Here is a 576,716-nt window from a genome sequence, read left to right as displayed (position 1 = left end):
TATGAACTGTTTATTATGTAGGAGTAAGTGTTGAATCCAATTTAGTAGTGTGGCGCTAACAATTGCACACAAAGACTCGAATCGGTACAAGAGAGGCTGTATTACAGTGAGATGCTATTCCTTCGGCTGCAGCTGTAGAATGGCATCTCAGGGAAACTTATGAATATTTATACTGCTCCCTGTGGGTGGAGCCAGCCGGCAGGGGCTTACCGGAAAACCTGTAATACAGGTACTGTCGTACATCCCCTAATGCAAGCACACACATCTATACAGTGGTAGATCACCACAAGTAGTGTAAATAAATCTTTAGCTTTGTTTAATATAAAAGCTACTTGTGGTCTTTGTGAACACTACGCCAACCATCCTTGGATCAGAACCAATAGAACACCACAAAACCCTCACATCGAAGTAACCGATAATGTAATGGGGGGAATAGTTGCAAATTTATTGAACTGGGGTTCCCGATGTTGAACGCCAGAAGTCCCGTTATGTCACTGGCAGGGGTGGGCAGGGAGGGGGGTGGCGGGGACAGTCTCCTTTTCAACAACATGAAACACTAGTTGGGCCTCTCGTAGGATTTTCTGCTCCCACCGCCGATCCTTGGCCAATGAAAACGAGAGCTGAAAATCCCCCCCAATGTGGGGATTTTAAGAATGAGGCTGAGGATGTAAAGCAGGATCCTTGGCAGACACTCTGAATTTGTATTACACTCCTTCCTTTTGCATGTTCCATCATATTTAGTCTCAAACTGCTGATAGCCAATGTACCGTACAAGAATACAACAGTAGCGTTTTCTGAACTCCTTAGTTATGTGACCAGAAGCTACAAAACAGAGCCTTCCCAAAAACACATGATCAGCACTTCACCGGGCACGGCATGGAAAGTACATGACTCCAAGAAGCACCAACATAGGACCTTCCACATGGTGGGACATAGATAAAGCAGCCTGAAGGAAGCACCCTGGGTTTTCACAGAACCAACGTGATCACCAGTCCAAGGTTGTGATATCACAGAAGCAGGAACCACCTGTTGAGAGCACCATGTCATATCCCCCCTAGTTGTTGAAGCCAAATATCCATAGTACTGGCATTTAGCTTTTAAAAGAATGAGCATGAGCAATCCTTGTTACCTTTGGGACAATCTGGCTAGGATCTTTAAGTACATGGCAAAAGAATACAGAAGTCTTCAGGCCAAAGATGTAGGTTTGTCAGGAAACACTTGAAAAGTATAAATTCAGTCTTGCAGCTAGCAACAGTTTCAGGGACTTCTGCTGCACAGTCCATCACAACAGAGGCTCTTATGACAGCAGTGATAGTGGCTCTCCAAGTCTTCGGCAATAATATCACCTCATTATTCCAATGAGATCTGCGTACCCAGGCACAAGGACATCGATATCAGAAGTGGAAGCTAGCTTCCCAAAAGTGGTGTTTCTGTCTTTCCAAGTGGCAATCCTTTCACATTAGCTCGAAAGCAGTCGGAGGCAGACGGGTTCCACAAGCAGTTGGGTGGTACCCTCAAATTCATGTTGTCAAAGTCAAGAGATTTTATGATATTAGGAGCCTCTCAGTAATACTTAGCTGACATTTGATCTTGACATCAGGACAGCACTGGAAAGATGTACTAGATTAGTTATGGAAGCAATAACATGCTTCAACCAATAGCTGACCAAGGCACACAAAACTCATCTCTCTGAGTACTCTGAGGTAAGTGCCGTCTAGCTTTCAAATGTAATTGTCGGGCCCCTTTAGCCTGCCTTACACTCCCATCTAATTTCTATTGAAGTCATTAATTATATTTGGGTTGTCTCTACTCACAGAGGGCAAGTTGCTCATGCCTTGTACGCACAAGAAGGATTATTCATTCGGAATATTACCCATCCTCTGTTGCAGCCCTGTTTGCTTGTTTTATGGTTCTCACTTCTTTTTTGACTGCCTTATTCCTGTTGAGGTACTGAAATAACTTTATACACTTTGTTTTTGTATCTGCAGATATGCTTTATTTTCAGGGATGTCTTTGCCATTCTGAGCACTATAATAACAAGTTTCTACATGTTCCTTTGGTGATTCCAACAAGCCCCTTCATCTTGCTCACTGTAGAGTCTCTGTAGAATTTTTCTCCTTTTTATTTCACATCTAATTAATTTGTTAATTCATTTGAGGTCGTACATAAAGCATATACTCTTGTGTACAATATGGAAGTAAAATATACAATTGTTCAAATTTGCAAACTTCTGTAAGCTTCTGAAGATATTTTGAACTGTAAATATTTCTATCATATTCCAGTGTTCAGGATATTGCAATCTTAAAATGCCCATCTATTTTAATAGTTTTGTTAAAAAGTCCATGAAATTCTGATTGCCATTATTTTAATAAAATATTATTCTGCAAAATTACAGATAATATTAAATCTACATGGGTTTTAAATATCACCTGGACAATTTAGCACTTAAATATATGATTCTAACATTTTAAAGAAAGATTCTAACATTTTAGTTCTCAATTTTGCATTCATTTATTATGAAATATATTTATGGAACTTACAAGGAATACATCTTCCACTTTAGAGATTCCTTTTCCAAATATGGTTCCTAACTGGTCACCAACACCAGCAAGTAAAAACCCAAAGAGTGGAATTCCTAACAAGGCATAAATAATGCAGAATATTTTTCCACCTACGGTCGTTGGAGAAATCTTTCCAAAACCTAGGAGAAAATAAGATCACACAGAATTAGATAAAAGTTATCAAAACTTCTTACAGTTGCAACATGTCTTACAGTGGATGTAAGCATTGAGGTACAGTAATTTGGATCTCAGAAGACAAACAAGAAAACATGCAAAATATTTATTTAGAAGAAATACATTTTATATTTCAACAAATTGATATTTTGTTTCCTTGAAATGTAACTGTTGCTGGAGCAACCATTGGAATACAGGAAATAAGAGCAGGAAGCCATTCAGTCCCCCAAACCTTGTTCACCATTCAACTGTGCCTGACTTTCTACCTCGACACCACTTCCCCGCACTATCCCCATAACCCTTTATTTATATATGTCTTAAATATCCATAAATTGATCGATTTCTGGCTTGAACATACTTAATGACTGAACTTCCACAGACCTCTGGGTGGATAATTCCAAAGATTGACCACCCTCCTCATCTCAGTCCAAAATAGCTTACCTCTTATTCTGAGACTGTGTTCCCCAGTTCTTGACTCACCCAGCTAGGGGAAACAACTTTCCTGCATTGAGCCCAGGAAGAATTGCATATCTTTCAATGAGATCACTTTTCATTCTTCTGAACTCTAGAGAATACCGGCCCAATTTCCTCAATCTCTCCTCAATAGACAATCCCACCATCCCAGGTATTTGTCTGGTTAATCTTCGCTACACTCTCAATGGCAAGTTTTATCCATCTTTAGGTAACGAGAGAAAAACTGGACACAATACTCCAAGTGTGGTCTCACACAATTTCAGCAAAATCTCTTCACTCCAATACTAAAATTCTCTTGCAATAAAGACCAACGTTACCATTTACCTTCCTAAGTGTTTATGGCTGCACCTGCATGTTCGCTTTCAGTGACACATGAACAAGGATACCCAGGACACTTTGGACATCAACGCTTCCCAATCGCTCAAGAAATAATCTGCATTTTTATTATTTCTCCTCCTCTCTTGATGGCTCTCCTATGTGACCATACTTCACATGAGCCTAAATAGAGAGGGAACAGGATGGCCTCTCAGCCAAGCCCAATACTGCCTTCACTGAGCCCCATGTAAAAACACTTTCCAGCAGGGGCTAGAAGCATCAGGTGAAGTGCATGGAGATTTCTAAAGAGGCATTATACTATGTCAGTGCTGACAGGGCTACTGAGAAAAATCTGGAGCAGTCATCGGGGAGAGGTTCAGCAGGATTGTCAGCATGAAGTGTGACAGATGCCGCTGCAGAGGTATGCTGATGTTCCTGAGGATCAATTGACACAAGTTTTAGAAAGCCATAAAGACAATAATAATAACAATAATCTTTATTATTGTCATAGGGGTTGGTTTAGCTCAGTGGGCTAGACAGCTGGTTTGTGATGCAGAACAAGGCCAGCAGCACGGGTTCAATTCCCGTACCAGCTTACCCGAACAGGCGCCGGAATGTGGCGACTAGGGGATTTTCACAGTAATTTCATACTTGTGACATTAGGCTTACATTAACTCCGCAATGAAGTTACTGTGAAAATCCCCTAATCGTCACACTCTGGCGCCTGTTCAGGTACACTAAAGGAGAATTCAGAATGTCCAATTCACCTAACAAGCACATCTTGCGGTACTTGTGGGAGGAAACCGGAGCACCCGGAGGAAACACATGCAGACATGGGGAGAACATGCAGACTCCGTACAGACAGCGACCCAAGCAGGGAATCGAACCAGGGATCCTGGCGCTGTGAAGCAACATTGCTAACTACTGTGCTGCTACCAATTGTACACAAAGACTCGAGTGAAGTACAAGAGAGGCTTTATTGCTGTGAGATGCTATTCCTCCGGCGGCAGCTGTAGAATAGCATTTCAGTGAAGCTACCGCATATTTATACACAAGCTCCCTATGGGCGGAGCTAGCCGGCAGGGGCTTATCGGATAAACCTGTATTACAGGTAAGCCATACATCCCCCTACTGCAAGCACACATATATACAGTGGTTGTATCACCACACCGCTGTGGTAGAGTTTTCAGAGTGATCAGGGTCACCAAGCTGTGGATACTGGGCGGGTGATCATTTGGGCTGCAGAGTTGTAGGGCATGACTCAGCATTGTTGATCAGCTAAATTAGGATGGTGTGGTGTTCATAAGTTACTTTACTTTAGCCGGTTGGATGTATAGCAAAGCCAGGTAAAAAGTAATATCCACCTTTACCAAGATATCCACCATGCGGCAAAAAGTGTTTTGGTACAGTTCCATCCGGTGCAAAAATTAGGAATTGTAGTAAAAGTTCAAATGAACGATTAAACAGCAGCAACTCCTATAAATTAATTACTTCTCCCGTTTTCCACTCAAGAACCTTACAGGTTCATTCTATTTAATTTCTTGTATTTGCATTTTCTTTACCGCTTATTCTATCCTTTTTTCAATGCTGTCTACCTGTGATATCTTCCAATTCTGATGGTGTATCTTTTCCTGCAATTTTACCTTGTCTGTTGTATCCACTGACATTAAGTAACATATTGACTTTGATGGAACTTAAAATAAGAAGAGATTTGTTATGGGCAATTGATTCAATTTATTCTGTTGCCCAAAGTTAAAATTATGTTTCTAATATATTTTTTTAAATAATCTTTGTCACAAGTAGTTTCATTGCAATGAAGCTACTATGAAAAGCCCCTAGCCTTATAATATACGATAGGTTGGAAGATGATTTACAATACAATACTTTTTATACTATATAGTTTTTTCATTTCTTGAATGGATCAGAGAAGAATTGTAACAGGAAACTAATCTACTAAAGGTGCCATTTGCATGCCCCTTTGAGAAAAGTTTTGTTTTACCACATGGCTTGTAGCACGGCTTCAGTGATGTCATTTGTGGGTGGAGCTGGGCTATGGCTGTCAGGTGAGAGGGGGTTTGTTGTTTTGGTTTCATTTTCGGTTTGTTCATTTGGACTGCAGGAATTTTCCGTTTTTTCAGTGTTTTATTTTAAAAGATGTTCCAGTGAACTGAAAGCACATTGGGTGTCGCAAGCTGTCTTGGTAACGTTAAAGCTGGTTGGAAACTGGATCAGAATCTCAGGGAAAGGACCAGTCCCATTCAAGTGAGATTACAGTGTGCTGGGCCACGCCCTTGAAAGGGGTTTTGGTTTTATTGGATTTTGTATTGAATTGGAACAGCTAAGGGGTATTCATTAAGAGTTACCTGTTGTGTGGTTTTTCCATGTTTGTAATTGTGAACAAATTCTTGATAAGTGTTTTATATACGTTAACTACATTTTTATAATAAACTTTGTTTTGATTAAAGCACCTAGGAAGTCTGATGAATCAGACCTGAAGTGAAGGCTCTTGTGCTCATCCTTGCCAAATTCAACATAAAAGTTATAGGTCAGATGAGTTTCTAAGCCCTGGCCCATAACATAGGTTATATGAAATGTAACTAAAAATCCAAGATATAATCCAACATATTATTATGCTGTGTAATTGCACATTCTGTCATAACTAAAAAAAGCGAACCACATATCTTATATTGCATTGTTAATTCTGCTTTTGAACTGAAAGGACAACTGGGCCATTTTGCCAAATAGGGAACATTGCAATTTGAACAAATTGCTATGAACAGGTTTGTGGATTTTGCTAAAGCCACAGTGTACTAATCATAGTCTCGTGATGCACACCCTTAAAGTGAATAAGGTGAACATAGATCATGAATGACAGATGCAAGATTTATTATAAACTCCTTACCTATGGTAGTTATAATGGTGCCAGCAAAAAAGAAGGAACTTCCCAAATCCCAGTGGCTAGTTTGGTTGGTAGAATTCCCTGCAGGATTAACACCTGCATTTACAGCTTCCATCAGATGCTGTCAGTTTGAAAAGTATACATCAGTAAGCTTCCAAAATCATTAATCATACAATAGCAAGACATGCACAATAATACATTAATGAATTGGCATAATTGGACACTAAGTAATAACACGCCATTTTTGTTTGAAGAACATTTTTATTGATTGTTTTATAAATGAGCTGGAATTTTCCAGACGTTCCTGCCAGCAGCAAACCCCTGCCGTACGTTTCACGATGATAGGGGGTGCAATGGAAAACCTTGTTGGCAATGGAGGGACCAGAAGATCCCGCCACTGGCCAATAGCAGGTCACCTCTGCAAAACATACCGTGGCGGCACGGGAAATGTGCCCATGGTTTCTTATAATGGCTTTTATCTCCCCGTCACACAGTTGCGAACAATTTGAGGAATTGAGTGTTACCTCAGATCTATTTTGACAGATTGGATTAAAGCCTTCTCCCTCTAGGATGGCTGTTGCAGGTCCGTAGGGGTAATGTTTGGGTACGTTTAGTTTCAATTTTTACTTGATGTAGATTCATGTCACAAAAGTACCCACAATCATTTACCTCATATTAATTTAGCAATTTTATTTGCAGTCTAAAGGATGTCTGAGATGTGGAAAAGTCATAATGTTGTTGCCACAGGCACTCTTAAACGGCTTTAATATGTGAAAAACTGCCCGCTCCAATGGCTACATACAGCAAGCCCAAGCCTCTGGGACTAGTGACCAAGAAGACAGAGTTTGTATCTTGGCCTCATTACTTTCCAAGGGTGCATTCACACTAGAACTGTAGCTATATCGAGGTTTATTGAAAAAGCAATCTAAATGCAGGGCGAAAGTCAAACCTCTTAGCTGGAGAGTCAGGTCAGCCCTTAATAATGCAGTTACACTACACAAGTTTAGTGTCAGTTAAAAGCCACTTCATACTAATAGCAAACATATAAAATAAGTGCATCCTAAGACAAACTAACAAGGTCATTCTTCTGCGTTGTGGTATGTCACCGTCATGCATACAGAGTCACAGAAAAAAGATATTGCGATAATTCACTATCTATTCCAGGGGCCATGTGAAATGATAACAATGCTCTCCGTACCTTTGACAAATAATACATTTTGATCCCTCTTACCAGAAATGATCAGAGGCCTAAATTTTCACAAATGTAATAACGATAGCTATTTATTGGGCAGTTCTGTGTCCATTTTGCCTTGCTTTCTAATCTTCAATAACAAAAAGCACCAATTTTAAAAATATATATATTTATTGAGGTTTTACATTTTAACAAACAATGCAACAACAGGAATGGCCCAGCACCACGGGAATAAGTAAAGGCTCAACATACATGAATACAGAGGGGAATATGAGAACAGCAGTACCATTTGGTCAATACAGTCAATAGACATAAGTTGATAAGGGAAAAACAGGATAAGGCCATGAAAACATGAGAAAACGGCACACACCTTCTCACGTGGTGAGTGCTCGTAATTACCGTGAGAATTCAGGCTAGGCTTTTCATGCCATGTTCAGGCATGCACTAATATTGGGCAGCATGGTAGCATAGCGGTTAGCTCTATGGCTTCACAGCGCCAGGGTCCCACGATCGATTCCCGGCTTGAGTCACTGTCTGTGTGGAGTCTGAACGTTTTTTTTTCTCTTTTTCATCTACGCTGGTGAGTGTGCACCAGGGCAATATGGACCCACAGTTGGGTCCTGACCCATGTAATCCACTCATGGCAGTTCTCCATCCATACAGGGCAGCACAGTGGCACAGTGGTTAACACAGTTTCCGCACAGCTCCAGGATCCCAGGTTCGATTCCCGGCTTGGGTCACTGTGCAGATCTGCACGTTCTCCCCTTGTCTGCTTGGGTTTCCTCCGGGTGCTCCGGTTTCGTCCCACAGTCCAAAGATGTGCAAGTTAGGTCGATTGGCCATGATAAATTTCCCTTAGTGTCCAAGACGGTTAGATGCGGTTACGGGGATAGGCTGGTGGCATGGGCTTATGTGCGGTGCTCTTTCCAAGGGCCAATGCAGACTCGATGGGCCAAATGGCCTCCTTCTGCACTGTAGATTCTATGATTCTATGATTCTTTTGTTGAGATGCATTGATGACACTGAGCATAATCCGAATATGTAACTGTTGGTCCTCTCTGTATAATTGTATGGAATGATGTTGATTTTGTACTGGGCCTGAGACTGGGGTTATGTTGCGTTGTGTGGTATATATGTAACATCCCTTTAGAACTGGGGTGCTCACAAATTTTCTTTGTTTTTTTTATTAATGGGGATAATGAATCCATAATTGAATTATTCAGGTGTACACATGGGTCCAGTATCCAAGGAAAGGGTGTGACAATAGTGCCTCTGGAACTGCTGGAATTGAAGTAGTATATTTTTATTATAATAATAACCTTTATTGTCACAAGTGGGCTTACATTAAAAATGCAATGGACGTTACTGTGAACAACCCCTAGTCGCCACATTCTGGCGCCTGTTCGGGTACATAGAGGGAAATGCAGAATGTCCAAATTACCTAATAGCACGTCTTTTGGGACTTGTGGAAGGAAACCGGAGCACCCGGAGGAAACCCACGCAGACACCGGGAGAACGTACAGATCTGCACAGACAGTGACCCAAGCCGGGAATCGAAAGTGGGATCCTGGAACTGTGAGTAAACTGTGCTAACCACTGTGCCACCGTTGTGCCCGGTAGGGATGGAGGACCACCATGAGTGGATCACAGGATAACTATGGGTCAGGACCCAACTGTGGGTCCATATTTCCATGCGCACACTCACCGTTATAGATGAAAAAGAGAAAAAAAAAACCCTCAAATCAAATAAGAAGTGTCCCAACCACAATGGGGACAACAGGATGTCAACTAAAATACAGACCTTGGCACAATCCTAGGCCCCTATGCACAGAAGAATCCTTTCAGGACATCCCCAATAAATGCCTTTGAGAACGAACATCCCAAGCTCCAAAGGGCAACAGGATACCAACCACAACACTGGACCTGGCCTTACACTGCACCCTCTGCCACACAAAAATCAGCTCTCCCAGGACACCCATTCCAAAACACTATACCCCAGTTGGTTCTGCACATCCTCCCCCATACCCAGTGCAGTGCACCTCCACCCACTGAACAGCACACTGCTCACCCAGATGAAGAGAAGAAGAAAATGAAACCTTAAGGGCAAAAAACCCAAATTGGCCGAGAAATAATCCACAAATCAATCATGGATTAATCGTGCCCACCTCGGCATGCACCACATCATTTTTGAAGAGCACTGACCTCAAGAAAAAGTTAGAATCGACCCAATCTCCCCCAGGATACATAAGGCGGGATTTTCCAGTCTCCCAGCTGTGTGTTTCCCAGTGGTGGGCGGCGGTGGGCTGTTCGCGGACAATGGGATTCTCTGCTGTCAATGGGAATTCCCTTTGAAGCCACTCCACGCCGCTGGGAAACACGCAGGTGGGGGTGCACTGCCGACGGGACCAGAGAGGCCTGCCACTGATGAATGGTCGGAGAATTCTATTATTATTATTATTATTGCCATAATCTGCCTTGGTCATCAATGGAGGTAGGCACGAATTCTTAAATTCAAAATAATAAAACACGAAAATAGGGCCAGTGGTCAGGGGGCTCAACCAACCCCAGGCCTCGAAGATCGGATACTCTGTACTCTGTCGGACCTGATCCACCCAGACACTAAATCAAGATTACTATAACATGGCAGCCAATCTTCAAACTGAATCAGGGACTCACCTCCCACTTCTCACCAAAGACACACTATTTTTGGCTCCTACCACCCGGCCCTGTCAGGATAACCACACACCATGCTGCAGGATCTCAACTTCTTTAAGGCGGGCCCTTATCAAGGCAATAAAGTCACCATAGATCTGGATGACCATCGGCTGCTTTACCCTTTGAGGGGGAGAACTGACTGGTGGTGATTTAAACTAAGGATATCCACACCTCAGGTGAGAGGCAAGGCTGAGAAGGCAGGCTTCATGAATAACCTCAGCCAGTATGGGAAACAAACCCATGCTGTTGGCCTCGCTCTACATCACAAACCAGCTGTCCAGTCAACTAAGCTAAACTGGCCCTGTCACCAGGGAAAGTGCGCTTTTGAATGCAAGAACTCTCCCCTGTACTTCCACCATTTTCTCAAGGACACCTCGAAAATCTTCAAAGTGAGCTCTAAAGCTCTGCACCACATGGCCGAGATCTTCATCCAGAACAACATTCTCAGTGGTGGCCATCACCAGATGTACACAGCACCACTGAGGCATAGCCTGCTCACCAGCCAATGAAGGCTGGGCCCCATGCAGCCCACTCTGACCGCCATGAGCAAATGACGATTTTCTACAATTCATCTCAGCTCCTCTTTGCCAAATACCAATCAGGACCCTTGAGGAACATAACGCAAGATATATATCCCAACAAAAGACAATTATGAAATGTGCACCAGGATAAAATATAAAATTACAAGATGAGAGAGCCGAAGCTCACGAAAACACAGCTACTCCTGCGCTCACCTCATGTAAACACCGCAGCCCCCCCACCCCCAAGAGTACCAATTTATACTGGACTACATTATCCACATGGTCAAAATTATTGTTTTTTTTTAATTAACTTACAGAATATGGGCTTTGCTGGTTAGGCCACCATTTATTGCCCATATCTAGTTATCCTTCAGAAAGTGGTGGTGAGTTGCCTTCTTGAACCACTGTAATAACTGAGGTGTAGGTACACCCACAGTGCTTTTCGGGAGGGAGTTGCAGGATTTTGACCCAGTGACAGTGAATAAACAGCAATATATCTCAAAGTCAGGATGGTAAGTAACTTGGAGGGGAACATCCAGGTGGTGGTTTCCCCATGTGTCTGCTGCTCCTGTCCTTTTAGATGGTGGTGGTCGTGGGTTTGAAAGGTGCTACATAAGGAGGCTGAGTGAGTTCCTGCAGTGCATCTTGCAGATGGTACACACAGCTGCTATTGTTCATCAGGGTGGTAGAGGGAGAGAATATTTGTGGAAGGGGTACCAATCAAATGTTTGTATTGCAAACATAAGAATTTCAGATGACAATTTCATCGATAGGAGCACTCTTTGTCTTTTGTCGTCAAGCCAATTTTGTATCCAGTTGGCTACCTCACCCTGGATCCTGTGAGATTTAACCTTATGCAACAACATGCCATGCAGTACCTTCTCAAAGACCTTGCTAAAGACCAAGGGCGGAATTCTCCGCGCCTGGGAAAAATCGGCAGGGCCGTCGTGAACCCGGCCGAGTTTCACGACGGCCTCGGAGGCCGCTCCTCGCCCCCTATTCTCCCCTCCCGGCGGGGCTAGGAGCGGTGCTCCGTAACTCTCGGCCGCCGGGCGGCGCGCCGAGAGTGACGCGACGGCGGCGCCTATGTGACGTCAGCCGCGCATGCACAGGTTGGCCGGCTCCAACCCGTGCATGCGGGCTGACGTCACGACGGCTGACAGCTCGAACCCGTGCATGCGCGGTGGCCGTCTTTCCCCTCAGCCGCCCCGCAAGACGTGGTGGCTTGATCTTGCTCATTTCCCACCAGGCCCCCTACAAGCCCCAAACGGGCATCTCACGGAGTTTTCATGATGGCAGTAACCAGGTGTGGTTGCCGCCGTCGTGAAACGGTCGCGAACGGCAGGCCGCTCGGCCCATCCGGGGCGGAGAATCATGCCCCATGTCGACAATGTCGATTGCATTGCCCTCATTTACCTTCTTGGTTACCCCTTCAAAAAAATTCAATCTAGTTCATGAGTCATGATTTTCCACTCACAAAACCATGCTGACTGTTCCTAATGAGTCCTTGCCTCTCCAAATGCCTGTAGATCTTGTCTTGCAGAATACCTTCTGACAACTTACACACCACAGATGTTAGAATCACCTCTCTGCAGTTCCCAAGCTTTTCCCTGCGGCCATTCTTAAACAAAGGCACAACATTTGCTACCCTCCAATCTTCAGGTACCTCACCTGTGGCTGTCAATGATTCAAATATCTCTGCTAGGGGACCGCACTTTCCTCCATAGCTTCCCACAATGTCCTGGGATACATTTCATCAGGTCCCGGGGATGCATCTAACTTGCTGCGCTTTAAGACTTCTAGCACCTCCTTCTCTGTAATATGTACACTCCTCCAGACATCACTATTTATTTCCCCAAGTTCCCTAACGTTCATGCCTTTCTCAACAGTAAATACCAATGAGAAATAGTCATTTAGGGTCCCACGCATCTCTTGTAGTTCCGCACATAGATGACCTTGTAGTTCCTTAAGAGGCCCTACTCTCTTCCCTCGTCAGGCCATCCACATACTGAATGCGAAATTCCTCCTTAATACACTCAACAAATTTGTCTCCATCCAAGCCCCTAATTCGATCACTATCCCAATCAATGTTGGGAAAGCTAAAGTCCCCAACTTTTACCACCCTATTTTTCTTGCAGCTGTCTCTAATCTCCTTACATATTTGTTCCTCAATTTCCTGCTAACTATTTGGGGGCCTGTAGTACAATCCTATCAAGGTGATTTCTCCCTTCTTATTTTTTAGCTCTACACATACAGACTCAGTGGGCGAAACGTCGAATATATCCCCTCTCAGCACTGCCGTGATATTCTCCCTAATCAAAAACGCAACTCCCCCTCCTTCAAGGAAACATTTTCGTGCAAAACATTACCATAATTGTGGGATGCTTTGTCATAAGTGTAATCAGTGCTAAGTCAATTATAGCATTCAAAAAGGTTCTGGATAATTACCCAAAGTAGATAACTATGGAAGGACGGATATAGGATGAAAGCAGGAAAATGGGACTATGCAAAATTAGCTCTGAAAAGGGTTCTAGATTTATCACAGGCATGAAGACCAAATGGCTTCCTGAGTATGATAAATAATTGCTCAGCATGGAACAGTGCTGATAAAATGTATTCATTTAGGAATACTACTTTGAGAATATTTGGCTAACTGCCAATCACACAGCACCCACTTGTAGGGAATTTACACAAAGAAAAGTAACACTTGAAGAAATTTGCATTTCTAAAATGTGATACTCAGAGTCACATCACATACAAGTGGGAATTCACACAAAGACATAGCTGGATGAGTGCCTCTGTCTTTAAGTGTTATTTAGTACAGCAGTGACTTAGGTAGGAATGCCGCAATATGACACACTGACAGCATAATAATAATAAAAATAATAGTTACTTTCTCTACAATAAGATTGTTTCCATAAGATACTTTGGTCGCATAATAAAAGCAAAAATGTGCATTGACAACTGTGAACTCAACAGAGTTAAAAGGAAAGCACTCCAGTGACTGGCGCATACCTATTATAGAGGAGGACACTGGGGTTGTCAAGGGATAGGCATTAAAACCCCAGGACACGGACTGCAACTGTTTGTCAAGGGAAGAACCTAGATGCAACCGAGCTCAGCGTCTGCATCAATAACCTTCCATCAGTCATAATGTCGAAAATGGAGCTGTTTACCAATGATTCACAGTATTCGCTCTCTATCAAAAACTCATCTGATAAAGAAGCAACCCAAGTTAAACAACAGCAGGAACTGGATAACCAGGGCCGGCCCAAGGCACCGGCAACTCGGGCAGTCGCCCGGGGCGCCATGTGCTAGGGGGCGCCAGACTCGGGTCCCGCGCATGCGCAGTTGGGCCGGTGCCAAATGCGCATGCGCGGTGGCCGCCCCCCCTCGGCCCCGTCCCCGCGCCTCGGGCCCGCCCCCTTCGCCTCGGGCCCGCCTCGGGCCCGCCCACCCCGCCTCGGCCTCGGCCCCCCCCGCCTCGGGCCCGCCCCCCCCCCCCGCCTCGGGCTCGGCCCCCCCACCCCCGCCTCGGGCTCGGCCCCCCCCCCCGCCTCGGGCTCTGCCCCCCGCGGCCCCGCCCCCGCCCCCCCCCCCCCCGGCCACCTCGGCCCCCCCCGGCCCCGCCCCCGCCTCCCCCCCATCTCGCCCCCCCCCCCCCCCGGCCCCGCCCCCCCCCCCCCCCGCCCCCGGCCACGCCCCCTAGGCCCCCCCCCGAAGGGCGCCGAAGTTCAGCTTGCCCGGGGCGCCAGCAACCCTAGGGCCGGCGCTGTGGATAACATCCTGTCTTGGGTTGACAATCAGAAATAATAATCCTGAAGATTACAAGCAATTCCAAGCACAATAACCTCACCAGCACACAGATGGAAATGATGCAAGTGCCTGGTGGCCCCTTCCCTACTTGTTTAAACCCTACTGAATCTGCCACCAATCCCATTAAGGTCTCGCTTGGCTGGCTTGCCACTGGCAGAACTTTACACATGATTTTACATTGGGATAAGTGTCTTAAATGCCTTGTGATGCACTATCAATTACTACAAAGTCGAGAGTAGGGAATAATCGAGGCTTTATTGAGCTGAGATGTGTGGCCTCTTGCAACTGTTACCAGAATGAGAGCAGCTCTGGTGAGCACACACATTTATACGCTGCCTACTGGGCGGAGCCAGCAGGCAGGGATTTACCCCTGTACCTCTAGTACGGAAGCCTTACCATACTACATCTAATATACAGTTACTACATCGAATATAGTTAGTGGTGACTACCATATTCACCCCTTGTTAAAAAAAAAGAGTCCAGCGGGGGTGGTGGAAAAATTTACAGTTCAGGCAAAATTTACAGGTTCAGTCGGTTGGATGCCTTGATCCTCCGCTGTGATCGCCTTGGTCCCGGTGGTAATGCGGGCGCCGACTTGGTCGCCTGTGACTCCGGGAGCGTGTTGTCCTTGTCTTCATCCCCGAGTGGAACCAGTGGGAGGACAGAACGTTGTCTGTCCGTTCAACATCTGCCACCACCGCCGACCAGCCCAGGGCCTACCAGCACCAGCTGCAGCTCACCTTGATCACCGTCGACCAGTCCCAGCCTCACAACCTCGCAAACGCGACGACTATGGTGAAAATCGATGGGCACAAGACTTCCTAAGAGTAGAGTGGAAGGGGGTATGAAGGGGCCTCTGAAAGGCTAGGGGATGAAGAGTGGGGGTCGTGGAAGGGGGTGGCCGGAAAAGGGGCATGGGGGTGGGCCTGATAAGGGGGGGGCCCGCAATGACCCCATCGCAGGGTGCTATCACTTGTGGGGTATTGAGGTAATGTTCATGTGTGTGGGGGGGGGGGACCCTTAGTGATTGGGGCACCATTTCAAAATGGCGCTGTGATATCTAGGGAGCCAGTCTGATCAGCAAGTTCAGTTCCTCAGTGATGAAATTAATTCTAAGGACATGATGTACCAGCTGTTCAGGCCGGCGGAATATTCTGGTCCCACACCGGCACATAGGTACAGCCACCGAGAAATCCCTTTCACAGCAGTGGGGTGGGTAAATCCTGCCGGCATGCCACATCCGCCGCTGGAAAACATGCGGTGGATTGGTCATTAAATCCCGCCCCAAGTGTGGCTAATCCGGTGAGAAGCTCTCTAGGGTCCAAAAAAGTGACTTAAGTGTGGTTAGATAGCAGTGATGAACTCGCTGACAGAGCGAAGGGAAACTCCCAGCAAAACCCACCAAAAATTACACTTCTAAACCTTTCAATTAGATTGTGCCCAACATTCCAGGCTGGTGACCCTTCGTCGGGACTGAGTGCCGAGAGACACAACAGTTTTTAAGCAAGGGAAGGATCTGAGGAGGAAAGAATAAATGGGAAGGTCTGAGATTGGCTGGAGGGCAGGAGAGATTCAATTCAAAAAGGGATGATAGTAGAAGGCAAAACAAATATGGTCCTAGAGAAATAAAGAAACAAGAGATGTGTCAAATGAAAAGCAGAATCATCAGGTGCTGTTCAAAATAAAAAATGAGGGGGGGAGGGGGGAAAGAGAGGTGATTATCTGAAATTGTTGTGGTTCAGAAGGCTGCAAGTGCCTATAGAAAAATGAGGTGAGGTTTATTGAGCTTCACTTTTGTTTTTCCCTACCCACCCCCACTCCCCATTTTGCTTAAAAATCGTTACATTTCTAAGAATGTTGCATACATAAGGACAGCTGCATTTCTTCAATTGTATTCTGAGAGGCTTTTATTGAACTGATCTTTTCTTTTTTTTATAAATTTAGAGTACCCAATTAATTTTTTTCCAATTAAGGGGCAATTTAGTGAGGCCAATTCACCTACCCTGCACATCTTTGGGTTGTAGGGGCGAAACCCACGCAGACACGGGGAGAATGTGCAAACTTCACACGGACAGTGACCCAGAGCCGGGATCGAACCTAGGAACTCGGCGCCGTGAGACAGCAGGGCTAACCCACTGCACCACCGTGCTGCCCTTATTGAACTGATCTTAAGATGTCTGTTTCCAGAGGCAGACTCATGGCATGGTCAGCTGACTGGAAATCCTGAGTTATCAATCAGACTAGTTAGGTTTCAAAACCCAAACATCCCCCCTTCGACATTGAACTCAACATTCAAATATTCTCCTTTCCTTCATGAAAATGCACGATCCTGTGTGACTGTGAGTTACCCAAGTTTCCCACTCTACACCCGCTGTTCTCATGCATCAACACTCTTTGTTCCACTAGCAGTTACTGTATATGCATTGCACACAATGGACTGGATTCTCTGTCCCAGGACTCCCGGAATGTGTTTCCAGATGGAATGGAGAATTGGGCGCGGGGCAAAATCAGGATCGGTGCTGGGTATCAACCTGAATAAAATGCTCCGACCTCCCACTGGCAGTGTGAACAAGTTCCATGCTGCACGCCAGCAGAAGGTGAAAATAAAGCAAATGGGTTAAAATGACCCACTTGTATCTATTTAGCGGGCTCCACCATATGTTCCACAACCCCCCGCCCGTAATTATGCGGTCCCCACGGCCGGGAATCAAGTGGGTGCAGTTCATTTGTGATCTCTACAATCGTCGCCCTGATGTGGTGGACCTTGCGGTGGGCCAAGGGGGCAACCATTACCCACTTGGCCTACCGCCAAGTCCACCATGCCGCATGATGATAAAGACCATCCAAGCCCAGCCGAGGCCCAACTCCTCCTCCCCATCGCCCACAACCAACCCCCCCACACGCACTACACAGCAGCCGAAACCCCCGGATTGCCTGGATGTCCCCCCACCCCCAAGTATGGGGATGACCAGACATGCCTCCCAGAAACCCCTTAAATAGGGAGATCCCCAGAGTGACTGTGATTGGAGGAAGACCCACAGGGACCACTGTGATAGGGAGACCACCCCATAGGGACCCCCTGACTAAGGCAATCCCCCAACTAAAGGGACCCTCCCCCAGGGACCCCTGACTAAAGGGAGCCGCACCAAGGGACTCCCTGTCTGTGTGAACCCCCACAGACACCCCCCATTCACCAGAAAAGAGACTCCTGTCTGGAAGCTAGAGATCAGTCCAGACAAGGGCTGTGGGAAGCATTATAGCTGTGACACTTACCTTGTAGCTCTGTGTGTCCATTCGCAAAGGAGAGCAGTTGTACCTGCGCCTGGTTCCCACTGTTCCACTATCTGCAATCTATTGGAGGGTGGCCAGGGGATGGTCTGTGAGTTCGGTGTGGGCGGATACGTGGTCCAACATGGCTGGCATTATGTTTTCCAGCGCGACCGATGCGGCTAGCCAGCCCTGCACATGCACGGCCTGGGAGTCGGCGACTCTCAGGCTATTCTCCGCGTGATCCGTAGGCATTTCATGTGGCACCGGTGCTTGCCCCTCAGTGGTACCGGAATCGGTGTGGGGTTCACGCTGATTTTTTAGTCATGAAACACCCACGGATTCTCCGTTGGTGCCGGCACTTAGCCTCAGGAACTGAGAATTCCACCATAGTCTCTCACAGAGAATCCAGCCCACAATCTTTAAATCGTGCATGTCTCTAAATGTGTGCTGTGACATTGACTGGACACCTGGTGATGTCACTTGTCCAGAGAGTGTTGTTCTGATCGCTCTTGTTGCCTTGTTGATTTATTGATCCCTTGTGGTAGCTGGGAACTTATGGACCTCTGGAATTGGTGATAGTTCTGTCCTGATGGGGCTAAATAGATCCCTTCTCCCTGACCATCCAATTGCTGTGAAGGAGCCTGTTCACTAGTTGAGCAAATATGTCTGTGGTTTTGCTTGGTTGAGTGTTTTCAACTCCCACTTTGAGTTGCTAACTGTGGAATTGTTGGTCATTCTTTCATAGAACCATAGAATCCCTACACTGCAGAGGAAGCCGTTCGACCCATTCAGTCTACACAGACCCTTCAAAAGCGCATTCCACTGATACCCACCCCCCCTGTCCACCCCACCTTATCCTCATAACCTAACATTCACATCCCTGGACACCAAGGGGCAATTTAGCATGGCCAATCCACCTAACCCGCACATCTTTGGACTGTGGGAGGAAACCGGAACACCTGGAGGAAATCCGTGCAGGCAGGGGGAGAATGTACAAACTCCACTCAGACAGTGACTCAAGGCCAGATCTGAACCTGGGTCCCTGACACTGTGAATCAGCAGTGTTAATCACTGTGCCACCTTGCCGCCCTACTGGTACCTTTGATATTGGCCCAAAATTGTTTGATCAGATCTCGCACAGCTTGCTTCTTTGAAGGCTACAGTTTATGGTGCGCTTCAAAGGTATAGACTCAGCTGGAATCTTGTCCTCCATCTCTTACAGTTCAGTTCTGATGTGAATATTTTCATGTTGAACATTGAATTGCACGTACATGGCCCGACAACCAACTTGTGGTTTACTTGAAAAGTGTCCTCTTCGCTGGATCTCTCTGTGTTGGACTGTTCAGGGTTACCAGCCAAAGCTTTAGAATTGCTTCAGCTCAAATGAATGGCCATTCAATCCCATCTATGATCTGTTATTGGCGATCTTCCTTTTTGCTGTTGCATTGGGCTGTCAGACGATTTTGGCCTGTTGGTACGTGTCTTGTGCCATAATATTGCTTCAATCTTATGTTTGAGGGCTTCATTTTCATAACGCCATATTAAGCCACTTCACAGAGATCTGGGAAGGCCATTATGTTGTAGGATGCACCAGTGCTTATCTGACACTTATTTTTCACTGGATATTTTCTCTCTGTGGTCCTCATTGTAAAAGTCACAAACCATTTGTTTCCTGTGGACTGGACTGAACCAAACTGTTGTATCATGTATAGTTCTTTGTCAGGCTTGTCTACTGAAATCTCTCCAGTGGCCATCTGTATAGCTTGCTTTGCATTTTGCTGGCCACACACTTCTGTGCAAAATGATTCAGCATCTTGCAGTTTAAAAAAACTGCTTTCCCCACACTGGACAATCCTTCTTTCCGTGTGCATGCTGTCCTCTGTTGTATTTGCATCTTTCCATTTTCCTGTGATTTCTCAGCTCTTTTGCCCTGGTCTGTCCCTCAGCATAAAATATCTCCTGGTCTGCTCTGCCATACATATGCTTGAGCTGCTGTTTCACAACTTCTGCACTTTGATACAAATCTATCTCTTTCTTTAGAATTTCTTTTGTTCTCACTGAGGGATGTCTCACACCTAAGACCAATCTATCTTTTTAAAAATAAATTTAGAGTACCCAATTCATTTTTTCCAATTAAAGGGCAATTTAGCGTGGCCAATCCACCTACCCTGCACATCTTTTGGGTTGTGGGGGCGAAACCCACGCAGACACGGGGAGAATGTGCAAATTCCACATGGCAGTGACACAGAACCGGGATCAAACCTAGGATCTCAGCGTCGTGAGGCAGCAATGCTAACCACTGTGACACCGTCCTGGCCTCCCAATCTATCTTAAATAAAAGAATCTTTTAACTGCCCACATTCACATGATTCGGTGAGTTGCATCACTGCCATGTCGTACCATTCAATGGTCTAATTTTCACACTGAACATATATAACGTTCATGTGTAACATTCACTCAGGATTCAAAATGCACACTTAAGGCTTTCAAAATATCTATTGCCTTTTTTCTTTGTTTGTATATTAAATTTGGGGTGATATAAATATTGTAGCAGTCCTTTCCCAGCAGTTTTAACATGTGGCTACTCTTATTGGTTCAGGGTTGTCCGTTAATTCTGATGCAATCTCATAATTTTGCCATTGTAAGTGGAAATACTGCCAGGTTTGCCACGTGTCACCATGCAATGTAACTGGAGAGGGATTGGAAATTTTACTGAAGCCATTTCACTCACTCGCCACCTTTATCCGTTTCCTTTTTCTCTGCAGCTAGTAATTTCACACACAGTCTGTGTATGCTTTTCTTTCGACTTTTTTGCTGCAGCCAATAATTTCACTTACAGCCAGTGTGCTTCTGTACTTCGCAGCCACTTTTTCCCATGGATTTTGAACCTTTCAGTGTGTTTCTGAGTTCTTGGTGTCTTCTCTGCTCCTTTTACAGGTTTCAAAAATCTTTTTTAGCCACTCTCTGACAACATGATGCACGTATAAGGACAGCTGTACTTCCTCGATGTGGACTATTCGTGAACTGGTCTTAAGATGTCTCCCAGAAAGATGTCTCGCAGAAAGCCAAGTATCAAATCACTTTCAGACATCAGCCATCATTCCCTTCCCTAACAGTCTCCAGCAAAGAGCCCATCTTACCAACATACCTTGCAGTTGTTCCACGCATTCCTTTCTCTCCAGATTGGGACTTGAGGAAGCAGGAGTAGGCCATTCAGCCTGTCGGGTCTGCTCTACCATTCAAAACGATCATGGCTGATCATGCACCTCTCCGTCATTTTTCACACACTTCCTCCTTATCCATTGATGTCCTTAGTCTCCAGAAACTAATCAATTTCTGTCTTGAACATCCTCAGTGATTGAGCTTCCACAGAACTACGGGGTACTGAATTCCAAAAATTTATCACCCTTAGTGAGAAAACGCCCCCTTATTTCAGTCTTAAATAGCCTGCCCCTTATTCTGAGACTGTACTTCCTAGATCTAGACTCACCAGTCAGGGCGAACACTATTCGCATCAACCGTGTCACGCCCTAAAATAATTTTGGAAGTTTCAACTAGATCACCACTGGTTAAGTCCAGAGAATAGAGGCCCGGGTTTCTCAATACTTCCTCATAAGACAATCCCACTAGCCCAGGGAGTTAGTCTGGTAAACCTTCATTGCACTCCCTTAGTGGAAGTACATTCTTCCTTACTAAGGAGACCAAAAGTGTACACAGTATTCCAGGTGTTGGATCCATACAATTCCAGCAAGACATCTTTACTCCTGCACTCAAATTGCTTTGTGATGAAGGCTGATATACCATTTGCCTTCCTAAGTGCTTGCTCCACCTGCATGTTAGCTGGTTGAGGTGCCCAAACAGCCAATACTGGCTCTCGGCCTCATCCAATTGCCATCTCTCAGCCTCCCATCACAGTCACCCTTCACAAATATTTTTATTCTTTTCTCTCCACACATTGCACCTCTCACACTATAATTTTCTTCCCTTCTCATTGCTGGAAGAGACAATATGCAACTCCAGGATGATAGAGAGAACTGCCAATAGACCTGCAGCCATTACGACCCAGACCACAGTGCAGGACAACACCTTGGAGACTGACAGGCTGGCACTTAATCATTCATGCTGGATTGATGTCTGCACAAATTGGAATGTCGCAGTATGCACTAGGCCCTTCAAAGGTGATGGATCTGGACTAGCTTAAGGTCATTGAGGGGTCATCAGAGAAAAATGCGCACTGGGAGGATGCACTCATGTGAATAATGAGTTCCTTCCAATTTGCTGGGTCTTGCATTAGAAATAGCTAGACTGTCACATGAGGTGCACATCACATGTGAGTTGGAGGTGGAGACAGGGACAGCTGTGAATTTTTCCCCGTGAGGATGCAGGGGACTCCCAAGCTCTGCTGAGCTGGATATAGATGCTCGCCCACCTGGGTGATCCATGAAAGGGGAACCTCTGGATCATTAATGGGAAATGTGTATATGTCCATTAGCATTTCCAAAGGCAGTTCAGAGATTGTAGGAGTCCATCTATAACATGAGTGCCTTACTGTCACAGCCATTTTGACTGATGTCCACACAGATCGAGTAGTCAACTGAGTTCATGCCTCACAGACCAATGATCTACACACTCTGATATAAAAGCAGAAAGTACTGGAAATACTCAGCAGCATCTGTGGAAACAGAAACACAATTCATGGGCGCGATCTACCGGCCACATCCCACGGGACACAGGCGTTAAATGTCACGAGAGTGCTTCCCCGGGCTTCCCAACAGCTATTGCGCCTCGTGAGATCTAACTAGATCTCAAGAGCATTGCGAGTTTGAGAACACACTTATAATAATATTAGTGTCACAAGTAGGCTTACATTAACACTGCAATTAAGTTACTGTGAAAGTCCCCTTGGCACCACACTCCGGCGCCTGTTTGGTTCGGGAGAATTCAGAATGTCTAATTCACTAAACAAGCACGTATTTCGGGACTTGTAGGAGGAAAGCGGAGCAGCTGGAGGAAACCCAGGCAGACGCGGGGAGAACGTGCTTACTCCGCACAGACAGTGACCCAAGCCGGGAATCAAACCCGGGTCCCTGGCACTGTGAAGCAACAGTGCTAACCGCTGTGCAACCATGCTGACACCAGATCTAACTGGCTCCTGTCATCAATTGCACTCCCCAGGGATGCCCCAGGCAGGTGCAAATGTGGACCAGACTAACCGGCATCTGGGATACTCTCCAAGACCATTAGACAGCAGTCCTTCGCCAGGGCTACCAAGAGTCAAACTGAAACCAAACTCAAGCCTTGGAATTTTCAAAAACACATCAGAGCTAATCACTACCTGTGACTGAACAGAGCCCAGCACTTTGGGCCAATTTATTGGCCACCAGTCCATCGATCAAACCGTGCTCACTGATGCCAGCCAATCTGCAGCTTCTTGTTTAAACCAGCCCAGCCTTCCGGATTTATCCGTTTGAATTAAAGGTACAGGCTTGTTACAAGCTGCTTGCCTTAAATCACAGGCCTATTAATCATCCATGGATCAAAAATGTAATGGCAAAAATAAAAGAAAGGGAAATAAGGGAATAAACAGGAAATTAATGGGAAGGACCCTTATAAGTCCATGTGAAAATGTTGCAGGACCTGCGCATTATCCCGGCTTGGGCTGACAAGTGGCAAGTAATATTTACACTACACCAGTGCCAGACAATGGCCATCTCCAACAAGAGAGAATCAAATCATTGCCCCATGACATTCAATGCAATTACCATTGCTAAATCCCCCACTGCCAGCGTTCTGGGGTTTCCCATTGACCAGAAACTGTACTGGACTAGCCATATAAATACTGTGTCTCCAGGAGCAGGTCAGAGGTTAGAAATCCTGCGATGAGTATCTCACCTTCTGACTCCCCAAAGCTTGCCCACAATCTACACGTCACAGGGCAGAATGGTGCTTAGCACTGCTGCCTCATAGCGCCAGGGACCCAGGTTTGATTGGGTGACTGGGTGAAGTTTGCATGTTTTCCCCGTGTCTGCGTGGGTTTCCTCCAGGTGCTCCGGTGTCCTCCCACAGTCCAAAGATGTGCAGGTTCGGTTGATTAGCCATATTAAATTGCCCCTTGGTGGGCTTACAGGAGTAGAATAGGTGGGTGCTTCTTCTAGGGTTGGTGAAGACGTGATGGGCCAAATGGCTTCCTTCTGCACTGTAGGAATTCTATGGAATCAGGTGTGTGATGAATTACTCTCCCCTTGCTGAGATGTGTTCAGCTCCAACAATACTCAAGAAGCTTAATACTGTTAGATTTGAAAAGTAGACGAGGATCAGGCGTAGAACAAAGAACAAAGAAAATTACAGCACAGGAACAGGCCCTTCAGCCCTCCCAGCCTGCGCTGATCCAGATCCATTATCTAAACCGGTCTCCTATTTTAAGGTTCTGTTCATAAGCTTTATTGAAGATCGTATGCGGCTGGGAGAGGAGTCTCCTGTGACCTTTAAAAATAACATCTAAAACTGACATCTGCTAGCCTGAGATTCCTTCATCTTACACAACAGGAATATATGGCTCCCAAACCCCCGTAACAGACTGATGGCAGCAGCCTAGATTCATAAAGAAACAACGCCTCAGTTTTCCTTATCAGCTACGTTGCTGTGAGGCCACAGCCAATGTTACTTTGGACCTTAAATGCAACACTGGGTCATTTTACTTTTCAGATATAGTAACTGCTCATGACTTACAGAATAGCTCATAATACTGGTGTGGAAAGATTACAATACAAGTTATACTTAAGGTTATACAGAGTGAGTTCTCAATATGTGTGCGGCCATGATCACAGTTTATGAAGGTTATATAGTAGGAATACACAATATAAATGTATGACAATAGTCACACTTCAGAATATTACATTCTATATCAGTTTCCTTATACTTTTAGTATAATAATGATCTAAAGAATTATACCATTTCAAACTACTCACATACTGTTACAAAGTCTGTGCTGATAGTGGATTAGAGTAATTGCTTCTTCTTATCATTTATGAGGTAGGCTTGCGTATAATGAGCATTTGTGATTCTGTTTTCCCCCCTCCTGGCACCTGCAGTCCTCTATTGATCATTCCTTCCACTGATAACACATGTGACTAGTCTAGTTCCCTTGAAGGAGTGAAATTCCGGCGATGATTGTTTTGTCCTTTGTGTTGTATTAGACAGGTCTCATACCTTAAATTAATAATTATCACAGCCAACATGTTGTTTCAAAGGAAGCTTTTCTAGCTCCAATCTCTTCGGGGGAGGGGACCTGTTCCTGCAGGCACAGTGAGTTCTCTTATTGCAGACGGAGGCTCATGTCTGTTATCTATGGATTATATTTACTGCCCCACGGAACAGATATTAACGAAGCAGAAGTTAATGAAATTTCTGACAAAAGGGCCATGAGTTATCTCTGAAGGCGAATAGGACAAATGTTCACAAAGCAAGAAGCATTGTCAAATGGTCACAAGTTATGTCTGGGAGTGCGCAGGGCAGAAAAGGAGCAAAGCTCTCTAAGCTGTGCCAGGTTTTCATGTGGTGTCCAAGGTGGCATCTATTCTGTTCTGACCAGCACAAAATGGAGGAAACCTAGATTCCGAATCCTCCAGCACCATGCAGGATAAAGTAATTCCCTTGATTGGCAACCCATCCACAAACATTCACTCCCTCCATCACCAATGCACAGTAGCTGCCAATGTGCACCATCTACAAGATGCACTGCAGGAACTCACCAAAGCTCCTCCGACAGCATCTACCAAACCCACGACCACTACCATTTCAAAGTTCAAGGGCAGCAGATACAGGAGAAGACCACCACCTGGAGATTCCCCTCCACCTGGAGATTCCCCTCCACGCCACTCAGCATCCTGACTCAGAAATAGATTATTGTTCCTTCACCGTCGCTGGGTTAAAATCCTGGAACTCCTTCCCTCACAGCACTACATCACATGGACTGCAGCAGTTGAAGAATGTATCTTACATTCTCAAGGGCACTTAAGGATGGGCAACAAATAGTAGTCTAATCTAGCCATCGACACCCACATCCCATGAATGGATAAAATAAAATTGTCCCTTTCCTCTCCAAGTGTTATCATGTTGCCGACTGGTTGTCGCCTCCCAAATCCATGCCCATCTTTCCCAGAACTCCTTGTTTGAATTCCTCCAATCATGTTTTTGCCCTACCAAAATTACCAAAACAACTTTGATCAAAGTCACAAATGACATCCTACACGATGGTGATAAAGGTAAACCTTTCTCTCCTCCTCCTTTTAGACCCATGTCGAGCTTTTAACAATTAAGGTTGATCACACAATCCTCTTCCAACACTTCTCCACTGTCATCCAACTGGATGAATCATAGAATCACAGAATTTACAGTGCAGAAGGAGGCCATGCGGCCCATCAAGTCCGCACCGGCCCTTGGAAAGAGCACCCCATTCATCCCCTTTAACCCAGTAACCCATATTAACTTTTTTGGAAAACTAAAGGCAATTTAGAATAGACAGTCCACCTAACCCGCACATCTTTGGACTGTGGGAGGAAACCGGAGCACCCGGAGGAAACCCACGCACACACAGGGAGAACGTGCAGAGTCCACAAAGACAGTGACCCAAGCCGGGAATCGAACCTGGGACCCTGGAGCTGTGAAGCAACTGTGCTAACCACTATGCAATGTGCAGCCCCGAAAAACTTTTTTTAAAAACTGACTTCTCCAGCCACACCCATATCCCATGATCATTTTTCAAATTGGTCCTTACCCCTTTACATGCTTCCTCATGCATTCAGTAATGACAGTGCAGAAGGAGGCCATTTGGCCCATCAAGTCTGCACTGGCCCTTGGGAAGAACACCCCACTTAAGCCCACACCTCCACCCCATACCCGTAACCCAGCAACCCCACCCAACCCTTTGGACACTAAGGGCAATTTAGCATGGCCAATCCACCTAACCTGTATGTCTTTGGACTGTGGGAGGAAACCGGAGCACCCGGAAGAAACCCCGCAGACACGAGGAGAACGTGCAGACTCCGCACAGACAATGACCCAAGCCGGAAATCGAACCTGGGACCCTGGAGCTGTGAAGCGACAATGCTAACCACTGTGCTACCATGCTGCCCATGAGACTGTTCTCACCTGATTCCATTCATCCCTAACTTATCATCACCACAGTATCATTTGCAAAGACTTCACTTCTTGCTCATGCACTGTTACCTCTTGTATCCCCTAAGGATCTAACCATGACACTCGTCTTATTTCTCAACGACATGCTGAAACTCAGCTTCATCATTTGAAAGCACAGCACTAGTTTGTGATGTGTTAGGCAGGTTGGTTCGATGTGGACTGCACTCGATGCAGGGAAGTTAGAAACAGACGTCTAACACTGGAGAAGATCCAACACTGTTTTATTCAACTATAGAACTGCTACACATATTCAGCTGTGGGTCGACACTATACTGATCGGACTGGTGACCTTGTAGTAGCCTGACCAGACTTACTAGCTACCGCATGGTGTTTGCACTTGCTAGCTTGTGGACTCTGACTGTCTCAGTAGCTGGGTCCTGAGAGAACGGGAAACCTAGTGCCCTCTGGCTTTATAGTGGTAGTGTCCTGTCTGGTGATTGGCTGTACTGTGTTGTATGCTTATTGGTCATCCTATGTGTCAATCACTGCCTGTCTGCATCTCATTATATACATGAGTGGATATTATGACAGTTTTCACATATATATTGACAACACCCTGCTCTACCTCATCACCAACTGTCGACCTCTCCACTGTTGCTAAAGTATCATACTGCTTATCTGACATCTGGTACTGGATGAGCAGAAATTTCTTCCGATTAAATATTGGGAAGACTGAAGCCAGTGGCCAGAATTTTTGGCTGTTTACGCCAGCGGTCCCATTGATGGCATAACCCCACGCAATTTTCCTGGCGGTGAGGGTGCATTCAATGGGAAACGCTGTTGACAATGGTAGAACAGGAAGATCCCACCAGTCAATGACAGGACGCCTCCACCTCCGCGACCACAAAACATGTGGCAGGTTGCACGGAAAATCACGCCCAATTTGTTTCCTGCTTCAAACCCGAATAATATTCCAACCATATTTGTTCAACATCACCAAGACCTTCTATTTCCACTTCCATTACATTGCCTGACTGCACCCCTTTCTCATCTCCTCTGTTGCTGAAACCCTCAGCCATGTCTTTGCTTACCTCTAGATTTAACTACTGCAACACACTCCTGGCTGGTCTCCCACATTCTATCCTCCGTCAACTTGAGGTCATCCAAACCCTTGGTGCCCGTGTCTTAACTGACACCAAGTCCTGGTCACCTACCATTCCTGTGCTTTGTCACCTATATTGGCTCCCGGCCAAGCAGCCCCTTGATTTTAAAATGCTCATCCTTGTTTTCAAATCCTTCCATGGTCTTGCCCCTCACGTTCTCTGTAATCTCCTCCAGTCCCCAAACTATTTGTCCTCATCTAATTCTCACCTCTCCCATTCACTTTCTATGGTTAGGACAGTCCTCCTTCAGCAAAATTTTGATCAACATGCAACGCGATATATTTTGTTCTGTAATACTCCTGCCTTGGAACATTATATAAATGTAAATAGTTGTTGCTTTCCCTGACAGAACCGCATTTGGGAATTCTGGAGATAACAACCTCAAAACTACTTGGAAAATTCTAAATATGCAAGTCATGCTGCAAAGCATAATCGTTAATAGCAGGCTTCTTTAACCCAGGTAAGCAGACTTTAGGCCAGCTTGTTACAAATGCTGAATTACAGGGGCGGCACATGGTACAGTGGTTAGCATTTATGCCTACGGTGCTGAGGGCACGGGTTCAAATCACAGCCCTGGGTCACTGTTTGTGTGGAGTTTGCATATTCTCCCCGTGTCTGCATGGGTTTCACTCCCACAACCCAAAGATTAGGTAGATTGGCCATGCTAAATTACCCCTTAATTGGAAAATAAATAAATAATTGGGTACTCTAAATTTATTTAAAAAATAAATACTGAATTACATTTTTTGTCAAGCTCCATGGATTATCTGTTCAGATATTTTCATAAAACCCATAATGCTGATTCATTTCAAGTCAAACACTGCCGAGGGTTTTTCCTGTTGGAAAGCATGAGGCACCGTTATAATAAAAGCCCTTTGTTAATCACATTCTGAATTTGTCATTAATTGCTAAACCAGGCCTGATCACTTCCATGATTGATAAGAGCAATGATACCTGCATAATCTTCAGGTATTCTCACTGCATTCTTCATCTTCAGAACAGATCTTGAGGCCATGGAAATATGTCATATTGAAAATGTCCAAAATCTGTTTAGTGCAATAAATGTTGTTTTTGCCAGCCATCGTATTCTATGGGAGAATGTTGTTGGCTTCCCTTCTGACTCTGCCAAAATCATGATGGAAAAAAGGACAGTTTTAAGAAAAATTAAAACAGCAGTCAAGTTTAATGTAGCCTTGTCTTCTCCAGTTGCACATCTTGCAGCAAAGGATGTTGCTAAAGCAATCTCAAAACCAATGGAAGATCAGGCAGCGGGTGATCAAGTGTGTTGTCTGACCTGACTGTCTGCCCCACTACCATGGCTACATTCGTGACCGGGTGTACCTGGAGAGGGAGAAAGCGATGTCCACTTGCACCCTCGAGACCTTCCATGCCCGTTAGGCCTACAGGGGCTGGTGTGGCTCATTGATCCCTTTAAATCACATTTTGGCTGATGCTTCAAGTTTCATTTGTGATTCGTTTTTTGTTTAAGGCAGTTTCCCTATGAGGGACTGCCCCTTTAATTTTTCCCTCAGTTCATTTGATTTAGTTTACTTGGTTATTTGCGTTCATCAAAATAGTTGGACATTTAATTACTATTTTAGTGGTGATGTAAAATGAAAAGTGTTGTACAAGAAACACCAGCACTGATTTGCTGCAAACAAGCTGTGAATAATAAAACACGGAGTAACAGGTGGCTCGGCCTCTGCTGTTTGGTTGCAAGATGTAATAATTAGTGGGAGCCCCTGAAAATCTATTTTGAGAATGTTAATCAAACAGGAAAACCTGGCTGCGTTCAACCAATTCCAGCTTTCAAGATGAGGAAATGCATCTTTATTTACTTTTCCTCGAATATGGGCTGGGTGATTTATTAGACAACAATGATTCTTTTTCCCCCCTCAAGCCAAGGATACAAAAGATGCCTACCTCTGAGAAAAATGCATTACACGGCTAAAAGCTCTGCTCAATCAATTTGTGAAGTCAGATGTGTTGAGCTGTGCATTTCCAAGATTTAATTAATCAGAAAGAAGACAAGAAACTGTCTGTTACCATTATTCTAAAAAAAATGTAGTTGCTGCTAAATGAAATTCAGAGTGCTACATTTCAGAAATTCTCAGCTGGATTCAGAAACGACTAAAAAAAAAAATGTCATTGGCAAAGAACGCTTCAGGCATTGGGGCTGCTACATCTGCCTAAAGAAAAGTTGATTGTGAAGAGGACACAATTCTTAATCCACTGACGTGACTTCCACCTGCAGCAAAATCTGCAGCAAAACAATTATGAATAAATGGTACAAAACTGCTGGTAAAACCCATCAGGTCTGGCAGCATCTGTGGAGAAAGAAACAGAGCTAACGTTTCAAGGCCTTCTGACTCTTCCTCAGAGCTGGGACTGTTAGACGTATTAGATGCTGTGGTATGAAGAGACAAAAGTTCTGTTCCTTTCTCACCAACACACTTTTATTTCTTCCAACAGACTCTACACAAATCTCTACACATCACCAGACCCAGAGGCACCTGAAGCCCCTTTACATATCAGTGTCAATTATTCGACACTTAACATAAATGAGACAACTAATTGCAATGTCTCTTAACCCATTACTTAACAGCCTCCCCTTCCTTGGAGAAAAAAAAACAATTGGGTGAAAACAAAATTTCAAGAAACTAAAACTCACGTGATTTCCCCCCTTTTTTTGACAGTTTTTTTTGTTGTTTGGAAGAGAGAAAAAAAGTCACAGAAAATTAACAATATCCAAAAGTTTTCGTGAACTAGCCCCTCTTTTCGTAAAACAGTCTGACAGTTGATAGGTACTGTCGACACATTTAATTTTTGTTATTTCCCCTCTGTCCAACATCTGCTTCAAACTTGCATTGTCTATCCGTAACCTCTTTTCACTGACACTTTTTGTAGAGTGCACATTTTCCCACGGGGATTTATTGTCAATGTGACAGTCAATAGGTATATTACCCAAATCCCCTAATCCCAAAATTTCTGTCAATATCTGACTTATATAAAAGGCCATATCCACCGCTTCCACAAGGCTAAACGTCTCAGCAGCCAAAGTGCTTTTGACCACTCTCCTTATTTTCTTTGTTTCCCACACAAGAGGGCAACATTTACCATTGTTCCCCAAAAGGAAAATTATAAAACCTCATGCGCTTGAAACCCCATCACATAAATTTGCATAGGACGCATCACTATAAACTATGAGTTTCAAGTGCCTAAGGTCACCTAAAACCGGGAACTTCAAAACACACTCCTGCATTTTTAGTTTGGCCAACACTTTATTTGCTCTTATTATGTCTTCCACTTTGGGATCATTCATTTTTGTACTCAACTCTAAGACATCAAAACTCACATCCGGTCTAGTCTGCCTACCTAACCAGTTCAGTTGCCCAGTTAAACTTCGCAGTTGCTCTTTTTCTATCTTTGAAACCATTGCGTCTTTTTGTGAACCCAACCACGACTAATTGCTATTGGGCTGATGCTTTCCAAATAAGATTGCTGACGTAAAGTTGCCCCTAACTTAGTCTGTCCGATTTCCAGTCCAATATATTTAAATGCACCGGAAGCCTGACTTCCAACCCTGAATTTTTTTCTCAAACCAGAGATTTCAATAGCTTCAAAATCACTAGTCCCACCCCACAAAAAATCATCGATATGCATCATAAAGATGCCAGAAAGATTTCCTTTATAGTGCCAGTAAAACATTGCCAGATCTGCTTTCAACTGGCAACAGCCTAACTTTAACAAAACTGACCTTACCGAAAAGTACCACACTCTAGATGCATCATTTAATCCATATACACATTTGTTCAACTTCCAGAATACCCCTTCTGTGTTAGCTGCTTCTTTAGGAGGATGGAGAAAAATGTCTCTCTGGAGCTGATACCCCTGCAAAAAGGCAGCTTTTATATCTATACATTTGCATTCCCATGCCTTTGTGGCTAATAGAGCCAAGAAAATCTTTAAAATAGCCTTTCCTGCTGTAGGTGAATCTACCTTTAAATCCTGATCTTCTAAGTTTTCTTCAAATCCCCTTGCCACAAGCCCGGCCTTTGCCTTATAAGTTTCATCCAGAAGAACCTTTTCCGTGCAAATCCATCTGTGGAATAGAGATTTTTGTCCCCTATCCGGTACTTCCGTGTATACCCCAAATTCACTCCAACTATGCAATTCTTGCTGTTTAGCATCTTTGATAACTTTTTTATCTAATTTATTTGAAGCCACCAAAATCTCACGTGCATGTGGGCTTCTACTCCTATTAGTATTCATAGTCTTACTCATGTTCCGAGATCTTGATAAACTACGTCCCCTCTCCCGCCTGGCATCTCGTTCTGTACTGCTACTGCTTGATCTTTCCCTTCTGTTGTGGGATGTCCTTTCAATAGTTCTCGAACTTTTCCTGTGAACTTGTTCACTATCCGATGTACAATCTGAACTGGCACTGTGTTTCTGTGCCCTCCATTTCTGAACTTCGTTTTCCCAATCCATTGTCTTAACTCTCTCCCCTGAATGCTGTACATTCAACCAATGTTTATACTTTCCAGTGGCCTTCCCTGCTCTACTAATAACAGTTGCATCCTTCCATTGACTAGACCCTTCAGGCAAGTATGTCACTTTTGCCCCAACTTTTGGCAGTTGCCCTTTCGGAAAAATGGCCTGTTCTAATTTATCAAAGTGTCGTGTTCCTCGACAGAAACCCTGTCTATATCAGTTAACTGGCCCTAATAGTTCTGTAACACGTGTGTACCAGATGACTCTGGTTCCTCATCAAGTCTGTCTGCTCTGTCTAAATTTGAAAATTTGTAATTGGTACCCATTATCCTTGATGAATGTACCCTAACAGTTTGATTACCATGTTGCAAAATAATTGTTTTGCCATCTATACCTATGCTCTTCTCTGGGCTATGCCATTCATTAGAAATGTCTCTCTTGTAGTATACCATGTCTCCTTGCTTAAAAATGGCATCTGATGGCCGTACATTATGTCTTAAAGCTCTGCAAATTCTTTCAGCGACTTCTGCTTCCAAAAAAGCTTTTCTACTGCTTTGTAATGCATTTAAATGTTCAGCAAAACCAGAGCTAATTGTAGTCCCCTCCCAAGCTGGAGGCTGGTCATCCAAAATGCACGGAATTTTAGGATTTCTACCACAAACTAATTGATAAGGACTATAGCCCCTAATCATCTGCAATGAATTCTTTGCATGTACCGCTCAGGCGAAAGCTGAATTAAGCCTGCAGTTTGGTCGATCTGCCAAACTTTTACGAAGCATGTCATCGATGACAGCTTGATTTCTTTCGCAGACACCATTACTAAATGGGCTTTCTGCAGCCGTGTTCATAACTCTGATATTCATGTTTTCACACATATCCCTAAATTCATCATTAGCAAATTCTCCCCCATTGTCCGTAAGGAATTTTGCCGGTGGACCCATTCCTGTCCCGATCCATTTTTCCAGGATTTGATCCAGAATTACTCTCTTTTCTTTACTTCGTACAATCATTGATTGACTAAATCTGGTTGCTAAATCTACAAAATGCAAAATAAATATATTATTTGCTTTATCCCAGATCTTAAGGTCCATGGCCACAATGTTGTTAAAATCCCTGGCCAAAGGTAGGGTTACTATCGGTTGTGCTGGTGTCCTTCCGTACTTCCTACAAACTTCACAGCAATCACTAACCTGTTCTATCAGTTTAGTATAGTCGTCATCCCTTACCCCTGCATCCTTTAATAAGTTTTTCAGCCTCCGAGGAGACGGATGTGCAAATTGCCTATGCAGTTTTACTACAACAAGCTTTTTATTAGCTAAAGCCCCATTTTCAACTGCCATTAACACATCCTTAACCACTCTACTTGAAATATTATTTGTCAGTAATGGAATACAATAGTGTCCCGACTGTGTAAATTGTAAGTCCACCGTCTTTCCAAAAACTGTTGCCTTATCCTGTTCCATATCTAGTTTCATGTGTGCTTTTCTTCAGCGACGGTCTGCTCAGAAGCAAAGGTATCTCACTTGATACAACATCCGTGCTAATGAAATGATTCACTCCAGCAATATTGCAAGGGATCATCACTCTTTTCAGCGACTTCAGAGTATTATCATCTCCAAACCTGAAACTTGTGGAACTTTCAAATTCCTTAACCTAGTTACGATTTTCAGCATTCAAGGAGTCCAAATAACATTTTAACCAGTCAATCCCACACACAGTAGATGTGCAGCCACTGTCCAATACAGCACAGTTGAAGGATTCTGCAACCAACACCCTCATTACCGGCGTAAAACTGCTTGTTAATAGGACAATGCCTTCTTTCTGGTCACCATCTTTTTCCTCTTCTGACTCTTCCATGTCATGTGTCGCTTCAAACACTATCATAATGAGTTGGACAGTTGAAAGCATAATGGTATTGAGAGTCATATCGAAAACATCGATTTATCATGCTCGTGCATTTCTGGGGTTCATCTTCCTATTGTAGGTTCTAACTGGGTTTCTGTCTTCATAATTTCCTTGTCTCGGTCTCCTTTTATAGTCTTGAGGCCTGTTCGTAGCCATACGATTTTGCCATCCTGTTAGTAGAGTATCTTCCATATTCTGCCTTATTGCAGGCTGACCTATTTGGGTCATCAGAGCCATTGGAATCGAATGTTTCCCCAGAAACTTTTGTAAAGCTTTTGTCATCTGTTTGAATAAGGTATCCTTATCCGTAAACTGAACTCCTGTCAAAACCAGGAGTCTATCCATGTTGCTCACTCTAGCACCTGTCAAGTAATTTAAAGGCCAACACAGACCCTGGAAATTCCAGGTTGTGTTTCTGTAACCTTTTATATAGTCAGCCAAATTCCATTATATAGTCTTCCATGGATAAATTCTCCATTTTCCGGAACTTATCAAAATGCGACCATGCTTCATACGCACTTAACAAGTCATCTTTCTTATAACTCTTATCCATATAATGTAATAAAGTCACCAGACCTTCTGCTGAGTCTAACTCTTCCAATTCCAGCTCAGAAAGCACTTTGTTTTGGATTTTACTTCCATATGGTAACGAAAGAGCCAATGCCATACCTTGTTTTCTCTTTCCCAAAGCAGTTACCTTAGTCCACATAACTACTGCACTTCTCCATTGGTCGTACGACTCCCTTTCAGAAAATAAGGGAGGATAGTCATATCCCGCCATCTTTATCCTGGGTTCAGCCATATATCCCTTTTTTTTCATTCACTCCTTCGTTTGATCAGGAAAAATTGTTTCTTTCAACCCTTCACATTTACACAGCAACCATCCTCTGCTACCAATTGTTAGACGTATTAGATGCTGTGGTATGAAGAGACAAAAGCTCTGTCACTTTCTCACCAGCACACATTTATTTCTTCCAACAGACTCTGCACAAAACTTTACACATCACCAGACCCAGAGGCACCTGAAGCCCCTTTACATATCAGTGTCAATTATTGGACACTTAACGTAAATGAGACAACTAATTGCAATGTCTCTTAACCCATTACTTAACAGGGACCAGTGAGAATTAGTGCTATAAGGATCAAATAGTTCCTGAACTGCCTGAATGCCACCCAATGGTTAACAAGGATTAATGGGCAGGGGGCAAAAACATGATCATCACAAAATGGGGAAATAAGAAAGTGATATCTGGTACTTCAGAATTGATTGCTGAACTCTGGAATCCTCCTCCATGGTCAGGCTAATATGAAGAGTTACATTCCAATCCTGTATGTGCAACAAAGTTCTACCTGATGTACTTGCAATGAAAGGAAAATGTGCATCCTGCTGAGAACTGTAATCTTCCCAACATAGAATCACTACATTGCAGAAGGAGGCCACTCGGCTCATTCAGTCTGCACCAACCCTCTGAAAAAGCACTTCACCTAAACCCACGTCATATCCCAATAACCCCGTAACCTAACCTGCACATTCCTGGACTAATGGGCAATTTAGCGTAGCCAATTCACCTAACCTGCACACCTTTGGGAGGAAACTGGAACACCCAAGGAAACCCATGCAGACACGGGGGAAAAGTGCAAACTCCGCACAGACAGTAACACAAGGCGGGAATTGAACCCGGGTGCCTGATAATGTGAGGCAGCAGTGATGACCACTGTGCCACCCTGGAAATTGCTCAACCTGCAACATTTCAGCAGATGTCATTCCAGTCAAGGGCACTGTAACCTTAATTTGAGATGCCATGCAGGATAACAGGTCGGTGTTTTTTGAAAGATGTATATAAAGTGTGTTTAGAAGTTGGAATGCAGTGGAACAGGGGACAGCTTTTTAGGTCATTTTTGGCAGGTTTGCAGGTGCGATGGGCCAGTTTGCCAGCATCTTTTTCGGTCTTTCCTAGAGGTGGGTTAGTGGAGAAGTCAGGAACCCTCATGGCTGAGATGGGAAGGCCATTGAATGCATGAAGGAGGAAATTAAAAGGGAATATCCCTCTTTCACAATATGAGAGAAGTTTCAGGTTGTGTCTCCAACCTAACGGTAAATATGAGAGCACAACAGGAGAAATTTCCTGTGTGAAACTGACAAGCTGGGAAGACGTTGATCAGTTACACTAAAGAGCTGCAGAAATGAACTGGCTCCGAGGTTGCCTTGAAAAGTTCTCCTGTCAGAAAATGCTATCAGTGATTTAAAGGCAAGTTCTAACTGTATGCCCAAGCAGACAACTTCACCCACCCCAGCTGCATTTCTCCACTTCAAAGTAGCATGGGGACAGCTTGTGCTACAACACAGGATGAGATCAGCCATGATCGAATGGCGGAGCAGTCTTGATTGGCTAAATGGCCTAATTCTGCACCTATATAGTATGTCTTATGAACACAGTCCCCATCAGATGCGGGTCATGGGCAGAGAGCCTTCATCAGCAGAAAAAACAACTGTCTTCGCCACAGTCACATGTGCTTCCATAGGACGGACGGAATGGGCAGCAAGATGCAGATTGAAGGAGGTGAGATCCCCAAAAGAGAGTCTGCCTGGACAGGATCAGGTATTCCGACACGTGAAATTACCAGTGCATCAGGAGGTTCAGGCTCTTGCAAACAAGTCACTCTGATATCTGCATCCTTATGGTGCATGACCACTTTCCCAGTGGACAGGACAGGCACACTATGCCATTATGCCAATGTCTGACAAGGTGCCTGTCACTGAAGGGCCAACACCTGTCACTCCCCACTTGTCACCCCCCCCCCCCCCCATAACTCCATCATCTCCATCAATCCAATAGCAATGACTGAAGCATGGTCTTCAGTCATTCTACCCCTCCAGGGGCTGGTTTAGCACACTGGGCTAAATCGCTGGCTTTTAAAGCAGACCAAGGCAGGCCAGCAGCATGGTTCAATTCCCGTACCAGCCTCATTGAACAGGCGCCGGAATGTGGCAACTAGGGGCTTTTCACAGTAACTTCATTGAAGCCTACTCGTGACAGTAAGTGATTTTCATTTCATTGGTGTTGTGCAATTATACCAGCGCTTTGGGTGTATAATCTTGGAATGTGGCTCCTGTCTGAAACAGGTTGTTGCCATGGAGAGAATCCCAGGTAAACGGTAGCAGGCAGGAATTGAGCAGGAACTGGATGATAAATGAAGCACCATGGGTGGGATCTCCGTCGACGGGATCCTCCGTTTCACCGGCAGCGCACTCATGCCCGTGGATTTCCCGACAGCATGGGGGTGCCCACAATGTGAACCCCATTGGCTGGCTGCCGGGACAGAGGATCCTGCTGCCGGCAGGCGCGTGCCGCACCAGAAAACGGGTGCATCGGGACGGAGAATCCCACCCCATAATATTAGGATCACTTTTGCTCCTTTTTCACCTGGAAAGTGACTTAAAATCAGTTCCAAAATATTCTTAACTGCCTTTTTTCCCACTCAGTGGATGAAATTTCTAATACCGCTCATATAAACAATATACATTCATTTCACAATAATATAATGAAACTTACTTATAAAATTGTAAATACTGAAAATGCACAGCAAGTTCGTGAGCATCTATATAAAGAAGTCAGATTAACATTTCAGATAAAAGCTTTTGTTAGAATTTAATGGAAAGGTTTTCAAAGTGTGGTAGCGAGCGGGAACTGCCTCGAGCTTCCTGACACTCAGTCTGGTGAGGTCGTCACTACTATAAAACGTTAATTTGTCCACTTAACGAGGCCCCAAAGGGCTTCGCACTGCAATGATGGTCCTGCCGGCTGATTTACCGGGTCTGCATTCACCAGCTCCCCACTGACATAAACCACTCCTACACAGCCAACCCCACACAGCTTGCAGCCATAGTTCCGGGATGACCAGCCCCACGATTCGGGAAGCCAACCTGGACAGATTACTGGGCATGGTAGAGGTCAGGTGGGATTGAGGGTCTTGGAGGGTCAGCCAAAGGACAGCTGCCTGGAAGGCAGTGGCAGCAGCCGTCAGCTCGGAGGTCCAGGTCGAATGGAGGAGTTCCAGAGGCTATGGGCGCAGAAGATGACGCAGCAATGCATGGCACCGAGCCCAGGACTGCTAGGGTGCCAACCGCAGGCGAGAGCCTGGTGCACAACGTCGGCAGCATGAGTGGGGGTGTCCCAGGCATTATTCAATCAGTGACGACCACGACTAAGCGCCTCGATAGCAAGTCCCAGTCACTGAAGGACGTGACCCAGTACCAGGTGGACCTTGATGAGGCACTGTGGAGCATGTCCCAGTCTCAAGTGGGCATTGCCGAGACACCACCAGAGCACGTCCTAATCCGTTGGGGAGGTCCCCCAGTCCCATGTGGCCATAGCTGAGGCTTTGTGGGACATGTCCCAGTCTCAGCTGGGCATAGCCGAGGCGTGGCTGAGCTTGTCCAACTTGCAGGTGGGCATTCCCGGGTTCCTCCAGAGCATGCCCCAGTCACTGGGTGCATTGCCGAGAACGTCAACATTGTGCTGCAGATATTGGGGAGCCATCAGGGCTGACAGAGCCAGATGATGCAGGGGCAATCGAGGCTTGATCCAGCAGCCCCTCCGCCCTGAGGTGAACCCCAGGGCCCTATTGGCACTGGCCAGGAGGAGGGGACACTGGGTGTCCCTACCCTATGGAATAGCGACAATGGCTACCAGCCCCCCCCAGAGACCAACCCCCTGACACGTCTTGGTGTCAGCACCCGGAACAGGGTGGCACAGCGGGGTATGTGCCTCCGGTAAGTGGACTGGGGCCTCCCAGTCCCAGGGCTCCCAGAGGACGCCTGAGAGGGGCATCAAAGACCACGGGATGCGATAGGCAGCAGGCCGCCTTCACCTCATGTGCATCCTGGGAACACACCTAGACTCAGTGGTAGATCACGGAAGGCTAAGCAGATCAAGGGTCACTGAGAGGGCACGGTGAGGAGGAGGGAGGGGGTGGGGGTGCATGTATTATGGGGTATGTATTGGGGAGGGGAGAGTTTGGAAGTGTGGGGAGGCACCATCCGGGGATTTAGGAAGTTGGAGACACATGTGCATAGAATTTTAAAAAATTGACCTCGATCAATATGACGCCTCTGGCACATTCATCTGCAATGCGGGCCAAGCACCAACCCCCCCCCACCCCCCATCACACCACGTGTAGGTGATGAGTGTGAGCGAGCACTCAGCAAACAGGAAGGGGTCTGACAATAGACCCCTGTGGCTGTAGCTTGTTGTGGTAGTATGACTAGAGGTACTACGGTACCTGGGAGTGTGAGCTACTATTGGTGGAGAAGGCTCACTGCTCATTGGCCCAAGTTTTGCTTTCTCATTGGTCAAGATGAAGGTAGCTCCGCCCAATGAGGCGGGGTATAAGAACCCGTGTTTCCCAGCAGCCATCGTTCTTTCTGTACTCAAGCTGCTGGGGAAACATCTTGTAGATTAAAGCCTTCAATTCGGACTACTCCTTCGTTTCAGTGTTTATTGATCACGCATCAATTTAATCTACTAGTTTTAAAGGATGGAGTTCCGCATCGAGCCAGAGTGTCTACGACTCAGTCCCCATGCAGCTAATGCAGCAGCCACATTCAAGCACTAGCTAGCATGTTTTAACAGCTACCTCAGTACGGCGGAAAACATTCCGCCGAGGGAGCAGAAGCTACACATCCTCCACTCGTGCGTCAGCACCGCCACCTACATGCTCATTGAGGACACGACCGACTACGACTCTGCCATGGAACTGCTCAAAGGACACTTCATCCGGCCGGTAAATCAAGTTCACGCTCGGCACTTACTAGCTACGAGGCAGCAGATCCCTGGTGAGTCGTTGGACGATTTTTACCGTGCACTCCTCGTACTGGGGAGGAACTGCGGCTGCCCACAGTGTCTGCTAATGAGCAGACTGAACTCCTCATCCGGTATGCTTTTGTTGCAGTCCCCACAGATCCACCAGAGACTATTAGAAAGGGAAACCTTGAGCCTCACAGAGGCACGGGCTCTCGTTCACTCCCTAGATGTCGCGAACAGAAACGCCCGTTCATACGCCCCCGACTTCGTGGCGGCCCCCTGGGCAGCGTGGAATTCAGCCTCCCTCTCCCCCATGGACTAGGACTCACCCCAGGCCTGCGCCGCAAGACGCCCCAAAAAACCCGCTGGGCCCTCCTGTTATTTTTGCGGCCAGGCAAAACACCCCCAACAGCGTTGCCCAGCCCGACTGGCAACGTGCAAGGGCTGCGGGAAGAAAGGCTACTTTTTGCCCGTCTGCCAGGCCAAGGTGGTTGCTGCGGTCCCAGGCAGCGACCGCAGGACTTCCCCCCCCCCCCCCCCCCCCCACCACCCCCTCCCTCCAAGGGCCCCGTGCGGCCCGCGAACCTCTCTGCCCACATCCCCCAATGCCACGTGTGGCCTCCGGGCACCGCCATCTTGTGCTTCCGATGCCACGTGCGGGGGATGTGCGCCGCCATTTTGTCCACCCCCGCCATGTGCGACCGATGGGCGCCACCATCTTGGATCGGCTCCGAGGACTTCAGCCCGGGTGACTACGCATCGCCTGATGACGACTCCAATTTTCTGCCACGGCTCGCTTCAGTCACTCTGGGCCAGTCTCGACCCCGCACCCGCTCTACGGCAACAACGAAGATCCTGAGAGCATGGAAAGTTTCGCACACCCTACCACGGTAAGATGCTGCGCTCTCCCTGTCTATCCCATCAAGCAAAACATCGCCCTGGCCTCTGGCTCCCATTCAGTGGAGATCACGGGGTATTGTATAGCGGACCTCACGGTCCAGGGGAAGACTCTACGTCCTCCCCCACCTCTGCGCGGCCGCACTCCTGGGGTTAGACTTCCAGTGTAACCTCCAGAGCCTAACATTTAAATTCGGTGGCCCTATACCTCCCCTCACTGTCTGCAGCCTCGCGACCCTCAAGGTCGATTCCCCCGTCCTTATTTGCAAACCTCACCCCGGATTGCAAACCTGTCGCCACCAGGAGCAGACGATACAGTGCCCAGGACCGGGTCTTCATCAGGTCTGAGGTCCAACGGCTTATGAAGGAAGGGGTCATCGAGGCTAGTAACAGCCCCTGGCGAGCACAAGTTCTGGTGGTAAAGACCGGGGAGAAGAATAGGATGGTCATAGACTACAATCAGACCATCAACAGGTTTACGCAGCTGGACGTGTACCCTCTCCCCCGTATATCCGACCTGGTCAACAGGATCACACAGTACAAGGTCTTCTCCACGTTGGACCTCAAGTCCGCCTACCACCAGCTCCCCATCCGCGCGAGCGATCGCAAGTACACTGCGTTCGAAGCGGACGGGCAGCTTTACCACTTTTTAAGGGTTCCCTTCGGTGTCACAAACGGGGTTTCGGTCTTCCAACGAGAGATGGACCAAATGGTCGACCAATACGGTTTACGGACAACCTTCCCGTATCTCGATAATGTCACCATCTGCGGCCACGATCAGCAGGACCACGACACTAATCTCCGCAAATTCCTCACACCGCAAAACTCCTAAATTTGACTCATAACAAAGACAAATGCATCTTCAGCACCGACCACCTAGCCATCCTTGGCTACGTAGTGCAAAATGGAGTGATAGGCCCCGACCCGGAACGCATGCGCCCCCTGATGGAGCTCCCCCTCCCCCACTGCTCCAAGGCTCTGAAGCGCTGCCTCGGTTTCTTCTCATATTACGCCCAGTGGGTCCCCAACTACGTTGACAAAGCCCGTCCCCTCATCCAAACAACCACTTTCTCCCTGTCGACAGAGGCCCGCCAGGCCTTCAGCCGCATCAAAGCGGATATCGCAAAGGCCACGATGCGCGCTATCGATGAGTCCCTCCCCTTCCAGGTCAAGAGCGACGCGTCCGACGTAGCTCTGGCAGCCACCCTCAATCATGCGGGCAGACCCGTGGCCTTCTTCTCCCGTACCCTCCATGCTTACGAAATCCACCACTCCTTGGTCGAGAAGGAAGCACAGGCCATAGTCGAAGCTGTGCGACATTGGAGGCATTATCTGGCCGGCAGGAGGTTCACCCTTCTCACAGACCAACGGTGGGTGGCTTTCATGTTTGACAATGCACAGAGGGGCAAGAAAAAAAACGACAAGATCTTGCGGTGGAGGATCGAGTTATCCACCGACAACTACGACATCATAAAAGCCCTCCACAGCATTTTCTCCCTGTTCGGATTCCCCGCTTACATACACATCGATAGGGAGTCCTCCTTTATGAGTGACGAACTGCGTCAATTCCTGCTCAGCAAGGGCATTGCCTCCAACAGGATGACCAGTTATAACCCTCGGGGTAACGGACAGGTCGAGAGGGAGAACGGCACGGTCTGGAAGACCGTCCTACAGGCCCTACGGTCCAGAAATCTCCCAGTCTCCCGCTGGCAAGAGGTCCTCCCAGACGCCCTCCACTCCATCCGGTTGCTACTTTGCACGTCTACAAATCAAACTCCTCATGAACGCCTTCTTGTCTTCCCCAGGAAGTCTTCCTCAGGGACTCCGCTCCCAGCCTGGCTGGCTCCCCCGGGCCCATCCTGCTCTGGAAACACGTGGGGGCGCACAAATCAGACCCGTTGGTCGAGAGGGTCCAGCTGCTCAACGCTAACCTGCAATATGTGTATGTGAAGTACCCCGACGGCCAACAAGACATGGTTTCCCTACGGGACCTGCCGCCCGTCGGATTCCCGCCATCACCCCCGGTACCAGCCCCACCCCCCCCCCCAACCGCAACTGCTCCCCACAGGCGCTCCCCTCCCTGGCCCGCCAACCCCTCACCCGCGCCGCCTAGAGGACCAGACGCGCGCCCCCCCCCCCCCCAACGGCCCGGCCCTCACCAGCTCCGTCTAGGGGTGTGGAAACCTCCACGAGAGCCGGATCATCGCTGCTGGAGTCATGGCGCCCACACCTCCAACATCTCCAACAAAGCTCTGCCGGTTGCAGAGGACGTCCAAGGCCCCCGATCATCTGATCGAGTCGATATGAACTCTTAATGGACCATTTCTTTTTCTCTGACTCTGTAAATAATTTGCCGTGTGATAACGCAACTCTGTATACAGTTACGGGCCAGTGGGCAGCCACCGTTGGAGAGGTATAATCCCATATCACTAGTCATACTACCAGTAAATTATCCCACCCGCACCAGACCACCAGTCCTGGCTGGATGCGCCCCCCCCCTCCCCCGGGCTTCTCAATGAGCACCCCCTCCCCGGTTCCTTTCTCAACAAAGGGTGAATGAGGTAGTATGACTAGAGGTACTACGGTACCTGGGAGTGTGAGCTACTATTGGTGGAGAAGGCTCTCTACTCATTGGCCCAAAGTGTTGCTTTCTCATTGGTCAAGACGAAGGTAGCTCCGCCCAATGAGGCAGGGTATAAGAAGCCGTGTTTCCCAGCAGCCATCATTCTTTCTGTACTCCAAGCTGCTGGGGAAACATCTTGTAGATTAAAGCCTTCAATTCAGACTACTCCTTCGTTTCAGTGGTTATTGATTGCGCATCACTAGTGAGATGCCAAATAAGTCTCCGCTAGAACCCTGGAATGATCCTGAGACATAGAAGTTCAGGGCTGTGGTAACCTTGAAGTCCACCTGGACTAATCTCCTCTTTCATGTGGTGATGAGTCAGTGAACATAGTTGGCGCATCAACCCCTTGTTGAGGCCGTACCTCCTGCGGCACATGCTGTCTATTTGTTTGAAAGATCAGCGACGCCTGTACATCTTGGTCGCTGGCCTCCCCCTCTGGGTCCCTCCCTGGCCTAATATGCGGCCAGGTCCTCAGGGTGTGGGGTGGGGCCCTGCACATGGGCTGCTGCCTCAAGTCTCTGTTGACGCTGCTGCCGCCGCCTTCTCTGGCGTCTGGCCACCTGGCTTGCCAGCAGCACCATGAGGGCAGCTTCCGCGGGGACCAAGATATCACCTGTTGTGTGTGATGTATGTACAAAATTGGGAGAGGATGTGAGACTGACAACGAGCGGTTTCTTCCACCCTGGACCCTCCTTTCCCCCATTGCTCCCCCCTCCACCTCCCCCCATTTCCCAATTGCTCCTCCTCTCCCATTTTCCCATTGTTCCCTCCCCCCTCCCTCATTGCTCCCCTCTTCATTTCTCCATTGCTCCCCCTTGCCCCCCCCCCCCCCTCCTCCCCCATACCCCCTGCCAACCGAAATGTCCTGTCCATGCAACCCTGGCTGAAGCGGGGACCCCTGCTCACCGGACCACACATCCTGTACACCAGACACCCGCACGTAATGTTACCTGGACTGGGTGCTAGTCCCTACCCCGATGCACAAAACCTGCCATCTGGTCTCTGAAATGTACCCGGTGCTGGGGCCCAGTCCTTGGTGTTCGGATGCTGCCATGGTGTTGCCTCCCGCAGTGTTCAGGCACAGTGTCCAAGCATCACCGTCTGATTGGGATGCTCGGCAATAACTCCCACATGTTGCATGGTACACCTACCCACGAGGATCCACGTGGGAAGTGTGATCTGCTCACTTAACTATGATTGTCAATTCCCAATTAGCAATAGCCTTCAGCTGTTCGGCCAGAGGCCTCGGTGGTCAGTGGGAGTTGGGGTAGTCAGTGGGCCTGGAGGGCTGTGGCTAGGGTTGCCCCAGGGATGGGAACAGATCATCCCGGGGCAGACCTGTGGGTGCTGAGAGACCCTACTGCCACTCCCCCCCCCCGGGCCCCTGCAGCTGAGGAGATGGGCGGCCACCCCTTCTGCTTTGCAACATTACCCCCACCCCCAGATGGTGGCCCAGCCTAGCCGAGGCTGGTCCCCTGGGGGCTCCCCCACCCCGCTCTGAAGACCGGGGCAACAACCCCAGTGCCCCGGGCTCATTGCCCGGGACTGAAGATCGCTGCTCACCTCCTCCGGTCCCTGCCCGCAGCCAACTTCACATTTTTAAAATAAATACTAATCGATGCCCGCGTGACCACTTGCTGGGGAGGTGGTTAGATCACGGGAGGCAGTTAGAGAAGGGATCGCTCCCGTTAATTGTATGAAGGTTGACCTTAAGTGGTGATTATTGGTTTCTTGCCATGCTATAGCGGGATCCTGATTCCACAATAAGGACGGGCTGGTTAGATCGCAAAAAGATGGGCGTCCGGCGCAGGTCTTAATTTTGGCCTCTCCTGCAAACTGACGACCTGATCACGGCTCTCGCTCAAGCACAATGCGGCCATTAAACTGCACCCATTTTCTTTGCTGTTTCTAAATGGTGGCTAACCTATTGTGCTGTATACTTCCATAATGTTCTGTTTTTATTTTTGCTTTCCAACATTATTAATTTAAAACATTTTGTTTGAATACTCCAGCCTCTTAAGGGCTTCACTGATGGAGGGGAAGGGACGGTGTCCGTGGGTCTTTGTGCCATAGACTTCATCGGGGTGGAAGAGTGGAGGGGGTTGGGTCCCCATCTGCTAACCTCCTACCTGATTAAATGACTCCCGTCATCAAACTGGAGGAGGGCACATGATTCTACCCCCTAGCGCTTTTGTAATGATTTGGTCTATAATTATCCTTCTGACTTTACTATGTATTGTCAAATAAATGCTAAATATGGTTGCCACGTCTATAAAATGTAGAATTAAAAATATTTCCGTCTTCGTCCCCTATTTTTGCATCCATGGCAACTACCGTGTAAAAGTTACATGCCAATAGAAGGCTTAGAGTAGGATATGACAACAGTGTCTGAGACCGTTTTATAGGACAGGGTTATATGGCCCCTCCCAAACAGAATGGAGATTTAAAAAGCCCACTGTATCTACCAGGGGAAACACACTGTTCTGTTAGCGCAATATGCTCTTCATCAATGCCAATTGCATCTTTTAGAAGGTTTTTTTTTAACCTTTGACAAATAGGATGGGTAAATTGTCCATATAACTTTGTTTTTTGTTTCTCTCTCTCTGATTATCATCTGGTTCCATGTTGATATTTGTCTCACAAGTTGATTTGAAACATTTATTTTGTTAAGGTGATACAGTAATGCCCTAACTGGGTGATCAGCAGATTAACTGGCTTTCCAAAAATAATTGCTTTCTCATGCTCCATGTCAAATTTCATTTCTGCCTTTTGTAATAGAAGGTTTGCACAGCAGGAGCAGTATTTCATCAGAGACTATTTCAGCACTTAGAAAATGGCTTATTCCTGCTATTTTAAAGAGAATTATGATTCTCTTTGGTGGCCTCAATGTGTTTTAGGCACCAACCCTAAAGCAAGTAGTACTTTTATATTCCTTAACCTTGCATCAATCTTCACTACTTACTGAACCTGATAAAATTTTGTAGCAATCTGTTGTGCATCCTGTTAAAGTGCAAGCACTATCTAGTACTGCACAGTTAAAGGAGCCTGTCTAGCACATTCATCACAGGATTAAAACTACTTATGACCAGTGTAATTTGGCTGAATTAGAACATAGAACATAGAACATAGAACAGTACAGCACAGAACAGGCCCTTCGGCCCTCGATATTGTGCCGAGCAATGATCACCCTACTCAAGCCCACGTAACCCGTATACCCGTAACCCAACAATCCCCCCATTAACCTTACACTACGGGCAATTTTAGCATGGCCAATCCACCTAACCCGCACATCTTTGGACTGTGGGAGGAAACCGGAGCACCCGGAGGAAACCCACGCACACACGGGGAGGACGTGCAGACTCCACACAGACAGTGACCCAGCCGGGAATCGAACCTGGGACCCTGGAGCTGTGAAGCATTTATGCTAACCACCATGCTACCGTGCTGCCCCCTATCAGCAATCACCAATCATGAGCAAGAGATTGAGAAGAGAAAGTGGAATAGTCTGTAGAAGAGAACGATGTACTTTCCTACAAGTTTAGCATATACTATAGTGTAAATAAAGGAGTTTTTGAAGAAACATACGGGTTAGACCCAAGTCACTGATAAACCATGGGAAACCTTCCCAATCCAGGACAGGCCAAAGAGAATCCAAATGTTAATCAAAGTGGCTGATTAGGGGCTGTTTAGCATACTGGGCTAAATCGTTGGCTTTGAAAGCAGACCAAGCAGGCCAGCAGCATGATTCGATTCGGTTCGAACAGGCGCCGGAATGTGGCGATTATGGGCTTCATTTGAAGCCTACTCGTGACAATAAGCGATTTTCATTTCATTTCATTTCAAGTGGAAGTCAAGCCACAAATCACCTGTCTCTTCACTTTGGCTATTTCACTACACAATGATGCTGTCACATCTGAAGTATCTTTTACTGTTTCTTGGTCATTTCTGGGATTAATTTGCCTATTACTGCTCTTTCAATTATGTCTTCTGCAATAGTAGCCAAATATGCTACAGGGACTTTCATCTTCATTCTACTGACTTTAATCATTTTAATGTATTCATGCCCATGTCCTATTTCAAAATCAAAAATTGAATCTTCTATTCTTTATGTCACAGAGGACTGTCTTATTTGTTCCATGAAGGCCGAGTCAGTAGGAATCTTTTTTAAAGTAGCGATGTCTGATCCAACAGGGTCTCCCTCGTTGAGAACCAAACTCCAGTTAGGACACCAGTAACCTGTCCATCTAAGACACGTTAGCACAACACAGTAATTTCAAAGCTGGTATAATTCCCCAAATTGAGTGTCATCAATCTTTTACACAATCTGTTAAAGCCATGATATTTTCTTCCATGGAATGACCACCCATTTTCCAAACTGTGGGAAATTCTGATGATATCTCATTGACATTTTATAGATTATCTTTCTTGTAGATTTTATGCAAGAACTCTAATAATAGGTCTAAACCTTCATCACTATCCAAAATATACTTTACCTCTGATTTTATTTTTTGCCATACTATGTTTTCTCTTTGGTGAGCATGTAAGCCATGTCCACATATTCACTTCATTTATCCATTGGGTCAGTAAGCGGTGCCACAAGAACACCATAGTGAGGTGGAGATCAAATGAGTAGCTGATTATGTTGACATGTTAAATTCTGGTAAATTATTTTCAGATTTAACTATAGATTAAGAATCAAGGTCTGACATAATACTAACCTTCAAGTAAGTTAGGCTAATGTGGAGTAGAGAACTCCCTGGAGTGGCAGTTATCAATCAATCGAAAGCAGTTGGTTCTAGTGACATTAATTATTCCAGCAGCAAGCTAACTTAGCTAGTGGCTCATCAGAAAGTCATTAAAAAAGGCTTTCAAATTGTATGAGGCTCTGCAAAGTCAGTTTGAGAAGCAAGAAACAAATTAAAAAGCAGGACCTCAAAGGAAATAGTCTTTGGATTATTACTTGAGCCACTTGCAAATTGGCAGAGGGCAAATAAGATTGGAGAGATTAATGCATGGCTCAAAGACTATTGTGGGAGAAGGTTTGTGGGCCACTGGCAGCAGTACTGGGGAAAGTGGGTAATGTACTGTTGGGACTGTCTGCAACTGAACCATGCTAGGGTGAGTGGTCTTGTAAATTTCATAAATAGGGAAGTAGAGAGGAATTTTTAAACTAGAGAAGTGGGGAGGGGACTAGGTGGTGAATGATCAAGCTTGGGTAGATGTAATAGATCACGGTAGATTCAAGGCAGGAGAACATAATAGTAATATGGACAATGAGGGTCATAGAATAGCAGGAAGAGACAGAGAGACAAAAACAAAGAATACTCCAACAATCAAAACTAGGGGCGCAATTCTCCCATTGGGAGACTAAGTCTCGACGGCGGAGTGAAAACCGGAATGTTTCACTCCGGCATCGGAGGCCACTCCGAGCCCCCTATTCTCCTTTCCCCAGGGGGCTAGGAGCGGCGCCGCGTCATTTACGTCATTACGTCATTACGCGGCGCCGCATAAAAGCGGCGCCGCGTAAATGACACGGCCAGAGCCAGGTAAATGATGTCACCCACGCATGTGCAGGTTGGCCAGCTCCAACCCGCACATGCGCATTTGCCGTCCTCCCCGTGGCCGCCCTGCAAGAAGATGTCGGATGGATCTTGCGGGGCGGCGGAGGAAAGGAGATCCTCCTTCAGAGAGGCCGGCCCGCCGATCGGTGGGCACCAATCGAGGGCCAGACCCCTTTTGAGGGCGCCTCCAGTGCAAGAACCCCCCCCCCCCACAGGCCACCCCCCAGCGTTCCCGTGCTGTTCCTGCCGGCAGCGACCAGGTATGGACGCCGCCGGCGGGAACCTGTCGTGTTGGGCAGGCCGCTCGGCCCATCTAGGCCGGAGAATCGCTGCTCGCCCATTACAAACAGCGAGCGGCGATTCTCCCAGCGGCCAGCCGTGAATCTCGCCGCGCGGTTTGGGGGGGGTGGGAGAATCGCGTGCGGGTGCCGGGGCAGCGTGGCAGGAGTCGCTCGGCGCCCTGCCGATTCTCCCACCCGGCATTGGGGGGGGGGGGAATTCCACCCTAGATGTTACAAGGATAACAAAAAGACAAAAGTAAAGATTTTGTAAGAAAATGTACATGGCATTCATCATTAGATAAATGAATTGATAGCGCACATTGAAGTAAATAAATATAATCTTATGGAAGCCTTCCTGCGGGACGACAAGGATTTTGGATTAAATATCGAAGCATATATGATATTCGAGATGAATAGGAAGCTATCGAAGATGTAATGATAACACTATTGATCAAAAGTGGCTTTGATGTAATAGTTAGAGATGACTTTGGTTCAGGAGATCAGGATGTAGAATCGCTTAGGATGAATCTTGGGAATAGTAGGGGAAAGAGGTCAGTAATGGGAGTGGTCTGCAAGCCCCCTGGAAGTAACCACAATGTAGACAAAATAAACACAAAGAAATGTTGGGTGCTTGTTATAAAGGGACAGCAATAATCATGGGTGATTTTAATTTGCATATAAACTGTAAAAATCAGATTGATTGGCAATAGAAGTCTGATGAGTTTGTGGAATGCTTTTAAGACAGTTTCTTAAAGTAGCATGTTCTGTAACCAACTATGGAGCAGATTATATAGACTTGGTATTCTGTAATGTGACAGGGTTAATTAATGACATCAGAGTGAATGCACTCCTAGGTAGCAGCCACCACAATCTGATTTTTAAAAAATAAATTTCAAGTACCCAATTCACTTTTTCCAATTAAGGGGCAATTTAGCATGGCCAATCCACCTACTCTGCACATCTTTGGGTTGTGGGGGCGAAACCCACACAAGCACGGGGAGAATGTGCAAACTTCACAAGGACAGTGACCCAGAGCTGGAATCGAACCTGGGACCTCGAAGCTGTGAGACTGCAGTGCTAACCACTGCACCACTGTGCTGCCTCAAGTAGGCTTACAGTAACACAGCAATGAAGTTACTGTGAAAAGCTCCTGGTCGCCACATTCTGGCGCCTGTTCAGGTACACAGAGGGAGAATTCAGAATGTCCAAATTACCTAACCTCTAGTCTTTCAGGACTTTTGGGAGGAAACCGGAGCACCCAATGAAAACCTACGCAGACACAGGGAGAACGTGCAGACTGTGACCCAAGCTGGGACGCGAACCTGGGACCCTGGAGCTGTGAAGCAACAGTGCTACCGTGCCGCCCTGGTCTTATATTAAGCGAATGTCAGAAGAAATTATTTTGCTTCTGTCTTCACCATAGAACATAGAACATACAGTGCAGAAGGAAGCCATTCAGCCCATCGAGTCTGCAATGACCCACTTAAGCCCTCACTTCCACCCTATCCCCGCAACCCAATAACCCCTCTTGACCTTTTTGGTCACTAAGGGTAATTTATCATGGCCAATCCACCTAACCTGCATGTCTTTGGACTGTGGGAGGAAACCGGAGCACCCGGAGGAAACCCACGCAGACACGGGGAGAATGTGCAGATTCCGCACAGATAGTGACCCAGCGGTGAATCGAACCTGGGACCTGGCGCTGTGAAGCCACAGTGCTATCCACTTGTGCTACCGTGCTGCAAGGGAATCAAAGGTTATGGGATAGATGGGATTGTGGAATTTGAAACACAAACAGTGCAGCCATGATCTTATTTGATGTTGCAGCAGGCTCGAGGGGACAAATGGCCTACTCTTATTTTGTACATCATCTGGTTCAGACATCAGAGAACATTAGGGGATAATAATATCCTGACAATTTACACTTGAGGCAGAATTTTCTGGCCCTTTGTACTGGTGGGATTCTTGGTCCCTCTCAAGGTGATCTCCCACAGCAGGTTCTCTGGCAGCATGGCCAGCAAGCAACAATGGGACTGGAAGATCTCATCAGCGGCCAATGACAAGCCATCTCTGCCGCTGTAAAATAAACCGTTGGGGGGGGGGGGGGGGGGGGTCAGGAAAATCCTGGCATTGATTTCTACTCTTTTCCTCAATGACCACTTGAGTTTTTTGTCTGATTTTTTCCCCCCTTAACTTCTAATCTTCAACTTGAGGCAACCATTCTCTGCCAGCATGTTGTATTCCAGAAATCAAAGTGATGAAGCGTAGAACGGGAACCAATCTTTACAAATGTTTGTGAGCATTGTTTTCAGAGATACATAAAACAAACATGCACCTGTTCACCCCACTGGTGCAGACTCAATCTGTTGTTTTCTCTTGGGACACATGTGAATCCTCATTTAATAATCAACATTTGCATACAATTAAATACAATTAATATACAATTAACACAATTTCAGTGTCAACTACACCACTTTTGCTCACAAAACTCACAAGCCTTTTTCTCTTGAATTAAATTGATAGTCTACCCTTCTCTTCCATGGAACTGTAAGCAGAATTCATAAATAAATTGGCACAAGGCCCAATGGCATTTTCAACCACTCCAGAGTTAGCGTCTTCTCTTCAGATACCTCACCACTTAAAGCTACCAGGAGACCAACTACGATGTTCGAATACGCTTTTCATTCAACTGCACAAATGGAAAATAAGCATTATTCCAGATTTGCTAAATGTTGAATCACATTCTACAAGGGGAACTATAAATTAATGGTTACGTCTTCTTCAAGCTGCTTCAACATGGACACATTTCAACATCCAATTATGGAGCAACAATCTCCACCATTTGAACTGAACAATGGCGCATTATGAAAAAAGGATGTGAAAGGATGAAAAAGCAACAAAAGCTAGGGAAAGAAATTAAATCAAATGTTGTGGAAAGCTGTAATCCAAGGGTTGAAAAACAGAATTAGACAACGTTTTTGAAGAAACTGTAGAAATTGTTTCAGCTCAACTTTCACTGTGAAACTTGATTATGTTCATAACAGGTGGCACGTCCAAAAATGTTTCAACAGGAAAGTCTGATTAGCTCCTACCTACGTTTAAAACCATAAAAGTCACTCCAGATTTTTCCTGTTTTGTAGCAACCACTGTTAAGCATGTCTAAATTTTCCATCAGCTGGGTGAAAAAAGGCACATTGCTTTCAGCTATGTATTTGGAATCGGGCGGGATTCTCCGACCCCCCCCCCCCCCCCCCCCCCCCCTCCGGGTCGGAGAATCCCCGGGGGGCGGCGCAAAACCTGCCCGCCACCACGACACCGAGTGCCGCATTCTCTGGTGCCAGTTTCCGGGCGGGGGCAGGGTTCACGCCACACCGGTCGGGGGCCGTTGGCAGCGGCCCCCCGGGCAATTCTCCCGGCCCCAATGGGCCGAGCGCCCGTCGGTTTTTGGCCAGTCCCGCCAGCGTGGATTAGACATGGTCCCACACGGCAGGACCTGGCAGGTAAGTCAGCTGGGGCAGTCCTCGGGGGGGATCTGACCCCGGGGCAGGGGGAGGGGGCACGGTGGCCTGGCCCGCGATCAGGGCCCACCGATCTGCGAGCGGGCCTGTGCCATGGGCACCCCTTCCTTCCGCGCCGGCCCCTATAGGCTCCACCATGGCCGGCGAGGAGAAGACACCCCCTGCGCATGCGTCAGCGCTTTGGCACATTCGCAGACTTACACAGTCCCTTCGGCGCCAGATAGCGCGCCGCCAACCCATCCAGCGTCCACCTAGCCCCTGGGAGAGCAGAGGATTCCGCTACTTCCAGTCGGCCCGACACCAGAGTGATTCGTGCCGTTTTTGATGCCTGCGTCGAGCCATCGCACCAAATCCGGAGAATCCCCATGCAGGTTTAATGATTAACTGCTCTGGTGAATATTTCCAGAGATAGGTTAAATCTGTTGAATCTGATTTTCTTTTAAAAATTGTGTTTAATTACTTTTAATGATCATGATTAGTTTTAACTTTATTTTGGTAATTAACAAAGGTTAAACAAGTGCATGAATTATGAATATTTATTACAGTTCTTATACCACGCTTTGGTCAAGGAAAGAAGAGTGTGCTTGCAGAGTGGTGTAAAAAACATGATAAAGTTCTGGAATATGTTTCAAATAAGAAACTGATAAACAGGGCATGACCTGTACTTTGATAATTTTGTACTGATAATTTGATATATGTCTGGAAGAAGAACAAATTGAAGGACTTGGTGAGTGTAGACCTAGTGGTCACGTGATGACATGGCTACTTAAAGGGTCACGTGATGGAAGCACAGGCGTTCTCCCCAGAGCATGGACAGAGTAGAAGCGTAAACGTTTCTCATGTAAACGTTTCTCGGTGTACTGAATAAACTATTGTTGTTATATGTCCTTGGTCGCCAGTCATTTGAAACCAGCACTTCTACATGGTGTCAGGAGTTGGCAGTAAGGCATAAGGGCTTTGCCACATCAACTCATGTTCAACAAAAACATTGCGGACAACTGGGCCAAGTTTGAAAGGGAGTTGTGCATCTATTGCAATGCTGGATTATTGGACAAATCAAAAAGGTACAAACTTACACCGTACTAAACCTAGCAGGCCATAGTGCTGTCGAGAAGTTTGAATCGTTTGTCTTTCAAATGGTGGAGGGGAAAGAGGACCCCGAAATAATCTTTAAGAAGTTATAAAACAGTTCCCTGCCAGTGAAGAACTTTATACTTAACAGGTATGCATTTAACACTACAAACCAAAATTTAACAAATCAATACAATCATATCCCAGAACCTTGAAAATCTTAGTAAAGAAGTGATCATTTGGCAACCTTACCAATACGCTAGTCAGGGATCGAATAGTCTGTGGGGTCCACAGTGATCTTGTTAGCAGGCTGCTGCTGTGAGAGAAAGATTTAATACTGCAAACAGCCATTAGGAGCTGCATGCTAATCGAACAGTCTGAAAAAAGTAGCAAGGGGTTGAGTTGGGAAACAGAAGTTTTCACAGTACAGGTCATGTCCTGTTCCAACTGTGGTGGCCATTACCCATAGAACAGAAGAACATTTTGGTGTTTGGTAGATGCTTCAATAAATATGGCAAGTGGAACCATTTTGAAAATTGCTGCAGATTGAAACCGTAATAGCCTTCCTTTGCGACGAGCCACATCGCAGTCATCCAAGGTTAGGAGCGTCAGCAAGGTGAATGAACTGTAGGTCAGCCAGAGCAACCAAACCACTGAGCCTTCAACAACAGTCTATTGTGAGAGTGTCAACTCCGTCACAGAGAAGGGGGAGATCTTCAGCACCCTGAACATGATTTGTAGCAATGTAAAACTGAAGTAAACATTGATACTGGAGCAAAGGGTCACATATTGCCCAATGGGAACTAGATCCATATGCAGCACTGGCTGAGTACCCAGGTAGTTCTCGTGGCCTATGGTGAACAAACCATATGCACTGAAGGCGTGGTCACTCTCCATTGCACACAGAGTAGCTTCAAGTTTCATATAGTCAACCAGAACGGTCAGCATCACGCTGAGGTTCATCCAGCTTACTCGACAGCACCAGACCCCATAAATGATGGAGTATAAAGACTTCTTCAACTACAACATCATTGGTAGGCTACCAGTAATATGCCACATGAGATTACATGATTCGGTACAACCAATAGTTTGTGCTCCGCAAAAAGTATTAATAATTATGAAGCAGGAAGTAGTCAATGAACTGCATCGATGACTACACTGGGTGTCATAACTCCCAGAGACGAGGTCACAAAATGGGTCTCAGCAATGGTGGCTGCAAGGAAGAAAGATGGCACGGTCAAGATATGCATTGCCCCAGTTTGCGCCAGCTTCTCAGACCTCAACACCCTATGAAGACAGTGGCTGAGATGATAGTAGACATGCCTGATGCCAAGGTTCAGCATCCTGGATGTGAAATGCAGCCTCTGGAAAATTCTGCTTGATGACGAATTTTCAAAACTAGGCAGATATTGTTTTCTTTGTATACCCTATGGTCTTCCAGCAGTGCATGGAGCAACTCTTCACAGGACAACCCAGTAAAACCATTGATTTTTCCCCCCAAGTATTTCTAGTGAAATTTTTCATTTTCGTAAATAATGCAGCAAAACCACAGGAATGGTGCAACTCAGCAATTAAATATAAAAATCTCAACATACATGGATACAGAGGGGGAACAGGAGAACAGTAATATAGCTGGTTCAGTACAATCATTAGATTCAACTTGGTGACTCTACGTACCACCAGAGAACAAGGGAGAGAAGGATATGGCCATGAAAACACGGTAAAATGATGCATAACTTCCCACACGGCAATTGCTCGCAACGACCACAGGAATTTAGGATAGGTTTTTCCCACCGGTGCTGGTGCACACCAGCACATCTCCCTCAACTCTAGTAATGGAAGAGACACCAATGACACACCATAACCTTCTCCCCTCAGATACCTAACTCATCTGTACTCCTGCAGGAGCCAATCACAAATTATTTAACCCCACCATAACAAAAATGGAATAATACCAAGATAATTTGCAAAACCTCCAGTTCTAAAAGGTTGTTATGCATATGGCACACAACGCAACATGACCCCAACCTCAAACACAGTATTGAACAATCATCATTTCACGTATTTAAACTGAGAGGACCAGCAGCCATAGATTCGGATTATGGTTATTGCTTTCAGCACCTCCCAGGCTAATCGAGACAGGATTTAAAAAGGGGAGAATTACCAGGAGCAGAAGGTTCAGTATAAAAGAGGACCAGGATAAAGCCAAAGGTCCTTTTTTCTCCAGACATGCCCATCACCTACTGATGAGGAAGATTAAAGGCTGTTTGTTCAGACAAGGGAACTATAAGACCATAAGACATAAGAGCAGAATTTGGCCATTCCGCCCATCGAGTCTGCTCCACCATTCAATGATGGCTAATATGTTTTTCATTCCCATTCTCCTGCCTTCTCCCCATAAACCCTGATCCCTTATTAATCAAGAACCTATCTGTCTCTGTCTTAAAGACACTCAGTGATTTGGCCTCGATATGCTTCTGCGGCATTGTGTTCCGCAGATTCACCACTCTCTGGCTGAAGAAATTCATCCTCATTTCTGTTTTAAAGGATTGTCCCTTCAGTCTGAGGCTGTGCCCTTGGGTTCTAGTTTTTCCTATTAGTGGAAACATCCTCTCAACATCCATTCTGTCTAAGCCTCTCAGTATCTTATAAGTTTCAATAAGATCCCCTCTCATCCTTCCAAACTCCCACAGGTACAGACCCAGAGTCCTCAACTGCTATTGATATGACAGTCCCAACCATAAGAGGGGAACAGGATTTCAACCATGGTACACATAGGAGTCAGTAAACCAAGGATATTCAAGCACAACAAAAATCTCAGCCTCTCACGATGTCCCTAATAAGTGCCTTTTAGAAGGGACGCCCCAAGTGTAAGGGGGTAACAGGATACCAACCATAGCACCGGACTTGGCTTAGCCCAGCACACTCTGACACAAAGGAGTCAGTACCCCCAGGACAACCAGCACACACCAAGACCGACTACCCAGCTGGCCCTGCACCTCACCAACCACATGCAGCGCACCAGTCCCACTAGAAAAATCACACCAGCCTCAACTGGGAGACCCCACTACTGACGAGCAGGAGCATCAAGATTTTAAAGCAGGGTTTATAACAGCACACTGCTCACCAGATGAAGAGAAGAAGAACACCCAGGTGTGCGACCATTCATTACATGATCTGCCCCGGCATTTGAAAGAGATAAGCACAGATTCTCAAAATTCAAAGTCACAAAAAGAAACTGAAATGAAACCCCAATACAATTAGCTCTAACTGTGAGTTATCCTCAATCTAAGTGAGGACTTAACTAACTCAGCCACCCACCTCCACATCAATCATCCACCCATCACCCCGCTGTGGCTCCACTCACCTTATCTATAAATGAGATAACCCTGTGTTGGCAGCGAGCAGATATGGGGTCAGGGAATCACTACAATTGCCCTCCATGTACACCAACACGGACAGGGAAGTCTCCAGATGTACACCATGCAATGCACTCAAGCTACATGAAGCCAAAGAGCCACTGCACCTACATGAGGTCCTGGACCTCGTGCAATCATCTACGGTGGCTGACATCTTCGAATGGAATGGTAAACAACAATTGTTCTGAGTTTACTTGTGTTCTAGGTGGTTTGATCTTGACTACCTGTCAAACATGGGGCTGGTTTAGCACACTGGGCTAAATCGCTGGCTTTTAAAGCAGACCGAGGCAGGCCAGTTGCACGGTTCAATTCCCGTACCAGCCTCCCCGAACAGGTGCCGGAACGTGGCTTTTCACAGTTACTTCATTTGAAGCCTACTTGTGACAATAAGCGATTTTCATTTTCATTTAATTTCATATGTGGCAGCACGGTAGCCAGTGGGTTGCTTCACTGCTCCAGGGTCTCAGGTTCGATTCCCGGCTTGGGTCACCAGCTGTGCGGAGACTGCACGTTCTCCCCGTGTCTGCGTGGGTTTCCTCCGGGTGCTCCGGTTTCCTCCCACCAGTCCCGAAAGACGTGCTGTTAGGTAATTTGGACATTCTGAATTCTCCCTCTGTGTACCCGAACAGGTCCCAGAATGTGGCGGATGTGGTGGTATGATTTGCATAGCTGTCTGCCATTGGTGCAGAACACCGGCTTACCATTGGCCCTGGTCGGTCATGTGCCTCTCTACTGATTGGTTGAGACCAGTCATGTGACGGCTCTCCGATTGGTCGAGAGGCTGAGTTAACCACGCCTCCAGATCGAGGTATAAATAACCAGAACGCCCGGCGATCGTCCATTTACTGTAGTCGACCGCAGGGCTAACTTCTAGCTTATTAAAGCCTAACTTTTGTACAGCAACTCGTCTCGCGTTCGATTGATGGTTCATCAGCGGAAAAGGGGATTTTCACAGTAACTTTATTACAGTTAATGTAAGCCGACTTGTGACAATAAAGATTATTATTATTTTTATAAACACGACAGATAACACAATCAAAAACAAGCTCAAGTGACACTTCACCACACATGCCATCCTTCAGAGACTCATGACAGGTGAAGTTTGCCAAATCGTCTCCACTGAATTTAGAAACTTTGGCCACACATGAGACTTTATGCATATCCCGAGCAGCCCCCTATACCCGCAGTCCAACAGCCTGCCAGAAGGGGCGGTATGCTCAGCTCAGCATCTTCTGGGAAATGGGCCCAAGATCATACCGATTACTAAGCTGCGCTCGTCAGCCTGCGAAATGTACCATGACAGGGGCTGCCCTCATCAGCACAGCAATTATCTCCAGGGATGCCAGGACCACAATTACTACTGTCAAGACTCTCTTGCAGCCAAAATGTGAAACCAATGTGATCAGCGCCCTCAGGGAATGCCAATTGAGAGAAAATGCACAATTATTACCATGCCCACAGTCTCGGCCATCGAACACCTGGTCAAATGGTCAGGATCCAGACCATATGCAGCCATGACAAGTTGGTGGTGATACACAGCCATGCCCCACAGCTGAACAGTTATGTGGTGGCCTCAGACAGTACCCACTGTATGTGAAATCGGCATCACCTACTGCAGGTATTGGAACCAACATCAGCAAATACCACAGTACCCCAGCCATCCAGCCTACAATACGGGCCCCCCATACACCAGTGGAAATTGAGGGTACTACAGAGGCCTATACAGCAAGTCCTGGAAACATCGGGTACACTGAATGAATGCCCCAGGCTGTCCACGCTGAGGACACTGGCCCAAGAACATCTACAGCACATCCAACTGCCATCACATGCTCAGGTTGTATGACCAAACCAAATACAAGGGGCGGGACTCTCCGACCCCCCGCCGGGTCGGAGAATCACCGGGGGCCAGCATCAATCCCCCCCCGACGTGTCCCGAATTCTCCGCCACCAGCGATTTGGCGGGGGCGGGAATCGTGCCGCGCCGGTCGGCGGGCCTCCCCCCAGCGATTCTCCGGCCCGCGATGGGCCGAAGTCCCGCCGCTGTCAAGCCTCTCCCGCCGGCGGGAATCAAAACACCTACTTGACCGGTGGGACAGGCGGCGCGGGCAGGCTCCAGGGTTCTGAGGGAGGGGGGCGTGGGGCGATCCGGCCCTGGGGGGTACCCCCACGGTGGCCTGGCCCATGATCGAGGCCCACCGATCGGCGGGCTAGCCTGTGCCGTGGGGGCACTCTTTTCCTTCCTCCTTCGCTATGGTCTTCACCATGGCGGAGGCGGAAGTGACCCCCTCCCCTGCGCATGCGCAGGGATGACGTCAGCAGCTGCTGACGCTCCGGCGCATGCGCGGACTTACGCCGGCCAGCAAAGTCCTTTCGGCCCCGGCTGGCATGGCGCCAAAGGCCGTCCACGCCAGCCGGCGGAGCGCCGACCACTCCGGCGCGGGCCTAGCCCCTCAATGTCGGGGCAGCCCAATGCCGGAGTGGTTCACGCCACCCCATCACGCCGGGACCCCCCGCCACCCCATCACGCCAGGACCCCCAGCCCTGCCGGGTAGGGGAGAATCCCAGCCAAGATTCCAGGACTACTAACAAACTAGTCTACAACTGGTCTTTCTTCTTTCAAACAACAAAATGGAGGGGGGTGGGGGCAGAGGAGACACAATGGGCAATATACTAGCTGCTGCAGCTTAATTGCATTTCACCATATATAAGCAGTGGTTAGCAATGCTGCCTCATGGCACTTTGGACCCAGGTTCGAACCCGACCCCGGGTCACTGTCCATGTAGAGTTTGAACATTCTTCCCGTGTTTGCGTGGGTCTCACCCCCACAACCCAAAGATGTGCAGGGTAAGTGGATTGGCCATGCTAAATTGTCCCTTAATTGGAAAAAAAATTGGTACTTTAATTTTTTTTTAAAAGATACTGTTTGTGCATGCTGTTACATATCAGTACCACTGGTTGTCTCAACTTAAACGGGAAGATACTGACTGCTCGGTGATGTGATCACACGGCTACTTCAATGGTCACGTGATGGGAGAACAGGAGTTCTCGCTGGAGCGTGGGCAGAGTAGAGCCGTGTAACTGTCTGTGTGGAGTCTGCACGTTCTCCCCGTGTGTGCGTGGGTTTCCTCCGGGAACTCCGGTTTCCTCCCACAGTCCAAAGATGTGCAGGTTAGGTGAATTGGCCAAGCTAAATTGCCCTCAGGGTCCAAACTGCCCTTAATGTTAGGTGGGGTTACTGGGTTATGGGGATAGGGTGGAGGTATGGGCTTGGGTAGGGTGCTCTTTCCAAGAGCCGGTGCAGGCTTGATGGGCCGAATGACCTCCTTCTGCTCTGTAAATTCTATGAAAGAGCTGCTCAGACTACTGAATAAACTATTGCCGTTAAGTCCTTGATCACCAATTATTGGAACCCAGCACTTCTACAGTGAGATTCTACTGTGGGACAGGTGATTAATTTATAAAAGGATTGACTTATCTGATGCTGGTAGTTCCCTCTTACTAATTCTGTAATATCTACAAGAAACATAGTTCACAGTATAAAGTACAAAATCCCCTTGTCAACGTGCAAAATTACTTCCACATATTTAACATATACAAGCAAAAAAGGTCACAAATCTATGGTCAGGGCAGATATCAAACATAAACCACCTTGCAATTTAAAAAACTCATAGCTTTTTCACATAGAAATGGGCAATGCATCATGTATTAATATCAGAATGAAAACACAAAACAGGAGACCTCCAGCAGTGCGCTCAGATGTTAATGATCTTCTAAGGTGGCCAAGATGGGGAACTTGTACTGGAATGCCAGTGTAGTTTGCCTCTAGTGCAAGACACCATTTTGCTAAAAGAATTGAAGCCAGCACTAGAAACACACACCTGCTTTCTAAAACTGGTGACTGCTATTTATTATCTGTTGACAATCTTTAAAGAGATTACACAGATTTTGGTGGCTTGCAATTCAACTAACACGGTCTCCCAACAGTGACCAGCTGTTTGGAACTATACACTAAGTTAATGCTGATTTCAACAGCTCCTTTAAGAGTCCTTCCTGTCATTTCCTTTGTTCTCATTTCTTTTATTTTTGTTATTTTTGGTCTGTAGACCCATAATCGGGATGTGCCTTTAAGCAGAAGACTCAGTTCAAACAGCCTGCTAGCCAGGACACTGTGTTCCCAGGTTTCGTATTTTGGAAAGAAGAAATCAGACTCCTTGGCACCAAGTCAGGAATCAGCTTTGGAGGGATTGGGTTCAATTTTCTGGCTGGCAACCAATGGGTTGGCTAGGGACAGTGTTCTGCCCGACAACAGTCAGTGATTGGTTCCTACACGGTGCTTTCTGAGAGAACTTGGCAGAAATGCTTAGAACTTGGAAGTGAAAGGAATACTCTCTCCCCTGCTTGCTGAAGTGAAAGAGCTGCTCTTTTGTTCTGAAAGCAGTGAGTGCCTGACACATCCCTTGCTGTGAACCTGAAAAGATGCTGATTCTGCAGAGAAAGTAGACAATCTTGCCAGAGAAAACCAGCTCATGCCGAGAAGGAAGAAATACCAAAACAAAATCTTGAACTTCCTAAAGACACAGGCTGGAATTCATCCCAGTGGCTCAAGGATCCTTATCCTCATCTGATAAGGGAGCTACACTCCATGATGACATGGCTACTTAAAGGGTCACGTGATGGAAGCACAGGCGTTCTCCCCAGAGCATGGACAGAGTAGAAGCGTAAACGTTTCTCATGTAAACGTTTCTCGGTGTACTGAATAAACTATTGTTGTTATATGTCCTTGGTCGCCAGTCATTTGAAACCAGCACTTCTACATGGTGTCAGGAGTTGGCAGTAAGGCATAAGGGCTTTGCCACATCAACTCATGTTCAACAAAAACATTGCGGACAACTGGGCCAAGTTTGAAAGGGAGTTGTGCATCTATTGCAATGCTGGATTATTGGACAAATCAAAAAGGTACAAACTTACACCGTACTAAACCTAGCAGGCCATAGTGCTGTCGAGAAGTTTGAATCGTTTGTCTTTCAAATGGTGGAGGGGAAAGAGGACCCCGAAATAATCTTTAAGAAGTTATAAAACAGTTCCCTGCCAGTGAAGAACTTTATACTTAACAGGTATGCATTTAACACTACAAACCAAAATTTAACAAATCAATACAATCATATCCCAGAACCTTGAAAATCTTAGTAAAGAAGTGATCATTTGGCAACCTTACCAATACGCTAGTCAGGGATCGAATAGTCTGTGGGGTCCACAGTGATCTTGTTAGCAGGCTGCTGCTGTGAGAGAAAGAATTAATACTGCAAACAGCCATTAGGAGCTGCATGCTAATCGAACAGTCTGAAAAAAGTAGCAAGGGGTTGAGTTGGGAAACAGAAGTTTTCACAGTACAGGTCATGTCCTGTTCCAACTGTGGTGGCCATTACCCATAGAACAGAAGAACATTTTGGTGTTTGGTAGATGCTTCAATAAATATGGCAAGTGGAACCATTTTGAAAATTGCTGCAGATTGAAACCGTAATAGCCTTCCTTTGCGACGAGCCACATCGCAGTCATCCAAGGTTAGGAGCGTCAGCAAGGTGAATGAACTGTAGGTCAGCCAGAGCAACCAAACCACTGAGCCTTCAACAACAGTCTATTGTGAGAGTGTCAACTCCGTCACAGAGAAGGGGGAGATCTTCAGCACCCTGAACATGATTTGTAGCAATGTAAAACTGAAGTAAACATTGATACTGGAGCAAAGGGTCACATATTGCCCAATGGGAACTAGATCCATATGCAGCACTGGCTGAGTACCCAGGTAGTTCTCGTGGCCTATGGTGAACAAACCATATGCACTGAAGGCGTGGTCACTCTCCATTGCACACAGAGTAGCTTCAAGTTTCATATAGTCAACCAGAACGGTCAGCATCACGCTGAGGTTCATCCAGCTTACTCGACAGCACCAGACCCCATAAATGATGGAGTATAAAGACTTCTTCAACTACAACATCATTGGTAGGCTACCAGTAATATGCCACATGAGATTACATGATTCGGTACAACCAATAGTTTGTGCTCCGCAAAAAGTATTAATAATTATGAAGCAGGAAGTAGTCAATGAACTGCATCGATGACTACACTGGGTGTCATAACTCCCAGAGACGAGGTCACAAAATGGGTCTCAGCAATGGTGGCTGCAAGGAAGAAAGATGGCACGGTCAGGATATGCATTGCCCCAGTTTGCGCCAGCTTCTCAGACCTCAACACCCTATGAAGACAGTGGCTGAGATGATAGTAGACATGCCTGATGCCAAGGTTCAGCATCCTGGATGTGAAATGCAGCCTCTGGAAAATTCTGCTTGATGATGAATTTTCAAAACTAGGCAGATATTGTTTTCTTTGTATACCCTATGGTCTTCCAGCAGTGCATGGAGCAACTCTTCACAGGACAACCCAGTAAAACCATTGATTTTTCCCCCCAAGTATTTCTAGTGAAATTTTTCATTTTCGTAAATAATGCAGCAAAACCACAGGAATGGTGCAACTCAGCAATTAAATATAAAAATCTCAACATACATGGATACAGAGGGGGAACAGGAGAACAGTAATATAGCTGGTTCAGTACAATCATTAGATTCAACTTGGTGACTCTACGTACCACCAGAGAACAAGGGAGAGAAGGATATGGCCATGAAAACACGGTAAAATGATGCATAACTTCCCACACGGCAATTGCTCGCAACGACCACAGGAATTTAGGATAGGTTTTTCCCACCGGTCCTGGTGCACACCAGCACATCTCCCTCAACTCTAGTAATGGAAGAGACACCAATGACACACCATAACCTTCTCCCCTCAGATACCTAACTCATCTGTACTCCTGCAGGAGCCAATCACAAATTATTTAACCCCACCATAACAAAAATGGAATAATACCAAGATAATTTGCAAAACCTCCAGTTCTAAAAGGTTGTTATGCATATGGCACACAACGCAACATGACCCCAACCTCAGACACAGTATTGAACAATCATCATTTCACGTATTTAAACTGAGAGGACCAGCAGCCATAGATTCGGATTATGGTTATTGCTTTCAGCACCTCCCAGGCTAATCGAGACAGGATTTAAAAAGGGGAGAATTACCAGGAGCAGAAGGTTCAGTATAAAAGAGGACCAGGATAAAGCCAAAGGTCCTTTTTTCTCCAGACATGCCCATCACCTACTGATGAGGAAGATTAAAGGCTGTTTGTTCAGACAAGGGAACTATAAGACCATAAGACATAAGAGCAGAATTTGGCCATTCCGCCCATCGAGTCTGCTCCACCATTCAATGATGGCTAATATGTTTTTCATTCCCATTCTCCTGCCTTCTCCCCATAAACCCTGATCCCTTATTAATCAAGAACCTATCTGTCTCTGTCTTAAAGACACTCAGTGATTTGGCCTCGATATGCTTCTGCGGCATTGTGTTCCGCAGATTCACCACTCTCTGGCTGAAGAAATTCATCCTCATTTCTGTTTTAAAGGATTGTCCCTTCAGTCTGAGGCTGTGCCCTTGGGTTCTAGTTTTTCCTACTAGTGGAAACATCCTCTCAACATCCATTCTGTCTAAGCCTCTCAGTATCTTATAAGTTTCAATAAGATCCCCTCTCATCCTTCCAAACTCCCACAGGTACAGACCCAGAGTCCTCAACTGCTATTGATATGACAGTCCCAACCATAAGAGGGGAACAGGATTTCAACCATGGTACACATAGGAGTCAGTAAACCAAGGATATTCAAGCACAACAAAAATCTCAGCCTCTCACGATGTCCCTAATAAGTGCCTTTTAGACGGGACGCCCCAAGTGTAAGGGGGTAACAGGATACCAACCACAGCACCGGACTTGGCTTAGCCCAGCACACTCTGACACAAAGGAGTCAGTACCCCCAGGACAACCAGCACACACCAAGACCGACTACCCAGCTGGCCCTGCACCTCACCAACCACATGCAGCGCACCAGTCCCACTAGAAAAATCACACCAGCCTCAACTGGGAGACCCCACTACTGACGAGCAGGAGCATCAAGATTTTAAAGCAGGGTTTATAACAGCACACTGCTCACCAGATGAAGAGAAGAAGAACACCCAGGTGTGCGACCATTCATTACATGATCTGCCCCGGCATTTGAAAGAGATAAGCACAGATTCTCAAAATTCAAAGTCACAAAAAGAAACTGAAATGAAACCCCAATACAATTAGCTCTAACTGTGAGTTATCCTCAATCTAAGTGAGGACTTAACTAACTCAGCCACCCACCTCCACATCAATCATCCACCCATCACCCCGCTGTGGCTCCACTCACCTTATCTATAAATGAGATAACCCTGTGTTGGCAGCGAGCAGATATGGGGTCAGGGAATCACTACAATTGCCCTCCATGTACACCAACACGGACAGGGAAGTCTCCAGATGTACACCATGCAATGCACTCAAGCTACATGAAGCCAAAGAGCCACTGCACCTACATGAGGTCCTGGACCTCGTGCAATCATCTACGGTGGCTGACATCTTCGAATGGAATGGTAAACAACAATTGTTCTTAGTTTACTTGTGTTCTAGGTGGTTTGATCTTGACTACCTGTCAAACATGGGGCTGGTTTAGCACACTGGGCTAAATCGCTGGCTTTTAAAGCAGACCAAGGCAGGCCAGCAGCACGGTTCAATTCCCGTACCAGCCTCCCCGAACAGGTGCCGGAACGTGGCTTTTCACAGTTACTTCATTTGAAGCCTACTTGTGACAATAAGCGATTTTCATTTTCATTTAATTTCATATGTGGCAGCACGGTAGCCAGTGGGTTGCTTCACTGCTCCAGGGTCTCAGGTTCGATTCCCGGCTTGGATCACCAGCTGTGCGGAGACTGCACGTTCTCCCCGTGTCTGCGTGGGTTTCCTCCGGGTGCTCCGGTTTCCTCCCACCAGTCCCGAAAGACGTGCTGTTAGGTAATTTGGACATTCTGAATTCTCCCTCTGTGTACCCGAACAGGTCCCAGAATGTGGCGGATGTGGTGGTATGATTTGCATAGCTGTCTGCCATTGGTGCAGAACACCGGCTTACCATTGGCCCTGGTCGGTCATGTGCCTCTCTACTGATTGGTTGAGACCAGTCATGTGACGGCTCTCCGATTGGTCGAGAGGCTGAGTTAACCACGCCTCCAGATCGAGGTATAAATAACCAGAACACCCGGCGATCGTCCATTTACTGTAGTCGACCGCAGGGCTAACTTCTAGCTTATTAAAGCCTAACTTTTGTACAGCAACTCGTCTCGCGTTCGATTGATGGTTCATCAGCGGAAAAGGGGATTTTCACAGTAACTTTATTACAGTTAATGTAAGCCGACTTGTGACAATAAAGATTATTATTATTTTTATAAACACGACAGATAACACAATCAAAAACAAGCTCAAGTGACACTTCACCACACATGTCATCCTTCAGAGACTCATGACAGGTGAAGTTTGCCAAATCGTCTCCACTGAATTTAGAACCTTTGGCCACACATGAGACTTTATGCATATCCCGAGCAGCCCCCTATACCCGCAGTCCAACAGCCTGCCAGAAGGGGCGGTATGCTCAGCTCAGCATCTTCTGGGAAATGGGCCCAAGATCATGCAGATTACTAAGCTGCGCTCGTCAGCCTGCGAAATGTACCATGACAGGGGCTGCCCTCATCAGCACAGCAATTATCTCCAGGGATGCCAGGACCACAATTACTACTGTCAAGACTCTCTTGCAGCCAAAATGTGAAACCAATGTGATCAGCGCCCTCAGGGAATGCCAATTGAGAGAAAATGCACAATGATTACCATGCCCACAGTCTCGGCCATCGAACACCTGGTCAAATGGTCAGGATCCAGACCACATGCAGCCATGACAAGTTGGTGGTGATACACAGCCATGCCCCACAGCTGAACAGTTATGTGGTGGCCTCAGACAGTACCCACTGTATGTGAAATCGGCATCACCTACTGCAGGTATTGGAACCAACATCAGCAAATACCACAGTACCCCAGCCATCCAGCCTACAATACGGGCCCCCCATACACCAGTGGAAATTGAGGGTACTACAGAGGCCTATACAGCAAGTCCTGGAAACATCGGGTACACTGAATGAATGCCCCAGGCTGTCCACGCTGAGGACACTGGCCCAAGAACATCTACAGCACATCCAACTGCCATCACATGCTCAGGTTGTATGACCAAACCAAATACAAGGGGCGGGACTCTCCGACCCCCCGCCAGGTCGGAGAATTGTCGGGGGCCAGCATCAATCCCCCCCCGACGTGTCCCGAATTCTCCGCCACCAGAGATATGGCGGGGGCGGGAATCGTGCCGCGCCGGTCGGCGGGCCTCCCCCCAGCGATTCTCCGGCCCGCGATGGGCCGAAGTCCCGCCGCTGTCAAGCCTCTCCCGCCGGCGAGAATCAAAACACCTACCTGACCGGTGGGACAGGCGGCGCGGGCAGGCTCCAGGGTTCTGAGGGAGGGGGGCGCGGGGCGATCCGGCCCTGGGGGGTGCCCCCACGGTGGCCTGGCCCATGATCGAGGCCCACCGATCGGCGGGCTAGCCTGTGCCGTGGGGGCACTCTTTTCCTTCCTCCTTCGCTATGGTCTTCACCATGGCGGAGGCGGAAGTGACCCCCTCCCCTGCGCATGCGCAGGGATGACGTCAGCAGCTGCTGACTCTCCGGCGCATGCGCGGACTTACGCCGGCCAGCAAAGTCCTTTCGGCCCCGGCTGGCATGGCGCCAAAGGCCGTCCACGCCAGCCGGCGGAGCGCCAACCACTCCGGCGCGGGCCTAGCCCCTCAATGTCGGGGCAGCCCAATGCCGGAGTGGTTCACGCCACCCCATCACGCCGGGACCCCCCCGCCACCCCATCACGCCAGGACCCCCCGCCCCGCCGGGTAGGGGAGAATCCCAGCCAAGATTCCAGGACTACTAACAAACTAGTCTACAACTGGTCTTTCTTCTTTTAAACAACAAAATGGAGGGGGGTGGGGGCAGAGGAGACACAATGGGCAATATACTAGCTGCTGCAGCTTAATTGCATTTCACCATATATAAATAATTACCTATTGTTATCCTGTTCAATCTCTGTTAAAAAATAGTTTGCACACAGATACTGTTTGTGTGGGCAGCACGGTGGCGCAGTGGTTAGCATTGCTGCCTCATGGCACTTTGGACCCAGGTTCGAACCCGACCCCGGGTCACTGTCCATGTAGAGTTTGAACATTCTTCCCGTGTTTGCGTGGGTCTCACCCCCACAACCCAAAGATGTGCAGGGTAAGTGGATTGGCCATGCTAAATTGTCCCTTAATTGGAAAAAAAATTGGTACTTTAATTTTTTTTTAAAAAGATACTGTTTGTGCATGCTGTTACATATCAGTACCACTGGTTGTCTCAACTTAAACGGGAAGATACTGACTGCTCGGTGATGTGATCACACGGCTACTTCAATGGTCACGTGATGGGAGAACAGGAGTTCTCGCTGGAGCGTGGGCAGAGTAGAGCCGTGTAACTGTCTGTGTGGAGTCTGCACGTTCTCCCCGTGTGTGCGTGGGTTTCCTCCGGGAACTCCGGTTTCCTCCCACAGTCCAAAGATGTGCAGGTTAGGTGAATTGGCCATGCTAAATTGCCCTCAGGGTCCAAACTGCCCTTAGTGTTAGGTGGGGTTACTGGGTTATGGGGATAGGGTGGAGGTATGGGCTTGGGTAGGGTGCTCTTTCCAAGAGCCGGTGCAGGCTTGATGGGCCGAATGACCTCCTTCTGCTCTGTAAATTCTATGAAAGAGCTGCTCAGACTACTGAATAAACTATTGCCGTTAAGTCCTTGATCACCAATCATTGGAACCCAGCACTTCTACAGTGAGAAAGTGGACAGGTGATTAATTTATAAAAGGATTGACTTATCTGATGCTGGTAGTTCCCTCTTACTAATTCTGTAATATCTACAAGAAACATAGTTCACAGTATAAAGTACAAAATCCCCTTGTACAACGTGCAAAATTACTTCCACATATTTAACATATACAAGCAAAAAAGGTCACAAATCTATGGTCAGGGCAGATATCAAACATAAACCACCTTGCAATTTAAAAAACTCATAGCTTTTTCACATAGAAATGGGCAATGCATCATGTATTAATATCAGAATGAAAACACAAAACAGGAGACCTCCAGCAGTGCACTCAGATGTTAATGATCTTCTAAGGTGGCCAAGATGGGGAACTTGTACTGGAATGCCAGTGTAGTTTGCTTCTAGTGCAAGACACCATTTTGCTAAAAGAATTGAAGCCAGCACCAGAAACACACACCTGCTTTCTAAAACTGGTGACTGCTATTTATTATCTGTTGACAATCTTTAAAGAGATTACACAGATTTTGGTGGCTTGCAATTCAACTAACACGGTCTCCCAACAGTGACCAGCTGTTTGGGACTATACACTAAGTTAATGCTGATTTCAACAGCTCCTTTAAGAGTCCTTCCCGCAGTGGCGTGCAGAGGTCTGGTGATGCCCGGGGCAAATCTTGATTGTATGCCCCAAAGACTCAAGTATAAGGCCTAATATACTGAGAAATATTATGAGAAAGGAAAACATTTTGAATATATAAACACAGATGAAACATGAAATAAACGCTTTATTCGATTTTAATATAAATCAATCAAATTTATTAAGTTCTTTTCCCCAAATGATACCTCTTGTCACAAAACACCTGAACTACTTCACTTTTTACATCAGCTGTGAGAAATTCTTTTTCAATGCTTATTAAAGCCAGGTTGGTCAGTCGCTCCTGTGACATAGAAGACCTCAGATATGTTTTTATTAATTTCAGTTTTGAAAATGACCTTTCACAGCTTGCGACTGAAAATGCGATTGTAAGCAGTAATCTGTATGAAGCACACAGCGTCGGAAAGACATCCCTCCCATACTGCAGTAAAGACTCCAGAGCATCTTTAGGATCAGGGGGAACTCTATTCCCTCCAGCTCGAAGGAGCATCACAAAATCAATAATTTTATCATATAACTGAATTGCAACCACATCATTGTCATAATAATTTGCAAAGTCTGAACATTCCTTTTTTAATTTCTCTCTTTCTTGTTCATCTTCAATCACTCCTGAATTCAAGTTCAGACGAAAAGAACATCGGTCACTGAGTCTTTGAAGACGGACACTGCAGTCTTCAATTTCAGTTTTTAATCTGTTCACAATCTCTACCATTACTCTATTCATTTCTTCTTGTGCCGTCAGTTCCCGTCAGTTCCCGTACCAGCCTCCCCGGACAGGCGCCGGAATGTGGCGACTAGGGGCTTTTCACAGTAACTTCATTGAAGCCTACTCGTGACAATAAGCGATTTTCATTTCATTTTCATTTCATTTCATTTCATTTCAGTCCACTATCTCTTGCTGACTCTCCAGGCATTATTCTTCTTCTCCTTGTTCGTGCAATTGGTATTCCCCAATTTTCACAATATTCATTGGCTAAATCTATTGCATTGTGGATAATTTCGTCATTCTTCAAATTCAAGATATGAATAAGTCCTCTCAGATCACAAGAAGCTTCATGGAACCCCATTTTCGGATCCTGCAAATGTTTTGAGACTTTATCCACTGATGATAAAACTGAGTACCAAAAATTTAATAAAGCTATAAACGGGAACTGTTGAATAGAGTTCAGTAGCGATCCTGCATCAGATTTAGTTTCCCTTGAAAATTCAATCCGTTCAGTTATAGCTTTCCATCTTTTCTTTTCAGCAGACATTTGCTGTTGAAGTTCAGCATCTATCGTAGTTGAATGATGGAGTCGAACTACAAGGTTCAGGTATTCCCTCATGTGAGCTCTATGAGAAGGGCTTTTCTCATGGTCAGGTATTGTTGGATTTAATTTTCTCCAAGTGGAGAAACCGTCTTCCTTCCCAAAGTTTGACACAGACAACAAATGCTCCTTTGAAAACAAAAAGCAAACAAAGCAGTAGCATGCTTTCTGATATGGAGAGTATAACAACCATTTTCTCTCCACAATTTCTCCGTTTGTGGAAACTTTATCAAACCTTTGTTTGGAAAATGATCTCCCATCCTTCTCAGCAAATGGACCACTTTTATTCTGATATCTTTCAGGGCCATGTTGTAATATTGTCATCTTCAAATGATCTGGAATCGGTTTCTTCAAACAGCCAAAATCGCTTCTTTGCATAAATATGCAAATATCTTCTTTATTTTCTTCACATGGATCATCATCCTGACAACGAGACTGAGGAGAGAGAGTATTATGTTCTGACCGAGCTGAATCCGTATCAGAAAAATCCTTCTCTGCACCCACATCATCTTTTACTTCTCCAGGTTCTCCTACTTCTTCTTTACTTCTTTTTATCCATGCATCTAATGCCCCTCTTTGATGGGACTCTTCTTCGACTCTGGCCCTCTTTTTTTTCCTGTTCTGTGCTCCACTCGGTTGTACACGAAATACTCGTAACATTTCATTTTCTATCTCAAAAACCGTAAGACGCATGAGAAAATGGGAAGAAAATGGTAAACAATCGGTCAGTTGCAGACGGATAAACCATATTTCATTTCTTTGTTCCTTCGTATCAAATTATTTCACACTGATTCTCCACTGATAATTTTGTGCAATTTATATCATAGACTTGCAAATTAGTGGTATCTGTATTCGAATATTAGCATGTTAAGGAATAAATGTCTCCTATTCCGAGATTAAATGCCATAGCAGTCCTCTGATCATCCAGGCTTCACTCTTACTACATCCCACGTAAATATTTCATTAAATATCGCCAAAAAACCTATAAAAACCGTAGTTGCACCTGTTCTAGAGCTATTCACTGACCTGAGTAGGTAAAAGAACTAATCTAGATGCACAAAAAGCTGAAGAAAAGACGAGTTATGACTCGAGGAAACGCCGGAACGAACAGCTACGTCTGCTTGTTGCTTTTGATGATTGCACCACGTACATCATGCGCATGCGTGTGGGGGGGATGGGGAGAAGGACCATTTTCTCTAGACAGAAAGGGTACACCATGTTAAAGGAATAAAGGGCTAACAACTGCCTCTGCAGTGTGGTGAGCCTCCAAAAATTGATTTATCACCGCTGAAATTTTAAAATTACTATCTTATTTCCTTCTCTGGGGCAGCACGGTGGCCTAGTGGTTAGCACAACCGCCTCACGGAACTGAGGTCCCAGGTTCGATCCCGGCTCTGGGTCAATGTCCGTGTAGAGTTTGAACATTCTTCCCGTGTTTGCGTGGGTCTCACCCCCACAACCCAAAGATGTGCAGGGTAAGTGGATTGGCCATGCTAAATTGTCCCTTAATTGGAAAAAAAATTGGTACTTTAATTTTTTTTTAAAAGATACTGTTTGTGCATGCTGTTACATATCAGTACCACTGGTTGTCTCAACTTAAACGGGAAGATACTGACTGCTCGGTGATGTGATCACACGGCTACTTCAATGGTCACGTGATGGGAGAACAGGAGTTCTCGCTGGAGCGTGGGCAGAGTAGAGCCGTGTAACTGTCTGTGTGGAGTCTGCACGTTCTCCCCGTGTGTGCGTGGGTTTCCTCCGGGAACTCCGGTTTCCTCCCACAGTCCAAAGATGTGCAGGTTAGGTGAATTGGCCAAGCTAAATTGCCCTCAGGGTCCAAACTGCCCTTAATGTTAGGTGGGGTTACTGGGTTATGGGGATAGGGTGGAGGTATGGGCTTGGGTAGGGTGCTCTTTCCAAGAGCCGGTGCAGGCTTGATGGGCCGAATGACCTCCTTCTGCTCTGTAAATTCTATGAAAGAGCTGCTCAGACTACTGAATAAACTATTGCCGTTAAGTCCTTGATCACCAATTATTGGAACCCAGCACTTCTACAGTGAGATTCTACTGTGGGACAGGTGATTAATTTATAAAAGGATTGACTTATCTGATGCTGGTAGTTCCCTCTTACTAATTCTGTAATATCTACAAGAAACATAGTTCACAGTATAAAGTACAAAATCCCCTTGTCAACGTGCAAAATTACTTCCACATATTTAACATATACAAGCAAAAAAGGTCACAAATCTATGGTCAGGGCAGATATCAAACATAAACCACCTTGCAATTTAAAAAACTCATAGCTTTTTCACATAGAAATGGGCAATGCATCATGTATTAATATCAGAATGAAAACACAAAACAGGAGACCTCCAGCAGTGCGCTCAGATGTTAATGATCTTCTAAGGTGGCCAAGATGGGGAACTTGTACTGGAATGCCAGTGTAGTTTGCCTCTAGTGCAAGACACCATTTTGCTAAAAGAATTGAAGCCAGCACTAGAAACACACACCTGCTTTCTAAAACTGGTGACTGCTATTTATTATCTGTTGACAATCTTTAAAGAGATTACACAGATTTTGGTGGCTTGCAATTCAACTAACACGGTCTCCCAACAGTGACCAGCTGTTTGGAACTATACACTAAGTTAATGCTGATTTCAACAGCTCCTTTAAGAGTCCTTCCTGTCATTTCCTTTGTTCTCATTTCTTTTATTTTTGTTATTTTTGGTCTGTAGACCCATAATCGGGATGTGCCTTTAAGCAGAAGACTCAGTTCAAACAGCCTGCTAGCCAGGACACTGTGTTCCCAGGTTTCGTATTTTGGAAAGAAGAAATCAGACTCCTTGGCACCAAGTCAGGAATCAGCTTTGGAGGGATTGGGTTCAATTTTCTGGCTGGCAACCAATGGGTTGGTGCTAGGGACAGTGTTCTGCCCGACAACAGTCAGTGATTGGTTCCTACACGGTGCTTTCTGAGAGAACTTGGCAGAAATGCTTAGAACTTGGAAGTGAAAGGAATACTCTCTCCCCTGCTTGCTGAAGTGAAAGAGCTGCTCTTTTGTTCTGAAAGCAGTGAGTGCCTGACACATCCCTTGCTGTGAACCTGAAAAGATGCTGATTCTGCAGAGAAAGTAGACAATCTTGCCAGAGAAAACCAGCTCATGCCGAGAAGGAAGAAATACCAAAACAAAATCTTGAACTTCCTAAAGACACAGGCTGGAATTCATCCCAGTGGCTCAAGGATCCTTATCCTCATCTGATAAGGGAGCTACACTCCGAAAGCTAGTGATTCCAAACAAACCTGTTGGACTTTAACCTGGTGTTGTAATATTCCTTACTGTATCCTTTTAGTGTATTAATATTTTTTCTTTCCCGTTCCACTACCCTTTCCTCTCAGTGTTGTTTGTGTGTGTGTGAATGTTATACACATATATATATAGAGAGAGAGAGAGAGAGGTTAGAAAGGGGTGTGTCCTCTCCCTGTTTTTTTTTACTTTTAAATCAGCAATTGGGCCATCATTGGGGAGGGGGACGCTGTAGTCACGTAGGTGAGAGGGCTCCAAAGCCTTTCTGGGACACTGACCTCCTAGTCTCCACAAGCCGACGGAGAATTCTGTCTCAGCCTCGGTCAATGGCCAATTAAAACCTCTCAGTTAAGTCAGACAAGCAGCAAAGGCTACCCCCTCGGCAACAATGCTCTCTGCCCTCACCAACCACCACATACCCCAGAGACCCCCCCCAATTGGCCCTGGTAACCCAAACCCCCCGAGCCTGGCCCATGGTGCCATTCATGGTGCTGCTATCAGCTAGGTGCAGCTGCCATTGAGAAATTCAATTGGCGAGCAGCTCTTAGGGGCAGAACCTCCCTCATCTTTTAAAGGGACGAGTCCCCTGAAAGCAAAGCGTTAGACATCTGAAGGATGTAAATATGATTAAGGCTCCCAAAAAGAGCTGAAGCAGGTTGCTCCAAACCTTCCAGCCCATTGACGGTACCACCCTGTAAAATCACAGCCAGACGCTTTCTCTCTCCACCAATGTGACCAGAGCTGCTCAGGATTTCATGCATTTTCTGTTTTTATTTCTGATTTCCAGCATCTGCAGTGCTTTTCTCCTACCAGTTAGACTTTCTTGAGTTTACATCTCTTAGCATGAAAATGGCACCAGGGAAAAACTACTCATACTTATTTGGGCTTTCTGCCTAAACATATAAAGACATAGCCACCACCACCAGCAGTCCCCACCTCACACATACACAAACACCACCATCCCTTTTAGACCCCAGGCATTTCTAACCAGAAAACAAATAGTCCGTTCTGGGCGGGAATGGAAGGGTCGTTACTGATGCTACAAGCAGCAGGAAAGACCCCGCTATCCAACAGCATTCTTTTTTTTTGGTGGCCCAGCAGGGAATGCCCGCCAAGGCCGCACTCAGTCGCATTTCCTACACTGAGAAACTCTGCTCGCCGTAACTCCATGCCATCCTGATCTCTCGCCCCCCCCCCCCCCCCAATGTCCCAACTCACCTATAAAGGGGTTCACGGGGCCCCTTACCCCCCAAATCAACGGGCAGGGCATTGCTGTGTCCAATCCCCGGCGAGGACAAAATGCCAGTCAGGCACCCTGGCACTACTGGCCTGGAAATAGGATGTGCCCCTGCCAGCCTGTAACTGCCACATGGCACCCTGGCAGTGTCAGATTGGCACACAGCTGGCACTGCCAGAGTGCCAGGCTGGCAGTGCCAAGGTGCCCAACTGGCACCAGCAGTCCCAGGGTACGATCCAGCCATGAGGCAAACCACTCAGAAGCCTCCAATCCCCTGGGGGACATCCACCCCCCCCCCCCCCCCCACCCGTGCCAACCCGCCTGGTCCCCGTTTGTGGGGATCAGTACTGAACATCGCTCGCCTAAGCACTCTGATTTGCAAATTTGCCAAATATTGATCCCGCTCACAATGAGAGGCTTCTCCAGGCATTTACCAGCCGCTTCATTCCCCCCAGTTGGGCGGGACATGGCGGCAGATTGCCAACACCCACCCCCAGCGTCTCTTCATCATTATTGACAAAATTAATGTTGAAAGAATTTTAGGTACTTGACATTAAATATAAGATATTGCTAGTAAGCTAAGTTACATTCAGTTCAACAGAACTTAAGTCCATTACTCATTTCAAGAATTTGATTTTATCATGCAAGGAACTAGATCAGATTAATCAAATCAACAAATGGTGCCTCCCACTCAGATTGAGACAATGAAAATGAGTTAAAATCATACATGTAATCGTTGACACATGATGCCTGAGAATGGTAGCATTATAAAATTAAGATTTTTCCTCAGGTTAACTCTGCAGCCCCAAGTGATCTGAGCAGCTTATGTTTAATGATATGCCGATCCTGCTCAGTATCTAACTATGCAATAGGATAACTTGGATGTGCAGCAATTGTACCTAAAATAGCTGAACCAGCTACTTGTGGTCTTTTGCATATGCCTCCAAAACCCTCTCAAATCTTTTCAAACAAAAACCCCACAAAAGCACCTGGTACAAGGACAGATATGAATTCTGAAGCTGCATAATGTTGTTTAAGGCTACAAGCAGGCCAATGGATATAATGAGATTCACTTAATTCATTCAATACAACTTGTCTTTGAATAGAAATACAAAATAATGAATACACAACGCTTCCTCACACGTGTGAAATGTCCCTCTTAATTTAAATAAATTAACTCCTTCTATCCCTCCTACATTGCTGAGTAAAATATTCCTTTGAAGCTTTCTATTTTATAAAAGGAAGGACTGCCTACAGTAACTTTTCTGAGTTATCTCCCTGAGATAAATCTCTTGAAATGTCAGAGTACCTCTCTAACCTTTCTTTTTTGTCCAAAAGCAATGTCTTATGAGTTCAGACTTATGGCAAACAACAATTACCTCTATAAGAAAGTACTTTCCCTTCAGTACACAGTTTTTATGCCTCCAGAGAGTTATTGACCAGCTGGCTCAGTTTCTATAGTTGCTTTTTCGTTTCCTAAGCTTATCTGAATTTTACTTTCAAGCTCCATATTCACATAGAAAATCTCGGGACCCAAATATTACTGACCACATATGGGTGATTCTTCAAATTTTCCCTTCTGGCACAGGAAGGATATTACTTACCCCCACTTGGAAATCTCAACTGAAATACAAAAAGCAGATGAGTGTTTTCTTGGCCAGATCACTGTGAAGCTGCCCACTTACAGCAGCAGGAAGACCAAAATAAGGATCAGCAAGGCATCGGATCCATTTGTGGCCATTGCACAATTTTTTAAATTGGGCATTATTATTTCAAAAGCTCTGGCAGGTGGTCTGCTGGTGGGAAATGTACTGGAAGATTAAATAAACCTATTTAATAGTTCACACAGATCACTGCTGTTGAATAAAAAGGACAGACCTATACCCAAAACTTTCTGAAACGTTTTTATTTCAATATTGATCATATTGCCGTTTTTCCTGAAGCTACTCCACATCAGTCAGAAACGAATGACAGAGAATGTTTTTTGCTCTACCTTTAGGAGTCTGAGCTAGTCATAAATTCACAATAACAGTCAATGTATGTGTGCCTGTGCAACATATGAAATAGCTTAGTTGGTAAGATTATTGATTCTGCATCAGTTTTAATAATGCTTGCAAACAATTAGGATTCAGGCCAAAATTAGAATCATCCTCATTAAAATTTCACACCAATCGCTGCCTGCGCATACTGCCTAAAATAGAGAGATTGAAGACCTTCCTGGATTATTAGCTGGAAGTTACAACTTTAATAATATAAGATATGCTGTTGATACCATTTTTATTCCGGACTCTGAAGGGAAACTGTGAGGAGTTTGAATTGTAAGAAAACAAAATGTCCAGGAGTGTCCAAAAGGAAAATCATACCAGAATGTAAGGTCATAGTGAAGAATGGAAAGACTACACAGGGAGACAATGTTTTTTGCTACTTTGAAAATATGTCAATATCAGGCAGAATATGCATCCATAAAATTAGAAGAAGCATTGGAATTGCCAAAGATGCATTTCAAAACATGAAAACGATTGTGATCAACTCAAAGTTAGCCATGAAAACAAAGCTGAGAATCATGAAATGCTGCATCGTGTTGACATCACGGAAGTGAGTTCATGATCAGTGAAGCAATGCAGGAAATAATTGAAGTTGTAGAGTTGTGGGGCTGGGTTCTCCGATTTCCCCATGCCGGCATGGGAATGGTGGCATTTTACATGGTGGCATTTTAAGACAGAAAAATTGGCGGAAATGGCCACCGACCCTCCGTTTGGCTGGGGGCTAGCATCAAGGCAGCATAGCTGCCGATACGACCCGGAGAATTGCTGGGTCCGTGGCAGGGGGCCAGCACAGCACTGGAGCGGTTCACGCCGCCCCAGCTGCTGATCCGGCCATGGAACGGGTGCCGGGGGATGCGTGCATGCGCAGTGGGTCCGGCGCGAACCCGCGCATGCGCAGTCCCACTGGTGCGATTTCCACACATGTGCAGTGTCTCCCTTGTCCGCACCGGCCCCGACGCAACATGGCGCAGGAGTACAGGAGCCGCCGCGGAAGAAAGGAGGCTGGGAGAAAGAGAGGCCTGCCCGCCGATTGGTTAACCCCGAACGCGGGCCAGGCCACATCAGAGCCCCCCCCCCCCCCCCCCCCAAAACGGGTCGGTCCCTCACTCCCGGCCCATCCGGGCCCGAGAATCAGCGGGCCAGCCGCTCTGCCGGAGCATCGTGTGCCAGCATCAGGGCAGCATGGCACGATTCGCGCCGGTTGCGGGGATTCTCCGGCCCGGCCCCGGGCTGAAAGAATCCGCCCCTTGATTCTCCAGCTGATCGCTGAACGCGACCAGAGAATCCAGTCCGTGGTTTTTGAGGCAAATAACAAGTCACGCTACCAACAAAGAGGTGCAGATGAAATCTCGGTCTAAAATATCTCTATTGACCAAGATCAGGGAAAGGCACATAATAAGAAAGCATGATGTAGAAAGTCTGATGCTGCTGGCAAAGATTAATGGTAAAAGAGGTTGAGGTGGACAAAGGACGATCCTTCGAAAGAGCTTTGCAAGCGAGATGAATGTACCACTAAAGAAGTTGATCCACTCCTCCAGAGCAATTTTAACAAGGAGATCCACTGTTGCCAACATCCTCTTAGGGCAGGGTACCTGGAGAGTGACTGCCTGAAACAAATACAAGCTTATCCATAAATACACTCATCCTTAAAACAAATAACCTATTGCCCGATGTAAAAATAAAAATACTCAAATATAAATATAATAATAAACTGTCTGAGTGAAAAAATGCGAAAATTATTGTAGCTAATTTTGAGAGGATCCGCCCACTACATTATTTTTTAAACTTGCTGTACTTGACAGAACAATCTCTCTGTGCTAAGCTAATTGTTTTCAACTGTGACAGTGATAGGGCACTGCTATCATTCGGCTATAGAAGGGCTTCCACACATTAATATTGATTAATTTTACTGGAAAATGTGTACATGTAAACATCAAGTCCAGCTATGATATCCTCTACAACTGAATACGTTGCTAACTCAATGAAGGATGAATAGTTAGGGGCAGGGTAATACTGCTAATGTGAGTGGGGCATTGCACCACGAGAAGAAAGTAACCCTTTTATGGGCAGAACTTTCCATTGTGTGTTTTACGATGGCAGAGGCGGCTCGCCAATGGCCGCTGGTGTGATCTTCCAGTCCACTGATGGCTTAAGCAACTTGTGTGGCTTGCGTGTTCTGCCATGTGTGTGTGTGTGTGTGGGGGGGGGGGGCCTTCAATGGGACCAGAAGATCTCAGCAATGGGAAAGGCTGGAAAATACCACTCTATGGGCGCGATTTAATGCCCAAAGAACAGAGTCCTGTTTTGGACAAGCATGGCACTGTGTGGGGTGTTTCCCGGCACTGCAACTCGGCTATCAAACGGGACTCTGTTTTTTATTGTGTCAGCGAGGAACGGCCCGCCGAGGCCGCACTTACTTTGCTGCCAGGGTGTCCAGGTGGCACTGCCAAGGTGCCCGGGTGGCATCAACAGTGCCACCCTACCCAGAACCCAACACCCGGGGGCCTCCAAGGGCTTGGAGACCCTCCCATGTGTTGTTACACCTGGTCCATGTTTGTGTGGACCAATGCTAAACGGCATCATGGTGACATCTCCCAGGCATGGGCATTCATTCACGGGGGCATTGGGTGCTGACATATTTCAGTGAGCCCAACCTCTCACTTAAATATGTAATCTAGATCCTGCCCAGCGCAGGCGCGATCCAGATTGCAGCATCTCATGAGATCTCGTTAGATCACATGATGTGTTCCGAGCGTGGCTAATATAGTGAGAGGCCTCGCGCAGGATGGAACAGCCTGGTTGCGTCACTGAGTTGGGGGCAATGAGGCCAATAGCAATATGGTCTTGGTATACATTGCTGCGCCTGTCATAATATATGGGGTCGGGCAGCACGGTGGCACAGTGGTTAGCATTGTTGCCTGCGGCGCTGAGGACCCGGGTTCGAATCCCGGCCCTGGGTTACTGTCCGTGTGGAGTTTGCACATTCTCCCCGTGTTTGCGTGGGTTTCACCCCCACAACCCAAAAGATGTGCAGGATAGGTGGATTGGCCACCCTAAATTGCCCCTTAATTGGAAAAAATAATTGGGTACTCTAAATTTATTTAAAAAAAAAAAAAATAATAATATATGGGGTCAAGTCAAAAACTCAAAACTGCAAGCTTTCCCACTTTACAAATGAACTACAATTTACATTTGGAAGCATAGTCTAGTACATAGCTTTTTCTGTCTATGAAGCGTTCATGTCAACTTTGGTTCAGTTGGCAGCACTCTTGCTTTGAGTCAGAAGGTTTCCTTGATATCAAACATTCAATGCATAATTGAAGGACGCAGCATCAGTAAGAGGCCCAGTATTGGAAAGGGGGACACTGCTGAGTGCAACATCCTGACATTGCCTCTGATTCCCCCTTCCCACTCCACCCACCACGCAATCCACTTCCCATCCGCACTCACATACAGCTTCAATCCCTTACTAGCAGCTTCTATTGTTCCCACAGTGGCATTGCCCGGAATGAAGAGCTGCTAGCTTCAATTTGGTTCACAGCTCTCTGGAGCTAGGTTTTCCGCCACTGGGGACCTTGATCCCAGGGAAGGCTCAACATTGGCTACTGGGCACTTAATACAGCAGGCTTTCCCCGGTGGAGGCAACACGGGGAGCTCTTGGCAAATCTCCAGCCAGTGTGCAAGACTCAAGTCACTTGGTGTACATTCCACCCCAGGAATTGAGTATAAGAATGACAATTGAGTGCAGTACTTCAGAAGTGCTACACTTTTGGGGTGCCTTCTTTCAGTGGAAGCATTAAATCAGGGTGCAGTCTGCGCTCTAAAATGGAAGTAAAGATTCCACGGTATTAGTCAAAGAGCTAGGAATTTATCCCCCATGTGAAATATTTATTTGTAAAAATTGAGTGCTGTATTTCCCACAATGGCTGTACTTCAAAATCACTTAATTTTTTTCCAATTAAGGGGCAATTTAGCATGGCCAATCCACCTACCCTGCACATCTTTTGGGTTGTGGGAGCGAAACCCACACAAACACGGGGAAAATGTGAAAACTCCACACAGTTAGAGTCCTAGAGCCAGGATCGAACCTGGGATCTCGGCGCCGTGAGGCAGCAGTGCTAACCACTGAGCCACCATGCTGCCCCCAAATTACTTAATTGGCTGTAAAGCACTTTGACCTGTCCGATGTTTCGAAAAGGAGCTATACAAATGCAAGTCCTTCTTTCTTTATGGTCAGGGCTATCTTACATGCATATCTTACAAGCATTTAAAATCTTTACTGACATTTGTTGACATAATATAGGAAGCCCAGGTGACAAAGAGAAAGACGCAGTGAATATAATTGAGGTTAAAACTGCAGCTCACCATTAATCTAATGAGAAGTATATTTTATCTTCAGACAAATTTTTTACATATAGCAGAAGCAGATTTACACTTTGTCGGACCTCAGCCTACCTCTTCCCAATGATGCTACATCCCTCCTGACCCAGCCCATCCTCACCCCACAGAACACAAAGGCGCTTACTTTTGGCGGTTCAGGATGAATGTGCAGTCTGCGAATTGTCCAGTACTACAAAAGTAAAATGAAAAATTGTATTTTTGCCTAGCTTCGTCCTCTTGCCTCCCCTTCAATTTTCTGTATTCTTGACAGTCGGATTGAGAGCGTCGCTTCACATTGCTAAAGAAACTGATACATAGAATTTACAGTGCAGAAGGAGGCTATCCGGCCCATCGAGTCTGCACCGGCTCTTGGAAAGAGCACCCTACCCAAGGTCCAAACCTCCACCCTATCCCCATAACCCAGTAACCCCACCCATCACTAAGGGCAATTTTGGACACTAAGGGCAATTTAGCATGGCCAATCCACCTAGCCTGCACATCTTTGGACTGTGGGTGGAAACCGGAGCACCAGGAGGAAACCCACGTACACACGGGGAGAATGTGCAGACTCCGCACAGACAGTGACCCAAGCAATATCCCATTAGATCTCACAAGACATGGCGAGCCAGATAAATCTCGCAAGAGGCCTCTTACATTACCGAAATATAATGGCAGAGATAATCACACAAAGAAGATGCCAATAGACCAAAGCAGTTATCTTCATTCGCAATTAAATAATAGAGAGCATTTAAAAAAAAACAATTCTTACAAATCACACAACATTTTTTAGAATACTTGATCTTCATCATAGTTGACAAATGACCAAATTAATCAAACATTCCAAGTAGGAAAAGCAGTGATTACCCATCCTCCCCCCCCCCCCCCCCCCCCCCCCCCCCGCCCCGCCATTAGTTTGGACCACAGCTGTCAAAGCAAATATCAAGCATCATGCCAAGTCACCAGTCTTCAGTTGCTGTCTGACACAATTACAAAGTCTCCATAGTTAATAATGACAGGGAAACAATGGTCACCCCTTGGCATGCTAGGCCTGCCTAATAACAAGTTACTGCAGGCCTGAATACAGTATTCCCAGATGTCAAAAGTAAGAGACTGTCCTGTGAATTTTGAGGAGGAGACAGGATTTGGGGGTTTGTGTCAGGGCCTCAATGCTGCGATGAAATGGAGGTCCTAAGTACGAACGGTGCCAGGAGCAGTCAACACTAAGGTGCTCTTTCCGCTGAATTGGCCAATTATAGCCAGAGGGCATGCATGCTCACCATCCAACAATGGACAGTAGTTTGGCTCGCAAAGACAGAGGGCCCAAAGGAGGCCCTCCAGCACTGGAACTGCACCTTGTCATTGCAGTCAAGGGCGAGGGATGGTGCCTCAATCAGAGATAACCTCTCAGAAGGTTTTTTTAAATGTTGTTTGAGAAATACCACAGCTGCCAGGCTACCATTGTGCAGGGGCAGCCGCAGCTGTTGATAGGTTGGCACAGTAGGTCTCAAAACCTGCCTGGAATGCAGCCATATTCCCCCCTCCCCTAATAGGTTGGCATGGTAGGCCTCAAAACCTGCCTGGAATGCTGCCACATTCCCCCCCCCCCCCCCCCCCCCCCCCGGCCGTCACGTACAGCCCACCATCCCTGTTTACCACCAGGAGGTTGCCTCATTACAAAGGGCGGTTTCTAATGCTGCACTAGACCCATCGGCTGCGTACCGCCAGATAGCCCTTGACCTCACCTCTCGGATGTGTTGGTGACAGAAAACTGGAACGGCGGCTGATTTAGCAAATGTTCTCCCTCACCTACCACCATTGGCACTCCCATATCAGAATAAAAAATGTGTTTAAGACCACTAGAGGCTGTTTGCATCGGCACATCAGTATCCTATGCTGATTGCAGAATGCTGTTTTTAAGTTTCAAGTATAAACATGCAGAGCTTGAACAAGGCAATACTAGTTAAAAATAGGTCTCCAAAATTAGGCAGGTTCTATAGGACCACCAATCCATTATATCCAGGTGCCTCGATGGCAATAGAAAATAGCTCCAGAATGTTCAACAAAACTTTACTTGCATAGATTGTTTTGATTAATTAAGTTTTATTGTGGTGGAGAAAAACACCACAAGGTTAATCCATTGCATGCAAGTGTGTTAATATATTAAATAAATGTATGCACAGAAAATCTAATAATTAAAAGCCATAGGACAAAATAAACCCCAGTCAGATTCTGAAAGATTAGTGCCAGCAAATGCATGAAATAAATAACCCAATTTAATTAAGTTGATCATTTTTTTCTGAAAGCTAATTAAACACTTGGGGAAGGCAAAAGAGTGATGATGCCTATGCATGTGAATGAACAAAGATTAGCACGTTGGGGGAGCATACAATATATTAATTTTGGGAAAGAAAGGAGATAATAATCTAGAATTTGCCCCAAGTCTTTTTACCATAGAACAAGAACTTTCATATCTATTTGTCTTCTTGTAGAGAGCCTTGATCAATGGAGAACTTAAAGAAAATAAGAAATGTTGTCTAAATACAGCATCAATGGCCCTGAAGATGAAAGGCTAACCAATTTAACAGCGCATTGACCTTCACCTAATCTTCATGGGCACTGTAACCATTGCTAACTATTGGAATTAGACTCCTGCACTCATATGTGACATCACTTTGTTTGTCCTGGTATCCCTGACCAGCACTTGGAGGTCACAAGCAGCTCCAGCAGTACTTAGTGGATTGTGGAGTCCACTTGAAATAGTACCAAAAACTTGGAAAATATTTAGTATTTTGTGGAGTTGGAAGAAGCTGAGTGATCACTTTGTCTCCAGTAAACAAGTATAGGGTTCGACTGGCAAGTCTTGTGCCGCTAACCCCCACGCTCCCCCGCAACCCCCCTTCCCCGAACACCCTCCTTCTGATTTCCCTTCACAATCATCCCCATACCCCCTCTCTCCCTACCACCTCCGCACTGGCACTCTTTCCCACTCAGCCCTCCAGCTTATCCCAGAATTACCTGTAGGTCACAATGCAGTGTGAATGTGGAAGACCCGAGAGCCTAGGTCAGGATCTGTATAAACATCTATTTAATTCAGTTCTTTGTAGAGTGTATTATAACAGGAGTAAAATACAGCGCAATGCTTCATTAAGGTGTGTTCGTTTCAGAATGGTAAACGGTAATTACCAATACTGCTAATTGATCACTCTGGCTGAGTTTGAGCAAGTTTATATTCGCACTGAGGAACACTGGAAGTGCTGATCGGAGATAATCGGGATAACTTTATCCCATAGAAAAAGTGCGTTTAGGTCATGTGAGAAGTTAAAATTTTCCAAACATCAAACTTGGCCTCGCCTTCTTCAGGTTTTAGGTGGGATGGGCTTGGCAAACAGCCAACCAGTTCTCAGAAGTTGGTTCGGTCAACAATGGCAATTTACTTTTCAACTGACAGCAGCCAGGTTTCCCAGATTATCAGAAACCTAAAAGGTAGCAAGAAGCGAGAAGTGTGGATCCATAAATTGGATGGCCTTATACCACTGATTGTGGGTTGGGAGGCATGGGAATGTTTCCTCCAGGCTTAATATGCTTCCACCTCCATGATTACTGATTCCCCATCATTACACCGCCCCCTCCTCCCCACCCACCTCAATACTCTCAGCCCCTTCACTCCAATAGCTTCATGTCCTGGCCATAATCTCTCACTCCCGAATACCATCTGCCTCTTAACCACCATCTGCCCCATGACTACAATCTCCAGGTCCCCAAGATCTCTTCCTCAGTATGGCCTTTGCCCAGGAGCTTCTCTTCAGCTGCAACCCTGTGACAGGGACCTCCTAACCTGACAAGCTGCTGGATTGTTGATCAGGTATTGGGCGGGTATTACAGAACAATTTAAAAGATGTCCTGCAGCAAATATCTGCAGGGCGACTGGGAAATCTGTATTTTGAGAACCCAACCTCCTGCTCCGAACACACGGTCACATGTAGTTAGCCACCTTCCCTTGAACTCCTCAAAAAAAAGCTGTCCTTACGTACATGGCAATGGAGTATTCCATGCGTCAGCTGCATATGATTTGTGTAATTCTTTTTATTAATTCAAATGCTCTGCCCCTTGCTAAACTGTATTCTGTGACAGTCAAATCACAATATGTGCCAAAATAAAAACTGGCAGTAAGAGGAGTTTTGTGGAGGTGTGCTCTGATCATGGCAAACAGTACTGTAGCACATACTCAAAAATAGAACTGGCTGTCATTAATGGACTAAAAGCCATACTTCATTGTAATTTCATCGGAAAGAAATTAAATAGATATGTAGCACATTGTGAGCTCTTGAGAATATGTTTTGCGCCTACTTATCTGGCACAAAGCACACCAATTTAATGATGGGAAGGTGTGTGATTTATCTACGCATGTGTTGATCCCACTGCTAAATTCCTGTGGCTCACATTTTATTCATCCAAGGCACTAGCTGAAATAGGTGTTGAATATGTCAATTCCTTGAACATGGGAAGAACAATTACACCTGGATGAGCAGGGCAGCTTCATGTTTACCTCAAATAGGGGATTAGATTCTCCGCAGCCCCACGACGAAATCGCACTTGGCGCGGGGGCAGAGCATCAACTTTCGCTCTGAAATTGGGCCCGGTGACACTCTGGCCATTCTCCGGGACCTAAGAATCGGCCTTTTCATGAATTACTCCGGGCGGCTGAGGGGCCATTGCCAGAGGCCAGTCCAGCGATCCTCTGCTCCTAGCCGGCTGAGTTCCTGACGGCGTAGTTCTAACCACCTATTGCCGTTTTGGGAACCATGCGTGGCGTCTGCAGACTAAGTCCGCAGGCGCCCTGGTGGGGGGGTGGGGATATCGGGCACCGGGGCGGGTGGGTGGGGGGGCCTTATGTGCAGCCAGGAGAAATCATATCTGGTGGGTCTGATGCAAGACCATGTGGCTGATCGGGGCTCCTATATTTCGGAGCTGCCTCCACGGACTGAGTCCGCCATGGCGCTCGGCGCGGCCGCTGGCGGCCACCCCCGTGCACATGTGCGGACTCAAAACCGTATGTGCGGGGGCCTGTATCCGCAGCTAAAGCTGCGAGAATCACTCTAGGTCCCTGCTAGCCCCCTGAAGGTAAGTGAATCGGTTTATCTTTCTTTGCGGCACTCGGGAGTGCAACGGCAGCATTTTTATGCCGGCATGAGGATATAGCCCCATTTTGGGAAAATCCAGCCTCTGGTTCTTCAGCATCCTCCATGACTGCCAACAAAAAGTGCTTTTTCTTTTTAGAAAGCACACTTTCTTGTGAAGCCTGAAGGCGCAGGAGTGATCCCCCAAACCATCATCCCTTGATGTTCAATGGCATTACCATCACTGAATCCCTCACTATCAACATCCTAGGGATTACCATTGGCCAGAAACTGAACTGGACTATCCATGTAAATACTGTAGCTACAAGAATATATCGTCCGTTCTTTCACTGTCGCTGGGTCTTTCACCTTGGAACTCCCTCCCTAAGAGCTCAATTGGTGCACCAACACCACACGGACTGCAACAACTCAAGAAGGCAGCTCACCACCATCTTCCCACAGTAGCACAGTGGTTAGCACTGTCGCTTCACAGTGCAAGGGTCCCAGGTTCGATTCCCAGGTTGGGTCACTGTGTGGAGTCTGCACATTCTCCTTGTGTCTGCGTGGGTTTCCTCCAGATGCTCTGGTTTCCTCTCATAAGTTCTGAAAGACGTGCTTGGTGAATTGGACATTCTGAGTTCTCCCTCGGTGTATCTGAACAGGCGTCAGAGTGTGACGACTGAGGGCTTTTCACAGTAACTTCATTGCTTACATAAAGGTAAGCCTACGTGTAACAATGAAGATTATTATTATCATGTTTCAAACAAGTCGCTCTTTCTCTCTGAACTCCAGTAGATACAAGCCCAGCCTGTCCAACCTTTCATCATAAGTTAACACTCCCATTCCATGTATTAGTTTGGTAAACCTTCTCTGAACTGAACTGCATGGGAGCACAGTGGGCAGCACGGTGGCACATTGGTTAGCACAGTTGCTTCACAGCTCCAGGATCCCAGGTTCAATTCCCGGCTTGGGTCATTGTCTGTGTGCAGTCTGCACATTCTCCCCGTGTCTGCGTGGGTTTCCTCTAGGTGCTCCGGTTTCCTCCCACAGTCCAAAGATGTGCAGGTTAGGTGGATTGGCTGTGCTAAATTGCCCTTAGTATCCAAAAAAAAAGTTTAGGTGGGGTTACGGAGATAGGGTGGATGTGTCGGGACAGGGTGGAGGAGTGAGCTTAGGTAGGGTCCTCTTTCCAAGGGCCAGTACATACTCGATGGGCCGAATGGCCTTCTTCTGCACTGTAAATTTTATGTTTCAATGCATTTACGTCCTTCTTTAAATAAGGAAACCAGTACTGTACATCGGACTCAAGTCTCACCAATGCCCTGTATAACTGAAGCATAAACTCCTTACTTTTGTATTCAGTTCCCCCGCAATAAATGATAATATTCTCACAGAATCTACGGCACGGAGACAGGCCCTTTGGCCCAAATTGGTCCATGCCAACCAAAAAGCCCAACTAACTTTATCAAAGACCTTACTGAAGTGCATATAGACTACGTCTACTGCCCTGCCCTCATCAACCTTCCTGGTCACTTCATCAGATAATTCTAACAAATTTGTGCGGTATGATCTCCCATGCACAAAGCCATGCTGACTACTCGTAATCAAAATCCAGTTGGGATTCTCCGCTCGGCGACGCCGAAATCACGTTCGGCGATCAGCCAGAGAATCCCCGTTTCCGACAAAATCGGGGCCGGCGCCTCTTTCACGAGGCTCTGCCCCCTCCAAAGCGGTATACTGTACGCCGTATCGACGGCCTCATGTCGTTGCCTGAGACCCACATCTGATGCTCCAACCCGACCGGCCCGGTTCCTGACGGTGTCATTCGCATGTGCTATCAACCATCGGGGGAGGGCCGGAGCAGGCAGTGGGGACTTTGGCAGGGGCTGGGGGCACTGTTGGGAAGTGGTCTGAGGGTCGTCAGCCAGCCAAAGGCGGGGGGGGGGGCACTATTTGGAGTAGTCTATTGGCCACCAAATAGTAAAATTATGGTAGGGCAGGCAATAAACAAAGAAATAACTGATGCATGTAGAAATGGTACAGCAGTTATCATGGGGGATTTTAATCTACACATCGATTGGTTTAACTAGGTCGGTCAAGGCAGCCTTGAGGAGGAGTTTATAGAATGTATCCGCGATAGTTTCCTGGAACAGTATGTAATGGAACCTATGAGGAAACAAGCAGTCCTAGATCTGGTCCTGTGTAATGAGACAGGATTGATTAATGATCTCATAGATAGGGATCCTCTCGGAAGGAGCGATCACAATATGGTGCAATTTAAAATACAGATGAAGGGTGAGAAGGTAAAATCAAACACTAGTGTTTTGTGCTAAACAAAGGAGATTACAATGGGATGGGAGAAGGTAAACTGGGAGCAAAGACTTTATGGTGAAACAGTTGAGGAACAGTGGAGAACCTTCTAAGTGACTTTTCACAGTGCTCAGCAAACGTTTATACCAACAAAAAGGAAGGACGGTAGAAAGAGGGAAAATCGACCGTGGATATCAAAAGAAATAAGGGAGAGTATCAAATTGAAGGAAAAAGCATACAAAGTGGCAAATATTAGTGGGAGACTAGAGGACTGGGAAATCTTTAGGGCGCAACAGAAAGATATAAAAACCATAAAGAAGAGTAAGATAGATTATGAGAATAAACTTGCTCATAATATAAAAACAGACAGTAAAACTTTCTACAAATATATAAAACAAAAAAGAGTGGCTAAGGTAAATAGAAGATGAGGAGGGAGATTTAATAATGGGAGATGAGGTTTTTTGGGTCGCTCTTCACAGTGGAAGACACAAATAACATGCCAGTGACTGATGGAAATGGGGCTATGACAGCTCAGGACCTTGAGATGATTGTTATCACTAAGGAAGTAGTGATGGGGAAGCTAATGGGGCTAAAGGTAGACAAGTCTCCTGGCCCTCATGGAATGCATCCCAGAGTGCTAAAAGAGATGGCTAGGGAAATTGCAATGGACTAGTGATAATTTACCAAAATTCACTAGACTCCGGGGTGGTCCCGGCGGATTGGAAATTAGAAAATGTGACACCACTGTTTAAAAAAGGAGGTAGGCAGAAAGCGGGTAATTATAGGCCAGTAAACTTGACTTTGGTAGTAAGGAAGATGCTGGAAATCTATCATCAAGGAAGAAATAGCGAGGCATCTGGATGGAAATTGTCCCATTGAGCAGACGCAGCATGGGTTCATAAAGGGCAGGTCGTGCCTAACTAATTTAGTGGAATTTTTTGAGGGCATTGTCAGTGCAGTAGATAACGGGGAGCCAATGGATGTGGTATATCTGGATTTCCAGAAAACTTTTGACAAGGTGCCACACAAAAGGTTGCTGCATAAGATAAAGATGCATGGCATTAAGGGTAAAGTAGTAGCATGGATAGAGGATTGGTTAATTAATAGAAAGCAAAGAGTGGGGATTAATGGGTGTTTCTCTGGTTGGCAATCAGTAGCTAGTGGTGTTGGGCCCACAATTTTTCACAATTTACATAGATGATTTGGAGTTGGGGACCAAGTGCAATGTGTCCACGTTTGCAGACGACACTAAGATGACTGGTAAAGCAAAAAGTGCAGAGGATACCGGGGGCTGAATTCGCCAGGAATCGGAAGGGCAGGCAGAAACAGCACAGTGGAGTGGCGGGAACCACTCCGGCGTCGGGCCGCCCCAAAGGTGCGGAATCCACCGCACCTTCAGGGGCTAGGCCAGCGCCGGAGTGGTTTGCGCCCCGCCGGCCGGCATGGAAGGCCTTTGGTGCCGTGCCAGCCAGTGCCGAAGGGACTCCGCCGGCCGGCACGGGTCCGCGCATGCGCGGGGTCCTGACATCATCCCCGCGCATGCGCTGGGGGGCGTCACCTTCGCACCAGCCATCGCGGAGGCTTACACGGCCGGCGCGTAGGAATAGAGTGCCCCCACGGCACAGACCTGCCCATGGATTGGTGGGCCACGATCGCGGGCCAGGCAACTGTGGGGGCACCCCCCGGGGCCAGATTGCCCCGCATCCCCCTAAGGACCCCGGAGCCCACTCCCGCCATCAGATCCCGCCGGTAAGGGACCAACTCCAATTTATGCTGGCTGGACCTGCATAGAAAGGGCAGGACTTCGGCCCATCGTGGACCGGAGAATCGCCGGGGGAGCCCGCAGACCGGCGCAACGTGATTCCCGCCCCCACCAAAACCCCGGCGCCGGAGAATTCGGCAGCCGGCAGGGGCGGGATTCACGCCGCCCCCGGCGATTCTCCGACCCGGCGGGGTGTTAGAGAATCCCGCCCTGGAAGTCTGCAGAGGGATTTGGATAGGTTAAGTGAATGGGCTAGGGTCTGGCAGGTGGAATACAATATTGACGAATGTGAGGTTATCCATTTTGGTAGGAATAATAGCAAAAGGGATTATTATTTAAATGCTAAAATATTAAAACATGCTGCTGTACAGAGAGACCTGGGTGTGCTCATGCATGAGTCAAAAAAGTTGGTTCACAGGTGCAACAGGTGATTAAGAAAGTGAATGGAATTTTGTCCTTCATTGCTAGAGGGATGGAGTTTAAGACTAGGGAGGTTATGCTGAAATTGTATAAGGTGTTAGTGAGGCCACACTTGGAGTATTGTGTTCAGTTTTGGTCTCCTTACTTGAGAAAGGACGTACTGGCCCTGGAGGGTGTGCAGAGGAGATTCACTAGGATAATCCCAGATCTGAAGGGGTTGGATTATGAGGAGAGATTGAGTAGATTGGGACTGTAGTCGTTGGAATTTAGAAGGATGCGGGGGAATCTTATAGAAATGTATAAAATTATGAAGGGAATAGATAGGATAGATGCGTTTCCACTGGCAGCTGAAAGCAGAACTAGCGGGCATAACCTCAAAATAAGGGGAAGTAGATTTAGGACTGAGTTTAGGAGGAACTTCTTCACCCAAAGGGTTGTGAATCTATGGAATTCCTTGCCCAGTGAAGCAGTTGAGGCTCCTTCATTAAATGTTTTTAAGATAAAGATAGATAGTTTTTTGAAGAATAAAGGGATTAAAGGTGATGATGCTCGGGCCGGAAAGTGGAGCTGAGTCCAAAAAAGATCAGCCATGATCTCATTGAATGGCAGAGCAGGCTCAAGGGGCTTGATGGCCTACTCCTGATCCTAGTTCTTATGTTCTTATTTGGCAAGCCGGGTCCACAACGGGCCGACGCCATGTTGCTAGGCGCGGCCACTGCAGTTCTCCAGGCCGTATCAGCAGGTAGAGCTGGGTGCTCTATGCTGCCGTGATGCTAGCCCCCCACCAAACGGAGGATCAGTGGTCACCTTGAGGCGACTTTTCGGTTGTAAAACGCCACCGTTCCCATGCTGGCGCGAGGACATAGCCTCAGAATCGGAGAATCCAGCCCACTGTCTTTCCAAATGTCTATATCTTACCCCTCAGAATCCTCTCTTGTAACTCACCACGGATGCTTTTTTAAAAAATAGTTTTTATTGAAATTTTTTACAGAAAATTTAACAACAAACAATGAAAAGCAACAATAAAACACCTTAATAACTGTAACACGCCCAAGACCGTATCAACACATGTATTACACACCCCCACACCCCCAAACCCAGTAAACAACCAGAGAACACAAAAATAAATTAAATTTAAATTAAATTAAATAAGCAAATATAGTCAACGTTTCCCCCCCCCCCCCGGGTTGCTGCTGTTGCTGAGCCAGTACCCTATCGCTGAGCCAGAAAGTCGAGGAAAGGTTGCCACCGCCTAAAGAACCCTTGTACCGATCCTCTCAGGGTAAATTTGACCCTCTCCAGTTTGATAAATCCCGCCATGTCATTGATCCAGGTCTCCACGCTTGGGGGTCTCGCATCCTTCCACTTAACCAAGATCCTCCGCCGGGCTACTAGGGACGCAAAGGCCAGCACACCGGCCTCTTTCGCCTCCTGCACTCCCGGCTCCTCCACCTCCTGCATTACCTTGTAGATATCAGATATTTTCCCATCCCCGACCCAGACCCCGGAAAGCACCCTGTCACTCACCCCCCTCGCGGGAAGCAAAGGGAATCCCTCTACCTGCCACCTAGAAAACGCCATTACCTGCAGGTACCTGAACATGTTCCCTGAGGGGAGCTCAAATTTCTCCTCCAACTCCCCCAGGCTCGCAAACCTCCCATCAATGAACAGGTCCCTCAGCTGTCTGATACCCGCTCTGTGCCAACCCTGGAACACCCCATCAATGTTCCCCGGGACGAATCGATGGTTCCCCCTTAGCGGAGCCTCCATCGAGCCCCCTACTTCCCCCCTATGACGCCTCCACTGCCCCCAAATCTTGAGGGTAGCCGCCACCACCGGACTCGTGGTATACCTCGTAGGAGGGAACGGCCAAGGCACCGTTTCCAGGGCCCCCAGGCTTGTGCCACCACAAGACGCCATCTCCAACCATTTCCATGCTGCCCCCTCCCCCTCCATCACCCACTTGCACACCATCGACACATTGGCTGCCCAATAATACCCCGAGAGATTGGGTAACGCCAGCCCCCACCATCTCTACCCCGCTCCAAGAAGACCCTCTTCACCCTCGGGGTCCCATGCGCCCAAACAAAGCTCATGATACTGCTAGTCACCCTCCTAAAAAAGGCCCTATGGATAAAGATGGGCAAACACTGAAAGAGGAACAAGAACCTCGGGAGAACCGTCATTTTGACGGCCTGCACTCTACCTGCCAGCGATAGCGGCACCATGTCCCACCTTTTAAATTCCTCCTCCATCTGCTCCACAAGCCTGGTAAAATTAAGCTTATGCTGTGTCCCCCAACTCCTGGCCACCTGCACCCCCAGGTATCTGAAACTCTTCACTGCCCTCTTAAACGGGAGCCTCCTAATTCCCTCCTCCTGATCACCCGGGTGTACTACAAATACCTCGGTCTTGCCCAGATCTAATTTATAGCCCGAGAAGCTCCCAAACTCAGCCAACAGGTCCATCACCCCCGGCATTCCCCCCTCTGGGTCCGCCACATACAACAGCAGGTCGTCCGCATACAGCGATACCCTATGTTCTTCCCCACCCCACACAAGGCCCCACCCACCACGGATGTTGGCTTACCGGTCTATAATTCCCAGGTTTTTCTTTGCAGCCCTTCTTAAATAAGGGCACGTTTACTATCCTCCAGTCTTCTGATACATCACCCTTGGCTAACGATGATGCAAATATCTCAGCCAGGGCTCCCGTAATTTCTTCTCTAGCCTCACGCAGTGGTCTTGGACAGGATATACCTGGTCAGGATCAGGAGATTTATCCACCTTCATACATTTTAATCGACCATCAACTCCTCTACTATAATTCTATTAGCTTTCTTAATTACTTGCTGCACCTGCAAATTAGACTTTTGCAATTCATGCACTAGGACACCCAGACCCCTCTGCATTTCATAGCCCTGCAATCTCTAAACATTTGGATAATATGCTTCCCTTTTATTTTTCCTGCCAAAATGGACAATTTTACAGTTTCCCACATAATTTACCCTTCAATTCGCAATGTTTAATTCCCCGGCCTCTTTCGGCTACCCTAAGCCGCTAGAACTATAAAAGAGAAACATTGCGAACATATTACAGTTACTGCAAAAGTCCTTGCAGTTGTTATCTGAAATTAAGTATTATTACTTTGTAATATTTACAATCAAGATAAAATGCAGTATTTTTTAATTATTTTTAAATGCAAAGCAAAATACAACTTCCAAAAGGTTGTGCCGACCAACAATCTTAAGTGTGTTGGGCTACCTACGCAAAATGTCAACAGTCTGACTAAAATGTTCTGATATCCAGCAGAGAAATTATAGAGTTTGATATTTAAACCAAATATCATGGAGAAGTTATTATTAACCACATTCTATTCCATATTTAGCTTAATTCCAAATTGTTTCACAATGATTACTTTGCATATCCATCACTTTGCTTCTTTGTTTTCAAGTCTTTTATGTTATTAATTTTCTCCTTCTCTTGAAGGCATTAAAAGAAAGAACTTACATTTAGAAAGCACTGTTATGACCTCGGAAAGTGGCAAAGCGCTCCACAGGCAAATAAGCACCCATGACAACCTATTCCCACTGAGATTTCCAAGACACCCCATGCTACCTGAATGCTCCCATATATCATCCATAGCTATTTACCCAGTGCGCTGCCGGTGGACTGGAGAATTCTGAAGATTTTTAACAACCATAATGGATTTAAATCACAGCACAAACCACGATGGAAGAGGCTAAAAAGATTTTAAAAACATTTTTAATGCATTATGACACTGCTGCCAATTGGAAAAGTATTGTAATGGATGACAATTACACAATGCTGGTCAATGTAAGGGTCAGCTTAAACACATCTACACATCTGCTTCTTGGGCCAACATTGAAAGAGCTCCCGCATGTCATAATATACACCAGTATATCATGTATACCAGTATACACGTGCTGATGTCACGGACCGCTTCACGCAGGTGCCGACGCTCCGGCGTGCGGCAGCTGCGGCTCCGCCCACTTAAAGCCCACTTAAAGCGGCAATGTCCCGCAAAGTCCCAATGCTGCATGCAGTGTGGCAAATGAGGCCTCTATGCTGCAATGTGCAGATCTTCCATGCCTGCTGCTTTTCGAAGGTCCACCCAGCCCCACAGAGACGTCAGGGCTATCCAGCATGCCATCAATGAACCTACTCTACACCTTGATACCGACTGTGCCTGCAATGACCCACAGGTCCCGTTCCACATTGGCGTCGTTACTGCGAACAGGATGTCCCCTAAGCATGGCACTGAACCTGTCCACGTCCACAGCGTTAGCCAGGATGATGAGTGGTCAACCAGAGTTTGTTGCACACCTCAGAGACTGAACTTATGAACTCTGTACACATGTGGACATGTTTTTTCTTTCATATATCCTTTATTGTTGCATTCGTTATCCAGTGAATTGTAAATAGATTCGTTGGTTGTTCCAGTTCATGGTAGTCATCTGCACCAGGCACCTTCCTCTATAAATAGACTTGTTCCCTGTATATAGTTTTTGTACATATGTCTTCGCATCTCACACATAGCTAGGTACATTCTCCACACACCCACACTATTTATTATCATATGCCTATATCAACATTTTTTTATAAAAGGGGGGATGTCATAATATACACCAGTATATCATGGTGCAGACACACACTGATGGAGACACCAAGGGACCAATCAACATGTACAAACACCGCAGCCAATCACCAGTTAGAATACACACACTATAAAGGCAGAGGGCACCACGGTTCCCGCTCATTCTGGCTGCTGCCCCTGAGTGTAACAAGAACTCATCCAGCCCAGCACAGACTTACACCACGTGCTGAGAGAATCAACTGGTTCAGACAAGGCTTAGTTCTCTAGTTTAAGTTAGCATCATTTAGGAGATGGTGAGGGTGGACAGGAGATACGCGGAGGCTCCGGAGGAGGGATTGCTGGGGGAGCGGCGTAATCTTCAGGTCAAGTTCGACTTACTGACCACCAGAAAGGTGGAAGCTCAGTGGAGGAAGGCACAGGGAGCGGTGTACGAATATGGGGAGAAGGCGAGTAGGATGCTGGCGCATCAGCTCCGTAAGCGGGACGCGGCCAGGGAGATTGCTGGAGTGAAGGATAGGGGAGGAAATGTGGTGCGAAGGGGGGTAGACATTAATGGGGTCTTCAGGGACTTATATGGGGAATTGTACCAGTCTGAACCCCCGGTGGAGGGGGGGAATAGGGCGTTTTTTGGACAGGCTGAGATTTCCGAAGGTGGAGGAGGGGCAGGTGGAGGGGCTGGGGGTGCCGATTGAGCTGGAGGAGCTGGTCACTGGGATAGGCAGTATGCAGTCGGGGAAGGCGCCGGGGCCAGGGCCGGATGGGTTTCCGGTCGCATTTATTAAAATGTACACAGACCTGCTGGGCCCCCTGTTGGTTAGGACCTTTAACAAGGCAAGGGAGGGGGGGCTTTGCCCCCGACTATGTAATTGGCGCTGATTTCCTTGATCCTTAAGCGGGACAAGGACCCCCTGCAGTGTGGATCATATAGGCCGATCTCGCTGTTAAATGTGGATGCCAAGCTGTTGGCGAAGATCTTGGCCACAAGGATAGAGGACTGTGTGCCGGGGGTCATTCATGAGGACCAGACGGGGTTTGTGAAGGGAAGGCAGCTGAACACCAATATACGTAGACTTCTGAATGTTATAATGATGCCGGCGGTAGAAGGGGAGGCGGAGATAGTGGTGGCATTAGACGCGGAGAAGGCCTTTGATAGGGTTGAGTGGGGGTACTTGTGGGAGGTGCTGGAAAGGTTTGGGTTCAGGGAGGGGTTTGTCAGTTGGGTGAGGCTGTTATATGAGGCCCCGATGGCGAGCGTAGCCACGAATAGGAGGAGATCGGAGTACTTTCGGTTGCACCGGGGCACCTTGTTCTTTGCGTTGGCAATTGAGCCCCCGGCCATGGTGTTGAGGGAGTCGGTGAATTGGAGGGGTCTGGTGCGGGGTGGGGAGGAGCACCGAGTGTCACTTTACGCAGATGACTTTTTGCTATATGTGGCGGACCCAGTGAGGGGAATGCCGGAGGTGATGAAGATTCTCAGGGAATTTGGGGGCTTTTCAGGGTACAAGCTCAACCTGGGTAAGAGTGAGTTGTTCGTCATGCACCCGGAGGATCAGGAGGAGGGGATTGGTAGGCTCCCACTGAAAAGGGCAGGGAGGAGCTGGGGGGCCCTACACAAACTTAATCTCACAAGGTTGGTGGAGCAAATGGAGGAGGAGTTTAAAAGATGGGACATGTTGCCACTGTCGCTGGCGGGCAGGGTGCAGTCAGTCAAGATGACGGTGCTCCCGAGGTTTTTGTTCCTATTCCAATGCCTCCCCATCCTTATCCCGAAGGCTTTTTTTAGGAGGGTCAACAGGAGTATTTCGGGATTTGTATGGGCGCATGGGACTCCGAGGGTGAGAAGGGTGTTTTTGGAGCGGGGCAGGGATAGGGGCGGGGCTGGCGCTGCCCAACCTCTGTGGGTACTATTGGGCTGCCAACGCAGCGATAGTGCGTAAGTGGGTAATGGACGGGGAAGGGGCAGCATGGAAGAGGATAGAGATGGCGTCCTGTGTGGACACGAGCCTGGAGGCGCTGGTAACGGCGCCGTTGCCGCTCCCTCCAACGAGGTATACCACGAGCCCGGTGGTGGCGGCTACCCTCAAAATTTGGGGGCAGTGGAGACGGCATAGGGGGGAGGTGTGGGGCTCGACGGAGTCCCCGATATGGGGGAACCACCGGTTTGTTCCAGGGAGCATTGATGGCAGGTTTCTTAGCTGGCACAGGGTAGGTATTAGGAGGTTGGGGGACCTGTTTGTAGATGGGAGGTTTGCGAGCTTGGGTGAGTTAGAGGGGAAGTTTGGGCTTCCCCCGTGGAACATGTTTAGGCACATGCAGGTTAGGCCGTTTGCCAGGCGGCAAGTGGAGGGGTTCCCTCTGTTGCCCCCACGTGGGGTACGGGACAGGGTGCTCTCGGGGGTGTGCGTTGGAGGAGGGAAGATTTTGGACGTGTACCACATAATGCAGGAGGTAGATGAGGCCTCGGTGGAGGAGCTGAAGAGTAAATGGGAAGAGGAGCTGGGTGAGGAGATTGAGGAGGGGATGTGGGCGGATGCCCTGGAAAGGGTGAATTCCTCCTCTTCTTGTGCGAGACTTAGCCTCATACAGTTCAAGGTGCTACATAGGGCTCATATGACCAGGACGAGGATGAGCAGGTTCTTCGGGGGCGAAGACAGGTGTGCTAGGTGCTCGGGGAGCCCAGTGAACCATGCCCATATGTTCTGGGCATGCCCAGCGCTGCGGGTATTTTGGAAGGGGGTAGAAAACACGGTGTCGAGGGTGGTAGGATCCAGGGTCGAGCCAGGCTGGGGTCTCGAGATATTTGGGGTATGAGTGGAGCTGGGAGTGCAGGAGGCAAAAGAGGCTGGTGTTCTGGCCTTTGCGTCCCTAGTAGCCCCGCGGAGGATTTTGCTTCAGTGGAAGGATGCGAGGCCCCCAAGCGTGGAGGCCTGGATCAATGATATGACGGGGTTCATCAAATTGGAGAGGGTGAAATTTACCCTGAGGGGTTCAGTACAGGGGTTTTTTAGGCGGTGGCAGCTTTTCCTTGACTTCCTGGCATAACGGTCGGAAAATAGGCCAGCAGCAGCAGCAACCCGAGGGGGGGGAGGGGGGGGGGAGGGGAGGGGAGGGAGGGGAGGGGAGTTGTTTCGGTGGAGGGGAGAAATGTGTACATGTGTTTGTTGAATATGTCGGGTGCTAATCTATTTCTTCTTTTTGTAGTTACTGGGGGGGGGGGGGGTTTGGTTTTGGGGTTTTTTGTGTTTTTTTCTTTTTTGTTGTTAATACTGTTTTTTTTGTTTATATTTTCTGTTTTTGATATTTTGTGAAAATCTCAATAAAAATTATTTAAAAAAAAAGTTAGCATAATTTAGACCCACAGTCATCGTGTGTTAGTTAGTTAGAAGTAGTTAATAAAATTGAATTAAACCTTCATCAGTGTTGGAAGTGTCTGTTCATTTCTCAAGTCTACACTAGCCAACACTTCACCGCAGGCCCCAGTGTAGTCCGGCTCCTTCGGATTCATTCAGGCCACATATTCTTTTTTACTGCACTACCATAAAGTAGCTAAGTTTGAAGGGCTCAATGAAATTGAAAGGCCAGGTAAAACGTAAGTGGATGGGATTTGGGTGATCGGAAATGTCGGAGGTCGAGGGTGGGGGGTATTGGACATCTGGGGGCGGGGTGTGTGGGAGCCGGGCCAGGGGCCGGGTGGAAGGTGGTGGTGCGGCGGTGGTAGCTTTAGTTCAGGGATGGGGTCTGAGCAGATCTGAAGGGAGAGTCCAGCTAAGTCGGAAGATTTGGTTCAGTATGAGAGTTGGGCACACAGTGAGCCTCATGGCGATCGGGGGTGAGAATGGAGAATACCATGAGGGGGTGGGTTGTCAGGGAGCTTGGCGGGGGAGGGGCTTTAGCGGCTGGGAGTACTGTGCAGGGATAGGTGTCTCTATATTTAAAATAATCACGCAGAAGTTAGAAGTGCTTTTTTTCCTTCCAACTTTTTCTAAGTAACTATTGGTGTAAGCCTGGCGGAACCATCTGAAGTTAGTGATTTAACTCGCTCCCTTCAGATGGTTCCCAGTGCAGTGCAATTGCCCAGGGGATGCCAGTGCTTCTGGCCAATTGCCGTAGCAAGGTTTACTTGGGAAGCTCCCAGAGGGATTCCCCAGCGCATCTTTGGCATACCCCTCAAATCAGACGCTGTGTGTCCGGAAGTTACAGCACACTCAGTTCAGCATTTTGTGAACCTTTCATACAGAGGGAGATGAAACTCCGGCACAGGGAATTCAGGATATTGTGAAATTATGACTATCCCAACTAACCATGGGCAAAGAATCAAATCTGGAACTTGCTGCTATTTATGGCCCTGCTACTTGTCACCTTAACTAAAGAAACCATTGGGTGAAATTACCTTTTTTGTTCTTTAAATAACCTTTCTTTTTCTGCGTTAATGAACTACTTCCCTTTTTATGCTCTTTTCCTTGTATTACATTTCATCTTTCTGTGTTGCCTGCTTTCTATCTTCTGTGTCGTTATTTGCAATTCTGTTCTGATTCTTCTTCCTCGCCTGCTGCCCCCACAACACATCTCTCACCTGCTGATCAATGAGAGCAGCAGGAATTTTCTTTCGTTGATATGTTTTTCTCTTTGCTGTCACTAATCAGAAAAGCTCAAAGCTGCTGGAAATGTTCAAAATAATAGGCATAACATTTCAAGGAGCCCGTATACTGACATCGCACTGAAGACATGACCTATTTGTTTCAAAACCCTTTTCTGATGTGCTGACCTCCAATCTCTCAAGCTCTAACTCATTCAGAACTCAATCACCTTCATCTGTGCAATTCCTGCTCATCTGTCCTCAGCAACGTTCACTGATTCCCTACATAAGCCACAATGTTGATTTCAAAATCCTGCTCCTCGCCTTTAAATCTCTGACTTTCCTTCTGGCAGTCTAGTTCTGCAACCACCACCCACCCAACACCCCAGAGTACAATATTTGTCCTTTTGATTTGAACCTTACTGTATGCTCCACCACCTCTCTTCAGGCAACAACTGAAGCCAGCTCCTGAACAATGTCTGTGTATTCTGCAATTCACTGTCACACCGATGTTCCTGGCTGTATCTCTCGGGTGGGATTCTCCGTCCCACCAGTCCCGTTTTCCTGCGCAGCACCACCCCGCCGGCAGCAGGATTTTCCGTTCCCGCAGCCGGCCAATGGTGTTTTCCATAATGGCCGCCCCACACTGTCGGGAAACCCGCAGACGTGGGTGCGCTGCCGACAGAGAATCCTGCAGCTTGCCTTTCAAAAAACTCCTCAAAAATCATGACTCTACCCTTTGTTAGCCAAGTACCAATCAGCCCAATCCTTTGTCATCTCACCCATGAGCATGTCTTATGTGAATTATTCCATTACGTGAGAGAGCTTCATACAAGTAGATAACTTACAGTGCATTGCCTTACCCCGATCTGAAACAACTCCAGATAACTTCTCAAACCTGTTTTTGCTCTTCCAAACACATGCTGCCTTGCTGTAATCAGCCCCTGTCTGTGTAAATGACACCTAATGATACTCAAATTCTGCAACACTGTTCCCAAAGTCAAGATGAGATTCTTGGGTCTATAATTTGAGGGAGGAGTTTTAATTATTTCCACAGGATGAATTTGAATATGGAGAGCATTTCTTCTGGAAAGATCTCTCTGGTTAGTTACCCAGCAGAGCTGGCAGGTGGCCATGGCAATTCTCAGGCTGCTGGCCCAGTTCCTGTAAAGGGTTAACATCAGGAGTACCTGATACTGATGTAACCCTGATCCAATGTCACATGATTAAGCAACTGAGATCTGGTGGGAAGCAGGAGTACAAACTCATGCAGTGTACAGAGATGTACATAGTTCAGTAAATAAACAAGAATGGCTATTACAAATAACTATCTATGGTAGCATTCTTCGAGCAACAGACAAACCCTAAAGCAACCCCTCTAGACTCCAAAATCAGGACAAAACATGGTGGCAGCAGACAGAGCATTAAAGACCCAAGAAAACATCAAACTGAAAACCACAGACCCCAGATGCCTCTGAATCCTTTGAAAATTCAAGGAAAAAAGTGCGGAATCACTTGGAAACAAAGTTTCACGGGTGCCGCAGAAGCAAAGCCCAGACAACAGCGATCTGGTTCGCAGTCTCCAAACCAAATCTCATATGCAGCAATAAATCCAGAGCTTAGGGTCAGTATAAAGTCTACACTGTCACTCCTAGGCTGGTTCCAAAGAAGGAAGGCTCGCACCAGGTTCAAAACTGGGATAATTAGAGGAAGTCATTCCTAGATACAGGATCATTTCAAGTTGGCAAAAGGACCAGAAGGAACAGGACAGTACTTTACTCTGTAGGCCAACCTTGTGTAGTGTACAGAGATGTACATAGATCAGTAAATAAACAAAAATGGCTATTACAAATAACTATCTATGGTAGCATTCTTCGAGCAACAGACAAACCCTAAAGGAACCCCTCAGTAGAGACCATGGCGGACAATATTATTGCAAGACAGAGCATCTATGAGGATTCAAGCTCAAATAATGAAGTCTTCAATGCATTCGATTAGTATGTCAGTGTTCAAAAAATGTGATCATTGAGTGAACAAAATTTAATAAGCTGGTAAAAACCAAGCAAATCCATGGATTCATTCAGAAATGATCTGTACAAGGGCAACAGGGTGGCGCAGTGGTTAGCCCTGCTGCCTCATGGCTCTGAGTCACTGTCCATGTGGAGTTTGCACATTCTCCCTGTGTTTGCCTGGGTTTCGCCCCCACAACCCAAAGATGAGCAGGCTAGGTGGATTGGCCATGCTAAATTGTCCCTTAATTGGAAAAGATGAATTGGGTACTCTAAATTTATTTTTTTCAAATAAATAAATAAATGATCTGTACAGACTCGTGGAGAATTGTGAACATGGGATCCTCAAAGATAAATTAATACACAATTGTATTGTGGTGAGGATTTTGGATGAAACCCTATCCTGTCTTTTGCAAATGAGGGAAGATTTAACTCTCACAAAACCAGTCCAAATAGCACAAGGCTTAGCTTAGGAAGCAAAACTGAGCAGTTGCTCTTGGGAAAGTGGTGTTCCTTGGGAAAAAAAAAATGAGTGAAGCCATTTAACATGTCGGACAAAAAAATGTCATCCTCTTGGTGTGGCAGGAAAATCTTGCGCAAGCAGGAAGAATGCCCAGTATGGAATGTTAGGATATGTCAAAAATGTGTGACAATCTAAAATTCAAGTAGCTAACAGGAAGAAGGAGAAATTAACAAAACCAAATGAATCGTCCTCAGTTTGCGAAGTTGCTGCTTCGTAACTTTGTGCATGATTTCATACGTGCGACTAGTTTGCCTAAATATCCTGAGTTGAATGGAGGATCAGAAAGAGGAATTCAAACAATCAAGAAATTGATGAAAAAGCGCAAAGATATTGGCCAGGATTATCTAGCCCCGACACTGGTAGGCATTGTCATGGGCAGAAGAGGAATCTTTGCAGAGCTGTTAAAAGTCAATGGCTCTCCACATTTTCCCTTCCCACTCGCAAGGAAACCTGCCCCTGGCAAGACCAGAAAGTCTCAGCAATTAACATAGTCCTTCTTAACGACCCAACTTCATTGCTTAAAAATCAGGTTATTGCCATCAAAACTATTGATGGGAAGATGACCGCAAACAAACTCTGCAACTAAGACTACAACTTAACATTGCCTCAGATGATTGTGAGAAAGCTTGGAAGCATAAGAAGCAACAAAAAGGTTCAAGCACATGATGAGACTTGAAAGTGCTACAGCCCGGCAAGACAGTGTGGATATGAGACGAACAGAGAGAGGGCATTGGAAGAGAAATAGCTTCACAACCAAGACCTGAGGCAATTGAAGCAAACTAGGGCATTTTCAGAAGGAACCAAAGAGCCTTGATATCATTGGGAAGGAAGCCAATGGATTTTTAGACGTACTATCTAGATCCAGATGAAGACAAGGAACCAGAAACAAGTGGAAGCCCTATTACAACCAGGTGGAAGACACTCATATTGAATGAAGAGAGAGTGCAGATCCTCCTCAACCTCGAAATAAAATCAGGACCAGGTCAGAGAGATTGGTCAAGGCACCAGAGAAACTAAACTAACCCTGTGACTTTGTGTGTGAGTGTGTCGGTGTGTGTGTGTGTGTGTGTGTGGGGGGGGGGGGGGGGGGGGGGGGGGGGGTTTAAAGGTGGATTGGGATAAAGACTTGGGGGGAGATGTACGATAAAGGACTAACATCAGGAGCACCTAATACTGATGTAACAATCACATAAGTAAGTAACTGAGATCTGGTGGAAAGCACAAGCACAACCATAAAACAAAAATGATATTTAACGATGACCACCTATGATGACATTCTAAAGGTAAAAGCCAAACTCTAAGGAAACCCCATATAAACCCTGAACTCAAGACAACACAGTTCCCAGCCCGGCCTGGAGGGTGGAGAGGTGGTGCCTCACAAAGATGTTTGGAGAGTGGCTGCTAGCAAGGCAGGAAGGGGGTTTGGGAGTGTTGTGTGTGGATTTGGAGGGGAAAAGTCTAAAGGGCAGAAACAGTGGTTCGCACTGCTGCCTCACAGTGCCAGAGGCCTGGGTTCCGGCTCGGATAACTGCTTGTGTGGAGTTTGCACCTTCTCCCGTGTGCGTGGGCTTTCTCTGGGTGCTTCAGATTTCTCCCACAGTCCAATAATGTGCAGGTTAGGTGGAGTAGCCATGCTATAATTGCTCCTTCACATCCAGGGATGTGCAGGCTAGGTTATGAGGATAGAGTGGGATGGACAGAGGATTGGAACTGGGTAGAGTGCTCTTTCAGAGGGGCGGAGCAGACTCGATGGGCCGAATGCCTTCCTTCAGCACTGTAGGGATTCTATGATCTCTTTGAGAATCTGGAGGCAAATTCCTACAACTCCAAGGCCAATAAAGGAAAGTTTACAAGCAGTGCCCCCCTTCAGACCAGTCACAGATCTGCTTCCGACCGGCGGAAAAGCTAGAGTGGGCCCAAGTAAAATTGTATTGGGAGTTCTATTGACTCAATAAGACACAGACTTACGTAAATGTGACTCTCACCTGCTGTAAGAAAGTATCTCAGCCATCTGAAAACTTTTGCAAGTTAACATTTCCAAATGTTTGAAAAGGTGAAGGATCCAAGCAAGTTAGTCAACAGTTTCTTATTTTGACTGCTGAATTACCTTATTTCTACCAGGCAAGAGGAATCAATCCATCCACGAACAGTTGAGAAAGCAGCAAGGTTTCTCAAACGCTGAAAGGTGTCCCAAAGTAACGCTACATTTCTTCTTTCCTTTTTGTTTTTATGACTTTGTACCGACAAGTGCTGTTGGCATTCAGAGCCTGATTTATTAAATATGGATGTTATAAATAAATAAAATGCTGGTGGTCATGTGAAAGAAATGGTAAACTGTTATATAAAAAGCGCTGGTGGCAATGTGAAAGAAATGCTAACTTGTTATAGAAGTATAGATCTTTTACTCACCATTTAGAATGGCTGTAATGATCTCCATGGTTTAATTGAGCCTCTCTTTGAACAGGCTGTCAGCAAGTGAGATATGAAATTTGTAATCTGGTAGTATGGACTGTGCTGAGAAAGATGAATTTGGGATCTCTCCTCTGTCAGGCTGACAGCATTTCTGTTCCATTGCCTTCCTTTCCATCAGTGCCCTTCCTGGTGCCACTCAACCAATTGGCCTGACAGACCCTCCCACACCAAGATGCTACATCTACAAGATGCAGCCAGAGATCTTCGAGGTGCAGAGATGTGCAAATACATCAGAAGTATCCTGGTAACAAACCCTGCAGTCTTCCACTTAGGAACATTAAAACAGGTAACAAGGAAATTTTCCAATTTCCCCTTATTGCCACAAGATTTCTCCAGGTTTTTGCCATTCCCTGGATATGGCTGCGGGAGAAGGAAGAGTGTTGTCATTGTTCGCAAAACAAAGGTAGTTTTAAGGGAATTATATTTGCATTGGTAAGCATTAGAAACAATGTACAGTTTTAAGTGGGTTTAATTTAATGTTTCACAACCTGGAAGGGTAGCACCTATAGTTAGATTTATGCTGGTCACAAATATGTTTGTATGTTTGGGGTCTGGTTAAGTTCCAACTATGTTTCTATAGTGCTTAGATAGGGCTTGGGCGGAAAGAATAAATGAAAGGCATAAGCAGATGCGTGTTGCTTAGCAACTGGGTCCTTAGTCATAGAAGTGTTGAAAATTTAGTTTAGCTTATTTGATTGCAGTTGAAGATAGGTAGTGAGAAAGAAGGCAGCTCTCAGAGCTCTGCTAGAAGCAATTGGTTTAGAAGACTATGGAGGGAACATCTCTCTCAGCTTTGCTGGAGGAAAAGCCATATCATGAAGTAATGTTTAAGAAAGCAAGTGGAGAAATCTGAAGAGCAGGTAGTTAAGGAAACTAGCAAAATGAAGAAAAGATGTCTGAGGTTAAAAGTACTAGAACAGAAAACTGCTCAGTAACAAATACAGGCCCCACTGAGAAGAGGACTGAGATGCCAGAAGGATATCTGAAATGATTGTCAGGTTTGTGAGTATTTATTACAGCCTGTGGAACATGAGTTGAAGTAATTATGGACCTTTGAGTTTGTGTAAAAGCAGTCAAGACAAAGGAAACTTTAAAAAGGATAGTATAAAATCCTGGATGAGATTCACTGCGGAGTGGTAGCTTTGCTAAAAGTGTAATTTGGAAATCCTGGTCTGGATTTCAAAATGCCAACTGTTAAGCATCATTATGAGAGAAGATTTTAAATTTTGTTTTTGGAAGTGGGGTTTGGAAGCTCTTTTGTGATTATCACCTGGAGGTATTCTGAGGAGAAATGCACAGACGATAAGTTGTGTGGGACAAGCTTGAAGGAACAGTTGTTTTCTACCTTCTTATCATTTTTATATGTTGCATCATGGGGTTAATCTGTCTCCATACTTGATATATAATTGGAGTTCAGTGCCACCTGTGCAATAAGTACATTGTACTAATTGATGATCAATATCTTTTTGGAAATTGGTGTTTTTTCATTAGCAGACAGTGCCTTGTTTGGTTCAGACACTGTCCACTATGTCAACATTATTGTACCGAAGAGTCATATTGGACTCAAAACAGTCACATTTCTTCTCTCCACAGCTGTTGCCAGACCTGCTGAATGCTTCCAGCAGATTCTGTTTTTCTTACCCATCTCCAGCATCTGTGGTATTTTGTTTTTACAGTATTATAATAGATGATTAACCTGGATATAAAATCATAACTGGATGAAATTGAGTACGAAAAGGGAAATAATTTCAACATATGATTTTTGCCCTCAATGTAAAAAATGCAACAGGCAATGCATATGGTTTGCAACTATATGAAATAATTTTACAAGCACGGTGGCGCAGTGGTTAACACTGCTGTCTCATGGCGCAAAGATCCCAGCTTCTATCCCGGCTCTGGGTCACTGTCCTTGTTTGCACATTCTCCCCGTGTTTGCCCCCACAACCCAAAGAATGTGCAGGGTAGGTTGATAGGCCACGCTAAATTGCCCCTTAATTGGAAAAAATGGATCAGGTACTCTAACTTTTTTTTAATGAAATAATTTTACTAATATCATGAACAAATATTCTATCAAATTAAATTTATCTTTCAAGAACAGACAATAGCAAAGATTTCTATTCAGTAAAATGCAATAGTAAATAAATAATAGTTAATGAAAGTGTGTTAATCTTGAAGCAGAGTACATGTCAACATCTCAGAAAAGTGATATCACCATTATGTTTGCCCTTAAGTGAAATGGCTATAGCATTCTGTAAGACACAGGTAGTCCTTTGATTTTGCTCTTTTAAAATTCAAAGATTTTTTTTCTCGTATTGCTAGCATTCTTACCAGCATTAAATTACATGATTTACATTTTACATACATAGCTGAAGCCCTAAGATACTTCTAACCAAGTTCCATTAGTGGATAACGCTCATTAGTCAATCCATCCCAGGAGCGCTGTGTGGTCCTACTCGTGACTGCGGATACTACTTACAATTCCAGGATCAGCCTAGCATGCCAAGATATTCCTGCCTGCTTTTCTCTTTTGCAAACCATCTTCTTAAACCCCTCTTCTCATTTTCCTTTTTCTTCTACACTTACGTCCAATAATAAGTGCAAGGAACTCATGGACTTTTGTCCCGGAAATCAACAACATCTGATCAGCTCTCTCTGCTGTCTCCATCCCTTCCCCTGGTTCACCTGGACAAGCATCCTCTGAAGTTCCCTCCTGCCTTAGCCCTGAACTTGCATCTTATCTCTAGTTCCTCTCCAACCTTCTCTCTGCCTTCTGAGCTTATCTGGTCCATGAAACGTATTTCCTATTCTCTCTATCCTATTCCCGCTAAATGCCAATCACCCAATTTTCAACCCTAGCCCTCACGTTAGCCAATGTGTCTGTCTCTTCAGATGTTGCCTCACCCTCTGTTAAATCTGCTATTGTCAACTCTCTTAAAAAAAACAACCCTCGATCTCACTGGCGTTGCATGTCCTATCGTCATTCTCCCTTTCCTCTCACAAGTCCTTGAATGCGTTGTTGCCTCCATTCCATATTTCCTGGAACACCATATTTGAATTCCTCTAATCCATCCTTGGCCATTTATGTGCCTCATCAATATGCTGCCCGACAGGAACAACATCCACAAACATAGGGCTAGTTTCCACAAATGTGCTGGTGACTCCCAGCGTTACCTCTCCAGCCACTCCACATAATTTGCTGCATTTGTGTTGTCAGGCTGTTTGACTGACATCTAGTGTAGGGTGTGTTGCCATTTCTTTCCGCAAAGCTCCTGAGAGAAAGCACCTATCAGCCAGCTCAGCATGGAGCACCTCGTGCATTTGAGGTACCAGATCTACTTTTCTGATATTCGACGGTGACATGCAAGATTATACCAGTGGTGCAGGGCTTGTATCCAGTTTATCAACTAAGACTGGCAGAATCCTTCAAACTTGTATAACATATATGGCTTTGATCAATTACTTTACACTCTACTATCCTTCCAAGACCTTGAAATATAGAACATTTTTGTTACTTTTTAGGCATTTATTGTTAGTCGCCACCAATATTTCTTTAGCCGATTTTAAGTTCCGGCATTTCCAAGTCCAGGATTTACTGTAGTCACGGTTTCAGAAGTTTTGGTATTGGTCTTATTTGCCTTAAATATGCCAGTTTACATTTTTCTGATGACTCGATATTGCACTTGACTTTACATAACGCACATCACCGACTTTGCATTTTATTTGCCCAGTTTTGTACTCTGCTTCTTGTAAACGGTCTGTGACATGAAATTACCGTGAGCTGCTTTGCATAGTTTAATACGAGAGATTCTGTCATTCATCTGGAGTTTGGCTATTATTTTAAGATCATATGCTGTTTGAATCAGATCCATTAAAAAAAATTGCTCTCAGACTGCTTTTCCATTCTGAGCTTTCTTTTTTTATTCTGTGCTTGTCTGACAAGAATGTTTAACCGTGCTCCCTTGAGCAAATGCTTCTTTGATACTTTTGCACTGTGTACACGTTTGGCTGTACTTTGAATACTTCTTTTTCCTTGAGCAATTTACCACATCTGTTAAGGTTCTGTGATTTATTGCCAACCAGATAAATCTGATTTTCTTTTTCCGATGGTGTCTCAGGTCCGCTCGCTTTCTGTAGCGCTGCTGATGTTCCACAGGGTTGTGTTTTGCTGGTTCTACTCTCTGCAACCATCAACTCCTTTCTGCAGCTCTGGCAGCATTTTGTTTCATAACCTGACAAGAAATCATCATCTATAATCCTGATTACGGCTCCGACTTATTCAAAGACATCCGCAGTTGGGAAGGTCTAAGCACTCCCATACCAATACAGTAGGACAGTAATAAGAAAGTACGCTTTTGGATGTCTTCTTACTGTGATCCACTTTCACACCGGGTTGGTCTGGGTACAGGAAATTTTCTGTGGTTTCCTATTCAAGCCAGTGAATTAACATTGCAGCTATATCCTCATGAAGTCATTGGGAGCCAACATGCATATTTAAAAAGGGATCCCACTAACTTTGAACACTTAGCCTCACTGCCCAGCAGGTTTAAAATTGGAAACTGTTAAGTTTTAACTCACTGATTTCCATTGGTTGATAGCATTGAAAGCACCAGCAACATCTTTGTAATTTTGATGATTTGTGTTGAATTATTGGATATTACAAATCAAAACACAAGAAACAAACCTAAATCACTATCCATGATTTCAATCAAAGCATCCTCTCTTCAGAGTCTTCATTTTCATCGACAACCTATCACCAGATTTCTCTCCAGCAGCTCTCTTTTGCTCTGGTATTCTCTCTACTTTTGATTTTAACACTTTACTTAAATTTATCTGTATTGCTTCGACTGTGGATCGTTATAACTCTTCTGCTATTACTCCCCTGTTTTTAAATCCTTCTCTTCCAATTCCATTGTATTATAAAATGGCTCCCTTTTGCAGTCACACCCCCTACACTATCAGTTCTATGATTTAATTTGAAGGCCCTAACATCATTTTGGTACCAATGTGCGACGTAATTTCGTAGTTTTCTCTATCGCATTGCCTTGAACAGCCTTCACATTGAGTGTTATTTCTCTAAAAACTTATTTGGACGGTTCTACAAAATAAGCACACTTCTGTAACTAGTACAGAACACCTATAATAATATACAAATTGAATCGAGCCCCAGGTTTAAAAGGAGATTGAGTAACAAACCATTAAAACTGCAACATGAAGATAAAATTACTTTCAACATTTTACAGGAACAATTAAGATCAGGGAAGCCTCTAATTATATTTTATGATCTATATAATCACTGTTGGCAGTTTTTTTCTTTAAATTGCTATTTTAATCATTACAATACAATGTGGTTCCATAAACAAAGGCATTTTAATACACCGAAATGTAATAAATAGGATACATGTAGCAGTGCCGTGTCAATTGAACAGTGGAGCATCATCAGTAATAGATAGCTGATTAAACTATCCCAATGAAGAACATAAATAACCATTATTGGACCATATAAAGGACAGCTTTGTCCTTAACATTTGCAGTCAGAATTAATTAAACTCAATTCCTCCTAAGAAAAGATTGCTTTTTTTTCTAGTCAGTATGAGGGATGATGCCAGTGCTTTGTGATGTGATCACTCAATCCAATCAGTATTCAGTTAACAGTTTAATTCCAAAATCAGTTCAGTAATATAACAGGGAACCATCCATGGAATAAGATATTGTGTTATCGATGGCGTGTTACTGACACTTTTTCACTAATGTAAAGATAATTGATTAAAAAATTACAGTTTCCTCATAAAATACTTTTCCGATTCAAGAATGCAGACCAATGTGGTGTGTCATTTTTAGAGGGATGTTGGTTACTTTTACACTGGATTTCATTTTTAATTCATTTTTTACCCCAACCTCATCCTGTCATGGTGCTCTCTTGGGGCCATTTGTAATTGTATATAACACAAAAACCACATTCTCTATTACTAGTGGCCACGGTGTCCTCGCAAGTGGTTTTGTCCAGAAATTTGATTACCAGCATGGAATTACAGATTCCCTACCTGAATCTGGAAGGGAATTGGGTTGGAGAACCAATTCCCTTGGTTGGCGAAGTTGCCAGTTAATCAGCTGAGGAACTTGAAAATGCTCTTTTTTTTCACACAAGCTTAAAATCCAGTCAAGAGAAAAGCCCACAGGGGTGAACTGACCTTAGAAGATGGCTGTGCCTATAGGAATTATTGAGCAACCAGGGGAGTACTGTCATAACCGAGAGTCTTTTGGGTCACGTGTGGAGCGCCTAGAGATGTTTTTCACTGCTAACAATATTTCAAAAATAATGCAGTGATCAACCTGGCAGTGTGGGAAAGTAAAAGGGCTATTTTTGATTAAAGCAGGCCCAGAAGCGTATACAGCACTCAAGAATTTTCTCGCCCCAGGAAAGTCAAATGACATCCACTATCAGACATTTTGATTAAGTTTGAGACTGACTACAACCCCAAGCTATTGAAGAATGCAAAAAGCTATCGGCCGGGGTTTTTCTCTTTTCCTGCCAACACCACATCCCCGCCTGCGGGAAGTCCCATTGACAAGCGGCAGGAAGAGAGAATCCCATCGCCAACGAATGATGAGCCGCCGAGAAACACACGGTTTGGGAACCAGAGAATCCCACCCATCATTTCTCACAGTGCCAGGGTCCCAGGTTCGATTCCCGGCTTGGGTCACAGTCTGTGCGGAGTCTGCACGTTCTCCCGTGTCTGCCTGGGTTTCCTCCGGGTGCTCCAGTTTTCTCCCACAAGTCCTGAAAGACATGCTGTTAGGTAATTTGGACATTCTGAATGCTGTCTCAATGTACCCGAACAGGCACCGGAGCGTGGCGACTAGAGGATTTTAACAGTAACTTCATTGCAGTTTTAATGTAAGCGTACTTGTGACAATAATAAAGATTATTATTATTATTTCAGAACAAGGGATCAGTTGCCAATAATGGGAAGTTTATCATGGCCTTGAAAAAGCTGTCCATTCATTATAGTTTTGGAAAATTTCAAGTAAGACAGTTGTGGGACAGATCTGTTTGCAGTTTAAAAGGTGAGTACATTTGCAGTAAGTTGATGACATAGCCAAAGTTAACTCATTAAAAAGTTGCCAAACATGGCTCATGGACATGATAAAACCTGACTTAGGAAAGTTAAAGTTATCAACCGGCAGGTGTCCATAGGAGGTAATACGCTGTGGATGAGGAAGCAGAAGACCCCAGTGATGGAAGATAGTAGTAGCAGTGGTACAACAATGTCCTCTTGCTAATGCTTAGGCCAACATTAGGCACAGAAATGTCCATGTATTAAGGTAGAGTGCTACAGCTGCAAGAAGCATCAGCTTGCTAAGGTATGTCGCTGTAAGATAAACTGAGAGAACGCTAGCTGGAGGAAACAATAGTCTCTGCATGCAGTTGTCGAACAGAAGCAGGTCCATAAGGAGTCGCTTGAGATCCATACAATCGGAAGCACAAGGTGGTCTCGAGGAAATTTGCAGGGCATTATGATCCAAGTAAACAGCATAATCTGGTAAACATGGAAGTCAACACGGGGAATCAGTTCACGTGACTCCTGAATTCACTATATTGCTCGGAAGAACCTGGTGAGCATCGCTTAAGTTAAATTGAAGCGAGCTTTCTCTGGTTGAAACAAAATTCATATTGCCAAATGACATGAGAGACAAAGACCATGAAGTGTTTTGTGAAACGAGCAAACAGATTCTAGGGTGCAAGGTTAATGTACATATTCAGAGGAACACAAGGGCCAGTTCATTGAAGGCTACTTACAGTTCCCTATGATCTTTTAGGGGAGAAGGTAGAGAAGGAAATAAGGAGACTTGGAGATTGAGAACATTAGCTCCAAGGTAGCAGAGTAATGATGATAATGGTAATCTTGATAATAATAATAATCTTTATTATTGCCACAAGTAGGCTTACATTAACACTACAATGAAGTTACTGTGAAAAGCCCCTAGTCGCCACATTCCGGCACCTGTTCGGGTACACAGAGGGAGAATTCAGAATGTCCAATTCACCTAACAAGCACATCATTCAGAACTTGTGGGAGAAAACCGGAGCACCCAGAGGAAACCCACGCAGACACAGGAAGAATGTGCAGACTCTGCACAGACAGGCACCCAAGCCGGGAATTGAACCTGGAACCATGGCGCTGTGAAGCAACAGTGCTAACCACTGTGCTACCATGCCGCCCAATTGGGCTACTCCCATAATGATAGTTTCAAAATCAAATCACAACAAAGAATATGTGGTGCTAAAAATTAACCATAAATCAAGCACTGAAAAGTAATCCACTTGATTGGAGGATCTGTTCATTATGTGGACAAGAGGCCAGATTTTTTCAAAGTTTGCTTTGGCCTCTCCACAACAAATTAGATGTAAGTCGAAATAATCCTTGACTATCAATATATACATGAGTCTATTTCAGTTTCATAGGCTGGATGTCATTCAGAGAGGTGGTAAGGTGGCACAGTGGTGAGTACGGCTGCCTCACAGTGCCAGTGGCCCGGATTAGATTCTGACCTCAGATGATGTGTAGAATCAGACAGTCACAGATGTTTACAGCTAGGAAATAGGCCCATCGGTTCAACTGGTTTGCACTTTCTCCCCGTACCTGTGTGGGATTCCTCCGAGTGCTCTGGTTTCCTCCTACAGTCCAAACATGTGTAGGTTAGGTGAATTGGCCTTACTAAAATTGGCCCTTAGTGTCCAACGGTCAGGTGGGATAATGGAGATTGGATGGGAGATTGGGTCTATGAAGGGTGCTCATTTGAAGGATCGGTGCAGACTTGATGGATGGGGTGAATGGCCTCCTTCTGCATGGTCGGAATTCTATGATTAGTGTGCTATTTGGATAAAACGCGCACTTCAGCTTCAAAAAGACAGACAGCCGGGAAGAGGTGATCCAGTATTTGACGAGCCATGAAGTGGAATTCTCTGACCCACCAGCCCCATTTTCCAGTGCGGTGCGCACCCGCCGGCAGCAGGATCTTCCATTCTGCCAGCCAGCCAATGGGGTTTCCCATTGTGACCATCTTTAACCTGTCCTTACTCCACTCTGAGATCCCCAACAATTTAAGAATACCACCGTTACACGAATGCCAAAGAAGAACCAGGTAACGTGCCTCAATGACTACCGCCCGGTGGCCCTGACTTCAATCATAATGAAGTGCTTAGAGAGGTTGATCATGAAGCGCATCACCTCCCTACTCCCAGAACACCTTGACCCACTGCAATTCGTATAGCGTCGCAACCGGTCCACATCAGACGCCATTTCCCTGGCCCTACACTCACCCCGAGAGCATCTCGACAACAAGGACTCCTACATCAGACTCCAATTTATTGACTACAGCTCCGCCTTCAACACCATAATCTCAGCCACCTCATATCAAAGCTCCAAAACCTAGGACTTGGCTCCCCACTCTACAACTGGATCCTCGATTTTCTGACCAACAGACCACAATCAGTAAGAATGAACAACAACACCTCCTCCACAATAGTCCTCAATACCGGGGCCCCGCAAGGTTGCATACTTAGCCCCCTACTCTACTCTCTGTACACACATGACTACGTGGCAAAATTTTGTTCCAACCCCATCTACAAGTTTGCTGACGATATGACCATAGTGGGCCAGATCTCGAATAACGATGAGTCAGAATACAGGAGGGAGATAGAGAACCTAGTGGAGTGGTGCAGCGACAACCATCTCTCCCTCAATGCCAGCAAAACTAAACAGCTGGTCATTGACTTCAGGAAGCAAAGTATTGTACACACCCCTCTCAGCATCAACAGAACTGAGGTGGAGATGGTTAGCAGTTTCAAATTCCTAGGGGTGCACAGCTCCAAAAATCTGTCCTGGGCCACCCACGTCGACGTTACCACCAAGAAAGCAGAACATGCCGATACGTCCACAGGAATCTAAGGAAATTCGGCATGTCCACATTAACCCTTACCAACTTTTACAGATGCACCATAGAAAACATCCTATCTGGCTGCATCACAGCCTGGTACGGCAACTGCTCGACCCAGGACCGCAAGAAACTTCAGAGAGTTGTGAACACCGCCCAGTCCATCACACAAACCTGCCTCCCATCCATTGACTCCATTTACACCCCCCGCTGCCTGGAGAAAGCAGGCAGCATAATCAAAGACCCCTCCCACCCGGCTTACTCACTCTTCCAACTTCTTCCATCGGGCAGGAGGTACAGAAGTCTGAGATCACGCACAAACAGACTCAAAAACAGCTTCTTTCCTGCTGTTATCAGACTCCTAAACGACTCTCCTATGGACTGACCTCATTAACACAACACCCTGTATGCTTCATCCAATGCCGGTGCTTATGTAGTTACATTGTATACCTTGTGTTGCCCTATTATGTATTTTCTTTTATTCCCTTTTCTTCCCATGTACTTAATGATCTGTTGAGCTGCTCGCAGAAAAATACTTGTCACTGTACCTCGGTACATGCGACAATAAACAAATCCAATCCAATTCAATCCCATGCCATCGGGAAATCTGCAGGCTTGAGTGCGCTGCCAGTGAAGCAGAGGATCCTGCCAAAGGAAAATCCCGCCCGTGTAGTTTCGGAGAAGGTTCACAAATGTGAAATGTTTCTAAACTCTTTACAGTAGGTGGGTCACGGGGTACAAAAGCACAGGTTATATCCTATCTAGAAAAGATTAAAGCAAAAGAATATGCTTCAGAACATCCGAGCTCAGATTCTTTTTGGGCCTGGTGAAATATTATAGTAAACTCAAACCAAATTTGGCAACATTACTGCATTTATTGTATGATCTCTTGAGGAAGGGAATTGGGCAAACTCCCCGTGCACACATAAAAATACCAAAGAACAGAAAAAACAACCAGATAAACGGCACACTACTGTAACATTTATTGTTTTCCAATTTCTATGGAGTATTACCTACAAACAGTGACAATCAAGGCATAGTTTAAAGAGAATAGAGCAGAATATTACACAAGGAATGATTAGTTAAAACATTTTGGTCAAATCATTTATCCAAAACTCTTAGTCCAGTCTTTTTTGGAAAGTAAGTCAACGCAGGACTGTCAAACAGTATTGAATAGTACTCAGAAAAATACCCTCAAACTGCCTCCATCTAACAGACTTAATGCTTTTCGTAGAATTGTTCAACAACATTCAGAAATGTTATGGATGACTCATGGAACAGAATAAACATAATAAGTAAAGCATTTTGGGATCCATTCAGAAGGTCCACAGAAACAAGAAACAATTTTGCATTGCAACTAAAAAAAACTTCATGCACAATTGTCATTTCAGCCTGACAAGTTTCAATGTATTTTTCTACTGCTGTGCTATTCTCTGCTTGCACTGGGCTCCCTGTAATAAACTTTTCATCAGTGCGCCACTGTCACCAGCGCCTTCAACCCCGACCCTCTGCACAGAACCTCCTCTATTCTAACCCACTGGGACCCTCCAACCCAAGTCCCCAACTCCTCAACATTTTGACATTCGCCGCCTAATAGTAATATAATAAATTCGGGAAGCCCAACCCCCCTCTGCCTGCCACCCTCTCTGCAGGACCACTTTCCTAACCCTGGCTAGCTTCCCCCCAACAAATAAACAAGGTGATCAACTTATCCACTTCCTTAAAAAAAAGCCTTCGGCAAAAAGGCCGGCAGGCACTAAAATAAAAACAAAAATTGCGGGGTAGCACATTCATTTTAATCACCTGCACCCGACCTGCCAGTGACAGAGGAGGCTATAGCACCTTGCCAAAACCTCTTTCACCCTCCCCACCAAGCTAGTAAACTGTACCTACCGAGTCCCCCGAGTCCCACACCACCTGCACCTCCGAATACCTGGGGCGGGATTCTCCGTAGCCCTTCGTAACGCGGGTTGCCTGCGAGAAAAATCGGTGTCAATCACTCCGGCGCCGGGGCCTTCTTGAAGGCCGCTATTCTCCGTTCTCGGAGGGGCTAGCAGCTGACTGACGCGATACGCGTAAGTTTCACCAGCTGCGGAAGTGGTGAGACCCGGCGTTTTTTGGAGGATAAGGAGGAGAGAGACAGACCCGGCTTTTGGGGGGGTGGTGGTGCGTTCCGGCATTTGGGGGGGGGGGGGGGGGGGGGGGGGTGTGTGTGTTCCGGCATTTGGGGGGGGGGGGGGGTGTGTTCCGGCATTTGGGGGGGTGGGGGTGGGGGGTGTGTGTGTTCCGGCATTTGGGGTGGGTGTGTGTGTGTTCCGGCATTTGGGGGGGGGGGGGTGTGTTCCGGCATTTGGGGGGGGGGGGTGTGTTCCGGCATTTGGGGGGGGGGGGTTTGGGGGCAGCGGCGGGCAGAGAGGGGGGGGCGACGGATGCCCGGGGCCAACGCACCGTCGCCCCCCCCTCTGTACGCCGCTGCCCCCTACCCCAACCCCCCCCTCACCACCCCTACCTCAACCCACCCTCACCACCCCTACCTCCCTCCCCACCACCCCTACCTCCCTCCCCACCACCCCTACCTCCCTCCCCACCACCCCTACCTCCCTCCCCACCACCCCTACCTCCCTCCCCACCACCCCTACCTCCCTCCCCACCACCCCTACCCCCCTCCAACGCCGGGTCTCCCCCCCCCCCCTCAACGCCGGGTCCCCCCCCCCTCAACGCCGGCCCCCCCCCCCCCTCAACGCCGGGTCCCCCCCCTCCCCTCAACGCCGGGTCCCCCCCTCCCCTCAACGCCGGGTCCCCCCCCTCCCCTCAACGCCGGGTCCCCCCCCTCCCCTCAACGCCGGGTCCCCCCCCCCCTCAATGCCGGGTCCCCCCCCCCTCAATGCCGGGCCCCCCCCCCCTCAATGCCGGGTCCCCCCCCCCCCTCAATGCCGGGTCCCCCCCCCCTCAATGCCGGGTCCCCCCCCCCCTCAATGCCGGGTCCCCCCCCCCCTCAATGCCGGGTCCCCCCCCCCTCAATCCCGGGTCCCCCCCCCCTCAATGCCGGGTCCCCCCCCCCTCAATGCCGGGTCCCCCCCCCCCCCTCAATGCCGGGTCCCCCCCCTCAATGCCGGTACCCACACCCCGTCCCCCTCCCTCTGAAGGCCGGTACCCACACCCCCCCCTCTCCTCCTCCCCCCCCCCTCTCCTCCTCCCCCCCCCCCTTCTCCTCCTCCCCCCCCTCTCCTCCTCCCCCCCCCCTCTCCTCCTCCCCCCCCCTTCCTTCCTCTGTTAGTGGGGGGGGGGGGGGTGCGGCGTTAGTGGGGGTGCGGCGTTGGAGGGGGGTGCGGCGTTGGAGGGGGATAGGGGTGGTGAAGGGGGTAGGAGTGGTGAAGGGAGGGGGTTGGGGTAGGGGCAGCTGCGTGCAGAGGGGGGGCGACGGTGCGTTGGCCCCGGGCATCCGTCGCCCCCCTCCTCTGCACCCCGCCGCCCCTACCCCCACCCCCTCCCCTCACCACCCCTACCCCCTTCACCACCCCTACCCCACTCCAACGCCGCACCCACCCCCCACTAACGCCGCACCCCCCCCCCCCACTAACGGAGGAAGGAAGGGGGGGATGGAGGAAGGAAGGGGGGGAGGAGGAGAGAGGGGGGGTGTGGGTACCGGCCTTCAGAGGGAGGGGGACGGGGTGTGGGTTGCGGCGTTGAGGGTGGGGGGGACCCGGCGTTGAGGGGGGGGGGGGACCCGGCGTTGAGGGGGGGGGGGTTGCGGCGTTGCGAGAGATGGGGGGCGGCGTTGGAGGGGGGGAGGGGTGGTGGGGAGGGGGGTAGGGGCGTTGGAGGGAGGTAGGGGTGGTGAGGGGGGGGGTGGTTAGGGTAGGGGGCAGCGGCGTACAGAGGGGGGGGGCGACGGATGCCCGGGGCCAACGCACCGTCGCCCCCCCCCTCTCTGCCCGCCGCTGCCCCCAAACCCCCCCGATGCCGCAACCCACCCCCCCGATGGCCGCAACCCACCCCCCCCCCCCCCGATGGCCGCAACCCACCCCCCCGATGGCCGCAACCCACTCCCCCGATGCTGCAACCCACTCCCCCGATGGCCGCAACCCCCCGATGGCCGCAACCCCCCAATGCCTCAACCCACCCCCGACACTGAACGGCGTCAACCATCATCAATGGTTGACGCCGTTTTAAATCAACTCTGATTTGCGCCGACGTGACCCGTGACCACGTCGGCGGGACTTCGGCCCATCCGGGCCGGAGATTTCAGGTCAGTGCAAATAAAATGAAATCCCGCCGGCGCCAGCTGTTTTCACAGGCCGCCGACGGGATTTGCACAACGCCGGTTTTTTTCCGGCGGGAGAATTACGAAACCTGCGGGAGCGGAAATGACGCCGCTTCCCGCCAATTCTCCGACCCTGCGTGGGGTCGGAGAATCCCGCCCCTGAAGTGGGTTGCCACCCTGTGAAATGGCAGCCCTCCCACCCTCACCCCACTCCCGCCCCCACTCTTGACACCACAAAGTATTCACTCTTTTCCAGGTTTAATTGATATCCTGAGAACGACCCAAAAGTTCAGAGAAGTTCCATTATGTTCCACATCTACGCATTCGACTCTGATATATATAACAATAAATCGTCTGTATACAGAGACACCCTGGGCGAAATTCTCCGACCCCCACGACGGGTCGGAGAATAGCGGGAGGGCCTTCCCGACATTTTTCCCGCCCTCCCGCTATTCTCCCCCACCCCCCGCCCAACTCCCGACCCGAATCGCTGCCGCCGTTTTTTTACGGCCGGCAGCAATTCACAGCTGTTCGATGGGCCGAAGTCCCAGCCCTTTACGCCGTTTTTACGAACGGCAAACACACCTGGTCTGGCCGTTCGTAAAAACGGCGTCACAAACTCGCTTTTCATAACCATGGCATCGATTGGCACGGCAGTACCACGGCCGTGCCAAGGGTGCCATGGGCCCGCGATCAGTGGGCACCGATCGCGGGCAGCGGGCCCGATGCCCGCGCACTCTTTCTCCTTCCACCGCCCCGCAGTATCCATTCGCGGGGCGGCTGAGGGGCAACCCGGCCCGCGCATGCGCGGGTTTCGGCAAATACGCGATGACGTCATCCGCGCATGCGCGGGTTGGAGTCTTCCAATCCGCGCATGCGCGGCTGACGTCATATGACGCGTCAGCCGGCGCTAACTCCGGCAAGCGGGCTTAACGATATTCGTTAAGCCCGTCATGCCGGAGCCTACGGCGTCGGGCTGCTAGCCCCGACCGGGGACCAGAATCGGTTCCCGGTCGGGAAGGGGCGCGCTGGCGTCAAACCCGGGCGGGTTTGACGCCAGCTTTACGATTTCTCCAGTTTTGGGAGAATCGCGCCCCCTATGTTCCACCCCCCCCCCCCAAGGATGCCTTTTCCACATCCACCCCAACCACCACCTCTGTCCCCTTTCCCTCTGCCGGCGTCATGATTGCATTTAATAACCTCCTAATATTTGAGAATAACTGCCTTCCTTTCATGAACCCTGTCTGATTCTCCCCATCACCTTCGGGAGGCACCCCTCCAACCTAGCCGCCAGTACCTTCGCCAATATATTTGCATCATCATTCAGTAGCGATATAGGCCTGTACAACCCACACTCCGTCCAGTCCTCATCTTTCTTTAACAACAAGAAGATTGAGGCCTGCCCCAATGTTTGTGGAAGCACCCCCTTCCCTATGGCCTCCTCATACATCCTCACCATCAGCGGTGCCAATTTATCCTTAAATTTCTTGTAATACTCCACTGGGAACCCATCTGACCCTGCCACCTTCCCCAATTGCAAACTCCCAATTACCTCCTGTTCCCCTGCCAACCTCTCCAGTGTGGCCCTGTGTCCCTTCTCCAGCCTCGGATACTCCAACCTGTCCAAGGAACTCCTGCATCCTCTGATCCTCCCCTGGTGGTTCCAACCTATACAAATTTTCATAAAACTCCTTAAACACCTTATTAATCTGGTCTGGGGCCACCACCAATTTCCCCGTCCTATCCCGCACCTGGACAGTTTCCCTCCCGGACACCTCCCTCCGGAGTTGCTTGCCAGCATACACTCTGCCTTCTCCCCATACTCATAAATCGCTGCCCTTGCCCACCTCAGTTAGCGCACCATCTTTCCCGTGGACTACCAATCAAAGCTAGCCTGTAACTCTCTCATGGATCATAGATATATAGATCATAGATCATAGAACTTACAGTGCAGAAGGAGGCCATTCAGCCCATCGAGTCTGCACTGGCTCCTGGAAAGAGCACCCTACCCGAGGTCAACACCTCCACCCTATCTCCATAACCCAGTAACCCCACCCAACACTAAGGGCAATTTTGGACACAGAGGGCAATTTATCATGTCCAATCCACCTAACTTGCACATCTTTGGACTGTGGGAGGAAACCGGAGCACCCGGAGGAAACCCACGCACACACGGGGAGGATGTGCAGACTCCGCACAGACAGTGACCCAAGCCAGAATCGAACCTGGGACCCTGAAGCTGTGAAGCGCTTCTGTCTAAAAGTGCTGGATCCGCATCCCCCCGTGTACCTCCTGTCCACCTCCAACATCTCATCTATCAGCCTTTGACGCTCTTCCCTCTCCTCTTTATCCACCTTAGCTTTAAACGATATCACCTCCACCCTCACTACTGCCTTCAGGGCCTCCCACACCATCGCCTGCGATACTTCCCCTGATGAAACCATTGTCAATTGTCGCAAACACCCATCTGGTTCATTAATGTCCTTTGGTCCACAATGTGGTTGATTCTCCAATGCCCTCTGAAATGGAGGGCAGTTAGGGATGGGCAAAAAATGCTGGCCCAGCCAGTGATGCCCACATCCACTGAGAAAATAAAAAGAAAAAAACTTTATAAGTAGGAACTTTCCAATAGTAGAGGGACTTTAGAGGGGTTTCACAGGACGGCGCAACATCGAGGGCCGAAGGGCCTGTACTGCGCTGTAATGTTCTATGTTCTAATAATGAGTCCCATATAAAATGAGTGTTATGCTAACTTAGGTTTTCTGATCAGAACAGCGGGAACACATTCATTTTAAATGGCTAACTGTCAGTGACATTGTTTTGGTACTGGTAACGGGCTGACAAGACATATAGGCTATGAACAGAAAATGCCACATGAGGTCCTGGCTGAATTGATACGGGCTGTCTGCAAGAGCACTCAAGTCAACACAAGCTTGTCATTGCTATATGGACTTTGTGATTATCCACTCATGTTAATACAAAAGAACAAGACCATGTTATGAATATGTTATGAATTTCAAGACACAGGTGATCAACTTTGCAGCAGGACGAGGGACAGACAAAAGAAGCCATCAGGCTCCATAATGGGCTATTGGTAGTCAGCCGAGGGTGTTTCAGAAGACAATGGATCTTGATTGAATCACTTTGGATGAACAGGAGTATCCTGTTTATTCCCATTAACGAGTTTGCGTTTGGATGAAATAATAGAACTCAGGCCAGTTGTGGGCATATACCTATGACTCAATGCAAGCAGACCAGTATAAAGGGAGGAACATCGGAACAGATCTTCAGCGATAACCTGGGAGTCCCCGAGCACAACCGTCCCAAGAAGAAGGAACGCCTGGGTTTTGACGCCCAGAGAAGATATCCACATCAAGTGACCGTAGCCTGGTCAGCCCCCTTCACTAAGTGCAGATAATACCAGAGATCAGCTGTGAGTCTGAGCCATATTTTGTGTGAGAGAATTGTAAATAAAACAGCGTTAAACCATGAACCTGCTTTGTCTTTTGTTCATCTCGCAAATAAAGGAACCTAGGAAAAACATTTAAATAATAAACTGGGTTAAATGTCTGAGATTTTACAAACGCAACATTATCTTCTGGATGGATTTTAGCTGCAGCATTAACAATTCTATTTAGAAAATCCTTAGCTGTTTATCCTGACAATCAGAAAACAATTAAAATTTTAACTGACATTGCACATAGCCTTTATCATTCTTGGATTAAACTGAATACTCTTCAGGTTGTCAATGGAGTGTTACAGTTTCAATAGGAGTGCTTAGCTTCTTTAATTCAATGGTGAGGGCAACTGTCACTCAAGCAACAGAATTCAAAACTCACACCATTATTCTTTTGCAAGCCTGAAGTTTCCTCCAGCTTCTGAACCATGATGTAAAATTTCTGAACACTTGTTTTTATTCGTAGTAATCATAATATGAGATTCACGGCTTGCGGATAATAATGGTTATTATTTCATTGCTCAAGAGATAACAGTAGAGAAACTGGTTAACCTCGAGAAAGGGCATGAGGCTCCTGGTAGGTGAATAACCCATTAACCCAGCCTTTTCATTGCGTTGCAGGCAGCACATTAAATTTGTGCTGCCTGCTGCTATACATGATGCTGCATGCAGCCAATGCTGTCCCCGCAGGCTGCCCTGCTCATAAGCAGGAGGCCCGATATCACATGTGGCTAACACTACTTAATGATAATCTTTATTAGTGTCACAAGTAGGCTTATATTACACTGCAATGAAGTTACTGTGAAAATCCCGTCGCCGCCACACTCCGGTGCCTGTTTGGGTACACTGAGGGAGAATTCAGAATGTCCAATTCACCTAACAAGCACATCTTTCAGGACTTGTGGGAGGAAACCAGAGGAAACCCATGCGGGCACGGGGGAACGTGCAGACTCCGCACAGATAGTGACCCAAACGGGATCGAACCCAGATCCCTGACACTGTGAAGCCACAGCGCTAACCACTGTCCTACCGTGCCTACTTGAAGACAGCTGCAAACAATTATGGGAGATTTTCGAGAAAGCAATCAGTGCTGTGATAGTTTGAGCAATGGCTCAATATGCGAGAGAGTGAGCACCAAGGTTTCCATTTCTAAAATATTGAAGGCCTTGATAGAAGAGGTGGTTAAGAAGGAGGCAGGATTCTCTCCAGGCATATTCTCAGGAGGCAGTGGAAGCAAGTAACAACAGAGGTTAATGCCAGGGGTGTAGCTCCAAAGGCATGGATACTGTGTAAGAAGTTTAATTATCTCACACTAGTTGTCAAGGTGAGCAAGTTTAATCTTCGAATGACATATCCTGCAACTGTGGCACTTGCCGTATCTGCTGTCCAATTCTCCAAACACCTGCCAACAATGATCAGTGCTGAACCCAAGAATTCAATGTTGTGCCTCACACTGATGCATTTAACATTGTTTCAAGCCTCACATCTGCAATCTCAGGCACTGGCAGATATTCAACCATGATGACCACATCACCCAAAAGTATTGCAGGACATTCACTTACACACTTCCCTCCTTCTTGCAGGAGAAGGTGGCATATAACAGCAGGCAGCAGAAAAGACTGGGAGGACAAGCCCTATGGGAACACATTTTAACTGCCATGTAGAAACTCTGAGACAGTGGCCACGTGCAGGGACGGAGGGATCAGCAATGAGAACACCTGTATCTCTGCTCCAACTCTCCTCTAATTTTTCTCTCATCCCACATCTCTTCTGACTCACAAGCTACAGACGGTGCCAGCATGCACATCTTGCTTTCACCTCCCCATTCACAACGATCCAACACTTGTTCATTTTATTTCAGTAAGAAGTTTTACAATACCAGGTTAAAGTCCAACAGGTTTGTTTCGAATCACTAGCTTTTGGAGCACAGCTCCTTCCTCAGGTGAACCTTTATCAGAAATAAATGTAGTTGCTGGTCCTGCTTCATCTGAAGTCTTGGGCTGGATTCTCCCAAAATGAGACTATGTCCCCACGCCGTCATAACAAAGGTGGAGTTTTCCTCCAGAAATTCCTGCAAATAAGTTCAACGACTTCGGAGCCCTGAAGGGGGCTAGCAGGAACCCAGAGTCAATCTCGCAATTTTTGCTGCAGATACGGGGCCCCGCACTTCCGGGTCAGAGGCCACGCATGCGCACGGCGGCGGCCTCGGATCGCAGAGCCATACCGAAGAGAGAGACCATCCCCCCCCGATGGGCCACGCGCCCGACCCTCAAACCCTGCGCATTTAATCGCTGGCCGCCTGTAAGGCCCCCACTCGCCTCCAATCCGCCCACCCCCAACCAGGACGGCCGCGGACTGAGTCCGCAGACGCCACGTGAGCATCCAGACTCACAATAGGTGGTTAGTTCCATGCCGTCGGGGACTCAGCCGGTCAGGAGTAGAAGTTTTCTGGGCGGGCCTCTGTCAATGGCCCCCCAGCGGCGCGGCGTACTCCGCGGTGATCCCAATTTTCAGTGCCCGGAGAATCGCCGAAACGGAGCTGGGCCTGATTAGGGCGTTGATGCACAATCAAAAGACACGAAACGTAGATGAGATCCGAACGATAGGCTTTAATGCACAAGCAGTGTGCCCGGCAGCAGACGTACAGAAGAAAGGCCGACTGCCGGGAAGCACGGGTACTTATATTCCGCCTCGTAGGCGGAGCTACCTACCTCTCAGCCAATCGGCTGAGAGGCAAATGACTTACCCGGGCCAATGGGCAGCGAGTCCTCTGCACCAATAGCAGCTCACTTCCAGGTACCGTAATACCCCTAGTCATACTACCACAGGCGTCAAACTGGATTCTCCAGCCCTGCGCCGGCTGTGATTTTGGCGTCGGGCTGCAGAGAATCCAGCCCAATGTGTCTAGTTCTAGGCACTACAATTTATGAAGAATGGGAAGGCATTAGAGAGAGTGCCAAAAAGATTCACGAGAATAGTTCCAGGGATGAGGAGGAACCTAGGTTGTTGATAGATTTGAGAAATTCAAAATCATGAAGAGTCTGGACAGAATAAATAAGGAAATGGTGTTCCCATTGCTGGAAGGATGGAGAACAAGTGGGCGCAAATTTAAGGTAATTGGCAAATGAAGAAATGTCAACATAAAGCAAAACCTTTTCATGCTGCAAATGGTTAGGATCAGGAATGCACTGTCTGAGAGGGTGGTGGAGGCAGATTCAATGAGGCATTCAAGAGGCAATTGGACATTCATCTGAAAAGGAAGAATGTGCAGGGCTACAGGGAGAAGACAGGGATGTGAAACTAGGTGAACTGTTTCTTCAGGGAGCCAGCACAGACTGGGCAGGCTGAATGGCTTCCTTTCTGTGCTACAATCATTCTGTAAAATGTACTATTTTTCCTTACTAGTACCACTGCCTTTAGCCTTGCACCACCAAACCTTTCATCATTTAATCTCTCCTGGCTTCCACCCTATCACAGCCCATCTGTTTCATTCTTATTTTTCACCCTGCCTCTTTCATGCGCTTAGAACTTTTCTTAGTTCTCATGAAAGGTCATCCAACTAAAATATTGGTACAGATTTTTGCCCTGGCAGAAATACCTGAAAATTGTACATCACACTCCTCAACACAGCACTTCCAATTTTCACTAGGGCAGCATTGGAAGCATGCTTCACCTAGACTGATGGCCCTTTAAATCAGTAGCGATCCTCAATCTTGCCCAGTGTGTGAAACCCAAAGTCTGCAGATTAGACCTGGTAAGAGTAGGTCTGACTTTGTGGATTCATTTGGCTAGTCAGGGTATCCATTTGAAGAGGTTAGGTATCCCTATATATATATATGGTTCGGGACACCTTTGAGGGAGGCAAGGTGCCTTTTGGACTTCTTAAAAGTAGGTATAAATGCGCAAAATGTCAGGCTCATTGGACTGTCAATAGACCTGTCAAAATCAACTGTCAAAAAGTGCCAGGAGGATCTGTGACAAATATCTGTCAGAGGGGGTTGTCAAATCGTAAAGCAATTTAAAAGTCCAGCCCTTTAACCTTTGAGAAAAAAATCTCTGGAGTGTTTAAAAAAAATCAATGTTGCTATCTTGCTCTGCCTATTGGCATTAGCCCAAAACTTCGATTACCGGATTACAGCTGCAATATTGATTTCACAACCATCTATTATCACAGTAGGGTCTCTGGTATTTCAGTCTGATTGATATCTATAAGTGATGAGACACTGAAGTAGAACTACGTATTTCAATGTTTGTTGTTATAGGGGATGATACACTTGGATGACATTTTTGTCATTATAAGGCATTATGTAGTTGAAAGAACATAAATGTAGTAAGTGGGTTTATAAAAATGCAAGTGTTCTTTTTCAATACAGTGTAGTCTGTAATAAATACTAAGAACATTGCTTTATAGAACTTTATTTTATCTAATCACTGCATAGGTCCTGAGGTCTGCCCTTGGCGGTGAGTTGGCATCGTAGGCCGAAGGACAAGGACTTACAGCTGGATCCTTCCCAATCCCAAAACTGTGTGACAAATACATGGAGCATACTTCAGATAGATTAATGGAAGCAAAACTTCTGGAGTCATTCAAGAACCAATTGGATACTGAAATAAGAAAATATAAGGGCTTATATTATAATTAACTAAGCTGAACCCTATGACCTCCCTCATCTGGAGTTGTGTCACTGTTTGGGTAGAATGCAGCAAAGTGGTATTAAACTACATTGTTTATGTGGAGAAAAACACCCGTGCAGATATATGGGCCAATTGGCTGTTTCTGTGCTGTTACATTCTATGTTTCTGTCACAGATTTTATTGGCTCGCTTTTCCAATTTCCAGCTTTGGTGCCAATGGTGCTTCAAGGAAGCTCAAACTGAACTTCAGGAAGAGTAATAATTTTGTTATGAGCTGCATCATAGAATCATAGAATTTACAGTGCAGAAGGAGGTCATTTGGCCCATTGAGTCTGCACCGGCCCTTGGAAAGAGCACCCTACCCAAGGCCACGCCGCCACCCTATCCCCGTAACCCAGTAACCCCACCTAATCTTTTTGGATACTAAGGGCTATTTAGCATGGCTAATACACCTAGCCTGCACATGCTTGGACTGTGGGAGGAAACCGGAGCATCCGGAAGATAACCACGCAGGCCCGGGGAGAACTTGCAGACTCCGCAAGCCAGTACTCGGACCTGGGACCCTGGAGCTGTGAAGCAACTGTGCTGACCACTGTGCTACCGTGCTGCCCCTGACTATCTGATCTGAATTTGAGCAAGTTTAAACCTTAGGTATCTCCCTCATTCTTTTATTCCATTCTACTTTGTTTCTTTCCTTTTTATAATTCTGTAGCTCAAATTTGCCATCTTTCTAAACTTTTGTCATTGCCCAACATTTCATGGTCTTTGAAGCATATTAGCTACACCTTTGCATTAGTTGTCATACTTTGTTAGCAACACTTCTTTTTGCTGTGCTCTCAATGTCGTGGGTAGTTCTACAGGATCATATAACTTTGCAGCGCAGAAGAAGGCCATTTGGCCAATCAGGCGTGTGCCAGCTCTTTGAAAGAGCTATCCAATGGATCACACTCCTCCGCTCTTTCCTCATATCCCATACAAATTTTTCAAATATATAAAAGGGACTTGGCAGTCTTCCCATCTAAAGGTCCTGACTTCAAACTTTAGCCAGTTGGGAGTCTCCAGATACTAGGAGACGTCCTTATATGCCAAGAGTTATGACGTTTCAATCTTGGTTTGCGATGTTTGCAATTTCCACTGCTCTTATGTTCAAAGGCAAAACCAACAAACAACAGAAGGGCACAGCAGAAAGCAGGTGGGTAAACCCACACATTTAGCAAATCATTCCATATGACGAAATAATGGTGATTATTTTTGGAAAGGGAATTTTAGAATTTGTGGAGGTTATGTTAACATGTCCGTCAACAAGCATCACGGATAACAACATAAGAGCATTCAGTGAAATTGCAGCACCTACGTAGAGAAGTGCATTTACACACTCTTAGTAGAATGTTTCCAGAATCTTTCCAGAATCTACAGCTATTCCCAAAACCTGATTTTGACAACAGCTTTCACCACATCCCACTTGCATCAGACACCTTTGCAGATTCCAAAATCATGGAAGTAGTACGTGATGGTATTGTTGAGGAAGCACAGAATGGTGAGGTAACAAGCACTGGTGAGGAAAGAGTAGGAATGATGGTGGCTGATGAGGAGATAGCTGTTATAGGACATAGATGTATCACACCCTGTACCCCTGATGTACATCAATACAGATCTTCGTGGAGCTGTTTTTAATCGATGTTACATAAACAGCACATATTGCAGATCATTTATTAGCTCAATTTCACCAAAGAAGGTTGGCAGTATAGTTCAACTGGTCCAGGAGCTAGATAAGCAGAATTTTCTCTTCAGAATCGATGCCCTGGTCAGGGGAGGGGGTGGCATAGTGGTAAAGGACATAGCTGCTAGATTGGGTATTCAGCAGGTGGTGAGGGAACCAACAAAGGAAAAGCCTACCTATCCTCATCCTCACCATTCTCCCAATCACAGATGCATCTCTCCATGACAGTACTGGTAGCAGTGACCACAGTGTGGAGATGAAGATCCACCTATTGAGGATCCACTCTTATCATGTTGTGTGGCACCATCCCTGAGCTAAGTGGGATAGATTGCATCTCGCAACTGAAAACTAGGCATCCACAAGATGTGGGCAGTCAGCAGCCGAATAATATCACATAATCACAAACTGTAACCTCATGGTCCAACATATCCCCCACTCTACCATTGCCACCAAGCTGGGGGAACAACACTGTTTCAATGGATGTCGAGGAGGGCATGCGCGGAGCAGCACCAGACATATTAAAAATGAGGTATCAATCTGGTAACGCTTCAACACAGGACTACTTGCATGCCAAACAGCAAGCTCTGCAATCCTGCCACATCCAGCCGTGAATGGTGGTGGACAATTAAAAAACTCACTGGAGGAGGAGGAGGCTCCACAAATGTCCCCAGCCTCAATGATGGATGAGTCCAGCACATCAGTGCAAAAAATAAAGGCTGAAGCATTTGCAACAATCTTCAACCAGAGGTGCCAAGTGAATAATTAATTTTGACCTCTTCCTGAGGTCCCCAGCATCACAGATGCCAGTCTTTAGCCAAATAAATTCACCCCATGCGATATTATGAAATGGTTGGACGCACTGTATACTGAAAAGGACATAGGCCCTGACAACATTGCAGCAATAGTACTGAAGACTTGTGCTTCCGAATGAGCTGTGCCCTTAGCCAAGCTGTTCAGTACAGTTACAACACTGATATTTGTCAAGGTGTGGAAAATTTCCAAACGCTGTCCTGTCCACAAAAAAATCAAAAGAAATATATTTATTTACAATTCCATATACACTACAGCAGCCGTACTCCACTACTGTTCACTCCTCTCTGGCTGGTTCAACACTTGCCATCTCTATTTATGCAAGTGACTCTGCTAATGATTTCTCTCCCCCCCCCCCCCCCCCCCCCCACCACCTCATTGGGAAGCTCATACTCACTAAGGAATGTGGGATTGCCATTAGTCCCCAGCCAGTAGTAATCAGGTAGGTTATAACAGATAGATTTTATCTCCATGATTGAACACACTACAGGCTGGATTTCACGGCCTCCAGCGGGCACATTTTTGACAGGGGGCACCAGGCCACCCCCTCCTGCTCCCCAAAATATGGGGGGGGGGGGGTCGGAGGTGGGTGGGTAAGGTGCCCAAACGTCCTTTACCAATTAGGATCTTCAAGGACTGAGCAGTGAAATTCAGACAACTTTGGGAAGGACATTTTCTCACTAAAGTTGGTAAAAAGGTAGGATGGAAAAAGGATTAGATAACAGAAATATATATGATGCTGATGTAGTAATGATGTCACATCACTGAGAAAGAAGAGAGATCTTGAAGAGAGCAGAGAAGATTTGACCTCGTGCGGAGGTCCAATTGTGTAAATACTTGCTGCAAATAAATAGTTCTGGTTAAAAAGACTATGTGGGGGATGGGGTTAGGGGAGGGGGGGGTTGTTCTGCTGACGGGAGAGGGACTTGAAATAGGCACTGGAAAGGAGGTCGAGGGTGGAGGCAGCCAAAGGGCGGGCCAGGAATTGCGCGACGCACGGGTCAGGGGCCGGCCCGAGAAAGGCTATGGCTGACCGGCGGGGTGGGGGGGGTGGGATGTGCCCCCCGACCAGGCTGATCACCTGGAACGTCAAGGGACTGAATGGGCCGGTTAAGAGGGCGCGGGTGTTCGCACACTTGCGGGCCCTGAGGGCGGACGTAATAATGTTGCAGGAGACACATCTGAAAGTGTCAGACCAGACCAGGCTAAGGAAGGGCTGGATTAGCCAGGTCTTCCACTCGGACTTGGACTCGAAGTCCAGAGGGGTGGCAATCATGATCAACAAGCGCGTGCAATTTGAGGCAGAGGGCATATCTGCAGACAGGGGGGGCAGATACCTGATGGTACGGGGCAGACTGGAGGGGAGAAGGGTGGTGCTGGTGAATATATATGCCCCGAACTGGGATGACGTGGACTTTATTAAAAGAGTGCTGGGGAAGATCCCGGACTTGGATTCTCGCAAGCTAATAATGGGAGGGGACTTTAACATGGTCCTTGACCCGACTTTGGATCGGTCGTGTCCCAGAACGGGTAGACTCTCAGCAATGGCAAGGGAGCTGAAAGGGTTTATGGGGCAAATGGGGGCAGTGGACCCCTGGAGAGAGGGACAGCCAACAGGAAGGGGCTACTCGTTTTACTCGCACGTCCATAAAGTATATTCCAGGATAGATTTCTTTGTAATAAGCAGGGACTGTATGGGGGAGGTAAAGAACACGGAATACTCAGCAATTACTATTTCAGACCATGCCCCGCATTGGGTGGACCTGCAGTTCGGGGGAGCGAGTTATCAACGCCCGCAATGGAGGCTAGATGTGGGACTGCTGTCGGAGGAGGGGATCTGCGAGAGGCTTCGGAAATGTATAAAAAATTACCTGCAGGCGAATGACACTGGGGAGGTCTCAGCGGCGACCGTGTGGGAGGCGCTAAAGGCAGTAGTTCGGGGGGAGCTGATTTCAATTGGGGCCCACAAAGCCAAGGCAGACCGGGCAGAGATGGATAGATTGGCCAGGGAAATGGGCCGGATAGATGAAGAGCACGCGGAGTCCCCGGGGGAGGTTTTACTCAGGGAAAGGCGGAGGCTACAGGCGTTACTGGGGGCACTATCCACGAGCAGGGCCGTGGAACAGCTTAGGAAGGCGAGGGGAGTGGTGTACGAGTATGGGGAAAAGGCTAGCAGACTGTTAGCGCAGCAACTCAGGAGGAGGGAGGCGGCCAGGGAAATAGGTAGAGTGAGGGACGAGGGGGGGCGCAAAGTGGAGGATCCGGCAGAATTGAACAGGGTATTCCGGGACTTCTATTGTAAGCTGTATACTTCGGAGCCGCCGGAAGAACCGGAGGGGATGAAAAGGTTTCTGGACGGGTTAACATTCCCAACAGTTGGGGGGGGGCAAGTGGAAGAGCTGGGCGCCCCGATTAGAGTAGAGGAGGTATTGGGGGGCCTAAAGGCCATGCAGTCGGGGAAGTCCCCGGGGCCGGATGGATACCCAGTAGAGTTTTATAGGAAGTTCTCTGAGCTGGTGGGCCCGGTCTTGGCGAGGGTTTTCAATGAGGCAAGGGACAGAAGGACCCTGCCGCCGACAATGTCACAAGCCACCATATCTCTGATATTGAAGCGGGGTAAAGACCCGGAGGTGTGCGGGTCCTACAGGCCAATCTCCCTGATTAATGTAGACGCCAAGCTCCTGGCAAAGGTACTGGCGGGGAGAATGGAGGACTGTGTACCGGAGGTGATTGGGGAGGATCAAACTGGGTTCGTGAAAGGTCGGCAGCTGGCGGCCAATCTGAGGAGATTGCTCAACGTGATAATGATGCCCCTGGCGGGTAGAGAGGTGGAGGTAGTGGTGGCAATGGACGCCGAGAAGGCCTTTGACCGGGTAGAGTGGGACTATCTATGGGAGGTGCTCGGACGGTTTGGGTTCGGGGAGGGATTGGTGGATTGGATCAAATTATTATATCAGGCCCCGAGGGCCAGCGTCAGGACCAACAGAGAAGTGTCGGAGTACTTTAGGTTGTACCGAGGGACCAGGCAGGGCTGCCCGCTCTCCCCGCTGCTGTTTGCGCTGGCCATAGAGCCGCTGGCGATGGCGCTGAGAGCCGCAGAGGGTTGGAAGGGGATGGTGAGGGGCGGGGTTGAACACAGGGTTTCTCTTTATACAGACGACCTGCTCCTGTACGTGTCGGACCCAGTGGCCGGGATGGGAACTATACTGGGAATGCTGAGGGAGTTCGGCCAGTTCTCAGGATACAAATTAAATACGGTCAAGAGTGAAATGTTTGTGGTCCAGGCAAGGGGCCAGGAGAACAGATTGAGAGGGCTACCGTTTAGGCTGGTTGAGGAAAATTTCCGGTATTTGGGAATCCAGGTGGCACGAGACTGGGGCAGGCTGCATAAGTTAAATTTGGCCAGGGTGGTGGAGCAAATGAAGGGAGAGTTTCGGAGATGGGATGCACTCCCGCTGTCGCTGGCAGGGAGGGTGCAGACTGTAAAGATGACAATCCTCCCTCGATTTTTGTTTATTTTTCAGTGCCTCCCGATCTTTATCCCACAGTCCTTCTTCAAAAGAGTTAACGGGCTGATCATGAGCTTTGTCTGGGCGGGAAAGTCTCCGCGGGTAAAGAAGGCGATGTTGGAGAGGAACCGCAGCGAGGGAGGGCTGGCTTTGCCGAGTCTGGTCAATTATTACTGGGCGGCCAACATCGCTATGATAAGGAAGTGGATGGTGGGTACGGGGTCTATTTGGGAGCGGGTGGAGGCGGCTTCGTGCAGGGGCTCCAGTTTGGAAGCCCTGGTCACGGCTCCTCTACCGCTGCCGCCGGCCAAGTACACCACCAGCCCGGTAGTGGTGGCGACCCTGCGGATATGGGGCCAGTGGAGGAGGCATGTGGGGGAGATGGGGGCGTCTGTCTGGGCGCCAATCTGCGACAACCATCGGTTTGCCCCCGGCAGTATGGATGGGGGGTTCCGAGTATGGCGGCGAGCAGGGGCGGGAAGGGTGGGTGATATGTTCCTGGAAGGGAGCTTCGCGAGGTTGAGGAGCTTGGAGGAGAAATTTGGGGTTGTAAGGGGAAATGATTTTAGATACCTACAGTTGCGGGACTTTGTTCGTAGACAGGTCCCATCTTTCCCGCGCCTCCCGCCAATGGGGATCCTAGACAGAATAGTCTCTGGGAGGGATGAAGGGGAGGGTAGAGTCTCGGGTATTTATAAGGTGCTCATGAGGGAGGAAGGGTCCCAGACAGAGGAACTGAAACTTAAATGGGAGGAGGAGCTAGGCGGGGAAATGGAGGATGGGCTGTGGGCAGAGGCCCTGAGTAGGGTAAACTCGACCGCGACATGTGCTAGGCTTGGGCTGATCCAATTTAAGGTCGTTCACCGGGCCCATATGACGGTGGCTCGGATGAGCAAATTTTTCGGGATAGAGGACAAATGCGCTAGGTGCGCGGGAGGACCAGCGAACCATGTTCACATGTTTTGGGCATGCCCTGAGCTGAGGGGGTACTGGGAGGGATTTGCGGGGGTCATGTCCCAGGTGCTAAAAACAAGGGTGGTGATGAGCCCAGGGGTGGCAATTTTTGGGGTTTCGGAAGACCTGGGCGTCCAGGGGGAGAAAGAGGCCGATGTGCTGGCCTTTGCTTCCCTGATAGCCCGGCGACGAATATTATTGGCGTGGAGGGACTCAAAGCCCCCGAAGACTGAGTGGTGGCTTGCGGACATGTCGAGTTTCCTGGGGATGGAGAAAATCAAGTTCGCCTTGAGGGGTTCTGTGCAGGGGTTCACCCGGAGGTGGCAACCATTCATTGACTTCTTTGCGGGAGAGTGAGCGTCAGCAGGGGGGGGGGTAGAGTAGAGTAGGAGGGAAAATATGGCGGGTAGTACCGGTGGGAGGGGAGCGGGCTTGTGCAATATGTTACGGTGGAAGTATTGAAAGTACGTGGATGTTTGCACATTTTTGCCTTTTTTGCTTCCTTTCTGATGATGTCTGTAACTGTTTATAAAGCCAAAAACTACCTCAATAAAATTGTTTATTAAAAAAAAAAGACTATGTGCTTGAGCAGCATACTCCTGCCACAAAGCAAAGCAGTGCCCCAGCTGTGCGAATTGGGGCAACCCCTCTTTTGTTCCTCATCTCCAGCACACACACCACAACTCTGCCCGCTGCTCAGACTTCCTGTTCCCGGTGTCCATAACATTGCTTCATGAGGCCGAAGTTTTGGCCTTTGCCTCCCTGGTAGCCCGGAGACGGATCTTATTGGAGTGGAGTGGTCCAGGGCCGCCAAACCCGGGGGTATGGGTGAGCGACCTCGCGGAATTCCTCAGGTTGGAAAAGATCAAGTTGGTCATGAAGGGACTGTGGAGGGGTTTTCCAGGCGATCGCAGCCATTCGTTGACTACTTCAAAAAAAGTTAAGATGTCAGCAGTGGGTGGGGGGTGGGGGAGGTAGGGGAGGTGGAGTGCAGCGGCAGGAAGGAGGGATGACGGAGTGTTAGAATTGTAAGTATTTGTTCGGTGTATTCATGTTTGCTTTCTTTTTGGTATGGAAGTGTTTGATGTATGTATATAAATGCCTCAATAAAAATATTTTTAAAAGTCATTGCTTCGTGGGCCTGCTTGCAGTCCCAGCAGTGACCAGGCCTCTTCTGCTGGAGCCACCAGCCACTCAGACTGGGCACCAGCTTTCAAGTGTGGGGCAACCTTCCACTAAGTGGCAAAAGCCCAATCCTCAGCTTGTTGGGCCACTCGGAGGACAATATTGCTGCAGGGCGACCTTTTTTACAGTCAATATGGTAAGATTCAGCCCAACATTTTCAATTATTAGGTCAATATAAATTGTTCCTCCAAGCAAAGGAGAAGGTTACAAAATACACACTTCAAAAAAACTTGACATTTATTTAAAATTTTAAAAATTCAATATTTAATAGCCTTGGTGAGCTGCAACAGTAGTCTAAAAGTAATCGTATTTCCCACTGCTGATGACAGCTAGTGTTATAGTTCCCAGACACATATGGTATATACAGAAAGCAATGTGTAATCATCTGTACAAGATCCACATTGGGATTTTGTTTCATAGATTTTATTGATTATCAAACATTTAAACAGTTGGAATGTGAAAAGAGTGATATAAATTATCAGTATTATGATGATTTGTCAACTCATCCATTACTGAGAGCATTGAGACTGGATGCGATACAATCCTCTGAACGGCACGTTTAGCGCAGTATTTCTCGGCACCTCCAGAGCCGAGAAAGACCCTGCTATTCAATGGCAGTTTGCAGTTTTTTATTTGGCCTCAGCTCACAGGCCTTCAGTCCAGGAAGACTACACGTGGATTGGGGGCCATGTTAAAAGGCAGGCCCAATCTTTTGACCCCTTTCAGCAGCCTTTGGACCCCCTCCACTTCACCCAACATACATTTTCAGGGGCTATTGAGCACCCCCCTCCCCCCCCCCATCCCTCTTATAAGTTCCCCCTGGGCCTGGCTCCTGGCACAGGGAACCTGGCACCTGGGCACCTTGGCACTTCCGTCCTGTCACCCTGACAATGCCTCTGCCAGCCTGGCAGTGCCACCTGGGCAACCTTGTAGTGCCAGGGTGATAGGTGGCAGCACCAAGATGCCTAGATGCCAGAGGAGTGCCAGAGTGCTACCCTGCCCAGTGCCTGACCACTAATTAGTTAGATACAAAAATTATTTTGTTGACGTTTGTTTCGGAGTGTAGCAATTATTCAGCTTGTCTGTGAAGCTCCAGCCATATGTATGAGCAAGGGTATAAGCTGCTGATGTGTATGGGCAGCATGGTAGCACAAGTGGCTAGCACTGTGTGGTGAATGTATAAATACTGTTAATTCGCCAGTATACTGTGTTGCATTATACCATGCTATTAACCCTGTGGGCTCCATCTATGGGCCATTGTGTGGCTTCACCCACAGGGGTAGATGTGGAGCATGTACGGGCTCCGCCCATGGCTCCACCCCTTATAGGAAGTATAAGAGCAGCAGACCTGCGGGACCACCTTCAGTAATGTACCGGTCGCAGGCAGGCAAAGTTGTAAGCTGATTAAAACCACTGTTTACTTCGACTCGAGTCTCCGAGTGAATTGATGGTCGCATCAATTTAATCAGCTTAAAGAACTACTATGGAGTCAGCCCTCAAACCTGACAGACTGGAACTCGATCCACAGGCCTCGGAGACGAAATAATTTTTTTCACATTGGCTTCGGTGTTTCAAGGCCTACCTAGCCGCGTCGTCGGCATCATCCGTCACGGACGAACAGAAATTGAGTTTCCTCCACGCATGGGTGAGCCATCGCATTTCTGCCCAACTCGACAAAGCCACCTCCTATACTGAGGGCCTCGCGATACTCGAACGCATCTACGTGCGGCCTGTGAATGAAGTATACGCGCGACATATCTTCACTACTCGCCGCCAGCACCCCGGGGAGTCACTAGATGGCTATCTGCGCGACCTCAAAGCCCTCGCGCGTGACTGTAACTATCAGGCCATTACAGCCACTCAGCACATAGAACTTGCCATCCGAGACGTTTACGTTGCGGAGTTCCGATCGAACTATGTGAGGCAGCACCTGCTCAAAAAAGGGGCCCAGGACCTGGAGGAGACGGTAAAACTGGCGACCTCACTGGAGGTCGCTTTTCAGAGTCTCACGGCGTTCCCGGCCGATCACGCAACTCCCTCGTGGGCTCCCGACCAGAGACTATCCCAGGCCTGTGCTGCGCGGCCGCCCGCCCAACATTTTTGCGGCCAGCCTCAACACCCCCGGCAACAATGCCTAGCCCGCAACGCGAACTGCAGGAACTGCGGGCGAAAAGGTCACTTCGCAAAGGTCTGCCTGGCCAAGCCTAAACACTCAAAACTCGAACGCACAGATTCGATCCACCGACTCTCAGGCCCGCAGACCCCGTAATGTGGCAGTGTGTCTGCTGACCCCAACTCCGCACAACACGTGTGACTCACGGGGGCCGCCATCTTGGTCATCCTCCCCCATGCAGCCCGCCACGTGCAATCTATGGGGGCCGCCATCTTGGGCACCATCTTCCTCGCCGCTCGCCACGTGTGATCCATGGGGGCGCCATCTTGGGTGCCATCTTCTTTGCCGCCCGCCATGTGCGATCAATGGGGGCCGCCATCTTGGCCATCCCCCGCTACGCTGCTCAACGCGTACGCCTTGCACGGACAGTCATCGCGGGGCCGCCCCAGCACCACCGACCACGCCGCCGACTCAGTGCAGTCACCTTGGACCAGTCAAGACCCAAGCACCTCAAGAGCTCCATGATGGCCGCCCGGGTTATCGGATACGTGACACCCTGTCTGTTTGACTCCGGGAGCACCGAGAGCTTTGTCCAACCGGATCTGGTAAGACGCTGTTCGCTCCCGATATTCCCGACGCAACAAACAATATCCCTCGCCTCTGGGTCGCGCTCAGTACAAATCCAAGAACGCACTACTGCAACCTTAGCGATACAGGGCGCCGAGTATACTAATTTTCAATTGTACGTGCTCTCAGACCTCTGCGTCTCTCTCCTCTTAGGACTCGATTTTCAGTGCAATCTCAGCAGCCTAACTCTTAGTTTTGGCGGACCCCTGCCCCCGCTCACCATATGCAGCCTTGCAAACCTAAAAATCGGCCCGCCTCCCCTCTTCGCTAACCTCACCGCGGACTGCAAGCCAGTAGCCACTCGAAGCAGGAGGTACAGTATGCAGGACAGGGCATTTATTAGGTCCAAGGTCCGGCGTCTCTTGCGGGAAGGGGTCATAGAAGCCAGCAATAGCCCCTGGAGAGCTCAGGTGGTGGTCATCAAGACCGGGGAAAAGTCTTGATGGTGGTTGATTACAGCCAGACCATTAACCGGTTTATGCACCTTGATGCATACCCCCTTCCCCGGATTGCAGACATGGTGAATCAGATCGCGTACTATCTCATGTTCTCCACAGTGGATCTGAAGTCTGCATACCATCAGCTCCTAATCCGCCCGGAGGACCGCCACTACACAGGGTTTGAGGCAGACGGCCGACTTTTCATTTCCTCCGGGTCACGGCGTGGCGTCACTTGGCGGCACGGTGATCCAATGAGCGATGGACCGAATGGTGGACCAGTACGGGCTGCGGGCCGCGTTTCCGTACTTGGACAACGTCACCATCTGCGGCCATGATCAGCAGGACCACGACGCTAACCTCCATCGATTTCTCCAAACCGCCCAAAAACTTAACCTCACTTACAAGGAGAAATGCGTTTTCCGCACTACCAGGCTAGCCATCCTCGGCTACATCGTGGAAAACGGGATCCTAGGGCCCGACCCTGACCGTATGCGCCCCCTCCTACAACTCCCTCTCCCTCACTGTCCCAAGGCCCTCAAGATGTGCCTTGGATTTTTTTCCTATTATGCCCAGTGGGTCCCCCAGTATGCGGACAAAGCCCGCCCACTATTTAAGGCCACCCTTTTCCCACTGTCAGCCAAGGCTCGCCAGGCCTTCAACTGCATCAAAGCGGACATCGCCAAAGCCACCATGAGTGCCGTTGACGAGTCTGTCCCCTTCCAGTTGGAGAGCGACGCATCAGAGGTCGCTCTCGCCGCCACCCTCAACCAAGCAGGCAGGCCGGTAGCATTTTTTCCACGCACCCTCTCCACCTCTGAACTTCGACACTCCTCGGTCGAAGAAGAAGCTCAAGCCATCGTGGAAGCCGTGCGGCACTAAAGGCACTACCTCGCTGGTAGGAGGTTTACCCTCATCACGGACCAAAGATCGGTTGCCTTCATAATTCGCAGCGGGGCAAGATCAAAAATGATAAGATCTTGAGGTGGAGAATCAAACTCTCCACCTATAATTACGATATAGTATATCGTCCTGGAAAGCTCAATGAGCCCCCAGATGCCCTGTCCCGCGGCACATGCGCCAGCCTGCAAGACGACCGACTACAGGCTATCCACGACAATCTCTGCCACCCGGGGCTCGCCCATTACATCAAGGCCCACAACCTGCCCTTCTCCAGCGAGGAGGTCAAAGCTGTAACCAGGAATTGCCAAATCTATGTGGAGAGTAAACTGCACTGCTATCGACCAGGTGAGGCCCACCTGGTAAAGGCTTCCCAGCCCTTTGAACGCCTCAGTATTTATTTCAAAGGGCCCCTCCCCGCAAATAATCGCAATACCTATTTCCTTAACATTATAGATGAGTTTTCCCATTTCCCGTTTACCATCCCATGCCCCGACATGACCATCCCCACCGTTATCAGAGCCCTGCATAGCGTCTTCACCCTGTTTGGTTTCCCCAATTATGTCCACAGTGACAGGGGCTCATCCTTCATGAGCGACGAACTGCGTCAGTACCTGCTCAGTAAGGGCATCGCCTCGAGCAGTACTACCAGTTACAACCCCAGGGGAAACGGGCAGGTGGAGAGGGAGAACACGACGGTCTGGAAGACCATCCGACTGACCCTACGGTCCAGGAATCACCCTGTTCCCACTGGCAGGAGGTCCTCCCTGATGCGCTCCACGCTATTAGGTCCCTCCTTTACATGGCCACAAACCAGACTCCTCATGACCGCTGTGGTGATCACAAGTTAACCAGATGCAACACAACTGAGCAACCACTAGAGGGAGTACGGGAGAGCCATATAAATAGATCAGGACAGGAAGTGAGGACACACTTCACTGAGGGCAGAACTTGGAGCAACACATATACACAAGACACACTTCACAGCAGGCGGGCTGGTAAGCAGGACACACACAGCAAGCAAAGCTGGTAGTTAGCACTGGAAGGTCGTTCTAGGTCGAGCTCTGGAAACTGAACGAACTCACAATAAAGCATCTTCTCCACACTTGAGACTACGAGCTTTATTAAGACACGAGTAACAACACATGGTACCTAGGAGTGATTTCAGACGCTTATGACAGGACAACTCAGCTGCAGATACAGAAAACAAAAAAACAAAAATGGCATGGAAATCTCAACCAAGAATGGCATGGAGATCTCCTGCTGGACATTCGACTTGGGAAGACATTGCTGATGAGAGGATGTGCCTTGGATTCCCACTTCACCTGGACACGACTGGAAAAGTAAGAAGTGTCTGGGAAAGGTTTAAACAAATGTTCGATTTCGCTATCATAGCATATGATGCAGCAGCAGCCTCAGACGAAATTAAAATAGCAATTCTCATCGAAGGAAATGAAGCTTGGAAAGTTTATAATGGATTTAAATACTCAAAAGGTGAAGACAGAAACAGCTTACAAACGGTACTAAACAAATTTGAAGAGTACTGTGAGAAATTTGAACAGCAAGACATACTCAGAGGCCAAACTGCACAGAGACTGAGTGATGCAAAACTTAAAAAATCACCAAAAGAGCAAGAAATCGCGAATGAAAAGTACAGATCAAAAAGAAGAAATAAAAAGAATTTCTCACAAAGCCAAAACGCTGAAACCCTGTCCAAATCGGGAAGAGAAGATCACTTACGAATTTTGCAGTCCTGGTGGGACAGTAAAATCGCTGAAATCCGCGAAAAAACGGCAAAAAATGGCGTTGGAGCACATTTTGCAGTCTCCGGTAAGCAAAGAACTACAAATCGCGTCTGCGCATGCGCCGGAACCGGAAGCCGCGCATGCGCAGTTTGAAAAAGATCGCAGCGCCGATTGTTATGCGCATGCGCAAGCCGCGCATGCGCAGTCAAAAAAAGTCGTCGTCGCGGATCGTCATGCGCATGCGCAAGCCGCGCATGCGCAATGGGAACGAAACCGCACAGTGAAGGACGAAAGCCGATTTGCGCATGCGCAAGTCATGCCAACGCGTGACGTCATGACGTCTGAGCATCCCGACCACGCCCACTTAAAAGGGAAATGCCCGAAAATTGAAAATAAGACACTTAAAGTGGTAAACACAAATTTTCTTGCCTCAGAACACAGAAAAACGCCTGAACTTACACCAACAGTTAAAAACAACTTGCACAACACCCTGAAAAAAGCAGTCTGCACCACCCAAAGTGAAGAGAACAAAAAGAATTCCGAAACAACAAAAGATGATTTGTTTTTCGAAGAATACTACTCAGACACAGCTGAGTCAGTCGGATATGCTTCTCACAGCATCAGCGACACGGTCGCAAAGCTCAACACGAATCAACTCGTGGTAGAAGAATCCAACCAGGATGATTTGTTTTTCGGAGAATACTACTCAGACACAGCTGAGTCAGTCGGATATGCTTCTCACAGCATCAGCGACACGGTCGCAAACTTCAACACGAATCAACTCGTGGTAGAAGAAGCCAACGAAGATGAAATGGGTATCAAAGAATACTACTCAGACATGGAGGAGTTATTTGGACATGCTGATCACAGCATCAGCGACACCGTTGCAAAGCTCAACACGACTCTACTCATGGTAGATGAATCCAACACCATGAGGCCATGGCAGCTCGTCGATACATTGGATGACAGCAATACCCAAGACGAAGACGACGCCACACAGAGAGCACAGGAAGACTCCACAGAGCGAGCGATGACAGGCTCCACAGTGCGAGTAATGAAAGACTCCAAAAGGGATGCAAGCAAACACTCCCTGGCGAACACCATGCATGAACAAGACCATGCAGGTAAACCCGCAGTATCTGAGCAACCGCAAGCAGACTATGAAAGTCTAACAAGCTCACATGAACAAGAAGAAGACAATGCACCTCTACCCACTGCATGCGAGAACAGTAACAAGGTGATCGCACTCGACGTACAGGATCACAGCGAGACTGACAGTTCTCAGCTTGTCTGTACAGAAGCACAGAGTCGGGCCACCCAGCAGTCCAGAGCGACGATGCCGAAAGAAAACATGCAGATTTTGACTCCAGAAGAGGAGCACCTGGAGTCCAGAGAGACTAAGCCAAAAGAAACCATGCAGATTTTGACTCCAGAAGAGGAGCACCTGGAGTCCAGAGAGACCAAGCCAAAAGAAACCATGCAGATTCTGACTCCAGACGAGGAGCACCTGGAGTCCAGAGAGACCAAGCCAGAAGAAACCATGCAGATTTTGACTCCAGAAGAGGAGCACCTGGAGTCCAGTGAGATAACATCAACGGAAATCATGAAGATTTCAACTCCAGAAGCGGAGCACCAGGAGTCCACAGACACCACGTCAACTGAAATCATGCAGATGTCAACTCCAGAAGAGGAGCGCCAGGAGTCCACAGACATCACGTCAATTGTAATCATGGAGGTTTTGACTCCAGAAGAGGAGCGCCAAGAATCCAGAGACACCGCGTCAAATGAAATCGAGAAGAATTTGACTCCGGAAGAGGAGCACCACGAAAGCAAAGATGAGGAATCCAATTCTCCACAAATGATTGAGGTCACCTGCACCGATGCAACATCAGATCATTCGCACCACTCTCGAGACGAAATGCTCAATGACTCAAATTATCCACGTGGGACACTCATAGAGTATAACAAAAAAAACAAAAGTCAAAAGAAACACAGCAAGAACAAAAGCAACATGAAGCGCGACAAGACCAACAACAATAGCAAGAAGCACAGCAGAAACGAGAACGACAACAGAACGAACAAAAGCAACATGAAGCGCGACAAGACAAACAACAAAGTCAGGAACAAAGATAGCGACAACACCAAAGACAGAAACGACAAAAACAGCAACACGAACGGCAACGAAAACAACAAAGTCAGGAACAACGACAGTGCCAACACCAAAGACAGAAACGACAAAAACAGCAACAAGTACGGCAACGAAAACAACAAAAACAGGAACGACAGAGACAACAGCAATGAAACAACGACTTGTACACAATGGTACTACTCGGCACATGAAGGACAATGCCACAGCGCATGGCAAAACGATGACAAGACTACAAACATGTCATGGGATGACGACGAATCGCATAAACACACGTCTGCTCCAGAACGAGCAAGCACACCAGCATCCAAGGCGGATGAGACAATAAATCAACACCACAAGCACAGAAAAAAGGCCATGCCAGTCAACATCAGTGAGGTGACCATGCAAACACCTCGGGATGATGCATTGGGTACTTAAAATAACAAGGAACACCAACAACATTCACAGCGGACTTGCAATATCAATATCACCACGTCATCAACAACAACAAAAAAAAACAAGAAAAAAAAAGCTCTGAACAAATTCATCAAGTTTGGACTCATAAATGTTTTATTGAGATTGGACATATAACTACATTGGCTTTGTACAGTATGCAATAGCACCATCACCTGTATAGATACGCATATCATAAGTAACTGTTTTCTATAATTTTCTTTAACGATGTACAGCAAATATGTAAAGAGAAAAAGGGGGATGGGGTGATCGTAGATTTACTAGATACAAAACAACTGAGCAAACACCAGAGGGAGAGCTACAAACACACCGGGACAGGATGTACAATTTTCTTTAACGATGTACAGAAAATATGTTAAGAGAAAAAGGGGGATGTGGTGATCACAAGTTAACCAGATGCAACACAACTGAGCAACCACTAGAGGGAGTACGGGAGAGCCATATAAATAGATCAGGACAGGAAGTGAGGACACACTTCACTGAGGGCAGAACTTGGAGCAACACATATACACAAGACACACTTTACAGCAGGCGGGCTGGTAAGCAGGACACACACAGCAAGCAAAGCTGGTAGTTAGCACTGGAAGGTCGTTCTAGGTCGAGCTCTGGAAACTGAACGAACTCACAATAAAGCATCTTCTCCACACTTGAGACTACGAGCTTTATTAAGACACGAGTAACAACACAACCGCTTGTTTGTCTTCCCTAGGGGAACTACCACAGGGGCCTTGCTTCCGTCCTGGCTGAGGACACCGAGTCCTGTCCCGCTTCGGAAACACATTCGGACCCATAAGACCGACCCCCTGGTAGAGAGGGTCCAGCTCCTGCACCCGAACCCACACTATGCATACGTCGAACACCCCAATGGCCGGCAGGATACCGTCTCCCTCCGAGACCTGGCTCCCGCAGGCTCCCCCACCACTACCACTAATGTACCCCCCACACTATACCCCGCCCAACCTCCCATGTCCTGCGCCCCCCCCCCACCTATTTGGTTTCCGTGCTCCCTTCCACCCGGCACACCAGTCTGCAGGAACAAAGCTCAGGAAGAACCGCCCCCGGAGTTCACCCCCGGGCCCACACCGGACCCACTTCCACAGCCACCCGAAACGGCTGCGACACCAGTGCTTCGTTGGTCACAACGTATGATCCGGATGCCGGACCGACTGAATTTGTGAACCCATCACCCCCGCCGGGCTTAATTCTTTTTACTGGAGGTGAATGTGGTGAATGTATAAATACTGTTAATTCTATGGGCCACTGTGTGGCTTCACCCACAGGGGGAGATGTGGAGCATGTACAGGCTCTGCCCATGGCTCCGCCCCTTATAGGAAGTATAAGAGCAGCTGACCTGCGGGACCGCCTTCAGTATTGTACCGGTCGCAGGCAGGCAAAGTTGTAAGCTGATTAAAACCATTGTTTACTTCGACTCGAGTCTCCGAGTGAATTGATGATCGCATAACACTGTGGCTTCACAGCGCCAGGTTCCCAGGTTTGATTCCCCGCTGGGTCACTGTCTGTGCGGAGTCTGCACATGGGTTTCCTCCGGGTGCTCCGGTTTCCTCCCACAGTCCAAAGACGTGCAGTTTAGGTGGATTGGCCATGCTAAATTGCCCTTGGTGTCCAGAAAGTTTGGAAGGGATTGTTGAGTTGTGGGGATGAAATGAAATGAAAATCGCTTATTGTCACGAGTAGGCTTCAATGAAGTTACTGTGAAAAGCCCCTAGTCGCCACATTCCGGCGCCTGTCCAGGGAGGCTGGTCTCGAACCGTGCTGCTGGCCTGCTTGATCTGCTTTAAAAGCCAGCGATTTAGCCTTGTGAGCTAAACCAGCCCAGGTGGAGGTGAGTGCTTAAGTGGGTTGGTGCAGACTCAATGGGCCAAAAGGCCTCCTTCTGCACTGTATGTTCTATCTTCTATGTTCTATGCTCATCTCTGGATTCTTAACAATTACACTGTAAATCATTGGCTGGCTATAGAGAATACGTCTACACTAGCCTCATCCTGTGCACCCAAACTGAAATGCTTGATTCCATTTGCTTCCACGTGTTGTACCTCAGCAGGCATCTCAACTCCCCACAAATTAATGAATTTTCTCGTTGGTAATTATTATTCATCTCTTTGGTTTTTATTTCAATTTCAATGGCAGCATGACCACATTTGAATATGAAAACACATCATTCCTGGCAAGTGGAGAATATTTAAGAGAAGTCTTGATCAGTTTAAAAACACAACTTTGAGAATGTAATGAAGGAGAAATTAGCTCCAGAGGCAAAAATGGTCATTAACCAGAGGAAACAGGCTTTAAGTAATTGGCAAAATGATGAAAACATCTTAAAGCAGAAAGTTGTTCTGATTGGGAATGGATTGCCTGAAAGGGCAATAGAACCTGTTTCAAGTATAACTTGTAAAGGAAATTTGCACGGTTATGGGGGTAGTAGCAGACAAGTTGGACAAATTGGATAGCTTTGTCAAAGAGCCTGCATGGACTAAATGGGCTGCATGTCCTCCTTTCATGTTGTATAATTTGTTCATTCTAGAGAAGTAACTAACCACCCTCGTGAACATTTATTAAGGCTGCCTCTGCTGCCATATCCCAGTGTGTACCAAATCTTGTTTACCCATTATATTTGTGCTCATTGAAATACATTGGTTCCCAATTTAAAATTCTCATCTTTGCATTCAGTTCCTTATACAGCTTTGCCCCTCCCTTTCCCTAATGATTCCTGCACTTAGTCCTCCTTCAGCCCTACAATCCTTCAAGAATTCTGCATTCCACCAATTCTTGTGCGTTCCCAGCCGCCTCTGCCCCACTCTTGGTCACCGTGCCTTCAGCTACATAAGAACTAGGAGCAGGAGTAGGCCATCTGGCCCCTCGAGCCTGCTCCGCCATTCAATGAGATCATGGCTGATCTTTTGTGAACTCAGCTCCACTTTCTGGCCCGAACACCATAACCCTTAATCCCTTTATTCTTCAAAACACTATCTATCTTTACCTTAAAAACATGTAATGAAGGAGCCTCAACTGCTTCACTGTACAAGGAATTCCATAGATTCACAACCCTTTGGGTGAAGAAGTTCCTCCTAAACTCAGTCCTAAATCTACTTCCCCTTATTTTGAGGCTATGTCCCCTAGTTCTGCTTTCACCCGCCAGTGGAAACAACCTGCCCGCATCGATCCTATCTATTCCCTTCATAATTTTAAATGTTTCTATAAGATCCCCCCTCATCCTTCTAAATTCCAACGAGTACAGTCCCAGTCTACTCAACCTCTCCTCATAATCCAACCCCTTCAGCTCTGGGATTAACCTAGTGAATCTCCTCTGCACACCCTCCAGTGCCAGTATGTCCTTTCTCAAGTAAGGAGACCAAAACTGAACACAATACTCCAGGTGTGGCCTCACTAACACCTTATACAATTGCAACATAACCTCCCTAGTCTTAAACTCCATCCCTCTAGCAATGAAGGACAAAATTCCATTTGCCTTCTTAATCACCTGTTGCACCTGTAAACCAACTTTCTGTGACTCATGCACTAGCACACCCAGGTCTCTCTGCACAGCGGCATGCTTTAATATTTTATCGTTTAAATAATAATCCCGTTTGCTGTTATTCCTACCAAAATGGATAACCTCACATTTGTCAACATTGTATTCCATCTGCCAGACCCAGCCCATTCACTTAACCTATCCAAATCCCTCTGCAGACGTCCAGTATCCTCTGCACTTTTTGCTTTACCAGTCATCTTAGTGTCATCTGCAAACTTGGACACATTGCCCTTGGTTCCCAACACCAAATCATCTATGTAAATTGTGAACAATTGTGGGCCCAACACGGATCCCTGAGGGACACCAACTAGCTACTGATTGCCAACCAGAGAAACACCCATTAATCCCCACTCTTTGCTTTCTATTAATTAACCAATCCTCTATCCATGCTACTACTTTACCCTTAATGCCATGCATCTTTATCATATGCAGCAACCTTTTGTGTGGCACCTTGTCAAAGGCTTTCTGGAAATCCAAATATACCACATCCATTGGCTCCCCGTTATCTACTGCACTGGCAATGTCCTCAAAACATTCCACTAAATTAGTTAGGCATGACCTGCCCTTTATGAATCCATGCTGCGTCTGCCCAATGGGACAATTTCTATCCCGATGCCTCGCTATTTCTTCTTTGATGATAGATTCCAGCATCTTCCCTACTACCGAAGTTAAGCTCACTGGCCTATAATTTCCTGCTCTCTGCCTACCTCCTTTTTTAAACAGTGGTGTCACGTTTGCTAATTTCCAATCCACCGGGACCACCCCAGAGTCTAGTGAATTTTGGTAAATCATCATTAGTGCATCTGCAATTTCCCTAGCCATTTCTTTTAGCACTCTGGGATGCATTCCATCAGGGCCATAAGCCTTACATAAACCTTAAAAGCTTTTTAATTCCCTTTCTTAACCATGCCACCTCTTTACCTCCATTTCTTCCATGAAGGCATTCGCAAAAATCTACTTCAATGACAAAGCTTTTGGTCATCTAATAGTGTCTCCCTTCTTTGACTCAGTGAAAAGAAAGACTGACATTTATTTCACAACCACCAGACTTCACAAAGTCCTTTACAGTCAATTAGGAATATTGGGCTTGAAGTTCTGCAGAGTGGTAATCAGAGATGGATTGCCACTCCACACCTACTTTCTTACCAGAAATATTTTTCAATTTTATCTTGCCCGACCTTCCAACTTAGACCGGGTGAGATATGTGCAAGGCAGCGAGCTCCTGAGACGCTGCAGAGTTGGATGTAAGGAGGCTATGTCCCCTTTTTTATAGCATGAGTGTGAACCAGGTAAGTTAAAGATCCAGCCAAGTTTAAAAGCATTTGACAGGCCAGGGAGAAAGTAAGTGGGTAGGATTTGTGGAGTGGTCGTGTCAGGACTCAGGGATGGGGGTATGGCGGGGTGGAGTGGGGGGAGAGGGGTAAGTACCACAGGGGTTGTTGTTGGTCTGAACAACAGTTACCCAGAAGTTAGAAGTAATTTTTTTTTTCATTCTAACTTTCCCATGCTAATTATTGGCTTCACACAGTTGGAACCATCCGAAGTTTGTGCTTTAAATCGTATTTTCAGATGGTTCCCAGTGCAGGGAAATTGCACATGGGAAGTTGGCACTTCTTGGGCAATGGTTGTGTAAACATTACCTGGGAACTTCTGCAGAGTGGCAGGGGAAATCCCGAGCGTATCTTCAGTGTGCCCACTAGGGTGCCACCCATACTTACACTGCCCTGGAGCTCGGAAGCTGTGGCGCATCAATTTATTGTTAATGGAATCGTCCAGTTGTATTCTGGTGAAGTGCCTTTTGACAACTTAAATCATGGAAAAGGCTCTAAATGATTGCAAATTGATGTTGCCTTAAAACTCAAATGCAACATTTCACTCAGCAATGCATTGTGGCATTTGTATGAATATTCACCTTTACGATTTGAATCAAACAAAAATATAATTAGAATGCTAATTAACCAACAATTCATTTTCACTGGCGCACTGGTAAAACCGAGAGGGCACAATGTTTACTTAGCTGGTTGAAATAGGCGACAGAAGAATAAAACTAAAATAATCTCAATGCACCAGCTAAGAAATCGTATGCACCATTTACACTGAAGCTTCCACGTACACCTGCAATGTTCTTTCCAGTTAGATAGCACCCCATTTACACTGCCGACCTGAACTTCTATCCTTCGTCTCAGGAGCAAGTTTTCAGCAGTTAATGTTCACAGGCCTAGAACTTGGATTTTGCCCCAAAGAAGCATGATGGGCATACATCAGAAAATGTTAGGCGCACTGGAATTTCTGACAGCAAGACACCACATTCTGGGGCTAGACTCAGAGCTGCTTGATTTCCCATGGCACAGTCACCAAACGTGCTCTCAATACGGAGAGACTTCCGGTCGGCGAGCGGAGCGGTCGCACAGAAAGGGGCTCCCGCAGGGCAACGAGGTCAACGCCTTTTTCTCCGCAGCGGGAAGAACACGGAAGGGGAAGATACAAACCCCCCCCCCCCACGACATTGGTGGCAGGGGAACCTCGGCGGCGGAGTGATCCGGCGGCGACAGCAGCAGCAGTGGCGGCGGCAGGTCCACACACCACCCCCCCCCCCCCCCCCCCCCCCGCCCCCCGGGCACCAGAGCGCAGGCCAGGAGCGGAGCGGCAGCAGCCCGGACCGAAGCGGGGCTCAGCCTGCAGAGAGAGGAGGGCACGGAGGAGCGACCAGCAACCTAACCACCCCCACCGGGAGAGCGGAGCGCGGGGTGCGACGGGCGGCGGCCCGGACAGAGCAGCGGGGACCGACCCAATCCCCCCCCCAACCGGCATTGACCACCACGAGGCAGGAACAAAGGAACTCCGGACCAGAAGCCTCTCTCTCTCTCTCTCTCTCTCTACCCTGGGTGAGTGAGGGGAAAGGAAGAAAAAAGAACTTTTACAAAAACAAAACTCAAAAGAAAACTGTTAAAGAGAGGGGAGGGGAGGGGGAAATATATTATTTTCTCTCTTTTGCACCCAAAACAAGCCCACCTGAGAGGAGTTTTATAAAAGAGAAAAAAATAAAGTGGTAACGGAAAGAAGGGAGGAGAGAAGAAAAGGGGAAGAAACAAAAAAAAAAATAGGGTGCGGAAAAGGGGGGAAAAGAAAAACAAAGGGAGAAGAAAAGAAGAAAGGGAAGGGAGAGAAAAAATGGCAGAAGGGAGCCAAAGCAGAGGGAGAAGGGGCACCAGAGGCAGACGGGTCAATGGGCGAGCCAGCTCAGGTGAGCGAATCAGCACACGAGGCGACAGAAAGGAAGTATCGCCGCATCAAAAAGAGCTGGACAGACAGGTGCCCTCTCCCCCGGGGCCTGTGGGGAGCTGGGACTGGAAGGCAGCCTTTGCTGAGGCGCTGAGGGAGCATCAGCAGGTAAACAAGGCAGAGGCAAAGGCAGACATCGAGGCCGCAGTGCAAGCAGCAGTAGCCAGGGCCATGTCAGGGGTGCAGCAGGCCCTGGCCAGACTAGAGGAGAAATTGGATGCCCAAGGGGAGAAACTGGAAGCCAAGAAGGCGACCATTAAGGAGCTGGAGAAAGCAGCGACTGACGTGAGCGACCGGGTCACGGCCCTGGAGAGGGAGGTGACGAGACTGGGCGCAACACAGGGGAGCCTGAAGGGCAGAGTAGACGACCAGGAAAACCTCTCGAAAAGGCTAAATATCAGGGTAGTGGGCCTGCCAGAGGGGATCGAGGGTAGAAACCCCACAGCATACGTGGCTGAGATGCTGGGCAACTTAGTGGGGAGGGAAACTTTCCCCAACCCACCAGAAATGGACAGAGCACATCGGTTGCTGCGCCCGAAGCCCAAGGCAGGAGACCACCCGAGAGCAGTCATAGCTAAACTGCACTGGTACCAAGACAGGGAAACAATCCTGGGCTGGGCCAGGAAAAATGGGAAGGACACGCCATTCGAATTTATTATGATATTGGGGCAGATATAGCCAGGAGACGGGCAGAGTTCAATAGAGCAAAAGCAGCTCTTCACTGGAGCAACGTGCGTTGTGGTATGCTGTACCCAGCGAAACTCTGGGTCACACACCAAAACAGGGAATACTTCTTTACAGTCCCCGCTGAGGCAAACAGGTTTGTCGAGGAGCACGGGCTGGAAAACCACCAGCGAGGGTAGGGACGAGGGGCCCCTGGCAAGGGGCAACGACACGCCTACGGGGGGGGTGGGGAGGGGTGAGGCAATGCCAGGCCCCCCCGCCCCCGCCACGGCGAGCGCACCCTGAACAAAGAGCAAACCACTGCCCGAGGGACCGCTCCAGATGGGAGGCCAGGCCCCAGCACGAGGGAACGAGAGAAATGGAGAAGGGAGAGCAAGTGAGAGGGGTGCAGGGTAGGATGGGGGAAGAGCGGGCAGAAAACCATAGAGGCCAGGCAGGGGAGAAGCGAGACAGTAACTCCCGAGAGGGGGGCCACCGCACGAGCAGGAAAGCTAGCGCCGGGGGCATGCAACAAAGCAGGGCCGCAGCGCACCCCCAACAGGGGGGAAGGCGCCAGGCAGGGGAGGGGGGGGATCATCCATCAGAGTCGGGAGAGCAAACGGGGACAGGAACAGGGGAAAGAGGGGCAAAGGAGAGGTATACGGGGGAGTAGGGAAAAGGGAGAGACTGGTGGGGTGGGGTGGGGGGGCACACAGGGAGCGAGAGACCGGGGAGGGGAAATGCAGGGAAGGAGGGACAAAAGAGGCGAGAAAAGGAACAGGGCTACAAAGTGCCACAACCAAGGGCTCGAAACAAGGAACTGCTGCAAGCACCCACCCAGTACGGTCTCTGGGCGAAGGGAGACCCCAGAGTGCAGGGGACTACCCGCGTGGCGGACCCACAGTGGATGGCCATGGCGGGTGCCCCCGGGATAAGGGGAAACCTCGGAGTGCGGAGGCCCAACCGCATGGAGAGAGCAGCGACAGCGGCCACCCTGGACGGCCCCCTAACAAAGGGAAACCCCGGAGGGCAGATGCACGTCCATCAGATAAGTATGGTTAATCCCACAGGAGCGAGGGGGCAGAAGCCCCCCCACCAGGATAGTCACCTGAAACGTAAGAGGACTCAACGGCCCAGTGAAGAGATCCAGAGTCTTCACCCACCTAAGAAATATGAGGGCCGACATAGTCTTCATCCAGGAGACACACCTGAGAGAGCAGGACCGACTGTGGGTAAGAAAGGGCTGGGTGGGACAGACCTACCATTCCTGCAATAGGACAAGGGCCGGGGGGTGGCGATATTGATCGGCAAGAGGACGATCTTTAGGGCAACAAAGACGGTTACGGACCCGGGGGGACGGTACATCATGGTCAGCGGGGCCCTGGATGGGGCACCGGTGGTACTAGTCAACGTGTACGCGCCCAACTGGGATGACACGAGCTTCATCAAAAAGACCATGGCAGAAATCCCTGACATAGCGACGCATCGACTAATCATGGTGGGGGGGACTTCAACTGTGTACAGGACCCAAAGACGGACAGATCAAACCCCAAAACGGGGAAAACCTCAAGCATGGCAAGGGAACTCAGTCACTTTATGGAGCAGATGGGAGCGGTGGACCCCTGGCGGTTCGCCCACCCAGGGGAGAAGGAATTCTCCTTCTTCTCCCCAGTACACAACATATACACCAGAATTGACTTCTTTGTGATGGGGAAAACGGTGCTTCCAGGGATAGACATAGTGGAATACTCCGCAATTGTGATATCAGACCACGCTCCACATTACATGGACGTGCGGCTAGAGACGGGCAAGGCCCAGCGTCCCACATGGAGGTTGGAATGTGCCTTACTAGCTGACAAGGCCTTCAGCGAAAGGATAGCGCGGGCCATAGCAGAGTACACGGAAAACAACCAGAACGGGGAGGTCTCACCCTCCACGTTCTTTGAAGCGCTAAAGGCCGTACTAAGAGGGGAAATCGTTGCTTTCAAAGCGCAAAGAGATAGGGAGGAAAGGATGGCTAGGCAGCAGCTGGTCGACTCCATACTGGAGGTAGACCGTAAATACTCCGAGGCCCCGACCGTGGAGCTCCTGGCAGAGAGGAAAGAGCTACAAAGGAACTTTGATCTGCTCTCCACCAGGAAAGCAGTGCACCAACTCCGCCAGGCGCGCGGGACCCTGTACGAACACGGAGACAAAGCCAGCCGCCTGTTGGCACACCAGCTGAGACAGCAGGCAGCCACCAGAGAAATTGCACAAATCAGGGGTACCGGAGGCACGTTAGAAACAGAACTGGAAAAGGTTAACAAAACCTTCAAGGCCTTCTAACAAGAGCTGTACACCTCAGAGCCCCCAAGGGGGGAGTCTGGGATGAAACAGTTCCTCGACGGACTGGACATCCCAGTCGTGGGGGAGGGCAGAAAACGGGACCTGGAAGCACCACTAGCACTGGGAGAGATCATGGAGAGCATTAGCTCCATGCAGGCGGGGAAGGCGCCAGAACCGGACGGATTCCCGGCGGACTTCTACAAAAGATTTGCGACAGCGCTGGCCCCGCACCTGCGGGAGATGTTCACAGACTCGCTAGCTGGGGACGTACTGCCACCCACGCTAGCACAGGCCTCAATCTTGCTTATACCTAAGAAAGACAAAGACCCAATGGAATGTGGGTCAGACAGACCTATCTCACTGCTGAACGCAGATGCCAAAATACTGGCCAAAATCCTAGCCAAAAGGCGAGAAGACTGTGTACCTGAGGTGGTTACAGAGAACCAGACGGGCTTCGTCAAAGGTAGACAGCTTACCTCGAACATCAGGCGCCTGCTAAACGTGATAATGACCCCCTTCGGGGAGGGAACACCAGAGGTGATCGTCTCCCTGGACGCAGAAAAGGCCTTCGACAGAGTCAAATGGAAATACCTCATAGAGGTACTGGAGCGGTTCGGGCTTGAACAGGGTTCACCTCCTGGGTAAAGCTCCTATACAACGCTCCCATGGCGAGTGTACGGACAAACAATACCAACTCCCAATACTTCCAGCTGCACAGGGGCAGCAGACAAGGATGCCCACTGTCCCCGCTGCTGTTCGCCCTAGCGATCGAACCGCTAGCAATCGCGCTCAGGGCAGCAAAAAGCTGGGGGGGATCCGAAGGGGAGGCAGAGAGCACAGAGTCTCACTCTATGCAGATGACCTGCTCCTCTACATTTCGGACCCACAGAGCAGCATGGGCAGAATCATTGCGCTCCTGAAAGAGTTTGGAGCCTTCTCGAGCTACAAACTCAACATGAGCAAAAGCGAGGTCTTCCCAGTACACCCGCAAAGGGGGGGTGTGACTAAAGGGGCTGCCGTTTAAACACGCCCGACACAAATTCCGCTACCTGGGGATCCAAATAGCCCATGACTGGAAAGGGATCCACAAATGGAACCTCACCAGTCTGACGGAGGAAGTAAAAAAGGACCTGCAAAGATGGAACACACTCCCACTCTCCCTCGCGGGGAGAGTCCAGACGATCAAAATGAACGTACTGCCCAGGTTCCTCTTCCTGTTTAGATCCATCCCAATCTACAGCCCCAAGGCCTTTTTCAAAGCGCTGGACAAACTAATCATGGCATTCGTATGGGGGGGGGGGGGGGGGGGGGGTGTAAAAATGCTAGGATCCCAAAGAAGGTCCTACAAAAAACAAAATCCAGGGGGGGGGGGCTAGCCCTCCCAAACCTACAATTCTACCACTGGGCGGCGACAGCCGAGCGAATAAGGGGATGGATCAAGGAGCCAGAGGCCGAGTGGGTGCGCGCGGAGGAGGCCTCCTGCGTGGGGACCTCCCTCCGGGCCCTCACCACGGCAGCACTCCCATCCCTACCCAAAAAACACTCCAGCAGCCCGGTGGTGATAGCCACCCTCCAATCCTGGAACCAACTGCGGCAGCAATTTGGCCTGACCAAAATGTTGGACAAAGCTCCCATCTGCAACAACCATAGGTTCACACCAGCACTGACTGACGCCACCTTCAAAAAGTGGAGGCAGGACAGAGGGACACTGTCAGTCAGGGACCTATACACGGACGGCAGGGTTGCAACACTGGACGAACTGACAGAGAAATTTCAGCTAGCCAGGGGGGCGAGCTAAGGTATCTGCAGCTTAAAAACTTCCTACGAAAGGAGACAAGGACATACCCACAACCGCCACTACTGGAAGAACTACTGGACGCTAGCATACTAGACAAGGGAAACTGTAGTGACATGTACGACCGACTGACAGAAAGGGCCGACACCATACTGGACGCAACAAGAAAGAAATGGGAGGAGGACCTGGGGATTGAGATAGGGTGGGGGCTCTGGAGCGAAGCACTGCATAGGGTCAACTCCACCGCCCCGTGCGCAAGGCTCAGCCTGACGCAGCTAAAAGTGGTACATAGAGCCCACTTAACAAGAACCCGTATGAGTAGGTTCTTCCTGGAGGTGGAGGATAGATGTGAACGGTGCCAAGGAGGCCCGGCCAACCACGCCCACATGTTCTGGTCTTCCCCAGACTTGTGGAGTACTGGACAGCCTTCTTTGAGCCAATGTCCAAAGTGGTGGGGGTGAGGGTGGAGCCATGCCGAAAGTGGCGGTCTTCGAGGTCTCGGACAAGCCAGATCTATTCCTGGGGAGGAGGGCGGACGCCCTTGCCTTTGCCTCCCTGATCGCCCGCCATAGAATCCTGTTTGGCTGGCGGTCAGCAGCACCACCCAGAGCTGCAGACTGGCTGTCCGACCTCTCGGAATCTCTCCAAATGGAGAAAATCAAATTCACCATCCGAGGGTCAGACGAAGGCTTCCACAGAACGTGGGAGCCATTCACGCGAATGTTCCGGGACCTGTTTGTGGCCAACGAACAAGAGGAAGAATAGCCAGGTAGCCAAGAAGCAGGGGAAAGTAGTCAAGAATCAGGTGAAGGTAGCCAAGGCATGAAAGGGAGAGATAGACTGGGAGGCAGGGAGGCTGGGAGGGGGAGGGATGGCTAAACCTGAGGAAAGAAAGGCGAACCGTGGAGGGGGGGGAACAAGAGAGGAGAACCAGCGGGGTGGGGCGGGGGGCGGGGAAACGGGAGCCGGAAGGAAGGCACGGGATGCCAAAACGTGCATGATATCTCCAGGAGCGGGGAACGAGGAAAATAAAGATGGAGGACGGGAGGAGCATCAGAAGCGGACGTGAGCGCGGGACCACAGCGAGACCTGTCCAGGAGAAGCAGGCGACAACAACACAAAACACAGCCAAGTATCGCACACTGTAATTATCTCCCCTGCACCCAAATGTATATTTGCCTCCCCAATCCCTGCCACCCCCGCCCCCCCCTTCCCCCCACCCCACCCCTCCGCAAACAGTCGCCTACTTACGTGGTGTAAATAATTTTGTCAGGTGTACAGAGCTGCCGCTGTCGAGCTGGTGCACAATACCCTACCAGTTATTCTATTTCATATTTTATTGTATTTTATGTTGGGGTGTGCCCTTCTCTTCTAAATATGTGTGTATATATATATATATATATATATGTTTCTTATTCTGTATACATAACGGTAATTATACCTTGTTCAAAAACCCAATAAAAAAAACATTTATAAAAAAAAACGTGCTCTCAATAGAAACTCAACAGCCGTCTGTTTCCCAAGCTGTAGCCACTGGAGAAAAATCTTGGAACATTAGAACAGGTAAGTGAGCAAAAGACTTGAAAAAGGTGATTCATAACTATCTCTGTTAGCTGCTTGATATCAATGAAATAGAGTTGTTTGATAAATGCGGGGGGTTTTAAAGTTTTATTTTGATGTTGAAATTTGTAGGAAACAAATGCACGACTTGTTAAGCAAGGAAGGTGATGGATGGTGATAAACAGGTCAGTGGTGATAGGTATTGTGTCGAGTTTCGCGAATTGAGAAGGAGGGAGTGGTTCACATGAAACACTTTGATGAGCTGCTGTCGAAGAGCTTGAGCAGCTGCAGCCATCAATGGCCAGTACTTCTCTTGCTCTTTCCCCTCTTCATGCAGCACCTCTTCCTCCTAATTATATGGAATCTCATACTGTCCAGGTGGTGCAAAGACTGGCCCTTTGCCAAAGGCAAAACCCTAGTGTATGCAGAAAATGATGCTCATTTGAGGCTCTACTCCAGAGTTCCTTCTGAACCATCCAGGCAGTGAAATCATTGCTTGAGTGGCCAATTGTGTGTGCAATTATGCTTCTTGTGGTATTATGTAAACCAGTTCTGTTGTTCTGCTCGGGTTCCTGACCGGAACCATGAACCATATTCAGCCGAACATCCTAGTTAGAATGAAGATGGAGCAGAGGACTTGTGACAGATTATGACTGCCATCAGGATATCAGGCACAGACCTGCTGGACATAGATGGTACTGGATTCCTTTCTCTTGACAAAGAACCAAGTTTAGTGAAAGGGGTCGCCCAAGGCTTGGATCTTGGGGAAGCTTTCCATACATATGGAATCTGGTTTTCTTACATTCTGCTTTGCTCTGTCCATGGAGAATGAGATGTAGTGGACTGCTTTGGTGACCTGTCATACACGTAGTGGATTGTAAACTGGGAGATGTTAGTGGCATCACATGCTGCAGCCTGAAAGGATGGCATGAATGCTGAGAGCCACGGGCAATGCCCTGTGGCTGCAGCAAGTGACAATGATTAATGACAATCTCCTTTGTGCCTAAGGCATTGTTCCTCTGAAAGAATCATGTGGAGATGCTCCCTGAAGATCCACTCTGCGTATGGATTCCTACACTGTGTCCTCCTCTCCTGTGAGGAATACCTGACCTTTCCTGGTTTCCTTAACACTTACACTCCCCCACCAGCCTCAAAGGCAGATCTACCATCCATTACTGCAGTACAGTGTTTTGAAAGCAGCCAAAAACAGTAGCAGTAGCAGTAGCAAAACTTCTACAGTTTTCTTCTCAGCTGTCAGTTTCACAGTCAGAAAACATGCCCAATTAGCAGCCTCAAATGACAAGCCATCAACAACAACCTGCATTTAAACACCATCTTTCACACAGTAAAATGTCCAAAACAGCATTATCGCACAAAACTTGACAGCTTGATACAAGGAGATGTTGGGACAGATGACCAAAAGCTTGTTCGAAATGGTAAATTGTGAAGTGGTATCTAAAAAGGATAAAAGAGAAGTGAAGAGGCTGATGGGAGGAATTCCAGAACTGAGGGAGCAGAAAGGCACGTCCACCAACAGTGAAGCAATCAATATCACAGATGTACCAGGCCAGAATTCAAGGTGTGCAGAGATCCTGCAGCACGTTGTAGGGCTGGAGGCGGTTACAGTAAATGCGGCAAAGCTACAAAGGGATTTGAAAAAAAAGGATGAGAATTTTAAAAATCAAGGCAAAGCCAGACAGGGAGCCAATGTAGGCCAACAAAGACAGGATAAATGGATGGACTGGACCTGGTGGGGGTATTCTATAGGTGTCCTAAGAGTGAGAGAAGTGGGAGAAGAAAATCTGCAGGGAAATCAAAGAGGTGTGCAAGAACTATAGTGGCTATATTGGGGACTTACCAAATATCGACTGGGATAAATGTTAGAGCAAAGGGTAAGGAGGGGGTAGAACAAAGGTGATATTATGCGTAGGGCAAGACTAGAATACTTAATGAATACTTTGTACTAGTGTTTATTGTGAAGGAGGAATGTGACAAAATGCCAACAGGAGCGAAGATAGTAGAAACAGTAGAAAAGGTGGAAATTGAGCAGGAGGTGGTGCTGGAAAGGCTGGCTATAACTAGGATGGATAAGTTGCCCGCTCTCTAGATGGCTAGAATCCAGGTTTCTGGAGGAAGATAAGGTCTAGGTAGCAGAAGGGCTTGCCACATTATTCTGATTTTCCTGAGAAACAGTGTGTGTGTGTGTGTGTGTGGGGGGGGGGGGGGGGGGGGGGGGGGCTGGGGGTGAGGCAACAAAATATAATCAATAGAGACTTGTAGAAGTTTGAGTTAATTAAGGATAGCCGACAAGGATTTGTTTAAGGCAGATCATGCCTGACTAATGAAATTTCTTTTTTGATGATGTAACAAAAAGTTGAGGAAGGGTTTGCCGTGCATGTGATCTATAGAGATTTTAAGAAAGTATTTGACAAAGTATCACATGAAAGGCTAATGTTAAATAATTGAATCTAATTGAATAGGAGAGTTTATGCCCAATTACATTTAAAACAAAGATTGGCTTGAGGAAAGGGAACTGCAAGACATGATGGATTGTTATTTCAGGCTGGACTGTGGTAGACAGTGGCGTTCCACAAGGATCAGTGGTAAGACCACTGCTTTTTCTGTTATATGTAAATGACTTGGATCTTAGAATGCTGAGTAAAATTTCAAAATTTGCCAGTGATACAAAACATGGTAGCCAGGATGATATATCGCCTGCAACATGACATAGATAAACTAGCAGAATGAGCAAGCAAGTAGCAGACAGAATTTAATATGAAGAAGTGTGAGGTGATGCATTTTGGCAGGCAGGATAGGGAGAGGCAATATAGATTTAATGGAAAGTTCTAAAGAACGTGCAGAACAGAGGGACCTGGGGATGCATGTGCATCGACCTATGAAGGTGGCAGGACCTTGAGAGAGAGGTTAGCAAAGCACATGAGATGTATGACTTCATGATCAGAGGCATTGAGTACAAAAGCAGGGAAATTATGCTGAACCTTTTCTGTTTCGTTCGCAACTGCTGTATTGTGTCCAGTTCTGGTCAACACAATTTAGTGAGAATGTGAGGCTCTTTGAGAGGGCGCAGAGGTGATTTATTAGAATTGTTCCAGGGATGAGGGATTTTATTTACAGGATTTTGGATTTTTCCCCCTGAAGCAAAGGAGATTTAATAGAGCTGGACAAGATTCTGACAAGTTTGAACCAGATGGACAGCGAAAAACTGTTCCCATTGGCTGATAATATAAGGGCGAGGGGACGCAAATTTAAAGGTTTTGGGCAAGAGATGCAAGGCAGATATGAGAAAGAGCTCTAAAAAAAACCACAGTGCTTTTGACCTGAAACTCTAAAGACCATTTAAGTGCTGTGGCATTAGATGGGTACGTGGAATTGTGAGAATACTGGGCACAAATTGAGGAGATGGCTGTACATTTAACCACATTGGAGAGGCTGGAGTTTGCGATAGTAGTGTACACAAAGATGTAAAGATCAAGATTTGCTTTTTTTGAGAAGCAGATTTTGATGATAGATTTGAAGGGGAGTTGGACAGTACCTGATAAGAGGGAGCGATTAATGATATGAGAAAACTTGGGGACAATGAAGGGAAGTTCTAAGGGCAGCAGTTTGCTGGAAATAGTTTTGAGGGAGTAGAGGTGAACTCTGAGGAATAAACTGAGCTTGGAGAGGAATTGAGGGAAGATGAGAAAAAAACTAGAGACATTTGCAAGTCCAGAACTAGGACAGGGGGGTAAACCAAAGGGAAGGTTCCTGAGTTTCTGCACAGCATGTAACTTATAAAAAAAAATAGATGAGCTCTACAGCAGGGTATTTTTCACCTATTAAGAGTCGTTGATAATTTTTATTATGTGACAAATCTGGTGTTGGAGCAGGCAAATATCAGAATAAGGTCCTGGAAATAGTACAGGGCCATAACTGAATGTTTTATTCATTGGTTTAAGTAGTTTTGTCTTGTGCTTTATGGATTAGCCCATCCTATGTGGTGAATATATGGGCCTATGTGGGCCATGCACATCTGGCTGCTAATGAGTATGCATGCCCTGCTTACCACACACAATATTTTTATGTCCATTTTTCACCATACAGTTAAATTAACTCCAGCCATTATTAAAAAGTGGTCAAGAAGATGCAATGGGACTTTGAACACTTTTGTAAAACCTGGTGTAGCACTACTTAGTATGCAGGGTTAAACCTAAACAGCATAAAAATGCCAGAGAAGTGGGGCCTCACACCCACTCTCTCTGAAGTTAGATTGTGGTCTAACTCAAAGCACCTTCCCTGTCATTACAAAGTTATTTTACCGTCATTCTAGCAGAATAATTTCAATGCAAGGAACAAAGAAAAGTACAGCATAGGAACAGGCCCAATGGCCCTCCAAGCCTGCACTGACCATGCTGCCTGTCTAACCTGAAACCTTTTACACTTTTGGGGCCCATATTCCTCTATTCCCATCCTATTCATGTATTTTATCAAGACATCCCTTAAACATCACTATCGTACTTGCTTCTACCACCTCCTCGAGTTCCAGGCACCCACTATCCTCTATGAAAACAACTTCCCTCGCACATCTCGTCCAAATTTTGCCCCTCGCATTTAAACCTATGTCCCCTAGTAATTGACTCTTCTACCCTGGGAAAAAGCTTTGGATGATCCACTCTCTTCCATGCCCCTCATAATTTTGTAGACTTCTATCAGGTTGCCCTTCAATACCCGTCGTTCCAGTGCAGCTTCCAACCAGAGGTCCATAAACAATTCCATATTGCCACAGTTTACTGAACTTTCTGTGCTATAAGAGAGTGTTTGCATAAATGCCTTCAGTCCCCAGCACAAACTTTGCTCCTTAGCCATTAATTCTGTCCTTCTCCCTGCTCACTGCCAGTAGCTGATCCGGATCTTTCACAATCTATTTGACCTTAACATGCACTGCTGATCACACATCAAAAAGACCACTTACTTCCATCTCTGCAACATGGCAGCCTCAGCTCACCTGCAGCCAGAAGCCTTGTCCATGCCTTTGTTACCTCAAAATCTGACCACTGCAATGTTCTCCTGGCCAGTGTCCCATCTTCCACCCTTCATAAACTTGAACTCTTGATGCCTGGATCCTGACTCGCACTATTGTTCCTTGCAGCCATCCCCCCCTATGCTTATGAATTACCTTAGCCCTAACTTCAACCTCCGGTGGCACAGTGGTTAGCACTGCTGCCTCACGCCAGGGACCCAGGTTCAATTCGGCCTTAGGTGACTGTTTGCACGTTCTCCCCGTGTCTGCAGGGTTTATCTCCGGGTGCTCCGGTTTCCTCCCGCCGTCCAAAGATGTGCAGGTTAGCTGGATTAGCCATGATCAATGCGTGGGGTGATGGGAGATTGGGCCTGGGTAGGGGACTCTTTCAGAGGGTCCCCGCAGACTCGATGGGCCAAATAGCCTCCTTCTGCACTGTAGGGATTCAATAAAAAGCAAACCCTTAATGTTAAAATCTCTCACCCGCCTTTTTGGATCTCGGCATTGCCTTCACTTCTTCCTCTGGAATGAGCAACAACCCTCCAAGAATTATCTGCTTCTCCAATCCAATTCACTTACACCATTGGCAGCCATGCCTTTCGCTGTAACCAAGATCACCCTGTGCCGCTCCGCCTCACTATTCCTTTCCATCATAATGCCTTGCTCACTTCTTTAAAGATGTTCCTTAAAACCTACTTCTGGGACCAAGTCGTCTACCCCGGTACCCCCGTGTGGGAGGCTCGGTGTCATACTTGGTTCGACAGCACTCCAATCAAGCGCCTTTGGCCGCCTCACTGTTTTAGAGGCGCTATGCAAATGCAAGCAGTTGCTGCAATGGCATTAAACAAAGGGCACAACAGGAAACGGCAATTACTGCACGTTTCATGTAGAACTCCACATCACATAACCTGTCATACAAATCGTTCGCTCACACCCAGCGTATAGAAGCAAGCGCCTCTATATTTTTCTTCTTACCTGAATCAATAGTTCTAGTTCCAAGGAATTGACACACATGTGCTTTTCCAGAAACTCCAGTTTCTGGATGGTGATTGCTGTCTTCTGAGAGCTCTCGGCAGGCTGTTCAAGTGCTTGAAAGACAGTGGCGCCGATAATCAAATAAAGCACCACCACCAGAAAATTAGCCGAGGCGGTCTTCCATTTCATAACTGTAGGGTTCAGGCTGCTGTCATCTGCCGGAGTTAAAACAGTCGGTTTTGCAGAGAAGGACAGCCTTGGCTTAGCATTCTGAGTTGCTGTTTTGGGGTCGAGTAGGTCAGGAGCTGCCACTGGTTTAAAAAAAACAAAACACAGAAAGAGATACATGCCATTCTTTTCACTGTCAACCACATTTTTTCTTTAAATGATTTAACTGGCTCACTGTTTGCCAGGCAGTAACATCAATTTACGTTGGGTGGGGGGGGGGGGGGGTTGATAAGTTTTAAATATGAACAAAATATTTGCAATTCGATAAAAAGGCAAATATTGGATCATGTAAGGAAATTAGCTCGGAATATATTACCCAGCTCAGGACTGCGGGGTATATGAATGGCATCAATTATATACATTCTCAACATCGATGCACTTTGTCTCAACAATTGTTTAAGGAGTGGTTTTAAAATAAGCCTTTATTTAAAAAAAACAAATGGTACCCACAACATCGATTTCACGTAAGACTTTCCAAGTTCCTGTCCCAGTAAAAAAAATGTATTTGAATTAAAATGTTTCAGTTCCGCCCAATGATTAATAATCATTGTAATTGGCAAAACGCAAGGTGCTGTACATTTTATAAGAGAGTAACGGTAATAGGCATCTTAGCAAGGATTCTGAATAAATCACGTTGAGCTTATTCTCCGAACCTCGACCGTATAGTAGTGTTCATTTACCAGATCCGAGAGCACTCTTGTAGACTACGGACAAAACCATATTCTGAAAAATATATTTCGCATCTCGATGACAGATTTTTCGGTAAAGCCGACCTAAGTGGAGCCTAATGAAATATGCATCTCTGCAAAACCTTGCTCAGCATTAATTCCAGAAATTCAAGAAAGACAATAGCAACGGGTGCTTTTAAAATGCATTTAACAAATTAAAGTGATTTCCACGGCGGCGGTTGGTACTTACTTCTTGTCCGAATAATTCACCCTATTTTCTGAGATCAGCAATCCTTTTTGTTCATGTTCAGTGGGAGAGTCAGACATTTAGGAGTGGATGCTGTTGCCACATGGCTCATACGTGTTCATCCTAAACCAAACGCATGAGGCTCTCTCTCCCTCTCTCTGAAGGACTCTCTCTCTCACACACACACACACACACACTCGCAACACACTTACACCTCGCTTCATTTAAATGATCTACAACCATGAAACTCACTCTCCCATATCCAGAAGACCGCCCCTGGTTTCCACAGGGCGATTATTCTCAAAGTAAATTATGCAATGCTGATTATCATTGGAATGGGATACACACGGGAAGTCACATTAAATAAACGTGATTAATATTCGGCTTCACAGCATATTGCTGAAACAACTGCCAGTATTTTTTTTAAACTAATTAATTGTTATCTTTTATAACATATCCGCTAACACGTCGTATCCTCCTGTATCAATCATTCGCCTGCTTGTGTCTGTTCGCCGTCAGTCTCATTGTACATGTGTAACTGATCATAAAGCCATTTATGCTGATTAGGAGTAGCTCCAAATATTTGATCATTGCAGATTAACTGCTATCCTAAATGTATGCCGTTAAATGCAAGCACAAAAATCTCTTGATGCCATGAAGGCATCAACAGCAGTTTCCAAATTATCAAGAGAAGGGTTCACTCCGAATTGAAGCAAGCTTATCCGGTTGACAACTTCACACGGAATCCAGTTCTGAAAAATAAACACGCAGCTTTATGTTTAGAGTCTCTTTGTGCTTCACTGCTATACATGAGGGGAAGTTGCAGCTGGACTTTGTGTTCTCAGGGTGGTCACTTTTCTGCTCAATTAGGATCAATTGCATGCAGCAAGGAGGATGTGCTCAAATAATCTGCCAGGATCATAAACAGTCAATAGTTGTGGTCGATCAGGAACAGAAAATATAGCAAAATAAACTTCCGCACTCCTAATTTCTCAAAAGTTGGTATTTCTGTTTCAATGGGGGTTTTAAAATGATATCAGTGGGAAAGAAAAACACCAGACATCTTTAACATTTGCAGGTAGCTGCTTTAGGAAAATAAGAGTTTCAGAGAAGGTGTTTGGGTGCATTTTACAGTTAGCCTATCATCAATCAAAGGAGTGCACATGGAGGATAAGGATTCTTTTCTGGGCGGGGTGAAAGAGAACTGCTAAAATCCCAGTTCCCTTCCCAACAGTCCATAACCAGTAAGCTTTGGGAGGAAGATGTGAGAGGAAGAGCTATTACTCTCATAGCCCTGAGATTAAGAATGATATGAATAATCAGCAGCAAGCGTTTAATGGGTTTAAACAAAGAGAGGGGATCATGTGATGTGAGCATGGGACCAGCTGCATCTTCACGGGCTCTGGCTTTGCTCACCTTTCAATCTTTGTTTGTATCCGTGTGCACATCTCTTTTATGTCTTTTTTCATTTACTATGTGCTGCTATTTGTTGGCCAATGTTTCAGCACGTTTAAATCAAGATAATGTGCTTTAATCCTCATTATTCATGGCAGCTGGAGGGTGTTGGGATGAGGACTGGACCTAGGTGGCACAGCTGCCTTTGAAAAGTTTCCCACTCTAGCAATAGATGAACAGAGAGATCTCGGCATCCAGGTACATAAATCCCTGAAAGTTGCCACCCAGGTTAATAGGGCTGTTAAGAAGGCATATGGTGTGCTAGCCTTTATCAGTAGGGGGATTGAGTTTCGGAGCCACGAGGTCATGCTGCAGCTGTACAAAACTCTGGTGCGGCCGCACCTGGAGTACTGCGTGCAGTTCTGGTCACCACATTATAGGAAGGATAGGGAAGCTTTGGAAAGGGTTCAGAGGAGATTTACTAGGATGTTGCCTGGTATGGAGGGAAGGTCTTACGAGGAAAGGCTCAGGGACTTGAGGTTGTTTTCGTTAGAGAGGAGAAGGCTGAGAGGTGACTTAATAGAGACATATAAGATAGTCAGAGGATTAGATAGGGTGGACAGTGAGTCTTTTTCCTCGGATGGTGACGACCAACACGAAGGGACATAGCTTTAAATTGAGGGGTGGTAGATATAGGACAGATGTCAGAGGCAGTTTCTTTACTCAGAGAGTAGTAGGGGTGTGGAACGCCCTGCCTGCAACAGTAGTAGACTCGCCAAATTTAAGGGCATTTAAGTGGTCACTGGATAGACATATGGATGAAAATGGAATAGTGTAGGTCAGTTAGGCTTCAGATGGTTTCACGGGTCGGCGCAACATCGAGGGCCGAAGGGCCCGTACTGCGCTGTAATGTTCTATGTTCTAATACGATGCATACCAGCGGATGACAGCTGCTAGTGATGAAGGTTCCATGTCTGATAGTCTTGCTGTGCAAGTCGTCAAAGTGAATGTCAAAGGTTGTGAGGTATCTTTATGGAGTCAGTGGCGTGCGGATATTCTAGTTCCAGAGAGAGCACTGTCTCTGGTGGAAGCCCGCCTCTGCATGGTTAAGTTCCTGTTGCATGGCCTGTCGCCCATCCTGAGGAATTCAGATGAGGAATAAGGGGAGCTGTTGAGGAGTCTGGTCATGCCTGGTGTCTACAGTGAGGTGGCAGAGGTGTTCTCAGCCAAATTTGAGAACTGACGGCCATGTTTTGGGAATCTCGATCTGGAGGGCGGGTAGCTCGAATTTTATGGAGCACATGTCTCTGAGGCCTGGGGTTGGGTTGGCCACATGTATACCATTGGCGTCTGTCCTTCGAGGAGCTGCTAGACTCTGTGTGCTTCCAACAATCCTGGCTCACCAGGAGACCATGTGCCACCAGTGCCAGATGATGGTGTACCTGGCATCGCAGGGGTATGAAGGAGGATACCTGCTCCCAATGGACGTCAAAGTGATGGTCACGCTGAACATTTTATGCCTCTGGCTCATTCCAGGGCTCGAGCAGGGACTTGTGTCATGTCTCTGGGTACAGGTACATCCACTCTGTCATGGATGCCCTTTGTGCCTTGTATTGCACTACATCACCATCAATCTGGACAAGGCCCAACAAGGCCCAGGCAGCATAATTTTCCGCCATCGCTGGCATGCCGCAGATCCTGGGGACAATCAATGGCACGCATGTTGCCCTCTGAGCACTGGTTCAACAAGGGGTGCCCTTCATCAGTAGGAAGGGCTTCCACTCCATGAATATACAGTTGGTGTGCAATCACCAGCTGCACATCATGCACATCAGTGCCCGATATCCAGACAGCGTGCACAACGCATATATTCTGGCACACTTGTTGGTCCTCGGCGCCTTCAAGGCGCTTCCTTTGGTGAAGGCCGGCTAGTGGGTGACAAGGGTTACCCGCTGAGGTCATGGCTAATGACTACTGAGTGGACGACCCAGATCGAGACAGAGAACCATTATAACACACTCACACAGCAACCAGGAGCGTCATCGAACAGTGCACAGGCTTGCTCAAGATGTGCACTGGTGGGCCGCTCCAATACAACTCCCAGAGGATCTCTAGCATCGTGGTGGCCTGCTGCATCCTACATAACCTTATGCAGAAGCAGGGTTACATACTGGAGGAAGAAGAAAAGCAGGCCTCATCTGACGATGGTACATAGGTATTAATGACAGAGGCAGGAAGAGTGATGAGGTCTTGCAGAAGGAGTTCAGGGAGTTAGGCAGTAAGCTAAAAAGCAGGACCTCTAGGTTTGTAATCTTAGGATTACTCCCTGTGCCACGTGACAGTGGGATGAGAAATAGGAGCACCGTGCAGCTAAACACGTGGCTAAACTGGTGGTGTAGATGGGAGGGTTTCAGATTTCTGGACCATTGGGATCTCTTCCGGGGAAAGGTGGGACTTGTACAAGAAGGACGGGTTGCATCTAAACTCGAGAGGCACCAATATCCTGACTGGGAGGTTTGCTAGAGTCACTCGGGAGGATTTAAACTAGTGTGGCAGGGGGGTGGGAACGAAAGCATTAGCTTAGGAGGTGTCACCACTGACAGGGAAATAGAGAACAAAAATAAGAGAACAACATCACCCTCAGGCAGTGCAAAAAAGGTGACAAGTGTGAGAAGGAAGGTGGTCAATGCAGAGCTGAAGGTGTTGTACCAGCATATGGAACAATGTAAATGAGCTTGTTGCGCACATTGAAATTGGCCGGTTCAATGTTGTGGGCATCACAAAGACGTGGCTGCAAAGGGATCAGGGCTGGGATCTAAATATGCAAGGATATGTGTCCTATCGAAAGGACGGGCAGATGGGCAAAGGGGGCAGAGTTGTATTGTTTGGAATGAAGTTAAATTGATAGCAAGGAGCAATATTGGATCAGAAGGCATAGAATCTCTGCGGGAAGAGTTGAGGAATCGCAAAGGTTAAAAGACACTGATGGGAGTTATGTACAGGCCCCCTAGCAGTAGTTAGGATGTGGGGCAGAAAATAAATCAGGAGATAGAGAAAGCATGCAAAAAAGGCAATATCACAATAATCATGGGGGACTTCAATATGCAGGTGGACTGGGAAAATCAGGTTGGTAGTGGATCCCAAGAAAAGGAATTTGTGGAATGTCGAAGAGATTTTTTTTGGAGCAGCTTCTGACAGAGCCTATGAGGGAACAGGCAATTCAGGATTTGGTAATGTGTAATGAGGCAGACTTGATTTGGGAACTTAAGGTGAAGGAACACTTAGGGAGCAGTGACCACAATATGATAGAATTTACCCTGCAGTTTGAGAGAGAGAAGCTGAAATCAGATGTAACAGTATTACAATTAAATAAGGGTAACTACAAAGACATGAGGGAGGAGCTGGCCAGAGTTGATTGGAAAAGGAGCCCAGCAGGGAAGACAGTGGAACAGCAATGGTAGGAGTTTTTGGGGGTTATTGAGGAGGCACAACAGAAATTCATCCCAAGGAGGAGGAAACATGCCAAGGGGAGGACAAGGCATCCATTGTTGACGAGGGAAGTCAAGGACAGCATAAAAGCAAAAGAAAAAGCATACAAAGTGGCGAGGATTAGTGGGAAGCCAGAGGACTGGGAATCCTTTAAAAGCGAGCAGAGGACAACTAAAAAAGCAATAAGAGGGGAGAAGATGAAATATGAGTGCAAGTTAGCTAGTAATACATAAGAAGATAGGACAAGTTTTTTTCAATATATAAAAGGTAAGAGAGGCAAAATAGACATTGGGCCACAGGAAAATGTGGCTGGAGAAAAAATAATCGGAAACAAAGTAATAGCAGAGGAACTGAATTGTTACTTTGCATCAGTCTTCACACTGGAAGACACCAATGGAATGCCAGAGCTCCAGGACAATCAGGGGACAGAGGTAAGTGCATTGGCCATCACTAAGGAGAAGGTTCTGGGGAAAGTGAAATGTCTAAAGGTGGATAAAACACCTGGGCCGATGGATAACATCCCAGGGTCCTAAAAGAGATAGCTCAGGAGATTGTGGAGGCATTGGTGGTGATGTTTCAGGAATCACTGGAGGCAGGAAGGGTCCCAGAGGACTAGAAAGTGGCTAATGTAACACCACTGTTTAAGAAGGGAGGAAGGCAGAAGACGGGAAATTATAGGCCTGTTAGCTTGACTCGGTCATTGGTAAGAATTTAGAGTGCATTTTTAAAGATGAGATCGCGGATTACTTGGAAGTGCATGATAAAATAGGACTGAGTCAGCTCGACTTTGTCAAAGAAAGGTCATGTCTGACAAATCTGTTAGAGTTCTTTGAGGAAGTAACGAGGAAGTTAGACAAAGGAGAACCAGTGAATGTGATTTATTTAGATTTCCAGAAGGTCTTTGACAAGTTGCCACATAGGAGACTTAAATAAGTTAAGAACCCAAGGTGTTAAGGGTAATATCCTGGCATGGATAGAGGTTTGGCTGACTGGCAGAAGGCAGAGAGTGGGGATAAAGGGGTCTTTTTCAGGATGGCAGCTGGTGACTAGTGGTGAGCCTCAGGGATCTGTGCTGGGACCACAACTTTTCACAATATACATTAATGACCTGGAAGAAGGAACTGAAGGCACTGTTGCTAAGTTTGCAGATGATACAAAAATCTGTAGAGGGACTGGTCATTTTGAGGAAGCAGGGGGGCTACGGAGGATTTGGACAGGCTAGGAGAGTGGGCAATGAAGTGGCAGATGAAATACAATGTGGAACATAGAACATACAGTGCAGAAGGAGGCCATTCGGCCCATCGAGTCTGCACCGACCCACTTATGCCCTCACTTCTGCCCTAGCCCCGTAACCCCTCCTAACCTTTTTGGTCACTAAGGGCAATTTATCATGGCCGATCCACCTTACCTGCAGGTCTTTGGACTGTGGGAGGAAACCAAAACACCCGGAGGAAACCCACGCAGACACAGGGAGAACGTGCGGACTCCGCACAGACAGTGGCCCAGCGGGGATCCTGGCACTGTGAAGCCACAGTGCTATCCACTTTTCTACCGTGCTGCCCACGTGCTGGAAAAGTGTGAAGTTCTGCACTTTGGAAGGAGGAATTGAGGCATTCAATATTTTCTAAATGGGGAAATGTTTAGGAAGTCAGAAACACAAAAGGACTTGGAAGTCCTTGTTCACGATTCTCTTAAGGTTAATGTGCAGGTAGGAAGGCAAATGCAATGTTAGCATTCATGTCAAGAGGTGTCGAATACAAGAACAGGGATGTACTTCTGAGGCTGTATAAGGCTCTGGTCAGACCCCATTTGGAGTATTGTGAGCAGTTTTGGGCCCTATATTTAAGGAAGGATGTGCTGGCCTTGGAATGGGTCCAGAGGAAGTTCACAAGAATGATCCCTGGAATGAAGAGCTTGTCATATGAGGAACGGTTGAGGACTGAGTTTAGAAGGATGAGGGGGGGGATCTGATTGAAACTTACATGATACTGCAAGGCCTGGATAGAGAGTGGACATGGAGAGGATGTTTCCACTTGCAGAAAAAATTAGAACCAGAGGACACAATCTCAGACTAAAGGAATGATCCTTTAAAACAGAGATGGGGAGGAATTTTTTCAGCCAGAGGGTGGTGAATCTGTGGAACTCTTTGCCGCAGAAGGCTGTGGAGGCCAGTGTCTTTATGATAGAGATAGATAGGTTCTTGATTAATAATAAGATCAGGGGTTATTGGAGAAGGCAGGAGAATGGGGATGAGAAAAATATCAGCCATGATTGAATGGTGGAACAGACTCAATGGGCCGAATGGCCGAATTCTGCTCCTTTGTCTTATGGTCTTATGGAGACTGGGTAATGTCCCTCAGCAAGTAAGCCATTTCCCTCACTGCCTCAGTCATGTCCCTCTGGGATTGTGTCATGTTCTTCTGTGCCTGAGAAATGTGGTGGCATAGTGGTAATGTCACTGGACTAATAATCCAGAAACCTAGGATAATGATCTGGGGAACCAGGTTCAAATCCCACCATGGCAGCTGATGGAATTTAAGCTCAATAAAATATCTGGAATTAAAAGTCTAATGATGACCATGAAACCATTGTCGATTGTCGCAAAATCAAATCTGGTTTACTAATGCCCTTTAAGGGAAGGAAATCTGCCGTCCTTACCTGGTCTGGCCTACATTTGACTCCAAACCCACAGCAATGTAGTTGACTCTTAACTGCCCCCTAGAGGGTGACTAAAGATGGGCAATGAATGCTGACGCAGCCTGCGATGCCCATGTCCCATGAACAAATAAAACTTTTTTTTAAATGCCCCACTGTTACTGTCTAAGGTCGGTCAGTGCTCGGCCAATTCTCTCAAAGCCCTCAGCCATGACCCTTTGTGAATGGGCCAAGCTCTGAAGCACCACAACAATATCCATCTGCATCTGGTACATGTCTGCCTCTGACTGGGTTCTCCTTCCCTGTGCTTCAGCCATGGACAGCACAATGTGGCCCGAAGCCATTAACGTCCTGACTTCTTTGCTCAGGCCTTCAACTGCAGACGCCACCCTTTCTGTGTTGGTCTGGGTGCCATACATTGCTAGCACCAGCTCCTGTGCCAGAAGGCAGCTGGACCCCTCCAGCTGTACCAACAGGTCCTGAAAGGTTGCTAACAGCCCTTCCTGTAGATTCTGGCTCTGCTTCTGCATCTGCAATAATGATGGGATCATCTTTTCCAGAAGCGCAACATGAAATGAAATGAAAATCGCTTATTGTCACGAGTAGGCGCCAATGAAGTTACTGTGAAAAGCCCCTAGTCACCACATTCCGGCGCCTGTTCGGGGAGGCTGTTACGGGAATCGAACCGTGCTGCTGGCCTGCTTTCAAAGCCAGCGATTTAGCTGTGTGCTAAACAGCCCCTCTGTCTGGGTGACAGCTGTTCCCTGGGGTTGGGTAGACTTCCGGCAATCCCTCCCATGGGAGTCCCTGCCTCCACGTGATGTGCTGCCGATTGTATGTGGTTCTCACTAGAGGGTGACCCAGAAGCCTGATCACTAATATTTCCCATCAAGGTACAGTCTCTGAGATTGTGGAAGCAGTGCCGAAATGACGGTGTCTTCCCTGCAGTGGTACTCTGGGGTGTGCTGAGGGTCTGGATGGGACCCTGGATGGCCCGGACTCGTATGATGGAGATCCTGCAAGACCAAGACATGGGGCAAGATTTTGAGAAGGACTGGTTTGTGAGAGAGGGGTGACTCACTTGTTATAGGGGCATCTGTGTTGCATTGGACTTTCACTTGTTTGCCAAACTTCATTGCAGCCACTGCCCTCTCCTCGGCCTCTATTCTGCCTCTCCTGCAAATTGCAGGGTCCCTTCCTCAGATATCCCGAATATCTGGGATCCCCACTCCTGTCCTCTGATGGTCCTGGCAATTATGGACCTCTTTATCCCTGGGGACTCAGAAAGAACACAGTGAGATGTTGAGATGTGTGTTTTATGGGGGCTTGTAGCTGGTGGCTTGTGTGTGCAAGGTCTCTGGCCAAAGAGGACAATACATGTGTTGGGTTTTGTACATGTTGGGTTGTAAGGGAGATGCAGGCAGGTGGGGTGTTGTTGGCCTCTAAGGATTGGTCCCCGAGGAGTGAAGGATGGGAGTGATCCCAGGGGCACAAATGTGGTTACTCACCCAAGCTGGTCTCAGCAGGTCGTTCACCTTCCTACGGCATTGCATGCCAGCCCTCTTGGTGAGGCTACCAGCACTCACAGCCTCTGCCATGTCATCCCAGGCTTCGTTCAGTATAGTGGGCTTGGGAAAGAGGTGTCCCTCCTTTCATCAGTGGCGTCCAGCATTCAGTCAATCTCCGACTCCAAGAATCTTATCACAGCCATACTCATGGCTGGAATGAGTGTGTGCAGAGTGGAGCACTTAAAAACTGCTCCAGCTTGTCAGGCTCTGAATGAGGATCCTGAGCCCAGCAAATCAGATGCAGTGAGGCTGGGAATCGGGTGGGCTGCACATGGACTGCATGCTGGCCCATTCGCATCACATGTATTTCTCCTGGCTGGCACTCCTCGCAGGAGCACTCAGTTCCCACAATTCTCCACCAGCGGCAGCATTTACTATCCAGAAATGAGGGGTAGGAGTGGAGGCGTGGGCTTAGGTAGGGTGCTCTTTCCAAGGGCCGGTGCAGAGTCGATGGGCCAAATGGCCTCCTTCTGCACACTAAATTCTATGACTTCTATGATTAAGTCCAGGTATGTGCAGGTTAGGTGGGGTTACGGGGATTGGGTTCAGGTGTGGGCCTAGGTAGGTTGCTCATTCAGAGGATCAGTACAGACTTGCTGAGCTGAATGGCCTTCTTCAGCACTGTAAGGATTCTATGAGTCGAATTCTACATATGCAAACCATCAAGGGATTTGGGAATAGTGCAGGAAAATGGTGGTAAAGTAGATTTTTTTTTTTTTTTTTTAAATAATTTTTATTGAAAGAGTTTTTCCATACAGACATTTACCCCTACTAATTTTTAAATTATTTACAACACAATCCCTCTAGGCAAATGTCCCTCCCTCGCCCGCCCTCTCGCGCGCACCAGTCCTCTCCCCCCCCCCCCCCCCCCCCCCCAGGCAACCTTAACAACCAAGGCAGCCTACAGTTTCAGACATGAGCAGCGAGCAGGCTTGCCCGAGCTACAGTCGTGCGTGTCCCCCCACGACCCTTGCTGCCCCCCCCTCCCCTCCCCCCCCCCCTCCCTCCCCCCCCCCCCCCTCCCTCCCCCCCCCTCCCCCCCCCCCCCCCCCCCGGGTTGCTGCTGCCACGACCCCGAACGTCTATCTCTGATCTAAAAAGTCAAGGAAAGGTTGCCACCGCCTGGCGAATCCCTGTACCGACCCTCTCAGGGCAAATTTGATCCTTTCTAGCTGAATATAGCTAGCCATATCGTTAATCCAAGTTTCAACGCTTGGAGGCCTCGCGTCCTTCCATTGAATTAATATCCTTCGTCGAGCCACTAGGGACGCAAAGGCCAGTATTCCGGCCTCCCTAGCCTCCTGTACCCCCGGTTCTACCCCGACCCCAAAGATCGCAAGCCCCCATCCTGGTTTGACCCTGGACCCCACCACCTTCGACACCGTCCTTGCCACCCCCTTCCAGAACCCTTCCAGCACCGGACATGCCCAGAACATATGCACATGGTTCGCTGGGCTTCCCAGACATCTGACACACCTGTCCTCACCCCCAAAGAACCGGCTCATCCTTGTCCCCGTCATGTGAGCTCTATGCAGCACCTTAAATTGAATGAGGCTCAGTCTCGCACACGAGGAGGAAGAGTTGACCTTCTCCAGTGCATCCGCCCACGTCCCGTCTTCTATCTGCTCTCCCAGCTCCCCTTCCCACTTGGCTTTCAGCTCCTCCCCCGATGCTGCTTCCGCCTCCTGCATTATCTTGTAGATGTCTGATATCTTCCCCCCTCCGACCCAGACCCCCGAGAGCACCCTATCACTCGCCCCCTTACTGGGGAGCAGGGGAAACCCCTCCACCTGCCGCCTAGCAAATGCCTTCACTTGTAAATATCTGAACATGTTTCCCGGGGGGAGCTCAAACTTCTCCTCCAGCCCTCCCAGGCTCGCAAACCTCCCCTCTATAAACAGGTCCTTCAGCTGCCGTATGCCCACCCTGTACCAGCTCTGAAATCCCCCGTCGATGTTCCCCGGGATGAATCTATGGTTCCCTCTTATTGGCGCCGCCAACAGACCTCCCATTTCACCCCTATGTCGCCTCCACTGCCCCCATATCTTGAGGGTGGCCGCCACCACCGGGCTCGTGGTGTACCTCGTGGGGGGGGCGGCCATGGTGCCGTTACTAGGGCCCCCAGGCTTGTGTTGCCACAGGACGCCCTCTCCATTCGTTTCCAAGCTGCCCCCTCCCCTTCCATCATCCACTTGCGCACCATTGACACATTTGCCGCCCAGTAGTACCCCGAGAGATTGGGCAGTGCCAGCCCTCCACTGTCCCTACTCCGCTCCAAAAAGACCCTCCTCACCCTTGGGGTGCCATGCGCCCACACGTAGCTCATGATGCTACTCGTCACCTTTTTGAAGAAGGCCCTAGGGAGGAAGATGGGCAAGCACTGAAATAAAAACAAGAACCTTGGGAGGACCGTCATTTTGATTGACTGCACCCTCCCCGCCAGCGACAACGGTACCATGTCCCACCTCTTAAACTCCTCCTCCATCTGTTCCACCAGCCTGGAAAAGTTCAACTTGTGGAGGGTCCCCCAGTTCCTTGCCACCTGCACCCCTAAGTACCTAAAGCTCTTTCCTGCTCGCTTGAAGGGGAGTCTCCCAATACCCTCTCCCTGGTCCCCCGGGTGTATCACAAAAACCTCGCTTTTGCCCAAATTTAATTTGTACCCCGAAAAGTCCCCAAACTCTGCTAATAGTTCCATTATCTCCGGCATTCCCCCTTCTGGGTCTGCCACGTACAGCAGTAGATCATCCGCATACAGCGATACTCGATGTTCCTCCCCTCCCCTAGTCAGTCCTCTCCACCCCCCTGAACCCCTCAGTGCCATCGCCAACGGTTCAATCGCCAGTGCGAAAAGTAGGGGGGATAGGGGACATCCCTGCCTGGTCCCTCGGTGGAGCCCGAAATACTCCGACCTCCTCCCGTTTGTCACTACACTCGCCGTCGGGGCCGAGTAGAGCAACTTCACCCACTTAATAAACCCTTCCCCAAACCCAAACCGTTTCAACGTCTCCCACAGGTACTCCCACTCCACCCTATCGAATGCCTTCTCCGCGTCCAGCGCTACCACTATCTCAGCCTCCCCCTCCACTGCCGGCATCATAATTACATTCAGCAATCTCCGCACGTTCGTGTTGAGCTGCCGCCCCTTCACGAACCCCGTCTGGTCCTCATGGATTACCCCTGGCACACAATCCTCTATTCTAGCTGCCAGGATCTTTGCCAGCAACTTGGCATCCACGTTCAGAAGCGAGATAGGCCTGTAGGACCCGCACTGCACGGGGTCTTTATCCCGCTTCAATATCAGGGAGATCAGAGCCTGCGACATTGTCGGGGGCAGAACCCCCCCCTCTCGCGCCTCATTAAAGGCTCGTACCAGTACCGGTCCCACCAAGTCCACATTTTTCTTATAGAATTCCACCGGGAACCCATCTGGCCCCGGCGCCTTCCCCGCTTGCATCTGACCTATTCCCTTGACTAGCTCCTCTAGCCCTATTGGCGCCCCCAGCCCTTCTACCAGCCCCTCCTGGACCCTTGGGAACCTCAATTTGTTTAGGAAGTCCTCCATTCCCCCTCTCCTTGTCGGCGGCTCAGACCGATACAACTCCTTGTAAAAATCCCTGAAGACCCCGTTCACTTCTTGCCCCTTCTGCACTACCTTCCCGCCCCTCTCCTTCACTCCCCCAATCTCCCTAGCCGCATCTCGTTTGCGAAGCTGGTGTGCCAGCATCCTGCTCGCCTTTTCCCCATACTCATAGACCGCGCCCTGTGCCCTTCTCCACTGCGTCTCTGCCTTCCTGGTGGTCAGCAGGTCAAACTTGACCTGCAGGCTGCGCCGTTCTTCCAGCAGCCCCTCCTCTGGTGCCTCCGCATATCTCCTATCCACTTCCAATAGCTCCCCCACCAGCCTCTCCCTCTCCTGCCTCTCCTTTCTTTCTCTATGCGCCCTTATGGAGATCAGCTCTCCCCTGATCACTGCCTTCAGGGCCTCCCAGACCATCCCCACCTGCACCTCACCCGTGTCATTCAAGTCCAGATAGCTCTCAATGCTCTTCCGGACCCTTTTACACACCTCGTCGTCCGCTAACAGCCCCACATCCAGCCGCCACAGCGGGCGCTGGTCCCGCGCCTCCCCCATTTCCACATCCACCCAATGCGGTGCATGATCAGAGATCGCAATGGCCGAGTACTCAGCTTCCCGTACCCTCGGGATCAGCCCCCTGCTCAACACGAAGAAATCGATTCTGGAGTACACTCTATGGACGTGGGAGAAAAAGGAATACTCCCTCGCCCTCGGCCTACCAAACCTCCATGGGTCTACTCCTCCCATCTGCTCCATGTACCCCCTCAGCACTTCTGCCGCTGCCGGCCTCCTATTGGTCCTTGCGCTCGATCTGTCTAGCCCGGGGTCCAGCACTGTGTTAAAGTCCCCCCCCATGATCAAGCCCCCTGCCTCCAGTCCCGGAATGAGGCCCAATAGGCGCCTCATAAAACCCGCGTCATCCCAGTTCGGGGCATATACGTTGACCATCACCACTTTCTCCCCCTGCAGCTTACCCTTCACCATCACATACCTACCCTCCTTATCCGCCACCACCTCCTCCGCCACGAACGACACCCTCTTTCCCACCAGAATCGCCACCCCCCGGTTCTTTGCGTCCAATCCAGAGTGGAACACCTGTCCCACCCACCCCCTTCTCAGGCGAACCTGGTCCACTACCTTCAAATGGGTCTCCTGTAACATTGCTACATCAGCCTTCAGTCCCTTCAGGTGTGAGAATACCCTTGATCTCTTGACCGGCCCATTCAACCCCCTCACGTTCCAAGTGATCAGCCGGGTCGCGGGACGACCCGCCCCCTTCCCCTGCCGATTAGCCATGTCCTGTTCCCTGCTCGCCCCGGGTCGACCCTCCCCTTCTGACCCGCTCCCCATGGCGATGTCCCCCTCCCCCCACCTCTCCAGTCCTCCACTTCCCGTTTCCGGTCTTTTCAGCAGCAACCCGGTGTCCCTCCCTAACCCCCCTCCCCCCCCCCCCAGGCTAGGACCCCTCCTAGCCGCGATGTACCCTCCATCGTACTCCCGTAAGTCAGCTGGTTCACGCTGACCCGGCTGCTCCTGCCCCACTCCGACTCCCCCCGGCTCGGGGGGGGGCCTCCCCCCCCGTTGCCACTCCTCCCTGGCCCCGCTCCAGCGCGGGAAAGGTCGCCATTGCTAGCCACGCCCCGCACTCCTCCCCTCCCCCCTCCTCTGCCCCGCGCGCGGGAAAACAGAGGAAAGCCCGCGCTTTCGCCCTGCCACACCCCACCCCGCCATCTTCAGTTCCACCCCCGTCCCCGTCCATGCCTGTAAAAGAACCCCCCCTAGGAGCCCATATCCCCGATCTGCTCTCCCCCCCGTCCCACCTCCCCAACTTAACATTATAAATAACAGATAAATAACAAATAACAATGTACTTAACAGTCGCCCTCTACCAAACAGCATAAATAACCCTAAATAACCATGAATAACCACAATAACAATAACTAAGGGAAGTTGGCAAAGGGGGAAAAAACATCAGAAGAAAAACCACAGCAAGAGTTCAAAATCCAAACAAAGAATTCAGCTGAAAGTACCCGAGCGGCTACGGCCGCCAAGTATCCCCTGGGTCTAATTCGAGTCCAGTTTCTCTTCCTGTACAAAGGCCCACGCCTCCTCTGGGGACTCAAAATAGTGGTGTTGGTTCCTGTAGGTGACCCACAAGCGCGCTGGCTGCAGCATTCCGAACCTGATCCGTTTTGCATGTAGCACCGCCTTCGTCCGGTTGTACCGGGCCCGCCGCTTTGCCACCTCCGCACTCCAGTCCTGGTAGACCCTCACCGTCGAATTCTCCCACTTGCTGCTCCTTTCCCTCTTGGCCCACTCCAGCACTCTCTCACGGTCGCTGAGTCGCTGGAACCGCACCAGCACCGCCCTCGGGGGCTCATTTGCTCTTGGCCTCCTAGCCATGACCCTGTAGGCCTCTTCCAGCTCCAGGGGCGAAGGGACGGCCCCTGCCCCCATCAGGGAGCTCAGCATTTCTGCTACATATCCCGGGAGGTCTGACCCCTCCAGGCCTTCTGCCAGGCCCAAGATCCTCAGGTTCTTCCGCCTCATTCGGGTATCCAGCTCCTCAAAACGGCTCTGCCATTTCAGATGGAGTGCCTCGTGCACCTCTACCTTTCCCACGAGGACCGTGGCCTTCTCCTCCCTCACAGTCATCTCCTGTTGCAGCTCCCGAATCGACGCCTCTTGTGTCGCCTGGGCTCCCATCAGCCTGGTGGTCGTCGCATTCATTGACTCCAAGAGCTCCATTTTCAGCTCCGTAAAGAAGCGCAGGAGAGCGGCCTGCTGCTCCTCCGCCCATTTCCTCCATTCCTCGGGTGCTCCACCGGCCGCCATTTTGGTCTTCTTCCCCCGCTTTTTTTTGGGAGCTGCTGTTGCTTTCTTTACCACCCCACTCCGGGTACCGACCATAAAGTTGGTCTGGTTCTCTTCAGGGAGCCTTCCCCCACCGGGATTTGTCCTTACAGCGCCGTTGGGGCCCTCCAATCGGCCCGAAAACACCTTTGTAGCAGGAGCAGCCAAACGTGCGACTTAGCTGGTCATAGCCGCAACCGGAAGTCTGGTAAAGTAGATTAACCATGATCTCATTGAAGAGTAAGCTCAGAAAATTGAATGGCCTATTCCACCTCCTATTTCCTATGCTCCCTCAACAGAATGGACTTTCTGCAGGTCACAGAGTTAGCTTGTAGTCTCATTACCAGTGGCTCAGTTTTCTAAATTGGTAGATTCAAAAAGGCACAGGCTTGGAGACCTTGTAATGGTACAGTTATTAACTCTTTTAAGGCATAGTTGTTTCTGACTTTTTCTGCTGCTGTATCTTTTTGCAGATAGCACAGACAATTACACAGGATTAAATATGTCTGCCTTACCATCTAACTCCTCAGAACTTCAGTTTATTTTCCAAATACAGAGATGGCCTTAGGTTGATTAGCCATGCCCTGGTTTATTGTTTGAAGACATTTGTTCTGTGGGGTTAAGACAATTGCTTTCTCTGTTTCAAAAAAGACCCATTAAATTCCAGAATGTCATTTGATGGTTTCAGGATATGTATCGTGGACAAAGTTTCATCCGGAATGTGGTCTTTTATCTCTGTTAGACAGTGAGTTCATTTTTGAACACACAGCCCAGGTCATCTGATCTTAGGCAGCCATCTTTTCAGCATATTGTCCATTTTTTAAAGAAAAACTAAATTTCAAAGAATCCACATTGAATGAAGTTTATTAGATTTAGATTTAAATTTATTGTCATGTTTACCGAGGTACAGTGAAAAGTATTGTTCTACTTACAGTCCAAACAGATCATTCCATACATGAAAAACACATGACATACGATAAAATACAAAGTAAATACATAGACATAGACATCCAGTGAAGCATACAGAGTGCAGTGCTACACAATAGATAAGATACATGGAGAGATCAGTTCAGCCAATTAGAGCGTCATTCGGTAGTCTGGTAATAGTAATGAAGAAGCTGTGTTTGTATCTGTTAGTGCGTGTTCTCAGCCTTTTGTATTTTCTGGGTGATGGAAGAGGTTTGAACAGAGAATAACCCGGATGGGAGGGGTCTTTGATTATGCTGCCTGCTTTCCCAAGGCAGCAGAAGGTGTAGACAGAGTCAATGGATGGGAGGTGGGTTTGTGTGATGGACTGGGCTGTGTTCATGACTCTCTGTAGTTTCTTACGGTCTTGGCTGAGCAGTTACCATAACAAGTTGATGCAGCCAGATAGGATGCTTTCTACGGTGCATCTGTAAAAACTGGTAAGAGTGACTGTGGACATGCTGAATTTCCTTAGATTCCTGAGGAGGTATAGGTTCTGTTGTACTTTCTTGGTCATAGTGTCAACATGGGTGCACCAGGACAGATTGTTGGTGATGTGTACACCTAGGAATTTGAAGCTGTCAACCGTCTGCACCACGGCACCATTGATGCAGGCAGAGGTGTGTATGACACTTCATTTCCTGAAGTCAATGACCAGCTCCTTGGTTTTGCTGACATTGAGAGAGAGAGATTGTTGTTGTTACACCATGGCACTAGGTTCTCTATCTCCCTCCTGTACTCTGCCTCATCATTGTTTGAGATCCGATCCATCACGGTCTTGTCGTCAGCAAACATGTAGATGGGGTTGGAGCCAAATTTTGCCATGGTTGTATGTGTATACGGAGTATAGTGGGGGGCTAAGTACGCAGCCTTGCAGGGCCCCGTTATTGAGGGCTATCATGGAGGATGTGTTGTTGTTTACCTTACTGATAGTGGTCTATGGGTCAGGAAATCGAGGAGGGAGGAGCTTGGATGGGATTATGGTGTTGAAGGTGGAGCAGCAGTCAATGAATAGGAGGCTGACACAGGAGTCCTTGTTGTTGAAATGCTCCACGGATGAGTGTAGGGCCAGGAAGATAGCGTCTGTTGTGGACCAGTTGTGGAGGTATGGGAACTGCAGTGGATCAAGGCACTTTGGGAGTATGGGGTTGATGTGTCTTCTGACCAACTATCCGAAGCACTTCATAATGATAGATATCAAGGTCACAGGACGGTAGTCATTGAGGTACGTTGCCTGGTTCTTCTTTGGCACCGGTACGACGGTGGTCTTCTTGAAGCAGGTGAGAACCTTGGAATGGAGTAGGGAGAGGTTGAAGATGCCCGATAACACACCCGGCAGTTGGTCCACACAGGATCTGAGCGCACGATCAGGGACTCCATCAGGACCCATTGCTTTCCGAGGGTTCACTTTCAAGAAGTTCGATCTGACTTTGGAGACTGGGTCGGTAGGTATGGGTCTGTCCGAGGCTGTTGGAGCAGTTGACAACAGTTTGTTGGTTTCCTGCACAAAATGAGTACAGAATAGATTGAGTTCATCGGGGAAGAGTGCACTACTGGCAGAGATTCTACTCGGCTTTACTTGTAGCCCGTTATATTGTTTAAGCCTTGCCACAACCTATGAGAGTCCATGTCGTTAGTCTGTGACTCTAGTTTAGTCTGGTATTGTCTCCTGATGGCTTTGTGGAGGTTGTACGTATATTTCTTGTATAGGTCACGGCCACCTGTCTTGGAAGCCTAAGACCTGGCCTTCAGTAGGGAGTGAATCTCCTGGTTAAACCATGGTTTAGGGTTGAGGAATGCATGTACTACGTTCTTTGGCACGCAATCTTACTTGCTGATGAAGTCTGTGATGATGGTGGCATACTGGTATAGGTTGGCTGCTGAGTTCTTGAATATGGAGAAGCCCACTGACTCCAAGCAGTCGTGTTGGAACACTTCCGTTGCCTCGGACCAACATAGCATGACCTTCGTAACTCTCCCGCTTAAGTTTCTACTGATCTGCTGGGAGAAGGAGCACCGTATTGTGGTCCGATTTTCCGAAGTGTGGTCAGGGGATGGTTTGGTAGATGTCCTTGCTGCTTGTGTAGCAGTGGCTAAGGAAGATGGGGCCTCTGGTGGGACAGGAGACGTGTTGGGGGAATTTTGGCAGTACACTCTTGAGGTTGGCCTGGTTAAAGTCCCTTGCCACGATGAACAAGACTTCTGGGTATTCTGTTTCATTCTTATAGCCGTGTACAATTCATCAACGTCTTCACTTCCACCTGGGATGGGATGTAAACCACTATGATGATGGGAGAAGTGAACTCCAGTGGAAGGTAGTATGGACGTCACTTCACAGTCAGGTATTCCAAGTCTGGGGAGCAGTAGCTTGCCAGGGTCACCATGTCTGAGCAACAAGAGGAGTTGATGAGGAGGAAAATTCCTCCACCCTTTGCTTTGCCCGATGATGCTATGCAGTCCATCCGGTGTAATGAGAAGCCGTCAAGTTGTATGGCACTGTCCGGTGAGGCAGGCATGAGCCATGTCTCTGTGAAATTGAGCACACCGCAGTCTCATACTTCACTCTGAGAGGTAAATCTAATGTTAAGCTCAGTCCAACTTGTTTTTGATCGCTTGGACATTTGCCAGGTGTATGCTGGAGAGAGGAGACTTGAAACTGCGTTGTTTTAGCCTCACCTGCAGATCGCCACATTTCCCCAACTTCCTTGGTCGACAGCTGCTTCTGGTCGGTCCTGGGATCCGATGGGAGAAGTCTGACCAGTGGAAGGTAAGTGGTTGTGTCTGATGGGGTCCTGGGCACTGGTTGAGATTTTGGGGTCGCCGTCGGGGGGCATGTTCACGATCCAGTTGGGCCCCAATTTTCTGCGAGGGTGGGTCTACCTTTCGGCTTGTTCGGTTCCTCGCATGGGATCATTGCTATTTTGAAGTATTTAGTCTGGGTTTGGGTCGCTGACAGGGTCTTTCTGGGTCCGGTTAGGCCGGGTTCCAGCATACATGAGATCAGTCATTGGAGTAGGCTTAGTTGGGCCTCCATGTTGATTCTCCTCCTCTTCGTCTTAAGGTAGGTCAGGGTGCAGAGCAGGCCTCTCATTTATGGGGTGTGGGCATCGCTGGTTAGGTCATCATTTATTGCCCATCCCTAGATGCTCTTCAGAAGGTGGAGATGAGTTGCCTTCTGGAATTGCTGCAGTCCTTCAGGTGTAGGTATACCCACTACGTTGTTAGGGAGGGAGTTCCAGGATTTTACCCCAGCGATAGTAAAGAAACAGCGATATGTTTCCAAGTCAGCGTGGTGAGTGACTTGGAGGGGAACCTCCAGGTGGTGGGGTTCCCAGGTATCTACTGCTCTTGTCCTTCCAGATAGTAGCGGTCGTGGGTTTGGAAGGTGCTGTCTAAGGAACCTTGGTGAGTTACTGCAGTGCATCTTGTAGATGGTACACATGGCTGCCACTGTTCATTGGTGGTGGAGGGTTTGAATGTTTGTGGAAGGGGGAGCAATCAAACGGGCTGCTTTGTCCTGGATGGTGTTGAGCTTCTTGAGTGTTGTTGGAGCTGCACTCATCCAGGCAAGTGGAGAGTATTGCACTACACGCCTGACTTGTGCTTTGTAGATGGTGGACAGGCTTTTGGGGGGGGTTAGGAGGTGAGTTACTCGCTGTAGGATTCCTAGCCTTTGACCTGCCCGGGTCGCGACAGTATTAATGTGGCTAATTCAGTTCAGTATCTGATCAATGGTAACCGCCAGGATGTTGATTGTACCCCCAGGAATATGACATGACGTTACTCAGCATGACAGTTAGTTATGATATCTCTACACTGATTAAATCAATAAAAACCTAATATAAGAGTAGGTTAGCTCATAATTCTGGTTGAGGTCTCTGACGATTAGGCAGTCTGTAATTTTATGATTTCTTAAACAATCATTTTTCTACTGAATATCAATTTTGCTGGATTTTAACATCGGCTTCAGTTTTCGAATCATAGAAATTATAAAGCATTCCTAAATTTCCAACTTTCCTCTTTATTATTTTTGTAATAATCAAGTATCAATGGCATTGTTACTAATTTGACAATTGGTGGAAACACATTTTTCCATATTCACTTGCATAGCTTGTCAGAATTTGGAACACCTTCAACAGATTCCTTCTTTATCTTTCACTGAGAACCACCCTCAATTATTTAAGTATTTCTTCATTACTATACCTGCTTTAGTATCATTTTATGAATCTTCGCTGTACCCTCACTATGACTCCAATTTTCTTTCTGTCCTGGAATCTCCTGAAGTGCATGCAATACTCCAACCATGTCTAGTGGAAGATCTTAAACAGATGCATCGCCACTTTCTTATATTCAATGTTCCTTCTATGAACCCGTTAATATACATTTGTCTTTCACTGCCATTTTTACTTGTGTTCTCAACTTTAAAATATAGTATTTTAAATATAGTAATATCAGCATTCTTGGCTGGTGCCAGGGCAGCAGGCTGGCACAGTGGTTAGCACTGTATCAGGGACCCAGAGTTCAATTCTGGCCTTGAGTGACTGCCTGTGCGGAGTTTGTACATTCTCCCTTTGTCTGCGCGGGTTTCCTCACACAGTCCAAGGATGTGCAGGTTTGGTGGATTGGACATGCTAAGTTGCCCCTTAGGGTCCAAAAAATGTACAGGTTAGGTCACAGGGGATTGGGCCTCGGTAGGGTGCTCTTTCAGTGGGTTGGTGCAGACCCCATGGGCCAAATGGCCTTCTTCCACATTGTAAGGATTCTATGATCAATGATAATTCCTCCAATCGGTCAATAATCTTATTGCTTTTTTAAAAATATTCTCCTCCCTTTTCACATTTTCTTCTGAATTTACACCCACCAACAACAAATAATAATCAACAACAAATATGTCAAACCCCATAACAATAACAACGATCCCATCCTCCCACCAACCCCCAAACATCAGCCCGCATGTTTACATAAACAAATGACAAAAAGGAATCAGGGATTACCCATAATCATCCTTAATATACACAGCCCCCCTCCCCCCCAACCCTCCCACCCACACCCCCCCCAACTAATGTTCGATGTTATCCAGTTCTTGAAAGTGCATAATAAATAGTGCCCATGACTTGTAGAAGCCCTCCGAGCTTCCCCTCAGTTCGAACTTAACCTTCTCAAGGCTCAAGTATTCCAACAGTTCCCCCCGCCACGCTAGGGCACAGGGTGGAGAGGCTGCTCTCAATCCCAGCAGGATCCGCCTTCAGGCGGTCAATGAGGTGAAGGCTATGATATCTGCCTCCGCACCCGTTTCCAACCCCGGCTGGTCCGACACCCCGAATATGGCCTCCCGAGGACCCGGGTCCAGTTTCACGGGCACCACCTTGGAAATTACCCTAAAACCTCCTTCCAGTAATCCTCTAGCTTTGGACAGGACCAAAACATATGAACGTGATTAGCGCCCCCCCCCCCCCCCCCCCCCGCACCGTTCACACACATCTTCTACTCCTTCAAAAAATCGGCTCATCCTCGCCCTCGTGAGGTGTGCCCTGTACACCACCTTCAGCTGTATCAGCCCCAACCTCGCACATGAGGTAGAGGCATTCACTCTCCAGGGCACCTCACACCAGATCCCCTCCTCTATAACCTCTCTCAGCTCTTCCTCCCACTTTGCTTTGATCCCTTCCAGTGGTGCCTTATCCTCTTCCAAAATAGCTCCGTACACTGCTGACACTTCCCCCTTCTCCAGTCCCCTTGTCGTCAGCACCTCCTCCAGCAATGTGGAAGCGAGTTCCTCCAGGGAAGCTCTGTATCCCCTTCCTGGCAAAATCCCGAACCTGCATATATCTAAACACTTCTCCCTGCTCCAGCCCATATTTCGCTTCCAGCTCCCTCAATCCTGCAAACCGACCCCGAAGAAACAAATCTTTTGGTGTCTTAATCCCCTTCTCTTCCCATTTTCGAAAACTTCCATCCCACCTCCCTGGCTCAAATCTGTGGTTCCCCCGAATCGGCATTTCCCTTGACCCTGCCCCCAACCCGAAGTGTTGGCGAAACTGCCTCCAGATTTTCAATGAAACTATTATTACCGGACTCCCTGAGTATTTCCCCGGAGCTATCGGGAGCAGCGCTGTTGCTCGTGCTTTCATCCCCAACCCCCTGCACAAACTCTCGTCCATTCTGACCCACTGGGAATCAACCCCTCTGACCCAGCTCCGCACATGTACATGTACTTCACAGCTCTTCTTTCTATAATGCACAACTCCATAACTGAACTGCATTAGGGACCCATGTTTCCACTATTAGCCTGTCGCTGTCTTACGAACACTTCCTCACTGATTTCCACAACACCAATTTTGTATCATTAAACCACCACTTAAAGCTATGTGCAGAGCATTTATATGAATGGAAAACAAAAGAGGCCTCGGAAGGGTCCCGGGGGCACCATTATCCGCAACTGCCAACAAGAAGCATCCATTAATTTAAACTTGCTGGCCCAACATTTTTTCCATCTGCTTTGCTACATTCACTCTAATATAACGCGTCTTCAGTTATTTTTTTATGACACATGATCATGCACACTCTGAACATATACACTCTCACCATAACATCTTTTTATTTAATTCCTTTAATTTTTCAATGACAGTTGAAGTAACTTTGCAATTGCCACATGTGGCAACTAGGGGCTTTTCGCAGTAATTTAATTGCGGTGTTAATGTAAGCCTACTTGTGACAATAAAGATTATTATTCTTGCTGTAAAGTGCTACTGGCTCAAGGACAGAAATCTACGACATCAGTTTTTGAGCAAAGAGAAAACATTCATGGCAAAATGAGATGCCACATGAATCAGAATTGTCAGTTTCATTCTGGTCATTGAGAAGACTAAAACTTAGAAGAACTTTGCAGAGAACAATTCCTTTAATTCCTGCTCCATTAAACTAGGTGAGGTAAGTGTGATTTTTCAACAATTACTCCTTATGCGAGAGCTGAAGAAGGCACATATGTGAAAAAATACCATTATGTTTTCAGTGGCGTAGCATCACCTGAGTTGGCACAGAAAATGGGAATGTTGTCCATTTGGTAAAGTCATTTTATTTTCCATTTCTGCACCAGATAAAGAATATCTACAGAAAATAGGCAAATAGGTAGTCAAGAAGGTAGAGGTGGCAAGTTTCCAGAAGAAAGCTGTTCCTTAATCACAGGAATCTATGACTATCTATTCGTCTACAACAGTCCCAGATAATGGACTGGATGTAATGCATTCCGTCACGGTAGGAAGCATGGCAGTCAGGCCCTCTCAACTGCAGGAGCGGTCCCACTTCAGTTCCCCATCCGTGGGAAAACCTCCCCCATGAAGCCAGACATGGAACTGATGCAGGACTCCTGATACAAAGGACATGATTTCAATTGACTCATTAATGAGCAGATTAATGAGATGATGAGAAAATTAATATCACTTAGTCAGGAATCCACTTCAATTTAATGGTGGCGCAGGGATTTAAAAGATTGCCTGCACCTATTCAACAAGTCCTGTTGGTGGTGGTGTAGTGTTACACAGTCATGCTGTGCCTGATCGAGAGAACCAGATATAGGGAAGAGGGCCGGGGGTGGAGGGGGTGGGGGGGGGGGGGGGGGAGGGGACTCTGAAATCTATCCACTCTCCTCCTTTCCCACAACCCTCTAACTAACCCTAACCCTAACCCTATAATCCTCATCCCACTTTCATTCACCTTTGGTATTAAGCCCCACAATGACTCTGGGCTGTAGGTGGGTGTATTGCCACCAGCTGCCCCTGCTCCCACTGGCATTGCTGGTAACAAAGAATTGGTCAAACTCTCTTGGTGGGCTGGACTTATATCATGGGGAAGGCCATCGGTGACCCTTTTTGTGCCTGAGGTCCACTGGATTCCATCAGGCCTCCCTCATGGGAATTGATGGGCGCACCCTGTTAATTCATCGACTGGTGGGTGAAACCCCCAGTTTTGGCCTGAAGGAATCTCGGCCATTAGGTGAGGAACATAAGTGGCGGACAACTTTGGGAACAGTAGGTCCAAATTAATCTGCTGATCCCAAACATCCTACATTTACCTTAAATATTGGGCGAAATCCTCCGGCTGTTTATGCCTGCGGGATCTTCTGGCCCTGCCAACGGCGCACCCCCGTCATGGGTTTCCAATGGGCATTGGGTGCCTTCAGTGGGATATCCCATTGACAGCTTTGGTCCTGCCACAGACCAATGGTGGGCTGCCTACCGCCACTAAGGCGCACACGGGGAGGCCAATTGTCTCAGATTACTCATGCATTGTTTCCCAAAATAATATTTTCCAAAATAAGTCTTTAATTTGTATGCAAATGAATCCATTTAATTGGCTCTCATTGTCTTCCTTGGGGACCGATACAATAGATTTACAAATCACTTACTGTAATGGTGTTTCCACAAATTAATTTCTAATTTACTACAGGGCAGCCTGTGTTTCTGATTCCACTGTAATGGAAAAAATAATACAGCTTATCATAGTCTATTTTACAGCTCTTTTAGACTTATAAAAATAGCAATCATATTGCATCTTGTTACCAGCAGGAATGTGCCCAATTTATGTAATCGCTAATGATAATCCAATAGATTACCAAACCTCGCCTTCATGCCCAAGTCCTGACTTTCTACAGTACTCAATTTCCTATGAGTAATCAGAATAGGTTCCTGCAAACTTCACTCTTCATTTCTTAAGGACAGTCTGAGGCAACTTATCCAGCTCTTCTGATGTTTTTCTGCCTAAAGTTTGCACAACTGTTTGGCAACCGTGCTGGTGGGAATAGGCATAGTTTCACAACTTGCCTCAGTAATACCCTCTCGTCCACTTTCTAGATCAATTATGCTAGCACAGCACCTCTACCCACCTCACCAAACCCCAGCCCACTCCACCCCCAATGCTCCACCCACCCTCTTTAGATTGGGTGTATCCCATTTGGCCTGTAATTTGGGCATTTGTGTGTTGCTGGCGGGGAAGGAACAGTCAACAGCAGTTCTGGCAAGGGAAGGAATCATGCCAATTGACACCTGCAATAAGGCCATGTGTTGTTTAAAGGTGCCTGTGACTGGGAAAGTTTCAGAAATGATCATCCAGTGCAAAATTACCGGTCTGTTGGACAAATGCAGATTTGATAAGAAAAGCAAGCATGGAGGTGCTAAAGGCAAATCATGTTTAATAAACTTGACTGAATTTTCAGATGAGGTAGCAGAGAATGTTGGCGAGGGTATTAAGTTGTGATGGCACATGTGGACTTCCAAAAGGCAATTGATAAGATGCCACATAATAGGCTTTCCAACAAAGTTAAAGCTTATAGAATTAAAGAGACAGTAGCAGCATGGATACCAATCAGCTGATTGATCGAATGATAGAAAAGAGAGTACTGGTGAATGTGTATTTTCCAGATTGGAGTGGAATTTCCCTCATGGTATTAAGACTACTGCTCTTCTTGATTTATATTAATGACCTAAGCTTGGGTGTGCAGAGCACAATGTCAAAATTTGAAGTTGATATCATGCTTTATCATGTTGTGAACTGTGAAGAGGATATTGCTAAACTTCAAGAGGATTATTCAAGACACGGCATCAAGAATTAAACAGGACATAGACAGGTTGGTGGAATGGACAGGCACTCGGTGGATGAAACATAAAGCAGTGAAGTCTACAGTGTTAGATTTTTACCAGGGAACAAGGAGAAGCAATATAAAATCAGAGAATCATAGAATCCCTACAGTACATAAAGAGGCCATTTGGCCTATCGAGTCTGCACCGGCACTCTGAAAGAGCACTCTACCCGAGCCCATTTCCCTACCCTATCCCAATAATCCCTTAACCTAGCCCACACATCTCTGGACACAAAGTGGGAATTGATCATGGCCAATCCACCTAACCTGAACATCTTTGGACTGTGGGAGGAAGCCGGAGCACCTGGAGGAAACCTACACAGGCACAGGGAGAATGCACAAGCTCCGCACACAGTCACCCAAGTCGGACCCTGGTCCCTGGTGCCGTGAAGTAGCAAGGCAAATGATGCCGAATTTCGGGGGCATGGAGGGTGCGGAAAAAGAATGCCATGGGCCTGCCTGCCTGGTTGAGGGTGGCGGCCAGAGCGACGTCTGATGCATCGCTCTCGACTTGGAATGGTAACATCTCGTCGACCGCGTGCCTCGCGGCCTTGGCGATGTGGGCCTTGATACGGTCGAAGGCCTGGTGAGCCTCGGACATCAAAGAAAAAACAGTGGATTGAATGAGTGGGCGGGCTTGTCCGCAAAGTTTGGGACCCACTGGGCGTAATACGAAAAGAACCCCAGGCACCGTTTGAGGGCCTTGGGGCAGTGGGGGAGGGGGAGTTCGCATGCGATCGGGGTCGGGCCCCAGAACTCCGTTCTGGACCACATAGCCGAGGATGGCTAAGCAGTTTGTGCTGAACACGCACTTCTCCTTGTTATACGTGAGGTTGAGGAGAGTGGCAGTGTGGAGAAATTTAGCAAGGTTGGCGTCAGCTGACCACTGCAAACCACTGTGCCACCGTGCTGCTCCACGGTACAATTCTAAAAGTGGTGCAGTAGAAGATGGACCTCAGAATTCATGCACAAAAATCATTGATGGTGGCAGTGCAGGCAGAAGAAAGTGTTGAATAAAGTATATTTAATCTTGTACTTTATAAATAGAGGTATAGAGTACAAAAGCAAGGCGATTATGCTGAACATTTATAAAATGCTGGTCCAGCCTCAATGGGAATAGTGGCCCATAAGTTCCGTTGAATCTTCTGGCGTACAGAGCACATGCAGCAAATCCGAGTTGGGACTATGTGGAAGCCCTGATGCACAGACACGTGTGCTCAATAAATGCCAAGTTTAAACTTCCAACCTGGGGCGAAATTCTCCGATCCCACGCAGGGTTGGAGAATCGCCCGGGGCCGCCGAAAATCCCACCCCCGCCATGGCAGAAATTCTCCGCCACCCGGGAATTGGCGGGGGCGGGAGTTACCCTATGCCGATCGGCATGACACTGCGGCGATTCTCCGGCCCGTGATGGGCCGAAGTCCCGCCACTGGGAGGCCTCTCCCGCTGCCGAGGTTTGAACCACCACTGGTGGCAGCGGGATCGGCGGCGCGAGCGGGCCCCCGGCGTCCTTGGGGGGGGGGGCGCGTGGTGATCAGACCCCGGGGGGTGCCCCCACGGTTGCCAGGCCCGCAATCAGGGCCCACCAATCAGCGGGCGGGCCAGTGCCGTGGGGGCACTCTTTTTCTTCCGCCTCCGCCACTGCCTCCACCATGGCGGAGGCGGAAGAAATCCCCCAGCGCGCATGCGCCCGTGGTGACGTCAGCTGCCGCTGATGTCACCACCGGCGCATGCGCGAACCGGCGAAGGCCTTTTGGCCAGCCCCGGCGCCGGGCACCAGGCGTCAAAGGCCGCAGTGCCGGTTTTGTCGCCAGTCGGCGTGATGCCAACCGCTCCGGCGCGGGCCTAGCCCCCAAGGGTGCGGAGAATTCCGCACCTTTGGGGAGGCCCGACGACAGAGTGGTTTGGCGCCACTCCCCTACTCCGGGACCCCCCCGCCCCGCCGGGTAGGGTAGAATCCCGCCCCTGGTTCTTTGAAAGTCTTTTGCTGTGCTGGAGCAGCTGAATGTGAAATCATGGGACACTGCTAATTTGACCGCCTTGCCCTGATGTTAGGTAAGTATTTACGTTTGTTTATTTGTACTTTTTCTTCTAGTCCAGAATCATGTCCAAAAGCAGAGACAGGAGACATTGGAAAGTATTTTATGGATAGGTTAATCTTTCATAAAAGTGTTTCAAAATGTTTAAAATGCACGGAAAGTGAAAGAAAGAGATATTTTTATTTTGTTTTAAACTTTTATTTGACATGAGGCTGTTAAATCCAATAAATGAGCTATAATGGATAGAGTGGGTTTGGAAGAATGTGAAAGAAGGAAATATATTTATTTTTTTGAACTTTTGTTTGTCATGAGGCTGTTAATTCATTAAAGAACTATAATGGATAGAGTGGGTTTGGAGTGCGTGTAATAAGCTTCAGCTAAAGAACATTTGGATTTTACAATGTATTTTAAACTGTGTTGTTTAAGAGTCTGCCTGATGTAATGTTGATGCTGGCTTCACAGCGCCAGGGTCCCAGGATCGATTCCCGGCTTGGGTCACTGTCTGTGCGGAGTCTGCACGTTCTCCCCATGTCTGCGTGGGTTTCCTCCGGGTGCTCCGGTTTCATCCCACAAGGCCTGTAAGACGTGCTTTCAGGTAATTTGGCCGTTCTGAATTCTTCCTCCGTGTACCCGAACGGGTGCCGGAATGTGGCGACTAAGGGCTTTTCACAGTAACTTAATTGTAGTGTTAAAGTAAGCCTAATGATAATAATAATAATATAAATAATAATAATATGATAATAGTGACAATACTTGAGACAAAAAAGATTATTATTATTATTATATTAGTAAAGTGGTTAGCACCGTTGCTTCACACCAGCAGGGTCCCAGGTTCGATTCGCGGCTTGGGTCACTGGCTGTGCGGAGTTTGCACATTCTCCCTGTGTCGGCATGGGTTTCCTCCAAGTACTCCGGTTTCCTCCCACAAGTTCCCAAAGACGTGGGCCGGGATTCTACAATATCGCGGCCAAGTGTTGACACCGGTGTCAGAACCGGCACGAGCGACGCCGGTATCAACTGGCCTCCAGCCCAGTAATTGTCCTATTCTTTGGGAGCAAGAATGGCGCCTGGAGTGCTGTGCGTTGCTCTGGTGCCGAAAGCCGGCCCTGCATGACTGGCACGGGTCCGCGCATACTCGCAACGGTCAGCGCAGGTCCGCGAATGCGCCGACAGCCGTCTCCATGCCATGGTCACCGTCTCCGCACCAGTCCCCGCGCAACATGGCTGAGCCCTACAGGGCCCGGCACGGAGGAACAGAGGCCCCCCGTAATGAGTGAGCCCGCCGATCGGTAGCCCCCAATCGCGGGCCTGGCCACCGTGGACGACCCCCCGGAGTTGGATCTTCTCCCCCCCCCCCCCAACCAGGAAGGCCCCCACAGCCAGAATGGCGAGATCCCACCGGGCGGGACCATATCTAAACCACGCCAGTCGGACTTGGCGGAATTTAATGAGCATTCGGCCCGTCGAGCGCAGAGAATCGCCCGCTTTCAACGGCTCCCGTTCAGTGCCGCGGCAACTGCGCGGGCGCGGGCGCCGATTCTCTGGTCGCCGGAAAATCGGCGGCCCGGTGTTTGAGCGGCATGGTGGGTTTCTCACGCCCCCCCCCCCCCCCCCCCCCCCCGGCGATTCTCCGACCCGGTGCGGGTTCGGAGAATCCCGGCCCCGTTGTTGGGTGAATTGGACATTCTGAATTCTCCCTCCGTGTACTGAACAGTAGGGGCTAGTTTAGCTCAGTTTGTTAGACAGCTGGTTCATGGTGCCAGAGCAAGGCCAGCAGCATGGGCTCAATACCCGTACCGGCTGAGGTTATTCATGAAGTCTCCGCTTTCTCGACCTTTCCCTAGCCTAAGGTTTGGTGATCCTCAAGTTAAATCACCAAACCTCAGCTCTTCCCCTCAAAGGGGAAAGCAGGGAACGCAGCCTGTGGTCATTTGAGGCCAAGGCAACTTTACCTTACCTAGTGACATAGGTAATATTTCACAGAATGCTGCTCGGACCTGCATTCAACAGGCAACTAATGATAACTCATAGGGCTTCAGAGCTTATTATTTTTGACACAATTTGTGAAGATTCTTCCCTGGTCTGCGTGGATTTCCTCCGGCTACTAGCCCAGGGGTTTGTAACATTGTGCATTATCCCTGCAGCATTGAATGAAAATTCACCGAGAAGATGACTTGCCAGCAGAAATGAAGGAGCTGGAGGGCAATATGGAGCCTGATGCCAACATACCTCTTGGCACAGGTCTGCAATCCCAGGCTCCAGGGGACACCAGGACAGTTTGAGTGCACCTGGCAGCTGCTGATTCTGGACATTGAACCTTCTCTCAGTACCCTCTCCCTTTCCCCCTCCCTTCTGTTCCCTCCCTTCCCTTCCCTCACCTCCCTCCCTCTCTCCACTCACCTCTCCCAGATCCCTCTGCATCCTCCTCTATTTACAGAAAGATAACAAAACCGTTGTGTTCAGGTAAAATAATTGGCGCGATTCTCCGAAATGGAGACAAAGTCCCGACGCAGGAGTGAAAACCGGAGTGTTTCACTCCGGCGTCGGAGCCTGCTCCCAGCCCCCTATTCTCCCGCCCCCGGGGGGCTAGGAGCGGCGTTGCGTATTTTACGCGCGCTGGGCCTTGGCGCCGCGTAAGAAGCGGCACTGCGTAAATGACGCGGCCGGCGTCGCGTAAATTAAGTCACCCATGCATGCGCGGGTTGGCCGGCGCCAACCCGCGCATGTGCGGTTGCCGTCCTCCCCGAAGCCGCCCGCAAAAAGATGGCGGATGGATCTTGTGGGATGGCGGAGGAAAGGAGGTCCTCCTTTAGAGAAGTCGGCCCGCCGATCGGTGGGCCCCGATCAAGGGCCAGACCCCATTGGAGGCCTCTCCCCGGTGCAGGAACCCCCCCACAGGCACCCCCCCCAGCGTTCCCGCGCAGTTCCCGCCGGCAGCAACCAGGTGTGGACGGCGCCGGCGGGAACCTGTCATGTTGGGGCGGCCGCTCCGCCCGTCCGGGTCGGAGAATCGCCGTTTGCAAAAGGCAAACGGCGAGCGGCGATTCTCCGTGCAGCCAGCCGTGATTCTCGCCGTGCTGATTTGGGGGGGGGGGGAAATCGCATCCGGGTGCCGGAGCGGCGTGGCGGGTCTCACGCGGAGCCCCAGCGATCCTCCCACCCGGCATTGGGGGATCAGTGTTAAAGTGAAAAAACGTATTTTATTGGAAGAAATTTGGAAAAGCTGAGGTACTTATTGCACAACATGTCATACAGCAGTTGCTAAAGTTAAAACGTTCAGTTGAATGTTAATATGGTATCAAAGTTTTGTGTTTATAACATTGCTTTTGTAAATAAATGTTTTCATTAAACTTTACAAACATCTACAAATGTCTTATTTAAACATCAAAACGCAACATTTAATGTTGAGTTAGTTATCAATGAATAAGATAATTGAAGTAAACAAAGGAGAAATGTAATAATGATACAAGCAAATCAAAATGTTACAATACAATGACAGCTCAAAGCAAAGGTCCCTGGAGTGGGGGTGGGGCACTTTTTCAATTTTATAACCAGGTCAGAACCATCTTGTAACAGCATTTTATGACCACTTCTGCAGGTCTGTAAGGTCTGCTGGCAAACTAGCACAACAATATCAGACAGAACTTGGATGGACTCCTCAATCCACTGTTCTAATCTGGTGAAGGCCTCTGACTGGGCTGTCTGCTGTGGCCCCAAATCTGTGCTGTGCTCATTAGGTGGTGACCCTGAGCCTGATCTGGGACTTGGTCCGACCGAGGTGGGTGTCTGATGGAGGGTGCAGGTGAACGCAGCGATGGCTCTACATCTAGTGGATCCCCAGGATCATCATCCAAGGTACGCTGGTGGCTTTGGTTGATAGGCTGGCTGGAGGTCTGTCTCCTCCTTTCTTGCTGGTGGCTCTAATAGAAAGAAGTATTAATTCGCGATTAGCAGGATAGTTACCTCCATTAAAGAGCACTCAGGTTTTTTTCCAATTAAGGGGCAATTTAGCCATGACCAACAATCCACCTACCCTGCACATCTTTTGGGTTGTGGGGATGAGACCCACACAGACACAGGGAGAATGTGCAAACTTCACAGAGACAGTGACCCGGGGCCGGGATCGAACCTGGGACCTCGGCGGCACGAGGCAGCAGCGCTAACCACTGCGCCACCGTGCTGCTCCAGCACTCACAGTTTTGACAGGTTAACAAATGGAAGTGCTGATGTTAATTTTCCAAAATTTGCTAGATTCTGGGAAGGTTCCAGCACAATGGAAAGGATCAAATGTAACTCCTCAATTCAAGAAGGGAGGGAAAGCAGAAAACAGTAAACAGTTAGCTTGATGTCTGTTGGGGGAAGACATTAGAATTGATCATAAAGAACGTGGTTATAGCTGGGCACTTTGAGTAACACAAGGTAATCGGGAAGAGTCAGCATGGTTTTAGGAAAAGGAAATCAACCATTTAACTAATTTATTGGAGTTCTTTGAAGGAGTAACATGCCCTGTGGATGAAGGGGAGCCTGCAGATGTGCTGTACTTGGACTTCCAGAAGGCATTTGGTAAAATGCTACAACAAAAGTTATTGCGGAAAATAAAAGTTTGCATAAATGGGTCTTTGTCTGATTGGCAGGATATGATGAGTGGAGTCCTGCAGTGATCTGTGCTGGGGTCTCAACTTTTTACAAGTTATACCAATGACTTAGATGAAAGGAGTGAGGGCATGGTAACTAAACTTGCAGATGTGCAAAGATAGGTAGGAAAGTATGGTGTGATGACGTCATAAGGAAGTTGCAGACAAATACAAATAGATTGTGTGAGTGGGCAAACATCTGGCAGGTGGAGCATAATTTGGAAAAATGTGAAGTTGTTCACTTTGGCAGGAAGAATAAAAAAGCAGAGTATTACTTCAATGGAGAACAGCTGTAGAATCCTGAGGTGTGGGGGATCTAGGTGTTCTCATGCATGAGTCACAGAAAATTAGTAAGCAGGTACAACATGTAATTAAGAAGGCTAATGGGATGCTATAGTTTATAACAAGAGGAATTGAACATAAAAATAAGGATGTAATGCTTGATTATACAGGGCATTGGTGAAACCACAGCTCGAATATTGGGCGAAATTCTCCGACCCCACGCAGGGTCGGAGAATTGGCCGGCAGCGGCGTTATTCCCGCTCCCGCAGGGTTTTTAATTCTTTGACCGGCCAAAAACCGGCGCTGTGCAAATCCCGCCGGCAGCCTCTGAAAACAGCTGGCGCCGGCGGGATTTCATTATATTTTTTTTTCCACAAATCTCCAGCCCGGATGGGCCGAAGTCCCGCCGACGTGGCCATGGGTCACGTCGGCGAAAATCACAGTAACTTTAAAACGGCGTCGACCATTGATGATGGTTGTTGACGCCGTTCAGTGTGGGGGGGGGGGGGGGGTTGCGGCATCGGGGGGGGGGGTTGCGACATTGGGGAGGGGTTGTGGCTTCGGGGGGGGGTTGCGGCATCGGGGGGGGTTGCGGCATCGGGGGGGGGTTGCGGCATCGGGGAGGGTTGCGGCATCGGGGGGGGTTGCGGCATCGGGGGGGTTGCGGCATCGGGGGGGGGGTTGCGGCATCGGAGGGGGGGTTGCGGCATCGGGGGGGGGTTGCGGCATCGGGGGGGTTGCGGCATCGGGAGGGGTTGCGGCATCGGGGGGGTTGCGGCATCGGGGGGGGGTTGCGGCATCGGGGGGGTTGCGGCATGGGGGGGGTTTGGGGGCAGCGGCGTGCAGAGAGGGGGGGCGACGGATGCCCGGGGCCAACGCACCATCACCCCCCCTCTGTACGCCGCTGCCTCCTACCCCAACCACCCCCCCCTCACCACCCCTACCTCCCTCCAACGCCGCCCCCCCATCTCTCGCAACGCCGCAACCCCCCACCCTCAACACCGGTACCCACACCCCGTCCCCCTCCCTCTGAAGGCCGGTACCCACACCCCCCCCCCTCTGAAGGCCGGTACCCACACCCCCCCTCTCCTCCTCCCCCCCTTCCTTCCTCCTCCCCCCCTTCCTTCCTCCTCCCCCCTTCCTTCCTCCCCCCCCTCCTTCCTCCTCCCCCTTCCTTCCTCCTCCCCCCCTTCCTCCGTTAGTGGGGGGGGGGGTGCGGCGTTGGAGGGGGGTAGGGGTGGTGAAGGGGGTAGGGGAGGTGAGGGGAGGGGGTTGGGGTAGGGGCAGCTGCGTGCAGAGGGGGGGCGATGGTGCGTTGACCCCGGGCATCCGTCGCCCCCCTCCTCTGCACGCCGCTACCCCCTTCACCACCCCTACCCCCTCCAACGCCGCCCCCCCTCCAACGCCGCCCCCCCCTCTCAACTCAACGCCGCAAACCCCCCAACGCCGGGTCTGTCTCTCTCCTCCTCCCCCCCCCCAAATGCTGGGTCTGTCTCTCTCCCCCGCCCCCCCCCCCAAATGCCAGTCTGTCTCTCTCCTCCCCCCCCCCCCAAATGCCGGTCTGTCTCTCTCTCTCCCCCCCCCCAAATGCCGGTCTGTCTCTCTCCTCCCCCCCCCCCCCAAATGCCGGTCTGTCTCTCCCTCTCTCCCCCCCCCCCCCCCCCCCCCCCCAATGCCGGTCTGTCTCTCTCCTCCCCCCCCCCCCAAATGCCGGTCTGTCTCTCTCTCTTCCCCCCCCCCTCCCAAATGCCGGTCTGTCTCTCTCTCTCCTCCCCCCCCCCCCCCCCCAAAACGCCGGGTCTCACCACTTCCGCAGCTGGTGAAACTGATGCGTATCGCGTCAGTCAGCTGCTGGCCCCTCCGGGAACGGAGAATCGCCGCCTAAAAGAAGGCCCCCACACCGGAGTAATCTACTCCAATTTTGCTCGCCGGAAATCGGCGTTACGACGGTCTGCAGAGAATTTCGCCCAATGTGTACAGTTTTAGTCCCCTTATTGAAGGAAGGATGTAAGTGTATTGGAGATGCTTCAGAGGAGGTTTATTAGATGGATACCTGGAATAAGCGGGTTGTCTTATGAGGAAAGGTGGAGATACTGGATTTGTTTTCACTGACGTTTCAAAGAGTGAGCGGTGACTTGATTTATGTGTATACGATCCTGAGTGGTCTTGACCATGTGGACAGGGACAGGTGCTGGTGTTCCCATACATCTGCTGTCCTTGTCCTTCTTGATGGTAGTTGTCGTAGGTTTGAAAGGTGCTTGGTAAGTTCTTGCAGTGCATCTTGTAGATGGTAAACATGGCTGCTAATGTGAATCGGCGGTGGACGGTGTGGATGGTTATGGATGGAGTGCCAACCAAGTGGTTGATTTGTCCTGGTTGGTGTTGGGTGTTGTTGGAGCTGCACTCATCCCTAAGTAAGGATTATTCCATCACACTTCAGGCTTGTGCATTGTAGCTGGTGGACAGGCTCTGGTGGTTCAGAAGGTGAGTTACTCACCACAGGATTTCCAGCTCTGAACTGCACTTGTAGCCACAGTAGTTATATGGCTAGTCCAGTTCAGTTTCTGTTCAATGGTAACCCTAAAGTGTCCGTGTGGGTCTCACCCCCACAACTCAGTTGCCCCTTAGTTGAAAAAAAAGAATTGGATACTCTAATAAAAATGTTAAATGTCGATAGTGGGGGCTTCAGTGATGGTAATGCCATTGAATGTTAAGAGGCAATAGTTAGATTCTCTCTTGTGTGGTCCAAATGCGACTTGCCAGTCTGAACCTGAATATTGTCAATGTCCTGCTGAATTTGGACATGGTCTGCTTTAGTATCTGAGGAGATGCAAATGATGCTGAACATTATGCAATCGTCAATAAATATCCCCACATCTGACCTGATGATGAAACAAAGATCATTGATGAAGCAGCTGAAGATGGTTAGACCTAGGATACTATCCTGAGGAACTCCTACAGTAATGTTTAAGATTATTAAACTCCAACAATCACAATCATCTTCCTTTGTGCATGAAATGACTGCAGCCAGCGGAGAGCTATCCCTTGATTCCCATTGATTACAGTTTTGCTAGGGCTCCTTGATGCCAAACTCGATCAAATGCTGCCTTGGTGTCAAGAGCAGTCACTCTTGCCTCACTTCTGGAGTTCAGCTCTTCTGCTTCAGGGGCAGCAGGGTGGTTAGCATAAATGCTTCACAGCTCCAGGGTCCCAGGTTCGATTCCCGGCTGGGTCACTGTCTGTGTGGAATCTGCACGTCCTCCCCGTGTGTGCGTGGGTTTCCTCCAGGTGCTCCGGTTTCCTCCCACAGTCCAAAGATGTGCGGGTTAGGTGGATTGGCCATGCTAAATTGCCCGTAGTGTCCTAATAAAAGTAAGGTTAAGGGGGGGCGTTGTTGGGTTACGGGTATAGGGTGGATACGTGGGTTTGAGTAGGGTGATCATGGCTCGGCACAACATTGAGGGCCGAAGGGCCTGTTCTGTGCTGTACTGTTCTATGTTCTATGTTCTATGTTCTGTCCATGTTTGTAATTAGGTTAGGACCTGAGTGACTCTGGCAGACCCAAACTCAGTGTTAATGAACAGGTTATCTCGAAGCTAGTGCTACTTGATATTACTGTTGATAATCCCTTCCATCACTTTGCTGATGAGTGAGAGTAGACTGATGGGGTTGTAATTGGCAAGGTTGGATTTGTCCTGCTTGTTGTGTACAGGGTATACCTGGGCAATTTTCCACATTGCTGGATAGCTACAGTCTTGTAGCTGTTGAAACACCCTGACTGGGGTGTGCCAAGGTTTGGAGCTCAAGTCTTCAGTACTATTGCTGGAATATTGTCAGGGCCCATAGCCCTTACAGTATCTCTTGCCTTCAGCCATTTCTTGATTTTAAGTGGAGTGAAGCAAATTTGCATCTGCGATTCTGGGCATCTCCAGACCTCCTCAGCATTTCTGGCTGAAGATTGTTGCCTTATCTTTTGCACTGATGTGCTGGGCCCCTCCACCATTGAGGATGGGGATATTTGTGGAGATTCCTCCTCCAGCATAATTGTTTAATTGTCCGCCACGTTTCACGACTGGAAAGCCACTTCAGAAGCCACCAAAGTCATTAGGCCTCCCTCCTAGATAGAACCTTCTTTCTGCAGAAATCTCCTGGATAGTCACTCAGATTATGAGAAGCTTACTTAAATGTGCTCCAGATGCAGATTGTTGATTCTTCCCACTTATTCGCCATCTCAACTATATGTATTGAAACTGTCTTCCCTAATTACATAAGGGTGCAATGTTTCCTAAACTGCATCCTTTTGCTCCACATCAGAGAATAGCCATTTCTCTTCTTTGTTGGAGAAACCACACTCTTTTTCTATTCCAATCCAAGGACCCCTTTCTCACCAGTGTTCAGGGTGTCCACTTATTGTCCTGCTTGCAGTTACTCTGACCAGGAGATCTGCTATCATGGGACATTGGTGACTTCCTATAACTAACCATTGGGGTTATACTGTGTGAGATCCCAGACGCTGCACAGGTGACTAGCCATATGCCTTCTGAAACGTCTTGGCAGTGCGCTGAAAGTGTCACATTCCTTGCTGCTCTCCGCCTTCTGACCCATTGTCCAATTAACTTGATGGCATTTTCTGCCTCATCCACAGTTCTTCAGTGCTTCAACCCAATTGCAAAGCTGGTGCTGAGGTAACTAGTGAGACACTATAATGGATTGATGATGAATTGCTAACAGTTAAAGTTCTGAATGTTTCAGTAGGTTTTTTTTTCTGAAAGTGTCTGCATGGTTGTCAGAGTGACCAGGCACTACTTGCAAGGCACCCACTAAGATCTGAAACACAGAAGACATACTGACATACCCTCTTAAAATGTAGCAACTAATTAACAGTTGCTGAGTGTAAAGACAATGCTAAACTTTGATAAAGCGCATCAAATCTTCTTTACCCATGAAGTGCAGTTCCCATCTTTCATCAACCCTCTATTTCCACTTTGTCACCTTCCATAGGCTCTCTTGTTTTTCATCCTTTGCCTTTCAGCACCTCCTGTTCCTGAAAGCTGAGAGTTTTCATTATTGGTGGTCCTCCTCTGGTAGCAATTCACTGGCACAGGATTTGGACCAGCTTTCCTTTCGAAGGGAGGGAAATAGGCCAAAAGCATGAAAAATCATGGGCAATCTACACACTTCCCCCCGTGAAGGCATGCATCCCATGACGATAGATGGAGATACACTATCTCTTTAAATGAAGTGTGCTTGAAGCCAAGCAGAATCTAATGGTACAGGGGATGTGAGCTGGCAGAATGGTTTTAAATAATTAAGTGCTTTGCAAGGATATTCTCTGCATGAGCAACTTTCCTTAACTCCCAAGCACTGACTGAACGAATATGATGATGAAGTCCACATAGGCTGTACAAATGATAAAATATGCAGATTAAACAGAGTGCTTTGATTCATCTTGGTTCCCTTTAGCTAGTCAGCAACAATATTACCTCATTAAGCCTACCCTGCACACTGAAATAGGTTCCGAGAAAGAAATTTCTGCAGAGTGGCATAGTTTGTTGTGAGCAATTGGCTGTTCTGATCCACTGCCAATGCAGGAGAATCCAATGTGAGGAGTAAGATTGGAAGTTAGATGGAATATTTTGACACAAAGTTTAATATCTATTTTGAAATAATTTAGATCAGGCAAAGCAGGATTCAGGAGAGAATTAGAGGTTCTTCTGGAAAAGAGATTGGGGATGATAATAACCAAGTAGAATAGTTAAAGATAAGGGAACAGGTTTTCTCAGGGTAAGGACCAAATGTTCCTCTGTTCTGCCACTCAAAATTGAGTGTTATGTAAGCAGGAAAAAATGAAACAGAGAAGCCTGCCATTAAATCACTGCCTCAAAAATACTGCTGAATATTTTATTTTCCAGTGTATTCATGGAATCATAGAATCCCTACAGTACAGAAGGAGGCAATTCAGCCCATCGCAGCCCTTGGAAAAAGCAGCTACTTAAGCCCATGCCTCCACCCCATCCCATAACCCAGTAACCCGACCTAACCTTATGGACACTAAGGGGCAATTTTAACATGGCCAATCACCTAACCTGCACATCTTTGGACTGTGGGAGGAAACCAAAGCACCCGGAAGAAACTCACGCAGACACGGGGAGAACGTGCAAACTCCACACAGTCACCCGAGGCTGGAATTGAACCCGGGTCCCTGGAGCTGTGAGGCAGCAGTGGCAAATTTAGCTGGTAATAGATGTTTTGTGGCACAATGGGAGTTGTATTATGGGTTCTTTTGTTGTCCCAAAGATGAGATATTGAGACTTGCATCTTTAAACATGAACCATTTATTGTTAATCTCTAATTATTCACAAATCTTCCATATCTCAGTCTGTCACATTTGGAGGAATGGTTGTAGCACTGTGTGTCTGCTCTTTGGCTCTCTCCATTTGATTCACTCTTTGTGCACTTTTGAGTTGAGTTTCTCTTTAACAGCTCATCTGATTTTTTTTCAGACATTCTGTAACTTCCGAGCATCAGCGGAAAGTCATGGCCCACTGATACTGGAAAAGAAAACTACACTTAAATGCACTCAGAAATTGCCGTGAACCTTCCAGCCAGACTCAGTTTCGATGTAGCCATGCATTTCTATGTACAAACGATTCCGTCTCCATTACTGTGAAACCATGGAGGGAGATGCCTGTCCTCTTGTCTATCCTACTACCAAGTGCCTGCTTCCCGCCCGTCCCCTGATGTGTATATGTCTGTGTCGGTGTCTGTTTCCATCTGCTGGCGGGAGGTCACGACTGTCCCTATATGGATATGTACAGTGGTACTATTATATACAAATATGTACATTGGTACAGCTATGTACAGTTATACATAGCTATGGCGATACGCATATCACCACACTTGTGATGCATCAGCTGCGGGAACGCCCATTGAAGGCAGACATTTAATCAACAGATTTATATTGAAGAGAACAGGCAACAAGTTTTACAAGTGTTTTTAAGCTAAGTAAAAGTTTTTAAAAAACATTTTCTTTGCTCTTTCTTCTATACAGGTATTGCTGTTGTCATTGGTTCTTTTAAAGTAATTTTTATTTTTTATGATTAAAGCTGATTATTATTTATTAGTGAACATAGGTTTTGTTATTTGTTTTAAATCTCTGAAACTATTTAAATCTTCACTATGTTATTATTTAACTTTACGTGTGGTGCGCTTAAAGTGTTTGTATGTTTTAATTTAAATTATGGTCATAGATTTTAAAAGCACCCCAGGGCTTTTTGCTGTCACTGTCCTTGTAACATCTGATTTTTTTAAATTTGCATTTATGGAATCATAGAATCACTGCAGTGCAGAAGAAAGCCATTCGGCCATCGTTTCTGCACCAATGCTCCGAAAGAACACCCTACCCAGGCCCATGCCCCGCCCTATCCCCGTAAGCCCATCTCACCTTTGAAAACTAAGAGGCAATTTAGCATAGGCTAATCAACCTAACTTTCATATCTTTGGATTGTGGGTGCAAATCGAAGCACCCGGAGACACGGGGAAAATGTGCAAACATCTCACAGTCACCCAAGGTCCGAATTAAACACATGTCCCAGGTGAAAAGCAAATTACTGCGGATGCTGGAATCTGAAACGAAAGGGAAAATGCTGGAAAATCTCAGCAAGTCTGGCAGCATCTGGAGGGAGAGAAAAGAGCTAACGTTTCGAGTCCGATGACTCTTTGTCAAAGCTAAGACAGAGAAAGTTGGAAATATTTATACTGTGGAGTAGGAATGAAAGGTGAGTCATAGCCACAGAAACCCAGGGAGACCGGGTGCCAATGGCCACAGATACCAAGGGGAAAGAGTGTTAATGGCAGTCCCCAGAGAGGACAAAAGATGTGAAAGGTCAAACCGCAGGGAAACTAACATCAGAGGATAGACTGTAGATGTGGGGGGAGGGGAAGGGGGAAGCAAAGAGGAGAAAGCTGTAGGAAAGGTGGATAAAATGGGGGGGGGGGGGAATTAAATGTATATTAAGAAAGAAAGAAATGGTAAACATGTCCCAAGTGTTGTGAGGCAGCAATGTTAATCAGTATGCCACCATGTTAGCCGTGTTATTATGTCTCGGCCTTGATTGCTTCAATTATCTTATTCGTTTATAATTATTTCATAATTAAATATCGTGTTTTAATGTTTCATTTGCTGAAGCCTGTAAAGTTTAATGTAAAACATATATTCATAAAAATTATTTTATAAATACCAAACTTTGAAACCAGTTAACATTTAACCTAACATTTAACTTTATCGTCTGAGGCAGCACGGTGGCGCCCTGCAGCCTCATGGCGTCAAGGTCCCAGGTTCGATCCCAGCTCTGTCTGTGTGGAGTTTGCACATTGTCCCCATGTTTGCGTGGGTTTTGTCCCCACAACCCAAAGATGTGCAGGCCAGGTGGATTGGCCACGCTAAATTGTCCCTTAATTGGAAAAAATGAATTGGGTACTCTAAATTTAAAAAAATTTCATCATCTGAACAATGACTTAAAACTACCTCAACTTTTACAAATTTCTTGCAATAACATATATTTCTTCACTTAAACAAACAGTCAATAAAATATATTTTTCCACATAAACACAATGGTTCTGTCTATTAGCAAATGGAAAGGAAGGGGAGGGAGGAGGGAGCAAGGGGGGGGGAGGAGGAAGGGGAGGGAGAGTGGGTTGTAGCGAGGAAATGGCAAGGGAGTGAAGAGGGGGCAAGGGGAGGGAAGGGGAAAGGGGAGGGAGGGAGTGAAGGAGGGAGGGAAGGGGGAAAGGGAGGGAAGAGGGGGCAAGGGGAGAGAGGGGAGCAGAGGGAAGGGGAGAGAAAAGGTTTTGACATATCAATTTTAAACTTTACAAGCTGAATGTCTGAAAGCTGCAGCTGCCAGGCGATCTGGAATGGTCTATGCATCAGCTGGAGCCTGGGCTTGCACACCTGCACCAGGAAGTATGCCTGCATCAGTATCCAAATGACCTTGCTCCAACTTATCCATTTCTGGTGGCAAGACATCTTCCAGGTGAATGGTCAGTCCATGCTGAATGGCAAAGTTGCGCAATGCACAATACCCAACAACAACCTTTGAGACTATCTCTGGTGGATACTGTAATGTATCCCTTAACCTGTCCAGACATCGAAAAAGTGCTTTCAAGACATCAATTGGCCTCTCCGCCACTTGATGTGTTGCTACATGTGCACGATTGTATTGTTCCTGTGCTTCATTGTTGGTCCTCCGGAATAGTGTCATAAGCCATGTTCTCAATATCACCCAGTACCGTCCTTTAATTCCTGGCAGTGTTGTCATGGATCAGTGTAACATTGAGCTTTGAAGGACAACTTCCCCGGATGTTTGCATTTATAGTGGGGATCCTCATTTGTGCATCAAACACTATCGTCACATTTAAAGAATGGAACACTTCCTGTTGATGAATGAAACAGTGTTATTTCTTGGTGCTTTCAATGCAATATGTGTTCTATCGACAGTCACGATTACTTTTGTGAAACCAGCAATCCTGTAGAATGCGATGGACTTCTCCTTCATCCTCACAGGGGATGAGTAAAAGATATTGGGCGCAATTCTCCCAACGGGAGACAAAGTGCCGACGCCGGATTGAAAACCGGGGTGTTCCACTCTGGCGTCGGAGGCCGCTCCTCGCCCCCTATTCTCCCACCCCCAGGGGTCTAGGAGCGGCGCCAGGTCAATTACTCACGCCGGGCCTAGGTGCCACGTCAAAGCAGCGCCGCATAAATGACGCAGCCGACGGCGCTTAAATTACGTCACCCACGCATGCGGGTTGCCGTCCTCCCCGCGGGCGCCCCGCAAGACATGGAGGGGTGATCTTGCGGGGCGGCGGAGGAAAGGAGTGTGTCCTTTAGTGACGCTGGCCTGCCGATCAGTGGGCACCGATCGCGGGCCAGACCCCTACTGAGCACCCTCATGGTGCTCGATCCTCTCCCCCCCCCCCCCCCCACCACCACAAGCCACACACTCAGCATTCGCGCACTGTTCACGCCAGCAGTGACCAGGTCTTGTTGGCGCCGGCGTGAACCTGTTGGATTGGGCAGGCCGCTCGGCCCATCCGGGCCGGAGAATCGCCGCTCGCCTGTTAGAAACGGCGTTTTGGGGGGGGTGGCAGAATCGCGTGCGGGTGCCAGGGCGGCGTGGCGGGAATCACCACGCGATTCTCCCATCCGGCGTGGGGGTCGTAGAATCGCGCCCATTGAACTTTGAAGCCTTTCAATAAATTGCATTCACTACCTGGCGAACGCAGTTCCTCATAGGATTCTGTGAAATGTTACATAAGTCACTAATGCCATGTTGCATAGACCCAGATGCAAAAACATTTAGCACTGTCCTGTGTTTCATTTCTACGGTTCAGGAGGTGCGGTAGTTAGAGTTCAGCTTCAGGTCTTTCTTCAACATTTCACAAAGGCGTTCCGTTGTTTCCATGCTGAAGTGCAGTCTCCTGGCACACATCTCCTCTGACATCATTTCATAGAATGTTGTTTGCCTGTACACTCTGAGGGATGGGTCATTGATATGCCTCCTTGCTAGGCAGAGATGATGCCTGACTCTTCTCTCATGATCCCCACATCTATGTCAAAGCCTCAAAATAAGTTCACGGATTTTAAGAAGCCAAACTATAAGTGTGATGCCCCAACGGAGGTAAAGCATGACTACAGATATTGAATGTGCACTGGATGCCAAGTTGCCCTAAGTGTCCACACATATGCAGGTTTGATAGGGTTACAGGGATAAGGCGGGATAATGGGCCTTAGTAGGGTGCTCTTTCGGAGGGTCAGCGCAAACTCCATTTGGAGTAAGTAGCAGTTTTGGGTGTCGTATCAAAGGTAGGATGTGCTGGTCTTGGAAAAGGTCCAGAGGAGGTTCAGAAGAATGATCCCTGGAATGAAGAGCTTGTCATATGAGGAGGAGTTGAGGACTTTGATGTGTTGGGTAAGCTGGGTCTGCGAGGACTGTGTTTACTGTAGCAGTGAGAGACAGGCTTCCAACACTTGAATAAATGCAACTCGATTTTATTGAACTCTTAACTATCATACATGCTTTAACTGTGAGTTAACACTATGCTGACTTGACTGGAGACCTGAGGCTAACCTGACCAGACTATCTTACTACCACATGGTGTATGTTCTAGTTGCTGTTCACGAGCTCTGACTGTCTCAGAGGCTGGATCTCGAGAGTGCGGGAAAACTAGTGCCCTCTGGCTTTATAGTGGTTATGTCCTGTCTGGTGATTGGCTGCTGTGTTCTGTGTGTTCACTGGTCATCCTATGTGTCAATCACTGCCTATCTGTGCACCATCGTATATCTGTGTGTATATTATCACAGACTCTGGGTCTGTACTCATTGGAGTTTAGAAGGATGCAAACTTACAGGATACCTGGATAGAATGGATGTGGAGAGGATGTTTCCACTAGTGTGAAAAACTAGAACCAGTGGGCAGAACCTCAGACTGAAGGGACATTCCTTTAAAACAGAGATCAGGAGGAATTCCTTCAGCCAGAGGGTGGTGAATCTGTGGAACTCTTTGCCGCAGAAAGCTGTGGAGGCTAAATCACTGAGCGTTTTTAAGACACAGATAGATAGGTTCTTGATTAATAATTGATCCGGGGTTATGGAGAGAAGGCAGGAGAATGGGGATGAGAAAAATATCAGCCACGATGGCGGAGCAGACTCGATGGGCCAAGTGACCTAATTCTGCTCCTATGTCTTATGGTCTTATGGCCATTCTGCACTCCTTCTGCACTGTTTGTTCCGAGAGTGGACTCGAATTTTCTCTTTCTGTGGTGTCCGCCATGTTCTTGTTGGACTTGCACATTTCACAAATGGAACCTTAATTTCCACCTGTTTCACAATCACAGCCAAACATTTATTTGCTGGTGTACTCTCAAATAGTTTTGCAAGCTGATGAACCTTTCCATTCAGCTCAAGTGTTCTCAGCATGAATGAGACAATCAGTGCATTTTCCTCTGCTAGTTATTGCGCTTCAGTGTCAGATTTACATTTTTCGATCTTATTTCTGCCTGGTCTTTCTCTGTCGCCAACGGGGAAATGCCTCCTTGTTTTCATTCAACTGTTTCTTCAGCACTTCTCTCTGTTTCCTGTAACTTTTAGCTTCCTTCTGAAATATGGAACATTGTTGAGTTTTCTCTGCCAAATGGTTCTTCAGTCTGTTTGGTGATGTTTAGAGATGTTAATAATCTACCTGAGGAATAAACTTTGACTTAAAAGATGCTTGTACTTGTGAAAGTCTTTTGACAGGTTTTCCTTTTCTTTGCGAATCTCACTTATTTCATTTTGCATTTTCCTGTTGTTCAGTCGCGTTTCCTTTTACTCCCTTCTCCTGTGCTTCTATTTTGCTGTTTAACGCTGTCTTCATTTCTTCATGTTGCTGAATGGTGGCACCGGATGAACCAGGTGAGTTCAGGATATTTTGGGTTGCACGGTGGAACAAGGCAGGGGTGCCCACTCTCCACGTTGCTTTTTGCCTTGGTTATTGAGCCACTGGCTATGGCGCTTAGAGTGTCGAGAGATTGGAAATGAAATGAAAAATGAAATAAAATGGAAATCGCTTATTGTCACAAGTAGGCTTCAATGAAGTTACTGTGAAAAGCCCCTAGTCGCCACATTCCGGCACCTGTTCGGGGAGGCTGGTGCGGGAATCGAACCGTGCTTCTGGTCTGCCTTGGTCTGCTTTAAAAGCCAGCGATTCAGCCCCTGGAAAGGGATTGTGAGTGGGGTGGGGGCAGTAGTCGAGCACAGGGTTTATTTATACGTGGACGACCTGCTGTTATATATTTCGGACCAAATGGGGGGCATTGGCAGCATTATGGGTATTTTGGAGAACTTCGGTCGGTTCTCCGGGTACACGTTGGGCAGCATGGCAGCACAATGGTTAACACTGTTTCTTCACAGCTTCATGGTCCCAGTTTCAATTCCCGGCTAGGGTCACTGCCTGCACGGAGTCTGCACGTTCTCCGCGTGTCTCCGTGGGTTTCCTCCCGGTTCTCCAGTTTCCTCCCACAGTTCAAAGATGTGCAGGTTAGGTGGATTGGCTATGATAAATTGCCTTTTCTTTCCAAAAAGGTTAGGTGGAGTTACTGGGTTACGAGGATAGGATGGAGGTGTGGACTTAAGTAGGGTACTCTTTCCAAGGGCCGGTGCAGACTCGATGGGCCGAATGACCTCCTTCTGCACTGTACATTCTATGATTCTATGGGAAAGAGCAAAGTGTTCCCGATTGAGACCAGAGACCAGGAGAGAGGGTTGGGAGAGGTGCCGTTTAAGGTGGTGAGAGCAAGCTTGAGATACCTGGGCAACCAGGTGGCACGGGGTTGGACGCAGTTACATAAGTTAAACTTGACTCGGCTGGTGGAGCAGATGAATGGGGATTTTAAGAAGTGGGATCTGTGGCCACTGTCATTGGTGGGATGGGTGCAGACAGTGAAGATCACACTGCTGCCAAAGTTCCTGTTTATATTTCAGACCTCCTGATCTTTGTCCCAAAGTCATTCAGCATTCAGTGTGTCAGTATTCACACAGGAAAAAGACAAAGTTGTCGAGGAGAATACTGAGATACAGGCTACTGGACTAGAAGGGCTTGAGGTTCATAAGGGGGAGGTGTTAGCGATTCTGGAAAGTGTGAAAATAGATAAGTCCCCTGGGCCGGATGGGATTTATCCTAGGATTCTCTGGGAAGCTAGGGAGGAGATTGCTGAGCCTTTGGCTTTGATCTTTAAGTCATCGTTGTCTACAGGAATAGTGCCAGAGGACTGGAGGATAGCAAATGTTGTCCCCTTGTACAAGAAGGGGACTAGAGATAACCCCGGTAACTATAGACCAGTGAGCCTTACTTCTGTTGTGGGAAAAGTCTTGGAAAGGTTTATAAGTGATAGGACATATAATCATCTGGAAAGGAATAATTTGATTAGAGATAGTCAACATGGTTTTGTGAAGGGTAGGTCGTGCCTCACAAACCTCATTGAGTTCTTCGAGAAGGTGACCAAACAGGTGAATGAGGGTAAAGCAGTTGATGTGGTGTATATGGATTTCAGTAAAGCGTTTGATAAGGTTCCCCACGGTAGGCTATTGCAGAAAATACAGAGGCATGGGATTCAGGGTGATTTTGCAGTTTGGATCAGAAATTGGCTAGCTGATAGAAGACAAAGAGTGGTGGTTGATGGGAAATGCTCTGACTGGTGTCCAGTTACTAGTGGTGTGCCACAAGGATCTGTTTTGGGGCCGTTGCTGTTTGTCATTTTTACAAATGACCTGGAGGAGGGCGTAGAAGGATGGGTGAGTAAATTTGCAGATGACACTAAAGTCGGTGGAGTTGTGGACAGTGCAGAAGGATGTTATAAGTTACAGAGGGACATAAATAAGCTGCAGAGCTGGGTTGACAGGTGGCAAATGGAGTTTAATGCAGAAAAGTGTGAGGTGATTCATTTTGGAAGGAATAACAGGAAGGCAGAGTACTGGGTTAATGGTAAGATTCTTGGTAGGATGGACGAGCAGAGAGATCTCGGTGTCCATGTCCATAGATCCCTGAAAGTTGCCATCCAGGTTGAGAGGGTTGTTAAGAAGGCCTACAGTGTGTTAGCCTTTATTGGTCGAGTAATTGAGTTTCGGAGCCATGAGGTCATGTTGCAGTTGTACAAAACTCTGATGCGGCCGCATTTGGAGTATTGTGTGCAGTTCTGGTCGCCACTTTATAGGAAGGATGTGGAAGCATTGGAAATGGAACAGAGGGGGGTTGTATGTAGGTTGGTGCTGCTAAACATAATGAATAACTATAACGTGGCTAATATCGCTGTGGTCAGGAAATGGGTAGTGGGGGAGGGGTCGGTATGGGGGCAGATGGAGGCAGCTTCTTGTAGCTTAAGGGCGTTGTTGATGGCGCCACTGCCATTTTGCCAGCCAGCTACTCCGTGAGCCCAGTGGCGTTATCGGTTATGTATTTACATTGTGTACCTTGTGTTGCCCTCTAAGTATTTTCTTTTTATTGTATTTTATTTTCATGTACTTAATGATCTGTTTGAGCTGCTCACAGAAAAAACTTTTCACTCTACCTCGGTACACATGACAATAAACAAGTCCAGTCCAATCCTTGAGGGTATGTGGGCAGTGGAGGCAGCATTTGAGACTGGAGGGTGCCTTGGTATGGGCACCGATCTGTGATTATCATAGGTTTGCACCGGAGGGTTTAGATGTGAGGTTTCAGGAGTGGCGGCAGGCAGGGTTTACGTGATTCAGAGAATATTCATTCTTCTGAGTTCCAGAGTCCAGAGTCCAGAGGGTGTTTCCTTTATGGCTGAGTTCCATTCCAATGAGTTTCTGGTTGGTTAAACAGTAAGAAAATCCTTGAAGAAAACATTGCTGCTCCAAAAGGGGCATTTCTGTGTTTAGGCCACTGAGCAAGTTTTGATCAGGGACTTTTACAAATCAAGCAAATTTTGTTTGTGGAGTTGAGGCGGCTTACCCAGACAGCCTGCTCAAGTTGTGTCCAACTGATGTTAAAACAGCAGTCTGGCTGTGAAGACCAGGGGTGCAATTCTCCCATCGGGAGACTAATTCCCGACGCCGGAGTGCAAACAGGAATGTTTCACTCTGGCGTTGGAGCCCGCTCCCAGCCCCCTATTCTCCCGCTCCTAGGGGGCTGGGAGCGGCGTCGCGTCATTTACGCGTGCCAGGCCTTGGCACAGCATAAAAGCGGCGCCGCATAAATGAACTCACCCACACATGCGCGATTTGGCCGGCGCCAACCCGCGCATGCGCGGTTGCCGTCCTGCCCCAGGCCGCCCCGCAAGAAGATGTCGGATGAATCTTGCGGGGCGGCGGAGGGAAGGAGATCCTCCTTCAGAGAGGCCGGCCCGCCGATCGGTGGGCACCGATCGTGGGCCAGACCCCTTTTGAGGGGTCGGGTGCTTTTTGGCGTCGCCTTTTTGGCCCCGATCTTTTGGCGCCGTTTAGGAGATAATTTAAAGGTCCCATCAACATACCACACTTCAGAATCTAATATAAACACAGTCCAGCTCTGTCTCCCAAAAATTAAAATTCTATCATCTTCATGACCACTGTCTGCTATTAAAAAGTTCTCGCGTTCACCATTGTTCTTCATATAATGTTTGTAATCATCGGGGATCACTAATTCATGAACATGAACAAGATTTGGAGGAACGAGGTTCATTTGATTTCTTCTTCTTCTTACAATTTGCTTCATTGCGTCTGCAGTTGGAAGTACTCCTTGAGCGGCTTGAGAAATATTTTCTGTACAAGAACTTAAAATTGCCGATGGTAGATCTTGACTCTCTCCAGCCCGGCGCTTTACACTTGTTTTAATTGCAGCTACTTCCACGCTTGCTGCTGAAGCACCATGAGAATGCTTGTTTATTTCCTTTAGCACTTCATTGTTTTTAGTGTGTATACGGGCTTTGCACTCGCTCTTGTTTTCACATCTCCAAAACTTCATCAAAGTATCCTTCTTGCTATGCTTGTCGAACACATATAGATATCCATTGTGAGAAAATTTAGGTTTGTCTTTCTTACTTAAAATACTTTCAGCCATGTCTGCAAACTTTACTGATTCTCATAAATTTTTATGAGAATCAGTAAAGTAAAATTAGACTTAACTACTTTTAAATTTTTAGAGTAAAATTCTAAGAGTATGTTCCGCTACAGAACTAGGTGGAATTTTGGTGGAACTAGGTACAGATCTACATTTAAAATGTTGCTTTTAAAAGTGGTTATTAAGTAGGTCATTAAGATTCGGTGCCAAATCGTTGAATGCCAAAACAATCGGCGCCAAAACCTTTGGCGCCAAAAAAACGGCGCCAAACGATCGGCGCCAGAATGGCAGGGCCAAATGGTACCATTCCCCTTTTGAGGCCCCCCCCCGGTGCAAGAACCCTCCTCCCCCTCCCACAGGCTGCCCTCCCAGCGTTCCCGCACTGTTCCCGCCAGCAGCGACCAGGTGTGGACGGTGCTGGTGGGAACCTATCGTGTTGGGCAGGCCGCTCGGCCCATCCTGGCCGGAGATACGCCCGTTACAAACGGCAAGCGGCGATTCTCCCAGCGGCCAGTCATGAATCTCGCCTCGCTGGTTTGGGGGGAGGGGCAGAATTGTGTGCGGGTGCCGGGGTGGCGTGGCGGGACTCGCTCGGCGCCCCAGTGATTCTCCCACCCGGCATGGGGGGGGGGGGGGGGGAGAATTCCGCCCCAAAGATGCAGGGCGGAATTCTCCGCTCCCGGGAAAAATCGGGAGGGCCGTCGTGAACTTGGCCGAGTTTCACGATGGCTTCGGAGGCCGCTCCTCGCCCCCTATTCTCCCCTCCTAGCGGGGCTAGGAGCGGTGCTCCGTAAATCTCAGCCACGGGGGCATCGCGCCGAGAATGACGCGGCCGGCGCGCCTAATGACGTCAGCCGCGCATGCGCAGGTTGGCCGGTTCCAACCCGCGCATGCGTGGCTGACATCATGATGGTGACGGCACGAACCTGCGCATGCGCGGTGGCCATCTTTCCCCTCAGCAAGACATGGCGGCTTGATCTTGCGGGGCAGCGGAGGGGAAATAGTGCGTCCGATTTGGACGCCGACACGATGATCGGTGGGCATCGATCGCGGGCCTGTCCCCTCCCGAGCACAGTCGTGGTGCTCTTTCCTTTCTAGGCCACCTACAAGCCCCAAACGGGCTTTTCACTCCCGTTTCACGACAGCAGCGACCAGGTGTGTTTGCCACCGTCGTGAAACGGCCGCGAACAGCAGGCCGCTCGGCCCATCTTCCGAGCGGGGGGGGGGGGGGGGGAAACGTGAGGGGGGCGTGAATTTTGTCGGGTGGGGGGGCGGAGAATCGCGCCCGTAATATTAAACTGTCCAAAAGGTGGAAGTTTGGGTCATGTGATCTTCCTTCTCCACAATGGCTTCAAAAGGGGTGTTTAGCCAGCGTCCGGAGTTGGCTTTGGTTTCAGGATTGATCATTTCCCAGTCATTAGTTGTTGAAAGGGAAGCCATTTATTTTCAGCGTCTGGCTTTTGAGAAGCCTATTTCAGAGCAGACTCACTGGGGCTTGATTCTCCACTCCCCGACACTGAAATGGCATTCGACGACGGGGCGGAGACCGGTTTTTCAATTCTCCACCCCGGGAGGGGGGGGGGGGGGGGGGTGTTCCTTATTGTAGTGTCTATTCTGTAACTTTATATTGTGTTAATTTGCGTTGTTGTTAAAATGCTGTGTTGTTCATGGAGGTGGGGCGAATGTTTATGATTGTTAATATTATTGTTATTTTTGGTATTTTACTAAGGTGCGTTATTGTTGTATAAATTCAAAATTTTTCAATAAAAATTATTTCAAAAAAAAAATCAGCGTACTCAAGGAGTACGCCGCGCCGAGTATCCACTGCCTCAGGCCATTGCCTGAGGCCTGCCCCGCGATGCTCCGTTGCTGACCGGCCCAATTCAAGTAGCGTGGCCTACGTCTGCTCACACCGTCCGGGATCCTCGCGTGGCGGCTGCGGACTCAGTCAGGGCCACCATAGTCGGGGGAGGGCCGATTAGTGGGCAGGTGAGGCTTCACTTGGGGCTGAGGGCAATGTGGGTGGATGGTCCAGGGCGCGCGAGTGGTCGATGCTGGGCACTACTTTGGCGGTCAATGTCCGTGAGGTGAGTCCGCCATGGAGCACGGCGTGGCCACTGCAGGCCGCCGCTGTGCGCATGCACGGCCTCTGAACTGAAAGTGCTGGGCGCCGTATCGGCAGCTAGAACTGCGAGCTCTGCAACGGCTCCCAGCTAGCCCCCAGCCAAACGGGGAATTGGTGGCTTTTTGATGCCAGTTTTCCTGGTGTAAAAGACCACCGTTTTCACAATGGCATCAGCACTTAGTCTCAAAATCAGAGAATTGAGGGCAGCACAGTGGCGCAGTGGGTTAGCCCTGCAGTCTCACGGCGCCGAAGTCCCAGGTTCGATCCCAGCTCTGGGTCACTGTCTGTGTGGAGTTTGCACATTCTCCCCATGTTTGTGTGGGTTTCACCCCCACAACCCAAAACATGTGCAGGATAGGTGGATTGGCCACGCTAAATTGCCCCTGAATTGCAAAAAAATGAATTGCGTACTCTAAATTTTAAACAAAATCAGAGAATCGAGCCCAGTACTCCGCTAGCAAGGTTGGTTTATCAAATGAAAAGGATATCCCCATAGTTGCCTTTGAAATTGTCCTGAACAGTCTCAGGTGTGATGTAAGTCTGTTAATAACTCTCTCGGCAGAATGAGGTGTGACATTCCAGAAATTGAAAACATTTTGTCCTTGACACTCCTGGAAACAACTGCCAGACAGAGGACCGACCCTGTGGTCCGGTGATTTGTATCAGCCATATTAATTTTCCTCGTTCAGCAGAAAAAGACAAGTTTTAAAATAGTAATAAAGATAAAGCTTTTAAGTATACAGTGGTGGGTTCTCTATGTGTCATAGCAACTCAACCATTCCAAGAGCTTGGTAGAACATCTGACCACTAGAAAATAATATTTGTGGCTGATATACCTTCAATTCACCGAGAGGCAGAGAGAGCGAGTGAACATTAGGCCTTATTAATCATGAACTTGCCTAGCCAGAGTCGGTTGTACAGATGAATGCCGCCCACAGGTGGCCGGTTAATATATGGCCCTGGTGAGGGTGGAGCCAGAGGTGGAGCCTACCGGTGTTACAGTACAGTACCTGGATGCAGCTCGCATCACCACTTCCAGGTCATAGGTCCTAGGTTACAGTATCATACATGCATTAGGTGAATACATTCACCACATTCACCTCCTGTTAAAAAAATCAAGTCCAGCTGGGATGACATGGGGTCATTACATATTCAGTCTATCTGGGGGCCGGATCGTTCTCTTTGACCTCCTCAGCTCTGGTGGTGCGGCGGGCACAGTTGTTGCAGGTGGTGACTCCAGGGGCGTTGTTTCTGGAGCTTGAGCCTCAGTCTGGTGTGTCGGAGACGGTTGGGGTGTGGGGAGAGGCAGGGGGTGATGGGTGGCAACAGTGTCAGCGCGGGACAATACAGGAGACCCAGGGGAGCGTACGGGGTGCAGGGCGTGGCGGTGGGCAGCAGGGAGGGGGGCGCGTTGGCAGGGGAACCAGCTGGCGCCAGGTCCCCTAGGGAGACCGTATCTTGCCGTCCATCCTGGTGCATGCTGTAAGCATACTGGGGGTTGGCATGGAGCAGCAGGACCCTCTCTGGGCCTTTATGGCTCCTCATGTGCCTCCGGAGTTGTCAGCCATGATGGAAGCAAGACCCTGTAGATGGACTTCCTGAGGAAGATAAACAAACATTCATGAGGGGTCTTGTTCCTGGCTGTGCAGAGGAGCGATCTGATGGAGTGGAGGGCATCGGGAAGGACCTCCTGCCAGCGGGGGATCGTGAGACTTCTAGACCTGAGGGCCAGAAGGACGGCCTTCCATACCGTCGCGTTCTCTCGCTCCACCTGCCGCTTCCCTGCGGGTTGTAGCTCGTAGTCCTGCTCGAAGCGATGCCTTTGTTGAGCAGGTACTGACGTAGCTCATCGCTCATGAATGATGTACCCCAGTCGCTGTGGACGTAGGCAGGGAAACCGAACAGGGTGAAGATGCTTTGCAGTGCCTTTATTACGGTGGCCGAGGTCAAGTCGGGGCAGGGGACAGCGATGGGGAAACAGGAGTACTCATCGATGACAGTGAGGAAGTATATATTACGGTTGGTGAGGGGGAGGGCCCCTTTGAAGTCAATGCTTAGTCGCTCAAAGGGCCGGGAGGCCTTTACCAGGTGGGCCTTGTCTGGCCGGTAGAAGTGCGGTTTGCACTCCGCGCAGACTTGGCATTCCCTGGTCATTGCCTTGACCTTCTCGGTGGAGAAGAGCAGATTGCGGGCCTTAATGAAGTGGGTAAGCCGGGTGACCCCCGGGTGACAGAGGTCAACGTGGATAGTCCGAAGGCGGTCATCTTGCGCGCTGGTGCATGTGCCGCAGGACAGGGCATCTGGGGGCTCGTTGACCTTCACAGGACGATACTTGATATCGTAATTGTAGGTGGAGAGTTCGATCCTCCACCTCAAGATTTTGTCATTTTTTATTTTGCCCTGTTGTGCGTTGTCAAACATGAAGGCGACCGATCGCTGTTCGGTGACGAGGGTGAACCTCCTACCGGCTAGGTAGTGCCTCCAGTGCCACAAGGCTTCCATTGTGACTTGTGCTTCCTTCTCAACTGAGGGGTGTCGAATTTTGGAAGTGTGGAGGGTCCTAGAGAAGAAAGCTACTGGCCTGCCCGCCTGGTTGAGTGTGGTGGCCAGTGCGACGTCTGACACATCGCTCTCTACCTGAAAGGGGATGGACTAGTCTACCTCATGCATTGCAGCCTTGGTGATGTCGGCCTTGATGTGGCTGAAGGCCGAGCAGGCCTCATCCGTCAGGGGAACAGTGGTGGTTTGAATAAGTGGGCGGGCTTTGTCCGCATAGTTGTGGACCCACTGGGTGTAGTAGGATAACAGCCCCAGGCATCGTATTAGGGCCTTGAGGCTGTGGGGAGAGGCAATTCTGTGAGGGGGCGCATAGGGTCGGGGTCAGGCCCTAGGACTCCTTTCTCCACGACGTAGCCTAGGATGGATAGTCGGTAGTACGGAAGACGTACTTTTCTTTGTTGTATGTGAGATTGAGGGATTCGGCGGCCTGGAGGAACCTCTGGAGGTTGGCGTCATGGTCCTGCTGATCATGGCCACAGATGGTCACATTGTCCAATTACGGGTATGTAGCCCGCAAACCGTACTGGTCCACCATTCGGTCCATCGTTCTCTGAAAGACCAAGACCCCATGAGTGACGCCGAAGGGGACTCTGAGGAAGTGGAAGAGTCGGCCGGCTGCTTCAAAGGCAGTGTAGTGGCGCACTTCCGGGCGGATTGGGAGCTGATGGTAGGCTGACTTCAGATCGACCGTTGAGAACACAAGGTACTGCGCGATCTGGTTGACCATCTCCGCTATGCGGGGGATGGGGTACGCATCCAGTTGCGTGAACCGGTTAATTGTCTGGCTGTAGTCCACAACCATCCGATTCTTTTCCCCGGTCCGGATGACCACCACTTGTGCTCTCCGGGGCTGTTGCTGGCCTCGATGATCCCTTCACTCAACAGTCGCTGGACCTCCGACTTGATAAACGTCATGTCTAGCAAACTGCACCACCTCCTCCTGGTAGCGATAGGCTTACAGTCAGGAGTGAGGTTAGCAAAGAGTGAAGGGGGAGAGACCTTGAGGGTCGTGAGGCTGCACACTGTGAGGGGGGGGCAAGGGTCGGCCGAACTGTAAGGTCAGGCTTCGGTGGTTACATTGAAAGTCCAATCCGAGCAGTAGGGGGTTGGGGAGGACGTAGAGCTTAAAATGAGCGTACTCTGCGCCCTGCATCGCGAGATTGGCGATACAGTACCCCCGATCAGAACCGAATTGGACCCGGAGGCAAGGGAGATTGTTTGGGAGGCTGTGTAAGTATGGAGGGAGCAGCGCCTTACCGTGTCAGGGTGGACAATGCTCTCCGTGCTCCCGGAGTTGAAAAGACAGGGGGTCTCGTGCACGTTGACCCTGACGACCATCATGGAGTTCTTCAGCTGTTTCGGCTGCGACTGGTTGAGAGTGACTGCGCCCAGCTGCGGGTAGCCTGTGTGCTCAGTGGAGCACAAGGTGGCGTCCCCCATGAGTCACACGTGTCAGGCTGGGGCGAAGATGGTGACCAAGATGGCCGCCCCCATCGGGCGCATGTGTTGGTCGGTGCCATAGCCGGCGGCCAAGATGGCGGTCCCAATGAGTCGCACATGTCGGTCAGTGTTGATGCCGGCGTCCAAATGGTGACACCCCCACGAGTCGCACGATGCTGATGACGCATCTGACGGGCGCGTTCCGGGCAGGCACGCAGCCGCATTGCGGGGTCTGTGGTGCTGCGAGTCCATGGGTCGGGCCTGGTGCATTTTCGATTTCTGAGCCTTAGGTCGGCCCAGACAGACTCTAGCGAAGTGCCTCTTTTTCCCCACAGTCGCTGCACGTCACTGTGCAGGCTGGGCAACGCTGCCGGGGGTATTGGCCCTGGCCGCAGAAGTAGCACTGCGGTTCCCCGGGCTGGACTGGCAGACGCGCAGCACAGGCCTGCGATGTAGTTGGGTCCGACGGGGGCCGCGATGAGGGTGTCCACGAGGGGTTCGCCAGGCCCGCGGGGAATGCACTGAGGTTCTGGTAGGCCACCTCTAGCGAGGCCGCTAGCTTTACCGTGTCCCGAAGGTTGGATGTCCCGTTTTCCAGCAGGTGCTGCCTGATGTAGTTCGAGCGGACCCCCGCTACGTAGGTGTCCAGGATCTGTGGGTTCATGTGTTCCTCCGCCGTCACATCTCGATAGCTGCAGTTCCTCGCAAGTAGAGTCAGGGTTTCCAGATACTCGTCCAGCGATTCTCCGGGGCATTGACAACGAGTAGTGAGGAGGTGTCTGGCGAACACCTCATTTTCAGGGTTCACAAAGTGTGCCTTGAGGGTTGCAACCACCGCCTCGTACATGGCTGCTTTCCCGATCATTACTAAGATTCGATGGCTCAACCGAGCGTGGAGGAGTTGCAGCTTGAGGGTCTCCGTGGGAGGCATTGTGGATGAGTTGAGGTCGGCCTCGAAGCATCGGAGCCAATATTCGAATATTTCCTTAGCTTCGGAAGAGCGGGCGTCGAGCTCAAGCCTGTCTGGCTTTAGAGCGGCTTCCATAGAGCTGTCTATGATTAATAAATTGATATACCTTCAATTCACCGAAAGACAGAGAGAGCGAGTGAACATTCGGCTTTATTAATCATGAACTTGCCTATCCAGAGTCGGTTGTACAGATGAATGCTGCCCACAGGCAGCCTATGGCACCGGTGAGGGTGGAACCAGAGGCGAAGCCCACAGGGGTTACAGTACAGTACCTGGAAGCAGCTTCTATCACCACTTCCAGGTCATAGGTTACAGTATCATACATGCATTAGGTAAATACATTCACCACAGTGGTGTGCAAGTGACAGGAAATTACCATTGTGAGGGAATCCATGTTGTTGGGTCGGTGGGGTTTCCAAGCAGAGGCTGAGGCCTACAATTCCCAGCTTAGCTGGGAGTTCCAGTGCAAGCATACAGAGTGGTGGGGAGAGATGGATGAGCCACACATACTCCATTCCAGTTTTGATTTGAGAGCAAGATGGCATGAAGTAAATTCTTGTTTCGGATTTCAGGTTGCGAGCCTGGTTCACATTATGTTCAGTTCTAGTCGTGGTGGGAGAACATTGGCTGTGCCTCAGAGCAGTACCTGATCGGCTTGACCATCCTGACATCAGCACATATGCATGAAAGATGGCAGAAAAAAAAGCCATGGGACCAGAATTCAGCGCCAAAGTTATACCGCAAAACAGGGAACAGATGAAGAGGAGGGTCGGCTCAACGTAGGTGAAGTGCTGCCATTAGCTCCATGCTGCTGAGGTGGCTAGCGCTTCGGGAGGTCCGGGGAGCCATTGGTTGTTCTGCACCACTAGGATTTGGGGTTCAGGGTGGTCCAGGAAGAATATTTGTTCAGCTGCGGAGATTGCAGCTCGGAGAAATCCAGCAGGTGTGCCAGATCAGTCAAATTAGCTGTTGGGGCAAAGGAAAGTCCAGGAGCAGTGGTGTTCAGATCAGCTGGATAACTAGAATTGTGCCAGTAACTAAATATTAGGGTGCAGTCTTGGGAATCTAGCGAGACGCAGTCTCAGAAAAGATTCAGCAAATGGGGTGCAAGCAGTCTAAGGGCGCGATTTCGTGGAATTCAACTCGAGTCTGCTGAGTGGCCCATTTAGGGTGGGCACTGAGAAACACCCCGCTATTCAACTGCGCTTTGCTGTTTTATTTTGGCCTGGAGGAGTTTCTCTCTGCTTAGGTACCATCATTCTGGCACCCTGGCAATGCCACCCAAGCACCCTGGCAGTGCCAGAGAGCCAGTATGCCACCCTGCCCTGGCCCAGGCACCCGGGGATCTTCAATGGCCTTGGAGACCCTTCCAAGGTGCCCTAACACCTGGTCCATGTTTGGCGGCCGTTGAGTCCTGGCCACCGGGTGAGTCCTGCTGAACTGAATTACTCCTAGTGAGGGCGCGATCCAGATTGTGATGTCTGGCGAGATTCCGTTGAATCCACGAGACGTTTTGACGGTTGTGAATCTCGCGAGGAGTCTCTGACGAGGCCTCTGAATTGCACCATGCGTTGGAATAGGCTGTGGAGGGGAATCAGAAACGACATTCTTGAAAGCTGAAATGTGTGGTGAGGATAAGGAAAAGAGAGTTTTTAAAGGATTTTGAGGGATCGCTGACATCTGAGTGGGTTGCTCACAAATTTGAGGGATCTGGCTTAGCTGTATTTGCCATTTAATTTGCAGTTTATGATGTGTTCACTCACAATTGACTGGCAATTCTTGTTTACCTCATATAAATTTGTATTTTAGACTATAAGATAGATAGTATTGACAGTTTGCTTTGTTGACGTTGAAAAGTGAATTTTCTTCCTTTTTCTGAAATGATAGAATCTTACGGCTTTATTCGCTTAGATTTCAAAGTGGGATTTCAAATTTTTTCTCCTTCAAAAAAAAAGTTATTGGTCATACTGAATCATAACCAACTTAGGGGATCTAGTTTAGAATTGTAACACCATCACCAACGAGAGAGAATCTAACCATCTCCCCAGGACATTGAACAGCATTACCATGGATTAATCCCCACCCTCAATATCCTGAGGATCACCATTGAATAAGCCTTAACTAGACCAGCCAGATAAATACTGTAGTTACAAGAGCAGGTGAGAAGATGAGAATTCTGCATTGACTAACTTGCCTCCTGACTGCCCGTAGCCTGTTCACCATCTACAAGGCACAAGTCAGGAATGTGTTGAAGTATTTCTGACTGCCTGAACGATTACAGCTTGAACAACACTCAAGAAAGCCAACACCATATGGGATAAATCAACCCACTTGATTGCTACCCCATCCTCCACTTTAAACATTCACTCCCTCCACTACCAGCACACTGAGGTTGCAATGTGCATGATCTCTAAGATGCACTGCTACTACTCACCAAGCCCAATTCCAGATTCCAAACACCCGGCCTCTGCCAATGGAGGAACAACAACAACCAGTGTACGTGGACACTACCACCTGCATGTTCCAAGTCACATGCCACCCCGGCATGGAACTATATTTCTGACCCTCCATCATCACAAGCTCACAATCCTGAAACCTCCTCCCTTACAGCACTCTGGGTGTGTCTACATTTCGTGGATTGCAGCAATTCAAGAAATGCAGCAATGTATTTTTTTTATCAAGAGCAGTCTGGGAGATCAATAGGCTCAACGTTTCTAATTCGGATTAGGTGTCAGGTAAATATTAAGATATGCAGCATCTGAAAATGAGAAGAGAGAACATTAAATTAACATTTTTGGTGTAAATCTAAAATTAAAACACAGATTGTTTGAGCGACAATGAAATACATCCCAATTATGCATAATTTCGACAATGTTAATCCTTTGAGATCATTTTGTTCCTACCATTTTCACAGTAACATCATGTCACTTAAAAAGCAGTTCAAAAATTCTGTAATGTTCTGCAACAGTTCATTACATTGTGTTTCTTTCTGGTCAAATCTTCAGAACCATTGATTCGCATCATTGTTCATTTTTTTTTCAAGATGAAATGAGTAAGACTGTTCAGAAAGGAGTACAGGCGAGTGCCATAGAAATTCCAATCTCCTGTTATCATCAAGCCATTGTTCATCTCCTCCATTTAATTTTTCATCTTCTGAAGTAATTGGCTTCCTATTCCTTTTACGAAAATATACCACTTCATACTTCATGATATTTAACTTAATTTGCTGTTTCATCGTTCACTCTTGTCAAACTGTAGCTCCTTTCATGTGGCTCCATATAATTCATTCTCCTTTAAACCTCCTTTATTACCTAATTTACAATCAGACTTCCTACGAAATCTATATCCATTTGAATCTACCGAGTGCCGTTATCATACAGAAGGGGGGCAGCACGGTGGCCTAGTGGTTAGCACAACCGCCTCACGGCGCTGAGGTCCCAGGTTCGATCCCGGCTCTGGGTCACTGTCCGTGTGGAGTTTGAACATTCTCCCCGTGTCTGCGTGGGTTTCGCCCCCACAACCCAAAAATGTGCAGAGTAGGTGGATTGGCCACGCTAAATTGCCCCTTAATAGAAAAAATAATTGGCTAATCTAAATTTATAAAAAAAAAAAAAAAATCATACAGAAGGGGCCAACAGGAAACTCATTCCCCAGGCACAATAATTCTTAATGTATTGCACTCAATCCTCCAGGACAGCACCAATCCACAAAACTTGTTCCAATTATACGTGGTCCTAATTCTCCTCCCATTGGTGGATTATTGGCAAGGCATGAATGCCGCCCATCAATGTGATTCTTTTCTTGAGCCATTGAAATTTCTTCACAGCGTCCCATAGCCAAACATTTTAGGTGCATTCTCTGCCTCCCCAGCTGCATGTTTCTCAAGGGCGTGTCCTCGCTGGCAGCGGAATTCTCCATTCCCAAGGCTGGCCAATGGGATTTACCATTGGAGAGGCAGTGGTATAGTGGTATTGTCGCTGGTCTAGTAATCCAGAGACCCAGGATAATGATCTGGGGACCTGGGTTCGAGTTCCACCATGGCAGGTGATGGAATTTAAACTCAATAAAAAATCTGGAAGTAAAAGTCGAATGATGACCGTGAAACCATTGTTGATTGTTGTAAAACCCCATCTGGTTCACTAATGTCCTTTAGGGAAGGAAATCGGCCATCCTTACCTGGTCTGGCTTATATGTGACTCCAGACCCACAGAAATGTGGTTGACTCTTAAATGCCCTCTAAAATGGCCCAGCAAACCACTCAGTTGTATTTGACCGCTACGAAAGCACAAAAGAGGATTGAAACTGGGCGGACCACCTGGCATGGAACCAGGCACCGGAAATGACAACAGCAAACCCAGCCCTGCCGACCCTGCAAAGTCCTCCTTACTAACATCTGGGGGCTTGTTCCAAACTTGGGAGAGCTGTCTCACAGGCTAGTTAAGCAACAGCCTGATATTGAAATATTCACAGAATCATACCTTACAGACAATGTTCCAGACACCACTATCACCATTCCTGGGTATGTCCTGTCTCACCGGCAGGATAGACCCAGCAGAGGTGGGGGCACAGTGGTATACAGTCGGGAGGGAGTTGCCCGGGGAGTCCGCAACATGAATTCTGGACCTCATGAAGTCTCATGGCTACAGGTTAAACATGGGCAAGGAAACCTCCTGCTGATTACCACACACCGGCCACCATCAGCTGATGAATCAGTACTCCTCCAGGTTGAACACCACTTGGAGGAAGCACTGAGGGTGGCAAGAGTGCAGAATATGCTCTGGGTGGGGAACCTCAATGTCTATCACCAAGAGTGGCTCAATAGTACCATCACAGATCGAGCTGGCCAAGTCCTAAGAAACATAGCTGCTAGACTGGGATTGCAGCAAGTGGTGAGGGAGCCAACAAGAGGGAAAAACATACTTGACCTCATCCTCAACAATCTGTCTGCTACAGATGCATCTGTCCATGACAATATCGGTAGAAGTGACCACCGCACAGTCCTTGTGGAGACAAAACCCTATCTCCACATTGAGGATACCGTCCATTGTGTTGTGTGGCACTACCACCATGATAAATGGGATAGACTTCGAACAGATCTAGCAGCTCAAGACTGGGCATCCATGAAGTGCTGTAGGCCATCATCAGCAGTAGAATTGTATTCAACCTCATGGCCTGGCATGTACCCAACTCTACCATTACCACCAAGACAGGGGATCAATCCTGGTTCAATGAAGAGTGCAGGAGGCCATGCCAGGAGCAACATCAGGCATACCTAAAAATGAAGTTTCAAACTGGTGAAGCTACAACACAGGACTACTTGGTGCCAAACAGCATAAGTAGCAAGTAATAGACAGCTAAACGATTCCACAACAAACGCATCAGATCTAAGCTCAGTACGCCTGCCACATCCAGCCGTGATTGGTGGTGGACAATTAAACAACTCACTGGAGGAGGAGGTTCCACAAATAACTCCATCCTCAATAATGGAGAAGCCCAGCACATATGTGCAAAAGGCAAGGCTGAGGCATTTGCAACAATCTTCAGCCAGATGTGACGAGTGGATGGTCCATCTTGGTCTTCTCCGGAGATCCCCAGCATCACAGATGTCAGTCTTCAGCTAATGCAATTAACTCCAAGTCATATCAACAAATGACTGAAGGCACTGGATACTGCAAAGGCGATGGGCCCTGACAATATTCTGGCAATAGTACTGAAGACTTGTGCTCCAGAGCTTGCTACACCCCTAGACAAGCTGTTTCAGTACAGCTACAACACTGTCATCTACCCTGCAATGTGGAGAATTGCCCAGGTGTGTCGTGTACACAAGAAACAGGACAAATTCAACCCAGCCAACTACCGCCCTATCAGTCTACTCTCCATCATCAGCAAAGTGATGGGAGAAGTCATCAAGAGTGCTATCAAGCGGCACTTATTCAGCAAGAACCTGCTCACAGAGGCTCAGTTTGGGTTCCGCCAGGGTCACCAGCTCCTGACCTCATCGTAGCCTTGGTTGAACATGGACAAAAGAGCTGAATGCCAGAGGTGAGGTGAGAGTGACTGCCCTTGACATTAAGGCAGCATTTGACCGAGTAAGGCATCAAGGAGCCCAAGCCAAACTGGAATCAATGGGAATCAGGGAGAAAACTCTCCGCTGGTTGGAGTCATACCTGGCACAAAGGAAGATAGTTGTAGTGCAGGTCACTCATCTCAGCTCCAGGACATCACTACAGGAGTTCCTGAGGGTAGTGTCCGAGGCCCAACCATTTTCAGCTGCTTCATCAATGACCTCCCTTCCATCATAAGGCCAGATGTGGGGATGTTTGCGAATGACTGCACAATGTTCAGCACTATTCGCAACTCCTCAGATAATGAAGCAGTCCATGTCCAAATGCAGCAAAACCTGGACAATATCCAGGCTTGGGCTGACAACTGGCAAGTTACATTCGCACAACAGAACTGCGAGACAATGACCATCTCCTACAAGAGAGGATCTAACCACTACCCTTGACATTCAATGGCATTACCATCGCTGAATCCCCCACAATCAACATCGTGGGGGTTACCATTGATCAGAAACTGAACTGGACTAGCCATATTAATACTGTGGCTACCAGGGCAGGTCAAGGGCTAGGAATCTTACAGCGAGTAACGTACCTCCAATGCCTGTCTACCATCTACAAGGCACAAGTCTGGAGTGTAATGGAATACCCTCTCCTTGCCTGGATGAGTGCAGCTTCCACAACACTCAAGTAGCTCGGCACCATCCAAGACAAAGCAGTCCGCTTGATTGCTCCCCCTTCCACAAACATTCAAGCCTTCCACCACCGACAAACAGTGGCAGCTGTGTGGACCATCTACAAGATGCACTGCAGTAACTCATCAAGTTTCTTCAGACAATTCATTCCAAACCCATCAGCACTAACATCTAGAAGGACAAGAGCAGCAGATACCTGGGAACCTCACCACCTGGAGGTTCTCCTCCAAGTCACTCACCGGCCTGACTTGGAAATATATCGGCCTCCTTCACTGTGGGAAACATCCTGGAACTCCATCCCTAACAGCACAGTGGGTGTACCTACACCTCAAGGACTGCAGCAGTTCAAGAAGGCAACTCACCACCACTTTCTGAAGGGCAACTAGGGATGGGCAATACATGCTGGCCTAACCAGCGAAGCCCACATCCTGTGAATGAACAAAAAACCACCTCTGCAAAACCCACAGGCGGGAGAGAGCTGCCGGCGGAAAGGAGAATGCCACCGGTGGAAAATGCATCCCAAATTTTACGCTGAATTAGATTGAAAAATCAACCAGAATTAGCGCCAGAGAGAGGGAACACTAAGTGAATGGTGCAAAAATGAAATGACAGCCCATGATGAATTGGGAAGTTGATGACGCCATCGAGGCATTTGAGAAGTTTAAACAACAGTACAGACTGACATTTAGTAGCTTTCAAAAAGGCATGAGTGCATACCCCGTGATAGGTCAATAAGACTTGAAAAGAAATTGGAAATTTTATATATCAAGAATTTATTGTTTTTTACTGTTATTGATTGTAATCTAGAAAACTATCGCGTAGGCATTCCAGGAATTCATCCTCAACATTAATGCCTATTAGGTTTACACAGTCTATGCATACATTGAAGTCACTCAGGATTACTGTATTACCCTTGTTACATGAATCTCTAATTTCCTGATTTGTACTGTGCCCTACATTATCACTACTGTTTGGCAGCTTATTAACAACTCCTGCTAGCGCATTCTGCACATTGCTGTTTCCCAAACCCCCCCCCCACAATGCCGAGACCAAACATATTCTACATCTTGTTCTTCTGATATAAAATGATCTCTTATCCCTTATAACCAGAGCTGGAGGTTGGTTTAGCTCACTTGGATAGACAGCTGGTCTGTGATGCAAAGTAAAGTCAGCAGTGTGGGTTCAATTTCCATCCCAGCTAAGGTTATTCATGAAGACTCAACCTTGCTCCTTGCCTGAGATGTGGAGATCCTCAGTTTAAATCACCACCAGTCAACTTGCTCCCGCAAAGGGGAGAGCAGACTTCTGGGATTATGGTAACTTCACTTTTACCTAATCAGTGCTCCCCCACCTTTTTTTGCCTGTCCTTCCTAAATATCAAATAACCCTAAATAGTCAGTTCCAAGCCTTGGTCACCCTGCAGCCACATCACCATAATGGCAGGTAGATCATAAGCATTTGCCAGCAATTCACCTACCTTGTTGTGAATGCTGTGTACATTCAGACAGAGTGCCTTTAATTGTGATATTTTAACATTGGGCTTCTGGCAAGCATCAGAAAGAGATAGCATTCAGGAATTAGAGGAATTTCATGCATACTTACCTGCTTTCAAAAACTATGCTGAATCTTCCAATCACCAAAGCCACTTGCACCAACACCAAGAGGCCCAATGCAGTCTAGCTCCAGCAGATTCAAATAAACCACAATCCGTTTTTTTTTACTGAACTAATTGACGTAAAGTCAATTTGATTGAGTTTTGATATTGGAGCAGTGGGGGGGGGGGGGGAACCTCGGGAGGGCGAGGGGGCCAGGCCTGCTATGTGGGGGGGGGGTGTCAGGTTAGGTTTGGGTGAGAGTCGTGTCAGGTGGGTTGAGTAGTCCCTTTCAGGTGGGGGGGGGGAATCCCATGTCAGGTTGGGGAATACCATGGGTGGTAGTTAGTCAGGGAGTTGCAGGTGTCACCTGGGGCTTGGCATTGTGGGGGGGGGGGGGGGGTTGGCCTCGGTCTTTACAATTGTTACCCGAAGTAAAGCAAGGCTTTAATTTTTCTAACATTTTTATGAGTAACTATTTGTGTAACCCTGCAGGAACCATCCGAAGTTTGCGATGTAAGTCGCATTTATAGATGGTTCACAGTGCAGGGCATTTGTCCAGAGGAAATTTACACTAATGCATACCTGTGAAAGTTTATAATAATCTTTATTATTGTCACAAGTAGGCTTACATTAACACTGCAATTAAGTTACTGTGAAAAGCCTCTAGTCACCACATTCCGGCACCTGGTCGGGTACACGGAGGGAGAATTCAGAATGTCCAAATTGCCTAACAGCACATCTTTTAGGACTTGGAGGAAACCAGAGTACCCGAAGGAAACACACACAGAACGGGGAGAACATGTAGGTTCCACACAGACAGTGACCCAGCCGGGAATCAAACCTGGGACCCTGCAGCTATGAAGCAACAGTGCTAAGCACTGTGCTACCGAGTTTCAAGAAAGATTCACCAGCGCATCTTTGGGGTACATCCCCAAATTCAACCCTGGGGAGTTTGGAAGTTTCGGCCCAGCTATTTCATATTTTGATTGTTTGGTACAGGCGTTTGTTTCTGTTGCCTTTCACCTTTGTTTACTAGGCCTCGTTCAAGATGGCACCAGAGCGTGGCGATTCTCTGCGAGCTCTCCCTAACAGATCCTCTTTTCACTTATCTTACAATCATTCTAATCTAAAATTTAATTCTAAGCCCTATTATGTATTTTCTTTTATTTCCTTTTCTTTTCACGTACTTAATGATCTGTTGAGCTGCTCGCAGAAAAATACTTTTCACTGCAACTTGGTGCACATGACAATAAATAAAATCAAATTCAAATCCGATCCATTAGCTGTTTTGTTTTCCGCCTATCTGAGATTCTCAGATTCCCATCCTCCTGACAGGCTAATTTAAACCCTCTGCAACAGCAGTAACAAATCTCCCCGTGAGGAGACTCCTGGTCCTGCTAAAGTTCTCATTGTAGATGTCCCACCTGTCCCGGAGCCAGTCCTAACGCCCAGAAATCGGAAACCCTCTCTCCTACATCATTTCTCCAACCACGTGCTCTTTGGCTCAATCCTCCTATTTCTATACTCACTAGCACGTGGTACTGAGAGTAATCGTAAGATTATTGCCTTTGCCACTCTCATATCGATATCTTTCCTAGCTCCTTAAGATTTTCTTTAAGGACCTCATCCCCCTTGCGACCAATGCCATCGGTACCAATGTGGACCACGAGCTCTGGGTGTTCACAATCTCAAAAAGGGAGGTCCTTCAGTCACTCTGTGACACCCTTTACTTTGGTACTGGGGAGGCAATACACCATCCTGGAGTCACGTCTATGGTCGCAGACACCCCTGTCTGTTAACCTAACTAGCGAATTTCCGACCACCATTGCTCATCCACTCTTCATCCTCCCTACCTGTGCAGCTGAGTCACCTACATTGCCATAAACTTGACTCTTGTTACACTCCCCTGAGGAACCATTCAACCAAGTAGCAGGCTGGTGTATCCAAAATGGAAAAGCAATTAGTGAGCAAGGCGGACTCAGGGTCTCCTGCACTACCTGCCGGGTACCTCTAGACTCTGGCAGTCACCCATTCCCTCTCTACCTGCATGTTCCTAGCATGTGGGGTGCTCACCACCTCAAAACTGCTATATATGGTTCTCAGCTTCACAGATGCACTGCAGTGATTCCAGCCAATGCTGGAACTCTGGAACCCAGAGTTCAAGTTTCTGCAATTCATGCCACTTCCTGCGTGTTCCTCTAGGCCACATGAAATGTCCATGACTCCCACATGTCACAGGAAGCACAATCCACACAGTCAAGCTGCCCTGCCATACCTTGAGCTTGAGGTTGGACAATTTACTACAAACTGGAGACCAGAAAGTAGAATTATTCACCAACCAGTTCTTTCCCCTGCATCTATAAGGTAGATCCTTAAGGGTGTGTAAAACCTTTACATTTTTCAGCTATTATTTTCAATAATAATTACTTTATTAATAGTGTCATAACTAAGCTTACATTAACACTGCAATGAAGCTACTGTAAAAATTCCCTCGTCGCCACACTCCGGCACCTGTTCAGGTATACAGAGGAAGAATTCAGAATGTCCAAAATCACCTAACAGCAGTGTGGTGATATGCATCACTGTAAATACACAAGGGGTTAATGTAAATACACTCAGACTAAGTAAACACTAGAGGGAGCACCAGAGACATCATGACATGCAGACATACAGCTAATGAACACATAGAATAGGACACGACCAATGGCCAGTCAAGACACCCAGAGGTGACATGACCACAAGGGGACAGCCCATTTAAAAGGACAGGGCACATATGCTCTTTCACTTTCCACAGGCGGCACTCAGAGAGAAGCACAGGGGCAGATCAGAAGCATCACACCCACCGCATGGCTTAGAGCAGACTGGTTAGTTAGACTGAGTTACTACAGCAAGATTAGCAGCAGAGTCAAACTCAAGTGGGAGAATTGTTAACTGTTCAATAAATGTGTTAAACCTATCTCCAAGTCTGAGCCTTCCTTTGTCAGAGCATACATCAAGGAAGCAGCTTATGCTGCATGAAGAAGCATAACACAACAAGCAGTTCTTTCGGAATTTATGGGAGGAAACCAGAGCACCCGGAGGAAACCCACGCAGACACAGGGAGAACGTGCATACTCCGCACAGACAGGGACCCAAGCCATGAATCTAACCTGGTGCTTTAAAGCAACAATGCGAACCACTGTGCTACCGTGCCACCCTTCATACACCTTTCCTTAAAGTAGTGAATTAATCTAGCTATTTGCACATAGACCTTTGACAGTGGCCGTTCAACTTGCAACTTTGCTATAATGTCGCTGTTTTGTTTTACTCTTCCTTCAAACATAGTACATGCATTGAAGCAAGCAGCTAACTACTGTGTATCCCCGACTCCCAGGTAAGAGGATTTATGGTCTTCTACTGCTCTTTTTTCTTGTATTGATAAGACTTGCATTTGTTCTGTTTTCATGTTTGTTCCGAGTTGGAACAGGGTCACTTTAAGAGTCTGATCAGGTAACGTATTGATGACTCCATCAGCCCTTTGCACAGGCAAATGGGCAGTCTATCCTAACAGTCTTTGGACTAAATACCTTTCCAATAAAGCTCTTGGGTTGGATTCTCTGCTGTTGGGATTCTCCGTTGCGCCGGCAGCGTGCCCACGCCCAGGGATTTCCCGATGGCTTGGGGCTGCCCACAATAGGAAACCCCATTGGCCGGCTGGCGAGAAGAGAATCCCATCTCTGGGAAAACTGGTGCGGCGGGACAGAGAATCCTGCCCCTGATTTTTTGTGCTTTCGTGGTCTGCAAGCCTATCCTTTAAAAATACCACAAAGAAAATTGACGACGATGAAGTTGGAACCATGTTGGCAGGCTCCTGAAGAAGTAAAAGAAAATATAGAAAAATGGTCAATCAGTGCGCAGACATCCGAAAAGGATATAGAAGCTAAAAACTTTGCTCCACCAAAGCTGGGGAGGGGGTTGGAGGAATGGCCTTTTTCTAATGGGTGGAGTGAGGGGGCATGAGCAATATTATCTGGTAAAATCCAGCCCATAGATTGGGATACACAGACTAGCCCATGTCAGAAAGATAGTGAATTCTTAAATGAGTTTGGATTAGCAACAAAATTCCCAAAGCTTACAAGGATGTGAATCATATTTGATTGAGTAAGTTAACAGCCTCATGGTGTGTGAACGTTTATCAAACATGAATCAGAATATGACCAATGTAACATTGTGATTCTAGCTTTAGGAGACATTGACTTCAATGGGATGAAACAGGGACTGTCCACATGTAAAACAGACAAATATGTTAAAGAGCAAAATGACAGAACAGTGAGAGAGGTTGAAAAAGAGATTTAATGTGATACAGAAATAGTTCATACCCCGATGAAGCAGAAAAGACAACAAAAGGGCTAAGAGGCAACTTGAAACCAAAAGAATTACTTAGAATCCCTACAGTGCAGAAGGAGGCCATTTGGCCCATCGAGTCTGCACCAACCCTTAGAGAGAGCACTCCACTCATGTTCCCTTCCCGTCCATCCCATTGTATCCCCACATAACCTGCACATCCCTGGACACTAAGGGGCAATTTATCATGGCCAATCCATCTAACCCTCACATGCTTGGACTGTGGGAAGAAACCATGCGGACATAGGGAGAACGTACAATGTCCACACAGACAGTGGCCCAAGGCCGGTATTGAAACCGGGCCCCGGGCGCTGTGAGGCAGCAGTGCTAACCACCATGACACCGTGCTGTTCAAAAATACTAAAGAATAGTACAGAAGCTGGCAAATAGAAAAGATACCTGGAACATCAAAAGTTGATAAAACGTGATCAGAGCTACAAAAAGGGAGCACGAAAAGAAACTGGTAGGAGGTTCTGAAATCATCACAAAGGTTTTTTCACAACTACATGAGGAAATAAAATGAGTGGCCTGGAGCAATACAGTCAAGTTAAAAAACTGATAATGGTATCAATGAAAGTAAGGAAATGGTAATGGATACTTTGCATCCACATTTACAAGAGGGGAAGAAGTCAACAGGCCAGACGTTCCAAAGAAACTTACTGAAATAAAGTCAACAGCTCACCCAAATTAACACTACCTAAAAAACAGTAATGAAGAAAATAATGGAACCAAAAATGACAATTCCCCAGGACTGGATGGTTCCAATCCCACGGTCTTAAAGAAAATAGGTAAGGAAATATTGTAGATGTCCTAATTTTAATCTTTCAATCTTCTTTGATTTTGTGGATCACTCCTTTAGATTGGAAAGTTGCAAATGTCCCTCCGCTAAAGAAAAGTGAGGTCAGGGTGACACGGTGGCACAGTGGTTAGCACTGGTGCCTCACAGTGCCAGGGACCCGGGTTCAATTCCGGCCTCGTGTGGCTATCTGTGTGGAGTTTGCACTTTCTCCCCTTAGCGGCGTGGATTTCCTCCGGGTGCTCCTGTTTCCTCCCACAGTCCAAAGAAGTGTAGGTTAGGTTGACTGGCCATGCTAAATTGTTTCTTAGTGTCCACAAATATGTATGTTAGGTGGGGTTACAGGGATAAAGGTCATGGAAGTGGGCCGAAAGTGTGCTCTTTCGGAGGGTCACTGTAGACTCAATGGGCTGAATGGCCTCCTTCTGCACTGTAGGGATTCTATGGTTCTATGGGAATGAAAACCTGCCAACATTAGATCAGCTCATGCATCATCTGTCATCAAAAAATTTGCAAGAGTCAATAATTAAGGACAGGGTGGCTGAACACCTTGAATATTTTCAGCTGATTGGATGGAACTAACATGAATTTATAAAGGACAGATTTTGCCTGCTGTAACTTATTAAATGTATTTGAAGAGGTCACTAAAGTATTAGACAGGAGATAGATGTTACTGATAGGAATTTCCAGAAGGTATTTTGTACAAGGAGGTAGAAGTCTTACTGGTGAGCAGTTCTGGGCACCACACCTTGGAAGGATAGATTGGCCTTGGAGGAAGTGCAGATTTACCAGAATGATACATGCTTTGCAAGGGTTAAATTATAACAAGAGATCACACACATTTTGGTTCTATTCCCTGGAATTTAGAAGGTTAATAGGTGATTTGATTGAAGCTTCTAAGATGTTAAGGGGAAGAAATGGAGTAGATAGGGGAAACTAATTGTTTTGGTTGGGAAATCTACAATTAGGAAGCATGGACTAAATTAGTGCCAGATCTTTCAAGAGTGAAATTAGAATCATAGAATCATAGAATTTACAGTGCAGAAGGAGGCCATTCAGCCCATCGAGTCTGCACCGGCTCTTGGAAAGAGCAACCTACCCAAGGTCAACAACTCCACCCTATCCCCATAACCCAGTAACCCCACCCAACACTAAGGGCAATTTTGGACACGAAGGGCAATTTATCATGGCCAATCCACCTAACTTGCACATCTTTGGACTGTGGGAGGAAACCGGAGCACCCGGAGGAAACCCACGCACACACGGGGAGGATGTGCATACTCCGCACAGACAGTGACCCAAGCCGGAATCGAACCTGGGACCCTGGAGCTGTGAAGCGATTGTGCTATCCACAATGCTACTGTGAAAACACTTCTTCATGCAAAAGTGTGGGAGAATTTATGCACTCTTCCGCAATTGTTGAATTTAAAAGTGAGATTGATAGATTTTTGTTAACCAAAGGTATGAAGGGACGTGGGAAGCACGGACATGATATCATGGCATGGTGGATAGTTGTGAGTGGCTAAATGGTCTGCTCCATATGTTCCTATTTTCCAACAGTCCTATACCATATTCAGCTTCTGACAGCAACAAGTCTTTGTGGATGGCTATAGCATATTACACTGATTTTTGAGACCCTCACTGGGATGCACTACTGGATTTCATCAAACCTCTGAAACTGGAATGGAAAAATCCTAACATTTTCTCCATAGCACATCTTCTAGATCTATTCCATATAATCCATAGCATCACTTAAGTGCAGAAGGAGGCCATTTGCCCCATCAAGTTGTCACCGATCCTCTGAAAGAGCATTTCACCCATGCCCATTCCCCTGCCCTATCCTTGCAACCCTGCGCATTGGTCATGATCAAGCCACCTAACCTGAACCTCTTTAGACTGTGGGAAGAAACCGGAGCGCCCAGAGGAAACCCACGCATACGCGGGGAGAATATGCAAACTTCACTTAGACAGTCACACAAAGCCGGAATTCAACCCAGGTACCTGGCTCTGTGAGGCAACAGTTGTTATTGAAAATGAAGAAAAATGTGTCATTTGAAAATTGGAAGTCTGGCAATATCTGGTCTGAGAGAAACTTGAAAGGATACAGGGAAAGATCCCATGAAGGGTTAATAGCAGCTGCAAAGAGCAGGATTAAAAAATGCAGATTCTTTCTCTCAAGCAGGCTTAGCAAACACACAGGATTCATGCATTAAGCTAAAACAATGGCTCACACCTTCATTGAATGTAACTATCTTAGGAAGCATCTGGAAAAGCATGGATGAGAGTTTCAATTGAATTAAGTGACGAATGTTTGAAACAGGCAGGTCTTTCAAGTCATAACCAAGTGAAATTTTAGCAGACAGTTAAAAGCAAAGGTTTCACACCTTCATTGAAATTAACTCTCTTAGTAAACAGCTGGAAAGGATGGATGATGTTCAGTTGAATTTGGTGTCAATTCTAAGTGTGAAATTCTACTAGCATCAAGTAAATTAAAGAAAATTGGAGACAACTTGTCTATGAGAAACATAATTTAAAGTCAAAATCAAAGGCAAAGTTATGAGCTGGGGACAATTGGAAAATTAAACTATTCAAATGACAGAAATTAAAAGTAACATCTCTTGAAACCAAAGCATTTTTTGAATATCACAAAGGAACTTTGAACATCACAAAGGACAATGTAATCAGATCATGCCCAAAATGAATACTTAGTTGTATTAAAATGTTTAGATCAAAGATACTTTTTAACAATCAAAGTGAAATAAGTTAATTTACAATAAGGTAATAAAAACATAATAATTGTTAGAAAGAGAATATAAACTCAGGGAGCAGAACCAGAAGGAAAGGGGAGGAGAACTTAGAGAGAGGATAGAAGCATATTCAGCTTTCACAGCTCGGTCATGGGAAAGACAAGATGAGCAGCCGAGTTTAAACAGCTATACATCTAAGGAAGACTAGAATTTAAACAGGAGTCAGAGTCAGCTGAGAGATAGCTAGCAGAGCCAGCTCTTATAGCTCAATACATGGGATCGACAAGACACAGCAACAGAGCTAACCAGCGAACACATCTCAAGAAGACCAGACTTTAAAGAAGATTGATTGTCAAGGTGGGCCTGAAGGTCCCTTCAACCAACCAGCAGGATCCAGAAGCAAGATCTTTTTACCTTTCTGTAAAGAAAGTGTTTGCAGCTTTTAAAAGAAAAGATATAATAATAAAATAACTTAGCTTAACCTGAAAAAGTGGTTATTCATAATGTCTACTTTACTTACTTAGCAATGCGGGACCCAGGATCGATGCTACTAAGTGGTAAACAGATGAAATCTTCGGTGAAGGTATGGGTTATACCGGGGGATAACTTGAAAATATAGTTTGACCTGAATAGAACCCACCGAAGCCTGCATCGGAATCAGGGAGTGAGAATTCCTGTTCACCATTTAGAATGTTGTCCCTTTTTGGTATAGGGGGAATTCTAAGAATAATGGTGAGTTTTCAAAATCATGGTGCCCAACGTGGGGCTAGAATATTAGAAGTTTCTAGTTTCCAAGAAACGGTTGGAATATCAGAAGTTTCTAACCGGCACAAAGGCTAGGATATTAGAAGTTTCTAGTCTATGTGTGAGTCAGACTTTACCAGCCGGGTTTAGTCTGGAAAGTCATGTGTAATTGACTTTTGTAAGGATATTCTGTGGATCGAGGGGACTGAAACTCAGGTTAGGTGTGAAAATCAGCAGACTAGATGATGCTGACCCTGAGTGAAAGTCTGCAAGACATCTTAGTGACAGCACTAAGAATCTTACATCCATTACTGGTAAAAGGAGGCCAAAACATAAACCATCCCTAAAGTAAGGCAGATTGTGAGGAAATTTTCTGGAGAATAGGGATGACTAGAATCCTTAGAGACCAATAATCAATCGACCCTTAACTAAAACGGGAAGATAGTGCCTTAGTGAGCCTTGGATAAGGCCCAGAAAGGGTACTTATCCTTAATTTCAGATTGCAACTGAAAGGGACAACCAGGAACAGAACTTGAATTCCGAAAAATGGCAATGAGAATAATCCTCTTGCTCTGAAACATGGTCAAGAGAGTTGAAATGATGAAACAAGAGTGGAAAAGCTTAACAGAGGCAAAAAAAACTCCTGCATAAGTGAAACTTATCAGCATGGAGGGGTCTCAATTTTTGTTAAGAGTAACTAAAACCCTACTGCATAGAGGTCCAAGATCTTGATGGATAAATGTGTGTGTGTTTAATAAGAATTTGTGAAATCCTACAGAGTAAAGATCCAAGATCTGAGTGGATGAATCAGTGTGTGTATGTCTAATAAGGAATTGTGAATTTCCTTTAATGTTTGTATTTTTAAAAAATGTTGTATTTTGCAAAACCGAGTTTCACATTAATTGGAGGTTATATATGGCAGGTAGAACTGTGATCAGTATTAGATAGATAGAGAAATACAGCACAGAACAGGCCCTTCGGCCCACGATGTTGCGCCGAACTTTTGTCCTAGGTTAATCATAGAATTTTGGACAATTTGTCATGGCCAATCCACCCAACCCGCACATCTTTGGACTGTGGGAGGAAACCGGAGTGCCCGGAGGAAACCCACGCAGTCACGGGGAGGATGTGCAGACTCCACACAGACAGTGACCCAAGTCGAAATCGAACTTGGGACCCTGGAGCTGTGAAGCAATTGTGCTATCCACAATGTATTATGAGGTAGTGAATCAGTATGTTCAGAACTAAATTGGTCTCAGAATAAACAAATGAAGAAGTTTTTTCTGGGCAGCAGTCAGCTGTGTGCAGGAAATTACTTTGAAACGGCTGCGTTGAAATTGACATTGCATAGCTCCGCAGGGTCCTAGTGCCCAACGCTCACAAGATAAGCCACTAGCAAAAATAATGATGTATAGAATGTTAAATACATTGAAGAAGGAGCTTTGGAGAATAAAGATATTGGACCAAAAGTTAGATTAAGAGAATTACTGAGAATTACTTGCAGCATCAGGAAATGGGAATCTGATGGCGGGAAAAGATTTAATAAAAATTTGATGCATGAAAAAATAAAGATATTAAAATCAATTGATAATACAGAGGGAATTTGGATGCAGCTACCAACTAAAACTGCAGGAAAAATGATCAGTGAGGCTGTAAAATGTAAAGACAAGATTGTTCAGAATCTGGGTAGATAAGCATGGTGTCTGGAACCAAATAAATTGTATCACAATTAGAACACATAACCCAATTGGTGGGAAGACAGTGAATTAAAACCTGTTAGCAGCATTAATTGGACAGAGGATGAAGTTAAATGTCATGTTTGGAACTTACTTTTTAGTAATCCAGTCGTAATCAAAATAAAGTAAATAAAGTAAATGCAGTAGCAATATCAGGAATGTATCAGGGTAAGGTTTTGACCAGATTGGATCACTGAGTGAGCAAAAGAGGAGGGGTTTGAGATTCTTCGAATCTCACTCAGGGATGCGATGACAGAAGGAGGAGGTTTAACACGCTTTAATTGTATGATGTATATCAATGATAAGGAAAATAAACCAGTTCAAAAAGAAAAAGGAAATAAATAGTGGCAAAAGAAATCCGGAAGTCCTGGAGAGTCTGGGGAATCCAAGTGAAAATAGAAAGTACAAATTAAAGAATAGGGCCCTCTCCACCCTTGATCTGTTCATTTACAAGAAGGAAGAGAACCACACTCCAGAGAAGAATATTTTTAGACAGTATTGGGGGGAAACTAATGATACAATTGGATACATATTTGAGGGAATTAAATGACAGACCATAAATATATGGTTGTGAGTCATGAAGCATGACAGTGAGAGTCTTTTTCCTCGGATGGTGATGACCAACACGAGGGGACATAGCTTTAAATTGAGGGGTGAGAGATATAGGACAGATGTCAGAGGCAGTTTCTTTACTCAGAGAGTAGTCGGGGTGTGGAACGCCCTGCCTGCAATAGTAGTAGACTCGCCAACTTTAAGGGCATTTAAGTGGTCACTGGATAGACATATGGATGAAAATGGAATAGTGTAGGTCAGATAGGCTTCAGATGGTTTCACAGGTCGGCGCAACATCGAGGGCCGAAGGGCCCGTACTGCGCTGTAGTGTTCTATGTTCTATGATTGTCATATGATGAAAGTATCATGGCAACATGGCAACTCCTTTGGTAGAGTATTTTGCTCCAGAAACTAAGTGCAGTGGAGAGTGGGAAAGGTGGAGTAACAGCTGCTAGCTGTCGTGGTAGATTTCTGTGCCAGATTGTTCACTTTCCAGCTCATTCTTTGTGGGCGGCATGGTGGCACAGTGGTTAGTGCCCTGCCGAATGCAACCCTCAGCAATGGGTTCCCCGGCAGTGGGACGGGTGAGCTACACAAAATGCCACAGTCATCGACAGGACCAGAAGATCCCACCGGATGTCAATGGTAAACACCTCCGCTCTTGAAAAACACATGCAGGAGGGCTGAAAAATCCTGCTCCAGTCTTCTTACTATGAAACAAGACTATTATCACAAAATCAAGCTTGGCATGCATATAAGTCACATAAGACTACATCTTGCAAAGTTTATTTTACATTTTGTTTTGAGTTATTCAGAGGTTTCTCCAGTATTTTGTAGTTGCTTCTTTGCCTTAGAAAAGGAGGCAATTACACTAATATTATTTCCAAAATTATCTGAAGCCAATAGCACTTAGACAACTCAAACAAAACAGCAAGACAAAAAAAGAGGAAGCAGCATAAAAAGAGATTTGATCACTGTATCTGAGAGAATGATAGCAATTACAAGTTATAAAGTCTCATCCGGTTTTGTAAGTCAATACATATTAATGGATTATAAACAGAAAATGCAACAAATTCTCAGCAGGTCAAGAAGCTCTCCATAGATTGATAGCAGTAAGGCAAAACACGTTAGTGCGGGTTTGATATAGACCCCAAACTGTAGTGGTGATGTTGGGAACAGCATCAAACAGGAAATTCGAAACACATGCGATAAAGAAACACCTGTAATGTGGGTAATTTTAATCTGCATATAGATTGGGCAAATCAAATTAGTCACAATACCTTAAGAGGAGGAATTCCTGGACTGCATATGGGATGGTTTTCTGGATCAATATACTGAGGAACCAACTACAGAACAGGCCATCCTAGACTGAGTATTGTGTAATCAGAAAGGAATAATTGGCGATCCAGTTGTGCGAGTTCCTTGGGGATGAGCGACCATAATATGATAGAATTTGGAGAAGAATTTGGAGAATAATGTCATTGATTCTGAGACTGGGGTTCTGAATTTCAATAATGGAAACTATGATGATATGAGGAAAAGGATATGATGGATTGGGAAATGTTACTTAAAGGGATGATGAATGATGGGCAATGAAAAACATTCAAGGAGCGCATGGGTGAACTGCAACAAGTTTTTATTCCTGTCTGACGCAAAAGTAAAATGGGCAAGGTGGCCAAACCGTGGCTTACAAGGGAAATTAGAAATAGTATTAAATCCAAGGAAGAAGCCCACCAATTGACCAAGAAAACCAACAGAGTAGTTTAGAATTCAGCAAAGGAGGACGAAGGGATTGATTAAGGAGGGGAAAATAGAGTATGAGAGTAAGCGTGCGGGGAAGATAAAAACTGACTGTAAATGTTTCTTTGGGTATGTGAAGAGAAATAAAATTGGTGAAGATAAATGTAGGTCCCCTGCAGTCAGCAACAGAGGAATTTATAATGGGGAACAAAGAAATGGCTGACCAACTAAATACATACTTTGGTTCTGTCTTTACAAAGGAGGACACAAATAACATATATAAATATTTGGGAACACAGGGTTGGTTTTAAGCCTTTGATTCTTAAAGTTTATGAATTTTATCAACAGACTCAGGGTCACAGCCTGAGGATTCGGGGTAAACCATTTTGGACAGAGATGAGGAGAGATTTCTTCACCCAAAGATTGGTGAGCCTGTGGAATTCATTACCACAGGATGTAATTGATGCTAAATCATTTCATAAATTCAAGAGGCGAATAGATATAACACTTGGGGAGAATGGGATCAAAGGCTATGGGGAGAAAGCAGGTTTAGGCTATTGAGTTGGATAATCAGCCATGATCGTGATGAATGGCGGAGCAGGCTCGAAGGGCCAAAAGGCCTCCTCCTGCTCCTATCTTCTATGTATGTTAATAGTATTAATAGAGAAATGGTATTAGGGAATTTGATGGGATTTAGGGTTGATAAATTTCCGGGGCCTGAAAATCTACATTTAAGGAAGTGGCCCGAGAAATAGTGGATGCATTGGTGGTCATCTTCCAAGGTTCTACAGACTCTAGAACAGTTCCTACAGATTGGAGGGTAGCTAATGTAACCCCATTAAACAAAAAAGGAGAGAGAGAGAGAAATCAGAATTATAGACCAGTAAGCCAAACGTCGGCAGTGGTGAAAATTCTAGAATCCATTATCAAAGATTTTCTAGCAGGGCGCTTGGAAAACAGTGACAGAATTGGACAGGGTCAATGGATTTATGAAGGGGAAATCATGCTTGACAAATCTACTGAAATTCTTCGAGGATGTAACTATTAGAGTTGATAAAGGGGAGCCAGTGGATGTGGTTTATGTGGTCTTTCAGAAGGCTTTTGACAAAGTCCCGCATAAGAGATAAGCATGTAAAATTAAAGAGCATGGGATCAGGGGTAGTGTATTAAGATGGATAAAAAACTGGTTGGCAGATGGGAAACAAAGAGTAGGAATAAACGGGGCTTTTTCCAAATGGCAGACAGTGACTACTGGGCTACCGCAGGGATCAGAACTAGGATCCCAGCTATTCACGTATATATTAATGATTTAGATAAGGGAAGAAATATAATATCTCCAAATTTTCAGATGACACAAAGCTGGGTGTGAGGAGGATTCAAAGATACTTCATAGTGATTTGGATAAGTTGAGTGAATGGACCAATGAATGGCAGATGCAGTATAATTTGAATAAATGTGGTTATCCACTTTGGTAGCAAAAACAGGTAGGCAGAATATTATCTAAATGGCCATAAATTAGGAGACCTGGGTGTCCTCATACATCCTCATCACAGTTCACCCTCCCATCCAACTTGGTATCATCTGAAAACTTTGAGATGTTACATTTTGTTCCCTCATCCAAATTATTAATATATATATTGTGACTAGCTGAGGTCCCAGTACCGATCCCTGTGGCACCCCACTACAGCCTGCCAATTTGAAAAGGGGACCCATTAATTCCTCCTCTTTGTTTCCCCTCTACCAACCAATTTTCTATCCACCTCAATATGCTTCCCCCAATCCATGCTCTTTAATTTTGCACAATAATCTCTTATGCGGGCCTTTGTCAAATGCCTTCTGAAAGTCCAAATATACCACACTGGCTCCCCCTTGTCAACTGCGCTGGTTACATCTTCAAAAAATTCCAACAGATTTGTCAATCATGATTTCCGCTTCATAAATTTATGCTGACTGACTGATCCTGCCACTGCTTTCTAAATGTTCCACTATAAAGTCTTTGATAATGGATTCAAGAATTTTCCCCACGACCGATGTTAGGGCTACTGGTTTATAATTCCCTGTTTTCTCTCTACCTCCCTTTTTGAATATTGGAGTGACGTGAGCTACCCTCTAATCTGCAGGGACTGTTCCAGAGTGTATAGAATCCCAGAAGGTAACCACCAATGCCACTATTTCCAGAGCCACCTCCTTAAGCACTCTGGGATGCAGATTCTCAGCCCTGGGGATTTAATCGCCTCCAATCCCATCAATTTTCCCAGCACCCGGTTCGAATCCCGGCTCTGGGTCACTGTCCGTGAGGAGTTTGCCCATTCTCCCCGTGTCTGGGTGGGTTTCACCCCCACAACCCAAAAGATGTGCAGGATAGGTGGATTGGCCACGCTAAATTGCCCCTTAATTGGAAAAAATAATTGGGTACTCTAAATTTATTTAAAAAATGAAAAAAAAAATTCCCAGCACCCTTTCTCTACTAATGTTGATCTTCCTTGTTTCTTCCCTCTCACTAAACCTTTCATTCTCCAACATTTCTGGTATCTGATTTGTGTTCTCTTTTGTGAAGATAGAACCAAAGCATGTATTCAATTGCTCAGCCATTTCTTTGTCCCTGATTATGCATTCCCCTGTTTCTGTCTGTAGGGGGGTTACATTTCCCTTCACCAATGTCTTTCTCTTAACGTATCTATAGAAACTTTTAGCGTCAGTCTTTATGTTCCCTGCAAACTTACTTTCGTACTGCACTTTCCCCTCTTTGCATAATTCTAAACTGCTCCCACTCCTCAGACCTATTATTTTTCTTGGCCAATCTGTTGCTTCTTCCTTGGATCGGATACTATTTCTAATTTCCTTTGTAAACCATGGATTGGCCCTCTTATCCGTTTTGCTTTTGTGCCAGACAGGAATGAACAGCTGATGTAGTTCCCCCATGTGTTCCTTGAATGTTTGCCGTTGCCTATCCACTTTCATCCCTTTAAGTAACTCTCCCCAATCTATCAAGGCCAACTCACGCCTCATATCTTCATAGTTCCCTTTATTAAGATTCAGCACCCTAGTCTCGAAACAACTACTTTACTCTCCATCTTGATAAAAAATTCTCTCATGTTATGGGCCCTCATCCCCAAGGGGTCTAACACAACCAGATTGGCAATGATTCCCTTCTCATTACACATTACCCAGTCGAAGATGGCCTGCTCTCTAGTTGGTTCCTCCACATATTGGTGAAGAAAACCATCCCGTATGCACTCCAGGAATTCCTCCTCTACGGCATTGTGGCTAATTTGATTTGCCCAATTTATGTGAAGATTAAAATTACCCATGATCACCGATATTCCTTTATTACATGCATCTCTAAGTTTGTGTTAAATGCCATTCCCAACATCACCACTGCAGTTTGGGGGTCTATATATGACACTCACTAATGTTTTTTGCCTCTTGGTATTTCTCAATTCTACCCATACAGACTCCACATTGTCAGAGCTAACCTTTCTCACTACTGTGTTAATTTCATCTTTAACCAGCAGTGTGATGGGGGATCTTATAGAAACATGTACAATTCAGACAGGACTAGACAGGGTAGATGCAAGAAAGATCTTCCCAATGGTGGGTGTGTCCAGAACCAAGGATCACAGTCTGAGGATACAGGGTACACCATTGAGGACTGAGATAATGAGAAATCTCTTCACCCAGAGAGTGGTCTGTCTGTGGAATTCATTACCCCAGAAAGCAGTTGAGGCCAAGACATTGTGGGGGGAATTCTCCGGTCCACCAGCCGCGTGTTCCTGTGCAGTGCTCCCTCGCCGGCAGCAGGAACCTCCATTCCATCAGCCGGGATCAATGGGATTTCCATTGTTACCAGCCCATGCTGTCAGGAAACCCAAGGGTGTGGAACAACTTCCGGCAAAGCGGAGGATCCCACTGACAGAGAATTCAGCTGTGCATGTTTTCAAGGATCAGTTAGATATAGCACTTGGGGCAAATTGGATCAAAGGATATGGGGGGAAGACAGAATCAGGCTATTGAGTTGGATGATAAGTCATGATCATAATGAATGGAGGAGCAGGCTCGTTGGGCCACATGGCCCCCTCCTGCTCCTATTTCCTTGTTTCTATGTTTCTAGTATTTTGCTTCAATATTAATGAAAGTTTCTTTATCAATGACCAAAGTATTTCCTGGATCACATGTTATAAAGTGAAAAATGACACACTAAAGGGTTTAGTGAGTTTCAGAAACAAACTGAGTGTACTCACCATTATGCAACAAGCCAGATCTGGACACCAGATAATACCTGTGTGCCGATGACTGACAACCTCCATTGGTAGGTTATTTAGACAGATTTTCAAAGATCCCCATAATAGGTACCCTATAGTAGATGACTGAATAATGTTGGAGAATGCGAAGTCAGGGTAACAGTTTACTAACTGGCTTGAAGACAGAAAGCAGAGAGTGGGAATAAAGAGTTCTTGTTCAGAGTGACAAGAGGTGGAAAGTGTTGTTCCACAAGGGTCAGTGCTGGGCCCACAGCTCTTCACCATTTACATGAATGATTTGGACTTTGGAATCAAAGGCACAATTTCCAAATATTTTGGAGGGCGTGGGGGGAGGTGGTAGTCGTTATAGAGGAGAATGAAACAAATTATAGGAGGCCACTAATAGACTTGCAGGATGGGAAAATAATTGGCAAAGGAAGTTGAACACAGATAAATGTGAAGTAGTACATTTTGGCAAGAAAAATAGGGAGTTCACTTATTATTTGGAAGGTGAAAGGATAGATCGGATAGAGGGACAAAGGGATCTTGGAGTGCAAACACATCCATTACAAAAAGTTGCAGCACAGGTTAAAAAGGCCATAAAGAATGTTGTTGGCCAAGATCCTGCTTGATCAACTTCGGTAGACACAATAAAGACACTGAAAATTAATACAACTCTCCTTTAGCATCACTGGTTAAGGAGAATATTATAGCCGTACTGCGGGAGGACACCTTGGAGTGCTCATATAATGAGGCAATCTGGGTAGACTTAGGAACAGGAAGGGGCACTCACAATGTTGGCCGTTTATTACAGGCCCCCCCAACTGCCAATGAGAGATAGAGGAACAGATAGATCATAGAGGATCATAGAATTTACAGTGCAGAAGGAGGCCATTCGGCCCATCGAGTCTGCACCGGCTCTTGGAAAAAGCCACCTACCCAAGGACCACACCTCCACCCTATCCACATAACCCAGTCACCCAGTAACCCCACCCAACACTAAGGGCAATTTTGGACACTAAGGGCAATTTATCATGGCCAATCCACCTAACCTGCACATTTTTGGACTGTGGGAGGAAACCGAAGCACCCGGAGGAAACCGAAGCACACACGGGGAGAATGTGCAGACTCCGCACAGACGGTGACCCAAGCCGGGAATCAAACCTGGGACCCTGGAGCTGTGGAACACCACTAGTCACAACCTTCCATTCAGAAAAACACCCATCTACTGCTACCCTTTGCCTTCTGTGACCGAGCCAATTCTGTATCCATCTTACCACCTCACCTCTGATCCCATGTGACTTCACCTTTTGTACCAGTCAGCCATGAGGCACCTTATCAAATGTTTTACTGAAGTCCATGTAAACAACAGCCACCGCCCTCCCCATATCAATCAACTTTGTCACCTCGTCAAAAAACTCAGTCAAGTTAGTGAGGCACGATCTCCAATTCACAAAACCATGCTGTCTATCGCTTATGAGTCCATTTGTTTCCAAATGGGTATAAATCCTGCACCTGAGAATTCTCTCCAATAATTTACCTACTACCGACGTGAGGCTCACTGGCCTATAGTTTTCGGGATTATCCCTGCTGCCTTTCTTAAACAGCAGTACCACATTAGCTATTCTCCAGTCCTCTGGGATCTCACCTGTAGCCAATGAGGATACAAGATATCAGTCAAGGCCCCAGCAATTTCTTCCCTTGCTTCCCTTAGTATTCTGGGATAAATCCTACCTGGCCCAGGAGGCTTAATATCTTTTAAAAGACCCAATACCTCCTCTTTAATGTTAACATGATCCAGACTGTCCACACACCCTACCCAAGAAGCAACTTCCACAAAGTCCCTTTCTTTAGTCAACACTGATGCAAAGTATTAATTTAGTAACGCGTCCATTTCCTCTGGCTCAACACATAGATTCCTCCCACTGTCCTTAAGTGGTCCAATCATTTCCCTGGCCACCCTCTTGCTTTTTATATATGAATAAAAAGCTTTGGGATTCACCTTAACCCTATTTGCCAAGGACTTTTCATGACCCCTACTAATTTCCCGCTTCAGTACCTTTCTACTTTCTTTCTACTTCTCAGTGATGGTTTTTATTTCAGCATTGTGGCCACGGGGACATGGAGATATTCTGGAACAGAGGAGTGGCAAGGTGGAGGACTGTTGAGCTGTGGTAAGTTCAGGTTGTATCACAGGAGCTGGAGCCCTGGCATAGAAAGTCACTTTCAACAAGCCACAAGATTTTCCATCCTACACTATTATTGCAAGTGTGTTTGGAAGAGGGTAATTCCCTTGTGAATCACAGATGATGTACACACTGCTCTTGGTGTGAGCTAAGAGAGGTGCTTCTGGAAGGCCCGTGGTCGATAAGGTCTCCTGCTGACAGCCCTTCTTCCCCTCCTCTGCAAGAAGCTTGCTTGCACATTCGCTACTTCTGCGTCCTTTCCCGTTCATGCTATACTCAAGGAAAGCTGTTATGGTAGCACCCATGACTGGTAGCATGTGGTGTACCCACGTGCTGCACCATTACCTGAAAATGTCACCAACTGTAACCAACTCTTTAAGGCACTAAGCACTTCCATAAACTCAAACAGAGTTAGTAAAAAGTAATAAATAACCAACTTGCAAGCTGATGATGATCCCTCTAAATAACGCTGATGGAGGGCCCTACATATTCATCTATGTGTGTTTAAGAGAGGGCATTTACTTGAGCGATGGGGTCCAAAATGATAGCATGACATCCATTCTATGTTACACACTGATTGACGTCATGATCTACATACGTCTGGTGCACACTCATAATGGCCTCACCAAGATAATATTCAGTGTGCATAGTCCAAAATGGCTCCTATAGTGCCAAAACTACACAGCCAAACTTTGAAGCTTGACAATGAGCAGACTCAGGAGACATTTGTCTCCGAAAGGGCTATTTTTAATCTACTGCAGTATTCATTTCGTCATTTTCTCTCGTGGCATCTGGTCTACCTGTTTCTGTGTTGAAGTTCATTATTCTTGTTGCGCCTTGGCTTACCCTCAAAAATGTAAGTTAACTATAAACTCAATATTTCAGATGGCCAGCAGCTCTCTACCTACTCACTTATTCCTGAAATTATTCCTAGATTCATTACTTTTCCCCAATGTCATCTGAAAAATACAACTTTGCCTCGCTTTTTCTCCAGTTTCCAAGTAAAATTCCTGAACCTATTTTTAACATATGTCTGTTTTTGATGTTGATTCCTGAATATGTAATCACCACTACCTCTTGTACTAACTACGTTTCTAGTTTAATCAAGTTCAGCCCTAGTCTATGCTTTGAGTCATATTAAAATATTGATTTGGAGACATTTGGGTTGTTTTCCTGCTGCCCTGGCAATTTTGATGCATTTTTATTGTGGGCTTCTATCTATTCTATATATAGTTCTCCAACTATATTTGGCCACTGCTTTAAAGGACAAACTACAAATATTGGGAGGGCCTTTTATGGCCCCACCAGCCAGGGTATATCATGCTTAAATATAGATTGCTGGTACTAATGTTAGAAAATCTAAAGATTATGTAAAGACAAAAATGCATCTCATGTGAGTATACAGCTGGGTTGAGGGAAACCTTCACTCTGCAGTTTGACATTTCAGAACACAGATAGGCGATAAGCAACAGGGCTCATTGTTCTTGACAACAATCATCAGGATGCTGAATTTATTTTTCATTTGGGAGCATTGATCCTCAAAATTATATGGTAATAGAGTTATGATCCCCATGGAGACTAATAACTTCCAAAAAGAAATTCGAACTGCCAATTAATATCTAAAAAGAATGACATGACAAGATTTTACATTCTAAGCCTTTTATTGTAACAACCAAACTAAAAGCACTGTTTACTAAACACTAATTTTATAGGCAACTTCTGTTTTACCGTATCCCTTCTTTCCAGAAAAACCACCCAGGCCTCCCTTTACTCTAATAGACTCTGTCACCCAGTCTTCTTGGTAGGTAGACTTCAGAACAGGTCACAAAACCCCCTCATTTATTCCCAAATTGAAGATGCAGTCCCAAAATATAACAATATTAGAAATCCCATATTTGTAACAACAGCAAGATTCACCCCAATGTAAAAGATGGAAAAGCTGTTAATTGGACTGATGAAGATTGCATGAAAAGCAACGGGCAATTTACCAATCAATAGCACCAATCTACCATTTCAAATTGAAGGCCAATGTGATTCTGTCAGGAGAGGTTAATGAAAACCATTGATGAGAGAACAAGTTAATATCACATTTAATAAGGACTGTAAAGAGTAAAACAGGTGAATTCCCTCGTAGCCATTATAGAATTAAAATGGATAAGGAAGTTGGGGTTTTGAGTCAGATAAATGAAAACTGAACCCTTATTCGCCTCACTCTCAACGATGAAGTAGCACACTGCATGAGTAATAATTATTAAATTATACAACTTTTAAAAGGGATTTATTTTGCACATAAGCTCAGAGGAGAAGAATTTCAGGCTCATAAACATAAAATTGTGTTATAGAACAGAGCTAGTATCTTGCAGAGATTGGGATGCATTTAATCAATAAATTTGACTTGATGTTCCTCCGTGAATTCTTGGCTTACGAAACTAGCTCCAGAATTGTGAAAAAACATGGCTAGCAATAAATCGCAGAGTAGATGCTGAGATCATCGACAGTAATAACAAAATAGAATTCTGAAATAATTAACTTGAGAGTTATGCAATCTATCGTACAATCTGTAAGAATCAGGATAACAAATCAAAAAAGACTGATTATATGATGGGAAGTAATTAAAATTCTACTTCTCTTCGAGATTTCAATTTAATACTGGTCTTGCAGTGTGCACATTTTTAATATCTGAATAGTTACTGCCAAGTGGAAGACCAATGCATAAGATTGACAAACATTTTGCAGATCCAAGTTATTGTTCTGAGCATTTTCAATTATTTAGCTGGCTATACTTTGTGGCAAGTTAGATGGAAATTTGACAGCAGAATACCTCTATGGATTAAAATGCATGATCACATTACAACCCATATTGTTACAGAATTCAGATTGCCCAAGTGCAGTGAACAGTAATTACCATACTTGTGTTTCCCTCTCTTGCACTGATTTGGTGCAGCAGGTGTATCAATTGCTCAAGAAGCTGATGGGTTGGATTCTACACATCTTTCCGGCCCAAATTTGTGCTAAATGGTGGCAGTGGATGGGCGACAAAATGGCCCCCAACTGGTATTGCTCCTAATGTGAATGCAACACCGAGAGCTGCATAGACCTGTGAGGACTAGTTTGAGTCTTTTATGGTTTCCTGATAACATTTATTTAAAACATTATTAAACATTGATGTTTATTTTCATAATTTGTTTGTAAAATTTTAATACAGAATGAATCATTTATTTTTAATGGAGTAACAGATCCTGGCCACCAGATCCTGGAGATCTGCCCCCACCCCCTTATTCCCCATGACTGATTTTCAAATCCATATTGGTTACAACTACTGCCATCAGGCTCTTGTCTAAAGACTTGAGCACACAATCCAGCTGACATTCTATTGTAATGCCGAGGGAGAGCTACAGGTTTGGAGATGCTAGGTTAAATTCTCCACCCCTCGGTACCGGGATCGCAAATCGAGATTGGGCAGAGAATGGGGCATCCAGCCAAAATTGAGGTTCGCCCCAGGCGCCTAACCGATCATTATGCTCTGTCCCCCCTGGCGGTGGGATTGGTGTTCATGTCCGGACGCCATTGGGAGGATGCTAATGGATGCAAATTGATCTTAATGATTCATTTGCATCCATTTAGCATGCTGTGTACCATATTCTCCAGCCCTATGTGGTTCTCCGGTCCTCTGAATGGGAGCCTGGCTCAGCAGCGGGGCAACATGCAAGAGGAGGAGGGACATGCAGTTTTGGCTGAGGAGGAGGAGCAGGTGGATGAGGAGGGGCTGGAGGACGAGCCCCGAGAGGATCCACAGGAGGACAGGTGGCGGAAAGGGTCCAGCATGCCCTCATCTTCACCTGATTCTCACACGATGAGGTTTTGTCCATCAGCTCATCCGTTCCCCCCCCCATCACTCCTTCTCCCCTCCCCCGCCCTCAATCCCTCCTTCCCCAGCCCCACTTACCATTTCTTCCCACCCAAATCCTTACTTCCTACCCCGATTCTCCGACCCCCCAAAAACCCGCCCCTTCCCCCCTCCATCACTACCCTGTTCCACCTTCCAAGGCTCTGTGTAACATCACCCAGTGTGTTGGGCCTGTGTCGGCACTATCAACGGGTGAATATGCAAGGCAGGAGAGTGATGATAACTCACTGTGAGGTTAGCTTTGATGCTCCTCAGTTTGTGCCAAAGTCTGGCTCCTGTCTTTCATCTGACAGTGTGCACACACCAATCCTCTGAATGGGGTTTGCATCAGGGGCGTTTGATCTTGGATCACTGCCCAGGAGGGTGGGGGCGCAGGCTGGCCCACTGTGAAGATTAACGTGACAGAGGCTTCACATGTATCAGGTGTAACATGTTTTAATTATCAACATTGGACGTTTCCATCCCCCCAGCTACAGATAGTGACCGCCCTGCCCCTTCCCCCATCTCTCCACCTCCAGTGTCAACTCAGTGATCAGTCTCTTCTTGATCTTTTGTGGTGTACTGCTATGTCTAGTTGTGTCCCTAGGATGCACATCGGAGGTGGAAGCAGCCTACTGCTTTCTACACCCTGTGGACTTTGTTGCCCTTGGTGGACGCCCTCTGGAGGGCCTGGAGCCGGAGGGCCCTGGCCAATTTACCGGTGTCACTGGGTTTGACTGCCAGCCTGTTCTGCCTGTTGCAATTGAGATGTGCCGGTGTCAGGAGAGGGGAGATTCAGAAGGATTGGTGACCGCCATCATCTCCTTGGTGGCAGACCCCGGGATGGCCTCCAGCACTCCCTCCTCCCTGATGGGACAGAGGGGCAGCTGGAGTGAGTTCCATAGGCCTCTGAGTCCTCTGGCTCTGCAGTCCTGGTGGCTCCCCATTGGCACCATGGTGCAGCCAACGCCCTCAGCAATGTTCCTAAATGACTGGTCATGCTCTGCCTCGTTGCCAATATCTGCCTGTATCTGGGATATGTCCCTCAGTGACTGGAACAAGATGTCGAGGCCCTCAGGCTTGGGTGTCACATACTGAGCTATGCCTTGGGCACCACCACTCAAGATGCAGACATTGGCTCCATGCTTTCCATGGCGGGCACCATGCTAGCAGTGGTGGCCTCAGCACCACGCATTGTAGGCAACATCTCCTGCACCCGTAGCCTTTAGGCCTCCTCCAATTGGCTATGCACATGCTGGAATGTTGCAGACATCTCCTCCTAAATGTCACGGCTGTGTCCTATCATCGGCATCAGCTCCGGGGAAACCCTGTCCAGAGGCTTGGCAGCTGGCTGTGACCCAGCTGAGTCCAATTGCTGTCTTCCTTGGATGTTCCTGCCTCCAGCTGATGTACATCAGCAACTGTGTGCTGCTCAGACAATTGTGCCCAGAAAACTGTCCACTAATGTCGACCACTAAGGCATGTGTCTCTGCACTGGTGGAAGTTGAGGGTGATATCTGTGACGCTTCAATGGTGATTTTGACAGGGCTCTCCTACAAGATTGTGTGTTAGAATATAGAACAGTACAGCACAGTACAGGTCTGGGGGAGGGGGGATGACTCCAGATGGCCGAGCCCCATCAGATGGAGATCCTGCGAGACAATGGACAGACAGATGGTGAGTGAGAGAGGAGGGTCATTTTTTCGGACATGCACTACTGACTTGAGACAGTTTATCTGGGTGAAGGGACAGTGGATCCTCAACTCTGTAGCCCAGGCAAACCTCGCTGTCTGTGACTGCTCTCCCCTCGGTCAATCCCGCAATTTCCAGGGCCCATTCCTCACAGGCAGTGAGGACTCGAACCTCTGGTGTTCCACCCCCGTCTTGGCTTTTCCAGCTTATTATGAGCTATCTTGTCCTGTGAGGACAAAGAGAGGATATTGTGAGCTGCGGCTTGATGGGTTAGTGGGGTCTAAAGCAGGTGGCATGTGTGGGCACTGCACCTGGACTTGAAGGGGCTGTGCTGGTTGATGCCAGTGGGTTCTGATGTGCAAGCACGAAGATCGGATGTAGGAGGTGTCAGCCAGTGGATTGTGCAGGGAGGAGAGGTTGTAACTTACCCTTGCATCTCAGTGGAGGTCGTTGGTCTTCTTCCAACATTGTATGGCTGTCCTCCTTGTCATGCTGTCCGCACTGACAGCCGCTGTCACTGCTCCCAGGAGGTAATGGTGACCCTGTTGCGGGTCGTCCGACCCTCGACGGTGTCCAGGAGCCTAGCCAGGTCAGCACAGCCAAAGCGAGCAGCAGGTCTGCGCACTGCTATGCTTGTATGTTGACTAAGTGATGAGGGAGTGTTTGAAAGCAGTTCCCCCTTGTTCGTAGCAAGATGCTGAGGCGTACGTCTGGCGAATCAGACGGCGAGATAGCCAGTATTAGCGAGAAATGCATGGGGGCTCATTTCCGGCACTAAGTGCCGTTAAATGTGGGTCACAATCTTGCCCATATGGCTGTCAATAAACACACCGCCAAACGCGCCAAAATCACAACTTACCTTGTCATTTCTTGGGCGAATTTTGCTCAAAAAACAGGAACGGATTGACAGATAAAAAGATTGAAACAAAGTGCAAAAAAAGTTTTAATTAAAATGTTACTGTTGGTTTTAATATTCAACAATTGTAACCTGAATGAATGAGACTGCATACTTGTGATAATTCATGAGACTACATACTTATAATTGTTAATTTCCAGTGCCAGAGATGTTCATTGGCAATAATTAACAATTATCACATTGTTGAGAAGGTAGTGAGACTTGAAATGACAAGACTTATCTTTTTGGGCGAATCTACTTCATATAGACTGTAACTACAACAACTCCATGACATTCGATGCTGGTCAATGTTGAGCCAGATAGAGAGATAATTTTTATAAAGCTAATAGGGAAGTGATGCAATTCAGATGGTAACTTTTGGATATTCACATTTAACTGCACATTTGATGCTCACTTGAAGTTACTGTGCTATTTGTGCATGAATACCAGTGACACTATTAGGCCCAGTGTTTGTTGAGAGCAAAATCTGCCCTGTAATATTAAATACATGGTGCCAGGAAGTAAGTGTTCCTCATCATGTTAACAGGGTTTTAGTGAGATGCAGTACAACAGAATGGCTTGAACTAATACACGTTAGGAATTTCACAGTAGTTTGCTTACCTTAGGCAAATGTTCTCCAACAATCTGAAACAGATGATCAGACTCAAGAAAACAAACAGTTCTGCTATAGTTATTTCTAATTTTAGAATTTGGAAAACATTTTGTTGCTGTATATTTAGAACCAGCATCTGGGTTTTGTACTTTCAGGTGGTTATTTTTGACAACTATTTACCATCAATTACATGTAACATTTTGAATAACAAAGTTCTGCCTCTAGGCAGTCCATATGTGGATTACAGGATAAAGTCAGTAGCTAAAATGTTTAAGTAAAGTTAGACTGATTTAATAATAAGCGATCTGAAAGGAATAATACTCCAGTCATGTAATAATAACAATAATGATCATCTTTATTGACACAAGTAGGCTTACATTAACACTATAATTAAGTTATTGTGAAAAGCCCCTAGTCGCCACATTCCGGCGCTTGTTTGGGTATACAGAGGGAGAATTCAGAATGTCCAATTCACCTAACAGCACGTCTTTCTGTGCTTGTGGAGGAAACCGGAGCACCCGGAAGAAACCCACGCAGACACAGGGAGAACATGCAGACTCCACACAGACAGTGACCCAAACCGGGAATCGAACCTGGGGCCCTGGAGCTGTGAAGCAACAGTGCTACCCACTGTGCTACCGTGCTACCCAGAATAATAATAATAGTAGTTGCCAGATAGTACCACTTGCAATACTAAACATGTAATTTTATAACAAATGATTGACTCACTTAACTAACTAGAATAAAAGAGCTAATTTTCATCAAATGTTATCAGCTAAAGCGTATAGTTTTTGACAGCAATACTTCCGTTACGATAGTAACTTTAAACTTAATGGGATGTTTTATTAATCATTAAATAAAGTTCACTAGCTCATTTAAAGCTGGATGTTTACACAGTACAATTATACAAAACATCTTCAGAGAAACTTGCCTCCCTCTGTTTTAAGCAAGACTGTTTCAATCTAATTCTTAATTGTAGATCACAACCATTAAAGACCAGTTTCACTGCTAATGCGAAAGATCAGTGAAGTGTAAGGTCTTATTAACGTATCACATAGAATATCATAGAATCCCTATGGTGCAGAAGGAGGCCATTTGGCCCATCAAGTCTGCAATGACCCTCAGAAAGAGCACCCTGCCGAGGTCCACCTCCCTACAATTCCCGCCCTATCCCCATAACCCAGTAACCTAATCTGCACATCCTTGGACACTAAGTGGCAATTCAGCATGGCCAATCCTCTTACCCTGCACATCGTTGGGCTGTGGGAGAAAACCAGAGTACCCAAAGGAAAGCCATGCGGCGTTATCAGTGGGATGGGTCTCAGGGGAGCAAGTGGCCACCGTCACCACTCATTAGGGTGGCTCCGGGTTGGCACCCAGCACCCCCTTCTCCCGATCGGTGTCTATAGGGTCTATAGGGCCCTGGAGTCCACGTTGGTACAGTGGGGCAGCTGGATTGAGCCCCGGCTGCCCCCGCATCATCTAGCTCTGGCAGCCCTGGCGGCTTGCCGATGACTGCAGCACAATGTCACTGCCCCCGGCGATGCTCCTCAGTGACTGGGAAATGCTCTGGAGTGCCCTGGCAATGCCCACCTGCAACTGGGACGCGTCCTCGGTGATTGGGACATGCCTGCAGTGCCCCACCTATGCTCACCAGAGACTGGGAGACCTCCCATGGAAACTGGGGCGGGCTCTGGAGGGCCCATAGTGCATCATCACGGTCTGCCTGGTACTGGGTCACGTCCCCAAGCGGCTGGGACACGTTGTTGAGGTGCTCAGCCATGGCCGTCACTGACTGAGACATGCCTGGGACCCTCCACTCATACTACTGATATTGTGCACCAGGCTCTCCAATGCGTTTGCCACCCTAGTAGTATTGGACCCAGTTCCAAGAATTGCCAGTGTCGTTGCCTGTGCCCGCAGCCTCCAGGACTCCTCCAATTGGCTATGGACTTGCTGGAGGGTCACTGACATCTCACGGGAGCCATCCTGCCTCCACATGATGTGCATCAGCAACAGTATGGTCCTCACCTGAATGTGCCCCAGAAGCCTGTCTTGTATCCCAAGAGGTGTGTGTGTCTGCACTGGTGAAGGATGGGGATCACAGCTGTGATCCCTTGATGGTGGCATTTTTAGAGCTCTCTTCGGAGGTGTTCTCATGGGAGTTGGGGGCAGGGGTGCCACACCCCGGATGGGCCTGCATCCCTCCATGATACATACCTGCCGCAATACGGGGTGCGGGCCCTGGGTTGCCAGAAACACCGGGCGGAATTCTCCGCTCCCCACGCTGGGTGGGAGAATCGCGGGAGGGCCGGGCGACTCATGACACGCCCCCCCTGGCATCCCCCGCGATTCTCCCACCCCCCGCTCGGAAGAGTTTTTCACGGCGACTGGCGATTCTCTGGCCCGGTTGGGCCGAGCGGCCTGCCGTTCCCGACCGGTTCACGACGGCGGCAACCACACCTGGTCGCTGCCGTTGTGAACATGGCCGCCAAAGTGCCATTTGAAGCTTGTGGGGGGCAGAGAGGGGAGTGAGCACCACGGCCGTGCTCAGGAGGGGACTGGCCCACGATTGGTGCCCACCGATCGTCGGGCCGGCGTCTCAAAGCAACTCACTCTTTCCCCTCCGCCACCACGCAAGATCAAGTCACCACATCTTGCGGGGCAGCGGAGGGGAAGACTGCAACCGCACATGCGCGGGTTTGAGCCGTCAGCCGTCGTGACGTCAGCCGCGCATGCGCGGGTTGGAGCCGGCCGACCTGCGCATGCGTGGCTGACGTCACTTAGGCGCCGCCGTCGCGTCATTCTGGGCGCGCTGCCTTGACGCAAGCTTCAAGGCCCGGCGGCCGAGAGTTACGGAGTGCCGCTTGTAGCCCCCCGGGTGGGGGTGAATAAGGTGAGAGGAGCGGCCTCCGAGGCTGTCGTGACACTCGGCCGAGTTCACGATGGCCTTTCCGATTTATCGCTGGAGCGGAGAATTCCGCCCGTCGGGTCTTGTCCATTGGATAGAGGATGATGACAACCCACTCTGCGATGTGCTCTGGTGCTCTGCATCATTTGACAATGTCTGACTCCTGCCCACAGTAGCACTTTCCACCGTGTGCCTGGGTGATCCCTGCATGCAAGCTGGCTATTCCATCACACGGTCGCATCAAATCCCTGGGGTGACGGTGGTGGCAGCAGGCTGGGGTTGGGAGGGTGGGGGCCACCCACAATGTCTGCCCATTCCCCCCCCCCCCCCCCACCTCCACCACTTCTCTGGCCAGACCCGATCAGCCCACCACTCACCCATCTGACAGAGCACCGAGGTAGGTTGTAACAGTTTAGCAGGTGTTTAATGTGACAACGTATATACAGATTTGTGCCCTAGTTCCTATCACTAAACTGTGCCCTCCACCTGTGCCAACTTAACTAGTGTCTAACTTCCTGGTCTTTCAGGTCCGATTGCTAGATCTTGGTGGATCCCCAGACAGCACATCAGGAGTGGAGGCAGCCTGCTGTGATTCCTGCCCTGCGACGTGGGTCACCGTTGGCAGCCGTCTTCTGGGGAGACCGGGCCTGGATGGGCCTGACTGCTGCTCGAGTGTCCCAGGTGGTGTGGCGTTGCCCTGTTCTGTCTGCTGCCCACCAGATGCACCAGGGACAGGAGCGGGGGGGTCTGAAGTGCTGTGGTATTCCAGCACCTCACCTGTGGGAGTCACCAACATGGGCCCCATCACCTCCTCCTCCTCCCTTGTGGTGCCCGGGCTACTCCATGGAACGGGGGAGCAAGCAAAGCTATCGCCTGAGGCTCCCTCGACACTTGGTGCTGCCAGTCCTGCAGGTCTGCTCTGGTCTCGACCAGTATCTGCATGCTCGCAGCCATGGAACACAGAGATTAGACCATATATGTCTGGGACTGCGCCACATCACCCATTGACATTGCCACAACCCGCTGGATCTGTGTCACATCAGCCAGTGACTGCGCCATCTCCCTCTAGAACTGGGCCAACTCCTTCTGTGTCTGTGCCACATCGGTCAGCAGGTGGGCAATGCCGCCAACGTTTGCAGCCATGGCCTGCTGTGACTGGGTCACAATCAGAAGTGCTGCTGTGAGCCAAGCACTGACTAGGAGAGCAGCTCAGGCAGAAGCCTTCGACCCAAGACTCAGGACAATCCGGAGCTCGAGGCTGAGGATGACACTGATTTCACATCAAGCTGTCTACAACATTCTCCAACATCCCAGAGACAATGGGTGGGATTCTCCCATACCCGGCGTGAACCACTCCGGCGTCGGGCCGCCCCAAAGGTGCGGAATCCTCCACATCTTCAGGGGCTAGGCCCGCCCCGGAGTGGTTTGGGCCCCGCCGACTGGCGGGATAGGGGCTTGGCACCATGCCAACCGGCGCCAAAGGGCCTCCGCCAGCCGGCGCGAGTCAGCGCATGCACGGGAGCGCCAATGCATGCTGGCATTATCCCTGCACATGAGCAGAGGGAATCGCTTCCGCACCGGTAATGGCGGAAGACCACGGCCTCCGATGTGGAACAATAGAGTGTCCCCACGGCACAGGCCCGCCCGCAGATCAGTGGGCCACGACCACGGGCCAGGCCACCGTGGGGGCACCTCCTGGGGCAAGATCCCTCCCCACGACCCCCCCAGGAACCCCGGAGCCCGCCCGCGCCGCAAGGTCCCGCCTGGGACCTACTCCTATTTATGCCGGCAGGACCAGCTACAGACGGGCGGGACTTCGGCCCATCGCAGGCCGGAGAATGCAGGTGGCCCCGGCGCCCATTGAGTCGCGCCGGACCCCGCCATTCTCCGAGACGAGTGGCGCAACTCACGCCAGGCCAGTTTTTGAGGGGCGGGAGAATTGGGAGGATGGTGGGGGCGGGATTCACGCCGACCCCCAGCAATTATCCCACCCGGTGGGGGGTCGAAAAATCCCGCCCAATCACTTCGGGAGTGAAGAGGTTCTTGGGACACTATCTGGTCTGCACCACAAAGCTGATCCAGAATATCAGGTGGAGGGAGGAACACCCGAGGGGGCGGACGGTTGGTTAGCAGGCTGACCCCAGTGACTAGCTGCCGTCCAGACAGATTTCAGGCTTCTGGAATGGACAGTCCTATCAATTGTTTGGATGCAGTCGCAGAGCCAGGATCTGCATAAGGGGTTGTAAGCGAGCATCGAGTAACTGCATGTGCAGTTGGTGATGTCCAACCACGTGCAGAAGCAGGTGTTGGTTCCGAAATGTGTACCATGAAGGCCAACACCGGTTTTGTCTACAGTTCAGCAAGTCCATGGCCTGGGACATTCTGTGCAGGTGCTGGCCAAGGCCCAGGACAGGACCAGGACATGCTGAATCACCCAGGACAAGGCCCAGGACAGGTTTGCTGACTCACAGGCAGCCATGTGGTAGAGCCACCTGGTAGCATCCTAACGCTACCAGGGAAAACAATCTATTGGTCTTCATTCTGTTCAGACTTGGCTCACCGGGGGAGGCTCCGGCTGTGGCACTGGCTGGGGGGGGGGGGGGGGGGGGGGGGGGGTGTGAACCAGCCCCGTTACCAACAGGTCCTGCAAGACACAAGACAAGACGGGGGAGAGTAGGGGTGAGGGTCAGTGGGGGAGTGGTGTGGAAGCTGGTGGCGGTGGTATGCGGGTGAGAGGGAGGGTATGAGTGAGGGTGAGAGTGGTGTGGGGGGGGGTGAGGGTAGGGGGGGGGTGTTGGGGGGGGCGGGGGGTTGACACACGTGTCATGGGGATCAACAACCCAGCAGGGTCTCACTTCCTTGCACATGGCCAACCTCCACTTCAGCAACCCTTTCCTCAGGGCTGCTGATCGTGTCTTGGGCATTCTGCTCTGCCATGGTGAGGGGCCATAGGTCCGGCGGTCCCCCTCAGTTTTCTCCTGCTCTTGACGGTAATGAGCAGCCTTCTCCTTGGGAGAGGGGTTGGGGGCTGTTAGATAGACCGCCACATGCAGCCTAGGGAGTGGGTAGCTGGTGGCTTCAGTAGCCAGGGCAGCCGGCTGGTATGGGTGCTGGCATGTGGTGCAGCGTGGGGGTTCGGCCGCCGTCCGGGTTGCACGACCTGCACCTGTTGCGCCATACAATATGGCGCCGGCGATGTGTGGACCCGACCTGTCAAATACGGCCCCACAGGACTCCCCCTGGTCACCACACCACCAGCACCCCCCACCCTCACAGAAGCCCTGTCAGCAAGTAGCACGCCCGCGACTGCCACGCCAGGTTCCCCACCGCTTAGACCACACATCAACCACATGGTTGGGAACTCGACCCACTGGGGCAGAGCATCAGGGGAGGGCCTTCCACGAACGCCATTACAAATGCGTGTGCGGTGTGCGACACCATTTCGGAGGGGGCGGAGAATCGAAAACCGGATTCAAACCGATGCCCTCCCTGATTTGGGAATCGAAGGGATTCTTTGCCCGATCACCGATTATGATATCACCGTCAGGCAAAGTAGAATCCCACTCTTTGTTTACTTTTCTAGCCAAATTCAATGTCAAAAGGTGGGAATTCTGCAGCAAGTATATTACTTCCTGACTCCCCAAGGCCTGTGAACCATCCACAAGGGACAAATCAGGAGTATGATGGAATACTCTCCAGTTGTCTGCATCAATGCTCAAGAGCTTGACACCATCCAAGAAAAAGAAGCCCTCCTGATTGATACCTCATCCACTACCTTAAACCTTTGCTCCTAGCACACAATAGCAGCAGTGTGTACCATCTACAAGGTGCACTATACCAACTCGCCAAGGCTTGTGTGACAACACCTATCAAATCTGTAACCTGGAAGTGCAAAAAGAAGCATGTGAATATCACCACCTGCAGGTTCTGCTCCAAGTCATACACCATCCTGGTTTAGTACTATATCACTATTGTTTCACTGCCTTTTCTGTCAAAATCCTGCAAATCCTTCCTTCACAGAGCTACACATATGGACTGTAGGGATTCAAGAAGGTGGCATATTCCCACCTTCTCAAGCGCATTTAGGGATAGGTAGTAAATACTGGCCTTACCAACAACATTTGCATCCCATGAACGAAAGAAACCTAACTAATGTGTACTTTAAATTACCCATACTACAAATTTAAATATTATATTATTAATGTGCATGTTGGTATATTCTGAATGAAATCAAACCTATTATGTGCCAACGTCAAGATGACAAAATATCAATGTTATAAAGATATTGATGCGCACTTTATCAGAGAGTAACATTTCTATGTGGAGATAGCACATTATGGTTTACATTATCACAGTTAATGCAAACTTACAAACATTTAAAAGTGAGTCATGTTTTCTCTGGAAATCAGCATATGTGCAGTTCCCATTTTCATCTTTATAAAACAAACCTAGCTGTCAACTCAAGTCAGAAACCGTACAATCTACATTATATTTGTGTGTTCTTTGGCAGAAATCTATTATTTCATGGAATATTTTAAATAATTTAAAAATTGAAATGGAAAATGTTTCATTCTAGCACATAGCGCCATTACAACAATAAATTACATATTTAAAACTCACCAGTGCTTCATTTGTTTCATTTTTGTGTCTTCTTCGTAAACACACAACATAAGGACAGAATTGATTTTTTTAAATATCCATATCGAAGTTTTCCATTCCTCCAGCTAATTATGCAAAAACAGGAATATTTTGGTCAATAATGAATCACCATTTACAGCAATTTTTAAGAACAAGGAATAATACGTGCTAAATTCTTAATGTTTTCAAACTTGCTCTGTATTGTTAAATATCTAAGTTTAGGTCTTCACCTAAGGGATTTACATTTAGAACATAGAACATACAGTGCGGAAGGAGGCCATTCGACCCATCAAGTCTGCACCAATCCACTTAAGCCCTCACCTCCACCCCATCCTAGTAACCCAATAACCCCTCCTAAACTTTGTTGGACACTGAGGGAAATTTAGCATGGACAATCCACCTAACCTGCACGTCTTTGGACTGTGGGAGGAAACCGGAGCACCCGAAGGAAACCCACGCAAACACGGGGAGAACGTGCAGACTCCGCACAGACATTGATCCAGCGGAGAATCGAACCTGGGACTCTGGCGCTGTGAAGCCACAGTACTAGCCACTTGTGCTACCGTGCTGCCCTTAATATTATATATTGGAAGACCTGGAAGTCCTTGTAAGGTAAAAAGCATTTAAGTTTTAGTTTAGGCAATTTGAAGGCAGTTAGAGACAGGATCCTGGGGAAGTGATCATCTCTCAACTTTGTCATAAGAAAGAATGGACAGGACTGGAGCTGCAAAGAGGTTGGCTTCCTAAAGTACATGACACAGTCCAGATAAGCAGGGAGTTGGGACAGAAAGAGTTTTTAAAACCACTGAAGTTAAGAGAACAGAGATCAAGGTATTGTTCAGAAGAATTCAAGGAAGAGTAAACAAAATGTTCTGCGTTAAAGAGACAATTGCATTAACTAGGTTTAAAGTGGGACAGCAAACTTCAGAGATAGATGAAATGGTTGATATAATTTTAATACAGTCAGGGAATCGAGAGTTAAAGCAATTGGGAGCACTTTACACAGCGGTCAAGGTGAAAAATCCTAAAGTTGTTGGTATGATATCCTGGACTGGATTCGTTGTTAGAAGCGTAGCAAAAGCTTTGTTTGAGAGTGTCATTTGCAAAACCTGGACAAGATTTCGGAAGGCAAACCAACTACAGAAGGCGTCATTATGAGAAAATAATTTAAACGTGTCTTTGGGAGTGAAGTTTGGAAACTCTCATGTGACAATGACCTGGGGGGATTCCAAGGAGAAAAATCACAGACACACTAACTTGGGTTCAGAACGGAGTGTTTATTTGACCACAGCCATCTTGTGTGCTTAAAAGGGACTTTCTATGCTATTGAGGCCCAGACCATTGTACCTTAAGGTGTACTTTGTAATCCATGTTAATCTTTAAATCTGTGTTTATTTATTTAGCTGTGGGTAGGGGGGGATAGAGTAAAGGAATATTGTGTTAAATTCCAATTTTTCATGTTTACTCATTTTTTTTTCTTGTTAAAACTAATTTAGCAGTGCTGTGACTCTGTCCACATTTTATTTTTTAAAATATAGTTACGTTCTTTTGAGTCAGCGTTCCATTCTGGGATCTTCCCACCTAGCTACAACACCAACTGGGATTGTAACACATGTCAGAAAAGTTGACACAGAATGAAACCTGTCGAGATGGTTAGATAACTCTGATCCATGTTAATACCTGCATTTTAGGCACTTGTCAGTATTACTCCATCACTAACTTACAGAAAAGCAGCCTGGTGTGGTAAAGGCTGAGAACAATACGCCGACAGTGTTCTATTCAGTCATATTCCTCTGAGCCCAATTGCCAGTGCAGAGTCCAAGATCCCTTGCACTTGCAACAAGACTCTTTTGAGTGATGCTGAGTGGATAGAGACCTGCTCCAGTTGATTAGCTGCAGGATTGGTGTTGCATTGAGGAAATATGGGTTTATCAGCTGCAGAATATTGTAAGGCAAAGCTGGCAGACGAAGCTCCTGGCCTGTTTTGATTTTTGACAGCAGATGCTGGTGCACTGACGAAATTTCTAAAATGTTTATCATCAATGTGAAATGCAGACAGTTTGCATCTTCCTGCCTAAGAAATGCTGCTTTGGGGAATTTTTGCCTGCAGTGCTTCCTTAATTAAATGCAGTAAAGTGCACAGTATTCCACCTGTCCACACCCTTCACCTCCACCAAGACATACTATGGAGCTGACGTATTGAAAAGCTTATGCTCGGCACCTGTGCTTCACCAGCTTCAAAATGGGGAATTGACTGCTCTGCCTCTCGATCACTTCTCCAGTCCAACCTTTGTTTTGTTAACTGCTGTTATTTTCCACTCACTTCTTTTCATCCGATACAGTAATTTTCAAGAAAAAATAAAGCCCTGCAGCCCTTGGAAAAGCTGGAAACTATTCTCATCCCCATTTTCAGTCTGTTATCTTTACCCAATCTAAGCCACAAAATTCAGTCCAAATTGAGGGTTGGTCTGGGTAAATACGACCGATTTATGCAAGTAAAAAGCCAGGGCCTGAAATTCACCTGGAGATCTGATTAAATATTAAATAAATATGAAAAAAATAGATAAGAACATAATTACATGTTGTGGGAAATTTTATTATTTCTGTAATGACCACCCATTCTGTTTTTGCATCTGTTATCAACGCTATTCTCATTAGTAGGGGCAGTGTGTTTCTAAACTAAAGAATGTGAAATACAAGGGGATTGGCTATCATTTGATGACAGCTCAAAATCTCTGTGGTGATACAACCACTGTATATATGTGTGCTTGCAGTAGGGGGATGTATGGCCGTACCTGTAATACAGGTTTCTCCGGTAAGCCCCTGCCAGCTAGCTCCGCACATAGGGAGCTTGTGTATAAATATGCGCTAGCTTCACTGAGATACTATTCTACAGCTGCCGCCGGAGGAATAGCATCTCACAGCAATAAAGCCTCTCTTGTACTTCACTCGAGTCTTTGTGTACAATTGTTAGCGCCACAATCTCTATGTGTCATTTTTTTGCAATAACTTAAGAAAGCATGGAACACAAAAGGTCATTCATCTGTGAGCTTTGTTCTGGCTTCTTTTTTCATGCTCTGGACAAAAGTGCACAATGAATTGGTCCCGTTTGGAAGTAACAGCACCAAGATGAATGCCCTATATTTTTTAGTACTGTTTGTATTCCGAAGCTCCGTTTTATCGTCTTCGAGCACCAGAGAAACTTTGCAGAAGAGTAAATGTTCTAGTCCTTGGGACATTTTATAAAGTAAAAGGGACAATATAAATGCAAGTTGTTGCTGCTTTCCGTAACAGGTAAATTACAATTACAAGTCAATGCAACATTGAAATCGCAGCATGATTCAAACTTCCTATTGAATGAATGCTATGTCAACATGCTAATGGAGACTCTGATGTTAAAATGGTCACAGCTACTCATTTCAAATGATGTGTTATGTTTCACTGTGACACCAGTAGGTGGCAATCCAATATGATTTCTAACTTAAATCTTGCCACAAACGTAGGACATTCTCCACCAACAAATCACTGAAAACGCTTTGATTTTCAGCACGCTTGCAGGCTTTCAAATACTAATGATGCTGTAGCTCAGGTCCAACAACCATTTCTGTTTTTGTCCTGTTTTCTTACAGGAAAGCATTGTTTTTCATTCAAATCTCATGCTTCATTTGATTTATTTCAATCTATTGCTACTTACCCCTCCAGCGTCCTAATGATCTCTACAGCATATTTTTTGCAACAAGAGACATTCCTATTGATGACAATCAGACCATGAGTGCGCAGAGTTGTGTGAGCAGACCACCAAGTTCGAGTACAAGCAGATGAAGTGGAGGCCAGAATACAGGGCAAGGGGAGTGAAGAAATAGACAATGCAAGGAGAAAGGGAAGAATGAGACAAGAGGTGCAGATTTCAAGAGGAGGAGGTGGAACACAGAGGATGGGAGAAACGGGTATTAATTAAGGAGAGGGGTAAGGTTGGTTAGGGTGATTTGGGGGTACTAACTGGAGAAGCCAGAAGCAGCTTTGGTGATGGGAGAATGGACAATGCCAACATTAACCAAGAGGGAGCGGAGAGAGAATGCTAACTCCCAATATGAGGGAAGACCACTAGTTTAAACTGGAGAGGGATTGAAGAGTACCACGTTCACTAAATGGATAGGAATAATGAGGCCAAACTAAATTGATGAGATGAGGCCATACGGTATTGGAGAATGCAGTGCCTCTGTACGCTAGGCCGAGTTGGCAGAGAGCCATTTTGAACAGTCTGTAAATGTTAAATGTGGGGGACAGTGGAAAAATGGTTCTTGAGGTGAATTTTGAGTAAGTGATTATCTGGCTATTTGACAGCTTATGACTATTTGGGCAGAATTTTCCCAGCCTTGCGGTGGCAGATGTAGAGCCTGGTGTAAGGGGTTGGGGAAGGAGCAGAAATAGTAATAATAATAATCGCTTATTGTCAGAGTAGGCTTCAATGAAGTTACTGTGAAAAGCCAAGGATAGAATAGTCCACTCTCCAAATGGTGAAAATCTAGGAACACTGGGTGGAATTTAATGCGCTTCCCACCTCCCTTAGGAGTGGGCTGGGACCAACACAGGCGTAGTAAATCAAGCAGGGAGGTGCATGGTGGAGAACCCATAGCTTTCCCAAACCCCCCCCCCTCCGAATGAGTCAGGGGCAGGGGCAGGTTGAGGAAGGCCTTCCCACCCCCAGACAAAATGAGGTCCTAAAATGGCCAAATAATGGCCACTTAAGAGACTTATCTAGCCAGTGCTGGTATTCTATTGCTGGCCTTGTGTGTGACTGGCCCCAGCGTGCCTGTCCAACCTACCTCGACTCTGGGCCTCCCTGGCTGCTCCAAATCGGGGCTGGTTTAGCACACTGGGCTAAATCGCTGGCTTTTAAAGCAGACCAAGGCAGACCAAGGCAGGCCAGTTCAATTCCCGTACCAGCCTCCCCGAACAGGCGCCGGAATGTGGCGACTAGGGGCTTTTCACAGTAACTTCAGTAAAGCCTACTCGTGACAATAAGCGATTTTCATTTTCATTTTTCATTTCATCTCCAGTAGTGCCAGAGGTGGCTATCTGATTGGCTGCCAGTTCTGAGAGACAAAAATCCCCATTCTGAAGGCCCAAGAACCTGACAGCAGGCTGGTAAGTGCCTCATTGGGATTTAACCCCATTTGACGCTCCCATAAATGACTGTGCCAGCAGGGTTGCCACTAGTTCTCCAACTTGTGGATGGGGTTATAGCCACTGGCCATTAAATTCAGCCCAGTGGAGGTCAAAGAGACTTAGGGATGCAGGCACATAGATCTTTAAACGGTCACGAAAAGGTACAGAAAATAATCGAAAAGGCTAGTGGAATGCTGGCTTTTATTTTTAGAGGACTAGAATATAGAAGAGTAGAAGTCATACTTCAGCTGGACAGACATCTGGGGCGAAATTCTCCCCTACCCGGCGAGGTGGGGGGTCCCGGCGTAGCTGAGTGGCGCCAACCACTTCAGCATCAGGCCTCCCCAATTCTCCGCACCTTTAGGGGCTAGGCCCGCGCTGGAGTGGCTCTCCGCTCCGCCGACTGGCGCCAACGGCCTTTGGCGCTACGCCGATCAGCTTCGGGGCTGGCCGAAAGGTCTTTGCCGGTTGGCGTGGGTCCGCGCATGTGCCGGAGCGTCAGTGGCCGCTGACGTCACCACCGGCGCATGCGGCGGAAGAAAAAGTGCCCCCACGGCACTGGCCCGCACGCTGATCAGTGGGCCCCGATCGCGGGCCAGGCCCCCCCCAGGACCCCGGGGGCCCGCTCGCACCGCCAATCCTGCCGGCACAGAGGTGGTTTAAACCACGTCGACGGGAGAGGCCTGACAGCGGCGGGACTTCGGCCCATTGCGGGCCGGAGAATCGCCGCGGCGGGGCGTGATTCCCGCTCCCGCCGATTCACGGGTGGCGGAGAATTCCGGCCACGGCGGGGGCGGGATTTTCGCCGGCCCCGGGTGATTCCCCGACCCTGTGGGGGGGTCGGAGAATTCCGCCCCTGGTTCAACCACACCCAACTACTTTAAGCAGTTGTGAGCACTGCACCTTAGGAAAGACATATTGGTCTTGGAAGGAGTGTTACATAGATTTACTGGAATGAGATGCAAGGATTACGTTCTGAAGAAGATTACACAAACTAGGGTTATATGCCTTGAAATTTATAAGGTTAAGGGGTGATTTTAATCAAAGCTTTTAAAATATTACGGTGAACAGACGGACTGGGTAGGAAGAAACTGGGTGCGATCCTGGGCGCAGCGTGGCCAGTGAAAGCCGGTAGACCCTGCTCCTGGGATCTACATGGCTTACAGCACCTCGCGAGATTCGACGCGATCTCACGAGATGTTGCGATGTGAGTCTCTCCAACAATGGGCAGGATCATTTTTTAGTAAATCTGCATATTAGAGTGAGGCAGTAAGCCCTCACTCAAATGTGCATATTCCAAAGGTACCTGAGGCTTTGGATTCATCCCCTTCGCCTCAGAGACCACGGGCGAGTGCAGTTCAACACTGGTCCCACAAACGGGGACCAGATGGAACGGCACTCATGGGGGTCTCCCAGGCAATCGGATGCCATCTGCTGCATGCTCTTTGGGCAGGGTGGTACCCTAGTACTGCTGGTGCCTCTTGGGTACCCTGGCAGTGCCACCTGGGTGCCAGCCTGGCACTGTCAATGTGCCCATGTGGCACTGCCAGCTGGCATGGGCATTGCCAGGTTGGCACTGCCAAGCTGGCATTTCCTGCATGGGCGCAATCGGGCTTGGGTTGCGCGGCGTGGATGTTGGGCGAGTGCATATGGGGGGCCGGGTACCCTCCCATTTTGCTCTCGATTGGGGAAAGGGGGTGGAGCTCGGGGATTGTTTCGAGGGCCTCAGAGATTGGGCTACCATTTAAAAATTACGCCCCGATCTCTCGCTACAATGGGGACTTCCGGCGAGGGGAGATCCCTACATACAAAATGGGGCTATGTGTGGCCTTGGCCGCACGATCCCTGTTTAGGTCCCTTACTCAACGTAAGTCGCATTGAATAGCCATGTGTTTCTCGACACTGAGAGTGCTGGGAAACACGTGACTAAACGTGCTCACTGGGGGGGTTTTGTTCCATTTTGGGAGAATCGTGGCCACTATCCCAGTTGGTTGGGGAAGGTAGGACTAAGGGCATAGTCTAAAATTTAGAGCCAAGCTTTTGAAGGGTGTAATTAGAAAATGCTTTGGCATGAAAAGGGCTGATAGAAGTTTGGAACTCTCTTCGATAAAGAATAATTAATCAATTGTTAATTTTAAACTTAGGCTGCTATATTTTTATTAATAAAGGATATTAAGGAACATGGGGCAAAGGGGGTTATATGGAGTTAGATTAGCCATGATCTCATTGAATGGGGTGGAACAGGCTCATTTTCTTACTCCTATGTTCCTATGTCTGTTGAAAATCCAATTGGCACTTTATTTTCATTTTTAAAATTAAAAATCTATTAATTGCAAATTATAAAATGATTAATATTTATCAGAATGTATCATTGTTAATGTAAATCATTTTGTGGGATAGGATGCCTTATCTTACCCCATCCCTTTGCACTCTCTCACCCAACCCATCACAGAAATGCACCTTGTGGCTTCAACGTTTGGATGAAACCTCAGACTTTCATATATTTATGCTTTTGTTTCCTCTGATTCAAAAAGAAGATACCCTTACTACTCAAGTGAAAAGGGGCATAACTCCTTGCTTTCAAATGTCAGGCCTGTTCTTGAGTTTTCAGCATTTTGGAGACCGCAACTGTTTTTTTTAAGTGCTTGGTTAGCTTTAACTCGATTTCTAACTTGGCATGGGTTGAATTGTAAAATGCAGGTTTGCTTCTGAGATTAGCTACACCCAGTCTAACAATTGTGAGAGTCTCCTGCACAGCACAGATGCCAGGTAGGCACTTTGCACTTCCAACCTGCTTGCAAACATCTCAGAGGTGGTTATGATATTGGGACGAGCATCCACCCCAACCGCAGTCTGCTTGATATGGTATGCAGTGGATTGTTCCACCATTAGCCAGCAGAATATACATAAAGCCTTATAATAACAAAAGATCAAAGCCTTTCGCATAATGTTTGAACTGCAGTGACTTTTTGTTTAGGTCAACAGTGGATGTAAAGTTCACAGCAGTCATTACTGACAGTCTGCACTGTGGTTACACAGACTCTGTTGCTATGGTAACAATTTAAGCAATCCTAAAAGCTATCGGTTCTGTGCTACATTCACTACCCGCCAACCTTGATACCACAAAGCACTTAGAAATGACATGTTATACAAACTCAGCACAGGAGTTCATCTGCTGCAATTTCATACCAGATAAGAACAAAGAACAAAGAAAAGTACAGCACAAGAAAAGGCCCTTCAGCCCTCCAAGCATGCGGCGACCATGCTGCCCATCTAAACTAAAATCTTCTACACTTCCGGGGTCCGTATCCCTCTATTCCCATCCTATTCATGCATTTGTCAAGATGCCCCTTAAGCGTCACTATCGTCCCTGCTTCCACCACCTTGGAACTCCGGCAGCGTGTTCCAGGCACCCACTATGCCCCCTAGTAATTGATCCCTCTACCCTGGGAAAAAGTCCCTGACTTTCCACTCTGTCTGTGCCCCTCATAATTTTGTAGACCTCTATCAGGTCGCGCCTCAACCTTCTTCGTTCCAGTGAGAACAAACCAAGTTTATTCAACCTCTCCTCATCGCTAATGCCCTCCATACCAGGCAACATCCTGGTAAATCTCTTCTGCACCCTCTCCAAAGCCTCCACATCCTTCTGGTAGTGTGGCGACCAGAATTGAACACTATACTCCAAGTGTGGCCAAACTAAGATTCTATACAGCTGCAACATGACTTGCCAATTTGTGAAGGGTAGGTCGTGCCTCACTGAGTTCTTCGAGAAGGTGACCAAACAGGTGGATGAGGGTAAAGCAGTTGATGTGGTATATATGGATTTCAGTAAAGCGTTTGATAAGGTTCCCCACGGTAGGCTATTGCAGAAAATACAGAGGCATGGGATTCAGGGTGATTTAGCAGTTTGGATCAGAAATTGGCTAGCTGATAGAAGACAAAGGTTGGTGGTTGATGGGAAATGTTCTGACTGGTATCCAGTTACTGTGGTGTACCACAAGGATCTGTTTTGGGGCCGCTGCTGTTTGTCATTTTTATAAATAACCTAGAGGCGGGCGTAGAAGGATGGGTGAGTAAATTTGCAGATGACACCAAAGTCGGTGGAGTTGTGGACAGTGCAGAAGGATGTTACAAGTTACAGAGGGACATAGATAAGCTGCAGAGCTGGGCTGACAGGTGGCAAATGGAGTTTAATGCAGAAAAGTGTGAGGTGATTCATTTTGGAAGGAATAACAGGAAGACAGAGTACTGGGCTAATGGTAAGATTCTTGGTAGTGTGGATGAGCAGAGAGACCTCGGTGTCCATGTCCATAGATCCCTGAAAGTTGCCACCCAGGTTGAGAGGGTTGTTAAGAAGGCGTATGGTGTGTTAACTTTTATTGGTAGAGGGATTGAGTTTTGGAGCCATGAGGTCATGTTTCAGTTGTACAAATCTCTGGTGTGGCCGCATTTGGAGTATTGCGTGCAGTTCTGGTCGCCACATTATAGGAAGGATGTGGAAGCATTGGAAAGGGTACAGAGGAGATTTACAAGGATGTTGCCTGGTATGGAGGGAAGATCTTATGAGGAAAGGCTGTTTTCGTTAGAGAGAAGAAGGTTAAGAGGTGACTTAATTCAGGCATACAAGATGATCAGAGGATTAGATAGGGTGGACATTGAGAGCTTTTTTCCTCGGATGGTGATGTCCAGCACAAGGGGACATAGCTTTAAATTGAGGGGAGATAGATATAGGACAGATGTCAGAGGTAGGTTCTTTACTCAGAGAGTAGTAAGGGCGTGGTATGCCCTGCCTGCACCAGTAGTGGACTTGCCAACACTAACCGCATTCAAATGGTCATTGGATAGGCATATGGACGATAAGGGAATAGTGTAGAGGGACTTTAGAGGGGTTTCACAGGACGGCGCAACATTGAGGGCAGAAGGGCCTGTACTGCGCTGTAATGTTTTATGTTCTATGTTCTAAACTCCATCTGCCATCTCGCCGCCCAAGTCTCCAAAAGATCTAAATCCTGCTGTATCCTCTGACAGTCCTCATCGCTATCCGCAATTCCACCAACCTTTGTGTCGTCCGCAAACTTACTAATCAGACCAGTTAAATTTTCCTCCAAATCATTTATATATACGACGAACAGCAAAGGTCCCAGCACTGATCCCTGTGAATCACCACTAGTCACAGACCTCCAATTAGAAAAGCACCCTTCCATTGCTACTCTTTGCCTTCTATGACCTAGCCAGTTCTGTATCCATCTTGCCAGCTCACTTCTGATCCCTTGTGACTTCACCTTTTGTACCAGTCTGCCATGAGGGACCTTGTCAAAGGACATATAGACAACATCCACTGCCCTACCTGTATCAATCATCTTTGTGACCTCTTCAAAAAACTCTATCAAGTTAGTGAGACACGACCTCCCCTTCGAAAAACTGTGCTGCCTCTCGTTAATATGACCCTTGCTTCCAAATGTGAGTAGATCCTGTCTCGAAGAATTCTCTCCAGTAATTTCCCTACCACTGACGTAAGGCTCACTGGCCTATAGTTTCCTGGATTATCCTTGCTACCCTTCTTAAACAAAAGAACAACATGGGCTATTCTCCAGTCCTCCGGGACATCATCTGAAGACAGTGAGAATCCAAAGATTTCTGCCAAGGCCTCAGCAATTTCCTCTCTTGCCTCCCTCAGTATTCTGGGGTAGATCCCATCAGGCCCTGGGGATTTGTTCACCTTAATATTTTTCAAGACGCCCAACACCTCGTCTTTTTGGATCTCAATGTGACCCAGGCTATCTACACACCCTTCGCCAGACTCAACATCCACCAATTCCTCCTCTTTGGTGAATACTGATGCAAAGTATTAATTTAGTACCTCGACCATTTCCTCTGGCTCCACACGTAGATTCTCTCCCCTGTCCTTCAGTGGGCCAACCCTTTCCCTGGCTAGTGTAGCCACCTGGGTTGGCCACTTCCTCACACAAAATGGAAGAATGCAAAGATTACAGGGAAAAATGGACATTGGCAAAGAAACAAACAGTTTGCAGAATCCCCTATATTCTAGCTGCTACAGAAACCAGACAGAATCGTAACTAACGAGCTGCGCATATTAATGAAGCGATTCACGGTGATTCCCAGGCACAATGGACACAACAGTTAACTGCAATTCAAACATTCTATGGAAGGTCAGACATTCCGGCGCCAGTGGAGTCTAAGACAAAGGACACCAATAAGGTGTAAGGAACCGCCCGGTGATCGAGGAACAGCCCCGTTATTGGGGAAATTCAAATCAATCGATTGGGAAGAGACCCAATCGATTGCAAGTTTATAGAGGGTCCGCCCAGAAGGAAGCGAAGCCCCTGGGACCTATAAAAGTCAGGTCCCGGGACTGATTCTTTCTTCTTGACCAGCCGGCCCTCCCAGCAGAACACCTTTGCAGCAGAAGAACCTTGAGAAGGAGAGGCCTGGTCAGCAGCCGCCAGCAAGTAAGTGTCATACAACGCACGCTACGAGAGTAGACACTCCTGACCCCTTTAGTCCACACCAACTGGAAGCCTGCGGATCCAGGACAAAGCAAGAGGCCATTGTTCCCTGATCCAGCAGTTCCCTTATTCCAGATACGTATTGGCCTGTTAGTGGTAGGAATATCCTAGTCTTTTAGTTTTATATGCATAAGTAATAGATAACTGTATTATAATAAACGTGTCTTGTTTGAACTTACTAACTGGTGTATTGAGTTATTGGTCTGAACTTGAACTTGAATCTTGTGGCGGTATCATAACGATACCTGGCGACTCTAGAGCTAAGGAATAAAACAGAGCCAAATTGAGTGTAAAGCACACTCACCCAGAACGAGCAACACTACCCTCTTGCTTTTTATGTACATGTAAAATGCCTTAGGATTTTCCTTAACCCTATTTGCCAATGACTTTTCATGACCCCTTTTAGCTCACCTGACTCCTTGCTTAAGTTCCTTCATACTTTCCTTATATTCCACACAGGCGTGTCTGTTCTCAGCCGTCTAGCCCTGACAAATGCCTCCTTTTTCTTTTGACGAGGCCTACAATATCCCTCGTTATCCAAGCATCGCAAAATTTGCAATATTTATCCTTCTTCCTCACAGGAACATGCCGGTCCTTAATTCCTTTCAACTGACATTTGAAAGCCTCCCACATGTCAGATGTTGATTTACCCTCAAACATCCACCCCCAATCTCTGTTCTTGAGTTCCCGCATGATAGTGTTATAATTAGCCTTTCCCCAGTTTAGCACATTCACCCGAGGACCACTCTTATCCTTGTCCACCAGCACTTTAAAACATACTGAATTGTGGTCACTGTTCCCGAAATGCTCCCCTACTGGAACTTCTACCACCTGGCCGGGCTCACTCCCCAATACCAGGTCCGGTACAGCCCCTTCCCTTGTTGGACTATCTACATATTGTTTTACGAAGCCCTCCTGGATGCTCCAAACTCTGCCCCATCCAAGCCCCTAGCACTAAGTTAGTCCCAGTCAATATTGGGAAAGTTAGTCTCCCATCACAACAGCCCTGTTGCTTTTACTCCTTTCCAAAATCTGTCACCCTATCTGCTCCTCTATCTCCTGCTGGCTGTTGCATGGCCTGTAGTAAAACCCCAACATTGTGACTGCACCCTTCTTATTCCTGATCTCTACCCATATAGCCTCGGTGGCCGCTGAGGTGTCCTCCCGCAGTACAGCTGTGATATTCTCCCTAACCAGTAGCGCAACTCCTCTGCCCCTTTTGCCTCCCCCTCTATCCCCCTGAAATATCTAAATCATGGAATGTTTGGCTGCCAATCCTGTCCTTCCTTCAACCAGGTATCTGTAATGGGAACAACATCATAGTTCCAAGTACTAATCCAAGCTCTAAGTTCATCTACCTTACCTGTTATACTTCTTGCATTAAAACATATGCACTTCAGGCCACCAGTCCCACTGTTTTCAGCAACATCTCCCTGTCTGCTCTTCCTCAGAGCCATACTGGCCCTATTTCCTATTTCTCCCTCAATTTTTTCACCTTCTGACCCATTGCTCCGGTGCCCACCCCCCTGCCATACTAGTTTAAACCCTCCCGTGTGACACTAGCAAACCTCACAGCCAGGATATTTATGCCTCTCCAGTTTAGATGCAACCCGTCCTTCATATACAGGTCACGCCTGCCCCAGCAGAGCTCCCAATGGTCCAGATAACTGAAAGCCACCCTCCTATACCAGCTACTTAGCCACACGTTTAGCTGCTCTATCTTCCTATTTCTAGCCTCACTGGCTCATGGCACAGGGAGTAATCCCGAGATTACAACCCTTGAGGCCCTGTCTTTTAACTTTCTGCCTAGCTCCCTGAACTCCTGCTGCAGGACCTCATGCCCCTTCCTGCCTATGTCGTTAGTACCAATATGTACCACGACCTCTGCCTGTTTGCCCTCTCCCTTCAGGATGCCCACTACCCATTCTGAGACATCCGGGACCCTGGCACCAGGGAGGCAACATACCATCCTGGAGTCTCTTTCACATCCACAGAAGCGCCTATCTGTGCCCCTGACTATAGAGTCCCCTATGACTATTGCTCTTCTGTGCTTTGATCCTCCCTGCTGAATGTCAGAGCCAGCCGTGGTGCCACTGCCCTGGCTGCTGCTGTTTTTGCCTGATAGGCTATTCCCCCCCTGACAGTATCCAAAGGGATATACCTGTTTTAGAGGGGGACAACCACAGGGGATTCCTGCACTGATTGCCTGCCCGTGCTGGTGGTCACCCAGTTCTCTGCCTGCACTTTGGGCGTGACCACATTTATATAACTGCTATCTATGATACTTTCCGCCACCTGCATGCTCCTAGGTGCATCCAACTGCTGCTCTAACCACACCATGCAGTCTGTGAGGAGCTCCAGTTGGGTGCACTTTCTGCAGATGAGCCAGCCTCCCGGACCTGCCACATCTCACAGTCAGAGCACTGCACCCCTCTAATTGACATTGCGTTAATTAATTAGTAAATTAAATTTAAATTTTTTTTTTAAAGTTACTGTTAACTATATGTTTCCTAGCACTATATTTCTACTACGAATGTAAAAGCTAAATACAGTACTCTCCGATCTCTGGCTTAGATACCCCTCTAAATTCTGATTAACTAATTAATTAATTATGTTTAATTTGTTTAACAATGTTTAATTTTTAAATTTAGTGCAGATTCCCTATCAGCCAATCAGGTCACAGCTTTCCTATGACGCCATTTTTCAGTTCTCTCCCCCCCCCCCCCCGCCCACCCAAGTCGGATCACTCAGTATAGCAGAATATCTATCACTTACCTGTTCCCAAGCTGCTCCCCGGCTCTTTCTCTCCCAAAAATGAAGGCCGCTGGATTCTGGGGGTAAGATTTTATATCACCTACCTTCCCAGGGTGCTCCCTGGTTTTCTCTCTGCTTCCCGGAATGCACTCTTGATCTCTCCCTGATGATTACCAGTTACAAAGCCAAACAAAGGAGACAGAACAAAAAGGAAACAGCACCTCCTCTCACTCCGCGCCGAATTGCCACACTGCCCAAATTACCAAATTCCAATTCCCACTCAGGCTGTGTCTCCTTCACCTGCGCAAAGCAGGTATAGAAATGTACAATCTTAAGTGCAATTGTTGCAAATGACTTCCCTGTGAAGATCACATCTTGCAAAACATCTAAAAATACCTTTATTTTAAAAACTGTAGTGTATTCATGTCTTCATCAGAGATTAGCATTTCCCCAAGTAAATGCTGTACTCACAGTGGAAATTTTCCAACCTTGATTTTGAGATGCCCCAATCTCCAATTAGTCTGTCAACTGGCTAGGCTGACACATGAAGAACAGTCACTTGGGCAAATTACCAAAAGCCTGGGGGTGCCTGTAGAACCGTGCTGCAGTATGCATTACTGCATTTCAAAAGGCACAAAGAGAAATCTAGAACAAACATATTAAAATCAGTCAGATGAAATTGTCAATTTCAATTGCTTGCATTTTAGAATTTGGTTTGTCCTCTGAGGCTATTGTATTAATCAAGCATTCATTATCTTCCACACTTATTAAATTATCCTGACACAGAATTGGGCAATTAACCAGCTCTAGCTTCCATGAGGGCAGAACCATCATACAGATATCAATTACAACAACAGACCAGAGTTGGCTTAAGTGGCAAAGGATTAGAAAATGGAGCAGTGACAGGAGATTTAGTAGGTATGGGGGCTGTTTTTCTTTTGCAGTCCAGACTGGTAGTCCAAGATGCTTTATTGCCACCCAGGTGTTAAACAAAAGGTTAGGTTGCATGTAACTTTGTAATAGAATTCTTGACTCTGGTTCCAGTCCCAATCTCATGACGCAAGCACGTAATGCAGATTGATGCTCCAGCGTGACACAGCGTGAGGATTTTGCACTGTAAGTGGTGCTGTCCTACAAATGAAATGTTAAACTAATGCCCCTCTGCCGCCGTAAGTTAACCTAAACATCACATTTTCTTGAGGAAGAACAGAAGCGTTTCTCTGATGGTCTGGCCAATATTTATCCCTCAACTAACATTGCCAAATCAGGTTATCTGGTCATTTACTTATCGCCATTTGTGATAACTTGCTATGTGCAAATTGACTGCAGTATTTTCTAACATTACTCTATTCTGTAAAGTACTATGTTGGTTATGCAGAACTTTGGGACATCCTACATTTCAGTTAGGTAATTTCTTTCCCTTTACAACATGCAGACTAGAAAATATTGTGCAAGGGAAGGAAGAGCAGCCAGTTATTAGGGTATCTGTCCAGTTAGGCATATGGCAGTACAGCAGTTAAATTATAGGATAAGCAATCTGGAGACTACGGGCACGATTCAGCAGACCTCAAACTACATCCACTGTCGGGAATATTTTCGGGATGTTTCTCGGCGGCTGCAGCACCGAGAAACATCTGGCTATCCAATTACACTTAACTTTTTGTTTGGCCTCAGGAAGTTTCTCTCTGCTGAGGCCACTTAAAGCTCGCCTGCAGGAAAGGCTGTCGCAGATCGGGGCGTTATTTTGATCAGCAGCCCTGATCTTCCATTCATTCCCCCTTCAGGCCACCCCAACTATATTGACACCACCCTCACCCCCTGAGGAAGCCCATCCCCTCCAAGTGGCAAGCCCCCACCCTTCGTCCCTGCCCCAGGCACCCTGGCAGTGCTACCCAGGCACTCTGACTGTAGCAAGCTGCCCAGATGGCACAGCCAGGGTGCCAGGCAGGCAGTGGCACGCTGTTCAGGTACCAGGGGAAGTGCCAGGGTACCACACTGCCGCTAACCACCTGGAGGTCTCCAATGGCCTGAGAGGCCCTCCCACAGGTGTCGTTACGCCTGATCCGCATTTGTGGACTAGTACTAAATGGCACCCTGGCGTTATGGTAGCCATTCGGCTAGTATAAATATTCAGATCCGAATCTCACCCAACGGTGAGATCCAAGTCGCGACGGGTGGAGCGAGTTTGGTGACTCACGATCAGCCCAGGGCCTGGCGTGGATCCCGATTTGGGACTCTTGTGCAATTCACCCGTTGGGTGTGGTGGGGTGGCTGAATCGCACCCAGGATTAATAATCCAGAGATTAATTCAAATACCAATTTGAGAATTTCAATTGTGCTCAAAAAATCATGAAATTCCAGGGCAAATAGAAGTGACCATAAAACTATTTGATTGTTGAAAAATCCAACTGGGTCATTAATAAAGGAATGAACCTTGCTCTCCTTTTGTCAATCTGATTTATATGTGACTCCAGTCCCACACTAATATGGTTTGTTCTTCACTGCCCTCTGAAGGGGCTAAGCAAGTTAGTTAGTTCTATTTATCTACTACTTACAGTTCAAAAAGAGACCCACCAGCTCATTTTCAACACCTATATTTTGCGTATAAATAATAAAAAAAGTGGGTGGCAAAAATGGAGGTTTTAATATTCCTAATTCAGTCCTGCTGATTACTGGGAAACCTGCTTCCATGGGGGTGGTTCAAGCAAATCAAATGCCTCTCCGGCACTCGACTAGTCAGTGCTGGACCTTCCCCGGGATTTAGAATGGACATCACTACCCCAGGAGTTGCCAGCCAATCAGAGGCCAGCAGCTCTCCATTGCCGACAGAGCCAGCAGGAGCAATGACTGCTGCCAATAGACTCTCCGGTGACTTTACTAGGGATCATCCCTAGATCCTTTGATGCAGGTGAAGCAAGGGCAGGATAAGGGGTCACAAAGAAAGGGGTCACTGGGGCGGGGGGCCCGGGGGAACGGAAGGCCTCAGGCAAGGGAAGGTGGATGGTTTTCCCAATGCTCAGCCCCTTGATCACGCAATATGTGCCCGACAGCAAGGCACACCCCCTCCACTCCCCTTGGAAGGCCACTGGCAAACCAGGCTGGCCTTTAGAAGGCACAGGAAGCAGCTCCCATTCAATCCTTGAGTCACTATTAAAGAACACTCCGGGATAAAGGGCATCAAATGACTCATTAGTGATCCATGAGCAGACAAGATTCCCACCTCCAATTTAATTGTGGGAGTGTTCTTGCTTCTCGGAGACTGATGCATGGCTTCTCCCATGGGGCTGGTTTAGCACAGGGCTAAATCGCTGGCTTTGAAAGCAGACCAAGGCAGGCCAGCAGCACAGTTCAATTCCAGTACCAGCCTCCCGGAACAGGCGCCAGAATGTGGTGACTAGGGGCTTTTTACAGTAACTTCATTTGAAGCCTACTTGTGACAATAAGTGATTTTCATTTTCATTTTCATTTCCCGCAATTCAGTGGACCTGGGTGCCATTTTTCTTGTCGCGACAGGCTGCATTAAACTCTGCCAATCAAAATTGGCTGGGAGATTATGAAACAAAGTTAGGTGCAGAACTCTGTGGGTGCCAATTCCAGGATTTTTGCTGCAGATAGGAAATTAGTGCAAGGCTCAATATGTGGTGTCAGGATGAGGAATTCCACTTTGTTGGCCATTGACACCAATTTTGGGTCAGGTTGGGCCATATGCAGTAGGATGGACTACATCTGAAGACAGAGGGTGCTAATGTATTTGCAAAATAATTGAAGTATTTAATAGAATCATAGAATCCCTGCACTACAGAGAAGGCCATGCGGCCCATTGAGTCTGCACTAACCCAACGAAAAACACTCTACACGTATCCACTCACCCATCCACCTTGCCCTATCCCCATAACCTAACCTGCACATCCATGAACACTATGGGGCAATTTAGCATGGCCATTCCACCTAAGCCGCACATCTTTGGACTGTGGGAGGAAACCAGAGCACCCAGAGGAAACCCACGCAGACACGAGGAGAATATACAAACTCCACACAGACAAAGACCGGAATTGAACCCAGGTCCCTGGCGCTGTGAGGCAGCAGTGATAACCACTGTGCCACCGTGCCACCCTAAACGAGGAAAGAATGTTGGGAAAAGAGCAAAAATAGGGCTAGCTACTTGTAATGAAGATGATATAATATGCAGAAAACACTTCATAGGAATAAAATCAAATGAGCTCATTGTAATTGGGGAAAAGCCTGAAGTAATGTCATTAAACAAGCAAAAAAAGTTAAAATGCTTAAAGTGCAATATGTAGATTGTAGAAAATACAGTGAGCGAGTAGGAAGCAATTGCTTTACAGGAAGACCTAGGCTTCGTAGAATTAAACAGGTTGCAAATTAGTTGAACATGGAAAACAGATTGGGATATCTGGAGAAATAGGGAATGTCGAAAAGGAGGTGAATTGTCAATATTAATTGAAGGGGGAATATATGCTATTGAGAGGATAATATAGACAAGGAAGAGGAACAGAGAGGGTCAATATGGTTGGACCATAAAATAAAAAAGTGCTTGTTTGCTACATTAAAGGGAATAGAGCAGGAAACCTACAGTTTAATTAGAGAGATGAGTAGGAATAACAAAATTATTGTTCTGTGAAATTTGAATGATTTACTCATTGACTGGGAGGGAGAGAGAGAGGGGGAGTAAATGGTGAAAAGGAAGTGGATTTCCGAAAAGTGTACAGTATTTCTTCCTCAAGCAATGTGTTAGTAAGCCTAAAAAAGCCTAAGTCAGCCTAAATAGGCTTTGACAGATGTGTTTCTGAGTAATGAAATAGATTAGTGTAGTCTTTAGATGTAGGTGCCTCTATATAATAAAGAACATCCAACTAGATAGGAAGGAATCAATAACCTAAAGCACTAATTTGGATCAGGGAAAATTCTGAAAAGATAAGGGTTTAAGTGATTTGAAGTGAAGTGGAGGGAGAAATTGGCACACAGGGCCATAGGGCACTGGGATGCTTTTAGAAAATAATCACTAAAGTGCATATTAGGTATAATCCATTACAAAAATAAAAGTAACTACTAGGATGCAATGAATAAACAAGGAGCTTTTTAACCAACTAATTTTGACAAAAGGACTACGATAGTGTGAAGAGTAACGATAATGTCTAAAAACTAAAGAACATAAAAATACGAAAATAGGTTGGGAGTGGGACAAGAAAATTGCAGAGGGATTTAGAGGCGAAAAATTTAAAATATCAACAGGAACAGTAAAGTATTTTACAACTGTATCAGTGAAAAGAATACTGCTAAAAGTGAGGTGGAACCCCCACCTCCCCCCCACACTCACCTACCAAGAAAAGAGGGTATCAGTGTGTGGATAAAATGATCATAGAATGGCAGAGGTATTTAATAATTCCACATCAATCCTTACTAAAGAGAAAGATATTGGACTGATTTTCAAAGGGCTTGAGCATAATAGAGCATCATTATAATGGATATAAGGAACATTTAAGAATGGTGAGTTATGCTGAAGGGAGACAAATGACACCAGGCCTGAATGGAATACATGCTGCGGTCCACATGAACGCTATTGCTGCATCTCTAATAGTTATATTTTCAAAGGCGTATTTAATAATATCTAAACAGGGAATAAGAGCTGGATAATTAAAACGAAAAATATATAAGAGTATATGGAAATGTAGTGGATACAGTGTATATGGACTTCAGGAATGCCTTAGAGATCAACATAGCTTTGCAGTGGAGTTTAAAGTTTAAGGAATTGAGTGAAAGATGAAATGAATTCAGTTAGTTAGAAGGGAGAAAGCAGACAGAAGGATTTCTGATAAGCTTTTTAGACTGATTGGAATTGTGTCACACAGAATTCAGCTCAAGGCTATTTCAGTTCACTATGTTCATCGATAGTTTTGATCGACCTTTGGAAGGAGTAGTGTCAGCTGAAACCAAAATGGGAAGTGAATGTAATTCTCTGGAACACCAATGGAAATTGCAAAGAAAAAAAAGAGAAAATAGGCTTAAAAACTGGTAGATGCAATTCAAAAGTTGTTGTGCTCAAGGTAACACATATTGGTCATGATGTTTTGAACAGAAGCAGTGTTTATGCAGAAGTCTAACTGATTTCTAGGTTTTATCACAGTTCATGCAGAACGTAAAAGCCCAAGAAGTAGTGAAGAATCTATATACAACCTTTACAAGAACTCAGTGAAAGTATTATGGGGCGCGATTTAACTAAATGTGAACAATGTTCCATAGCAAGCGTGTTTAGTTGCATTCTTCCCGGCGCTCACAGCATCAAGAAATACCCTGCTATTCAACACTGGCAGTGCCACCTGGGCACCTTGGCACTACCAGGACACCAGGCTGGCAATGCCAGGGTGCCACCCTGCCAAGCACCTGGGGCCGCCAATTTCCTGGGAGGCCCCCACAAATGCAGTTCTGTCTGGTCCCCGTTTGTGGAGACCAGTACTGAACGGTGCTTGCCCAAGGTCTCCGAGACGAAGGGGGTAGATCCAAACGCCTGGGGTACCTCGGGAAACTGCATATTAAAGTGAGACTGGCTGTCTCATTCTAATATGCAGATTTGCCAAAAAGTGATCCCCACACCGCAACATCTCGCAAGATCACGTTAGATTTTGCGAGGTGTTGCGAGCCAGGTTGATCCTGGAAAAAGGGTCTCCTGGCTTCTATTGGCCACGTTGCACAGCCGAAGGCACCTTGGGTGTCCTGGGTTGTGATTAATCACATTGGTTAGCTGCTTAATGAAGACCTGCATCTGCAAAGCCTGGGAAGCAATTACATGCCAGTGGCATCAAGGTGACCGTAGCCCTAAACCGTTCTGCTTGTGGCTCCTTCTGGGACTCCACTGGGGACCTGCACGGCATCTCCCAGTCAGCACCACACAAATCCACCACAGTATGTGACAGATGCCCTCCTCAGAAGGGCATGTGATTTTGTCAAATTCCGCTTGGAGATTGTCATAATATCCACTCATATATATAATGAGATGCAGACAGGCACTGATTGACACATAGGATGACCAGTAAGCATTTACACAGTACAGCCAATCACCAGACAGGACACTACCACTATAAAGCGTCCACGAGCTAGCAAGTGCAAACACCATGCGATAGCTAGTAAGTCTGGTCAGGTTACTACAAGGTCACCAGTCAGATCAGTATAGTGTCGACCCACAGCTGAATATGTATAGCAGTTCTATAGTTGAATAAAACAGTGTTGGATCTTCTCCAGTGGTAGACGTCTGTTTCTAACTTCCCTGCATCGAGTGCAGTCCACATCGAACCAACCTGCCTAACACATCAGAGAGAGCCAGACAACCAGGATTCCTGCAAGTGTAAGGGACTATTTGACTGCAGGCATGTGGCATTGAGAGCTCCCTGCTATCAACCAGGCTCAATCATCAACAGGAAAGTTTTCACTTTTTGAATATCCAGTTGACAAATGATCACATCAGACAAACCCTGCATGCTTTTGCACAGTTCTCAGGGAGCTCTCATGGTTCCTACATTCAGAGTCATTCCCAGGTGCCACAATTGTTTGAAGCACCTCATTAATTGCAGAGCAAGCTCCTGGAAGACAATGGTCATATCATGGAGGACATCTACAATGTCACCCATGCCTCTGCAACGGCCACCGTTGAGCAGACAATAGACCTCCTGAAGATGTTGGTTTAACGTACTGACCGCTCGGATGGTGTATCGGACATCATTGCCTACTACATCCTGCACAAACAAACCCAACGAAGGCAGAGAATGTCTTTGCTGAAGGAGAGATGGAGGACCGAGATGCCTCCGAGGATGAATAAGGGGAAGACAATGATGATGAGATCCAGGAAGCCGCCGAGGCACAGACCAAGGCAAAGGCAATGATGCAACACTGTAGACAGGCCTGTGACAATCTAATAGCAAACAGATTACAACCTGAAAGAGCTCCTGAATCCAATCCTTTACGGTTATTTTTAATTTGCTGATTGGGAGACCTGGCCTGGGATTCTCCAATCCCGCGGCCAAGTTCCGACGCCAGCGTGAAAGATGGTGCCAACCACTCCGGCGTCAACGGTCCCCGATAATAAGGAATGCTCCCCTTCCTTGGAGGCTAGGCCAGCACCGGAGTGGTCCCTGCAGCTCCAGCCGACGTGGAACGGCCGGCGCGAGTTCGCGCAGGTGCGCTGCGGCCAGTGTGAGTCCGCTTGCGCGTGAGTTCCCGTCTCCACGCCGACCCCCGGACAATATGACGGAGCCCTGCAGGGGCCCAGCGCGGAGGAACATAGGCCCCCACGCAACCAGCCCACACGCAGATCGGTAGGCCCCGATGGAGGCCCCACCGAGGATATTCTGACCCGGCATAGGGCCGGAGAATCCCGGCCCTGGACTCCTGATTTGGACCACACATAAGTTGATCTTATTTTCTGATGGCTGAAATAAATTGCACTCTTTCCCAATAGCTCTGCTGGTAGTGTGATCCTTTTCATGAGTCAATCTGTGTTGATAGACATACCTCCTTGTGCCAAATGCGCACACTAGCATCAGCAAAGCTCTGCATTCTCCCCTGACCTCAGGAACCTGTAAGGAAAAATGAGTCTTTCCCTTGGCTCCAGAAAGCCTATTTTCATGCCACATTGAAAGCCACATGCAATCTTATTTCAGCAGGCTTGCTGTCATGGCACCCTGACACCTGGTCCAAATGGAGAAACTCCAGGTGGAGAACTCATTTAGGTGGACCCAGGGAAATTGATGCATCGGAAGAAACAGCACGAGTAGATCATCAGCCCTTCGGCAGTGCTCTGCCAATCACCATGATCACAGCTGTTATAGAATTATATAATTTACAGTGCAGAAGGAGACCATTCGGCCCATCAAGTCTACACCAGTCCTTGGAAAGAGCACCACACTATCCCTGTAACCCGGTAACACCACCTAACCTTTTTGGACACGTAGGGAAAGTTAGTAGGCCAATCCACCTAACCTGCACATCTTTGGTATTTGGGACACCATCACACCTAACATCAGCAGAGTTCTTAACATAATTGTTTGCCAATTTCCCTCAATAACCCCACATGACATATATTCTTTATCAGCTAGGAATCCATCAATCTAATAGTTGAGCATACACAATGGGGAGGTGGGGGATTTTCCACGCCCATTTTTGGCGGCAGGAAAGCCGGTGGAGACGGAGAATCCAAATGGATTTTAGGCTGGCAGGATTTCCCATTGACATTGTCCCCCATACCCTGCCAATGATGTAATGGAGTTCCCACCATGAAAAGTCAACATCTCTATTACGATACGTTTAAATATCATTAACGGACCTTGCTATATTTTATCCCCACATAAGTAATTCCCCCCCATCGCTGGCTTGATGCTACATCGGCGAGGTTTACAGGAGGTCAGGACCAACGGGGACCTGGCGAATGTTCCCCTCCGGAGTCACACAGGTAAGTGCAGCCCCCGGTGGGGAGAGGGTCATGCCCTGGCAGTACATTCGCGAGTGCTAGGGAGCGATGCCTGGGCAGTGCTAGCGAAGGAGGGGCTTCCCTTCAGGAGGTTCGAGATGGATGGTTCCCTGGTGGTGCGACAAGGGAGGGAGGTTGCTGGCTGGGCGGACTCATTCAGAACTCACCCCACCAGCATCCTCCACTTTTCCCATCCGAGACAATACTTTGGAAAAAAAATCACAAAATTCCACCCAATGGCAGTGCCTTCACTGTCCTACGGGATATCGACTTCTGACAATTCATTGCCCTCTATTGGAAGAAAATCCTACACATCCCAATCCTAGATGACCGAGCTAATACCCTGAGCATGTGTCTCCTCATTAAGGACACCTCAGCTAGGGCAAAGAGCTTTCCTACATCCACTCTGCAGAATCCTGTAAGAGAGTCTATGTTTATAGGTAGAGTGTCAGCCCTCAGAACTGTCGAGCATTCAGACCCATTCTCCCCACTCTCACCTCATGGGGTAATCTCCCAGTCTGCAGAATAAGTCCAGGGAACATTGGCTGTAATCCTTTATTGCAAGGACTATATTTCCCTCGGTCAGGAGACGAAGAGGACACATCAGTGAGGTTCACCAAAGCTGAAGTCAACTGCAGCCAGGCCTCTTTAATCCTACACCTGATCCCCCTTGCAATCCAAACCAATTTGCCAGATGCCTCCTCACTTGAGAGCTACAATTGCATGTTAACTTAAAATTATTATTGAATGAGGACAGCAGGGACCGTTTGGCTGTCCACAGGCTCCATTTTCACTACATCCAGGAAGCCTCTGATTTTCTACAGACCACAGTGAAAGCTTTTTACCCTCACACTCATCTGCCAAGTTCCTTGCCACTCATTTAACCTGTTTAACCATCCTTAAGCACTCGTTGCATCCCCTCACATCTCCCATCAGGAAATCAGCAGCAGGAGATGGAATGACCTTGCTGCAGATGCTGCACAGATGGTATTCTCATACAGCTCAGAGCCTGCTGAGATGAAACTGATGGCTGGTATGCTGTGTGCCTAGGCTGTATGATCAGTGAGAACAATGTTGATGATATGAGGCAAGTGTCTCGATTGTAAGATGTAATAAAGAATCTAATAGGGACAAAGTTCCATGCTTTTAAATGTCTGTGACTATTGAAGCAACTAGCAACAAGCTGAGAATGCAGCAAACTTCCAAACAGTGCAAGGAATCATTTATTTACCAGTCAGAAAAATCTTTATGATGTTTGAAAACCGTGCCATCTTTGTGCCTTCAAAATGTATTTATCTTTATTTTCCTACCGCTACATCTGGGTGCAGCCCTGACAACTACAGCTGAGGTTACGCCAGTCTGCTGACTAATATGCCCTACTGGTTGTGATGACTTTGTCAGGCGTCTTTTGGTGACCTGAGTCCTAGAGGGTGCCGGGATGTTAAGAGTCTCCTGCACAGGTGCAAATGCACCCTCCACAGACTGACCTAGTGGAGACAATGGGGGCACTGGTTGAGGGGAGGTTACGTGGAAGGTACATTTGGAATGCACTGGGATGAACTCTCAGGCTTGTGCTCATCCTCCCTGTGTATGCCAAATGGCATCTTCCTGACTCTTTGAGGAGAAGGGGCACCTGGAGAAAGGTCAAGGTGCCTTGTCAAGGTGTACCCATGGCTAGAGCAATAAAATGCAAATCCAAATGCATATCCGACAGCTGTTCTGAGTTCTGTTGGATCTGGTTCTGCAAGGTGGCCATTTCCTTTTCCATGTAGAACAAGTGTTTGCATGCCAGATCCACAACATCAGACGTAACTTGGATGGTGCCTTCAGCCTTTGCTCAAGTCTGCACTTGGCCTCTGGCATCTCTGTCTGATGTTCCTCTGCCTGTCTCAGCATCTCCAACAAGTCTCTTACGGTTGAGTTCAGAGGCTTGTCACCTGCATGGAGTTGAGCAGGGGCCTGGTCTCCAGCAGTCCTCTGAGTGTCCGAGACCTCAGCTGTCACCTCCTGGACCTATGTCAGTGATGCGCTCACTGTATTATGACACTGAACTTGCTCTAGAATGTACACGCACCCGGGTGAATGCCTCTGCACTGGTGGAAGGTGCAGATGAACGCAGTGATAGTGCATCCTTTGAGGACTCTGAGTCATCATCCTCAGAGGTGGTGCTCGAGATGGAGGTTTAGTGGAGCTGGGATTGGCTCTGCAAGGAACTGCAATGGAGAACAGAAAGAAACAGCAGATGCTTATGCTCACTCCCTTCTCTGAACAATCTTTCACTCATTAGTTCTGTGTCCACCTATCAGTAGTAGACTGTACACACCCTTATTGGATTGCTGGGAGAGTCCTGTGTTTGCATCCGCACAAGCGTATTACTGTTCCTTGCCGGCAGGTTCGGCAGCCTCCTCCTCAAAAGTGATAGAATCCTGCTGTCTGCAGCTTCTCCTCCAGTCTGGGAACACTTGTGGTGATTGTGCATGCTTTTCTGCAGATAGACAGAATGTCATCCTAATTGTTGCATGAGCAGTTCATGAGCAAGCTTCTGAGCCGTCACCATGGAGTGATTAACAACCGCACTGTCCTGCAACTGAGACAATATTTTTGGGAGTGGGGGACAAAGAGAGAGAGCCAGGGAACAGCTTGGGAACAGGTAAATGAGATAAAAAAAATTACCCCCAGGTTCCAGTGGCCTTCATTTCCGGGAGTGGGAGAGAGAGAGAGAGAGAGCCGGAGAGCAGCTTGGGAACATGTAAGTGATAAAAAGAATTTGAAATACTACCAACTGTCCTGGCTTGAGACAATTCACATATCTTTAACCTGGGATTACCCCTCTCTCTGGATCTGTAAAGACTTAATTACCTGCACATGCCCACATTCAAAGTATCGTCTTGCATCTTTGATTTTGTCTATGTATATGTTTCTGGAACCTACCTCTTCATTCACCTGAGGAAGGAACAGTGCTCCAAAAGCTAGTGATTTGAAACAAACCTGTTGGACTTTAACCTGGTGTTGTAAGACTTCTTACTGTGCATACCCCAGTCCAATGCCAGCATCTCCACATCATAATATGTAGATAAACCATCAAGGGAAGGGGCTGTACCGGACCTGGTATTGGGGAATGAGCCCGGCCAGGTGGTAGAGGTTTCAGTAGGGGAGCATTTCGGGAACAGTGACCACAATTCAGTAAGTTTTAAAGTGCTGATGGACAAGGATAAGTGTGATCCTCGGGTTAATGTGCTAAATTAGGGGAAGGTTATTTATAACAATATAAAGGCGGGAACTGAAGAACCTAGATTGAGGGCGGATGTTTGAGGTTAAATCAATATCTGACATGTGGGAGGCTTTCAAATGTCAGTTGAAAGGAATTCAGGACCGGCATGTTCCTGTGAGGAAGAAGGATAAATATGGCAAATTTCAGGAACCTTGGATAACGAGAGATATTGTAGGCCTCGTCAAAAAGAAAAAGGAGGCATTTGTCAGGGCTAGAAGGCTGGGAACAGACGAAGCCTGTGTGGAATATAAGGAAAGTAGGAAGGAACTTAATCAAGGAGTCAGGAGGGCTAAAAGGGTCACGAAAAGTCATTGGCAAATAGGGTTAAAGAAAATCCCAAAGCTTTTTACACGTACATAAAAAGCAAGAGGGTAGCCAAGGAAAGGGTTGGCCCACTGAAGGACACTGGAGGGAATCTATGTGTGGAGCCAGAGGAAATGGTCGAAGTACTAAATGAATACTTTGCGTCAGTATTCACCAAAGAGAAGGAATTGGTGGATGTCGAGTCTGGAGAAGGGTGTGTAGATAGCCTGGGCCACATTGAGATCCAAAAAGACGCGTTGGGCATCTTGAAAAATATTAAGGTGGATAAATCTCCAGGGCCTGATGGGATCTCCCCAGAATACTGAAGGAGGTAAGAGAGGAAATTGCTGAGGCCTTGACAGAAATCTTTGGATCCTCACTGTCTTCAGGTGCTGTCCCGGAGGACTGGAGAATAGCCAATGTTGTTCCTTTGTTTAAGAAGGGTAGCAAGGATAATCGAGGGAACTACAGGCCGGTGAGCCTTACGATAGTGGTAGAGAAATTACTGGAGAGAATTCTTCGAGACATGATCTACTCCCATTTGGAAGAAAGTGAACGTATTAGCAAGAGGCAGCACGGTTTTGTGAAGAGGAGGTCGTGTCTCACTAACTTGATAGAGTTTTTCGAGGAGGTCAAAAAGATTATTGATGCAGGTAGGACAGTGGATGTTGTCTATATGGACTTCAGTAAGGCCTTTGACAAGGTCCCTCATGGCAGACTGGTACAAAAGGTGAAGTCACATGGGATCAGAGGTGAGCTGGCAAGATAGATACAGAACTGGCTAGGTCATAGAAGGCAGAGAGAAGCAAAGGAACGGTGTTTTTCTGATTGGAGGGCTGTGTCTAGAGGTGTTCCACAGGGATCAGTGCTGGGACCTTTGCTTGGAGGAAATTATTTGGAGGAAATGTAACTGGTCTGATTAGTAAGGTTGTGGACGACACAAAGGTTGGTGGAATTGCAGATCGCGATGAGGACTGTCAGAGGATACAGCAGGATTTAGATTGTTTGGAGACTTGGGCGGAGAGATGGCAGATGGAGTTTAATCCAGACATATGTGAGGTAATGCATTTTGGAAGGCTTAATACAGGTAGGGGATATACAGTGAATGGTAGAACTCTCAAGAGTATTGGCAGTCAGAGAGATCTAGATGTACAGGTCCACACGTCACTGAAAGGGGCAACACAGATGGAGAAGGTAGTCAAGAAGGCATACAGCATGCTTGCCTTCATTGGCCGGGGCATTGAGTATAAAAAATTGGCAAGTCATGCGATGCTGCAGCTGTATAGAACCTTAGTTAGGCCACACTTGGAGTATAGTGTTCAATTCTTGTCACCACACAACCAGAAGAATGTGGAGGCTTTGGAGAGGGTGCGGAAGAGATTTACCAGGATCTTGCCACAGGACTTGCCTTGCTCCTGGCACTTGCATATCTAATGAGCGGATCAGCTACGGGGTCATCCTCTCCATCCCAACCAGAAATCGCTCTCCCCTCCCAATTTACTGGGTTTCTGCCATACTCAATCCCGTCAAAGTAGCAAAGGTACATTGGTCCAATGACACTCTCTGCCCAGTATCTGTCACTCGCTCCAGTTCCTATCGTCCACAGATAGTGAGGGCTGCATGGATGCGTGTGAAGTGAAACATTGCCGCCTTGACAGAATACACGATTCAGTGCAAGGTGGAAGATTCTGCCTACTTAATCCATAAGTAACAAAACAAAGCCTTTGAGTGAATATTTGCAGAATTTGCACATTGTCCTCGCCTTTGCGCCTAGTAACCAATCAATGGCAACTGGCTGTTGGCATGGCAATGATATAGCTACTCAGCCTGACAGTGTGACCCTCATTAGAATTCCCGCCCACAGGATTCTCTGATTGGCGCGTGAACGTCAAACGTCACTCGCGCAGCTTAATGCCTGTAGCTGATTGGTAAGATACGCTGTCCATCATAGGTCTGGTTGCACCTCAGTGCCAGCAATTGAAACAGTTCCTTCATTAAACCTTTCAGTGAGAAAATGATATCAACTAAAAAGGGTAAGAAAATCGACCTTTACAAGTCGTCGGGAAATGCGAATTAAATGACGCCATTCTGCATAATAAAATGCACCGAGGGCATTATTGCAGGTATTTTATAAATTACATTAAGGATTGGCAGGTGACAGCTCATCTAACATTGCGTTTCCGCAACTCATACGTTTATAACGGAGCCGCAATGTCCGTGCTTTCGCCATTTAATAAAAAACTGGATTTTTACAGTGTCAATTCCTAAGCTTGGTTGAAATTATTTTCCAGCAGTACAACATTATTTTGATCTCTGTTGACCGATGTATGATATCAGCCCGGTAACATTTTAACTGTTAATTGCCATGTAATAAAATAAATTTTAGGAGAAATTTCTTGAAAACGAAAGATTCTTTAAGTCCCACTGTAGTGTGTTATGTGGTATGAAGTAGGTCCAGTATATTCTGGTGCCCCATGTTGCTGTGGTAAAGCACCATTTATGTGTACAGCACTGTCTGACAGGCCATTGTGTCTGTTCCAGCTCTCCGCTAAAATAATTAAAAAGTGATTCCTTTTCTCTTCCCAGATGTGTCATATCTTTCTCGGCTTCACATATTACACTCTGGCAAATGTTTTCATGTCCTGGCAAACTCCAATGTAAATAATGTTTTTAACCTCTTCCCCATTCTCTTAATGACAGTTTTAAATTGATAACCCCTCTCAACAAGACTCCTCAAACAATGCTCTGCAACTGTACCCCTCCCTCCCACACATTTGTGTCTTCATGAAGTCATTTGCAATCTTCCTTCCTGTTTGCTAAACCTTTTGTGATTTTAACATTTTGCAATTGTGTTCCATGCACAAGTCCAGGAGGATGAAAGTGGACCTTGCACTGCCCCTGAGGTACACGACAGAGCAATATCGATTTATCCCAACCTTCGTATTTTTTCCGACCACAGTGGTAACCATTTTGAAGGTGGTAAGTGGGTAGAAACAGACAAATTCTAGGTGATGCTTGAACAGGCCTTGCTGCTTCATTTAAAACTACCAGATGCCTTCTGGAATCCAAATCGTGGCAGCTTTTTTGGGGGGCAGGATTTCATTGGCGGACCCCTCTGCTTCAGCTTTCTTGCCAGATCATTTCACCACATAAAAGCGGACAGTTTTCTCATGGAAACCATAGGCCTGGATTTAAACTAAGACCGTGAGCATCATTTAGGCTGATCCTATTTATTGACTACAGCTCTGCCTTCAACACCATAATCCCAGCCAAGCTCATATCAAAGCTCCAAAACCTAGGACTTGGCTCTCCACTCTGCAACTGGATCCTTGATTTTCTGACCAACAGACCACAATCAGTAAGAATGAACACCAACACCTCCTCCACAATAGTCCTCAATACCGGTGCCCCGCAAGGCTGCATACTTAGCCACCTACTCTACTCCCTGTACACACACGACCGCGTGGAAAAAAACTTGGTTCCAACTCCATCTACAAGTTTGCTGACGATATGACCATAGTGGGCCAGATCTCGAATAACGACGAGTCAGAATACAGGAGGGAGATAGAGAACCTAGTGCAGTGGTGTAACGACAATCTCTCCCTCAATGCCAGCAAAACTAAAGAGCTGGTCATCGACTTCAGGAAGCAAAGTACTGTACACACCCCTGTCAGCATCAACGGGGCCGAGGTGGAAATGGTTAGCAGTTTCAAATTCCTAGGGGTACACATCACCAAAAATCTGTCTTGGTCCACTCACGTCGACGCTATCACCAAGAAAGCACAACAGCGCCTATACTTCCTCAGGAAACTAAGGAAATTCGGCATGTCCACATTAACCCTGACCAACTTTTACAGATGCACTATAGAAAGCATCCTATCGGGCTGCATCACAGCCTGGTATGGCAACTGCTCGGCCCAGGACCGCAAGGAACTTCAGAGAGTCGTGAATACCGCCCAGTCCATCACACAAACCTGCCTCCCATCCATGGACTCCATCTACACCTCACGCTGCCGGGGGAAAGCGGGCAGCATAATCAAGGATCCCTCCCACCCGGCTTACTCACTTTTCCAACTTCTTCCATCGGGCAGGAGATACAGAAGTCTGAGAACACGCACAAACAGACTCAAAAACAGCTTCTTCCCCACTGTCACCAGACTCCTAAATGACCCTCTTATTGACTGACCTCATTAACACTACACCCTGTATGCTTCATCCGATGCCAATGCTTATGTAGTTACATTGTATATCTTGTGTTGCCCTATTATGTATTTTCTTGTATTTTCTTGAATTTTGTTTAATTCCCTTTTCTTCCCATGTACTGAATGATCTGATGAGCTGCTTGCAGAAAAATACTTTTCACTGTACCTCGGTACACGTGACAATGAACAAATCCAATCCAATCATCAAACAAATCTATTTAATTAAATCATTTTAGTTCAGAAATATGTCTTGAAAGTCATATTAGCAAGTTTAACTTTTTAAAAATAAAACTCTTGCACATCTATTGCATGTGAATGCTGGGATAGTGGCATGATATAATGGCATATTTATTTCCATCATTAAATAAATATTATCATTACATAAAACAACAGTGATTAATTTCTAAAGTGATACTCTTGATCATCTGCCATATCTTGGCAGAAGTGCTGCAGGTACCACAGAAAAAGTCAATTATGAGAATTTGACCTTTTGGGATAGTACTTTGTGCTACCAGCTTTACCATGATTTAATAGATAGAAAATTGTGGGAAGCACAATGTGCCAAGGCGAGCTTCCCACAGGTTCGTTTGCACATTCATAAAATGGATCAATTTATCTGTTCAAATCCCAAGAATGTTTGACACACAAGGGAAAATAAATCTGTCAATGCTAATTGCTTCTTTCCATGGGGTTTGTTATTCAGTTTCACACTAAAATCATACAAGAAACCTCACTGTGACTGGGATTATCACAATTTCCCTGCAATTCAAAATTATTTTAATTTTGTTTGTAGGATTGAATCCCCTTTAACGTAGTTCAGTGTTCAATAAAAACAATCTGGCTTGGTTGCACTGTGCATTCTTTCATGAACTTGTGTGCATTTGTATTTAACTTTGCATGATTGCACAGATTCGATGCCCTGTTGATACATTCAGCCCTTTCCAGGAAATCAGTTCCTCTTCCCTTCTGGGAATATGTTTCATCTTCGTCTCACTGACAAACCCTCACAAACAAAATCTGGAAAGATAAAATTGGAGTCAATACGTAATGGAAAACAAATAACTTTCTTAATTCATTTTAAATATTAGTATAGTTTATAAGTTAATTTGTAATTTTAATTTTAAATCCTCTTACCATGGTAAGGTTAGTGTATTAATTGGCAAATTAGAACAACAATATAGTACAGTGTGATAAGGTGAAAATAAAATTGCAAGGAGTGTGACCTGACTGACATACTTTTAAACAGATGGTGCTGAATTCCATGAGCACTGTTCAGGTGCCTTTAATGAGCCAGTTGGAGAGTTGATGTGCAGGTTTCCTGTGCCTTCCGGACTTTCTCCCTATATTAAATTGTGCAGTAAGTAATAGGGCACATCATTCTCCACTTTTTAATTTTCCCCAGTTTTATTTCAACTGATGCCACTGGCATCACATGACAAAACTCTTTTGTTTCGTTCAATGAAATGTACTGGGCTGCATCCACCAATTGTAATTCAACTTCTTATGGGTGGCACAATGGTAGGCACTGCTGTTTCATAGTACGAGGGACCCAGGTTCAATTCTGGCCTTGGGTTACTGTGTGTTTCCCCTCATGTTTGCATGGGTTTTCTCCGGGTGCTCCGCTTTCCTCTCAGTCTAAAGATGTGCAGGTCAGGTGGATTGGCCTAGGTAAGGTGCTCTCTTCACTTTTTCGACGGCGGCCATAAACTGAGCGGTTGCCCGAAAGGTGGCTCTCTCCTAGGAACTTCTCACTAGACCTTTTTAACCGGTCACATGGGCACCAAAAGTATGAAAAAGTTCCCCAACTTAACCCCAACCGACTGAGATCCCAACGAGTCAGCAGGCAGGTCGCAAGGCCAGCAAGAGCAAATAGAGGAGTCCCCAACCCAAGAACAAGTGGACATGTGTGATGATCCAGACCTGTGCATGGCGGACCAGCAGAGTTGCCAACGCCAGCCCATTGTCATTGGAGAAGCTATTTCCGAAGATCTCCAGAAACACAGAAGGATGATAAAAGAGGACTTCGGCGATAGAAGCCGTGCTGGTCCCCATAAAGGAAGCAATGGACAGAGCGGAACGAAGACTGGAGGCCCAAGAGGTGACGGTGTGGGACCTGAAGAAATTGGGCACCGACCTGGTGGGGCAAATAACCTCACTCAAAGCCATGGTGGCAAGGTTGGTGATGGCCCAGAAGGCACAGAAGGGGAAGCTGGATGACTAGGACAACAGAAACCTCTAATTGGCGGGCTACTGGAGGACGCAGAAGGTAGGAACCCGACAAAATATGTTTCGAGGATGCTTGGATAACTGGTCGGGGAGGTGGGCTTCGCCAAGCCCCCAGAGGAGGACCGGGCCCACAGGTCACTCTGGCAAAAACCCAAGTCGGGGGAAACGCCACGGGCAATAATAGTGAAGCCTCACAAGTTCCAGGACAAGAAACAGATTCTGAGGAAACCCCAGCAGGCAGGGGGTAAGGATGGCTGACCCCACAGGAGGAAGGGGGCCTGGGAAACAAAAACCCCCCATCAGAATAGTCACCTGGAGCGTGAGGAACCTAATGGACCAGTGATGATATCCAGGATTTTCACCTATCTCAAAGGTTTGAAGGTCGAGGTGCTCTGTCTTCAGGAAACACGTTTAAAACAGAAGGACCCACTGAAGTTAAGGAAAAGCTAGATGGGATAGGCATATCAGCCATGCTTCGACATAAGGACGAGAGAGTAGCCATATGTTTAACAAGCCTTTACAGTGACGAACAAGGCAACGGACTCAGGGAGACGATATGTAGTGGTTAGCGTGATCCTAGAAGGCATCCTGGTGGAACTTGTAAATCTTAACGCTCCAACTGGAACACCATCGAGTCCAGTAAAAAGACCATGACTGAGGTCCCCGACCTCCTCCCACCAGCTAATCATTTGGAGACCAACTAATCACAGGGGGGAGGTGGGGGGGGGGGGGAGTAGTCCTCAACTCTGAAGCATGTATAGGAATCTTTACTGCATCTGTTTGTTTCTGACTCGAGTACAAAAACATCATTGTACTGTGATCTGTTGTGTTTTAGCAGTGTGTGCTGACTAAAAGAGTCCTACTCATTTTGCATGCAACAGTAACAATTTACAAGATGTAACACTTTTTTATAAAAAATAGGGTAATACCCAAGGTACTTTTTGCAGAGACATATTGCAAAGCAAAACGGTTTAGCACAGTTGGGCTGTTTGGCACAGGGGCTGTTTAGCACAGGGCTAAATCGCTGGCTTTGAAAGCAGATCAAGGCCGGCTAGCAGCACGGTTCAATTCCCGTACCAGCCTCCCCAAACAGACGCAGGAATGTGGCGACTAGGGGCTTTTCACAGTAACTTCATTCGAAGCCTACTTGTGACAATAAGCAATTTTCATTTTCATTTATAATTTTTCATTTTTCAATGGAGATGTGCTTCATCTTGGAACTTTAAAGGAATTCTGGAAGTATAGGTAATGCTGAGGTAATTGAAGATTTAGCAGTGAATTCAAAGGGATAGAGTTTCTGCTAGTTAGCTCTGTATTATCAGTGCTAAATAAGCAAAATCGGCCAAAGGCAGACCAGTTTAGTCCCAGATCGGGGGGCAAAATTAGGAATGGCAAGCAAACTAAACACCTTCAGGGAGCAGATGGGGGGATGGGGATCGTCCCTTTAATCTGAGATGGTGTCCTCTGGTTCTAGTTTTTCCTACAAGTGGAAACATCCTCTCCATGTCCACTCTCTATCCAGGCCTTGCAGTATCATGTAAGTTTCAATCAGATCCCTCCCTCATCCTTCTAAACTCAGTCCTCAACAGTTCCTCATACGACAAGTTCTTCATTCCAGAGATCATTCTTGTGAACCTCCTCTGGACCCTTTCCAAGGTCAGCACATCCTTCCTTAGATACGGGACCCAAAACTGCTCACAATACTCCAAATGTAGTCTGACCAGAGTCTTATACAGCCTCAGAAGTACATCCCTGGTCTTGTACTCTAGCCCTCCTGACATGAATGCTAACATTGCATTTGCCTTCTTAACTGCTGACCGAACCTGCACATTAACCTTAAGAGAATCGTGAATAAGGACTCCCAAGTCCCTTTGTGCTTCTGATTTCCTAAGCATTTCCCCATTTAGAAAATAGTCTATGCCTAAATTCCTCCTTCCAAAGTGCATAATTTCACACTTTTCCACATTGTATTTCATTTGCCACTTCATTGCCCACTCTCCAAACTTGTCCAAACCCTTGTGCAGCCCCGTTGCTTCCTCAATACTACCTGTCCCTCGACAGATCTTTGTATCATCTGCAAACTTAGCAACAGTGCCTTCAGTTCCTTCTTCCAGATCATTAATGTATATTGTGAAAAGTTGTGGTTCCAGCACAGACCACTGAGGCTCACCACTAGACACCAGCTGCCATCCTGAAAAAGACCCCTTTATCCCCACTTGCTGCCTTCTGCCAGTCAGCCAATCCTCTATCCATGCCAGGATCTTACCCTTAACACCATGGGCTCTTAGCTTATTTAACAGTCTCCTATGTGGCACCTAGTCAAAGGCCTTCTGGAAATCTAACTGGTTCTCCTTTTTCTAACTTCCTTGTTACCTGCTCAAAGAATTCAAACAGATTTGTCAGACACGACCTCCCTTTGACAAAGCCGAGCTGACTCATCCCATTTTTCCATGCACTTCCAAGTACTTTGCAATCTCATCTTTAATAACAGACTCTAAAAACTTACCAATGACCCAAGTCAGGCTAACCGGCCTATAATTTCCCATCTTCTGCCTCCCTCCCTTCTTAAACAGTGGTGTTACATTAACCATTTTCCAGTCCTCTGGGACCCTTCCTGCCTCCAGTGATTCTGAAAGATCATCATCAATGCCTCCACAATTTCCTCAGCTATCTCTTTTCAGACTCTGGGGTGTAGTTCATCCGGTTCAGGTGACGTATCCACCTTCAGACCTTTCAGCTTCCCCAGAACCTTCTCCTTAGTAATGGTCACTGCACTCACCTCTGCCCCCTGGTTTTCCTGGAGGCTCTGGCATCCCACTGGTATCTTCCACCATTTCTGCCATTTCTTTGTTTCCTATTATTATTATTTCTCCAGCCACATTTTCTAGAGGTCCAATGTTTATTTTTGTCTCTTTCTTACCCTTTATATATTGAAAAAAACTCTTCCTTTCTTCCTTTATATTACTAGCTAGCTTGCACTCGTACTTCATCTTTTCCTCCCTTATTGCTTTTTTAGTTGTTCTCTGCTCGCTTTTAAAAACTTCCCATTCCTCTGGTTTCCCATGAATCCTCGCAACTTTGTATGCTTTTTCTTGAGCTTTTATGCTGTCCTTGACATCCCTCATCAGCCATGGATGCCTTGTCCTCCCCTTCATATGTTTTCTCCTCCTTGGGATGGCTTGTGCCTCCCTCATGACCCCCAAAATCTCCTGCCATTGCTGTTCCACTGTCTTCCCTGCTGGGCTCCTTTACCAATCAACTCTGGCCAGCTCCTCCCTCTCGTCTTTGGACATGAGGTTGAGGACGGCACGGGCCGGGCCCATCACCTCACACGGAGGCCGGACACAGCCCTCCTCACCTACAAGACATTCTGTGAAAAATATCACAAGCCATCAATGGGTATGTAACTTGCAAGCAAAATAGAGAGGTCTCACCTTCCTCATTCTGGGAGGCACTGAAGGCAGCAATAAGGGGGGAAATAGTTAGCTTATAGGGCCATCGGGGACAGGAAAGAAAAGGCAGCCAGGCAACAGCTGATCATCTCCATATTGGATGTGGATCGGCAGTCCTCCACGGCCCCGATCGTGGAGCTGCTGATGGAGAGGAAAAAGCTACCATTGGAATTTGACCTGTTCTCCATGGCGAAAGCAGTGAACCAGCTCTGCCAGGCATGGGGACCTTTTATGAGCACAGTGTCAAGGCCAGCTGCCTGCTGGCATACCAGCTGAGGAAGCACACGGCCACAAGAGAGATAGGACAGGAATGGTAGGTTAGGGCGGCATTAGGCACAGTGGTTAGCACTGAGACTGAGGCGCTGAGGACCCAGGTTCGAATCCTGGCCCTGTTCATCTGAAGTTTGCACATTCTCCCCATGCCTGCGTGGGTTTCACCCCCAGAACCCAAAGATGTGCAGCTTAGGTGGATTGGCCACACTAAATTGCCCCTTAATTGGAAAAAAATTAATTGGGTACTCTAAATTTATTTTTAAAAAGGAATGGTAGGTTGCTCGCAGTGCCTGATGAGATCAACAGGCCTTCAGAGCTTTCTACCGGGGACTCAAAGATGAAACAGTTCCTGCATGGGTTGGACATACCAGCGGTGGGGGATGGAAAGGGGCGGGGACTGGAAGCATCATTTAGGACTGGAGTAGGTCATGGAGTTCAGGGAAGGCACTAGTACCGGACGGGAGTTCAGGCCATCTCTGGCCTCGCACCTGCTGGAGATGTTCAACGACTTGCTCCCAAAGGGGGAATCCTGCCTCTCACACTGGCCCTACATATCATTCACACCTAAAAATGTCAAGGACCCAATGGAATGTGGACTATACAGACCCATTTTGCTCCTGAGCAATGATGCTGGAAAGTTGCTTACCAGAAGTAATCACAGAAGGTCAGAATTGGGTTGCAAAGGGTCGGCATCTAACTGCGAAAAATCAGACGCCTGCTGAATGTGAACATGACCCACCTGAGGAAGAGTCACAGATCATCTCCCTGGACGCAGAGAACCCCTTTGACAGAGTCAAATGGAGGTACCTCATGGAAGTACTGGAACAGTTTGGTTTTGGGCCAGGGTTCACCTCGTGGGTGAAACTGCTATGTAGTGCTCCCATGGTGCATGCATGGATGAACAAAAATGTGCAGGTTAGGTGGATTGGCCATGATAAATTGCCCTTCGTGTCCAAAATTGCCCTTAGTGTTGGGTGGGGTTACTGGGTTATGGGGATAGGGTGGAGGTGTTGACCTTGGGTAGGGTGCTCTTTCCAAGAGCCGGTGCTCGATGGGCTGAATGGCCTCCTTCTGCACTGTAAATTCTATGAAAACACCACCAGCTCTGGCTCCTCCCGGCTGCATAGAGGCATGAGGCAAGAATGCCCATTGTCCAAAGTTCACCCTGGCAGTCAAGCCACTGGCTATCGCTCTCAGATCATAGAATGGGGTGGAGAGATATCCAGAGGGGAGACAGAGAGCACAGAGTCACTCTTTGCGGAACATCTACTCTTCTACGTCTGAAACTCCCAAGACAGCTTGGGAAAGGTAATGGAACTCCTGAGTTAAGTTCAAAGCCTTCTCAGGATATGATGCACGATCAATTGCACAAAGACTTGAGTTGGATACAACTGAGGCTTTATTGCTCTAAGATGTGTGGCCTCCCACAGCAGCTGGCGAAATGGCTGCAGCATGGAGGACGCACGTGTTTATACTCGGGGACTACCAACGTACCGTAGTACCTGTTTGTGATCAGCAAATAGAGGGTGGGGGGGGAAATAAGGGGAGTGAACTGAAGAGGGGAACAGAGAGAGGGGAAGGAGGTAGCACCCAAAACACAGGGAAAGCGATGAATATATACTACAACGGAGGTGCTGGTGTCCATGAGCGACACTACACACCACAAAAGAAGCGCAGGTTCTCCAGACGAGGCCTCACCACCCTTTTTTTGTTTCTTTAAACCACAAAGTTACCAGACCGGGCACGATCCACTAATATACACCACACTGGCTAAACATATAGCACAAGTGTATGGTTTAACTGGATAGTGTCTAGAATGAGTTAAAAGATGTACTATACTTATTTCTGTTATCTTTGCTACCTGTGTTATGTTTTTACTTTTATTATTGCTTCTGCATTGTTGTTTTTCTCTTGACAGATACAATTGTATAGTCGGAGTATGTTTGTGATTAAGTCTGTCATAAAATGAAAAACTTTCTGTAAAACCTTTTAAAAGGTAGAGTGCTCTTTCAGAGGATTGGTGCAGACTTAATGGGCCGAATGGCCTCCTTCTGCACTGTAGGAATTCTATTGTTCTATGGTTCACAATACTGTCGGGCTGAATCCTTGAAGTTGGTTCACCTCATGTGATTGATTGTCAGCCAAAATAAATGTATTCCAAAGCATCAATAAAGTAGATGAAGAAGTTAAACAAAGTGGCATTGAAGCTAATCAGGATTCAGAGTAAGGATGATGTACCCTCTCGTGAAACAGCTAGATATTTTCATTAAAACAGAAAGCTCGCCCACATTTACATGTTCATTATTGCCAGAACATTTTAACCCAGTTCTGTCAACATGTTTTGAAAATAGAATATTAAAATTTATTTCAAGCATTGTCACTGATGAGCATCGAGTTGAGGATGACTGCTGGTTATTATGAAATCATACAACACAAGAGGAGGCTATTGTGCCCATCATATCTTTCCAACCCTTCAAAAGAGCTTCCTAATCGATCCTGCTCCCCTACTTTCTCCCTAACTGTCGTGCAAATGATGCATTTTCAAGTATTTAGCCCATTTCCTTTTGGAAGTATTATAGAATTTGCTTTCTTCACCCTTGATTTTTTCATAGATTTTACAGTGCAGAAGGAGGCCATTCAGCCCATCAAGTCCGCACCGGCTCTTGGAAAGAGCACCCTACCCAAGGTCAACACATCCACCACTAAGGGCAATTTTGGACACTAAGGGCAATTTATCATGGCCAATCCACCTAACCTGCATATCTTTGGACTGTGGGAGGAAACCGGAGCACCCGGAGGAAACCCACGCACACACGGGGAGGATGTGCAGGCTCCGCACAGACAGTGACTCAAGCCGGAATCATTGATCAGCCATGATCATAGAGCAGCACGGTGGCACAATAGTTATCACTGCTGCCTCAATGCCAGGGACCCAGGTTCAATTCTGGTTTTGGGTGACTGACTGAGAATTTGTAGGTTCTCCTTGTGTCTATGTGGGTTTCCTCTGGGTGCTCTGGTTTCCTCCCACAGTCCAAAGATGTGGTGGTGAGGTGGGGTTACAGGGATACAGTGGAAGAGTGGACCTAGTTGGGGTGTTCTTTCAAAGGGTCGGTGCAGACTTTTTTTTTTTAAATAATTTTTATTGAAAAATTTTTTTTACATGAAAATATTTACCCCAACTAACTATAGAATATTACAAAATATTCCCTCTTAACAAATATCCCCCCCCGCCCGAACTCGCGCGCGCGTTGTCCCTCCCCCCTCCCCCCTCCCCAAAAACAAACAAAGCAACAATCAACATCAAACATGAACTGCGAACAAATTTGCCCGCATTACAACCGTAAATAACCCACGACCCCCGTTGTTGCCACCCCCCCCTCCCCCCCCCCCCCCCCCCCCCCCCCGGGTTGCTGCTGCTGCGACCTCTGTACCCTATCTTTGAGCCAAAAAGTCGAGGAAAGGCTGCCACCGCCTGAAGAACCCTTGTACCGACCCTCTCAGGGCGAATTTGACCCTTTCCAACTGAATAAAGCTTGCCATGTCATTAATCCAAGTTTCCACGCTTGGAGGCCTCGCGTCCTTCCACTGTATTAGTATCCTTCTTCGCGCAACTAGGGACGCAAAGGCCAGTACTCCGGCCTCTCTCGCCTCCTGTACCCCCGGCTCCACCCCAACCCCAAAGATCGCTAGTCCCCATCCTGGTTTGACCCTGGATCCCACCACCCTCGACACCGTCCTTGCCACCCCCTTCCAGAACTCCTCCAGTGCCGGACGTGCCCAAAACATATGGACATGGTTCGCTGGACTTCCCGAACACCTGACACATCTGTCCTCACCCCCAAAGAACCGACTCATCCTTGTCCCCGTCATATGGGCTCTATGTAGCACCTTGAATTGAATGAGGCTAAGCCTCGCACACGAGGAGGAAGAATTAACCCTCTCCAGGGCATCAGCCCATGTCCCATCCTCTATCTGCTCTCCCAGCTCCCCCTCCCACTTGGCTTTCAGCTCCTCTACTGATGCCTCCTCCGCCTCCTGCATTACTTTGTATATGTCCGATATCCTCCCCCCTCCGACCCAGACCCCCGAGAGCACCCTATCGCTCGCCCCCCTACTGGGGAGCAAGGGAAACCCTTCCACCTGGCGTCTAGCAAATGCCTTCACCTGCAAATGTCTAAACATGTTTCCCGGGGGGAGCCCAAATTTCTCCTCCAGCTCTCTCAGGCTCGCAAACCTCCCATCTACAAACAGATCCTTCAGCTGCCTGATGCCCACCCTGTGCCAGCTCTGGAATCCCCCGTCCATGTTCCCCGGGATGAATCTATGGTTCCCTCTTAACGGTGCCTCCATCAGACCTCCCACTTCCCCCCTGTGTCGCCTCCACTGCCCCCAGATCCTGAGGGTGGCCGCCACCACCGGGCTCGTGGTGTACCTCGTGGGAGGGAGCGGCCATGGCGCCGTTACTAGGGCCCCCAGGCTTATGTTGCCACAGGACGCCCTCTCCATTCGTTTCCAAGCTGCCCCCTCCCCTTCCATCATCCACTTGCGCACCATCGATACATTAGCCGCCCAGTAATACCCCAAAAGGTGGGGTAATGCCAGCCCTCCACTCTCCCTACTCCGCTCCAAGAAGACCCTCCTCACCCTTGGGGTGCCGTGCGCCCACACGTAGCTCATGATGCTGCTCGTCACCTTTTTGAAGAAGGCCCTAGGGAGGAAGATGGGCAAGCACTGAAATAAAAACAAAAACCTCGGGAGGACCGTCATTTTAACGGACTGCACTCTGCCCGCCAGCGACAGCGGCACCATGTCCCACCTTTTAAATTCCTCCTCCATCTGTTCCACCAGCCTGGAGAAGTTCAACTTGTGGAGAGTCCCCCAGTTCCTTGCCACCTGCACCCCTAAATATCTAAAACTCTTTCCTGCTCTCTTCAACGGGAGTCTCCCGATTCCCTCTTCCTGGTCCCCTGGGTGTATCACAAATACCTCACTCTTACCCAAGTTTAGCTTGTACCCCGAAAAGTCCCCAAATTCTGCTAGCAGTTCCCCTTCTGGATCTGCCACGTATAGCAGCAGGTCATCCGCGTATAGCGATACCCGGTGCTCCTCCCCGCCCCTTGTCAGCCCTCTCCACCCCCCTGAGCCCCCCAGTGCCATCGCCAACGGTTCAATTGCCAGTGCGAAGAGCAGGGGGGACAAGGGGCACCCCTGTCTGGTCCCCCGGTGGAGCCCAAAATACTCCGATCTCCTACCATTCGTCACTACACTTGCCGTCGGGGCCGAATAGAGCAACTTCACCCATTTAATAAATCCCTCCCCAAATCCAAACCGTTCCAGCGTCTCCCACAGGTACTTCCACTCCACCCTATCAAATGCTTTCTCCGCGTCCAATGCCACCACTATCTCCGCCTCCCCCTCCACTGCCGGCATCATGATGACGTTTAGCAGTCTCCGCACGTTCGTATTAAGCTGCCGCCCTTTCACAAAACCCGTCTGGTCCTCGTGTATCACCCCTGGCACACAATCCTCTATCCTGGTAGCCAGGATCTTTGCCAGCAGCTTGGCGTCCACATTCAGGAGCGCGATAGGCCTATATGACCCACACTGCACGGGGTCCTTGTCCCGCTTCAAGATCAGAGAGATCAGTGCCTGCGACATTGTCGGGGGCAGAGCCCCCCCCTCCCATGCCTCGTTGAGGGCTCGCACCAGCACAGGGCCCACCAAATCCGCATATTTTTTGTAAAATTCCACCGGGAACCCGTCTGGCCCCGGCGCCTTCCCCGACTGCATATGCCCAATCCCCTTGACTAGCTCCTCTAACCCTATCGGCGCCCCCAGCCCCTCTACCAGCTCCTCTTGGACCTTGGGGAACCTCAGTTTGTTCAAGAAGCCCTCCATCCCCCCTCCCCTCGTCGGCGGCTCTGACCGATACAGCTCCTTATAGAAGTCTCTGAAAACCCCATTTACTTCTGGCCCCTTCTGCACTACGTTCCCACCCCTCTCCCTCACTCCCCCAATTTCTCTAGCCGCATCCCGCTTGCGGAGCTGATGCGCCAACATCCTACTCGCCTTCTCCCCATACTCATAAATCGCGCCCTGCGCCCTTCTCCACTGTGTCTCCGCCTTTCTGGTGGTCAACAGGTCAAACTTAGCCTGCAAACTGCGCCGTTCCCCCAACAGCCCCTCCTCTGGTGCCTCCGCATATTTCCTATCCACGTCCAGAAGCTCCCCCACCAGCCTCTCCCTCTCCTGTCTCTCCCTCCTTTCCCTATGTGCCCGTATGGAGATCAGCTCCCCCCGGATCACCGCCTTCAGGGCCTCCCATACCATCCCCACCTGCACCTCCCCCGTGTCATTAATGTCCAGATATCTTTCAATGCTCTTCCGGACCCTCTTACACACCTCCTCATCCGCCAGCAACCCCACATCCAGGCGCCACAGCGGACGCTGGTCTCGCGCCTCCCCCATTTCCAAATCTACCCAGTGTGGCGCGTGGTCTGAGACCGCTATGGCCGAGTACTACACTTCCCGTACTTTCGGGATCAGTCCCCTGCTCAATACAAAAAAGTCAATTCTGGAATAGACTCTGTGGACATGGGAGAAAAAGGAATACTCCCTCGCCCTCGGCCTCCCAAACCTCCAGGGGTCCACCCCTCCCATCTGCTCCATAAACCCCTTTAACACTTCTGCCGCTGCCGGCCTCCTACTCGTCCTTGAACTCGATCTGTCCATCACGGGGTCCAGCACTGTGTTGAAGTCCCCCCCCATGATCAGGCCCCCTGCCTCCAGGTCCGGAATGAGGCCCAGTAGGCGCCTCATGAAGCCAGCGTTGTCCCAATTCGGGGCATACACGTTAACCATCACCACTTTCTCCCCCTGCAGCCTACCCTTCACCATGACATATCTACCCTCTTTATCCGCCACCACCTCCGCCGCCACGAACGACACCCTCTTCCCTACCAGGATCGCCACCCCCCGGTTCTTTACGTCCAGTCCTGAGTGGAACACCTGTCCCACCCACCCCCTTCTCAGGCGGACCTGGTCCGCCACCTTCAAATGGGTCTCTTGTAGCATTGCTACATCCGCATTCAGTCCCTTCAAATGCGAGATTACTCTCGTTCTCTTGACCGGCCCATTCAGCCCCCTCACATTCCAAGTGATCAGCCGGGTCGAAGGGCAGCCCGCCCCTTTCCCCTGCCGACTAACCATATCCTGTCACCTGCTCGCCCTGAGTCAGCCCTCCCTTTCTGACCCGCTCCCCATGGCGATGGCGCCCCCCCCCCCCCCCCCCCACCCCTCCGGTCCTCAACTTCTCCTCCCTGGCCCTTTCAGCAGCAACCCGGTAGCCCCCCCCTTCCCCCCCCCCCCTCCCCCCCCCCACCCCCCTCCCCCCCCAGGCTAGGACCCTTCCTAGCCGCGATGCACCCTCCATAGTACTTCCGTAAGTCAGCTGGTTTACGCTGACCCGGCTGCCCCTGCCACACTCCGACTCCTCCCGGCATGGGGGACGTCCCCCCCCTTACCACCCCTCCTTGACCCCGCTCCAGCGCGGGAAAGGGAGCCATTGCTGACCACGCCCCTTACTCCCACCCCCCTCCCTCCTCTGCCCCGTGCGCGGGAAACCAGAGGAAAGCCCGCGCTTTCGCCCTGCCCCTCCCCGCCCCTCCATCTTCAGTTCCACCCCCGTCCCCGATCTCACACCGATAAATACAAAACCACCAAAAACCCCACAAGAAACACATACCCCCGGCACTCCCCCCCCACCCCGCCCCCCCAACATAACATTATAAATAACAGAAAAAAGAGAGAAAAAACTGGTAGAGAGAAAAAAAAAGGGTCCAAAAATACGGCTGTGGTGATCACAAGTTAACTAGATGCAATACAACTGAGCAAACACTAGAGGGGGCACGGGAGAGCCATATAAATAGACGGGGACAGGAAGTGAGGACACACTTCACTGAGGGCAGAACTTGGAGCAACACAGATACACAACACCTCCACCTTTCCCACGAGGACCGTGGCCTCCTCCTCCCTCACAGCCATCTCCTGCTGCAGCTCCCGAATTGACGCCTCTTGGGTCGCCTGTGCCCCCATCAGCCTGGTGGTCGTCGCGTTCATCGACTCCAGCAGCTCCACTTTCAGCTCCGTGAAGAAGCGCAGGAGAACGGCCTGCTGCTCCTCCGCCCATTTCCTCCAGTCCTCGGGTGCACCGCCGGCCGCCATTTTGGATTTCTTCCCCCGCTTTTTTCGGGGAGCTGCTGCCGCTTTTTTTCCTGCCCCACTTCGGGTAACGACCATAAATTTTTCAGGGTTCTCCTCTGGGAACCTTCCCCCACCGGGAATTGCCGTTCCAGCGCCGTTAGGGGCCCTCCAATCGGCCCGAAAACACCTTCCTCACAGGAGCAGCCAAACGTGCAACTTAGCTAGTCATAGCCGCAACCGGAAGTCCGGGTCGGTGCAGACTTGATGGGCAAATAGCCTCCTTCTGCCCTGCAGGCATTCTATGGAATAGCGGAACATGCTCAAAGGGTCAAATGGCCTAGCCCTCCTCTTAAGTCCAATGTTCCTTATGGGGCAGCATCAGGGAAACATGCTACAGAAATAGAAAATCAGGTTGTTTCAAAACTAACTTAGATCTTTGCCCTCTGGTTTCAGGCCGTTCTCCCAGTAGTTGGTCTTGAAATAACACATTAGGTGCTGTCATGATTGTCCAAACCGTTAATATTCAAAACTTGACTTGAATAACCATTCTGAATTTCGAACGGAAAAGGATTGCAGAAAATTCCAGAATAATGACATTTACAGCACAAGAGACCAGTATTACATCTTCAACTCCAGCAATCTGTTCTAACCCCGTTTTATATTCTTTCTTTTCAAATGTTAATTTAGTTCCGTATTAAGTGATATCATAGCGTCTGCCTTCATAACCACTTGAGGCAAAGCAATTTATGTTCTAATAATCCTCTTCCTTCATTCAGACCTTTGTTAAATCTAGGCTTGATTATTTCCATGATCTTGTGGCCTGTCTCATGTCTTCAGCCCTCTATAAGTTTGAACTCCTCCAAAACCCAGTGCCCTGATCCTGACTTGCACCAAGTCCAACTCGCTCATCACCCTTGTGCTCCCAACAGTTGTTTCCTGTTCCAGCGATGCCTCCATTGAAAACTTCTCATCTTTATTTTCCGATCTCTCCAGTGCCTCTCCCTCTCTAGATGCTGTGCCCTCAGGGGCCATTGGCAACCATAGACCTCTAGGTGTTGGTTCATGATTATCCCTGGCAAGGTACTGCAGTGGTTTGCCATTGCCGTCTGCAGGTTCTAGCTAACCAGAAAGCCCTCCCACTCTTATCACCTGCAATAGGCAAGTTGGTCCTAGGTCCCAGGCGCCGAGGTCCCAGGTTCAATCCCGGTTCTGGGTCACTGTCCATGTGGAGTTGTACGTTCTCCCCGTGTTTCCGTGGGTTTTGCCCCCTCAGCCCAAAGATGTGCAGGGTAGGTGGATTGGCCATGCTAAATTGCCCCTTAATTGGAAAAATATGAACTGGGCACTCTAAATTTTTTTTAAAAATGTAACTTGGTGTACTTAAGACTTCCAGCCAACTTGCCATATAAATCTTTTCAACGTGCGGCCCATGATGCCGCCATTTTGTCCCCCTCAAGATCGTCAGGCGCCACCATTTTGTCTCCCCACGACACATGGACGTCGACAGCGTTCCAGGACCTGGGCCCCCCAGGCTCCCCATCATCCGACGCCAGCGACGACCGACCACGACTCGCCTCAATGACAATCGACCAGTCTCATCCGCACAACCTGGCCACTGCACCGACCAGCGTGAAAATCAAGGGCCACGTGACCTCTTGCCTGCTGGACTCCGGGAGCACTGAAAGCTTCATCCACCCAGATACGGTAAGGCACTGCTCCCTCACAGTACACCCCGCCAACCAAAGAATCTCCCTGGCCTCCGGATCCCAATCTGTGGCGATCTGGGGGTACTGTACGGTCACACTCACGGTCCAGGGTGTAGAATTCAGCGGCTTCTGCCTCGATGCCCTCCCTAACCTCTGCGCTGCCCTCCTACTAGGCCTGGACTTCCAGTGTAACCTCCAGAGCCTAACCCTCAAATTCGGCAGGCCCCTACTGCCCCTCACTGCGTGCGGCCTCGCGACCCTAAAGGTTGATCCGCCTTCCCTCTTCGCGAACCTAAGCCCGGATTGCAAACCCGTTGCCACCAGGAGCAGACGCTACAGCACCCAGGACAGGACCTTCATCAGGTCCGAGGTCCAGCGGCTGCTTTGGGAGGGCATCATCGAGGCCAGCAACAGTCCATGGAGAGCCCAAGTGGTAGTCGTTAAAACTGGGGAGACACACAGAATGGTCATGGATTACAGCCAGACCATCAATCGGTACACGCAACTCGACGCGTACCCTCTCCCACGCATATCTGATATGGTCAATCAGATTGCTCAGAACCGGGCCTTCGCAACGGTAGACCACAAATCCGCCTATCACCAGCTCCCAATTCATAAATCGGACCGTCCATACACTGCCTTCGAGGCGGACGGTCGCCTCTCTCACTTCCTCAGCGTCCCTTCGGCGTCACTAATGGGGTCTCGGTCTTCCAAAGGGAGATGGACCGAATGGTCGACAGGTACAGTTTGCGGGCCACTTTCCTGTACCTAGACAACGTCACCATCTGCGGCCATGACCAGCAGGACCACGATGCCAACCTTGCCAAATTTCTCCACGCCGCCACTCTCCTAAACCTCACCTACAACAAGGAGAAGTGCGTGTTTAGCACGACCCGCTTAGCCATCCTCGGCTATGTGGTCCAGAACGGCGTTCTTGGGCCCAATCCCGACCACATGCGCCCCCTCATTGAGCTCCCCCTTCCCCACTGCCCCAAGGCCCTCAAACGCTACTTGGGGTTCTTCTCATACTACACCCAGTGGGTCTCAAACTATGCAGACAAGGCCCGCCCACTCATACAGTCCACCCACACCCTCAATCAGGCAGGCAGACCCGTGGCATTCTTCTCCCGCACCCTTCACGCCTCAGAAATTCGGCACTCCTCCGTTGAAAAGAGGCCCAAGCTATTGTTGAAGCTCTGCGGCATTGGAGGCATTACCTGGCCAGCAGGAGATTCACTCTCCTCACTAACCAACGGTCGGTAGCCTTCATGTTTAATAACACACAGTGGGGCAAGATCAAGAACAATAAGATCTTGGGGTGGAGGATCGAGCTCTCCCCCTATAATTATGAGATTTTGTATCGCCCCGGCAAGCTCAACAAACCCCCAGAAACCCTATCCCGAGGTACATGTGCCAGCGCACAAGTAGACCGACTCCGGGCCTTGCACGACAGCCTTTGTCACCCGGGAGTCACACGGTTGTACCATTTTATCAAGGACCACAACCTGCCCTACTCCTTCGAGGAGGTATGAACAATCGCCAGGAACTGCCAGGTCTGTGCGCAGTGCAAGCTGCACTTCTACCTGCCGGACCGGGCACGCCTGGTGAAGGCCTCCCACCCCTTTGAGCGTCTCAGCATGGATTTCAAAGGGCCCCTCCCCTCTACCGACCGTAACACATATTTTCTCAGTGTGCTCGATGAGTACTCCAGATTCCCCTTCGCCATCTCATGCCCCGATATGACGTCTGCCACCGTCATCAAAGCCCTCAACACAATCTTCGTTCTGTTCGGTTTCCCCGCCGACATCCACAGTGACAGGGGATCCTCATTCATGAGTGATGAGCTGCGTCAGTTCCTGCTCAGCAGGGGTATCGCCTCCAGCAGGACGACAAGCTATAACCCCCGGGGAAATGGACAGGTAGAGAGGGAGAACGGAACGGTATGGAGGGCCGTCCAACTGGCCCTACGGTCCAGGAACCTCCCAGCCTCTCGCTGGCAGGAGGTCCTCCCTGATGCACTACACTCCACTCGGTCACTACTGTGCACCACCACTAACAACACACGCCATGAACGTCTCTTTGCCTTCCCCAGGAAGTCCACATCCGGGGTGTCGCTCCTGACTTGGCTCATAGCTCCAGGACCAGTCCTGCTCCGTAGGCACGCTCGACTCCGCAAGGCGGGCCCATTGGTGGAGAGGGTGCAATTGCTCCATGCAAACCCCCAGTATGCCTACGTGGCGTACCCCGACGGCTGCCAGGATACTGTCTCCCTCAGGGACCTGGCACCAGCAGGTTCCACACACACACACCCCTCCGGCCCGGCGCCACCCTCCCCTCACCCTCCCCTCCCAGAATCAACCCCATCAGGACCATCCGTCCTTCCCCTGCCCACACCCGAGGATGAAGAGGATTTTGGCACGCTCTCGGAGTCACCGAACATCAGGCCAGCATCGACATCGCCGCCACCACTACGTTGCTCCCAGTGGAACATTAAGGCCGCGGACCGGTTCAACCTCGAACTGGTCCACTGGACTTCAAAAGACATTTTTTTTTTGCTCTCAAATATTGTAAATATAAATTCATTGCTGTATATGGTTCTCCACCACCCCCGCCGGACTCAATTTTAACAGGGGGTGAATGTGGTAAACCACTGTTACACCTTTATTAGGTGATGCATGGCAGGACCTGTACGACAGGTTCGCCGGTAGTCCCTGCCTGCTGGCTCCAGCCAGTAGGCGGAGTATAAATATCTGTGTCCTCCATGCAGCAGCCATTTCGCCAGCTGCTGTGGGAGGCCACACATCTTAGAGCAATAAAGCCTCAGTTGTATCCACCTCTAGTCTTTGTTCAATTGATCGTGCATCAGATATTTATCTACTTTAGCTGCCCTGTTCACCATCATCAAGGGCAGCACGGTAGCATAGTGGTTAGCACTGTGGCTTCACTGCGGCAGGGTCCCAGGTTCAATTCCCGGCTTGAGTCACTGTCTGTGTGGAGTCTGCATGGGTTTCCTCCCACAAGTCCTGAAAGACGTGCTGTTAGGTAATTTGGACATTCTGAATTCTCCCACTGTGTCCCCAAACAGGCGGAGAAAAACTTCCACTGGTTGGAGTCATACTGAGCACAAAAGAAGATGGTTGCAGTTATTAGAGGTCAGTCATCCCATTCCCAGGAGATTGATGCAGGCATTGTTCAGAGTAGTCTCCTAGGCCCAACCATTATCCGTTGCTTCATCAATTATCGTCCCTCCATCATAACATCTGAAGTGGGGATATTCGCTGATGATTGTGCAATCAGTTGCAATGTTCAGCACCATTTGTGACTACTCAGATCCTGAAACAGACTGTATATGCTGCAAAATGTGGACAACATTCAGGCACAGGCTGCCAAGTGGCAAATAACATTTTGTCCCATATAAATGCCAGACAATGACCAACTCCAACAGGAGCGTCTAGCCACCTCGCCTTGACATTTAACAGAATTACCATTGTTGAATTTCCCACTATCATCATCCTAGACATTACCATTGATCAGAAACCTAACTAGACCAGTCATTTAAATACTGTGGCTATCAGAACAGCTCAGAGGTTGGGAATTCTTCAGCAAGTAAGTCGCCTATGATTTCCCAAAGCCTGTCCACCATCTACGAGGCACAAGTTATGAGCGTGATGGAATACTCTTCATTTACCCAGTCGAACAGTTCCAACAATATTCCAGAAGCTTGACATCATCCAGGACAAAGCCACTCACTTGACTGGTACTCCAGTGGCATAAAAAACCAGTATGCACCATCTATAAGAAGCACGGCAGCAAGATCCCTTCAGCAGCATCTTCCAAAACCGCAACCATCTACAAGGACAAGGATAGCAGAGACATGGGAATACCACCACCTGCAAATTCCCCTCCAAGCCACACAGCAGCCTGTCATAACTATATTGCCATTCCTTCACTGTCGCTGTGTCAAGATCTTCCAGACAGTACTGTGGGTGGATCTACACCACATGGACTGCAGTGGTTTGAGAAGGCAGCCAACCACCACCACCTTGAGGGCAATTATCGATGAGCAACAAATGCTGCCCTAGCAAACGATGCCCGCATCCTGTGAAATAATTTTTTTTTAAAGTCGGCAAACCCTCTGCATCCCCTCTCTCCACGATGACCTGCCCTTTGGTAAATGCCAATCAGCGATGGAAGTCCTGCATACTGAAATTTGCCAGAGAGATCAGTAGCTGTTTTGGATGGCAGCACCATCGGGGAGATGGTGGCTGCATGCTGGAATTGCACCCACTTGAGGCCTAGGCTACAAGTGAGTGATGACGGGGGGGGATCACCGGGTGGGGGTCGCAGAGTACAGGGTAAACAAACGGTAAACAATCGGAGCCCCTTGCCCCGATTCCTCTTAGCAATGCTAGGTCCCTCAGTCAGGCACTGAATGACTTTAAACAAGGACCGCTACCCCATCCCCAATCCAAGGGGCCACTAAACAAACGCAGTCGTGTTTTCTTGCTGTGCACACCCGACGCTGGGTTAATACCGACAGTGGCAGGATGAGTGGCATTAATTGCAATTAGTGGCAGAGCAGCAAGGCCACTTAATGCCACAAATTTAGTTGAGGTGGAGGGATCCCCATCCGTTACCTTCCCAACCAAATAAATGACCCCCACCACCAAGCATGCCAACAGGGAGGACACAAGATTCCCCCCTCCATAGCTCCTGAACCCTTCCCTAAATCTCTCCAACTCTTTACCTCTCTTTACTCCACTAAACCTTTAAATCTTACCTTTAATACCTACCTTCCTGATCAATGTTTTGTTCACCTGCCCCAATATCTCATGGCTTGTTGTTAAATTTTGATAACGCTTCTCTACATTAACTATGTTCTGTATAAATAGGTTGTGTGAAAAAATTACTTCTAAAGGTTTTCCCTGTATTCATCTGGTGATAATTACAACTGAACTTAATTGTTATACTATGTGTACATGAGCTGTAGTGAACATCACAATATCATGGAAACTAAAAGAGTGATTCCATCACCAGCGTTCCCAACCTGAAGCAGCAATGGCAGGCAGCATATCCTTGAAATTGTATGATGGATCTCAGGAATACCTAATCCTGTATCGTTGTCAAGTTGAAATGACAAAATAGAAGAAATCTAATTGAAGTTGAAGTATGTCTGAGTAAATTGCAGTTCATACTTATTATTAAATCACTGTACTGCTACGGGAAAAATCAGAAAACCGCTGTGAAACCGGTCAACCAGTGAATTGCTCCATATCTGCACTTGATTGGTAAAAGTTTCACATCCTTGCGGCTTTGTTCAGTGTAAATGGTATGATTGGCACAGATCGACACTTTGTTCCAAAAAAGGTGAAAAGTTGCTTTAATCAAGTAACTTATAAAGATAAATATTTGTATTAGCTTTTTCAAAATGTTTTCTATAATTTGCAATACATATATTTAACTAACTAACATTTAACAATCCCTCCCTCAACCCAAAAACAATCCCCCCCCCCCCCCCCCACCCACCCCTTTAGCTGCTGATTGAGGTTAATTACTTAAAGTGAGATATGAACGGGCAGTATATTTTATGAAACTCTTCCTCATTCCCTCTGAAACTAAATTTAACCTTTTCTATGCTTAGAAACTCCATTAAGTGTCCCAGCCATATTGTGGCAGGACGGAGAAACTAACCCCAACCCAGTAAGATCTGCCTCCTCGCCACCAGCGAGGCAATGGCTAAGATCTGCCCCCGGCTCCCACCAGTGCGGGATGGGGCTGGCCAATCATGTGCATATGTTTTGGTGATGCCTAAAACTGAGGAAGTTCTGGAGCACCTTCTTTAGCACCATCTGGACCGTGTTACAGTTGGAGCTCGAACCCAGTCCTCGAGGGGCCATATTCGGGGTGTCGGCCTTGCTGGAGCTCCAGACAGGGGCAGGGGCCGAAGTCTTTGCCTCGCTGGGGGTGAGGAGATGAATCCTATTGAACAAGTAACTTGGCAACTTGAATATTTTCAGTAAGTGTGGAAACTGAGTGTGGAAACTTACTTAGGAGTGTATTTTTTTTTCCTTTCTCAGCAGATGCTTGGACTGCTGAGCTTGAGTGTAAAACATTTGCTTGTTGCTGATTGTACTCATTGTTATTTCCTCTGCTGCTTAGGACTTCAATCAGCCATGATTCCTAAGTATTCCCTGATGGGACCATTTAAGGGACATATGTGCACAAAGAGCAGCCGTAAGTATCAGAATGTTATACAGCTTTGGTTCTCAGGAAACTGACTTCACAGAATAAGAAGTTATCCCTCTAACACGTTCTTATTTCCCTATCAATTCTTGAATTTATTCAACATATGTGCTCCAAGTACTCGAAACCTTGGATGAGAAATTGGTCCTTGCTGTGTCCCTTTTCTAACCAAGAATCTTGAGTGGTTGCTGTGACTAAGCTGTAACGATTAACAAAATAGTAATTAAAGTTGATGAGCAGGAGAACTCTACCTACTCCACAGGATTTCCAAAGGCTGCTGCCAGCCCATCATCGTCTCCTCCTCCTGTTGTCATCTCCATCTGGCCAAATCTGCCAAAAACCTCCACCAAGGGATTTATTGGAGATCTACTGCCAGTCAGGCACCCAGCCTGGAACCCCCCCTCGACAAATGTATAATCATCCTTCGGAAGCATGATTGGCAATAGCAAATTATTGAAATGAGGCCCTAGGCCAAATTTCAAGTTAGCATGGAGATCTCTGCTGATTAGGAAATAGCAGGCAATGATGCCTGATTTTCCATCCTTTTAAATTTACAGAAAGCCTGTAAATGAACCAACAGTGGTACAGCCTGATTTGGGTGGAAGACTGATTGTGCAAATCAGTATTCTGTGCTGGTTAAAGGACATAAGTGGCATTTTCCAGATACAATGGATGGAAAGTATGCTCCGTCCATTTGTTCCAAATCTAACCAGTGATCTGTAAAGAGGCTATTCAGAAAACAGCTCAGGAGTATTTTACTTTAATTTTTGCAGTCAAAGGCACCAGTGTTCTCCTAAGGCTCACAAATAAACTTAGCCATTGCTGGGTATTTGAAGCCTCCCTTGGATCAGGCCATTCCCCAAATGCACCTTGGCTGGTTCAGCATGGGAGCTGGCTGACTTCCCGCCTTACCACCAATGGTAAACTGCAGTGGATTGCTTACTTAGCACTTGGAGCTTGGTGGAAGCAGTCAGATAATGCCTGAAATGAGAGTGGTTTGGACCTCCTGAAGCCAGAAATGGGAACGTGGCACAAAGACACTTCTTATCTGGTTTGGGTGGAAGTTGAAGACCGGACCTGGTATTTCAATTACAGAGAACAAAATGGGGAAAAAAAGATTTTCTCAAAATATTTTGGCCCCGATTGCTTATTCTAACTTGATTCCTTACATTAATTCTCTGTAGTGTCACATTGCTCGTTTTTCTTTGTGTTATTGTCTGACTTGATTTGTATATTTAAGTTCAGATATGCTGATATTTTGCTTTGAGTCAGTTTACATAATGTGATAACATAAGAACTAGGAGCAGGAGTAGGCCATCTGGCCCTTCGAGCCTGCTCTGCCATTCAGTGAGATCATAGCTGATCTTTTGTGGACTCAGCTCCACTTTACCCCCCCCCCCCCCCCCCGCCAAACACAATAACCCTTCATTCCTTTATTCTTCAAAAATCTATCTATCTTTATCTTGAAAACATTTAATGAAGGAGCCTCAACTGCTCCGCTGGGCAGGGAATTCCATAGATTCACAACCCTTTGGGTGAAGAAGTACCTCCTAAGCTCAGTCCTAAATCTACTTCCCCTTATTTTGCGGCTATGCCCCCTAGTTCTGCTTTCACCCACCAGTGGAAACAACCTCCCCGCATCTATCCCATCTATTCCCTTCATAATTTTATATGTTTCTATAAGATCCCCCAGCAAATCATCTATGTAAATTGTGACAATTGTGGGCCCAACACTGATCCCTGAGGGACACCACTAGCTACTGATTGCCAACCAGCGAAACACCCATTAATCCCCACTCTTTGCTTTCTATTAGTTAACCAATCCTCTATCCATGCTGCTACTTTACCCTTAATGCCATGCATCATTATCTTATGCATAATAATAATAATCGCTTATTGTCACGAGTTGGCTTCAATGAAGTTACTGTGAAAATCCCCTAGTCGCCACATTCCAGCGCCTGTTCTGGGAGGCCGGTACGGGAATTAAACCCACGCTGCCGGCATTGTTCTGCATTGCAAGCCAGCTATTTAGCCCACTGTGCTAAACCAACCTTTGAGGTTGCAGAAGGTTACAGCAATGTTTTATGTGGTACCTTGTCAAAAGCTTTCTGTAAATCCAGATATACCACATCCATTGGCTCCCCGTTGTCTACCGCACACGTAATGTCCTCAAAAAAATTCCACTAAATTAGTTAGGCACGACCTGCCCTTTATGAACCCATGCTGCGTCTGTCCAATGGGACAATTTCCATCCAAATGCCTCGCTATTTCTTCCTTGATGAAAGATTCCAGCATCTTCCCTACTACGGAAGTTAAGCTAACTGGCCTATAATTTTAAACAGTTGTGTCACATTGCTAATTTCCAATCCGTCGGGACCACCCAAGAGTCGAGGACCAATATTTACCTGAGCCACTCTTTTTTGTTTTATATATTTGTAGAAACTTTTACTATGTGCTTTTATATTCTGAGCAAGTTTACTCTCATAATCTATCTTACTCTTCTTTATAGCTTTTTTAGTAGCTCTCTGTTGCGTCCTAAAGATTTCCTAATCCTCTAGTCTCCCACTAATCTTTGCCACTTTGTACGCTTTTTCCTTCAATTTGATACTCTCCCTTATTTCCTGAGATATCCAAGGTCGATTTTCCCTCTTTCCCTTCCTTTTTGTTGGCATAAACGTTTGCTGAGCACTGTGAAAAATCGCTTTGAACGTTCTCCACTGTTCCACAACTGTTTCAGCATAAAGTCTTTGCTCCCAGTCTATCTTAGCCAGCTCTTCTCACATCCTATTGTAATCTCCTTTGTTTAAGCACAAAACACTAGTGTTTGATTTTACCTTCTCACCCAACATCTGTATTTTAAATTCCACCATATTGTGATTGCTCCTTCTGAGTGGATCCCTAACTATGAGATCATTAGTCAATCCTGTCTCAATACACAGGACCAGATCTAGGATCGCTTGTTCCCTCGTAGGTTCCATTACATACTGTTTTAGGAAACTATCGCACTTACATTTTATGAACTCCTCCTCAAGACTGCCTTGACTGGCCTGGTTAAACCAATCGACATGTGCATTAGAATCCCCCATGATAACTGCTGTACCATTTCTACATGCATCAATTATTTCTTTGTTTATTGCCCGCCCCACCATAATGCTACTATTTGGTGGCCTGTAGACTACTCCTATCAGTGACTTTTTTGCCTTACTATTCCTGATTTCCACCCAAATGGATTCAACCTTATCCTCCATAGCACCAATGTCATCTCTCACTCCTGCCCGGATGTCATCCTTAAATAACAGAGCTACACCACCTCCCTTACCATCCACTCTGTCCTTCCGAATAGTTTGATACCCTTGGATATTTAACTCCCAGTCGTGACCATCCTTTAACCATGTTTCACTAATGGCCACTAAATCATAGTCATTCACGATGATTTGCGCCATCAACTCATTTACCTTATGTGATGGTAAAAGCACAACAGTGAAAGTGTAATAGCAGAAATATGATGCAGCAAGTAAATGCTTCACAGTAGTAGGTACAGGCTACATTTACTTTTATATAAGTTGTAGATAGGTGTTGCTAAAAATGTTTCAATCATCAATGAGCGTTGAGTTGTCATTTGATTGAAATATGTAGATATTTATAATTATTTAGATTTCTAAAACCTGATTCAAATGAACAAGACTGACACATGCACCTCTCTGGATCATTATGACAGGGCAAGAACATGTCTGTCTATTTGGGAAATTGAAATCATGCAGGCCAGCATGATGGTGAAGAAGTAAATGCTTCACCCACTCACGTACACCAGACCACTTGAACACTAAAATGCAAAATAATAATAATTACATTTTAAAAATATTTTTGCTGCTGAGGCTCAAGGTATAAATGGCTTTCATTCACCGGAAAATGGTTTTACTGTGGGGAGGGGGGACCCGACACCCATGAACAGGTGCGTTGGGAGCGGGTTAGCAGTTAAAATGAATGAATTCTTGGTCAGGACCACAATCCACAAACATGTTCACATCTGGGTTTAATGGGAATGGACCTGGATGCTGGAAACCTACCTGGCAAATCAAGATTAAATTATTGCATGCAGGTGAGTAGTTATTGATGCAGTTAAATTTCTGAATGAGGTCTTTGTAAATTGATTTTAACTTTGCTCCACATGTATTGCCTAGCCTCGGGATACAGAGATGAGACTGATCATAGTGCAGGTAGTTGATTTAATGTTATTATTACTCCATCTGAATAAAATCTCACTCATTACAGCTGGTATCTCAGTTCCTTTTGGATTTTTGTGTGACAATATCAGGAAAGGCAGTAGGATGTGTTGGCCAGCACATCAGAAAAGAAAGACCATCACCATCCACAGAAGTGACAATGGACACATTTTGCAGGTCTCTTAGCAAATCCGTAATGACCGTAAAATATCGAGATGCCACAAACAGGATTTGCGCCAGCTAGATTTTGGAGCGCAATCTTCCCAGGCCCTCACTGCTGATATAATCAGGTTCATGCCCAGAAAGGGGTTGCGATTGACTCAACTTCCCCCCCCCCCCCCCCCCCACCTCTAAAATGGCCCAGCAAGCCACTCAGTTCAGGGGTAATTAGGGATGGGCAACAAATGCTGGCCTAGCCAGCGACGCCACCATCCCAAGAATGAAAAAAAAAATGCATTTTTATCCATTTTAATGTAATTAGCGAGTTTAAAGTCAGCTGACCCAGCATCACTGAATCTTCCCACCCACCAGCGTTAAGTCACATGGGCAAGAATTACTACCACTCTGTAAAAATGTGAACCAAACATCATAGACTCTGAAAGGGAGGAAGGAGGTAGTACAACTCTCTACAGTGTACCATGGTGCACAAGAGGAAGGTTACCACTGGACAATTATGGCGGGGGGGTTCATTCAGGAATGCAGGGCTGAGGAGGGCAGGTCAGGGGTCACTCCTAGACTGAGGGTCGTGGTAGATCTGTATTACCAGTAAGCCTGCTATGTGTCTGTTTTAAACTCAGTATATTTATACAGCTGTTGAGAGATTCTAGTGAAAAGTCTTTTTTCATTCCCAGCTGCTAACTGCCTTCGGAGATTACAGAGCAACGGCTCTTGTCTGAAAACTTTTTTACTGCCATTAATGAATCTTAAGCTAAGAAGTGAGAATGAACTCACGGATAGCAGTAGCCAATGGTCTGGGCCGACTGGGGGAGCGGGGCTCATGAAGTGGGGAGAAAGAGATTGAGAAGAATGGAGGTCACCAGCCTAAGGGGCTGGTTGGATGTGACCCTGCAAAAGAAGGCAGGACAGTGATGTTCAGGCTGGGGGTATTTGGGGATGGTGGTTTGGGGGTTTGGTGGTGCTGCTATGCAATCACTCAGAGATGATGCAGTGGCTTCCCAGGGGTCTTAACTGTTACAATATGACGGCAATGAGAACAGACGATGACAAAGCCTGAGTCTGACCTGCACCTGTTACTGTAGCCCCTCCCTGCCTCAGAGAGTAGTTGTGCTCATCAAACTAATTGTCTATCATCATTTGACCCTCACTATTGTTAGCTGACCACAGCCTCACAGTTGACGTGAAGGGTTGAAAAAAGAATGAAGGAATAAAGGTTGGGCATCAGGTGGGATAGTGTCGAGCCTTGCAGTTGCGACTACCCCATGACCTGGGGGATCCAACAGTCCTCAAGATGCACATGGAAATTCATTTGCCCCAACATATGGTGAACCCCACTGCTGCTGATATTAAGGGAGGGAGCAACCAGAAGTCAACCCATAGGCTATTTTGAAGGGGTGAGGGCAGTGACCGTGGTTGATATAGCGATGAAGTATGATGGACAGCGGAGAATTGAGGTAACGCTGGGCACCGGATACTGTGTCAGATAGTCAACTTCATGAACCAGGAGGTCAAGGGGTGCTGGGAGTTATTCAGGGATTCTCTCTCTCTCTCTCTCTCTCTCTCTCTCTCTCTCTCTCTCACACACACAGTGGTTAGCACTGCAGCCTACTGCAATGAGGATCTGGGTTTGAATCCCGGCCCTGGGTCACTCTGTGTGGAGGTTGCACATTCTCCCCATGTCTGCGTGGGTTTTGCCCCCACAACCCATGGGGCAGCACGGTAGCACAAGAGGCTAGCACTGTGGCTTCACAGCGCCAGGGTCCTAGATTCAATTCCCTGCTGGGTCACTGTCTGTATGGAGTCTGTACGTTCTCCTCGTGTCTGCGTGGGTTTCCTCTGGGTGCTCCGGTTTCCTCCCACAGTCCAAAGAAGTGCAGGTTAGGTGGATTGGCCTTGCTAAATTGCCCTTAGTATGTAAAAGGTTAGGAGGGGTTATTGGGTTATGGGGATAGGGTGGAAGTGAGGGCTTAAGTGGGTCGGTGCAGACTCGATGGGCCGAATTAGGATTAGGGTAGATTCAGAAAAGAATGTTCCCAATGGTGGGAGAGTCCGGACTAGGTAACATAGTTTGAGGATAAGGGATAAACCTTTTCGGACTGAGATGAGGAGAAATCTCTTCACCCAAAAAGTGGTGGATCTGTGGAATTCGCTACCACAAGAAGTAGTTGAGGCTAAAACATTGTGTAATTTTAAGAAGGAATTAGATATAGCTCTTGGGGCTAAAGGAAGCAAGGGATATCAGGGGAAAGGTGGGCTCACGGCATTGAACTTGATGATCAGCCATGATCATAATGAATGGCGGAGCAGACTAAAAGGGCTGAATAGCCTCCTCCTGTTTCTTTGTTCTAATGTTTCTCTATTACCAGGGTGATGAGCCTGGGTTGGCCATGTGAGTGAGTGAGTCATTAGTTCAGGCAGGAGCATGATGACACCTTGATTTGATGGAAGCTGTGATGCTCCTCAGGTTCTGCTTATGTGTGATTCCTGTCTGCAGTCTGCTGACTGCACACTCACTCAATGGTAGAAAGTAAGCAAGCTGGCTGTAAAAGTACAAAACTATTAACATTCCGACTGGAGTGAACCCAGTAAGGGTGCAACACCAAAATTATGCTTCATAATGCCATGTATATACATCACATTAGTGTTAAGTAAGTACAAACACACTTCCCCGAAAGCACCAAAATTGCAGCAGCACAGATATTTGTTTGGTATGATGTTAAAATCTATCATGTGTGTCTCCAAGCAACTGGGAATGTCAGTGGATCTGCATAATGAGCATTCAGTTCACTTCAAACATAAGAATCAGATTTGCAATGTTCAAATATGAAGTTTAGGAATCCTTTTTAAACTATTGGGCCTCTGATGTTGAATTTTTGAGTGCATTTAAATTAGAAAGAAAATTGCATTACATAAAATTCTATCACCCAAGGACAGTGCAAAGCATTTTACAGCCACTGAAGTACTTGTGAATTTTGTGCAGAACAAACTTCCAATGTGACAATGATCATATAATCTGTGTTTTATGATATTTGAGGGATAAATATTGACCAAGACCCTTGGGAAACGCCTCTACTGTTGTTTGAAATAATGCCATGGGAATTTTTATGTCTACGTGAAAGACTAAACAGTTTAAACGGTTTAATGTCTCATCTGAAAGATGGCGCCCCTGGCAGTACAGCAACGTCTCAGTAATGCACTGGTGTTTCAGCCTAGAGTTCAGCGCTTATTTGATGGAGTGGGACTATGAGCCCACAAACTTCTGAATATGAGGTGAGACACTTAAAATAAGGTGAGACTCTGAGCTCCAATGGAAGCAATCAGAGAGAGAGAGACTGTTTTTATTCCCAAGATCAATGGAGTTATATGAAAATAAATGTATGTGATGAGCAATGTGACAAACATGACTGCAAGCATAACCTTATGCTAATATCTGAAACTGAACTTGCAAGCTCCAGCTAATATTTAAGGTATGCTGATATGTTTTATGTATTTGCATATTCATTAAAATCATCATTTAATTTCATTTCCAGTTGATTATGTGAGCATTCAGTCAAAATGGATTATTTCCATGAGCAGTTTTAATTTATTCAAGGACCTCAATAATAGCTGCTGGAGTGAAAGAAGCTGTGAACTAAATGAATGATAGACTGGTGTTTAATATTGTGCCTACTTGATGAATTACTGAGACCTCTTGTGTTAAACTTCATCTAACAAGTGAATTTGAATATTTCTAATAAAGATTAAACTTCAGTGACCACTCTGTTTCTAGTTCTGTATTCTACAAAATTGTTGACAGATATTTCAGTTATAATGGGTGGATTTTTCTGTTCTTGGGACTAAGTGCTCTGGTGGATGGGATAAGCGGCACATTTTCTGCTGTGCTGTGGGGGCGGGAAATCGTGCCTGATTTGATACTTGGAAACTCATTAATTGTGCATCGGTGAGCGGCTCTTCAAATCATATGGCAGGATGGTCACTGACTTGTCCACAACCACCCCACCACTACCTAATGGGATCGCCCTTGTGCCGAAGGCAAGATCGGCCATTCACAGGAACTCAGTATGGATATATTCATCACATCCTGACATTCACAGCAAGACACATTCAGTGTTGCATTCTGTATGTTCATGAACTAAATCTGTCTTGTGTCTCTTACAGGCTCCAGAAGGCTCAGACAGACTAGCAGAATTGCCCCACCCCCCTCAGTGGAGGATGGTGAGGATATTTCAGATGAAGACCTGTCACTGCATTCACCTGCTCACCCTTTACCACCTCAGAGACGCACACCCTGGTGGATCACAGCCCTAGATTAGGCTTTGGATCACATCCTGGAGAACATCTCAATGAAATTTCTCTACAGCAGCCGACGGCAATGACAGCCCAGGAATCTGGCACTCGGAGGACTGCTGGAGAATAAGTAGCAGTCTTGTCCGAATCAGATGATGAAACTTTCTAAATGGCTGTCACTAGCATGCGAGAGATGCAATGACAGGTGGAGAAACATCAAGCAGAGCTGCGAGTGGCAGTCATAAGACTTGAGCGGCATGATGGCACCGTGGTTCACACTGCTGCCTCACAGCACCAGGGTGCTGGGTTCAAATCCGGCCTTGGATGACTGTCTATGGAGTTTGTACTTTTTCCCCCCACAAAAAATGGGATGAGGTCCTACAAGCGGAATTCAGGGAGTTAGGAGTTAAACTAAAAAGTAGGACCTCAAAGGTAGTAATCTCAGGATTGCTACCAGTGCCACGAGCTAGTCAGATTAGGAATGTCAGGATAGATAGGATGAATGCGTGGCTCGAGAGATGGTGCAAGAGGGAGGGAGACAAATTCCTGGGGCATTGGGACCGGTTCTGGGGGAGGTGGAACCAGTACAAACCGGACGGTCTGCACCTGGGCAGGACTGGAACCGATGTCCTGGGGGGGGGGGTGTTTGCTAGAGCTGTTGGAGAGAGTTTAAACTAATGTCGCAGGGGGATGGGAACCGATGCAGGAATTTGGAAGATAGTAAAACAGGGACAGAAGCAAAAGGAAGTAAGGGGGAAAGTGCAAGGCAGAGAAGACATAGTCAAAAATCAAAAAGGGCGACAGTACAAGGTACAGTGACTGAGGGGAGCTCAGTGAATAGGCCCAGTAATACTAAAAGGAATAAAACTGGAGATGTTAAGATTCAAAACAGAGGTAAAAAAAAACCAACATAAGTGTACTTTACCTGAATGCTCGTAGTATTCAGAATAAAGTAAATGAGTTGATGGCACAAATCATCGTGAATGACTATGATTTAGTGGCCATTACTGAAACATGGTTAAAGGATGGTCACGACTGGGAGTTAAATATCCGAGGGTAGCAAACTATTCGGAAGGACAGAGTGGATGGTAAGGGAGGTGGTGTTGCTCTGTTATTTAAGGATGACATCGGTGCTATGGACGATAAGGTTGAATCCATTTGGGTGGAAATCAGGAATAGTAAGGAAAAAAGTCACTGATAGGAGTAGTCTATCGGCCACCAAATAGTAACGTTATGGTGGGGCAGGCAATAAACAAAGAAATAACTGATGCCTGTAGAAATGGTACAGCAGTTATCATGGGGGATTTTAATCTACATGTTGATTGTTTAACCAGGTCGGTCAAGGCAACCTTGAGGAGGAGTTTATAGAATGTATCCGCGATAGTTTCCTAGAACAGTATGTAATGGAACCTACGAGGGAACAAGCGGTCCTAGATCTTGTCCTGTGTAATGAGACAGGATTGATTCATGATCTCATAGTTAGGGATCCTCTCGGAAGGAGTGATCACAATATGGTGGAATTTAAAATACAGATGGAGGGTGTGAAAGTAAAATCAAATACTACTGTTTTGTGTTTAAACAAAGGAGATTACAATAGGATGAGAGAAGAACTAGCTAAGGTACTCTGGGAGCAAAGACTTTATGGTGGAACGGTTGAGGAACAGTGGAGAACCTTCCAAGCGATTTTTCACAGTGCTCAGCAAAGGTTTAGACCAACAAAAAGGAAGGGCGGTAGAAAGAGGGAAAATCGACCGTGGATATCTAAGGAAATAAGGGGGAGTATCAAATTGAAGGAAAAAGCGTATAAAGTGGCAAAGATTGGTGGGAGACTAGAGTACTGGGAAATCTTTAGGGGGCAATAGAAAGCTACTAAAAAAGCTATAAAGAAGAGTAAGATAGAGTATGAGAGTAAACTTGCTCAGAATATAAAAACAGACAGTAAACGTTTTTACAAATATATAAAACAAAAAAGAGTGGCTAAGAGTTTTTTGGGTTGGTCTTCACAGTGGAAGACACAAATAACATGCCAGCGACTGATAGAAATGAGGCTATGACAGGTGAGGACCTTGAGAGGATTATTATCACTACGGAGGTAGTGATGGGCAAGCTAATGGGGCTAAAGGTAGACAAGTCTCCTGGCCCTGATGGAATGCATCCCAGAGTGCTAAAAGAGATGGCTAGGGAAATTGCAGATGCACTAATGATGATTTACCAAAATTCACTAGACTCTGGGGTGGTCCCGGTGGGTTGGAACTTAGCAAACGTGACACCACTGTTTAAAAAAGGAGGTAGGCAGAGAGCAGGAAATTATAGGCCAGTGAGCTTAACTTCGGTAGTAGGGAAGATGCTGGAATCTATCATCAAGGAAGAAATAGCGAGCCATCTGGATAGAAATTGTCCCATTGGGCAGACGCAGCATGGGTTCATAAAGGGCAGGTCGTGCCTAACTAATTTAGTGGATTTTTTTGAGGACATTACCAGTGCAGTAGATAACGGGGAGCCAATGGATGTGGTATATCTGGATTTCCAGAAAGCCTTTGACAAGGTGCCACACAAAAGGTTGCTGCATAAGATAAAGATGCATGGCATTAAGGGTAAAGTAGTAGCATGGATAGAGGATTGGTTAATTAATAGAACATGAAGAGTGGGGATTCGTGGGTGTTTCTCTGGTTGGCAATCAGTAGCTAGTGGTGTCCCTCAGGGATCCATGTTGGGCCCACAATTGTTCACAATTTACATAGATGATTTGGAGTTGGGGACCAAGGGCAATGTGTCCAAGTTTGCAGATGACACTAAGATGAGTGGTAAAGCGAAAAGTGCAGAGGATACTGGAAGTCTGCAGAGGGATTTGGATAGGTTAAGTGAATGGGCTAGGGTCTGGCAGATATAATACAATGTTGACAAATGTGAGGTTATCCATTTTGGTAGGAATAACAGCAAACGGGATTATTATTTAAACGATGAAATATTAAAGCATGCCGCTGTGCAGAGAGACCTGGGTGTGCTAGTGCATGAGTCACAGAAAGTTGGTTTACAGGTGCAACAAGTGATTAAGAAGGCAAATGGAATTCTGTCCTTCATTGCTAGAGGGATGGAGTTTAAGACTAGGGAGGTTATGTTGCAATTGTATAAGGTGTTAGTGAGGCCACACCTGGAGTATTGTGTTCAGTTTTGGTCTCCTTACTTGAGAAAGGACATACTGGCACTGGAGGGTGTGCAGAGGAGATTCACTAGGTTAATCCCAGAGCTGAAGGGGTTGGATTATGAGGAGAGGTTGAGTAGACTGGGACTGTGCTCGTTGGAATTTAGAAGGATGAGGTGGGATCTTATAGAAACATTTAAAATTATGAAGGGAATAGATAGGATAGATGCGGGCAGGTTGTTTCCACTGGCGAGTGAAAGCAGAACTAGGGGACATAGCCTCAAAATAAGGGGAAGTAGATTTAGAACTGAGTTTAGGAGGAACTTCTTCACCCAAAGGGTTGTGAATCTATGGAATTCCTTGCCCAGTAAAGCAGTTGAGGCTCCTTCATTAAATGTTTTTAAGGTAAAGATAGATAGTTTTTTGAAGAATAAAGGGATTAAGGGGTATGGTGTTCAGGCCGGAAAGTGGAGCTGAGTCCACAAAAGAGCAGCCATGATCTCATTGAATGGTGGAGCATGCTCCAGGGTCCAGATGGCCTACTCCTGCTCCTAGTTCTTATGTTCTTATGTCTGCGTTGGTTTCCTCCAGGTGCTCCAATTTAATCCCACAGTCCAAAGATGTGTAGGTTAGGTGGATTGGCCATGTTAAAATTGCCCCTTAATGCAGGTTAGGTGGGGTTACAGGGATACAGAGTAGGTCTATGGAGGTTGCTCTTTCAGATGGTCAGTGCAGACGTCATGGGCTGAATGTCCTTCTTCGGCACAGTAGGGACTCTATGGTAGAGCAAAAGATGGAGGAGAGACAAGGACTTCATAATTTGAATGCATTGTTTGTATGCATGTATGTTCCCTCTTTTTGCAAGGGTTATCTAAGTTGTATTGTGAGCCTCAGATTTGTGTGATGTTGGGCAGATTCATGTTAGTTACTCTCTCCTTGACGTGGAGATGCTGGCGTTGTACTGGGCTGAGCACAGTAAGAAGTCTTACAACACCAGGTTAAAGTCCAACAGGTTTGTTTCAAACACGAGCTTTCGGAGCACTGCTCCTTCCTCAGGTGAATGGAGAGGTATGTTCCAGAAACATTTATATAGACAAAGTCAGAGATGTCGGACAATGCTTGGAATGCGAGCATTTGCGGGTAATCAAATCATTACAGATCCAGAGAGAGGGATAATCCCAGGTTAAAGAGGTGTGAATTGTCTCAAGCCAGGACAGTTGGTAGGATTTTGCAAGTCCAGGCCAGATGGTGGGGGGTGAATGTAATGCAAAATGAATCCAAGATCCCGGTTGAGGCCGCACTCATGCGTGCGGAACTTAGCTATAAGCTTTTGCTCTGCAATTCTGCGTTGTCGCGTGTCCTGAAGACTGCCTTGGAGAACGCTTACCCGGAGATCAGAGGCTGAATGCCCTTGACTGCTGAAGTGTTCCCCGACTGGAAGGCAACATTCCTGCCTGGTGATTGTCGCACGATGCCCATTCATTCGTTGTCGCAGTGTCTGCATGGTCTCGCCAATGTACCATGCTTCGGGACATCCTTTCCTGCAGCATATGAGGTAGACTACATTGGTCGAGTCGCACGAGTATGTGCCGCGTACCTGGTGGGTGGTGTTTCCACGTGTAATGATGGTATCCATGTCGATGATTTTGCATGTCTTGCAGAGATTGCCTTGGCAGGGTTGTGTGGTGTCGTGGTCGCTGTTCTGAAGGCTGGGTAATTTGCTGCAAACAATGGTTTGTTTGAGGTTGTGCGGTTGTTTGGAGGCTAGTAGTGGGGGTGTGGGGATGACCTTGGCAAGATGTTCATCTTCATTGATGATGTGTTGAAGGCTGCGCAGAAGGCTACAACATCTTCTTCACAGCCTTCAACACATCATCAATGAATATGAATATCTTGCCAAGGTCATCCCCACACCCCACTTCAAACAACCGCGCAATGTATGGCTTCCTAGTCCATGCGGCGTCAGATTCTTGTCTTGTGAAATGTGGCGGAACTGTCTCCTGCTCGAGTCCAAATACGAAAAATGACTTTGGTGGAACCGTGTTTGTGATGGTCATCTCCGTGGGATGGGACCGATCACCTCAGTCTCTGGTTCTTCCTGGGCTCCCACTGACCATGCACCTCAGGCCGGGGGTCCTCATTAAGCGGGCCTGGATTGTACCGGGCCGTTCTTCTCCTCCTGAATCTGAGCACTGCCATCAAGAAGGAAGTATTGAGCACAGCCTCCTTTCTGAAATCCTCCTTCTGCCTTGGGCAGATAGATCCAACATATTAATTTGCATTGACCAACTATAGCAGATCTCCCACTCTCAGCCAGAAAGCCACTGTCATGCCCTAGGGTTACATCTGCACTTCTCGCCTTCCCTGTTGCAACCTCGTGGCTCAGGCTCCCACACTGATTATAGGTGCCGAAGAAGCCATCCCAAAAAATCTGACAACTCAAGTCCATTGTGGATGGAAGAGGCTTGAGAACAGCCATGCTATAGTCACCATCATTCATAAAATGCTTGATTTGGAATAGAGATTAAGCCTGTCTTGCACTTTTTAAAGACTGGATGTTTTTTGGCCCTCACCCATGTCAATTGGGCAATGCGCTTTACAGGATTAGATTGAGCATCTTGCAGATATTCAGTAATTGTGCTCCGATAATGACAGGATGTGTCTTCCCTTCTCATATATCTGGGCTGGAATTCTACATCTGAGAGACTAAGGGCTGGATGCTCGCTTCTCTGGAAGTGAGAATTGCGATCCGTTTTGTGCCTGGCGCTAACTCTGACGCCATGCTCTGGTCCCTCGCTGGCGGCAATGTCGAGGTTTGCACCCTGCGCTGGCGGATCAATACAAAACCATCATTCTCATGGATTTTAATATCATTAATGGCTTGAACACTTCATGTTCCACTCCTCTGTGATGCTCCGCCTTTCTTAGGCAGCAGACTCGGGGGGGGGGGTTGAATTAGTGGAAATATTTACAAGCAGGGCCTGGACACCGCATGGCTGTGGAGGGGTGCATGAGGCTGACAAAAATCTGAAATATCCTTAAAAACTGTCGGGATTGCTGGAGGGTGGCTGCCCGAGCCAGGGGCAGTATGCAACTTGGTGGACTTGAGGTGCCCCCTCAAGATTGGGGTGACCTGGCTCAACCATCATTGTTGCAGTATGTGGATTTAAACGCACACCTTTTTTGCTACTTACAGGTTCCTAGTTGCTCGCACTGCTGAGTGCTCACTATGTCCTGTGAATGCTCAAAGAGCCTGTGATCATCTGGGAACTCACCTAGGCTGCCTCTCTGGAAACCCTCATACCCCAGCTGTATCATCAAAGTGATGGTCTGGCCAAGCTCAGTCGGTAGCACACTAGGTGTTGACAATCTTTAGAAGCATTGCCCCACTGCAGAGTAAGTGGGGGATCAGGAGAGCTCACCCAAACCAAAGGACACCTGCACCGTGGCCTCTGGAACTCTCTCCGGTTTTCTTCCCCTCACAGGCCAGGGTCCCCCATCCCTTGGGAACCCCAGCTGTCTCCTGGTGAGGCTAGCAGGGCTGACTGCCTCTGACACCATCACCCAGATGCTGTTCAGGAGGGCAGGCTTGAGTCTGCGGCCCACACCGGGGAAGACGTTGTCCCTCCTTCTTCTCACTTGCATGGATCAGTGAGTCCACCTCAGACACCCAAACTCGGGGGGGGGCAGGTCTTCCTTGAGCCATCATCATGGCTGCAGTGAGTGTGTGCTAAGTGGAGTGCCTAAAACCAGCTCCAACTGTCAGACTCTTCAGTTCTAAATTTGGCTCCAGCAGTTACAACACCTGTTGGGCCGGGAATTGCTTTCAGTTCGCACCAGCAGAGTGCTGGTCATTTGCATGTCCTGACTCGCTCACCGAATTGCGCCCCCAGCGGAAATGTGAATCGCACGCTATTCAGTTCTGGTGGAAACACTTAGCGGAATTCTCTGTTTGAGAGACTTCAGTTTTTTTGCCGGGACTGAATTACATGCAGCTCCCACTCTAAGCAACCCCTGTTAGACACCCAAAGCAACCATCGTGGACACCATCGTGAACACCTCTGCTTGAAACTGCACCAGTCTCACCTTACGCTTTGGCATGCTGATGAAGCTGTTGCAGCTAGACTTTGAACATTCATTCACTTCTAAGTCACAAGCAAAATAAAGGTGGATAGCTGCACTCCACTTATACCGGTCATGATTTAAATGGGTCTAATTTCCCGCTGGTGTGGCACGTGAGTGGGAGGCAAAATGTGATTCCGGCAACTTGCATATTTTATAAGCATTCATGACATGCTTATAAGTGCAAATGGGGTTCCCGACGTAGATCAGCAGGAAAGCCAACCTGCCGTCAGCCCATCTTGAGAATGATGTGGAGATGCCGGCGTTGGACTGGGGTGAGCACAGTAAGAAGCCTTACGACACCAGGTTAACGTCCAACATGTTTGTTTCAAACACTAGCTTTTGGAGCACTGCTCCTTCCTCCTTCACCTGAGGAAGGAGCAGTGCTGCAAAAGCTAGTGTTTGAAACAAACATGTTGGACTTTAACCTGGTGTTGTAAGACTTCTTACTGTGCTCACCTTGAGAATGTTGAGGGGGAAATTCCGACTTCTTTTCCCGCTGGCGGAATTCAGACTTTGGGCCTCACCTTTCATTTTCTGCACCTGCCCATTGATGCACCATCAATTGTACGCGAGGCGAGTGATTTACCAAAGTCAGGCTTTAATTGACTAGAACACAGCTCTGCAATCATCTACAATGGAAAGGGACGATCATCAGGCATCTGACCATTTATACCTCGTTAATAGAGGTATGGTTAACTCAGTCTCTCGGCCAATCGGTCAACCAGGGCCAATGGTAAGCCGACGTTCTGGCCCAATGGCAGACGAGTATGCAGATCATATCACCACACCCACCATGAAACCCATCGCTGGTGGGATGGAAAATGATTGGGGTACCCTTGCACCAATACAGAAATTAAAAGTGAACCCCCCCCCCCCCCCCCCCCCCCCTTCAACGGAGTGGTGCCTGGGCTGTGCCAGGGGGCACTCTTTCCTTCCTGAATAATGCACTCACCTAAGCTCCTCTGTCATGTTCTGCTCACCAGTTGCATTCAGTGGAAGATCTTTTGTGAATGGATAATGTAACGGAGTGGGGAGTGGGGATTATTAAGTATAGTGACCTGATTGTTTGATGCTAATTTATTGTAATGGATTCCCCGTCATTCAACATGAGGATTCCTGTAGCATCACTGGGGACAATCACAGCATGTCTTTACTTCAGCCTGAAATGTGATATGGGTCTCACATGATTTTCCGCTCTGGTGCCGATCTTGCCCGACAGAAATGGGAGAAAAATCCCCCCTAATATTTTTTGCGTCTCTCAGTAAATACTTTGTATCAAAGAAAACTTTGAATTAAGAAACAGACAGCCATGGTTCTGCGATTGTATTCTTGCTTCTGAGTCTAAAGACTATGGATGTAGGTTCCACCTAATACTTGAGGACATAACCCCGATTGTCGTTTCAATACGGCCTGAAATATTAAATGAGATATTAAATTGAGGCCTCATGTGGATATAAAACATTGAATAGCACAATTCAAGGAAGGGCAGGGTGATTCTCCAGGTGCCCTGGTTAAAATCTATTCTAACACAGCACCTCTTAAGAACAAATTATCTGGTCATTATTTTACTGCCGTTTTCAAGAGTTTGCTGGGCACACATTGCCTTTTGTATTTGTCTACACTTATTATGCTTCAAAATTAATTCAATGATTGTAAAGCATTTGAAATGTCCTGTAGGAATAGAAGGCACTGTGTATGTGTGTGTGTAATATATATAATATATATATATTTTACTATTTTAGTAGATGGAAAATAATAATTATATGAATGATTTCTTTAACTTTCTAAATACAAAATATTTTCTGAAATGGATACCAGCTATTATTTAGCAAATAACCTGTGTGCCTCAATTGGTGAGTTGATGTTCGAGCTAACAAAAGCTCAGCTGTACTAATATCTGCATCAATTCAACTTTCAATGTCACAGCAAACTATATTATAACTAGATAGTGACTTGATGCTGCCCCTTGGGGAAGCAATGTTAAATCACATAAAGAAACTAATCTTGCAACATTTTGGCAATGCATCAGTAAAGTTCTTTGAACCTTTTTAGTACTCCTGAAAGTTGATTATTCACTCAAATGAAAAGCTTCATCGTCGGTACAAGAAAATCAGTGAGTGGAGTTCTGTGTACATGAACATTGTCTGCATTCATTCATTATGATTTAAATAAGTATTAGTTTTGAGAATATCTTACATCTCCCCATGATGAATTATAAATTTGAACTACGCCTTTGCAGTGAGGAGTCAACTGAAAGACAAAAAGTTATCCGTCGGAAAGGAGGAAATGTGTCAAGAGAGACCATAAGACCTAGGAAAAGAATTAGGCCATTCGCCCCATCGAGCCTGCTCCACCATTCAGTCATGGCTGATAAATTTCTTATCCCCAATCACCATAGAGCCTTTACACAAATCCAACAGTTGGGGAGGAGAATTCATGGAGGCCTTCAAATTATGTGGCATCCATAGAATCAAAAAATGGTGACAGAAAGAGGAGGCCCTTTCACCCTTTGTGACAGGTCTCTGCAAGAACATCAGAGCTAGCCCATAAGACGTAGGAAATGAATTAGGCCATTCTGTCCTTCCGGTCTGCTCCGCCACTCAATGTGACCACGCCTGTCTGGGGAGGCTGGTACGGGAATCGAACCGTGCTGCTGGCCTGCTTGGTCTGCTTTAAAAGCCAGCGATTTAGCTCGGTGAGCTAAACCAGCCCCTTGTGTGGAGACGTGCAGTTGTCTCGCTTTTGAGTCTTTCATCACTTCCTGTGTAGAGGCTGGGACCCTTTTGTGGTGCATGCACCTCTCTCTGTGTGGAGTCGGGAGCCCTGAGCGGTGCGTGGACCACTTTCTGTGTGGCAGCGGGCCGCACTCTGTGGACTTGTACCGCTCTCGGTCTCTTGGTGTCAGGCCGCTGTATCATCCTGCACTCACGAGTCGGGATATCATATATGCTGGTATGAAGGTGACTGAACAAGTAGACGAGGGTAGAGCAGTTGATGTGGTGTATATGGATTTCAGTAAAGCGTTTGATAAGGTTCCCCACGGTCGGCTATTGCAGAAAATACGGAGGCTGGGGATTGAGGGTGATTTAGAGATGTGGATCAGAAATTGGCTAGTTGAAAGAAGACAGAGAGTGGTAGTTGATGGGAAATGTTCAGAATGGAGTTCAGTTATGAGTGGCGTACCACAAGGATCTGTTCTGGGGCCGTTGCTGTTTGTCATTTTTATAAATGACCTAGAGGAGGGCGCAGAAGGATGGGTGAGTAAATTTGCAGACGACACTAAAGTCGGTGGAGTTGTAGACAGTGCGGAAGGATGTTGCAGTTTACAGAGGGACATAGATAAGCTGCAGAGCTGGGCTGAGAGGTGGCAAATGGAGTTTAATGTGGAGAAGTGTGAGGTGATTCACTTTGGAAAGAATAACAGGAATGCGGAATATTTGGCTAATGGTAAAATTCTTGGTAGTGTGGATGAGCAGAGGGATCTCGGTGTCCATGTACATAGATCCCTGAAAGTTGCCACCCAGGTTGATAGGGTTGTGAAGAAGGCCTATGGTGTGTTGGCCTTTATTGGTAGAGGGATTGAGTTCCGGAGCCATGAGGTCATGATGCAGCTGTTCCAAACTCTGGTACGGCCGCATTTGGAGTATTGCGTACAGTTCTGGTCGCCTCATTATAGGAAGGACGTGGAAGCTTTGGAACGGGTGCAGAGGAGATTTACCAGGATGTTGCCTGGTATGGAGGGAAAATCTTATGAGGAAAGGCTGATGGACTTGAGGTTGTTTTCGTTAGAGAGAAGAAGGTTAAGAGGTGACTTAATAGAGGCATACAAAATGATCAGAGGGTTAGATAGGGTGGACAGCGAGAGCCTTCTCCCGCGGATGGAGGTGGCTAGCACGAGGGGACATAGCCTTAAATTGAGGGGTAATAGATATAGGACAGAGGTCAGAGGTGGGTTTTTTACGCAAAGAGTGGTGAGGCCGTGGAATGCCCTACCTGCAACAGTAGTGAACTCGCCAACATTGAGGGCATTTAAAAATTTATTGGATAAGCATATGGATGATAAGGGCATAGTGTAGGTTAGATGGCCTTTAGTTTTTTTTTTCCATGTCGGTGCAACATCGAGGGCCGAAGGGCCTGTACTGCGCTGTATCGTTCTATGTTCTATGTTCTAAGATCCCCAAATCATGAGAACACATCCGCGTCTGTGTCGGAGTTGGTACTGGGGTCACCACCTCGAATCATGAAACCTTCATCTGAGTCGTAGTCTTCTAGGACCACATCATCACTTTTTGCGTTGGAGCTGGCATTGGACTTGTGATGTCCAAAGAAGAAATAAAGGTCTGAGTCGTAGTATTCAAGGACTGTATCATCTCTTCGGGCGGTGCTAACTGCTTATTGCAGGGTTCTGCGGAGGTTACTTTCAGCTACTGGTCGAATTTCAGGTATTGTGTTGTCGTTCCAGGTGAAAGAATCTTGTTTTACGGCTTTAATTTTTTTTTCGTGTTTTGGGACATTTCCCCTTTAAGTGGGCGTGGTCTGGGGCCTCTGACGTCACGAAGCGTGTGACATAGGTCGTAGGATGCGATTGGGCATGTTCAGATCGCTGTTCCTTTACTTGGGGCCTTTTTCTCCACTGCGCATGTCCAGCATCTTTACCAAGATGGCTGCAATTCGAAACTGCCGATTTCTGCTGCAAGACTAACTCGTGGTGAGTTTTGGTGCTTCTTTTACCGTTTTGTCTTGTATTCTCCTTGCAGAATTCTTGGAATTTGTCCAGAACTGCCTGGAAATCGCTCTTGTTTTGCCCCGTTGAGTATTTGAAGGTCTGGAAGATTTCAGCTACTTCTGGACCCGCGATGGTGAGTAGAAGCTTTATTTTCTCTGCATCCGCCACGCCATCTAGGCTACTAGGTAGATCTAGAATCTCTGCCTGAACCAAAGCCTGTTTTCACTGAGATTGCCTTGGTACCTGAGCTGCTGCAGAACCGGAATCCCGAACATCATCTTGCCTGGTTGTTGTTGCTGGTTGTCACTGTTTGCTGAGTTGTAACTATATGGATTTAAACAGTTCATTCCGTGGTACCATGTCTTACGCTCTTGGTGTAGCATACGGGGCTTCCTTGATGTGCACTCTGACAAACGAAGGTTCAGACGTGGAGATAACTTCAACACGTTTATTGAACTATTTACAATTCTCCTACTCGGGTTCGCCACTATTGTTGATCCTTCTATAGCTACTCAGGCTGACAAACCAGTCTGTTACAATCCACGTGGTGGGATTGATATTGAATCAACCCTGTGTCTGTACTCACTGAGTGTCTCCACTGGAAAATGTGTGCTGTGTCCTTTATATATGGGTTGGTGTAATGCCCCACTGTGGTAGTGTCACCTCTGTGTGTATCGTGAATGCCCATTGGTCGTGCCCTATCTTACTGACCTATTGGTTGAGTGTCTGGTGCTCCTTCTAGTGTCTAGCTAGTCTACGTATCCTTACATTAACCCTTTGTGTATCTACGGTGATGCATATCACCACAAACCCGAGGCACCTTTTCAGGGCCTTGGGGCAGTGGGGAAGGCGGAGTTGCAGGAGGGGGTGCATATGGTCGGAGTCGGGTCCTAGAACCCCCTTTTCCAAGATGTAGCCAAGGATGGCTAGTCTGGTTGTGCAGAAAACGCATTTCCCCTTGATGTAAGTGAGGTTAAGGGTTTGGGCGGTTTGTAAAAATCTCTGGAGGTTGGCGTCGTGGTCCTGCTGATCATTGCCGCAGATGGTGACGTTGTGGCCCGCAGCCCGTCCTGGTCCACCATTCGGTCCATGGTTCTTTGAAAGACCGAGACACCATTTGTGATGCCGAAGGGGACCCGGAGGAAGTGGAAGAGGCGGCTGTCTGCCTCAAAGGCCGTGTAGTGGCGGTCCTGCGGGCGGATTTGGAGCTGGTGGTATGCAGACGTCAGATCCACTGTGGAGGACACCCAGTAGTGTGCAATCTGGTTAACCATGTCTGCGATCCGGGGAAGGGTGTACGCATCAAGGTGCATGTACCGGTTTATGGTTTGGCTGTAATCTACAACCATCCAGTTCTTTTTCCCTGTCCTGACGACCACCACCTGAGCTCTCCAGGGGCTATTGCTGGCCTCGATGATCCCCTCCCGCAAGAGTCGCTGGACCTTGGACCTGATAAAAGTCCTGTCCTGAATGCTATACCGCCTGCTTCTGGTGGCGACTGGCTTACAGTCGGCGGTGAGATTTGCGAAGAGCGGGGGAGGGTCGACTTTTAGTGTCGCGAGGCTACATACGGTGAGTGGGGGTAGGGGCCCACCGAATTTCAGAGTTAGGCTCTTGAGGTTACACTGAAAATCCAGTCCCAACAGGAGAGGAGCGCAGAGGTCGGGGAGTATATATCGCTTAAAATCGGCATGCGCGGCGCCCTGTATTGCTCGGGTTGCGGTAGTGCACCGCCAGATCTGCACCGAGTGCGGCCCAGAAGCGAGGGAGATGGTTTGGTGTGCCGGGAAGATTGTGAGTGAGCAGTGTCTTACCATGTCTGGATGAATAAAGCTGTCTGTGCTCCCGGAGTCGAACAGGTGAGGTATTTCGTGTCCATTTACCCAGACGGTCATCATGGAGCCCCGGAGGTTAGAATTAGAAGAATTAGAACAGTACAGCACAGAACAGGCCCTTCGGCCCTCGATGTTGTGCTGAGCAATGATCACCCTACTCAAGCCCACGTATCCACCCTATACCAGTAACCCAACAACCCCCATTAACCTTATTTTTTAGGACACTATGGGCAATTTAGCATGGCCAATCCACCTAACCCGCACATCTTTGGACTGTGGGAGGAAACCGGAGCACCCGGAGGAAACCCACGCACACACGGGGAGGACGTGCAGACTCCACACAGACAGTGACCCGGCTGGGAATCGAACCTGGGACCCTGGAGCTGTGAAGCATTGATGCTAACCACCATGCTACCGTGCTGCCCCTAAGGTGTTTTGGTCGTGACTATTCCAGGGTGACCGCGCTGAGGTGTGGGTAGACGGCGTAGTCGGAGGTGCTGGTGTGGTCCCAAGATGGCTGCCCCTGTCGGTCGCATGTGTCGGGCGGCCCCCGTAGGTCGCACGTGTCGGGCGGCGAGGAAGATGGCATCCAAGATGGCGCCCTCCCACAAGTCGCACGTGGTGGGCCACGTGGGCGAGGATGGCCAAGATGGCGGCCCCCGTGAGTCGCACCTGTTGTGCGGGATTGGAGATGGCTGCCCCCACGGACAGCACGAGGACGATGACGCATCCGGGGGCGGAGCCGGTAGGCAAGCTGCTACACTGCGGGCCTGTGAGTCTGAGGGTCGGGCCTGCGATTTTGAGGGTTTGGATCTGGCCAGGCAAAACTCAGCAAAATGTCCTTTCTTCCTGCAGTCACTGCAGTTCGCGTTCCGGGCTGGGCAGCGCTGCCTGGGATGCTGATGCTGGCCGCAGAAATAGCAGGGTAGCCCCCCGTGTTGGGCGGGCAGCCATGCGGCACATGCCTGGGTACTCTTTGGTCGGGGGTCCACGAGGGGGTCGCGTGATCAGACTGGAACACGTTGAGGCTTTGGAACGCTACTTCTAGGGAGGAGGCTAGCTTTACCATCTCTTCCAGGTCCAGGGCACCCTTCTCGAGTAGGCGCTGTCTCACGTGGTTGGACCGGACTCCAGCCACGTAGGCGTCCCGGACTGCGAGGTCCATATATTGAGTGGCCGTAATGGCCTGGTAGTTACAACTTCGTGCAAGGACTTTGAGGTCGCGTAGGTACTCCTCCAGTGATTCCCCGGGGCGTTGGCGGCGAGTAATGAGGAGATGCCACGCATACACCTCATTCACGGGTCTTACGTATAGGCACTTCAGCCTTCCTCGAGTTGTACAGAGATTCGATGGCTCACCGGGCGTGGAGGAGGCTCAGCTTCTGATCGTTGGAGATAGAAGGCGAGGAGGAGATGGCGAGGTAGGCCTCGAAACAGCGGAGCCAGTTTTAAAAAATCCCTTTAGCCTCCGCGGCCTGTGGGTCGAGTTCTAGTCGGTCAGTTTGAAGGCAGATTCCATAGTGGTGTTGCAGTCGATTAAATTGATGCGACCGTCAATTCACGTGAAACAGAGTGTAGATGTAAACTGTGGCTTTAATTGACTAGAACAGTGCCTGCCTGCGACTGCTCTGCTACTGAGAGCCGCCTACAGGGCTACTGCTCTTTATACCTCCAAACAGAACACCCCAGCAGAGTGGTCAAAACTTTCTTGTTTCTCAACTCTTACCAAATAGATTCTGTTCTTTCCTCCTTGAGGAATCCTTTTTTTTCAATGCTACACTGTCTTCCCTAATTAGTACTGCTTTCCCACCTCCCTATTTTCCTTCCCTATCTTTTCTGAACTCTTTACAGCTTTGTATAATAATCTCGGAACCCTCCCCATTTTTAAGCCAAATTTCAATTATTGCCACTATATCAAATCCCCATATTTGTGCTTGAAGCTCACCAACCTTATTCACCACATTTAGTGTGATTATATTATTTTAAATTAAGGGGCAATTTAGTATGGCCAATCCACTCTACCTTGCATATCTTTGGATTGTGGGGGAGAGACCCACTGATACATAGGGAGAATGTGCAAACTCCACACAGACAGTGACCCTGGGCCAGGATCAAACCCGGGCCCTCGGCATCGTGAGGCAGCAGTGCTAACCACTGCACCACCGTGCTGCCCAATTAGTGTGATTATATAACATACATTCTAAACTTGTCTTTATATTCCTCATAGTTCTTCTTGGTCTGCTCATACCTAATAGGTTCTTCTTCATTCTTTAACACTACACATTCTTGTACGCTTAATTCCATTGTTTGCTATATGCTGGTGCCATCTCCCTGCTAATTTTGTACTTTCGCTAACTATAGTAGTGTACAAAGACAATGCTTCCAGTTCTGCTTAGGTGAAGCTCATCCCTTTTCAATAGTTGCCTCCTGCCCAGAACTGATCCAAATGCTCCAAAAATCTAAAACCTCTCCAGCATCATGCCTCAAGCCATGCATAGATTCTCCCTAATTTCCTATTTCTACTCTGCCCAGAGGATGGCACTCAGAATAATGTAGTGATTACTACCCGAAAGGTCCTTTTTGACTTCAGATCTAATTCCTGAAAATCTGACTGCGGGACTTCTCTATGTATACTGTGTTAACACCCCTCTAATTTCCCTGCAGATTTGTCTGTCTATATAATTCCAACTAGTTGGTGGTCTATTGAATACACCCATTTTGTGTAACGGTACCTCTGTTGTTTCTTTAGCTTTAACTAAATAGATACTTCACTTGACTCATCCAGGACAACCTCTCTCTTCAGCGTTGTAATATTCTTTTTAATCAAAATAGTCATCCCTCCTCCATTCTTTTGTTTCTTAACAATCCTGATAATCTTGCATCCAGGAATATTCAGCACATTTTTGAGTCCAGTATTTGTGATCGACACAACATCATATTCCAATGTGCTATCTGCGTGATTAGCTCACTAATCTTAATCTAGCACTGTGTTTTCACATACATGTTCGTTAAACCTGATTTATATCTTATTGCATTATGTCTTTCCCTGACTCCACTTATTACCTGAATATTTCTTATCATGGTGCCACCTGTCTCTCCCAATTCTTTCTGCACCTTCTCTGTTACCTCCAGGATCTCATCTTCCTGCCAAGTTAGATAAAACCCTCCCTTAATGCACTAAAAAGCGGCCCTACAAGGACATTTGTCCCATCTCTGTTCAGGTGCAACACATCAGCCAATTTAGGTACAATCATCCCTACAACCCATTCCAAGGTGAGGGGGAGAAAGTTTAAGGGAGATGTGTGTGGAAGGTTTTTTACGCAGAGGGTGGGGGGTGCCTGGAATGCTTTGCCAGCGGAGGTGGTAGAGGCAGGCACGATAGCATCATTTAAGATGCATCTAGACAGATATATGGACTGGGGGGGGGGGGGGGGGGGGGGGACAGCGGGAAGTAGATCCTTGGAAAATAGGCGACAGGTTTAGATAAAGCATCTGGATCAGCACAGGCTGGGAGGGCCGAAGGGCCTGTTCCTGTGCTGTAATTTTCTTTGTTCTTTGTTCAATGATCCAATATCTGAAGCCTTCTTTTCTGCATTACCTCTCCAGCCATACATTAATTGGCTCCATCCTCCAATTTCTATACTCACTAATGCATGGCACCAGAATTTGTCTGGAGAATAATAAAATTGAGAGGCCCTGCTTGCTAGTTTCTTTCCTAGCTCCCTAAAATCTGCCTGCAGTACCGTATCTCTATTTCTATCTATTTAACTCCAGCTCTGAAACCCTGAGCATTAGCTGCTCCAGTTGACGACCATGTCTGCATACGTGGTTGTCCAGGACACGAGAAATGCCAATATCCTGGGTTAAAGTCTTGGAATTCCTGACCGACCACTATCATTGGAGCAAGGAAACAACAAGTTGATGGCACATCATCACCATCTCAGTGCAACCACACATGGGCAGTAAATGCAGTGTTGTTCACGTCCAGAGAACAAAACTAAAATAATACTCAAATTGTATAAATAATAGATATTCAAAGAACAGGTGGCACTATTTGAGAGTGAGAAAAAAGCTAAGGCACTTAAATATTTTGAATCAGTTTTTAAGAGAAGCTGTGAGTATGTTTGCAATATATGTTCAAATGGACACTATTAAGAGGGTAATGATACAAAGACAGAGAAGTCATAAGATATGCATCTTAAAAAGGAGCGGATAGCATAATATTGCAAAATCCTTTGCGATGAGAGGACTAGAGGGCTGTAAATCCAACCTAATTCTTCAAAAAGAGGGAAATAAATAAGTCAGAAATAAGCCATTACAGTTATCCTGCATGTGGCATGCTTCCAAAGCCCATAATTGGGGATGAAATTAGTGCATGCCCAGTAAGAATAATAGTGCACAGTCAATTTAATTTTTTCGGGTATTAGAATGTACATAGAGTATAATGCGTTTATATATAAATTTTCCTAAGACATTTGACGAGGTGCATGTTGCATATTTTAGATCCGCGCCGGGCATAATGGGGTTCCCGACCCGCACCCCATATGTATTCTGCCATCTGCAATGAAATCCGACTGTAAACAATTCCATAAGATGAGACATGATTTAAAACCAACAATCTGGTTTATTTTTACAATCTGGTTTACTTTGCATGAAATGTGCAAATGAATAGAATAGAGATTTATCTTACCATAAATTAACAAACCAATATTGTTGTTCCATATAAAAATTTACTTTGGCAGAAGGTGGAATGGTTCACTCTGGCACCACAATGATACAATAGATAATTACTTTACAAGTTTGATGACATATTTTAAAGTCCCACTTAAATCAAACCGCTTGCACTCATATGGATTTAATGAATATAATTTATGAAAGTGTTGACTCTAACTATGTGCAGTGTGGGATGGTGTCATGTCAGTGACAAATGCCATGTCATCAGTTGTGGTATAATCTTATCGACACTGAAAAGAGAAAAAAAAACATTTTATTCCAACTTGTGCGCAAAGAATTGAAAGAAATAATGCATTTGGTGACTTCCAATCAATAGATTGATTATCCTGCAGGTGAAGGACAATGATTAACATGTATCATTTTTTTTTTTTACAGCATTTTGTTTGGGATCATCTTGCAAGCTATCTACACAGTTTATCATTCAAGATCATATGGCTGTGCACTACAAGAATCTATTATCAACCAAAGGTATCATACTCAAAATACAGATATCTGTCTGTGTTTGATTGTCACTTGTGGTTTCACATTAGACAAATAACAGATAAGAATATATAGCATGGGAAAATAGTGCATTTTTAATTTTTCTAATCTTGTACAAATGTTGATTAGACTTGGTGCTGTAAGGCTACACTATTTGCTGAAGAGACACAAAACCTTTTAAAAAAATTAATTAATTGATGCATATCAGAAAGTACTTATGTAACTCAACAGGCAGAATTTAAATTTGTACATGAAAATTTGCGAGAATCGGACTGATTATAACCTTAAGCAAAAGGTTAAAACATATGATTAAAACAATCAGGAGATTCTACCACAGTCACCCCCCCCCCCCCCCCCCACCACCACTTCCCTGTGGGTTGGCTCGCCATTGGCTGCCTGTGGGATCTTCCAGTCTCGCCAAGATCAATGGCAATTTGCATGGTTCAGCCATCACGACACCGGGGAACCTGCAGTGGGGTCAACTTCAGCAGGATGGCAACCTGTGGGAATCACTGGAAAAGCTCACCCATTATCTCTTTGCCTTTGTACTCTCTCCTAATTTATCCACTGGTATCATTATGGAAAAGTTCAAATAATAAGGTAACAGGCAAATTGGAAAATATTTTAAGGACTCCGAGCATCACTATTCATATGTCGCTCAAGAATGAATTGTCCTGGAGATACCAAGATGCAGACTTAATGGGCCGAATGGCCGCGTTCTGCACCATATGGATTCTAAGATTGCTATAAGTATCAGAGAAGCTACTACACCCAGTATACATGGCTAGTGTAACTTTGTTGCACCCACATTCTATTTACCTATCTGTGATACATCTGTCTAACGGATTAATTGCTACCAGTAAACAGTTGTGGGATAATTCCACGATGTTGTGACATTTTAACACCTATTTGGTTGAAAGGTGTCTGGTGAACTGCAGCAATTGCACTGATCTGACAGATCATTTCTTCAGTTCTGAGCTACCTCCTTGGATTGATCTCAGTGGAGTCAACAAAATTAGATTCACATTAAATGCAATTACTTATACTTGGACTATTCAATCATGTTTTGTAACATTAAGATTCAGAGTTGCTGAGAGTTATCGAATTATTGGGTATAAAATGTTTCTGTTGTTTCTTGCTAATTTACATTAATTTGTTTTCTCTTTCTCAGTTTCTTGGTCCGTTGCTGAATTCTTAAATGCTCCCAATCCTCAGCCTTACTACTTTTGCTTGGCAACTTTATCAGCCTCTTCCTTTGATCTAATACAATTGTTAAACTTTTCTTGTTAGCCATTGTTGGATCACCTTTCCTGCTGGGCTTTTTATCTCAAAGGACAATAAATTTGTGTCCAAAGATGTGCAGGTTACGTGGATTGGCCATGCGAAATTGCCCCTTAGTGTCCAAAAGGTTAGGTCGGGTTACGGGGATAGGGTGGAGGCGTGGGCTTAAGTAGGGTGCTCTTTCCAAGGACCGGTGCAGACTCGATGGGCTGAGTGGCCTCCTTCTACACTGTAAATTGTATGATTCTATGATATATATCTCCGAATACATGAACACAACATCAACGTTGATGATGTATTCATGCTTTTCTTTTCCAGAAACGTAGAAAACCTATACTCAAGTTCGAAGCTTTGGAAAGTCTTTTAATATTGTGAGAGGTGGTTGCAAACTGTTTTGAAATGAACTCAAGTTGCATGCATGTGTGCTTTCTTTGACTGCTTACTATTATCGACAAAATGCCATGCACATGGAGTAATTCATGCAGTTTTCATTGTCTTCCTGCTTGTATATATTTCAGCCGCTGTTGATTCATCTATGCCAAAAAGCATGTCTACCAGTATTAAATGTAAGTACTTACTTCATCAGATATCACAAGATTTATTATGCCAGACAATTACAGCAGGCAGAATTTTTCTGCAGGGATTAGAAAAATAGCAGATCTTGTACCTAAGCAAATGATCCTGCAGGTATATTACATAGCACAGAAACGGATAGAAGTTACAGAACCACAACAGGTCATCCACCTCGACTGTGCTTTTCTGGTGTTTATCCTCTAAGCGAGCCTCCTCCTTGTAATGATATGATAAGCAAGTGTATATCTAAATATGTTTAGCCTCCGGCCACGAGGGGTCAGGCAACTAATAGCACGTGACACTATAACTAGGGGGAGTCTGAAGGAGAATTCATCGTGGTTAGTTGTGTTTGTGATGTTTCAGTTTATTAGCATTAGTTTCCAATCCACAGTTTGTTATACAATAATAAATTCAGTAAGAAGTCTTCCAACACCAGGTTAAAATCCGTCAGGTTTGTTTCGAATCAGTAGGTTGCGGAGCACAGCTCCAGAGGTGGGTTCCAGAATCATATATATAAAGTCAGTGATGCAAGACGATACTTTGAATGTGAGTCTTTTGCAGGTAATTAAGTCTTTACAGGTCCAGATGAAGCAACTGGAGAGAGGGATAATCACAGTTAAAGAGGTGCAAATTGTCTCAAGCTAGGACAGTTGGTAGGATTTCGCACGCCCAGGCCAGATGGTGGGGGGTGAATGTAATGCGACATGAATCCAAGGTCCGAGTTGAGGCCGTACCCATGTGTGCCAAACTTGGCTATTAATTTCTGCTCGGCGATTCTGCATTGTCGCGCATCCTGAAGGCCGCTTTGGAGAACGCTTACCCAAAGATCAGAGGCTGAATGCCCTTGACTACTGAAGTGTTCCCCAACTGGAAGGGAACATCCTTGCCTGGCGATTGTCGCGTGATGCCCGTTCATCCATTGTCGCAGCGTCTGCATCACGGACCAGCTGTCTAGCCCACTGAACTAAACTGGCCCCCCAAGGTGGGTATTGTACCAATGGCAGCCACCACCTCCCCAGTTGTGCTGCCCTTTAAGAGAGCTGCCGGCCTCTGATTATCCGTCAGCTCTTGGTGGGCAGGACTCCCACCATGGGTTGATTAATCCCAGTGAAGACCTGCCACTGTCCAGTTAAGTGCCTTCCCTAAAGGTGGTGACCTGTGGCTCTTGCCAACTCTCCAAAAGGCAGGTGTGAGGCCCCTGCTGTTTGGAAAGCTGTCTGGTGCACTGCTGTTTCTGGTGTACTGTGGCTTGCCACAGTCATGTGACCACTGAATGACCACATATATAAAACCGAAGAAGCTACTCTTTCACAGCAGACAACTAATGAGGACGAGTTGCTTTTGCCAACTGAACAAGGAATGGCCATCAGCCCCAGACTCAGCTGCCCCCCAACAAATCAAATGGATTAAGCATCAACACTCACCACAGCAACAACATTCCCAGGGAGGCTACAAAACCTTTGGGACCAGCAGAGACCAGGTAAACAACCACCAACAACCTGCATACATATCATTAGAATACCTGAATGCTTTAATGACTCTGTGTGCAATGCAAGTGTAGAGACAGACAAAAGTGAGACAGACTAGAATGTCATCTTTTCACGTGATGACTTCCTTTATAGATTGTGTACATGGGTAACTTGCAACTGCAAATGGTAGTGCGTGTAATGTGAAGTTTTCTTTCTGAAAAGGGGAGTATTTGGAGAAATACATTAGTGCACTGGTGCTTCTTGTGTACTGTGGCTTGCCAGAGTCACATGGTCATTTCTGTCACCTGAGATTAAACAATTGCTTTGGGCAGAAGCCATTTTATCCACCACCTCCATTAAAGTCTGCCTGTGGTTTGGGTGCGACAGGTTCTGTGTCAAAAGTGTATCTGCGATATTCATACATTTTGGGGTGAGTCACACCAGACTCACATTTGTGAGGGAATTAGCATACACACAGTGAGCGGTCAGAGGAAGTATGCAGAGCAGGAATCCACGGCATAAATCAGTGTGCAATCCTGATTTCTTACCAGCTGGAGCTCAGGTTTCCAGCTACCACCCTCCTTGCATAAATTGAACACGGGTTCAGTGGCAGGCTGGAGCTGGACATATTTGCAACATCTCTCATTTGTGCCAAAAGAGAGGTCACTGATGGTTTCTATTCATTGAGAAGTAACTGCATTTCATCCTCTCTTGCCAAAGAGAGGCAGGTGAAATGAACATGCAGATTCACTGGGTCTGCAGGTCTCCAAATGGTGCAGGGTGCCATTGACTGTGCTTTGCAGGTGCCACATGACAACTCTTTCCTATATAGTACTACAGAGATCCAGAACATCAAGGGTTAACCTAAGACTGAGTACAGTACCGCCCATTGGTGATGTAAGAAGGCACCCGACCTGGAGCTTAGGTCAGCAGAGCTAGATAGCAATAGGCAAGGACATGCCATGGTGTCCTCTCCATACCTGTACCCTCTACTGTAATAATGTACTTAGGTCAGTAATATTAATAAAGACCTCTTGGTAACTTCTACAAGACTGCTTAATGGTGTCTAAGCAGTACACACCACAGATAGAGACAACGCAACAAAACATATACCGCAACCAAAAGAGATTCCACTCCCTGAACAGCCAGTGGGTGGGACCATAGACAGAGAATCATGCAAGTGAGTGCCTGCTACCCTAGCAGCAGTCATTATGCCACCAGCCACCAAGCCAGCTGCATTTGGGCTACCATGGCAAACCAAAGGATGGCTACTAAGTGACAAGGGTTATCCATTGACCACATGGCTGATGACTTCAGTGCGCAACCCACATATATGTGTACATAAAGCATACAATAAAAGCCTTGCTGACACACAAGATGTGATCGAACAGACTGTTGGGGTACTGAAATAATGCTTCTGCTGCCTGGACTATTCAAGAGGAACCCTGCAATGCTCAGCAGAATAGTGTCAAAATTCATCATTGTCTACTGCATGATGCAAAATCTCGTTGCAATGAGAGGCCAGGCCTTACTACCAGCTATGTACCAAGGAGCAGAGAAACTGGAGCATGAGGGAAAGAGGCAATCAAAAGCAGCTTTCTGGCCGAGTTGTCCATAAAAAACCTATTTGAGTGTCATACAAGTAACTGTAACCCCAAGTCTGCATCTTATCTTCCTTCTTTCACTGAGTCACGGTGTCTGCTTGGCCACAATGGGAGAATAAAAGCCACCACAAAATAAACATAACAAACCAAATTTATAAATCAAATAATTCCATTTGGAAAAAGTCTCACTTCTACGTTGCCTTAACACCTGTCTTCCATGTGCATTTTCTTGTCCTTGTGCTCCAGCACAGTGCTACCCTAGTGTAGAATGGCTGGTGGAAGGCCGCTGACTGTCAGTGGAGAGCCTGTAGATGCCCTTGAAGGATGACCTTGAGAGGTTCTGGACCTAAAAGATCTGACTTCAGATTACACCATCTCAGGATGGGCAGCAGCAATCTGGACTGGCTAACTTACAAGAAAAAGCACAAGTGGAGTTGCAGTGATGTAAGGAAGAATACAGCCTTTCTGAGAGAGGAAAGCAAGTCATTGCCACTTTCCTGGGTGGCCCTTCAACAATCCCAGTAATGTGCTGGAGGAAAGATCGGTTGACTGATACCTTGAAAGATCCTTGAAGCAATCTATTACATAGTCATGATGGCAGCACTCTGAGCTTGGGTAGAAGAAAGATGAGATTGCCTGACTTCAGTCTGACCTTCCACTACTGCTCTTGTATTTCTGGTGGAAGCTGCCTGTCCTAAAATGGAAGCTAAGACATTGGTCATCAAAAACTCCACTTGGCCTTCAAGAGCCACTACTTCCCTGTAAAAAAGGATTGGTTCCAGGTTCTGCACTAAGCCCTGTGCCAAGTTGGTGCTGGACTTCTGCATGCTCCTTAACCCTAACCATAGATTTCCCAAAGCACACGCATTTCACTGTGTATGGTCATCAGTGTTTTTCTGTCGGCTGGCCCATCAAAGTGCTGAATCCTCTGCAGCAGACATTATGTGGGGCCTTAACCTCCTATCAAGCTGGTAGCTGACCTGTAGTGTCAGTATCTGCGCTGGTGACAGCAAATCAAGTGGCGGTGTTTCATCATCACTGTCTTGTTGCTGTTCCTGCATTTCCTGGGTATCTGAAAGGAGAAGAGCATCAGGTTGATGTTGTGGTGTGGAAAAATGGGGTAAGTAAGAAGTGCAAGCATAAATCATCTACAGTCTGTAAATCAGAAGAGAGTATAAGATATGGGAGAGATGGGATTTGAGGGATGGACCTGGTGGGGACGAATAGGGGGGCGCCGGGGTTGGCGCGGGAAGAGAAAGGGGTGTGGGCATGGGAGCGGCACCTGAGGGAGCCAGGTCCCGGAGCAAGACTGTGTCCTGGCGGCCATCGGGGAACTCCACTTAGGCATACTGAGGGTTGGCATGGAGAAGGCATACTTTGTCCACCAGGGGTTCCGCCTTGTGGTGCCGTACATGCCTACGGAGAAGGACTGGGCCCGGAGTCGGGAGCAACACCCCGGATGTGGACTTCCTAGGGAAGGCAAAAACACGTTCATGGGGTGTACTGTTAGTTGTGGTACACAGTAGCGACCGAATGGAATGGAGCGCATCAGGGAGGACCTGCTGCCAGCGAGCAGCTGGGAGGTTCCTGGGCCGTAGGGCCAGCTGGACGGCCCTCCATACCGTCCCGTTCTCCCTCTCTACCTGCCCGTTACCCCGGGGGTTGTAGCTGGTCGTCCTGCTGGAGGCGATACCCCTGCTGAACAGGAATTGACGCAGCTTATCGGGATGGACTACAAGGGAAAAGCGCCTTACCGTGTCCGGGTGGACGAAGCTCTCGGTGCTCCCGGAGTCGATGAGGCAGGAGGTCACGTGGCCGTTGACCAGCACCGATGTGGAAGAGGGTGCCAGGTTGTGAGGACGGGATTGGTCGAGCATAACGGAGGCGAGCAGCGGTTGATCGGTGGTTGAGTCAGATGAGTCCGACGAGGAGCGGTAGCGGCCCGTGTCCCGTGGCCCCGTCCCGGGGAGAGGACAAAATGGCGGCACCTGGAGACAAGATGGCGGCATCTGCAGTACCTGTGGGTAAAATGGTGGCGTCCATGGAGCGCACGTTGTGGGGTCGGAACAAAATGGCGGCGCCCATGGAACGCACATGGAGGTGGTGGATGAAGATGGCGGCGCCCATGGAGCGCACGTGGCGGGGCGGCGAAAGATGGCGGCACCCACTGATCGCACGTGGGGTCGGGGGAAGCGGACGGCGGGGCCCATTGAGGGAGCGGCTGAGGCGAGGGGACCGGGGGCGCGACAGCGGCGACCGTCCAGGACTGACACACCGCTGCAAAGTGGCCTTTCTTGCTACAAGCTTTGCAGGTCGCTGTGCGGGCCGGGCAGCGTTGGCGGGGGTGCTTCTGCTGACCGCAGAAGTAACAGTGGGGACCCCCAGGGGGTGCGGTGCGGCGGGCAGCGCAGGCATAGTGCGTGGGGGCGGCTGCTGGGGGGGCCGTTTGCGGGTTCCACGAGGGGTAGGACGGATGGGCCTGGGGGGCCGTTTGCGGGGTCCACAAGGGGTAGGACGGGTGGGCCGAGTGGCTAGCGGAGTAAATTTGCGGACTACGGGAGGCGGCCATCATAGAAAGCGCCAGGGCCTTTGTGGCCGCGAGGTCGGGTGCGGCCCCTTCCAGCAGTCGTTGCCGGATGGGGTCCGATGCAATGCCTGTAACGAAGGCATCGCGCATGAGTAAATCGGAATGTTCCGTGGCTGTGAGGGCCCGGCAGTCGCAGTCTCGTACCAGAGGTATAAGGGCCCTCCAGAAGTCCTCAATCGACTCACCCGGCTGCTGGACGCGAGTAGAAAGTTGATGCCTCGCAAACAGGGTGTTCGCCGATGGTGCATAGTTCTCCTTGAGCAGTTCCATAGCTGTGGTGTAGTCAGTCGCATCTCGAATTAGCGGAAAGACACTGGAGCTAAGTCTGGAGTACAGGAGTTGCTTTTTCTGAGCCTCCGTCGGGGGAGGGTCCACTGAAGAGATGTAGGCCACGAAGACTGCGAGCCAGTGAACAAAGTCTTTTCTGGCGTGAGGCGACTGCGGATCCAGCTGCAGACGGTCAGGCTTGATTCTGATGTCCATGGTGAATGGGAAATCGTACAACAATAAATTGTAGCGCTAACAATTATACTCAAAGCCGAGAGACTGGTACAATAGAGGCTTTATTGTTGTACGATGTTGTCCCTCCATCTGCAACTGTAGACTAAAGGTCTGAGTGGCTCACATGCATATTTATACACAAGCTCCCTGTGGGCGGAGCTAGCTGGCAGGGGCTCACCGGAGGAACCTGTATTACAGGTACAGGCATACATCCCCCTACTGCAGTACGCATAACTACAGTGGTTATCTCACCACAAGGGGTACCTCGGCGGTGGTAGTGGTGGGATTCGATCCTGCCGGCGCTAGGTCCCGGAGGGATACAGTGTCCTGACGGATGTCAGGGTACTCTATGAAGGCGTATTGGGGATTTGAGTGTAGTAGAACCACTTTCTCTACGAGTGGGTCAGTTTTGTGCGCCCTGACATGCTTCCGGAGGAGTACCGGGCCCGGTGTCTTCAACCATGCTGAGAGCGAAGCCCCCGTGTTAGTGCCCCTGGAAAAAACAAAGAGCCGCTCGTGAAGGGTCTGGTTGGTGGCGGTACACAGGAGGGACCTAATAGCGTGGAGCATGTCGGGGAGGACTTCCTGCCAATGGGAAACCGGGAGATTCCTGTACCGGAGGGTCAGTAGGACGGTCTTCCAGACCGTCGCATTTTCCCTCTCCACCTGCCCGTTCCCCCTGGGGTTGTAGCCGGTAGTCCTGCTCGAGGCGATGCCCTTGTCAAGCAGGTACTGACGCAGCTCATCGCTCATGAAGGACGAACCCCGGTCGCTGTGTACGTAGCTGGGGAAACCAAACAGGGTGAAGATACTATGCAGGGCCCTAATGACTGTGTGGGAGGTCATATCGGGGCACGGGATAGCAAAAGGGAAGCGGGAGAACTCGTCGATGACATTCAGGAAGTACACATTCCGATTATTCGAGGGAAGTGGACCTTTGAAATCGATGGCGAGGCGTTCAAAGGGCTGAGAAGCCTTGACCAGGTGGGCCCTGTCTGGTCTATAGAAGTGTGGTTTGCACTCCGCACAGATCGGGCAGTCCCTGGTGATGGCTTTTACCTCCTCAGTGGAGAAAGGTAGATTTCGGGCTTTGATTTAGTGGGCGAGCCGGGTGTCCCCCGGGTGGCAGAGGTCATTGCGGATGGCTTTCAGGCGGTCGCTGTGCGTGCTGGCGCATGTACCGCGGGACAGGGCATCTGGGGGCTCGTTGAGCTTCCCCGGTCGATACATGATATCGTATTTGTAGGTGGAGAGTTCGATCCTCCAGCTCAGGATTTTATCATTTTTAATTTTGCCCCTTTGCGAGTTGTCAAACATGAAGGCAACCGATCTTTGGTCGGTGATGAGGGTGAACCTTCTACCTGCGAGGTAGTGCCTCCAGTGACGTACAGCCTTCAGAATGGCTTGTGCTTCCTTTTCGACCAAGGAGTGTCGAAGCTCTGAAGCGGAGAGGGTTCGGGAGAAAAATGCGACTGGTCTCCCTGCCTGATTCAATGTGGCTGCAAGAGCTACCTCTGAGGCATCGCTCTCAACCTGAAAAGGGACGGATTCATCCACCGCCCGCATGGCCGCTTTGGCGATGTCCTCCTTGATGCAGTTGAAGGCCTGGCGAGCCTCAGCCGACAGGGGGAAAAGTGTGGCCATAAATAGTGGGCGGGCTTTGTCCGCATATTGAGGGACCCACTGGGCATAGTATGAAAAGAATCCCAGGCACCGTTTGAGGGCCCTGGGACAATGAAGGAGAGGGAGTTCTAAGAGGGGGCGCATACGGTCCGGGTCGGGGCCCAGGACTCCGTTTTCAACGACATAGCCGAGGATGGCTAGCCTGGTCGTGCAGAAAACGCATTTCTCCATGTTGTAAGTGAGGTTGAGTTTCTGGGCTGTCTGGAGAAATCGATGGAGGTTGGCATCATGGTCCTGCTGGTCATAGCTGCAGATGGTGACGTTATCCAAGTACGGAAACATGGCCTGCAGCCCGTACTGGTCCACCATTCGGTCCATTGCTCGTTGGAACACTGAGACCCCGTTCGTGACGCCAAAGGGAACCCGGAGGAAATGGAAGAGGCAGCCATCGGCCTCGAACAACATGTAGTGGCGGTCCTCCGGGCGGATTGGGAGCTGGTGGTATGCAGACTTCAGATCCACCGTGGAGAAAATACGATACTGGGCGATCTGATTCACCATGTCTGCAATCCTGGGGAGGGGGTACGCATTGAGGAGCGTAAACCGATTAATGGTCTGACTATAGTCCACGACCATGCAGAATATTTCCCCGGTCTTCACGACCACCACCTGAGCTCTCCAGGGGCTGTTACTGGCCTCTATGATCCCCTCACGTAGGAGCCTCAGGACCTCGGTTCTGATAAACACCCTATCCTGCACGCTGTACCGCCTGCTGCGAGTGGCTATGGGTTTACAGTCCGGAGTGAGATTGGCAAAGAGTGGAGGGGGGGGGAGATTCGCAGCATGGCTAGGCTGCAGATGGTGAGTGGGGGTAGGGGTCCGCCGAAGCTGAGGGTGAGACTTTTGAGGTTACACTGGAAGTCGAGTCCCTGTAAGACTGGGGCGCAGAGTTCGGGCAGGGCGTATAGTTGAAAATTAGAGTAGCTAGCGCCTTGGATCGTTAGGGTCGTGCGGTGCGCCCTTGGAGGTGAACAGAGTGGGAGCCCGAAGCGCGGGAGATAGTTTGCCGTGCAGGAAAAGCAGGGAGCGGACAGCGTCTTACCAGATCTGGGTGTACGAAGCTCTCGGTGCTCCCGGAGTCGAAGAGGCACGGTGTACCTCTTTATTTTAACGGTCATCATGGAATTGCGGAGGTGTTTCGGACGCGACTGGTCCAACGTGACTGCGCTGAGTTGTGGGTAGTCGGCGGCTCGATCACCTGTGCTGGAGTGGCCCCGTGATGAATGCCCACTGAGGTCGCAGTCTTCGATCTGGGTTGCTGAGTTTGGAGAGGATGGAGCCCAAGATGGCCGCCCCCATGGATCGCACGTGGTGGGCGGCGAGGAAGATGGCGCTCAAGATGGCACCCCCCATGAGTCGCACGTGGCCGGCCGCGTGGTGGGGGTTTGCCAAGATGGTGGTCCCCATGGGTTGCACGTGGTGGGTGGGGGTGGAGTCCGAGTACTGGCCGCGGCGTTACGGGGCCTGCGGGCCTGCGAATTCAGGGAGCAAGTGCTCTGGGCTGCGGGAGGGTTTGAGGATGGAGCTTTCTTCGCCAGACATACTCTGGCATAGTGTCCTTTGCGACCGCAGCTGCTGCAGGTTGTGTTGCGGGCCAGGCAGTGCTGCCGCGGGTGCTGGGCCTGGCCACAAAAGTGGCAGGCTGGAGTAGCATAGTGGCTGGGTGGCCGCGCAGCACAGGCCTGGGGTAGTCGCTGGTCGGGGGCCCATGACGGGTTCGCGGAGTCCACGGGGAACGAGGTGAGGCTGCGGAACGAGACCTCCATAGTAGTGGCGAGTTCTACAGTGTCTTCTAAGTTTTGGGGCCCCCCCTTCTCAAGCAACCGCTGGCACACGTAATTGGATCTGAGGACTGCAACAAATACATCGTGGACAGCGAGTTCCCTATGTTCTGCAGCATTTACAGCTTGGTAATTACAGTCCCGGGATAAGGATTGCTGGTGAATCACCTGAGGAAGGAGCAGTGCTCCGAAAGCTCGTGTTTGAAACAAACCTGTTGGACTTTAACCTGGTGTTGTAAGACTTCTTACCATTCTGGCTGCAGCAGGTACTGAAACTAGTTGCAGAAGATATTCTGGGCGGGAAGAACACTGAGTAATGTAAAATTATTACGTTACTAACAAAAATACTATTTGTGAAAATCTATTTTATTCTAAGGGTCTAACATATCACCTTATAGTTTACGAACTCTATTAGATGCCGTTCTTTGTAAGATAATAAGATGACAAAACTTAATAGGGCACTATACATAAAAATTGCCAAGGTCAAGGGATTTGGAAGAGGGTGTCAAATTTAAACAAGAGTTTTGTTGCAAAATGGACAGGATCTTGAATGCTGCCTGTGAAAATCTGCCCAATCACCAGTTAAGGAACCATGGCATGTAAAAGCATTGAGATACAAAGGACATTACTTGCATGAATATACACGGTTAGCAACAGCCATATAAACTACTCTTAGTAAGTCACAATCATGTCCTTTTTGAACCATCCCAAAGGGCACCTTACCTCTCCTAAATGGAAGATGATTGGGGTGGGGGAGTGGGTAACTTGATAACAGCAAGAATAATGGATGCCCTGAAGTTGTGTTCTTTGCAGTGGAGCGATAGATCATCCAGAGACAAGAATACAACAAAACAAAGGATAAGGGAGATGGGAAGCTTGAAAACCAAGAGCTGTGAGAGAAATTATTTTGTGCGCTCTGCCATCCAGATCTTGACACTGGTGTACATTACGCATTATAAATCAGATTTGTTGGCATAGTTAATCTGAGAACTTAATAAACTTGTCTTGACTTTGCCTCAGTAAAGACAATTCATAGCAAAGCTTTGCTGCCAAGTCTGTTCCAGCCTTAAAGGGCTCCAAAGACCCCCAGAGTCTTCCACTAATGGCACCAAATGGCAGGGTGAGTGCTCTAAGCTTATTCAACTCAGCACTTGGTTCAGAAGATGGACAGGAGGAAGAGGTCCTCTACCCATAAAGGATCATATGGCTTTCCAAATGTGTGAAATGAAAATGAAAAATGAAAATTGCTTATTGTCACGAGTAGGCTTCAATGAAGTTACTGTGAAAAGCCCCTAGTCGCCACATTCCGGCGCCTGTCTGGGTGTGTGTGTGTGTGTGTTGGGGGGGGCAGGAATTCCAAACTGGCTTGGCTGGCATATAGCTGATTGACATCCCAATTTTCTAATTTTTCATTCTTCCAGTGTACCTCCTGTGACATTATCATAAATGTAAGAACTGCAAGAGATAATGACATTTCTCGATAAATCACTAGGGGGAGATAGAGTTACAATTATATAAGGCATTGTAGGAGGAGATAAGTTAAGGAGATAGCTAGAATACAGACTGAAGGAAAGATAGTGTGAGTGAGAGCAGATCATAGTTAATATAGTAGTGTAGAGATTAGTAGTAGATGAGTGTAGATTATATGTTAGTTATCATCTGTGTATTATACAGGAATAAGTGTCCACTCCAATTAAGTAGTGTTAATAAATTTATAGCTTTATTCAATTTAAAAGCTATTTTGTGGTCTTTGTGATTGTTATGCTTACCATCCTGAATTTAGCAACACAAAGAACACCACACCTCCTATCCAAGATGGTGTCCAGTGTGGGTTGCACCAGAATTATGCATATGCTACAATCACAACATTGAAGCCAAAACGTTACCCATTACACAAAAGAACCAGGCTCTATAGAATGGTATTTTGTGGCCCTATACAGTTGCATGTGCAGATACGTACATGCTGGGAGTGTTAGTCTAATACCTCCTTTTCAGCTGACAGTGATCTGATCATCTATCTTTCGAGAAAAACAATGAACAGGTGTATAATACAATATACATAGAAAACAAAACTCGAATAGCTCAGTTTGGGTCAGCAGATGCCCTTAAGCACTGATTGCATCAAACTTAGCTGGATAAGTAAAGGGCATCTAATCAGAACAGGGTACATGAGAAAAGCTATGACACACTTCCAGCACCTGCCGACCCCATGTGGCCAGAAACGCTGGCACCCCTGCCCACTGTTGCAGAGTAGGGGCAATTATACAGACACGCAAATCTTAACCCTGTTCCTTTCAGCCTTCTAACTGTGTGTGTGTGTGTGTGTGTACGTTTGTGGTGGGGGAGGAGCGGGCGGGTCTGGGGGATGATCTTGATAATTTGGAAAATAACTTTATTTTCAGCAGAAGTTGAATAGGAAAGCTTTGAGGGAAATAGAGGGGAAAGAAAAAAAGAACAATTACCAGTCATGATTACTTATTTACCAAATGTTAGCTCCAAACTCCCACTTGTTTAGTTATTTATGTATTAGGAATAAACTTCAGTGTGGTACAATTATTTATGATTAACAGTCACGAAAGATTGTTTAACCAACAAAGATGCTGAAGCACAATTGTAACTAAATGATATCTGGAAATGTTCAAAGGCATCATGGTTGACTTCTGCTATTGCAGAATGCTGAAACTGTTTCTTTCTGTTTATAAGTTCAAGTTGCTGTGTAACCATAGTTCATGTTACCAGGTTCGTTTTGTTTATTTAGTTCCAACCAGAACATTCTGTTCACTTGTGGAGTCAACTTGCTTTTCAATCACAGATGGTGCCATTTCTCTTCCATATATTAATCAAAGTCTACAATCAATTATTTTATTAATAGCAAATTGAAATATAAATAGATCTTGCCAAAGTGTTTTGTTTCTTGCCTTTGGTAAACAGAAGTTATTTTTCTCTTGATGTTACTTAAGTAAGTTATTACTTAATATGCTAATGATATAAACTTGAAAACTCAAATTCTTTGCTTTCGAAATTATGCCACAGTGCATTTGGCTCGTGTATTACTTTTTGTTGGGTTATTTCCCATTTTTCTTCCTTACCGATACTTGGTTTTGTTGTGCTTGATTGCTACAGACATATTGGGTTCGATTTTGTGGCTGCATTGCGTTTGAGCGAGAGACTACACGGTCGGTAGAGCGCAGAGAGGCCTCCCCGCGGGCTTCTAGGCAGCCTTCACGCTTCGCGGGATATACCCAAGTCCCGCAAAACGTCGGAATCTGAAGCAAATGGCAAGTGCCTAAGTAGGGTTTACATCTACTTAGGCGAATTTGGTCAATATCTACCAGCATCCTGGGATCTGCCAGTCTCCCCAGGGAGGTGGCAGCTGGGCGCCGTTCAGTGCTGGTCCAAAAAAACATGGACCAGGCGGAATGCCACTTGAAGGGTCTCCCGGGCTATTGGAGGCTCCTAGGTGGTCAGGGACATTGTGGGGTGGCTCCCTGGCCCACTCCCTGGAATGGACGCACCTTGGCATTGCCCAGCGGGCACCTTGGCAATGTCAGATAAGTAGGGACCTCTGGGAGTTTGGTGGGCTGACAGGTGTGAGTCATGGAAGGGGGTCCCCCAGAGACCCCATAATGGGCTGTCATCACTTGGGGGAATGGGGGAGTGGCAGTGCCCATGTGTGTGGGGTGACATTTCCCATGGGTGGGGGGGGGGCAGGGGGGTCTTGGGGGGTATTAGGGCCTCGCTACACTGAGTTTTGGTGAGGGCTATGTTTGACCTTGACCATGCATTCCCCGCTGAGGCCCTTTACTTAATGTGCATGGCGTTGTATAGCCATGTGTTTCTGGGTGCAGCAAACGCCGAGAAATACATGGCTTACTATGGGACTTTGCCTCCTTTTAATTGAATTGTGCTCTAAACATCATTTGGTAGAGGTGGGGAACTCGCCCTCAAGAGCCGGCAGGAAATTCCCTGAAAAACCCACCACAAATGAACTTAGAAATGTTTCCACTAAATTCCACCCGGAAATTCTGTGGATTGGTATTTCTTTGGAGTTTCTAACAATGCTACATGGTTAAGGCAAGGAAAACTGTTATTAGTGATGATGTTCAAGGATTCGATAACAGCCTTATAACACCATCCAATGCAACAATTACCTCTGTTTCCGGTTCCTCCGACAGGGATTGCACCCCATTTAACAACTGCCGCACATTAGATGATAATTGCCGGCCTTTACAAGACCCATCTGATCCTCCCCAAGAACTTGAGGGAGACACTGCCCCAGCCTCAGTGCTAACGCCTTAGCCATATCTTAGCATCTACATTCAATAAACTGGATTATAGGGGCTGATTTAGCACAATAGGCTAAATAGCTAGCTTGTAATGCAGAACAATGCCAGCAGTGCGGGTTTAATTCCTGTACCGGCCTCCCCGAACAGGCGCCGGAATGTGGCGACTAGGGGCTTTTCACAGTAACTTCATTGAAGCCAACTCGTGACAATAAGCAATTTTCATTTCATGTATGGGGCTCAGAATGCTAACTGTACAATGATTCATTTAAAACTGAAACCAAACGGGGCTTCTAGCTTTCTGGCAGTTGTAGCACTGAGCTGTCCATAAATTGTATCTGATCTCGTTGGATAAGAGAGGAAGCAGTGGAACTCAGAAGAGAATGGAAGCGGCAAGGAGAGGAAGTGGGAAAGGAAGGAGTTAATATCCACAAATTAAGCAGGCAGAGATCTGTTGCAATATTTGTAGTATAAGGGCCGGGCACATAAAGGGTTAATGTACGACTGAGTACAGTGCCAGTCACACACTGATGTGAGAGAACACGTGACCCACACCTAGGTGTTAGTGGGCATTGTTGGACAGAGTGTGTGTAGAAGCAAACATGGAAGCAGCCATTATTATTATTATTAGCTTGGACCTTGACTGTACCGGTGTAATTTGTTTCGAGTAGTTAAGAAAAACTTACTGTTGAACAATCAAAGACTACGAATACCATAAGACCTAGCCAACCACTTCATTCCCTACAGCAATATTGTGATGTAAAGGGGTAATAGCAGTTGTGGAAGAAACAGGCAACGTGGGCACAAAGATGGTAACCAGATTAAAGGACCGATTGGAAATCTTCTGGCGGTTGGATCTGTATAACCTTTTAACAACTATAAGGAGTAAAACAAGGAAGAGACTCGAGACCTGAAATAACGTAATACACAAATTGTGGGAAATGGTACTATGAACATCTAAATTCATTGTGCTTTCTAAAGAGGCCTCCAGATGAATTAGTGCATCCAAGTTGGATGCTTTGATCATGGGTCTTCAGACCTGGGAGAGTTGAATGATGAAAAGTGTTTTTTCAGAGCTTTGGCAACATAATGTTACAGGTAATGCAGGATCTATCTGGTGACATCAGTTCTGCTGTCTTGTTAACCGAATACAGGACCCAGCACAATTGATCCATCAGCATAGTGCTGATTTATTTCCTGGTGGCAGCTCATGTGGCCTGAGCCTTCTTAGATGCCTGGTCATGTAGGTGCAAGAATGTAGAATCAAGCTGGTGTCACATTTGTAGTAGTGATGCAACCCACTGACTAATCTGCTGAGGCCTGGAAGCTTTGAGGTAAGGGCCACCCTAAGAGCCTAACAGAACCACAGTGCAGTGAAGCACCACTGACATCTCTGGACCTCAGAAACCAGATTGGCACAATACCAAGAAAGGTTTGAGAACAGCCAGAGTGGATTCAGGTATAGATTAAAATGTCCAACATTCTGAAGTAATTATGTTTCATGTGCTCCAACGGAAGACTAGTTCCCAAGTTTAATTGGGGGATATCTTTAGTAAATGAGATTTAATGTTCATGATATATTTTAACTTCCCAGTCCTACTTAACTGCAGTCAGCCAACTTCCCATCCATTGCAGGCAGAAGAGGTGTAAATGTGCACAGCCCTATGGTTGTCCTCCAAGAGGCTAAGTCCTGTCATTGGGTGTTAGGTCGTATCATAAGGTCTCCTTCTTCAAATCAGTGTCCATTTATTTGTTATATTTATATGAAGAATACTTTTAAAGAACTTTCATAAATGCAAGTTGTTGTGGTAAATCAATGCAACTTTTAGATGCCACAGTGCAGTTTGAAAGACAACAAATCAGTTAACATGTTTGTTTTAATTTCATAGACATAGATCAGCAGAAAAGAGAGAGGCTTAAGAAAGTAGTGAAAAAATATCAGGAGGAAACTCCACTCCATCCTTCAACATCTCAAATGAACGACAGGTCTGTTTCCCTGGCAACAACCAGAGTAAGTAAATTCTATCATGGCTTTCAAAAAAGAATTGGATCATTGTCTGAAGGGAAAACTGTTGCAGCGCTATTGGATAATGGCAGCAGAGAGGGGAGAGCCTAATAGTTCTCACAGAAAGCTGCCATGAACATGACAGCCTAAATGGCCTCCTGTGCTGTTACCATTCGATAATCCTATCATTCTATAAATAAACCAGATTTCTAACCACTGTTAAGAAAGTTAATGTAATCAAAATTCTTTTGTTATCGTTCTTGTGTGTGCCCTTAGGAACTGCTGCTATTGTAGTGTTATCTCTCTGAACGACCACATGGCTGAGATTAGCGAGCCCCTGCACTTCATAAGATACAACAGTGAGATGAATTTAGACAGCAGTGTTTTTCTGCCATTACTGTTCAGTCTGGGAGAAAATGAAAGTGCTGATTCTGCTGTTCAAAGCATTAGTTGCTTGCTTGATCCATGTGTGGGCAGCAAATTGTCTGACATTGCAAACGATCTTCATGCTAGCCTGAAGGGAGGCACAGCCATAACAATTGAGGTAACAGGTGATTTTAGGGGTAACTGGAAATCCCATCTCTGTGATGGAGGTTGGCTACAGGTAGAATCATAGAATTTACAGTGTAGAAGGGCAGCACGGTAGCACAAGTGGCTTCACAGTGTCAGGGTCCCAGGTTTGATTCCCTGCTGGGCCACTGTCTGTGCGGAGTCTGCACATTCTCCCTGTGTCTGCATGGGTTTCCTCCGGGTGCTCCGGTTTCCTCCCACAGTCCAAAGACGTGAAGGTTAGGTGGATTGGCCATGATAAATTGCCCTTAATGACCAAAAAGATTAGGAGGGCTTATTGGGTTACAGGGATAGGGTGGAAGTGTGGGCTTAATGGGTCGGTGCACACTCGAAGGGCCGAATGGCCTCCTTCTGCACTGTATGTTCTATGTTCTAGAATGAAGCCATTCGGCCCATCGAGTCTGCACCGGCCTTTGAAAAGAGTGCCCTACTGAAGCCCGTACCTCCACCTTAGAACTGAGTTTAGGAGGAACTTCTTCACCCAAAGGGTTGTGAATCTATGGAATTCCTTGCCCAGTGAAGCAGTTGAGGCTCCTTCATTACATGTTTTTAAGGTAAAGATAGATAGTTTTTTGAAGAATAAAGGGATTAAGGGTTATGGTGTTCGGGCCGGAAAGTGGAGCTGAGTCCACAAAAGATCAGCCATGATCTCATTGAATGGCGGAGCAGGCTCGAGGGGCCAGATGGCCTACTCCTGCTCCTAGTTCTTATGTTCTTATGTTCTTATTATCCCCGTAACCCAGTAACCCCACCTAACCTTTTTTGGATACCAAGGGGCAATTTATCATGGCCAATCCACCTAACCTGCACATCTTTGGACTGTAGGTGGAAACCGGAGCACCCGGAGCAAACCCACGCAGATACGGGAAGAAAGTGCAAACTCCACACAGTCACCCGAGGCCGGAGCTGTGAGGCAGCAGTGCTAACCACTATGCCACAAAGCCGTGTCCTGAAGTTCATTAGGTCTTCTCCGGCTGAGCGCCCATGATCCCTTATATTAAAAGTCTTGTATTTATCAAATTTTTAATGTGTCCATAATATTAAAAACTATCAATAAATACATTTTTCAACATCATTTTGGTTTGCACTGGAGTGCTGAACTGGTTGCATTTGAGTGCTACAGTTGGAGTTTGGTGACTGAGGGAGTTAGGTGAGGAGGGAGTAAGGTGCTCCTTATATTTCATTTCCTATATTTATCAAAGAGCGTGAAGGGAGCCAGGAGTTTAGAGTACAGCTGACTGGAAGCAGAATCGGAGGGCGGAGGTCCAGTTGGTCTTCGGGGCAGCTAATTCTGTAAAGTAAGAGGGGATGGAGGCTAGGGCAGTTGCATGCTCCTCCTGTAGGATGTGGGTGGTGAGGAATACCACTGGTGTGCCCGCTGACTATACCTGCGGGAAGTGCACCCAACTCCAGCTCCTCAGAGACCATGTTAGGGAACTGGAGCTGGAGCTGGATGAACTTTGGATCATCCAGGAGACAGAGGGGGTTATCGAGAAGAGTTACAGGGAGGTAGCCAACCCAAGGTACTGGACAAGAGTAGCTGGGTTACAGTCAGGGAAAATAAAACTAACAGGCAGACAGTGCAGGGATCCCTCATGGCCGTACCCCTTCAAAACAAGTATACCGTTTTGGATGCTGTTGGGGGGGGATGACCTACCGGGTGAAAGCTCTAGCAGCCAGGTCTCTGGCGCTGAGTCTGGCTCTGGGGCTCAGAAGGGAAGGGGGGAGCATAGAAAAGCAATAGTAATAGGAGATTCAATGGTTAGGGAACTAGATAGGAGATTCTGTGGTCGCGAGCGAGACTCCCGGAAGGTATGTTGCCTCCCGGGTGCCAGGGCCAGGGATGTCTCAGATCGTGTCTTCAGGATCCTGAAGTGGAAGGGTGAGCAGCCAGAAGTCGTGGTGCACATTGGTACCAACGACGTAGGTAGGACAAGGGGTGTGGAGGTAATAAACAAGTTTAGGGAGTTAGGCTGGAAGTTAAAGGCCAGGACATACAGTTAAAGGCTAGGACAGACAGAGTTGTCATCTCTGGTTTGTTCCCGGTGCCACGTGATAGCGAGGCTAGGAATAGGGAGAGAGTGCAGTTGAACACGTGGCTGCAGGAATGGTGTAGGAGGGAGGGCTTCAGGTATTTGGATAATTGGAGCACATTCTGGGGAAGGTGGGACCTGTACAAGCAGGACGGGTTGCATCTGAACATGAGGGGCAACAATATCCTGGGCGGGAGGTTTTCTAGTACTTTTCGGGAGGGTTTAAACTAATTTGGCAGGGGAATGGGAACCGGATTTGTAGTCCAGCAACTAAGGAAGCCGATATTCAGGACGCCAAAGCACGTAGTGATGCAGTGGGGAAGGTAACAATGACAAAGGAGAGTACTTGCAGGCAAGGAGATGGGTTGAAGTGTGTATACTTCAATGCAAGAAGCATCAGGAATAAGGTGGGTGAACTTAAGGCATGGATCGGTACTTGGGACTACGATGTGGTGTCCATCACGGAAACTTGATGGACACCACATGAAGAGGGGCAGAAATGGTTGTTGGAGGTCCCTGGTTATAGATGTTTCAACAAGATTAAGGAGGATGGTAAAAGAGGTGGAGGGGTGGCATTGTTAATTAGAGATAGTATAACAGCTGCAGAAAGGCAGTTCGAGGGGGATCTGCCTACTAAGGTAATATGGGTTGAAGTCAGAAATAGGAAAGGAGCAGTCACCTTGTTGGGAGTTTTCTATAGGCCCCCAATAGCAGCAGAGATGTGGAGGAACAGATTGGGAAACAGATTTTGGAAAGGTGCAGAAGTCACAGGGTAGTAGTCATGGGTGACTTCAACTTCCCAAACATTGAGTGGAAACTCTTTAGATCAAATAGTTTGGATGGGGTAGTGTTTGTGCAGTGTGTCCAGGAAGCTTTTCTAACAGTATGTAGATTGTCCGACCAGAGGGGAGGCCATATTGGATTTGGTACTTGGTAATGAACCAGGGCAGGTGATAGATTTGTTAGTGGGGGAGCATTTTGGAGGTAGTGACCACAATTCTGTGACTTTCACTTTAATAATGGAGAGGGATAGGTGTGTTCAACAGGGCAAGGTTTACAATTGGGGGAAAGGTAAATACAATGCTGTCAGACAAGAATTGAAGTGCATAAGTTGGGAACATAGGCTGTCAGGGAAGGACACAAGTGAAATGTGGAACTTGTTCAAGGAACAGGTACTACGTGTCTTTGATATGTATGTCCCTGTCAGGCAGGGAAGAGATGGTCGAGTGAGGGAACCATGCTTGACAATAGAGGTTGAATGTCTTGTTAAGAGGAAGAAGGAGACTTATGTAAGGCTGAGGAAACAAGGTTCAGACAGGGCGATGGAGGGATACAAGATAGCCAGGAGGGAACTGAAGAAAGGGATTAGGAGAGCTAAGAGAGGGCATGAAAAATCTTTGGCGGGTAGGATCAAGGAAATCCCCAAGGCCTTTTACACATATGTGAGAAATATGAGAATGACTAGAGCGAGGGTAGGTCCGATTAAGGACAGTAGCGGGAGATTGTGTATTGAGTCTGAAGAGATAGGAGAGGTCTTGAACAAGTATTTTTCTGCAGTATTTACAAACGAGAGGGGCCATATTGTTGGAGAGGACAGTGTGAAACAGACTGGTAAGCTCGAGGAGATACTTGTTAGGAAGGAAGATGTGTTGGGCGTTTTGAAAAACTTGAGGATAGACAAGTCCCCCGGGCCTGACGGGATATATCCAAGGATTCTATGGGAAGCAAGAAATTAAATTGCAGAGCCGTTGGCAATGATCGTTTCGTCCTCGCTGTCAACAGGGGTGGTACCAGAGGATTGGAGAGTGGCGAATGTCGTGCCCCTGTTCAAAAAAGGGAATAGGGATAACCCTGGAAATTACAGGCCAGTTCATCTTACTTCGGTGGTAGGCAAAGTAATGGAAAGGGTACTGAGGGATAGGATTTCTGAGCATCTGGAAAGACACTGTTTGATTAGGGATAGTCAGCACAGATTTGTGAGGGGTAGGTCTTCCCTTACAAGTCTTATTGACTTCTTTGAGGAGGTGACTAAGCATGTGGATGAAGGTAAAGCAGTGGATGTAGTGCACATGGATTTTAGTAAGGCATTTGATAAGGTTCCCCATGGTAGGCTTATGCAGAAAGTAAGGAGGCATGGGATAGTGGGACATTTGGCCAGTTGGATAAAACTGGCTAACCGATAGAAGACAGAGAGTGGTGGTGGATGGCAAATATTCAACCTGGAGCCCAGTTATCAGTGGCGTACCGCAGGGATCAGTTCTGGGTCCTCTGCTGTTTGTGATTTTCATTAACGACTTGGATGAGGGAGTTGAAGGGTGGGTCAGTAAATTTGCAGATGATACGAAGATTGGTGGAGTTGTGGATAGTGAGGAGGGCTGTTGTCGGCTTCAAAGAGACATAGATAGAATGCAGAGCTGGGCTGAGAAGTGGCAGATGGAGTTTAACCCTGACAAGTTACCCTGAGATTTGTTAGTGCTCTTTGGGGGGGTTTAAACTAATTCAGCAGGGGCATGGGAACCTGGATTGTAGTTTTAGGGTACGGGAGATTGAGAGTATAGAGGTCAGGAGCACAGATTTGACTTCGCACAAGGGTGCCAGTGTTCAGGTAGGTGGTTTGAAGTGTGTCTACTTCAATGCCAGGAGTATACGAAATAAGGTAGGGGAACTGGCAGCATGGGTTGGTACCTGGGACTTCGATGTTGTGGCCATTTCAGAGACATGGATAGAGCAGGGACAGGAATGGTTGTTGCAGGTTCCGGGGTTTAGGTGTTTTAGTAAGTTCAGAGAAGAGGGCAAAAGAGGGGGAGGTGTGGCGCTGCTAGTCAAGGACAGTATTACGGTGGCGGAAAGGATGCTAGATGGGGACTCTTTTTCTGAGGTAGTATGGGCTGAGGTTAGAAACAGGAAAGGAGAGGTCACCCTGTTGGGAGTTTTCTATAGGCCACCTAATAGTTCTAGGGATGTAGAGGAAAGGATGGCGAAGATGATTCTGGAAAAGAGCGAAAGTAACAGGGTAGTTGTTATGGGAGACTTTAACTTTCCAAATATTGACTGGAAAAGATATAGTTCGAGTACATTAGATGGGTCATTCTTTGTACAATGCGTGCAGGAGGGTTTCCTGACACAATATGTTGACAGGCCAACAAGAGGCGAGGCCACATTGGATTTGGTTTTGGGTAATGAACCAGGCCAGGTGTTAGATCTGGAGGTAGGTGAGCACTTTGGAAACAGTGACCACAATTCGGTGACCTTTACGTTAGTGATGGAAAGGGATAAGTATACCCCGCAGGGCAAGAGTTATAGCTGGGGGAAGGGCAATTATGATGCCATTAGACATGACTTAGGATGTGTTGGTTGGAGAAGTAGGCTGCAAGGGTTGGGCACACTGGATATGTGGAGCTTGTTCAAGGAACAGCTATTGCATGTTCTTGATAAGTACGTACCAGTCAGGCAGGGAGGAAGGGGTCGAGCGAGGGAACCGTGGTTTACCAAAGAAGTGGAATCTCTTGTTAAGAGGAAGAAGGAGGCCTATGTGAAGATGAGGCGTGAAGTTTCAGTTGGGGCGCTTGATATTTACAAGGAAGCGAGGAAGGATCTAAAGAGAGAGCTGAGACGAGCAAGGAGGGGACATGAGAAGTCTTTGGCAGGTAGGATCAAGGAAAACCCAAAAGCTTTCTATAGGTATGTCAGGAATAAAAGAATGACTAGGGTAAGAGTAGGGCCAGTCAAGGACAGTGGTGGGAAGTTGTGTGTGGAGGCTGAGGAGATAAGCGAGATACTAAATGAATACTTTTCGTCAGTATTCACTCAAGAAAAAGATAATATTGTGGAGGAGAATGCTGAGACCCAGGCTATTAGAATAGATGGCATTGAGGTGCGTAGGGAAGAAGTGTTGGCAATTCTGGACAAGGTGAAAATAGATAAGTCCCCGGGGCCGGATGGGATTTATCCTAGGATTCTCTGGGAAGCCAGGGAAGAGATTGCTGAACCTTTGGCTTTGATTTTTAGGTCATCATTGGCTACAGGAATAGTGCCAGAGGACTGGAGGATAGCAAATGTGGTCCCTTTGTTCAAGAAGGGGAGTAGAGATAACCCCGGTAACTATAGGCCGGTGAGCCTAACGTCTGTGGTGGGTAAAGTCTTGGAGAGGATTATAAAAGATACGATTTATAATCATCTAGATAGGAATAATATGATTAGGGACAGTCAGCATGGTTTTGTGAAGGGTAGGTCATGCCTCACAAACCTTATCGAGTTCTTTGAGAAGGTGACTGAACAGGTAGACGAGGGTAGAGCAGTTGATGTGGTGTATATGGATTTCAGTAAAGCGTTTGATAAGGTTCCCCACGGTCATCTATTGCAGAAAATACGGAGGCTGGGGATTGAGGGTGATTTAGAGATGTGGATCAGAAATTGGCTAGTTGAAAGAAGACAGAGAGTGGTAGTTGATGGGAAATGTTCAGAATGGAGTTCAGTTACGAGTGGCGTACCACAAGGATCTGTTCTGGGGCCGTTGCTGTTTGTCATTTTTATAAATGACCTAGAGGAGGGCGCAGAAGGATGGGTGAGTAAATTTGCAGACGACACTAAAGTCGGTGGAGTTGTAGACAGTGCGGAAGGATGTTGCAGGTTACAGAGGGACATAGATAAGCTGCAGAGCTGGGCTGAGAGGTGGCAAATGGAGTTTAATGTGGAGAAGTGTGAGGTGATTCACTTTGGAAAGAATAACAGAAATGCGGAATATTTGGCTAATGGTAAAATTCTTGGTAGTGTGGATGAGCAGAGGGATCTCGGTGTCCATGTACATAGATCCCTGAAAGTTGCCACCCAGGTTGATAGGGTTGTGAAGAAGGCCTATGGTGTGTTGGCCTTTATTGGTAGAGGGATTGAGTTCCGGAGCCATGAGGTCATGTTGCAGTTGTACAAAACTCTAGTACGGCCGCATTTGGAGTATTGCGTACAGTTCTGGTCGCCTCATTATAGGAAGGACGTGGAAGCTTTGGAACGGGTGCAGAGGAGATTTACCAGGATGTTGCCTGGTATGGAGGGAAAATCTTATGAGGAAAGGCTGATGGACTTGAGGTTGTTTTCGTTAGAGAGAAGAAGGTTAAGAGGTGACTTAATAGAGGCATACAAAATGATCAGAGGGTTAGATAGGGTGGACAGCGAGAGCCTTCTCCCGCGGATGGAGGTGGCTAGCACGAGGGGACATAGCCTTAAATTGAGGGGTAATAGATATAGGACAGAGGTCAGAGGTGGGTTTTTTACGCAAAGAGTGGTGAGGCCGTGGAATGCCCTACCTGCAACAGTAGTGAACATGCCAACATTGAGGGCATTTAAAAATTTATTGGATAAGCATATGGATGATAAGGGCATAGTGTAGGTTAGATGGCCTTTAGTTTTTTTCCATGTCGGTGCAACATCGAGGGCCGAAGGGCCTGTACTGCGCTGTATCGTTCTATGTTCTATGTTCTATGTTCTAAGTGTGAGGTTGTCCATTTTGGAAGGACAAATATGAATGCGGAATACAGGGTTAACGGTAGGGTTCTTGGCAATGTAGAGGAGCAGAGAGATCTTGGGGTCTATGTTCATAGATCTTTGAAAGTTGCCACTCAAGTGGATAGAGCTGTGAAGAAGGCCTATGGTGTGCTAGCGTTCATTAGCAGAGAGATTGAATTTAAGAGCTGTGAGGTGATGATGCAGCTGTACAAAACCTTGGTCAGGCCACATTTGGAGTACTGTGTGCAGTTCTGGTCACCTCATTTTAGGAAGGATGTGGAAGCTTTGGAAAAGGTGCAAAGGAGATTTACCAGAACGTTGCCTGGAATGGAGAGTAGGTCTTACGAGGAAAGGTTGAGGGTTCTAGGCCTTTTCTCATTAGAACGGAGAAGGATGAAGGGCGACTTGATAGAGGTTTATAAGATGATCAGGGGAATAGATCGAGTAGACAGTCAGAGACTTTTTCCCCGGGTGAAACAAACCATTGCAAGGGGACATAAATTTAAGGTAAATGGTGGAAGATATAGGGGGGATGTCAGAGGTAGGTTCTTTACCCAGAGAGTAGTGGGGGCATGGAATGCACTGCCTGTGGAAGTAGTTCAGTCGGAAATGTTAGGGACTTTCAAGCGGCTATTGGATAGGTACATGGATTAGGGTAGAATAATGGAGAGTAGATTAATTTCTTCTTAAGGGCAGCACGGTAGCATTGTGGATAGCACAATTGCTTCACAGCTCCAGGGTCCCAGGTTCGATTTCGACTTGGGTCACTGTCTGTGTGGAGTCTGCACATCCTCCCCGTATGTGCGTGAGTTTCCTCCGGTTACTCCGGTTTCCTCCCACAGTCCAAAGACGTGCAGGTTGGGTGGATTGGCCATGATAAATTGCCCTTAGTGTCCAAAATTCTATGATTAACCTAGGACAAAAGTTCGGCACAACATCGTGGGCCGAAGGGCCTGTTCTGTGCTGTATTTCTCTATCTCTATCTCTATCATTTACACAAATCCGTTGGTTCAGCCAACCAAAAGACTTTCATCCCAATCCATTTTCGCCTGCCCCCTCCACCTCTCGGAAACCTCTGTTGTGTCCACCAACTCGATGCAAGGAGAGAAAATAGTATTGGTTAATTAGTCATTCTAGTTGATAACAAACATTGCTGAATCAGTGTTTACTGATGGTTTCCACCATTAATCTAATGTTCGTATTGTGAAACATTTGTATAAAGGAAAAAAGACTTGCATTCATAAAGCACCTTTCATAACCTCAGGCATCCTAAAGTGCTTAATAGCCCATGAAGTACTTTTGAAATGTCTTCATTTTTAATGTTAGGAAATGCAGCAAAACATTTGTGCATAGCTAGGTGTCAGAAACAGCAGTGTGATAATAGCAAGATAAAGGTGGTTAATTTAGCTAAGATCAGAAAATGGATGCAGGGGCCACAGAGCATCATTAACCCGCCAATGTATTATATTTCAAGTGTAATTGCACAGTAAACGTGCGTAGATGATTATTTTGTGCAGCCTCTCCTCCCCCAACTTTTCACTGCCTACTTACATCAGCAGGGGCCATAGATGTTGTGAGTGGCTAGCGCTACTTAAAGGCTGCTTGCATCTCTTAAGGGGGAGTTGGATCGTGGCTGCAAGAAGTGATGGGTGGGATTCTCCATTAGCCGACGCCAAAATCGGGAAAGACGATTGGGCAGAGAATCAGTCCCGACGCTGAAATCGTGGCAGGCACCAATTTGATGCCAAATCGCAATGCTCCAGCACCTCAACAGCGGTGTCAATGCGTTCCAGAATGGACGCACAGTCAATACCGTTTCCATATCATTAGCGGACCTGACCCAGTATTCTCTGATGGGCCGAGTTCCCGACGGCGGGGTTCACTTATGCTTTTAAAAATCGTGTAACCGGCGTCTTGCCCTCTGGCCCCAGCCGACCCATCAGCTGTATGGGTGTGCTCCAGCTCAAACAATGCCATCTTGTTGGCTGTGATGAGTGTGTATGGGGATTGTCATGTTTATGTGCAGCTGCAGCTTGTCAGCCTCCCGAGTGTCAATCACGGACCCGGCAATTCCGCACCATTTTTCATTGGAATCGATTGTGTTCCACACGACACCGGAGCTAGCCTGTCCAAGGGACCTGAATCGGCCCAGGTGAGGCGCTGGTTTTTCTATCATAAAAGTCCATGGATTCTGCGTTGGCGTCAACACTTAGTCTCGGAAATGGAGAATCTCGCCCGATGGGTTCCATATAGCCGAAGCTATTTGAAAACTGGTTCTGTGCCCTAATACTTTGAGCAATGGCTGAACAAAGGTGGAAAGGATGAATGAGGTCCTGGGTCAACAAATGGGCAGATGGACCTCCAGGCAAATGATCAGGAGGCAGCAGGAAGAATCAGCAGCAGAGAGTATTGTTCCAAGAACATGAATGCAGACAAGAAGAAGCACAATAATCTCAAACATATTGTCAGGCTGAGTGAGTTCATCTTCAAATGGAATGTTTTTCCAGCTGCAACACTGGGTTCATCTGCTGCTCAACTCACTACACACACATCGCCCATCTGTATCAATCAAAACTCAATTCAATCAGAACTTACTTCACTACTCAGACATCACCCATCTGCCAACAACCTCTATCAATCAAAACTTAACCCTAATATTCAAAAGAACGCACGCTAATACACCCACAATTCACAGCTTGCACACACTGACAGTTGTTCAACCATGACAGCCACATCAGCTAAGTATATCTTATTGACACACACTTCCCATTTTTGCAGGCAAAGCTGGTACATAACAGCATGGAGAGGCAAATGCTGGAGGAGAACAAGCACATTTGTATGCTTTAAGCACAATTTTGTAGTGTTAGAACATAGAACATAGAACAGTACAGCACAGAACAGGCCCTTCAGCCCTCCATGTTGTGCCGAGTAATGATCACCCTACTCAAACCCACGTATCCACCCTATACCCGTAACCCAACAACACCCCCGCCCCCCCCCCCCCCCCTCCCCCCCCCTCCCCCAACCTTACTTTTTAGGACACTACGGGCAATTTAGCATGGCCAATCCACCTAACCCGCACATCTTTGGACTGTGGGAGGAAACCGGAGCACCCGGAGGAAACCCACGCACACACGGGGAGGACGTGCAGACTCCACACAGACAGTGACCCAGCCGGGAATCGAACCTGGGACCCTGGAGCTGTGAAGCATTTATGCTAACCACCATGCTACCGTGCTGCCCCTTGTTCTGGCCCTTGCAGGAAGGGGCATCGCTGAGGCCATGGTCACTGGCAGAGCTGAAGCTACTGACAATGAGGAGATCTGCATACTTAATCCTTCTTCTCTCACCACACTTCACCAACTATGAACTATAATCTGTTTGACTCACAAGTTGCAGATGCTGCAAGCAAACACTTCTTACATCCATTTCTCCCCTCACTACGACTCCACCCTTGTCCCTGTTTCTTTTCAGATAACCAAGAATTGAAGGATTTCCAATCAGTGGAGGAAGAGAAAGAAGACGATGAAGATGTTGAGACACTGTCACTCGACCTAACAATTAGTCACCAGTTCAGAGAATGATACTTTGCATATTGTACAGGCTAGGATTAGGAGGGAACTACATCTGGTAAGACATTGGGCACAAGTGTGCAAGAGCCAGGGCACCTGCACATGCAGCAGCTTTTATAAAATATTCATTTACGGGATGGTTGCGACATTGGTTATGTCATAATATACACAAAAAAGGGTGGAGATGTCATAATATACACACAGGTTTATGATGGTGCACAGACAGGCATTGATGACACAGGATGACCAATGAACACACAGAACACAGCAGCCAATCACCAGTCAGGACACAACCACTATAAAGCCAGAGGGCACTAGTTTTCCCGCTCTCCTGGGATCCAGCCTCTGAGACAGTCAGAACCCGTGAGCAACAACTAGAACATACACCATGTGGTAGTAAGATAGTCTGGTCAGATTAGCCTCAGGTCTCCAGTCAGCTCAGCATAGTGTCAACCCACAGTTAAAGTATGTATGATAGTTGAGAGTTCAATAAAATAAAGTTGCATTTCTTCAAGTGCTGGAAGCCTGTCTCTCTCACTGCTGCAGTAAACGCAGTCCTCGCAGACCCAGCTTACCCAACACATCATGGTACCAGTGAGTCATGTTTGAGTTTGACGGACCTACCTTGAGATAGCCTGCCTTTGACCAGCGATCAGCCATCCGGTAACATGGAAAACGTCCGCCCTCCCCGGCCGCTCCAATCGCCGGCAACCTCGGTGCAAACTGGAAGATTTTCAAGCAGAAGTTTCAGCTGCACCTTGAAGCCACCGACCTCGAAGCCGCATTGGATGCCAGGAAGATTGCTCTCTTCCTTTCTACAGCCGGGGACCACGCTATCCACATCTTTAACTCCCTCACCTTTGCTGAAGGCGAGGACAAGACAAAGTTTAAAACAGTCCTGCTGAAGTTTGACAGCCACTGTGGCATCGCAGTCAACGAGAGCTTTGAACGCTATATGTTCCAGCAGAGGCTTCAGGGTAAGGATGAATCTTTTCAGTCCTTCTTAACCCATCTCCGGATCCTCGCGCAGTCCTGCAACTACGGCTCCACTTCCGATTCCATGATCCGCGACCAGATAATTTTCGTGAAAGCTTCATTGACTATTTACAGCATGGGACTAGTCTGCCCCATTTGTCTTTATCCTGAGCCATTTCCTTCGTGGCTCCTTCGTGATATGATTAAATGCCTGGTTCACTGCTGGTTTTGCTGCTTTCCCAGCCATGCTTGTGCACAAATTCATCTACTTCTGATGGTGCAGTGAAATAGTACTCGCTGCCCTGGAAAGTCACCCAGAACTTGGCAGGCTACAACGTTCCGAACCGCACATTGTTCTTATAAAGGGTCGCCTTGACTTTGCTAAATTCCACCTGACACTTGGCTAGGTCTTCCCCAATGTCCTGGTGCACCAGATTGAGTGTCATTCAGAGGACCTTGTATGCCTTTCCCAGTTCAGGATCTTTTCCCGGTTTTGGTACCGCTGCCGTTTCACAATGAAGTTGTAGTTTCTGACCTTGAGCTTTGGTCGGAGTGACCTGTGGCTGTGTCCATTTCTGGGGCTTTGGGGAAGCTTTCCCCTCCAACCAGTTTGCCCAGCATCTGAACAATGTACTCCCTAGGGTCCTCAGTTCCCTCTGGTAGGCTCACAATGTGGAGGTTTTGATAACGTGATCGATTTTCTGGCTCCTCAAACTTCCCCCTTGGTGTCCCTTAAGTCGAAAGACTTTTCCTCCGTGCCTTGAAATGTCCTTGAGACACTGAAGAATGAAAGCGAAAACTTCAGGATTAAAAATGACTCCAGGTTTACAAATTAAGAGTAATTTCAACAAAAGGCCTTCAAAGTAATTTTCACAAAAGCTTCAAGGATTCTCCGACAGCTAAAATTCTACTCCCTAATTAGTCAAACGGATCACATTCTTAAGGGGATCCTTATCTGGGTTTAGCCCCTTACTTAGTTTCATTGATTCTAATTCTCAGCTGAGACCCCTTTGATTCATTCAGGAAATTGTCAGTCACTTAACAAGCGATTGGTTAATTAGACATTAATTAGACATTAATCAATTACTCCAAATTAATTATCTTTCCCACGACTCTTGTCCCACCACTCTTGTCCCACGTTCAAACTCCCTACGTCACATCTGGTCTCAGTTATGAGATTTCTTTCTTTGAATGTGCAGTACATTATTCTCAATATTTGAGATAGTCATGGGCAGTATTCAAAAGATTAGCCAATTATATAACTTACTCAACCAATAACTTATTTCACCATCCAGCCCCGGTGCCTTCCCCCCCCCTGCATGCTCCCTATCCCGTTGGCCAGCTCCTCCAGCCCAATCGGAGCCCCCAAACCCACCACCAGTCCCTCCTCCACCTTCGGGAATCTCAGTTGGTCCAGAAAGTGGCCCATTCCTCCCTCCTCCTGTGGGGGCTCGGACCGATACAGCTCCTCATAAAAGTCCCTGAAGACCCCATTGGTGTCAACCCCACTTCGCGCCACACTCCCCCTCCTGTCCTTAACTCCCCCAATCTCCCTAGCTGCGTCCCGCTTCCGAAGCTGATGCGTCAGCATCCGGCTTGCCTTTTCCCCATACTCATAGATCGTCCCCTGGGCCTTCCTCCGCCTCCGCCTTCCTGATGGTCAACAGGTCGAATTCGGCCTGGAGGCTGCGCCTCTCCCTCAACAGTCCCTCCTCCGGCTCCTGCGCGTACCTCCTGTCCACCCTCACCATCTCCCCCACCAGCCTCTCCCTCACCCTCTGCTCTCTCCTCTCCTTATGGGCCCTAATGGAGATTAGCTCTCCCCTGACCACCACCTTCAGCGCCTCCCAGACCGTCCCCCACTCAAACCTCCCCATTGTCGTTAGCCTCCAGGTATCTCTCTATGCTGCCGCGAACCCACTCGCTCACCTCCTCATCTGCCAACAGTCCCACATCCAAGCGCCACAGCGGGCGCTGGTCTCTCTCCTCCCCCAGCTCCCCCAGGGGGACATGATCTGAAATGGCTATCGCCGAATACTCAGTATCCCCTACCATCGTGATCAGCGCCCGACTCATAATTAAGAAATCGATCCGGGAATAGGCCTTATGGACATGTGAGAAGAATGAGAATTCCCTAGCCCTCGGCTTTGCAAATCTCCAAGGATCTACCCCTCCCATCTGGTCCATAAACCCCCTCAGTACTCTAGCCGCCGCCGCCGGTCTCCTGCCCATTCTGGATATGGAGCGATCCAGTGTCGGATCCAACACCGTCTTGAAGTCTCCCCCCATTATTAGGCCCCCCACTTCCAGGTCCGGGATTCGCCCAGCATGCGCCGCATAAAACCCGCATCGTCCCAGTTCGGGGCGTAAACATTAACCAGCACCACCCGCTCCCCTTGCAACTTACCACTTACCATTACGTACCTACCGCCATTATCTGCCACAATGCTCGACACTTTGAACAAAATCCTCTTTCCCACCAGAATCGCCACCCCCTGATTTTTTGCATCCAGCTCTGAATGGAACACCTGGCCTACCCACCCCTTCCTCAATCTTACCTGGTCCGCCACCTTCAGGTGCGTCTCCTGGAGCATGACCACATCCGCCTTCAGCCCCTTCAGGTGTGCAAACACCTGGGCCCGCTTAATCGGCCCGTTCAGTCCCCTTATGTTCCAGGCTATCAGCCGGACCAGGGGCTTCCCGCCCCCCTCCCCCGCCGACTAGCCATAACCCCTCTGCGGCCAGCCATGCGCCCACGCCCCACACTCGGCCCATTCCCCACGGCGGCAGACCCCCGTCCCGACCCCCTCAACTCGCTCCATCTCCCCCTTGACCATACCAGCAGCAACTCGATTCCCCCCCTCCCCCCAACCCCCTCCTAGCTGCGTTGCTCCCCCCATTGCACTCCCGCAAGTCAGCTGACTCCTGCTGACCCTGGCCGCTCCCGCCCCTCCTTCGACTCCTCCCTTTGTGGGACGTCCCCTCCCCCTCCATTGCCCACCCACAGGGTCCCCACCTCCCCTTTCATCCCAAGCGCGGGAAAAAGCCCGTGCTGCCCTGCTCTGGCCCCACCCCTTCCAGCCTTCAGCCCGGGAAAAGAGCCCGCGCATTCCACCTGCACGGCCCCGCCTCCTCTGGCGCAGCTCCTAATCACAGGGCCACTCCTCTCACCCCCACCCCTGGCCTTTCCCTCCCCATGGGGGCCCCGCCCCCCTACCGCCCCTCGAACCCCCACTCCATTTATTTGCCTCCCTTCACTAACCCACCCGACGGATCTAACCAAATCACTGCCCAACTTACCCCCACCATCCACCCTAAATCGCGAAAAAACAAGAAAAAAAAGAACCGAGAACGAACAAAAAGAACCCCCACTCGAAGTGTAACACAACCTCAGCACCCCGACCATCCCAATGCACGGCCCCCACCCCGACCCGACAAAGGCCCACGCCTCCTCCGGGGACTCGAAATAATGATGCCGGTCCTTGTAGGTGACCCACAGACGCGCCGGCTGCAACATGCCGAACTTCACCCCCTTCCTGTGCAGCACCGCCTTCGTCCGGTTGTATCCGGCCGCTTCTTCGCCACCTCCGCGCTCCAGTCCTGATAAATTCAAACCTCATTCTCCAACCTGCTGCTCCACTCTCTCTTGGCCCACCTAAGGACACACTCCCGATCAGCGAATCGGTGAAACCGCACCAGCACCGCCCGCGGCGGCTCGTTAGCCTTGGGCCTCCTTGCCAGCACTCTATGGGCCCCTTCCAGCTCCAGGGGCTCCTGAAAGGACCCCGCTCCCATCAGCGAGTTTAACATAGTGACCACATAGGCCTCCACGTCCGACCCCTCCAGCCCCTCCAGGAGGCCCAGGATCCGCAGATTCTTCCGCCTCGACCGATTCTCCACCTCCTCGAACCGCTCCTACCATGGCTTGTGGAGTGCCTCGTGCGCCTCCACCTTTAACGCTAGGCCCAAGATCTCGTCTTCGTGCTCCAAGACCTTCTGTCGGACCTCGCGGATCGCCACCCCCTGGGCCGCCTGGGTCTCCAGCAACTTATCAATGGAAGCCTTCATCGGCTCCAGCAGGTCCGCTTTAAGCTCCCTGAAGCAACGCTGGAGAGCCTCCTGTTGCTCCTCTACCCACTGCATCCATGCTGCTTGGTCTCCGCCCGCCGCCATCTTGCTTTTCTTCCCTCGCACTTTCTTTGGCTTCACCACCACTTTTTTAGTCGCCCCGCTCCTGGTCCAAGCCATACACGGGGGAATGCTGCAAACTCCTTCCCACACCGGGAAATGTCGAAAAATTGCCGTTGGCGGCCCTGAAAAGAGCCCAAAAGTCCGTTCTAAGCGGGAGCTGCCGAACGTGCGACTTAGCTCTGTATAGCCGCAACCGGAAGTCGAGTGTTGTGCTTTATATTAATCCTATGGCATGCCTGCTGTGCACATGGGCATTGGATTCTCAACTAGAATCATGAGCCATGTTATGAGTAAATAACCCTTGTCACCCAGTAGCCAGCTTTGATTTGCCTTAGTGCTTCAAATACAGGGTGCACAGAAGACTGCTGGAGAATGAAGAAATTGTGACTGGTGCCAGGATAATGTGCATTCACTTGTGTTATACGTTGCCTCTGGTGATACACTAACTGCATATTGAGGGAACAGAATTTTAAAGTGGTTCATTAAAGTGGCCACGTTCAGCTGAGTTGCACAACAAATCAATTTGCATGCAGTTATGGTACTCTACACCATGGGGAAGTCTGCAATCCATGCAAACCTTCCTGCTTTCTCCACATACTTGTCCATGCCAAGCTGTAATGAAATTAAGCTGTTCACTTGTGGTAGAGAACTTCAGTGACGTCCTTTATGCAACAGTGTACTGCGAACTGCAAAGTGTTTCTTATAAATCTAATCTGAAAGGAGCCAGATATTTAAGAGCCACAGATTCCTTGACAACTGCAAGGAACATGGCCATTGGCTGATCAAATCTTAGAATGTAATCTGTACAGTGCAGAAGGAGGCCATTCAGCCCATCGAGTCTGCACCGACCCTTTGAAAGAGCACCCAACCTAAGCCCAATCCCCCACCTAGGGACAATCAACGTGGCCAATCCACCGAACCTGAACATCATTGGACTGTGGGAGGAAATCGGAGCACGCAGACACGGAGAGAATGTACAAACTCCACACAGAGAGTGACCCAAGGTCGGAATGGAAGCCGGGTCTCTGGTGCTGTGAGGCAACAGTGCTAACCATTGTGCCACCGTGCCGCCTGTTTTATTTTGAGGTTGCAGTTGTGACTGCAAGAGTAAGCAGATTTCAGTCACGACCTCTTTAATGAAGAGATAAAAGACTTGGTCCCTAAAAATCCTCAGTGTATATGAACTCTTGTTGATAGCTCTTGAAAATGAAAATGAATGAAATGAAAATCGCTTATTGTCACGAGTAGGCTTCAATGAAGTTACTGCGAAAAGCCCCTAGTCGCCACATTCCTGCGCCTGTCCGGGGAGGCTGGTATCGGAATCGAACCGTGCTGCTGGCCTGCTTGGTCTGCTTTATAAGCCAGCGATTTAGCCTTGAGAGCTAAACCAGCCCCTTCACTCCTCCTCCTCCCCCTCTCTTCTCTTGCAACCTGTCCTGTTCTTCATGACTTCTCTTAGTTCTCCCAATCATGCTCAATTCCAGGTCAATCATGCAGGTCATCCATGTCTGGAGAAATTTGTTTTCGCACAAGCTTCTAAATTAACAGAATGGTGCATCAGCACCAGCCAGACCACTCCCTGTGGACCATTCAAAACTTAGCCAAATATTGAAAAATTCCAGGTCAATCATGCAGGTCATCCATGTCTGGAGAAATTTGTTTTCGCACAAGCTTCTAAATTAACGGAATGGTGCTTCAGCACCAGCCAGACCATTCCCTGTGGACCATTCAAAACTTAGCCAAGTATTGAAAAATTGCAAAAACAATTGTACCAGTAACCATGAAATAATATTTAGCAACTAGACTGTAAACTGTACATACTTCATGATGACTTTAAATATCACTAGTTGGGTCATGGGGGAAGGTGTGGTTGGTGCAGGGGAGCCTTCATGACCATTTTATATTGTATTCAGTTGTGCAAGGTTAAGGCAGAAGGTAAGATGAAGCATGGTGTTTGAAAATGCCAACACTGAGATTAGCATCGCATGCTAATTGAAGTTCTGATTTGCCTGATGTTCTGTATGCTGTCGGCATCCACGAGGCATATGTACACATGCACAAACCCCTTTAATGAGATGATATCCAGGGCACTTCAGATGTCTGTACAAATTTTGGACCCCCACCTCCTCGTGTTAAGAAATAGCACCTAAAGAATGTGTGCCACAAAGCCCAATTCCTTCCCCAAATTTCTTTAATGATTTCAGTCCAGGTATAAATATTGGACAGGACTCCAAATAGTGGCATTTGATTTTCTGCGTTCATGTGAGAAAGCAGGTGGGGTTTCCATTGAATGTCTCAGCCAATCGTTGGCACCTATGGTGGTGTAGTACTTCCCCAATATTGCATTGTGACCGTCAGTCTAGATTATGTGCTCAGGTCTCTGGAATGGCACTTGAACCCATGACATTTGAACTAATATGCAGGAATGCCGATAGTGTGCGCATTTTAACCAAAATGTTTCTAAGTGTGGTTGCGAGTGACATTCGGCCGCCACCGCTATTAAACGTTAATTGGTCCAGTTAATGAGGCCCCACGGGCTTCTTGCTGCAAATCATGGTCCCGCCTGCTGGCTGATTTTCTGGGACCTCACTCGCCAGCCCCCTACTAATAAGGGAGAGAAGCACTTAAACCGATCCTACACAACCAACCCCACTGTCATGCCGCTGAGACAACTAGCCCCATGATTTGGGGATGCCGACCTGGGAAGACTACTGGAAGCGGTAGAGGCCAGACAGAATGCTCTGTTCACCCGGGATTCACAGAGGGCAGCCACTGCCGCCGGGGAGGCAATGGCAGTCAGCTCAAGGAACGTGACCAGGAGGGCCGGCACCCAGAGCCGCAAGAAGATCGACGACCTCAACGGGCCGCTCGGGTGAGTTTGCATCGGACCCCTGACCCCCACCCATCCTCGCCCCACATACTCTTCCGCTCCCCTACTCTCCCCATCATACTCCCCCCCCCCCCCCCCATACTCAACATCCCCCCCAAATACAGCGCATCCACCCAAGCCTCCTCCCCCAACCCACCGAACAACCCATCTGCGCAATGAACCATGCATCCGGCTAACGATGCCCCCCTGGATCCCTGCAGGAGAAGTTGGCCCACAACTGATGGGAGAAGGCCGAGATGGGTGGCAGGTGCCAGACATCAGAGCCCTCACTCCCTATGAGGAACAGGCCCTGCAGGTCGGCGGGGTGGCTGAGGACCAAGCAGTGACCACTGTAGAGGTTGGCGCATGGCACAGAGGTGAGGATCCACCTACCCCCACCAGATGACCTAGAATCATAGAATCAGTACAGTGCAGTAGAAGGCCATTCGGCCCGTTAAGTATGCACCGACCCTCTGAAAGAACACCTTAGCTATGCTCTCAACCCACCCTATCCCCCGAACCCAATAACCCCACCTAACCTTTTGAACACTAAGGGGTAATAATCATGGTATCATGGCAGATCCACCTAACCTGCACATGTTTGGACATTGGGAGGAAACCGGAACACCTGGAGGAAACCCAAGCAGACATGGGGAGAACATACAAACTCAACACAGCAGTTACCCAAGGTGGGAATTGATCCCGGATTCCTGGTGTTGTGAGGCAGCAGTGCTAACCACTGTGCACCGGTGCCACCCAAATGTGACCTGTCAAATGTGAGTTATTAATGCCATATAGGCTGACCCATCCAAACCTGACCACATGTCCATTCCCCCGCAGAACCTGAAGCTGATGGCGCCAGTCCATCCAGGATGGCCTCCCCCAACCTCCAAAGAGAACACCTCTGAGGAGCGCTTTGAGGATGCCACCGTTATCGCGCCACAGCTGTCATCCTCACCCTCCACCAGCACAGAGACACCTTGGTGGGCGACAGTAGTGGTCAGACTTGTGGGATACATTTTGGTGAGCACCACACAGCTGCTGGTGCACATCAGGTGGAGGCAGGAACTCCCAGGTGTGACAGCAGTTGAAGATCTCCAGGATCCCTGGTCCCAGCTGGGTCCCAGTCAGATGCTGAGCCTCTGGAACAGGCTTACCCGGAAGCTGATGTAGACGCTAGGGTGCGTCGATAAGATTCAGAGGGGGATGTCAGTGACACTCCAGCAGATCTATAGCCAATTGGAGGAGTCCCAGAGGCTATGGGCACAGGAGATGGTGCCAACAATGTGTGGCACCGAGGCCAACACTGCTAGGGTGGCGATCGCAGTGGAGAACCTGTTGCACAACATCGACAGAGTGAGTGGAGCTGTCCAAGGCATGGCTCAGTCGGTGAAGGCCATGGCTGAGCACCTCGACAGCATGTCCCAGTCGCAGGGGCAAGTCACCCAGTACTAGGTGGACCTTGATGCACTGAGGAGCATGTCCCAGTCCCAGATGGGCATTGCCGAGGAGCTTTGGAGCATGGCACAGTCTCAGGTGGGCATAGCCGAGGCTCTGCAGAGCTTGCCCCGGTCGCTGGTGGACCTGTCCCAGTCACACTGGGCATTACTGGGGCACTTCAAAGCATGTTCCAGTCACTGAGGTGCATCGTCGAGGGCGTCAACACAATGCTGCAGACATTGGGGAGCCAGTAGGACTGGCAGAGCCCGATGACGCAGGGGCAGCTGGGGCTCATTCCAGCTGCCTCTCTGTCCTGAAGTGAACCCCAGGGTCCTATGGTCACAGACCGGGAGGAGGGGATGCTGGGTGTCTAGCCGGAGCCATCCTACAGAGTGATGACAGCAGCCACCAGCTTCCCCAAGTTCGGTAATCCCGCAGTCAGCACCTGGTACAGTCGGGCACAGCGGCCATGTGCCGTTGGCAAGTACGCCGAGGACCTCCAGTCCCAAAACCCCTAGAGGATGCCCGCCAGTAGCGTCAGAGGCCGTGGGATGTGATAAGCAGCAGGCAGTCTCCACCTTTGAATGTTCATCCTGAGGACACAGCTAGACGCAGCAGTAGAGCACAGAAGGCTGAGCACGTTGATGACCATTGAAAGGATACCCCCCCCCCAAGCCTACCCTAGGCTATGGGCAGTCACCGCCCCTGCTTCGCAACCCCCACCCCACCGAAGGCGGCCCACCCCGACCAGGACTGGCCCCAAGATGCCTCCTCCACCACCCTCTGAGCACTGGGGCAGCAACCCCAGTGCCCCCAGGATCTGTGCTTGTGAGCGAAGATGGTGACTCACCTCCTCAGGTCCTAGCAGAAGCCCTTCTGCCACCTTCACATTGGTAAAAAGGAGTACTGATCAGTGCCCAGGTGACCACTTGCTTGGGAGGCCATGAGATCAAGGGAGGCTGTTAGATTTTTTTTTAGAGAAATACAGCAGAGAGCAGGCCCTTCGGCCCACGATGTTGTGCCGAACTTTTGTCCTAGGTTAATCATATATCATAGAATTTTGGACACTAAGGGCAATTTATCATGGCCAATCCACCCAACCTGCACATCTTTGGACTGTGGGAGGAAACCGGAGCACCCGGAGGAAACCCACGCACACACGGGGAAGATGTGCAGACTCCACACAGACGGTGACCCAAGCCGGAATCGATCCTGGTACCCTGGAGCTGTGAAGCAATTGTGCTATCCACAATGCTACCGTGCTGCCCTCGTTAATTGTATGGAGTTGGGGCTTAAGTGGTAATTATTGGTTTCTCATCATGCGACGGCAGGATTCTGATTTTGCTAATGGAAGCGGACCAGTTAGATTGCAAACAGATCGCCGTCTGGTGGGGTTCTCGATTTTGGCCTCTCCCAGTCTCTCCTAAGTGCAACGCGGCAATTAAATCGTGCCTACTGTCTGACCCAATTTGGCAATGATCAGCATGTTCTCTGAGCCATCTGCATTCTTGACTCACTCTAACTCTTCACAATTGCCCCACGTTTGCTGTCATTACTAATCTATGACTATCCTCCAGAGCTTCGCATAAACATAATTATAAAACTTTAAAACACCTGTAAGTAAACCAAGGCATTCTTTCTCAATTTGTGCGTACCATTGTTCAGTCAGTGCCATCGCTCTGGAAGCATATGCAACAGGTAACCATGACGAGTTGTTGTTCTTTTGCAACAGAACTGCTCCTATTCCGTCCTGACTCGCATCAGGCGAAATCTTTGTCTCTCTGTTCGGATTGAAGAACGAAAGAAGAGGTGCAGTCGCCAGTTGAGGCTTTAAATTGAGCCATTCCTTTTGATGATTGTCGGTCAAATGAAATGTGGTAGACTTCTTAATGAGAGTTTTGAGAGCAGTAGTTTAGGATGAGAGATTGGGAATAAATTTGCCTAGATAATTCACAACACCTAAGAATCATAAAACGGCCTTCTTGTCCTTTGGGACTTACATTTGTTGAATGGCAGCAATATTGTCGCTGTCAGATCGCACACCATGTTCAGAAATCTGGGGAGGGATTCTTCGGAAACCGGCAGGGCGGGCAACTCTGTCATGAAGGAGTGGCGTGAACCACTCCGGCGTCGGGCCACCCCAAAGGTGCGGAATCCTCTGCACCTTCAAGGGCTAGGCCGGCGCTGGAGCGGCTTGCGCCGTGCCAGCTGGCACGAAAGGGGCTTGGCGCCACACCAACCGGCGCCGAAGGGCCTCCACCGGCCGGTGCGAGTTGGCGCATGTGCGGGAGACCCAGCGTGTTGGTGGCGTCATCCCAGCGCATGCGCGGGGGGGTTCATCTCCGCGCTTGCCATCGCGGAGCGGTACACCAACCGGCGCAGAGGAATAGAGTGTCCCCATGGCAGAGGCCCGCCCGCAGATTAGTGGGCTCCGATTGTGGGCCAGGCCACCATGGGGGCACCCCCGGGGCCAGATCCCCCGCGCCCCCCCGAGGACCCTGGAGGCCGCCCGCGGAGCCAGTCCCACCAGTAGGTACCTGTCATAACATATGCCGGCGAGACCCGCGGAAAACGGGCAGCCACTCGGCCCATCGTGGGCCAGAGAATCGCCGGGGGAACCGTTGCTAGCATCCGCCGACCAGCGCGACGCGATTCCCGCCCCTGCCAAATCCCCGGTGCCGGAGAATTCGGCAGCCGGTGGGGGCAGGATTCACGCCAACTCCCGGCGATTCTCCGACCCGGCGGGGGTTCGGTGAATCCTGCCGCTGGTCTCCAAGGAACTTCAGAGTCAAAATACCAAAACTACATTTGGTTCCATTCAGTTTCAAACCAAACGTATGCACTCTGAAATACCTGTAATAACCTTGAGATGTGTTCGTCTCTTGTAGATGACAAAAATGATTTGACACATATATACACGAACACCTTCAATACTCTCAGTCACCTGTGCCATCACACAATGAAAAATCTCAGAAGCTGAGATGATTCCAAATGGCATCCTGTTAAAACAGAACTTGCCAATAGTCGTCTTGAATGTACATAACTTTCTATTACATTCATCAAGTTGCATCTGCCAGAATCCTCTGGAGGCATCATGTTGCTCGTTCTGGGTGAGTGTGCTTTACACTCAATTTGGCTCTGTTGTATTCCTTAGCTCTAGAGTCACCAGGTATCGTTAAGATACCGCCACAAGATTCAAGTTCAAGTTCAGACCAATAACTCAATACACCAGTTAGTAAGTTCAAACAAGACACGTTTATGATAATACAGTTAGCTATTAATTATGCATATAAAACTAAAAGACTAGGCTATTCCTACCACTAACAGGCCAATACTTATCTGGAATATGGGTACTGCCGGATCAGGGAACAATGGCCTCTTGCTTTGTCCTGAATCCGCAGGCTTCCAGTTGGTGTGGACTAAAGGGGTCAGGAGTGTCTACTCTCGTAGCGTGCGTTGTATGACACTTACTTGATGGCGGCTGCTGACCAGGCCTCTCCTTCTCAAGGTTCTTCTGCTGCAAAGGTGTTCTGCTGGGAGGGCCAGCTGGTCAAGAAGAGCGCTGGGAGGCTGGTCCAGGAGAGCAAATCAGTCCTGGGACCTGACTTTTATAGGTCCCAAGGGCTTCGCATCCTTCTGGGCGGACCCTCGATAAACCTGCAATCGATTGGGTCTCTTCCCAATCGATTGATTTGAATTTCCCCAATAACGGGGCTGTTCCTCGATCACCGGGCGGTTCCTTACACCTTATTGGTGTCCTTTGTCTTAGACTCCACTGGCGCCGGAATGTCTGACCTTCCATAGAATGTTTCAATTGCAGTTAACTGTTGTGTCCATTGTGCCTGGGAATCACCGTGAATCGCTTCATTAATATGAGTAGCTCGTTAGTTACAATTCTGTCTGGTTTCTGTGGCAGCTAGAATACAGGGGATTCTGCAGCCTGCTTGTTTCTTTACCAATGTCCATTTTTCCCTGTAATCTTTGTGTTCTTCCATTTTATAACATAGAACATAGAACAGTACAGCACAGAACAGGTCCTTCGGCCCTCGATGTTGTGCTGAGCAATGATCACCCTACTCAAACCCACGTATCCACCCTATACCCGTAACCCAACAACCCCCCTTTAACCTTACTTTTTAGGACACTACGGGCAATTTTAGCATGGCCAATCCACCTAACCCGCACATCTTTGGACTGTGAGAGGAAACCGGAGCACCCGGAGGAAACCCACGCACACACGGGGAGGACGTGCAGACTCCGCACAGACGGTGACCCAGCCGGGAACCGAACCTGGGACCCTGGAGCTGTGAAGCATTTATGCTAACCACCATGCTACCGAGCTGCCGTGAGGAAGTGGCTAACCCAGGTGGCTACAATCCAATCTGGAAAAGATTCTTGCGTTAGCCATTTCGTTAGTGATTTCGTCTCTCTTGGGAATGGGATAGTGCTCTCTCTTAATGTTCTTATTAGTATCTTGAGGGTCTGTGCATATCCTCAGAGCACCAGAAGATTTCATCATCCAAACCATGGAGTTGGCCCAGTCAGTCAGTTCTGTGATTCTTGATATAATGCCTTGATGTTGTAACCTTGCCAGTTGAAGTTTCAATCTCTCTCAAAGTGTTACAGGAACTCTTCCTGGCATCCAGTCGTAACAGAATTTTGTAACTGTAGGGAAGAGTACCCATGCCTTCGAAGACATCTGGAAAACAATCCAGAATTCCTTGAATGTCTTCTTGAATCATTGGTTTAGATAAATTTGTACTATAAATCCTCTGAATTAGGTGTAAATCCTTGCAGGCTTGCACACCTAAGAATGAAGATTTGTTTCAATCAACAATCTCAAATCTTCGCGAAATCGCTATGTTATTATTGGTAACTAACAAGTAGCAACTTGATGTGATGACATTGCCATTGTAGTCGCGCAGTTGACAAGCTGATTGATTGATTTTCGGAGTTTGCTTTAGCTTTGTGAAGTTAAGCTTATTAAGCAAATTGGCAGAGGCTCCAGTATCCAGCTTAAAGTTGATTGGATAATCATTGACTTGTAATACTGTGTTCCATTCTGTATCAGTGTTGATGAGAGGTGATGATACGTCTGTGGTTCTACCATACTCCTCAATGATGCCAAAAAAGAACGAGTCTTCCAAAGAATAAGCATCTGTATCATTGGAAAAATTTTCTTCCAAACCTTCTTCCTTAGAATCTACACTGCTAACATTAATTTGTCTTGACTTTGCAGATTTAACTGTGTGTGTGGATCTGCACTGAGCAGCGAAGTGGTTTCATTTGCCACATTGTGAGCAGAGCTTTTCTCGAGCAGGGCAATTTTTGTGATAGTGGGCGGTTCCACACCTTCCACACATCGTTACATACATGTCATCATGCACCAAGCTTCTTAGCACACGCGCAGAACGGTCTTTGTCCGTCTTGCGCCTTTTAACGAAGTGCGCATGTGTGGGGTTAGAATGCACGCGCGCAAGAAGGCTGCCACCTGAAATACGCATTTTCTTCATCTGTGACACTGCCTTAACACATTCTACCTCAAAGTTCGTTTTCACGCCCTTTTTACGAGAAACAAAATCTTTATATTGACTTTTCGATAACTAATGTAAACGGTACATTTCAATCGTATTTTCAAGCGTGAGATCCTTCTGTCTCAGCAAGCATTCCTTGAACTTTTCATCAATTATAGGGAAGACTATTTGATACTAAGACATTACAAGATTGAGTTAGCAGTCTAAGATCAGTTACAAAGCAATCAATTGATTCACCTTTGTTTTGCATTCTTTTCTTGAAGATAAAACACTCAAAAGTTTCATTTGTTTGAATTTTGCAATGGTGATCAAACTTTGCAATGATTACATAAAATTGGTTTTGTCTTGATTCGCCATAAATTTAAAAGAGTTATAGATTTCGATTGCTTGTGGACCAGCCATAGTTAGTAGGAGAGCTATTTTACATGCATCAGTTGCATTATTTAAATCTGAAGCCTCTAAATAAATTTGAAACTGATGCTTGAACACTCGTCAGTTAACATCAAGTTTACCGGTGATCCGGAGTTCTCGTGGAGCTTGAGGTTTGTCCATCAGTCCTGGATTCATCAAAGTTCTGCAGTCACAGGTTGGTGCTTCGAGATTCAAATTGCTTCTTAGTTTTCTATACTAGATCCTCACAAAACTAAACTAGTTAACTACAGTCGACAACCTGGTACTATGTTATTACATGGTACGTTAAATTTTAAAGATTTCCACTCCTGGAAGCATGCTATATACACGCTGTGGTAATATGTCATTATTCTTAGCCTTGTGATCCAGAATGCTCTGATAAGTTGATGATAAAGAAATGACCAATCTTTAGAAGCAAAACTAATTTATTGAATAACAATGTATTAAATTAAGCTCACACACACTACTGAACTATAATTACTAATAAAGTATGGTTGAATCTATTAAGCAGTAATTTATTATCTAGTGTTAAGTAATGATGACCTTGTGTTAACTCTCTCTCTAATCTAAACTACTCCTCATGCTGTGATTAATACTTCTCCTTTGCTAACTACCCAGCACTCCCTGAGGTATGATATTTATTCTGGGAACTGGTGGTGCTGCCTAATGTTTGAATTACACTGAGATGTAATAATTAACCCTTCCTGGCGTACCTGTATACATATCATTACAGTCCCGACCTGAAAACAAGGCCTGGAGGCTCTGTCCCTGCCAGTAAGGCACCAACCAGAACAGGAACCTGGTAGGGGTCTACTAGGCAGGGTAAATATTGCGTGTAAATAAAACTATGTTTCTTTATTTTACTAGTGTGAACTGTTATATTACTTTGTGCAATATATGTCACTCATTTGCTTATTGCCAGGATGACCTTTAACTCAATGTTGATTAACACTCATAGTCTTCCAACTAAAGCAAATACTTTATTGAGTAACGTTAACAAATAAACGGTGAGTTTGTTCTCTCTCCAACACTTATGCTAGCTTTAAATAAACAAGATTGAATAAGAATTAATTGTGATTAACTGCACCTGCACTCTGAGCTACCTCTCTCTACCTCTGGTCACTAGACACTATCCACATGAAGAGACAGATCTTGGCTTGAATCTTTTTTTTTATAACCATCACTAGTGCTGCCATCTCGTGATTACTTAGCTGTTATGTCTATACATTAGCCCCTTGTGTGCAGACAGATATGCAGATCACTACATGGACTGCCCGTGTCCTTATTAAGGGTCAGGGGCTGGAGGCAATCGGAACAGGAAATCCTGCTGGCCTAAACTGAGTTTTGGGACTCCCGTGGGATTTCCCGCTTTTGCCACTGATCCCATACCCTGAAAACAGGAGTAGAAAATCCCTCCTTTGGGTGATTTAACTCGCGTGTACTGCTCCCCAAAAACTGTGTCTAATCAGTGCTTAAGTGCTGAACCAGTTGGTGGCTTAGTATTTCGAGGTAACTCAAATTATGATCACAAGTAATTGGGAGCATAGTTTCATGCTAAAACCAGAGTTACAAACAGGCATTTCATGGAAATAACCCCCAACTGAATGAGAGCAGGATAGACCCTGCTGAAATACATCCACTTGTATTTTATAAATTTAATCTTCCAAGTCTTCCATTGAGCTGTGATTCTGCTCTTACAAAGTAATCTAATCAGTTTGCGTCTAAATTGCTGAAGTAGTTTGCAACAAGACAGAAAAGCAACACGAGTGACTGCAGAAGTCGTGACACATCAAACGCTGACCTTTCATAAAATCAGGCGAAATGTGACTTCAGTCAATTGACAAAACTCACCTGGTGAGGGGAACTGCAGAGGAGGCAGTAATTTCAGGTCTTTAATGGAAACCTATCTGGAAGAAATATCTTTCAAATGAATATTTCATGCTCCAGCTATGAAGAAACTGCAGTGCAACTTGGCTGGACTAATTTTCCAACCAACTAAAGGTTAGTTATGACAAGGAGTAAATACGTATTTGTTCTAATCATGTTCAAAGTAAATTTACTTAGATGAATTGCTCAAGTTTTAATACATAAGTATAGGAGCTGGAGTAAATCATTGTTATGGACAGAGTTAGAAAAGAACTGAAACCCTTGCACCCTATCCTCTATAGTCTATAAAGAGTGGGTGAAATTCTCCGTTAGGAGACAAATCAAGTACACGGGTTTTCTGGCAAAGAGGAGTGCTGTCACTGGGAAATCCCGTTGGAAATGTTGTTGACGCCGGGACTAAATTGCGTGCAGTTTGCGTTCCTGTTGGGGCTGGTTTTTGTGGAGCAATTCTGGGCATGCTAATGGGCCAGCACTCTGCTGCCGTGAATTCCGAGCAATGTCCGGTCCCGTGGCCATTCTAACTGCTGGAGCCAGAGTTAGCGCCAAAGAGCCTGGCAGCTGGTGCCGTTTTTAGGCTGTCCCCTTACCACACACTCACCAAGATGGCTCAAATAAGACCCACACCCCGAGGTCTGGCGTCCGAGGTGGACCAACAATTCCATGCTCCGGGAGGAGCGGAGGAACACCCTCTTTCCCAGCGTGATTCGTAGACTCAAACCTGCCCTCCTGATTACTGTCTGAGAAGAGGTTCTACCAGTCTCAGCAGGAGGAGACAGATGGTGATCCGGATGGGTGGGGGTCACTAGCGAGTCCTCTTCCCTGAGATGGGCAGTGAATCAGGGAGAGTTTCAAAGGTTACGGTGCTGGTGCTCTCTGGTTGGGGTGAGCTCTGCTGATCCCCTGCTTCCTCTGCAATGGGGCAGCACTTCTGAGGAGTGCCAACATCTAGTGGGCTCCTGATTGAGCTTCGCCTTGATGATACAGCCGGGTATGAGGGTATCCAGAGGGGAAGCCTTGGTAGGCTCCCAGATGGCAAGAAGCCTTCTGAGAATTTAAAGGACACAGGCAGCTCTCAGCAGTGTGAACAGCCAGGTGCCTGTAAGTAGCACCAAAGAGGTACGTTTAAAATTCAGACTGCAGCAATGGCAGTCTGAACCAGGCCACCACAATCCCGGGGGACACTCCAAGTCCATGGACATGGCACCAGGTTACTACTCAATACTCACTGGCCCAGGCAGCCATCCCCCAACAAGCCCAACAATTTTCAACTGTTTTTCAGTGTTTTTTTAGCCTCCCACTCCTCCTCCACAGCCATGGCACCTAATCCACGCTTGTAAATACTTGAAGTAATTCACGGTTGCAAGACTTTCGGCTGAGAGGAGCGGAGCATCATGGAAGGGCCGAGCATACTGTGTCCAATCCACTAATCACATTTAAATGCATGCAAATGCCAGTTTTGTATGCCTCTGCCGACAAACCTCAAACCTCGTTATCGGCACCAACGAAGGGCACCCAAATGACGCCGGGCACAGACCTCGATTTGGCCGGATGCCCGATTCTCCGCCCAATCACGGTTCCCATTTGCAGCATCGTGAAGTGGAGAATTCCACCCAGGTTATTGAGTAGTAACCTGGTGCCATGTCCATGGACTTGGAGTGTCCCCCGGGATTGTGGTGGCCTGGTTCAGACTGCCATTGCTGCAGTCTGAATTTTAAACGTACCTCCAGTGTGTCTTTTGAAAAAGATGTGGGGCTGGATTCTCCGGTCGGCAACGCCAAAATCGCATTCGCCAACCGGCCGGAGGATCAAAGTTCCCAACCAATTCGGGGGCAGTGCCAATTGTGCAATGCTCTAACCCTTCCAAAGCGGCATACTCATGCCGCGTGATGTACCGACGGCCTCAGGACTTTGCCTGAGGCTTGTCCCCCAATCCCCCCCGGCTGGCCGCGTTCCCGACAGCGTCGGTCGCGTGTGGTATCATCCGTCGGGAACTCGGAGTGGTGGCTGCAGACTCAGTCCAGCGCCACCAGAGTCAGGGGAACGCTGATCCGCTGGCAGGGGGTGCTTTACCAGGGACTGGGGGCACTGTAGGGGTGGGGGTGTTCTGGGGCGCGCAGGCCGGCCAAATGGTGGGCACTATTTCACAAGCATGGTCCGCAAGCGGCCGCCGCCATGTTGCACGCCGTGGCCGCCGCAGGCAGCCTCCATATGCTTGCGCAGCCACGGACCCGGCATTTCTCTGGGCCGTATCGGCATCTGGAGCTGGGTGCTCTACGCTGCCTTGATGCTAGCCCCCGACCAAACGGAGGATCAGTGGCTATTTTATGCCATCTCGTCTGTCGTAAAACATCATCGTTCCCACGCCAGCATGAGGACATAGCCTTAAAATCGGAGAATCCATTGTTTTTAGCGCCCTCAAATGTGTGCAGTCAATTTAATTAAAAGTGGTAAGCTTCTGTGGGTTTAATAAAAAGGATTATTTATTCATGCATTTACCCTAAAAATCTCAATTCTATATCACTCATCTATACATACACACACATTGTTGTTCACATGTTTGGTCACAGCATAAAAACAATCAATACAGGTCCGTTGAAGGTAGTGTTTTTACTCCGAAAGGGTAGTTTTTGTGGGTTCAATCACGGAATCGTATATCAGGATTATTGCAGGATTTCCTCAACGAGGTGGATGTTCAGCAAGTAGCGAAGTTAGTCACTTGTAGCTTTCCTTGCCAGGAGGTCACGTTTCTTGGACTTGGGGTAGTAATCGGTTTGGGAAGTTTTTATGATGTAGTAGTCTCCAGGTCTAAAAGGGTACAGGTGATACTGCCTTGTTCTTGTCATGTGAGAGTACCTTTAAGAAATGGGTGTTTATAAATGGGTGTGGGGCTGTTTAGCACAGGGCTAAATCACTGGCTTTGAAAGCAGACCAAGGCAGACCAGCAGCATGGTTCAATTCCCATATCAGCCTCCCCGAACAGGCGCTGGAATGTGGCGACTAGGGGCTTTTCACAGTAACTTCATTTGAAGCCTACTTGTGACAATAAGAGATTTTCATTTCATTTCATTTTTTTCATTTCATCTGGAGTGAGAGTACCTTTAAGAAATGCGTGTTTATGAAATGTACCTTTAAGAAATGTGTGTTTATCAGTGATGTCAGAGTGTGGGTGGAGCTGGGCTGTCTTTCAGCTTTTTACTTTCGTTTTAGGCTGTTTGCTGCAGGATGTGTTTTAGTTTCGTTTTCAGAGCTGGATAGCTGCAGTCACAGCCAGAAGGGGTATTCGTCTCTCTCTCTCTGTAATCTAAAGAATGTAAATCGATCCTTTGGTGATTTAAAACTAGTAACTGCTCTCAGTAGTGACTTTAACCTTATGTGCTTCTGTTAAAGGTTTTGTTTTTAAGTCTTATGGATGTTAAAAGGAAAGCTTAAAGGATTACTTAGTGTTGTATTCTTTGGGGGTTATATTTGACTTGACGGTTGCTAAGATGTTCACCGTACGTTTTAAAAAGGTTAACTTGAGTTCATAGAATAAACATTGTTTTGCTTTAAAAAATACTGTGTGCTCCCCATACCACAATCTATTAAAAGTTGTGAGCCAGGTGAACTCCATGATACACTTTGGGCCCATAACATTCTGCACATGGTATTCTGAAGTGGGAGTTCCTTGCAGACTGCCCAGGTTCTCTCCGGTTCTTGGGTAATAGATTTGTTATCTACAGGCAGTTTTAGTCGCCTGATGGTAGGTTTTGGTGCCTTTCATTGTCCAATTAATGGGCAGGAACCAGGGTGATTGACACACAATAGGGAAAGAGTGATAACCCATCAACATACCAGCTACCATTAACTCACCAGAAAACCTTCGGCAGGATTCTCTCAGCCCGGGGCCAGGCTGGAGAATCCCCATGACCGGCGCCGGCACACAATTCTCCACAGAGCGGAGAATCGGTGACATTGGCGCCGGCGTGGTTGGTGTGCGCCGGTTTGGGGCCGCTATACGTAGGGGGGCCCTGGCCATCGTAAAAAAGCCGAGTCCTGCCGGCACCGTCCATACATGCTCTCAGCCGGCGGGAACTCAGCATGGAAGGGTCGGGGGGGCGGCCTGTGGGGGGGGGGGGGGGGGTTTGAGGGGGGATCCGACTCCGGGGGGGGGGCCTCCGATGTGGCCTGGCCCGCGATCGGGGCCCACCGATTGGCGGGCCGGCCTCTGGCTGGCGGTCTCCTTTCCTCCGCGCCGGCCCCTGTAGTCCTGCGCCATGTTGCGTCAGGGCCGGTGCATTGAAGGAAGCCACTGCACATGCGCACGTTGGCACCGTGCCACTGCACATGCGCAGATCCCGCAGCGCCCATTTGATGCTGGGATTAACAGCCGGAGCGGCGTGGATCGCTCCAGTGCTGTGCTGGCCCCCTGTAGGAGCCAGAATTGCTGATCCTGGGGCCATGTTGACGCCGTTGGGAAACGCGACGGTGTTTCAGACTGCATCAACACTTAGCCTCAGGCTCACAGAATCCTGCCCCCAATTTGTTGTTTCATCCTTATGGTCCCTTTTCATCTGAGAACCCAATTTGTATTTGGTAACTTTCCAGAGGCATTTTCAGACATGAGCTAAACTTTGCCTGTGCAGAAATTACAAAAGTCACCTGACTCTTGGCAGCCATCTTGGTAGACTGTTCAATGTCCATTTTTAAAAGAAATGACGCTCTAGAAAATATTCTGATGAAAGTAGTCTACGTTTACAGTTTTGAACAAGACATGCATTCACTGGCATGACTCTGAGACTGCACCACCAATCAATAAAATTGTGACTAATTACTGTAGCTCCCCTTTCTTATCCTCTCCCCATATCCATTCATTTCCTTAGTATCTAAAATCTATTGGCCTGAGTCTTGAATATACTCAAATACTTTTTTAAAAATGAATTAATGGGATGTGGGTGCAAGATCAGCATTTATTGTCCAACCCTAATTGCCCTGAACTCAGAGGCTTGCTAGTGTTTTTCAGAGGGCACTTAAGAGTCAACCATATTGCTGTGCATCTGGAGTTACATGTAGGCTAGACTGGGTAAGGACAACAGATATGCTTCTCTAAAAGTTTCATGACAATTGTAATGAACTTCAATTGGCTTTATTGGTTGGCCAATTGGAGTATGAGCTCCCTCAATGATAGCTCATCGAGGGGGCCCATATAAGCACCTGTGTAGGCTTTGTGAGCCAGTCTTAAGTTGACTGGACTGCTAGCAGCACTGTTTGTAGCTGCTCCTGTAATATCGTTATTGTAAATAAATATTGGTGTGGTGACGGAACTCCTGCCTCCCGTGGATTACTACAACAACCTTGTAGTTATATTATTACTATAACAACAGCATAGTGTTTATATAGTGCATAAAATGTAAAAAAATCCCAAGGCACTTCACCAGCATTGTTATGTCCCAGTATATAATCAACTTTCAGTCAATACTTTTTAAACTGGACACAGACTTTTAAAATGGCTGCTGCAAATCATGTGACCTTTGGCACTTGAGCTTCAGATAGTCCTACGTCTCAAGTGAATGCTTAATTAAACATGGACATTCACAGCTATCCAGAGAATTCACACATTCCATTGTTTAAGGATGGATGAACACAAAAGACTATAGAATTTCAACATGTTTCACCTTGCACAAAAGTGGATATCAAAACACAATGGACGAGATTTTCAGCATATTTCACCATGGAAGAGGCGGCCCGTCATTGGCGGATGGCCGGATCTCCTGGTCCCACCATTGTCAACAAGGTCTCCAATCGAATGCACCCTTTGCATTGTGTAAACACACGACGGGGGTGCGCCATTGACAGGACCAGAAGATCCTGCTGGTGTGAACTCTCAGAAAACTCCAGCCAGTGTGTGCAAGACAGATGTGAATGGATCTTGTTCCCCCTTCCATTAAATTATGATAGTTGCCCTCATGTAAACTAAACTAGGTGAATCTCAAGTTGTTAACTTACAACAGATGATTAGAATTAAGAAAAACTTTGAACTTGTGGAAGTCACATGATGAGGAAACCATCTTGTTGTCTGCTTTGAAAACTCGCAAGAAGCTTTTTGCAGAGAATTCCACCAAGGTCCGTCAAACTAGCTGCAAGTCAGCAAGCAGCCAACATAATTAATGCAATACGTTGAAATTGGGAGAACTGTTCCCCCACCCAAGAGAGGGTCTCCCCCAACTTGTTCCTGTTAAAGTTCATCTGAAAGACATCCTTCCAGAAATTCAACTACAGAAACCTCAAGGCCTGCTGCGAACCCTTCATTGTACAAGAACTACATTTCAACTTTAAAGTATCAACTGAATCTTAGAAACAACAGGCCTACCATGAAAGTGACTGAGATAATTATAAGCTGTAACAGTATATTACCTTCATCTGTATCCAATCTTTGTATGTGTGACAGTTTGTGTGAGATGAGTGGGTGAAATATTGTTAAATTCCAGGTAAAAGTGTGACAATAAATAACCTTTAGTTTTAAATTCACAAAATATGCTTGCTGCAGGATTGATTTAATTGGGGCACTCGCTCTGAGGTTAAGAAAACACTCACCTCTTACACACAAACATACTGATCACGGGCAGTCAAATTAAAAATTGAAACTCTGTCCATGGCAATTGTAAATAAAAATTAGAAATTGAGGTGGGATTCTCTGGCCCCCAGGATCGTATTTCTCAGCAGCAATAGTAATTCACATTGAAGCCACCCCACACCGCCGGGAAACCTGCGGGCGGGCGGGGGTGCGGTGCCAGCCGGCCCAGAAAATCTTGCCACCAGCAAACGGTCGGAGAATTCTGTCCAAGAGGATATTAAGGAAAATGACAGCTTGGTCAAACTGGTAGGGTTTAAGGAGTGTCTTAAAGGAAGTAAGAGAAGTTATAAGGCAGAGGGTTATGGGAATGAAATTCCAGAGCTTAGGACTTGGGCAGCTGAAGGTACAGTCAACAATGGCAGTGCAGGGACGTCCAGTGATGGCATGTGAGAGCAAGTCTCACAAAAGGTGGCTCCATTGGGTCCTTGTTTCTTTTATCCCTTTTGCCCCTTTTGGCTTGTGGCCAACCGAGTACTTTTCCCAGTGGTGGGAAAAGATAATCATTCCTGACAAAAGTGTTGACACCGGGCAGGATTTGTGAATTTACATGACAGCAAAACTAGCGCCGCACCTGGACTAATTCAGTGACTGTTGCAGGGCTAGCACCGCCGCCACGTGGAACACAATCGATTCCAATGAAAAAGATGCAGGATTCCCCAGTTTCGCAATTGGCATTCAGGTGGCTGACAAGCTGCAGGCACATATACACACATCACTCCCCACACACACCATCGCAACCACAAAGATGGTAGCAAGACACACGGCCCCACAATTCACCAACGCTGATACCCTCCTGGATGCCGTGGAAGTGAGGTGGGCCACCCTGTAGCCTGGTCCGGGAAGGAGGCTGCCAGCCGCCGACGTTTGCCATGCCTGGGCACTGGGGGCAGAGGTGGTCAGCACCACCAGCAATAGCATCCGGACCGGCCTGCAGTGCCGTAATAAACTTCACAACCTCCTCAGGGTTGCCAGGGTGAGTAGGCAGCACTGTGGCCCTGGCACTAACCCCGTCCCACACACCCGTAACCCAAGCCCCCCCCCCCCCCCACATAAGGAGGGCGGTCGAACCTCCACCTTCCACCACATGCCAGCACCCATATCAGCCTCCATGGCTGGGTGTCCTGGCCACAGAAGCCACCAGCTACCCACCCCTTGGCTGCACATACGTCAGACTGTCTAACACTACATTATCTAGATCTCTCCCCCCCCACCCCCCCCCCTCCCCCAGCCCCCTCCCCCCGGAGAAGCCTGCATATAACCGCAGGGAGCGGGAGAAAACTGGAGAGGGACCGCCGGACCTGCAGCCCCTCACCGCGGCAGAGCAGCGGGCCTTAGATGTGGTCGCTGGGCCCAAGGAAGGGGCAGTCTCCAGGGTGGAAATTGGGCTCGGGCGAGGAAGTGAGACCTTGCTGAGCTGCGGTTCCCCGTGCCACATGTGTCAACCCCCCCACAACACTTTCACCCCCACCCTCACCCACACACCACCCTCACCCCCACATTCCTCCTCCCCACCCACCCCAACTCAGTCTAATCATGTGTTTTGTCTTGTGTCTTGCAAGACCCGCCGGTGATGGGGCGGGCCCCTCTGGTACCCCGTGTCCCAGCCACATTCCAAACCCCGGGTGCCGAGCAGTGACATTGATACCGATACAGAGTTGACCGATATGCTCGAAACCCAGTACACCCTGGAGCTCAAGTCTGATATTTTTTTTTTATAAATAATTTTTATTGAAATTTTTTACAGAAAATATGACAACAAACAATGAAAAGCAACAATAAAACACCATAGTAACTGTAACACCCCCAAGACCGTATCAACACATGTATCTCACCCCCCCCCCCAAACCCAGTAAACAAGAGAACTTAAAAATAAATTAAAATTAAATAAACATAGTCAATGCGTTCCCCCCCCCTTCCTTTTTCCCCCCTCCCCCCCCGGGTTGCTGCTGCTGCTGACCCAGTACCCTATCGCTGAGCCAGAAAGTCGAGGAAAGGTTGCCACCGCCTAAAGAACCCTTGTACCGATCCTCTCAGGGTGAATTTGACCTTCTCCAGCTTAATAAAACCCGCCATGTCATTGATCCAGGTCTCCACGCTTGGGGGTCTCACATCCTTCCACTGTAGCAAGATCCTCCGCCGGGCTACTAGGGACGCAAAGGCCAAAACACTGGCCTCTTTCGCCTCCTGCACTCCCGGCTCCACCGTAACCCCAAAAATCGCGAGTCCCCAGCCTGGCTTGACCCTGGATCCTACCACCCTCTACACCGTCCTCGCCACCCCCTTCCAGAACTCCTCCAGTGCCGGGCATGCCCAGAACATATGGGCATGGTTCGGTGGACTCCCCGAACACCTGACACACCTGTCTTCGCCCCCAAAGAACCTACTCATCCTAGACCCGGACATGTGGGCCCAGTGCAGCACCTTGAATTGGATGAGGCTAAGCCGCGCACATGAGGAGGAAGAGTTAACCCTCTCCAGGGCATCAGCCCATGTCCCATCCTCGATCTGTTCCCCCAGTTCCCCCTCCCACTTAGCCTTTAGCTCCTCTACTGACGCCTCCTCCACCTCCTGCATTACCTTGTAGATATCGGATATCTTCCCATCCCCGACCCAGACCCCCGAAAGCACCCTGTCACTCACCCCCCTTGCGGGAAGCAAAGGGAATCCCTCCACCTGCTGCCTAGCAAATGCCTTTACCTGCAGCTACCTGAACATGTTCCCGAGGGGAGCCCAAATTTCTCCTCCAACTCCCCCAGGCTCGCAAACCTCCCATCAATGAACAGGTCCCTCAGCTGTCTGATGCCCGCTCTGTGCCAACCCTGGAACCTCCCATCAATGTTCCCCGGGATGAACCGATGGTTCCCCCTTAACAGAGCCTCCATCGAGCCCCCCAGTTCCCCCCTATGTCGCCTCCACTACCCCCAAATCTTGAGGGTAGCCGCCACCACCGGATTCGTGGTATATCTCATAGGAGGGAGCGGCCACGGCACCGTTACCAGGGCCCTCAGGCTTGTGCCTCCACAGGACGCCATCTCCAACCGTTTCCATGCTGCCCCCTCCCCCTCCATCACCCACTTGCGCACCATCGACACATTGGCCGCCCAATAATACCCCGAGAGATTGGGTAACGCCAGCCCCCCCACCATCTCTACCCCGCTCCAAGAAGACCCTCTTCACCCTGGGGTCCCATGCGCACAAACAAAGCTCATAATGCTGCTAGTCACCCTCCTAAAAAAGGCCCTAGGGATAAAGATGGGCAAACACTGAAAGAGGAACAAGAACCTCGGGAGAACCGTCATTTTGACGGACTGCACTCTACCCACCAGCGATAGCGGCACCATGTCCCACCTTTTGAATTCCTCCTCCATCTGCTCCACAAGCCTGGTAAAATTAAGCTTATGGAGAGTCCCCCAACTCCTGGCCACCTGCACCCCCAAGTATCTGAAACTCTTCACTGCCCTCTTAAATGGGAGCCTCCCAATTCCCTCCTCCTGATCACCCGGGTGCACTACAAATACCTCGCTCTTGCCCAGATTCAACTTTTAGCCTGAGAAGCTCCCAAACTCAGCCAACAGCTCCATCACCCCCGGCAATCCCCCCTCTGGGTCCGCCACATACAGCAGCAGGTCGTCCGCATACAGCGATACCCTATGTTCTTTCCCACCCCGCACCAGGCCCCTCAACCTCCCCGACTCCCTCAGCGCCAAAGCCAGAGGTTCTATCACCAATGCAAAAAGCAAGGGGGACAGGGGGCACCCCTGCCTGGTCCCACGGTAGAGCCTGAAGTACTCTGATCTCCTTCCATTGGTACTCGCCAACGGGGCCTCGTAGAGCAACCTCACCCATTTGATGAACCCCTCCCCGAATCCGAACTGTCCAGCACCTCCCACAGGTACCCCCACTCAACTCTATCAAACGCCTTCTCTGCATCCAGCGCCACCACTATTTCCGCCTCCCCCTCCACCGCCGGCATCATAATAACATTTAACAATCTCCGCACATTCGTGTTAAGCTGTCTTCCCTTGACAAATCCTGTCTGATCCTCGTGTATCACCCCTGGCACACAGTCCTCTATCCTGGTGGCCAGGATCTTCGCCAGCAACTTAGCATCCACATTGAGGAGCGAGATTGGCCTGTATGATCCACACTGCAAGGGGTCCTTATCCCGCTTCAGGATCAGAGAGATCAGTGCCCGTGACATCGTCGGGGGCAAAGCCCCCCCCTTCCATGCCTCATTGAAGGCTCGCACCAACAGGGGGCCCACCAGATCCGCATACTTTTTATAAAATTCCACCGGGAACCCATCCGGCCCCAACGCCTTACCTGACTGCCTTTGACCCCCCCCCCACCGGTGGCTCCGACCGGTACAGTTCCTCGTAAAAGTCCCTAAAGACCCCGTTAACCTCTGCCCCCTTCTGCACCACATTCCCACCCTTATCCGTCACTCCACCAATTCCCCTAGCCGCATCTCGCCTGCGGAGCTGATGTGCCAACACCCTGCTCGCCTTCTCCCCATACTCATATACTGCGCCTTGCGCCCTCCTCTCTGTGCCTCCGCCTTTCTGGTGGTCAGCAATTCGAACTTGGCCTGCAAACTACGCCGTTCCCCCAGCAACCCCTCCTCCGGGGCCTCCGCGTACAACCTATCCACATCCAGAAGCTTCCCCACCAGTCTCTCCCTCTCCCTCCTCTCCCTCTGGGCCTGGATGGAAATCAGCTCCCCCCCGGATCGCTGCCTTCAGAGCCTCCCAGACCATCCCCACCCGGACCTCCCCTGTGTCGTTGGTCTCAAGATACCCCTCAATACTTCCCCGGACCCTCCTACACACCTCCTCCTCAGCCAGCATCCCCACATCCAGACGCCACAGCGGGCGCTGGTCCCGCGCCTCCCCCATCTCCAGATCGACCCAGTGCGGAGCATGGTCTGAAATTGCTATGGCCGAATACTCGGCATCCTGCACCTTCGGGATCAATCCCCTGCTCAGGACGAAAAAATATATTCGGGAGTAAATCCTATTATGCACATGGGAGAAAAAGGAATACTTCCGCGCCCTCGGCCTCCCAAACCTCCAGGGATCCACCCCTCCCATCTGGTCCATAAACCCCCTCAGCACCTTGGCTACCGCCAGCTTCCTACCCGTCCTTGAACTGGACCGGTCCAGTGGGGGATCTAGCACCGTGTTAAAGTCTCCCCCCATGATCAGGCCCCCTGCCTCCAGGTCCGGAATGCGGCCCAACATGCGCCTCATAAAGCCAGCATCATCCCAATTCGGGGCATACACATTTACCAGTACCATCTTCTCTCCCTGCAGCCTACCCTTCACCATAATAAATCTGCCCTCCTTGTCCGCCACCACCTCAGACACCTCAAATGCCACCCTCTTCCCCACCAGAATCGCCACCCCCTGGTTCTTCGTGTCTAATCCTGAGTGGAAAACCTGCCGCACCCACCCCTTCCTCAGATGAACCTGGTCCGCCACCTTCAAGTGGGTCTCCTGGAGCATAGCCATGTCCGCCTTCAGCCCCTTCAAATGAGAAAATACCCGAGCCCGCTTAACCGGCCCCCTCACGTTCCAGGTGATCAGCCGGATCAGAGGGCACCCCGCCCCCCTCCCCCGCCGACTAGCCATAGCTCATCGACTGCTCGCCCCAGGCCAGCACACCCCGCCCGACCCGTTCCCCATGACGATACCGCCTCCCCTCTACCACACCCCCCCCCCCCCCCCCCCCCCCCCCCCCCCCCGGCCCATACCAGCTCTCTCCTGGCCCTTGCAGCAGCAACCCGGTATCCACCCCCCCCCCCCCCCCCCCCTCCCCCCCAGGCTAGGACCCCTCTTAGCCGCGACGCACCCTCCATGGTACTTCCGTGAGTCAGCTGACTTCTGCTGACCCCGGCAACTTACGCCAAAACCCGACCCCTCCCGACATGGGGTCATCCCCCCTCCTGCCACACCTCCTTGGCACCGCTTCAGCACGGGAAAAAACCAGTAGAGGCCACGCCCCCACCGCCAGCTCCAATCCTCCTGCCCCGCAGCGCGGGAAACCAGAGGAAAGCCCGTGCTTTCACACTGCCCCACCACATCCTTCTGACGCAGCTCCCAAATTCCAGCTCCACCCCATCCCCCAGCCCCGTACAGAAGAAAAAAAACAAACCCCCAACATTCCCCACATAACACAGCACCATACTCAACAGACCCACCCGGAAACAGAGCAAAAACCAGCATAGAAAACACATGTCAAAATTACAAAACAGCAACAGCAAAAACAGCAACGTCCGTAGCACACCGGACCCCGCAGCCCCCAGACCCTAGTTCGAGTCCAGCTTCTCCGCCTGTACAAAGGCCCACGCCACCTCCGGGGACTCGAAGTATTGGTGCCGGTCCTTATATGTCACCCACAGACGCGCAGGCTGCAGCATTCCAAATTTGACCTGCTTGGGATGCAGCACCGCCTTCGTCCGGTTAAACCCGGCCCGCCGCTTTGCCACCTCCGCACTCCAGTCCTGGTAGATTTGCACTATCGAATTCTCCCACTTGCTGCTCCTCTCTTGGCCCAGCGCAGCACACACTCCCGGTCACTGAATCGATGGAACCGCACCAGCACCGCCCGCGGGGGTTCATTCGTCTTGGGCCTCCTGGCCAGCACTCTGTGGGCTCCCTCAAGCTCCAGGGGCAAATGGAAGGACCCCGCCCCCATCAACGAGTTCAGCATCGTGGCCACATAGGACAGAAGATCTGACCTCTCCAGCCCCTCCGCCAGGCCCAGGATCCTCAAATTCTTTCGCCTTGTGCGAAAGTCCAGCTTCTCCAAGCGGTCTTGCCACTTTTTGTGAAGTGCCTCGTGCAACTCCACCTTCCCCACGAGGACCACGGCCTCCTCCTCCCGCTCAGCGGCCTGCTGCTGCAACTCCTGAATGGCCGTCCCCTGGGCTGTCTGGGTCCCAAGCAGCTTGTTGGTAGTCACATTCAGGGAGTCCAGCAACTCAGCCTTCAGCTCCGCAAAACAGCACAGAAGAGCAGCTTTCTGCTCCTGCGCCCACTTACACTAGTCCTCGGGTGTTCCGCCGGCCGCCATTTTGTCCTCCTTCCCCCGCTTTTTCTGGGGAGCTGCTGCAGCCTTTTCCTTTGCCCCACTCCGGGTACGCACTATAAATTTCGGGGAATGTTCCTCCAAACACCTTCCCCCACCTGGAGTCGTCGAAACAGCGCCGTTTAGGGCCCTAAAACAGGTCCGAAAGTCCTTTAGTAGCGGGAGCTGCCGAACGTGTGGCTTAGCTCCGCATCACCGCAACCGGAAGTCCCTCGAGTCTGATATTGACAGGGATTTCACATCACAGCTGTCTCCAACAGCCCCCACCATCCCAGAGACACTCACCTCCGTTGGGCACTTTAGTGAAGAGGCTCCTGGGAATCTATCTGGTGAGCACCACGCATATGCTTTGATGCAGCAGGTAGAGGTAGGAACTCTCTAGGGGCGACGGTCAGAGGGTGGGCCGACACCAGGAATTATCTGCCGTCCAGACAGGTTTCAGGCTTCTGGAATGGACAGTCCCATCGATTATGGAGATGCAGTCACAGAGCCAGGGGCTGCATGAGGGGTTGTCGGCGAGCATCCAGCACCTGCAGGTACATGTTGAGGAGTCCAACTGCTTGCAGGAGCCAGAGGTGGTGCCGGCCATGAGAGCTACTCAGGCCAACACCACACGGGTGACAGCCACGGTGGAGCTTTTGGGGGTGAGGTTTGTAACTATGGATTAGATTGTCCAAGGCCTGGGACATTCTGTGCAGGTGATGGATGAGGCCCAGGACAGGGCTGCCCTCTCACAGGCAACCATGTGCCAGAGGCACCTGGACATTGCAGCGGTGCTCCTGTGTGTGGCCCACTCACAGCGGGCCATGGCTGAGAGCGGTGGCAATCAAGGCCCTGCACAGCCTTTTCACCCTGTTCAGGTTCCCCGCCTATATCCACAGCGATCGGGGTTCCTCCTTTATGAGCGATGAGTTGCATCAGTTCCTGCTGAGCAAAGGCATCGCCTCCAGCAGGATGACCAGCTACAACCCTCGGGGAAACGGACAGGTGGAGAACGCAACGGTCTGGAAGGCCGTCCTTCTGGCCCTAAGGTCGAAGAATCTCCCAGTCTCCCGCTGGCAGGAGGTCCTCGCCAATGTGCTCCACTCCATCCAGTGGCTCCTATGTACAGTTACTAACATGATCCCTCATGAACGTCTGTTTGCCTCCCCAGGAAGTCCAACTCCGGGGTCTCGCTCTCGTCCTGGCTTACAGTCCCAGGGCCCATCCTTCTCTGGAAGCGTGCAAGAAGCCATAAAACCAACCCCCTCATTGAGAAGGTCCAGCTGCTCCACGCAAACCCCAATACGCCTATGCGGCACACCTTGGCTCCTGCAGGCTCCCTAGAGACCATCACCACCACCCCCCACTCTACACCGTCTTCCACCACCACTGCCCACCTCCCTCGTGAACTGACACCCACAGGCCCACCGGCGACAAATACCACCACCTCCGCCTCTACACCGCCCCCTCCTTCGCCGACTCAACATCTGGGTGAAAAAGCTGATGACAACACACTCCTGGACGCGCAGGCGTCGAAGCCGGCGCCAACACCACAGCCAGGACTGAGGCGATCACGGTGGTAGGTCAAGGCCCCCAACAGACTGGACCTTTAAGACCACTCCACCCCCGCCGGAATTTTTTTAAACAGGGTGTGAATGTGGTAAACCACATGACTGTATTGTATTGTCTGGTCTGTACTGTATTATACATGCCTGGGCTTGTCCAGGTTGGCTCCGCCTGTGGCTCCTCCCCTCGGGGCTTCTGTATAAGAGTGGCAAGTCTCCACCTCCAGCCCCAGTTTGGGTCCAGACGCTGGAGGCTTGCTGTTTAGTGTATTAAAGCCTCAGTTAACTTTATCAACTCGTCGTGTATTATTGATGGTGTATCAGGCGGTATTGCCCAGGTGCTGGCCGATGTGGCACAGACAGAGGGAGGTGGCCCATTGCAAGAGGGAGATGGTGCAGTCACTGGCTGATGTGGCACAGAGCCAGAAGGTGGTGGTAGAGTCACATCGTGATGAGGCGCAGTCCCAGACAGAGCTGGTCCACTCCCTGTGCTCCATGGCCGTGAGATGCAGACCCGGGCCGAGCCGAGAGCAGGGCTCCAGGACTGGCAGCGCCAGGTGCCAGGGAGGCCTCAGCATACCCGCCCCATGGAGTAGTCCGTGGGCCATCGGGCACTCACAAGGGAGGAAGAGGTGATGGGGCCTTTGCCTCCCGCAGGTGAGGTGTCGGAACATCGCAGAACCTTGGCCTCCCCTCCTCCTGTCCATGGCGCATCTGTTGGGCAACGGGCAGAACAGGATGGCACCATGCCACCTGGGACCACGTGATGGCAAGGCCAGGTCGCATGCAGGCGAACGATGGAAAGTGCTACCTTGGGTAGCAGCGAGACGTTGTCAAACGGTGCAGAATGGGTTGTCATCATCCTCCATCCCATGGATTAGGCTCACTGTTACTTCCAACCCAGGGCCCGCACCCCCATAGTGCGACAGGTAGGTATGACAGAAGGAGTTGCAGGCAGAAGAAGGGGGTGCGAGTGGGATGCGGTGTCATTGGCCAGTTTCACCCTTGTCTCTCTCTCTCCTCCTCCTCCTCCTCCTCCCCCCCCCCCCCCCCCCCCCCCCCCCCCCCCCCGGCCAACCACCAGTTGGTGAACCTGGAGGCGATCAGAGCGAACCGTGCATGTTGGCCCTGGCACACACGTCGTGCGGTCTCCCCTGCCTACCAGGCCCCATGTCCTGTCCATCCTCACCCTCCCCCGCATCTTCCTCATCAGAGGAGGTCTGCTGTTCATCCTCCTCCTTCAGCACGTCACTCCTCTGCTGCGCGATGTTGTGAAGGACGCAGCAGGCTGTCACAATGCGGGCGACCCAGCATCATACTGTAGGGCCCCTCAAGAGTGGTCCAGGCATGTGAACCGCATCTTCAGGATGCCGAAGCACCGCTCACTCATGCCCCTGGTTGTGGCATGGGCATCGTTGTCGCAGTTCTCCTTGTCGGTCTGTGGCCTTTGGCTGTTGTCATCAGCCATAACTGTAGTTAGTAACCCCTGTCCCCCCAGCTGGATCAAAAGGCCAGCCAGAAATCATCGGGTGTGCCAGGATGAAGGCGTCGTGCGGGTATCGTGTGCAGACGTGCATGATGCGCAGCTGATGGTCACATACCAGCTGCACGTTCATCGTGTGGCACCTGTTTCGGTTTGTGAAGATCTTCCTGTCATCTGCAGGTGCTCATAGGGCACCATGTATCCCGTTGATCACCCCCTGGACCCGGGGCATTCCGATAGTGGCGGCCAACCTCTCTGCCCGGGCATCCTGGTGGGCTCGGTCCACATTGAAATGGATGTATAGTGCCAACTGGGCACATAGGGCCTCTGTGAGGAGTGGATGCATCTGTGCACTGAGCTCTGTGAGATCCTGGACAGGTCGCCACTTGGCTCCTGGAAGGACCCCGTGGCGTAAACGTTCAGGATAGACCATCACCTTGATGGCGGTGCCAGTACACATGAGGTCTCATGGGGCACCTCCTTTGCATCACCTCCTCCTCCTTGGCTTGTTGGGCGGCCGCCTCTCCAATGTCAGCGGCTGCCTCCTGTTCCACTGCTGCACGCTCCGCTGCTGTGATACTGGGTGGGGGAGGAGGGATGGGGAGAGCTAACAGTTACAACTTGATTCTCTTTGTCTCATCCTTGGGGTGGGGCTGGTGGCCATCTTAGGGGGGCCTGGGACCCAAGAATTCTGTACGGAGAAGATTAAGTATCACAGTGGAAATGGCTGACTCGAGGATGGAGGGGGTGGGGGTAGAATTCTGTAAGAAGTTTGCTGATCAGTTGGTTCCGTTACTGATAGGGATGGATAATAATTCCCTGCAGCCGAATTTCTCCCCGAGGTGTTGGGGCAGACATCCATTTGGGGCTCCTGAAAAAGGGTAAGGATTCCACTGAGTGTGGGTCTTAGCACACGATCTCCACTCCTCAATGTGAATGCAAAGCTTTTGCCAAAGATCCTGCCGGAGCGGTTGGAACCCTGTCTCCCAGAGGTAGTTGGGGAGGACCAGAAGGATTTGTGAAGGGTCGAAAGTTGTCATCCAATGTTGGGCATCTGCTCAATGTAGTTCTCATCCCAGCGGCTGGGTCGGAACTAGCGATAATCCTGTCGCTGGATGTAGAAAAAGTGTTTGACAAGGTTAAGTGGAGGTACCCCTTTGTGGTCTTGGAGACGTTTGAACTGGGCCCTGGGTTCGTATCATGCGTGCGATTGTTGTGTGGCCAGCATGCGTACCAACATCATGAGTTTGGGATAATTTCGGCTACATAGGGGACGAGACAGGGATGCCCTATGTCTCCCCTCTTGTTCGTGCTGGCGATTGAGTCATTGGCAATTATCCTGAGGGCCTCAAACAAGTGAAGAGGATTGTTAGAGGTGGGCTGGAGCATAGGGTGCCCTTGAATGCAGATGACCTTCTGCTTGACTACATAAGGGACCCGGGGTCAGTTACTGTGGACGTAATGAGTATATTGAAAAGCTCAATTTCAATTTAGGGAACAGTGAGTATTTTCTGGAGCCAGTTTAGAGAGTTTGCCTTTTCATCTGGCCGGGACTAGCTTTCCATATTTGGGGGATCAGGTGGCTCGGGATTAGGCGAAGCTCCGTTAATTGAATTACACCAACCTACTGTGGAGGGTCAAGGTGGACCTTGAAAGGTGGGACAGCCTTTCACTGTCTTTGGCAGACCGGGTGCAATCATTCAAGATGAACATGTTGCCGAGATATATATTTTTATTTCAGTGTCTTCCGGTATTCCTACACAAGTCTTTTTTTCAGGGGATTGATGGCTTGTATTGGGTTCCACATGGGCAGGGAAAACCTGAGAATTCAGAGGGGGTCCTGCAGAGGGATAGACAGTCAGGGGTGCTTGACTGCGAAATTTAATATTTTACTAGTGGGCTGCCAACGTGGAGAAGGTGCTGAGGTGGTGTGGAGGCCTTGGGTGGAGTGTACCTGGGTGCGGATAGAGTCTGGGTCGTGTGGAGGGTCCAGTTTGGGGGCACTAGTGAAGGCGTCTTTGACTTTTGCTCCAGCAAAGTCCTCTTCAAATCCGGTGGATGTCTCCACTTTATGGAGGGAACTCTGACAGCGTTTCAAGTTGGGGTCAACACAAGATGGGCCTACATTTGTATGAACCACTTGTTCGAACACTCAAAGCTGGATGCCACATTTGGTGGGGTTGGGAGGGGAAGGGGCTGGAGAGATTATGTGATTTATTCCTGTAGACGTGGTTTATCAGCCTAGAGGAGCTGAAAGAGAAGGTCGGGCTCTCAAGCTCGGACACATTTAGGTACCTCCACCTCGAATTTTGTTCGATGGACGTTCCCGAAATTTCCGGGGTGCCGCCATCAACCTGATTGGAGAGGATTCTTTCTTGTTTAGGGTTGTAAGAGGGTAGTAAGTCCAGTATCTGTGGACAGCTTTTGGGGGAAGAGTAGGTCTCAGTGGAGAGGGGTGAAGGCCAAAGGGGAGGAGTTGCGACACATGCTGGAAAGGAGGTGTGGAGTGAGTCCCTCCACAGGGTGAACTCCACATCATCCTGTGCGAGCTGAGTCTGATCCAACTCAAGGTAGTGTTTAGAGCGCACCTCACCACGGCCAGAATGAGTCGTTTCTTTTCGGGGATTGAGGATTGGTGCGAGAGCTGTTCGTGAGGGCCTGGGGACCACACTCACATGTACTGGCCCTGTCCCAAGCTTGTGAGTTACTGCACCATATCAGCAATTGTGAACATTGAAATGGAGCCCTGTCCTTCAGTGGCTATATTTGGGGTATGGAATCTGCTGGAGTGCGGACAGAGGCGGGGATGGGTGCCTTGGCATTTGCCTCGATGGTTGCTCGGAGGTGAATCCTCCTGAGTTGGAGACTGGTGATGGCACTTAGCGCCACGGCCGGGCTAGATGACTTGATGGAGTTTTTGCACCGCAAAAAGGTCAAATATCCTGCGAGGGGGTTAACTGAAGGGTTCTACTGTAGATGGCAACTGTTCATATTGTAATTTGAGGAATTGGTCACTGTTTGCTGTTGGGGGTGGGGCGGGTAAAGGGGGATAGGATTAAGGGGGTGGATTTACTAGGTTATTGGTTTATTCTTCATTTTACTGTTAGTAAATTACTGTTGTTAGTAATTTTTGTATTTTTGTATAAAATGATAAAAGTTTAATAAAAATATTTTTTAACGAACAGTGTTGGAGCAGTTAAAATTAGGGATCCCCATGAGGCCAAAATTAGATGAGTGTAGATATCTTTGGGGCTGGAGGAGGTCACAAGGATAGGGATGTGGGAGGACATAGGGGGATTTGAAAACAAGGATGAGAATTTTTAAATCAAGATGGTTGCTTCACCAGGAGCCAATGTAGGCCAGCGAGCCCAGGAGTGATGGATGAACTGGATTGGTGCAAGTATATACATGAGCAGCAGTGTCCTGGATTACTTCCTGTTTTGAGAGGGTAGAATGTAGGAGGGTCATCCGGGAACGCACCAGAATAGCCAACAACACATGAGTTGAGGCAGAGGTGGGCAATGTTATGAAGGTGAAACTGGGCAGTCTTAATCCTGGCACACATACGTGGTCAGAAGCTCATATTGAGGTCAAATATGCTGCCAAGTTGGTGAACTATCTGGTTCAGTCAGGAAGACGGATGGAGTTTTAGATAGGAAATTGAATTCAGAGGTTACTAATGCTAGCTTTTTTATTGAACATTTAGAACCCTTTAGGGTAGAGAATTTGAGAGATTCACGACCCTCTGTTTCTCCTCTCTTCAGTCTAAATGACTGAATCTTTATCCTGAAATTGTGATTCCCAGTTCTGGACTCTCCAGCCAGGAGAAACAGCCTCTCAGCATCTATCCTGTCAAACCCCTCAATAAGATCACCTCTCCTTCTTCTTACTTCTAGAGAATATATCTCGATCTCTCCTCAGGTCAACCCTTTCATCCCATAAATCAATCTAGTGAGTGATCATTGCACCCTCTCTAAGGCAAGTAATAATGATAATAATTGTTTATTGTCACAAGTAGGCTTCAATGAACTTACTGTGAAAAGCCCCTAGTGAAAAGCAAGTATATCCTTCCTTAGTTTTGATGCTGCTAATCATCAGATCATTAAATAAAACATCAATGGTACTGGCTATTCAGCTTGAGGGGGTCAAGATTCTTCCTATATCCAAGGAGAAAAGGCAGTAAAAATAGCAAACAGTGGGGCCTTGCAGAGGCTACACGATTTGTGATTTCAGAAGCCTAATAAATAATGATTATAATTCTACACGCCTTGCTGTGGTACTCACTGCTGCTATTCAGATCCCCTGAATGGAATCATTCTTCATGAGTGTAGAGGTTGGACTTTTTCACTGTAAGCTATTCATTGTTGTGGGCATGATTTTCTGTTCCGGATAGGCACCCTGACATTAATACCATTTATGGGTCCTGACCCTATTCTGAGGGGGAAGTAATTTCATGTGTTGTTATTTTCCCGGAAGTTGGCCTTAATTTCCTGGAGGGCGGTTTTGGCAACCAATTAGCTGTGGTGGACTCAGGAGAAATGCGGGACTCTGAAAGTGTGCCGATTTAAACGGATAGCATCAGCCACTTTTGTGGCTGCCACCTTTCAATGCAATGGCAGGAAGTTGCGAGGAGGAAAAAGGCCAAGGAACCCCATCCAAGGTTTAATGATGCTGCATTGGAAATTGTACTGGAGGTTGTGTGAGAAAAACAGGATGCCTTGTTCTCAGAGAGTGGCATGAGTTGGCCAACCAGCCAAACCAAGTAGGCCTGGATGGAGCTGAACAGTCACAGTTTCATCAGGAGGACCTGATTCCAGTTCTGTAAGAGGTTTACTGACCTTATTCAGTCTGACAAAGAGAATGCAACATGACACCCAAAAGATGGACCTCCAGGCTTGCAGCCATCAGCTGATATGTCAGCTGAGCATCATATTAAGTCATAGAATCCGCACAGTGCAGTAGGAGGCCATTCAGTCCATTGAGACTACACCGACCCTCAGAAAGAGCATCCTACATAGGCCCACTCTCCCGCTCGAACCCCATAACCCCACCTAACCGTTGGACACTAAGGGACAATTTAGAATGGCTAATCCATCTAACCTGCGCTACAACAGAGGAGAAATGTCCGCCCATGGTAAGTGCTGACCTATGAGCAAGGTTCAGATCTCCAATTCTATTTGGCTGCTAGCATGCATAGAAGCAAGAGTACCCAAGCTCAGCATCCTTACTGCAATGGCTACGTCAGCATTTAACATTGCGAAGTGGGCATTGCATGTGTTGGCAATGTAGAAATAGAAATACCCATCGGAGAGGGTGAAAAGATATTGAATTCTGTAGATGAAGCTTTGAATGCATGAGCTCTTCCATTGAGAGACTGCCCAACCTTACGGAGAGTCATACGCAGCAGCACCCTAAATGGATGCAGGACCAGCAGACTGAAATGACTGACATAGGGCGGGGGGAAGCGGGGGGGTTTAGGGCCGAGGGAGTTATGGAGACTGCTTTGTGAAACGCGGGGGGTGGGGTGGCTGCAATGTGGGAGTGGAGGCTGCAGCCATGGTCCCTGTGTATGAAAGTAGAGCTTTTTAAAGAAGATGTATTCCAAAAGGTATTTGGGATGTGTCGAGTTCATGGGAGGTGATATATATTCGGTAGTGCACAATTTAATATTGCTTATTGCGGAATCACATCTAACAGTAGACATTTGTTTTGGATTTTATAAAGCTGAGCAGTACCTGTTGAATACTCCTGATTGTGCTAACAAGGTAGACCAACCAGCAATTTAAGTTAAACATTTGAGCATGTAACATGAACTTCATAGAAGTGACATACCTTTTGGAATACATATTCTTTAAAAAGCTATGCCCATATGGCATGCTGCTGAGAAGGGAGTGGAGTTGAGGGGCGGGCAGGGGGATGGGATGGGGAGGGGCAGGGGTGTGGGAGGTATGGGTATAAACCTCCTTGTGGCAGAACTCTTTCAGAAGTGGTTAGAAACAAGTCCTGGTCAGTGCGGCAGAATGACAACAATAACACCAAAGAGTGGTTCCCAGCTGCAAAGATTGCCACCGAAATTCCAAACTCTTCAAACACTCCAACTAGCTCAGCGAATGCTGGCAACAACTGTGCCTCATAATTCTCAGTCTAAATTATCCTAAACGCCTTATGTGTGCAAAACCATGAAATTTAGAGCTGCTGTGTCATTAATCCTCATTGTAATATATGTTAATTAACTCAATAATATGTAAATTAGTTGAAAGATAAATCTTGGCCAAGATAATCTTCCTGCTCTTTTGCAAACAGTGCCATGGGATCTTTTACATCTCTCTGAGAAAGCAGGTGGAGCCTTGATTTAACATATCTAATAAACAGCTCATCCAAAAGTGCCAAGCTCCTGTATTAATACTCAATATGTTGCCAAATGAGACTTAAATGCGAGATTAGAGAAGGCTTCCTTTTCTAATTTGGAATGTTGGCATATAAGCATAAAGTATCAAGAGGACTTCAAACTGTTAGGCCGGTTTGAGTGCAGATCAGTGGCCACGGTGCTAAAATCCTGCATCAGTTGTGTGATAAGAATGCACTCATGAAATGTTGCTATTCACTCGGTGTGGGGGGGTCTCCTCATAAGCCTGACCCTGGGCCTGGCCAAGGTGGCCATTAACACATCCAGGCAACGTGTGGCCAAGGGGGTTCTCTGACCCGACTGTCTACCCCTCTACCCCGGCTACGTTTGTGGCCGGCTGGTCTTGGATAGAGAGCACACGGTATCCACTGTCACGCTTCAGCTTCCCCGACCGGTGAGCATTGTGGGAGCTGGGGTGATTTTGATTTAATTATGATGTGGAGATGCCGGCGTTGGACTGGAGTGGGCACAGTAAGAAGTCTTACAACAACAGATTAACGTCCAACAGGTTTGTTTCGAATCACTAGCTTTCGGAGCGCAGCTCCTTTCTCACCTGATGAAGGAGCTGCGCTCCGAAAGCTAGTGATTCGATGCAAACTTGTTGGACTTTAACCTGGTGTGGTAAGACTTGATTTAATTAGTTGAGTTTCCTTTTTTACATTTTATTTTAGCTGCAGTGCCCCACCAGGGGCTGGCACCCCTGTCTTTTTTGTTTAATTCACTGAGTATTGTTTTTCTGAAAAGAGTGTGATGTTACTATTCTGGACTGCCTGCTTCTCTCTCGTGGTTACATCCACACCCAGGTGTCCCTGAGGAAGTAGCATGCAGTGTCCATTATTCCACTCAAAGCCTTCCACAACCGGACGGGCTGGTCTGCATCATCGGCCCTGTGAATGCTATTTTTATTTGATACGTTTTCTTTGCAATTATTGTTTCATTCACCCCACTTTAAGGGGTTGTTAATTAGTTAATTTGGCCATTTGTTTTAGTTTTCTCAAATGGTGCTCTGTCTCAGAAATGGCAGACAGGAAAAACCTTCAGCACTGCAATGAGACCAAGAGGAGCACTCCTGCTCCATATTCAAGTGGGTAGGTGATGGGCTCTCATGGTCCCCTTAAGAACCACTGGTTTGACCATACATGGGGAGATGGTAGCAATAGCATAGCAGTAATGTCACTGGACTAGTAAACCAGATGCTCAAGTTAAAATTCAATTCATTAATGGAAAAAGCCTGGAATTGAAAGAGAGTCTCAGTAAGGATGGCATTGTAGTTTTTTTAAAAAGCCATCCAGTTAACTAATGTCCTTTAGGGAAGGAAATCCTCCTTCCTTACCTGGTCTGGCAAATTCAAATTCAAGGTATTGAGGAAGAAACAGGGGAGTTTGGGATAAACTATTTCTGCTGGTTGGGGAGTCTAGAACTAGGAGGCATCGCCTGAAAGCTGGAGTGAGATCTTTCAGGAGTGAAATTAGGAAACTTCCTTCACACGAAGAGTGGCAGATGTTTAGAATGCTTCAGCAAAAAACAAATGATTGTGGGTCAATTGCAATAATCAATCGTAGATTTTAAAAATAGGATTGATAGTTTTCCAGTATAAAAGCAAAATACTGTGGATGCTGGAAACCTCAAATACAAACTGAAAACTCCAGTAAATCTAGCAACATCTGTGCAGACAGTGGCCAAAATCCTCCGTCCTCATTCGTGGCTGGGATTTTCCGGTCCCGCTGAAAATGAATGGAACTTTTGTTGGAACGTCATATTTTATGCTCTTGCTCGCAACGAGACCCGCCATGGAGGAGACCGGAGAATCCTGCTCAGAGTCCAATGTGACTTCACTGGAACTGGAGGGAGGTAGATATTTGATGGGTTTTATGCTGTTGAAATACGGGGGGGGGGGGGGGGGGGGGGGAATAATCAGTTTCAGCAAAGTCAAAGGTCAGTGATGGGTTAGAGGGTGGGGGAGATTAAATAACAAATATGTCATTGGAACAAAATAGAAATGGAGTGGTAATGGTTCCAGTAAAGAAACAGAGCATTGGTCCAGAGTACGTGGTAATGACGGAGTAATGGACACCTTTGTCTGAAAGTAAAGATTTGAAAATAAGACAACACTTGACAAAAAAATGAATCAAAATAGGGGGCAGAGTTTGTGGTCTGAAGTTGTTGAACTCAATCTTGAGAAGGTTGTAAACTGCCTAATTGGAAGATGAGGTGCTGTTCCTCAAACTTGCTTCAATCCCCTTCCCACAGCATCTTCCAAAGCAATGGTGGAAAGTGTCACAGCTGCCCTTTTGTCCCTCCTCTCTCCTCAGACTTCAAGGCCCCAAACACTACTTTCAGGTGAAGCAGCGCCATTGGGGAGATCCAACACTCAGCCCGCTAACATGGGGCTGGATTCTCCACAGCCCGATGCTGTAATTGCGGCCAGCGCCGGGGCAGAGAATCCAGTTTGACGCCATAATCGGGCCTGGCACCAGTCCGGCGATTCTCCGGGCACCGAAAATCGGCGTCACCGTGGAGTACGCCGCGCAGCTGGGGGCCCTTTGCCAGAGGCCCACTCAGCAAACCTCCACTCCCGGCCAGCCACATTCCCGATGGCATGGAAGCTATTGCCGGTCGGGATGCTCGCATGGCGGCTGCGGACTAAATCCGCGGCCACCCTGGTCGGAGGCGGGCAGATCGGAGATCGGGGGGCCCTTATAGGCGGGCGGGGATTAAATGTGTGGAGGTTGAGGCTCCGGCGCCCGGACGATCTGGGTTTTTTTTTTTTGTCTGGCTCTGCGGTCCGTGTCCGCCATGATCTTCCAATTTGCTTGCCATTTGAACTCACCACCTTGCTCCATGCTCACATATCTGCCCTTAACCTACTACAATGTTCCAGTGAAGCCCAACATCAGCACCTCATCTACTGGTTAGGCAGTTTGCAAGCTTCTGGACTCAAAATTGAGTTCAACAATTTCAAAGAGTGACTCTTTTCTCCATTTTGATTTTCTTTTGCCAAGTTCCAGCCTGTTTTTTGTTTTCATGATTATACTTTCAAATAGAACTAAGCATTATTCTGCCATTAACGCATATTGTGGATCAATGCTTTGCTTCTTTACTATAACAAATACCACTGCCTTTCCCTTTTGTTCCATGACACCTTTTTAATTTAATATAATAATCATACATGGGATGTGGGTGTCGCTGGCTAGTCCAGTGTTTATCGCCCATCCCTTATTGCCCTAGAGAGGTGGTGGTGTGCTGCCTTCTAGAACTGCTGCAGTCCATGAATTGTAGGAACAACGACAGTGCTGTTAGGAAGGGAGTTCCAGGATTTTGACCCAGCAATGGTGAAAGAACGGCGATAGTTTCAAGTCAGGATAATGCGTGACTTGGAATTGTAGAGGTTGGGGGTTTGGAGGTTTTTGATAGAGGCTTGACAAGTTGCTACAATGCATCTTGTAGATAATATACACTGCAGCCATTGTGCGTTTGTAGTGGAGAGAGTTAATGTTTAAGAGGATGGGGTGCCAATTGAGCAGGCTACTTTTTCCTGGATAATGAGTGTTGCAGGAGCTGCACTGATCCAAATGGAGAGTATTCCATCACACTCTTGACTTCTGCCCTGTCGATGGTGGACAGGTTTGGGGACGTCATGAGATGAGTTACTCACCGCAGAAATCCCAGCCTCTGAACTGCTCTTGTAACCCTATTTATATGGCTGATCCAGTTCAATTTCTGGTCAATGGTAAGCCCCCAGGATATTGAGTGTGGGGACTCTGATGTGGTAATGCCATTGAATAAAAGCGAAACAGTTAGATCCTCATTTGTTGGAGATGGTCATTGTCTGACACTTGTGTAGCACAAATTTTATTTGCCACTTATCAGCAAAAGCCTGAATACTGTCCAGGTCATGCTGCATATGGACACGAGTGCTTCAGTCTCTCTCCTTAAGCTTTCCCATCTCTAACCTATCTCTGACATTCCCTTTTATTCTATCTTACCCCTCCTCCCCTTTTACAACAACTTAAAATCTCGCACATTTCTGTTTTCAGTTCTGAAGAAGAATCTTTTTGAACTCGAAATGTTAACTCAGTTTCTTTGTCCATTGATAGTTTTCTGTCAACCAAATGTATTACAGGATATGGGGAAAAGTGGGTATATGGAGCCAAATAGCAAATCAGACATGATCTCATTGAATGACAAAACAGGCTCGAGATGTTAAATGGGTAACTCTTGTTCCTATTTTCATAAAATCCATGCTAACTATTCATTATATTTTTGGATCAATCAGTTCATGGACAAAGATTTGATGAAGAGACCTTTTCAAGACCCACAAAAGAAAACATTTAGTGGAGACATTCTTGATAAGCATTCCAATCAGTTTACAGAAGAAATACAGCCTTTCACTCCAAGAACTTTGAAGAACACAGCAAAGTCGTTCCTTTCAAAGTACAGGTATTACAAAGCACCTAAAAAGACGCAAGACAATCCAGGTGCAGCTAAAATGTTCCAGCAGAACAGCAGTGAAGCTAACATTAACAGGTACTTTTCATTTAAAATCAGAAAATATTTCAGGGTGAATGTTTCTTGGTGACAATTATGATTTGTATCTATTCTGGTCAACAAAAGTTAACCACTACAAAAAGTCTTAACCTGTGTGCAATTTTCATATTCAAGTTAGCTTTAGTTGCCTCAGCCTAATGCTTAACTATTTGTGTTCCATCTTTAGGCTTGTACACATTTTACATAAGCGCATCCAACCAATGAAATATTTTTCAAATATTTCTCTGGTATAAAATAATTAAATGACAATAATATCTTTGAGGAATTTGGAAGCTGCCTTAAGGATCTGAGAATCAAATGGGCTCAAGACTTTGCAAGCTGTTACCACTAGCAATGATACCTTCCCAATTGCATTCATGGGCTGTGGGTTTATGCTCCCCCCCCCCCCCCCCCCACCCCCAGGAGAGGGCTGGCAGACAGTGGGGGTGTAAAATTGCATGGCATAGCAGGGGTGCTATGACTGTCTCCTACATGCCTCTGCTGGCATCTTACAGGCAGCGCGATAATTGTTGTGTAGTCCACTTGCTCATGAGCTTCTTAATGACCACTAGAGTACCTTCTCCCATTGCTTCTCGTATTTTACCAATGGTGGGATGGGGTGCTCATGCCATGTGGTGAGGCTGCCAGGTACAGTATATACTAGCTACCAGCTCAGGTGAGGGTACACCTCCTGTTTGGCCACAATGTGTTCAACGGAGGACTCCCTGGTTGTTCGCTCCCAGTTTCCCAGCCCATACCCCTCTTCAGGTCCTGCCTGATTGCCCCTGGCATGGTCCCTCACCTACCTAGCTATGCGGCCCCCATTGCTGTTCCATGTCGAGGACTGACTGCAGTCCCAGAAATGGCCGATGCTCCTGGTGATGCAGATGGACCTGGATAGCTGCCAGTGGGTCAAATGCCCAAATGGGTGCAGATGTTACAACCTCTGACAGTTAACTGCCAGAAGACTGTACAATCCATTAGTGGTTCCTGAGCCAGGGAAGGCAGGTTTTCATCCAGGGTAGGTGGATTGGCATGCTAAATTGCACCTTAAAAAAAGAATTGACGTTCAAAATTTTAAAAAAGGAACAACATTGTCACTGCATCCCTACTTCATCTTGGAGTCAACAACGATTGAAAAGTGATTACAACTACAACTCTTATTTGAAGAATTCTTCATTGGACTTTGCCTTGGAACTCTGCAAGTCAAGTGAACTCATATTAATTTCTGTGATTCCTGAACTGCAAAACTCTTTTTATCTATCCCCTCTTCAGAGTGCGAGCGTGCATGCGCTGCGGGTTATAAATCATTTGGATCATATAAAATACACCACCCCATATTAAAAAAGATGATGCAAAACACCTTTTGCTTATGGTCAGGTGGTAAGAGGAAATCGTTAGTTTGCCTGTCTCTTTCCTATTGTGCTGCCCGTAACAATATTGATTGTGCCAATGTGGCAGTGGATCAATTGCTGTTGGAAAACAGCTTTAGCAACATGGATAATTGCATTTTCAAAATACAGAGATTCTTGACTCAATTGAGTCAGTTCACGAACTGAACAGCCAGATAACTTCCAGAACTCTTGACATTTTACGGTGCAGGTTTACGGGCATTTCACAAATGATATGGTGTACCTCATCTTTATACAATTTACCATGTCCAAGAATTTGGGACTGGGTGAAAGTCAGAGAACACTAGTGGCGTGACGTGACAGTAACCACGGACAAATTTGTTGGCTGTTCCCGCCGGTGGGATCTTCCGGTCCCGCCAACAACTAACCTCCTGCATGGATTTTCCAATGGCGGGGGAACAGGAAGCCTTGTTGAGAGTGGTGGGACCTGAAGATTCCGCCAATGGCCAACAGTGGATCACCTCCACCGCCACGAGGACACGTGGAAAATTCTGCCCTATGGGTTGGATTCTCCGCTGCCGGATGTCGGCAGCAAGGTTCATTATCAGGCGGAGAATATTGTGTTGAGCAAAAAATCGGAGTAACGCCCAGTACCGATTCTGTTGCGATGCCCCAGTCTCCCGCTGCATCCACTTGAGTATTATTAACAGGCTGGACACCGGATGCTCCACCTCTCCAAGGTCAGTCAGTGTCCGGCCAATGCTCACGATGCCCTCAGTCATGACGCTTTGTGAACGGCCAAGCTCTGGAGCACCGCAGCAATGTCTATCAATGCCCCGGACATGTCCGCCTGTGACTAAGGTCTGCTGTCCTGCACCTCAGCTATCGACAGCAAAGTGTGCCCAAAGCCTTGGATGTCCTTCCACACAGCTTGGAAGTGTTGACCCAGTCCTTCCACCGCGGATGCTAACCTTTCAGTGTTGAGAATCCAGCTCTATAAGTTGAATGTTGTCGTAGTGCTCCAGGAATTTTTGGCACATGTGTTTAATTTTCAGAACTGATGTTTGTTGGAATTAAATGTCTATCTTTTACTCATAATTCTGTTCTTCAGATTTACAAAAATGTCTCCTATTCCTGTTCACCTGGTCACAGACTATTCAAAGTGGTGTAAAACACAGGTATAGACATTTTGAAATTTTAATATTTTGATTCATACAAGAGATTGTATATATTAAACAGCATAATCAGTGATTAAACACATCACAATTGTTAAATTATATGTGCTTCTATGCGTGGAAAGAAAGTCTAAAAGATCAGGAGTTTTACTGAAAAATAAATGGCTAAGTGATAATTGAACATAAATAATCCATGTTCCCTAAGGCCATATTGATTACTTTGTTCCTGGAATTATTATGTTTGTTATGCTCACTTACTGCTGCCAATTTGTTCAGCTGGTTCACAGTGCATAATTAAAAGTAAAGCATCTATATTGACACATTTAAGGAGAGTAATAGAGAAGCTTGTGGATCAACTTAAAGTCAAATAAGATATAAAGAAATTGCAATTGGTTGGAAAATAAACAATGTAAAATGTACCATTGGCAAACAACCTGAAATATTGCAGCATTTGTGTGCAGTGTCGTGGTCTAGTTTTCTCTGGAAATAAAGACCATGGCATCTGTTTGGATCCAGAGTTAGTATTTGTCAAAGTAGGTAGCTTCATGTAAAAGTTGTTTCAAATGGCAAGAGAAAACACTCTTAAGTCAGCTGCAAATAGGCTCTGAAGCAAAAATGATCCTTTTAACATGGTCAATATTTTTAATCACCAGGTTAAAGTCCAACATGTTTGTTTCAAACACTAGCTTTCGGAGCACTGTTCCTTCCTCAGGTGCTCCGAAAGCTAGTGTTTCAAACAGACATGTTGGACTTTAACCTGGTGTTATAAGACTTCTTACTGTGCTCTTACTGTGCTCACCCCAGTCCAACACCGGCATCTCCACATCATATTTTTAATGGTATATCCACATGCAGCTCAGAGAATCTATGAGACCGGAAATATACCCCAAGAAAATTGTCAACATATGTCCTTTGTACAGACCCAATGTAAGCAATCTCGACAGTTATTTATTTCCAAGGGCTACATTTTACCAGCCCTTTAAGGATCGGTTTGGAGGGGGTGGAGGGTCCAGAAAATGGTGAAGTAAGGGAGGAGGCTGGAGTGCCTTGCCTGCTGTCATCAGCGGGAATGTGGCAAACAACCCTACTGCGAGAGGTTAATTCTACTACTTAAGAGGTCAATTAATGGCCTCTTTCCACACCACTTTCTGCCTGGCAACCTCTCTGTGGGTGTGGGGGAGTTTCTAATTGGGCACTCTGTGGCCATGGATGACCATCAGCAGCAATGACCATCTCTGTGACAACATTACAGCCTGCTGTGACCTGTCTGGCCCTAGCACCCCCCACATCCACTCACCTTGTTCCCAAGGAGGAGCGAGGCATGGACTTCGGGGAGCTGGCTAAAGAGGGGTTATGGCTGATCGGCGAGGTGGGGTGCACAGGGAGCCCTCTGACCCGATTGATTATATGGAACATTCGGGGTTTAAATGGCCCGGTCAAAGGTTTGTGCGTTTTCCTCCTCCCTTACTTCACCATTTTCTGGACCCTCCACCCCCTCCAAACCCATCCTTAAAGGGCTGGTAAAATGTAGCCCTTGGAAATAAATAACTGTCGAGATTGCTTACATTGGGTCTGTACAAAGGACATTTTGTACTTCTGGTATGTGCACCCGGTGTACTCCCAGATTGAATTTTTTGGTTTGTGACAAGGCATTTTTGGCTGGGGTGGTAGGATCATACTATTCACATTGGTGTTTTATCAACAAGAGAGTAGCCTTTGAGGTCAGCAGTATTGTAACTGATCCAGGGGGTAGGTTTGTAATGGTCAATGGGAAGCTAGAGGGGATGCCTGTGGTACATATGCCCCGAATTGTGATGATATGGATTTTCTGAGGCAGGTTTTAGTAAAGATTCCAGACCTGGACACGGTGATTATGGGGGGATGTTTTAATACAGTTTTGGATCCTCGGTTGGATCGGTCGTGCCCTAGGTCCTTGAGGATTTCAGCTACGGCAAGGGAGTTATTGGGGTTTATGGAGCTTATTGGGGGTTCATCCCATAGAGGTTTGAGAGGCCAAGGGTAAAGGACATTTTGTACTTCTGGTATGTGCACCCGGTGTACTCCCAGATTGAATTTTTTGGTTTGTGACAAGGCATTTTTGGCTGGGGTGGTAGGATCATACTATTCACATTGGGTGGATTTGCGGGTGGTGCAAGGGGAGGGTCAGTGGCCGCAGTGGAGGGTGGATGTAGGTTATTGGCAGACAAGGGGGTCTGTGAGAGGGTGAGGACGGCCGTCTGAAATTATGTGGAGCTGAACAATATGTTGGAGGTTTCTGCCTCCACACTGTGGGCGATGCTAAAAGTGGTGGTAAGGGGGGAATTTACATTGATTTGAATGTAAAGGGAGAGAGCAGAGCGGGCTGAGAGGCTGAGGTTGGTGGAGGACATTCTGAGGGTGGATCGGAGATATTTGGTGGCGCCTGAGGAGGCGTTGCTAAAGGAGGCAGAGGCTTCAGGCAGAGTTTGGACCGGTGTCCACAGAAACGGCGGTGGGATAATTGCATAGAGCCAGAGGGGTGGTTTATGAGTATGGGGAGAAAGCGAGTAGGATACTTGCGCATCAGTTGCGGAAGCAGGCAGCAGTGAGAGAGAGTGGAAGGATGAGAGACACGAGGGGCACGGTGGTATCGGAGCAGGAGGGGTGAACAGGGTTTTTGAGGCCTTCTATCAGAGGCTGTATAACGCAGCCCCTCCGGTGGGGGATGAAGGGGTGAGGCGGATTTTGGATGGGTTGAAGTTCCCGGGGGTTGAGGTGCTTGGGCCATAGCTATGCACAATCTATCAATGATGTGGGGACCAAATGTAATATTTCCAAGTTTGTGTATGACACGAAACTAGAGGGAATGTGAGTTGTGAGCAGAATGCTAATAGGCTTCAAGGGTATTGAGACAAACTAAGTGAGTGGGCATGAACATGACAGATGGAATTCAGCATGAAAATATGAATTTATCCACTTTAGTAGGAAACCAGAAATGCGGAGTATTTCTTTAATTCTGAGAGATTGGGAAATATTGATGTCCAAAGGATCCTGGGTGTGTTTGTTCTTCAATCACTAAAAGTTAGCATGCAGGTACAGCAAGCAGCTAGGAAGGCAAATGTTATGTTGGCCTTTATTGCAAGAGTACTTAAATACAGGAATAAAGGTGTCTTGCTGCAATTGGAAATTTATTTTGCTCACTGCAAGGTACCCAGTCAAACAACTCTGGAAACCACCAAACATTTCAACAATAACAGCAACTGTCAACATTATCAGTTAGTAGTTGATGATCCTTTGAACTAGCACTGATGGCGAATCCTTTTTGCTGATGGATACTTGCTGAACACACTGATTAACATCTCTGCCTGCCTGTTCTGCATACGTCCGATGGATGCTCCCTGTGTGCAAACTAATGCTATTGAATGGGCATTAAATGGCTGCAGGCAGGACTTTCACCCCTCACTTGGGAAGAAGTCCCATCTGCAGAGAGCTGCCGGTCAATCAGATTGGCTGGAAGCTCTCCAGTCATTGTCGCGACAGCGCTGCAGTGCACTGAAGAAAAAATGTAGGAGGCCCAAGGGGTCAAAGGGTCCCAAGGTGGGGAGGATATTGAAGCCCTGGGGGGCCACATAGGGGGCAATCCGGGATTTGAAGAAGCGGTCAGGGAGTGAGAGAGGTCCAGAGGCCACTCTATAGGAGTATCCGACTTCAGAAAATCAGAATGGTGCTTCTGGCAGATGGAATGCAATGTGTAAAAAGTGTGAGGTTATGCACTATGGCAGGAAGAATAGAGGCATAGACCATTTTCTAAATGGGGAAAGGCTTCAGAAATGTGAAGCACAAAGAAACGTAGGAGCCCTAGTTCCGGATTCTGTTAAGATTAGCATGCAGTTAGGAAGACAAATGCAATGTGAGAATTCATGTCGAGGTGGCTAGAATACATGAGCAGGGATATGTTGCTGAGGCCGTATAAGTCACACACCATTTGGAATATTGTGAGCAGTTTTGGGCTCCAAATCTAAGGAAGGGTGTGCTGGCCTTGGAGAAGGTCCAGAGGAGGTTCACTATATTGGTCCCGGGAGTGAAAGACTTGACATATGAGGAGCAGTTGAATACTCTGGGTCTGTACTCGTTGGAGTTTAGAAGGATGAGGGGGATCTAATTGAAACTTACACAATACTGGGAGATCCAGATAGAATTGAAGTGGAGAAGATGCTTCCACTAGTAAGAGAGACTAGAACTTGAGGTCACAGCTTCAGACTGAAGGTACAATCCTTTGAAACTATGATGAGGAAGAATTTGTTCAGCCATGGTGTGGTAAATTTGTGGAACTCATTGCTGCAGAAGGCTGTGGAGGCCAGAGTTTCTTTGAGACAAAGACAGAAAGGTTCTTGATTAATGAGGAGATATGGGGTTATGGGGAGAATGGGGATGAGAAACATATCAGCCATGATTGAGTGGCGGAGCAGACACGATGGGCTGAATGGCTTAATTCTGCTCCTATATCTTATGGTCTCGTGGTGCAGGTGCACCCCACCCCATCTCCAAAAGCCTGAGATGTAACTTTGTTGTTTCTTTAGCCTTCCTCCACAGAGGTTTAATCTTCTTGCCAGTCCAGAACTTTAGGCTATGTGAAAACGGACTTAAGTGGTTATTAATTGGTCACTTGTCTGAGGTTTAATTAATGCTTTCCGTCAATTGGATTCTAACTGTAACATCTGCATGGTTGGCATTCAGAACAATCCTTGCACATTTACTCAGTTATCATCTAGTTTTAACTGCAGAATGTGACAATACCTTTGCTTTATAGTCTTGATAGCTGTTGTTACAGCTCCTACAGAGAGCTTGAAAATCCCAATTTTGCCTTGCTTTGATAGTGTGCCCTACACTGTTCAGAGATATGGAATGGAAAAGAAAGATTTCTAACTGGTAGAGATTGTTATTTTTCAAGCCATATACTTCTTCCTGATGCTGTCCCACTGATCCAATGCTTCGGATATAGTTTTGAATGAATTAGAGTTAATTAACTAATCAACAGTGACCTAATACGGTGCTGAGGCTGTGTATTATGTTCACAATCACCTATCTACCATGTCACGATGGATTCAGCACAACATGGACTCCTGCTAATTGTTTTTTATGATCGCTAGCTTGGCCTGCTTCCAAACTGCTCACTCAAATGAATCTCAATTTCTGCGGTGTAAAACTGTTTGGATTTCCAAGTGGATTAGATTTATTCATGCTCCTTTTGTTGAAAACACAGGAGCAGAGTCCTAGAACATTGGCCAGAAAAGGGCACAGGTCCACGACAGTGAAATCAAAGTTGATGGCAAGGTAATGTATGACTCGTGTACCTAGACGTGGTTAAATAAGCAAAGTAAATTCCAATTTGGCCATTTTCCATCAAGTATTATAAAAGCAACATTTTAGTAATGGAAAAGCTGGCGGTTTTAGCACACATTACTGAGTGAAAATCTGTAAATATGATGAAGTGGTAAACTGTCCTGTTGATTTCCTACTGGGCATTTCCAGTGTAGAATGGTACTCACAGGAAAGAGGCACTTGTTATGTAATTACAAACCTCTAGTGCCTGACTTTCTGTCCATTTATAATAATCGTAGAAATATCATGCACTGCAACCCTATGATTTCTCAACCTGTGCTTCCGACAAGCAACACAAGAAATGCCCTCCACACTTCTGCCTTAGTTGTGTACACACAGACATCATTAGAAAACAGACCACCATCATAAAACCATCATAGGCTGGATTTCTTTCCATGCAAGTTTATCACCATATGTGCATCAGGATTTCTAATTTACTCCTCAGAGTGATCCTGTCTTGACTCATTTATTTTCCTTGTAATACTTCCTTTTAGTGTTTTCCCAGCCTCCATATTGAATGATAGAATCGCTACAGTGCAGGAGACTGTTGCTGGTTCTGGGTGAGTGTGCTTTACACTCAATTTGGCTCTGTTTTATTCCTTAGCTCTAGAGTTGCCAGGTATCGTTATGATACCGCCACAAGATTCAAGTTCAAGTTCAGACCAATGACTCAATACACCAGTTAGTAAGTTCAAAATAAGACACGTTTATTATAACACAGTTATTTACTACTTATGCGTATAACACTAAAAGGCTAGGCTATTCCTACCACTAACAGGCCAATACTTATCTGGAATAAGGGAACTGCCGGATCAGGGAACAATGGCCTCTTGCTTTGTCCTGGATCCGCAGGCTTCCAGTTGGTGTGGACTAAAGGGGTCAGGAGTGTCTACTCTCGTAGCGTGCGTTGTATGACATTTACTTGATGGTGGCTGCTGACCAGGCCTCTCCTTCTCAAGGTCTTCTGCTGCAAAGGTGTTCTGCTGGGAGGGCCGGCTGGTCAAGAAGAAAGAATCAGTCCTGGGACCTGACTTTTATAGGTCCCAGGGGCTTTGCGCCCTTCTGGGCGGACCCTCTATAAACTTGCAATCGATTGGGTCTCTTCCCAATCGATTGATTTGAATTTCCCCAATAACGGGGCTGTTCCTCGATCACTGGGCAGTTCTTTCCACCTTACTTGTGTCCTTTGTTTCAGACTCCACTGGCGCCGGGATGTCTGACCTTCTATAGAATGTTTCAATCTCTTCTAATTGTTGTGTCCATTGTGCCTGGGAATCACTGGGAATCGCTCACTTAATATGCGCAGCTTGTTAGTTACAATGCTGTCTGGTTTCTTTAGCAGCTAGAGTACAGGGGATTCTGCAAACTGCTTGTCTCTTTGCAACTGTCCATTTTTCCCTGTAACCTTTGCGTTCTTCCATTTTGTGTGAGGAAGTGGCCAACCCAGGTGGCTACAAGACCATTCAGCCTATCGAGTCTGCACCGACCCTCTGAAAGAGCACCCCACTCCCCAACCTATCCCCATAATCCAGTAACCCCACTTAACCTTTTGGACATGAAGGGGACATTTTTTTAATGCCCTATCCACCTAACCTGCACATCTTTGGACTGTGGGAAGAAACCGAAGCACCTGGACGAAATCCACGTAGACATGGAGAAAACTCCTCAGTCACCCAAGGTTGGAATTCAACCCGGGTCTTGGCGCTGTGAAGCAGCAGTGCTAACCGCTGTGCCACCGTGCCACCCTGTGGCCTTTTTGCTGAAGCACACTCTTATTAGGTGTCAACTGTGACTCGATATTGGCACTCTCAGTTCTGAGTCGGAAGGCTGTGGATTGAAATTCCCAAATCCAGGAACTTGAACACAACATTTACGCTAATAGATATTGAGTTCACCAACTGCACTTGATGTTATGCTCATAATATTATGATTTGGGAAAGAGATGAAAAAGTGGTTAGCTAGCCCGGTTTACTGATGATATTGTCCTGTGAGATGGACAGGGCAAAGAATGTATAAGTTCAATCATATTTCATTCTCATAACAGAGAGCAGAACCTTAAATAAAACATCCCTCTCCCCCACCCCCCACCCCCCACCCCCACCCCACTCCCTGAACCTGTCCACCATCTACAAGGTACAGTCAGGAGTGTGATGGAATACTCCCCACTTGCCTGGGTGAGTGCAACTCCAACAACACTCAAGAAGCTTGACACCACCCAGGACAAAGCAGTCCACTTGATTGCTACCTCTTCCACAAACATTCAATACATCCAACCCGAATGAACAGTGGCAGTGTGTACTATCTACAAGATGCACTACAGGAACTCACCATGGTTACTTAGGTACCACCTTTCAAACCCACGAACACTACCATCTAGAAGAACTAGAGCAGCAGATACTTGGAAGCAGATACAGCACCACCTGGAGATTCCCATCCAAGTCACTCACCATCTTGACTTGGAAATATATTGTCACTCCTTCACTGTTGCAGGGTCAAAGTCTTGGGACTTCCTCCCTAATAGCACTGTGGGTGTGCCTACCCCCCAGGGACTACAACGGTTCAGGAAACCAGTTCACCACCACCTTCTGAAGGGCAACTAGGGATGAGCAATAAATGCTGGTCTAGCCAGCGATGCCCACATCCCGTAAAGTCAATTTTAAAAGGCATAACCCTTTTAGTCTCTAGACAAAGTTCTCGGACTGCCAAACACTTCACATTTTACATGGACAAATATTAAGCATTCAAATAATACAATATCCATAGTTTCATTTAATAAATGTGAATATTACATTGTGTTGCAGATAGATGCAGCTGTTATCAGAATCAGCTGTTCCAGATTACCATAGTAAATGATTGAAAAACATAGGAATGGAAGTAATCTATTCAATCCTCAAGTCTACCTGCCATTCAGTTATATCATGGCTGGCCTGCACCCAGCTCTACCTACCCACTTTGGTACCATAATCCTTAGTCCATTTGCCTAACAAATATATCAATTTCAGTTTTAATATTTTCAATTGGCTTGGTCTCAGCAACACTTTAGAGGAGAAAGTACCAAACATCCTCGAACTACCATCTGGTGTGAAAAAAAGGTTTCCTGATATCACCCCAGATGCTCTGGTGCTAATTTTAAGGGTTTGCCCCCTTGCTTTGGATTTCCTACCAGAGGAAAATATTTATTTCTATCTTACCATATTAACACCATTCATAATTTTAAACACCATAGATGTTGACTTATAAGACAACCATTGAAGCCTCCAGAATAACTCATGGTTGATTAATAAGACAAGTATAAAGTGTAAATCCCCGTTGATGTGGGTGTGAGTGGTTGCCATTTTGAGATGTGGGAAATAAATGCTTTAACAGTGGAAATTTATTTTGAATTGATGAAGCAGATTTTGTTGAATTCATTAATTATACAAAGCTACCTTTCCCGACAATGTAAGCATTGGTTTAGCTCACTCGGCTAAATCGCTGGCTTGTAAAGCAGATCAAGCAGGCCAGCAGCACGGTTCGATTCCCGTACCAGCCTCCCCGGACAGGCGCTGGAATGTGGCGACTAGGGGCTTTTCACAGTAACTTCATTGAAGCCTACTCGTGACAATAAGCGATTTTCATTTAATTTCATTTTAAATCCTTTCAAATTGTCTTTGGCATCCGACACAAAGAGTTTATCAAGTTCCTTCAAATTCCATTTGAGTCACTTTGCCTCTGACATGTCATTTCACCCATGTTGCCTGTGTGGCGTAATGGGCACTTGTGTTTTTGCCTCTGTCTTATGATGAATCGCTGGAAATGGTCATTTTGCCATGGATGGACGTGATGTTCTAGCCCTGCAAGCCAACGGGATCGTCCAGTCACGCCGTGGCAGGAGTCACTTCACCGGGGGCCAGAAAACCTCAGCCGAGATCCTTTGGTAGACTCTGAGCATTTATGGTCTTCTGCTGCCACACTTGACATTTTTGTTTCATAAAGCATCTTCACCATGAACATAGAACATACAGTGCAGAAGGAGGCCATTCAGCCCATCGAGTCTGCACCGACCCACTTAAGCCCTCACTTCCACCCTACCTCCAGAACCCAATAACCCCTCCTAACCTTTTTGGACACTAAGGGCAATTTATCATGGCCAATCCACCTAACCTGCACATCTTTGAACTGTGGGAGAAAACCGGAGCACCCGGAGGAAACCCACACAGACACGGGGAGAACGTGCAGACTCCGTACAGACAGTGACCCAAGCCGGAATCGAACCTGGGACCATGGAGCTGTGAAGCCACAGTGCTATCCAATTGTGCTACCGTGCTGCCCCCCACTTGTGCTACCATGCTGCCTCTCCAACTTGCTGTTACTCTGAAATCCTTGGTGAACTCAGGGTTTGATTTGGCCCAGTTTTACGTATTGTATTTCTGGTGACAACGAAACATCCTGACGATTTTCGAGAACCCATTCCAGTGCAGGCTTCTTGAGATCAAATGACTAGTCCCTATTCTGATGGGGCCTTTGAGTTTGGGCCTCTTATTAAAACTTGTGACTTTAAGTCAGTTTTTTACCTCAGTTCTTTCATTAAAAGACTCAATTCTGTTTGTCGTTTGCCATACGGGGTCTGCACTATTAGGGCATGTATTAAACTCCCACAAATCTTCACAGCGTAGCCTGTATCACCTGCTTAAAATCATAGAATTGCTGCAGCATAGAAGGAGGCCATTCAGCCCGTTGAGTCTGCACTGACCCTCCGAAAGAGCATTCTACCCAGTCTGCTGCCCCACACACCCTTATCAATTCACGTAACCTAACCTGCACATCCCTGGGCACTAAGAGGAAATTTAGCATGGCCAAACCACCTAACCTGCACTGTGGGACTGTGGGAGGAAACGCACGCAGACACGGGGAGAACGTGCAAACCCCACACAGGCAGTTCCCCAAGGCCGGAATTCCACCAGGTCCCTGGTGCTGTGAGGCAGCAATGCTAACCACTGTGCCACCATGCCGCTTGTGCCACGCTTACATTTTTAGGGTGAAAAACTGAGGCTGACTACTAATGCAGTATAGCAGGCGGTGTCGGATCTATGGTACCTCCATTCAATTACCCCAGTTTTTTACACATGAGGAAAACGCACGTCTCGTATTTGCAACTTATCCTCATAATGTAACTCTTTTAGCGCTGCTATCACCTTGGTAAAAGTGCACTTCTACCCCTCCAAGTCCAAGTTCAATGTGTGCCTCCTGAGGTGTAGTGCCCAGAACTGAATACAATCTTCTAAATAAGCCTTAACTAAAGTTTACCAATCTAGTCAATATTTGTGAAGAATGATAATAATGTTATTTTATGTCATGTTTCTGTTCAGGGAAGATGAGATGAAATATTTACAGTTTCTCAAAGAAGTAACAGATGATATATTGATCAGAGGTTACCATTCCAACAAGTAAGTTAAAGTAAATAGGGAATTTCCCAAATCAGTTCCAATGTATTTATTAACTGTAATAAGTCGTAAGAGGGGTCACACTCACATTGAAGGCGCAGAATTTCCCCCACCAAGAACAAATGTGGCAATTTTGGATGCACCCAACATCCAAAGATTGTGCAGTCGTGGGCAAGGTTCCCTCCTGGCAACAAAAATTAGAAAATAGCCGTGTTACTCCAAAACCCTGCCTATTCCTATTAAAATTTGTATTTCTATGTGCATCGTAATGTTAATTTTTGATGATGTAGTGAAATGTGTAATATTGGATCAAATACCCATTCCAATTTTTCTTTCTGTTGATTTACTTGTATGGGAATATAGGCTATAGTTCAGTGTACATCCAAGCCCCTCCAGTACTTCACCAAGTGACCATCCTTTATCAGTGAACCTTGATGTTCAGTTTTGGTGGGCTATATGTCACCTATGGAGGATCAACACCGCAACACCCAACACTCTTCAACAGGTTTTTTTTGTATTTATTAGGATTTTACATTTTTTTAGCAATGCAATAAAATTACAATCACAGTAAGCAGAAAAAAAAATGCTCAACGTACATGAATACAGAGGATAACAGGAGAACAACATTATCTTTTTTTTTAAATGCACTTTATCAAGACAGGTTGCAGCGAATAAACACCCTGGGAAACATACTTCCCAACAATCAACTATACGATCTTTACAGATTTTACCCTTTTCGCCCCCCCCCCCCCCCCCCCCCCCCACGATGACCAGCCCCTCAAACACGGTCACAAACATCCCCCACCTTTCCTCAAACCTCCCTGAAGAGACCCTTAACTCATGCTTTATCGTCTCTAATCACAGGAAGTCGTACAGATCACCCAACCAACCCGCTACCCCCGGTGGTGATGCTGGCCGCCACTCCAGCAAAATTCGCCGCCGTACAATCAGAGAGGCGAAAGCCAAGACATCGGCCTTATCGTCTCTAATCACAGGAAGTCGTACAGATCACCCAACCAACCCGCTACCCCCGGTGGTGATGCTGGCCGCCACTCCAGCAAAATTCGCCGCCGTACAATCAGAGAGGCGAAAGCCAAGACATCGGCCTTCCTCCTCTCCATGAGCTCCGGCTTCTCTGAAACCCTAAATATTGACACCAAAGCGTCCGGGTCCATTCCCTCCTCCACTATCCTGGCTAAGACCGCGAACACTCCCACCCAGAATCTTCCCAATTTTTTGCAACCCCAAAACATGTGCGCTTGATTCGCTGGCCCCCGCTCACACCTCTCACTCTCATCTGCTACCCCCTGAAAGAACCCACTCATTCTCGCATGAGTCATATGCACCCTGCGCACCACCTTAAACTGTATCAGGCTCATCCTTGCACAAGAGGAGGTCCCGTTTACCCTACGCAGTGCCTCACTCCATTCTCCCCAATTGATCTCCCCTCCCAACTCCGCTTCCCATTTTTCTTTGATCTTCACCTCCCTGCTCCCCCAGCCACTTGTATATATCCTCAATTCTTCCCTCCCTTTCCACATCTGGAAGCAGAAGTCGCACCAGCAGGGTGTATCCCGGCAACCTAGGGAACCCTCTCCAGACCTTTCGCACAATGTTCCCAACCTGCAGGTACCTGAACTCACTCCCCCTCGGCAGCTCTACCCTCTCCCTTAGCTCCTTCAGACTGGCGAACCCATCCTCCAAATACTGATCCCTCACCTTGACCAGCCCCACTTTCCTCCACCTCCTGTACACAGTATCCATTTTCCCCAGCTCAAACCCATGATTCTTGCACTGCGGCGTTAGCACCGACATCCCTTCCACCCTAAAATGCCTCCTCAACTGATTCCATATCTTATGTGGACTGCACCTACGGACTCCTTGAACACCTACTCAGAGCCATTGTCAATGCTGCCATCACCATAGCCCTCAAACTAGACCCTTTACAAGTTTCCTCCTCCAGCCTAACCCACTCTACGTCTCCTTCCCAGCACCGCCGCATGTTGTCTGCATTTGCCACCCAATAATAATGAAGCAAGTTCGGCAATGGCAACCTCCCTGCTGCCTCTGCCTCTGTAGCAGGGTCCTCCTCACCGGAGAACAACATTATCATTGGCTCGATACAATCATTAGACAAAGCTAGATGCCTCTATAAGCAACGCCAGAGACCAAGGGAGGAACAGGATGAAACCATGAAAATATGGTAAAATGGTGCACACCCTCCCACGACGCATCTGCTTGCAAGTACCAAGAGAGTTCAGGGATACATTTTCTATGCCATGTTCAAGCACACAGCAATATAAATCTCCCTCAACTCTAGAAATATCAAAGGCACCGATGACACACCACAGCCTCATCTCCTTGGATACCCCATCTGCACCCATACAGGAAGCAATCATGGATTCTTTATACCCACCGCTACAAAAGAAAACAAAATAAATACACAAAAAACCGAATAATGAAAGGGGAGTTACATATACCACACAACTCAATTTAATCCCAGTCTCAGGCCCGGCACAGAACCAACATCATTCCATACATTAATGCAGAGAGGACCAACAAGAACGTGCTTCGATTATACTCAAGCCTTCTGGGCCTCTCAGGAAAAACAGGGCGGAGAAAGGACTAGAGCTACCAGAAGTAAACTACAAGCCAAGAAACGATCAGGGCCCAGCCCCGGTTCCCTATTTCCCTGGCATCCACCAACCACCCAACAATGAAGAAGGGAAGAATTAAGGCTGATGATTTAACCAAGAAATCATTCCCCCCCCCCCCCCCCCCCCCCCCCCCCCAGGGGGGTGTTAACCAAAATACAGTACTCAACTCAACCTGGGCCCCAGTGCACCGAAGAAGCAATACCCAGCCTCTGAAGACACCCCTAATAGACACATTCAGGAAAGGATATCGCAAGATCCAGGGGACAACAGGGTACCAGCCACAGACCGGACCTGGCCTAGCCCAACACTTCGCGACATACCAGAATTAAAATCCTCAGGACCTCCAGCACATCCCAACACCCATACCCTAGCCGGACCTGTACCTCTCCCTCCTCCTCAGTACAACCTTTAAACCACTGGACTTGACCAGGATTAGTAACAGCACCCTGCTCACCCGAATAAAAGAAAGAAAGGAGAGAAGAAAAAGAAAACACCCTAAGGGAAGTGTGCCCGCACTGATCTAAAAAATATCAGCCATCACCCAGCACAGACCACCATCTTAGAAAGGATGCAAAGAACAGTCTCACTCTTTAACCAACCAGTCAAACCAAACCCAGCTCAGTGTGCACCACCACTGATAGCCTCTCATTATGATAGCTCGAACAAAGGACATAGAGGGAAATTCCAACCACAGGGATGAGTCAGAAAAGACCCAGTCCTCCACAGGATACATGATCTACACAGGTCATTGAAGAAGAAAGGCAGGGATTCTCAAGTCCAAAATAACAAGAAAACAAAGAAAAACCCGAGATGGTCAGTTCTAACAAGGTGGCTATCCTCAATCACAATGAGGACTTGACTGATCCTATCACCCAACGCCACCACCACAATCCACCCTCCACCATCCCACACCGGCCCCCCACCCCCCCCCCCCCCCCCCCCCCTCCCACCCCAGCTCCATTCATCTTCACTCTAAATGAGTTAAGGGTGTCAAAAAAACACCCCCTCCCATAACCACAAAGATTATAACAAATGATAAAAATGAGCAAAACTGTGTACAGACTACATTTCATGTAATCGACACTATAATTTTTGCTAGAACAGGATAGCCCTCGCAAGCACTTGCAGGAGAAAAGACAACAATAACTGATCAACAACTGAATCACAAGGGAGTAATACCCATAATTATAGAAGAATTGCAGGATAATGACACCATCTCCATTGCTCGAGAAGGCAGACGCCATGCCAGGATCAACGAAAACTCCTCAAGGATCACTCAAGGATTCCAATGAACAAAGCACTTTCACTTCCACTATGCCACTACACTGACACCAGGAAGGATGATTCACCTCTCTCGGCCACCTTCAACCCCTCACGACGAACATTGAAGATAAGATAGGGCCAGTAGTCAGGGGCCGAACCGACCCCAGGGCTCAAAGAGCGTATATTCTATGCTCTGTCGAATCTGATGCACCCAACCTCCAAATCAAGATTCTAAAGCATGGCAGCTAATCTCCAAACTCAATTGGGATCTCGCTTCCCACTTCTCACTAAGGACCGGGCCCATGGAAACACCTTGCTGGGTTACTACCTCCCAAATTCATCAGGATAAATGACACACCATGCAGCAGGATCTCAAAGTCTTGAACGTGGGCCCATACTAGGGAAAGCGCCCTTCTGAATTGAAAGATCTCTGTCTTGCGCCTCAACCACCATCAGGATGCATGCAGCACCGCTGAGGTGAGCCCGCTCACCAGCAACAACACTACTGCAAGTTGGGCCCCACCACAGCCCACTCCGAACACCAGGGTTAAACGTGGATTTTCTGCAATTTATCTCGGCTCCTCTTTGCAAAACACCAATCGGGATCCTCCAAGGACATAACACAAGGCATATATCCCAAAAAAGACAAATGTGAAATGTGCACCAGGATAAAATAAAGAATTACAAGATGAGCAGAGCCAGAGCTCACAAAAATGCAGCCTCTCCTGTGACCCTCCCTTCACCAAATATTTATACTCGTTAGTAGAGTAAGTGCATACATTGAGATGTAAGTAGAGACTTCATTAGTGCTTGTAACTCTAAACTGGCCATAATTCGAATGCCCTATGATTATTACCATAATACCATAGCCTAGCACAATCCTGGTACTATCAAATATTCACACGTTTTATTGTAAATAATATGTAAATAATGAGAATGGGAACTCTGGCCAAGTCCAGGTTTAGTATTCCTTCTAATACCCCAGCTAACAGCGTGGACCAGAGATTGAACTTGGAACTTGACTTTCTCTGTTATTAAATATTTCAAAGCTTTGAATTTACCCACTGGGCACCAGGAGAGCTGTATATGCAGAACTTTTAACAGCCTTCTCTATGTTTGCACAACCAAAATAATCTCAATAATAAAAACAGAAAGTGCTTGAAAACCTCAACGGTTTTGGTGTGATCTGTGGAGGGAGATATAGATGGCACGGTAGCACAAGTGGTTAGCACTGTGCTTTCACAGCGCCGGGGTCCCAGGTTCGATTCCCCGCTGTGTCGCTGGCTGTGCGGAGTCTGCATGTTCGCCCCGTGTCTGCGTGGGTTTCCTCCGGGTGCTCCGATTTCCTCCCACAGTCCAAAGACGTGCAGGTTAGGTGGATCGGCCATGATAAATTGCCCTTAGTGACCAAAAAGGTTAGAAGGGGTTGTTGGGTTACGGGGATAGGGTGGAAGTGAGGGCTTAAGTGGGTCGGTGCAGACTCGATGGGCCGAATGGCCTCCTTCTGCACTGTATGTTCTATATTCTATACAGGGTGAACATTTCAAGTCCTTTAAGACTCTTCTGCAGAACTTTGAAGAAGTCATATTGGACTCAAAACGTAAAGTCTGTTTCTCTCTCTACAGATGCTACCAGACCTGCTGCGTTTTTTCAGAACTTCCTGGTTTTATTTCAGATTTTCAACATTCGCAGTATTTCGCATTTAAAATCATCTCAATAATTTGATGCATAAAGAAAACGCATTATCATCATTAAAACATAAGTTAATTCTGCTGAATTTGTTCTTTGTGTCTTTTATAGGATCCTGGAAAATGTTTTTCAAACACACATTGAAAGGAGCAAATACCATCTTAGTGAGGTAAACCAGAGTCCATTTCTGATGAAACACAAAAGTTTTATTACATTTACAGTGGTATGATATAAGCCTGTGACATGAACATACATGCCAGCTGTCTACACGCATGCAGACTGGAGTGTGTATGTGTGTGTGTTTGTGGGATGTGTGTATGTATCAAAATGTAGTTTCCTGCTGCCTTGTCCAATGTCTGAACATACACCATAATGTCCTGCCAATATTTTATGCACATAGCCCCACAGATCTCAGGCATATGTCCAGTTGGATAGTTCCCACACTGGTTTAGGATCATGTAAGAATTCGGCATCAGGCAGGAACCTTCTGTGGTTCAACAATTTAATCCACAATGTTAGGCTCCAAGCACCAGGTTATATTATCTCAAAATGTTAATAAGCAGTTACACAGTAATATTTAACGGCAGCTTTGCAAAGAAGAAAATAACTCCTGTTACCTAAATGAGCACTTTGCTATTTACTGTTTGGTTTTAAAATAACGGTTTCAAACCTATTGGTAGGATGAACATTCTTTTTAATTTTTAGTCCTGTTAATTTTGCTCCAGGGTAGGGACATACAGCCATGCCTGTGCCCTGCCCATTTACACCTGTTTTCTCCCATTGAGCATCATCTTGCCTTGCAAGAGAAGGGAAGGTGTGTCAGCAAGTGTGTTGCAATGTGTTTGGATAATGTTGCTGTCATGATTGAGCAGCTGACAGTGTGTGCAAACTGTGAAATATTAGTCTGAGGCTGCAACAGCACTAAATGTGTGAGGGTGAGGTGAAGCTATGATGTTAGGTATGAGTCCTGATTGATAAAGCTTGTTGGTAAATAAATGCTGGGGGTGTGTTCTTTGAGCAGACTGTGAGGCTAGTGATGCAATTGTTGAGATATGGCATTTGAAGATGAATTCATTGACCATCCCCACTTGTGTGAGGTCATTGAAATTTTTCGCAACTCTGCATCCAAGATTTAGCAGATTGATTCCTGGAATTGATGACCATGGCTATCTAACCCACTGAATTCTGGTCAATCTCCTGCCCCCCCTGTGGAAAGAGTGCATTGCTCCTCCTCTGTGCCTCCCTGACCTCGGGCGCGATTCTCTGCTCCCACGCCGGGTGGGAGAATCACGGGAGGGCCGCTCTGGCACCCCCGCGATTCTCCCACCCCCCCCCAAATGGCCTGTCGCGTTTTGCGGCACGCCGCTCGGAGAATCGCGGGTCGCCGTTTTTCACGGCGACCCGCGATTCTCCGGCCCAGATGGGCCGACTGGCCTGCCGTTCCCGACCTGTTCACGCCGGCGGCAACCACACCTGGTCGCTGCCGGCGTGAACAGTGTGCCAAAGGTGAGTATGGGGCCTGTGGGGGGCGGAGAGGAGAGCAAGCACCACGGCCGTGCTCGGGAGGGGACTGGCCCGTGATCGGTGCCCACCGATCGTCGGGCCGGCGTCTCCAAGAGACGCACTCTTTCACCTCCACCGCCCCGTAAGATCAAGCCACCATGTTTTGCGGGGCAGCGGAGGGGAAGACGGCAACCGCGCGTGCACGGGTTGGAGCCGGCCAACTTCCGCATGCTCGGCTGACGTCATTAGGCGCCGCCGGCTGCGTCATTCTCGGCGTGCCGAGATTTACGGAACGCCGCTCCTAGCCCCCTGGGGGGGAGGGGGGGAGAGAATAGGGGGCGAGGAGCGGCCTCCAACACCGTTGTGAAACACTCCGGGTTTCACGACGGCGTCGGCCTTTGCGGAGAAGTCCGCCCCAAGTCCTTCAGTGCAGCATCAGAAAATGCTATGGTCCATTTTCTCCCATGTTGTACAATTTCCAAGATCAGAATGAATTGTGAATAACTTGCAGCACCTGCTTCAGCCTCCGCACCATCCCTCTCTTTAAGAAGTGCAGGCTGGCTTTAACTTGTGTTCGTCCACCATAACTTTGGACTACCTGCTCATACATCAAGCTATTCAACAGTGCGGTGAATGCTGGATGCATGCTGCAGTCATATTAATTGGCAGGCAACATGAAATTGATATGCTGCCTGCATCAGAACTAACACAGGTTAATCCTGCATCACATCCCTGTGTCCATGTTGGGGAGCAACCAAATTTAACCCATTTTTTTTTACTATCTATTAATTTCAGCCACAGCCACTTTAGTTCGGCATTCTAGTCAGTGGATTATTCCAGCTCTGTGCACATAGCTTTCAGGTTGGAAAAAGTTACAGAGATAACGTGGATATGATAGGGAGAGGTTGTGGAGGAATTTGACGATGAATGTGAACATTTTAAATTTAATGGCTTGGAATACATGGAGCTAGTGTTGGTTCACATTGCAGGGGGAAGGGAAAGTTGGGACCTCACAGGGCAAGATTTGGGCATTTGAGTTCTGAGAAAGTTTATGGAGGTTGGGAAACCAATTTTGAACTAATTGAGCTTCTAGGTCATAAAAGGCTGGATAAGAGATTCCGTGGTCGAGGGGCTGTTGTATATGCAGAAGTAGCAATACTGCCCAAGGGTACATTAAGTGATCCTGGTGATGTATGGGATGCAGGGTTAGTAGCTTTCCCCTGGGTCTGGGTGCCATAGATTCAATTCAGCTTGAATGAATGGTTGGGGGCGGGGTGGGGGAGGGGTGGGTGTAAGAGGCTGAGGGGCGACCTGATAAAAGTTTATAAAATTATGAGAGGAACAGATAGGGTGAACAGTTGGAGGCTTTCTCCCAGGGTGGAAATGACAATTACAAGGGGGCACAAGTTCAAGGTGGGGCAGGGGGGCCGGGGGGGGGGGGGGGGGGGGGGGGGGCAGGGGCAGATAGGTTCAGTGGATATGTGCTGGGGAGGTTTTTACACAGAGTGTGATCGGCACAGGTTTGGAGGGCCAAAGGGCCTGTTCCTGTTCTTTGTTCTTTGTTGTCGCTGTACTGGAGAAACTAGGCTAGGGGCATGGCTAATTCTGGACCATAGGTCTTCAGAACTACATCTGCGATGTTGTTAGAGCACATAGCCTTTGCTGTATCCAGTGTACTCAGCCTTAATTAGAAGAGGTTTGGGCTAATAAGAATGTTATGCACTAATGCCTGACAAAGTTGAGCCCAATCTGGCAGTGAATGACAAAATTGGTTCTCTGTCAGATTTGCTTGTGTCCGTAGAAGATTTCTTCCTCGTTGCCGTCATTTGTTTTCTTAACACGGGTGTCCAACGACCTTCATGCATCTGTTGCCTTTGTTCAGATTGTTGACAAGGGACTCCCAAGTTCACAGTCCTGTCCCCAACACCAATTCTCTATCGGCATAGGACTAGGCAAATGGACCCTGCTAGAAGCCTCTGTTTAAGTGTGCCTTTGTTTAACGTGGGGACCTTGGGATACTGTCATTGCCCATACAATCATGACAGGTTGGTGGTCATATTTTGATGACGCATCGAACCAGGATGACCAGGACCACCTTGCTGCTGCAGCCTCCCTCAACCTTCACAGCCAGTGGGATGCAGAGTCTTTTCATCACTTCTGCCGTTGAGGACTTTAAAAGATTTATATGCTATGGCTCCGAAGCCAGTTTTTCAAACCAGGACACGGGAAGACTTTCCAGCAATCTTTTGGTCTTTCAAGGAATCAATATGGAAAGTGGGTCGGATCAAATGGTCACATCAAATGGCAGAGCTGGCTAGACAGGCCATGTGGTCTACTCCAGCTCCTATCTCTTGCATTCCTGTTGTCTTGTGTTCCAGGGGATTGCAAAATAGTTGAGTAGTACGGGAATGAGCAACTTAGAATTGTTGACTTGATGGGAGGTAGGAGCAGAGTATGGCTACCACATGTGCAATGTACTGTGAGCTGGCAGTCTTACCTTGTAATGAAGGGCACATGAAGAAACTCTGAGAGTGGCAGGAAAATCGCCAGATAGACCTTCAGGTGTTTAGGCCAGTGGTGGGTGCCAAGTGGGCTTAATCATATTCAAGAGAGGGGAGATAGTCAAACTTGAAGAAAGTGTGCCAAAATATAAATTCACTCAGATATCATGAGTGTTGAATTGAAATTTTAATTAGTTAGAGTGTCCTTGTTTACTAACCTATTTGAGAATCACTGTTTTAAGAATAGACAGCATGTACACCAACACTATTAAATCTATTTGTGGAATACAATTGCTCCATAAATAGCACCACAGTGTTGCTAATGTGTTGATCAGCAGATTTTGTTCCTTTGATTAATCAATGTGTTCACTCTAGCCTCCTGAGTATGTTGATCTTGTCTCATTGACAAATGGGCTGAGAGCTGTTCACAGTGAAATTAAAAGTTAATTTACCACTTAGATATCAACAGAGGTGTATTTACTAACTGCAACCAGCATAAATGAAAAGTGTGGTTTTCCTTGTGGTGGGATGCCCCATCTGCTGGTGTGGCTAAGAACTAAGAACACTCATAAATACAAAGGAAAATTTGGGATTACTTTTGAGTGTGTTAGGTAGCACAACATCAAGGTATAACTGCAGGTAGATGAAAAAGGACAGATACATTGACCAATTTGATCTTTTGTTCAGTTTTGGTGTTATCTTCTCTCCTGAAGGTTGTTTGCCTTGAATCTCCACCTCTGTCTGACCTGAACTGACCTTATACATTCTGCAGAAGTCAACTGCATCTAATCCATTACATCTTATTAGGAAAACAAAGGTAGTTTTAAGGGATTTATATTTGTATTAGTAAAAATTAGAAATAAGCTTCTATTTTAAGTGGGTTTAATTTGATGTTTCGGTGCCTGGAACGGTAAAATCTATAGTTAGATTCATGCTGGACAGAGTGTTTGTATGTGTGGCGATTGGTAAAATTCCAGTTGTGTTTCTATTGTGCTTAGAGAGGACTATGGGCCATGATTCTCCCAAAGGGAGACAAAGTGCCGACGCCGGAGTGAAACCCGGAGTGTTTCACTCCGGCATCGGGGGCCGCTCCTCGCCCCCTATTCTCCCACCCCAAGGGGGCTAGGAGCAGCGGCACGTCAATCCCGGGTGCCCGGCCTTGACGCTTGCGTCAAAGCGGCACCGCATGAAGGCCGCGGCCGGCGGCGCCTAAATGATGTCACGCACGCATGCGCAGGTTGGCCGGCACCAACCCGCGCATGCGCGGTTGCCGTCTTCCCCACCGCTGCCCCGCAAGACATGTCGGAGTGATCTTGCGGGGCGGCGGAGGGAAAAGAGTGCGTCTTTCAGAGACGCTGGCCCGACGATCGGTGGGCACCGATTGCGGGCCAGACCCCTCTTGAGCACCCCCCTGGTACTCGCTTCTCCCTCCGCCCCCCATAGGCCCCACATGCAGCAGTCGCCCGCTGTTCATGCCGGCAGCGACCAGGTGTGGGTGGCGCCGGCGTGAACCAGTCATTTTAGGCAGGCCGCTCGGCCCATCCGGGCCGGAGAATCACCGCTTGACCGGAGCGGCGATTCTCCGAGCGGTCTGTCGCAAAACGCGACACGCCGTTTTGGGGGGTTGGGAGAATCGCGTGCGGGTGCCAGGGCGGCGTGGCATGATTCACCCGGCACTCCCCGCGATTCTCCCACCCGGAGTGGGGTCGGAGATTCGCGCCCATGGTGTGAAGAATAAATAAAAGGCAAAGCATATGGGTATTGCTTAACAACTGGCGCCTCGTAAGGTAGGGAAGCTTTTAAATTTTAGCTGAATTTGTGGGAAGTTGGAGAAAGGTAGTGAGAGAGAGGCAGCTCTCACAGCTCTGCTAGATGCAGTTGGTTTAGAAGGCTAGAGGAGGAACATCTCTCAGCTTTGCTGGAAGAAAAAACATACCATGGAGTAACGGTTAAGAAAACTAGTACACTGAACACCACTAATTGAGAAAACTAGAGGAATTAAGATAAGTTTCCAAGACGTCTGAGGTTAAAAGTCCTAGAACAGAGCCCTGTTTAATGAAGACAGACAGAGCTGAGAAGAAGGCTGAGGCACCAGAATGATACCGGAAGTGATTTTCAGGTTTGTGAGATTTTACTACAGCTTGTGGAACATGAATTAACTATGGAAATCGGTCGCCGGATCTCAGAGTTTGTGCAAAAGCAGTTAAAACAAAGAAAACTTAAAAGAGCGTGTGTAAAATCTTGGACTGGATTTGCTGTTAAAAGCTTGGGTCAAATCAGTCATTTGTAAAACCTGGACATGATTTTGGAATGCAAACCGCTAAAGGGAGGCATTATTAAGAGAAGATTTTAAAGCATGTATTTGGAAGTGGGGTTTGGAAACACTCATGTGACCATCATCTGGGGGGGTTCCAAAGAGAAATCCACAGACACTAACTTGGGTTCAGAGCAGAGCATGTGCATTTGACCATAGTCATCTTAAGTGCTTTAAAGGACTTTTTGCGTTAATGAGACCATTGTAATTTGAGATGTGTACTTTGTAATTCATGTTAATGTGTGTATTTTTTAAGCTAAGGGGGGAGTAAAGGGGAGTAAAGATCATAATACAATGTTTCCTTATTTAAAAATTATTTTTTTCGCTTTTGAAACTAATTAGTGGTCCTGTGACACTGTTCTCCATGTTTTTTTTTTCAGTAAAAGATATGGGATGGGATTCTCCGTCGGTTGCACCCGTCTTTTGGTGAGCGAACCCCCACCAGCAGCGGGATTCTCCGTCCCAGCAGCCGGCCAATGGGGGGCGTGATTCTCCGCACCCGGGAGAAATCGTGAGGCTGGCGTAAAAAACGGGCGGGTTTGACGCCAGCATCCGCCCCCCGCGACCGGGAACCGATTCTGTTCCCCGGTCGGGGCTAGCATCCCGCAGCCGTGAACTCCGGCATCGCAGGCTTAACGAATTTCGTTAAGCCCGCTAGCCAGAGTTTGCGACGGCTGACGCGTCATATAACGTCAGCCATGCATGCGCGGATTGGACGACTCCAACCTGCGTATGCGCGGATGATGTCATCACGCATTTGCGTGAAACCCGCGCATGCGCGGGCCGGTATGCCCCTCAGCCGCCCCGCGAATGGATACAGCGGGGTGGCGGAAGGATAAAGAGTGCGCGGGGCACCGATCGCGGGCCCATGGCACCCTTGGCACGGCCGTGGTACTGCCGTGCCAATCGGTGCCATGGTTCCCCAGATCGGGACTTTATGGCCGTTTTTACGAACGGTCAGACCAGGTGTGTTTGACGTTCATAAAAATGGTCGTAAAGGCCTTGGAATTCGGCCCATTGGCCAGCTGAGAATCGCTGCTCGCCGTAAAAAAAACGGCGGGCAGCGATTCGTGTCGGGAGGCGGGCGTGGGGGGGGGGGGGGGGGAGAATAGCGGAAGGGCATCAGACCAGCGTGGCCGTAAAAATTTACGCCGCCCGCTATTCTCCGCACCGTCGTGAGTGCGGAGAATTGCGCCCCGGGTTTCCCATTGTGGACACCCCCACGCCGTTGGGAAATCCGCGGGCGTGACTGCACGGCAGATTGAATTCCATGTGACAATACTTGTTTTCTTTATAAATCTGTGCTTTGAATGTCATAGAAACAATAACTTAGATCACAAAGGTAGGGCAATTATATCAGCAAAGCTGTTCAATCACATTAAAGTCTTGGTTCTGAGGCCCATAAACTCTTCCAAAACGCTCAGTGGAATTGTTGCTTTGAAGATCATTCTTGCATTGAAGAATTGACACATTGCCACCTGGAATTCCGATACTGAGAAACGGAAACACTCACTGCAGGACTTTGCGGAGAGGAGAGGACTCCCCCAGCGCCTCTAACGGCTGGCAGCAGCAGGAAAATCTCATTGGGACGCTATGTTTTGGTGACAAACCTTTCGCTGCTCATCTCCTGGAAGTCATTAATTTGTTGCTTAACAGTAAATCATCAACTTGCTGAGTTATCAGCTCAATGATAAGAATTGAAAGAACTATAAAGAATGTTTTAGTTGTCAGCTCTTTACTGCTTTTGGAATAATCCAGGTAACCTTCCAGCATAATAAACGTAACATTTCAGTATAACTTAGTGTGGAACTTCAGGAGGAGTTCATATTCTGTGTTTACAGTCCTGTCATTTTGATATGATGGTTTGGCTCAAAATGCATCTATCAAACGGTTTTAAACCAAAGTCCCAATTTCAAATCCCATTACAGAGACCAGGTTATTTTCAGCCTGGTTATGCTTTATCGCCATAAAATAATCTGCTAAATTATTCTGGGGCTCGCGTTGTTTCAGCTGTTGATACCGGCAGTAGTGGATATTACTCGAATGGCAACTATTAACCCTAATATTCTCTTCATAGAGTCATGTGTGAGGAATCACCTATGATGCACCCTGATGTGCCTCCATGGCAATATACATTGCAATGTAGAACCAAGTACATTCCAGTTTAGACCTCTTGTCCGCATTGACTGAGCTGGTCTCAAGATGGCTGAAGTGCCTCAATTGGTTTCAATGTGCTGGGGAGTGGGGGTTGGAATCAGCAAGGATGGCCGTTCCTGATCCCCTGTTTCTGGAAAAATGAATGTCCATCATAATGTTTAGGTTGAAAAGTTACCTCACGGGCAAAGTACTAGAGGACTGTTTGTACTGAGGGCATGATGCCAAGTCAACGGAAGAAAAGGGGAAATGCTCCTTGGAGACCAAAACTCCGATTCAAAGCAAAATACTGAGGAGAAAATAAGTAAGTGAATTCAATATACACATATTAATCTGTAAACTTTGCATTCCTATTGCTACCTCAGCTTTTGATTCTAATGGTTTAAGTTTTGAGTGATGCCACAAACTCTGGGTTTGATTTGAGACAATTTGTTGATTGATGCAGAAAATTTAACATTACTTTCCTCATTAAATAGTCTGCACAAATGTAACCAGCCCACCAGTCTGCTCTTGAGTTCTCATCCCGCCAATCTTCCTCTTGATCCTTTGAGAGAGAGTCAGAGAGAAATAATTGCGAGCATTGCTACTGGACATAGAGTGCCTTAACCTTAGCTGCATCCTCAAATCAGTCATTCTTACAATAGCACAAGTAGGAACGAACAGTTCCATTACATAATGTAGAGTAAAGTAGGATAGATGTGCCTTGAGTAATAATTACTAACTCTGTGACAAAAGGACAAGAAGCTGGGAGGGTTTATATTACCCAACTTGGGGGGGGGGGGGGGGGGGGGGGGGGGTTAAAATTGTATCAAGTGCTATCAGTGGTGTGAAGCATGAAAATTATTGCCAATCCCAGAGAGAACGATTCATTTTACAATTAAACCCAAAAATCCCCACTGAACAGACAAGGATTGTTTTGATGTTGATGTGGCTAAGCAATGGCTCTAGCAGAATTGAATTGGATGAGAATACCCTCAGTCCTTCCTTGGCACTAAAAGTAATAAGGATTTGGTAGGAGGTTTGGTCAATGTGAATATAATAGACGTGCGGCTATTTCAATGATGGCACTTAGCAAAAAAGTGATCAGCCATGGGTTAATAAAAATCCCGAATGACTAAAAATCTCTGTGAGGAAATCGGCTCCATTCTGTCTGGATTTACCTGACACCAAGAAGATGAGAAAAGAGATTCAATTGTCTTCAAAGCGCTGGAAACTAAAATGGCCCAGAGTTACAGTGGGAGACTATTCCTTGAAGGTTTGCTCCAGTAGTAAAATCAAGAACATGATAAAAATCATCTCCACTGCCAGATTAATACATACTGAATTTATAGTATATGTGGACAGCCTGATCGTAAATGTTGAGGAAATGATGCATAACATGACTTTCAACTGAAAAGTGAGGAACAAAGTCAGTCAGAAAAACCTTTTATTTGAAACAGGAACATTTGCCAGGATATGCGACACAGACTGTGAGCTAAATAAGTAAAAATAACTTGTGTGGAGAGGCTGGCATTGTTTTAGTGAGTGCTGTGCGGAAGCAAGTGGGAGGCTGATTTGTGTATTTCAGAATGGCTCGCAAACTCACATATGTAACCACCACATTGTATAAACTCATCTGTGTATTTTCTTGGCATCAGCCTTCTGGTCCTTGAGGGAGTTGTTCCGGGGTGGGGGGGTGGGAGATACGAGGGAAGGGTGGGTGTTGGTTGGGATGGAGGTTGTAGTGGAAATGTGGAGGGGTCTGGAGGGGCAAAAATGAAGCTGAGTACAGGGAAGCTGAGTACTAACTCTAAGTCTGCCGTTGATTTAAATCCTTTCATCAAGTTACTGTCACAGTACCAAAATGACGCTTATCAAAGTCACAAATGACATCCTATATGACCATGATAAAGGCAAGCAATTTTTCCATGTCCTTCTAAACCTGTCCGAAACCTTTGAAAAAGTTAACCGTGGCCTCCTCTAACTTCTCTTTACCATTGTCCAGCTGAGAGGGACTGCACTTGCCTGGTTCCATTCTTATCCATCCAGCCATAACCAAAAAATCACCTGCAATGGCTTCCCTTGTGTAAGCTGCAACTCAGTTGGTAGCACGCTGCCTTATAAGTGAGAAGCTCATAGATTAAACTGCCACTCTAGGACTTGAGCACAAAAGTGAAGATAGACATTCCAGTGCAATAATGAAATGAAAATGAAAATCGCTTATTGTCACAAGTAGGCTTCAATGAAGTTACTGTGAAAAGCCCCAAGTCGCCTGTTCAGGGAGACTGGTACGGGAATTGAACCGTGCTGCTGGCCTGCCTTGGTCTGCTTTAAAAGCCAGTGATTTAGCCCAGTGTGTTAAACCAGCCCCAATAAGTGAGGGAGTGCTGCAATATTGGGAATACTGAGCAAAATCTAACGGCCGCAATGTGCCCGACTCGGGACACGGCCGGTAAACCTCGCGAGAGGCCTCTCGCAAGATTTACCCAGCTCGCTATGCCTCACAAGATCTAAGGAATCCCTCAATGGGAAGGACATAAATTTGCATATTTAAGTGTTAGGCACACTTGAATATGTTCTCGCCGGACCTAATCAGTGCCCGGGATCGAATGCCCTCGCTAAGGAGACCCCAGTCGAGTGCCAATGGTTTCCACAAGCAGGGACCAGGTGGAACGGCACTTCTGGGGGGGTGGGGGGGGGATGGGGGTGGTGGAGGTGGAGGTGACTGGAGGTCTCCGGGTGGTTGGCCTCTGAGCAGGTGGCACCCTGACATGGCTGGTACCACCCAAGCACTTTGGCATTGGCACCCAGGCACTGTGCCAGTGACACCCTGGCAGTTCCATCTGGGCACCTGTCCGACACTGTCAGGGTGCCCAGGTGGCACTCTCTGGCTGGCAGGGGCACTGCCAGGGTGCCAGGCTGGCGGTGCCAAGGTGGCATTTTGCATGTGCTGGGGATCAGGCCCAGAGATGCCCTGCGCTTATGTGGTGCGGTGCGGGGGGCTCGAGTTGGGGGAATCAAGAGATCGGGCACCACTTTTAAATAGCACCCTGATCTCTTCCTGCATTGGCGAGCAGAGCTCCTCAGTGCGGGAAATGAAGGTAAGTGCGGCCTTGGCAGGGAATTCCTTGCCAAGGCCATAAAAAATAACAGAGTCCCTAAACGTGCCCACAGTGGGACTCTTTTTTTCATTAAATCGCACCCTGTCTTTTGGCTAAATGTTAATCCAAGGCCCTATCTGCCCTCTCGGTTGTTTTTAAAAACTCCCATGGCATTGGGTGTATGTAAAAACTCTCATGGCAATGTTTTGAAGAGCGGGGGTGATATCCTTGGTGTCCTGAGCAATATTTATTCTTCAATCATTACGATAAGTAAAGATTATCTAGCCATTAGAGACTGCTGTTTGTGGAAGCTTGCTGTAGGAAAATTGGCTGCTGTGTTTCCTGCATTAAGAAAGAGATGATGCTTCAAAAGCTACTTGTCTGGTGTCTATCAAGGATTATCCTGTCACCCTCCTGTTTGTCACCTGTGTCATAATATACACCAGTATATCATGGTGCAGACACACACACTGATGGACACACAGTAGGACCAATCAACACGCACAACACCGCAGCCAATCACCAGTTAGAGCACACTCACTATAAAGACAGAGGGCATCAGTTTTCCCGCTCATTCGGGATGCAGCCTCTCAGAAGGACAGAGCTTACAGCTTACAGCATAGATCTTCACCATGTGCTGAGTGCATCGACTGGTTAGGATAGGCATAGGTCTTTAGTTTAATCTAACATCGTGTTAACCCACAGTGAAAGTATGTTCAACAGTTTCTAGCTTAATAAAATGGTGTTGTACTATTTTAAGTGTTGGTAGCCTGTATGTGTTCCACGGATCCAGAGCACCCAACACATCATGGCACCAGTAGTTGAGGGATGTTAGAACTTCTTAGACCTACCTGCAAGTGATCTGCCTTCCACCAGCACACAGCCATCCTGCAAAATGGACAGTGTCTGCCCCCCGCCGCCGATCCGCATCACTGGTAACCTAGGGGCCACCGGAAGATCTTCAAACAACGCTTCCAGCTCTACCTTGAAGCCACAGACCTGGATGCTGCCTCAGATGCCAGGAAGATCGCTCTCTTCCTCTCCACGGCTGGGGATCATGCCATCCACATCTTCAATTCTCTCACCTTTGCTGATGGTGAAGATAAATCAAAATTCAAGATGGTCCTCCTCAAGTTTGACAGTCACTGCAACATCAAGGTGAATGAAAGTGTCGAGCGCTATGTCTTCCAACAGCATTTGCAGGGTAAGGATGAACCTTTCCAGTCCTTTCTCACCCACCTCCGCATCCTTGCGCAGTCCTGTAATTACGGGTCCACCTCTGACTCCATGATACGAGACCAGATCGTTTTCAGTGTTCAATCGGACCTCTACGCCAGCAGCTCCTCAAGGTAAAGCAACTCACCCTAGCGATTGCCATTGAGACCTGCGTGCTACATGAACAAGCCACTAGTCGGTATTCCCACATCCAAGCGGCTGAAACGGTGCGGCAAGGTCCCCACGAGGCAGAACGGGTCCAAGCAATCAAGCAACTCCAGGACCTCAGCCTGGATGAGGGCGGCCATTTCGCGGACTCCCGCGCTTGTGTGCACCGAACGAGGGGATGGCAACGGGGTGGCGCAGCGAGCGTACAGATGCTACAACATGCGGCAACTGTGGCTCCGCCCATTTAAAGCGGCAATGTCCTGCCAAATCCCAATGATGCCTGCAATGTGGCAAACTTGGCCACTATGCTGCCTTATGCAGATCAGCTCAGCCTGCCAACTTTCGTCGTTCCAGCCAGCCTCGCAGGGATGTACGGGCCATTCAACCCACGGTCACCGAGCCTGATTCGGACCTGCTACCCGATATTGACACCGAGGACCCGAAGGCGCCTTTTCGAGTCGGTATCATTACAAAAAACAGGGTGTCCCCAAAGCAAAGAATCCAGCCTCTACCGGTATACAGCATCGATCCGGACGATGAGTGGTGTGCCACCCTCACGGTCAACCGGTCCCAAATCCGATTCCGCCTGGACACCGGTGCCTCCGCCAATCTCATTGCGCGGTCTGACCTCCAAAGCCTTTGTGTCAAACCAGCCACCCTGCCATTAGCCTGCCATCTATCAGATTATAATGGCAATGCCATTGCTGCCAGCGGCTCATGCCAACTTGAAGTGACGCGTAGGTCACGCAAAGCCATCCTTCCCTTTGAAATTGTGGGCTCCTCGAAAGCCTGCTTGGCGCGCAGGCATGCAAGCTGTTGAACCTAGTTCAGAGAGTTCACTCTCTCTCTCCTGCTGATGCATCTGCCTTTCAGGACACTGATTTCAGGGCGCAGCTCGACGCCATTATCAACCAGTACCACGACGTATTCGAGGGCATGGGCATGCTCCCATACTTACAAGATTTTATTAAAACCGAATGCCACGCCTGTGGTGCACGCACCTCGCATGGTCCCAGCACCCCTTAAGGACCGCCTCAAGCAGCAGCTGCAGGACCTCCAGGACCAAGGAGTGATTTCCAGGGTCACGGAACCGACCGACTGGGTCAGCTCCATGGTATGTGTAAAAAATCCTTCCGGCGAATTGGGAATTTGCATTGATCCCAAGGATCTCAATTGCAATATTATGAGAGAGCACTATCCAATTCCCAAGCGCGAAGAGCTCACATGTGAGATGGCTTGCACAAAGCTCTTTACCAAACTCGACGCCTCAAAAGGATTCTGGCAAATCCAGCTCGATGAATCCAGCAGGAAACTCTGCACGTTTAATACCCCTTTTGGAAGATATTGCTACAACAGGATGCCGTTTGGGATCATCTCTGCATCAGAAGTGTTCCATAGGATTATGGAACAAATGATGGAAGGTATTGAAGGTGTTTGCGTCTATTCGATGACATAGTCATCTGGTCCACCACCCCGCAGGAGCATGTTAATCGCCTCCAGCGCATATTCAGACGTATACATGAGCATGGCCTCCGCCTCAACAGGGCCAAATGCTCTTTTGGTCAACCAGAATTCGTCACCCACCTCAGAGATTAAATTTATGAACTTTTTGAATTTATGGACTCTCTGAATTGTTTCACTGCTTTATTTGATCGTTTCCCTGGTTTGTATATAATGTTGATCTCGTTACTCTTGTTGCATACTGCTTCTCTGCATCAGGCACCTTCCCATGTAAATAGCTTAGTTCTTATGTACATAACCCTGTAAAAATGTCTTCACACCCCACACGTAGTTAGGAACATTATCACCACACATTAATTATTGCCACAAACATACATTTTTTTATAAAAGGGGGATGTCATAATATACACCAGTATATCATGGTGCAGGCACACACACTGATTGACACACAGCAAGACCAATCAACACACACAACACCGCAGCCAATCACCAGTTAGAGCACACTCACTATAAAGACAGAGGGCATCAGTTTTCCCGCTCATTCGGGATGCAGCCTCTCAGAAGGACAGAGCTTACAACTTACAGCATAGATCTTCACCATGTGCTGAGTGCATAGACTGGTTAGGATAGGCATAGGTCTTTATTTTAATCTAACATCGTGTTAACCCACAGTGAAAGTATGTTCAACAGTTTCTAGCTTAATAAAATAGAGTTGTACTATTTTAAGTGTTGGTAGCCTGTATGTGTTCCGCAGATCCAGAGCACCCGACACATCAACCTGTATGCTGCCCCTTGTGACATCATCCGGAAACACAACATTACTTTCCACATGTGTGCTACCTGAGCTTCTCTAATTCTGGCCTCTCAAGCACCTCTGAGTTGAAGCGGTCTACGTTTAGCAGCTGTGCCTTAAATTGCCAAGGCTGGACCTCTTGTATTTCCTCCCTAATCCCTCCATGTATCAACATATCTTTCCTTTTCAGAGAATCCTTGAAACCTATTTCTGGCCAAGTTTTTGGCCATCTGCTCTCAACTACTTATGTGGTTTTGTGTTTAATTTTGTTTGATAACACTCCTAGGAAGTGCCTTGGGATGTTTTACAATATTTTAATAAAACTGTATAAATATGAGTCGTTGCTGAACATTGATGGTAACCCTGTATTCCAGCTGTTGAATATATGTGTGAAGGTATATTACTGAAGATTTGAAAGTTGCAACTTCAATATATTTGTATTCCCTGGCATAACTATGAAGTGGCTGGAGCAGCAGGAATTCTTATGATTTCAGATTGCAGACATTATCTTGTTGATAATTATTAAGAGACCTGTAAAGAATAGGCCTTGGCAAGGAGTAAGCCAATCCCATCAAGTCCATTAGTCTGCAGATAATTTAGACATGAAAAATGGGTTTTCTCAGCAACCTGTCAAACAAATGTACAACAGAACAAATTCCCTTTACTGCAAAAGTGTCTGCTCTGCAGCCCTGATTTTTTCCTAACCACTGGCCTCCCATCTGCTGAACTTGGCAAGATAATTAATTTGCCTAATTTAACAAAGTGCTGTCATATTCTTGCATGTAGGAGTGTTCTAGCAGCTGATGGGTGGCAAATGAAGGATGCACCCTCTCTAGAGTACACCAGGAGGAACACAAGACTTGGAGGGAGCTCTCAACAAGCACTTGTGGAGTCAATATTAATATAGAGACCCATGCTGCAAAACTCGGTTGTTTAGTATATGTATTTTCAATGCTATGAGTGCTGTTTTGGTGACACTAACTCAGGTGCAGTGAGCTCCGGCTGATACCCTTTCTTACCTTACTTACATAGCTGAACAATTGTTCAGCACCAAGAAGGGGCTCCCAATTGCGTATTTAAAGAAATCAGAGGATTGCTAATGGATTATAAGAGATATCCACTGACTAGCTGGCTTAGGACTCAGCTCACTCATGCAACTTGGACAGAATGAGAGCCATGCTGCCACATGAAATGTGATCGAGTGGACAATTGAGGTGTTGGACCACTCTGGAGGCACCCCAAAGAGCTCGCAGGAACAATGCCATGATTCATCATGGTCTGCCATATTTTTCAGTACCGCTCCATCATAAAAGCACAGCCCTTGCCACTTTGTTTTTAGCAAACAGCTAAGGCTTAGGAAGAAGGGGAGGAGAAAGAAGGGGCATTGGAGGGAGGGAGGAGGCAACCAACATCATGGGCTGGATTCTGCGCCGGCAGCCAGGGGTTTCCCGACAGCGTGGGGCTGCCCAACAATGGGAAACCCCATTGAACAGCCGGCGAAAGGGAGCATCCCGCCGGCATGCTGAACCAGAAATCTGGTGCGGCAGGACGGAGAATCCAGCACCTTCTTTCTGGTTTGGTGTCCATAATCGACTCATCCGCCTACTGTACCAGTGGACGCAACCCAACTCCCCATGCCAACTGTTCCACATCTCACCTTCCCTTTGTTACTGACCATCATTGTATCCTCTTGGCCACAATGCTGAAATAAATGGAAATGATAAGCAAATGTTCAAACCATCTTTAGTCATTAAATATTCCATACAAAACTTAACTAATCATCCTCTGCATTCCCTTAGTGCCTAGATTCCATCTCCTTTTCCTAATGCACCTACACAATGCTACTCTGGTGGCCACAGCATAGATGGTGGAATGCCTCTCAGTTGGAGGAACTGTAGAGCAACTGAAGGCCCAACTTTGGTCTGCACCAACTCAGCATGGGGGACAGCAGATGGGCTGGCTGGCAGGCAACAGCAAGGATATTAGCCAATTGGCTGTAATGGAATGACAAATGTAGTCCTTCTGAGAGTACAGTAAGATGTCTTACAACACCAGGTTAAAGTCCAACAGGTTTGTTTTGAATCACTAACTTTCGGAGTGCAGCTGATGAAGGAGTTGCACTCTGAAAGTTAGTGATTTGAATCAAACCTGTGGACTTTAACCTGGTGTTGTAAGACATCTTACTGTGCCACCCCAGTTCAACAAGGCATCTCCACATCATAGCTACCTCCTGAAAGTAGACAGCAGGTTTGTGCTTCATGGAGATACTGCCACTCCACTGTGGTGAAACCTCGACAATCCTAGCAATATGTTGGAGGACAGATTGCTAAAGTGCGGTGAGACGCTGAAAGCCGCTTGCATCCTGATATCCACTGCTAAAATTGCAATCATTTGAACTTGCCTGAGAGTAAGCCGTACTTGCATTACTTCAGTCTGCGCTTCCACTGGAACAGTCAGTCGCTGGGTGACTTGTGCTGCAATGATAGTTGACACATTAGCCGGCTGACTGAGGCAATTGATTTTTATTTGTTCGTTTATAATAATGTAGATCAGGGGTGGGCAAACTTTTCCGTGCAAGGGCTACATTCAGAAATTCACAATTTTAAAGGGCCGCATAGTATATTAAGTAAAATAATTAATATTTAAAATAGCCAAAATAAAAGGTTTTTAAAGAAAAAAAAGCAATTAATTTTATTAATTAATATTTTAAAGTAGAAACTTCACATGAAACACATGTTGTGCCGAGCAATGATCACCCTACTCAAGTCAACGTATCCACCCTATACCAGTAACCCAACAGCCGCCCCCCATTAACCTTATTAAAAAAATAAAAAATAAAAATTTTTAATTTTAATTTTTTTTTATGACTTGATCTTGGTGGGCCGCATAAAGACCTTTGGCAGACCGCATGCGGCCCGTGGGCTGTAGTTTGCCCACCCCTGATGTAGATATTGTTCAAAAATAATTGAATGTATGTTTCAAAGATCAATTATTTCATTTTCTGAACAGCTTTTGAAGCCATGTTAAAAGTCATCAAGCACTTATTCATAATTGGGTCTGCAAGTGTCTCATGGATTTGGCTTACCGGTACTGGTGTCAGTAAAATTGACAACAGGTGAATTGGCTCCAGTCAATCTACTGTAAAGTACTGATACCAACTCAGCAACTGGGTGTCGCTACTGGACTACTAGTTCATCATCATGTCTAATAGACTCCAGCTCAGATGTGATCAAAAACGTTTCTAAAAGTTCAAGCAAGTTCAATCTTGAAGAAGAGTGACATGGACTCAAAGCATTAACTCTGTTTCTCTCGCCGCAGATGAGTTCTTCAGAATTTTCTGTTTTTACATCATGACTATCCTAGCATATTGTCCTTGTAATCTGAAATTTCCTGTGTGAAGGTAGAATTTCTATTAAAAAAATAGTGCTATAATAGTTTCAATCTTCTTCAACTAGAAGAGCTGCTCTTGTGGTAAAATGTGTCTGCTAGTCAAGCTTCAGTAGGTGGCATAACTGTTGCAGCTTCCTTGGCAAATCCTTTCAGGCATTGTCAAATCCACCTGCCTGAGACAGGCTGATTGATGATGGGGACCAAGTGTAGGAGACTCTGGGTCTCCTGTCTGCATTTTCTGGAGGAACGTCCAAAGACAAATTCCTTATTGACCACCTCTCCACTGACTATGCAATTACAGATGGTAGGTGGGCTCTTGATGCTGCCGGCTCAATCAGACAGCCTAAAGCATTGGAGCCTCGACAGCCCCAATAAAGGTGGATACTGCTGAGGGAGGCCAGGGATGGCGAAGGTGCCTCAACATGAATCCAATCTTTGGGGATAGAGGGGACAGGTGGTAAACCCCTTGAAGTGGTCGCGATTTCCCTCTACTTAGATCATTGAAGCCACGGGAGACATTTGATGCTCATGGCCTCCTCTTTGAGGATGAAGCTTCCAGAACCAGTGGTCTTTAGACTGCCACAGAGAGCACATCTCCATTGCTCTCCATTGAGCCTCCACATCTCCACCAATGATAAAATGTTGTCGAGGCCAGACATTTGCTCCTAATTGGTGCCTTAGTTATGTAGTGCAGTGAGCTGATCCACATTCCTAACCTGGCACAGGGGAAAACCTTCCAAGTGGTTGCAATGCATTAAAAAACCATCCCAATGCAGCTCCCTTGCACTTTACTGCTACCTGCCACCACCCCACCCAAAGCCCACCACAGCATGGCTGAGAGCTGTCAAAATTCTGTCCTTAATCTCTACAATACAAGCAAACCTACCTTTGTCCCCTTTATATTCCTGTTGCTCTTCCAAATCAAAGACTGCCAATGCAGTGCAGTATGATGTAAGCTAAGCTTTATAGCTAGAAGATTGCTATGCTTGAAGCCTTGTGCAAAATGGTCCTGAATTGCAAATGAAAAATTCAATGGAAAAAATATAATGCAAAAATAAAAGTTTAGTGACAGAAAACAACCTTCCAGAAACAAGGCAGTGAGTGCTCCAGGAATGAATAGCTTGAAGGTTGATCAATGCCTGTTTTAAAACTGGAAAGCATCATTCAAAGAGATGACAGGCACTTGAGCACAAGGAACATTTTGGGCTTTTTAAGCTCATTTTGGACTTTTAACATGGCTTCAAAAACTATTCAGAAAATGAAATAATTAATTTTTGAAAGATATTGTTCAAAAATAATTGAATGTAGCTACATTATTATAAATGAACAAATACCAATCAATTGCCTCAGTCAGCCGACTCTTTGATGTTCTGTCAGCATTGAGTTTTATGTGACAGTGACAGACGCAGACAGCATACTCGCTGGTTTGATGTGCTGATCCGAACATCCATAAGCAGCAATGAGTCCTTGTCTGTGGTTTTCGTTTGTTCTGCTCATTCTTTTCTCTTTTGCTAAATGTTATATATACGTTGTTGTTTGTATCACTATTAAAACTGTTCCTGTCTTTCTCTTTCCTAATTGAATTCCCACATGGACCCTATATACCCCATGCTTAAGCCCAAAGGACACAGACTTGAATATTTATGGTGGACACCTGCCATGACTATTCATTGCCATATCCATTTAAACCACATAAAGCTCTCTCAGATATTGCCCTGCCCTGCCAAAACTCACTATTCCAGGATCATCCTAGAAAACAAAGATAACTCCTAATTTCTCTTCTCCACTACAAACTCTCTTCTTAAACCCCTGATCTATGCCTATTCCAGTCTTACTTCCAACAAGTGTGAGGAGCTCATGCACTTCTTTATAACGATGATTGAGACCATTTGTTCAACTGGTCCCTGAAATTGTCCAATCTTTTGTTAGCCCACCCAGTGAAACTACTCCTAAGGTTACCCCTTCCCTTGCATAGGACTCTCATCGGTTGTATATTTTATATCTCAGAGCTATGCAGAAATGACACATCAGTATATATGTGTGGATGGTTTTATTCACAATGCTTTAAAATGTCTGCTCCATACTTACAGTTGTAACTTCCAGAAACTTCTACAATTTTTATATTTTCCTCTAAGCCCACACCCAGTCCTAACTAATCAAAAACAGTGAGCATGGAATAGAAGGTTGTGACAAGTGGTGTTCCACAGGGATCTGTGCTGGGGCCTCTGTTGTTTGTAGTATATATAAACGATTTGGAGGAAAATGTAGCCGGTCTGATCAGTAAGTTCACGGATGACACCAAGGTTGATGGAGTGGCAGATAATGTTGAGGGTTGTCAGAGGATACAGCAGGACATAGATGGTTGGAAACTTGGGCAGAGAAATGGCAAATAGAGTTTAATCCAGACAAATATGAGGTCATGCATTTTAGTAGGTCTAACATAGAGGGGAAATATACCATAAATGGCAAAACTCCTAGGAATGTAGAAAGTCAGAGAGATCTCGGCATGCAGGTCCACAGATCTTGCAACACAAGTGGACAAGGTAGACAAGAAAGCATACAGAATGCTTGCCTTCAATGGATGGGGCATTGAGTATAAAAACTGGCAAGTCATGCTACAGTGTATAGAACCTTGATAAGGCCGTACTTGGAATATTGCGCACAATTCTGGTCATCACACTACCAGAAGGATGTGGAGGCTTTGAAGAGGGTGCAGAGGAGGTTTACCAGGATGTTGCCTGGTCTGGAAGGTGTTAACTATGTGGAGAGGCTGAATAGACTTGGATTGTTTTCATTTTAGAACGACGGAGGTTGCGGGGTGACCTGATAGAAGTCTACAAGATTATGAGGGGCATGGATAATGGATGGGCAGGCACTCTTTCCCAGGGTGGAGGGGTCAGTCAGGGAGCATAGGTTTAAGGTCCATGGGGTAAAGTTTAGAGAAGATGTGCGAGGCAGGTTTTTATACAGAGGGTGGTGAGTGCCGGAACGCGCTGCCAGGGGAGGTTGTGGAAGCAGATATATTAAAGACGTTCAAAACGCATCGCAACAAATACATGGATAGGATGGTAGGATAGATGGATACGGCACTAGGAAGTGCGGAGGGTTTTGGCCAAGGATGATATCACGACTGGTACAGGCTTGGAGAGCCGTAGAGTCTGTTCCTGTGTTGTATTATTCTTTGTACTTTGTTCCCTGATAGTAAATGGCTCACGTAAACAGGCTCACAAAATCAAACACAGGACAATTGAACACTATATGCAGAACTTTCCAATCCCACCCACAGTGCGTTTGGTGGCAGGAGGGCAGACATGATGAACCTGGCTGGAGCCCCCCCCCCCCACCGTCCACTCTTGGAATACTGCATCCGCTAACATTTTAATTTTCCCCGAGAAAGTCAACTGCCACCTCCGGGAGAACCCTAACATTGACCCTCTTAAGGCAAAGTTTATTTTCTTGAGACTGAAAAACCCAGCCATGTCACTAACCCAGGTCTCTACACTCGGGGGCTTCAAGTCACTCCACATTAACAAGATCTGTCTCCGGGCTACCAGGGAGGCAAAGGCCAAGACGTCGGCCCCTTTCGCCCCCTGAACTCCCAGATCTTCCGACACTCCAAACATTGCTACCACCGGACTCAGCACCACCCGTGTTTTAGCACCGTGGACATTGCCTTCGGAAAATCCTGCCAAAATCCTCTGAGCTTCGGGCATGCCCAAAACATGTGGACATGATTTGCTGGGCTTTCCACGCACCTCGCACACCTATCTTCTACCGCAAAGAACTTTTCCGAGTCGCTGTCATGTGTGCCCGGTGGACTACCTTAAATTGTATCAGGCTAAGCCTGGCCCATGATGAAGAAGTATTAACCCTGCTTAGGGCATCCACCCATAGCCCCGCCTCTATCTCTCCTCCTAGCTCATCCTCCCACTTGCCCTTAAGCTCCTCCACCGTGGTTTCCTCCGCATCCGAAAGCTTCTGGTAAATATCCGATACCTTCCCCTCTCCCACCCAGGTACTGGAAACTACTCTATCCTGTATCCCCCGTGGTTTCAGCAGCGGAAAAGCCGGCACCTGTTTTCTCAGGAAGTTGCGCACCTGCAAATACCTAAAACCATTCCCTGCTGGCAATTCAAATTTATCCTCCAAAGCTTTCAAGCTGGGAAAGCTAGAATCTATAAATAGATTCCCCGTCCTTCCAATTCCTGCTCTCTGCCAACTCCAGAACCCGCCATCTAGCCTACCCGGTATAAACCTGTGGTTATTATAAATCAGATTCCACATCGATGCTCCCTCCACTCTCTTATATCTCCTCCATTGCCCCCAGATCCTCAGAGCCGCCACCACCATCGAACTTGTGGAGTATCGGGCCGGCGAGAACAGCAGAGGTGCTGTTACCAATGCTCCCAGACTGGTGTCTTTACATGACGCCGCCTCCATCTGCTCCCATGCCGACCCCTCCCTCACTACCCAATTCCTCATTATGGTTATATTAGCCGCCCAGTAGTAGTTGCAGAAGTTTGCAGCGCCAACCCATCCTTCCCCCGACTGCACTCCAGCAACACTTTATTCACTCGTGGGGTTTTACTCTCCCACACAAAGCCTAAAATAACCTTATTCACCCACTTGAAAAAGGCCTTGGGGATGAAGATAGGGAGGCATTGAAAGACAAACAGAAATCTGGGGAGGACCGTCATTTTCACGGTCTGTACCCTCCCCGCCAATGATTAGCGGGAGCATGTCCTATCTTTTAAAGTTCCCTTCCATTTGTTCCACCAACCGGGATAGGTTTAACTTGTGCAGTACCTCCCATTCCCGGGCCACCTGGATTCCCAGATATCAAAATCTCTTCCCTACCATTCTAAGCAGCAGCTCCCCAGTCTCTTCCCCTGCCCTCTTGCCTGGATCGCAAACATCTTGCTTTTCCCCATGTTCAATTTATACCCCAAAAAAATTGCAAAATTCCCCATGATTCACATTATTTCCCCCATCCCCTCCAGCGGGTCCGAAATGTACAAGAGCAGGTCATCTGCGTAGAGCGAGACCCGGTGCTCCACCGCTCCCCCCCCCCCACCCCCCCCCCCCCCCCCCACCCACCCCCGAACCAGCCCTTTCCAGTTCCTAGAGGCTCTTAACGCCATGGCCAATGGCTCTATGGCCAGAGCAAACAGTATCGGGGAGAGGGGGCAACCTTGCCTCGTCCCTCGGTGTAGTTTAAAATACCCCGACCTCAGCCGGTTCATACGCACACTCGCTATTGGTGCCTGATAGAGCAATAGTACCCAGTCAATGAAGTCCTCACCAAACCCAAACCTTCCCAGCGCCTCCCACGGGTAGTTCCACTCCACCCAATCAAAAGCCTTCTCTGTATCCATCACAACCACCACCTCCGCCTCCTCTCCTTCTGAGGGCATCTGAGCAGCCTTCGAACATTGGCCTTAGAGTTGCCTACCCTCAACAAACCCCGTCTGGTCTTCCCCTATCACCCCCGGGACACAGTCCTCTATCCTTGTGGCCAATATCTTAGCCAGAAGTTTGGCATCCACATTCAGTAGAGAAATCAGCCTGTATGACCCGCATTGCTCTGGATCCTTCTCCCGTTTCAGGATCAATGAAATCGAGGCCTGCGACACTGTGGGAGGAGGACTCCCTTCTCTCGCTTCGTTAAATGTCCTTACCAGCAGTGGGCTCAATATCGCTGGAAACTTCTTACAGAATTCCACCGGGTAGCCGTCAGGCCCCTGGGCCTTGCCTGAGTGCATGCCCTCCAGCCCCTTAATTATTTCCTCAATCTCAATTGGGACTCCCAGCCCCTCCACCAGATCCTCATCTACCCTCGGAAACCTGAACTGATCCAGAAACTGCCTCATCCCCTCCACTCCAGTCGGGGGTTCCGACTCATATAATTTATGATAGAAGTCCTTAAATACCTCGTTCACCCCCGCTGGGTCCAGGACAGTATTACCATCTCTACTCGTTACTTTACCTATATCCCTGGCCGCATCTCATTTCCTGAGCTGGTGCACAAACATTCTGCTTACCTTTTCCCCGTACTCATAGATCACCCCCCTTGCCTTCCTCAACTGTTCCACTGCTTTCCCTGTGGATAACAGCCCAAACTCCACCTGCCGCTCCATCAGGAGCCCCACGTCTGGGGCCTCCGAGTATCTCCTGTCCACCTGGAGTATCTCCTCCACTAATGTATCCCTCTCAGCCCATTCCACCTTTTCTCTATGGGCCCATATCGAGATTAATTCCCCTCTGACTACTGCCTTCAAAGCTTCCCAGACCGTCACTGCAGAGACTTCCCCCCCCCCCCCCCCATATCATTTGTTTCCAGGTAGTTCTGGATGGACTTGTTAACCCGCCCACAGATCGCTTCGTCCGCTAGCAACCCCACATCCAGTCTCCACAATGGGCAACGCCCTCTCTCCACACTAACCCATAGATCTACCTAATGTGGGGCATGATCCGACACTGCGATTGCCGGTTGCAGTATCCACCACCTTCGGTATTAGCGCCTGCTCAGAACAAAAAAGTCGATGCGAGAATATACCTTATGGACATGTGAAAAAAAGGAAAACTCCTTCGTCCTCGGCCATGCAAACCTCCATGGGTCTACTCCCCCCCAATCTGTTCCGTAAAACCCTTCAATTCCTTTGCCGCAGCCGGCCTCCTCCTGTCCTGGATTTTGACCGGTCCAATTCCGGATCAATGACTGCATTGAAGTCCCCTCCCATGATCAGGTTATGTGACTCTAAGTCTGGGATCTTACCTAGCACCCACCTCATAAATTCCACGTGGACCCAATTCGGAGCATATATGTTCACAAGTACTACTAGTACCCCCTCCAGCTTCCCACTCACCATTATGTACCTACCTTCCCCCTTGTTTGACACGATTCTCCCTGCCTCGAATGCCACTCGTTTGCTGATCAGGATCGCTACCCCCCTGGTCTTTGAGTCCAATCCTGAGTGGAACACTTGGCTGACCCACCCTTTCCTCAATCTCGTCTGGTCTGTAACCTTCAGTTGTGTCTCTTGTAGCATTGCCACGCCCGACTTCAGCTCCCTCAAATGCGTGAAAACACGAGCCCTCTTGACTGGCCCATTCAGTCCTCTCACATTCCAAGTGATCAGCCTGGACCGGGGCTTCCAACCCACCCACCCTGCCGACTAGCCATCACCCTTTTTAGGCCAGCCTCGAGCTCGCGCCCTCCGCTTCCTCGAGTCCCTACTCGGGAAGTCGATGTTCCCGTCCTCCCATTTGTCCCCTAGTAACAGTTCTTCCCCTGTCAGCAAAACAGCTCCCCCCCTCCCAACTCCCTCCCCCCTAGCAACAACACTAGAAACCCAATGCCCAAGTCAAGCTCCAGCTTAACACCCGCTCACCCCCCGCTGCGCTTCCAAGAGTCAGCTGACCCATGCTGACTTGGTAGCTCCCGCCCCTGGCACCAAGCAGTCTGTCTCCCTATTGTTCACTCCCCTCTTCCCCTGCATGAAGAAACATTTTAAAAGAATCACATTCCCCAGGGAACAAATATTAGAAAAAACAGTGAAGAAACAGTCACTTTAGAAAAATAGTCACCCAAAAAGCAGAACCAAATTCAAAGCCCATCCCCCCCTCTAACCAGGTATCTGCAAGACAAAGCAACCGTTAACCATCCACACAGTCCATTATTTCACATCGAACTACTTAAACTTATACAATCCTTCACCACAAATCACCGCCACAGTACTTCTCCAAGGCTTCAGTGTCTTTTAATTTGCCTCCAGCTTCATTTCTTTTATAAAGGTCCATACTTCGTCTGGCGTTTCAAAGTAGAAGTCCCGTTCCTCATGTGTGACCCACAGACGGGCTGGGTACAGCTTCCTGAACTTCACCCCCTTCTTAAAGAGGGTCGTCTTTGCCTGATTGAACCCAGCTTGGCCAAATCCGCTACTAGGTCCTAATAGATGCGCAGCTCACAGTTCTCCCGTACCAGCCTCCCCGAATAGGCGCCAGAAAGCGACTAGGAGCTTTTCACAGTAACTTCATTTGAAGCCTACTTGTGACACTAAGCGATTTTAATTTCATTTTCCCATTTGCTGCTCCGTTCTTTCTTGGCCTACCGCAAAACGTGTTCCTTGTCCATGAAACGGTGAAAACATACCACCATGGCAGTCGGTGGCTCGTTTGCTCTGGGGTTCCTCGCGAGGGCTTTGTGCGCTCTGTCCAATTCCAGGGGCCATGGGAACGCCCCAGCCCCCATCAACTTCTCCAACATGTCTGTCACATAAGCCCTCACATCCGATCCCTCACTGCCTTCAGGGATGCCAACAATTCTGGGATTCTTCCTCCCGGACCTATTCTCTAGGTCTTCCAGCTTCTCCTGCATTCTTTTCTGGCAGTCATTCATCATCCCCACCTTGCTTTCCAGCACGGTTACATACTCCTTGTGCTCGGACAACTTTTGTTCCACCTCCTGGATCGCTCTCCCGTGGGTTTCCTGATTCTGAACCACTTGATCAATCGAAGTCTTAATCGGGTCCAGCGTGTCCTTCTTCAGCTTGGCGAAGCAATCCTCGAAAAACTTCACCAGCTGCTCCGTCGACCACTGCGCCATCTCATCGCAGCCCTGCTGCCCCGCCATGCTTTCCCACGTTACCAGCTCTGCTTTCGTCTTCCTTTAGGACTTTGTCGTCTCACACGGCCACTTCTGGTCCAATTCTCCATACACCGGAGGGGGATTTCTCCTTACTGTCTCACTCTTCACCGATTTATCCCATAAAATCCGACAAAAACCTGGTAAAAAAGGTCCAAAAGTCCGTTACAGGCGCGAGCTATCAAATGTGTAACCTACTTCTCCAAGGCCGCCACCGGAAGTGCCGCTAGCGTAAAATTCTATTGCAATTCTCCCAATGGCGTGTTATTGACAGGTCGCCCTTCCCACTGGCAGTTGGTGCAAATGCCATTTGCATTCATTTCCATCTCATGAATGCTCATCAAAACAGCTGGCTGCCGGAAAACTATCAAGGCTTCCAGTCTTGCATCACACCTGTGCTTGCCAGAGGGCCCAGCATGACTCCTAGAGGTGGGGCATTTGGAGGCTGATAGTGCCTGTTAGAGTGTGTGGCCCTGGAGTGCATGAATGAGCGCAGCAGGACCTGCTGGACTAAGGTCTGCGTGGTGGTTGCCAAACTTCCCATAGTGGCCTCGTGGCACGCATGTCAGAGCCACAACATCAGACAGAACATGGAGGGTCTCCCCATTTGTGCTGTCTACCCTGATGAGTGTCTGCAAATCTCTACCTCTTGTTCTGCTGCCTCCGTTTGCATCTCCACCAGTGAGCGGCAGATGCTTCCAGAGACTCCTCATCTGTCTAGGTCTGAGCTGGTCTCCAGCAGCTCTCCGAGTGCTGGAGAACTAGGTTGTCCCTGCCTCTGACTGTAGTGGGGATGTGTCTGTGAGGTGTCCTCCAGAAAGTGACCCCGATTCTAACCTTGAACTATGCCCCAACAAGGTGTCTCTGCACTGGTGGAGGGTGCGGGTGAGTGCTGTGATGGTTCTTCATGTGGCCCCTCATCCTCAGACGGAGGGCTCGGAGAGCAACTGGGCTGATTAGCTGGTACTCGCAAAAGACTCAAGAATAGTTTTCGTGGAAGAGCCGAAGCTAATTCAAAGTATATTGCACTCACTATGAATTACAGGTGTGGATGAAGTGATGGAGCTGAGATCCATACTAGGTTGCTGCGGGAGGCCAAGCTGTGCCACCAAAGGAGCAATTCCTGTCCTCACCAGTGAGTTCTGCAGCATACACCTCGAACTCACTGAGGGCGATGATATCTGCTGTCACTCCCTGGGTTTGGACTCGCTCTCACTTGTTGTGCACATGTTTGGCCTAAAAGGGGACAAAAGAAAAAGAGATGTAATGAGAGAGGATGGAGCAGAGGTTGGGTGAAATGCCATGTTCCGTGTGTCCGGTGAGCCCTCCCCCAAAGGGACAGAGTTCAAGCAAAAAGACAGATGGCAGGGTCGAGGGAAATGCCGATCCGGGAGAACCACAGATTTGAGCCAGTGAGGTGGGACGGAAGCTTTCGGAAATGGGAAGAAAAGGGGATTAAGACTCTAAAAGATTTGTTTCCTCGGGGTCGATTTGCAGGATTGAGGGAGCTGGAAGCGAAGTATGGGCTGGAGCAGGGAGAAGTGTTTAGGTATATGCAGGTTCGGGACTTTGGCAGGAAGGAGATACAGAGCTTCCCGGAGGAACCGGCCTCCACATTGTTGGAGGAGGTGCTGGCGGCAAGTGGACTGGAGAAGGGGACAGTGTCAGCGGTATATGGAGCTATGTTGCAAAAGGATAAGGCACCACTGGAGGGGATTAAAGCGAAGTGGGAGGAAGAATTGGGAGAGGTTATCGAGGAGGGGATCTGGTGTGAGGTGCTCCGGAGAGTGAATGCCTCCACCTAGTGTGCGAGGTTGGGGCTGATACAGCTGAAGGTGGTATATAGAGCGCACCTCACGAGGGCGAGGATGAGCCGATTCTTTGAAGGGGTAGAAGATGTGTGTGAACGTTGCGGAGAGGGGCCCCACTAATCACGTTCATATGTTTTGGTCCTGTCCAAAGCTTGGGGAGTACTGGAAGGAGGTGTTTAGGGTAATTTCCAAGGTGGTGCCATATTCGGGGTGTCAGATCAGCCGGGGTTGGAAACGGGTGCGGAGGCAGATATCATAGCCTTCGCCTCGTTGATCGCCCGAACGCGGATCCTGCTCGGATGAAGAGCGGCCTCTCCACCCTGTGCCCTGGCGTGGCGAGGGGACCTGTTGGAATACTTGACCCTTGAGAAGGTTAAGTTCGAACTGAGGGAAGCTCGGAGGGGTTCTACAAGTCATGGGCACTATTTATTATGCACTTTCAAGAACTGGATAACATTGAACATTAGTTGGGGGGTGCGGGGGGTGGGTGCGGGGGCTGTGTATGTTGAAGATGGCTATGGGTAATCCCCGATTCCTTTTTTTAAATTTGTCATTTGTTTATGTTAACATGCGGGCTGATGTCTGGGCATGGTGGGAGGATGGGATCGTTGTTACTGTTATGGGGTTTGAGATATCTGTTGTTGGTTATTGATTGTTGTTGGGTGTAAATTCGGGAGAGAAATTGTGAAAAAGGAGAATAAAAATATTTTTTTTTTAAATAAGAGATTGGACAGTTACCAGCCGGCAATTTCATTTATGTATAGTGTATTGTAATGTGATTTGCTTGATCATGAATGCAGTGTGTAAATATTCTGCCAGCATATTCCACCACACATTTTATGACATGTGTTTTAATGGATTAGGAATGAGGGCAATTGTACAGGTGGTAATTGTACACAGGCTAACTATAGAGAAGCACCTGGAGCTTTAAAGTTCTGTACATCACTTGTGCATTAAATTCATTAAGTCTTGAAAAATCATTAACAATATCTTTTACTTGCAGTATAGTTTCAGCATTGTTGCGATTCATATAAACATACAGCTTGGTTTCTATTCGTTAAAGGAGAGCCTGCTTGGTAATTTCGACACATGTTGGTCAGCAATGATTCGACCAAATCATCCAGTCCCTTTATCATGGATGCACGTGGGAATTGCCCGGGAAGTTTCAACTGCCAATGGGGAGCCTCCACAAGTGTCTCTAACTCTGAGCTAGAGTGGGAGATTTTGGACAGTTACACAGTACCGACCTGGGTAGTTACCCAGTTATTCAGACGGATTAAAACTTAAGCTAACACCTGGGTAACTACACATCTGACCCGCTGACCAGACCAAACTACTCCTTGACCTCCCCCCCCCCCCCCCCCCTCCGACCCTGCATATACCCTGATGCAAACTAACTACGTACTTGACCCAACTGCCCCTCTAACCAGACCCAACTGCCCCAATGATCTGACTACCTACTGACCTGGCTACTCCAACCTGACTACCTACTTCACCACCTACCACCTCACCCACCTACCCACTTACCTACTTCACCTACCTGCTGGAAATGCTCTTAGGAAACCAGCACAGTTTAGGAATTATTTAGATTTATATGCAGCATCCGTTTTTCATTTGTGGCTTGGTGCTAGCTGTAATATAAGTACCCGCAACAATTCTACCAATGGGCTTCTCACTGGAAAAATATCTAGGCAGGAAAGAAAAGTGTGTTTGCAGCTGAGTTTGTCGGTCTGCTTAAATCAGATTAATGAAAACATGCATCAATTAAAAAACAAATTAGACATGTAGATAGTGTAGATGCAAAATTTATAATGAAATATTTAATTTGATAAGTGAGTAACATTGTCATTTGACCTGTAGCACTTCAATTATCTTTCTTAACCTTAAATGTGAAGTATTATTTTCCATGAAAAGAAAAGGATACATAGAATCTCGGAAGTCATCTTTCATCTGTTGCCACCCTTTTTGCTGCGAAGAATCTGCAGTCTGGTCTGATTATAGCTTTTACCCAAATGAATGTGAAAGCTACTACCACTAAGAATGAGGTTAGAATTCTAAAAGAGCAGAATTTAAAAAATAACGCATTGCTTTTTATTAAGTACTGTATGTGTTATCACTGCAACCACTCATTTTGAGTACAGCAGCGCAATGAGATGTGGGACATAAATTTTATAGAATAGAGGCACTGACACTGTAGATATAGGTAAGCTATTTAACTTGGGCTGTGAATAGTACATGAAGTCAGCAGACAGATTTATCAAACTGCTAGCTTGAAACATTAAACATGCAAGGCTACGGGAAAAGGGCATAGGACTCATAGAATCATAGAATTTACAGTGCAGAAGGAGACCATTTGGTCGATCGACTCTGCACTGGCCCTTGGAAAGAGCACCCTACTTAAGCCTAGGCCTCCACCCTATCCCCGTAACCCAGTGAACCCACCTAACCTTTTGAACATGAAGGGGCAATTCAGCATGGTCAATCCACCTATCCTACACTTGAGGTTCCAAGATGGTAGTCCCCAGGTTTTATTTCTAGACCATCTGATTACAGAGGGGTGTGTGTTAATCTTGATGAGTCCGCCTCCTTATCTGCGGTGATCTTACAATGGACCCCAAAAGCTACTTAGCAGTGCTTTACATGTTCCTTGTGTAAAGGAATAGCACACAACTCGATCTGGAATTAATTGCTTGACATTGCTCATGTTGGCTTAGGGAATATAGAATTTATTGGCCTTTGTGAGCTGGACCATCTTGAGGACTGTTACGCTCAGAGAGTGATACATTTTCAGATCTCCAAAAGCCTCAGCAGGATCTATGAAGGGAAGATGCTGTAATTGGCTGCTGTATCAATGATGACTGGACCAAGTTTCTCCCTAGTGCAAAGATTATTCAGGTCAGAAACATTTCAGGCTTCCAATGGCTATAGAGTCCTGAGTGTTTGGAATACTTCAAACCATTGTCCTGGTGAGACACTCTGTGAAAACAATACAAACAAACTTTGCAGCTTTACTGCATGATGCAGCGTTAAATGTTACCGTATCCTGATGTCTGAAGGGCAATTGGGGGTCAGCGATGGGACAAATGGAGCTCTCCAGATGCTGCTCACTGTGGAGATGTACAAATGCAAAACATTAAAGAAAGTTATATGTACTGTGGTCTCCTTACTAAGTTGATGTCATACTGACATGAGTACATCCTGTGTGATTGGCATTCTGCTGCTTAAAAAATATCGTGCTCACTGACTTGGTGAGAACATAGGTTAAGGGACTGTAGTGTGTGGAGTTACTTAAGGACGTGCCCTAAGGGACTGCTAAGCATTCCACAGTGACCACATTTTGCCAAGGTTATTCCCCCTTCCAAGGATGACCCCAACATTAAGTTATAAGGTGACTATTGATATTTCCACAATCAATGTGACATTTTTCTAGTTTTTATGAAGTGTTAAAGCTGAGAATGAATGTCTTGTTGAATTCTGCTGATCGAAGGCCGAAGGGGACTTTGACGATGAAAATCTGTCTGCACCTTAATCTTCCTGGAATCTTGCAGCTATAAGGTTGTCATGGGAACATCTGCCGCATTGTGCCTGTGCAATGGCATCCTCATGTGACTCAACTGAAACCGGACCTTGTTCAGAGCCATCCTAACGATGGGGGTCATCCTTGGAAGGGACCAGCAAAATTCCCCAGTAGAACACTGGTAGGACCGCTGGCAAAATAGTTCAGTGTGGTGGTTACCTTAAAAGCAACTGCTTGGGATGCTCTTCAAATCCTTGCAGCATGAATTCCTCACAGAGAATGTTGCAAATGTAAGCTACCACATCCCTAGACAAAGGATGGGGCTTGCGGCACTGACCTTTGCTAATCTCCATGCATGAGCTACATCTTCTGTAGACCGTTGATACGCCACACGTATTTTGCACCTCCTCGTCAGAATCTGAGACTTCAAGGGGTGGCACGGTGGTGCAGTGGTTAGCATTGCTGTCTCATGGCACCGAGGACCTGGGTTCGATCCTGGCACCGGATCACTGTCCGTGTGGAGTTTGCACATTCTCCTCTTTTCTGCATGGGTCTAACCCCCACAACCCAAAAAGATGTGCAGGGTAGGTGAATTGGCCACGCTAAATTGTCCCTTAATTGAACAAAAAGAATTGGAGACTCTAAATTTATTATTTTAAAAGAATCTGAGACTTCCAGGAGCCAAATTGTCTCTTGCTCCTCCAGTCGAAGGTCTTCCTGGAGTTGCGGCAATTGGTGACAGGCCCTTTTGCTTATTCTAATTACAGCTATCAACAAGGCAGTGTTTCCTGCAGCCTGAATTCACCATTCCTCCTGATATCTGGGAATGAATAGAATTGACACATCATTGCTATTTCCCTTGAATGATCTCCTTCCACCTCAAAGCCAGGACACCATTCTCAAGCCCAGAGCCTGCCCACCATCCCCATGGCATCCCCAGACCACCCCTTTCAGGCTAACAAAATCCTGCAGAGCCACACGTGGCTGAGCATTCCCCTCAAAGATGACTGTACATTCACAATGTGGTCTAGATTAGGGTTAATATACTCATGTGCTGTAACCCTCAATCAGGTTATTGTCAGCTCACCACCAGTAGCCTAGACACTAACTATTGATAGCCAAGCCTGCTTCTTATATCATGACTATAAGCATGGTGCCTTGTAAGCCATGGCTAGCGCAATGGGAAAATTGAGGCTTGTGATGTCTATTTAGCTTCTGTTCAGCAGCCATGGACCTTGAATGTTTGATCTTCCTTCTCTTTTCACATGCCTCTGTGAAGCCATTAAGACCAACTGTACTTCATCACCTGAATATGCACCATTAGTAAAGAAGCAAAGCTTATTCATTGCACAATAGACCCTCAATCCAGCACTCAACTGCGCAATGCTCTCCGTGACTTGAGCAGGAAATTATTAGGATTGCCCCTTCAATTGCTGTGTTAATCTCCTCCCACGCCTTGAGCTTCCTCCCATATCATTTTCTTCAAGCTTGCTTTTCCAATTGCATCACTGATCACGAAATGTAAACCTGGTTCAAATACTCCAACATGATTTTTCAACTTCTGACCGATAGAATTAGAGGCCTCCTACTGTGAATTCTGTTTCTCAATACTCTAAGGACCAAATACCTGTCAACGAATACCTTAGTTGACAGACCACACCTGATATACTATTCTGTGCTTGACTGTCACTACCCAGAGGCAATCCCCCACACAAGACCAGGACCAAAACTTGCATGCCATACAGAACTGGTAACATGACCAGTAGTGCCCTAGGCAGTCTCTCAAACTTTCCCAGACAGTCTTTTAATTTTATTCCCTGGACAGTCTCTCAAACTTCTCTGCATAGTCTTTCGCCGTTCCTTTCTGTTCCTTGTGACACTCAGTCTTTCCTCTGTCTCACCCTTCCCTTCATTCCTTCATCCCACCCACCCCCACCCCCCGCCACGCCTGGCTCTATCTCACCCTCTGCCTCTTGGTAGTCTCCTCCCCCATTCAAGCCTCCATCTTACCCTTCCTTCTGTTCCTTGCCCCACCCATCGTCCTGCCGCCCTCTCACCCTTCCCCTCTGGTTGGCTGGACAGCTGGTTCACGATGTAGAGTGAAGCCAACAGTGCTTGTTCAATTCCCATACTGGCTGAGGTTACTCATGAATGCCCACCTTCTCTACCTTGCCCCTCACCTGAGGTGTGGTGCTCCTCAGGTTAAATCACCATCGGTCAGCTTGCCCCCTCAAAGGGGAAAGCAGCCTCTAGTCATCTGGGACTATGGCGGCTTTACTCTTTTGCAGTATTATAATTAAACTGACAGAAAATTGTAAGTAGCCACGACTTGGGACATGAGTCGCTGAAATGTAGCTGGTGCATTTTTAAATCCGGACGGCATTACCTTACACTGATTTGATCTTTTTAGCTCTGGGTGTTAAAGGAACTTGCCAATAACCCTTTAATAGATCACATTTCAAAAGGAATGAGGCACTGCCTATCCGATCAATACAGTCCTCCAACATGGGAATCGGGCATGAAATTGCCTTGCTGATGCTATTGACTTTCCAGTGGTCTATACAGAACCGGGTTGTCCATCCAGCTTAGGTACTAACATGACTGGTGAGCTCTAGCTACTCTTACTCGGCTCAATTAACTGATTTGCCAGCATGCATTGAATTTCCACTTCTAGCTGAGCTAGTTTCTGTGGGTTCAGTCAATATGGATGTTGTTTTATCGATTTGGAGTCACCTACATCTACATCATGTTCAATTAATGTTGTGCACCCTGGTGTGTCCTTACAAATCTGCTTATGCTTTTGCAGTATCCTTATAAGATCTTTTTGTTGCTCTTCATCTAAGTATGCAAGCTAACTGTTCGAGTATTACTGTATTTCTTCCTCGTACCACAAGAGGGTCCCTCTGTAATTGTCAAACTCTTCTCCTACCTCACTCTTATTATCTCTGTCCTCTTCCACTACTTTTACCACCTGATACAGATGTTCCTTCCTATATTCTTCCCTATGACAGTATTGTTTCAACATATTTAGGTGGTATAGACTTCAAAGATATTTGAAGTATAAGCATAGCCTCTTCATCGTAAGATTCAATCGGCGCTGATGAATCTTTTTTCCTCTCCAAAATACAAAACCTAGGAACAAGCAGGCTGCTTCACCTTGGGTCTTCTACTTGAAGGCACATTCTAATTATGTGTCCACAGACCAAAAATAATTAAATAAAAGAAAATGGGAACAAAGGAAATAAACAGAAAGGACCTTTACACCAGTCAGTTTCAAATCTCTTTTTTTTTTCAACGGAAGCAGTGAGATCTTAACTTATCAGTTGAAGTCATTATCGGAAATGTAACATTGAATAGCAAAGCAAGCGTGATTGTGAGGACCAAGTAGGCTCATCTGTCACATTAAAGGAAAATGAAAATGGTGGGTTGCGAAGTTCGAGCCGCGTGGGTCGCGAAGGTTGGCCGGTCCCCACCCCCACAAAGGATGACCAGTTGGTAAAAATGGGTCCCAGGAAAAAAGTTTGAAAACAGTCTTACGCAGTGTTAAAGGAAGGTGAAAACAGTGTCTGCTGGTGGGGCACTTAATTTGGAGGGGAGCATAATTCCAGTGCATTGGCCTTACAGTGAGCACTCAAGAGATGCAAATGATTGCAAATTGGGTCTCCAACATTGCTCAATGGGAAACACGACCTGCCTTGAAAGTCAGCAGCACAAAATTCTAAATAATTTTCCTGGCGGCAGGAAACTGAATTTTACATTCATGCCAAGTGAAGTGCCCACCACAATCCTTATGGCTGGTGGGAGGAGAAAATTCCACGTAATGTGTCAGTGCACTAATACTATGTTAGGATGCTAGTTTAGGCCAAGTAATTCCTATGTACAGAACTATCATTGTCAGATGAGCTACCTGGAAAAAAGTGCTTCATTATTGAGGGGGGGGGGGGGGGGGGGGGGGGGGGGAATCAATGTTCCTACCAGTTAACATTGCCTTAAAATGACCGATTACAAAACAGAACTGTGAAGAATTTCATCAAGTTTCTAACCTGGCCTGGATAATGAGAATGTTGCATGGTGAACAAGTATCAACAGATAGAAAAATAGAAGCCTATCTACCAGAGTTTGAAGAAAATATTTTTCCTGGGAAAGAGAAGGGTGGCCTAATAGAGATTGTTAAAATGATGAAGATGTTTGTTAGGACAGATGTAGGGAAAATATTTTCACTTGTGGCAGAATCCAAAAGTAAGAATCATAAATGTAAGATAGTGATGAATAAACCCAATAAGGAATTCAAAAGAATCCTCTTTACCCAGAGATTGTTTGGTATGTGAAGCTTGCTCCCTGTGGAGTAGTTGAGGCGAGTAGTATTGATGCATTTAAAGTGAAGCTAGATAGGTACATGAGAGAGAAACAAAGAGGAGGATTAGATAAAATGGGATTGGAGGAGGCCAAGGTGGAGCATCAATATTGGTTATCTGGAGCCAAATGGCTTCTTACTCTGCTGTAAATTCTTTGTAATTCAATAAACTTGAAATTTCAAACAATGGTTAATGTTTCACATTGAGAGAAACAGGGACAATTCCCAGCAATTTTCCAGAACAATGTTGGACTTTGCTCTTGTACTTTTTGGAAGGAATGTGGTACTTATACTTTGCTAAAGTGAGCTATTGACTAAGGAATGTAGATAGTGGGCCCAATTTTACCCAAACATTTCTAAGTTAATTTGTGGCAGGTTTTTCAGGGAGTTTCCCGCCAGCTCTACCGGCGAGTTCCCCACCGCTATTCAATGACACTTAGTCACTTTTTTGGGCCCTGGGGAGTTTCTCTCCGGTTTAGCCCACACTTAGAATTTTTTTTTGCACTGGGCAGCTGAACTCAGAGGATGGGCCACCCTTTTGAAAGGGTTCCCCGATCTCCAAGTGAGCTTGTGGGTCCCCCCTCTTCAGGCTCCCCCAAGCACCCTTACATGCACTCCCTCCTTCTAGAACCCCCCACCCAACCTCGCAGGGGGTCCTGCTTGCCTGCCCTGCATTCCCCAACCCTTCAAACCCACCCTCCACCCTCATTTTATGGGCATGCCCCCCTCGCCCCTGGGCCTTGGCAGTGCCACCCGGGCACTTAGGCAGTGCTCCTGCTGGCTTGGCAGTGCTCCTTCTGGCTTGGCATTGCCACCCTGGTACTCAGGCAGTGCTCCTGCTGGCTTGGCACTGCCATCCGGGCACCTTGGCAGTGCGCCTGCTGGCTTGGCAGTGCCATCCGGGCACCTTAGCAGTGCCAGGGCGGCAGTGCTAAGGTGCCAGCTGGGAAGCACCAAGGTGCCCATGTTACAGGGGGTGGGCCATGGAGCCCCCCTGCACTTACCCTGACCACCCTAGGGTCTCCAGTGGCCCGGGAGACACCCCGGGTGGCATTCGCCTGGTCCACGTTTGTTTGGGGCAGCACTGATCAGCGCCCATCTGCAGCCTCCCTGGGGAGGTTGAAGAATCAAGGGAGGCCGCTGGATCCCATGCAAGTACGTCGTACGTAGGTTTATGACCTACTTCCACGAACATCAGTTGGTTCCGCCATTTGGGGTGGGGTTCTGACTCCGGCGTCTCACGTGGAAAAGAATCCCAGAGAGGCTGGCGCGGAGCCTGTCAGAAGGCTTGCTGGTGGTCTTTCCAGGTGTGTTGAGCACAAGCGAGAGCCCAACAGGCTGGAGATTCGTGCCCAGTATATTTCGCTAGTGGAATCTTGTGCCCAAAGACTATTGCCATTAGACACCTTAGGCCGAGTCTGAAGAGCAAGCTAAACCCAATTGTGCAGCACTTCAATATCCTGATCAATCCAACCTCACTTAGGGTGGCATGGTGGTGCAGTGGTTTGCACTGCTGCCTCAGTGCCAAGGAGCTAGGTTTGATCCCGGCCCCGGGTCACTGTCTGTGTGGAGTTTGCACATTCTCCCTGTGTCTGAGTGGGTATCACACCCACAAACCCAAAAGATGTTCAGGGTAGGTAGATTGGCCAGGCTAAATTGCCCCTTCATTGGAAAAAAGATTTGGGCACTAAATTTATAAAAAGGAAAAAGAAAAATCCAACTTAACTTAAAGACTCTCTAAAACAGCCAATTCTGTATCCATGTGTTCATCTCACTATTTTCTTTAGCTCACCTCTTCACAATTCCTCAGTTGTCTATCTATATCATATCTCTTACAAAGTTATATTCGACTGTTGTATATTTCCTTGTCAACTTCTTCTAACTCCCATTCCTTTCTTATAGATTTCAAAATCCTGGTCTTCATCTACAAATTCCTCCATGGTTTGTGCCATCCTATCAATGTTATCCTTGTCAACTTATGTCCAGTCACACCCTTTGCTCATCTAAATTTGGTGTGCATATCCCTTTCAACTCTTTCACACCAGTGGTAGCAGAGTCCTCAGTTGTTCTGCTGGTCGGCAGCAAGCGTAACTGTCTGTGTGGAGTTTGCACTTTCTCCCCGTGTCTGCGTGGGTATCCTCTGGGTGCTCAGAGTTCCTCACACTGTCCAAAGAAGTGCAGGTTAGGTAGATTGGCCATGCTAAATTGCCCCTTAGGTGTCCAAAAGGTTAGGTGGGGTTACGAGGATGGGGTGGAGGCGTGGGCTTAAGTGGGGAGCTCTTTCCAAAGGACCGGTGCAGACTCGATGGGCCAAATGGCCTCCTTCTGCACTGTAAATTCTATTCAATAACTCCCTTCTAACAAATATCTCGGTCTTCTAAATTCTCCTCAAAAATCTGTCTCTTCAATCACAATATCCAGCCTAATGCTGACTGGTGGTAAGCAAAATTTGCAGCACACAGGTGTCAGGCAATGACATCTCCAACAGGAGAGAATCTAATTATTGCCCCCTGACATTTAATGTCATTACCATCACTGAATCCCCCATTATCAAAAACCTGGGGGTTACCATTGACCAGAAACTGAACTGGACTAGCCATATCAATACTGTGGCTACCAAAGCAGGTTAAAGGCTAGGAACCCTGCGGTGAGTGACTCATCTCCTGATTCCCCACCTCCTGTCCTACAAGGCACAAGTCAGGAGTATAGTGAAATACCCTGCACTTGCCTGGATGAGTGCAGCTCTAACAACACTCACTAAGCTTCACACCATCCAGAACAAAGCAGGTTGCTACCCCTTCCAGAAACATTCAAACCCTCCACCACCGACACACAGTATACCATTTACAAGATGCACTGCAGGAACTCACCAAGGTTCCTTAGAAAGCATCTTCCAACCCCACGACCACTACTATCTGCGTGGGTTTCCTCCAGGTGCTCCGGTTTCCTCCTACAGTCCAAAGACATGCGGATTAGGTGGATTGGCCAAGATAAATTGCCTTTAGTAACCAAAAAGGTTAGATGGGGTTATTGGGTTACGGGGATAGGGTGGAAGTGTGGGCTTAAGTGGGTTGGTGCAGACCCGATGGGACGAATGGCCTCCTTCTACACTGTATGTTCTATGTTCTATGACAAGTGCAGCAGATACCTGGGGACACCACCACCTGGAGGTTCCCCTCCAGGTCACTCACCATCCTGACTTGGAAATATATGTTCAGCAGAATGATGTGCACACAGTCTGGGAAGTGTAAATGAGGGAAAGAATAAACAAAAGCACTGTGAAGTAATAATTCCAAAGTAAAGAAGTAAACTAGAGAGAATCTGCTGATATGCTGATAAACTAAAAACAAGAGACAAGTGTGTGGGATTGAATTCATTACGCTCACTTCCAAAATATGTATATTGAATTCAAAGGAGATGGGTCCAAATTGCCTCAAGTCATTCAAAGGTTTTGAAGCATTGAGGAATTCTTATTGATTTATGAGGAACCAATACATATCCCTCCTTGGAGATTTTTTAAAAAGCTGTTTTTATGCATAGAATGTTTCTTCAAGCGGTGTGTGAAATTTATCTTTTCAACATGGCTGACTCCTGCATCATTTTGGATAAGAAATAAATAACATCAAAGTGGTTATGTTTTATAGCTCCAATAACCAATACGTATGCTTAATAATTCTCCTTTAAATAGAAAATATCGTGGGTGAAATTATGCAGGGTTCTCCTTATTTGCTGCTGCAATAGTATGAAAGAGCTGTGAAAACCACAAAAAATGGCATAAGCACTGAAGTTACGGCAGACAAGCAGAAAATTACCAGCAGAAATGTACCCTCTATGCTATCTTGGCTCAGGAGAAATGGATGGGTTTAAAAGATTCGCAAATCAACATTACGAAGACTCAACTGAATAGCAGAGAGGTTTAAGTCCATTAGAGATACAAACTTATTTTTAGATTACATTTTTCTTTATTTCAGTTGGTGCATATTTCCTACCCAGTTTAGCTGGACATTGGCAGCCTAAAGCTGCTTGTCATTAAAGCAAAACATAGAGGAAAATATTAATTGTTGTTCAGGTAAAAATGTTGTTTTCTTCATGGCTTTGCTGTACTTAATCATACTGAAAAGCTGATTTTCAAAAAAACAAAAGAAAGCAAGAATTCCTATGTATGACTTTGATATGGACAATGATTAAAATTAGATTCTTAGCTAATAATTATTCTTACATTTTTACTTGTGACTAAATACTCAAACGTTCCAATGTTAGGCTACACTAAAAGTGTTTGCTTCAGTATAGCTTCAAATCAATACATTGTGTGAAATGTTTTAAGAAGGTTTAATACTAAAATCACTGGATTAAACCAGTTATTTTTCCTTGTAACACCTGGTCCTTAGTTCATTGACCTCAACAAAAGTTAATTTACGATATACAACTTGAGTAATTTCACAATAATCATAGAATCGTAGAATCCCGACAGTGCAGATGGAGGCCATTCAGCCCATTGACTCCGCACCGACCCTCTGAAAGAAAACTCCACCCAAGCCCACTTCTCCACCCTCTCCCAATAACCCAACCTACACATTCCTGGACATGAACTGCAATTTAGCATGGCCAATCCAACTAACCTGCATATCTCTGGAGTGTGGGAGGAAACCAACGCAGACACGGAATGTGTACGAATCACTGTGCCACAGTGCAGCCCATATTTCATAATAATCTTTCTGTTTTCAATGATAGAAACTGTTCTATTATGTCAGTACCCATCTGGCAGCAAACATTGATTAAGATTGGTGGTTTAATGGTTCACTGGGCTGTATAGAAAACAAAACAATAAAATCAATCCCAAGCCTGGATTTCAGAGCAGTTTCTTTTAAGACAAATTGAATTATGTACAGGGTAATGGCTATTTTTTTTTTTAAAACATCAACTTTACAAGTGGACCATTATTTCATAAATTTATACAAGACAGCATGAATGCATAAGCATGAGAATATAAAAAGAAAACAAACAGTAAGCAAAAGATACCTCATGGTTTATATCATTAATAAAATCAAGCATTGAAGACTAATCTGCATTCATACTGGAGGAGTCATATGCAATGTCAGTCTATTGACAAACAATAATGACACATCGCCTACACTATTGCAAGCAGCAGAATCACTTTGTTGAAAAATAACAGCAAATGAAGGATAACATTGAGCATTTTCTCAACTTGGGGAAAGGACATGTTGCATGGGCAAAGGCCAGGGCAGTAATCAGGAGGTAAACCAGTAATAGGGGGCTGGGGTGTTACAGTGGAATAAAGACTCTGATGCCCGAGAAGATAAATCCAAAAGAGGTTTAACTCGAAAGAAAAAGTAAAGACCGCAACGCAGTTTACAGCTCCAAGGCCCCAAATGGGACGACCATTTTTTAGCCGATCACAGTCCAGGCTGGCTTTTATAGGGTGATTTCCACAAGCCCCAGCTGATGGGCCTCTGCCCACTAGGGGAGGGGTTTGTAGTCCACCCGTCCCACGGAGAGATCAATTGGGTGGCCCCATGGCTCGAGGGTTATTACATCCCTCCCACCCCCCCCCCCCCCAAAAGTCCGAGGGTACCGCGGTAGCCAGTTGTAGAAGGGTCTCCTTCGCCATTTTGCCCGTGGCTTTGCTTCTTGCAACTGTGTGGCCGGGTTGGGAGCAGTGGACCCTGTTGGGGAGCACCTTCTTCACGCCAAGTGCCGAGGGGACACTACGGAGTTCCAGATCCAATCATAATTTTCCCTGAAAGTACTGAGGATTCCATGTCCATATTAAACGCTGAGACATTCGCATCCTGCTGGCCTGGGCACAGATCTCTGGTGGAGAGTGCCCCTTGGTTTGAGGATGGCAGAATGCAGGGTGGTGGCGAGGGATTGATTCTTTCAGTGTGGTGTGCTCTGGGGCAGGCACCCTGCCTGCCTTTGGAGGTAGTCCATGTGCTTTCACATGGTTCGATCTCCAGTCTTGACAGTGTAAGAGTCAGGTCCTGCTCTCTTCAATCTGATCCGTGGGATCCACTGGGCACCGATTCCCGAAATTTCAAAAGTGGACCGCGTCCCCAAGTTTAAATCCTCTGTTGCACGTTTGATGATCATGCACCTCTTCTGAAAGCCCGTTTTTTTTCCTACCCACCCACCAAGGTTCAGGAACATCAAACTTAGGCCGGTCCGGAGGCGTCAGCCCATCAGCAATGCTGCCGGTGCCACCTTGGTTGTAGCATGTGGTGTGGTCACGTACGAAAATAGGAATCGTGTCTCGCCAAGACCCTGGTTCGAATCCAGCCCCGGGTCACTGTCCGTATGGTGTTTGCACGTTCTCCCCGTGTCTGCGTGGGTCTCACCCCCACAACCCAAAGATGTGCAGGGTAGGTGAATTGGCCACACTAAATTGCCCCTCAATTGGAAAAAAAATGGGTACTTTAAATTTTAAAAAAAGGAATTGTGCCAATTTTGTATCAACTGACCCTGCAGTCTGTTTTTTCATGCCTCATTTAAATGTTTGCACTGCCCGTTCTGCTAGACTGTTGGAACATGGATGATATGGGACAGTTCAAATGTGTTTCACCCCATTAGTGTGCATAAATCCTTGAAATTCCTCACTGGTAATTGTTGGTGACAATCACCTCCGGAATCCCGTGAGTGCTGAAGAACTAGTCAACATCTCTTTCAGTGGCACGCAAAGTGGTGGAAGATATTTGGTGCATGTCCATCCACATTGATCAGGAGCAGAAACACTGATCCCAAGAACGGCCCAACGAAGTCGGAATGCAGCCGTACCCAGGGGCACCCCGGCCACTGCCACAGATGGAGCAAGGCTGATGGAAGGAGTTTCTGGCGCTCCTGGCAAGCCACGCAATGCTGCACCAGTCGGTCGATGTCGCCTTCGGCCCTGGCCATCACACGTAACTCCTGGCGAACATCTTCATTTTAGGAACCCCTGGATGTCCACGATGCATGATAGTTCACTAACCTGACTGAAGGACAACTCACAGGATGATGCTATCTGCCACAGAGTTCATGCTGCTTTTTCGCAATGGCCCTCATTCCTCCGGGAGCTTCCCTCCAGTCTGCCATGTTGAACGACATGGCACAGTTTTGTCAATGTATGTTTTCTTTAGGATCATGCGCGGATTTGAGCGGCCATGCCAGGTAATGTATCGATAAAGTTTAATGCTAGCATGGCTTCATCTGCTACTGGCGGGGACGGAGACGGGGGGCTTACAGACAGTGGGAGTTAGCTAAAAGCATCTGTTTTTATACGCCGAATTCTATGAGCCCCTACTGCTGTGTCTCTGCCCACCAGTGGGAAAGCTAATATTCCATGAGTCACAAGAGGAAATCAATTGGGTCTGATGTGGGTTATCATAGAACTTATAGTGCAGAAGGAGGTCATTTGGCCCATCGAGTCTGCACCGGCGCTTGGAAAGAGCACCCTACTTAAGCCCATGTCTCAACCCTATCCCTGTAACCCAGTAATCCCACCTAACCTTTTTTAGTCACTAAGGATAATTTTTTTATGGCCAATCCACCTAACTTGCACATCTTTGGACTGTGGGAGGAAACCTGAGCACCCGGAGGAAACCCAGGCACACACAGCGAGAACGTGCAGACTCCGTACAGACAATGACCCAAGCCGGGAATCAAAACTAGGATCCTGGAGCTGTGAAGCAACTGTGCTAACCGGTGTTATTACAGGTGGCAAACAGAAAAGGTGCTCATTAGTTTTCTTTATATAAAGGTGACCCTCCTCCAGTACTTGAAGCATTGCTTCAGAAATCCAACCACATTTTTGTTTTGTTTTGAACTCTTTACTAACATTTGTGAACAGGCTACATGTATTGTCATCCAAGAATATGGACCAAGGCAGCAAGTTGTAACCGAATATCTTTCTTGCTGTGTTGCATTCAGAGCATAGATGACACCCTTGATCCATGGTAGAATACTTGTATCTGTTACCTCTGTATTTCAGCCACTGTAGCTAATAAGAGATTTGGTCAATTTAGAACTTCTCTTCATTGTAGCTCATACATACTTCAGGACACCTGCACCCATCGCTAAATATAGATCAAACTTCTGGAGGGTAATCTGTTATGTAGGGCAAACTGTGACTGAAAGACTATGGCCGGGATTATCTCCTACCCAGGGGGCGGGGGGTCCCGGCGTAGCAGAGTGGCACCAACCACTCCGGCGTCGGGCCTCCCCAAAGGTGTGGAATTCTCCGCACCTTTAGGGGCTAGGCCCGTGACGGAGTGGTTTCCGCCACGCTGACTGGCGCCAAAACCGGCGCCAACAGCCTTTGGCGCCCGCCGCCCGGGCTGGCCGAAAGGCCATCACTGGTCCGCGCATGCGCCGGTGCGTCAGCGGCCGCTGACGTCACCACCGGCGCATGCGCGGTAGGGAGGGTCTCGTCCGCCTCCGCCATGGTGGAGGCCATGGCGGCGGCGGAAGAAAGAGTGTACAGCTGTTTGCAATGACCTTCACCACTTTAAGAACCAAAACCAACATTTAGGCCAAAATATCAAACATCGAGAGAACCCAAACTGCATTTTCCCATTTATTTGCCTTCTGTGCAGTTCAGGATAATAATTATTCCTCGTATGATTTGCTTAAAAAGGAAACTTCAGTTGTTATTGCCCCTATAGAACTGAGTGGACACGAATGAACATGTATTTTACTAATGCCACAAGATACATTTCACTGTACCTCGGTACACGTGACAATAAACAATTCCATCCATCCAGATGAACATTAATTTCAGTGTTTTGAAATTAGAGAATAGAGGAAGTGTTTTTTATTATTAATTTCTGCCTTTAACACAGCAGTAAGGGTTCTCAACAACATATATTGCATGTCTATTAATGTCCCATTTCCAAAGGGTTATATATTAATTAACCAAGCTGCAACATTCACAAAACAAGAACTGAGAACCACCTGGCGAATAAGCAAGCCTCAGGTCAAGGCATTTATCAACAGATAACTGATATACTTGAATTGCTCACTGGGGTATTTTTTGAAGATTGCTCACCAGGTCTATTTTCGATTTATTGTAGTAGTATTAATAGCATTAAATATTTTGAAATCATTAAAGCTGGACAAGTCAGAAGAAGGGGAGGTGGTGGTATAGTGGTATTGTCACTGGACTAGTAATCCCGAGACCCTGGATAATGCTCTGGGGACATGGGTTAAAATCCCACCATGGCAGACAAAATTTTAAATTCAGGGGCAGCACGGTAGCATTGTGGATAGCACAATTGCTTCACAGCTTCGATTCTGGCTTGGGTCACTGTCTGTGCGGAGTCTGCACATCCTCCCCGTGTGTGCGTGGGTTTCCTCCGCAGGGCCGGCTCAAGGTACCGGCAACTCGGGCAGTCGCCCGGGGCGCCATGTGCTAGGGGGCGCCATCAGCGCCGCGTAAAAGACTCGGGTCCCGCGCATGCGCAGTTGGGCCGGTGCAATCCAGCGCATGCGCGGTGGCCGCCCTCCCCCAGGCCGCCCCGCACAAACATGGCGGATGGATCCAGGCTCGCCGGTGGAAGAAAGGAGGCCTGCCGACAGAGAGACCGGCCCGCCGATCGGTGAGTCCCGATCATGTACCAGGTCACTCCGGCCCCCCCCTCCCTCGGGCCCCCTCCGCCCCTCCCCCGACCCAAACCCCCCCCACCCGACCCGAACCCCCCCCCCACCCGACCCCCCCCCCGACCCGACCCGAAGGGCGCCGAAGTTCAGCTTGCCAGGGGGGGGGCGCCAGCAACCCTAGGGCCGGCGCTGTTCCTCCGGGTGCTCCGGTTTCCTCCCACAGTCCAAAGATGTGCAGGTCAGGTGGATTGGCCATGATAAATTGCCCTTAGTGTCCAAAATTGCCCTTAGTGTTGGGTGGGGTTACTGGGTTATGGGGATAGGGTGGAGGTGTTGACCTTGGGTGGGGTGCTCTTTCCAAGAGCTGGTGCAGACTCGATGGGCCGAATGGCCTCCTTCAGCACTGTAAATTATATGAAATTCTATAACCAACACGGTCGTGGTGCTCGATCCCCGATCCGCCCCCCACAGGCCCCACACTTACCTGGCACGCCATGTTCACGGCGGCAGCGACCAGGTGTGGTTGCCGCCTTCGTGAACAGGTCGGGAACGGCAGGCCGCTCGCTCGGCCCATCCGGGCCAGAGAATCGCGGGCCGCCATGAAAAACGGCGGCCCGCGTTTCTCCGAACGGCGTGTCGCAAAACTGGACACGCCATTTTGGGGGGGGGGGGGGGGGTGTGGGAGAATAGCGGGAGGTGCGGGAGCGGACCTCCCGCTATTATCCCACCCATTGTGGTTGCGGAGAATCGCGCCCACAGACATCTATCCTGAGTGTTAGTAGCACAAAGAACACAACTGTCAGTGATGGATACTGCTCATCATTAACTGCCTGGTTGACTGTGACTTTGTATCCCCACATTGCCTCAAAGCTTTGTCTGTCTTGGGCACCATTACAATTGGGGACGTCCAATCACTGTGATCAGTGTTCACCCATTCACCTTTTTTCTCTAGTTTCTTTAACTCTTCTTCAACCTGGATTTTGAGAAAATAAGGAACTAGCCTAACCTTGTGATGCACTGGTCTTGCATCAGGCCTGATTCAAATTGCACTTCCACACTGATTGTATCTTCATAGCGGTCCTTGAAAATGTTGCTGTAGCTATTCAATACCTAATCAAGCTACTTGGTTGTCTCAACTTGGTAAACATGCTTCCAGTCTAATATCAGCCTGTGAAGCCAGTCTTTATGCCATTAACATTGGCTTGTTGATATATCTCACTACTACAATGGGGGAATTACGTTCACGTTGGACTGCACTCCATTTAACCACATGCTCCTAACACCTCAGCGATGTAAGTTTTCAAATGAACTGAGCTCTTGGTTAGCATTACATCAGTTTATTTTCTATTGTACTCATAATGGAGCAATCTGCAGCTATTGTACCAAAATTGAGCAATCTGCAGCTACATTTAATGCACATTTTGATATATTTTTTACTTACCAACACCTTCGTAGACAAGTCTCTATCGCTGGAGTCATTCCTAGTGGTACAAATTGTTGTACAGCCATAGCACCTCTTCACTTAGGTGCTTTGGATTCAGTTCACCCTCAGTGTCCACTACTGAGTTCTGATACAGCTGGGATTTCAAGAGCTACCAACCAATCAAACTGACCGGCAGTTCTCAAAAGTGGGATTTCTTGTCCCTCTGGGGCAAATGTCCAACTCTCTGCTTGTTTAGCCCTCCCGCAGCATGTTATCCCTAAAGGGTGGACTTATTTATCGTTTCCATCACCCTCCTCCCCATCGGCATCCATAAAACCCAGCTCCAAAGCTCCACAGCTTTGTGGGGAGAGAATTTCACCTTTCCACTGCCCTATTTGTTGAAAAAGTGTTCCATTTCCAGGAGGCAGGAACTTCAACTTCCAGTGTGAACATAGGAATTGGGGCTGAATTGCCTACTTCTGCGTCTGTGAGCCTGCTCCACCATTCAATCAGATAATGGCTGGTCTCTTCCTGGTTTCAAATCCATCTTCTTACCTGTTTCCCACATTCCTTTAACCAGAATTTTATCAGAAATATATCTATCTCCTTGAAACCATTTAATGACTCAGATTCCACCTCACTATGGGGCAGCACGTTCCAAAAATTCACCACCCTCTCGAGAAGTAGTTCCTCCTCATCTCCGTTCTAAATCAACTGTCTCTCAACCTATGGGCGCTATTCACCGGCCGTGTTGCACTCTCCCTCGAGTGTGATGTGGCCGGTGAATGCCGGGAGAGCCCTCTCGCGGGCTTCCCAACAGTCTTTGCACCTCGCGGGATTCACCCAAGTCCTGTGAGGCATCCAGATCTGAAACACGGCCACAAGAGGCGTGACCAAACAGTGCGCGCTGAAGCTGGTTTTAAACAGCTAGGCTGCAGCTGAAGCCGTTCAGCGCTGGTCCAGACAAACTGGGACCAGGCGGAACGGCATCCAAGGGGTCTCCCGGGCCATCAGAGACCCTTGGGTGGCCAGGGTCAGTGCAGGGTGGCCCCCTGGCCCTCTCCCTACAATGTGGGCACCTTGCCACTGCCCAGCTGGCACCTTGGTACTCCAAACCTACAGAAGTACTGCCTGGGTGCCATGGTGGCAGTGCAAGGGTGCCAGAGTCCACTGCCAAGGCCAGAGGTAGAGGTGCGCCACACCCAAGAAAGAAGGGTGAAGGGGGGGTTTTTAAGGGTGGGGGTGTGCAGGGCCTCTGGGAGGTTGAAGGTGATAGGTGGGGGTCCTGGAAGGGTGGGGAGTGCTGTAAAGGGGCTTGGGAGTGCATGAATAGGGGCACCCCCAGGGACCCAATGGCAGGGTGTCCTCACTTGGGGGGTGTGGGCCAGTGCTCATGTGTGTGTGTGTGTGTGTGTGTGTGTGTGTGTGGGGGGGGGGGGGGGGGGGGGGGGCAGTGACATTTCTCATGGGTGAGGGATGTGGAGGACCCACAAGCTCACTTAGAGATCAGGGCACCCTTTCAAAATGATGGCCCAACCTCGAGTTCAGCACCCGTCCCTTCTAGGACACCCACCCATCACCCTCCCAAAGGGCCCTAGTTACCTACCCTGCCCTCCCCCATCCTTCAAACACCCTCCCCCTCAATTCATGGGCATGCCCCCCCCTTGGTCCCTGACCCTTGGTAGTGCCATCCTGGCACTCTGGCACCACTGCGCAGCCACACTGGTACTCGGGCAGTGCTCAAGTCAGTTTGGCACTGTGATCCGGGCACCTTGGCAGTGCCATGCGGCAGTGCCAAGGTGCTAGCTGAGAAGTTCCATTGTGTCCATGTTCAAGGGAGAAGGCCAAGGAGCCACTCTGACCATCCAGGGGCCTCCCATGGCCTGGGGGACCCACTTGGTGCCGTGTCACCTGGCCACATTTGTGTGGACTAGCACTGATCGGCGCCCGGCTGCAGCCCGTCTGGGGAGGCTGAAGAATCGAAGGAGGTCGGTGGATGCCGGGAGTGGCATTTGTTCTGACTCCGACATGTTGTGGGGTTCCGGTGAATCTTGCAACGCGCGGAGGTTGTCGAGAGGCTCGCTGGAGGCCTCTCCTGGGATTCTCTCGCTCGAGTGCGATGCGGCCGATGGATGCCAGGAGAGGCCTTCCATGGGTCTCCCGGCAGCCTTCATGCCTCGTGGATCTACCAAAGTCCCGTGAGGCGTCGAATTCAGAATCACGTCCAAAAGGGGCATGACCAAATGGCACTTCGGCGAACTTACCCAGGATCTACCGGCCTCTCTTTATCTACCAGTCTCTCCAGCAAGGCCGCAGCCGGGAGTCATTCAGCACTGAACCAGACAAATATGGACCAGGCAGAACGGCACCCAGGGGGGTTCCCCGGGCTAACGGAGACCCCTGGCAGTCAGGGTCAGCGCAGGATGGCTCCCTGCCCCTGGATCCGGGCATTTTCCAAGGTGCCGACGTGGCACTCTAAGCTGGCAGGAGCACTGCCCAGCTACCAGGGTGGCAATGCAAGGGTGCCCGGCTGCCAGGGTGGCACTGCCAAGGCTCAGGGACTGAGGAGGGCCATGCCCGCCGTGAAAGGAGAGTGGAGGGGGTGCTCCATAGCAGGCAAGTAGGGACATCTGGATGGTTGGGTGGTTGCCTGTAAGGGAGCGTGGGGATCTGAAGAGGAGAGACTCCCAGATGTCCTCACTTGTGGGTATGTGGGGTAGTGCCCATTATGTGGGGGGGTGACATTGCCCATGGGTGGGGAGTGTGGGGGGCCCACAAGCTCATTTAGAGATCGGGGCACCCTTTCAACATGGTGGCCCGATCACCGGGTTCAACTCCCCAGTGCTGAACAAAATTATGTCTGGGACATAACCAATATCCATTACTATGTGTCTGGACTGCCACATTTTACAGTTGAAACCAATCATCATCCTTTGGTGAACATAATTGGAAAAGATCTAAACGAGATGTTGCCACGTTTATGAAGAATGATGATGAAACTTCATAGATATGATTTGACTTTTTGTATACTCCAGGCAAAGATCTGGTAGTAGCAGATGCTCTGTCATGTGCCAGTAGTAACACTGATGAGACAACATCAGAGGTTATTTTAAATATGGAAGCTCAAGCCAAGTTCATAGCAGACATGCTACCAGTGTCTAATGCACAACTTTTTAAATAAATTTAGAGTACCCAATTCATTTTTTCCAATTAAAAGGGCAATTTAGCATGGCCAATCCACCTACCCTGCACATCTTTTGTGTTGTCGTGGCGAGGCCCACACAATCATGGTGAGATGGTGCAAACTCCACATGGACAGTTAGCCAGAGCCGGGATCGAACCTGGGACTTGGCACCGTGAGGCAGCAATGCTAACTACTGCACCATCATGCTGCCCTCTGATGCACAACTTAATCTAGTACAGCAAGAAGTCTTACAACACCAGGTTAAAGTCCAACAGATTTGTTTCAAACACGAGCTTTCGGAGCACTGCTCCTTCCTCAGGTGAATGGAGAGGTATGTTCCAGAAACATTTATATAGACAAAGTCAGAGATGCTGGACAATGCTACTGTTGGACTTTAACCTGGTGTTGTAAGACTTCTTACTGTGCTCACCCCAGTCCAACACCGGCATCTCCACATCACAACATAATCTAATATGTGAAGAAACAGCAAAAGATGGAATCCTTCAGCGCGTGATGAGTCACTTGACGGAAGGATGGCCCAATGGCGGCTGCAACAGTTTTAGAAGTGTAAAAGATGACCTGACTGTTGAGAGTGGTTTTCTACTGAAAAATGACAGAATTGTCATTCCATCATCAAAGAGAAGAAGGATATTAGCTCGTATACATGAAAGACATTAAGGAATGGAAACATGCAAAAGAAGAGCAAGGCAATCGATCTTTTGGGCAAGTATAAATAAGGATGTGAAAAATTTCATCCAGGATTGTGATGCCAGACATATCAGTCGTCACACCAAAAATAAACTTTCACATCTCGTGAACTTATCACTATCCCATGGTCAAAAGTCAGAATAGATTCATAGAAAAGTTTACCTGATTGTAATCAACTACTATTCAAATTATCCGGAAGTAGTCACTCTCACAGATTTGATTGCTCAATCAGCCATCAGAGCAGTGCAATTCATATTCGCACAACATGGCATACCCCTAAAGGTCATGGCGGATAATGGTTCCTGCTTTAGTTGTTGGGAGTGGTCTGTGTTTGCCAACTGCTATAACATTCAGCACATCACATCAAGTCCATTGTCCCCAGTCAAATGGAAAAGCCGAAAAAGATGTTGGAATAGTCAAGAACCTATTTTAAAAAGTATATGATGACCAACAGTCTCTTAGGCACTGTTGAGTACAGAACGACACCTTTGGCATCAGGTTTGTCGCCAGCCCAGCTGTTGGTGGGTAGAAATCTACGAACGCCTCTGCCAGGGATAACAATTCCGAATCTGGATGAATAGATGATACATGAAAACATGCGTTAACAGAAGAACAAACAAAGTTTATACTACTATCATACTGTGAAAGAACTATCTCTACTCAGACCAAGAGACATTGTTTGTATATGAAATCCTGATGGTAGATGGTCAGAAACTGCAACGGTTATGAGTGAAGTTTCACCACGTTCATATGTTGTCCAAATGAAAGTAGGAACAATGTGTAGAAGAAATCCACGAGCTCTACTCAAAATCAAGAATACAATTCATACTCCAGACTTACCTCCAACACAACCGGACTCAATGTTAAATTTCCCACAACATTTATTTCTACAGTGACACATGAATGGTTGAAAGACCGTTCTAATGACACAAAATCATTTACATTTGTCAAAAAACTCCTTCACTGTAATTGTTATATCATACTCATTTACATGACATTGTATTTGCTGTATGCATGGAAGTACAAAATGTTTGAAAATGTTTCAAATATATTCAAAGAAAGGGGGGTGTGACATTATGTATAATGTCTAGCACATTACGGGTTAATGTAATACTCCAACCAATCACTAGATGGAGCTGGGAGCAGATCTTTAAAAAGGAATGCCTCTCAGGCTTCTGGGAGATTGTGGAGAGCTAGAGAGAATAGGAGCAGGGCAGAGAACAATTTAAGGTAGAATGCATGAGACAGATGTTAGAATAGTGTAGATTGTAGTTTAGTTATAATATTGCTTGTTTTAAGAATAGTGATTGAACTGTATAATAATAGTGTAATAAATTTAGCTTTGTTTATTAGACTTAGCTTTTGTGGTCTTAGTGTACACTGTGGGCGGAATTCTCCGCAAGGCCCGACTCTGTCGTGAAACCCGGAGAGGTTCACGACGGCGTCGGAAGCCTCTCCCGACCCCCTATTCTCCCCTCCCCGGGGGGATAGGAGGGACTTACCGGGAAACTCAGCCGCCAGGCCTTGTCCCTGGCTTCAAGGCCCGGCGCGCCAAGAATGACGCGGCGCCGCCGCCTAATGACGTCAGCCGCGCATGCGCGGGATGGGCAGCTCAAACCTGCGCATGTGCGGTTGCCGTCTTTCCCCTCAGGCGCCCCGCAAGACGTGGCGGCTTGATCTTGGGGGGCGGCGGAGGGGAAAGAGTGTGTCCCCTTGAGACGCTGGCCTGATAATCGGTGGGCACCGATCGCGGGCCCGTCCCCTCCCGAGCACGGTCATGGTGCTCGATCCCCGATCCGCCCCCCACAGGCCCCACACTTACCTGGCGCGCCATGTTCACGACGGCAGCGACCAGGTGTGGTTGCCGCCTTCGTGAACAGGTCGGGAATGGCAGGCCGCACGCACGGCCCATCCGGGCCAGAGAATCACGGGCCGCCATGAAAAACGGCGGCCCGCGTTTCTCCGAGCAGCGTGTCGCAAAACTGGACACGCCATTTTGGGGGGGGGGTGGGAGAATAGCGGGAGGTGCGGGGGGGGGGGGGGAGAATAGCGGGAGGTGCGGGAGCGGACCTCCCGCTATTCTCCCACCCATTGTGGTTGCGGAAAATCGCACCCACAGACATCTATCCTGAGTGTTAGTAGCACAAAGAACACAACTGTCAGTGATGGATACTGCTCATCATTAACTGCCTGGTTGACTGTGACTTTGTATCCCCACATTGCCTCAAAGCTTTGTCTGTCTTGGGCACCATTACAATTGGGGACGTCCAATCACTGTGATCAGTGTTCACCCATTCACCTTTTTTCTCTAGTTTCTTTAACTCTTCTTCAACCTGGATTTTGAGAAAATAAGGAACTAGCCTAACCTTGTGATGCACTGGTCTTGCATCAGGCCTGATTCAAATTGCACTTCCACACTGATTGCATCTTCATAGCGGTCCTTGAAAATGTTGCTGTAGCTATTCAATACCTAATCAAGCTACTTGGTTGTCTCAACTTGGTAAACATGCTTCCAGTCTAATATCAGCCTGTGAAGCCAGTCTTTATGCCATTAACATTGGCTTGTTGATATATCTCACTACTACAATGGGGGAATTACGTTCACGTTGGACTGCACTCCATTTAACCACATGCTTCTAACACCTCAGCGATGTAAGTTTTCAAATGAACTGAGCTCTTGGTTAGCATTACATCAGTTTATTTTCTATTGTACTCATAATGGAGCAATCTGCAGCTATTGTACCAAAATTGAGCAATCTGCAGCTACATTTAATGCACATTTTGATATATTTTTTACTTATCAACACCTTTGTAGACGAGTCTCTATCGCTGGAGTCATTCCTAGTGGTACAAATTGTTGTACAGCCATAGCACCTCTTCACTTAGGTGCTTTGGATTCAGTTCACCCTCATGACATGGCTGTTTTCCATTACAACTGGAATGAGCTCTCTTTCCTGCTTTGATCTTCACTCAGCAGGGTGTTGCAATGCAACCTTTCTGTTAACAATTAAAGCATTTTGCATTTCTGTACTGACACAGCTGTGTGGTTTCCTACAGAATGATAACAAGTCATTAAACCACCGTCACCAGTATTATTTTGAATAGATCTTCCCACTTTATTCTTGAAGAAAGCCTTCTGTACCAATCACTTCCCTAATTAATTAGGGAATTAATTCCTGAGCATTTCTCGATGGAAACAACAATCTTATCTGCTAAACCAAATATAAGATTTTGTGTATTCAGTAACTTTAAGTTGATTCTTTCGTCCACTTATCCACACAGAAATCTATCTCCTAATGCACGGTCTGGGGGATGCAGTGGCATAGTGGTATTTTCACTGGGCTAGTAATCAAGAGACTCAGGGTAATGCTCTGGGGACCTGGGTTCGAATCCCACCAAAGCAGTTGGTGAAATTTGAATTCAATAAAAATCTTGGATTAAGAGTCCAATGACAATCATGATACTATTGTCAATTGTCGTAAAAACCCATCTGGTTCACTTAGGGAAGGAAATCTGTCGTCCTTACCTGGTCTGGCCTACATGTGACTCCAGACCCACAGACTCTTAAATGCCCTCAGGGATGGGCAATAAATATTGGTCAGACCAGCGACGCACACATCCCATGGATGAATATTTTTTTTAAAGTGTTGAAATTACAATGTCGTTATAGATTCTTCAGTGCCACAAACTGTTTTACTACTTTTCTCATTTCTGGTTCCAAATTTGTAGTTTCTGCTATGTCTCGTGGCTTAGAATCAAAGTGACCCCCCACCTTTGTTTTGACTGGTATATCTTTTCCTTTGTCGAGAGCAAGAAGATTTGCTGGCACTCCATAGACTTCCAGGTCAATAATTACCTTATTTGAGTTTTTTTAAAAATAAATTTAGAGTGCCCAATTTTTTCCCCCCCAATTAAGGGGCAATTTAGTGTAGCCAATTTGTCTACCAGGCACATTTTTAGGTTGGGGAGGGGGGGGGGGGGGGGGACCCACGCAGACAAGGGGTGAATGTGCAGGCTCCACATGGACAGTGACCCGGGGCTGGATCAATCCCGGGTCCTCGGAGCCGAGAGGCAGCAGTGCTGAGCATTGCACCAACATGCCGCCCTCTTATTTTGAGTCTTGACCTCTTGACTTTCACCTTCAAATTCCAAAATGCTATTAGCTCTGAAAAATATGTGCACATATTCACAAGCCCTTTCATGTGTTCCGCACTTTTCAATGTATCCCCTGGCCACAGCCATTTTATGCCATTTCCGAATTCAACAGTGACACAACAGTGAAACAGAAACAGGAATTTAAAAGCAAATTACTGCAGATGATGGAATCTGAAATAAAAACAAAAATACTGGACAATCTCAGCAGGTCTGACATCATCTGTGGAGAGAGAAGGGAGCTAATGTCTTGAGTCTGGATGACACTTTGTCAAAGCAAATGCAGAAATACCACTGTGGCTATCTGCATGATACAGAGTCTCATGCAATATATTGTAGACATAAGACAGAAAGATTCAGCACTAATGTTCACACTAAAACAGCTTAATAAATTAGTTCAAGTAGAACTAATTCACCTAACCCAAGACTAGTCGGTAGTTCAAAACGTCCTCTTAACCCGAGGAGGGATTTTAATTAAATGAATCATTAAGATGCTGCGGTAACCCTTTCAACCGAAGAGAGGGTTCGAGGCTGTATCTGACATATTGACACTGCCAAAAGTCAAAAGACAATCCTAGTTTTCCCTCCCCTTTTCAGGTGTCTTGTTGATGAATTCTAGTTCCAAGAAATGAGTGACAGGACCTAATAATCTGCCCCAGTCCACCTAGTGAAGAGCTCGACTTTGTGCCGGCAAGAACAGTGAGGCTTTGCACAATTGGGTCGAAATCTCCACCACCCAGTCAGGCAGGTCACTGAGAGCTGGTTGATCCAGTTCAACTTGGTTCCTGCTGTTGTTTGCTGCCGTATTTGTGGACTTTGATCCCATCCTTGTCACCAAAGTCTGTTACATATCTCGTGGCTCCAATAAAGATGACCAACATCAACGTCAGTTCACATGTTTCTATTACATCATTGTGCACTTTATACGGTCATAATATGATATAAATGCATTACAAATATCATTCAAATTAAGTGAGGGAAAGGTTGTCTCAAAATGGAAGCGCCTTCTCTCCAATATGTTCTAATTTAAATCTAAAAAGGGCCTTTGGAACCAGGCCAACCCCTGCACAGGGCAGGCTGCAGCAACTGTTGAACACAGGCAGGAAGGAAGGATCTCTAAACCTGCCTGAAACACTGAGCCTCGAGTCTGCTGCTGAGAAGCCTCCTCCAGACAACTGGGGAGACCTGGAGGGTACTGCAAGATTCCAGTTAGTGTCCAAAATAGGCCTTTAATTAGCTCCCCACACCTTGTGAGCGGGTAGCTCTGCAGATTCCCCAGCTCCATCTCGCCTCTAGCTGGGAAAATAATCTGGAGACAGGATGAAGTCAAGGAATTAGCATGCAGGCCAGGGAACAAAGTTCCTCGCATGCTTGCTGACCACCGTACCTCCTCCAGTTGACACTAAAATCCCAGCCCATAGAAACATAAAACATTTATGACGCAGAAGAAGGTAATTTGGCCCACCATGTCTGTGCTGGCTGAAAAAGAGTGTGATCCAGCCAAATAGCACTTTGCAGCATATAGCCCAGCACATTACAGCATTGCAAAAGCTTACCCAAATACCTTTTAAATGCAATGATGGTATCTTCCTCCACTCTGCAGGCAGTGAGTTCCAGACTCCCATCAGCCTGTGGGTGGAAGAATTATTTTCATCTCTTCTTTAATCCTTCTTCCAATTATTTTAAATCTACATAGCCTGGTTATTTATATCTCTGCAAGGAAAATAGATCATCCTATCCATGTTACTTTGGTCCCCTAATCATTTTATACACTTCAATTTAACCCCCCTCAGCCTCCTTCAAAGAAAAGGACCCCAGCCGAATGAATCTTTCCTCGTGGCTAAAATGATCCATTCTTGGCAATACCTTCATCAATCCCTTATGTATGTTCTCTCATGTGATCACATCCTTCCTGTAATGCAGTGACTGGGATTAGCTATAAAAAATGCTGGCCATCTAGCGACACCCATATCCCATTAAAGAATAAAGAAAATATGGCCAGAATTGCACACAGTACTCTAGCTGTGGCTTGATTACTGCATGTACAGTCCTAGCATAACCTCTCTGCTCCTTGACTCTGCCTCAGCTAATAAGGGAAAGTTTGACATTTGCCTTAACTACCTAATCTATCTGTCCATCTACCTTCAGAGATCTAGGGACATAAAGGTCCCTTTGGTCCTCTATACTTCTCCATATCCAGCCACTTATTGTGCATCCCTTTACCATGCATGTCCTCCCCAACTTCACTATCACACTTCCGTAGCTCAAATTTAATTTGTCACATTTCTGCCCACCTGACCAGCCCATTGATATCGTCCTGTAGTCTAATGGGAACAAATGAGAGCCCGAGGCCGCACCATCAGTGCAGGAAGAGATCTGGGTGCCATTTTTAAATGCCGCCCCGATCTCTTGACCCTATGGCCTCCAGACCCCCCCCCCCTCCCAATGCACCATCTTACCGATTAGGGGGTTATAGAGCCCCTTCCTCACCCCACCTCCGACATCTTGGCACTGCCACCCAGGCACCTTGGCACTGCCACAGCCAGCCTGCCAGTGCCACATAGGCACCCTGTCAGTGCCATGGTGGCCTTGCCAGGGTGAAAATTCCAGGGTGCCTGCGTGGCAGTGCCAAGGTCCCCAGGTGGCATCAAGAGTAGCAGGGTACCACCCTGCCAGAGCCTGACAGCCCGGGGGCCTCTGATTGCCTGGGTGACCCCCCAGGTGCCGTTACGGGTGGTCCGTCTGTGTGTGGGCCAGTGCTAAAAGGCACCCAGAGAGGTATCTACGGAGCAGGTGTTCGATCCCAGACCTTTATTTTTTCTGTGCAGACTGTGCAGACATTTTAAGTGAAGCCAACTGCTCACTTAAATATGCAAATTTGGATTTCACCCAGTGAGGGCGAGATCCACATCACAAGATCGTGAGCTCTAATGAGATCTCACGAGGCAACCTGACCACCGTGAATCTCGTGAGGGAATTTAATGGCCTCAACACGTCATTGAGTCGAGCACATAGAGGCCGTTCATAGAACATAGAACAGTACAGCACAGAACAGGCCCTTCGGCCCTCGATGTTGTGCCGAGCAATGATCACCCTACTCAAACCCACGTATCCACCCTATACCCGTAACCCAACAACACTCCCCCCCCACCTTACTTTTTTTTAGGACACTACGGGCAATTTAGCATGGCCAATCCACCTAACCCGCACATCTTTGGACTGTGGGAGGAAACCGGAGCACCCGGAGGAAACTCACGCACACATGGAGAGGACGTGCAGACTCCGCACAGACAGTGACCCAGCCGGGAATCGAACCTGGGACGCTGGAGCTGTGAAGCATTTATACTAACCACCATGCTACCGTGCTGCCCGTTCGATCGTGCCCGACAGCTATTTTCCCTATCAATCAAAAGAACAATTTTGGCACCATCTGCAAATTTCTTGATCATGCCCCCCTACATTCAACTCTAAATCATTGGTATATACCATGAAAAATAAAACACTGAGTACTGAACCTTATGAAGCCCCACTTAAAATGGCCCATCAAGTCACAAAAATAATCAAAGGTCATTTTCTTTTATAAAATACATTTAGAGTACCCAATTCTTTTTTTTCCCAATTTTGGGGCAATTTAGAGTGGCCAATTCACCTACGCTGCACATCTTTCTCAGTTGTGGAGGTGAGACCCATGCAGACATGGGGAGAATGTGTAAACTCCACATGGACAGTGATCAAAGGCCATTTCCTGCCAATGAGACAATTTCAGATCCAATTTGTCATTTGCCTTTACATCCCATGGGCTCATACTTTTCTGACCAGTCTTCCGTGCGGGATATTGTCAAAATCTTTGCTGAAATCCACATGGACTGCATCAATCACTCTATCCTTTTCAATCTCCTTATTATCTTCTCAAAGCATTCAGCCGAGTAGGTCAGGCACAAACTTTCCTTATCAAATTCATGCTGACTGCACTTGATTAACTCGTGCCTTTCTAAGTGTTGATTTATTCTATCCCTCGAAGATTTTTCTATTTATATGCTCACTACTGAGGTTAGGGCGCCTGGCATGTAATGACTCCGTTTATCTCTTTCTCCCTTTTTAAACAATAGAATGCTTCTCAATTCATCTTCATCAGAAGAGAAAAGAGGGGAAAGTGATAATAATATGAAGGGAAAGGGAAGAAAACAATGAATAACATGCTTCTGATTGACTAAATCTTCAGGCATGGCATAATTATCCGTCCATTAAATAATCAGTTTAAACCAGAATTATTTAGCTTGACCAAATGGAATATTTATAAATTTTTATGCTGACCTAAACTGCCATCTTAATATAAATTAACATTTTCCCAAGTAAATAATCTGTCCTGTATCAGATTTTACTTTATAGAAACTCCTCCCAGCAAACAATACCCATAAAACTAGCTGTGGTTCCTATAAAATTGTTCTTGACTTCAGGAGGGCAAATTAACAATTACTAACATAGCTCCCAGATGGGAAGTATGAACCTTGAGCCAAATTAATTTTCTTTCTGAGACAAAATCTATTTTTCCAATGTGTGATAAATCTTTCTGACAACTTACTTTCCTTGGAACTGAAATAAACAGCACAGTTGGCATGTGACTGATAACTAGAAATAACCAGTCAGATGTAGTATGAAGACGTAAGTAACATTTTCATTTGCAGTTGCTGAAGTCAATACAGTCTGCTCATGCACGGCAGGATTCTTAAGCAATAAAGCCAGATGAAGCATATACGACATTTAGAAATCTGTTAAATGTCAAAGGGGAATGAAGTAGGCACATAATATATATAGATAATAAGCAATTACCTGATGGCAGATACATCAAGGGGGTGAACTGCCAATTCAAGCCATGGAAACAACATTTCAACAGCGCCCTATAGTCATTCCATAATCTTCTAAATTTTAAATAATGTGCACTCTGAGGGTAGGAAGTTTAAGCCGCTAGCGTGAGTGGGTGACGGTGCATGCTGCAGGTCCAAAGTGCAAAGAAATGCTGCCATGGCAGGAGGTCAGCAGGGCCCTCCAACTTCCACATTTAACTCGCATGGGTTTGCTGGCAGCAGGGAAATTCTCAGAGGACAGGTGGGTATGCGCTAAAAGATAATTGACTGCATTGACAACCCTGAAGTCAGGCTAAACAAGGTGGGAGAACAGCAGCGATTGATGGAGGAGTCACGGGGGCAGTGGCATGATGGTTGGCTGAGCAATTAACGGACTGGAAAGCCTTTAAATACTGAGAGATGACATCTGCTTCTTTGCCTAGGTAAAAGGCTTTTGCTCACGGGACTTGTTCCAAGAGTGTACTTTCACTGTCTTGGAAGTTATCTCCGAGCTGTTGAAGGTCATTACTGCTACCTTGGGAGTTTTTTTATTTTAATTTGCACTTCCCAACTATCAACAATATCAGCAGCATGAGAGCAGCTGATGCAATTGTACTCTGGATCTCTGACGAAAAACCAAGGGAAGGAGCACTAATGACATCAGTAGCAGCAGCTACAATCACCTGCTGCTGCTCAGAACTAAGGTTGCCAACCCTCCAGGATTGGCCTGGAGTCTCCAGGAATTGAAGATCAATCTCTAGGACACTGCTGTGTACAACCCTGGAGAAACATCATCAGTGCACTGCTCACAAAGCCTACACAGGTGCTTATATGGGCCCCCTCAGTGAGCTATCATTGAGGGAGCTCATACTCCAATTGGCCAACCAATAATGCTAATTGGAGGTCATTACACTCTCTTTCCCCCCCCCCCCCCCCCCCCAAGGTCCGAGGAATTCCTGCCAGCTGGCATTCCTCGGAGCTTCTTCCTGCTCCTCATGTCCAGGTCTGTCACCTCTGTGTCGTCCGCCGGGTTGTTCTCAGACGTGGGCGGGGTGTACCTTATAGGTGCCCGTCTTTTTCTTGATGACCTCCATGAAAGTTGTTCTTCCTCCTCGGGGAGAGGTGTCGCGGCGGCCTCGTCGAGTGTGTCCATCTCCGACTCTGATGACTGGATGACGGGGTCTGGAGAAATTGCTCGGGGCTGGGGATCTTTTCCGGCTGGGCTATCCCAGCTTGAGGCGGTCCTGCTTCACCTGCCTCCAGGGGTGGTTCCGCTGCCCTTATTTGGTCTAGGTGTTTCTTCAGCACCTTACCACCTATCGAAACTTCATAGGATATGGGCCCTGTTTGGGACTCTACCGTGCCTTTGACCCACGTTGGTCCATTCCCAAAATTCTTGCCCCAAACCCGTGCCCCCACCTGGAAATGTCTCTGCTGCCGACTATTATCATGCTCCCTGCATTGGGCCTCCTGTTGTTTCTCCACTTTCCCCGTTAAATTTGGGAAAAGGAGACTCGGCCTCGTTCGCAGCCGCCTTCCCCTTAAGAGTTCAACTGGCGGTATGCCCGCTGTGGAATGCGGTGTGGTCCTGTAATCAAACAGCCAGCGGGAGAGCCGACGTTGCCGGCTGCTTCTTGAGTCCCGCTTTTAGTGCCTGGACCGCTCTCTCTGCCAGGCCGTTGGATGGTAAGGGGCCGTCTTGATGTGGCGGACTCCGTTTTCTTTTAGGAATTTTCCAAATTCCCCACTTGTGAATGCCGTTCCGTTGTCCGACACCAATACCTCCGGCAGTCCATGTGTTGCAAACGAGGCCCTGAGCTTTTCGATTGTCGATGCTGTGCTTGCCATGTTTACCCGGTGGACGTCCAACCATTTGGAATGGGCGTCCATATCATCAAAAACATTGAGCCCATGAAAGGGCTGGCGTGGTCAATATGCAGGCAGGTCCACGGTCTGCCTGGCCATTCCCACGGGTGCAATGGCGCAGCTGGTGGCACTCTTTGCCCCTGTTGCCACTCCTGGCACTGACGTACCAAGGCTGCTATGTCTGTGTCCAATCCTGGCCACCAAACGTAGCTACGAGCTAGCATCTTCATTTTAGACATCCCTGGGTGTCCGTGATGTAACTCGGTTAAGATTGCCTGACGGCCCTGAGCTGGGTCGATTACCCGGGCTCCCCATAATAGGATATCGTCTTCGACGGGTATTTGGTCCCTTCTGCTCCAGTATGGGTGCATCTGGGGCTCCACTGGTCTTTCCAGTTCCCCTGTTAGCAGTAAATGCTTCATCTTGGCTAAAACTGGGTCTTTTTGCGTCCACAACCGAATATGTTGTGCGTCCACTGGTCAGGTGTCCAAAAAATTTTGAGTCATTACTGTCTCCTCTACTTTTGGTATTAGCGGCGGGGTGTCCGGGAGGGGAAGTCTGCTCAAAGCATCTGCATTTGCTACTCGCGTTCCCGGTCTGTGCTCCAGAATGTATCTATACGTCGCCAGTAGCAACGGCCAGCGTTGGATTCTAGCTGATGCGATCGGGGGTATTGACGTGTCTTCTTTTAATAACCTTAATAACGGCTTGTGGTCCGTCACTATGGTGAATTTCCGCCCGTACAGATACTGGTGAAATTCTTTTACTGCAAATATCACCGCCAGTCCTTCCTTCTCGATTTGGGCACACTTCCTCTCAGCCATTGCAAAGTCCTCGAAGCATACACTATTTGCCGTTCTTCCCCATTCCTTCCTCTATGGGCCAAGACGGCTCCTACCCCGTAGGGGGATGCATCACAAGTCACCACCAACTCCTTCCTTGGGTCATAATGCTCTAGGACATTTTTGGATGACAGCTGTTCCTTAATGTCCCTAAATGCTCGGTTTTGGCGGGCGGACCATTTCCATTCTTGCCCCTTTTTTAGCAGCTGGTGGAGGGGTTCTAGGATGGACGCTCTATTTTCAGTAAATTTGCCATAATAGGTTACCAACCCTAGAAATGATCATAACTCCTGGACCGTGGTGGGAGCTGGGGCTTCTTTTATTGCCCTTACTCTGTCTTCCAATGGGTGCAAGCCTGACATGTCTACTTTATATCCCAGGTATGTCACTTGTGGGGCCAGAAAAACACATTTTTCTCTTTTAAGCCATACGCCTGCCTTTGCGAAACGCCTCAGCACTTCCTCCAGGTTCCTCAAGTGTTCCCTGTTCTTCCTACCCGTGATTAAGACATTGTCCAAATATATCACCACCTGCGGTAGTCCCTGCAGAATATTTTCCATCGTACGCTGGAATATAGCGCAGTCTGATGACACTCCGAAAGGTAGCTGAGTATAACGAAAAAGGCCCTTCAGGGTGTTGATCGTAGCGAACTTCTGGGAGTCCTTGTCCAGTTTTAACTGCAGGTAGGCATGGCTCATGTCCAGTTTCGTGAACAAAAGCCCACCTGCCAATTTGGCATATAGGTCGTCTATTTTTGGGATCGGGTATTTTGTCCAGCAGTGCGTATTTGTTTACCGTCTGTTTGAAATCTCCACAGAGACGTATCGAGCCGTCTGGCTTCAAGATTGGTACGACCGGCGCTGCCCATTCCGAGAACTGTACTGGTCTGATAATGCCGTCGCGCCGTAACCTTTCTATTTCGACCTCTACTTTCTTCCTTAACGCGAAAGGTACCGCCCTGGCCTTACAAAATTTCGCAAGGGCTTCTGGGTCCACGTGCAAAGTTGCTTTGGCGCCTATGATTTCCCCCAAACCTTCTTGGAAGACCTCCGGGTATTTTTGGAGTACTCCACTCAACTGCCCGCTTCCACTCTGGAAAATTTTCATCCAATCTAATTTTAGGTCTTTCAGCCAGTTCCATCCAATTAAGCTCGGTCCGGAGCCCTCTATCGTCAACGGTAATCTGAGCAATTGTTTCTCATATTCCACGGGTACATGAGTCATGCCTAGAACTTCCAGGGGTTCCCCTGTGTAGGTTTTAAGTTTCGTCAATGTTTTTGTTAGGGTTAGTGGCTGGAGTCCATCTTTGATTTTTTTTAAATGCTGCCACTCCCATTACTGATACAGCCGCCCCGTGTCTATTTCCATTATTATCGGCCGACCGTTCACCCGTGGGGTAATCTTAATAGGTTCTGCTTTCTTAATCGCAATATTATATAATTGTTCCCCTTCGGAAGAGGATGGGGCATCTAGGTTGTATACTTCCCTGCGTCCCCACCTGCTATTTCTCTTTTGCCACCTCCTTCTAGGGGTTCTGTCGCTGTTACCCCACTCTGTCTGGTGCCAAAAACGGTCCTTCTCTGTGGGGGGAGCCTCAGCCGATACTTCCCTCTGTCTCCAGTTAGTCCTAGCAGACTTGGGGACAGTTCTGGGGTTTTCCTTTGGCCCTTTATTCCTCAGGCTTTTCCTGAGAGCGGCTATCTGGTAGCTGGACCCATTGTGGTAGTCTCTCTCACAGGTATCTACCTCCATTGGCGTGCCCTGTAGTTCCTGCGCCCCACTTGCTGCCTTTTCTAGGGACAGTGAGAGCTGTAACACCTGCCTGCAGTCTAGCTGCGTTTCCGCCAACTGGTGCTTCTGTATTGCGAGGTTGTTTATGCCACACACTAACCGGTCCCGAAGCATTTCATTTAGCGTCGGGTTGAACTCACATTTTTCCGCCAGCCTTCTCAGGCGTGTCAAGAAATTCGTGACTGACTCCCTGTCTTCCCGCTTCGCTGTGTAGAATCTGTACCTACGCAAAATGAGGGGTGGTTTTGGGTCGTAGTGCTCTTTCATCAATTCCGTTAATTCTTGGAAAGAATTCATGTCTGGCGCATCGGGATAAGTTAGACTACGTATAATGGCGAAAGCTGAGGGTCCGCACGCCGACAGCAGGATAACCCGTCTCCTTTCGTCCATAATTATATAATTGGCCTGGAAGAAGTAACACATTCTCTCCACATACTAGGACAAGTCCTCAATAGTCGGGTCGAATGCATCTAACCTCCCAAAAAACGGCATTTATGAAATAGGAAGGCTTACCCTCCGAGTACGGCAGCTGGTCTCCAGTTCTTTGTTTACCTCATCGCCACTGTAATAATCCACAGGAGGCAGGAGTCCCATCACCACACCAATATTTATTGCCAATAACTAGATACAAGAGCAGCTCCAAACAGTGCTGCTAGCATTCCAGTCAACTTAATACTGCTCACAAAGCCTACACAGGTGCTTATATGGGTCCCCTCAATGAGCTATCATTGAGGGAGCTCATACTCCAAGTGGCCAACCAATAATGCTAATTGGAGGTCATTACAATTGCAAATTGAGAATAAAAAGGCTGACTAATCAATGCATCACCCAATTGGGTAATAGCTCTTTTAACTGTCCAATTGGCAGAAGAAAGTAGTGTGTCACAAGGATAGATGTTTTGGCTGATAAATATGGGGGCAAGTCATGTAATGAAACCTCCAGGGGTTTAGCAACCATACTCAGGACAGGGAGGATGAACACAGAGATCCAGCTTGCTGAGAGATGGCATCCAGGAAGGTCAACATGGCCCTGAGTTTTTTCACCTCCAGCTCCTTCCAAATTCTCACTTTGCAATATTCCTTTTTCTCGTAAAAAGAAATGTTCGAAGAAAATAACATTTTTAATCTGCTGGTGGCACCACTAAGAATCCTTCAATCTGCTGTGCACAAGTGCATCTCTCAGGTGATGAATGCAGTATTTGCCAGGGCCACCAATTACATCCACTTGGCTGCTGATGAGGCTAGTCAGAACTAGAGGCCCTTGGATTTGTTTCCCTGGCTGGATTACCACAGGGAGAGGCAGTCATGCATTGCACACAAGGGGCAGTCAAAGCACCTTCTGTCATAATATACATCTATGTATATAATGGAGTGCATACAGGCAGTGATTGACACACAGGATGACCAGGAAGCACACAGAACAGAGCAGCCAATCACCAGACAGGACACTACCACTATAAAGCCAGAGGGCACTAGGTTTCCCGCTCTCTGGACCCAGCCACTGAGACAGTCAGAGTTTGTGAGCTAGCCAGTGCAAACACCATGCGGTAGCTAGTAAGTCTGGTCAGGCTAGTACTAGGTCTAAAGTCAAGTCAGCATAGTGTCAACCCACAGTTGAACATGTATAGTAGTTAAGACGTTATATAAAATCGTGTTGCATCTTATCAAGTGTTGGAGGTCTGTCTCTCGCTACACTGCATCAAGTGCAGTCCACATCGACCCAGCCTGCCCAATACATCACCTTCAAGTCAACCAGCAACAAACATCAATCCGTTAATCTTCAGCTGGCATACAACCACCTGAAGATTATCATGCATGTCTGTGCAAGATACTCAGGATGCTGCAGTGATGCCTTTCTACTGCATTGCTCAACTCTCTCACAAATATGCACACGTCCGAGCTGCATCAGCGGATGGTTTCTTGGAGATAATGCCCTGTAAGGACATGGCTGGTAACACCTGTGCAAACCCCAACCATTCACATACAAAATAAATCACAATCAACAACTCATAAATACAAGAGTGGTCACTGAACAAACCATCACTACTCCTCCATTCCTATCTTCCACTGAAATTGTAGATTAGGGTCCAATGGCATCATTGAGCCCCGATTCTGTACTTCTGCTTGACTGTTTAATAAGACAGATTAACATCAGGACATAGCAAGAGGGCAGTGGGATCAGCGGAATGAGTTGCCTCTCCACATATTTACTGCCCCCTAGTGTTCAAATTGGGCCCAATGCATCATAAACTGATGTGCTACACTGGCTGTCCTTGACTTTACGACATTGAGTTACGATGAATGGTACTTACAACATTTACAAATTGATGCCCCATTTCAACTTTACAACTTGCCATGCCTCTATGTTGATACATGTGCACTAACGCTCTGTGCCTCCCATCTGTTTGACTGGGCAGATTGAATTATCTTTATTAGGTCGGAAACAAGTATTTTATTCTTTTAAATTTTTTGACACAACTGTCCTGGCTTATAGTTTGTACATGCTTATCTTGTATTATAATGAACTCCGACTCAAAGGTAACTGACTGTGATTGATGGCTTCATTATATCTGCCACACAAACTGAGGAACTTGTGCTGAGGCGTGCTGGCATCAATAGTCACCTCATCAACTTGACAAGGCAAGAGTTGAGAGCATTTAACACCACCGGGCACCCCATGAATGATTTCCAGTCTTGGTTCAGGAACCCCATTCATAACATTAGGCAGTTTGTGCCCGATCTGGAAGTGTAGAAAATAGTGCATGATGACATCAGGATGTGCAATCTTTTGGTCAGCGGACGCAGGCGCGGATTGGTAACGCATCCACCGAAAATGAATGAGCCAATTGAGGGGATTATCTTGCCTATTGGCTGGAATATTACTGTGGTGAATGTAGAGTACCAGTAATTCAACAGTGTATTAGTATCATGTCCTGCCATTGTGTTACAGCTATGTTGTTGACCTTGTGGGCTGCACCTATGGGCCATTGTGTGGCTGCACCCACAGAGGGATATATTGGGGCATGTACGGGCTCCGCCCATGGCTCCCCCCCGTGAAAGGAAGTATAAAGAGCAGTTGACCTGTAGGCGGTCCACAGTATTGTACTAGTCGCAGGCAGGCTCTGTTCTAAGCTAATTAAAACCTCGGTTTGCTTCTACTCGTGTCTTTGAGTGAATTGATGGTCGCATCAATTTCATCAGCTTAAACACAACTATGGAATCAGCCCTCAAACCTGATCGACTGGAACTCGATCCGCAGGCTGCGGAGGCGAAATACATTTTTTCGCACTGGCTTCGATGCTTCAAGGCCTACCTCGCTGCCGCTTCCACGCCTTCCATCACCGATGAACAGAAGCTGAACCTCCTCCATGCACGGGTGAGCCATCGCATTTCTGTTCAGTTCGACAAGGCCTCCTCATATGCAGATGCCCTCGCGACGTTCGAACGCCTCTACGTACGGCCCGTGAATGAGGTTTACGCACGACACATCTTCACCACTCGCCGCCAGCGCCACGGGGAGTCGCTAGATGACTACCTACGCGACCTCAAAGCCCTCGCACGCAACTGTAATTACCTGGCCGTTATGGCCACTCAGCACATGGAACTCGCCGTCCGAGACGTCTACGTGGCGGGAGTCCGGTCGAATTATGTGAGACAGCGCCTGCTCGAAAAGGGGGCTCAGGCTGGACGACACGGTGATGTTAGCCACCTCTCTGGAGGTTGCGTTTCAGAGCCGTACTGCGTTCCCAGCTGACCACGCGACCCCCTTGTGGGCCCCCAACCAAAGACTACCCCAGGCCTGTGCCGCGCGGCCGCCCGCCCAGCATGGCTACCCTGCTATTTTTGCGGCCAGTCTCAACACCCCCAACAGCACTGCCCAGCCCGCAACGCGAACTGCAGCAGCTGTGGAAAAAAAGGACATTTAACCAATGTTTGCCTGGCCAGGTCTAAGAACTCGAACTCACAGGCCCGATCCTCAGACTCACAGGCCCGCAGACCCCACAGTGTGGCAGCGTGTAAGCCGACTCCGCCCCCTGGAGACGCATCATCAGCCTCGTGCTATCAGTGGGGGCAGCCATCATTCAGCTCTCGCAGCACGTGCGACACACGGGGGCCGCCATCTTGGCCATCCTCCCCACGCGGCCGGCCACATGCGATCCATGGGGGCCGCCATCTTGGCTGCCATCTGCTACGCCGATCGACGCGTATGATCAATATGGACAGTCAGCACGGGGCTGCCCCAGTCGCGACCCAAGCACCTCCGGAGCTCCATGATGGCCGCCCAGGTTAATGGGCATGAGACACCTTGCCTCGACAACTCTGGGAGCATAGAGAGCTTCATTCACCCGGACATGGTAAGATGCTGCTCGCTCACAATTTTCCCGGCGCACCAAACCATCTCCCTTGCCTCTGGGTCGCACTCGGTGCAAATCCAAGGGTGCACTACTGCAACCCTAGCAATACAGGGCGCAGAGTACGCTAACTTTAAATTATATGTGCTCCCAGACCTCTGCGCTCCTCTCCTATTGGGACTTGACTTCCAATGTAACCTCAGGAGCCTAAGCCTGAAGTTTGGGGGGCCCCTGCCCCCACTCACCATATGTAGCCTCGCGACTCTTAAAGTCGACCCTCCCCCTCTCTTCGCAAACCTCACCGCCGAGTGCAAGCCAGTCACCATCAGAAGCAGGTGGTATAGTATGCATGACAGGACGTTCATTAGGTCCAAGGTCCAGCGTCTCTTGTGGTAGGGTGTCATCGAGACCAGCAATAGCCCCTGGAGAGCTCAGGTGGTGGTCGTCTAGACCGGGGAAAAGTTCTGGATGGTGGTTGCTTACAGCCAAACCATTAACCGGTATACGCAACTCGATGCGTACCCTCTTCCCCGGATTGCAGACACGGTAAACCAGATCGCACACTACCGGGTGTTCTCCATGGTGGATCTGAAGTCTGCATACCACCAGCTCCCAATCCTCCCGGAGGACCGCCACTACACGGCTTTTGAGGCAGATGGCCGCCTTTTCCATTTCCTCCGGGTCCCCTTTGGGTTTCGGTGTTCCAAAGAGCAATGGATTGAATGGTGGACCAGTACAGGCTGCGGGCCACGTTTCCGTACTTGGACAATGTCACCATCTGTGGCCATGATCAGCAGGACCACGATGCCAACCTCCATCGATTTCTCCAAATTGCCCAAACCCTTAATCTCACCTACAACAAGGAGAAATGCGTTTTCCGCACAACCAGACTAGCCATCCTCGGCTACGTTGTGGAGAACGGGGTCCGAGGGCCCGACCCTGACCGTATGCGCCCCCCTCCTGAAACTCCCTCTCCCTCACTGTCCCAAGGCCCTGAAGAGGTGCCTTGGGTTCTTTTTATATTACACCCAGTGGGTCCCCAATTATGCGGACAAAGCCCGGCCACTAATCAAGGCCACCGTCTTTCCACTGGAACTGAGGCCCGGCAGGCCTTCAGCAGCATCAAGACGGACATCGCCAAAGCCGCAATGCGCGCAGTGGACGAGTCCGCCCCCTTCCAGGTGGAGAGCGACGCATCAGAGGTCGCTCTCACCGCCACCCTCAACCAAGCAGGCAGACCGGTAGCGTTCTTTTCGCGCACCCTCACCACCTCTAAATTTCGACACTCCTTGGTCGAAAAAGAAGCCCAAGCCATTGTGGAAGCCATGCGGCACTGGAGGCACTACCTCGCGGGTATGAGGTTTGCCCTCATCACCGACCAACGATCGGTAACCTTCATGTTCGACACTATGCAGCAGGGCAAAATCAAGAACGATAAGATCTTGAGGTGGAGGATCGAACTCACCACCTATAACTACGATATAGTATATCATCCTGGGAAGCTCAACGAGCCCCCAGATGCCCTGTCCCACGGCACATGCGCCAGCGCGCAAGATGACCGACTATGGGCTATCCATGATGACCTCTGCCACCCAGGGGTCACCCGGCTCATCCGTTACATCAAGGCCCGCAACCTGCCACCTAAGAGGTCAGAGCTATGACCAGGGACTGCCAAATCTGTGCGGAGTGTAAACTGCACTTCTATCGACCGGATAAGGCCCACCTGGTAAAGGCATCCCAGCCCTTTGAACACCTCAGTATCGATTTCAAAGGACCCCTCCCCTCCAATAACCACAATACAGATTTCCTCAACATCATAGATGAGTTCTCCCGCTTCCCATTTGCAATCTCCTGCCCAGATATGACCACGTCCATTGTCATTAGAGCCCTGCATAGTGTCTTCACCCTGTTTGGTTTCCCCAGTTATGTCCACAGCGACCGGGGCTCGTCGTTCATGAGCGACGAACTGTGTCAGTACCTGCTCGGTAAGGGCATCGCCTAGAGCAGGACTACCAGTTACAACCCCAGGGGAAACGGGCAAGTGGAGAGGGAGAACGCGACAGTCTGGAAGACCGTCCTACTGACCCTGCGGTCCAGGAATCTCCCAGTTTCTCACTGGCAGGAGGTCCTCCCCGATGCGCTCCACTCTATCAGGTCCCTCCTTTGCACGGCCACGAACGAGACTCCTCATGACCGCTTGTTTGCTTACCCTAGGGGAGCTACCTCAGGGGCCTCGCTTCCATCCTGGCTGAAGACACCGGGACCAGTCCTCCTCAGGAAACACATCAGGAGCCATAAGACTGACCCTCTGGTAGAGAGGGTCCAGCTCCTGCACTCCAACCCCCAGTATGCTTATGTCGAACACCCTGATGGCCGACAAGATACCGTCTCCCTCCGGGACCTGGCGCCCACAGGCTCCACCACCACCACCTCAGCCCCCCCACTATATCCCGCCCAACCTACCATGTCCAGTGCCCCCGCCCCTATATGGCTCCTGTGCTCCCTCCCGCCTGCCACACCAATCCACAGGAATGAAACTCCAGAAGAGACGCTCGCGTAGTCCACGCCTCTGCCCGCACCGGCCCCACTTCCAATGCCAGCATGGATGAGCCCGACACCTGGACCAGCAACAAAGCCAGAGCTTTGGCGATCGCAGCGCACAATCCGTGCGCCGGAATGGCTGAACTTAGAGCCCATCACCCCCGCGGACTTCATTTTTTAACAGGGGGTGAATGTGGTGAATGTTAGTACTAGTAATTCACCAGTGTATTAGTATCATGTTCGCCCATTGTGTTACAGCTATGTTATGTTGTTGATCTTGTGGGCTCCACCTATGGGCCATTGTGTGGCTTCACCCACAGGGGGATATATTGGGGCGTGTACGAGCTCCGCACATGGCTCCTCCCCTTGAAAGGAAGTATAAAGGGCAGTTGACCTGTAGGCGGTCCACAATATTGTACTAGTCACAGGCAGGCTCTGTTCTAAGCTCATTAAAACCTTGGTTTGCTTCTACTCGTGTCTTTGAGTGAATTGATGGTCGCATCAATTACAATGCCCATGCGATTTTTAGGTTGTAGCACAGGCAGGCAGGTAATCTGTTTACCAATTATTCTCAATCTCAGGCAAGAAGAGGGGGTGCCTCAATCTGAAGTCAATAACCCCCTCCCCAATCCCCCAGGACATTGTCAAGCATCCTGCCCTGGGACCTTCCTTGTGAATGGCCCTGGGACTTAGTCCCAGGGAAGGTGCTGCAGTACCTCTTCTGGCCCCCTTGGCGCTGTGCCTGGAGGGGTTGGAGAGCTGTTGGTCGATCAGATTGGCCGACAGCTTGCCATGGCGGGACTACCTTCCAAGGGCAGATGGAAGTCCCGCCCACTTCCAATCAACACTCAATTGAGCATTAAATGACTTTGGGCTTCTGAGAGGGGGTGGGGGGTCTCTCCATCCTAAAAATTCTACCCTTCTACCCAATGTTCCTATGGGAAAATCGGTTCCGACTTATGATTTTTTGACTTTCAACCCGATTTTTAAGAACCAATTGTCCGAGGACTGCCTGTATAGTTAAATGAAATGCCCGATGGAAATCAACTTGTTCAAGCAAGCATAATTTGTGATGAAGGATCTGGCATTTGATATGGATTTCCTCCAACTGTAACAGATGGACAATCATTTTTATTAGAAACCTACTAAACCTTAAATTGCAGCAGATGGGTAATGTACTGAAGTACTCAGGCAAGTCTAAACATTTCTAGAGCAAGGTAATTGATAAGGCATGCTTTAATTGTCTCTGTTTGGTGAAATTATAGTGATTTTCAATAAAGGATTCATTTGGGCTGAAATTAAAATTATGTAACCTGTTCTTACTTTCCAAGACATTCTTGTAATCATTGTTAGGCTAGGTTATCCACTTGTCAAATTGTTGTTCTGCTTATCTAATTCTGCCTATCAAGTTAGAAATGCTTTTATGATAAGGTACTCATTGCAACTCAAGTGGGAATCACCTTCATGAAAGATTATTTGCCAAACTGTCAGAAAATGCAACACCAAACCAATGCTAATGTGATGAATAAAGAAATTGATATATGTTATACTTCATATTTGTATCAGTAATGTTGTTAAAAAAAACCTGGTTTAATAATAATAATATTTATTAGCGTCACAAGTAGGCTTACATTAACACTGCAATTAAGTTACTGTGAAATGCTTCTAATACAGCAGTGTGGTCTGTTAAGGCTGTAATTGAGATGCCAAAAAAGAATGAAGTCATTATAGATGAAGGGTTTGTTTTTGGAGTGGCGGTTCACAAATGTGGAGGAGTTGAGAGGGAAGTTTGGGTTTCCACATGAGGAGGGTTTTCAGAAAATGCAGGTGCGGGATTTTACTAGAAATGTTTTTCTGACCTTTCCAATAGTGCCTGCCTCCTCGTTGTTGGAGGAGGTGCTGTAGGTAATGGGGTAGGGTGGGGTTGTCTTGGCGATTAATGAGAGGAATTTGGAGGAGGATAGAGTTTTTATGGAGGGTGTTTAAGGCCAAGTGGGAGGAGGGGTTAGGGATGGTACTGGAGGAGGGACTGTGGTGTGAGGTGCTGAGGAGGGTGAGTGCCTCAACCTCGTGCAAGAGGCTGGGGTTGATACAATTGAAGGTGGTGCTTAGGGTGCATTTGACAAGGTCAAGGATGAGCCGGCTGTTTGAGGGGGTAGCGGATACTTGCGAATGGCGTGGGAGGGGCCCAGCTAATCATGTGCACATGTTCTGGTCCTGCCCAAAGTTGCAGAAATTGTGGGGGCTGTTTTTCAGCATCTTGTCGGTGATCCTGCATGTGGATTTGGAACCGGGTCCCTGGGCTATATTCGGCGTGCTGCACCTGCCAGAGTTGCAGACAGGAGCAGAGACAGATGTTTTAGCCTTTGCCTAGTTGATTGCTCGGAGGCGGGTTCTGTGGGGTAGAGGTCAGCTTCTTCACCCTGTGCCTCAACCTGGCCCGGGGAACAAATGGAGCTCTTACATCTTGAGAAGGTGAAATTTACCCTAAATGGGGGAAATGAGGGGTTCCACAAGAGATGGAGTTTGTTTATTTTGCATTTCAGAGAGCTAGTTATCGTTAACTGCTGGGGGGTGGGGGTGGGGGGTGGGGGGTGGGGGGGGGGGGGGGGGGGGGGGGGTGGGGGGGGTGCGGTTGGCGGGGTCAGGGGGTGGTTGATGCAGGGTATATTGTATTTGGGGATGTCATATTTTGGGTTTGTTTTGTTTTGTAAAATGTTAAAATGCTAAAAATTTGAATACAAATAATTATTTGAAAAAAGAATGAGGTACTAGTTCATTTCAACCACTAATGGAATATTGTTTATCTTTTGGATGGTTGCTTGGAGTGTAGATAATTTACAAGGGATTATATTTGGTCCTAGCTAAACAGGTCATAGGATACAGATGATGTAATTAATGGTATGAGCCAGGTCTGTCTGTAGCTTTCCAGTCTGTTGTAAGATTTTAAATTGAACAGCAATGTGATATAGGATTTGAGTCTGACAGGATAGACGTATACTGGATCTGCTCTAGAAAGGTCTCTCTCTAAAGGTATCTACACAGATAAGCAAGTAACCAGTTTTTGTAAACTTTATTTATAAGTGGCATTTGAACTATATTGGGTTGCTTAATTGGAATTAGTGGCAGGTGTAGATAGTAAGTTCAAGTTTTTTCCATTTATTTGAGAACTGTTTAACTGATAATTGTAAAGTAATTTCTTTGATGCTAATGTGATTAATTCTGTGTTTAAATTAAAGTTTGTTTTAACACGAAAGATATCTGTTGGTCAGAGTCATCACTCCCAGGGTGAAGTATCCTTTCCTCACAGTTTTACAAATAGATTCCTCACAGTTTAGCAAAAATAGTTTGGGGTGCTTGTCAGGTATCCTAACAAAAGTTGCGGTCTAGTCCGGTATCCTAACACTAACCATATCAATATCTCATTTGCATATGATTTTTCTCTCTCATAAGTAAATTGGCAAACAATTTTTCATGAAATTAATATACCTTTAAATTTATGTTTTATATTTACTTGCTGGATAGAAGTAAAATTTCCCATCCACAGCTGTATAAATTTCAGATCCACAACTAAAATGTACAATGAGGTTTGATAGGTAAAATTGCAATGTTTAGGTAAAATTGCAGTGTTAATATGAAGCTTTCTCATTGCACCAGGAACACATTTTACTCATTCTTGTTGCCGAATATACTCAATAAGTAAGCAACAAACCTCTGAATTAATGTATTGAATTCAACAAACTAGCTTGTGATCACATCATGGTGGAGTTGTAGATAGTGTTGAGGGTTGGTGCAGGTTACAACAGGACATTGACAGGATGCAGAGCTGGGCTGAGAAGTGGTAGATGGAGTTCAACCTTGATAAATGTGAAGTGATTCATTTTGGAAGGTCGAATTTGAATGCTGAATACAGGGTTAAAGGCAGGATTCTTGGAAGTGTGGAGGAACAGCGGGATCTTGGGGTCCATGTACATAGATCCCTCAAAGTTGCCACCCAGGTTGATAGGGTTGTTAAGAAGGCATATGGTGTGTTGGCTTTCATTAACAGGGGGACTGAGTTTAAGAGCTGCGAGCTTTTGCTGCAGCTTTATAAAACCATAGTTAGACTACACTTGGAATATTGTGTCCAGTTCTGATCGCCTCATTAGAGGAAGGATGTGGATGCTTTGGACAGGGTACAGAGGAGATTTACCAAGATGTTGCCTGGACTGGAGGGCATGTCTTATGAAGAAAGGTTGAAGGAGCTAGGGCTTTTCTCACTGGAGCGAAGAAGGCAGAGAGGTGACTTGATAGAGGTGTACAAGGTGCTGAGAGGCATGGATAGAGTGGATAGCCAGAGACTTTTCCCCAGGGTGAAAATGGCTGTCACGAGGGGACATAATTTTAAGGTGATTGGAGAAAGGTATAGGGGAGATGTCAGAGGTAGGTTCTTTACACAGAGAGTGGTTGGTGTGTGGAATGCACAGCCAGCAGAGGTGGAGGAGTCAGAGTCATTAGGAACATTTAAGTGACTCTTAGACAGGCACATGGACAGCAGTAAATTGAAGGGGTGTAGGTTAGGTTGATCTTAGATTAGGATAAATGGTTGGCACAACATCGTGGGCTGAAGGGCCTGTACTGTGCTGTACTGTTCTATGTTCCATGTTCTATCACTCCCCCAAATAATGTTTGATTCTGTAGTTGTTTATAGCATATGGGTGCGATTTAGCCAGCACGCTGTGCCCGGCGTGGAGCCAGGTGCAATGGGTGAATCCCACAAAGCCCCAAATCGGGCTCTGCGCCAGGGGCCGGGTCGATCTCGAGTCACCCGACTCGTTCCGCCTAGCGCCATCTGGACCTTGCCCTCACTGGCCGTGATCCAGATCAACATATTAAATACCCAGATGCCGCTTTCACCCGCTCAGCAGGAAATCCACGAACGTCTGGCCTCCGCGGGGAGAAACTCCCCAAGGCCCAAAACGCCAGCAGAGTACCGGTGAATAACTGGTTGAATCTCGGCGCTGCAGCCACCCAGAAACACCCCGCCAAAGCAGACTTTGAATCGCACCCTATGTTACTTATCAATGGCAATATCAGAAGTTGATTGCCAAGTGCAGTCATTGAGACTCCTAAAGTTGTAGGCCCATAATTTCCTGGTGCCCAGTGTCGCATTTGAGGGGTACCCCAAAGATGTGCTGCGGAAATCCCTCTAGGAGGTTCGCACCTACTGGCGATGAGCCAGAAGGGCTAACTTCCTCTGGGAAATTGCGCTTGGGTGGGAACCATCCTTCAGAAGCAATTGAAATCGCTAACTTTGGATAGTTCTGCTAGTTGTTCCCTGATAGTTACTCTGAAAGAGTGAGAGGAAAATAAATAATTTCCAAATTCACAGTAACTGTTTAATCAGCCAGACCCGGCCTCGCACGGGACATTCCCCAGACATGCAAACCCCCAGCAGATCACCCACAACCCGCTACCCCACTCCCGACCCTACTTTCCCCCTCACTCTACTCAGACTCCTCCCTATACTTTGACTCTCACCTGGCCCAAACTTTCCACTCTCCAGTCCAGGACACCACCCTCAACACAATCCCTCTGGTCCAGAACACCAACTCCATCCCCGGCCTCTACCCCCTCCACCCATTTTCTCCCCTCTCCACCCATTTTCTCCCCTCTCCTCTCTGCTTCTCTCCTCCCCTCCCTTTGTCCACCCCACCTGCGCCTCTCTGGTCCACCATACCTCTCATGTCTTCCCTCCCCCTCCCCTCCAGCCCAACACAGTTCAATCCCTCCTTCCACTCCAATCCAACCTGCCTCCTCTGGTCTGCCCGCCCCCCCCCATCCGCCCCGCTACCTCCTCCTCAGCCCACCCACCCCCCCCCTTCTAGCCTGCGATCCCCGCCACCCCCTCCAGTCCATCTGCCCCTTCCTCCGATGAGTTCCTCCCCGTTGGTCTCCCTACCCCCTACCCTTGGGTCCGTTCGCCCCTCCTCTCTGCCCTGTCCTTCCCCTCTGGTCTACCCCCGCTCTAGGATTCCCCGCGCTCTCCACTCAAGCCTGCCCGCATATTTCCCTTCTTTCCTCCCAGTTCCCTCCCCAATCTCCCTCCTCCTGATCTCCCCCCTCCCCCTTCTAGTCTTGTCCCTTTTCTCCTTCCCAGTCATCCACCGTCCCCTTTCCCGGCCTCTCTCCCCCCCCCTTCCTTTCTCCTGCCATCCCCTCCCCGGTCTCCCACCTCCTCCACCCAGTCTCCCCTCTCCCAGTCTCCCCACTCTCCCCACTCCTCTGCCTTCCCAGTCTACCACCAAATGTCTAAACCACTTTAAAAGTTAACTACTCCCTTTAATTTCACCTTTTAAATCACCCCTTCAGAATCATAGAATCACTACAGTGCAGAAGGTGGCCACTTGGCCCATCGAGACTGCACTGACCCTATCCCCTGTGGTGGTATGGATATGAGCACTGCCATTGGTGCAGAGCACTGGCTTCCCATTGGCTCTGGCTAGTCATGTGCCTCTCGTCCGATTGGTTGGGACTAGTCATGTGACTGCTCTCCAATTCGTCGAGAGGCAAGTAGGCCCCGCCTCTGAGGCGGGGTATAAGTACCCAGAGTTCCCGGCAGTCGGTCATTCTCTGTAGTCGACCACCGGGCTAACAACTCGCTGATTAAAGCCACAGTTCGGATCCTAAATGTGTCTTGAGTCGAATTGATGGTACATCAATTTAATTAGCTAGAATTTTGGAATGGAGCTTCGCATCAAGCCTGACTGCCTCCGCACAAGCCCGCATGCTGCAAATGCGTCTGCAATTTTTAAACACTGGCAGGTGTGTTTTAATAGCTACCTGATGACTGCAGCCGGCAAGCCCACCAATGAGCAGAAACTCCACATCCTCCACTCATGCGTGGGCACTGTTGGAACCAACAATTCTACGGACACGTGCTTGTAGGATTAGAATAGCGGTTTTAATATACTCACAACAGAGCCAGCCTATTAGCCATTGAACTTTCGGTGAACTGGCCGGCTGACCATGTGGCACTGATCTTTATACAGCAGCTTCCGGGGGAGGAGTCCTGGGCAGAGCCTAGGGAGAAGCCCTGTACAACTCGAGCATTCCCAGAGCTACTCCCCCTGGAGGACAGGTAGTGCAACTCCACTTACAATACAGACACATGTATATACAGATTATAATCCGGTGTGAATCACATTCACCACAGGCACATCGGTCTACGCAATGATCGAAGACGAAGGCGACTTTGATGCGGCCATGGAGATTCTCAAAGGACACCTTTCTCCGGCCGGTCAACGAAGTTTACGCACGGCATCTCCTGACGACCAGACAACAGTTCCCTGGTGAGTCCCTCGACGAGTTTTACCAGGCCCTCGCAGCTCTAGGGAGAACGTGCGCATGTCTCCAAGTTTCGGCGACGGAGCACATGGAACTTCTAATCAGAGATGCTTACGTTGCTGGCATGCAGTCTCCTTCTATCCGCCAATGATTGTTAGAAAAGAACACCCTCAGCCTAGCTGAGGCACAGACTCTTACAACCTCCCTGGAGGTTGCTGACCTGAACGCCCGCGCATATGCCCCCGGCCGCGCAGCAGCCCCCTGGACTTCATGGCACATGCCACCCCCATCCTCCGTGGACCCCGAACACCCCCCCCCCAAGCCTGCGCTGTGGGTCGCTCCGATAAACTAGCGGGATCCCGTTGCTATTTCTGTGGCCTCTCAAAGCACCCCCGCCGGCGCTGCCCGGCCCACTCCGCTCTGTGTAAGAGCTGCGTGAAGAAGGGCCACTACGCGGTAGTCTGCCAGACCAAGTCGGTCGCTGCTGTCCCGCGCAGCGACCGCGGATCGCCCCCCCAGGCCCCACGCTGCGCACCAACCTCTCCGGCCCGCCTCCCGGCTCCCGCAACAGCCCCACAGTCCTCCCGACCCGCGCCCCCAGCTACCCCGACCGGCCCGCGGACGCCGCTGACACTGCCCCCAGCCGCCACGAGGCTCCCACGGGCGCCACCATCTTGAGCCCCAGACGCCATGTGCGGGCCATAGGCGTCGCCATCTTGGGGACCCGGCTCCACGTGTGAGTCCTGGGCGCCACCATCTTGGGACCCCGACTCCACGTGCGGGTCCTGGGCGCCGCCATCTTGGATCAACTCGGAAGGCCCTGCAAGCGACTACTCGGCCACTGAAGAGGATCTGGAACTCTCGCCACGACTGGCTTCCATCAAGCTCAACTAGTCGCAACCACGCTCGCTCGCCAAGACTACAACGACGGTGCAGCTCAACGGACACAAAACAATGTGCCTGCTGGATTCCGGGAGCACGGAAAGTTTTGTCCACCCCAACACGGAAGTCGTCCTCAGGATCCCCTCTCCCGACCTGGCTGGCCACCTCCAGGCCCATCTTGCTCCGGGAGCATGTGCGGGTGCACAAGTCCGACCCTTTTGGTTGAGCGAGTCCAGTTACTCCACGCCAACCCGCAATATGCGTACGTGGAGTATCCCGACAGTCGGCAGGATACGGTCTCGCTCCGGGACCTGGCACCCGCCGGCGTGCGGCCTTCTTCCCCTACACCAACACCTCCCCCCCAACCCCAATTCCCCCCAGCGCCCCCCACGACCCAGCGCACATGTCCCCTCTCCCCCGATTACAGCGTCTCCACCACCGGCCCGGGGTACAGAGACACATCTACGACCGATGCTCCCGGAGGCAAGGACGACCATCGGCCCGACGTCACGGGCTCCACTGCGAAGGTCCTCCAGAACACCACGGGCACCCGACAGGCTGATCATCTCCATCCAATGCGGGCATGGGATTTTATTTTGGACATTTCGTGTTATTCTGTTGTTATTAGTAGTAGTAGTATTGTTTTGCCACGAGCCAGTGGGCAGGACACCCCTATCGATTTCCGCTGCTCATACCACCAGTCCTCGGACCCCCCCCCTCTCCCACTTACCCCCCCTTCTTTCTCCACAAGGGGTGAATGTGGTGGTATGGATATGAGCACTGCCATTGGTGCAGAGCACTGGCTTCCCATTGGCTCTGGCTGGTCATGTGCCTCGCGTCCGATTGGTTGGCACTAGTCATGTGACTGCTCTCCAATTGGTCAAGAGGCAAGTAGGCCCCGCCTCTGAGGCGGGGTATAAGTACCCAGAGTTCCCGGCGGTCGGTCATTCTCTGTAGTCGACCACCGGGCTAACAACTAGCTGATTAAAGCCACAGTTCGGATCCTAAATGTGTCTTGAGTCGAATTGATGGTACATCATCCCCTTAACCCCGTAACCCCACCTAACCTAACCTATTGGACACTAAGAGGCAATTAATCATGGCCTCCCAGAGACTATGGGAGGGAACCGGAGCACTATGAGGAAACCCAGGCAGGTATGGGGAGAAGGTGCAAACTCCACACAATCACCTGAGGCCGGAATTGAACCCCAGTCCCTCGAGCTGTAAGGCAGCAGTGCTAACCACTGTGCCACCATGCCGCCCTTTATGGCAGCTACCACCATAAAAGGGGGGTGACTTACCACTTTGCGTCCCAGTTACTCCACGACGATGCAGCCGGGGACACGCTTCACTGGTCTTGTCTGAGTGAGGAAGGTTGGGCGAGACAGGGGCTTCAGAATTCCAACGAGGGTAAGTCCGTTGAGAGTGGCAATCCATCAGAAATTGCCACAGTGAGGAGGTTATGGACCTCATAAAGATATAGGCGCGATTTAATGGAAACGTCTTTTAAAGTGATAGTGAGCAGGAACTGCCACAAGCTTCCCGACACTCGACTCGGTGAGGCCATCACCAGTATCAAACATTAATTGGCCCACTTAATAAGGCCACACAGACCTCACGCCGCAAATGACGATCCCACCGGCTGATTCGCCGGGACCATGCCAACCAGCTCTCCGCTAACAAGGGGGAGCAGCTTAAAACGATCTTATAGACCTAACCCCACGCAGCTGGCAGGCATGTCACCGAGGACACCCGCCTCACAATTCGGGGATACTGACCTGGCCAACTTGTTGGACGCAGTCGAGTGCAGACGGGATGCCCTGTTTCCCCGAGAGGCTCAAAGGATCAGCCACAGGGCAGCCAGTGCTACCAGTGAAGAAATGGCAACAACCGGCAGCTGGGAAGCGTCACCAGGAGGACCGGCACACAGTGCCGTAAAAAATCAGCGACATCCACTGGGCCTCATGGGTGGGTTGGCACCGGCTCCCTGGCACAGCCCTTACCCCTGCTCTCTGCCCACCACCCCACACAAGCACGCGCCTGGCATTGCCCCAGCCCAGCACCGATCAATACCCTGGCCCATCCATGTCCAACAGTGGCACCCTGTGGAGTAATGGAGTGGAAATGGCAGCCACCAGCGCCCCAAGTTCCACTCCCCACCCCCCCCCCCCCCCCCCCCCCACTCCCCCCCCTTGTCAATGGCGTGTCTCGGAGTCAGCCCCCTGAACAGGGTGGCAAGTGTGCTGGGTCCCTCCGGCCCCAGGCCCCCCCAGAAGACACCTGCCAGGAGTATCGAACCCCACGAGTCGCGGTAGACAACAGGCTGCCTCCACCTCTGATATGCATCCTGGAGACACACTTAGATGCAGGGGTGGAGCATGGATGGAACGCTAGGCAGGTCGAGGATCACTGAGGGGGAAGGGGGGGAAGTGGGGTGAGGGGAGGAAGGGGTAGGTGAGGTATTGGGTGGTGTGGGGGAGTTGGGGCCATACCATCGCGGGCTAGGGACAGTTGGAGACACATTTGTACAACATGAAAAAATGTTGCACCCAAGAAATAGGACACCTCTGGCACTTTCCTCCGCAATATGGGCAGACCACCAATCCCCTTGCCCAGAACCCCCCACACACAAGGCCCTAGATTCCACCCCCCCCACCTATCCATGCACACAACGTGTAGGTGATGGGTGTGACCGTGCATTCAGCAGACAGACAGGATTCAGATAATGCAGTAGATTGAGGAGCAGCAGTGCTCCACTCTCAGCAGGTTATCATCACCCCCTTAAAGGCGAGAGAGAGGGGGAAGGGTAAAGGAGCAGGGGAAGGGGCAGAGGGTGAAAGACGGATGAGGCTACGTTCCTATGTGAAGCGGGCAACGATAGGGGTCTCGCTGGTTTCCGGGCTTGCCGGACTCTCGCTGCTGCCGATGTACTCTATCCTCCGGCTGGTCCTGTGGGTCCTGGCCCGGGCTTGTCCTCCAGCCCCTCCTTGTCCGGCTCTCGGAGGTGGCCACATGTTCCTCCCTTCTAGCTCCAGCATGCCATCCCGCTGCTGTGCCAGGTTATGGAGGGCACAACAGACCACCAAAAGGCGGGTGACCCTTTGGGAAGTGTACTGCAGTACATCACCAGAGTGGTCGAGGCATCGGAACCGCGTTTTGAGGGGTCCACATGGGCCTCATTGTATCGGGTCTCCGCATTGGTCACTGGCCTTTATACTGGCGTCACTAGCCAACCCAAGAGCCAACCAGCCATCCTGGAGTAGTCCTTGAAGAGGCTTGAATTGTCCAACTGTCCCAGGATGCAGCTATCGTGCATGCTCCTTTGTAAGCGTGCACATACATGCATGATATTCAGGTGATGCTCAAGCACGAGCTGGACGTTCAGGGAGTGGAATCATTTCCTGTTAATGTAGGGCACTCCCTGATGGCCCAGTGCGAAAAGGGTGACATGCGGGCCATCTATTATCCCTGAATCTGGGGCATCCCAATGATGACGGAGAATTCTGCCCACGTCAAAGTTTATCTATTTTGCTGCCCGGGCAAACAGGGCTTTGTTGACCTCACGCAGGCAGTGGCTGGGGTTGTCCCCGTAATGGGTACACACAATCCAAGGGGTGGAATAGCAGACCCATAGGCACTGACATCCCCAGCCCAGGGCACCCACAGCCACCAATCAATGGTGGCGCACCCTACGGAGGCTAAGCCCCCGGGAGCTTCACCCCCCCCCCCCCCCCCCCCCCCCCCAGCACTGAGGCAGCAACCCCTGTGCCCCTGGGCTCATTGCCTGGGAGTGAAGATGGCTATTCACCTTGGGTCCCAGCAACAGCCATTCTGCCAGCTTCACATTTTTAAAAAGATGTAATAATCGGTGCTCGGGTGCCTAATTGCTGGGGAGATGGTTAGATTACAGGTGGCTGATAGATAGGGGGTCTTACCCGTTGATTGAAGGAATGTTGGCCTTAATTGGTGATTATCGGTTCATCGCCACACCATGGTGGGATACTGATTTTGCTAATGTGAGCAGGCTGGGTAGATCGTAAACCAATTACTGCCCATGGTGGTTTGCGATTTTGGCTCTCCCGCAATGCAACAGCCACGTCAAGTTCTCACTAAAACGCAACAAGGCCATTAAATTGCACCCATATATTTGGGATGCGTTCTTTCACTAAAAATGTTAACCACGCAAACATCATTAAACTTTTGACTGGACTCAGCATGGTTGATTTTGATTATTTCACTGTGCGTATTCAGATGCATTGACGAAAATTAAAGCAAGTGACTCAGCCTAACAGGTACATGTTGATCCATGATGGATTTTTCCCTAATCACACTGCACAGTCCTTACAGGTAGACTTGGATTTTCATCTTTGAGGCGTGTAGGGGGGGTTTGGAAAATTCCTGGCTTGGTTTGCCCGCCAGGGCAGGATTTTCAATGCTGCGGGCCGGTTGCAGGCTGGGGTCAGGATGCCTCTGTCCCCTCATGACCCCTATGCTAAGTTCTGCCCTTCCACCCACCCCTTCAGGCTCCTCATGCTCCCTATGCAAGGCTCTGCTGTCCACCCACCACCTATGTCCGTGCATGTCCTCTATGTCAGGCTGTGGCACTTCCATGGCCATTGACCCACTATACGATTTCCTGAACCAATGGGCACCACAGTATAAAGTGGGATGTTTAAAAATACTTTGAAACATTTTAACCAGTTGATAAATTTTCCAATTCCTCTATGCTTGAAAAAAGGCCTGTAGAAGCTCTTAAAGTGTAAATCATTTAGGCCCTTTGAAGTTTCAAAATCCACCAACACTTGACACCACTTGTCTTATGTCAACAAATATTGTGATGTGGAGATGCCGGCGTTGGACTGGGGTGAGCACAGTAAGAAGTCTTACAACACCAGGTTAAAGTCCAACAGGTTTGTTTCAAACACGAGCTTTCGGAGCACGGCTCCTTCTTCAGGTGAAGAAGGAGCCGTGCTCCGAAAGCTCGTGTTTGAAACAAACCTGTTGGACTTTAACCTGGTGTTGTAAGACTTCTTACTGAACAAATATTGTGACATTGATGCAGAGATCAGAGAACTTGAGCTGTCAATCAAACAATGTTTCTCTGGGGGTCAGATGTTCTTTATTCTACTAAATGGCTGGGCTGTCAGCCAAGTGGACATAATGAGGCATGGAGGGGACATAGGGGACATTTTGAACTTACTCATGAAATGGCTCTCAAGCACACCAAGGTCCATGATTCCTACAAGGGTTGTGAACCAAGACTCTATTAAAACCTGGTGGAATTGCAGTGCTGGATGCAGCTTTTAGAAAAATAAATTTAGAGTGCCCAATTCTTTTTTCCAATTAAGGTGCAATTTAGCGTGGCCAATTCACCTACTCTGCACATCTTTTTGTTTTGTGGGGGGAGACCCACGCAGACATGGAGAGAATGTGAAAACTACACACGGACAGTTCCCTGGGGCAGGGACTGAACGCTTTGGATGCAGTTTTTTGACATGAAGCAGCCCATGCCTCCAGAGGTCCCAAGCATCACAGATGTCAGTCTTCAGCCAATACGATTCACTTCACATGATATCAAGAAATGGCTGGAGGCACTGAATACTGCAAAGGCTATGGGTCCTGATAATATTCTGGCAATAGTATGAAGACCTGTGCGCTCCATAACTTGCCGGACCCCTAGCCCAGCTGTTCTAGGTCAGCTACAACACTGGCATCTCCCGGCAATGTGGAAAATTGCCCAGCTGTGACCTGTACACAAGAAAGAGGACAAATCTAACTCAGCTAATTACCGCCCTATCAGTCTACTCCCCATCATCAGCAAAGCGATGGAAGGAGTCATCAACAGTGGGTAGCCAGGGAGAGGGTTGGCGCACTGAAGGACAGGGGAAGGAATAAGAGAAAATGAGCGAGGTACTAAATGAATACTTTGCATCAGTATTCACCAAAGAGAAGAAATTGGTGGTTGTTGAGTCTGCATAAGGGTGTGTAGATAGCCTGGGTCACATTGAGATCCAAAAAGATGAGGTGTTTGGCGTCTTGTAAAATATTAAGGTAGATAAGTCCCCAGGGCCTGATGGGACCTTCCCCAGCATACTGAAGGAGGCAAGAGAGGAAATTGCTGAGGCCTTGACAGAAATCTTTGGATATCCACTGCCTTCAGGTGATGTCCCGGAGAACTGGAGAATAGCCAATGTTGTTTCTTTGTTTAAGAAGGGTAGCAAGGATAATCCAGGGAACTACAGGCCGATGAGCCTTACGTCAGTGGTAGGGAAATTACTGGAGAGAATTCTTCGAGACAGGATCTACTCCCATTTGGAAGCAAGTGGAAGTATGAGCGAGGGGCAGCACGAGTTTATGAAGGGGAGGTCGTGACTTCCGGGTGCGGCTATGACTAGCTAAGTCGCACACTTGGAAGCTCCTGCGACAAAGGTGTTTTCGGGCCAACTGGAGGGCCCCAAAGGTGCAGTAAAGACGAATCCCGGTGGGGGAAGGTCCCCTGAGGAGAACTAGACCGATTTTATGGTCGGTACCCGGAGTGGTGCGGCAAGAAAAACGGCAGCAGCTCCCCAAAAAAAGCGGGGGAAGAAAATCAAAATGGCGGCCGGCGGCGCACCGGAGGAATGGAAGAAATGGGCGGAGGAGCAGCAGGCCGCTCTCCTCCGTTTTTTCACGGAGCTGAAAGTGGAGCTCTTAGAGTCCATGAACGCGACGACCACCAGGTTGGTGGGAGCCCAGGCGACCCAAGAGGCGTCGATCAGAGAGCTGCAGCAGGAGATGACTGCGAGGGAGGAGGAGGCCACAGTCATCGGGGCAAAGGTGGAGGTGCACGAGGCACTCCACATGAAGTGGCAGAGCCGCTTCGAGGAGCTGGACACTCGGATGAGGAGGAAAAATTTGAGGATCCTGGGCCTGGAAGAAGGCCTGGAGGGGTCGGATCTCCCGAGATATGTGGCGGAGATGTTGAGCTCCCTGATGGGGGAAGGGGCCGGTCCGGCGCCCCTGGAACTGGAAGAGGCATACCGGGTCATGGCCAGGAGGCCTAGGGCAAACGAGCCCCCGAGGGCGGTGCTGGTGCGGTTCCAGCGGCTAAGTGATCGAGAGAAAGTCCTGAGGTGGGCAAAAAGGGAGAAAAGCAGCAAGTGGCAGAACTCGACGGTAAGGGTGTACCAGGACTGGAGTGCGGAGGTGGCAAAGCGGCGGGCCCGGTTCAACTGGACAAAGGCGGTGCTACACGCGAAAAAGATCAAATTTGGAATGCTGCAGCCGGCGCGCTTGTGGGTCACCTACAAGGACCAACATCATTATTTCGAGTCCCCAGAGGAGGCCTGGACCTTTGTACAAGAGGAAAAGTTGGACACGAACTAAAACCTGGGAGCACCGGCGGTCGTAGCCGCCTGGGGACTCTTGATTGAGCAAGTGGCCCTTTTCTTTTTCAGGCCAGGTCGGAACTGGGTAACAGTTTCGTGGATTGTTTGGGGTGTTTTTTTCTCGAACGTTTGACTTTTCTGAATATCTTGAAGGTTTCGAGTTGTTGGGTGTTTCTGTATATTTGAACTGTTGAAATCTCTATTGTGGGTCGTTGGCTTCTTATGGGGTGTTTCTTCCCGTTTCCAATTTCCCTTAGTTATTTACCCCTTTTACCCTTTTCCTCTGGGTGCTTGTTTTTTGTTCTTTCTTTCTTTTCTGGTTATGGTTATCTGTGGTTATTTATACTGTTTGATGGAGGGTGATGGTTGAGCACAATGTTAGTTGATAGCTAGTTAATTATTTTGTTATTTAAGTATGTAGTTAAGTATTTATGTATTTATTTGCCATTGGGTATTTATATCGTTAAGTTGGGGAGACGGGACGGGGGGGAGTGGGCTGATTATGCGGGTCTTTCTCTGGGGTTTTAAGGGGATCTTTCACGGGTGCAGATGGGGTGAACCGGGAGGAGTCGGAATGTGGCAGGAGCAGCCGGGTCAGCGGAGACCAGCTGACTCTCGGGAGTATGATGTTGGGTACATCGCGGCTAGGAGGGGTCCTAGCCAGGGGGGGGGGGAAGGGGGGGGAGGGGGGGAGGGGGGGGTTAGGGGGGGACACCGGGTTGCTGCTGGAAAGACCAGGGACGAGAAGGGGAGAGCCGGGGGGGGGGGGGGGGGGGGGGGGGGGCATCGCTATGGGAAGCGGGTCAGAAAAGGAGGGATGACCCGGGGCGAGCAAGGGACAAGACATGGCTAATCGACAGGGAGTAGGGACGGGTCGCTCAGCGATCCGATTGATCACGTGGAACGTAAGGGGGCTGAATGGGCCGGTTAAAAGATCAAGGGTCTTCTCACACCTGAAGGGACTGAAGGCTGATGTAGCAATGCTGCAGGAGACTCATTTGAGGGTAGCAGATCAGGTCCGCCTGAGAAGGGGGTGGGTGGGACAGGTGTTCCACTCAGGCTTGGATATCAAGAACCGGGGGGTGGCGATTTTGGTGGGAAAGAGGGTGTCGTTTGTGGCGGCAGAGGTGGTGGCAGATAAGGAGGGCAGGTATGTGATGGTGAGGGGTAGGTTGCAGGGAGAGAATGTGGTGCTGGTAAATGTGTATGCCCCGAACTGGGACGACGCGGGTTTTATGAGGCGCCTGCTGGGCCTCATCCCGGGACTGGAGGCAGGGGGCCTGATCATGGGAGGGGACTTTAATACGGTGTTAGACCCTGGGCTGGATAGATCGAGTTCCAGGACGAATAGGAGGCCGGCAGCGGCAGAGGTGTTAAGGGGGTTCATGGAGCAGATGGGAGGGGTAGACCCATGGAGATTTGGTAGGCCTAGGGCGAGGGAGTATTCTTTTTTCTCCCACGTCCACAGAGTGTACTCTAGGATAGATTTTTTCGTATTGAACAGGGGGCTGATACCGAGAGTGCAGGACACGGAGTACTCGGCCATTGCGATATCGGACCATGCACCACATTGGGTGGACGTGGAAATGGGGGAGGCGCGGGATCAACGCCCGTTGTGGCGCCTGGATGTAGGGCTGTTGGCGGACGAAGAGGTGTGCAGAAGGGTGAGAACGGGCATTGAGAACTATCTGGGTACGAATGACACAGGTGAGGTGCAGGTGGGGACGGTCTGGGAGGCCTTGAAAGCAGTGATTAGAGGAGAGCTGATCTCCATAAGGGCACACAGAGAGAGGAAGGAGAGGCAGGAAAGGGAGAGGCTGGTGGGGGAGCTCCTAGAAGTAGATAGGAAATATGCGGCGGCACCAGAGGAGGGGCTATTAAGGGAGCGGCGTAGCTTGCAGGCCAGGTTCGACCTACTGACCACTAGGAAGGCGGAAACGCAGTGGAGAAGGGCGCAGGGTGCGGCGTATGAGTACGGGGAAAAGGCGAGCAGGATGCTGGCACACCAGCTTCGTAAGCGAGATGCAGCCAGAAAGATTGGGGGAGTGAGAGAGAGGGGTGGGGACATAGTGCAGAAGGGGCAAGAGGTGAATAGGGTCTTTAGGGACTTCTATAGGGAATTGTATAGGTCTGAACCGCCGAAGAGGAGAGGGGGAATGAAGAACTTTCTTGACAAATTGAGGTTCCCAAAGGTACAGGAGGAGCTGGTAGAAGGGTTGGGGGCGCCGATAGAGCTGCAGGAGCTAATTAAAGGGATAGGCCAGATGCAGGCGGGGAAGGCGCCGGGGCCGGATGGGTTCCCGGTGGAGTTTTACAGGAAATTTGTGGACTTGGTGGGTCCAGTGCTGGTGAGAGCCTTTAATGAGGCGCGCGAGGGGGGGGTTCTGCCCCCAACAATGTCGCAGGCCCTGATCTCCTTGATTTTGAAGCGGGACAAGGACCCGGTCCAGTGCGGGTCCTACAGGCCCATCTCCCTCCTAAATGTTGACGCCAAGCTGTTAGCAAAGGTCCTGGCAACCAGGATAGAGGACTGTGTGCCAGGGGTAATCCATGAAGACCAGACGGGGTTCGTGAAGGGACGCCAACTTAACACAAATGTCCGGAGATTGTTAAACGTGATCATGATGCCAGCAGTGGAGGGGGAGGCGGAGATAGTGGTAGCGCTGGACGCGGAGAAGGCATTTGACAGGGTGGAGTGGGAATACTTGTGGGAGACGTTGGAAAGGTTTGGGTTTGGGGAGGGATTTATCAAGTGGGTAAAACTGCTCTATTCAGCTCCGATGGCGAGTGTGGTAACAAACGGGAGGAGGTCAGAATATTTTGGGCTCCATCGAGGTACTAGGCAGGGATGTCCCCTATCCCCTTTACTCTTTGCATTAGCGATTGAGCCGTTGGCGATGGCACTGAGGGGTTCAGGGGGGTGGAGAGGACTGACAAGGGGAGGGGAGGAACATCGGGTCTCGCTCTATGCGGATGATTTGTTGTTGTATGTGGCAGACCCGGAGGGGGGAATGCCGGAGGTAATGGGGATACTAGCGGAGTTCGGGGACTTTTCGGGGTATAAATTAAATCTGGGGAAAAGTGAGGTCTTTGTAATACACCCGGGAGACCAGGGGGAGGGAATTGGGAGGCTCCCCTTCAAAAGAGCAGTTGAAAGTTTTAGGTACTTGGGGGTGCAGGTGGCAAAGAACTGGGGGACCCTCCACAAGTTGAACTTTTCTAGACTGGTGGAACAGATGGAGGAGGAGTTTAAGAGGTGGGACATGGTGCCGCTGTCGCTGGCAGGGAGGGTGCAGTCAGTTAAAATGACGGTCCTCCCGAGGTTCTTGTTTTTGTTCCAGTGTCTGCCCATCTTCCTCCCCAGGGCCTTTTTCAAGAAGGTAACGAGTAGTATTATGGGGTATGTGTGGGCACATGGCACCCCTAGAGTTAGAAGGGTCTTTTTGGAGCGGAGTAGGGATAGTGGAGGGCTGGCGTTACCCAACCTTTCAGGATATTACTGGGCGGCAAATACATCGATGGTACGAAAGTGGATGATGGAAGGGGAGGGGGCAGCCTGGAAGCGCATGGAGAGGGCGTCCTGCGGCAACATAAGCTTAGGGGCACTGGTAACGGCACCATGGCCGCTCCCTCCCACGAGGTATACCACGAGCCCGGTGGTGGCGGCCACCCTCAAGATCTGGGGGCAGTGGAGGCGACACAGGGGGGAAGTGGGAGGTCTGATAGGGGCACCATTAAGAGGGAACCACAGATTTGCACCGGGAATTACAGGAGGGGGATTCCAGAGCTGGCAGAGGGCGGGTATTAGACAACTGAGGGACTTGTTTATAGAGGGGAGGTTTGCGAGCTTGGGAGAGCTGGAGGAGAAATTTGGGCTCCCCCCGGGGAACACGTTCAGGTACCTCCAAGTGAAGGCATTTGCCAGACGACAGGTAGAGGGGTTCCCCGCGCTTCCCGACAGGGGGGCGAGTGATAGGGTGCTATCAGGGGTCTGGGTCGGGGAGGGGAAGATCTCGGACATCTATAAGATTATGCAGGAGGTGGAGGAGGTACCAGTAGTGGAGCTGAAAGATAAGTGGGAGTTAGAGCTGGGGGAACAGATAGAGGACGGGACATGGGCAGACGCCCTGGAGAGGGTCAACTCGTCGTCGTCATGTGCGAGACTAAGTCTCATTCAATTTAAGGTACTGCATAGAGCCCACATGACGGGGACAAGGATGAGTCGGTTTTTCGGGGGTGAAGACAGGTGTATTAGATGTTCGGGAAGCCCTGCGAATCATGCACATATGTTTTGGGCATGTCCGGCACTGGAGGAGTTCTGGAAGGGGGTGGCAGGGACGGTGTCGAGAGTGGTGGGGTCCAGGGTCAAGCCAGGATGGGGACTTGCGATCTTCGGGGTTGGGGTGGAGCCGGGGGTACAGGAGGCGAGGGAGGCTGGAATATTAGCCTTTGCGTCCTTGGTGGCTCGGAGGAGGATCTTGATTCAGTGGAGGGACGAAAGGCCTCCAAGTGTTAACACCTGGTTAAACGACATGGCAAACTTCATCCAATTGGAAAGGATCAAATTCGCCCTGAGAGGGTCGGTGCAGGGGTTTCTCAGGCGATGGCAACCCTTCCTGGACCTCTTAGATCAGAGATAGAAACTGAGGTCGTGACAGCAGCAACCCGGGAGGGGAGGGGAGGGCGGGAGGGAGGGGGGGGGGGGGGGGGGGGGGGGGGGGGAGGGGGGACAACAACAAAGGAAGTACGGTAGCGGTGGTGGCACGGGCAAGGCCTGCCCGAGGACACTGCCAGAAATGATAAGTTGGTCTGACTGTCGGTTCGCCGGCGGGGGGGGGGGGGGGGGGGGATGGGGGGGGACGCGCGAGTAGGGGGTGGGGGGGGACTTTTTGTTAAGTAGGGGGGTTTGACTTTGTTTTGATATAATTTAAATTTAAATGTAGGGGGGGTTAAAATGTTTGTATTTTGAAAAATTTCTTCAATAAAAATTATTTAAAAAAAAAAAAATGAAGGGGAGGTCGTATCTCACTAACTTGATAGAGTTTTTCAAGGATGTCACAAAGATGATTGATACAGGTAGGGCAGTGGATGTTGTCTATATGGACTTCAGTATGGCCTTTGACAAGGTCCCTCATGGCAGACTGGTACAAAAGGTGAAGCCACACGGGATCAGAGGTGAGCTGGCAAGATGGATACAGAACTGGCTAGGTTATAGAAGGCAGAGAGTAGCAATGGAAGGGTGTTTTTCTGATTGGAGGGCTGTGACTAATGGTGTTCCGCAGGGATCAGTGCTGGTTCCGTTGCTGTTCGTAGTATGTATAAACGATTTGGAGGAAAATGTAACTGGTCTGATTAGTAAGTTTGCAGACGACACAAAGGTTGGTGGGATTGCAGAGGATACAACAGGATTGAGATGGTTTGGAGACTTGGGCGGAAAGATAGCAGATGGATTTTAATCAAGACAAATGTGAGGTAATGCATTTTGGAAGTTCTAATACAGGTAGGGAAGATACAGTGAATGGTAGAACCCTCAAGAGTATTGGCAGTCAGAGAGATCTTGGTGTACAGGTCCACAGGACACTGAAAGGGGCAACACAGGTGGAGAAGGCAGTCAAGAAGGCATATGGCATGCTTTCCTTCATTGGCCGGGGCATTGAGTATAAAAATTGACAAGTCGTGTTGCAGCTGTATAGAACCTTCGTTAGGCCACACTTGGAATATTGTGTTCAATTCTGGTCGCCACACTACCAGATGGATGTGGAGGCTTTAGAGAGGGTGCAGAAGATATTTACCAGAATGTTGCCTGGTGTGGAGGGCATTAGCTATGAGGAGAGGTTGAATAAACTCGGTTTGTTCTCACTGGAACGACAGAGGTTGAGGGGCGACCTGATAGAGGTCTACAAAAGTTTGAGGGGCATAGACAGAGTGGATAGTCAGAGACTTTTTCCCAGGGTAGAATGGTCAATTACTAGGGGGCATAGGTTTAAGGTGCGAGGGCAAGGTTTAGAGGAGATGTACGAGACAAGTTTTTTTACACCGAGGGTAATGGGTGCCTGGAACTCGCTGCCGGAGGAGGTGGTGAAAGCAGGGACGTTTAAGGGACATCTTGACAAATACATGAATAAGATGGGAATAGAGGGATACGGACCCCAGAAGTGTCGAAGATTTTCGTTTAGACGGGCAGCATGGTTGGCTCAGGCTTGGAGGGCCGAAGGGCCTGTTCCTGTACTGTACTTTTCTTTGTTCTTTGCTGTCAAGTGGCACCTACTCGGCAGTAACCTGCTCAAGGACGTTCAGTTTCGGTTCCGCCAGGGTCACTGACCTCCTCACCTCATTACAGCCTTGGTTCAAACATGGATAAAAGAGTTGAATGCCAGAGGTGAGGTGAGATTCACTGCCCTTGACATCAAAGCAGCGTTTGACTGGGTATGGCATCAAGGAGCCCTAGTTAAACTGGAGTCAGTGGGAATGAGGGGGAAACTCTCCGCTGGTTGGAATCATACATGAAGATGGTTGTGGTGATTGGAGGTCAATCATCTCAGCTCCAGGACATCACTGCAGGAGGTCCTCGGGGTAGTGTCCAAGTCTCAACCATCTTCAGCTGCTTCATCAACAACCTCCCCTCCATCGTAAGATCAGAAGTGGAGATGTTTGCGGATGACTGCACAATGTTGAACACCATTCGCGTGTCCTTAGATAAGGAAGCAGTCCATGTCGAAATGAGGCAAGACCTGGACAATATCCAGGCTTGGGCTGACAAGTGGCAAGTTACATTTGTGCCACACAAGTGCCAGGCAATGACCATCTCCGACAAGAGAGGATCTAACCATCGCCCTTGGATATTCAATGGCATTACCATCGTTGAATCTCTCACAATCAACTTCCTGAGGATTCCCATTGTTCAGAAACTGAACTGGACTAGCCACATTAATACTGTGGCTGCCAGGGCAGGTCAAAGGCTCAGAATCCTACAGCAAGTAACTCACCTCCTGACCGCCTAAAGCCTTTCCACCATCTACAAGGCACAAGTGAGGAGTGTAATGGAATATTCTCCAATTGCCTGGATAAGTGCAGCTCCAACACTCAAGAAACTTGACACAAGAACAAAGAACAATCCAGCACAGGAACAGGCCCTTCGGCCCTACAAACCTGCGCCGACCATGTACCTGCCTAAACTAAAACCGTATGCACTTACAGAGTCAGTATCCTTCCATTCCCACCTTATTCATATATTTGTCTAGATGCCCTCTAAATGCCGCTATCGTACCTGCTCCCACCACCTCCCCAGGCAGCGCGTTCCATATATTTACAACCCTCTGTAAAAAGCTTGCCTCACACATCTGTTCTAAACTTTTCCCCCATGCACTTTAAACCTATGTCCCCTAGTACTTGACTCTCCTACCCTAGGAAAGAGCTTCTGATTATCTACTCTGTCCATGCCACTCATAATCTTGTAGACCTCTATCAGGTCATCTTTCAACCCCCGTCGTTCCAATGAGAACAGACCGAGTTTATCTAACCTCACCTCATAGCTAATGCCCTCCATACCAGACAACACCCTAGTAAACCCCTTCTGTACCCTCTCCAAAGCATCCACATCCTTCTGCTAGTGTGACGACCAGAATTGTACGCAATATTCCAAATAAGGCATAACTAAGGTCCTGTACAGTTTTTATATTCAATGCTCCGACCGATGAAGGCCAGCATGCCATACACCTTCTTGACCACCTTATCCACGTGCGTTGCCACTTTCAGTGATTGGTGGATATACACGCCCAGATCTCTCTGCCTGTCAGCACTCACAAGAGTTCCACCATTTATTGTGTAATTCCTACATGCATTGGATCTTCCAAAATGCATTACCTCACACTTGTCTGGATTAAACTCCATCTGCCATTTCCCCGCCCAAGACTCCAAACAGTTTATATCCTGCTGTATCCTCTAACAATCCTCTTCACTATCTGCAACTCCACCAATTTTTGTGTCGTCTGCAAGCTTACTAATCAGACCAGCTACATTTTCTTCCAAATCATTTATGTACATTACGAACAACAAAAGCCCCAGAAATGATCCCTGTGGAACTCCGCTAGTCACAGCCTTCCATTCAGAAAAGCACCCTTCTACTGCTACCCTCTGTCTTCTGTGCCCAAGCCAGTTCTGTATCCAACTTGCCAGCTCGACTCTATCCCTTGTGACTTTGCCTTTTATACCAGTCTACCATGTGGTACCTTGTCAAAGGCTTTACTGAAGTCCATGTATACAGCATCTACTGCCTTTCCCTCAACTATCATCTTTGTCACCTCCTCGAAAAACCCGATCAAATTAGTGAGGCAGGACCTTCCCTTCACAAAACCATGCTGTCTATCACTAATAAATCCATTTGTTTCCAAATGTGAGTAAACCCTATGGACTCAGTATAGCTACACACACTACCCTACACTCTTCATCCACCAAGTCCTGCTCTGTGGTAAATACTGAGGAAAAGTATTCATTTAGTATCTCTCCCATTTCCTCTGGTTCCATACATAGATTCCCTCCAATATCCTTGAATGGACCAACCCTTTCTCTGGCCACCCTCTTGCTCTTTACATATGTATAAAACACCATCCAGGACAAAGCAGCCCACTTGATTGCTCCCCCTTCCACAGACATTCAAACTCTCCACCACCGATGAACTGTAACAACCTTGTCTACCATCTACAAATGCACTGCAGTAACTCACCAAGGTTCCTCAGACCTTCCAAACTCACGATCACTACCACCTAGAAGGAGAAGAGGAGCAGATACCTGGGAACACCACCACCTGGAGTTTCCCCTCAGGGTCACTCACCACCCCGACTTGGAAATATATAGCCGTTCCTTCAGTGTCACTGGGGCAAAATCCTGGAACTTCTTCCTTAACTACATAGTAGGTGTACCTACACCCGAAGGACTGCAGCAGTTCAAGAAGGCAACTCATCACCACCTTCTAAAGGGCAACTAGGAATGGATAATAAATGCTAGCCTAACCAGCTCGTCCACATCCCGTAAATGATTTTTTTTAAAACACCATTTTAAGGCATTCCCAACGATCTTATTGCCCGGGAATAGGGACGGGAATCCCAGAATCAGGAACCCCACCATTCTGAAAGGGCTCCTGGGTCAACCTGAAATGTTTTTTTAAGGGGCAAATTAGCGTGGCCAATTCATCTACCCTGCACATCTTTGGGTTGTGGGGGTGAGACCCACGCTGACACAGGGAGAATGTGCAAACTCCACACGGACAGTGACCCGGAGCCGGTATCGAACCCGGGTCCTCAGTGCCGTGAGGCAGAAGTGCTAACCACTGTACCGCTGTGCCACCCTGTCAACCTGAAACGTGTGTATCAGAAATATGAACAAATTTGTATATTCCTTGCATTTTTGTGTTTTGTTCAGAATATTACCATGAATCATGTTGGGGGGCAACCATGTTGGGGGCAGCACGGTAGCATGGTGGTTAGCATAAATGCTTCACAGCTCCAGGGTCCCAGGTTCGATTCCCGGCTGGGTCACTGTCTGTGCGGAGTCTGCATGTCCTCCCCGTGTGTGCGTGGGTTTCCTCCGGGTGCTCTGGTTTCCTCCCACAGTCCAAAGATGTGCGGGTTAGGTGGATTGGCCATGCTAAATTGCCCGTAGTGTCCTAAAAAGTAAGGTTGGGGGGGGGGGGGGTTGTTGGGTTACGGGAATAGGGTGGATACGTGGGTTTGAGTAGGGTGATCATTGCTCGGCACAACATCGAGGGCCGAAGGGCCTGTTCTGTGCTGTACTGTTCTATGTTCTATGAATCAAACCATTCTGCAAACACAACAGACTCAGAATTTTAGTAATCAATAAAGTCCCAATTCTTTGTGAAGCAATTTAGAACTTAACTGCAGTTTAATTTGAGGGTTATTTTGGCTTTGGGTGAGAGTGTGAAATGGGTAATGTTGGATCAGCTGTCTTCTCCAGACAGACTGACAAATGTATAACAGTTGGCTAATCCTATTATCTCCTGTTTTGTACTATTGCCCAAAGCCTATTATCCCCTCTGTAGGAACAAGAGGAGGCCATTTAGCCTCTAGAGTCTGTTCCACTATTCAATGAAATCAAGTCTGATCAGTGAGCGAATATCTTTGCCCATATCCCTTACTACATTTGGATAACAAAAACCTATCATTCTCAAATTTAAAATTGATCGAGCTGTCTGCTGTTTTCAAAAAATAATCCAAATTTCTACCACCCTTTCAGTGGTGGAATTTAATACCCTGCCCCGAGGTATGTTTGGTGGCAGCGGGAATTTAGCACAGTGGTTAGCTTGCTTCACAGCGCCAGGGACCAGGTTCGATTCCCGGCTTGGATCACTGTCTCTGCGGAGTCTGCACGTTCCCCCCGTGTCCGCGTGTGTTTCCACTGGGTGCTCCGGTTTCCTCCCACAAGTCCCGAAAGACATGCTTGTTAGGTGAATTGGACATTCTGAATTCTCCCTCTGTGCACCTGAACTGGCGCCGGAGTGTGATGACTAGGGGATTTTCACAGTAACTTCATTGCAGTGTTAATGTAAGCCTACTTGTGACACTGATAAAGATTATTACTTTTATTATTATTATCAGGCAAGGGGGTGGTGGATTTTAACACTGCTGCCTTCCTGCCTCTGCCCCAATTTGATCTCAGGTGGGAAGGTTCGCGAATTGAGGCCCCAAAGTCAGAAATTGATGCCTGTTTAAGGGCCTCATCCTGCCACCATTGATATCAAAACAGCAGTGGGCAGGGATTTGCCATGCAGAAAGCCTGAAAGCAAACCCTGACATGGTTGCTCGAGGGTTCCTGGGAGTTCCCTTACTGACCAAGGGACCCAGCATTGGGATGAGGGGCCTAATGGAAACTATCCCCACGCTTTTGCTGCCGAAACCTCCACCCCACTCCCTTACAATTCTTCTTTTCCCCCTACCCCATCCCCCCACCAGTCCCCACAAGATCCCACCTCACACTTGCTATCATGCACCTGTGGCCTGGGTGTCTCAGAGATCCTGGAACTTGGGTGGCTACATTATACGTAGCAGCCACTGCCTCTCATTGACGCTGCTGAGCAATGTACAGTTGCATTTGGGTGTACAGCTGCAATGGGCAGCACAGTGGTTAGCACTGCTGTCTCACAGCGCCAGGCACCTAGGTTCATTTCCGGCCTTGGGTGACTGTGTGGTGTTTGCACTTTCTCCCCGTGTCTGCGTGGGTTTCCTCCGGGTGCTCTGGTTTCCTCCCACAGTTCAAATATGTGCAGTTTAGGTGGATTGGCCGTGCTAAAGTGCTCCTTAGTGTACAGGGATGTGCAGGTTAGGTGGGGTTGTGGTTACAGGAATTAGACGGGAGAATGGGCCTAGCTGGGGTACTCTTTCAGAGGGTCAGTGCAGACTCAATGGACTAAATGGCCTCCTTCTGCTTTGTCGCGATTCTATGTTCTATGCATTTCACATTGTAGGACTGATTAATCAGCTGTTCTCGGGTCCTTAATCTTGGGGAATGCCAGCCGTTGCCCAGCCAAGTGCTAAATTTGCACATAATTCAGCAGGCCTTCCCAAACGGAGGCACCATAGGACTCGCATCAACTTCCCAGCCAGCTGACAAGACCCCATCGCCTACATTACATTCCATCTTTGTGTGTAGAAGTGCTTCCTAATTTCATTCCGTTCTAACTATGCTCCCTGGTCTTAAACTCCCCAACCAGCATAATTATTTATCCCAATCACTCCGATCTCTTTCCCATAATAAGTTGAAAACTTTATTCAAATAATCCTTAAATTCTGGGAAACACAACTCTACATTTGTGCCATTTTTCCTTTAAAATTAGTAATTAAGCCTTGGAGTCCAGGTATCATTCTGGTAAACCTATGCTGCAGTCCCTCCAAGGTCAATATACCTCGTCAAGGTATGATGCCCAGGCTGCTGACATTACTCAAGTGTGGTAACCCGGGTTTTTTTTTTATACAGCTGAAGCAGGACTTGTACCGCCTTGTAATTCTGGTCCTCTAGATATAAAGGCCAGCACACCTTCTGTACCTGATCAGAATCTTCTGTACCTGATCAGAATCTTCTGTACCTGATCAGAATCTTCTGTACCTGATCAGAATCTTCTGTACCTGATCAGAACATTTTAATGGGGCAGCACGGTAGCACACGTGGTTAGCACTATGGCTTCACAGCACCAGGGTCCCAGGTTCAATTCCCCACTGGGTCACTGTCTGTGTGGAGTCTGCACGTTCTCCCCGTGTCTGCGTGGGTTTACTCCGGGTGCTCTAGTTTCCTCCCACAGATGTGCAGGTTAGGTGGATTGGCCATGCTAAAATTGCTAAAAAGTATCCAAAAAAGGATAGGAGGAGTATTGGGTTATGGGGATAGGGTGGAAGTGAGGGCTTAAGTGGGTCAGTGCAGACTTGATGGGCCGAATGGCCTCCTTCTGCACTATGTTCTATGTATCTATATATGTAATTGATGTACCATCAATTCACTACAAGACGATGAGAGCGAGTGAACATAGGCTTTATTATCCAAGAACCTGCCTGCACGTGACTGCTGTAACAACTGAGCACCGCCCCCAGGCAGCCGGTCTATATATGGGGGGGGGGGCGCGGAGCCAGAGGCGGAGCCCACCAGGGTTCCAGTGCAATACATGGAAGGAGATCATTACCATTCCCTGGCCATAGGCCACAGTACTGTACAGACAACTTGTATTATGGTGAATACATGCACCACATTCCCCGGAGATGGACTTCCTGGGGAAGATAAACAAACGATCGTGAGGGGTCTCGTTCGTGGCTGTGCAGAGGAGCGATCTGATGGAGTGGAGGGCGTCGGGGAGGACCTCCTGCCAGCGGGGGATCGGGAGACGTCTAGACCTGAGGGCCAGAAGAACAGCCTTCCATACCGTCGTGTTCTTCCCCCTCCACCTGCCCGTTTCCCTGCGGGTTGTAGCTCGTAGTCCTGCTCGAGGTGATGCCCTTACTGAGCAGGTACTGACGCAGCTCACCGCTCATGAAAGAGGTGCCCTGGTCACTGTGGACGTATGCAAGGAAACCGAACAGGGTGAAAATGTTGTGCAGTGCCTTATAACAGTGGCCAAGGTCATGTCGGGACATGGGATAGCGAAGGGGAAGTGGGAGTACTCGTCAATGGCGGTCAGGAAGTATATATTACGGTTGGTGGAAGGGAGGGGCCCTTTGAAGTTGAAAGGGCCGGGAGGCCTTTACCAGGTGGGCCTTGTCTGGCCGGTAGAAGTGCGGTTTGCACTCTGCGCAGACATGGCAATCCCTGGTCATGGCCCTGACCTCCTCGGTGGAGTAGGGCAGGTTGCGGGCCTTAATAAAGTGGGTAAGCCGAGTGACCCCCGGGTGACAGAGGTCATTGTGGATAGCCCAAAGTCGGTCATCTTGCGCGCTGATGCATGTCCCGCGGGACAAAGCATCTAAGGGCTCGTTGAGCTCCCCAGGACGATACTTGATATTGTAATTGTAGGTGGAGAGTTCGATCCTCCACCTCAAGATTTCGTCATTTTTAATTTTGCCCCGTCGTGCGTTGTTGAACATAAAGGCTAACGACCGTTGGTCGGTGACAAGAGTGAACCTCCTACTGTCTAGGTAGTGCTTCCAATGCCGCACAGCTTCCACAATGGCGCGCGCTTCCTTTTCGACAGCGGAGTGTTGAAACTCGGAGTCATGGATGGTTCTCGAAAAGAAGGCGACTGGCCTGCCCGCCTGGTTGAGAGGGCGGCCAGGGTGACGTCTGACGCATCACTCTCTACCTGGAAGGGGATGAACTCGTCCACCGCGTGCATCTTGGCTTTGGCAATATCTGCCTTGATGCGGCTGAAGGCCACACGGGCCTCCGCCGTCAGGGGGAATATAGTGGCTTTGATAAGTGGGTGGGCTTTGTCCGCATAGTTGGGGACCCACTGGGCATAGTAGGAGAATAGCCCCAGGCAGCGTTTGAGGGCCTTGAGGCTGTGGGGAAGGGGAAGTTCTATGAGGGGGCGCATGCGGTCGGGTTCGGACCCTAGAACCCCATTTTCCACGACATAGCTGAGGATGGATAGCCGGGTTGTGCGAGAAATGCACTTCTCTTTGTTATATGTGAGGTTGAGAGATTGGGTGGCCTGGAGGAACCTCTGGAGGTTGGCGTCGTGGTCCTGCTAATCATGGCTGCAGATGGTAACATTGTCCAAGTACGGGTATGTAGCCCGCAACCCGTATTGGTCCACCATTCGGTCCATCATTCTCTGGAAAACCGAGACCCCATTAGTGATGCCGAAAGGGACCCTGAGGAAGTGGTAGAGTCGGCCGGTTGCTTCAAAAGCAGTGTAGTGGCGCTCTTCCGGGCGGATTGGGAGCTGGTGGTCGGCAGACTTCAGATCTACTGTGGAGAACACCCGGTACTATGCAATTTGGTTGACCATCTCCGCTATGCGGGGGAGGGGGTACGCATCAAGTTGCGTGAACTGGTTAATGGCTTGGCTGTAGTCCACAACCATCTGATTCTTTTCCCCGGTCCTGACAAACACCACTTGTGCTCTTCAGGGGCTGTTGCTGGCCTCGATTACCCCCTCCCTCAAGAGCCGCTGGACCTCTGACTTGATAAAAGCCATGTCTTGTGCACTGTACCGCCTGCTCCAGGCTTACAGTCGGGGTGAGGTTTGCAAAGAGCAACGGGCAGGTGATCTTAAGGGTCGCAAGGCTACATACCGTGAGGGGGGTAGGGGTCCGCCGAATTTTAGGGTCAGGCTTCGGTGACTGCATTGGAAGTCGAGTTCAAGCAGTAGAGGGGCGCAGAGGTGAGGGAGGACATACAGTTTAAAATGGGCATACTCAGCGCCCTGTATCGTGAGGTTCGGGACACAGTATCCCCGGATCTGTACCGAATGGGATCCGGAGGCAAGGGAGACTGTCTGGGACGCGGGGTAGATGTGGAGGGAGCAGCGCCTTACCGTGTTGGGGTGGACGAAGTTCTCTGTGTTCCCGGAGCCGAAAAGACAAGGGGTCTCGTGCCAATTGATCCAGACAGCCATCATTGAATTCTTCAGATGTTTTGGCCATGACTGGTCGAGGGTGACTGCGCCGAGCTGCAGGTAGTCTCTGTGGTGGAGGTAGCGGGGTCGCAAGATGGCGGCCCCCAAGGGTCGCACATGTCGGGCTGAGTTGAAGATGATGACCAAGATGGCCACCCCCATCAGTCGCACGTGTCGGTTGGTGTTGAAGATGGCGGCCAATATGGTCGCCCCCATGGGTCGCACGTGTCGGCCTGAGTTAAAGATGGTGGCCCCCACGAGCTGCACGAGGCGGATGACGCGTCTGAAGGGGGCAGTACCGGCAGGCACGCAGCCACATTGTGGGGTCTGCGGGCCTGTGGATCGGGCCTGGTAAGCTTTTGACTTTGGGGCTTTGGATTGGGCCAGACAGACTCTGGCAAAATGTCCCTTTTTTCCGCAGTCGCTGCATGTCGCGGTGCGGGTTGGGCAATGCTGCCAGGGGTGTTGGCCCTGCCCGCAGAAGTAGCAAGACGGTCCCCCGAGCTGCTCAGGCAGCCGCGCAGCACAGGCCTGAGACGTAGTCTGGTCTGGTGAAGGCCGTGTCTGTGGTGCCCACGAGGGGTTCACTGGGTCTGCCGGGAACACACTGAGGCTCTGGTAGGCCACCTCCAACGAAGTGGCTAGTTTTACCATGTCCTGTAGATCAGTGGCCCCATTTTCCAGCAGTCGCTGCCGGGTGTAGTTAGACCGGACCCCAGCATGTAAGTGTCCCGGATCATCAGGTTCATGTGCTCATCGGTCTTCACATCCCTGTAGTTGCAGTTGTGGGTGAGTAGAGTCAGGTTCTTGAGATACTTGTGCAGCGATTCCTTGACGCGTTGTCGGCGGGTAGTGAGGAGGTGCTGCGCGAACACTTCGTTCACAGGCTTCACAAACTGTCTCTTTAGACTGCCGCTTCGTACGTGGCTGCTGTCCTCAATCGTACCTGAGATTCGGTGGCTCACCTGGGTGTGGAGGAGGCGCAGCTTGATGGCGTCAGAGAGAGGCGTTTCAAAGTAGTCATAGATTTTACAGTGCAGGAGGCCATTCAGCCAATCGAGTCTGCACCGGCTCTTGGAAAGAGCACCCTACCCAAGGTCAACAACTCCACCCTATCCCCATAAACCAGTAACCCCACCCAACACTAAGGGCAATTTTGGACACTAAGGGCAATTTATCATGGCCAATCCACCTAACCTGCACATCTTTGGACTGTGGGAGGAAACCGGAGCACCCGGAGGAAACCCACGCACACACGGGGAGGATGTGCAGACTCTGCACAGACAGTGACCCAAGCCGGAATCGAACCTGGGAACCTGGAGCTGTGAAGCGATTGTGCTATCCACAATGCTACCGTGCTGCCCCGGTAGTTGAGTCAAGGTAGGCCTCAAAACAGTGGAGCCAGTGGGAGAAGATTTCCTTAGCTTCTGCTGCTCGTGCGTTGAGTTCCAGTTTATCAGGCTTCAGAGCGGCTTCCATAGTGATGTCGTTGGATAATAAATTGCTGTACTATCAATTCACTACAAGACGATGAGAGCGAGTGAATATAGGCTTTATTATCCAAGAACTTGCTTGCCTGTGACTGCTGTAACAACTGAGCGCCGCCCCCAGGCGGCCGGTCTATATACCGTCTGGGGGGCGGAGCCCACCAGGGTTCCAGTACAATACATGGAAGGAGATCATGTTACCATTCCCTGGCCATAGGCTACAGTACTATACAAACAACTTATATTATGGTGAATACATTCACCACAGTAATGATCTGTATACCTCGGGTTTCTCAGGTTGGACCCGTGGGTTCCTTTGGACCTTTGCTCTATCTAGCAAAATATTCTGTTCTATGTTGTTTTAGGTCTGAAGTGGAAAACCTTACATTTGTCTACATTGAAATAAATTTGTGACAGTTTGCCCATTTACTTAATCTATCAGTGGGTGGTATTTACTGAGCAACCACCGAGGCAAACCACCAATGGCCACCAGCACGGTCTTCTGGTCCCGCCGTAGTCAATGGGGTTTCCTGTGGAATGCATTTCTCGCCGCCGGCAAACCCACGGCGGGGGTGCGCTGTCGGCAGGACCTGAAGATCCTACTGGCATAAACGGCCGGAAAATCTCGTCCAATACCTCTTTCTAATTTTATGCTTCCATCTGCACTAATTACAAAGCCCCTTTTTTTTGGCATCGGCAAGCTTGGATATGTGGTTTCTACGCCATCATCTAAATTATTACTAAATACGATGAATATAAGACAACGTTAGCCACATCCTTCCAAACCTGGCCATCACTCTCTATCTCCTGTGAATCAGCCAATTTCTTAACCAGGTCACTAATCTCCATGAGCTTGAACTTTAGTTAGCAGTCTCTTTTGAGGAACAATAATGTCCATAGGCATTGCCCTGTCCACCATTTTTGTCACCTTGGGGTCAGGATCCCTGTGGATTCACAAGATGGGATTTTGGGGTCACAAACTCTGAGGCAGCAACGGCTGCCGTGAAGCCCCGACTGATTTCTCTAAATGCATGCATATTTTCTATTGATGGGCTTCACATAATGTACTGTTTTCTGAGGCCTGACTGCTGCTGTTGCAAAAAAAAGCCTTTGAGTTAGGTGTGTATTTTGTTTGGAGAAACCTTGCCTTTCCATCAACCCACCTACACTCACCTCCTTTCCCCCAACCAACTCAATGATTAAAGTCTTTCCCCGCCCCGCCATCTCTTCTGCTCAACATCTGAAACCTACACTGTCCCCCCCCACCCCCCCCCCCCCCCCCCCACCCCCCCCCCCCCCCCCCCCACCCCAAAATTAAACCTCCCGAATTAAAATTGAATGTCACTTGGAAAAAGTCTGGGAAGCAATGCTATAAATCCTGGGATACAATTCATCTGGCCCTGGGAATTTGTCACTCTTTAGTGCTATTATTTGCCTTATCGCTGTCATGCTGCTTATGTTAATTTTGGTGAGTTCCTGTCCCTGATTTAGTATTAATTTCCTTGAAATATCTAGCTTGTTGACTTTTTCCTGTACTGTAAATGCTGACCCAAAAGTAATTAGCTCATGTGTCCACCGTGTCTGTATTTTTAATTATATTACAGAATCAGCTGTGAAGATACCACATTGCTCCTGCCCACTTTATTTCTTAATATAATTGTCAAAATGTTTTTGTTGATTTTGATATCCCATGCAAGTTTCTTCATACTCTCTTTTTGTGACTCATGTGGCTATGTTTCTTTGTATCTTCCCTATTTGCCAGGACCTGTACTAAGTTTTGCATTTTTGTATACTTATTCTTTTATTTTATGTTGTTTCTTATTCTTTAGTCAACTATGCCCCCAAAGAGCAGCAAGGTGGTGCAGTGGTTAGCACTGATGCCTCATGGCACCAAGGAACCCAGGTTCAGTCCCAGCGCCAGATCACTGCCCGTGTGGAGTTTGCACATTGTCCCTGTGTCTGCGTGGGTCTCACCCCAACAACCCCCTGTGTCTGCGTGGGTTTGACACGGTGGCAGAGAATCAACTTTTGCGCCGAAATCGGGCCCGGAGCCGGTCCGGCGATTCTCCGGGACCCAAGAATCGGCGTTTTCGCGAATTACTCCGCACAGCTTGGGTGCCATTGCCAGAGGCCCGCCCAGCGATCTTCCACTCCCGACGGGCCCTGTTCCCGACGGTGTGGAACTAACATGCTATGACCGCCCCGGTGGGGGACGGGGGGGGGGGGGGGGGGGGATCGGGAACCAGGGGGATCTTATTGGCGGCCGGGGGACAGATCGGGTGGGTTGGATGCAACGGCGGACGGCTGATCAGGGGGGCCTACATCTTGCAGCTGCCTCCGTGGTCCGGGCCCGCCATGGCGCTCGGCATGGCCGCTGGAGGCTGCCACCGTGCGCATGTGCGGACTCGAAACCGGAAGTGCAGGGGCCCGTATCCACAGCTCAAGCTGCATGAATTACTTCAGGTCCCTGCTAGGCCTCTGCAGGTAAGTGAATAAGCTCAAACTTTCTTCTGGCATCTTCGGAGTGAAATGCCAGCATGGGGACACTTTGGGAGAATCCAGCACTATGCCTGTCTATTTTGGCAAGTAAAACCCTTTGTGATATAAACTAGTTCTGTATCACACTATCACATTGTTAGTAGAAAGGTCTGGCATTGAGCAGTATTCTGGAGATTCATTTCAAACATACATTGATTGAATTTTTAAAAATAGGAACGTACGGCCCAATTTTAACTAGGAACAGGATTCAGGCAGGTTATTTTAATGTCCAGTCCTCATCTGCAAGCTGTCGATCAGTTGTCCAATTGTAACAGCCAGTTGTCCAATTGTAACAGCCTAGCCAGAGGTGGGTGTGAAAGATCAGGTGGCAGGAGCCTACCAGCCAGGATTCAAAGGGACTGTCCAAAGATGTGCGGGTTAGGTGGATTGGCCATGCTAAATTACCCTTAGTGTCCAAAAAGGTTAAGTGGGGTTACTGGGTTATGGGGATAGGGTGGAGGTGATGGCTTGAGTAAGGTGCTCTTTCCAAGAGCCGGTGCAGACTTGATGGGCCGAATGGCCCCCTTCTGCATTGTAAATTCTATGATTCTATGACTGTCACACGTAATGGGCGTGTCTCAGAGAGGGAGTTTGGGACATCTCACTCGAGCAAAGGAAGGGAAGCATGGAGCAGAAAAGGACTAAATGTTCTTGTTCTTCCAAGTTCAACAGGAAAAGGAAATTGTTTTACCTATTTGGGCACCATCTGGACTTGGCTTCTCAACTCATTAACTTCACATGGTGGGAAAGCTGCAATGGCTTCCCTTCTCAGGCTTCAGTTAAAAATACAGTCGGGGATTGATGACACCATTGAACATTGACCTGCATATTTACATTCACAAGGTTCCCACCTGCTTTGTTGGAAAGGCCTTGTGCCTCATCCAAATGTAGTGCTCTGTAAGTTAATATCATTTACAGTGAATAGAGTATTGAATTCCAAGTGGGTAAAAAACCAGCTCATTCTTAACTGCCTACATGCCTGAATTTTGCCTTATTAAATTTTCAATGTGCAATTGAAACAGCAGGGAGTAGATATAAATACCGAAGTTATGACTTATGATGGAATATTTGGCTTCTATGCTAACAACATAACTGATTTAATGATTCTATTGCCCTTTATTAATGTAAGACATTTTATGATCAGCAGGGTGTAACCAGATTGTACAAATTACCAACATATAATTTACGGAAGTTAATTTTAGAAATGGACAGAATACATGTGGCTATTTTGAGGCATGAAGTATTTATTAGGGAGGTACAGTAGATGATATTTCAAATGACCATTTTATTTGAATTACCTACTTAAAACTGATGAGTTCACTAAAATACAAAATAAGTAGCATTTCTTCCAATGAGGTTACTCCAAGTTCATTTCAGGTACAAAGACAACATTGGCAATGCAGCTATTTTTAAGTATTGGAAAACCAGTTTGAGAAAGATGATATAGCTCTAATAGTCCTGCATCTATTTCTATATGTGATACATTATCAAATCGCAGAAATTACAGCACAGGAGGCACTTAGCCCACTACACTGCTGCCACTGCTATCTCTTTAATCCTTTTCCTCATAAATTATACCTCGTAACTTACAATTTCACCAGTCAGATCGGCAAACATGCCACACTGAAGCAGTCATAACCAAAGTCACCGTGGCATCCTGTACCACTGTGACCACGGTGAACTATGCCCCCTTCTTCGTCGTTCCCTTTCTGCCAATTTTGATCTAGTCAACCGTACAATTGTTCTCCCTTGCCTTTTCCCATTGTCCAATTCAATGCAATTGCTCTCACTTGGTTTCACTCTTACCTCTCCAATCATAGCTAGAACATCAATAGCACTGCATTCTCTTTCCTGCTCCAACATTTTCCATGAATATATTCTTATTCCCGTACTTTTGCTCATCTACACAGCATCATCCATTCAAGTAGGGGCAATTTCCACCTTTATTCTGACAGCATTCAGTACTACCCTTCTCAACACCTCCATTGCCTCTGTGTTGTCACGTTATTGGATACCAATTGGTTGAGTTGCAATTTATTTCTGTTAAGTCCTGCCATGAATTCGGCATGGTGCCACCAATTCCATCCCCTTCCCCAGTGATGTGCCAGGCTAAACAGGATTGTTCACAACCTCAGTGTTCTCTCAGATCTTCAGTTGACCTTCTGACTCCATAACCTCTCTATCGGGTGACCTTCAGCTCGGTAACATTACCCACCTTTGTTTCTACCTGACCCCATCAGCTGCTGACACCCTCATTTGAGTCTAATTATCCAAAATCTCAATTGTTCCAGCAGTCTTTTAGCCAACCTTCTATCCTCTAACCTTTGCCACCTTAAACTCTTCAAAAACTCCACTGTCCTTTTCATTTCATGCACCAGTCCACCACTGAACTAAATTGCTTTCTGGTCCCTCATATCTCAAATTAACAACTCTCAATTGTGTATCATCCTATTTTCATAACTCATGCACCATCTCCTCCCCAATCAACTCTCCATTCTTCAAAATATAGACCTCCTGTGTTGGATTCTCCATAGGGGAGACTAAGTCCCCACGCCGGCGTGACAACGGTGGTGTTTTACGCCAGGAAAACTGGCACAAAATAGCCACCGATTTGCCATTTTTCTGAGGGCTAGCAGGGAGGCAGTTTAGAGCTCCCAGCACTAGCTGCCAATACAACCCTGAGCATTTCCGGGGCCATGGCCGCATATGCACTCGGCGGCTGCCTGCAGCGTGCTTCATGGGGGACTCAGCCCACGGAGCTTAACCTCAAAAATAGTGCCCCCTTTCGCCTCCTCGCGCGCCCTAGACCGCCCGCCCAAAATGCCCTTAGCCCCGAATGAAGCCCCCCCTGCCTGTGGATTGGCCCTTTGCCTTTGGCGGCGCCGGGCTGAGTCTGCAGCCGCCACGCTAAGTTCACGACGGGTGAGACCACACATGTCCCACGCCGTCGGGAACTCGGCTGGTCGGGGATGGAGCATCACGGGTCGGGCCTCGGGCAATGGCCTGAGGCTGTGGATACGTGGCACGGCATACTAGAGTGCGCCGCTTTTCAGGGGCGGAGCATCGTGAAAGCGCGCCACCTGCGATATTGGCATCATCAAGTATTCTCCGCCCCCTCGCCAAATGCGATTTTAGCATTGGGGAGCGGAGAATCCAGCTCCCTATCTCTCTTTGCCCCACCATTCTTGTCTGTGTCTTCAGCCAAGCAGACAACATACCGTAATCCCCACCGTACATCCTTCTCCTTCTTTAAGAGGCTCCTTCTAAGATAACTTACAACCTTGTTGTAACAGCTTCTCCTCTAGTTTACCACCAATTATGATTTTGGCTCTATGAAGGTCCTTGATTAAGTGTGCTACAGCTACAATGGCACGTCATTATATTAATTCCAAATTCCCACAGAAAAGAACTGACTTTGTTTTGCTGTTTTTAGACCAAGCAAACTGTGAAGTACAAATGTTATGTAAATAAACACCTCGGTCCCAAATAAGTTCCAAGGTTTCACTGACAGGAGTGCTTCAAAACCCACTGGAGAAAAGCGGACAAGCAGTTTCTACACCACTTCCTTGCCCGTTATTCTCCTCGGTATATTTTATCTGTTGGATAGTGGAAGTGCCTGGCCAAGCATGATGGACATATTCCAATAAGGTGTTGTTACATTTTACGGGTTTTAAACTGGATATTCTATTCATATTTAGCAAATACAACCACCGCTGTAATTGAACCTCATGTTCACTGGAATCCAGTATATGACTTCATCTGCTCAATATCCAGGTAAATGTTGAGACCAAGCAATTGAACAAAGAACCTTTAAATGGTACACTGAATTACAAGATTACTGCCATATGATGTGATCTTCACAGGCAGATGTATACTTTGTCAGATCAAGCCTCTGGCTATAAACCAGTAGACAATTAATTTTAACAGAAGCCAGGTAAAAGCAACACAATTCAAAGCCAGCAGATAGTGAATTTTGGTCCTTACCATCTGGAAAGGGCAAAGCACAGAGAAAAACATTTGCAGGAAGGATGCCAACTCTGCAGACCCTGCCACAGTTCTTCCAATAGTTTGAGTAAGGGGCTGGTCTTTCATAAGCTTGTTGAGTTTCCTATCTTATCTAGAGAGACTTACCCTGGTAGTTGCTTCAAACTGGTTTATTAACACTTTGTATATGATAGGTTACAGGTATATTTCTCATGTATATCTCTCATTTATATCTCTCATGTACATACAGGTATATCTCTCATGAGTACACTGTTCTTTACTCTCTCCTAAGTGTCTAGCACAAGGTTTACCAAATATTTCCAGCCATGGAACCCTTTGGCACTACAGCCAAAAGTAGTGAAGGAACCCCTGGGATGCATTCTTATTGTGTTGAAGAGCCGAACCACAAAAAAATATATTTTTGCACGCAACATACAAAAACCTAATTTATGGAAGTCTTTTCTATTCTTATATGTTTACTAAAATTTTAAAAATACCATTAAAAACATCTTTTGGTCTTATCTTTCTGTAATTTTCAATGGGAGGAGTGTTGCAGCTCCTTTGGTTCAGGTGGGAAGAGTGCTGCAGGAATGCTGAATGGACACACTCTCAGACACAGAGGCCAGGATTCTCCGAACCCGCGCCGGGTCGGAGAATCACTGATGACGCCGGAAATCCCCGCCACGCCGCTCCGACGGCGGGATACGGTTCTATGGTAACCGGAGAATTGACGGCAGTTGACGCGGCGCCGGTCGCGATTCTCCGCGATCGGCCAGCCGATTCTCGCCGAATTCCGCCACCGTGGTTCCAACCTGGTTCCACTCGGCGGGAGCCCGGACCCGCGGCTGCACTGGGTGACGTGGTGGGGGAGCAGGGGGATCAGACTCCGGAGGGGGCCTCCACGACGGCCAGGCCCACGATTGGTGGGCTACCGATTGGCGGCCACACGCAATCTGGAGGGGCCTACCTTCTTCCGCACCTGGCTCCTCTCTCTCTCTCATCACGCACACACTTTCATCACACACACACTCATCTCTCACACACACTCTTCTCTCACCACGCACACACTGATTACGCACACTTTCATCACACACACTCTCATCTCACACACATACACATCTCACACACACACTCATCACTCACTCACACTCATCTCTCACACACACACTCATCTCTCACACAGTCATCTCTCACACACACACACTCATCTCTCACACACTCTTCTCTCACCACGCACACACTCTGATTACGCACACTTTCATCACACACACACTCTCATACACATACACATCTCACACACACACTCATCACTCTCACACACACTCATCTCTCACAGTCATCTCTCACACACACTCATCTCTCTCACACACACTCATCTCTCTTACACGCACACATCTCTCACACTCATCTCTTAAACACACACTCTCATCTCTCACACACACTCTCATCTCTCACACACACACTCACACACACTCATCACTCACACACACACACTCATCTCTCACACACACACTCATCTCTCACACACACACTCATCTCTCACACAGTCATCTCTCTCACACACACACTCATCTCTCTCACACACACACACTCATCTCTCACACACTCTTCTCTCACCACGCACACACTCTGATTACGCACACTTTCATCACACACACACTCTCATACACATACACATCTCACACACACACTCATCACTCTCACACACACTCATCTCTCACACAGTCATCTCTCACACACACTCATCTCTCTCACACACACTCATCTCTCTTACACGCACACATCTCACACTCATCTCTTAAACACACACTCTCATCTCTCACACACTCTCATCTCTCACACACACACTCTCACACACACTCATCACTCACACACACACACTCATCTCTCACACACACACTCATCTCTCACACACACACTCATCTCTCACACAGTCATCTCTCACACACTCATCTCTCACACACACACTCATCTCTCTCACACGCACACATCTCTCACACTCATCTCTTAAACACACACTCTCATCTCTCACACACACTCTCATCTCTCACACACACACTCTCATCTCTCTCACACACTCTTCTCTCACACACACACTCTCATCACAAACACATGCTCTCATCTCTCTCCACACGCTCTCTCTCATCTCTCACACATACACACTCACTCTTATTCCCTCATACACACACACCTCTCTCCAAGGCCTGCCCCCGCACCTCACCAGACTCCCAGACCTGGCCCCTCTCTTGGAGGCCAGGCCCGGCCCCCTCTGATTGGACAAGCTGGAAACAGCACGAAACTCAAATTGTATTGATCAGCCTGCCCTGGGGTTACGTGGAACTTTGTTTGGGAATCCTTCGTCTATTACAGGGGTGGGCAAACTTTTCCGTGCAAGGGCCACATTCAGAAATTTACAATTTAAAGGGCCGCATAGTATATTAAGTAAATAATTAATATTTAAAAATAGCCAAAATAAAAGGTTTTTAAAGAAGAAAAAAGCAATTAATTTTTATTAATTAATATTTTAAAGTAGAAACTTCATATGAAACACATGTTGTGCCGAGCAATGATCACCCTACTCAAGTCAACGTATCCACCCTATACCAGTAACCCAACAGCCCCCCCCCCCCCCCCCCCCCCCCCCATAACCTTAAAATTAAAAAAAAAAGTTTAAATTTTTTTTTATGACTTGATCTTGGTGGGCCGCATAAAGACCCTTGGCGGGCCGCATGCGGCCCGCGGGCCGTAGTTTGCCCACCCCTGGTCTAGTACATGACAACTGATGTCACTGTTATCACAGAACTGTTACGGCGTAGAAGGAGGCCATTTGGTCCATCGTGCCTGCACCTGTTCTCCAAATGACCATTATGGCTGAGTGCTATTTCCTGTATCCCTGAATATTGTTTCTATCCAAAATAGTCATCTAATGCCTTCTTGAATGCCTCAATTGTACCTGCCTCCACCATACTTCCAGTCAGTGAATTCCTGACTCTAACCACTCGTTGTGTGACAATGTTTTTCTTTTCACATCACATTTACTTTTTTGCAACCTCCCTGTTCTCGTACTCTGTGTCCCTATTAATATAACCAAGAATACTATATCCTTTAACTGCTCTCTCCACCTCTCCTGCAATTTCCAATGATCAATGCACATATAAACCCAGGTCCCTCTGCTCCTCCACCCCTTCAGAATGTTACCCCTTATTTTGTATTGTCTCCATGTTCTTCCAACCAAAATGCATCATCTCACACTTCTCCTCCTTGAACTTCATCTGCCACCTATCTGCCCACTTCAACTTGTCTATGTCCTTTTGAAGTTTTACACTGTCCTCTTCACAGTTTACACTACTTCCAAGCTTTGTATCATCCGCAAACTTTGAAAATGTCCCCTGCACACCAAGATCTGGATCGTTAATATATATCAAGAAAAGCAAAGGTCCCAAAATGAACCCCTGGGGAACATCACTCCAAACTTTCCTCCAGCTCAGAAAATATCTATTGACCATTACATACATAGATGCTCTGCTTTTTGTATCAATGTTGCTACTGTCCCTTTTATTCCATGAGCTGTAGCTTTTCTCACAAGTTGTGCGCCACTGTGTCGCATGCCTGCTGAAAGCCCAGGTACACAACATTAGCTGCATTACTCTCATCGACCCTTTATGTTACCTCCTCAAAAAACTCCAACAAGTTTGTTAAACATGATTTCCCCCTTTAGAAATCCATGCTGGCTCTTGCTAATGAACCCATATTTTTCCATGTGATTACTAATTCTATCCAGAATAATTGCTTCTGGAAGCTTGCCCACCGCTGAAGTTAAACAGACAGGTCTGTAATTGCTGGGGCAATACTTTCAACCTTTTGTGAACAAAGATCTAACATTTGCAATTCTCCAGTCTTCTGACACCTCCCCTGAGTCTAAAGAAGACTGAAAGGATAAGCAAAGAAAAATGTTCAATTTACATAGTTTATGACTTCTTTCAGGTCTTGGGGGCATGACCCCATGTTTAATTGTGCTAAAACACTAGGGGGAGCACTTCCTACACATGCGTCTAGGCAGTTGGAGTGAGAGATGCTTTTAAGTACAGCTGGTGTCTGATAACTCGTTTTATCTTTTGCAACTAGACAGACATCCTAAATTAAGTTTTGAAATGCAAACTGAAACCAGTTATTAGGCAGTAAATTAAAACAGAATCATGTCAGGATTAACTGTAACCCAAAATGTTCTATTCAATTGCCAGTCATTATAATTAAAATTCTCATCAGAAATACATCTGGTAGTTTTTTTAAAAAATAGGATTTATTGCAGATGATATCACAGAGACTTTAAGAAGCATCAAAATTATGGCTTATTCCATCTTATTTATTAATGTTTGCTATTTTCTACAAAGGAATATGAATATATTGTTCAGTGTCTGGGCTCTCCTGGAAAAGCCCTAGTAACTCTTTATAATATCAAAAAGAAAATGCTGGAAAATCTCATCCGTCTCAGCAGGTCTGGCAGCATCTGTATTATCCAGCTCTTTATAATACATGTTCTTGCGACAAGGGCCTTTAATCACCACAATTCATCACTAACATGGGTGTTGAGCACTGAGCAGAATATGATAAAGAAGAGGTGCTAAAAAGGCTGGCAACACTCCAGGTAGAGAAGTCGCCAGGCCCGGAGGGGATGCATCCTAGATTACTGATGGAGGTAAGGGAGCATATTGCGGAGCCGTTGACAGAAATTGTCCAGGCCTCTCTGAACACAGGATTAGTTCCAGGGGGCTGGAGGATTAAAAATGTGAAGCTGTTGTTTAAGAAAGGGGCAAAGGATAACCCAGGAAACTACAGACACTGTCACCTTGACATCAGTAATGAAAAACTGGTGGCGGCCATAATACGGAATGAGATAAATATACACCTCGAGAAAAATAAGTTAATACTAGATAGTCCACATGACTTTGTCAAGGGCTGGTCATGTCTGGCAAATTTAATGGAGTTATTTAACGAGGTAACACAGGCAATGGATGAGGGTAGTGCCGTGGATGTTGTATATTTGGATTTTCGGAAAGCATTTAATACAGTACCACATCAGGTTGGTAAGCAAATTAAAAATTTGGGGGATTGATGGGTCCTTGGCAGCATGGATTAGAAGTTGGCTAAGGGATAGGAAACAGAGGGTCGATATAGATGGGCATTTCTCAGAATGGAGATGAGTTGAAAGTGTAGTTGACCAGGACTCAGTGGTGGGACCCTTGCATTTTCTGATTTATTTAAATCATTTCATAGATCATCATAGAATTTACAGTGCAGAAGGAGGCCATTCGGCCCATCGAGTCTGCACCAGCTCTTGGAAAGAGCACCCTACCCAAGGTCAACACCTCCACCCTATCTCCATAACCCAGTAACCCCGCCCAACACTAAGGGCAATTTTGGACACTAAGGGCAATTTATCATGGCCAATCCACCTAACCTGTACATCTTTGGACTGTGGGAGGAAACCGGAGCACCCGGAGGAAACCCACACACACACGGGGAGGATGTGCAGACTCCACACAGACAGTGACCCAAGCCGGAATCGAACCTGGGACCCTGGAGCTGTGAAGCAATTGTGCTATCCACAATGCTACCGTGCTGCTATAGGTGGGTGTTGAGGGAAAATCTTTACATTTCCAAATGATACAAATCTAGTGAGAATTGTGATTTGTGAGGATGACGCTGAGCGACTTCAGAGGGACATTGACAAGTTGGCCAAATGGGCAGATACCTGACAGATGAACATCAATGCAGCAAAATGCGAGGTAATGCATTTTGGTAGAAGAAACATGGGGAGATAATATAGGCTCAATGGTAATGAGGGGTGCACAGGAACAGAGGAACCTCGGGGTTCAAGTGCATAATTCTGTGAAGGTGGCCAGGCAAGTTGAAACAATTGTTAAGACGGCTAATAGGATTCTTGGGTTTATAAATAGAGGCATAGAGTATAAAAGCAAGGAAGTGATGTGACACCTCTAGAAATCATTGGTCAGACCACATTTGGAGTATTGTGTTCAATTCTGGGAACCTTATTTAAGGAAGGATGTTAAATCCCTTGAGCGAGTGCAGAGGAGATTTATTAGAATTATACCAGAAATGAGGAATTTTAGATACAAGGAAAGATTGGAGAAATTGGGCTTGTGCTCCTTGGAGCAGAGAAGATTAAGAAGTGCTTAATGATGTGTTCAAAATTACAGACAATTTTGACAGAATAAAGAAGAATATTATTCTGTTTACACTAGTTGATATGTCAGTGACTAGGGGTCACCAATTCAAGATGGTCAGCCAGCAAGAGAGTTAGGAGTGAGATGAAGAGAAACTCCTTTACTCAGAGAGCTGTTGGAATTTGGAATGTGCTGCTTGGGAGAGTGATGGAGACTGATTCCATAGGAGGGTTCAAAAGAAAGCTGGATACATATTTGAAAGGGATTAATTTAGAGGGCTACGGAGATAGGGCTGGTGAATGAGCCTAGCTGGGTAGCTCTGTTGGGAACCAGTGCATACATGATGGGGCGAATGGCCTCCTTCTGCACTGTAAGTAACAAATTATTACAGAGCTCCATACACCCATGTTCAGTATCATAGAAGCATGGAATCCCTGCAGTGCTGAAGGAGGCCATTTGGCCTATCGAGTTTACATTGACCCTCCGAAAGAGCGCTCTACCCAGTTCCAGTTCCCCACCCAACCCGTTTTATACCCATAACCCTGTAACCTAACCTGCACATCCCTGAACACTGAGGAGCAATTTAGCATGGCCAATTCACCTAACTTGCACATCTTTGGCCTGTGGGAATAAACCGGAGCACCCGGGAGAAATCCACAGATATGATGAGAACGTGCAAACTCCTAAGTCACCTAAGGCCGGAATCGAACTTGGGTCCCTGGCGCTGTGAAGCAGCAGTGCTAACCACTGTACCACCGTGCCGCCCAGTAGCTATTGGCTGACTAGTGTTAGAGTTAACCCTTTACTCTACACTGTGTTGCTTTCTTGAAAAATGGTGCAAAAAGTGAGTATTTACCATGGTGTGAAATCGGTATGGATCCCATAATAAGTCTGTTTATTTGTGCCGGTAGCTTTGTTACACGGGATGCTCATTCACTGAATGTATGCCTGAATGAGAGTGAATGAGTAGTTCCTGGTGAAGGCAGGAAAGTGGGACAGTTAAAGCATACTTGACTGCCTTATGAGCATTCATGTTAAAGTGCTTTAAGAGCTTGTTTGAGTGGAGAATGGTGAGTGGAGGACATGTTTTGAACAGTGCACACATGGATGTTCTGGATAGTTTCTCAATCCTTGACTGACTTAGTATGACTCTTGAACTCTTTATTGCACAAGCTTTATGTCTGTGGCGGGATTGGATTAATAGTGATGAATGTGATGTTTGAAAATGCCATAGTGCAACTACTTATGTTTTCATAGCATTCCCCGTAAGTGGTGGGCAAGAGAAAAGGGAAAGAAAATCTGTGCGGCATCAAGAAATGGTCGAAAAGAAGAGTTTTGTATGTAATGTTTACATTTGATTGGCTCAAATATCATGTTGGAAACAGATACAAAACAAAAAATATAAAGCCAATGATTATGTTTTAGTTTCTGCTGACCTTGGTATTCTTGCCTCTTCCCATGGGAAAATGCTTTGGATTTAAAAGCAGCTACCATTATGGAGATAAACAATAGAAATCAACTCCTAACTATCCATGTTCCTATTCAGGATGCTTCACTACCAGCAGTTGAGTAATGAGCTCAAATCCACACACACCACTTTTCCATTTTTGCAGTCAAACGTCACAGCTTTGCTGAAGTATGCAGATTGCCCATGAAAAATGGCACAAGAAAAGTTAGTTAGAAATATCAAACTTTGTAGTTCAGCACTGGTTCTGATCTTTTCCTAACAAATGAATATTGCAAATTTTTGTGTGTAGGTCAGTGCTCTGAAAAGTTAGTTAGAAATATCAAACTTTGTAGTTCAGCACTGGTTCTGATCTTTTCCTAACAAATGAATATTGCAAATTTTTGTGTGTAGGTCAGTGCTCTGATTGGCAGGTCCACTGATGTCATGGTCATTAATTAATTAAATCTCACAATATTATCCCATAAAGAAACAAATATCAATAAACCTCTTGAATCTTCAATTCTGATGAGAATCTTTTATTCTATAACTAAAACTTCAATCTCAGTTTATAAAGTTACTGTAACAAACAAGGCACTGTTTCCAACCTTCCAAAAATGTCAATTAGTATTGGATATGGAGCATGAAAAGAATGATAATTTGTTAAAATAAGCTGTGTTTAATTTATGAAGAAATCATGTGAAACATTAATAGCCTGAAGTGGTTTCCTCCTTGCATTGTGAATCACTCTGAAGTGCTTTCAGAAACAGTACAGTCAAAGTTAAGCCTGCACTAATTAAATGATATGGTTAGTTGCATACTCTTTAAGGAGCTTTTTTAGCGCAAATGTAGCAGGCCGATTGAAGGCATAGTGGAGTTTTTCTGTTTACTGGTATACCAACAGCAGAAGTTACAATGGAACCATAACTAATGATTTCTTAAAATACAGGGCATTTGTGAATACCTGCAGAGAACTGCTGGAAAACAGTCAGAAATCTTGTCATACCAGGGCCATTGAAGTGTGTATTGGAAGCTGAGAAAGGTACCCTGCACCAAATATAGAATTTAAAGGGAGAAAATAACATGCAGAAACTGGCTTAAAATTTACATAACATTTTCTGTCTCACCAAGAATTACAACAGATGTTAATGACGAAAGTAAGAAAATAAAGCTAACATATGAAGACGTGGTGTTATATATTTTTTTTAAATCCTTTTATTGGCATTTCCCATATTTATAGACAGTTGTATATATACACATCACCTTTTTCTCGCCCGCGCTAATTCCCTTTATTATACAGAGAGGTTTAGTTTGCCCTTCATTTAACTGACCCTATGTGCATTTCGTTGCCTTCTGGATCGGTCTATGGTTCCTCCCCCTTTCCCGTTGTGTGTGTGTCATCCCCCCTCCCCCCGGGCAGCACGGTGGCCTAGTGGTTAGCACAACCGCCTCACGGCGCTGAGGTCCCAGGTTCGATCCCGGCTCTGGGTCACTGTCCGTGTGGAGTTTGCACGTTCTCCCCGTGTCTGCGTGGGTTTCGCCGCCACAACCCAAAAATGTGCAGAGTAGGTGGATTGGCCACGCTAAATTGCCCCTTAATTGGAAAAAATAATTGGGTAATCTAAATTTAAAAAAAAAAACAATCCCCCCTCCCCCCCCTGGTTTCGGCTGTGCTTTTCTTTTTTCCGGACAGAATGGACAAAAAAAGTAGCTCGTGGTGTCCCCATGGGGGTTTTTTTATGACTGGAATATATTGAAGTTGGTAGGAGATCTACCTCTTCAGCCAGAGGTCAGAGCGGCGGGGGGGGGGGGGGGGGGGGGGGGGGGGGGGGGCACTGCTTCAACGGGTGACAGGGCCCAGGGTTACACTTTGGGTGACAGCCAATCACCCCCGAGAGCTGCCAGCCCAATCAGAGGCAGCCTAACAACCTCAGCAGAGCCATTGGGAATTGGATATCACAGCTGAGCCTGCCTATTTTACCAAGCGCAGGGGGCAGAGGAATGTCATTGGGGCTGTCTTCCCTGTCCGCACTCCCTCGTGGATTCATAACTTTCCCTCCTCCAGGCTGCCTTTGAGGGGAGCCATTCCATTTAGCTGGCAGCCTCCACATGAGACGGGGCGGGGGGGGGGGGGGGGGGGGGGGGGGGTCGTTCAGCAAGATGTTGATAGCATTTTAATCATGGAAACTGGCTGCCTGTCTTCTTGGGGATGGCAGCCTGCCCATATCCGGTCCCAGAGCCGGTAAAATGGCCCGATGGTGGGACCAAGTGGGGGAACCAATCCATCACGGCTCACCTAGATTTCTGCACAACATCCCCATCCCAGCCACCATTCAGTACGATCATGGCTGGTCTTCTACTGCAACTCTAACATCCTGCACATTAGCCATATTACTTGATTCCCTTAGAATCCAGAAATTTATTCACCTTAATCTTCAATATATTCACCTACTGAGCATCCACAACTGATATTTCCAAAGACTCACAACCTCTTAACAGAAGAGATTTTTCCTCATCTAAGTCCAAAATGGCCAATTACTTATTTTGAGACTGTGACCACTAGTTCTCGACTCCCAGTCAGGAGAAATATCTTCCCAACAGCTATCCTGACAAGCCCGTCAAGAACTTTATATGTTTCAATTAGATCATCAGTCATTCTTCTAAATTCTAATGAAAAGAGAACCATAGAATGGTTACATCACAGAAGGTCATTTGGTACATCATGTTCTTGCCAGCTCTCAGCAAAATCTAATCAGAAAGTCCCACACCCAACCTTTTCCTTGTAGTCCTGAAATATGGTTCTCTTCAGGTGTGTGTCCAATTTCCTTTTGAAAGCCATGATTGAGTTTGCCTTCACCACACTCCCAGACGGTACATTCCAGATCCTAACCACTTGCTAGGTAAAGTAGGTTTTTCCTTATGTCGCCATTGATTCTATTACCATATACACCTTATATCGGTGTTGTCTGGTTCTTGACAATTCCATGAACAGGAACCATTTTTCATTTTCTATGGTGTCCAGACCCCTCATGATTTTGAATACCTCTATTAAATTACCTCTCAAACTTCCCTTTCTGGGCAGCACAAGTGGATAGCACTGTTGCTTCACAGCGCCAGCGTCCCAGGTTCGATTCCTGGCTTGAGTCTGCAGGTTCTCCCCGTGACTGCGTGGGTTTCCTCCGGGTGCTCCGGTTTCCTCCCACAGTCAAAAGATGTGCAGTTTAGGTGGATTGGCATGATATATTGCCCTTAGGTGACCAAAAAGGTTCGATGGGGTTATTGGGTTACGGGGATAGGGATGGAAGTGAGGGCTAAGTGGGTCGGTGCACTCGATGGGCCGAATGGCCTCCTTCTGCACTGTATGTTCTATGTAAAAGTCCCTGCACCTCCATGTAACTGAAATCCTTGAACTATTTGCGTATCTTTTCTGCATTCTGTTTGTAACCTTCACATTTTTCAGTTTGTGGTGCCTATAATTGTAGGCTGTAATAGTATTTGGAAAGCTTAATCATAACTTCATTGCTTTCGTAGTCTATGCTTCTATTTATAAAATCCAGGACCCCAATGTTTTCATAATTTCTCAACCTGCCCCTCCCACCTTCACCTATTTGTGCACATAAACCCCAGGGCTTTCTGTTTCTGCACCCATTTTAGAATTGCACCCTTTTTTATATATTGGACTGGATTCTCATGGCCCGCCCACCGCAAGAATGCCATGGGCGAGCTGCGTACAATGGAGAACTCCATTGACCTCGGGCGGGAGCAGAAATAGACCATTCAACACTTTGGATTGGATTGGATTGGATTTGTTTATTGTCACGTGTACCGAGGTACAGTAAAAAGTATTTATCTGCGAGCAGCTCAACAGATCATTAAGTACATGGGAAGAAAAGGGAATAAAAGAAAATACATAATAGGGCAACACATGGTATACAATGTAACTACATAAGCACCAGCATCAAGTGAAACATACAGGGGTGTAGTGTTAATGAGGTCAGTCCATAAGAGGGTCATTTAGGAGTCTGGGAACAGCGGGGAAGAAGCCGTTTTTGAGTCTGTTTGTGCGTGTTTTCAGACTTCTATATCTCCTGCCCGATGGAAGAAGTTGGAAGAGTGAGTAAGCTGGGTGGGAGGGGTCTTTGATTATGCTGCCCGCTTTCCCCAGGCAGCAGGAGGTGTAGATGGAGTCAATGGATGGGAGGCAGGTTCGTGTGATGGATTGGGCTGTGTTCACGACTCTCTGAAGTTTCTTGCGGTCCTGGGCCGAGCAGTTCCCATCAGGCTGTGATGCAGCCAGATAGGATGCTTTCTATGGTGCATCTGTAAAAATTGGTACGTGTTAATGTGGACATGCCAAATTTCCTTAGTTTCCTGAGGAAGTATAGGCGCTGTTGTGATTTCTTGGTGGTAGCGTCGACATGGGTGGACCAGGACAGATTTTTGGAGATGTGCACACCTAGGAATTTGAAACTGCTAACCATCTCCACCTCAGTCCCGTTGATGCTGACAGGGGTGTGCACAGTAGTTTGCTTCCTGAAGTCAATGACCAGCTCTTTAGTTTTGCTGGCATTGAGGGAGAGATTGTTCTCGCTGCACCACTCCACTAGGTTCTCTATCTCCATCCTGTATTCTGACTTATCGTTAGTCGAGATCCGGCCCACTGCAGTCGTATCATCAGCAAACTTGTAGATGGAGTTGGAACCAAATTTTGCCACGCAGTTGTGTGTGTATAGGGAGTAGAGTAGGGGGCTAAGTATGCAGCCTTGCGGGGCCCCGGTATTGAGGACTATTGTGGAGGAGGTGTTGTTGTTCAATCATACTTTGAGTTTGTTCCAAAATTCAACATGGTCATCGCTGATCTTTTCCTCAACTCCACTTTCTTGCCAACTCCTGAAATCCCTTGATTTCCTGAGATACCAAAAATATGATTGCTTACATAAGCCTGAGGCCTTACATTGTGGTATTGTTACTGTTTCATTGTTTCCACAACCTATCACATTGTGGTATTGTTACTGTTTCATTGTTTCCACAACCTATCATTATCATACTAGGGAGGCCTGTAAATTTGCACTTTGATTGACAGCTCGAAGAGGTTATTAAGGGATTAGCTGTTGTTGATTTGCGGCAATTAATGCAATTTTGTTTTCCAGAAAGTATTAAATACTTGAAGGAATTTAAATGCACTAAATGGGCTTTTTCAATGAAAGTGCCTTTAGTCGTCTGTAGTGGTTATTTAGGACTTTATTTCATCTCAGCATGGCACACGAGGATTGTCCCTAGTGGATACTGGGTGAGTTCATATACAAGGTGTAAGGGCAAAGAGTGTAGGTGGTAGTACAGGATGGCATAAGTCATCTTTAAATTGGTAGGGGCCATGGGTTGAGGCAGAGGTTGGCATGGAGGGTATGATGGGCCATAAGGGGTGGTCTGAGGGACATTGGTTGGCATGGAGTGTATGAGCAGCCCTGGAGTGGGTGAAGAAGTGTGAGGATGTGAGCTAAAGGATATGACTAGTTTTATGACAACGGGGACCCCATTCCAGAGCACTGAGGTGGGCCATTTGAACAGCCCACCTTCACACTCAGCATCCCCTGTAGCCACTGCTGCACTGTTTCTGGAGATGGAGGGTCCAACTTCAGCAGCTTTTAAAATGGTGTTCAGGACCCAATTCCATAATTCCCCATTCCTGTTTGCAGCTATTTTTGCCAGCACAGGATGAGAGTGTGGGTAGCAAGCTAGCATGCAATATTTCCACCATTACAGGTGTGGAATAAGTCCCTTCCATAACTATTCATAGATTATGCCACCTGAGAGGAGTCATGAAAGTGTTGTTGGAGCTGCACTTATCCATTACACTCCTGACTTGCATCTTGTAGGTGGTGGACAGGCTTTGGGGAGGCAGTAGGTGAGTTACTTGCTGCAGGATTCCTAGTCCCTGATCTGCTCTTGTGGCCACAGTATGGCTTGTCCAATTCAGTTTCTGGTCAATGGTAACCCACAGGATGTTGGTAGTGGGGGATCTAGTGATGGTAATACCATTGAATGTCAAGGAATGACAGTTTGATTCTCTCTTATTGGAGATGGCCATTGTCTGGCACTTGCGTTGAACAAATGTAGCTTGCCACTTGTCAACCCGAGCCTGGATAGTGTCCAGGTCTTGCTGCATTTGTACCTGGACTGCTTCAGTGTATGAGGAGTCGCGAATGAGGACACTACCCTTCGGAACTCCTGCAGTGATGTGCCAGGACTGCGATGAATGACTTCCAACAGCCATAACCATCTTCCTTTGTGCCAGGTATGACTCCAACCAGTGGAGAGTTTCCCCCTGATTCCCATTGACTTCAGTTTTGCTCGGTCTCCTGGATGTCATTCTCTATCAAATGTTGCCTTGAAGTCAAAGGCAGTTACTCTCACCTCACCTCTGGAACTCAGCTCTTTTGTCCATATTTGAACCAAGGCTGAAATAAGATCAGGAACTGGGTGACCCTGGTGGAATCCAACTGAGTGTTCGTGAGCAGGTTATTGCTAAACAAGTTCTACCTAATTGTATTGCTGATGACCTCTTCCATCACTTTACTGATGAATGAGAGTAAACTGATAGGGAGACAATTAGCTGGGTTGGACTTACCTTGCTTGTTTTGTACAGGGCACACCTGGGCAATTTTCCACATTGCCGGGTAGATGCCAGTGTTGTAACTGTACTGGAACAATTTGGGTAGGGCTGCGGCAAGTTCTGGAGCAGAGGTTGTCAGTACTATTGCAGGAATGTTTTCACGGCCAATAGCGTTTGCAGTATCCAGTGCCTTCAGCCGTTTCTTGATACCACGTGGGGTGAATTGCATTGGATGAACACTGGGATCTGTGATGCTGGCGTCCTTTAGAAGTGACTGAGATGGATAATTCACTTGACACTTCTGGCTGAAGATTGATGCAAACACGTGTCTTGTCTTTTGCACTATGTGCTGGGCTCCTCCAACATTTATTTTTTTATTTTTTATAAATTGCGAATGCCCAATTCATTTTTTCCAATTCAGGGGCAATTTAGTGTGGCCTTTGGGTTGTGGGGGACAAACCCATGCAAACACGGGGAGAATGTGCAAACTCCTCACAGACAGTGACCCAGAACCGGGATCAAACTTGGGACCTCGGTGCCGTGAGGCAGCAATGCTAACCACTGCGCCACCTTGCTGCCCTCGGGCTCCTCCAACATCGAGGATGGGATAGTTCTGCAACCTCCTCCAGTGAGTTGTTAAATTGTCCACCCCATTCATGACTGGATGTGGCTGGACTGCAGAGCTTAGATCCGATGAGCATCTATCCTGTCAACCCCCCTGAGAATCCTATATGTTTCAAAAAGATCACCTCTCATTCTTCTAAACTCCAATGAGTACAGATCCAATGTGCTCAATCACTCCTCATAAGAAAATCCCTCTTTACCAGGGATCAACCTACTGACTGCCTCCAACGCCAGTATATCTTCCCTCAGATAAGGGGACCAAAACTTCTACAGTTTTAGCAGGACTTGCCTATTTTTATACTCCATTCCCCTTGAATAAAGGCCAGTATTCCTTTTGCCTTCCGAATTACTTGCTGAGCTTGCATGCGAGCTTTTTGTGATTTATACAGGAGGACCTCCAAACCCTTCAGTCCTGCAGTCTTTCTCAATTTAAATAATATTCAGCTCCTTTATTCTTCCTACCAAAGTGCATAACATCATATCTTCCTACATTACATTCCATGTTTATATAAAATGTTTATGGAGGATACCTGGGGGTATGGAGAGGGCCTAATGAGTATGAAGAGGCACAAGGGTATAAGAGGACATGAGGGAGCTGGCATTCATCACTACAACTGCTCTGTAGTCCCAATAAATGGAGGTTGGCTTTGCCACTCGCCTGCCTCTATTGCCGTTTGGGCCAACCTCCTGAGATGGAGGGCCTGACTCCATCTTGTCCCTGCTTCCCCAGAATACAAAGGCGGCAGATAGAGGCCCTCTTAACAGAGACGTGTTTGCAGCATCATGATATTTCCCGACTCAGGCTTCTGGTCTCCTTCACAAAGATCTGACCCAAAATATTTGTTTAATGTTCCTGCCATTTCCAAGGTTCTCGTCGTAACTTATTCTGTCCATCCTCTAAAGGACCAGTGTTTACTTTAGCTGATCTGCTTTTTGTATTGTTCTAAAAGCTTTTACAATCTGTTTCTATATTCCTGGCTAATTTGCTCTCATATTTTATCTTTCCCATTTTTATTTTGTTGGTTTCTAAAACACTCCCAGTCCTCCAGCGTACCACTATTCGTTGCAACATTACAAGTTTCTTCTCTTAATCTACTACCGTAACTTCTCTAGTAAGTCACGGATAGATCATTTTTGCTGTGTCTGTTTTTTTTGATGGAATTAAGTTTCATCTGCCATGTGCCCATTCTACTAGCTTGTCTATTTCCACTTAAAGTCAATGACTATCTTCTTTACATTTCAAAGTACTTCTAAGTTTTGAGTTCTCTGCAAATTTTGAAATTGTGCCCTGTAAGCCCAAGTCTATGTCATTAATATGTATCAAGGAAAGTCGTAGTCTTGTTACCAATATTCAGGGAACTCTACTGTAAACCTTCCTGCTGCCCAAAATACAATCGTTCACCACTATTCTTTGTTTCCTTTCACTCAGCCAATTTTGTATCCATACTACTATTGTACTTTCATTCCATTTGCTGGCAAATCTATGATGTGGCATTTTATCAAATAGTTTCTGAAAGTCTGTGTACATCACAATTGCATCACATTCATCAATCCTCTCAGTTGCCTTAATCAAGATGGTTGAACACTATTTGCCCCCGAGCAAGTCTGTGCTGGCTTTCCTGAATTAATCTATACTTGTGTAAGTGACTGTTAAATTTCTCCCAGATATCACTACTAAAGTTGTTCCGACCACTGAGGTCAAACTGACTGGCCAGTAGTTATCGGTTTATCCTTTGAACAGTAATGTAACAATTGCAATTCTCCAAAGCTTTGGCACAATCCCTGTGCCTAAGCAGAGGTTGGAAGATTATGCCGAGTGCTTCCACTGTTTCCTCTCTTCGTATCCTTGGATGCCTTGCATCCAGTCCTGGTGGCTTATCAATTTTAAGTACAGCCAGCCTTTCTGGCAACTCCTCTTCATCAATTATTAGCTCAACAAATATCTCAACTAAATTCTCATTCACTATGAATCAGCAATATCTTCTTCCTTGGTAAAGATAGATGCCAAGTACAGAGCTACCAACCTTTTCCAACCAAAATCAGTATTTTCATTTCAAAGAAAAAATGCCCACCAATTGAAATACAGCATTATGCCTTTAGTGCACAAATCAGTGACAAATCACATTCGGCCATGGGCGGGATAATGAAGCAAAATCTTTGATTTAAAATATTCCAAATTTGCTGTCTTGCACCCTACATATGATAACAAGATTAAACAACCTGATGTTGTACACTGAACATTTTTAACATCATTGGTCATTCGACCTTTCTAAATCGCAAATGGAAAGTGCAAATCTCATTCTTTTACATGTACATCATCATGAGTGGGTGTTTTCAAATTAAGTTTTAAACATTCAGTAAATCTAAGAATGAAAAATGTGGACAATACCTTCACCTTTTTTACTTGAAGTTCAAAAGAAGAATACCATTACAGATAGTTAACATTATGACAAGGTCATTCAATGTGAAATTCATGACAAAAATCGTCTGGTCAGCTACAGTACATCTTAATTTTAGCGTTTACCTCAGGCTTAGGGATGTAGCTCTTTTACAATTATGAAGCAGTTGAATTGCATTTTGTGACAGCACCGACCTTTTGGCTTGAGAGTAGACTTTCTGGGTTAGGAAGTCAGAAAGTGTCTTGGTTCTTAAACTGGGACAAAACTCTGTGGAGTTCTTCCTGACCAGACTGAAGATTTGTTCTTCTTCAGCAATGTTATGTGCGATTGACAAGACTGCCACCATGATTTTTGGAAGATGACGATACTTCAGCTCACCGGTTGATTTTCCTCTCAGCTGGGAAATATCCACCCAAACTTTGTCTGATCGTCAGTATAATGCAATGCCTTCCGATATGTCAAATTCCACTTCTAAATCATCCAGAACATCTTCCATGACATGGAATTGCTTTGCAAAGTAAGAAACAGATGTAAAGTTTGCCTCTATCCTCCCCCTTGGATTTGCCACTCTTTCATATAGCAGCAATTCACCCTGAAGGGGAGGTTTGGTGGTGAGATAATCACACACTGCAACGTAGTACTTTTGTACTGATGAGTAGACGTTACTCTTATGTTGCGAGGTGAGGTGTCTCGTCTTGAGAAACTGCCTGGCTTGTCCACCAATGATGAGGTCTTCATCAGACTTCTAATTGCAGTTGTCCTTGTACATGCAGTCAGCAGGCAATGTAACACTGGTAATTGCAACAGATTTCACAAAGCGAAACAAGTCCTGGAGAAAGTCAAGCAACTTCGGAAGTAGCTTGAGAGTTTCTTCTTGGAGCTCTAGATTGAGCCTGTTGAATACAGGAAGTGTATATTGAAGAAAGATACAATACAGCTTGTTTCTGTCACAAAGCTTTGCATAAGTCCCGGCAGTTTTGCCTTGTGTTATAACCTGCCTGATTACTACTGGCTGGGGACTAATGGCAATCCCACATTCCTTAGTGAGTATGAGCTTCCCCAATGCTGGGGGCGGAGAAATCAGTAGCAGAGTCACCTGCATAAATAGAGCTGGCCAGTGTGGAACCAGCCAGAGAGGCGTGAGCAGTCGTGGAGTACGGCTGCTGTTGTATATATGCAATTGTAAATAAAGTTATTTCTTTCAATTCTACAAATTTGTGCTGGATTCTACGTGGCCCTCACAAAACCTTGAGATGCCTATACTGTTGTATGAGCAACAGGGTTGCTAGCTGTAGGAGACTTCTTACTTCCAGCACTTGAACTGTTTCTTTTTCCATCCCTCTCACTATTGTCAGTCTTGCTCCCATGCACAAGAACAGCAGTTTTCTGAACAGATCCTGCACTGGCCTTTTGGGGTCTCGCTGTTGCAGGGGCCTACTTCCTGACAGCAGTTGAAACCAGGCAACCACTCTTTGTTTTCACAACATGAATGCTGGTTTTTGTTCCTGCAAACAATGGTCTTGTTGTAGGTGATGTGCTACATGTAACACTGCATTGTGTGTGCAGAGTTTGAGCAGTCTCCCTGGTTTCTGCCACTGGAAGCTTGGTAGAGGTCTTTCCAGAAGTGTTAACCTTCAATCGCTTAGCATCTCTGAAACCCCTTCATTCTTTCTTTTTCTTTTCTAAGATTCTGCTTCTTGGGAGAAGTACTCTTACAACGCAGACCATTGTTCCAGAAATCTGTCTTGTGCTCTTTCCAAGGACTACCATCTCATACAGAAATGTTTGAGTATTCTGTGATTTTCTAGATTGTACAATGTTTGTATTTCCTTGTACTGTTTGTGGTGCTGGTTAGACTTCTCAAAGTAGTAATAGACTGATATAAGCATGTCCACTGGAGAGAATGGCAACTGACGTACTCCTTTCTCTGCAGCCAGATGAAGAAGGTGGCATGGACATCCACGAATGAAAATATCTGGGTTTTCTTTCTTCACAGAGGAAGCAACACCATTGTGTACTCCCATCATCACCGCTGCATTGTTTGCAGAAGCATATCATGTTTTTCCAAGGAATATTGTTTTCCTGAAGAACATTGTCCAGAAGTTGGAAAATGGTTTTGCACTAGATTTCTCTTTTGTGTCACTATTTCAAGTAGCATATATCAAATCAGCACCTGCCACGATTTTGGCATCGGAACCTATTCTCTGTCCAACTCGCCTTTCCGGATTTCGGCATCGGCCAACGGGCGAATCCGTCCCCTTAATTAAGCCTGACATCTGTCAGACACTTCCTTTGCTGCTTCATCTCACTTTCTGTTGCCTTTACCATCCAATGTAACTCTGGCTTTGGTAGCCCTATCTTTGCCCCATGTGGGAACAAACTTGGCTATATGCAATTCATCTGTTCTTAAAAGGCATCCCCGCATTGTCCCATTGCGTTTTGCCTGCCAATCTTTGATTCCAATCTACCGGAATCAGATTTCGTCTTTACTCCATTAAAAAATGGCCCTGCCCCAATTAAAATACTATTTTTACTCTGGATTGTTCCTTGTCCTTTTCCATAAGGATCGAACCCTATTCCACCAAAAACACTGTTCCCTAAATGTCCTCCCCGACTAACCTTTGTTCCTCTTTGTGGAGGAACTAGCTTCGCAGAGGCAGGTGTCATTTGTGAAACTCGCTGCACTCATATGCGGTGTGGAATATGAGTTATTAAACGGTTTCAAGGAGATAGATATGTTTCCGATTTTTAAAAAGGGTTAAAGGGATATGGGCAGCAGGTGGGAAGGTGGATTTGAGACCAGGAAGAAATCAGCCATGATTTGTTTAAATGGCAGAGCAGGTTCGAAGAGCTGAATTACCAACTTATGCTTCTAATTCTAATGTACAGAACAAGATCCAAACATGAATCCTTCTTCAGTGGGTTAGAAAAAATACTGATCAAGAAAATTCTCTGGATCACTTCAAAACTCTTCCCCCTTTGCAGTATTACTATCCCAATCATATTAGAATTAAACCCCTCCTTTTCACTGTTCTGAAATTTTGCCACCTCCCTGTAATTTCCCTGCAAATTTATTCCTCTATATCTTGTCCACCCATTGATGGCCTTCAGAATACAGCCAGTGATGTAACCTTAACTCGAAGCAAATAGATTCTATTCTCAATCCTTCTAAGACATCCTCTCAGCACCTGTAGTATTCTCCTTAATATTGTCAGCAATCTCTTTTCTTAATTTCCCAATCTTTCCTGAACACTTCTTCAAGGAATTATGTATTATAGGGAGCGGCTGGAAATCCCCCCTCCCCCCCAAAAAAATGTGAATGCATTGAAAAAAAAACCTTCTTTCCTGTAGGACCCTTACTCCAGTAAGTTCCAGGGAAGGGATTCTCCTGACTGCCAGCCGTGTTTTCCGGCGTGGCACGCCCCTGCCTACAGTGGGATTCTCTGTTCCCGCAGCCGGCCAATGGGGTTTCCCATTAGCTTTTCACAGTAACTTCATTTGAAGCCTACTTGTGACAATAAGCGATTTTCATTTCACAGCGTCGGAAAACCCGCGGGCGTAGGTGCACTGCCGGGTCCCACTGCAGGTTTCAACGGTTGAAGGTAGTGCCGGAGCACTGAGGAAAATTTTACCACACTATTACGCAGCAGAGTCCTAGAGCTTTATTGGGCATTTGATCATTTTATGCCCCGTAGAATCCCTACAGTGCAGGAGGCCATTCGGTCCATCGAGTCTGCATTGACTCTCTGAAAGGGCACCCTCTCACTTCCCACCCTATCCCTGTAACCCCACCTAGCCTGCACATTGTTGGACACAAGGGGCAATTTTTAGCATAGCCAATCCAGCCTAACATCTTTGGACAGTGGGAGGAAACCGGAACAACCCAGAGGAAACCCACAGGATCACAGGAAGAAAGTGCAAACACCACGCAGAAGTCACCCAAGGCCGGAATTGAATACAGTCTCTGCGCTGTGAGGCAGCAGTGTTTATGTTATTCTCTAAGTCTGAATGAAAGACTATAAACTTACAGTTAACACAACCTTTATTCAAAGGGTTCCTTCTGCTTCCAGAGCCCCATTGGGATGTAAAACATTCAAGAGGTATCACCAGTGAAACTAAGGTAAACTGCCTATGCTGAGTGGTCTCTGTGTGCTGCTGCCTCACTAGCTCTGTGCTTCTCAAAGAGGCGGATCCTGCCTTGGGCTCGACCCTTTATATCTGTCTCTGATGCTGCCCTCTAGTGGTGCTGTGGCTGTTACATTTGTGCTGCAGGTCCCTGGTGTATGTGCAAATGTATGTACAGATGACTACAGTGCTAACCTCTGTCACACCTGCAATATGATAATTGGCCTGAAGTTTCTGACATTAACTTCTAGTGTTTGAAATGAAAAGTGATTTTTCTCCCTAGCAACCACCATTTTCTTACATTGATCCTTACTAAAAAATACGCAGTATAAAAAGAACCAGCATAGATTTGGAAAAATCAAATTGGTATTTCTAACTTTGCTTTAGCCTTTTCCACAGTTCAATGGAATGCTGTAGTTCTAAGGGGCATGCAGTTACATTTGTATTAAAAATAGGTAAAAGCTAATTCAAATATTTCTTTAACTTTTTGTAGGGCAAGTTGAAAAATATACTACAAAACCTGAGGAACGAGCTGCAAACAGATCCCGCTGTTAACTATTCCGAACACAGTACAGCTGCACAGAAAACCTGGCTTTTGGCAAAAAACATCCACAGAACACATACTCCGGTAAGGTAACTGTTCTAATTTAAAGACGACCCCAAAGGAGTACACCGAAGACAGCTCAGCCCTGGCCGAAAACAGAAATGTTACATAGGAAGCCCAAAAAAGAATGACTTGAAAGCCTGAGAAATATACTCGCTACAAGGCTCTCTACATTTTCAAGCAAAAGAAAAATAAAAAGGAATGTACCACATATCACCCTATCAAGATCAGCGTTCTTCATAGATATCTCTGATGTCTCAGGATGTACTGCAGCTACTTAAACTATTAATATTTGTAATTATCGTTTTTTTGCCTTTTAAGTTTTTAAACCCACTTGTAATTTACCAATCCTTGGTGGTGAATAGGTGACCAACAATCTGCTTCAATAATATAACGCTTAAGAAATTCTGAGAGTGCTTTTAAGCAACCAAAGGGATTGATCTTTCAGCGAGTGGCCGAAGGGGGATACTATTTTTGTGATCCGGGTCTGCGGGCTGAGTCAGCCGATGAAGTACTGCACGGTCGCTGCAGGCCTGCCGCCGTGCGCATGGCGTGACCACAGACCCGACCAATGCCTCCGGGCCATATCAGCAGCGAGAACTGGAACCTCGACGCTGCCTCCTTTGCTATCCCCCAGCTAAACGGCAAATCAGTGGCGTTTTGCACCGGTTTTCTCGCCATAAAAACCCATCGTTTTCACACTGGCGTGGGGACTTAGGCTGTGTTAAGTGCTCACGCAATCACAAAGTGGATTCCCGTGGGAAGGCATGCCAAGTAAAATGTAGGAGTCATTGCCAAGCATCCCAATCACACTGTGATACCTGGACACTGTGCCTGAAACACTGCGGAAGGCAACACCACACACACAGTAGCCAACACCCGAACACCCAGGGGATGGGATCCGGGTCTAGGGGCATTTACATGACTGGAGGGTGGTTGAGTGCCACGGTTGGGAAGATGCCTGGAGACATGGGCCAAAGGTTCGGAGGTCAGCCCCCACTGCGGAAGAAAGTGACAGAGGTGCCATCGTGGTTGTGCACAAGGGTATTTAATGTGTAATACAAATCCCCACTCGCCCGCTGCTCCCCCCCCCCCCCCCCCCCCCCCAGTGCCCTTAGTGATCCTCTTTGTGCTTGGCCTACCAAGCTCTACCACTACCTCTAGGTGTCTCCCCAGGATGCACATCTGAGAGGCAGCCAGGCTACTATTGTTCCGTAGCCTTTGATACCCCTAGTGGGCGTCCTCTGGGGCCAGAGGGCCCCGGCCACTTGTCAGCGGCATATGTACAGCTGCGCCTCCTTGTCCCATGTGCTGACTTCGAGACACGGCACTCATCAGAGGGTTGGAACTCGGGGGAAGCAGATAGCCACCATCCCCCACTCCATGGGACAGGTCCAGGTTGGCACCCTCGCCCCAGTGGATGCCCATAGGACCCTGGGGTGCACCTTGGAACGGAGTGACAGCTGGTACGAGCCCAGGCTGCCCCTGCATTATCTGGCTTTGCCAGCCCCTGGGGGTTCCTCATGGTCTGCACCATCACGTCGACACGCTTGCCGATGCTCCTCAGTGACTGGGCTATGCTCTGCCAGCACCTCGGCATTGCCCACCTGCAACTGCGACAAACTCTGCAGCGCCACGACCATCTCCCTCTGAGAGCAGGACATGTCCCACAGAACCTTGTCACGGTTAGCCTGGTGTCTGGTGACATCCCCCAGCGAGGCAGACATTCTGCCGAGACCCTCAGCCATGGCCATCACTGACTGCGTGACGCCTTGGACACTTTCATTAATGATGCAGACGTTGTGCACCAGGCTCTCTACTACGGTCGCCACATTAGCAGTGTTGGCCTTGATGCCATGCATTGCCGGTGATATCTCCTGCGCCCATAGCCTCTGGGACTCCAAGCAGCCATGGATCGCTGGAGTGATGCCGACATCTCCCTCTGAATGTCCCAGCCTAATAATATGTGACTTGATGGGGGTGGAGGTGGAGTGTAAGTCAATGTTGAGGACTCCTTCCTAATTGTGTACTGAGGTTGCAGACATACCCAGGATTGGTGGTGGAGGCATTTGGGAAATTGACTGTTAAGGTATGACTCTTGTGAGCATTCCTATGTCAAGTTTGCCTTGCTCTCTCAATTTTGGCACAAATCCCTAAATGATCATGATGACTTTTGACTGGGCTGGGTGTGCCTTTGTCATATCTGGTGTCTATGGAACACACACACACTCTGTCTATATATATATATATATAATATATATAATAAAAGTCAGAGATGCCAGACAATGCTTAGAATACGGGCATTTGGAGATAATTAAATCTTTACAGATGCAGAGATAAGGGTAACCCCAGGTTAAAGAGGTGTGAATTGTCGCAAACCAGGACAGTTAGTAGGATTTTGCAAGCCCAGGTCAGATGGTGGGGGATGAATGTAATGCGACATGAATCCCAGGTCCCGGTTGAGGCCATACTCATGTGTGCGGAACTTGGCTACAAGTTTCTGCTCAGCGATTCTGCATTGTCGCGCGTCCTGAAGGCCGCCTTGGAGAATGCTTACCCAGAGATCAGAGGCTGAATGCCCTTGACTGCTGAAGTGTTCCCCGACTGGAAGGGAACATTCCTGCCTGGTGATTGTCGTGCGGTGTCCATTCATTCGTTGTCGCAGCATCTGCATGGTCTCGCCAATTTACCACGCTTCGGGACATCCTTTTCTGCAGCATAGGAGGAAGACAACATTGGCCGAGTCGCACGAGTATTTACCACGTACCTGGTGGGTGGTGTTCTCACGTGTAATGGTCGATGATCTGGCATGTCTTGCAGAGATTGTCATGGCAGGGTTGTGTGGTGTTGTGGTCTCTGTTCTGAAGGCTGGGTAATTTGCTGCAAACAATGGTTTGTTTGAGGTTACGCAGTGTTTGAAGGCAAGTAGTGGGGGGGTGTGGGGATGACTTTGGCAAGATGTTCATCTTCATCGATGATGTGTTGAAGGCAGCGAAGATGTCGTAGTTTCTCCGCTCCGGGAACGTACTGGACGACAAAGGGCACTCTGTCGGTTGTGTCCCGTGTTTGCCTTCTGAGGAGGTCGGTGCGGTTTTTTGCTGTGGCGCGTTGGAACTGTTGATCAATGAGTCGAGCGCCATATCCCGTTCGTACAAGGGCATCTTTCAGCGTCTGTAGATGTCTGTTACGCTCCTCCTCATCTGAGCAGATCGTGTATACAGAGGGCTTGTCCATAGGAGTTGGCTTCTTTATTGCGTTATGGGTGGGAAGCTGGAAAAGTGGAGCATCGTGAGTTATCCGTACGCTTGCGGTAAGCGAAGTGCTGAGGTGACCGTCCTTGATGGAGATGAGTGTGTCCAAGAATGCAACTGATTTTGGAGAATAGCCCATGGTGAGATGGAACTTATTGATGTCATTGTGTAATCGTTTCAGTGATTCTTCGCCGTGGGTCCAAAGTAAAAAAATGTAATTGATGTGTCTGGTGTATAACGTTGGTTGAAGGTCCTGTGTGGTGAGGAGGTCTTGTTCAAACTTGTGCATGAAGATGTTGGCATCTTGAGGTGCAAATTTGGTCCCCATGGCTGTCCCGTGCGTCTGGATGAATAACTTGCTGTCGAAGGTGAAGACGTTGTGATCCAGAATGAAGCGGATGAGTTGCAGAATAGCGTCTGGAGATTGGCAGTTGTCAGTGTTGAGTACTGAGACTGTTGCAGCAATGCCATCGTCATGGGGGATGCTGGTGTAGAGTGCCGAGGCGTCCATTGTGATGAGAATGTTCCTGGTTCAACTGGTCCATGGGTGCTGAGTTTCTGTAGGAAGTTCGTCGTGTCGCGACAGAAGGTGGGTGTACCTTGTACGATGGGTTTCAAGATGCCCTCGATGTAGCCAGAGAGGTTTTCACACAAGGTCCCATTGTCTGAAACGATAGGACGGCCTGGTGTGTTGGCAGGAGGCAGTAGAGATCTCCAATGCGTGGGATGAGAGCACGTAGAGTGCTCTGAAGGTCTGGATCCAAGGTCTGATCAGTCTGTTGAGTTGGCGGATGTGTTCCTTGGTCGGCTCTGCGGGTAACTGTCTGTAGTGTTCCTGATTGTTGAGTTGTCGGTATACTTCTTTTGCAGTAGTCCGTTCTGTTCAGTATGACGGTGGCCCCTCCTTTGTCTGCTGGTTTGATGACGATATGCGGTTGGTCTTGAGCGCGGATGGAGTTGGTTGTGCTGGGTGACATTCGGGGCTGTCTTGTGAATGCGACTGATGAATCTGGCATTGACGCGACTCCTGATGGCTTTGAGCATACATGTCGATCTAGGGCAGCGGCCTTCCGGAGGGGTCCAATTTGACTCTTTCCTCTTCGGGTTGCCGCACTGCAGATCTCTCGGTCTGCTGTTCCGGTTCATTGGTAGTCTCCTTGGGTTCGCTTTCAGCCTCTTAAAGGTCTGTGGAAGAATTCCGGAGCCTCATTCACCTGATGAATTCCTCCGTGTCTGCCGCGAG

The 576,716-nt window shown here is 47.7% G+C and overlaps 2 protein-coding genes across 6 annotated transcripts in view; one reads left to right on the top strand and one right to left on the bottom strand.

The window, feature by feature from the left end:
* The window catches only part of LOC119973467 (potassium channel subfamily K member 2-like), a 236,812-nt gene extending 71,018 nt beyond the window's left edge, over nucleotides 1-165,794 (bottom strand). The window contains exons 1-4 of the mRNA XM_038811665.1: nucleotides 165,634-165,794; nucleotides 164,488-164,798; nucleotides 6,427-6,544; nucleotides 2,541-2,701 (exon numbers count right to left, since the gene is read on the bottom strand). Of these exons, the coding sequence (XP_038667593.1) occupies nucleotides 2,541-2,701; nucleotides 6,427-6,544; nucleotides 164,488-164,798; nucleotide 165,634 (591 nt within the window). The 5' untranslated portion in view covers nucleotides 165,635-165,794. The remainder of the gene's footprint in view (nucleotides 1-2,540; nucleotides 2,702-6,426; nucleotides 6,545-164,487; nucleotides 164,799-165,633) is intronic.
* A 128,184-nt stretch (nucleotides 165,795-293,978) lies between these two features.
* Nucleotides 293,979-572,447, top strand: LOC119973452 (spermatogenesis-associated protein 7 homolog). 5 transcript variants are annotated; one of them, XM_038811624.1, is made up of 11 exons: nucleotides 293,979-294,064; nucleotides 318,252-318,326; nucleotides 345,960-346,052; nucleotides 347,864-347,911; nucleotides 363,716-363,837; nucleotides 420,224-420,474; nucleotides 422,938-423,004; nucleotides 428,244-428,314; nucleotides 433,711-433,788; nucleotides 439,506-439,563; nucleotides 572,112-572,447. In XM_038811624.1, exons 1-11 carry the CDS (start codon nucleotides 294,046-294,048, stop codon nucleotides 572,253-572,255), a joined length of 1,026 nt encoding a protein of 341 aa, XP_038667552.1. In that variant the 5' UTR covers nucleotides 293,979-294,045; the 3' UTR covers nucleotides 572,256-572,447. The 5 variants fall into 5 exon arrangements, with proteins under 5 accessions (XP_038667552.1, XP_038667543.1, XP_038667561.1 ...); XM_038811615.1 differs by having other exon boundaries at nucleotides 294,000-294,154; XM_038811633.1 differs by lacking the exon at nucleotides 572,112-572,447 and adding an exon at nucleotides 448,032-448,129 and having other exon boundaries at nucleotides 294,000-294,154.
* Nucleotides 572,448-576,716: the final 4,269 nt, after the last annotated feature.

Source organism: Scyliorhinus canicula, chromosome 1 (assembly GCF_902713615.1).
Source record: "Scyliorhinus canicula chromosome 1, sScyCan1.1, whole genome shotgun sequence".
NCBI classification, from domain to species: domain Eukaryota; kingdom Metazoa; phylum Chordata; class Chondrichthyes; order Carcharhiniformes; family Scyliorhinidae; genus Scyliorhinus; species Scyliorhinus canicula.
This window is presented reverse-complemented; position numbering and strand designations above follow the sequence as displayed.

Bases quoted from the DNA above. Each gene is read 5' to 3' on its own strand.
- LOC119973452 (XM_038811615.1), top strand. From the start codon at position 294,109: ATGACGCCATTCTGCATAATAAAATGCACCGAGGGCATTATTGCAG. The intron at 318,327-345,959 runs GTAAGTATCAGA...TTTTTTTTACAG, and splicing joins TATGTGCACAAAGAGCAGCC to CATTTTGTTTGGGATCATCT. The intron at 363,838-420,223 runs GTAAGTAAATTC...TGGATCAATCAG, and splicing joins TTTCCCTGGCAACAACCAGA to TTCATGGACAAAGATTTGAT.